The 459,459-nt window shown below is 45.0% G+C and overlaps 5 protein-coding genes across 21 annotated transcripts; 4 read left to right on the top strand and 1 right to left on the bottom strand.

Annotated features, from left to right (window-relative positions):
- Window positions 1–31,825: 31,825 nt before the first annotated feature.
- KIF1B (kinesin family member 1B) lies at window positions 31,826–208,054 on the top strand. 8 transcript variants are annotated; one of them, XM_073007847.1, is made up of 49 exons: window positions 31,826–32,158; window positions 52,931–53,113; window positions 77,304–77,380; window positions 79,889–80,068; window positions 83,274–83,339; window positions 89,015–89,193; window positions 89,784–89,895; window positions 93,436–93,513; window positions 94,208–94,273; window positions 94,998–95,015; window positions 97,571–97,646; window positions 98,477–98,555; window positions 100,153–100,295; window positions 101,254–101,295; window positions 104,475–104,686; window positions 115,140–115,219; window positions 116,114–116,189; window positions 119,117–119,196; window positions 119,693–119,799; window positions 120,616–120,699; window positions 120,932–121,112; window positions 121,218–121,290; window positions 144,002–144,095; window positions 145,699–145,847; window positions 148,152–148,330; window positions 149,034–149,171; window positions 150,689–150,937; window positions 157,851–157,969; window positions 159,992–160,077; window positions 160,410–160,539; window positions 160,707–160,869; window positions 163,137–163,227; window positions 165,409–165,527; window positions 167,721–167,776; window positions 170,648–170,756; window positions 172,576–172,642; window positions 173,462–173,546; window positions 176,901–177,006; window positions 185,805–185,919; window positions 186,904–187,037; window positions 188,836–188,897; window positions 191,445–191,590; window positions 191,755–191,994; window positions 196,170–196,241; window positions 197,998–198,119; window positions 200,827–200,976; window positions 201,341–201,533; window positions 201,746–201,864; window positions 203,008–208,054. In XM_073007847.1, exons 2-49 carry the CDS (start codon window positions 53,008–53,010, stop codon window positions 203,048–203,050), a joined length of 5,451 nt encoding a protein of 1,816 aa, XP_072863948.1. In that variant the 5' UTR covers window positions 31,826–32,158; window positions 52,931–53,007; the 3' UTR covers window positions 203,051–208,054. The 8 variants fall into 8 exon arrangements, with proteins under 8 accessions (XP_072863948.1, XP_007978798.1, XP_072863949.1 ...); XM_007980607.3 differs by having other exon boundaries at window positions 31,827–32,158; window positions 104,553–104,686; XM_073007848.1 differs by lacking the exon at window positions 94,998–95,015 and having other exon boundaries at window positions 31,827–32,158.
- A 13,050-nt stretch (window positions 208,055–221,104) lies between these two features.
- Window positions 221,105–242,294, top strand: PGD (phosphogluconate dehydrogenase). Its single transcript, XM_037985045.2, has 13 exons — window positions 221,105–221,227; window positions 221,727–221,802; window positions 222,482–222,661; window positions 224,891–224,956; window positions 225,933–226,051; window positions 230,095–230,164; window positions 233,361–233,495; window positions 235,316–235,505; window positions 239,491–239,621; window positions 239,880–240,013; window positions 241,012–241,111; window positions 241,568–241,690; window positions 241,779–242,294. Exons 1-13 carry the CDS (start codon window positions 221,220–221,222, stop codon window positions 241,896–241,898), a joined length of 1,452 nt encoding a protein of 483 aa, XP_037840973.1. The 5' UTR covers window positions 221,105–221,219; the 3' UTR covers window positions 241,899–242,294.
- A 6,193-nt stretch (window positions 242,295–248,487) lies between these two features.
- CENPS (centromere protein S) lies at window positions 248,488–269,290 on the top strand. Of its 10 annotated transcripts, none has more exons than XM_037985048.2 (7): window positions 248,488–248,763; window positions 249,387–249,646; window positions 252,349–252,472; window positions 253,155–253,188; window positions 258,871–258,937; window positions 267,751–267,908; window positions 269,009–269,290. In XM_037985048.2, the coding sequence occupies exons 2-7, from the start codon at window positions 249,494–249,496 to the stop codon at window positions 269,031–269,033; spliced, it is 561 nt and encodes a 186-aa protein (XP_037840976.1). In that variant the 5' UTR covers window positions 248,488–248,763; window positions 249,387–249,493; the 3' UTR covers window positions 269,034–269,290. The 10 variants fall into 10 exon arrangements, with proteins under 10 accessions (XP_037840976.1, XP_037840975.1, XP_037840980.1 ...); XM_037985047.2 differs by having other exon boundaries at window positions 249,201–249,646; XM_037985052.2 differs by lacking the exon at window positions 249,387–249,646 and having other exon boundaries at window positions 248,514–248,763.
- A 10,520-nt stretch (window positions 269,291–279,810) lies between these two features.
- On the bottom strand, window positions 279,811–291,628 carry DFFA (DNA fragmentation factor subunit alpha). The gene is given in 7 exon segments (XM_007980593.3): window positions 279,811–280,127; window positions 282,108–282,259; window positions 282,481–282,670; window positions 285,756–285,898; window positions 288,340–288,501; window positions 291,477–291,591; window positions 291,593–291,628. Coding segments are annotated over 7 exon segments (996 nt in total). The 5' UTR covers window positions 291,614–291,628; the 3' UTR covers window positions 279,811–279,914.
- Window positions 291,629–294,071: 2,443 nt separating this feature from the next.
- PEX14 (peroxisomal biogenesis factor 14) lies at window positions 294,072–451,554 on the top strand. The gene is made up of 9 exons (XM_007980588.3): window positions 294,072–294,162; window positions 316,243–316,290; window positions 357,749–357,833; window positions 420,650–420,778; window positions 439,301–439,386; window positions 443,811–443,913; window positions 445,147–445,244; window positions 448,082–448,173; window positions 450,339–451,554. The coding sequence occupies exons 1-9, from the start codon at window positions 294,127–294,129 to the stop codon at window positions 450,793–450,795; spliced, it is 1,134 nt and encodes a 377-aa protein (XP_007978779.1). The 5' UTR covers window positions 294,072–294,126; the 3' UTR covers window positions 450,796–451,554.
- Window positions 451,555–459,459: the final 7,905 nt, after the last annotated feature.

Genomic DNA, 459,459 nt, shown 5'->3' with positions numbered 1-459,459 from the left:
TTAGCCAAGCATAGTGGCAGCGCCTGTAGTCCCATCTACTCGGGAGGCTGAGACAGGAGAATTGCTTGAACCTGGGAGGTGGAGGTTGCCGTGGGCCGAGATTGTACCACTGCACTCCAGCCTGGTGACAGAGGGAGATTCTATCTTAAAAAAAAAAAGATTCTTCCTCAAATCCAACTCATTTTATTAGCATTTTTCTTAGGCTCTCCAGTTTAGGCAAGCATTTCTATCAGCTCATGTAATAACAGCAAATAGCAATAATAATAGCAAGCACTTAGCCAGCATCCCCTACGTGCCAGGCACTTCGAGGTCTTGACATTTAGGGCTTCATCCTCTAGGAAGACAAGACTATTATTCTAGGGTTCTTTTTTTCCTTCTTATTTATTTTTTAATTATTTATTTTTTTTGAGACTGAGTATCACTTTGTTGTCCAGGCTGGAGTGCAGTGGTGCAATCTCGGCTCACTGCAAGCTCCGCCTTCCAGGTTCACGCCATTCTCCTGCCTCAGCCTCCTGAGTAGCTGGGACTACAGGCTCCCACCACCATGCCTGGCTAATTTTTTTTATTTTTAGTAGAGATAGAGTTTCACCATGTTAGCCATGATGGTCTTGATCTGACCTGACCTCGTGGTCCGCCTGCCTCGGCCTCCCAAAGTGCTAGGATTACAGGTGTAAGCCACCGCGCCCAGCCTCTTCTTTTTTAAATAATAGAGACAGGGTCTCACTATATTGCCCAGGCTAGTCTTGAACTCCAGGGCTCAGGCACTCCTCCTGCCTCAGCCTCACAAAGTGCTGGGATTACAGGCATGAGCCACCACTCCCGGCTTATCTCTGTTTTTTAAGAATAGATCAGTGTGTGGAATGTAGAGAGGGTAGGTAACTTGCCCGATATCACCTGGCTGCTTGGCTAAGAACCGGGTGTCTGGGCTCTAGAGCCCAGGCCTTCGGTCTCTATGTCTGCTTCTCTTGCGCACATTTGAACTAAACAACTTGGCCAGGTGTGGTGGCACATGCCGGCAATCCCAGCACTTTGAGAGGCCAAGGTGAAGAATCATTTGAACCAAGGAATTCAAGACCAGCCTGAGCAATATAGTGAGACCCTGTGTCTATTTTTAAAAATACATATATTAGGCTGGGTGCAGTGGCTCATACCTGTAATCCCAGCACTTTGGGAGGCCGAGGCAGGCAGATCATGAGGTCAGGAGATCGAGACCATCCTGGCTAACATGGTGAAACCCCATCTCTACTAAAAATACAAAAACAAAAATTAGCCAGGCCTGGTGGTGGGCACCTGTAGTCCCAGCTACTTGGGAGGCTGAGGCAGGAGAATGCTGTGAACCTGGGAGGCGGAGCTTGCAGTGAGCCAAGATTGCACCACTGCACTCCAGCCTGGGCAACAGAGCAAGACTCTACCTCAAAAAACAAAACAAAAAAAAATATATATATATATAGTATATATACACACACATATATAGGCCGGGCACGGTGGCTCACGCCTGTAATCCCAGCACTTTGGGAGGCTGAGGCGGGTGGATCACCTGAGGTCAGGAGTTCTAGACCAGCCTGGCCAACATGGTGAAACCCCATCTCAAGTAAAAATACAAAAATTAGCCGGGCATGGTGGCAGGCGCCTGTAATCCCAGTTACTCGGGCGGCTGAGGCAGGAGAATCACTTGAACCCAAGAGGCGAAGCTTGCAGTAAGCCAGGATCACGCCACTGCACTCCAGCCTGCGGGACAAGAGCAAGACTTCATCTCAAAGAAAAAAAAAAAATGTGTGTGTGTGTGTGTGTGTATATATATATGTATGTATGTATAAAATAAAGAAAAAGTTCATGATAGTAAAAATTTTAGACAATATAAGCAAAAAGAAAAAAGAATCCGTATTCTCACCATGCAGATGATTCTGTTTAATTGGGTTTACTTTTTACTAAACTTACATATCTAAGCTTAGTGCCTCTAGAATTAGGATACTGACTGGCATCTTGCCTAATTTTGTTTGTGTTATCTCACCAGTGTGTACTGCTTGTCTCCTCTCCATCCCAGATTCCAAACTCTTATTTTAATCCTCCAGTTGTCCCCATGAATGTAATAAAATACTCCTTTATACCGCCATATGCACTGTCATTTTGAATAATTCAGAGGTTTCAAGGACCTGCCGGATAGGACAGAGATAGTCAGTCTCCTGCCTGTACTATCTCTAGGGGGAAGATGGGTTGGGTTTCCATTTTTAGAGTCTCAAGAGTTGCTGTTTTGTGTTTGTCTGCAGTCTCTTAATTGTGGATATTGAAATAAATCCCAAAATATATTAAAAGTAGGTCTTGGCTAAAAGGAAGATTGTCAAGTAAGAGAATCAGATTGGCAGAAGAGAAATGATCCTTGAGAGAAAGATGATTAAAATAACTTCTGCCTTGTGTTGTGACTCACTGTTGTGTAGGTTTTAAAAAGATGTTGATCGAGTATCTTTTGAAAAAAAAGCCAAGCATACCGTTCAGTTTTTGTAACCCCTGGGTTTGGTACATCAAGTAGTGAATTTCAAAGCAATTTGGTTGGGGTGCTAAACTGACATGAATAGACCTCATCTGACTGGTACATTTTTTTTGTTTGTTTTTGGTTTTTTTCAAATGGGGTCTCTCTCTGACACCCAGGCTGGAGTACAGTGGCACGATTTTGGCTCATTGCAACCTCCACCTTCCAGGTTCAAGCGATTCTCCTGCCTTAGCCTCCCTAGTAGCTGGGACTACAGGCACACACCACCATGTCCAGCTAATTTGTTTGTTTGGTTGGGTTTTTTTGTGTTTTTTTTTTTTTTTTTTTTTTTTTTTTGTAGAGATGGAATTTCGCCATGTTGGCCAGGCTGGTCTTGAACTCCTGACCTCAAGTGATCCACCTCGACCTCCCAAAGTGCTGGGATTACAGGTGTGAGCCACCACTCCGGGCCTCAAGGTATGTTTTTGATTGAAGGAGACAGAGTAGCCTGTGAGCTTGATGCTGGTGTCAGATAGTGTTGGTGAAGAAAGTCATTCTGAGTTGCTGATGATCATTTGCATTTCTTTTTTTTTTTTTTTTTTTTTTTTTTTTTTTTTTTGAGACGGAGTCTCGCTCTGTTGCCCAGGCGGGGGTGCAGTGGCCGGATCTCAGCTCACTGCAAGCTCCGCCTCCCGGGTTTACGCCATTCTCCTGCCTCAGCCTCCCGAGTAGCTGGGACTACAGGCGCCCGCCACCTCGCCCGGCTAATTTTTTGTATTTTTTAGTAGAGACGGGGTTTCACCGTGTTAGCCAGGATGGTCTCCATCTCCTGATCCGCCCGTCTCAGCCTCCCAAAGTGCTGGGATTACAGGCTTGAGCCACCGCGCCCGACCTGATCATTTGCATTTCATGAGCATATTCTATGTGCAAGCAACTCTTACATGTATTAATTAATTTAACCCTCCACAACCATAATGTAGTGGAACTGGCACATGAATCTAGGCCATCTGGCCTTTCCAGCCTCATCTCTTCCCGTCTCTTGCTGTATGGCAGAGTTCCAGAATGCTACAAGTTCAGAATAGCTCAGAAGGCCCAAGGAGAAGGAGCATAGCGTACTGGAAGGGACTTCGGCCTTCAGGTCAGCTCTAGACCTAACCCCCTTTTTAAAGGATTAGATAATGCCAGTCTCACAGCTTTCATTCATTACTAGCCCCTCATGTCGACCCCAAATGTATATCTCAAACCCCCACTTCTCTCCCGTACTGCACGCAATGGGCATCTCAGATGACTAACAGGTCCTCAGACTTACATATCCCAACCTGAACTCCGTACACTTCACCCCACGCCTTCTCCTCTTAGTCTCCTCATCACAGTAAATGACAACTCCATCCTTCCAAGTTGCTCAGGCCACAAACCTTTGAATCATCCTTGACTCTGCTGTTGTGCTCTCCTCCTATGTCCAATCTGTCCAGAAATCTCTCTGCTCAGCTGGGCTCAGTGGCTCATGCCTGCAATCCCAGCACTTTGGGAGACCAGGGCGGGTGCATCACCTGACGTCAGGAGTTCAAGACAAGCCTGGTCAACATGGTGAAACCCAGTCTCTACTAAAAATACAAAATTAGCCGAGCATGGTGTCGCGTGCCTGTAGTGCCAGCTACCTGGGAGGCTGAGGCAGAATAGCTTGAATCCGGGAGGCAGACGTTGCAGTGACCTGAGATCGTGTGCCATTGCACTCCAGCCTGAGCAAAACAGAGCAAAAATTCTGTCTCAAAAAAAAAAAAAAGAAAGAAAAGAAAGAAAAGAAAAGAAAAAAGAAAAGAAAAAGAAAAGGAAAGGAAGGGATTGGAAAAAACCCTAAAGCCAGGTGTGGCAGTGTGTGCCTGCAGTCCCAGCACTTCCAGAGGTTGAGGTGGGAGGATCGCCTGAGCCCAGAAATTCAAGGCTGCTGGAGCAGGAACTCCAGCAAATGCAAGGAGCTATGATCTAGCCACTGCACTCCAGCCTGGGTGACAGAGTGAGACTCTATCTCAAAACAAAAAAAGAAAAAGAAAAAAGAAAAAGGAAAGAAATCCTTACGATAACTTGGAAGGCGCTGGGCGTGGTGGCTTTTGCCTGTAATCCCAGCACTTTGGGAGGTTGAGGCAGGCGGATAACCTAAAGTCAGGAGTTTGAGACTATCCTGGCTAACAGGGTGAAACCCTGTCTCTACTAAAAATACAAAAAATTAGCTGGGCATGGTGGCGGGCACCTGTAATCCTAGCTACTTGGGAGGCTGAGGCAGGAGAATTGCTTGAACCCAGGAGGCAGAGGTTGCAGTGAGCCGAGATCGTGCCACTGCACTCCAGCCTGGGAGACAGAGGGAAACTCCGTCTCAAAAAAAAAAAAAACTTGGAAGGCAAAATGCTCACCCGGCATTTTCTCTGATCTCATCTCCTACAACTCTTTCCTCACGCCAACAACTCAGCCATGCTGGCCTCATTGCTCTCTGCTAGGGGACTGGACTACTTCCTCTATGAAGAATCCTCTTCCCACAGATATACATGGGGGTCAGTCACTCCCTTATTTGCTTTAGATCTTTACTCAAATACAACCTTGGTGAGTCCTTCCCTGTCCACCCTATTTAAAAATGTAATGTATTCACCTAACCTTGCCATCCCTTGCTATTCCCTTTCTTTGCATTTTCTCCTTGGCATTTATCACTCTCTAACATGCTATATCTATTATTTTCTTGTTTACAGTCTACGTCCCCCCACTAGAATGTAAGCCCAGGGAGGGCAGAGACTTTTTTCTGTATCCTCAGCACCTTTAAGTGTGCCTGGCAAATACATTTGTTGAATGAATTAATCTCTTCATATATTGGTTATTCTAGTTGTATCAGTTATTTATTGCTGCATAACAAAATCACCCCAAAATGGAGTGGCTTGGTTCAATAGCAGCGATTTTATTCCCCACGGTTCTGGAAGATCCAAGAGCAAGCTTCCAAGAGGACCTGACAGAAGCTGTGCGTTGCCCTTTTCCAGGCTAGACTTGGAAGTCACATAGTGTCACTTCAGCAGCAGTCACAAGCCCTGCCCGCACTGAAGGGGAAGAAAAGCAGAACCCACCTCATGCTGGGAGGGAGGTCAGCGCCACTCTGTGAGAAGAGCTTCTGGGATGGGAGACGTTGTTCTGACCATCTTGCGAATAAGATCCGCCACATTCCTCCTCTGGCAACAATTTGCCTTCTTCATATCTACAAAACGATGCATTCCTTCCTTCCCGTGACATTCCCAAACTTCATCCCGTTAGGGCATCTGCTTGAAGTCCAGCATCTCATCATTGAAATCAAGTCCAGCTGCGGATGAGGCGTCTCAGATGGGATTCTTTGAATGTAGTTCCTTCGGTATTAATCTTCTGAATTTAAAGATCTGTTAATGAAAGATACAAGTTACCTACACAGACATGCACACACACACGCCACGTGCACACACACACATGCATACACACCACATGCACACACACACGTGCACACACACTGTGTACACACACACACACCATGCATGCAATGAGGGACAGGCATGGGAAAACCATTCTGGATGATCCTGTTCAAAGAGGTGGAAAATGGTGCCCCACAGGAGTCACTGGTCCATAGTATTAAAAATTCCGAAATCCAGCCAGGCACATGTCACCAGTTCCTTGTTCAGGGTTCAGTCCTACAGCCCAGGAATTGTTCACCAAGCCTCTCAACTCCGCCTTCTTGGCTCTTTTTTTTTCTCTGAATCTTTTTTTCCTTTTCCATAAAACAAAAAACAAAACTGAGCTTGCAACTAAGCCTTCTCAATACGTTTCCTGCTTACCAAAAAAAAAAAAAAAATCTGTCTATCTAACTATCTCTCTATATGTTGGAGTAGGGCCAGGCGTGGTGGCTCACGCCTGTAATCCCAGCACTTTGGGAGGCTGAGGCGGGTGGATCACAAGGTCGGGAGTTCAAGACCAGCCTGGCCAAGATGGTAAAAGCCTGTTTCTGCTAAAAATATAAAAAATTAGCCAGACATGGTGGCAGGCGCCTGTAATCCCAGCTACTTTTCATGTTGTACTTTCTCTGTCCTGTCCCTTTTCATTTAAGCTGGAGGCACTTTGACCAGACCAATTATCTTAAAATGTTGTTGGTTTTCTATGAATCTTCCCGGAGTTTGCTCTATTAGGCAGAAATCACAGCCACACAAGTCTGTTCCGGATAAACTTTTCTCTATTTTAGATTACTTATGTAACTCTTAAATCTTTCTGAGGTCTTAATTCTTTTTTTTTTTTTTTTTTTTTTTGAGACGGAGTCTCGCTCTGTCACCCAGGCTGGAGTGCGGTGGCCGGATCTCGGCTCACAGCAAGCTCCGCCTCCCGGGTTCACGCCATTCTCCTGCCTTCGCCTCCCGAGTAGCTGGGACTACAGGCGCCCGCCACCTCGCCCGGCTAGTTTTTTTGTATTTTTTAGTAGAGACGGGGTTTCACCGTGTTAGCCAGGATGGTCTCGATCTCCTGACCTCGTGATCCGCCCGTCTCGGCCTCCCAAAGTGCTGGGATTACAGGCTTGAGCCACCGCGCCCGGCCCTTTCTGAGGTCTTAACAAAGGATTCTGAAGTCCCTCTTTTTTTCAAGACTGAGTCTCGCTTTGTTGCCTAGGCTGGAGTGCAGTGGCGTGATCTCAGCTCACGTCAACCTCCACCTCCCAGGTTCAATCGATTCTCTTGCCTCAGCCTCCCAAGTAGCTGGAATTACAGGCACACACCATCATGCCCGGCTAATTGTTGTATTTTTAGTAGAGACGGGGTTTCGCCATGTTGGCCAGACTGGTCTTGAACTCCTGACCTCAGGCGATCCACCTGCCTCAGGCTCCCAAAGTCCTGAGATTACAGGAGTGAGCCACCGCGCCTGGCCTGCGGTCACATTTTTGACCCCATCTTTAGATATCTTCCTGAAAGTTAACTGTTTTTGATTTCTGACCAGAAAGTGCTGTATCGCGGGCAACATAGTGAAACTCCATCTCAACAAAAAATACACTTGGTGTTCGCGGAGGCCTCAGGGAACTTTTACCCACGTCGGGTGGTGAAGGGGGAGCAGGCACTTCACAGAGCAACAGCAGGAGCAAGGTGCAGAGAGGTGCCACTTACTTTCAAACAACCAGATCTGGTAAGAACTCACTCACCGTCATGAGTAGAGACGGCACCAAGCCACCAAAGCCACCAGAGATCCCTCCACGGCCCAACACCTCCCACCAAGCCTCACCTCCAACACTGGAGATCACATTTCGATATGAGATTTTGGTGGGGGCAAATATCCAAACTATTTCAACACTTATTCAGTAAAATGAATGAAACATAATTTACTGAATATACAATTCAGTAAATTATTATATGCGAGGCACAGCAGCTTACGCCTGTAATCCCAGCACTTTGGGAGGCTGAAGCAGGCGGATCACTTGAGGTCAGGAGTTCGAGATCAGCCTGGCCAACATGGTGAAACCCCATCCCTACTAAAAGCAAAAAAATTTGCAGGGTGTGATGGTGCGCGCCTGTAATCCCAGCTACTCCGGAGGCTGAGGCAAGAGAATTGCTTGAACCCGGGAAGCGGAGGTTGTAGTAAGCTGAGATTGCACCATTGCACTCCAGCCTGGGTGACAGAGTAAGACCCTGTCTCAAAAACAAAACAAAACAAAACAAGAAAAGGCTTATACTTGAGTAATAACCACTCCGGCAAAGAAACGGAACCCTCCCAGTGTCCCAGAAGCCCACCATGTGCTTGCTCCTATCGCGACACTCCCAACGTCCACACGCAGGGGTGTGCTATCTGCTTTCTATGGTCACCACTTCCTTACTGTTCTTCATGTCTTTGTCATATAGATATACATCCCTAACCACTATCAACCACTATCATTTATTTATTTATTTACTTATTTTTGAGACGGAGTCTTCCTCTGTCGCCCAGGCTGGAATGCAGTGGCATGATCTCGAGTCACTGTAAGCTCTGCCTCACAGGTTCACGCCATTCTCCTGCCTCAGCCTCCTGAGTAGCTGGGATTACAGGCGCCCGCCACCACGCCTGGCTAATTTTTTGTATTCTTAGTAGAGACAGGGTTTCACCGTGTTAGCCAGGGTGGTCTTGATCTCCTGACCTCGTGATCCGCCCACCTCGGCCTCCCAAAATGCTGGGATTACAGGCATGAGCCACCATGCCTGGCCTATTTTTGCCTGTTTTATAAATGTTATTAATATATTTAAATTCATTTTATTTTCTTCTTTTTAGAGACAGGCAGGGTCTCTGGCACCCAAGCTGGAGTGCAGTGGTATGATCCTAGCTCACTGCAGCTTCAAACTCTAGGCTCAACTGATCCTCCTACCTCAGCCTCCTGAGTAGCTAGGACTACAGGCGTGCACCACCACACCCAGCTAAATTTTTAACTTTTTGTAGAGACAGGCATCTCCTGCCTCAGTCTCCTAAACTGCTGTGATTACAAGTATAAGCCATCATGCCTGGCTTCCTTTTTTTTTTTTTGAGACGGAGTCTCGCTCTGTTGCCCAGGCTGGAGTGCAGTGGCTGGATCTCAGCTCACTGCAAGCTCCGCCTCCCGGGTTCACGCCATTCTCCTGCCTCAGCCTCCCAAGTAGCTGGGACTACAGGCGCCCGCCACCTCGCCCGGCTAGTTTTTTGTATTTTTTAGTAGAGACGGGGTTTCACCGTGTTAGCCAGGATGGTCTCGATCTCCTGACCTCGTGATCCGCCCGTCTCGGCCTCCCAAAGTGCTGGGATTACAGGCTTGAGCCACCGCGCCCGGCCTCTTTTTTATTATTAGTTTTAATTGACATAATAATTGTACATATTTATGGGGTGCAGTGTGAAATTTCAATACATGTCTACAATGCAGTGTGTAATGGCCGGGAGAGGAGGCTCACACCTGTAATCCCAGCACTTTGGGAGGCCAAGGCGGGTGGATCACCTGAGGTTGGGAGTTTGAGACCAGCCTGACCAACATGGAGAAACCATGTCTCTACTAAAAATACAAAAATTAGCCAGGTATAGTGACAGGCGCCTGTAATCCTAGCTATTCAGGAGGCCGAGGCAGGAGAATTGCTTGAAACCAGGAGGCGGAGGTTGCAGTGAGCGGAGATCGCGCCATTGCATTCCAGCCTGGGTGACAAGAGCAAAACTCCGTATCCAAAAAAAAAAAAAAAGTCTTATTCTATTACTTGTTACCAATAGCATCTCTTATCTCTTTGAAGATATTTATGCTTATTTAAAACTTCTGTTGTGTCCAGTCCATTCATTCTGCTTCCCCTGATACCAGCTGCTCAGTTTATCATCTCCGATTTCTGGCCATTTGCTCCTCACATGTCTGGTTATTTTCCCGGGGCTGCGTAATCCCCTGGGTGCTGGAAGCCACCTGGATGGTAACAGCAGTGTGTACTGAGCAAGGTCAAGGCTCAGGCCCTAGGCTGTGCCCTCCTGGTGGGCATGTGTGTGTGGGAGGTGGACAGACTTTGTGACATTAAATTATAGGCCTCATCAGTCCCCATTTGCCATCCCCGCACGTCACCCTGCCCTTCAAGAAACCCTCCTGTACCTCTCCCCCAGCACTGCTCTTTTCCAAGAGCCTTTTACATTTATTTTATTATTTTATCTATTTATTTATTTTTGAGGCAGCATCTCACTCTGTTACCCAGGCTGGTGTGCAGTGGTGCAATCACAGCTCACTGCAGCCTTGACCTCTGGAGCTCACGTGATCCTCCCACTTCAGCCCCCTGAGTAGCTGGGACCACAGACACGCGCCATCATGCCCAGCTAATATTTTTTTTTAGGCTGGAGTGCAGTGGTGTGATTTGGAGTGCAGGCTGGAGTGCAGTGGCATGATCTTGGCTCATTGCAGCCTCCACCTCCCAGGTTCAAGCGATTCTCCTGTCTCAGCCTCCCAAGTAGCTGGGACTACAGGCTTGTGCCACCACACTTGGCTAATTTTGTATTTTTAGTAGGGACGGGGTTTCACCATATTGGCCAGGCTAGTCTCAAACTCCTGACCTCAGATGATCCACCCTTCCTGGCCTTCCAAAGTGCTGGGATTACAGGCGTAAGCCACTGTGCCCAGACTAATTTTTGTATTTGTTTGTAGAGACAGGGTTTCACTACGTTGCCCAGGCTGGTCTCCAACTCCTGGACTCAAGTGATCTGCCTGCCTTGGCCTCCCAAAGTGCTGGGTTTACAGGTGTGAGCCACCGCTCCTGGCCTTACATTTGTTTTAATCAGCTGGTCCTTAGGGAATGGAGAGAAGGGGACACTTTGGGTCCGCCTGTCTACTGATGTTGGCCATCTCTCTGCTCCTCTCAACACAGCCAGGCATCTGTGCCTCCCTGAAACTCCTCCTGCACCGAGTTACTTGTGAGAGGTGCAGGACTACGGGTGATGGGGGCAGGCAGAAGACACGGCAGCCTCTCCCAGCTTCCCTTCCGCCCAAAGCTGCACCCATTCTTCTCCAAGCTGCCACCACCTCCTCTCCCAGAACCCAAATGCCTCTTTCTCCTCAGGATCTCTCAGTTTCAATGTGGTTTCTCAGTTCCATCTGCCTCCCTCTCTGTTCTGACCTCTCCACTTCAGTGGTGTAGATTACAACTCCATCTGGCTGGGCTTGGAGGCTCACGCCTGTAATCCCCGCACTTTGGGAGGCCGAGGTGGGCAGATCACTTGAGGTCAGGAGTTTGACACCAGCCTGGCCAACATGGTGAAACCCCATTTCTACTAAAAATACAAAAACTAGCCAGGCATGGTGGCATGCGCCTGTAATCCCAGCTACTCAGGAGGCTGAGGCAGGAGAATCGCTTGAACTGGGGAGGCGGAGATTGCAGTGAGCCAAGATGACGCCACTGCACTCCAGTCTGGGTGACAGAGTGAGACTCCATCTCAAAAAAAAAAAAAAAAAAAAAAATACCCTCCATCTAATAATTCCTAGAACCTTGTGGTAGATACTCACTCTACAGATGAAGAAACCAAAATTCAGAGAGGTTATGTTACTTGCCTGTGACCACACAGCCTCCCAATGAAATCACTGCAGCTCAGCCTTTTCTCCCTGCCCCCAAATGCTATAAGCCACTCTTGGGAGAATAAAGAAACACCAGCGAGAGCTTTGCTTTCATCTTTCCAACCCCTGTGGGATCCCAGGATGAATAAAGAAACTGTCGTGTTGCCAGTTTCCAGCAGGTAGTCTCTAAATCTTCCGTCCTTCTGGATCGTGTATTGCTTTTTATGATGGTTTAAATTATTTATGCTGTTTTGTTGAAAGCTAAGCACGTCGGGGAAATGGCCAGTAACAGAAAAGTAAAAAGGGGACAGGCAGACTGGATTGTGATCGAACGTGGTATCTCCAACCTTGTGAGACCTCGAAAGTCTGTTGGTGGAGACAGAGAGAGAGAGAGAGAGAGAGAAAACGAAAGAGAGAGAGAGCTCGTTGATCGTCAGGGCTTATCTGGTCACTAGGTCTCTGGTCTCTGTTCCCTGCACTGATGGGTTTGCAGACTCTTTGGAGATTATTTGTCTACTTTTCAGTCTTTTTGTAAGATGAGCATGTTACCTGTCAAGATCACAGGTGTAGAAGGAAATTGCTGATGTCATCGCTTTTTTAAAAACTTTGAGCTCTTGTAAGTAAAAGCCCGCTATAAATAAGCAGGGTTGGCCGGGCGCGGTGGCTCAAGCCTGTAATTCCAGCACTTTGGGAAGCCGAGACGGGCGGATCACGAGGTCAGGAGATCGAGACCATCCCGGCTAACATGGGGAAACCTACTAAAAAATACAAAAAACTAGGCGGGCGAGGTGGCGGGCGCCTGTAGTCCCAGCTACTCGGGAGGCTGAGGCAGGAGAATGGCGTGAACCCGGGAGGCGGAGCTTGCAGTGAGCTGAGATCCAGCCACTGCACTCCAGCCTGGGCGACAGAGCGAGACTCCATCTCAAAAAATAAAATAAAATAAAATAAAAAATAAGCAGGGTTAATTTTTAGTTACAAACACAGTCAATTGTTTATATAAATATTATAGATCTAAATGCTTAGGCTGGGTGCAGTGGCTCATGCCTGTAGTCCCAGCACTTTGGGAGGCTAAGGCAGGCAGATCACTTGAGGTAAGGAATTCAAGACCAGCCTGGCCAACATGGTGAAACCCCATCTCTACTAAAAATACAAAAATTAGCTGGGCGTGGTTGTACTGCCTGTAATCCCAGCTACTCGGGAGTCTGAGGCAGGAGAATCGCTTGAACCTGGGAGTCAGAGGTTGTGATGAGTCGAGATCGTGCCACTGCACTGCAGCCTGGGCAACAGAGGAAGATTCCATCTCAAAAAAAAAAAAAAAAAATTTAATTAATTAAATTAAAAATAAATAAATGTTTAGCTTCTTCCTTAGAGTTGCCTTGTCTTACAGGGCTGTGCTTTACTGTCTTTGCATACAATCTAGGGAGGCCTTCAGTGATGCAAAAACGTTTTTCTTTTTATTTGAGAGTCTAACTCTGTTGCCCAGGCTGGTCTCAAACTCCTGGGCTCAAGTGATTCTTCTTCCTCAGCCTCCCAAAGTGCTGGGATTACAGGTGTGAGTCACAGTGCCCTGCCAGGGTTTTTTTGTTGTTGTTGTTTTGAGACAGGGTCTCTGTTGCCCAGGCTGGAGTGCAGTGGTGCAGTCACGGCTCGCTGCAGCCTTGACCTGCTGGCCTCAAGCGATTCCCCCACCACGCCGGCTAATTTTTAAATTTTTTGTAGAGACAGGTTCTCCCTATGTTGCCCAGGCTGGTCTCAAACACCTGGGATCAGGCAATCTCCCTGCCTTGGCCTCCAAAAGTGTTAGGGTTACAGACGTGAGCCACCGCGCCTGACACATTTTTCTTCACCACGGGCTAGAAGTGCAACGGCGCCATCATGGCTCATTACAGCCTGGACCTCCCAGGATCAGACAATTCTCTCGCCTCAGCCTCCTGAGTAAATGGGACTACAGGTGCACCTCACTATGCCTGGCTAATTTTTTTTTTTTTTTTTTTTTTTTTTTTGAGACGAAGTCTCACTCTGTTGCCAGGCTAGAGTGCAGTGGCACAATCTGAACTCACTGCAACCTCTGCCTCTGGGTTCAAGTGATTCTCCTGCCTCAGCCTCCCAAGTAGCTGGGACTACAGGTGTGCACCACCATGCCCAGCTAATTTTTTGTATTTTTTAGAGACAGGGTTTCACCATGTTGACCAGGATGGTCTCGATCTCTTGACCTCATGATCTGCCTGCCTCAGCCTCCCAAAGTGCTGGGATTACAGGCATGAACCACCATGCCCGGGCATGCCCGGCTAATTTTTAAAATTATTTTCGTAGATACGGGGTCTCCCTATGTTGCCCAGGCTGGTCTCGAACTCCTGGACTCCAAGTGATTTGCCCGACTAAGCCTCCAAAGTGCTGGGATTACAGGTGTGAATGACTGTGCCCAGCACCAGTTGATTTCTTTAGGATGATTGAGAAATCCTATGGCAGCCAAAGGAGCCTCATCTGCAGGTCTCTCCATGCTTATTGCTTTGTGTCCTATAAATTTAGGGTGCAAACAATATTTCACCTAGAGCATTGCAGGCTGGTCTGATGTTATGATCGTTTATCTTAAATTTTTGTGGCCGGGTGCAGTGGCTCACGCCTGTCATCCCAGCACTTTGGGAGGCCGAGGGAGGTGGATCACCTGAGGTCAGGAGTTCGAGACCAGCCTGGCCAACATGGTGAAACTTCATCTCTGCCAAAAATACAAAAATGAGCTGGGTGAGGTAGCACATGCCTGTAATCCCAGCTACTTGGAGGCTGAGGTAGGAGAATTGCTTGAACCTGAAAGGCGACTGTTGCAGTGAGTGGAGATGGTGCCATTACACTCCAGCCTGGGAAACAAGAGTGAAACTCTGTCTCAAAGAAAGAAAGAAAGAAAGTGTGCATATCATTTAAATGGCAAAAAAGGGGATGGAGGGAGATGAGATGAATCAAATTGGTGGATTAGGAGCCATGCACTGATGAAAACAGGAGACTTCTAGTAAAAACTGGACGATTTTAATGTGTGCGCAGGGTTGGAACTGAGGGTCCATTCCTGCAGAGAAAAATGTAGGCTCATTATAAACCAGGATAAAATTCAAACCCCAAATCCCAACTTTCCTATTAATTGATTTGCTTGGGAACTCAGACAGTCAGGAAGGTAGCAAGTGAGGGGAATAAAAATCAAGTTTCTTAGTTCTCACCAATTTTCCTTTTGACAAAATCAAGGACAGAGTCCCAGTTGAAGGGGAAAAAAGGAAACAAATGTTTAAAAAAAGATAAGCAATTTCTGTTTCTCTTTGCCAGGAGTGGACTAAGAGCCTGAAATTACTGCCAAGTAGCCTCTTTAGCCATAAATATCTCATCTTTTTTCTTTTTACAAACTGTATCCTTTTGTTCAAGTGCACTCATTCTTGGCCATTCTTGGCGGGGATGCAGGTATGACCTAATTTTGATGTAAAGTGTGCGGGAGAATTAACTTTTAAAGTAACACATCTGAAGTTGGGATGTTTGTAGCAGAGAGGATGAATGTGGTTGAATCAGCCACTTAGAATGTTACCTTGCTATGGATAGAATTTCAGCTTTTTTATCCTCCTTCTTTTATTTGTTTATTTATTATTTATTTATTTATTTATTTTTGAGACGGAGTCTCGCTCTGTCGCCCAGGCTGGAGTGCAGTGGTGCTATCTCAGCTCACTGCAAGCTCCGCCTTCCGGGTTCACGCCATTCTCCTGCCTCAGCCTCCCGAGTAGCTGGGATTACAGGTGCCCGCCACTGCGCCCCGCTAATTTTTTGTATTTTTGGTAGAGACAGGGTTTCACTGTGTTAGCCAGGATGGTCTCAACCTCCTGACCTTGTGATCTGCCTGCCTCGGCCTCCCAAAGTGTTGGGATTACAGGCGTGAGCCACTGCACCTGGCCCCTCCTTCTTTCTTTATTTTTGTTACTTAATACTTAGTCAATCTCTGTTTGTTTCACGTATTCTTTTTCTGTTTCTTTTTTTTTTTTTTTTTTTTTGAGATGGAGTTATGCTCCTGTCACCCAGGCTGGAGTGCACTGACTTGATCTCTGCTCACTCCAACCTCCGCCTCAAGGGTTCAAGTGATTCTCCTGCCTCAGACTCCTAAATAGCTGGGATTACAGGCACCCGCCACCACACCCAGCTAATTTTGTATTTGTAGTAGAGATGGGGTTGCACCATGTTGGCCAGGCTGGTCTCGAACTCCTGACCTCAAGTGATCCGCCCACCTCAGCCTCCCGAAGTGCTGGGGTTACAGGTGTGAGCCACTGCACCTGGCCTCTTTTTTTTTTTTTTGAAACAGAGTCTCGCTCTGTTGCCAGGCTGGAGTGCAGTGGCCCAATCTCGGCTCACTGCAACCTCCGACTCCTGGGTTCAAGCAATTCCCCTGCTTCAGCCTCCCGAGTAGCTGGGATTACAGGTGGGTACCACCACGCCCCGCTAATTTTTTTTTGTATTTTAGTAGATACAGGGTTTCACCGTGTTGGTCAGGCTGGTCTCGTACTCCTGACGTCGTGTGCTGGGACTATAGGCGTGAGCCACTGTGCCCGGCCCTCTTTTTTTTTTTTTTTTTTTGAGACAGAGTTTTCCCTCTTGTTTCCCAGGTTGGAGTGCAGTGGCGCTATCTTGACTCACTGCAACCTCTGCGTCCTGGGTTCAGGTGATTCCCCTGCCTCAGCCTCCCCAGTACCTGGGATTACAGACAAGTGCCACCACACCCAGCTGATTTCGTTAGTATTTTTAGTGTAGAAGGGGTTTCTCCATGTTGTCAGGCTGGTCTCAAATTCCTGACCTCAGGTAATCCACCCACTTCGGCCTCACAAAGTGTTGGGATTACAGGCGTGAGCCACTGTGTCTGGCTGTTTCATGTGTTCTAAGGGGAAATCCAGTGTTGTGCTTTAGAGCATGAGGTTTGGAGCCAGGGGTTCCTGGATTTGAATCCTGTCTCCACCACTGTTGACTGTGACCATAAATAAATTACTAACCTCTGTGTTAGTTTCCTGTGGCTGCTGTAACAAATTACCAGAAATTGGGTGATTTGAAACAATAGGATTTTATTCTCTCATAGTTCTTGAGGCCAGATGTCCAAAATCAGTATTTTGGGTTAAAGTCGAGGTGCTGGCAGGGCCATGCCCCTGGAGGCTCTAGGGGAGAATCTGTTTCTCACCCCTCCAGTTTCTGGTGGCTTCCAGAGTTACCTGACTTGTGATCTCATCTCTCCGATCTCTCCCTCCATGTTCACACCACCATGTGTAGTAAAATCGCCCTCGGCCTCCTTTTTTTTTTTTTTTTTTTTTTCCTGAGACAGAGTCTCTCTCTATTGCCCAGGCTGGACTGCAGTGGCACGATTTCGGCTCACCGCAACCTCCGCCTCCAAGGTTCAAGTGATTCTCTTGCTTCATCCTCCTGAGTAGCTGGGATTACAGGCATGCACCACCACACCTGACTAACTTTTGTATTTTTAGTAGAGACAGGGTTTCACCATGTTGGTCAGGCTGGTCTCAAACTCCTGACCTCAGGTGATACCCCCAAAGTGCTGGGATTACAGGCGTGAGCCACCTTGCCTGGCCCTTTTTCCTTTTTCTTTCTTTCTTTTTTTTTTTTTTTTTTTTTTTTTTTTTTTTTTTTTTTGAGACGGAGTCTGGCTCTGTCACCCAGGCTGGAGTGCAGTGGCCGGATCTCTGCTCACCGCAAGCTCCTCCTCCCGGGTTTACGCCATTCTCCTGCCTCAGCCTCCGGAGTAGCTGGGACTACAGGCGCCCGCCACCTCGCCCGGCTAGTTTTTTGTACTTTTTAGTAGAGACGGGGTTTCACCGTGTTAGCCAGGATGGTCTCGATCTCCTGACCTCATGATCCGCCCGTCTCGGCCTCCCAAAGTGCTGGGATTACAGGCTTGAGCCACCGCGCCCGGCCTTTTTTTTTTTTTTAAGACAAGGTCTCACTTTATTGTCCAGGCTGGAGTGCAGTGCCATGATCATGATCCTAGCTCACTGTCACCTTGAATTTCTGGGCTCAAGCGATCCTTCTGCCTCAGCCTCCCAAATAGCAGGGACTACATGAGTGCACCACCATGCCTGGTTAATTTTTGAAAATTTTTTGTAGAGACAAGGTCTTGCCATCTTGCCCAGGCTGGTCTTAAACTCCTGGGCTCAAGTGATCCTCCCACCTCAGCCTCCTGAGTAGCTGGGATTACAGGGGTGAACCCCCACACGCAGCCTTTATCAGTAGAGATGAGGTCTCACTATGTTGCCCAGGCTAGTCTCAAACTCCTGGGGTCAAGCAATCCTCCTGCCTTGGCCTCCCAAAATGTGGGTTTTAGACATGAGCCACCATGCCTGGCCTCCAGTGCCTGCCTCCCCCTTATAAGGTTACATGTGATTGCATTTAGGGTTCGTTTTGATAATCGCAGTTAATCTCGCCATGTCAAAACTTTAATTTACTCACATCTACAAATATCCTAATTTATATACAGTAATATACACGTTCCAGGGAGCAGGACCTGGTATCTTTGGTAGGTTGTAGGGAAGGACATTTTTCAGTCTCCATAATCCTGTTTTTATTGTTGCTGTTGTTGTTTGTAGAGATGGGGTTTCACCATGTTGCCCAGGCTGGTCTTGAACTCCTGGGCTCAAGCAATCTGCCTCCTCAGCCTCCCCATGTGCTCAGATTACAGGCATGAGCCACTGTGCCCAGCCATGGCTCCATAACCTTTATTGAGTTCCCTTTTATGCGAATTTGCAGCAATAAGAGGATCTATTTTGTAGGGCTGCCGTAAAGATTATAAAAGATCATTAAGGCCGGGCGCGGTGGCTCATGCCTATAATCCCAGCACTTTGGCAGGCCAAGGCGGGCAGATCACAAGGTTGGGAGATCGAGACCATCCTGGGTAACACGGTGAAACCCCGTCTCTACTAAAAATACAAAAAATTAGCCGGGCATGGTGGTGCATGCCTGTAGTCCCAGCTACTTGGGAGGCTGAGGCAGGAGAATTGCTTGAACCCAGGAGGCAGAGGTTGCAGTGAGCCAAGATCACGCCATTACACTCCAACCTGGGCGACAGAGCAAGCCGCCGTCTCCAAAAAAAAAAAAAAAGATAATTAATGTGAAGTGCTTAATACAGTTCTTGGTATATAATCAATGCTCAATAAATACCAGCCATTGTCATTACTGTCATCACCATCAACTTAAATCCTTCCTCTCTATGGATAGGGAGAAAAAAAAATACAGTCGGTACAGAGTGCTAAGATATTAGAATCTGAATATACTTTAGAATTCAATTCATCTACTCAATTGCCTTATTTTATAGATCAAAGACTGAAGTCCAGGGATATTGACCTGCCCATGACTCCACAGCTAGGAGGTAGCAGGTTCATTTCCTTATAACATTTTAGATACTGTGATTCTGTAATCTGTAGATAGGAAAGCTGTTCACAGGAGTGATAAGGGATGAGGGAGACACAGAGAGACACGCAGAGAGACACACACAGAGAGGGTTTACTGAGTTCCGGTCTCCTGACTTGAAGGAGACCATGGCTCTCTAGTTATGAACATGAGAAGGCATTGCGTTTTACAGTCACACTCTCCTTTAATTCTCACAACGTGAGGGTGAGGTGGGTATTATCTTCATTCCCATTTTAGAGACCAGGAAACAGGATGATGGAAGCGATGCAATTGTTCCACAGCACACAGCAAGTGACAGAATTAGAATCCAAACAGTCCAGCTGGAACGACCAGGTGCTCTCAGGCCCTCTCTAATGCCCTCTTTCTAGTAGATGCTTTCTGTCAGCATGAATTATATACTCATCTCTAAGCAAGAGAAATATAAAGTTCAGACCAGCCTGACCAACATGGTGAAACCCCGTCTCTACTAAAAATACAAAAATTAGCCAGGTGTGGTGGCACGTGCCTGTAATCCCAGCTACCCAGGAGGCTGAGGCAGGAGAATCACTGGAACCCGGGGGGCAGAGGCTGCAGTGAGCCGAGATTGCGTCACTGCATTCCAGCCTGGGCGACAGAGCAAGACTCCGTCTCAAAAAAAAAAAAAAAAAAAAATATATATATATATATATATATATACACACACACACACACACACACACACACACACACACACACAGTTGAGTTCCTATGAGGCACTGGGAGCTGGAGCCCAAATAGGGTTAGTGATGTCATTGGGATCATCTCCCTGGATGAGAGATTTGGAGAACAGAGGAGTCGATATGGTCACCTGAGACACTATGACTCTGTTGTGTGTTTTCAGCTGTAGGCATCGTGCTCCCAGCTCTCTGTTTTGCCTAGAATGTCCCTATTCTCATGTTCTGGGATCCTTCCTGGCAACTGAACTCGCTCGGATGCTGTAGGGAGCCCATTTCAGGCTTTGTGTCCTGCCCAAGTGTTCCAGGGCCATCTGTCACTGGCACAACAATTTCAGTCAACAACAATTTGGTTTCCTTAATCATGGCTTTAAGACCAAAGTTAATTGATATGAGGTTGTTCTTAATTAGTAAAAATGCCTGTTACAGAAAAATGATGCACGAACTGCAGTTCGCAAGAAGGAAATCTATGCAGAGTATTCTTACCTGGCCCAAATGACAGCTCCCCAGTCAGGACCAGGGAAAACAGCAAGACATGCTGATTACAGGGCTGACCATGTGTGCAAAGAGCCCACAGCTGATGAAAACAAAATCTCAAATTTATCATTGGAAATTAAGAGAACACACCAAATTAAAATTTCCCAGCCGGGCGCGTGAGCTTGTAATCCCAGCACTTTGGGAGGCCAAGGGGGGCAGATCACGAGGTCGGGAGATAGAGACCATTCTGGTCAGCATGGTGAAAACCTGTCTCTACTAAAAATACAAAAATTAGTTGGCGTAATGGTCCGTGCCTATAATCCCAGCTACTCAGGAGGCTGAGGCAGGCAAATTGCTTGAACCACGGAATCAGAGGTTGCAGTGAGCTGAGTGAGACTCCGTTAAAAATAACAACAACAAAAAAAAACAAAAAATAATTCCCACTCTTTAAGTGTTTAAAAAAATAAGACTCTTTGGTTCTTGGTTTGTTTTTTTCTGTCCGGATTGTTTGGTATTTACTATGTGGTCCTTAGGGCCACGGTGATCTCTGCCATTGACTAACCTGAAGTGTGATGAATATACTACTTGGTAAAATGACATTCATTTAAATATAATTGAGCACTGGAGGAAAACAGAAAAAAATGACACCAGATGATTTTGCTACTGCCTGTAGGGATGCAGAAATTTATTTTCTTTCTTTTTCTCTCTTTCTTCCTCCCTCCCTCCCTCCCTCCCTTCCTTCCTTCTTCCTTTCTATTTCTCTCTTTTTCTCTCTCTCTTTCTTCCTCTCTTCCTTCCTTTCTTTTCCTTCCTTTTTTTTTTTTTTTGACTGAGTCTTGCTCTGTCACCCAAGCTGGAGTGCAGTGGCGCAATCTCTCCTCACTGCAACCTCCGCCTCCCAGGTTTAAGCAATTCTCCTGCCTCAGCCTTCTGAGTAGCTGGGATTACAGGCACGTGCCAGCACGCTGAGCTAATTTTTTTTTTTGTATTTTTAGTACAGATGGGGTTTTACCATGTTGGCCAAGCTGGTCGACCTCAGGTGATCCTCCTGCCTTGGTATACCAAAGTGCTGGGATTACACATGTGAGCCGCCACGCCTGGCCTAATTTGGTTTTCAAAAATAGCCAAAAGTCGGCCAGGTGCGGTGGCTCATGCCTGTAATCCCAGGACTTTTGGAGGCTGAGGGGGGCGGATCGTGAGGTCAGGAGTTCGAGACCAGACTGACGAACCTGGTGAAACTCCATCTCTACTAAAAATACAAAAATTAGCTGGGTGTGGTGGTGCATGCCTGTAATCCCAGCTACTTGGGAGGCTGAGGCAGGAGAATCGCTTGAACCTGGCAGGCAGAGGTTGTAGTGAGCTGAGATGGCATAACTGCACTCCAGCCTGGGCGACAGAGCGAGACTCTATCTCAAAAAAAAAAAAAAAAAAAAAGCCAGACCTCCTTTGGATTCACATATCATCAAATAACTATGTTTTCTGAAATTTTACGTATGCTTTTAAAATTTTAATCTTTGTTGGAATAAGACTTCTTCCAGCATTGCCCCCACCCCCATTTCCGTTTTGCCCCTATCAACCTGATTAGCTAAGATTTCCAGCAATGCAGCACGTTAGAATTAGTGGTGAAATATCAGTAAAGAGACATTCAACGCAGGCTGAGGAACTTTCCAGTGAAGAAGGTGCATGATCTTTGTAATCTCTTGGGCTAATTTTCTTTTCCTTCCTTCTGGATTCTAGGCAGCTGAAGCCACCATATAAAAATTGGCCCTAGGCCGGGCGCGGTGTCTCACACCTGTAATCCCAGCACTTTGGGAGGCTGAGGCAGGCGGATCACCTGAGGTCAGGGGTTCGTGACCAGCCTGACCAATATGCTGAAACCCCGTCTCTGCTAAAAATACAAAAATTAGCCAGGTGTGGTGGTGGGCACCTGTAGTCCCAGCTACTTGGGAGGCTGAGACAGAATTGCTTGAACCCGGGAGATGGAGGTTGCAGTGAGCCAAGATCACACCACTGCACTCCAGCCTGGGTGACACAGCGAAGACTCCATCAAAAAAAAAAAAAAAATCAGTCCTAGGCCAGGCATGGTGGCTCACACCTGTAATCCCAGCACTTTTAGAGGCCAAAGCAGGTGTATCACTGAGGTTTAGATCAGCCTGACCAACATGGTGAAACTCCATCTCTACTAAAAGAAATAAGAAAAATTAGTCAGGCGTGGTGGCAGGTGCCTGTAATCCCAGCTACTAGGGAGGCTAAGGCACGAGAATCGCTTGAACCCGGGAGGCAGAAGTTGCAGTGAACCAAGACTGTGCCACTGCACTCCAACCTGGGCGACAGAGCCAGACTCAGTCTCAGAGAAAAAAAAAAAATTCAGTCCTCAGAAAACTAGAGACTTGCGTGCTTATTTCCTGACTAGGTAGCACACCAGTTCTAAAGCATCTTCCAGTTTTGATTTTCTGATTCTAAATAACCCTGGCATAAGTGGTGCCACTGTACATTAATATTAACGAGTTAAACCAGATTGCATCCTGTTTGTTAAAGGATTCACTGGAAAAAAACCCAGAAAATTTGTTGATTTGTCTTGAACTCCTTATTGTCATTATTTAATACAGTGTTTAATAGATACATCCTTACATAAAATAGACATTAATAAATATTTATAAGGACTTTGTATAGGAAAGCATGTATTTTCTAGATTTAATCGGGTAGAGAACTGCCTAGGCTCTTAAGTCCAAAAATAAGCAGTTTCTATTTTTACTCATGCAACATGATCTAGGACTCAAGTACATGTGTTACCTGACCTTGGTTAAAATAACTGGAAAGTAATTCTCTTTATGGTCATGGATGGTCCTGTAGAGGATTTTGCCAGAAATGAAATTGGGCTCTTCCCACATTTCCGTCAGTGCAAGGGTCCGCGTGTAGAAGTTTTGAGTGAATATGGACGCCATCAGGAAGGGATTTCCATAACACATTTACCAAATGTGTGGCCGAGACGCGGTGGCCTTTTACAGTGCAGGCTGTGAGACTAGGGCATCTGAAAACCAGGTCAGAGAGAGAGGATTACGACTTGCTGTCTCCCACCCGCTCGGCTCCTCGCACATGGCTCAGCTGCTGGGGATCGGTCCCTCGCCCTCTGATGTAGCTGCCGACCCAGTCTGCAGAGGATTACTGGTGGCATCACAGCTGGGATGCCTCTGGACAAATATCTTTTTCTTTTCTTTGAGATGGAATTTCGCTCTTGTCGCCCAGGCTACGGTACAATGGCTTGATCTCAGCTCACTGCAACCTCTGCCTCCTGGGTTCAAGTGATTCTCTTGCCTCAGCCTCCCAAGAAGCTAGGAGTATAGAAATGTGCCACCATGCCCAGCTAATTTTGTATTTTTAGTAGAGATGGGGTTTTACCATATTGGTCAGGCTGGTCTCGAACTCTTGACCTCAGGTGATCCACCTGCCTCAGCCTCTCCAAGTGCTGGGATTACAGGAGTGAGCCACTGAGCCCAGCCTATCATTTTTTAAGTTATGAAGTTATTTAGTTTTTTACAGATGGGGTCTTGCTCTGTTGCCTGGGCTGGAGTGCAGTGGCTATTCACAGGTACTAGAAAAGTGCACTGCAGCCTAGAGATCCTGGGCTCAAGACATCCACCCACCTCAGCCTCCCAGGTAACTGGGACTACAGGTGCATCCCACCTCGCCCAGCATAAATTATATACATATTTTTTAAACAGGCAGTAAAGTATAAAAACTAACATGATGGCTAGGCACAGTGGCTCACGCCTGTAATCCCAGCACTTTGGGAGGCCGAGGCGGGCGGATCCCGAGGTCAGGAGTTTGAGACCAGTCTGGCCAACATAGTGAAACCCCCATCTCTACTCAAAATACACAAAAAATTAGCTGGGCGTGGTGGTGGGCACCTGTAGTCCCAGCTACTCGGGAGGCTGAGGCGGGAGAATCCCGTGAACCCAGGAGGCGGAGCTTGCAGTGAGCTGAGATCGAGCCACTGCACTCCAGCCGGGGTGACACAGCGAGACTCCATCTCAAAAAACAAAACAAAACAAAACAAAACTCACATGATACCTACCCACATATACTGTATTAAATAATGGCAATAGGGCGGGCGTGGTGGCTCATGCATATAATCCCAGCACTTTGGGAGGCCAAGGCCGAGGTGGGTGGATCCCTTGAGGTTAGGAGTTCAAGACCAGCCTGGCCAACATGGTGAAACCCTGTCTCTACTAAAATTTTTTTTTTTTTTGAGACGGAGTTTTGTTCTTGTTGCCTAGGCTGGATTGCAATGGCGTGATCTTAGCTCACTGCAGCATCTGCCTCCTGGGTTCAAGCGATCCTCCTGCCTCAGCTTCCTGAGCAGCTGGGATTACAGGCATGTGCCACCATGCCCAACTAATTTTGTATTTTTAGTAGACATGGCATTTCTCCATGTTAGTCAGGCTGGTCTTGAACTCCTGACCTCATGTGATCTGCCCGCCTCAGCCTCCCAAAGTGCTGGGATTACAGGCGTGACCCACTGTGCCCTGCTGTCTCTACTAAAATTACAAAAATTAGCCGGTGTGGTGGCACATGCCTGTAATCCCAGCTACATCAGGAGGCTGAGGCACGAAAATTGCTTGAACCCAGCAGGCAGAAGTTGCAATGAGCCAAGACCGCATTACTGTATTCCAGCCTGAGCATCAGAGTGAGACTCTTCCCCAACAAAACAAAACAAAACAAAAAAGACAATAATAATAATGACAGGGCTGGGCGTGGTGGTTCACGCCTGTAATCCCAGCACTTTGGGAGGTCCAAGGGGTTGGATCACCTCAGGTGAGGAGTTCGAGACCAGCCTGGCCAACACGGTGAAACCCCGTGTCCACTAAAAACACAAAAATTAGCTGGGCATGGTGGTGGGCACCTGTAATCCCAGCTACTTGGGAGGCTGAGACAGGAGAATTGCTCCGTTGAACCCGGGAGGCAAAGGTTGCAGTGAGTCGAGATTGAACCATTGCACTCCAGCCTGGGTGAGAAAGGGAGATTCTGTCTCTAAATCAATCAATAGGTCAATCAATCAATCAACAATAGACATTTCCAGATAAGAAAATGGAAGGCAGAAAATCATCAATGGCAGAAATAGCGCCTCCGAACTCCAGCCTGGGCGACAGAACAAGACTCCATCTCAAAAAACAAACAAAAAATAATGATAATGAAATGACAATAAGGAGTTCAAGACAAATCAATAAATTCTCTGGTTTTTCCACCCAACTCAACATTTCCATCTTCCTGTTATTTTGTTTTTCAAGAAATAAAATATTACAGATCCAGTTGCAGATTCTCATGTCACGCTCCCTTTTTATGTTTGTTTTGTTTTCCTCTGTTTCCCTCGTGGGTTAATCTCATCCTGAGTTTGATGATTGTCATTGTCATCCATGTTTCCACACTTGACTATACATAAATTTAGTGCTAAACAGTATAGTGCTCATATGCATGCTTCAGACTTTATGTATAAATGCCATTGTCCTGCACCTATTATCCTGCACTTTAAACATTTATATTTATTTATTTACTTATCTATTTTTTGAGATGGAGTCTCGCTCTGTCGCCCAGGCTGGAGTGCAGTGGCGCGATTGCGGCTCACTGCAAGCTCCGCCTCCCGGGTTCATGCCATTCTCCTGCCTCAGCCTCCTGAGTGGTTGGGACTACAGGTGCCCGCCACCATGCCCAGCTAATTTCTTGTATTTTTAGCAGAGACGGGGTTTCATCGTGTTAGTCAGGATGGTCTCTATCTCCTGACTTCGTGATCTGCCCGCCTCAGCCTCCCAAAGTGCTGGGATTACAGGCGTGAGCCACCGAGCCTGGCCTATTTATTTATCTATTTATTTTGAGACAGGGTCTTACTCTGTCACCCAGGCTATAGTATCATCATCTCTGCTCACTGTAATCTCCGCCTCCCCCAGAGTTAAGGTGATCCTCCTGCCTCAGCCTCCTGAATAGCTGGGACTGCAGGCATGCCACCGCACTCAGCTAATTTGTTGTTGTTGTTGTTGTATTTCTTGTAGAGACAGGGTTTCAACATGTTGCCCAGGTATCAAACTACTGCCCTCAAGTGATTCTACTGCCTCAGCTTCCCAAAGTGCTGGAATTACAGGCATGAGCCCCCACACCGAACCAGGACTTTTTTTTTTTTTTAACCATGTAGTTAAGCAATCATTTCAGCGCTACTTATCATTTATATTTTCCATTTCCCCACGCTAATTTGTAATGCCAATGCAGTCATATGTTATGATCCTTCACCCATGTGGTCTGTTTCTGAACTCTCTTCTGTTCTTTTCTGTTCAATTTTTTTAGAGACAAGGTCTGGCTCTGTTGCTAGGTTGGAGTGCAGTGGCGTGATCATTGCACACTGCAGCCTCGAACTCCTGGGCTCAAGCAATTCTCCCACCTCAGCCTCCTGAGTAACCAGGATATTCCATTTTTATATTTCTATATTCTTGTCAATACAACACAGCACTAATCTGTACAATGTCACTGAGACTCTTGCCTACTTATGGGCAAGTCCCTATACCTCATTCTTCAAAATTGCCATGGGCAGCTTTGTTATATGATTTTTTTTTTTTTAAAAAAGGACACGGAATATATTTATCATATAAATTTTACCATCACCTTGTCAAATTCCATAGAAAATTTGAAATGTTGAAATTTTGATTAGAATTACATTGTTTATAGATTAACTTGCTTAGACCTGACATCTTTATTATTATTTTTTTCTTGTCCCACAATAAAGAACACTTCTCCATTTATTCAGGGCTTCTTTAATGTGTTTCAGTACAGTTGCATACCTTTTTCCCATATAGGTCTTGCTCATTTATTTATTACACTTTTTGAGACTGAATCTCTTTTGCCTAGGCGGAATGCAGTGACAGGATCTCAGCTCACTGCAACTTCCACCTCCCAGAGTAGCTGGGATTACTGCCTCAGCCTCTTGAGCAGCTGGGATTACAGGCATGCGCCACTACACCTGGCTAATTTTTTGTACTTTTAGTAGAGACTGGGTTTCACCATGTTTGCTAGGCTGGTCTCGAACTCCTGACCTCAAGTGATTCACCTACCTGGGCCTCCCAAAGTGCTGGGATTACAGGTGCATTTTTTCTTAACTATTAAATAGTTTTTATTGCTTTTTTCTTTCTTTCTTTTTTTTTTTTTTGAGACAGGATCTCACTTTGTCATTCAGGCTCGATGCAGTGGTGCAATCATAGCTCACTGTAGCCTTGACCTTCCAGGCTCAATTGATCTTCCCACCTCAGCCTCCCAAGCAGCTGGGACTACAGGTGCATACCACCACGTCTGGCTACTTTTTTATTTTTTTTGTACTTTTTGTAGAGATAGGGTCTCGTTATGTTGCCCAGGCTTGTCTCACGACTCCTAGGCTCAAGCAATCAGCCTACTCTGCCTCCCAAAGTACTGGGATTGCAGGCGTGGGCCACAACACCTGGCCAGGAAGACTTGATTTTTTAAAAAGATCCCATTGGGGCCGGGCGCGGTGGCTCAAGCCTGTAATCCCAGCACTTTGGGAGGCCGAGACGGGTGGATCACGATGTCAGGAGATCGAGACCATCCTGGCTAACCTGGTGAAACCCCGTCTCTACTAAAAAATACAAAAAACTGGCCGGGCGCGGTGGCTCAAGCCTGTAATCCCAGCACTTTGGGAGGCCGAGATGGGCGGATCACGAGGTCAGGAGATCGAGACCATCCTGGCTAACACGGTGAAACCCCGTCTCTACTAAAAACACACACAAAAAAACTAGCCGGGCGAAGTGGCGGGCGCCTGTAGTCCCAGCTACTCGGGAGGCTGAGGCAGGAGAATGGCGTAAACCCAGGAGGCGGAGCTTGCAGTGAGCTGAGATCCGGCCACTGCACTCCAGCCCGGGCGACAGAGCAAGACTCCGTCTCCAAAAAAAAAAAAAAAAAAAAAAAAAAAAAAATACAAAAAACTAGCCCGGCGAGGTGGCGGGCGCCTGTAGTCCCAGCTACTCAGGAGGCTGAGGCGGGAGAATAGCGTAAACCTGGGAGGCGGAGCTTGCAGTGAGCTGAGATCCGGCCACTGCACTCCAGTCTGGGCGACAGAGCGAGACTCCGTCTCAAAAAAAAAAAAAAAAAAAAAAAAAGATCCCATTGGCTGGGCGCGGTGACTCACACGTGTAATCCCAGCACTCTGCGAGGCCGAGGCGGGCGGATCACAAGGTCAGGAGATCAAGATCATCCTGGCTAACACGGTGAAACCCCGTCTGTACTAAAAAATAGAAAAAATTAGCCGGGCATGGTGGCGGGCACCTGTAGTCCCAGCTACTCGGGAGGCCGAGGCAGGAGAATGGTGTGAACCCAGGAGGTGGAGCTTGCAGTGAGCCGAGATTGCACCACTGCACTCCAGCCTGGGCAACAGAGCGAGACTCTGCCTCAAAACAAACAAACAAACAAACAAAAAAATCCCAGATCCCATTAAAAATAGCAATAAAGACTAGGCTCAGTGGCTCACACCTGTAGTCCCAGCACTTTGGGAGGCTGAGGTTGATGGATCACTTGAGTCCCGGGGTTGGATACCAGCCGTCTCTACAAAATATAGAAAAATTAGCTGGGTGTGGTGGCATGTGCCTATAGTCCCAGCTACTCTGGAGGCTGAAGTGGGACAATGGATTAAACCAGGGGGCAAGGGTTGAGGTTGTAGTAAGCTGTGATCACACCACTGCACTCCAGCCTGGGTGATGGAGTGACACCCTGTTTAAAATAATAATAATAATAATAATAATAATAATAATAATGTCTTCTTCTTTTTTTTTTTTTTTTTTGAGGCAGAGTCTTCACTCTGTCGCCCAGGCTGGAGTGCAGTGGCACCATCTCGGCTCACTGCAAGCTCCGCTCCCGGGTTCGTGCCATTCTCCTGCCTCAGCCTCCCGAGTAGCTGGGACTACAGGCGCCCGCCACCGTGCCCGGCTAATTTTTTGTATTTTAGTAGAGACGGGGTTTCACCGTGTTAGCCAGGATGGTCTCGATCTCCTGACCTCGTGATCCGCCCGCCTCGGCCTCCCAAAGTGCAGGGATTACAGGCGTGAGCCACCGGCGCCCGGCCCAATGTCTTCTTATAAAAATGGAAAACTCGGATTTTTGTGTATTGATTTTGTATCCAGAAACCTGGTTGTGACTGTGATTGTGATGGGAGTGTGGTAGCGCACCACATGGCTAGACCTTCTCATGTTCTTGTATCCTTGCATTCCAGAGACAGCCCTACCAGATCATGGCTACATTCAAATTTCTAGTAATTTATTTGTTATTTTAAAGAGATGCTTTTGTACAGAATTTGTAATCTGAGAAACTGGCTGGGCAGAGTGACTTCTTCTGTCAGAGAGGCAAAAGGCTTATGCAGAGTGGGCTTTTTGGCCTTGGATCCTGGAGCAGCCTTCTTTGCCTTTCTTGACCCTTCTCTGTGCCCTTTGGCTGGCTTCTTCTCCTGCCAATCACTATCACACCCTCTTCACTATGTTTTAATTTAATTTAATTTAATTTTTTGTTGAGACTGAGTCTCTCTCTATCTCCTAGGCTGGAGTGCAGTGGTGCGATCTCAGGTCACTGCAACTGCCGCCTTGTCCACCTCCCGGGTTCTAGCGATTCTCCTGCCTCAGGTTCCCAAGTAGCTGGGATTACAGGTGTGTGCCCACCACTCCTGGCTAATTTTTGTATTTTAGTAGAGACGGGGTTTTGTTACGTTGATCAGGCTGGTCTCCAACTCCTGACCTCAAGTGATCCGCCAGCCTCGGCCTCCCAAAGTGCTGGGATTACTGTTGTGAGGCACTGCACTCGGTTCTTCACTATGTTTTAGATTCTTTTTAGATTGTGCTACACTGAGAGCTGAAACAATATAGCCAACCAGGTTTTCGTAACTCTCCATGGTGCTCATCATAGTACTTATGCAAGGAGGTCCATGCTAGGATGAAGTGGTGTCTACTATTGAATTGATGAGTTCCTGTTTATTAACCTATATAGTTTCATTTTACCCTTAGCCTTCAGGAAGCTAAGAGCTGAGTTCTGTGCTCAGTGGTAACATATTTATTTCCTTGACTCTGGTTTTTAAAAATATTATTTTTCTGGCTGGGCGAGGTGTCTCATGCCTGTAATCCCAGCACTTTGGGAGGCTGAGACGGGTGGATCACCTGAGGTCAGGAGTTCAAGATCAACCTGACCAACATGGTGAAACCCTGTTTCTACGAAAAATACAAAAATTAGCCAGGCGTGGTGGCGGATGCCTGTAATCCCAGCTACTCAGGAGGCTGAGGCAGGAGAATCGCTTGAACCCAGGAGGCGGAGGTTGCAGTGATTTGAGATCGTGCCACTGCGCTCAGCCAGGGTGAGAGTAAAACTCCGTCTCAAAACAAAACAAAACAAAATTTATTTCTGGGCATGCCTCTTATTCAAACAGCTTTTAAAATAGTCTCATGTTTCTTTCATTATTATGAATTTTACACCTATTTTAATCCTATACGATTTCACTGCTGTATGCTTTAGTGTAAGCTATGCCAAATCCTTTTGCCGGCAGGTGGAGTTTAAATTCTAAATAAAATGAGAAGTGATTAATAAAAGCGGATGAAGAGTCTGAGGACTTGAGTGGTGGTGGAGATTTTCCAGAATTATTAGTGTAGAAAATCAATTTCGATGTTTTAGTGCATATGCTTGTACATAATACCTTTTACTCACAATAATACTGTATTTAATTCCAGGGAAGAAATGTGATTTTACTTTCAATGTCTGCTAGCAAATAAAAAATAATTTCACAACCTTATAAAGTAACAGTGCTCGGCCTGGGCCTGATAATTTAATATATTATCACTGAAGATTATATTTTATTAAGTACTGAATTGAATTGTTTCTGAACAGTGAGATTTTTCTTTCGAGCTGAACCTAAATCTGATTTTAAAAAAAATCACCGCTCTGCTTTTGTGTCCTCCGGGTTTCTGATTTCCACTCTCCCTCCTTCAAGGGCATCTCCCAGAAGGGGGCTGGGCTCATTAACTCAGGGACAGTGCGAAGCGCTTGTTCCTCTCCTCACAGCCCTTCCGCGGTCTCCCAAGGAGACAAGTGGAATGCCCACCCCAAGTCATGCTTTTCCATTACTCATTCCGCCTTCTCTCCCGAGGTGGCGCGTGGGAGGTGTTGTGCTCGGGTTCGGTAAGAATAGGCCAGGCAGCTTCCCGCGGGATGCGCTCATCCCTTCGCGGGGTTCCGCTTCCACCGCGCCGCGTTCGGCCGGTTCCGCCTGCGCGATGTTTTCCGACGGACAATGACTCCACTCTCGGCGCCTCCCAGGTTGATCCCAGCTCCTCTGCGGGCGTCAGGACCCCTGGGCCCCGCCCCGCTCCACTCAATCTTTTGTCCCCGTACAAGGCGGATTAACGGGGTGGCTGGGGGCGGCTGATGCCGACGAACGCCCTTGGGGGCCACCCGGGAGGGAACTCCGGGCTCCGGCTTTGGCCAACCCCGCACCCCCTCACCGCGCCGGTCCCAGGGCCATCAGAGGGCGCTCGGTGTCCCTGCAGCCCCCCCGCAGAAGCCCCGCTCCCCGGCTCCTCCTGCGATTGGCTGGCCGCCCCGAGCTCTGTGCTTTGATTGGTCACCGCCCGCGTCCGTCGCGGGCGCCGGGGCGGGCCGAGGTGACGCGCAGCCGCCCCGCTCGGGGCGGTGTCCCGCGCCGGCGACTGCGGGCGGAGTTTCGCTAGGACCTACGCGGGGCAGTCTGACGGCAGCGGTCCTGGGAGGCGCCCGCGCGCGTCGGAGCCGCTCCCCGTCCTCCGCAGCCGTCACCGCCGGCCGTCGCCGCGCCCTGGCCTCCCGCCCTCGCGCACTCCTGCCCGCCGCCCACCTCCCACCTCAATGCGGTGCCGGGCTGCTGCGTGATGGGGCTGCGGAGCGGCGCCCTGCGGCTCGCGGCGGCAGCTGCTCGCGCTGAGGTGCGTCGGTGCCCGGCTCCCCGCGCCGCCGCGCGCCGCGGCTCCTGTTGATCCGGTCCGCCCGTCGGTCTGCAGCGCGGCTGAGGTAAGGCGGCGGGGCGGGCAGCGGTTGACGCCGCGGCCGCCGGGGCGGGGAGGGGGCTGCTCCCGCGGGTAGGAGCGGCGGGGCCGGGGTCCGGGCGGGGTCTGAGGGGAGGTAGCGCGGGGCGGGCGCCGGGTGCGGGAGCCTCGTCCTCGGGGGAGGGGACCCCTCCCTAGGCCAGCCGCGAGTCCCGGGCTGGCGTCCAGCGGCCGGCGGGGGCCCACGCAGTGCCCCGCACCGGCCCTCCGTTTCCCCCGCGCTGCCAGGCCCCGGCTGTGTCTAGCGCTCGCCAGATCCGCCGCTGCCTGGCCCTTCTCTGGGCTCCGCGCACGTTGCAGCCCAGGGGGACGGCTCTGCTCCGTTTGAAGCCATCGTTTCTCATTTCCCCTCTCCCCTTTCCCCCTTTATGGTGGGCATCGGGCTTCGGCTGGGAATGTGGCTATGCCCTTTTGCCAGATGGAGATAGGAAAGGTAATCGCTTGGCGCTGGGGGAGCCGAGGGCTGGAGGCCTGGAAAGAGGGGTGCGATGGGAAGGGAGGGGGCTTGTTGGATGCTGGCCGGGTGTGAGGAAGGCTGGTGTGGTCTCGGCATTCAGCCGATTGGGATTACTCGGGCAGCCATATTGGGAGGATGAGCTGACAAATCCTTTAGGAGCCAAGTCCAGTTGCTGGAAGGCACCGAGTGACAGCCCTGGCAGCTTTCAGGGTGACTAGCCAGACCAGAAGCCAAGCTGTGGGGGTTGGGAGGCTGCTTGAGCAAGCTAGTCATTGTTCGTGCAGCACAAAACATTCCCGCCCCTAACGCCAGAATGGAGCTTCCAGATCACTTTTTTTTCCCCCTTGATTGCTAAATTAGCTTCCAAGGTAAACTGCCCTCAAGATTCCATTCTCGTTGGGGTGAAATTCCGTGTTTCTCTATTCATCTTCTGCGTCCAGTGCGGGGGCTGTGGAAGGCCCGCTGATGCTTTCCATGTGCATAGGCCGATCTGAGGATTGCTGAGGTCGCTGTGTCAGTATGGAGACCTCGAGTAGCCATAGAGCATTGGATGGATAGATTTTCAGAGTCGCTCAACTTGCACAGAAGAAGTAAACCAGAGTATTCTGATAGCGGGCGAGGCTAGTGACGGCATTTCTGAGGATGCAGGCTGTCATCTTTGTGGAATCTCGAGGTAGCTGAAATTAGATTGTCAACATATCCCTTGCTCATATCTCTTACTGCTCCGGGCAGCTGTTCTGCCACCATTGAACATTCCGCTTTGTGTCATGATGTGCCTGTCTGAGTCTGATGAAAGTGTGCTGATGAGATCTGAATAACTCTTAAGAGGTAATATCATGGTGGATATTTTATTTAAAGGCTGGCATTTTGTCTCCTGAGTTTAGTCATAACAAAATCTTGTTCTTGTGTTCCTCTAAGAAGTGAGGTGGTGTTTTCTGATTAAGTTGGTATGGTTGTTGGATTATAGAGCAAGTGGAGCTGTGAATGTACCGTTTGAGGGTGGAATATGAGAATTGCACATAGGTTGTTGGTATTGTAAAGCAGGTCTGGAGACGATCAATAACTGGGTTCAGCATGAGTCTGTAGATCTGTTCTTTCCTACATCCTAGATGTGGACAGGACCTGGAGAGATGGCATGCCTGCTTTCTTCTTTGTGGCCTTTGCTTTCATTCAAGTTCAACTTGTTAATAAATTCTCATAACTTCTCAGGTTGAGCTATGTAAAAAATTTTGGGCTGGGTGCGGTGGCTCATGCCTTGTAATCCCAACACTTTGGGAGGCTGAGACAGGAGGATTCCTTGAGCTCAGGAGTTCGAGACCACCCTGGATAACACAGTGGGACTCTGTTTCTACAAAAATAAATGAATAAATAAATACCTGGGTATGGTGGCTCATGCCTGTATTCCCAGCTATTTGGGAGGCTGAGGTGGGAGGATTGTTTGAGGCCAGCCTGGGCAACAGCAAGACCCTGGCTCAAAAAATATATATATACACACATATATATGTATATATATATTTTCACACACACATATGTATATATATTTATATATATACACACATATATATGAAATATTTCGAAGTTTTTAATTTTTCGAGTTACTTTATTAGTATAAAGAGCTGAACATTTTTGATTAACAATAAGTTCAGCATTTGGTAAAATCAGACCTGATTGTGAATCTGATACGGAGGCTAGATTTTATGAGTATGTGTAGCTCTGCTCTGATGAGCGTTTTTCCAAAATGTATCCAATTAAGTACAGCTTTTAAGGCTTAGAACAGACTGTTTTTCCTTTTCAAGACCAGATATGAATGCACTTTTCCTTTTTTCTCTCTTTCTTCTTTCCCATTTTGATTTTGTGCAGGGAATAAGTGTCCAAGAAAGTCTGCCAATGGAGTCTTTCTTAAGGCCAAAGCTTTTTAGCCCATTTTCCCACTGTGGTCTTGTCCTGGGTACAAAGTAAAGGACAATGGGCCCCCTGCCTTCCTGTTTGTAATCCCCTTCCCACGCTGCTAATCATAGTAGATCTTTTCCAGGAGGAAGCATATCCTTTTGGTCTTGTAAACTAACATGATATAATTTCATAATGCTCTAAAGTTAAAGATATTTTATGTCTATTTCATGTATTTCTCTTTGAAAGATGGCCTCGTTTGAATAGATACTGGTGAATATCTGGATTCCATGAAAGAGTGTGAATAAATATACACACTTCTTGAACTTTTTTTATGCAGCTTATCAGGGTAGAAGTGAAATTAAACAGAAGTGACTGTGGTAGGAAAAACCTGCAAAAGGTGTCTTAGGCCGGCTGCAGTGGCTCACATCTGTAATCCCAGTGCTTTGGGAGGCTGAGGCGGGAGGATTGCTTCACATCAAGAGTTTGAGACAAGCCTTGGACAACAGAGCAGGACCCCCACCTCTACCAAAAAAAAAAAAGGGCTGGGTGTGGGTGGTGTGTGTTTGTAGTCCTAGTGCCTCGGGGGCTGAGTTGGGAGGATGGCTTGAGTTTGAGATTACAGTGAGCTATGACAGTGCCATTGCACTTCACTCTGGGCTCAGACCTTGCTTGCTAAAAATAAAAAGATGCCTTGGACTTCTCGGAGTTGAACTGTTTGGTTAGTGGGCCACTGATTCATTGATGCTCTTTTACTGTAGGCATTACCCATTAACTGAGGGTGCATGTAGAGATTTAGTTCATTACCTTCAAGGAACTCACACTTTACCATTTCTTTCCTTTTTTTTTTTTTTTTTTTCAAACACAGAGTCTTGCCCGGTTGCCCAGGCTGGAGTGCAATGGCATGATCTCAGCCCACTGCAACCTCCGCCTCCCGGGTTCAAATGATTCTCCTGCCTCAGCCTCCCGAGTAGCTGGGATTACAGGCACCCGCCACCATGCCCAGCTAATTTTTGTATTTTTTGTACAGATGGGGTTTCACCATGTTGGCCAGGCAGGTCTCGAACTCCTGACCTTGTGATCCGCCTGCCTCGGCCTCCCAAAGTGCTAGGATTACAGGCATGAGCCACTGCACCCTGCCTTTTTTTTTTTTGCGGGGGGGATGGAGTCTTGCTCTGTCGCCCAAGCTGGAGTGCCATGGTGCCATCTTGACTCACTGCAACCTCCACCTCCTGGGTTCAAGCGATTCTCCTGACTCAGCCTCCTGAGCAGCTGGGACTACATGTGTGTACCAACACGCCCAGCTAATTTTTGTATTTTTAGTAGAGATGGGGTTTCACAGTATTGGCCAGGCTGATCTTGAACTCCTGACCTTGTGATCCACCTGCCTCTGCCTCCCAAAGTGTTGGGATTACAGGCGTGAGCCACCGTGCTCGGGCTACCATTTGTATATAGAAACGGTGAGATAAAGTTAACTCCAACTCCTTTTCATTTTCATACAATTTAGTGTCCTGATACGGTTTCCGTGATTTCTAGTCAGAGCATTTTCAAAATTCTTTGTAATGTTGTATATACATAATATTGTAGTTATTATCGAATACTTAGTACTTAACGATTGTCTTGTGGTTTTTTGGTATATGTGTTTTAAGTTACACGATTGTAAATGTTTGATGGATTTTAAAATATTTTTTATATGGAATATCACATTGTTTATACCGAAGCATATAATTCAACCATACTATCCTCTACCAATGCCCTTTTTTTTTTCCCCTTGAGACAGGGTCTTACTGTATTGCTGGAGTGCAGTGGCTCAGTCATGGCTCACTGCAGCCTTGACCTCCTGGGCTCAGGTGATCCTCCTGTCTCAGACTCCCGAGTAGCTGGGACTACAGGCATGCGCTACTATGCCCAGCTAATTTTTAAATTTTTGTAGAGATGGAGGTCTTACTATATTGCCCAGCCTGGTCTTGAACTCCTGAGCTCAAGTGATCCACCTCAGCCTTCCAAAGTGGTGGGATTATAGGCATGAGCCACTGTGCCCAGCCCCATTGCTCTTTTTGATTCCTGTGTTGTTGACTGAGTTCTCTCTTTCATCCAGATTTTTGACATCATCTTGGCAGATGTCAATGACTGTATAAACAATAACAGACACAACAATAGTGATAAAATAGCTTGCTTACTCATATTGAACACTTTCTGTGTGCCAGGCTTTTTTCTAAGCACTTTACATTTATTAACTAATTTAATCCTAATAGCAGCCGTATGAAGTAGATACTATTATTATTCCCATTTTACAATGAAAATAAAACAGGCCAACCGACTTCCCCAAGATCTTCAGTATTAGTAAGTAGCCACTATGCTGAATTTGCTTTGTAACTACCCTTAACTGTAAAATTTCTTGAATTCAGCTCAAGCAAACATTGGCTTCATTGTGTTCCACTTGTTTAGTATTATGGCCACATCTTTTAACTTGTCATCATGTTAAGGTCTCAAATTTACCTTCAAGTCTTAAACTGTGATAATTGATAGCTTTCACTTTCTAATCACTTTATGCGTGTTCTCCCACCCTAAGTCTCCTAATGCATCAGTCTCTTCCAGATTTTACTACTTTTACTTCCTTTTCTATACTACAACCTCTGGGTTGCATTGCTTGCAGTTTTTATTCTTTCTTTTTTCTTTTTTTTTTTTTGAGACAGAGTCTCGCTCTGTCCCCCAGGCTAGAGTGCAGTGGCCGGATCTCAGCTCGCTACAAGCTCCGCCTCTCGAGTTCACGCCATTCTCCTACCTCAGCCTCCTGAGTAGCTGGGACTACAGGCGCCCGCCACCGCGCCCGGCTAATTTTTGGATTTTTTTTAGTAGAGACGGGGTTTCACCGTGTTAGCCAGGCCGCTCCCAAACTCCTGACCTCAGGTGATCCGCCTGCCTCGGCCTTCCAAAATGTTGGGAATACAGGCGTGAGCCATTGTGCCCGGCCTTTTCCACTGTTCTTGAGCACATCAGGCACAGTCCTACCATAGGGCTCTTGCTCTTACTCTTCCTTTTTCTTTTTCTTTTTTTTTGAGATAGAGTCTTGCTGGGTCTCCCAGGCTGGGGTGCAGAGGTGCCATCTCGGCTTACCGCAACCTCCGCCTCCTGGGTTCAAGCAATTCTCCTGCCTCAGCCTCCTGAGCAACTGGGATGGTAGGCACCTGCCACCACACTTGGCTAATTTTGTGTTTTTAGTAGAGGCGGCGTTTCACCATGTTGGCCAGGCTGGTCTCGAACTTCTGGCCTCAGGTGATCTGCCTGCCTCAGCTTTCCAGAGTGCTGAGATTACAGGTGTGAGCCACCGCACCCGGCTGCTCTTACTCTTTCTTCTGCCTGGAATACTTTTTCCCTGAGATCTGCTTGGCTAACTCCTTCACTTCTTTCAAGTCTGCTTAAATCTCAGCACGTCAGCAGGCCCACCCTGACCTCATTTATGCACCTACACAGCACTCCTTCCCACCACACTCTTGATCCCCCCGACTTTGCTGTACTCCTCCATCATGCTGATTACATTCCTGATTCTCTATAGGGATTTATTGTTTTTAATGTCCTCCCTTTCCCTACTAGAATGTACATTCCTCCATAGCAAGGAGGTTTATCTTTTTTGTTCGCTGATTATTTTTCCCAGGAACAGCCTGTTGCATTGTAGGCACCCAGTAAATAGCTATTGAATAAAGTATAGACACGTGCAGTCTTTCCAATATAAATAAAGGGCTGGGGGGAGGAAAAGCCCTCCTTTGTTTCTGTTCCTTCCAGTAAAATCCTTCATTCCTATTTGCTGTCTCCTGCTCATCGTAGCTCGGCTCTGACAGTATTATGGATACTGGCATTTCCCACTTCCACGCCAACCCACTACAGACTGGCTTCAGTGTCCCCTCCTGCCCCCCACTTCATGGATATTGCCCTTGCTCTGGTTTCCATCCTTTATTGCCGAAACCAGGAGGCACACTTCACACTTTTGCAGTACTAAGTATGTTACTCATTTCATTTTTTCCTTCCTTGAACGTTTGGCTACTCTGTGGGCTGGTTTCAGTCTTCTGAACCTGCTGTTTTTCTGGCCACTCGCATGGCTATTAAATACGTTCAACACAAATCTTTGTGCAACTTTTTTTTTTTTTGAGGCAGAGTCTCGCTCTGTTGTCCAGGCTGGAGTGCAGTGGTGTGACCTCGGCTCACTGCAACCTTCATCTCCCTGGTTCAGTTGATTCTCCTGCCTCAACCTCCTGGGTAGCTGGGATTATAGGCATGTGCCACCACACCCAGCTAATTTTTGTATTTTTAGTAGAGATGGGGTTTCACATGTTGGCCAGACTGGTCTCGAACTCCTGACCTCAAGTGATCCATCAGCTTTGGCCTCCCAAAGTGCTGGGATTACAGGCATGAACCACGATGCCCATGCGATCTTTGTGTAACTTTTAAAAGCTTGCTCTGTTGTTTGGTTTTATTTGTTTTTAGGAACTAGAACTTTGACTACACGACATATTTACAGTGTTAAATATAGCAGAATAGGCTGTTACAGGAAGTTTTTATTTATTTATAATTTATATCAGTTACTACTTCTAGAAAGGATTTGAGCAGCTTACCACAAATATATACAGTGAAGCTATTAAAATATAAATAAGAAGTAAAAATTTATGTAACAAGAAAAAGTAAATGTATAGTTTGCCTAGGCTAATGTGGTTATTGTAATTTAATTTGGAAGCATGGAATTTAATGCAAAAAGGGAAAGATAAATTGTACAATTTTCATTCTGGTAAATGAAAGCCTAATAGTTTGTCAAGAGAAACATTTTTTCTTAGTATTAAATTCTAAAGAGAAAGCGTTCTAAGAGAAAGTTGTTATAAACATTCTGATATAAAGAGATATGTACGGCCGGGTGTGGTGGCTCACACCTGTAATCCCAGCACTTATGGAGGCTGAGGCTGGTGCATCACTGAGGTTAGGAGTTTGAGACCAGCCTGATCAACATGGAGAAACCCCGTTTCTACTAAAAATACAAAATTAGCTGGGTTTGGTGGTGCATGCCTGTAATCCCAGCTACTCGGGAGACTGAGGCAGGAGAATCACTTGAACCTGGGAGGTGGCAGTTGCAGTGAGCCGAGATCGTGCCATTGCACTCCAGCCTGGGCAACAAGAGCAAGACTCCATCTTAAAAATAAAAAGTAAAGAGATACGTACTAGGGCTGGGGACAGTGGCTCACACCTGTAATCCCAGCACTTTGGGAGGCCGAGATGAGAGGATCACTTGCGCCTAGTAGTTCGAGATGAGCTTGGGCAGTGAAGCAAGATCTCACCTCTATTAAAAATAAATTCGGTGACTGGGTGCGGTGGCTCATGCCTATAATCCCAGCACTTTGGGAGGCTGAGGCAGGTGGATCACCTGAGGTCAGGAGTTCGAGACCAGCCTGACCAACATGGAGAAACTCCATCTCTACTAAAAATACAAAATTAGCTGGGTGTGGTGGCACATGCCTGTAATCCCAGCTACTCGGGAGGCTGAGGCAGGAGAATCATTTGAACCTGGGAGGCAGAGGTTGTGGTCAGTCCAGATCACGAGCCATTGCACTCCAGCCTGGGCAACAAGAATGAAACTCCATCTCAAAAACAGTGGTGGCATGTGCCTGTAGTCCTAATAACTCCAGAAGCTGAAGGAGGAGGCTTGCTTGAGCCTGGGAGATTGAGGCTGCAGTGAACTGTGATTGTTCCACTGTATTCCAGCCTGGGCAACAGAGTGAGACCCCGTCTCAATAAACAGATAGATAGATAGATAGATAGATAGATAGATAGAGGCTGCAGTGAACTGTAATTGTTCTACTGTGTTCCAGCCTGGGCAACAGAGTGAGACCCTGTCTCAATAAATAGATAGATAGATAGATAGATAGATAGATAGATAGATATAAGATAGATAGATATGTACTAAATGTTTTCAATAGCTTCTGTAAGTAAAAGAAATAAATGTTTTTCAAATACCTTTAAAAAATAAGTAAAAAATAAACAGGGCAGTGATGCATGCCTGTAGCATGCAGCTACTCCTGAGGCTGAGGTGGGAGGGTTGCTTGAACCATGGAGTTTGAGGCTGCCATGAGCTACGATCACAACACTGCACTCCAACCTGGGCAGTGAAAAAGTGAGACCCCTTTTCTTTCTTTCTTTTTTTCTTTTTTGAGATGGAGTTTCACTCTTGTCGCCCAGGCTGTAGTGCAGTGGTACCATCTTGGTTTACTGCAACCTCTACCTTCCAGGTTCAAGCGATTCTCCTGCCTCAGCTTTCTGAGTAGCTGGGATTACAGCTGCCTGTCACCAAGCCTAGCTAATTTTTGTACTTTTAGTAGAGATGGAATTTCATCATATTGGCCAGGATGGTCTCGAACTCCTGACCTCAAGTGATCCACCTGCCTCGGCCTCCCAAAGTGCTGAGATTACAGGCATGAGCCACTGTGCCTGGCCAGATAGTAGTTAAAACATTTGGGGAGCGTGATTGAGCCTGTTTAGCCATATTGGAGATTGAAAATCTGATGTGTTGGGCCGGGCGCGGTGGCTCAAGCCTGTAATCCCAGCACTTTGGGAGGCCGAGACGGGCGGATCACGAGGTCAGGAGATCAAGACCATCCTGGCTAACACGGTGAAACCCCGTGTCTACTAAAAATAATACAAAAAACTAGCCGGGCGAGGTGGTGGCGCCTGTAGTCCCAGCTACTTGGGAGGCTGAGGCAGGAGAATGGCGTAAACCCAGGAAGCGGAGCTTGCAGTGAGCTGAGATCCGGCCACTGCACTCCAGCCTGGGCGACAGAGCGAGACTCCGTCTCAAAAAAAAAAAAAAAAAAAAAAAAAAAAGAAAATCTGATGTGTCAGGAGACTATTCTTGTATAGCCTGATCCTTGGATTGGGTTAGAATACAGAAAGAAGATTGTTTTTTTTTTTTTTTTTTTTTTTTTGAGATGGAGGCTCTCTCTGTCTCTCAGGCTGGAGTGTAATGGTGCGATCTTGGCTCACTGCAACCTCCACCTCCGAGGTTCAAGCAATTCTCCTGCCTCAGCCTTCTGAGTAGCTGGGATTACAGGCATGTGCCACCTCGCCCAGCTGATTTTTGTATTTTTAGCAGAGACGGGATTTCAGCATGTTGGCCAGGCTGGTCTCAAACTCCTGACCTCAAATGATCCATCCACTTCAGCCTCCCAAAGGACTGGGATTACAGGCATGAGCTATCGCACCTGGCCTGCTTTTCTAATATATGATTCATTTTGAACTTCCACAGCATGGCCCATGGTTAACTTTTATCCATAGAGTCAAAAATCAAGAATAAATAGTGACTACACACAGACACACACGCACACACACCAATTCTTAAAATGTGGGGGGCCATTTTATCAGTATATCCATTGTCAGCAGCACAGTGTTTGGTCCGAAAATCTGCTTGGTCTTCATGGGAAGTATTGGACTAAGAGACACAAAATGTGATATAAGGAGGACTTCATCATAGCATCTCAAAAGGAGATCTCTAGCTACAAAAATTTATTTTGGGGTACCTATTCATTCTTTAAATTGCAATTAATGCTTTAAAACGTAATTCAGAGGAAGAGATTATCTTTTAAATAGCTACTTGTTACAAATTGGTTTTTGTATGACAAACTGTGCTAATATTGAATTAATTAATTAATTAATTTAGACAGTGTCTCATTCTGTCGCCCAGGTTGGAGTGCAGTGGTGCAATCTTGGCTCACTGCAACCTCCGCCTCCCAGGTTCAAGCGATTCTCATACCTCAGCCTCCCGAGTAGCTGGGATTACAGGCATGCGCCACCATGCCTGGCTAATTCTAATATGGAATTTAAAAGACTACATTTCTGCTTAATTCTAACAAACGTACTGAATTAAAGTATCAGTATATGAGAGGTAAGGGAATTACTGACTGCAACATAGGGGCAGAATGTAATAAATGGAAAAGTGAGGAATCAGTAGAGCAGTTTTATGGAGCAAAGGGAAAAAAGGTATGCCGTTTTACTCAGAAAAGCAGATGGATATTAAGAAATGAATTAATGCTTCCTGCTCCATGGTCTCATTTGACCTTGTCCTTGAAAGATGTGGACTTGTAATAGGTTGAGAGGGGAGATTGGGCTTCTAGGAATCCATGTGTGTAGTGTAGGAAGGTGGTAGCTAGTGGAGAAGGCTTAGAGTCAGGCAGGGAAAGCTGAGACAGGGGAAGTAGGTTGGATTGTGGAGGCCCTTGAACTTTTAGGTTATGCTCTGAGGCTGTGGCATCCACCTGAAGGTTTTTAAGGAGAGGCAATGGCATGAACTGATCATATTTTAAAGAATATAATCCTGGCTGTTTCTATAGAAAAGGGATGTTACAAACACAAACCAACCAAAAAACTATTATTATTTCATTCTTGTTTATCACTTTGCTGAAAGATTGATTTGAGTCTTCTCCTTAGATTCCTTATAATCCAAAGTGCCTTTGAGGGCAATTGGGAATTCCACAAGATCAAAATTAAGCAATTGGGCAAAAATTGAGAAAAATTCAAATGAATTAGACCTAAATGTTTTATTGTCTCTTTAATGTTAGTGAATGCTTCTGGAATTTTTGCTCCATTCCACTTTCCTAATGCTTCTAATTGTATGTCATAAGGAAAAGTGGTCAGAGGAACAGTTTAGAACTCAGGCTGTGTAAGTGATTTAGAGTATGTATGGTTACCTTTTCTACCTGTCTTTCTGCTTTGGTTTTCAAAACTTGGAAGATGTATTGTTTTGCTAATTATTGAGAAGTGTTGTTTTCCTTTAACTTCTTAAAAATACTCTGTAGGCTGGGTGCGGTGGCTCACGCCTGTAATCCCAGCACTTTGGGAGGCCGAGGCGGACGGATCACGAGGTCAGGAGTTTGAGACCAGCCTGGCCAACATAGTGAAACCCTGTCTCTACTAAAAATACAAAAATTAGCCAGGTGTGGTGGAACATACCTGTAGTCCCAGCTACTTGGGAGACTGAGGCAGGAGAATCACTTGAACCTGGGAGGTAGAGGTTGCAGTGAGCCGAGATGGCTGTTGCACTCCATCTAGTCTGGGTGACAGAGCAAGACTCTGTCTCAGAAACAAAACAAAACCACAAAACAAAAAACACCTCTTTAAAATTATTGTTTCTCACTGGGTTTTAAACTTGATTTCAGACTTACGTAAGTAATTCTTTAAAGGAGTAGGAAGTTTTGAAGCTGTAAGTCTTTGATGGATGTCTATTATAATAGAGATACTGTTTATTGTAGTAGAGAAGTAACAGAATAACTTTCTGTAGTCCACTTAACTGTAGCTTCCAGTGACTGGATAAAATTTTCACAAAATTTTGAAGATGGTTTCAAGTTTTCTTTTTTTAGACGGAATCTTGCTCTGTTGCCGGACTGGAGTACAGTGGTATGATCTCAGCTCACTGCAACCTTCGCCTCCTGGGTTTAAGCAATTCTCCTGCCTCAGCTTCCCAAGTAGCTAGGACTACAGGCACGTGCCACCACACCCAGCTGGTTTTTGTATTTCTAGTAGAGACAGGGTTTCACCACGTTGGCCAGGATGGTGTTGATCTCTTGACCTCATGATCCGCCCACCTCGGCCTCCCAAAGTGCTGGGATTACAGGCGTGAGCCACTGTGCCCGGCCTGAAGGTTTTACCAGGAGAAAGTAAAATCAGAAAAAATATTTAGGTTTAGGTTGTTTTGGGAAAATAATTAGATATAAACTTCTAAAAAGGATAGATGTTATTAGTACACCACAATGTCCGGCTAATTTTTGTGTGTTTTTTTTTTTTTTTTTTTTGTAGAAATAGGGTTTCACATGTTGCCTAGGCTGGTCTTGAACTCCTGGGCTCAAGCCATCTGCCTGCCCTGGCCTCCCAAAGTGCTGGGATTACAGGCGTGAGCCGCTACGCCCAGCTTGTTTTGTGTTTTTTTTTTTTTTTTTTTTTTTTTGAGACGGAGTCTCCCTCTGTAGCCCAGGCTGGAGTGCAGTGGCCGGATCTCAGCTCACTGCAAGCTCCGCCTCCCAGGTTTACGCCGTTCTCCTGCCTCAGCCTCCCGAGTAGCTGGGATTACAGGCGCCCGCCAACTCACCTGGCTATTTTTTTGTATTTTTAGTAGAGACGGGGTTTCACCGTATTAGCCAGGATGGTCTCGATCTCCTGACCTCGTGATCCGCCCGTCTCAGCCTCCCAAAGTGCTGGGATTACAGGCTTGAGCCACCGCGCCCGGCCTGTTTTGTGTTTTTTAAGAGATGTTGTTGGCTCTGTTGTCCAAACTGGAGTGCAGTACTGGAATCATGGCTAATTGCAGCCTCCAACTCCTGGGCTCAAGTGATTTATCCACCTCAGCCTCTTGAGTAGCTGAGATTACCGGTGCATGCCACCATACCCAGCTAATTGAAGCAAAAATGCTTTTTGGTGGAGAGTGTCTCAATATGTTGCCCAGGCTGGTCTTGAACTTCTGGCCTCAAGCGATTCTTTCACTTCAGCCTCCTAAAGTGTTGGAATTACAGGTGTGAGGCACCATGCCTGGCCCCAATTTATGTTTTTTATTTAATGCTATTTAAATGTTAGTTTGTTGACATCCAATAAATAGGAATTCAACCAAAAAGATTAACTATTGTATTCAAGACCCATCCTGTGTTGTAGGGCAGCTGTCCCCATTATTTTCGGCCCCAGGGACTGGTTTTGTGGAAGACAGTTTTTCCATGGACGGGTTGGGGGGATGGTCTCAGGATGAAACTGTTCCACCTCAGATCATCAGGCGTTAAGATTCTCATAAGGAGCGTGTAACCTAGATCCCTCACATGCACGGTTCACAGTAAGGTTTGCACTTCTATGAGACTCTGATGCCACCACTGATCTCACAGGAGGAGGAGCTCAGGCAATAATGCTCACTTGCCCACCGCTCACCTCCTGCTGTGTGGTCTGGTTTTTAACAGGTCAGAGACCTGTACCACTCTGTGGCCTGGGGGTTGAGGACCCCTCTTGTAGGGGATTAGAAACTTGACTAAGGCCTGGTGTGGTGGGACGTGCCTTGTAGTTCCAGCTACTTGAGGCTGAGGCTGCAGTGAGCTGAGATGATTCCACTGTACTCTAGTCTGGCTGGACAGAGTGAGGCCTTGTCTCAAATAAACAAACAAAAAATTAGCCGGGCATGGTGGTGCACGCCTGTAGCTCCAGCTGCTCGGGAAACTGAGGCAAGAGAGTCACTTGAGCCTGGCAGGTTGAGGCTGCAGTGAGCCATGATTCCCTTGACAGAGCAAGACTCTGTCTGAAAAAAACAACAAAACAACAAAAAGAGTAATTTATTCTGCCTTGAGCAAGGTCAATGATTTGAAAAGTATTAAATAGAGAAGCAATTGTATTTGGTTTTGGGGTTGGGAGAATCTATCAAGACTTTAGACGGGAGCAAGTGAGAAGGTCCTGGAAGAATAAACTGGAATTTGAAAAGAGTAAGACGAAGGACACAGTGGGGAAAGGGAAAGTTGGAGCAAAAACACAGGGGCAGAAAAACTTGGGATGCATTCTGGAAGCCCTCTGGTGGGTGGTTGTAAAAGAATGTGGCTGGAAGGCAGTGTTCATGTGGGCTTGTAAAAATAGGTGGTTTATGTTGCAGAACACTTTGAATGCCATTGTGGGGAGTTCAGTCATTGCTTGGTAGACAGGAGGGGAACTTGGAGGATTTTGAAGTGGACAGTGATGGAAATAGATCGGTACTTCAGGAAAGTGAATCTTGGCAGTATTGTGTGGTACAGATAGGGCAAATGAAAAGGGATAATTCATCTAATTGGGTAACTGTGGTAAAGATAATAAAAAGATTTTTAAAAAAGAAAATGGGGATATCGTGTAGTATGGATAGGGTAGGAAGAAGAGAGAAAGCTGGTTAAGAAGGCCTTGGGTGAGAAGTATTGAAAGCCCAAGAGGTAATGGTGGTGGTAGAAATGGAGAGATTTTATAGATATGTCATGTAATTTAGTGACTGATTAGATGGATAGACAAAGCAAGCTTTTAGCCTGTGTGAGAACAGCAGAATGGTGAGAACATTAAAAAGAAATAGAAAGGAGGTCAAAGAGCTGATACTGTTTGCGGGAGAGAGGGTTTGGCTTTAGTTTGTGAGACTGAATGAAATGCTGGAAGGATAGCTAGGTAGAGGAGTCAGGTAGTCTGTAGAAAAAGGTATGTATGGGGACATTCGGTCTTAGAGATGTTAATGTTTTGGTTCATAGTTACAAATATGTAGTACTTTATATCTAAAGCCCACCAAGGAGGTTTCAGCCTTTCTTGTTTGTAACATTCAGCACTTTGGTAGGTCCTAGGTAGAATACAAAAGAAAAAAGTTTTGTTTTGTTTTTTAAAATTTAAATGTCTACGGTATTCAACAACTATCAACATTTTGGCAATCTTGTTCTGTCATCCCCTAACAAATTCCTTAATATCATCTAATACCCAGCCTATCTTCAGACTACCCTGATTATCTAAAAAATGTATTTTTAGGCTGGGTGTAGTGGTTCACACCTGTAATCCCAGCACTCGAAGGCCGAGGCTGTAAGATTGCATGAGTCCAGGAGTTCGAGACCAGCCTGGGCAACATAGCAAAACCCTGTCCCTACTAAAAATACAAAAGCTAGCCAGGTGTGGTGGCATGTGCCTGTAATCCCAGCTACTTGGGAGGCTGAGGTGGGAGAATCACCTGAGCCCAGGAGGTCAAGGCTGCAGTGAGCTGAGATCATATCCCTGCACTCCCTCCCCAGCCTGGGCAACCAGAGTGAGACCCTGTCTCAAAAACAAACAAACAGCCGGGCGCGGTGGCTCAAGCCTGTAATACCAGCACTTTGGGAGGCCGAGACGGGCGGATCACGAGGTCAGGAGATCGAGACCATCCTGACTAACACGGTGAAACCCCGTCTCTACTAAAAAATACAAAAAACTAGCCGGGCGTGGTGGCGGCGCCTGTAGTCCCAGCTACTCGGGAGGCTGAGGCAGGAGAATGGCGTAAACCCGGGAGGCGGAGCTTGCAGTGAGCTGAGATCCGGCCACTGCACTCCAGCCTGGGCGACAGAGCCAGACTCCGTCTCAAAAAACAAACAAACAAACAAACAAACAAACAAAAACATTGTATTTGGTTGATAAATAATACAAGTCTCTCTTTTCTTTTTTTTTTTTTGAGACAGAGTCTCGCTCTCTCACCAGGCTGGAGTGCAGTGTTAACGATCTTGGCTCGCTGCAACCTCTGCCTCCCAGTTTCAAACAATTCTCCTGCCTCAGCTCCCAAGTAGCTGGGATTACAGGTGCATGTCACCACATTCGGCTAATTTTTGTATTTTAGTAGAGATGGGGTTTCACCATGTTGACCAGGATGGTCTCGATCTTTTGACCCCATGATCCACCCATCTCAGCCTCCCAAAGTGCCAGGATGACAGGCATGAGCCACTATGCCTGGCCCACAAGCCCAGGGTTATAAAACCCTATCTCCCCGATTATGCTGTTTGAAGAAACTGGTTGATTTGTTCTGTAGATTGTTTCATATACTGAATTTGCCTGTTTACATCTTTGATGTGTCATCTAAGTTGCTTCTTTCCTCCCTACATGTCTTCTAAACCGGTAGTCAGATCTAAAGCTTGATTTTATTCAGGGTTTGGTTTTTTAAAAAAGTTTTTATTTTAAGAGGAGTAGGGCAAGAATACTTACTAAGCTGTGTATTTCCTTTGTTCAAGACCAGCCTGGCCAATATGGTGAAACCCCATCTCTACTAAAAACACACAAATTAGCCCGGTGTTGTGTTGGGCACCTGTAATCCCAGCTACTCGGGAGGCTGAGGCAGGAGAATCGCTTGAACCTGTGAGGTTGAGGCTGCACTGAGCCAAGATCTTGCCACTGCACTTCAGCCTGGGTGATAAGAGCGAAACTTCGTCTCAAAAAAAAAAAAAAAAAGTTGGGAAAAGGCAACATTCTATAATTCTTTCATTTCTTCTGCATTTATTAGCTAGAATTTTTCTGTAAAGAACTTAACCTCGGCCAGGTGCGGTGGCTTACACCTATAATCCTAGCACTTTGGGAGACGGAGGCAGGCGGATCACCTGAGGTCAGGAGTTTGAGACCAGCCTGGCCGACATTGTGAAACCCCATCTCTACTAAAACTACAAAAATTACCTGGGCGTGGTGGTGGGCTTCTGTAATCCCAGCTACTCAGGAGGCTAAGGCATGAGAATTGCTTGAATCCAGGAGAAGGCGGTTGCGGTGAGCTAAGATCATGTCATTGCACTCCAGCCCGACTTGGGTGACAGAGTGAGACTCCATCTCAAAAAAAAGAAAAGAAAAGAAAAGAAAAGAAAAAAAGAACTTACCCTCATTGACTATTTGCTTATCCTGGATATTTTATACAGGCTATACAGAGTAAATGTATGCTTCCTTCTGTTTTATTTGCTGTTTTCAGGATAATGCGTCTTTTTCTCTCTGTAACCATTGATCTATTAATGAAGTTTTTTTTTAAAGAAGTATTGTAAACTTACGAATTTATAGATTTGGTTTTTAAAAACCAATTTGCAGTCATTTTTTCCATGTTAGGAACAAGAGAACGTTCTTGCTATTGGAAGTGACGTTGAAAGTCACGCTTTAGAGGGGTTGATCTTGCAACAGGGTTAAACAGTGGTTTAAAGCAGTGCTTCTTAGCTGGGTATTTGTTTTGTCTTTGTTTTGTTTTGTTTTGTTTTGTTTTGTTTTGTTTTTGAGACGGAGTCTTGCTCTGTCGCCCGAGCTGGAGTGCAGTGGCCGGATCTCAGCTCACTGCAAGCTCCGCCTCCCGGGTTTAGGCCATTCTCCTGCCTCAGCCTCCCGAGTAGCTGGGACTACAGGCACCAGCCACCTCGCCCGGCTAGCTTTTTGTATTTTTTAGTAGAGACGGGGTTTCACCGTGTTAGCCAGGATGGTCTCGAACTCCTGACCTCATGATCCGCCCGTCTCAGCCTCCCAAAGTGCTGGGATTACAGGCTTGAGCCACCGCGCCCGGCCTTAGCTGGGTATTTGTAACACAATCTTTGAAAATTAGCCCAAATCAACAAATCCATATCTGGGGCCCATCTGGAAACTGTTGAATACCAGACTGGGAGAGCCTAGACTCCTTTATTTTTCAAAAGACCCCCGTGTCATTCTGTTTCATAGAACTCTGTTTAAGGACTATTGGATCAAAGATTAAAAGCTCAAACAACAGTCCAGCTATTACAAGTATCCTAGGTATGTGGTAGTAAGGACATAGATTGAGGTAATGTCAGTGGGAATGAGAGGAAGGAAGGGATAGAATAAAGCAACTTTATATCTTAAAAGTTTCCATATGGTATTTTGTGAATAATGTTGGTAATAATACAAGGTTTCAAAGGGTAGTGACAAAGATGACTCCAACATTTATGGTATTGGGGTTTGGGAGAGTACTGTTGATAGACAAGGGTAGATTGGCAGAGATTGCTAGTTTAGGGGAGAAGATAATGGGTTTTTGGACAAGAGGAGAGTTAAGATGATGGCTGTATTTCAAAGGGAGCTCTGGGAGGTTGGAATGTGTTTTATGTTTTGCTTTTTCTGAATGCATCATTCATTCTCTCGGCATAGTACTCAACTAGTGAATATAAGTCATGCTATATTGATTGGGAAGGTTAATAAATGCTAAGTTCTCATTTGATACATGTAATAATAAAAATATTTGATATTTAAATAAAGAACCATCAGTTTAATGTAAAATAAAATGGGAAACAGACTAGAAAAAACATTGTAGCAAATGGAAAAAGATTGATATAAAAATATGTAAACATTTGAAAAAAAATCAGTAAACTGGACGAAGGACTTAAACAGATAATTCTCACAACTGGGAAATATATTTCATTAATTCATTTCATCAACATTTACTGAACTCTTATGTCAGGTACTGTTGTAAGTGCTAGTCAGCAAGATAGGAGATCTCTGAGCATTCTAGTGGTGGAGTGAGAGACTGTGAAATATAGACAATAGACATGCTTCAAAAAACAAGAATTTCAAATAGCGATGATGCTATTAAGAAAATTAGGGGCCAGATGTGGTGGCTCACACCTGTAATCCCAGCACTTTAGAAGGCTGAGGCAGGAGTTTGAGAACAGACTGGGCAACATAACAAGACTTTGTCTCTACAAATAAAATAAAATATTAGTTAGGTGTGTTGGTGTGTGCCTGTAGTCGCAGCTATTTGGGAGGCTGAGGTGAGAGGATCACTTGAGCCCAGGAGTTAAAGGTTACAGTGAGCTATGATTGTGCCACTCTACGGTAGCCTGGACAGGTAGGGCATTGAGGTAGAGAGTGACTTTGGTTTTTATTTTATTTATTTTTCCTTTTCTTGGGAACACATCGGTTATAGTGTTGTGTAGTTGGAGGTTAGCATTCCTAATTATCTGGAAAAAATGTTGGTCAGATACGTTCTGTAATGGTTCCTGATAATTGGATTCGTAATTACTTTTCTTTTTTAGATTTTTCCTTTGTTTGGTTATTCTTGAAAAAGATTCTATATTGGATAGAGTGTAGAGTTTTTTCTGACTAGAAAACTTGGTTGTTTCTTTTCTTTCTTTTTTTTTTTTTTGAGATGGAGTCTCACTCTGTGGCCCAGGCTGGAGTGCGTTGGGGCAATCTCAGTTTACTGCAACCTCTACCTCCTGGGTTCAAGCGATTCTCCTGCCTCAGCCTCCCGAGTAGCTGGGATTACAGGTGTGTGCCACCACGCCTGGCTAATTTTTGTATTTTTAGTAGAGATGGGGTTTTACCATGTTGGCCAGTCTGGTCTTGAACTCCTGACCTCAAGTAATCCACCTGCCTTGGCCTCCCAAAGTGCTGGGATTACAGGCGTGAGCCACCGCACCCTGCCGGTTGTTTCTTACAGAAGTTACTTACTTGGATTCTTTTCACACAGTAGTGTTGGCTTTGTTCTATTGGGAGGAAACTATTCCTCTAAAAAATGTTCACATTTTTCCTATTACTTCATTCAGTAGTGAAATGTAATGATTTGACTCTGCCATGAGTCAGTGATATATCTGAGGGATCTTCGAAGTTAAAGGAAATTGGCTGGGCGCAGTGGCTTACGCTTGTAATCCCTGCACTTTGGGAGCCCGAGGCAGGTGAATGTGAGGTGAGGAGTTCGAAACTGGCCTGGTTGATGTGGTGAAACCCCATCTCTACTAAAAATACAAAAATTAGCTGGGCGTGGTGGCGCACACTGGTAATCTAATCCCAGCTACTCGGGAGGCTGAGGCAGGAGAATTGTTGAATCTGGGAGGCAGAGGTTGCAGTGAGCCAAGGTTGTGACATTGCACTCCAGCCTGGGTGACGAGCAAAACTCCATCTTAAAAAAACACAAAAGCAAAGAAAACCCAGAAGTGAGAAGAAATCACTGCATAGTTAAAGGAATTGAGTAGAAAGTGTCTTTGTCTTTTGCTGTTTAATTACACAGTATATACATCATGTAACCAAATGTTTCAAACTATAATTAACGTATAGAGAGTTCAGCGCACTTTTTTTTTTTTTTTTTTGAGATGGTGTCTTGCCTTGTTGCCCAGGCTGGAGTACAGTGGTACCATCTCAGGCTCATTGCAGCCTCCACCTCCCAGGTTCAAGCGATTCTCCTGCCTCAGCCTCCCTAGTAGCTGGGATCACAGGCGCACACCACCATGCCTGGCTAATTTTTGTATTTTTAGTAGAGATGGGGTTTTACCATGTTGGCCAGGCTGGTCTTGAACTCCTGACCTCAAGTGATCACCCAGCTTGACTTCCCAAAGTGCTGGGATTAGAGGCATGAGCCACCACGTCTGGCCCAACGCCCTTCTTTAAAGAGAAGTAGTAAGTGATTTGCCCATGGAAAGTTATCTGTTTAAGGAACTTCTTTAGCAAATAAACATTTTATGTTTTCATTTATTATTGAAGATTGATCCAGAAACACACAGAGAGAGAGATACGTGTTACTTTTTAGTTATGTTTTTTATTAATAAGTAGAGACTTTTTAAAGAAGGAGATAATAGAAAAGGGAAACAAATTTTAGTCTTTAATTTTCTATTTAATAATTTACTGTTGGGAATATAAGATTTGTAGGGGAGGCCAGGCACAGTGGTGTGTACCTGTCGTCCGAGCTACTTGGGAGACTGAGGCAGGAGGATCACTTGAACCCTGGAGTTCAAAAACCAACATAACAAGACCCCGTCTCTTGAAAAACAAAACAAAACAAACAAAAAAAGATTTGCATGGGAGAAATGGGATGAACATCGTTTTTATAAATGGAAATAGAACTAAGATGGTAGTTCTTATGCTTAAGTTAGCCCATGCTTGCTTTAATTTTGACTACCTCATATGGAATTTTTTTCTTTTCAGAGGAAACTTGGCTATAACTTCAAAAGAAGATTTGGTTCTTTATTTCTGGACTGCATATATATAACAAGGCCATTAAAATGTCGGGAGCCTCAGTGAAGGTGGCTGTCCGGGTAAGGCCCTTCAATTCTCGAGAGACCAGCAAGGAATCCAAATGCATCATTCAGATGCAAGGCAACTCGACCAGTGAGTACATGTTGTTTTCTCTCAGCTGTGTATCTTACTTTCCTTTCTTCCTTTCCCTATCTTCTTGCTGTGTTCAGAATAGATGAACATTTGTATGTTAACACTTTGAACTTTGCTATTGTGAATGATCCATTGAATGTTTTCCCCTCTGTGGTGTTTGTTGTAGTATATTTAAATATGGACTATAATTTTATCCCGTACAATTGAGAAACCCTGAATAACTGAACTAATTTAGCAAGTGTTTATGCTTATTAAATTGAAATTTTAATGATAATAAAGGTATAAACAGTGCTTTTTGCTGAGTCCTAATGTGAAATATACCTATCGAGGCTGCAAGATTCATTGTTTTTCTTTTTAGATTTTAAATGATACTTGATTTTGCCAAGATGATCTGACAAGTTTTCAGTGATTTTGAGTTGAGGATATAATATATAGTAAACTTACACATTATTACTAAAATTATCAGTAATTGCTTCATAGTTTGTTTCTCTGCAGAATTGCTTAGGGAAAAAATGAATTAAGTTGTTTCTTTTATACCTGCACTACCAAATTTCTTGATATGGGTCCATAGGCAAATTATCAGTTAAAATAGAGGTAGGCTCTACTGTCTTTAAATCTGTAATTTTGTGATACAGAAGAATCATCACCCTTTCAGGCACAAGTTACTGCTGAAGTACACATTCTAACCTCATGAGCTTGTGCTCCATTTGCCAATGTTCTGTGTAGAGGATTCTACTGGTGGAAATGTTTGTTCCACCAAAATCTAGCTAGATATTGCAACCCACATTTCAGGTAGTTCACATACAACTTTGAATATTCCATTGCTTATACTCTTCTCTGAACTTGACAGATAAGGGCTTGCAACAATCTTTTTTAAAAAAAATATTTGAAGGCTGAGTGTGGTGGCTAATGCCTGTAATCCCAGCACTTTGGGAGGCCGGGGCAGGAGGATTACTTGAGTCCAGGAGTTGAGGCTGCAGTGAGCTGTGTTCTTGTCACTGCACTTCAGACTGGGCAATAGAGCAAGACCCTGCTTCAAAAAAAGGGTCTGTTTTTGAGATCCCATATATATATTTAAAAAACTTAAAAGTAGAAGGCTAAACAACTGTACCATTGTAGTTCACTCTTCTATGTCAATATTGCCAACAGTTCTGTGAATTATATCCTATGAAAAATTATCAAAGAAAAAGAGATGCAAAAGTCAACATTGAATTGGATACTTTAAGCCGGTGAACTTTATGGTATATAAATTGTATCTCAATAAAGCTTTTTTTTTTTTTCTTTTTTGAGGTGGAGTCTCACTCTGTCACCCAGGCTGGAGTGCAGGCATGATCTCAGGGGCCTGCCACCACACCTGGCTAATTTTTGTGTTTTTAGTAGAGACAGGGTTTCACCATGTTGGCCAGGCTGGTCTCAAACTCCTGACCTCAGGTGATCCACCCACCTCGGCCTTGCAATGTGCTGGGATTACAGGCGTGACCCACCGCGCCTGGCCAAGTTTTGGTTTCCTCAACTATAAACTGGAGGTAATATTACATATTTTACTTACATATGGCTACCGAAGAGGTTTGTTTTCAGTACAATGCTGAATGCCTACTGGCTTTTCCACCATACTTTGTCCAAAACCTTTCTAGACAATAGGCTGAGTGGCTCTGCTCTGCCTTGAGTATCCTTTCCAACCCTTCTATCCGATTTGCAAGTTTGCTGTAATGTTAGGCTGTAGGGATCACAGAGTTATACCATGGGACCCTGCTCTTAAGGAACTTTTTTTTTTTTTTGAGATAGAATCTCACATTGTCATCCAGGCTGGAGTGCAGTGGTGTGATCTTGGCTCACGGCAACCTCTGTCTCCTGGGTTCAAGCGATTCTCCTGCCTCAGTGTCTTGAGTAGCTGGGATTACAGGCACCCGCCACTATGCCTGGCTCATTTTTATGTTTTTAGTGGAGATGTAGTTTCACCATGTTGGCCAGGCTCATTGCAAACTCCTGACTTCAAGTGATCCATCTGCCTTGGCCCCCCAGAGTGCTGGGATTATAGGCATGAGCTGCCACGCCTGGCTGTTTTTTTTGTTTTTTGTTTTTTTGTTTTTTTTGAGACAAGGTCTCGCTCTGTCACGCAGGCTGGAGTGCAGTGGTGTAATCATGGCTCACTACAGCCTTGACCTTCTAGGTTCAATCAATCCTCCTGTCTCAGCCTCCCAAGTAGCTGGGACTACAGGCATGTGACACTATGCCCAGCTAGTTTTTTTCTATTTTCTGTAGAGACGAGGGCTCACTGTATTGTGTAGGCTGGTCTTGAATTTCTGGGCTCAAGTGATCCTCGCCTTGGCCTCCCAAAGTCTTGGGATTGCAGGTATGAGCCACTGTACCCAGCCTCCCTTAAATAGTTTTAAAAATTTGTGGTTGGAGAGACTAGACATATTAAAATAATTTTTTTTTCTTTTTTTTTTTTTTTGAGACGGAGTTTTGCTCTGTCACCCAGGCTGAAGTGCAGTGGTGTGGTCTCTGGGAGACCAGCGGCTGGTCTCCCACTCCTGATCTGAAACCTCTGCCTCTCGGGTTCAAGTGATTCTTCTGCCTCAGCCTCCCGAGTAGCTGGAGTTACAGGCACCTGCCACCACACCTGGCTAATTTTTGTATTTTTAATAGAGATGGGGTCTCACCATGTTGGCCAGGCTGGTCTTGAACTCCTGACCTCAGGTCGTCCGCCTGCCTCAGCCTCCCAAAGTGCTGGGATTACAGGTGTGAGCCGCTGTGCTCGGCCAAGATAATTTCAATACAGGATAAAAAGTGATCAAAGTGGTAGTTGTCATAACAAAGGATGATTATTTTATTTTATTTTTTGAAACAGGATCTCACTCTTGTTACCCAGGCTGGAGTACAGTGGCACCATCTTGGCTCACTGCAACTTCCTCCTCCTGGCCTCAAGTGATCCTCCCACCTTAGCCTCTGGAGTAGTTGGGGCCACAGGTGCACAGCACTATGCCTGGCAAATTTTTGTAGTTTTGGTAGAGATGGGGTCTTACCATGTTGCCCAGGCTGGTCTCCCACTCCTGAGCTCAGGCAGTCCACCTGCCTTGGCCTCCCAAAATGCTGGGATTATGGGCATGAGCCACTGCACCCAGCCAAAAAAAAAAAAAAAAAAAGGATTATTAGAAAGTATAGGCCAGGTGCAGTGACCCCATGCTTGTAATCCCTACACTTTGGGAGGCCGAGGTGAGTGGATCACCCAAGGTCAGGAGTTTGAGAACAGCCTGACCAACATGATGAAACCTTACCTCTACTAAAAATACAAAAAATTAGCTGGTCATGGTGGAGTGTGCCTCTAATCCCAGCTGCTCAGGAGGCTGAGGCAGGAGAATCACTTGATTCACTTGAGCCACTGCACTCCAGCCTGGGCAACAAGACCAAAACACTGTCTCAAAAAAAAAAAAAAAAAAAAAAAAAAAAAAGGTGTAAATGTGAATTTGGCAAAGAGCAAATATGAGGATTTATTGATGATATTCCATTTAAGCTAGACCTTGGGATGTAAGATTTAAACTAAACATATAGTATATTTGGACCGGGCATGGTGGCTCAAGCCTGTAATCCCAGCACTTCGGGAGGCCGAGGCAGGTGGATTACGAGGTCAGGAGTTTGAGACCAGCCTGGCCAATATGGTGAAACCCCATCTCTACTAAAAATACAAAAATTAGCCGGGCATGGTGATGCGCGCCTGTAGCCCCAGCTACTCGGGAGGCTGAGGCAGAAGAATCGCTTAAACCCTGGAGGTGGAGGTTGCAGAGAGCCAAGATTGTGCCATTGCACTCCAGCCTGAGTGGCAGAGCAAGACTCCATCTCAAAATAAACAAAAAAACAAACAAAACCATATAGTATATTCGGGAAAAATTTCAGAATTGTAGCTTATTAGAGCTTATTAGTGGTAGTGTTAGGACTAGATAATGGTACTCCTACCCTCAGCTGATTATAACACATTGTTTCCCTGCATATACAATTTCGGCAGGAGTAATTTGTGACTTTTAAATTAGCATTAGTCTACTGAAACAAAAATCCTCAGTAGGTTAATCAGTCTTGCAAAAATGGCGGTTAGTTTTCTAGCTAAATACGTTGTTCTGGCTCGGAGATTTACTGTCAGTTTAGTTCCTTTGAAAGGTATCTGTTCTTTGAAAGTAATTAATGATATGAGAACCATTATATCTATTGTATGAGGAACTTTTTTCTGTAGAATATTTGCATTTTCCGTTTTCTATTTCTGTTTTCAGCCTTCTATGGCAATTTCTTAGTAATTTGACTAATATGTATGCCAAATAATTTTTAAGTGAGAGATTTTTAACAGTTGTGTGAAAGATGCTATGTTTAGAAAGTATTATTGACTTTTTTTTTTTAAACACCATTGGGCTTAGATTGGAAGTGGGCATGCATTTTGAACATAGACTTGTTGGAAATGAATATGCTGTACACATGTGTTAGCTGCATTAAAAGGGCTGCTTTGCTGGCAAGCTTTGGCCTGGACTGCTGCTCACAAGGATTATAACTGATTGCAGATGGAATGCACTAGAATGTTTCTGCCATAAACTCTTATGAAAAAGTAGAGGAGTATGAAGAGTACTTTAGGGAATGTGCTAAATCTGAAAACTGAGAAGTAGCTATTTTATTTAAGCACTTTCTGGTCTTGGAGGAAATATTTTCCGTGGCAAAAATAAATGTTACTGCCTTGACATTTTGGAGTCCCAAGCACATGCAAATAGCTCTGTTCAATAATATCCCATTATATTCCAAGGTTCTCCCACTTTAGAAGCATTTCTTATTGTCTAATTACTCGGTAAAAAGGGAAATGAGTCAAAGTGAATGATCTAACCACTTATATTTATGGTTAGGTTATTTGTGTAAATCTGGAGACATTAAACCTGTATAAATGCATTCAAAAACAGGAGGTAGATGAAATTGGTTTTCATATATAATATGAGGTACACTCCATCAAGTGACTGAACTATGCTATTTTACATTATTTTTACCCACAAATTGTCTCTTGCCCTTTGGTGAATTTCATTCATATATTTAACAACCTTCCTTTGCCAGGATCTTTTTTTTCCCCAGCGCCCAATCTTGGTTGGTATAGAAGTAGATCTGACTTTTTTTTCCTGTTTATATATGTCTTACTGGCTTTTTCATTCACACATACATTTCTAAACCAAATGCCGCACAGCGTAACTGATAGAAATAATGATTTCACATCCACTATTGAAAATTTGGGGCTGGGTGGAGTGACTCAATGCCTGTAATCCCAGCACTTTGCGAGGCTGAGGCAGGCGGATTGCTTGAGTCCAGGAGTTTGAGACTAGCCTAGGCAACATGGCGAAACCCTGTCTCTACAAAAAATACAAAAAAGTTAGCTGGGCGTGGTGGTACACACCTGTAGTCCTAGCTACTAGGGAGGCTGAGGTGGGAGGATCACTTGATCCCTGGAGGTCAAGGCTACAGTGAGCTGTGATCACGCCACTGTGCTCTAGCCTGGGCAATGGAGTGAGACACTGTTTCAGGAAAAAAGAAAGAAAGAAAGAAAATTTGGGATGGAGGAAGGGCAAAATGGAGATTTGGAAAGAGAGTTTAGAAAGTAATGCATTTAGGTTGGGCACAGTGACTCATGCCTATAATCCTAGCACTTTGGGAGGCCAAGGCGGGTGGATCAGCTTAGGTCAGAGTTTCGAGACCAGCCTGGGCAACATGGTGAAATCTCATCTGTACTAAAAATACAAAAATTAGCCAGGTGTGGTGGTGGGCACCTGTAATCCCAGCTACTTGGGAGGCTGAGGTAGGAGAATCACTTGAACCCAGGAGGCAGAGGTTGCAGTGAACTGAGATGGTGCCATTGCACTCCATCCTGGGCAACAAGAGCAAAACTTTGTCTCAAAAAAAACCACAGAACTACAGAAAGTAATGCATTTAGGCCAGGTTTGGTGACTCATGCCTGTAATCTCAGCACTTTGGGAGCCTGAGATGCATAGATTGCTTGAGCTCAGGAGTTGGAGACCAGCCTGGGCAACATGGCAAAACCCTGTCTCTACCAAAAACACAAAAAATTAGCTGGGCATGGTGTGCGGGGCGCCTGTGGTTGCAGCTGCCCGGTCGGAAGATTTCTTGAGCCTGGGAGTTGGAGGTTGCAGTGAGCCAAACTTGTGTTGCTGTGCTCCAGCCTGGGTGAGACAGTAAGACCCCATCAAAAACAACAACAACAACAACAAAAAAAAAAAAAACAAAAAAAAGAAAGTAATGCATTTAAATTTGTATACTTTTTCTAGTATAAATTACTATAACCACATGAAAATAAATGTAAATGCATGTAAATTATGAACATTGTGAATAATAAAGAAATGAGAAAGAAAGGTCATCTGTATTCTTACCTCCTTAACCACAGCGAACTGCTGCTTTGGATGGATTTTTTTTGGTACTTTTTTCTTTCAGTGTTTTTGTTTTTGGTTTTTTTGAGACAGGGTCTATCACCCATGCTGGAGTGCAGTGGCGTGATCTTGGCTCACTGTAGCTTTGCCCTCCCTGGCTCAAGCAGTACTCCCAGCTCAGCCTCTCCAGTAGCTGGGACCACAGTTGTGTGGCACCACACCTGGCTAATTTTAGTATTTTTTGTAGAGAGAGTTTCTACAAAAAACCATGTTGCCCATGCTGGTCCCAACTCTTGGGCTCAAGTGATCTGCCCGTTCTTTCAGTTTTGATGGATACTGACACAAGCAAAATTATTTCTAACGTCACCACGCAGAGAGAAGTACCATTAACATCTGGATCTATAGTCCTCTAATCTTTTCCTTGCACTTTACACATATTAAGATTTTTACGTAATTGGATTATATGTACTGTTTTTTAGTTTGCTTTTTCTATCTTCTAATTTTTTTATTGCTGCTGAACAAATTATTTCTAATATTTTAATGTTACTATTTTTCTATACAACTTTTGAAATTTTGTAATATGGGTATATTACAACTAGTTTTGTTGATTTTTTAAAAGTGTAATTATATGCTTTAATATTCAGGACAAACGTTAGAACACAAATGTGTTCCTAGATATTGAACTATTTTCATTTTTTATTTTATTTTATTGTTATTATTTTTTTGAGACACAGTCTTGCTCTGTCATCCAGGCTGGAGTGCAGTGGCACAATCTCAGCTCACTGCAACCTCTGCCTCCCGGGTTCAAGGGATTCTCCTGCTTTAGACTCCTGAGTAGCGGGGACTACAGGCGCCCACCACCATGCCTGGCTTATTTATTTTATTTAATTTATTTATTTTTTGAGACGGAGTCTTGCTCTGTCACCCAGGCTGGAGTGCACTGGCACAATCTTGGCTCACTGCAAGCTCTGCCTCCTGGATTCATGCCATTCTCCTGCCTCAGCCTCCTGAGTAGCTGGGACTACAGGTGGGCGCCACCATACCTGGCTAATTTTGTATGTTTAGTAGAGACGGGGTTTCACCATGTTGGCCAGTCTGGTCTCAAACTCCTGACCTCAAGTAATCCGCCTGCCTTGTCCTCCCAAAGTCCTGGGATTAAAGCCATGAGCCACCACACCCGGTCTGAACCATTTTTAATTCCACAGTGATCTAGAAGTGCCATCTCAAATAGCACTCAGAGTGCAGAAAGGGGATTGCATAGAGTTGGATGGCTAGAAGATGTTATGGAAATTACCTTAAATATTGTTTTCTCTTATGATATATCCATTACTTTCAGTAACATGAAAAACCAGTATAAAGATGGATTGAATGTATTTAAGAATTTATGGGTAGTTTTGTGTTTTTTTTTTGGTAGACACAGGGTTGTCACTTTGTTGCCCATGCTGGTCTTGAATTCCTGGCTCCAAGTAATCCTCCTACTTTGCTCTCCTAAAATGCTGGTATTACAGGTGTGAACCACCACACCTGGCCCTCATTTCTTAAATATTCCTCAAGAACATGATTTCAGTAGCTTCTTAATATTCTATATATTCTTAATATTCTATATATTCTTAATATTCTATTCTATTTATGAACCATACTTCATTTATATTCATCCTCTGTTATCAGACATTTGAGCTTTAGGTTCTTCATTTATTGAGTGAAAATATTGCTGATGCCTTCCCAGTCTGCTGTCTCAGGTTGCGAGGATCAAATGAAATCATGTATACTATATAGCATACTATTTGAAAAATTATGTAAATTGTTTTTGTGGTTAGTTTTGTGTGTGTGTGTGAGACAAGGTCTTGCTCTGTTAAACAGACTGAATGCAGTGGCACAGTCATGGCCCACTGCAGCCTCAACCTCCTGGGGCCAAGTGATTTGCCTGCCTCACTCCCCTAGTAGCTGGGACTACAGCCACCACACCCAGCTAACTTTTAATTTTTTTGTAGAGATGAGGTCTCACTATATTGCCCGGGCTGGTCTTGAACTCCTGGACTGAAGGGATCCTCCTGCCTCAGCCTCCCAAAGTGCTAGTATTACATGCATGAGCTACCATGCTAAGCCTGTGGTTAGTTTTAATGTCTAAATTTTCGGTGGGAATATAAGTTTAAAGGCAGAAATAATTGAACCTATCACTGAATTGGAGGGAGTTTTTGCTATTGTGTATTTGGAGTTTCTTTTATTTTATTATTATTATTTTTTTGAGACGGAGTCTCGCTCTGCCTTCCAGGCTGGAGTGCAGTGGCTGGATCTCAGCTCACTGCAAGCTCCGCCTCCTGGGTTCAGGCCATTCTCCTGCCTCAGCCTCCTGAGTAGCTGGGACTACAGGTGCCGCCACCACGCCCGGCTAGTTTTTTGTATTTTTTAGTAGAGACGGGGTTTCACCGTGTTAGCTAGGATGGTCTCGATCTCCTGACCTCGTGATCCGCCCGTCTCAGCCTCCCAAAGTGCTGGGATTACAGGCTTGAGCCACCGCGCCCGGCCAGTTTCTTTTTATTACATGATATAATTTAATAAGCTTCTTTACCTAAATAAATATTTTTCACATCAAAATGGCTAAGAGAGATACTGGGTAAAACCATCTTGGTGGCAGCGTCCTTTCTTTGCTACTTGCATGTTGTTGTTGTAGTCTTTGACATTGTCATAATTAAAATCCAAAGTAAACTTTGTGCTGCCTTTATATGTGCATTTGTTGGTTTCTCATAGGAGAAAGCAACCATGCCCAATTTTTTTTTTTTTTTTTTTTTTTTTAATGCCTTCTCGGCAACTCTCAAGAGGTGTTCTGGAGTTCATTTTAAAAAGTCTAGCCGATATCGTGGTGGTGATTGCTTTTAGTAATTGCCTAGTGAAGTGCGAAGTGGTGTAATGGCAGCTAGCAAAGTCTGGAATGCAGTTCACAAGACTGTGAAAGGGATGCTACTTCTGGCTCTATGTTAGACAAAGCAGGCATTCATAGTTCAGTTTTAGGTATTACCTGTTTATCAAGGAATGTGCACTGTATAGGTGAAAGCTGTTCTTAGTTGTGTTGTTTAGTGATGAATGCCTTGTACATACATACAGGTGATAAGAATAAGAAATATGAAGTTACGTTTTTGAGAGCACCTATGGGAAATTAGGTTTTTGTTATTTAGCAAGCCTAGGTGTAAAAGCTTTCAGAGAGATTTTAGTATTGTCTTAGATGGAGATAAATAATCAAAGCAATGTGATGACTATTAGGAAAGCACTGAAAAAGGGCGTCTAAATACAGTCATGCGTTGAGAAATGTGTCGGTAGGTGATTTTGTTGTGCGAACAGCATCGAGTGTACTTACACAAACCTATGGGTGTAGCCTACTCCATACCTAGGCTCTGTGGTAGAGCCTAGTGCTCCTAGGATACAAACCTGAATAGCATGTTACTGTACTGAACACTGTAGGGAATTTTAACACGGTGGTGAGTATTTGTGGATCTAAACATATCTGACCATAGAAAGGGTACATATATGATAGTAGAAATATGATATTATTAATATAATCTTTTTTTTTTTTTTTTTTTTAAGACAGAGCGTTGCCCTGTCACCCAGGCTAGAGTGCAGTGGTGCAATCTTGACTCATTGCAACCTCCGCCTCCCAGGTTCAAACGATTCTCCTGCCTAAGCCTCCCAAGTAGCTGGGATTACAGGTGCCCAACACCATGCCCAGCTAATTTTTGTACATTTAGTAGTGACGGGGTTTCACCATGTTGGCCAGGCTGGTCTCAAACTCCTGACCTCGTGATCTGCCCGCCTCAGCCTCCCAAAGTGCTGGGATTACAGGCCTGAGCCACTGCGTCCGGCCTATTAATATTATCTTAAGCGACCATTCATATATGCGGACCTTCATGTGTTCAGCCCGCTGACAGGTCATTATGCGGTGCATGACTTGTAATTGAGAGGGATGGCAGGGAAAGGTAGGTCATGTCTGAGAAGCCGTTTTGGTTTTGGCTTACCAGAAAACTGTAGGGCCAGAAGTATCAGAAGCAACACTATGAGGAAATGATTTAACTACATTTACTCTTTCCGTACCACATTGTACTGGTCTGTTACTGAAGAGTTCCTTTAGCTGTGAATAAACTTGAGGAGGCAAAATGGGAGATTTTAAAATTGCCTTTTAGGCCAGGTGCAGTGGCTCACGCCTGTAATCCCTGCACTTTGGGAGGCCGAGGCGGGCGAATCACTTGCGCTCAGGAGTTCGAGACCAGACTGGCCAACATGGTGAAACCTGGTCTCTACTAAAAATACAAAAAAATTAGCTGGGCCTGGTGGCACATGCCTGTGATCCTAGCTACTCAGGAGGCTGAGGTGGGAAGAACGCTTGAACCTGGGAAGCGGAGGTTGCAATGAGCCAAGCTTGTGCCACTGCACTCCAGCCTGGGTGACAGAGCAAGACTCCATCTCAAAAAACAATTGCCTTTTAGTGCGGGAAAAAAATACCGTAATTAGTAATTAACAACAACAAACACTTAAGTTGTGCCAGGCACAATTAGGCAGATTTTAACTTACTGAATCCTTGCAATAATTATATGGCAGGTACTCTTTCACCATTTCACAGATGAAGGAATTGTGACAAAGAGGTATTATTGGCTGTTTTGCCTGGGCTCACGTATCTATTAATTGAGGGAAGTAGAAAATGAAGTTGAGCTGTCTCCAAAACCCTTACTATTAGAGAGCATATCACCTCTCAAAATATTTATTTAGTACATTTTACTATTCTGTGCAGTAATGCTGAATAGCTATGCTTAATTTGAACTTAAATGTTAGATTAAAATTTATTTTGATTTATTTTCTTGATGGAGGGAAATTATGAGGAAAAAGCTGGGAGGAAGGGGCAGATGATAATCAGTTTACATGTCTTTGGGCATCTTAGGTTGAGATCTAGGCCTTCCAAATCATCTCTGTTTATAATCATTCAAAATTTGCTTAGGAAGAACAGAATTGTTAACTGAGAGTTTATTCAATGTGTACGCTAAGTAGCATGTTTTATAGAAGAGTTATAATTTTTTTTCCTGTTTTCGTATTGTATATTTTTTTAATACTGTGGGATTGAGTAGACAGTGAACATATATAGTACATTTATCCTTGTTTTATGAAAAATGGGAAACTAAATTTGTTGTAAATGATTAAGGAACTTTATGATTGTAGATCTTTTGCACAAATCTTCTTTATGGCTATAGGTTTTACTATATTTCCTATATCGTGAGGAGGGGAGGGAGTTGCCTATGGGTTTTGGTTTTATAAGCAGTATATAAAATATTTTTATTGTGTGCCACTTTTCTTTTTTTTTTTTCCTTTTTATTTTTTGAGACGGAGTCTCGCTCTGTGGCCCAGGCTGGAGTACAGTGGCGCCATCTCGGCTCACTGCAAGCTCCTCCTCCTGGGTTCACGCCATTCTCCTGCCTCAGCCTCCTGAGTAGCTGGGACTACAGGCGCCCGCCACCGTGCCTGGCTGATTTTTGTATTTTTAGTAGAGATGGGGTTTCACTGTGTTAGCCAGGATGGTGTCCATCTCCTGACTTCGTGATCCACCTGCCTTGGCCCTCCAAAGTGCTGGGATTACAGGCGTGAGCCACCGCGCCCAGCTGCCATTTTTCTTAATTGTTGCTGTAGGAGGCTTTTAGGGCAGAAGATTGTGCTGCAGATATCACTGGGATTTTTAACAAGCCCTAAACTTGCTTGGTTACTAAACTTAATATAAAGTTACAGTGTTGCCACACAGATGCGTTAATTATAGTTGTAGGCAAAATCGTTAGTAGGTTGCCAACAACAGTATAATTACTAGAGACTGAGATATTAAATTTATTCTGGAGAATTAAAAGGCATTTAAATACTAACCTTGTTTTGACTGCCTTATTTTCTAGGGCTCAGTAATTAAAATGTTATTTCTACATCTTTATGCTAAAGTAGCAAAGTTGTGAATAAGGTAGGGAGAAAAGGGGGTTAAATTAGGGAATTTAGTAGACTGTCTAAGTCTTGACTTGAAGCTTCTCCAAGAAAGAGAAGATGGTCAGTTGTGGTCATCAGTAAACTAAGACCTTTGAAACATTTTGTGATAGTCATTTTGAAGGCGTTTACGTTTATCTTGGATAAAAGTATCTTGTTCAAGTCAGCCTTTATGGAGATTATAGTGTCCTGCCCTTCTCCAGATCTCCTACGGTTTATATTGGCTACACCATTAGGAATAAAAAAAGCCTGAAGACAAAAGGGAAAAGATACAAAAGTTGTATGGAGAGGATAAAGGAAGGATCATCTTTCCTTTGGACTTGGGAAAAGATACATTCAGGTCTTAGATGTTAAAGCTGCCTTTCAGATTTACGAACGAGGATTTAGGAAAACAGCCTTGAGACCAGATGGGATTTGGATGGTAACCTAGAGGCAAGGCCCAGAGGTGAGAGTCAGTAGAGCATGTTATTGGGGAAATCAGGAGACAGTCTGAACTCATTCTTCTAGAGAGTCCTGTAAGTGGTTATGATGATAATCATTGTAATAATGGTAGGGAACATAGCGTGACTGCCTACTTCAAACAGTTCATTTTCTGGGCTCTTAGTACTCCATACTCTCCTAATTGCCTTCCTTCCTCCCAGGCTGGTTATTCTTTACCTCCTTAGTTTAAAAGTCTACCAGGCTTTTGTCCTCAGATCTCTCTCTCCAAAAAAGAGAGACCCCCTAGATGATTTCTTCTAGTTCTTGGGGCTTAAATGTCATTGAGATGATGATAACTCCCAGATTCACTTCTGTAGCCTGGACCTCTCTCTAGAAGTACAGACTTCTCTACCTAGCTGCCAACTGAATTCTACTTGAAGGCCACAGAAGCATCTCAAACTCAACATGTCCTAAACAGAACTATTGTTGTTTCCCTTCCTGACTACCCAAAGTGGCCCCTCCTTTATTTTTATCAATTCTTTTAGTTGCCCAGACCAAAAATATTGGAGTCATTCTTACCTTTTCCGTTTTTCTCATAGGCTGCATACATCAATTAGTAAGTCTTGCCATCTTTGCCTTCACAGTATATCTTAAATCAGTTACTTTTTGCTATTTCTACCCTAGTCCAGATCAGTACTGCAATAGCCTCCTGTCTCTCTGCTTTTGCCCTTGTTCCCATGCAGTAGCCAGTCATATTTTAGAAATATACATCAGGACTTGGTGCAGTGGCTCATGCCTGTAATCCCAGCACTTTGGGAGGCTGAGGTGGCGGATCACGAGGTCAAGAGTTCGAGACCAGCCTGGCCAACATGGTGAAACCCCATCTCTACTAAAAATACAAAAATTAGCTGGGCGTGGTGGTGCATGCTTGTAGTCCTAGCTACTCAGGAGGTTGAGGCAGGAGGATCGCTTGAACCTGTAAGGCGGAGTTTGCAGTGAGCTGAGATCGTGCCACTGCACTCTAGCTTGCTGGGCAACAGAGTGAGACTTCGTCTAAAAAAGAAGAATATATATATATATGTCAGATTATGTCATCCCCTTTCTATCAGATCATGTCACTCCTCTGCTTAAAATTCTTCACTGGTTCCTGTCACATTTATTTTAATTAATTTAATTTTAATTTTTTTTTTGGAGTCGGAGTCTTGCTGTGTCGCCCAGGCTGGACTGCAGTGGCACGATCTTGGCTCACTTGCAGCCTCTGCCTTCCAGGTTCAAGCGATTCTCATGCCTCAGCCTCCTGAATAGCTGGGACTACAGGTGTGTGTGACCACACCCAGCTAATTTTTGTATTTTTAGTAGAGACAGGGTTTTGCCATGTTGGCCAGGCTGGTATCGAACTCCTGAGCTCAAGCAATATGTCCGCTTAGGCCTCCCAAAGTGCTGAGATTATGGGTGTGAACCACTGCACCCAGTCCTTATCACTTTTAGAATTAACTAAAAATCCTCACTGTGGCCACACAGCCTCACAGAATTTGGCCTCTGGCTGGCTATCTGATTTCACATTTGATCATTGTTTGCCCACCTGGCTACACTGCTGGTCTTGTTGTTCCTTAAACTTCATTCAGGGTCCTGCTCAAATATCTCCTCAGAGGTGGCAGCTTGCTTGCTTTTAAATAAAATAGCCCCCTCTACCACTTACACTGTCATCTTTTATCTCCTAACCCGGCTTTATTTTTCTTTCCAACATTATGCTATTTCTATTAGTTAATTGTCTGATGCCATTATTAGAATGTAAGCTGCATGTGGGCACGGACTTGTTTTCACTAGGTATTTATAGGTCTGGGCCATGGTAGACATGCAAGTATTTGTTAAATGAAGGAGTATTTTGAACATTTACTTTATGCTAGACCTTGAGCCAAAGTGTGAGAATTAATGACAGTTCTATATAGTTAGGCACTATTATTATTATGCCAATATTACGGATAAGAAAATTAAAAATTAAGGCTTACAGAGTTTATTCACACTTATAGATGGACCTAGGGTGACAGTAGATACTTAGAGTGGGACCACATTAAAGCCTCTACAGCAGTGGTCCCCAACGTTTTTGGCACCAGGGACCGGTTTTGTGGAAGATAATTTTTCTACAGATAGGGGTGGGGGCATATGGTTTCGGGATGAAACCGTTCCATCTCAGATCATCAGGCATTAGATTCTCATAAGGAGCGGGCAACCTAGATCCCTCACATGCGCAGTTCACAATAGGATTCGTGCTGGTATGAGAATCTGATGCCGCCACTTATCTGACAGCTGCTCACCTGCTGCTCACCTCCTGCTGTGTGGCCTGGTTCCTAATAGGCCATGGACAGTACCGTTCTGTGGCCCAGGGGTGGGGACCCCTGCTCTACAGCATTCTACTTCATTGGTAAAATCTTTGAAAATGTCTTCTAGAAATATTTTTTAGGTCACTTTACCTTTTGATCATTGAATATTGGGTCAATTTTGTTGTTGTTGTTCTTGTTGTTGAGACAGGGTCTCGTTATGTTGCCCAGGCTGGATGGAGTGTAGTGGTGTAGTATCGGCTCACTGTAGCTTCAACTTCTTGGGTGCAAGTGATCTTTCTGCCTCAGCTTCCTCAATAACTGGGACTACAGGTGCATGCTACCATGGTTGGCTAATTTTTTTGTGTTTTTAGTAGAGATAAGATCTCACTATGTTGCCCAGGCTGGTCTCAAACTCCTGGGCTCAAGTGATCCTCCTACCTCAGCCTCCCAAAGTGCTGGGATTACAAGTATGAGCCACTGTGCTCAGCTGACATAATGCTTTTGATATAGGAATGGACCCATCTCTCTTGCTTCCCCTGCAACACTAGATACTGGGACTCATGGATTTCTGATGATGAAAGATGTAGTTCTCATGGGAGTCTTTATGTTATACAAATGGAAAGCAAAGTTCCCAAACATGTTGTAGTGGTTGATGTGTTCTGTCATCTGGTCTCTGCACTTCCTCTCATGCCTTCCATCAGTTTAGCTACCATACTCCAGTTAGGAGTTATTACAGTCATCCACGTGAGAGAGGCGGTGGTTGAACCAGGGTGGTCATGATGGTGGTGGGGAGAAGCCATATTTGGAAAGTAGAACTGATAGGATATATCAGATGTGGAGGATGAAAGAAAAAAGCCAAAGATGGCTCCCAGGTCATCTGTGGAAAGTTGCTTGTAGGGTCCAGGTCGGGAGTATGCTGTGTGTCCAGAGCAACCTAGATTGAAGAAAGGCCTCGGGCACAGAAGCTGTAAAAGAGGCCTTGAAAAGCAGCTTGAAAAGGTGGATTACAGGAGGTAAAACAATATGAAGTCTGTAATACTTATAAAAGAGTTACGTTCTGACTCTAGTCCTCAAAAATATTCCTGTAGTCTATTCTTTTAGGAAAAGTGGTGACTTGTCCTAGACAAAGCCTACATGCTGATTCCATGTGACCCTGGGAGTGGGTACTAAATTCGTAACAGCTTGTGGGTTAAAATATTGTTTATATGTTGAATGTGTTAATTACTATAATTCCATTTTTTTTAAGTTTTTATTTTTTTTATTTTTATTTTATTTTATTTTTATTTTTTTTGAGAGGGAGTCTGAGTCTGGCTCTGTGGCCCAGGCTGGAGTGCAGTGGCCGGATCTCAGCTCACTGCAAGCTCCGCCTCCCGGGTTTACGCCATTCTCCTGCCTCAGCCTCCCGAGTAGCTGGGACTACAGGCGCCCGCCACCTCGCCCGGCTAGTTTTTTTGTATTTTTTAGTAGAGACGGGGTTTCACCATGTTAGCCAGGCTGGTCTCGATCTCCTGACCTCGTGATCCGCCCGTCTCGACCTCCCAAAGTGCTGGGATTACAGGCTTGAGCCACCGCGCCCGGCCAAGTTTTTATTTTTAAACATAAAAATTTTTTTGTATTTTTTAGTAGAGACAGGGTTCACTGTGTTAGCCAGGATGGTTTCGATCTCATCTCGTGATCCACCTGCCTCAGCCTCCCAAAGTGCTGGGATTACAGGCTTGAGCCACCGCGCCCGGCCTATTTTTTGTATTTTTTAGTAGAGATGGGTTTCACTGTGTTAGCCAGGATGGTCTCAATCTCCTGATCTCGTGATCCGCCCGCCTCGGCCTCCCAAAGTGCTGGGATTACAGGTTTGAGCCACCGTGCCTGGCCTATTTTTTGTATTTTTTAGTAGAGACGGGGTTCACTGTGTTAGCCAGGATGATCTTGATCTCCTGATCTTGTGATCCCAAAGTGCTGGGATTACAGGCGTGAGCCACCATACCTGGCCTATAATTCCATTTTTATGTGCGTGCTTTCTGTGAAACAAATTAGAAGTCCAACATACTATTTTAGCTCAGTTGACCTTGATACAAGAACTACTGTGTTAATTATACCCAGTCTTTCAGTAATACAATCCTCTCTCTATTTTTTTCTGTGAATGTTGGTAAAATCTACTAGTATTTTATGTATATATTGCACAGCTATACACTGTTTTTCTTTTTATGCTCTTGAAAATGGTACGGAATTTAATCAGAATTGTACATGACACATGGAGGGCATTCATCTGAGTCCTTGGTATAGGGCAGTGTAGAGGATCCATAAGACGTGGTCCAAGCACTTTCAAGATACATGATGTCGGGGGAGCACCAGAGGTTTGTGGACACATTTAAGTAAGGTCTTGAGTGTCATATTTTGACTCTTGCTAAGAAATAGGCTCTTGGCTGGCTATGGTGGCCCACACTTGTAATCCTAGCACTTTGGGAGGCCAAAACAGGAGAAGTACTTCAGCCCAGTAGTTTGAGACCAACTGGAGCAACCTAGGGAGACCCTGTCTCTACAAAAAAATAAACAAATTAGCTGTGCATGGTGGCACATGCCTATGGTCCCAGTTACTCAGGAGGCTGAGGTGGGAGGATCACTTGAGCCCAGGAGGTCAATGACTGCATGAGCTGTGATCTCACCACTGTACTCCAGCCTAGGGTGACAGAGCAAGACCCTGTCTCTAAAAGAGAAAAGAAATAGAATCCTTACATTGTGCTTTAGTTTATCAATTAGTGAACTTTTCTTTTTTTGTTGTTTTTTATTTTTTGTAGAGATGGGGTCTCACTGTGTTGCCCAGGCTGGTCTCGAACTTGTGGACTCAGATGATCCTCCCACCTTGGCCTCCTAAAGTGTTGAGATTACAGGCATGAGCCACTGAACCTGGGCCTAGTCAGTTTTTCTTACCTTGGTTTAAAGATCAAATGGAATATTATCATACCTACTGAATATAGAGAGTTTAAAACAAGGTAAAATACCTATTTAAGAAAAATTAACATATGTGTACGTGTTTCAGTCATTTAATTCTGTAAACTAGGTATTACCTCAATTTTAGAGAGGACACAGAAGTGCAGTCATACCCAAGGTCACAAAAAACACCTAAATACAGTATTTCTTAACTTTTTTTTTTTTTTTTTTTTTTAAACCGAGCCTCGCTCTCTTGCCCAGGCTGGGGTGCAGTGGTGCAATCTCGGGTCACTGCAACCTCTGCCTTCTGGATTCAAGCAGTTCTCCTGCCTCAGACTCCCAAGTAGCTGGGGTTACAGGTAGCTGGCGCCTGTAGCTGGCGCCTGCCACCCAAGTAGCTGGCGCCTGCCACCACGCCCAGCTAATTTTTGTAAATACAATACAGTATTTTTAAATTGTTCTTTCATATGTTTAGAATATTAGGCCAGGCATGGTAGCTCATGTCTATAGTTCAAGCACTTTGGGAGAGCAAGGAAAGAGCATTGCTTGAGCCAAGAGTTTCAGTCCAGCCCAGGCAACATGGCAGACCCCCATCTCTACAAAAAAATTTGAAAATTGGCTTGGCATGGTAGTGCATGCCTGTAGGCCCAGCTGCTTGGGAGGCTGAGGTGAGAGATTCACTTGAGCCCAGAAGTTGTAGGCTGCAGTAAGCCATGGTTGAGCCACTGCACTCCAGCCTGGTTGACAGACTATGACACTGTCTGGGGGAAAAAAATTGGATTTGTTGTTGATAGAAGCAGTTATTTTTAAAGCAGCTTGGGGGAAGGTGCAGTGGCTCACACCTGTAATCCTAGCACTTTGGGATGCCGAGGCAGGTGGATCATCTGAGGTAAGGATTTCAAGACCAGCCTGGTCAACATGGTGAAACCCCGTCTCTAGTAAAATACAAAAATTAGCCAGGCATGATGGCGGCTGCCTGTAGCCTAACTACTCAGGAGGCTGAGAGGGGAGAATCACTTGAACCTAGGAGGCAGAGGTTGCAGTGAGCTGAGATCGTGCCACTGCACTCCAGCCTGGGCAGCTGAGCTAGACTGTCTCAAAAAAAAAAAAAAAAAAAAAAATCAGCTTGGTTTTGAAGATGTAAGTTAGGAAAATCTATTAGCTTCAGAAGCTTCAAAAGTCTGGGAGAAAGGAATATTGAGGAAGAGGAAAAGGATTTCCTGTGAATTGAGGAAGTTAGCTCATTGGTGTAGTTTTTCTTTTTTTTTTTTTCTTTTTTTACTGAGGAGAAGAGAACAAAGGGATAAAATCTGAGTAGCCTTTCAGTCATTCTTGGTAGAATTGGTAGCTAAAAGGCTGAGTGAAATATGGCTTAAAAGCTTTATTGGCTGGGCACGGTGGCTCATGCCTGTAATCCCAGCACTTTGGGAGGCCAAGGTAGGTGGATCACCTGAGGTCAGGAGTTTGAGAACAGCCTGACCAACATGGGGAAAGAAACCTTGTCTCTACTAAACGTACAAAATTAGCCGGGTGTGGTGGTACATGCCTGTAATCCTAGATACGTGGCAGGCTGAGGCAGGAGAGTTACTTGAACCCAGGAGGCGGAGGCTGCAGTGAGCCGAGATCCTACCATTGCACTCCAGCCTGGGCAACAAGAGCAAAACTCTGTCTCAAAAAAAAAAAAAAAAAAAAAAGCTTTATCATTTATTTTTTGGCCCTGTCTTATGGTGCAGAGGCCTAAAAGTTTTTTGACAGCAAATTTTCTAGAGGCTAGGAGTGTTTATTATAACCATGTTTTTGAGCGGTGAGGACTACCTCAGAGGGCATGCCTTGTCTCATCATTGTTCTTATTGCTAAGCTACTGAAACCTAGAATCTGACTCACACAATATGACACTCATTTCCGTTTTCTTGGTAGAGTTTGTGTGGTCATTCATCTTTTAGGAACTATAGTCCTAGTTCCCACTTTTATTTTTATTTATTTTTGAGATGGAATCTTGCTGTGTGTTGCCCAGGCTGGAGTGCAGCGGTGCAATCTTAGCTCACTGCAACCTCTGCCTCCTAGGTTCAAGCAATTCTCCTGCCTCAGCCTCCCAAGTAGCTGGGGATTACATGTGCGTGCCACCATGCCTCCCTAACTTTTGTATTTTTTGTAGAGATGGTGTTTCACCATGTTGGCCAGGCTGGTCTCAAACTCCTGACCTCAAGTGATCCACCCTCCTCGGCCTCCCAAAGTGCTGGGATTACAGGCGTGAGTCACCATGCCCAGCCATCAGTTTCCACTTTTAAATGAGAATTTTTTGTTTTTGTGGGTTTTTTCTTTTGTTGTTGTTGTTACTTGAGACAGGGTCTTAATCTGTCACCCAGGATGGAGTGCAGTGGCACTATCTTGGCTGACTGCAGCCTGGACCTCCCTGGGCTCAGGTGATCTTCCTGCCTAAGCCCCCTGAGTAGCTGGGAGTACAGGCACACACCACCATGCCTAGCTAACTTTTGTATTCTTTGTGGAGATGAGATTTTACCATGTTGCCCAGGCTGGTCTCAAATTCCTGTACTCCAGCGATCCTCCTGCCTGAGCTTCCCAAAGTGCTGGGATTATAAGTGTGAGTCACCGAGCCAGGCCATAAAGAGTTTTTTTTTTTTTTTTTTTGAGATAGAGTTTTGCTCTTTTTGCCCAGGCTGGAATATGGTGGCGTGATCTTGGCTCACTGCAACCTCCACCTCTCAGGTTCAAGTGATTCTCCTGTCTTAGCCTCCCGAGTAGCTGGGATTACAGGCGTGCCTCACCACGCTTCACTAATTTTTTATATTTTTAGCAGAGATGGAGTTTCACCATGTTGGCCAGGCTGGTCTGCAACTCCTGACCTCAGGTGATCTGCCCACCTCAGCCTCCCAAAGTGCTGGGATTACAGGTATGAGCCACTGTGCCCGGCCCATAAAGAGAACTTTAAACAATGCCTATAGTATGATTTTAGCGGGGTGGCCACGTACATGTATGTGTGCACATGTATTTCCATGAAAATGCCTTCCTGCCTTTAGCCTTGACAATGCCGCATGTAGGGAATAAGCATTTAAATGATGGTGTCTTGGCTAAGAGTGTGACCTCTGGAGCCAAACTCTCCAAAATTGCATCCTGAATCTGCCACTAGCTAGCTCTGGAGCCATGAATAACTTATTTAACCTCTCTATGATGGTTTATTTATCTGTAAAATTGGGGTAATGAAACATCTGCCTCATTGAGTGCTTGGGAGCATCAAATAGGTTAGTAGGTCTGGTGTGGTGGCTCATACCTGTAATCCCAGCACTTTGGGAAGCTAAGGCATGAGGATGGCTTGAGCCCAGGAGTTCGAGACCAGCCTGGGCAGCATAGTGAGACTCCTATCTCTACAAAAAATAAAAACAATTAGCCGGGTGTAGTGGCATGAACCTGTGGTCCTATCTACTCCAGAGGCTGTGTGGGACACAGAATATCACTTGAGCCCAGGAGGTTGAGTCTGTAGTGAGTTGTGATTGTACCACTGTACTCCAGTCTGGGCCACAGAGTGAGACCCTGTCTCAGAAAAAAAAAAAGGTTACTAGACATAAAGTACTTATGGCTCAGAGTAAGTGTTCTGTGAATGTTAGCTGGTTTTTAAATCTTGTATTTAATACCTCTGTGATTAGAAGTACACTTCTTTGCTTGGATTACCATTTGCATGTGGAGAGATGTTCTTTCTAGAACCATGTCTCCTTGTCACATGATTATGTACAGTGTGAGCTTTATTAATACTCTGTCAGCATTTGAGGTTGGAACATAAATGCGTGGCTATGCCCAGTGGAATCCAGCAAGAGAGAGAACTAAGCACCGTAGCAACTGTTGCTATTTGTGTACTGAGCAACAGCTGTCTGAGACAGATTTATTTTTTAATCCTGATCTCACTAATAGCCTGGGATGTGGCCTTCCCTCAAAGGAGTGGATTGGTTGAGATGTCCAGTCTTTGAGGAGATTTCATGACCACATGCCATAAAGATTCTGTTTCATGTGAAATCTGAGGAGCTAAAGCTTTGTGTATATGAGTGAGGGAGAAAGATTAAGCTTTAGCATTCATAGTCAGTCCCTGAAATATAGTGTGACTGGGTTAATGACATGAGAAATCACTTTTAATGTAGGTGGTGAGATTTCATGCACTTCAGTCAAAAAAGTAATTTTGCTGTAATGTGGTTCATTTCCAAATTTTGGCTGCTAACTTACCTAGGATGGATAAACATTATCACGGAATATTTACTGAGCATCTACTAAGGGTCTGTTCTGAATACTGATAACATGCAGTTAATTACACTCCAAAGTGACTTAGTCTGTGATCCACTATATACTACATTACATACATACACACACTCTAATCATTTACATACTCATCAACCTTAGATTTCAGAAATAACACTATATTTGTAATAAGTGCTTCATTACCAAATGTTTTTCTGAAGTACATAGTAAGATCTTTAAAAAGAGCTTTCATGGCCAGGCGTGGCAGCTCACACCTGTTATCCCGGCGCTTTGGGAGGCCAAGGTGGGTGGATCACGAGGTCAGGAGATGGAGACCATCCTGGCTAACATGGTGAAACCCCGTCTTTACTAAAAATACAAAAAAATTAGCCGGGTGTGGTGGTGGGCGCCTGTAGTCCCAGCCACTCGGGAGGCTGAGGCAGGATAATGGCGTGAACCCGGGAGGCGGAGCTTGCAGTGAGCCGAGATCGTGCCACTGCCCTTCAGCGTGGGTGACAGAGCGAGACTCCGTCTCAAAAAAAAAAAACAAAACTTCTTTCAAATAGTGGTTGGATTCATTCAATAATTTTCTAATTTTCATTTCTCTTTATTTTCTTGAGATGAAGTCTTACTCTGTCACCCAGGCTGGAGTGCAGTACATTGATATCAGCTCACTGCAACCTCTGCCTCTTGGGTTCAAGTGGTTCTCCTGCCTCAGCCTCCCCAGTAGCTGGGATTATAGGTACACACCACTATTCCTGCATAATTTTTGTATTTTTGGTAGAGACAGGATTTCACCATGTTTGCCAGGCCAGTCTCAAACTCCTGACCTCAAATGATCCACCTGCCTTGGCCTCCCAAAATGCTGGGATTACAGGTGTGAGCCACCACGCCCAGCCCCATTTCTGATGTGTTCCAATATTTCAAGGCTTAACAGGTGCCTTGAAATAGTAATGTGGGCCAGGTGCGGTGGCTCATGCCTATAATCCCAGCACTTAGGGAGGCCGAGACATGCAGATCACCTGAGGTCAGGAGTTCGAGACCAGCCTGGCCAACATGGTAAAATCCTGTCTCTACTAAAAATACAAAAATTAGCCGGTTGTAGTGGTGGGTGCCAGTAATCCCAGCTACTTGGGAGGCTGAGGCAGAATAATTTCTTGAACCCGGGAGGTGGAGGTTGCAGCGAGCCGAGACCGCACCACTGCACTCCATCCTGGGGAATAGCACAAGATTCTGTCTTCAGAAAGAAAAGAATAGAAATGTTGTTCATTTCCAAATTTTGGCTGCTAACTTACCTCAGGAGGATAAACATTGTCACAGAATATTTACTGAGCATCTACTTTATAGCAGGGTCTGTTCTGAATACTGGTAACACGCAGTTAATGCTGTTGGTCTGGTTTTTCAAGTTCCATGTATAAATTACCTCTTAAAACTATGATTATTTTCATTCATTCATTCATTTTTGAGACGGGGTCTCAAAATAGGCTGTAGTGCAGTGGCTTGATAACAGCTAACTACATCCTTAAACCTCCAGGCTCAAGCCATCCTCCCACCTCAGCTTCTTAAGTAGCTGGGACTGCAGGTGTGTGCCACCATGCTCAGCTAGTTTTTTTTTTTTTGGTATTTTTTTGTAGATACAGGGTTTCACCATATTGCCCAGGGTGGTCTTGCACTCCTGACTTCTAGTGATCCACCCGACTCAGACTCCCAAAATGCTGAGATTACAGGCATGAGTCACTGAGCCAAGCCTATTAATTTTTGGTTGCCCTATTCAGATTTAGTGGTATGAATTTACTGATTGGGATGTTTTGAACATACAGAATAACATGTTTAACTAAAGAACTAGTAATTGAGTGACTTATACAATGAAACGTTTTTATCTTCTAGGTATTATTAACCCAAAGAATCCAAAGGAAGCTCCAAAGTCCTTTAGCTTCGACTATTCCTACTGGTCTCATACCTCGGTGAGTACCCTCATGCCACAGTGCTTCCAGCTCCTGCCTCCTTTCCTCTTTCCTTGCCAATTTGTCTTTTCTCTTAGCTGAGCGGTTCCAAGTTTTGCTTCTTAAGTGTTGTCTAGCATGAGTTCGTTCTTTGATGTAGTGATATAGTATTTTCATTCATAAAGTATTTGGGTTGATGGAAAGTTTATGCACACATTTATACATAAATATATACACATATATACATATAGAATGTAGTTTACACCAAATTTATACTGCATGTACACTAAATTTATACTGATTTAGACATTTCTCAAAGATTTATTTATCAGTATCTTAGGATCCTCATTACCAACATTGTTGCCCATTGATCTTAAGAAATGCTAAATAATAATAATAATTATTATTATTATTATTTTTCTTTTGAGACGGAATTTCACTCTGTCACCCAGGCTGGAGTACAGTGGAGCCATATCAGCTCACTGCAACCTCCGCCTCCCAGGTTCAAGTGATTCTGCCGCCTCAGCCTCCCGAGTAGCTGGGATTACAGGCGCGCAGCACTATGCTCAGCTAATTTTTGTATTTTTTTTTTTTTTTTTTTTTTTTTGAGAGGGAGTCTGAGTCTGGCTCTGTGGCCCAGGCTGGGGTGCAGTGGCCGGATCTCAGCTCACTGCAAGCTCCGCCTCCCGGGTTTACGCCATTCTCCTGCCTCAGCCTCCCGAGTAGCTGGGACTACAGGCGCCTGCCACCTCGCCCGGCTAGTTTTTTTGTATTTTTTAGTAGAGACGGGGTTTCACCATGTTAGCCAGGCTGGTCTCGATCTCCTGACCTCGTGATCCGCCCGTCTCGACCTCCCAAAGTGCTGGGATTACAGGCTTGAGCCACCGCGCCCGGCCAATTTTTGTATTTTTAGTAGAGACAGGGTTTGACCATTTTGGCCAGGCTGGTCTTGAGCTTCTGACCTTAAGTAATCCGCCCGTGTCTGCCTCCCAAAGTGCTGGGATTACAGGTGTGAGCCACTGTGCCTGGCTGGAAATGCCAAATTAAAATTGCTTAGAGTACTGTTAATTTTAAGTTGAATTTTGAGGAAATGGCCAGCAAGATTGGAATGACCACAGAGAAATTGTTTTTTTTGTTGTTGTTGTTGACCAGGCTGGTCTTGAACTCCTGACCTCCTGATCCACCTGTCTTGGTCTCCCAAAATGTTGGGATTAAAGGCGTGAGCCACCACGCCTGGCCAATTTTTTTTTTTAAAATTGTGGTAGAGCAGTGCGGGTTTTGAACATTTTGAAAGATGAAACCCTGCCTCTACTAAAAATTCCAAAAAAAAAAAAAAAAAAAAATTATGTGGGCTTGGTAGCGGGTGCTTGTAATCTCAGCTACTTGGGAGGCTGAGGCAGGTGAATTGCTTGAACCCAGGAGGTGGAGGTTGCAGTGAGCAGAGATCGCACCACTGCATTGCAGCCTGGGTGACGGAAGGTGACTCTGTCTCAAAAAAAAAAAAAGGAAAGAGGCTGTAGATCCACAAGGGAATTCCCTCAAAAGATTACCAATATTTAGGAAAATGCAGAGTAGGGCCCTTCCTGGCACCCTTACTCAGTGTGGAACCCCAAATGTTGCTGCTTCTTAGGGATTGTTGATACAGTTTACTTCTGCATCGTTCATCTCTTTGTTATATGTTTTTGGTTTTATTTTTCCTGTTTTGTATTTATTTATTGTTTTTAGACTGAGTCTCACTGCATTGCCTAGGCTGGAGTGCAGTGGCATGATCTCAACTCACCGCAACCTACGCCTCCTGAGTTCAAGCAATTCTCCTGCTTTGGCCTCCTCAGTAGCTGGGATTACAGGCGGGTGCCACCACACCCGGCTAATTTTTTGAATTTTTAGTATAGATGGAGTTTCGCCATGTTGGCCAGGCTGGTCTCGAACTCCTGTCCTCAAGTGATCTGCCCACCTTGGCCTCCCAGAGTGATGGGATTACAGGCATGAGCCACTTGTGCCCGGCCCTGGGGAATAGATGTCAATAAACTATTGACAAAGCCTAATTGTCAAGGGAAGGGACTGAGAAGGGGATTGGAAACGCTGTTCCCTGAAAGCTATGTTTATTGAGAAACAGCCCAGTAGCTGGAGTGAGTTCAAAGAAGTATTTTTATATGTGGACTTTGACCTTTGGTCTTTTATTGTAATTTTCCACTTAAGAAAATCTTGGCTCTGCGAATGAAAGAGTGATACTTTTAAGGTTATAGAAAACGAAATGTAATCATGCCAGATAATTTTATATAGATATTTTTATGTATGACTGACCTGGATGACTGTAATAGTGCATGTGTTTGTGAGTGTGTGTGTGCGCGTGCGCACGTGTATTTAATGAGAAAAGTAAACTTGTGTATAGGGGGCTTAAAAAATGTGTAGTGAATTTTAGGTGACTGTTCTGATTCCAGACGCTTTTGTTTATTATGGAAGCAATCAAGTAAGTATAGGAAGAAGTATGAATAAAAGGTCATTTATTTCTCCTTTTACTCTTTACAGCCCGAAGATCCCTGTTTTGCATCTCAAAACCGTGTGTACAATGACATTGGCAAGGAAATGCTCTTACACGCCTTTGAGGGATATAATGTCTGTATTTTTGCCTATGGGCAGACTGGTGCTGGAAAATCTTATACAATGATGGGTAAACAAGAAGAAAGTCAGGCTGGCATCATTCCACAGGTGAAAAACAAAACAAAACACAAATCTTCTGTTCATTATTACTGTTAGTCTTAAATTCCTTTAACAGTTATTTTTATTTGACGAACATTTATTCGGGGATTATTTTATGTCAGGCACAAAAATGAACAACCCATTATTTTCCCTCAGAAGAGCTTACAGTTGAATGGGAAGGATTGACATGTACACATGTCTGTCATTAAAGGTGGGAAAGTCAGTGTTTTGTAATGATTTTGCCATATATCCAATGCCATATTATTTTATCATTTGAAAAGTGTTACCAGCTTGTTACAGCTCTGTTCTAAGTCCTGGAGATCCCTGGGGAATATTGTTGATCTGATTTTTTCCCAAATTCCATCACCTCTGAAGAATGTGATTATTTTTTGTTTTTTTGATAGCCTTATTCAGAGATACTTTCATGTTATTTTCCTAATTTAATACTATTACTTTAAACGCCAAACACTCTGAGATTCTCCCTCTTTTTTTTTTAGAGCAGTTAATATTACTGGATTTGATTGTTTGGGAATTTATTTGTTTGGGAATGAAGAAGAGTTCTGACATAGATATTTATTTTTATTTTCATTATTTGTTTCACTTAGGATTTAATGGTGAAAGACATAAGTATTTAAAAAGAACTTCATTATTTACTTACTTATTTGAGATGGGGTCTCACTCTGTTGCTCATGCTGGAGTGCGGTGGTGTGATCATGGCTCACTGAGGCCTTGACCTCCCAGGCTCAAGTGATCCTCCTGCTTTAGCCTCCAGAGTAGCGGGGACTACAGCAATGTGCCACCACACCTAGCTAATTTTTTAATTAAAAAAAAATTTTTTTTTTTGAGACGGAGTCTCGCTCTGTTGCCCAGGCTGGAGTGCAGTGGCTCCATCTTGGCTTACTGCAACCTCCGCCTCCTGGGTTCAAGCAATTCTCCTGCCTCAGCCTCCCGAGTAGCTGGTACAATAGGTGCCCGCCACCATGCCCAGCTAAGTTTTGTATTTTTAGTAGAGATGGGGTTTCACCGTGTTGGTCAGGCTGGTCTGAATCTCCTGACCTCAGGCAATCTGCCCACCTCGGCCTCCCAAAGTGCAGGGATTACAGGCATGAGCCACCATGCCCAGCCTTTAAAATTTTTTTGTAGAGACAGGGTCTCACCATGTTGTGCAGGCTGGTCTCAAACTCCTGGGCTCAGGATGATCTGCCTACCTTGACTTCCGGAAGTGCTGGGATTACAGACATGAGCCACTGTACGGGGCCTAAAAACTTAAGAAAAAAAAAGATGAAGTGAGAAGATTGTATTGAAAATTTTCCTTTTGTAGTCATGCATCACTTAAGGGTGGGGGTACATTTTGAGAAGTGCATCATTAGTTGTTAGGTGCTTTTGTCGTTGTACAAACATCATGAGTGTACTTACACAAACCCTAGAAGGTATAAACTACTGCACACCTAGACTACATTGTATAGCCTGTTGCCCCGAGGCTGTCAACCTGTGTAGCATGTTACTGTACTGAATAGGCAAGTATAATAGAATGGTAAGTATTTATGTCTCTAAACTAGAAAAGTACAGTAAAAACATGATATAAAAGATTTAAAATGGCACACCTGCATGGTGTTCTTACAATGGAGCTTGCAGGACTGGAAGTTGCTCTGGGTGAGTCAGTGAGTGAGTGGTGAGTGAATGTGAAGGCCTAGGACATTGCTGTACACTATTGTAGACTTTATAAATGCTGCACGCTTAGGCTACACTAAATTTAGTTTTAGAAACAGTTTCCTTTCAATAATAAATTAACCTTAGTTAAATTACTGTAACCCTTTTACTTTATAAACTTTAAACATTTTTAAACTTTCTGATCCTTTTTTAATAACCTTTAGTTTAAAACACAAACAGGCCCAGCATGGTGGCTCACGCCTGTAATCCCATCACTTTGGGAGGCCAAGGCAGGTGGATACCAGAGGTCAGGAGTTTGAGACCAGCCTGACCAACATGGCGAAACCCCGTGTCTACTAAAAATACAAAAAAATGAACCGGGCATGGTGGCGCATGCCTGTAATCCCAGCTTCTTGGGAGGCTGAGGCAGGAGAATTGCTTGAACCCAGGAAACGGAGGTTGCAGTGAGCCGAGATCGCGCCATTATACTTTAGCATGGTCAGCAAGAGTGAAACTCCGTCTCAAAAAAAAAAAAAAAAAACCCCACACACACAAACACATTGTACAGCTGTACAAAAATGTTTTCTTTCTTCATATCCTTATTCTATAAGCTTTTTTGTATTTTTTAATTTTTTTTTTTTCTTGAGACAGAGTCTTGCTTTGTCACCTAGACTGGAGTACAGTGGCGCTGTCTCACTCACTGCAGTCTCCGCTTCCTGGGTTCAATCAATTCTTGTGCCTCAGCCTCCTGAGAGCCAGGACTACAGGCACGTACCACCACGTCTGGCTAATTTTTGTATTTTTAGTAGAGACGGGGTTTCACAATGTTGGCCGGGCTGGTCTTGAACTCTTGGCCTCAAGTGATCTGCCTGCCTTGGCCTTCCAAAGTGCTGAGATTTACAGGCGTGAGCCACTGCACCTGGCCAAATTTTTTTTTTTTTTTTTTTGAGACAGAATTTCACTCTTCTTACCCAGGCTGGAGTGTAGTAGCACAATCTTGGCTCACTGCAACCTACGCCTCCAGGGTTGAAGCGATTCTCCTGCTTCAGCCTCCAGAATAGCTGGGACTATTTTTGTATTTTTAGTAGAGATGGGGTTTCACCATGTTGGCCAAGATGTTCTCGATCTCCTGACCTTGTGATCTGCCTGCCTTGGCCTCCGGAAGTGCTGGGATTACAGGCATGAGCCACTACTCCCAGCCCACATTTTTAATTTTTGAAAAAATATTTAAACTTTTTTGTTAAAAACTAAGATACACATTTATTAGCCTAGGCCTACACAGGGTCAGTATCATCAAGATATCACTAGGTGATAGGAATTTTCCAGCTTTCTTATAATCTTAGGGGGATCACTCTCATATATGCAGTCCATCATTGACCGAATCATGGTTATGCGGTGCATGACTGACTTTATTCCAAGCATTAATCATATCTTGATGTTTATGACATAATATGTTTTGAGACAGAGTGAGAAAGGACGTCTGGCTAATTCATTGAGCATGCATGGATAACTTAGTACTCCTCTCATTTGGGCTATTCATGCCTCTCTCATTCTGCTTCCCTAGTTATGTGAAGAACTCTTTGAGAAAATCAATGACAACTGTAATGAAGAAATGTCTTACTCTGTAGAGGTAAGTACAGCCGTGGGTTGACACCATAGGCCCTTGTTTTCCATTCTCTCAAGCATCACTTAAATGGCTCCAAATTATGACTGTGGTACAGATCACTTCACCATTCCTTCATTTTTGTCCTTTTAGGCTATTTCTGGGTTTGGGATATAATGAATAGTGTCCTGCTTTAATCTTTTTTTGGGGGAGTGCCCGGTGGTGACAGGGTCTCACTCTTGCCCAGGCCCTGGAGTGCAGTGGCATGATCACAGCTCACTGCAGCCTTGATCTTCTGGGCCCAAGCGATCTTACCCCCTCAGCTTCTCAAGTAGTTGGGACAACAGGTGTGTGCCACCGCCACCCCTGGATACTTGATTTTTTTGTAGAGATGGAGTTTCCCTATGTTGCCCAGGTTGGTGTTGAACTCTTGGGCTCAAGCAATCTTGCCTCCTCCACCTCTGAAAGTACTAGGGTTACAGTGTGAATCACTGAGCCCAGCCACAATTAAATCTTTGTTCGTAAATCTGTGCATTTATTTTCAGTTATTATCTTTTGTATGTTTCTTGGTTTTAAAATAATACATTTGAATTGCCAAATGCCCTCTTTTTTTTTTTTTGAGACGGAATCTCGCTCTGTTGCCCAGGCTGGAGCGCAGTGGTGCCATCTCGGCTCACTGCAAGCTCCGCCTCCTGGGTTCCCGCCATTCTCCTGCCTCAGCCTCCGAGTAGCTGGGACCACAGGCGCCGCCACCTCGCCCGGCTAGTTTTTTGTATTTTTAGTAGAGACGGGGTTTCACCGTGTTAGCCAGTATGGTCTCGATCTCCTGACCTCGTGATCCGCCCGTCTCGGCCTCCCAAAGTGCTGGGATTACAGGCTTGAGCCACCGCGCCGGGCCTGCCAAATGCCTTTTTGGAAAGTAATGCTGTGTAACAGTTTTCAGTCACATCAGGAGGGTATAAGCACCCACTGTGTCCTTGCCAACATTTTTCAGTTTTTTAATCTTTGCTAATTTGATAATGTAAGTATTCTCTTACTTAAATTTGAATTTCTTTGATTATTAGTGTGGTTGAACGTCTTGTAAATTATGCATGTGTCTGTTCGTATGCATTGGGTTCACTATGTTTTTCTGATTCATTTGTGGGAACTCTTCTCCTTTAATATTGTTAATAATGGTTTTTGACAGGCATAGGTTTTAAATATATATAATCAAATCTTCCCCTTTCCTACTTTTTAAATTGCTAATAAAAACTTGGAAAGTAATTATCCATCCTGTGTTTACCCTGGCTCTTTCATGAAGTCTATAGAATTACTTTATACACATTTACTTATTTGATAAATATTCTTTCTGTTTTGTATGTGCTTTAAGAAGCTGTTTTGGGGCTCACACCTGTGATCCCAGCACTTTGGGAGGTGAATGGATCACTTGAGGCTGGGAGTTTGAGATCAGCATGGCCAACCTGGCAAAACTCCGTCTCTACTAAAAACACACAAAAAAATTAGCTGGCTGTGGTGGTGCACACCTGTAATCCCAGTGACTCAGGAGGCTGAGGCAGGAGAATCCCTTGAACTTGGTGAGGCAGAGGTTGCAGTGAGCCAAGATCATGCCAGTGCACACCCAGCCTGGAGTCTGTCTCAAAAAAAAAAAAAAAAAAAAAAAAAAGGAAGTAACTGCTGCTGTTTCTCTCTCTTTCTCCCCGCCCCGCCACCACACCCTTTTTTGGTATTCACTTTCATAGTAACTGAAAAATTAAAGTGTTCTGTTACCATGAGTCTGTTTTGAAAAATAGGCTGCCTTTTAAGCAATCTTGAGATTTTTTTTCTTTTCTTTTTGGCATATGTTGTGATTCTCTGTAGGCTTAGAGCATTTCATTCCTAGTTAATTCATTTAATTGCTTTGGAGTTTTTTCTTCACCTATAAGGTGTTGCATAAATGTGTAAATTCTAAGGAATTCTGTCTTGTGATTGTCATATACCAAAAAGAGAATGTGCTGCCCTAAGCATATTTTCATTAAAATGAATTTTCTGAATAGCTTATCCCATAGTTATACTTTTTTTGAATCAGGTGATAGAATTTTTGAGCTTACAGATAATAAAAGAAGATGCTCTTTTCTTTCTTATTCGAGTTCCCAGGCTTAACTTGGAGTGGAGCATAGGTTCCTAATTGACACTGTGGTTTCTTGCTACATTTGCGGGACCTCTCTACCTGCCTCTTTTACTTCCTTCCCTGTTTACTCTGCTTCACCCATACTGGCTTTTTTGCTGTTTCAAGAACATACTAGAAACATTCCTGCTTCAAGGCCTCTACATTTACTTCTCTTCCTGCCTGAAATGTTGTTCGCTTGTATGTCATTTTGACTTAAGTTTCTCACGTTCTTCAAGTCTGCTTAAATCACACACTCTCAGTGAGGCTTACCTTGACTACCTTATTTAATACTGTATCTTGCCCTTTACCGCACATCCTGAGCTCTCTTCCCCTGTTCTATTTTCTTTTTTCCATTGTACTCATCATGTTCTAACATGCTTTCTCAGTTACTTATTTTTTATGTTTTTTGTTTATGATCAGTGTCCCTTGCTAGAAGCATAAGCTCACTGGGGGAGGGTTCTTTGTCTGTTTTATTTAGTGATGTATACCAATTGCCTAGTGCCTGTAAGAGAACGGTCCTCGGTGAGTTGGATTTGCCAGGTCGCATCTGGAGTGGTTAGTGCAGAAGTAGAAGAAATGATGGCTTTGGATGGATTCACATATCAGAGAATAAGGAATGAAGCACATGAACTTTTACCCAGATTATTTGGGTTCTCTTTGTCTCACATTTGTGTGAGAAGGGACGAGTGTTCCAAAAGATGTAGTATATTCCAGGGATTCAGGATTGTATGTACACATTTAAGTACACAGCAATGATTGAAGAATCATCTCACTTTCTAGGATGACTTGCTGTCAGAAAGAATATTTATTGTTCTGTTATTTTACTCTCATAATAGATTAATTACTTTAGCTTTCAGGGTTGTCTTTTTTTTTTTGGAGACAGAGTCTCACTCTCACCCAGGCTGGAGTACAATGGCACGGTATTTGCTCACTGCAACCTTCGCCTCCCAGGTTCAAGCAATTCTCCTGCCTCAGGCACCTGAGAGGCTGGGATTACAGGCACCTGCCAGCACACCTGGCTAATTTTCTGTATTTTTAGTAGACACAGGATTTCACCATGTTGTCCAAGCTGGTCTCGAACTCCTGACCTCGTGATCCGCCTGCCTTGGCCTCCCAAAGTGCTGGGATTATAGGTGTGAGCCACGGCACCTGACTTTTCTTTTCTTTTCTTTTTCTTTTTAAGACAAGGTCTCGTTCTGTTACCCAGACTGGAATGCAATGGTTCAAACAGGGCTCACTGCAGCCTTGACCTCCTGGGCTCAGTGATCTTCCTGCCTCAGCCTCCTGAGTTATTTGCACCACAAGCATCTGCCACAGTGCGTGACTCCCAAAGTGCTGAGATTACAGGAATGAGCTACTGCATCTGGCCAAGTTCTCAATTTTTTAAAATGGATTTTATTATTTTATTTTATTTTTTATTTATTTTTAGAGACAGAATCTCACGTCACCCGGGCTGGAATGCAGTGGCATGATCTCGGCTTACTGCATCCCCAACCTCCTGGGCTTGAGTGATCCTCCCATCTCAGCCTCCCGAGTAGCTGGGACCACAGGCACACACTACCATGCCTGGCTAATTCTTTGTATTTTTGGTAGAGATGAGATTTTACCATGTTACCCATCTGCCCACCCAATCTGCCCACCTCGACCTCCCAAAGTGCAGGGATTCCAGGCGTGAGCCAACACGTCCGACCTTTAATTGATTTTAAAATACAAAATAAGGCCGGGTGTGGTGGCTCACGCCTGGAATCCCTGCACTTCGGGAGGCTGAGATGGGAGGATTGCTTGAGCCCAGGAGTTCAAGACCAGCCTGGGCAACAAACACAGTGAGACCATGTTTCTGCAAAAAAAATTTTTTTTAATTAGTTAGGTATGGTGTTATGTGCCTGTAGTCCCAGTTACTCCAGTGACTGAGGCAGGAGTATTTCTTGAGCCCAGGAAGTTGAGGCTGCAGTGAGCCGTGTTTGAGCCACTGCACTCTAGCCTGGGTGACAGAGTAAGATACAGTCTCAAAAAATATATAAAAATAAAAATAAAACACAGTATAAAAATACAGTTGGAGACTGAATGAAAAAAAACGGCAATAGAAATGGAATTAAGGTTCCATTCCAGATACTCTGAAAATGTGTCCATAGACATTTGAAGTTTAAAAATGCAGGAGCTGTAGTGTAAGCTTGAATAGCTCCATGATACAGAAGGATCTGTTTCCTGGGTAGCATCATAATGTGGCCTATTGTGATGAATTTACCCTAGTTCAGAGCCTTGTTTGCTTAGAAGTCTGATTTTGTAGATTCATCAAGAAAAGGACTGTCCTTAAAAGTTAATACTTGAGTAAAGCTCATTTGACTGATGTTATGAAACCAACTTGTTGGTTTGTTAACTTTCCCATGAGAAATAACTATTACTAAGGCTATAACACTCAAGCCATTTGCAGGACTATTTAATATATTATCTTTCTGTGGACAGACCTCTCTGTTGGAACCCTGTTGGTTGTTTGGTGTGCATGGAATTAGAGGGAGAGGAGTTGCTTAGATACGTGTTTAATTGCCCCAGGTTAAGAAATGATAGCTTAATGCATTAATCACCATGATCGAATGGTCCTGCCAATGAGACAAGAATTTATGAAGTGTGTTGTCTGAGGCTTCTTTCTCCCTCACAAATCTTGGATAGGTCCTGCCACCACCAGCTTTCATGCTGGTCAACCCTCATCTCTTCTGGTGGATACATTGTCCATAGTAACAGTCTGGTGAGCTTTAAAGAATTAGCATCACCTGTCTGTTTTGTCTTCTCTGCTGTCTAATATTTATATTGTTCCTTGTTTTTAACTCTAATAGAAGTCTTATTTCCAAGTTCTTGGAGTAACTTCAATGCAAATCCCAGTTACTGACAATAGTATACATTTTAAAAAACATTGATAACTGATAAGTTGCTACTCAAATATCTTTTAGCAGTCACTACATCCCAGAGATAATCTGTTTACCTCTCCATTACAGAGAAAGTCTGAAGGCTGGTTCTACCCTATGCAGTGTGATGATCTGTGTGTGTTGTTAATAGAATAAAAGTGCCTAGGGTTATGGCATTTAACGTTGTAAAGGTTGCTGATCTCTAGTTTTAGAACTTTTAATAAAAGTTAAAAAAAATTTTTTGTTCTGTATGTGATTTCTTTTGTTTTCTTTTTCTTCTCTTTTCTTTTCTTTTCTTTTTTTTTTTTTTTTAAGACAGAGTCTCACTCTGTCACCCAGGCTGAAGTGCAGTGGCGTGATCTCGGCTCACTCCAACCTCCACCTCCCAGGTACAGGCGATTTCTCCTGCCTTAGCCTCCCGAGTAGCTGAGACTACAGGCATGCGCCACCACGCCTGATTCCTTTTTGTATTTTTAGTAGAGACAGGATTTCACCATGTTGGCCAGGCTGGTCTCGAACTCCTAGTTCGAGTGATCTCAAGTGATCCGCCCTCCTTGGCCTCCCAAAGTGTTGGGATTACAGTCGTGAGCCACCGCACCCGGCCTCTGTATGTGATTTCTTTTTCTCTCTAATTCACTTTACTAATTTGTTCATAGGTGAGCTACATGGAAATTTACTGTGAGAGAGTACGAGATTTGCTGAATCCAAAAAACAAGGGTAATTTGCGTGTGCGTGAACACCCACTTCTTGGACCCTATGTGGAGGATCTGTCCAAGTTGGCAGTTACTTCCTACACAGACATTGCTGACCTCATGGATGCTGGGAACAAAGCCAGGTATGGTGGGAAATAGAGTAATGACTGAGGTCTTTGGCACCTTTTGAGGTTCTTTTTTCCCAGTTAAGGGTTTGAAGCCACATTTATAGCTATGAAAGTTGCTTTTATTGTAGAGTCCTCTGATCCTTTGACTGTGCTGTAACAGTGAGGGCTTCAGCATGTTGGGTTAAGTGTCTTTCTTCCATCTAAACAGTGCATTGCTGAAACATGTTAGAGCTCTGGTTAAGTTTTACTCGTAGGTTTTCATCAAGTCATGGTAAAATGTTAGTTACCATGTATATATGTGGCTATGGTAGTAATTGATTCTGGAATAAATGAGCACCAATAAAGAATAAAAATTAAATGCTTCATTGATTTCTAAAGGGATAGCTGGAGTATGAAAAATGATTCTGATGGGGTGCCTTTGGAACTTGATGGGCTCACAAATAAGGCAGTATTGAGAGCAGTTGTGTAAGTGACAGTCTTGCAATCTGTGAATAAGTTTAAGACTATTGCTTGTGATTGTTATGCTTATAATGTGGAGCCTGCTGTCCATTTCAACTCTCATCTAAGAATTCCATTGTCACGTGGTCACCTTTATGTTTATTTAGGACAGTGGCAGCTACGAACATGAATGAAACAAGTAGCCGTTCCCACGCTGTGTTTACGATTGTTTTCACCCAGAAGAAACACGATAATGAGACCAACCTTTCCACTGAGAAGGTAGGAAAACTTCAGTCTGTAGGCTTGAGTTGTGAAGGATGGAGATTTTGAGAAGTCCCTTTTGTTGCCCTCTGCTGTTTGTGGAAGGTTGGGTGTTGGGGGGTGCTCTTTTACTTGATGGAGGGTGTTTTAAATTTTTCTTCCACCCTACACCAGTTTTCTGTATAGATTCTTAAATGAAGTTGCAAGATAGAGAATAGAGTTAGGAAAAAAAACAATCCAGGACTTTGGGTCTCAAAAACTACTCAATACAAGACATTTAAGCAGTCTTGTGGGAGAAAGTTCTTTCTTTTCTTCTTCTTGACTGAACCTTTTTATTATTACCATGTTAGTTGCCTTTGGTATGTGTATTTTTTTTTTTTTTTTGAGCTATGATACTGTTATAGTGGGATTAAATGTTTAAGCAAATGATATGTTTTATTCCTGGAAAGGAACTCCACAACAATTCTGATGTTCTTCAGATACCTTTCTTGCTTCTTGATTTTTCATTTTCTATAGTGGTTGAATGTCACAGACTTTAGAGTTACATTGCTTGCTTTGAATTCTCATTCCGCCACTCTTCAGCTGTGTTACTTTGTGCAAACTACTTAACCTCTTTGTTCCTCAGTTTCCCCATCCATAACAGCCTGATAGGATTGTTACAAGGATTACATGTTAATATAGTTTAAGTGCATACAATAATGTCTGGCACAGAGTAGCCACTCAGTAATGTCAATCTTATTGTTAGTAATAAAAAATTTATGTTGAATACTACTCTATCTACATTCCTAAGAAGGATGCAACTGGATTTTTAAACTTGAAGTTAGGTTTATTGTACTGGCAATTATAAAAGATCCTTTGCCTTGTAAAATGAGTACTTTAGATACCACTGTCAACAATTATTAGAATCACCTTTTATTTGTTGACTTATTTCTAGCTGAAAATGATTTTTAAAAATATACTCCTGCTAGGCTGGGCGCAGTGGCTCACACCTGTAATCCCAGCACTTTGGGAGGCCAAGGTGGGCGGATCAGGAGGTCAGGAGTTCGGGACCAGCCTGGCCAGCATGGTGAAACATTGTCTCTACTAAAAATACAAAAAAATTGGCTGGGCGTGGTGGTGCATGCCTGTGGTCCCAGCTGTTCAAGAGGCTGAGGCAGGAGAATCGCTTGAAACCCAGGAGGCAGAGGTTGCAGCGAGCCGAGATCGTGCCACTGCACTCCAGCATGGGTGACAGAGCGAGACTCTGTCTCAAAAAGAAAAACAAAAACCAAAAAACTCCTGCTGGGCACCGTGGCTCACACTTGTAATCCAAGGACTTTGGGAGGTTGAGGCGGGAGGATCACCTGAGGTCAGGAGTTCGAGACCAGCCTGGTCAACACGGTGAAACCCAGTCTCTACTAAAAATACAAAAAATTAGCCGCTCATGGTGGTGTGTGCCAGTAATCCCAGCTACTCCAGAGGCTGAGGCAGGAGAATCGCTTGAACCTGGGAGGCGGAGAGTGCAGTGAGCTGAGGTGGTGCCATTGCACTTCAGCCTCGGTGATAAGAACGAAACTTCATCTCAAAAAAAAAAAAACAAACTTCTTATATAGGTGATAAAACAACTTGCTTAGCCAGAGGTTATAATGTTAGTGCTATTTACTAGTTAGTATTTATCTGAATGTCAGTAAAGAACATTGTATATAAAAATGTATTGGCCGGGCGCGGTGGCTGAAGCCTGTAATCTCAGCACTTTGGGAGGCCAAGACGGGCGGATCACGAGGTCAGGAGATCAAGACCATCCTGGCGAACACGGTGAAACCCCATCTCTACTAAAAAAAAAAATACAAAAAAACTAGCTGGGCGAGGTGGCAGGTGCCTGTAATCCCAGCTACTCGGGAGGCTGAGGCAGGAGAATGGCGTCAACCCGGGAGGCGGAGCTTGCAGTGAGCTGAGATCTGGCCACTGCACTCCAGCCTGGGAGACAGAGCGAGACTCTGTCTCAAAAAAAAAAAAAAGTTTTTTGCCCTTCTCCTATGATGTCAAATCTACAAGATTAATGTTAATCCCATAATCATAGCTTTCCTGGTAGTCCATTTTGGATACTTTTGTCTAAACTTTCCTGAAGCTTTATTTTTTTACAACTTTATTGAGGTATTATTGAAGTATACAGTAAATGGCACATATTTAAAGCGTAAAATTTGGTCAGTTTTGACATATTTTTATACCTGTGAAACTAGTGCCACAATCCAGATAATGATAATTTCTGTTATTCTCAAAAGTTGCCTCGTACCTGTTTGTAGTCTTTCTCTATATCCCTTCTACGGCAATCCTTGGGCAGTTCCGGACCTGCCTTTTGTCAGTATATATTAGTTTACATTTTCTAGAATTTTATATAAATGGAATCATAGAGTATGTACTGTTTTTTTGTCTGGAGTCTTTCACTTAGCATAGTGATTTTGAGATTCATCTATGTTGTGTTTATCAATAGTTCCTTTTCATTGTTGATGAGTATTGCATTATACAGATACACCACCGTTTATTAATTCAACTGTTGCTGGACTTTTAAACTGTTCCCAGTTTTTGATTATTACAAATGAAGCTGCTGTGAACATTTGTGTACAAGTCTTTGTGTGGACATTTGTTTTTGTTCTTTTGGTAAATGCTTAGGAATAGGATGATTGAGTCTTATTGTAGCTCCTTAAGAAATGTCAAGTCCAGGCGCGGCGACTCACACCTGTAATCCTAGCACTATGGGAGGCCGAGGCGGGTGGATCATGAGGTCAGGAGTTTGAGACCATCCTGGTGTACATGGCAAAACCCCGTCTCTACTAAAAATACAAAAAGAAAAAATTAGCTGGACGTGGTGGTGGGCACCTGTAAGCTCAGCTACTCGGGAGGCTGAGGCGGGTGAATCGTTTGAACTCAGGAGGTGGAGGTTGCAGTGAGCCAAGATCGCTCCATTGCACTCCAGCCTGGGTGACAGAGCAAGACTCTGTCTCAAAAAAAAAAAAAAAAAAAAAAAAAAGGAATATCAAACTGTTTTCCAAAGTGATTGTACCATTTTACATTCCCACCAGCAATATGTGAGAGTTCCAGTTGCTTAAAGCTTCAGTTTTAGTATGCCATTTAATGAGTTGATGAGTTTTACTTATTTTTATAACATACTCTAGTAAACTATGTCGTGTTTATACTAAAGTTACTTTTTTTGAACCGTGGTAATTGCTATGAATTTTGTGCACGCTCTTTTTTTTCTAATTAAAAAAAAAATTTTTTTTTAAAGACACAGGGTCTTCTATGTTGCCAATCTGGAGTGTAGTAGACAGCTTTGAACTCCTGGGCTGAAAGGAGCTTCCCAAGTAGCTGGGACTACAGGCGTGTGCCACTGCACCTGCTGTGTGTGCTGTTTAAACTGACTCTGATAGGTGTTGTCTTGATCTTTTTGTGCCATAGTTAAAAGCTCTAATACTTTTAGTTTTCTCCATACCTTAATCTTTTAAAAAGCATTCTGCCTCTAAATATTTCCTGCCTCTATCTTGCTTATTTTTTAATTGCTCCCATGTTATTGTTCTTTATCAGGTCAGTAAAATCAGCTTGGTGGATCTAGCAGGAAGTGAACGAGCTGATTCAACTGGTGCCAAAGGGACTCGATTAAAGGTATTTATTTTAGCAAATAAATGGCCTGATCAGTAAATGTTCTGTACCATGGGACAGCAAACCATGGCCACCACCTGTTTTTGTAAATAAAATTTTATTGAAACACAGCTACATACATTTGTTTATGTATTGTCTATGGCTACTTTTGCACTGCAATGGCAGTGTTGTGACAGAGACCATATGGCCCACAAAACCTGAAATAATTTGTGTCTGTCCTTTTATGGAAAAATTTTGCTGACTCCTGATCTGTAACTTCAATAGAAGGATAAGTTATCTAACTAAATAGTTAGGGAGGACATCATAGTCAGGGTGAGAGTTGAATTGCATTTTAAGGAACAGGCAGAATTTGGCTAGATGGAATTAAGACATGGCAATGGGAATAGGATATACAGTATTCAGATGTGAGAACAGAAGTTTCATGTTGATGAGTTGAGGGAAGAAGGCTGCACACATCTGTAAACTTTTGGAGCACAAACATCTCGAAGATACTTTAGGACTGTGAGTTAGGCCTGTGGTCTCAGCATGTTATTATCAAGTGGAGAAGAGGATGGATTGAGGACTAAAGGTTGTTTTTAGAACTTGTAATAATAAAGAAATATGCTAGCATATGGCAAATCATGTTTTATGTTGTATATGATATGATAGTAGTAGACATTCTTCATCATCATTCTTTCATATTTGGTATTTATTTTAGGAAGGAGCAAATATTAATAAGTCTCTTACAACTTTGGGCAAAGTCATTTCAGCCTTGGCCGAGGTGGTAAGTTTTATGCTTCATTATAAGGGGAGTTGTGTCTGTTCAGCAAATATACTTGATGATATTTTATTATTGTTTATGAAGGCTGCCTTTATGTGGCCCTTTTCTGTAATCTTGCCTTTCTCTTTTTAGAGCTTTTCAGATAAGATACTAGGTATAAAACAGTTTGACTTTGTACTGCAAGTAAAAGAGACTAAGGAGAACAAAAGTAAATATAGATCTGTAAAAACTAGAGCAGACACCTAAGGTTTGACTGATTTTTTTGAGCCTTGTTTTATGTCTATCACAAAAACCAAGTCGATTTATTGTCTCTTCTTTTCCTGTGTAATGTTTTCTGAGTGGGATGCAGTATCTTTTGGAGTATTTTGAGCAGTTTGGCTTTGGTGGATGCTGTTGATTTGAGAGCCAGTAGTAGGTTTTTTGTTTTGTTTTGTTTTTTTCCCAATAGTTTTGTTCTTTTCCTGCTCCTTAATGGTAGAACAGTAAAGCTAAAACAAAAATTCTCTTTTTTTAATTAGGGGCTTCATTGCCTACATTATTTAAATCAGTCATTGTGTGTTCTAGTTTAGTTTAAAACCTCATTTTAATTGCTAAGAATTATGAAATGCTTTCTTGCTTGCCTTGGAGAAGTCATAATCTATGACATGAAATTTAAACAAAATCTCATTTTCTACTTGGAGGCTTATCCTGTGTTCTTATTTTCTCTTTTAAATGCTTTCACCTGTAGGATAACTGCACTAGCAAGGTATGGTGGGGATTGGTAGAGATAAACTAGAATTGACTTTTATGTTTTAAATCTTCACCAGGATGTATGGTGACATAAGTAGGAATGGAACCTTTAAAAATCTTTTCATCATTTGTTTTCTGGCTCTGGAATTTAGAGTGGCTGTAAATTTAGAGTGACCACAAATCATGAGAGTTCACACCAAAATTAATTTATAGAACATGATATGCTTTGGAGAAGGAATTAAGGATAAAGGAACAAGGACGGGCATGGTGGCTTATGCCTGTAATCCCAGCACTTTGGGAGGCTGAGGCGGGCGGATCATTTGAGGTCAGAAGTTCGAGACCAGTCTGACCAACATGGTGAAACCCCATCTCTACTAAAAATACAAAAATTAGGTGGGTGCAGTGGCGCGTGCCCATAGTGTCCCGACTATTCACGGGTTTTAAACTGAGGTTTTAGGCCTCAAGGATTACGTAGTGGAATGAAAGTTTGTTCCACTAATCTGAATGACCGAAAGGCTTAATTCTCCCTTGAGGTCTGTGCAATCTAAAATTGAACCTGCTATTGGAAATGACTTTCTGATTGGTGGATTGTGTGTCTGTGGGTAGAGTGGAATGAGATGATGTAGACATATTTGATAAGAGATGCTTCTTGCCTACTCCCTTACTTCCTCAAAAAAAAAAAACAAAAAACAAAACCCACAAGACCAGCCACTAAGAGGCCAGCCATGTAGTACTCGTTTTCTGAATAGAAAAAGTGCTTGTGCAGATAGTAGGATCATCCTTAGTTTAACCTTGGATTATACCAGGACTGGATTTTAAAACTGCTGATTTGCTGGAGCGGGGTTTATCAGTGAGGCCCTGCCTTTCCCCTTAGTAACTTTTTTTTTTTGGAGACTGAGTCTCACACTGTTGCCCAGTCTGAGGCACAGTGGCATGATCTTGGCTCACTGCAACCTCCACCTTCTGGGTTCAAGCAATTCTCCTGCCTCAGCCTCCCAAGTAGCTGAGATTACAGGTGCCCGCCACCACCCCTGGCTAATTTTTTGTATTTTTAGTAGAGACGGGGTTTCATAATGTTGGCCAGGCTGGTCTTGAACTCCTGACCTCAAGTGATCCACCCGCCTTGGCCTCCCAAAGTGCTAGGATTACAGGCATGAGCCACTGTGCCCAGCCTCCCCTTAGTAGCTTCTTAAAGTGTCACAACGCAGTAATCAGCCAGCATGTATTTGAATAGCTGTTACCTGTAAAGCATTTGCATTAATTTTTACTTTTAGAAAGTATAATTTTTTTTCATTTCAGCACTGCCTTTTCATTGGTGCTTTTTGCTTTATCCTGTGGTAATAAGAAGGATCATGAAGAAAGCGGAATAAGTAGACTTAATAGAACATTCACCTTTCTAAATTAGCAAATCATATCACTTTCTTAGACCTTTTTACTTTTAGTCTTTGCTTTAATAATTGGATTATTTTTGGCATAATTTCCTTTCAAAGAGACCAAATGAGTATTATTTTACAAGAGTTACTAGATTTGGCCAGGCGCGGGGTCTCACACCTGTAATCCTAGCACTTTGGGAGGCCGAGGCGGGCGGATTACAAGGTCAGGAGATTGAGACCACGGTGAAACCCCGTCTCTACTAAAAAATATAAAAAATCAGCTGGGCACGGTGGCGGGCACCTGTAGTCCCAGCTACTCAGGAGGCTGAGGTAGGAGAATGGTGTGAACCTGGGAGGTGGAGCTTGCAGTGAGCCAAGATTGCGCCACCACTCCAGAGCAAGACTCCGTCTCAAAAAAAAAAAAAAAAGGAGTTGCTAGATTTGCAACAACCCACCCAATGACATGGTGGTTGGCCAAGTAAATTCACTAACTAGATGACTTGCTCCAACACATCCAACCTGGAATGCACAGGATTAGTATTCTCCCCTCTGCAAAAATAAAAATTGAGGATGGAGTATTAGATGATGTTAGAGAATTATTGTTTATTTTGGTAAGTGTGATAATGGTCTTGTGGTTTTTTTTTTTTTTTTTTTTTTTTTTAAAAACATGACATTTTCCTTCACAGTAAGAAAAAGAAAAAAAATGATATGGACAGGATATTAGGTAATAGTATTGTGTTGATGTTAATTTTTTGAACGTGGTCATTGTTTTCTGTGTAAGACAATGTTCTTATATGCTGAAGTGTTTAGGGGTAAATGGAGATGAGGTCTGCAACTGACTTCAGAATGGGTCAGGAAAATAAAAAGTTGTAGAAAAGTGTTTGGGGGTTAATTGAAAGATGATTGGCAGAGTATTGATAATGGTTGAAGCTGCATGTTGGGTATGGTAGCTCATTATACTGCTCTCTTAACTGTTGAGTATGTTACACAGTTTTCAAAATAAAATGTAAAATGAAAAAATTACCTTATTGCGTGAGTTTTTGGTATTGTGAAGAATTGAAACTATGAATGATGAACTTCCACAGTGTTGGGGTTGTACTGTAATTTAATTTACTTGGGAATTTTAGACTGATTTGCCTTTCTTAGGAATTTTTTTCCCTAATAAAAAATGCTAAGACCATTCCTTTCCCTTTAATAGAGTAAAAAGAAGAAGAAAACGGATTTTATTCCCTACAGGGATTCTGTACTTACTTGGCTCCTTCGAGAAAATTTGGGTATGTTGACCACTAGTGAAAAGTAGTTATCTTTTTCACTTTGATTATCTTTTGTGGTTAATTGTCGTATGTCTGTTTTGGAGACGAATAATCTCTAGATATTCATGTTACTACTTGAGTGTTCCTTGCCTGCTTTCATTTTTACTCCTAATTTCAGCTGGTTGGATTCTCTTGGTTTTAAGCCAGGGTGTACTCCCATATCTCATTTACTTCAGGGCATGAACTGTGCTGTAATTGTCTTCCCAACTCCCCATACCTGTTTCAGATTATTGCTCGCTCTTCAAAGTTATTTCAAAAATCCACGCTCCTCTGAGGTGCACAAAATTAGACATTGCCAACCCTTATTCCTCCTCATTGCTGATGTTTTCAGACCTTCGAATCACTGTTCTTCATTCACTTCTACTTTTTTTTTTTTTAAATGGAGTCTCGCTCTCTTACCTAGGCTGGAGTGCAGTGGTGCAATCTTGGCTCACTGCAACCTCCGCCTCCCGGGTTCAAGCAGTTCTCCTGCCTCAGCCTCCTGCCTCAGCCTCCCGAGTAGCTGGGATTACAGGCACACACCACCATGCCTGGCTAACTTTTTTGTACTTTTAGTAGAGACAGGATTGTGCCATGTTGGCCAGGCTCGTCTTGAACTCCTGACGTCAAGTGATCCGCCCGCCTGGGTGAAAGAGTGAGACTTCCTCTCAAAAAAAAAAAAAAGAAAGAAATTTGACATTACATTAAATCTTAGGATTTGAGATCGCAACCTCAGATTTGACACATTCCATGAAATTTTTCTTTCTTTTAAAATGAGTGTGACTTGAGATACTCATGATTAATCTTTTTAGGTGGCAATTCTCGGACTGCAATGGTTGCTGCTCTGAGCCCCGCGGATATCAACTATGATGAGACTTTGAGCACTCTGAGGTACTTTCTTTTGATCTCAGTAGCAACGTAGACCACGTTGCCATCAGATGTCATTTTGTGATACCATGGATGTTTTTATGCTGTCTGGGTAGTTATTTATGTAAATAATGTTCCTTTCCTCTCATAACAGGGAAAACTTAGGGAAAAAGTGATTGTATTATAATAGAATTTACCTCTTTATGGTTTTCCGTTTCATTGGGAAAGGTATGAACTTTTTATTTTTTTTATCCCTCATGGATTCCTAGATAAGGCAGGAACTTTTTCATAGGAAAGATTTTTAAATTGCTCAAGTGAGATTTTTGGGTAACTTTTAGATAATAGTGACATTTTCTTATAATATTCATTTCTATAAAAAGAAGTGCCACCCTGCTTGTGGTGTTTGTCGTTATAGAAATGCTGAAGTCGGCTGGGCGTTGTGGACCCCACCTGTAATCCCAGCACTTTGGGAGGCCGAGGTGGGTGGATCACTTGAGGTCAGGAGTTTGAGACCAGCCTGGCCAACATGGTGAAACCCCATCTTTACTAAAAATACAAAAATGAGCTGGGCGTGGTGCCATGCACCTGTAATCCTAGCTACTCGGGAGGCTGAGGCAGGAGAATCACTTGAACCTGGGAGGCGGAGGTTGCAGTGAGCTGAGATGGCGCCACTGCACTCTAGCCTGGAGACAGAGCAAGACTCCGTCTCAAGAAAAAAAAGAAATGCTGAAGTCATAATAAGTAATAAAAATTATAGGAATATGTAGCAATATTAAAAAATTACCATCATAGCCAGGTGCAGTGTGGTGTGTGCCTGTAGTCCCAGCTATTTGGAAAGCTGAGGCAGGAGGATCACTTGAGCATAGGAGTTTGAGGCCAGTCTAGGCAACATAGTGAGACTCTGTCTCTTAAAAAAAAAAAAAAAAACAATTACACAACAGAATGTTCATGAGAAGCTTTTTTTTGCTTTTTAGTTTTTGTTTTTGAGATAGAGTCTTTTGCTGTGTAGCCCAAGCTGGAGTGCAGTGGCAAGATTGTAGCTCACTGCAGCCTCAGACATCTGGGCTCGTGTGATGCTCCTACTTCAGCCTCCCAAGTAACTAAAACTACAGGCACTTGCCACTAGGCCTGGCTGATTTTTAAAAATTTCTCGTAGGGATCGGGGGTCTTGTTATGTTATTCAGGCTGGTTTCAAATTCCTGGCCTCATGTGATCCTCCCCACTTGGCCTCCAAAAGTGTTGGGATTACAGGTGTGAGCTGCCTCCTGAGGCCTATTTTTTATGTATGAGTAGGTTTCTTTACTTTAGTCTGGAACTCTCTACCCTTCTTCCATGAAAGACAGTTGATATAATGGAGTGAATACTATACAGTCTCATAAGTTGGGTTTAAGTCCTCTCGCTGTTATTTATTTCCATTGTGATCTTGCGCAAATCACTTAAATTCATCTGAGCCTTTTTCTTCATCTTTAGTAGGTACTATAAAGCTTTATATAGATGTATTTTTATGAAGGCTCATAAAATGTAAACACTCAGGATATTTGATTTAGAAATAATAGTATGTTACTTATGAGAAGTAGAACATATGAGAAATGACAAGAATGAATTTTCTTTTTGGATCTAGATATGCAGATCGTGCAAAACAAATTAAATGCAATGCTGTTATCAATGAGGACCCCAATGCCAAACTGGTTCGTGAATTAAAGGAGGAGGTGACACGGCTGAAGGACCTTCTTCGTGCTCAGGGCCTGGGAGATATTATTGATAGTAAGTGAATTAAGGATCATTACAAAATCTAATCCTTTCTTCTTCAAGGTTCTTATTCAGGGTTCTTATATTTAAAATAAACTTCAAGTTAAGGAACATGATGAAGCTAAATGGTAGTGAAAATGTTTTTTTTTTTTTTTCTTAAAAAACTCAATGGAAATGATCTCTAGATTCCTTTATGTAGCATATACCAGGCTATCCGTTTGAACTCATGAAATTAGTTTTTAAATCACAAATATGTCGCTAGTATTTTTGTTAGAATTCTGTTTTAGATCAGCAATGAAGTTTATTTGGAATTTTAAACCTGTTATCACTGAGCAGTTAATTACTTCATAGAAATGTTATTTGAAATTTTGGGTTTTGTTTCATGGGTTACTCTGGATTAGTGTAGTGGCAGTAATACAAGAAATGCACCATTCAAGCCTACCTTCAGATAAGATTTTCCTTTGAATGGCCCCCTCCTCCTGTAAAATGATGGATTGCCTCCTGCTGTCTATGAACATATGAAGGGGAAAAGTTCAATTCCTATGAAGTTCAAGAACTACACTTCCAGAGAGTATTGTTTTACAATGTTGTATTAAAATGTATCTTAAAAAAAATCTCATGATGTGCCTATACAATGGCTTATTCAGAAGTTCTCTAAAGTGAGTAAAATGGATTATTCATATATGAATAGAATATAGGTTGGTTTAGTAAAGCATATTTTTATTTTTTGAGTGTAAAATTAATATTATATTCCTTAAAGTTCTAATAAGATTTTCAAGGCCTCTTCTAGTTTAGTTCTTCTTATTGATTAGAGTCTGAGTTTAGATGAATACCATTTGTAAAATTGATACCATATTCTAAATATTAACTTTCTCATCTCCCCAAATGCCAAAAAATGCTCTGTTCCCTCTCTGTGTCACTGCTGAACCTGAACTTTGACCCGTCTCGTATTTTCCCTCCTGCTTACCTTCAGTTGATCCATTGATCGATGATTACTCTGGAAGTGGAAGCAAATGTGTGTATTTCACATATTGGTTATTTCCAGTACTCTGACTTGCTAATCTGCCTCTGCTGGATCAGCCTTAAAATGAGCTTTGCATGCCAGCAATCCTTACGGAGAAATCCCAGACAGAGCATAGTATAGAATCAGAAATAATCCTATTTTTGCCCTTCTTCATTTAGCAAACTAATTTTTGCTGAATTTCAGTTTGTGGCTTGAGTGAAGTAGAAAGGCTTGAGAATCTCTTGCTGCTTCTACTCTTCAGTTTTTCCCAGTGTGATTAAATTAAATCCAAAAATCATAGATGATGATAGCATCTGGCACTTACTAATTGTGCATAATATGCCAGGCCCTATTCTAGGCACCTTGAATATAGTCTCTTTTAATTCTGTTAATGTCTCTGAAAATATTTTATTATGTCCATTTTACCAATAATCATTTTCAGTCCACAAAAACTATCTATGATTGAAGAGCTCTGTAAATGTTGGGCTGAGACTCATGGGAGCTTGTGCTAAGTTGCTTTTCTCCATATCTTGGGCCTCAGATGATTAGATAAATATTTTTTCCTTTTTGTTTTTTTTGAGATGGTCTGACTCTGTCACCCAAGCTGGAGTGTAATGACGTGATCGTGGCCCACTGCAAGCTTGAACTCTTGGGCTCAAGTGATCTTTCCATCTCAGCCTCTTGAGTATCCAAGACTACAGTTGTTTGCCGCCATGCCTGGCTGATTTTTTAATTTTTTGTTTGTAGAGATGGGGGTCTTGCTATGTTTCCCAGGCTGGTCTGGAACCCCTGGCCTCAAGCAGTCCTCCTGCTCGGCCTCCCAAAGTGCTAGGATTACAGATGTGAGCCACCACACCCAGCCTTTCCTCTTTTCATAAGTCACAAATTAAAATAACTTAGGTGTCTAAGTTATTTTATTTTTAAATGTCTAACTCAAACATTTTTAAAGAATCACATATACCTCGTTATTCTCTCCATATATATCTTAAGTTGGTGAGGAAATTATTTCTTACCCTTTTAAGGTAATTCATCAAGAAATTGTTATCTTAGAAGAAAAATATCTTGATTTTGGGGTTAATTTTTAGATTCGTACTGAGTTATTTCTTTTTTTCTTTTGTTTTCTTTTTTTTTTTTTTTTTCTTTTGAGATGGAGTCTTGCTTTGTCACCAGGCTGGAGTACAGTGGTGGGCTCTCAGCTTACTGCAACTTCCTCTGCCCAAGTTCAAGCAATTTCTCCTGCCTCAGCCTCCCGAGTAGCTGGGACTACAGGCCCACACCACTACACCCGGCTTATTTTTATATTTTTTATAGAGACGGGATTTCACCGTGTCGGCCAGGATGGTCTCGATCTCTTGACCTCGTGATCCTCCTGCCTTGGCCTCCCAAAGTGCTGGGATTATAGGCATGAACCACTGAGCCCGGCCACCTGAGTTGTTTATTTCTACAGTAAGGCATGTAATGAGACTTGGCAGACAGTGAGAAAATGCATAGGAGAAACCAAATATAGCCCTGGCTGTGGTTATGAGGTTAGGGCTTAAATACACTATAATGTCCTGATACAGAAGTGACTCTTGGACTGCAGCAGCTCTGTCTGAGATTTCCAAAGCTCAACGATACTGGTGTGGAAAAGGTGCCTTCTTCTTTTTGCTTTTGTGCTCAAGGTGTTGCTGCTGCCAGCTTGTTGCCTACCTCTTTTCTTAGCAGCTGTGGCATTTCCTGAAACACCATGCATGACTAAGTTTTAATTCTGTATTCCTGAGGGAAAGCAGCCCTGACTACTTCTCAGTTTCCATTTTGATCTAATTCTCTTAATTCCTATTAGGGCTTGCATGTGACCATTGGACCTAAACTCTGTCCATCCTGGTCTTTTCCCTCGATGGTTAATTTTTTGCTCTAATCCCTATTCCCCTTTTAAAAGATGCCTCTTTGCTTGTTTTCCTGTGTTCTGTATTTGCAGATGGTGGTTTTCAAACTGTCTTGAAGCAACCACTGGCTTTAAGGGAGTTAAAAAACTGGCTTTAATTAAATAGTAGAGATGAGTAGGCCCAGGAAAAACTAATCGTATGTTTTCCAACTGTGTGTATTGACTTGTCTCCTTTAAGGAAAACTTACTTAGTTTTGATATGAATTTTAATTTTTCAGATTCAAAAATGAGCTAATTTTAAAGTTGGGTTGCACCAATACTTATGGTTTACCTTTGGTATCTTTTTGCAAAGGATGACTAATGAAAGAAAGTACAAACAGCAAATCAATAAATTTTGTTGTTTGTGGCTTAAATTTTGTTTTCTTTTACCAATACTGAGTTTAAAAGCAAAATTAATTATTAGAGACTTAGTAAATGGATGTATGTTCCTAAAACTTGCATTTTATACTAGGAAGCAGGCTTAGCAGTGACCCATGGTTGTACTCTTAGGCTAATTAAGGGCCTTAAATTAACAAATAATCGGCCTTATTTTTTGCTTGCTCTGACCGAAGAATGGAACCTACACTAAAACTCATTCATCTGCTAATTGTTCTTCCCTGTTGAGGCAATCAGTTAGTCCTGAATTTTTAACCAAGACTTATACAAAATTCCTCTCATTTCTATAATTACCCTTTTTTATTTAAGACATATTAAAAATCCTTTTAGCATGTTGAAATGTTGCCATACAAAGCATACCACTCAGTGCACAAACTTTGTTTTAACCATAACATTTTCTTGGAAATTTTTGCTGAATTACATAGAACACTGAGCCAGACCAATATGGATTATTATTGATAAATAAATGATCATTGTTTTCCCCTTACTGTTACAAACTACTGGAAAAGTGTAAATCTGAAGACATTGTAGACTAGGAGCACTAGAAAGACGAAATGGAAGGTATTTTGGTTTTTTTAGGGTGAGTGCCTAAGCAGTTTCCTTTGAGGCTCTGATTTATCCCCCTGCAAGATACAGTGTTAACCCACATTGGAATCTTTTAGTTTGTAAATGCACAAATGATTCTGAACCTCTAGGATACCACTATTAAAGACAGACATGTTTTAGAACTGCCATCTAGAACAGTTGTAACCTGTGTCTGTATTATAGCCTGTCTTTGTCTTGGCGCTTTAATGCTGTCCTTTCTTACAACAATATTCCTTCCTGTCTTTTTTTCTTCTGCTTCTTTCCCTTTTCCCTACTTTTTCTGCCTTCTCTTCTTTCTATCTCCCAGATCTGAAAGATTTTCAGAACAATAAGCATAGGTACTTGCTAGCCTCTGAGAATCAACGCCCTGGCCATTTTTCCACAGCATCCATGGGGTCCCTCACTTCATCCCCATCTTCCTGCTCACTCAATAGTCAGGTGGGCTTGACGTCTGTGACCAGTATTCAAGAGAGGATCATGTCTACACCTGGAGGAGAGGAAGCTATTGAACGTCTAAAGGTAAGTAATAGTTCAGACTGAATACAAGGTATTCTATATAGCTCCACAAGGAAGAACTAGGAGTAAAAATCACTAGGATTTCGATTCAGCATATGGAGAACTCTCTGACTCTTAGAGGTGTCCTGAAAATTGAATTTTCTGCTTTGTAAGTTAATTTCTTTTCACTAGAATGCCTGAGTCTGACATGGTCAGGCAGAGTTGGGAGAGGTGCATGGGCAGGTCATAGACTGGCAAGGCAGAGTAATGGATTAATAGATGTGTATGTTAATTCTGGGGTAGTTCATCAAGTTACAGTGAAATTGTTTTGTTAGAAATTTATTTGGAAACGTTTGGTATCATTCGAAGATGGAATTCTGTATAGAGCCATGCTTCTGTTAATAAAGATAAAGTTTGGGCCGGGCATGGTGGCTCACGCCTGTAATCCTAGCACTTTGGGAGGCTGAGGCGGGCGGATCACGATGTCAGGAGATTGAGACCATTGGGAGGCTGAGGCAGGAGAATGGCGTGAACCTGGGAGGCGGAGCTTGCAGTGAGCCGAGATCGCGCCACTGCACTCCAGCCTGGGTGACAGAGCAAGACTCTGTCTCAAAAAAAAAAAAGTTTGAACATTTGAGTAGCTTTTCCAGATTTATTCAGATACTTACTAGGTTATATCTTCTAGAAGTTCACAGAAAACATTGATACCCTATGATTACTGTATAGGAAGGTTATCTCCTCCTACCCTGGTACCCATGGGATCGCAGGGCCATAGTTGCATGTATGCAGATTTGGCCTATGGCTCCCAGCTTTGCTGTTGGAGGTATTTCCCAGCCTATTGCTGGCTCTGTGAGGTTCGATCTCACCTCTCTGTATGAATATGAAAGTTAAGAGCAACAGAGCCTTCTGACTCATAACTGCTTCTCTTCCTCCTCAATTAATTCAATGCACAGACAGTTATCACCTGCAGTGCTGAAAGCTGTGCAGGAATCCTACCACCCATCAGATGACTGTGACAGTATCATCTGCTTTGAAGCAAATATTTTTTATTTCCCTACTTGTCACCTCCATGAAGATAGTTTGACCCATACCTTTTAACCATTGTGTTTAAGAGTGCTAGGATAGGGGACACAGGGAGGACAAGGAACACTTTTTAAGAGTCTGAAAAGTTGCAATCATGCTGCCAACCAGCAGTCCTCTTCACATTCACTCGGTATTCCCCTTGACTGCCACTCATGCAAGGACGTTAGAGAACAGTGACACATTGACACGTTTAATAGGTAAAAGGCTTGCTGAAAAACTCTTTAACACTAAAGTGAATTAAGCTTGACAATTGAAAATGTCAGATGCTCTCATTTTAATTTTCATGTGAGGCTGGCAAACATTTTATCTGAAGAAAGAGGTTCTGCTTTTTCTTTCTTAATCAGCCTACCTTTTCCCTTGACATTTTATTCATTTCAGAAGTATAGTGTGGGCTGGGCATGGTGGCTCATACCTGTAAACCCAGTACTTTGGGAGGCTGAGGCAGGAGGATCATTTTAGCCCAGGAGTTTAAGGCTGCAGTGAGCTATGATTGCACTGCTGCACTCCAGTCTGAGTGACAGAGTGAGATTCTATCTCAAAAAAACATGCTTGGCCGGGCGCAGTGGCTCAAGCCTGTAATCCCAGCACTTTGGGAGGCCAAGATGGGTGGATCACGAGATCAGGAGATCGAGACCATCCTGGCTAACACAGTGAAACCCCGTCTCTACTAAAAATACAAAAAATTAGCTGGGTGTGGTGGTGGCTAGGACTACAGATGCAAGCCACCACACCTGGCTTATTTTTCTATTTTTATTTGTTTATTTTTTGAGACAGAGTCTCACTCTGCCGCCCAGGCTGGAGTGCAATGGCGTGATCTCCAGACCCTGCAACCTCCGCCTCTCAGGTTCAAGTGATTCTTGTGCCTCACCCTCCAAGGAGCTGGGATTACAGGCGTGCGCCACCGTGCTCAACTAATTTTCTTATTTTTAGTAGAGATGGGGTTTCACCATGTTGGCCAGGCTGGTCTTGAACTCCTGACCTTAAGTGATCTGCCTGCCTCAGCCTCCCAAAGTGCTGGGATTACGGGCATGAGCCACTGCGCCCAGCTTAATTTTTTTTTATTTTTAGTAGAGATGGGGTTTCACTGTGATGGCCAGGCCGCTCTTGAACTCCTGACCTCAGATGATCCGCCTACCTTGGCCTCCCAAAGTGCTAGAATTACAGGCGTGAGCTACCATGCCCAGCTTTATTTTTGTTTCTAAAGCATGTTTTTGTTTTTTGAGACGGAGTCTCGCTCTGTCGCTCAGGCTGGAGTGCAGTGGCCGGATCTCAGCACACTGCAAGCTCCGCCTCTCAGGTTTACACCATTCTCCTGCCTCAGCCTCCCCAGTAGCTGGGACTACAGGCGCCCGTGACCTCGCCTGGCTAGTTTTTTGTATTTTTTAGTAGAGACGGGGTTTCACCATGTTAGCCAGGATGGTCTCGATCTCCTGATCGAGGCTGAGGCAGGAGAATCCCCTGAACCCAGGAGGCGGAGGTTACAGTGAGCTAAGATTGCACCACTGCACTCCAGCCTGGGCAACAGAGCGAGACTCCATCTCAAAAAAAAAAAAAGAAACAAACAAAAATAATGTTCTTGTTTCTTCCTTCAGAACATGTAAGTGGAAAGTGGTGAAGTTCTGCAATACCTAGCAAAGGGAGAAGGAGTGAGAAATGTTTCCATTAAATGTTGTAGGCTGCAGGGTAATTTTTGCTGTTGGTAAAATTGACTTTGAAATTTTACGAAAGACCTTAACGAAGAGGAGTGGTAAGACTCCACACATTTTCTCACTATAGGCATCAGTGACCATGTTGGCTTTGCAGGGCTCTTTTTAGAACCAGAGTAAGAAATAGGGAGCTCCTTGGGAATGAGAAGTAAAACTCCCACTTACTGAGTCCTTAATATAAAATGTTCTTTTTCTTTGGGGATTTTAAATCGTAACTATTTGCTTATTAAAGCATTAGCGCATACGCTTGAGATTACCCTTTCCTTTGACATTCATCTTGATGTAAAGGAGAAATTTCTCCCTAACTGCCAAGTGGGACCAATTGAAAATAATGTCACGTTAGGAGTCAAGACATTAACCAGACTCTTTAAGAATCAGGTTACCCAGTGGCTTCCAGATCATTTCTAGGGAATAACACTGTCTTTATTCAGTGAACTCTTCCTCCAGCTTCCCTATGTCCCACTAAAGCAAGACAAAACAAAACTGTATTACTTCAATCAGAAAACAAATTTCTTTGTTTTAATTATTTCTTACGCCAAAATAAACAACTCTTCGGTTTTCCCTAGTTTTATTCTAGAAAGAAAAGAGCTTCCTTAGGGCTTTTTGTTGTCTTGGGTTTTTAATGCAGTGTGGTAGTTCACTGAAGCATAAGTGCCTTAGTTCTGCTCTTATTTTGTGAATGGTGAGAATTCCTTTCGGGTAAACCTGCATTTTAATGCTGCAGGCAGATAGCATCTTTCATCCAAAGCTCCAGGGCAATGTTTGTACAATAGAAATGCTTCAGAATATCTAGGAACTGGGTTCCTAAGGCATGGTACTGTAGGAGAAAAATATTATACTGGAAAACAGCAATAGAGGAGGTTAATTCATTTTCTTAACATTTTATTTCCCTTTGTTTCTTTTTGACTTTAAAAAAGGTCAGTTGATTGGATACTGTTTTTACACACAATATTGCTGTGGCTTTGTTCATTGGATAGCCTTTTTGCATATGTTAGGTATGCACGTCACACCATTGTAAATATCTTTTTCTTTTTTTGAGACGGAGTCTTGCTCTGTCGCCCAGGCTGGAGTGCAGAGACGCAATCTCGACTCACTGCAACCTCCGCCTCCTGGGTTCAAGCAATTCTCCTTCCTCAGCCTTCTGAGAAACTGAGATTACAGGTGTGTACTACCGCACCTGGCTAATTTTTGTATTTTTAGTAGAAACTGGGTTTCGCCATGTTGACCAGGCTGGTCTCAAACTTCTGACCACAGGTGATCTGCCTGCCTCGCCCTCCCAAAGTTCTGGGATTACAGGCATGAGCCACCATGCCTGGTCTTCCTGTCGAATAAGGTTTTAAACATGCAGCTGTAGCCACAGCTCTCGTGTTTATTAGTCTGGCATCACAGTCAGTACTGTGAGTGCAGTTGCTTAGACTTAGCCTATAAATATCTACAAATATCCATTACAGAAGCCAGGAAGGGCAAATGCTGTGCTAAGCACCCAAGGCCACATTTGGAACCCACTTAAGAAGCATGCTATGTTCAGTACGGTAAAACCTTGGTGATTCAGTGGCTTCAACAAATGTTCTGTGTAGTAAGTGTTTTTCATGGAAATATTTCTGACTTTTCCTGGTGATTTTTCTGTTTCCTTAACTAAACCATCAAGAAGAGATTAAATTGTTTAGCTATATGAACATAATTTATTAACCAGTGCTGTACAAATAGCTAGAGATGCAGACAAATATGATGTGAGACCAAAGAGTGAATGACGCCTGAGCCCAGCATTCCTCAGAGCTTAAAGAAGAGTTCCTGGTGTCCCTCTGTTTTTTGGAATTTTTTTTTTTTTTTCCAAAGAAAGGGAGGAGGATTAAAGGTTTATCTCCTCAATCCCTCATTTCTGAACCATGAATCCACATTTCAAGTTCATCTTACATTAGGCCCCTAGAGTGGGGTATGGGAAGCCCTGGACACCAGAATGCCTACCTGCTGGCAGAATGAATTGATGCTCCTGAGACTGGATGCTGTTTTGCACTTGGCTTCCCTATTTTATTTATACTAAGTTTGCTACTCAGGCTTGAACAGAATATCCCTCACTCTTTCTTAACTTAGGGTGAACTGTTTCATAGAATATTTACTTGAAAGCCTGTTGATCCTGCTTTATTTGAAGAAAGAACAGTGAGTCAGCAAATAGCTCTAGACCTGGCTCAGTGAGTAGTGTGGCCTCACTTAGCTTCTCTGGTCTGTTGGAACGCAGTGGCGCCATCTTGGCTCAGTGCAACCTGTGCCTTCTGGGTTCAAGCGATTCTCCTGCTTCAGCCTCCCAAGTAACTGGGGCTACAGGCACGTGCCGCTGCGCCCGGCTAATTTTTGTATTTTTGGTAGAGATGGGGTTTCGCCATGTTAGCCAGCTGGTCTTGAACTCCTGTCTTTGGTCCAGTTTTCTTATCTCTAGAATGGTTCCAGAATAAATGATTTCGCAGGCTTTTTTTTTGGCCCCGAAGTTGTGCTAATGTGACTCACAGTTAGTATTTTCTCTAAGTTTCCCTCAAAGTTTTTAAAAATAGCTTTCTAGACAACCTCAAAATTGCAGCTGAAAACTGTAATAAAAATAAAAGTTGTACCTTACTCATTAAATCTCTTTTCTACAAAGAGATCATGTTCTGATTTACTCTTCAGATGGTAAGTAAAATTAGATAAGTCATATTAGAGTTGGCTGCAAAATGGTAAAAGGATTCCTAGACAGTAATTTTGCTTTCTTAGAGTGAGTTCTACAGTTGCCCCAAAATAGGGTGGCTTTAATATGACCAGATAATCCTCTGCTCTGAAATAACCTTTTTCTGAAGGTAATCAACTAGGAAGAAATATTTTTAAAATATCTCATGTCAGTTTGTATTCCATAATCAACAGTGGTTTGTGGACCGCACTGTGATAAGTACTAGTCAAGATACCTTGGTTGGGTCGGGTGCATCCTATTGTCCTGTTTGTTGAAGGTTTTCACTATGAGAACACTGTATAGATTTCTACCCAGCTATCTTTAATAGACCTTAAAATTATGTAGGTTATGTCATCAGCTTGTCTTATACTTGTCTATTTAAAATCATATGCAGGTTGGGGCTGGGAGGAAAAGAAAAAGGAAAAAAGCAGTTATATGCAAAAGCATTTTTTTTTTTTTTTTTTTTTTTTGAGGTGGAGTCTCACTCTGTAGCCGAGGCTGGAGTGCAATGGCGCAATCTTGGCTCACTGCAAGCTCCGCCTCTGGGGTTCACACCATTCTCCTGCCTCAGCCTCCCAAGTAGCTAGAACTACAGGTGCCACCACCACGCCCGGCTAATTTTTTGTAGTTTTAGTAGAGACAGATTTTCACCGTGTTAGCCAGGATGGTCTAGATCTTCTGACCTCATGATCCGCCCGCCTTGGCCTTCCAAAGTGCTGGGATTACAGGTGTGAGCCACCATGCCTGGCCAGCATTTTCTTTTTTTAAAGAGGTGCTCACTGTGTTACTCAGGCTGGAGTGTAGTGGTGCAGTCATAGCTCACTTATGCAGAAGCATTTAACACCACTCTTAGTGATTGTTGAATAACTTTTGTGGTGCTTTATAGATAAACTATTGAAAACTTGGTCCTTGGCCTTCTCATTCCTTGCGGAATTGTGTGGATTTGTCTTGCTCGCTGGCCCTCTAGCATGACACTTTGGTTCTCCACTCGTGGAGCGGCACGTGCACTGCATGGTAATCATTTCTGCTGAGGACTGTAGAGATGCCATTCAGGTAGCTGTTTAGCCTTTCAGCCTCTGTGTGTGTTCTGAAGTCTAATGAGAGCCATTTCAGGTGTTTTTTGTCACCTTGCCACCCCCAACCACAGACTTGTTCTAGCTTCTTCCACTTTGTAAGTGTAACTCTTTTCTGAAAAAGTACCTTCTACATGGCTGCCTTGATGTAAACCTTACTGATGCCCAGTTTCCTTCTTTAATCTGTTTTACTCATTGCCTGCCTTTGCTGGTTGTTGTTGTTCTGTTGTTCTTCATCTTTCGTTTTCTTTTTTTAAATTTTATTTTAAATCATCCCCTCTTATTTGTTCCACCAAACTCATATACTACTTTGCTTTTGCAGCTGCTGCCTTGAATCTTCATTCTTGCTTTTCTCACGTGTTCCTTTGCCTTTGGTATGTTTTTTTGTTTTGAGGTGACATCCAATCATATAATATTCTGGAAGTCCAAGAGATTCAGAAAGTCAAACACTAGACAACTTAAGGTTTATTGTATTACTCACAAGTCCTTTCTGTGTAGATATTTATGTTTTGGGGCCACAGGCGGCTTTAGTGACCTGTTATATGAATCATACATTGAAGTGTTTGATGAACTATAACATATAACACTTTTCCTTGTTAATCACTATTAGCATCATTACTATCATTTCATTATCATCATCTGACTTTCTTTTTTTTTTTTTTTTGAGACAGAGTCTCGCTCTGTCCCCCAGGCTGGAGTGCAGTGGCACGATCTTGGCTCACTGCAAGCTCCGCCTCCCAGGTTCATGCCATTCTCCTGCCTCAGCCTCCTGAGTAGCTGGAACTACAGGCACCCGCCACCACGCCCGGCTAATTTTTTGTATTTTTAGTAGAGACGGGGTTTCACCATGTTAGCCAGGATGGTCTCGATCTCCCGACCTTGTGATCCGCCCGCCTCGGCCTCCCAAAGTGCTGGGATTACAGGCGTGAGCCACTGCGCCCGGCCTGACTTTCTTACTTCGTCTCCATGACCAGCATTTTCACCTGTTTTGGCATATGCTCGTCCCACTTTTTTGTACTCCTTTTCCTTCCATTCTTTGTCTAGTTAATTGCTACTTGTCCTTCATTTCTCTGTCTGGACCTCGCTCAGCCTTGATTAACCTACAGAGACCTATGAATACTCCAGTTCTAGCTCTTAGTACACAGTTCTCTTATCTCCTACTGTATCCATTCTCAATCCTCAGACATACTGCTCTAGCATCACAATTATTCCTGGAAAGCTCCAGGTACTTTCCCACTCCCAGGATACCCACATGGCAGCTTCTGCTCTTCTTTGATCTCTGCTCACGTATCACTGAGTCTGTGAGGCCTGTCTTGACAACCTCACTTCAGATCGCTCCCTCACCTACCCTTCCCCGTGTGGTCTTTCCTTTTGTTGCTTTTTCTCTGGAGCACTTGCCACTATCTGACATACTGTGTACTTATTGATTAAAATGGATTATATCATGGCTGGGCATGGTGGCTCACACCTGTAATCTCAGCACTTTGGGAGGCTGAAGTGGGCGGATCATCTGAGGTCAGGAGTTTTAAGACCAGCCTGACCAATTATGGTGAAACCCCGTATCTACTAAAAATACAAAAACTTGCCGGGCATAGTGGAGGGCACCTGCAGTCCCAGCTACTCGGGAGGCTGGAACAGGAGAATCGCTTGAACCCGGGAGGCGGAAGTTGCAGTGAGCCAAGATCACACCACTGTACTCCAGCCTGGATGACAGAATGACAGAATGGGACTCTGTGTCAAACAAACAGACAAACAAACAAAGAAAATAAGTATATAAATGAATAGGATTATATCAGTCTCTTTACTATGATGTAAATCTTATGAAGGCAGAGATTTTGTTCTCTGCCATATCCATAGGTGCCTTGAACAAGGCTTGATATGTAATGGGTTTATATGTAAGTATTGAATGAATAAATCATCACTTTCTTGTCTCTCTAGTATATAGTAACCTCCTTGAGAGCAGGAAACATGTTTTGGTTCTTTTAAAATTTAATTTAATTAAATTAATTAATTTGCTTATTTTTTAAATTTTACTTTTATGTTCCAGGATACATGTGCAGAATGTGCAGGTTTGTTATGTAGGAATACATGTGCCATGGTGGTTTGCTGCACCTATCAACCCATTATCTAGGTTTTAAGCCCCATATGAATTAGGTTCTTATATTTATGTAAGTGTAAACACTCAGCTAGTGATTGGTAAATTGTCACTTCAGTGGCTGTGTGCCTTCAGATGAGATTTAATACTAAACCTTTCTATGTTGACTGTTGGGTTGTGTTCAGGAGGTTATTGTGTTATGGTGAAATTGTAGTGAAACAAAAGCAGTAAATACCTTTGGGAACTTTATTCTTTTTTTTTTTTTTTTTGAGACAGAGTCTCACTCTGTCACCCAGGCTGGAGTGCAGTGGCGTGATCTCTGCTCGCTGCAAGCTCCGCCTCCCGGGTTCACGCCATTCTCCTTCCTCAGCCTCCTGAGTAGCTGGGATTACAGGTGCCCGCCACCACACACGGCTAATTTTTTGTATTTTTAGTAGAGATGGGGTTTCACCGTGTTAGCCAGGATGGTCTCGATCTCCTGACCTCGTGATCCGCCTGCCTTGGCCTCCCAAAGTGCTGGGATTACAGGCGTGAGCCACTGCGCCCGGCCTTTATTCTTTTATAGAAGTGGTTGTCAGAAAAAGTATCTTTCATTTTGGAATGTTAATATTACCCTTCCTCCTCTAACACACACACACACATAGATACATATAGACAGAGTCACTATTAAGGTGTTTTTTTTGTTGTTTTGTTTTTTTGAGATGGAGTGTCACTCTGTCACCCAGGCTGGAGTGCAGTGGTGCGATCTTGGCTCACTGCAACCTCTGCCTCCCAGGTTCAAGCAATTCTCCTGCCCTCCTGCCTCAGCCTCCTAAGTAGCTGGAATTACAGGCACGCACCACCATGCCTTGCTAATTTTTTTTGTATATTTAGTAGAGACGGGGTTTCATTGTGTTGGCCAAGCTGGTCTCGAATTCCTGACCTCGTGATCCGCCTGCCTCGGCCCCCCAAAGTGCTGGAATTACAGGCGTGAGCCACTGTGCCCAGCCTATTGAGATATTTTTATTAAGACTTGGAGGATCGGCCGGGCGCGGTGGCTCACGCCTGTAATCCCAGCACTTTGGGAGGCCGAGGCGGGCGGATCACGAGGTCAGGAGATCGAGACCATCCTGGCTAACACGGTGAAACCCCGTCTCTACTAAAAATGCAAAAAATTAGCCGGGCGAGGTGGCGGGCGCCTGTAGTCCCGGCTACCCGGGAGGCTGAGGCAGGAGAATGGCGTGAACCCGGGAGGTGGAGCTTGCAGTGAGCCGAGATCGCGCCACTGCACTCCAGCCTGGGCGACTGAGCCAGACTCCGTCTCAAAAAAAAAAAAAAAAAAGACTTGGAGGATCGGTTGGTGCGGTAGCTCACGCCTGTAATCCCAGCACTTTGGGAGGCTGAGGCGGGTGGATCACGAGGTCAAGAGATTGAGACCATCCTGGCCAACATGGTGAAACCCCATCTGTACTAAAAATACAAAAATTAACTGGGCGTGGTAGGACACACCTGTAGTCCTAGCTACTTGGGTGAGGCAGGAGAATCACTTGAACCTCAGAGGTGGAGGTTGCAGTGAGCCAAGATCATGCCACTGCAGCCTGGTGACAAAGCAAGACTCCGTCTCAAAAAAAAAAAAAAAGACTTAGAGGATTTATTTGTTTGAGGTTGATTCAGTTTTAGGTCTAGTCTTTATGATTCTTATCTTACATATTAATAACATACAAATCTCATTACTTTTAATTCTGGCCTGTTTCCTCAAAGCGCATGATTTGCTTCTTGCTTTTCTAGCATGGTTTGTTAAATTATAAGACTCTTTGCCCCTTTAACTGTGCACTTCCTTCCTTAGGAATCAGAGAAGATCATTGCTGAGTTGAATGAAACTTGGGAAGAGAAGCTTCGTAAAACAGAGGCCATCAGAATGGAGAGGTCAGGAAGTTAAAATCTGGAAATGTTTCTAAGTTTTCTAGGGGATGTGGATTACTTTATAGTAAGAAAAGGTAAAATGTAAATTAAAATAGAAGAATCTGCCCTTCTAAAACACAAAACGAAACCAAATAAAATGGACAGGGATTTATGGCCAGTTGAATTTATGCTTTGAAATGACATCTGCGTATTTAAATATTCTCTAGGGAGTCACAGGTTTAATAGTTACCATATTACCTGTTGCTGGGGATTCATAGAAAATAGAACATATTGGCCAGGCGCGGTGGCTCACGCCTGTAATCTCAACACTTTGGGAGGCTGAGTCGGGCAGATCATGAGGTCAGGAGATCGAGACCATCCTGGCTATTGGTGAAACCTCGTCTCTACTAAAAATGCAAAATTAGCTGGGCGTGGTAGCGGGCACCTGTAGTCCCAACTACTCGGGAGGCTGAGGCAGGAGAATGGCATGACCCCCGGGAGGCGGAGCTTGCAGTGAGCCGAGATGGTGCCACTGCACTCCAGCATGAGTGACAGAGCAAGACTCTGTCTCAAGGGGGAAAAAAAAAAAAAAAGGAATAGCCTTTTCTTTTTTATGTTAATATGCATATCATTTATGAATTATTGACTGTCTCCAAAGTCAGTTGAGACAAATTTCTTATCTCAGTGAATATAACTTTGACAAAGCAAGTTTTAATTTATTTCGAATGTGATATTGCTTTTAGAGATAACTTCTCATTAATGATGAGAGATAAGCATATTATTTTATGTTTGCATTATTGACTATAAACATGGCCAGTTGTTTTTGCTTTGCAGGCTTTATTTTCCAATTCATATTAGATTGATTTAATTGACATTTTGGTATTAGTATTCTGATTTACCTGTTTTTTTTTTTCCTAGAGAGGCTTTGTTGGCTGAGATGGGAGTTGCCATTCGGGAAGATGGAGGAACCCTAGGGGTTTTCTCACCTAAAAAGGTAGGAAACAATGTTGTGAAACGTAATCAGACAGAGACACTTTTTGTTTGTCTTTGTTACTGGGGCACTTCATGTCTTTCAGGACCTACTCTGTCTCCCCCTTATTATCTTGATACTTGCCTTAATTTCAGATATTTCTGACTTTATCTTAAAGCATGGTCTTATAGTACAAAGGCAGCCTATTTTTAAAATGCCTATCTTGTTTACTATTTACCAAAGAAAAAGCCTAAGGCAATATATCTGTAACTTTTGGCCATGATTCAGTTTGTTTAGTCATCTTTATTTGTTGCTTTCTCTTCAATTCCCAGCCTAACCTAGCATACTTCAGTTTTGGCTACTCTTTCATGTAGATTTTCCCACAGAAGTCGTCTACCCTGCTTTATAACTTTTTGGAACCAATTTCAGCTGTACAGGTTTGTGGAGAATAATACTGCTTCCATTTGCTTCTGCAATTTGTATTATAGACAACCCTTGTACTGAGTAAAGCAATTCCTTTCCCTGTCCTTCTAGACTCCTCTGCTTCCTTCTTCATTTTTAAAAAAGTGTCTCCAATAGTTACCTTCCTTTTTACATAATCATAGTTATAACGTAGTTAGGTAGCTTTTAGCTAATTAGAATAGTAAGGGTTTTTTTTTGTTTTTTTATTAAACTAAGTTGCAACTTATTGTTGGATACTGGAAAATGGCTATCGAATGGTTATTTTGCGTGCTTATGTGTCAGAGAATAGGAGAACATATATTGATGTACAAAGCATGATTTTATGCTACTAGTAAATTATCCTTTATTTCAAGTGACCTTACATTGGCTATTGGAGACTTAAACATCTTTATACCTAGGTTCTGATGATGATCTCTCTTAGTGAGGATACAAGGGGTGGTGAGGTTTGAATTGGTACTTTTATGTGATATGAAATATTCCCGTGGTTTTCGCTACAATTCTTCTGGTCAGGTTTTTCTGCTGTGGCCACGTAACTTTTTTTTTTCTTTTCAAATTCCAATGTGTTATTTTCAACAGAAAAGACTGATGTAAAGACATTTTAGATGCATATTGTATAATAGAACAGTAAGTGTTTTATATGTTTATATTATGAAAGGTTAGTGGTTTCCACAGTTTTAATAGTTTTCCTTCAGTAAGACATGAGTTTATTCAGATATGTTATTTATGATTATATAGATTTTAGCAGTTACAGTTTTGGTGGAATTTAATCTAAAGGTATTTTATAACATCTTACAGTGTTAAACCTGTAAGGAATTTTTTTTTTTTTTTTTTTGAAATGGAGTCTCGCTCTGTCGCCAGGCTGGAGTGCAGTGGTGCGATCTTGGCTCACTGCAACCTCGCCTTCTGGATTCAAGCGATTCTCCTGGCTCAGCCTCCCGAGTAGCTGGACTGCAGGTGCGTGCCACCACGCCCAGCTAATTTTTGTATTTTTAGTGGAGACAGGGTTTCACCATGTTGACCAGGGTGGTCTCATCTCTTGACTTCGTGATCCGCCCACCTCAGTTTCCCAGAGTGCTGGGATTACAGGCGTGAGCCACCGGCCCTGGCTGGAAAATTTTTGTTATAACAACTAGTGAATATATTATGGCATTTAACATAAATCATAAATAACTTGAACAAATGTTGAGATGTAAACTGCGTGGAATTCCAAAGTGAGATCTCCGTTTCCAAAGCTTTTTCTTACTTTAATTTTTGCTTTAGCTTTCTAGACTTCTTCATGAAAGGAAGGGATATACCAGTGACCACATCCAAACTCAGTCTTAGGACCTGTTTCTGAGATTCCATTTTTCAAATCATGATGTGCTTTAAAGAATGCTACCCATAAAGGGCTTTGACTTTCTCAAACCAGTCAAGTTCTTCAACTACAAAGGTGGATGCTAGTTGAGAAGATGTGGAGGTTTTTCAAATTTCTCTTTATAGTCCCGTTTCTTACCCCCTCATCTGATTCTTCTTTCATTCTTCCACATTTGCTGGCACCCTCTTGAGTAGATTTTGGCTTCGAGACCATGTGACTTATTTTTGGATTCCAGTGGGGTATTTTCACCGAAGAAGGTTGGTTTTTTTAAAAAGATTTTAGAAATATTAGAGTTAGATGAAGAGGATTGTTAGAAGATGTTTATATTATTGAATATCAGTAATTTTAATTTTTTCTTTAAGGTAAAGACTAATAAACTAAAGTCTTTTAAGGTAAAGACTAGTAAATTAATAACTGGGATCATAGAAGAACTGATAAAAATTATAGTGGGAAGTGGTAGGGGGGTATGAGGACATTTTAATAAAAGTAAATATTTCTTAAGATTTTTACCCAGGCATTTACAAAAATTATAATTATTCCATTCAGAGAATTGGCTTGTCCTCATTTTTTCCTTGTGCTTTGATCTTATCAAAAATTGGGTCCTGTTTTTTAATCCCAGAACTCATGTTTTAAAATAGAATGCCAGGCACAGTGGCTCCCTCCTATAGTCCCAACATTTTGGGAGGCCAAGGAGGGTGGATCACTTGAGGTCAGGAGTTCGAGACCAGCCTGGCCAACATGGTGAAACCCTGTCTCCACTGAAAATAGAAAAATTAGCCAGGCGTGGTGGCGAACACTTGTAATCCCAGCTACTTGGGAGGCTGAGACAGGAGAATCACTTGAACCTGGAAGGTGGAGGTTGCAGTGAGCCAAAATCAGGCTGCTGCACTCCAGACAGAATGAGACTCTGTCTCTAATTAATTAATTAAAATAAAATAGAATGCATTGGTTCCATTTGGTGAAGCCTAAAGAGAGTGCTTTCTCTTTATTATGGAACCGCAACTAGGGACAAAAAGAAATCCCTCTCTAGGCTCTGTGGAGAGTTGGAGAAGCCTGAACTCCTATAGGCCCCTGTTGTTACCACAGCTCTCTTGTGGTGCCCTGCTCCAAATTGATCATCTGTAATCTTTTTCAGACCCCACATCTTGTTAACCTCAATGAAGACCCACTAATGTCTGAGTGCCTACTTTATTACATCAAAGATGGAATTACAAGGTATATTTCTTTCTTGTTTTGATCACTTCATGTTTTTTCCCCCTCTTAGATAATTGAATAACTAAAGGGAAGGAGTTGAAAAAATTAATGTGATGATTTGCTGTATTTTTTGTCTGAAATAGTTACAAACTATCCTCTCTTTCCAAATAATGTGTTTTTGCCAGTGGAGCCAGTTAACATGTAGTTTTTCTCTGAAGACCCTAAATAAATTTTTTTCCTTTAACAAATATACATTCTTTAGGGATTTTATTTGACTCATGTCTTTTTATACTACTGTGTGAGTTACATTGGTGTATCAGTGCTCCTTGTTTCTTATTCTGATGTAGAGAGGTTGATCATATGTGAGGATAGAATTTGTAGTTGAAAGCTTCTGATGCAACAAGGCAATACCTTTTTTGTGCATACCAAAGGATATTCTTTGCAATAAAGAGGTTCATTGTTTGTAGTGCTTTCTGTGTCTGAATTTCCCTGGGAAACGCTTTTCTCTCGTGTTCAGGGTTGGCCAAGCAGATGCTGAGCGGCGCCAGGACATAGTGCTGAGCGGGGCTCACATTAAAGAAGAGCATTGTATCTTCCGGAGTGAGAGAAACAACAGCGGGGAAGGTGAGCATTCCTGGCTGGAGCTTCAGCAGCAGCCTTTTCATTTTATATTCGGAGAAATCCTTAAGACTTTGTATTCTCTGTCATCGGTAATTCTTTCTTGTACAGTCTAATTCTGAAAAATGGAGAGACATAGGCTGCTTATGAATGCAGAGATGGACAAGGCTACTTTACATGAAAATAGCTTGGACAAAAGAAGCCCTTTTGTTACTGCCAAGAACTGAGAAGGACATAGGCAATTAGGCTTGGTCTGGAATGTTAATTATTTAATAGAAAAGTAAGAAAATAGCAAATATCCTGGATAATAGGAGATTTGAAGGACATTAAGTCTTAACCCAGCAGAATTTATTTTTATCTAAAAGGGAGGAAAAAGTCAGTCTTGATTTTTGCCTGCGTTATTAACAAAACAACAACAATTTAATGATATTTTTGTGTTATATAATTCACTCATTCCCTTATCAAAATATTAGCTTTTCAATCTTTAGTTTCTGGTTATTACCTATGTCTCATCCTTACAATTTCTGACAGTCTTGAGTTTTATTGACTGAACTGTTAGAGATCACTGAAACTAATATTTCCTATCATCTTCTTAGGTTTATCAAATAGAGTTAAATGTTCCTGTGTTAGCCATAGCCCTAGATAGCCTCTTCTATTGGAACTAGTTCTGGTACCCCAAAATGAACTACAGTGTAGACAACTTCAGCCACTTGATTGATTGCAGGGATTTATTCTACTTACCACAAATCCTGATAAGCAACTGCTTTCCATTATTTGATTCCAGTGGTTTGTGATGATAACATTAGTTTGTGTTCCTCTTAGTTATCGTGACCTTAGAGCCCTGTGAACGCTCAGAAACCTACGTAAATGGCAAGAGGGTGTCCCAGCCTGTTCAGCTGCGCTCAGGTGAGACTGGGAGAGTTTTGCCGTCTTCAGCAATGTGCACATGGCTTCTGTGACCACTCTAATTTTTTGGCTGTTTAAAGGATGAAGTAATAGTCGGCATTAGGATTTTTGTTCTTGTAAAAACAACAGCTCTGAAAGCTGTCTTTTCACATTAGGGAGGGGTGAGGTTATTAAATATATACTATATATTTTAAAAATTATTTCTTAACCCTATTTTTCTGTTTTGTGCTAGGAAACCGTATCATCATGGGTAAAAACCATGTTTTCCGCTTTAACCACCCGGAACAAGCACGAGCTGAGCGAGAGAAGACTCCTTCTGCTGAGACCCCGTCTGAGCCTGTGGACTGGACATTTGCCCAGAGAGAGCTTCTGGAAAAACAAGGAATTGATATGAAACAAGAGATGGAGAAAAGGTAATGCACAGTTATGCAGCCCTCATGACTGTTCCTTCTTTTCCCAACATGTAATATTATTAGCATTCCTGAATTTTTTTTTTTTTTTTTTTTTTTTACTTCTAGGCTACAGGAAATGGAGATCTTATACAAAAAGGAGAAGGAAGAAGCAGATCTTCTTTTGGAGCAACAGAGACTGGTAGGAGTCCTGAATCTGCTAAAGTGTTGGGAAAAGGGCAGCTTGTTCCCGTACTTTCCCTGTTCCGCAGAGCAGCACTCACCCAAATTGCTTCTCTCAAGGATACCAAGCACTATTCTTTGGTTTCCTTGATGGAGAATGAACTTAAATCTCCCAGGAGCCTTAGCCTGAAAAAATAGTCCATAGAGGTACTCTTTTGGGCTTTTTATGTCTTAAAGCCAAATCTTTCTGTTACAACCAAGTGCTTTTTAAGGAAATAGAACTTTTCTGGTAGCCTTTGCCTCTTGATAGTGGTTTTGGAATTTGCATCAGTGGTGGTTCTTTAAATGATAATAACTCTGAATATTGAATTTGGTGGGAGTTTGCCTTGGTTTTGTTTCTGATCACTTGATAGTACTAATTCTCTGCTCTTGGGCTGACTTTGGGATTGTTCTTACGCTGGGCAGATTTTTTTTTTAAGTTAAACTGTGTCTAAAAGTGTTGCTGCACAGTTGCATGTGTTACTCCTTTCCTGTTCCCCTGCATGGAGTCTGAATTCTCAATCAGGTTCTCAGTGGCATGTGTGGTAGCGGTGGGAGCAGAGGCTGCATACCCAGCCCCGGACAGGACAGAAGGGCTGCTTCCTTTGAGGGAAGGAGGATTTGGGTGAGCAGCTGGAAAAAGTCTGTTTAAGGTCCCAGCTATTGATATAATACCAATGGCTTCAGCATTTTATAATGGTAGTTGATTTCCTAGATTTGATAGAAACTGAATCACATGAGTAAATAAGTTGATCCATTAGTTAGATTTTCATTTTTAAAGCCAACCAAACAACCAATTTTGGTTAACAAAGCCGTGGTTATAAGAACCTTTTCAGCATTCATTTGGTGTGTAAGAATAAAGTATAACCTTTGGATACTGTGGATGCAGTTTAGGAAGTTCTCATTTTTTAAGATTCAGTCTTATCTTTTAAGGTAAAGGGGTATTAGGGAGAAAGTTCAGGCACTGGCTTCTTACCTTAGTATAAAATACAGCAAGTAAACTACAGCCTTATAGTCATGCTCTGTGCTTTGGAAAAGAAGGGGCTAGTGCTAAGTGGGCCAGAAAAGCGAAGGACTTGAGCAAAAGCAACCTTTTCCAGAGCACCTCAGTTCTCAGGCATGGGCATGGATTAAACCAGTTAGTTATCTTGTAAATTATAGTAAAGCCCTAAAAAGAATGGATTTTAAGAATAAATCAAGGGTTTGGGCAAGATAATAGCAGTGTTACCGACAGAGGCTCTTTAGGAGGCCTTTTTAGCATTACGTTTTTAATGAAAACGGAAGGGACTAGCTACAATGTGATTAGTGGCTTGAAAGGTTTGTGACAGAAGAAGAAGTCTTTTATCTTAATAATGTAGTACATTCTAATAACATGCCTCTGATGGTCTGTGAGAGATCAAATGAGGACAGGTGTAATTAAGCTCTGTTATTAACAATAATGCCTTATATTTGTATAGTGCTTTGTAATTTACAGAGCGTTAACATCCATCAATTTATCTGATCCTCAAAACAACCCTCTTTGTTTATTTATGCATATGTATAAGTAAACTATGTAATGTTACCTCCAGTTTATAGTTGAGGAAACTAAAACTTGGCTGGGCGCGGTGGCTCACGCCTGTAATCCCAGCACTTTGGAAGGCCGAGGTGGGTGGATCACCTGAGGTCAGGAGTTTGAGACCAACCTGGCCAACACAGTGAAACCCATGTCTACTAAAAATACAAAAAGTAGCTGGGAGTGGTGGCGAGCACCTGTAATCCCACTTACTCAGGAGGCTGAGGCAGGAGAATTGCTTGAACCCAGGAGGTGGAGGTTGCAGTGAGCCAATATTGTGCCATTGCTCTCCAGCCTGGGCAACAAGAGCGTAACTCCATCTCAAAAAAAAAAAAAAAAAAAAAAAAATGTAGATACTGATTGAGTGAGTCTGGGTTGGGACCTGAGTGTGCATTTCCAACAAGCTCCTAGGTGATGCCAGTGCTCCTGATCCTGGGACCTCACTTAGAGGAACTAGGCACGGCAGAATAAGGATGCCTGGTGCTGTCCCTAACCAAGAGTCGGTGTTCATTCTGTGCCCTAAAATAAAGATTGCCACTAAATAAAGAGAAAGTGAATGTCTAAGACGTATTCCGTTTCTAGGGAATGTATATAGCCTGCAGATAATCAGATTCTGGTTGTTGCTTGCTCTGTGTATCTGAAAGCAAGCCAGGATTTCAAGAGCAGCTCCTTAAAGCAAGGAACTTGCTTTCCTCTCAAAGGTCTGTCTCTTCCACTTTCATTTCTTGACTTAAGGGAGGAGCTGATTGCTAACACTTTAGCCTGAAGAATATCTACCAGTAGTAATACTGAATGTTTTTATATATTACCCTGTATTGGTCAATTGACAGATATATTTCTAATGCACCCTGTGAATAAACATTGAGAGAATGCAAAGGAATTATTAATCAGTAAATATTTATTTAATATTTACCATATGTAGTCATTTTTTGCATAATGTCAGCATTAAACAATGAAATTCAGGCTCATGTGTTTTCTATTCTGATAGTTCCCAAATGCCTCACATTGTTAGGGTGCTGAGCGTTTCCTTCAGTTAGTGCTCTAGGATACCCTGGTCCTTTCTCTGCTTGCTTTTTACATTCAGTTTAGGGATCTTCCCTCTTCTTATTTGCATAAGTTCCTTGCAGAGTCTCTTTAGGAGGCCTACTTTGCATTTGGCATTTAATGAAAGCCGAAGGATCATTTTGTGACATGTGAATTGACCAGACCTCAGTAGCTTTTCCAACTCCTTAATAAATGAATCTAAATATTTTAAAAATTTGGCCGGGCGCGGTGGCTCACGCCTGTAATCCCAGCACTTTGGGAGGCCAGGACTGGCAGATCACTTGAGGTGAGGAGTTTGAGACCCGTCTGACCAACATAGTGAAACCCTGTCTGCTACTGAAAGTACAAAAATTAGCAGGGTGTCATGGCGGGCGCCTGTAATCCCAGCTACTTGGGAGGCTGAGGCAGGAGAATTGCTTGAACCCAGCAGGCGGAGGTTGCAGTGAGCCAAGATTGTACAACTGTACTCCAGCCTGGGCGATAAAGCTAGACTCAGTCTCAACAACAAAATAATAATAATGTAAATAAATATAAACATTTCTTTTTTTGACATGGAGACAGGATTTATATCACATAAACTTTGCATATAGTTTTTAGTATCACCATCAATATGTGACAGGGTGATACATTTGAACTTTAAAGAGGACGTATTCTACACAGTCAAAATGGCAGCATTTTAAAAAGAAAGAAAATGACGGCTGCTAGATTTAACTTGAGTTCTTTTAGATTTATGTAGACTTATTTATATTTTATTTTAGAGTTTAAAGATAACTTTTGTCTCTTAAATATGATATTAAAACAATTCTTAGAATACTTGTCATTTCCTGAATTAGGTAATATTCATTTCATCCTTAAGCAATTTGAAGAGGAAAAGAAAAACAGCCAGGAAAAAAGTGATAGTTGTTAGTTATGTGGGAAAGAATCAGAGAGAATTTGTTTATGTTCTGTAAAATTCAGTTTATACATATTTGCAAAAAATCCTCTTCAGGAGTCAGACAGTTTTTTCTTTAATATTTATTAATGTCATATTTATCACTTAAAATTAGCCATTCTGATTTTTAAAACTAAAAATGAAAAGAAAAATTAATGTAGTCTGTATAAATTTAGCAAGCTTTTGTTGCTAAGTTATCAAACAGGTGGGAGTTATAAAGGGACTTAGTACTCATTTGTAGGTCAATAGAATTGATACAAATCAGTGGCAAGATTTTTAAATTCAGAGGCCAAATTATTATTATTATTGTTGAAAGTTACTTTTTCGTTCCTTAGTAAGTGACTATACAGGCAAATCTTTGGTTTTGTCAGGTGTGGTGATGTGTGCCTGCAGTCCCAGCTAAGGCAAGAAAATCACTTGAGCGCAAGTGTTTGAGACCTGTTTGGGTCCCTGTCTCAAAAAAACAAAGCAAACAAAGGAACAAACAAAAACAACAAACTTTGGTCTAGGAGGCAAGGTACTATTTATCAGTTTCAAGCAAACAAACTCCTCTAGAGATGTTTTTGGTAACCACAGTGAGTAAAAGATTGACTATGAAGTAACTATTTTCATTTACTAGGCTGCCCTCAACAGCTCATCTATGAGTTGAGGTTTTTTTTTTTTTTTTTTTTTAAAGTGAAAGCAAGTTTATTAGGAAAGTAAAGGAATAGGCTGGGTGCGGTGGCTTACCCTTGTAATCCCAGCACTTTGGGAGGCTGAGACGGGTGGATCACCTGAGGTCAGGAGTTCAAGACCAGCCGGGCCAACATGATGAAACCCCATCTCTACCAAAAATGCAAAAATTAGGTGGGCGTGGTGGCAGATGCCTGTAGTCCCAGCTACTTGGGAGGCTGAGACAGGAGAATCACTTGAACCCAGGAGGTGGAGGTTGCAGTGAGCCAAGATTGGGCACTCCAGCCTGGGTGACAGAGCAAGATTCTGTCTCAAAAAAAAGAAGTAAAGGAATAAAGAACGGCTACTTCATAGGCAGAGCAGCTGAGTATTTTCTTTTCCCAGCAACTTTTATCTCCCGGATAGAAATTCTTTCTAATCCCACTTATTATTTGGAATTCTAAATCCAACATTGCTTTCGTAGAGATCCATGTTATCAAGATTTGCTTGTATTAGTTAAGAGCTATTGGTTATTATCTAAACAGCCCTTGAAATTATGTTGTTGTGAAGTCAGGCTGCTGTTTTAGGGCTAGGTAAGGTTTTCTGAAAAAGAGGCAATGGTGAAAGACAGCTGGAAAGACAGAGTTAAAGGTACCTTTTCAAGTGGATCAATTTTATGTAACCAGAGTATAATCTTTGTGTTTTATGTGTTTATTGGAAGAGTTGTCACTTCAAGTGATATTCCTCAAATAGCTAAAAATGTCCTGGGCTTTCTAAGTAGAAAATATCTCTAAGTTGTACTTATTAAAATGTGACTGGGGGAATTTTAAATTATATTCAGTGGAGGTATATTTGCCCATCTTAATTTTTGTTCTGGTAATTTCTCAAAATTTTAGAGGTGAGGTATTTATTGATTTGTGTGTGTGAAAAACAAGACAAAACACACCTGCTATGAGGATCCTTTTTTTTTTTTTTTTAAAAAAAAAAAAAAAAAAGCTTTCTGGTTATCCAGATAACACACTTTAATTGTAATTGTACAATTGAAATGGATAAATTTAACATGACAAAAAATAGCAAATCCTCTGCTCATGGAAAGGTGATCTTTAAACCCTCTTGTCTTACAGAAGAAAACGTTTGGTTGACTAAGAACTGACATGGTCTGCTAATAGGGATTCTTAGCATTTTTAACATCATCCCTGTTTGACTGCTTCTTTTTCTACATTCTCATCTTCTAACTTTTTTCTAGGGCTGCTCTTTTTAGTAAAGCTAAACAAAACCTGGCGTCCTACAGCCTTACTAACCTTTGTTAATCCGCCTGCTCGTCACATCTTTGTATGGCATCTGTGCTCACTCATGGGGGAAAGAGATTCTGGAAGAAGCAACAGCAATAACCAAGGCAAATGTGGGGAAGTGTCTGCATGGGTTGTTAGCATGATGTGTGGGGCCTAGGTTTTACTTCATTTTCTTCAGATAGTGAGGTCGTTAAGGCACGCCATTGAATAATTTTGAATGACCATAGGGTGACAAACTCACTCCTGTTGTCAATTCTCCTAAGAAATTTGGTGGCAAATTTCATCACTTAAGCCAGAAAGTGGAAATTTGGATTAGGAACACCAAATAAGCAAATCTTTATATTAGTAGAAATGTACATAGGCATATGTCTTAATAGACTTCCACATTATTGAGGGGTTTTTTGTTTTGTTTTGTTTTTTAGTTTTTTTGGTTTTATTTTTAAATTTGGTTAAGGCTTTTTTGCTTGCTTTTTCTTCAATTTAATTTTCCTTTTTTACATTTTAATTTTGGTTATTTTGGGGCCATTTTTTGATTTTGTTTTTTCAAAGGACGCGGATTCTGATAGCGGGGACGATTCTGACAAGAGGTCGTGTGAAGAGAGCTGGAAACTGATTACTTCTCTGAGAGAAAAACTACCTCCCAGCAAGTTGCAAACCATTGTTAAAAAATGTGGCCTCCCCAGCAGTGGGAAGAAACGTGAACCAATTAAAATGTATCAGATACCCCAAAGAAGGCGCTTGAGTAAAGATTCCAAGTGGGTCACAATCTCAGATCTTAAAATTCAGGCTGTCAAAGAGATTTGCTATGAGGTTGCTCTCAACGACTTCAGGCACAGTCGGCAGGAGATTGAAGCCCTGGCCATTGTCAAGATGAAGGAGCTTTGTGCCATGTATGGCAAGAAAGACCCCAATGAGCGGGACTCGTGGAGGGCAGTGGCCAGGGACGTCTGGGATACCGTCGGTGTTGGGGATGAGAAGATCGAAGACGTCATGGCCACCGGGAAAGGCAGCACTGATGTAGATGACCTCAAGGTTCATATAGACAAGCTGGAAGATATTTTGCAAGAAGTCAAAAAGCAAAATAACATGAAAGATGAAGAGATAAAAGTCTTAAGAAATAAAATGCTCAAAATGGAAAAAGTCTTGCCACTGATTGGATCTCAGGAACAGAAAAGCCCAGGAAACCACAAAGCAAAGGAGCCTGTTGGTGCTGGTGTTAGTGGCACCTCTGAGAATAATGTAAGTAAAGGAGACAGTGGAGAACTTGCAAAAGAAGAACGTGTTTCCCAGCTGATGAATGGGGATCCAGCTTTTAGACGTGGACGTCTGCGTTGGATGAGGCAAGAGCAAATTCGGTTTAAGAACTTGCAACAGCAGGAGATAACAAAGCAACTTCGTCGTCAGAATGTACCTCATAGATTCATCCCTCCTGAGAACCGGAAGCCCCGCTTCCCCTTTAAGAGCAACCCTAAACACAGAAACTCTTGGAGTCCTGGGACACATATCATCATAACAGAAGATGAGGTTATAGAGCTTAGGATTCCAAAAGACGATGAAGCAAGGAAAGGGAATAAAGAAGAGAGCCAAGAAAAAGGGGGTAAAGGAACTTTTAAGGATCCCCAGTTTCCATGGGGCTCTCAAGGAATGAGAAGTCAAGATCATATCCAAGTTAGCAAGCAGCACATTAATAATCAGCAACAGCCACCTCAACTACGTTGGAGAAGCAATTCTCTCAATAATGGCCAGCCGAAAAGTACGCGCTGCCAGGCATCTGCCTCTGCGGAGTCATTAAACTCCCACAGTGGTCACCCCACTGCTGATGTGCAGACTTTCCAGGCAAAGCGCCATATTCATCAACACCGTCAGTCTTACTGTAATTATAACACTGGAGGTCAGTTAGAGGGCAGTGCGGCCACTTCCTGTCAGAGGCAGACTGACAAACCCAGCCACTGTAGCCAGTTTGTGACACCTCCGCGGATGAGGAGACAGTTCTCAGCACCCAATCTCAAAGCTGGTCGAGAAACCACAGTATAAATCAGTTACTGGACAAACTTGAAATCATGGTGGAAGAAACAGACAATGTTAGCTCGTGATTTGATTTGGTTCTACCTTTGGCCTTGAGTTCTTATTATTTACATTATAAATATTGACTGGTTTTATATTGTTAAGACAAAACACTGGTAAAAGTTTCAACACCTCCCTTTTGCTTGTATACCATAAATGGGCAGTTTTTGAAATTTTGGATAAAGCATCAAGAACTCCTTTTTCTGAAACGTTCCTCCTTTTTAGTGCCTAGATAATTAATATACTTACTTACACAGACTTGTCCCATCTTGATGTAAGTTTGTTATGTTTTTATAATGCCTATAAATTAATCTGACATCCAGAAAGACCTGCCTCTTAGTTTATGCAGACATTCAAAAGGAGAATTTGATAAGCAGAATTAAATGTCTGTTATTCTTCATAAATGTTAGAAATTGATTTTAAAATAATAACATGCAACTGGGTGGGCACAACTTTGGATTTCTCATCCATGTCTGTTCCCTTTTTAAAATATAATTAGAATTTTCGTAAGCAAAAACTAAAGGTCTTCAAACATATCTTGCCATACATAGCTTTGCATCTTCCACAGAACTTCCACGTCTTCTTTTATTCTGTATTTTACAAGAAACTCATACAATGTTTTTTTTTCTTTTGAATGTATCAGAATATGTATGAAATTTGTCATACCAGAATCTATAAATTGGCACTGTGTCTGGGATTCTGTTTGTGGTTTGCATTTTGAAGTTCAGTGTGTCATTTGACACACATGCACACAAAGTGAACTATTCACCAAAATCATGCCAACAGAAATACCAACAAAAAACTTGTATAGTTTGTAAGGAGGTTATTTGGCCTGAGAGGGAAGAGGTGGGACATGGGGACAAAGCTACAGCATATGGCTCTGTGGTGCTGTTTTTTTCCAATAGTTGATGAAATAGTGAAATAAAAGTTAACTTTGGTTGGGCTTGGAATAAAGGAGATGATACATAATAAACTATTCTTTGGTTAGCAGTAGTAATGCTCGTAGACACTCAAACAAGGAAGGCGAAGTCCTGATGATCGATCATTTATTGTATCAATACCTCATTTTATTTGGTTGTGGTCTCAGTTTGCCTCACTGGAGAATCCACTAAGAAAGATGGATTTTAATGGGAAGAAAAGAATTATTTTTCTACATCGTTCCTCATCTCTTGAGTTTGTCAAAAACTTTTCTAAGAGGCAGTGTGAAGAGCCAGAGATGTCTGAAATTGCCTGACTTCATGTTCTGGAAGATTCCTAAGTCACATGAAATCATCTATCAAACACTTTTCTTCCAAATGGTGTGAAAAACTACAGCCAAGATAGCAGTTAGCATTCAAGGAAGCCTTAAAGATTGTGATTATGTTTTTTTTTCCTTTGCGTGTGGGCACTGTGCTTTATTAGAACACGTTGTTTTTAATCATAGTATTTTTTCTTTGCCTCTAAGAAAATACTTTCTTAATGCACAGAAAGTTGCTTCCCATTAATATTTTTCCCCTTAAAAAGAGAAGCTTTGAGAGATATTTTTGCTTTCATAGCTAGAACAGTTGAAGTCTTCAACTGAGGTTTTGTGGCAGATGAGACATGGGTAAATGATGTCTGTAATGGGTTGACTTACTGAGATGACAATCTCCTGTGCCATTTGGTTTGAATGTACTTGAGAGGCTGCTTCAAATCAGTCACTTCAATGCATTTTGTGTAAACCCGGTTGTCCTTTTTTATTCCTCTTTAGACATAAATGTGCTAACTATTCCTTTCTAGGCACAATTTATTTTCTAAGATTAAAAATAATAATTGCTAGGTTTGGTGGCACACGCCTACAGCCCCAGCTACTTGGGAGGCTGAAGCAGGACGATCCCTAGAGCCCAGGAATTCTGAGCTGTGGTGCACTATGCCGGTTGGGTGTAAGTTTGGCATCAATATGGTGATCTCCCTGAAGCGGGAAACTACAAACTTGCCTAAGGAGGGGTGAACCCAGCCCAGATTGGAAATGGAGCAGGCCAAAACTCCCAGGCTGATCAGTAATGGGATCTTGCCTATGAATAGCCAGTGCACTGCAGGCTGGGCAACAGAGTGAGAACCTGTCTTAAAAAAAAATATATATATATATTTATTATATTATTCAGGTTTCAACTCTGTAGCAAAAATGGGCTCTCATTTCCCTGACTTGAGATAACATAGGGTAGGTCCATATATTTTCATTCTTATAGTGGTCTTTTCATGGGAGTGAATGAGTTACTCTCCGCTGGTGATTAGGTAACACTGTACAATGAAGAATTATATAATATATTCATTTACAGCTGTGGATTGTGGTAAGGACTGTGTCCACAATGATATTCCAAAGAATTGGGTTTATATTTCTGCTTCATCTATTAATCCCAGGTGTCCTCATGTTGCTGAAATATTTAGATAGCTAAAGGATCCCTTAATTTCACAGACGACCAGGAAAAATTAACCAAGATTTTATTGACTGCTATGTATGTCCCATGATGCATTTCTGAGCAAATGCTTATCATAGAGAATAACTTTGTATGAATAAAATTGAATCTCTTACTAAATAAGTAACTAGTGCCATGCTTTTGTGAGCTCTTGGTATGGCCCATATTACTTTGTTTTTTGTTTTTGTTGTGACAGTCTTGCTCTGTCGCCCAGGCTGGAGTGTAGTAGCACAATCTTAGCTCACTGCAACCTCTGCCTGCCAAGTTCAAGCAATTCTCCTGTCTCAGCCTGCTGAGTAGCTGGGACTACAGGCGCGCGCCATCACCCCTGGCTCACTTTTGTATTTTTAGTAGAGATGGGGTTTCACCATGTTGGTCAGGCTGGTCTTGAACTCCTAACCTCAGGTGATCCACCTGCCTTGGCTTCCCAAAGTGCTGAGATTACAGGCGTGGGCCACCGCGCCTGGCCTGTTTTTTTAATGTGATTTTTCTCTAAGCTTAAATACCACAAGGCCAAAGAGAAATGGTCATAATTTAAACCATTATTATATTGTTGAAGTATCCCTAGGTATTATTGTAGCAAAGTGGGAAAAAAGTTTTTATGCTATTGAAGTTATGTAATGATCCGACATTAATGGGAATATAGAGGAGTCCTAATTAATTGGTATAATGTCACAAAGCAGAATGGTATTCCTTGGAGAGTTAAAGACATTCTCTTTAGTAAGTCTAAACCAAAGTATATTCCTGCTTCTGATTCCTTCTAGCCCAGTGAATTATTTATCTTTTCACTGGTAATGTGGTGAATGGGAATTGTTTATTACATTGAAGTGACTTGAAGTGACCTTTTGTGCTTTAGGTGCAGGTTGACGCTGAAAAAAAACAAAACACTGAATTTGTCACACCTATGTCTGCATTAAAGGCTGTTTTACTACGGGAAGTTACATAGACTTCCTGCAGTCAGCTGCTGTGCCCCCAGTGCCTTACTGGTCCTTTGTAGACTCGCCTTAATGATTTGTACAAATGACTGGGAGGAGGGGATGCTGCCTGTGTCCTGGTGAACCTTAATGAAGGAGCCGTCTTAGGTGCAGTGCGAAACAAGCATTTGTTCTGTACTGTTAGAGCCAAAATTGTGATGAGCAATACTGATAATTGTCCAGTTTATGTCATCTTTCCTAGATTTTAAAATCTGTTCTAGATATTCTTAGCTTGAACCACTTTTGATTGTGAAATGTATTAGTTGTTGTCCCATTATTACTGTAAAATGAAATTTTGAATCTTCTTGTTAATAAACTGTGGATTTCCCCCCTCAATTTCTTAAACAACAACAACAACAAAATGCTTGAAGATTGTCTTTGAGTGTAAGATCTGCCTTTTCAGAAAGGGAGTGTTAGTTTGTAATGTTATAAAATAAAGACCTCATTCAATAAAAGTTGAAGTCATCTTTTAAGAGTGTGATTTCTCTCTATTTGGGAAGAGGGAAAAGGAAAGCAAGGTAATGCTAACTAAACCTGGTTTTGACTTTTATTTATTGCTTTTTCTTCTGAAGATGGTTGTAAACTAAATCTTTTTAATAGTTTTACGTGGACTTGATTAGTTTTAAAGCTTTTGCTTTAGCTACTCTTTTCTGTTTAACAAAATTCTGTCCTAAACAAGATCTTTCAGCCCTATTTTATGCCACATTTCACTTACATAAAATCTTTTCTCACAAAGGATGAATAAGGATATTACTTTCTGATTTGAGTTTAACCGTGTTTTCAGTTTTTTCTCTACATACTCTTGGTTTGAAGTTCTTTCAAATGAAATTATTTATTTCCCTTTATGTAGGTAGAAACTAAATTTCTAAAAAGTTTTGAGCGACTCTGCAGCTTTTCTTTCTCCTTTAACCTCTGCTTTTCTTCACCCAGAGTATCAGTGGTGCACTAGAGAGGAAACAGGACAAAGCAGAATATTTTTCTGGAATGGACCACTGGTCTCAATGAAAATTTGTACCTGACATTATTTTTTAATGTTTAGAAGCAACGTAATCATGCATCATGGGGTAGAATACAAAATCCACATGAGTTTTTAATATGAAATCTGGAACTTCAGAGAATTGTTATGCCTGAATTGGTCTGCTTCCGGCCTCATACCTTTTTCCTTCAGGCACTTTGTATTCCTCTGCTGTTGGAGAAACTGATGGAAAAGTTGCAGTGTTCTGACCGTTTGTAGGGTGACACAGAAGATTACAGTGTGATATGTGTAGTGACTCTGTGCTGATGAGACTGTGACCACACAGTGCTGCTAGTGGTGAGGAGCTAAGTTAAGTGTTGTCAACAACTGGGGTGTCATCTTGGGTGTGGATATTTTCCTTCTGGCTATTGCTTGCTAATTATAATCTGCCATTAGGAGCCAAGCCTCTAATGTCTAAAACAGCCTAACTGGAAAACTCAGAATAATGATACTGATTTTACCTTAAATATCACCTTCTCAGAGGTGCCTTAATTGTGCCACCATCCTCTCTCATCGAGAGTACTGCAGTACCCTAACTTGTCTCTTTGCTTCTATTCTTGACCCCTGTAATCCATTGTCCATATAGCAACCAACATCATCTTTTAAAAGCATAAATCATATCTTATCAGTGTCCTCAGGGGCTTTCCATTGCATGAAAGAATCTTAGTCTTACTGTAGTCTCCAAGGCTTTACATGTTTTGGCTGCTTACCAACCACTCTTAACACTGTCACTCTCACACCACAGATACTCTGTCTGCCCTTTTGTTCCTTGTATATGCCAAGTTTCTTCCCACCTCTGGGCTCTTGTACTTCTCAAGCCTGGAGCCCGTTTCCATCATGCTTACCTCCCCTTCCAGACCTGAGCTCCTGAGCTCTTTCTGCCCAGCCTGCCACAAGTTGACTCACTGTTTTAATAATGATGGCCTGTAATTATCTTTTCTTTGTACTTGTTTGGTTCTTCCGTGAGAATGTAAACTCACCTAGAATAAATGCCGTATCTGTCTTACTCACTTCGCCAGTCATATAAATCCATTACCTGGAAGAGGGGTTCTCAAACTGTTATGTCAATTAGAATTTGGGGTCTTACAAGAACACAGACTATTGGGCCCACCTCCAGAGTTTCTGATTCACTAGGTCTGGGGCGAGACCTGATAAATTTGCATATCTGATAAATTCCCAGGTGATACTGTTGCTGCTGGTCCAGTAACCACCTTTGATAACCAGTGATCTGGAATGGGGGCTTGGTAAGCATTTTCTGTAAAACGCTGGATAGTAAATATTTTAGACTTTGTGGACCATGTGGTCTTTTTTGTGAAATTGTTCAACTCTGTTGTTGTAGTAGGAAAGCAGCCATAGACAGTATGGAAACGAACAAGGGTGGCTGTGTTCCAGTCAGACTGTTTACAGAAACAGGCAGCGGGCTGGATCTAGCCCGAAGGTCATAGTTTGCCGACCCTGATCTAGAAGGTAGCTACTTCTGATAAATATTTATCTAAAAGATCAGTATGTGACTGTGTATGTGATCTAGAAGACAGATACATGTCAGTTGCTGGGATAAGTGGTAAGTGACAAATGTGTGGTCCCTGGCCTCATAAAGTTCTTAGAGTTGTGGAGGGAGACAGCTGTAATAACCACACCGGTAGTGAGTCAGTACATTTGTGACAAGTGCCATGGTGGAAAAATACAAGGTGCTCTGAAAGGGTTTAACGGGTGCCTTTGGGAATGAAAGGTGGCCTCTCATTGCTCTTAGCTGACAATGTTTTTGTTTCACTGAGGAAAAAAAGCAATCAGAAGAAAACTTTGTTTTCTTCCTTTGTCTAGTTTTGCCTGCATTCCTGTACTGGGCTTTCCCTCCTGTTAGTGGATGAACTGTCCTTGATCCTCTCCTAGCCCAGCCCTTGCTCCCTGCATTCATACCCTCTCAAGACCTTGTTGAACATTTACCCACTCCTCTTTTACGTCATCAGTTTCTCTCCTGGATTATTACTGCCAGCATGCAAACATGTCACCAGCTGGAAAAGTTTTCTGTACTTATTACGTCCCACTTACCCACTTCCCATTCTTTTTTTTTCTTTTTTCTTTTTCTTTTTTTTTTTTTTTTTGAGATAGAGTCTCACTCTGTCACCCAGGCTAGAGTGCAGTGGCACAATCTCAGCTCACTGCAACCTCCACCTTCCAGGTTCAAGTGATTCTCCTGCCTCCTGAGTAGCTGGGACTACAGGTGAACGCCACCACACCTAGCTCATTTTAGTATTTTTAGTAGAGACGGGCAGGGTCTCACCATATTGACCACGCTGGTCTTGAACTCCTGACCTTAGGTGATCCACCCGTCTCAGCCTCCCAAAGTGCTGGGATTACAGGTGTGAGCCACCACTCCTGGCCCCATTTTTTCTTTTCATTATTTCCTATCCTCATTCTTACTGGAACTCATCTAGTCAGACTCTTGTTCTCCCCTCACCACCAAAGCTGCTCTTATCAGGGTCATGAAAGCTCTTCTTGATGACAGATTTAGTACATTTTCTCAGTCCTTATCTTACTGAATGTCTCTGGCATTTGACACAGTTGCCTACTCTTCATGGGACACTTTCTTCTCTTGGCTTTTTCTTTTCCTTGGACCTTTCTAGCTGCTCCATCATGGTCTCTGGCCACAGACCTTGGCTATTTCTATATGTTTCTCTGTTCCCCCTTCCATTTTTGTACTGATGATGAAGATAATGATAACTGGTATATTGAGCATGTATTACGTGTATTTATACACATAAACCTTTTACATGTATTGACTCATTGAGTCCTCACAACACTCCTCTTCTGTGAGGTAGGTATTGCTTATTCCCTTTTCACATACTTTCCCAGTGTAACATGGCTACTCAGCGGGGGAACCAGAGCCAGTCCCAGGGAGTCATTCTGTCTGCAAACCTCTGCCCCACCTCGCCTTCTGCTGATTCTCAGGTGTCCTCTCTCCAGCCTGGGCCCCTGCCCTGAGCTCTAGATTCTGACATGCAACTACCACCTGACATCCAAATCACTGGCAGGCAGGCACCTTGCATTTGAACCATTTGAACTGGAGCAGCTAGCTCAAGGCAGAAATCCAAGTCATCTTTAGTTTCTGTTTTTCTTCACATCTCATGATCAGATCATCAATAGATCCTGTTTACTCTCCCTGTAAAACATATTCTGACTCCATCTCTTTTCACCACCTTTGCTGCTAATACCCTGGTCCACCACCACAGTGCTGGACAGTGCTGTGACAGCCTTGTGATCAGTCTTCTTATTTCCATAGTTCCTCCTAAGTCCCACAGAGAATAATGTTTTTAAAACATATCCCAGCTCTAAACCACCCAGCAGTTTCCATTAGAATATATCCCCAGACCTTACCATGGTCTATAAGGCCATCCATACCCCATTTGCTACCTGATTACATCCGCTGCATCTCTTACCCTTCTCTGTACTCTGCCATTCCATCCACACAAGTTTTCTTGCTTTTCCTGAAGTACATGGTGCCCCTTTCCGTTTCTGGACCTTGGCACTTGCTGTTATTATTACTTTGAGTAGAATAACCCCTACCAAAGACCTCTACATGCTTGCTTAACCCTTCCCAGACCACTCAGTCTAGAAGTCTGTCTCCCATTCTTCTCCCTGGTAGTCTCTAACCCTACCTTTATCTTTCTTCATACTAGTACTCTCCACTAAAATCAGCGTATATTTTGTTTACTGTTTATCATCTCTGTCTCCCTTGTCAATGGAACCCTGTCTTATTGACCACTAGCATCTGGCACATAGTAGGAGCACAAAAGGTATTTCCTGAGTGGATGGATGGATAATGTTTTAAAAAGCATGCTCTGTATTGCCTGGGCTCAAGTTCCATTTTTAGCATTTGCTTAACCTCTTTCTTTCTCTTTAACATGAAGCTGACTATATAATACCATCTTTATTTTGCTTTTTGTTTTTTTATTGAGACAGATTCTTGCTCTGTTGCCTAGGCTGGAGTGCAGTGGACGATCTCGGCTCACTGCAACCTCTGCTGCCCGGGTTCAAGCGATTCTTGTGGCTCATCCTCCCAAGTAGCTGAGGCTACAGGCACATGCCACCACGCCCCGCTAATTTTTTTTGTATTTTTAGTAGAGATGAGTTTTCCCATGTTGGCCAGACTGGTCTCGAACTCCTAACCTCAGGTGATCTGCCCACCTGGGCCTCCCAAAGTTCTGGGATTACAGGCGTGAGCCACCACGCCTAGCCTAGTACCATCTTTATAAGGTTATTGGGAAGATTGTAATAATTCATATTTAACATTAAGAACACTTCCTGATACAAAACAAGCTTAAAAACCAGGGTAGATAGGTAGGAGAGAACATACTAGTAGAGAGAACAGCCAGTGCTATGCCTTTATAAATATGGGGCTTATTTTGAACTAGTTAGAATTTCTTTCTTTCTTTTTTTTTTTTTTTGAGACGGAGTCTCTCTCTGTCGCCCACGCTGGAGTGCAGTGGTGCGATCTTGGCTCACTACAAGCTCTGCCTCCCAGGTTCACACCATTCTCCTGCCTCAGGCTCCGAAGTAGCTCGGACTGCAGGCTCCACCACCATGCCCGGCTAATTTTTTGTATTTTTAGTAGAGACGGGGTTTCACCGTGTTAGCCAGGATGGTCTCGATCTCCTGACCTCGTGATCCGCCTGCCTTGGCCTCCCAAAGTGTTGGCATTACAGGCATGAGCCACTGCACCCGGCCATTAGGATTTCTTATAAACATAAATGCCTATGGAAAAAATTATTTTTATCACCACGCCCAGCTAATTTTTGTATTATTAGTAGAGATGGGGTTTCATCAGTCGGCCAGGCTGGTCTTGAACTCCTTACTCAGGTGATCTACCCACGTCGGCCTCCCAAAGTGCTGGGATCACAGGCATGAGCCACTGCGCCCAGCCAAAATGTATTATTTTTTAATGTGCCTTCCATAATTAGTTTTTATCACAAAATGAACAGAACAATAGTATGTGAATCTCATTAGCCATTTGTTGTGGGAAATGGTGATGATATACAGTGTGCTTTTTAAAAGCTCGTAAGTAGCCCGGTTTGGGGAGGGGGCCAATTCTATAGATGATATTGATATTCTGACTATCAATTGTGGTCAAAATGCAGTTAAAGTTTTATGTTTGTTTGTTTTTGTTGTTTTTGAGATGGGGTCTTGCTCTGTCCTCCAGGCTGGAGTGGAGTGGCACAATCTTGGCTCACTGCAACCTCTACTTCCTGGGCTCAAGTGATCCTCCCACCTTAGCCTCCCGAGTAACTGGGACTACGTATGCCCTCCACTATGCCCGGCTAAGTTTTGTGTTTTTAGCAGAGACAGGGTCTCGCCATGTTGCCCGGACTGGTCTCAAACTCGAGCTCAAGTGATCTACCCGCCTCCGCCTCCCAAAGTGCTGGGATTACAGGCATGTGCCACCACACCTGGCCCAGTTAATGTTTTTAGATTCATAGGGCTATGGGAAATCTCTCATGTTAGTTTTGGTTACTAAAGCACAGCCACAGCTGTTAGGGAAGGTCATCCTCATTCCTTAACTGTCAGAGTCTGAGAATTTTGTGTTCATTGGTAGTTTGACCAGCCTGTCCACTTATTCTTGAAGAAATCCTCAAGATAAAGTATTAACATTTTTTCTACGTGATGATTTTTAGGTAAAACAGCAGTGTTTCTGTTTTTGCTAAAATAATTCCGTGTAATGTATAGTTTTTCCCCTACTCCCCAGCTTTTTGAGACATTTCAGAGAAGCTGAAAAAAATACTATAATGAACTTTTGTATACCTTTCCTGAATTATGTGAAAATTATAGATATCATGACAGTTTACCCCAAATACTTCCATGCTTATCTCCTAAAATCAAGAATTTTTTTTTTTTTTTTTTTGACAGTGTCTCGCTCTGTCACCCAGGCTGGAGTGCAATGGCGCAATCTCAGCTCACTGCAAACTACGCATCCCAGGTTCAAGTGATTCTCCCACCACAGCCTCCCAAGTAGCTAGGACTACAGGCACTTGCTATCATGCCTGGCTAATTTTGTACTTTTAGTAAAGACGAGGTTTCACCATGTTGGCCAGGCTGGTCTTGAACTCCTGACCTCAGATGATCCGCCTGCCTCGGCCTCCCAAAGTGCTGGGATTACAGGCACGAGCCACCGTGCCCAGCCAGGAATATTCTCCTAATACTATCCCATCTAGGAAATTGAATACAGATCCAATATTGTTTCAATATTATATCATGTGTAGTCCATTTTCAAATTTCCCTAATTATCTCAAAAATTAGGAGAGTGTTTTAATCCAAGATCCAGTCAAGGTTTATATATTTCATTTGGTTGTGATTTTTAAAATTTTTCATAATACTGGTATTTTTGAATTATCTAGGTCACATTCTGATTTGTCTGATTATTTCCTCAATATTAGATTCAAGTTAAACCTTTTTGTTAAGAATGCTATAACGGGGCCGGGTGCGGTGGCCCACGCCTCTAATCCTGGCACTTTGGGAGGCCAAGACAGGTGGTCACCTGAGGTCAGGAGTTCGAGACCAGCCTGGACAACATGGTGAAAGCCCATCTCTATTAAAAATATAAAATTTAGCTGGGCATAGTGGTGCACACCTGTAGTCCCAGCTACTTGGGAGGCTGAGGCAAGAGAATTGCTTGAACCTGAGAGGCAGAGGTAATAGTGAACTGAGATTGTGCCATTGCACTCCAGCCTGGGTGACACAGCAAAACTCCATCTCAAAAAAAAAATAAAAAAGAATGCTATAAAGGGGCCATGCACGTTGGCTCACTGTTGTAGCCCCAGCTACTTGGGAGGCTGAGGCAGGAGGATCACTTGAGCCCGATAGGTCTAGGTTATAGTGCGCTATGATTGTACCATTGCACGGCAGCCTGGGTGACAGAGGGAGACCTTGTCTCCAAAAAAAAGGAAAAAGATTGCTATAATGGTGATGTTGTGTACTTCCCATTGCATCACATCAGTAGACATAAAATGTCAATTTGGTCTATTATCGATAATGTTAAAGTTTGGTAAATTTGGTTAATGTGATGTTTCCCAGCTCTCTCCATTGTAAATATTTCATTTCCCTTCTTACTAATAAATATCTGGGCATGGACTTTGGATCATATGCATATTCTGTTTCCCATGCATCTTTTACTCAATTATTTTAGCTTTTTGTTGTTTGTTGTTGTTGTTGTTGTTTTTAAGATGGGATCTCTTTCTCTGTAGCCCAGGCTGGAGTACAGTGGCATGATCTCAGCTTACTGCACCCTCCACCTCCCGGGCTCAAGTGATCCTCCTACCTCAGCCCCTCTAGTAGCTGGGACTACAGGTGTGTGCCATCACACCTGGATAATTTTGGTATTCTTTTGTAGATGTGGGGTTTGGCCGTGTTGCCCAGGCCAGTCTGAAATTCCTGGACTCAAGAAGTTTGCCTGCCTCAGCCTCCCAAAGTGCTGGGATTATAGGCATTGAGTCACTGTGCTTAGCCTATTTTAGTATTTATTAATGATCCTTGCTTGATTCAGTTATTACTTCTGGGGTTGCAATGTGGTAATTTTCCAATTGTCATTTCTTCTGCATTTATTAGCCACCTTTTTTTTTTTTTTTTTTTTTGGTTTTTGGTTTTCAAATGGGATCTTGCTATGCTGCCCAGGCTGGAGTAGCTATTCACAGACCTGATCATAGCACACTGCAGTCTTCAACTCCTGGGCTCCAGGGATCCCAGGGCCTGGGCATGGTGGCCCACACCTGTAATCCCAGCACTTTGGGAGGCCAGTAACTGCCTCAGCCTCAGCCTCTTGAGTAGCTAAAATGAACAGGTGCATGCCCCATGCCTGGTAATTAGCTAGCTTTTTAAAATTTTTTATTTAAAGAGGAGTTTCCCCTTTTTCTTTCCTTCTTTCAGTATCACCATGGAGTCATGAATTCTTTCTATATTCAATGTACTATGTTATTTTTCTGTTGATTTATTGGCCAGTGGGATCCTGTGTCCTTCTGAAATGGCCCCAGTGGTGTTTGAGTTCTTCTATCCTTTCTGATACAAAATATTTCAGACTCACCTGGTACTTTCCTTGCTTCAGACCTGGAAACAGCTATTTTTTTCAAGGAGCCCTGGTTCCTTTTAGTGGCCGTGGTATTTAGAAACCAAGATCTAGGTGCTAAGAATGCTTAAAAAATAACCTTTAAAAAAAATTTCCTGGGGCCGGGTGCAGTGGCTCACACTTGTAATCCCAGCACCTTGGGAGGCCGAGGCGGGTGAATCACGAGGTCAGGAGTTTGAGACCAGCCTGGCCAACATAGTGAAACCCTGCCTCTACTAAAAATACAAAAAATTAGCCCGGCATGGTGGTGCACACCTGTAGTCCTAGCTACTCAGGAGGCTGAGGCAGGAGAATCGCTTGAACCTGGGAGGTGGAGGTTGTGGTGAGCCGAGATCACATCACTGCACTCCAACCTGGGTGACAGAGTGAGACTCTGTCTCAAAAAAAAAAAAAAAAAAAAAAAATATATATATATATATATATATATATATATTGCCTGACATTTTGATATTGTATTATCAAGTAAGAGGGCTTTCACATGTTTTTAAAATGGTTCATCTCTTGGTACTTCCTCTAGTACTGTGTGGGTAGGCAAGTCAAATGCTAAAATCTTCATTTAAAGATGAAGAAAGTGAGGGTTAGAGTGGATTTAACTTTCTCAGAATTATAAGGCTAGTAAGAACAAGTGCCAGGACCCCAAACCCAAGCCTTTTACCTGTTTAATTTTTTGTTTCTTTTTCTTTTTTTTCATAACATGTAGTCTCCTAAAAAGTGTGTTTAGATATCTAATAAAGCTACGTAGTTGGCTGGTGGTCTTGGTCCCTGCCTGCCCATCTAAAGATAACACTTCCTTTGTGAGAATAACTGACAAATGACCAGAACCATAGAGGATATATGCATCCTTGTGAGCATTGCTTTGGGAGCTCCTTTTGTAATGGAGTTTGCTGAATGGCTTTCAGCAGTGCTTTGTGATGCATGAAATGTTTGATATGGGACTTGGAGAGCTCTGTTTGGAAACAGTGGATGGTCATACTTAAACACCCTTTGTCTCATGACAGCCTGTAATTGGGTCACTGCTAGGGATCCAAAAGAAGTAGCAGGACTCGGTGTGGTGGCTCATGCCTGTAATCCCAGCACTTCGGGAGTCCAATGGTGGGCATATCACAAGGTCAGGAGTTCGAGATCAGCCTGGCCAACATGGTGAAACCCTGTCTCTACTAAAATACAAAAATACAAAAATTAGTCGGGCGTGGTGGCGGGTGCCTGTAGTCCCAGCTACTGAGGAGGCTGAGGCAAGAGAATCGCTTGAACCCGGGAGGTGGAGGTTGCAGTGAGCCAAGATCGCGCCATTGCATTCCAGCCTGGGCAATAGAGTGAGACTCCGTCTCAAAAAAGAAGGATGAAACCCTGGCAATCCTTCTTAGAATGCTTATGCTTCTGCTGTAATTTAGTGTGTGCTGTTTGAAGGTCTCTTTCTTAACCCTACGTATTTTATTTTCACTAAAATGCAAGTTTTTCAAATTAATAACCTAAGGAAACTTTTTAGACATTTGTCCCCTATTCTCTCCCCACCGTGAGAGTTTGATATCTCAGATTTACTACATTATCTGTATACTGTATATATTTGTACTTCATATTTTAAAAGACTAAGATTTTTTTCATCCTCTCAGAACCATTTTTTGGCCATTTGGGGTGATATTACCCTTATTGAAAAATGCGTGGAGTAGATGAAAAAATGAAGGATAAATCTGATTTGTATTACAATAATCCTTTTTTTTTTTTTCTTCTGTGACAGAGTGCAGTGGCGCAATCTCTGTTCACTGCAACCTCTGCCTCCCGGGTTCAAGCAGTTCTCCTGCCTCAGCCTCCTGAGTAGCTGGGATTACAGGCATGTGCTACCACGGCAGCTAATTTTTGTATTTTTAGTAGAGGCAGGGTTTCTCCATGTTGGTTAGGCTGGTCTCGAACTCCTGACCTCAGGTGATCCACCCGCCTCAGCCTCCCAAAGTGCTGGGATTACAGGCATAAGCCACTGCACCCAGTCAGTAATCCATCTTATAATTGCATATTGAAAATAAAGTGTCTTACTTGAATAACTAGTTGCAATCTATAAATTATTTCAGTCCTAATAGCACTGTGAGCTTTTGGTTACCTGAAGGCTAAACTCATCCAACTGATCAAAGATAGTAATTTTTCACCCATAGGAAGCATCAAAGTCTACAATCTTAATTTTTTTTTTCCTTCCAAAGAGTTAGATAATTGAGATTTTTTATGATACTGGTGACTTTAATCTTTTTCAATATTGTTTTTCTCTGGAATTTATTGATATATATTACCTGAATATATTCTAATGCTTAAGGTATACACACATTATTTCACTTAAAAATTCCCACTTTCTCCTACCACTACCCCAGGTAAAGAACTCTTGAGTCTTTGAGGGAGTAGAAACATACTGTAGTGGGTTTTTTCTTTTTCACGTTTACCCATTACAGACCATCTTGTGTGATTTGTGGGTTTTTTCCCTGAACATTTCTCTGTATGTCTTTTTATTATTGTTTCCTGCCTTTGTCTCTTTTCTTTGTCCTTTGGTTTCTCTACTTCCTCCAATATTCCTTCCATTTCTCTTTCCCTGCCCTCTTATTTCTTCCTACTCCTACATGTTATCTCCTTTCTTTTCATTCAGGACTATGAGAGTAAATTGCAGGCCTTGCAGAAGCAGGTTGAAACCCGATCCCTGGCTGCAGAAACAACTGAAGAGGAGGAAGAGGAGGAAGAAGGTGAAATCTAGAGACTGAAACTTTCCTGTGTATATCTTTTTGAAGTTATATTATCAAATTAGTCATTTATGCATAATCAAAGCTGAATTCCTCTTAGTTGGACCTATCATTTATCGACATTTTACTGAGCCAGTTTACAGATGATTGAATAGATGTGCAGTGTTGAGAATCCAGGCTGTATTTTATGAGGTGGGGATGGGGGTGATAGTGTTCTTAGACCTTCACAAGGTTTCTGAGCACATCTTGATTTAAATCCCTTAGAAAGTTTACATGCACTGTCTCTCATATTACTGTAGACATGACTTTTATATACCTATTAAAAATATAGAGCTTAATCTTTGTTAAGACAGTCTGTTCAATTTGAAGCCATTTCTGGCAAATTTCTAGTCATATTGCTTAGTCATGTTTGCCTATCTTAGATTTTCCAGCATTTCTTAGTTGAGTTAGGGCTTTCATTGTTACTTATTGCCTTATAATGCAGTAAGAACACTTATCACAGTTCATTTTTCCACCCAACCTCTTGGCAATCTCAAGGCTTCAAACTAACTTTGAAGGAACTCTTAAGTTATGTATTACATTTCTTATTTATTTATTTACTTATTTATTTTTGGACAGAGTTTTGCTCTTGTTGCCCAGGCTGGAGTGCAATAAATAGTGCAGTCTTGGCTCACCGCAACTTCTGCCTCCTGCCTCAGCCTCCTAAGTAGTTGGGATTACAGGGATGCGCTGCCACGCCCGGCTAATTTTGTGTTTTTAGAGGAGACGGGGTTTCACGGTGTTGGTCAGGCTGGTCTCAAACTCCTGACCTCAGGTAGATCTGCCTGCCATGGCCTCCCAAAGTTCTGGGATTACAGGCATGAGCCACTGCGCCCAGCCAATTTCTTATTTTTAAATAAGCAAGATGGTACCTTTTTTCTCTCTGTAATAGAAAAGAATAAATACATGAAGTCATACGATATAACAGAGGTCAGGAGTTTGCCTTTTTTTGTTTTTTGAGACAGAGTCTCACTTTGTCACCCAGGCTGGAATGCAGTGGTGCAGTCTCAGCTCACTGCAACCTCTGCTTCCTGGGTTCAAGCAATTCTCAAGCCTTAGCCTCCTGAGTAGCTGGGACTAGAGGTGCGTGCCACCACGCCTGGCTAATTTTTGTAATTTTAGTAGAGATATGGTTTCTCCATGTTGGCCAGGCTGGCCTCAAACCCCTGACAGGTGATCCGCCCACCTCTGCCTCCCAAAGTGCTGGGATTATAGACATGAGCCACTGCGCCTAGCCAGGAGTTTTTTTTTTTTTTTTTTTTTTTTTAATTGTGGCCACATGTTATAATCATACCTTTTTTTAAAAACAGAGAAAAATTTATTTCTTTGTTATTCTATTTTAAATAAATCCAAAAGTAAGATTTTTTAAGATTTTCTGAAATGTGTATATTGCTTTCATAGTATCAACAGAATTTGATAAGCTTTACTAAAAAGAAGAAACAAAAGCAGCTGAATGGAGAGAAACTGGAAAACACCTCACCTTGATAAAAGAGATAAGCTAGAAGAGAGATGTAATTTTTATATAGTTGTAAGATTGCCTTTAAATATGCATCATTCATTCTTTCAGTTCCTTGGACACAGCATGAATTTGAGTTAGCCCAATGGGCCTTCCGGAAATGGAAGTCTCATCAGTTTACTTCATTACGGGACTTACTCTGGGGCAATGCCGTGTACCTAAAGGAGGCCAATGCCATCAGTGTGGAATTGAAAAAGAAGGTATGGAGCAGGAGGACGCAGGAGAGCTGGAGGCAAAGCCGAGCCTGCTATGGGTGCATCAGGGCTCTCACCTTAAATTAACCTTTCCTTTGGGGGAACTCAGCCGCTTTGTGCTATAAAACAGCTTTATATATGTCTTTAATATATGTGCCTGGAACATAGTAGGTACTACTTAAATTTTTGTTAAATAAAATTTTTAAAAAACAGATGTTTTCTAGCTTATTTTACAAATAGACTATGTTCCTGACAAAAACTGGAGAAACATAGTAGTAGAAAAATACTTCTCTTGGGTTTCTGAATAATTTTAATTTTCTTCTGCTTTTCTATTATTAAGTTTGCACCTCTATGTTTGCTTTGCCTCTTTGCCATTGATCTGCTCCCCCTCTGGGGTCTGCGAGGCACTGTTGTGTAGCGGACAAACACACGCACCCTGGACCCAGACAGTCCAGGTTCCAGTCCCAGCTCCATGAGTGGTGTCGATCCCGGTAGCCCTGTGCCTCCATTCCCCCATCTACATAATGGGGTTGGTAACAGTACCTGGCACCAAGGGATTTTGTGAGGAATGAAAATGGGCATATGCATAAAGCACTTAAAATAGTACCTGGCATGGTAAAAGGAATGAATGTTACTCATTTTTGTAAGTGTTACCAGAACTTCACACCAAACCTTAGATTCAGTCTTCTGTACGCTCCACTGTTTATCAGTTTCTTCACTGCTAAGATTACAGTGGAAGACCATATTGTGTAGTAGGTAAGAGCACGGACCACCTGACTTTGGGGAAATTAATTATCTTCTAGAACTAAATTCTAGTTCTAGGGAATAAGATATCTTCTTCATTCATAATCTCGGCAGCCTTTCTCATTTTATAATTATTTATTAGCCACTCCTGAAGTAGACTAAATAAAGGCAGTAACTGTCTTTTTTTCTTACTGCTGTGCATAACATTTAATTAATATTAAATAATTGTTTAATAATAATTTGTTGGTGAAAATATAACGTGGTAGTGAGAAATAAATGATGCAGTGTCGTGAAGTACTTACCATATAATCAACACTTTTTTTTTGATACGGAGTCTGGCTCTGTCGCCCAGGCTGGAGTGCAGTGGCACGATCTCGGCTCACTGCAAGCTCCGCCTCCCGGGTTCACACCATTCTCCTGCCTCAGCCTCCCAAGTAGCTGAGACTACAGGCACCTGCCATTACGCCTGGCTAATTTTTTGTATTTTTAGTAGAGACGGAGTTTCACCGTGTTAGCCAGGGTGGTCTCAATCTCCTGACCTCGTGATCCGCCCCCCTCGGCCTCCCAAAGTGCTGGCATTATAGGCGTGAGCCACTGTGCCCGGCCATAAACACTTTTTTATGAGATAGGATCTGGCTCTGTTGCCCAGACTAGAGTACAGTGGCGCAATTATGGCTCACTACAGCCTCCACCTTCTGGGCTGGGCTCAGTTTGTAGAGACAGGGTCTCACTATGTTGCCTAGGCTGGTCTTGAACTCCTGGGCTCAAGTGATCCTCCCGCCTCAGCCTTCCAGAGTGCTGGGATTACAGGTGTGAACTTTCATGCCCAATCAGATAAACACTTTTAAGAGCAGTAGTTGCAATCCTCTGAATTTAAAACAAGAAACCTTGCTGTGTTTTCATCCTCTCTCATTAGTGAGGGACTAGATATGCATTTTGTGGTCCACCTTTTGGTCTCTGGTATAAATTCTATTAAAAGTCTTCAGTCAGTCAATCAAAATATATTTATCAAGATTTTATGCCAGGCAAGGTGGATTGTGCCTGTGATCTGAGACCTTTGTGAGGCCGAGGTGGGTGGATCATTTGAGGTCAAGAGGTCAAGACCAGCCTGGGCAACATGGTAAAAACCCATCTCTACAAAAAATAAAAAAATATTAGCTGGGCTGGTGATGAATGCCTGTAGTCCCAGTTATACAGGAGGCTGAGGTGGTAGGATCACCTGAGCCTAGGAGGTGGAGGCTACAGTGATCTGTGATTGCACCACTGCACCCAGCATGGGTGACAGAGTGTAACCTTGTCCCCGCTGTGCCTTCCCCCTGAAGAAGATTTTAGTATTTGCAAAAACACTGCCAGGCTAGGAAAACAAAGTCCTTAAATAGCTTGATTTGAAGTTAGGTTTATTCCCTGTGACTGCTAACAGGTGGCCATATTTTTCAGTTAGTCACAAGCTATTTGTTGAGCACATACAGCACATTTGACCTCTTTCCCGTTGGGCATGATTGTATCATCTTCTCTGAAGCTTGCTTGCTGAAAACCATTTGTCAATGGTTTATTCTTTCCATTCAGGTGCAGTTTCAGTTTGTTCTGCTGACTGACACACTGTACTCCCCTCTGCCTCCTGAATTACTTCCCACTGAGATGGAAAAAACTCACGAGGACAGGCCTTTCCCTCGCACGGTGGTAGCAGTAGAAGTCCAGGATTTGAAGAATGGAGCAACACACTATTGGTCTTTGGAGAAACTCAAGTATGAAAACATTCATAAAGGCTGATTGTTTTATTTAGGAAATAACAATGACTTGCTCGAGTGAGCTCCTTCCAACTTTCCTCTCTCTGAGGACACCGTTGCTTCCTTCCCTGTACTTTCTAAACGCTGTTGCTGGCCAATGGTATTACCATCCGTTTTCTTTTAAGTGAATAAATTGCACTCTTCACACACCTCTGACATTTGTAGATATTTAAGTTTACCCTCCATAGACCCTCTTTTAAATTTTAAATTTTTTAGTTTCATCATATTTCTGTTTCAGATTTGAAACTTATCTTTTCTATCCTGGACCTCAGGATAATCAATAATAAACATGGAAGTTATAATCTAGCTTCTTTTATATTTAGTATTATGAGATACCTCCCCCTGTCTCAGTGTATTTGAGGTGTCACATACAGTTGACCTACAGTATTCCCCCTTATGACTTTTCACCCGGTAGAGGATAGGTGGCCATTCTTGACTTTTGATGGCTTATCTCTAGAATCAAGACACTTTGGATACTGAGTGTTGGCTTCTGTACTTTTGGCCTTCATTCTTTTTAAGTAACATTAAATAGTGGGAGCAACTCCTTTTTTTTTTTTTTTTTTTTTTTTTGGAGAAAATCTTGAATGGAAGATGCTTCCAAAGTGAAAGTTTAATGCAATTTCATTATATTAACCCAGTGTGCTTTGTGTTTACTAAATAGGCAGAGGCTGGATTTGATGCGAGAGATGTATGATAGGGCAGGGGAGATGGCCTCCAGTGCCCAAGACGAAAGCGAGACCACTGTGACTGGCAGCGATCCCTTCTATGATCGGTTCCACTGGTTTAAACTTGTGGGGAGGTATGTGATGATTTTGTTGATATCTTCTTTTAAAATAATGGTTTTATTCAACAAACCTGAGCAGATAATATAAAAATTTAAGAGGAAAAAAAGAGTGTAAAAAGGCCTTGTCTATAATCTTATCCACTCACAACCACTGCATCATTTGGTGTATTTCCCTTCAGTTATATTCAGCAGGCATTTTTGTTTTGAGTCTCAGACTTTCAGCCAAAGTATTTAAATCTTCCCTGACTTTAAACTTACGAAGTGTTCTGTACTTAAGATAAATTTAGAAGGAAAAGAAAACTTATGCCTGTATCCTACACAGTTTAAATTCGTAGTACAGTTTATCAGACACAATCTCTTCATGATCTGATTTGTTCTTCCTTTTTTTAAAAGGCGATTCATCGCACTTTAGTCATTGCAAGGGTGAATTGCACCTTGGTAGTCCCCTTCAGCCTCATTTTTTAAACATTATTTCCAGCACTTAATGAAAACACGTAGCGCCTCTATGAGTCCATATTGAATCAAGTTCTTAGAGGTTTCAAATTTTCAAAACAGGGAAATTTAAGTTTTGAGCTTATGATTTCAGAATTTGAATTGCTTTTTCAATTGCAGAAAACCCTGTGATGGGCTGGGCGCAGTGGCTCACGCCTGTAATCCCAGCACTTTGGGAGGCTGAGGCGGGTGGATCATGAGGTCAGGAGATCGAGACCATCCTGGCTAATATAGTGAAACCCCGTCTTTACTAAAAATACGAAAAATTAGCAGGGCACAGTGGTGGGTGCCTGTAGTCCCAGCTACTCGGAAGGCTGAGGCCAGAGAATGGCGTGAACCCAGGAGGCGGAGCTTGCAGTGAGCCGAGATTGCACCACTGCACTCCAGCCTGGGCGACAGAGCAAGACTCCGTCTCAAAAAAAAAAAAAAAAAAAAAAGAAAAGAAAACCCTGTGATGGTTTTTAAAGAGGCTGGGTAAAAAGGAGTTGCTGAAGTCATAGTGTGTTGTGGAAATGAAGTAAATCTTTTCCACTCTACTCTGATAGCAAAGTAGTTTTTCTAAGAGATGAATTAGCCAAACACATCTTACCCTAGCAAAGCATGTGCTGCTTTGCCATATACCATTTCATCCATTTTGGTTTCTGCTCCAAGATGACGTGAGCATTTCAGTAAAGATTGAAAGCCTTCTTGTTTCACTTTGATGTTGAGTGGGTCCTTGGAGGCCTGGATGCTGATCTTTTATGTGAACTGGAGAATGTAAACGTGTTATAGTACAGTATTTACCTAGGATGGTCTACTTACGTGTTTCCTTTGCTTTTCTTATTCTAAGGATCAGTCCTTTTATAACTTTTTCAACTTGCCCTTGTTCCCTTTCACCTGACCCAAATGATTTATGCTTATTTTATCCTTTTGCTTTTCCATTTGCTTTTATTGTGTTGATTCCCCAGTGGATTCTGTCCTGTTGGCACCTATTGCTTCCTGTTTAACCAACTATTCCTCTCTCCCTGGCTGTGTTAATTGGCGTCTTACCTGGTGTCTAGCTCCCCCATTTTCCACGGCTGTGTGAATGAGCGCCTTGCCGACCGCACACCCTCCCCCACTTTTTCCACGGCTGATTCCGACATCACTGAGCTGGCTGACGAGCAGCAAGATGAGATGGAGGATTTTGATGATGAGGCATTCGTGGATGACGCCGGCTCTGACGCAGGGACGGAGGAGGGATCAGATCTCTTCAGTGACGGGCATGACCCGTTTTACGACCGATCCCCTTGGTTCATTTTAGTGGGAAGGTTGGTGAGGTTATTGTGAGAAAGGCGAAAAGGGACCAGCTCTTGCTCTGAAGGCCTCCCTGCTTGCGCAATTTTGGATAACCTTGCATTAGCCAATTCAACTCATGAATGCTTTTTTTCAAGTTCTCCAATACTTCAAGTTCTTTGTCAGTGCTGGTCTGGCTGAGACAGTTCTCAGGCATTGTGTGTGAGGTCCTCAGTCTGCTCAGCACAATATGCAGCAATATATGAAGACTGCATGGAAGACACCTTGTCTTAAATTGTCCAGTAATTTTGTTCTGAGGAGGGGAACCCCAAAGGAGAAAGTAAAGCTAAGAGTCAAATGTGGTGGGTTCAGTGAATAGTATTATGGTCTAGATGTTTCCTTTTCAAAGGATTGTGATTGAAAAAGCATATGGAGATAACATGAGAGAGGGGACAGTGCGAGGCCAAGGTTTGGCTGAAGAATTTGTGGTACTGCAAGAGTCAGAGGACAAAAGTAGATTCAGGAGTAGAGTTAAGTTTATTTTTTGCTTAGTCTACTGAGTCCTAAAAAGAATCAGGAAAGTTAAGCTTCTCCTTTACCTAAAATGGATGCCTTTCTTTGACCAGTTTCACTGAGCCTGTCTACGGATCTTTGGCATCTGCTAAAATTTTAACCTATAGGGTTTATAATGATAAAGCTCAGAAAATCATCTATTGACCCCATCAACAGTGAATATTAGCCGGGCGCGGAGGCTTACCCTTGTAATCCTAGCACTTTGGCTCACGCCTGTAATCCAGCAGTTTGGGAGGCCAAGGTGGATGGATCATCTGAGGTCAGGAGTTTGAGACCAGCCTGCCCAACATGGTGAAACCCCATCTCTACTAAAAACACAAAAAATTAGCCGGGTATGATGGTAGGTGCCTGTAATCCCAGCTACTCGGGAGGCTGAGGCGGGAGAATCACTTGAACCCGGGAGGCAGAGGTTGCAGTGAGCCAAGATTGCACCACTGTACTCCAGCCTGGGTGACAAGAGCGAAACTCTGTCTAGAAAAAAAAAAACAATGAATATTTGTTTGGTGCTACATGAAACTGCTTTGTGTTAAGAGTAGTTCACCAAACTGAGGCATTGTCTCTGGCTCTCAGTTTGTGCATCCATCTGTCAGTGATGCAGAACTCTCTATGCACATGTTCCTAATACTGGTGTCTTTGTTCATCTCCAGCTTTCATGCTGAGGTAATTTAAATTACAAGTTCAACAGCAGAGCACCCATTGGATTAACCAAAAAGTTTCTGGCCATAAACTTTGTCCCAATGCTAATTACAGTTTCTAAAACTGTTCGCTTGTGTTCTATACTATTGCAGTGAAGAGTAGGCAGCTTCATCTTACATAACATGGTGAGGAGAAGGCTGACCTAATTGTCAGAAGTCTTGGGTCCTAGGCCATCTCTGTCACTAGGACAAGCAACTTAAACTGAAGCCTTTTGGGCTCTCAAGTATAAAGTGAGTAACAGGTAGAAATAAAGAGCCATAAAGATCTTTTTCAGCTTTCATATTCTGTCATCTACACTAGCAAAAATGAATATCCTGGTTAAGACTTCTACTAAGAAGCATTTGTATTTTGAGGAAGTTGTATGGTAACTGGAGACAATCCCGCTTAATGTGGAAATTAACTGAGGATACATGTATTGTTTTGTCTCTAGTTTTATAGTTTTATTTCTTTTAATCATATCAGATGTAAGTATAGATATAAAGCAATCAACTCTATTTTGATTTTCACATAAAATACTTATGAGCTGTGGCTCAGGAATTGACTTTTCCATTTGTTTAGATTCCAGGTTCTAACCTTGTAAGAAAGGACTGGGGGAGGAAGTGAAATAATATAATAACAATCAGTAAAGTGAAGAATAGCTTTCCAATTTTGCCCTTGACTACATTTCTCTTCTGCAAACAAAATTTACAGTAATGCATCATCACCCAGTTGTGTAGTGTCATTGTATGTGTAAGGAAAGTAACTAGTTTCCTGTTTTTGTGATTCACAAGATTGGATTTCCCCTATTGGCATATAATTTCAAATATAATTCACTTGTAAAATTTTTAGTTTATGGCTGGGTGCGGTGGCTCATGCCTGTAATCCCAGCACTTTGGGAGGCTGAGGTGGGCAGATCATGAGGTCAAGAGTTTGAAACCAGCCTGAACAACATGGTGAAACCTTGTCTCTACTGAGAATACAAATATTAGCCAGGCATGGTGGGTTGTGCCTGTAATCCCAGCCACTCGGGAGGCTGAGGCAGGACAATCACTTGAACCCGGGAGGCAGAGTGCGTTGCAGTGAGCCGAGATTGCGCCACTGCACTCCAGCCTGGGCAACAGAGCAAAGACTCCGTCTAGGGGGGAAAAAACGTTAGTTTCTTGTGAAATTCCATTAGTAAGTTTGTTTTTTAGCCATGACTGCCTCTGCTAAAACTTTATATTGCACATGAAAAGAGCTTGTCCCTTTAGCTATTATCTTATGGCATGCTGGGATGTTATGAACCATCCATCATAATTTGGGATGAAATGTAAAATATTTAAGCTAGTCTTCTGGGTTAAAAGGGGGTTAAAGATGATTATTCTGTGATCTCTCTAAGTACCTTAACTGACATTCTTTCTCTAAGTAGCACCATAATTTTGCTAATTTTTCTTATCTTTATGTTGACCAGTTTGTTTCCCTTTTTGAAGTAACTTCATTGAACTTTCTGCTAATGTATCTTTTACATTTTCCCCTCTCTCATCCCTGTTCTCCTTCAGTCTGCTAGGTCAAAGTATAAAGATTCTCAGAAATGCAGAGTAATTATGAAAATTCTGTTTAAAAAGCTTCAGAATAGAATGTTTATATAGCATTGATTTGGAGCTAAGGTCTATATTCTGGTAACATGACAAGGTGCTGTCTAGTGAATGTGTGATTGTATAGTCATGGAGCTGATGTCCCTGCCATAGAATTACAGAATTATCTAAAAAGGGAAATCTATAATAATGGCCTTCAGTGCTCCCATACTTGGACTAGCCTTTGCCACAGGCAGACAGGCAATCTCATCTTTAGTGTGTGTGCAAACAGTGCTTTAATATAATGTGTGCTTAATATAAGCTTTCTTAAAAAAAAAAAAAAAAGGGACTCCTGCTTTTGAATAGCTATTTTTTGAAATAAATTAGATATAGTTAGGAATCTAAATGTGTTCTGTGTAGTTAATATCTAGTATGAGCTGGCTCTGAAAAATCAACCTAGTATAAGTTGGATGGCTTTGCTTTTCTGCTTCTGGTATAACCTATTTTTCTGGAAAAGCTTCCACTTCTACTTAAAGATAAGAGAGAAATCATTTTCCTGTTCCCTTATGTACATAGATGTTCACTTACCAAATATTTATAGAGTGGCCCAGCTCTCTGCAGACAGTGGTGAGCAAAACCAGACATGGTTCCTGCCCTCATAGACTTATAGTCTGATGGATGACACAGACATAAATAATTGCACAAATAAATGTAAATTATAGCAATGATGAAATAGTTGTGTGTGTTGCTGGAGATCACATAACATTGGGGGACCTGTTATGAGAAAGTGGTGTTTGAAATAAGACCTGAAGATGTGAAATCAAAGGCACGAGGCCAGGTGTGGTGCCTCACACCTGTAATCCCAGCACTTTGGGAGGCTGAGGTGAGTGGATCACCTGAGATCAGGAGTTTGACACCAGCCTGGCCAACATGGTGAAACCCAGTCTCAAAAAAAAAAAACAAACAAACAAAAAAAACATCAAAGGCATGAGGTGTAGGCATCAAGTGCAGAGAGGACTCCAGGCAGGGGACATGTGCAATGGCTCTTTAATGGGCCAGGCCTTGAAATGGACAAGTCTAGCTGGGGTGCCCATAATAGAGGAGAGTGATCTGTGTATGCGTTGACTTTGAAAGTGAAATTATCCATTTGATACCTTACGCCAAATTCTTAGTCTTTTAAATTCTGTTGCAGTAGTTGTTGTTTGATGGTTTTGTTTAGAACTTTTTAGAACTTTTCATTCTTACATTTTTTTACACCAGAGCTTCAACTCTCTGTTTCTTAGCATTTCTGTCTCCTGCTTTGGAGCAGACTGAAAGGGAAGTGGCATTATTTCATCTGATTTAATGTTCATTCGCAGTTATTTTTGTTATATTTTTCATTTGCATTTCATTTATGCTCTAGTCATATTAACATTTGTTTTTCTGTGATGTATTATGTCTGTTTTCATAATTTTCATTACTTTGAGTTGAAATCCCAAATACCCAGTCTGTCCTCCTCCTCTCTTTGTTTTAAAATAGATTTCAGAACAGGAAAAGCATCAGATAAGCATGCGTGTCACTTGGTTTTGTTTGATTTATTGATACAAGTGTCTGTCTTTGTCTTTTGTCTTATGTTCGAAGATCAGCATATACCAAATGGGAAGACCAGAATCATACTAGGAACTAGATTCTATTTCCCTTTCACTAATTGGAATGAACACTCTTTAGCTTTGTGAGCACCAGTTTTTATTGCTTTTTTAAAAAAGTAATAGCTACAAAATAATGAAAGAAGAAGAAAATACCAAAGATAGGACTTTGCTAGTTTGCTTGAAATATAAAGTGTTAGAGCTATAATTTACCTTTTTCTTATGCATTTCTGAATTAGGTTTTGAACTCTAGGAGCAAAAGCAAACCTTTTAGGCATCAACTGTCATCTTCTCCCTTAACGTTTGTCTTTTTTCTTTTTTTTTTTTTTTGAGACGAAGTCTCACTCTTGTCCTCCAAGCTGGAGTGCAATGGTGCGATCTTGGCTCACTGCAACCTCCGCCTCCTGGGTTCAAACGATTCTCCTGCCTTGGCCCCCCCAAGTAGCTGGGATTACAGGCGCCTGCCACCATGCCTGGCTAATTTTTGTATTTTTAGTAGGGACGGGGTTTCACCATGTTGGCCAGGCTGGTCTTGAACTCCTGACCTCAGGTGACCCATCCACCTGGGCCTCCCAAAGTGCTGGGATTACAGGTGTGAGCCACCATGCCTGGCCCTTAACATTTGTCTTGATGCCCATTCAGAGTCTCCTCTAATCTTAGAACTCAAAAATTTCTGGCTGCAGAGCTTCTCTGTCCATATGTGTCTGCTGACCTCACCTTGTCAGTCACCCTGCCTGAAGATAATAGTCATTTCTTTTTTTTTTTTTTTTTTTTTTTTTTTTGAGACAGAGTCTCACCCTGTCACCTAGGCTAGAGTGCAGTGGTGCAATTTCGGCTCACCACAACCTCCGCCTCCCGGGTTCAAGCGATTCTCTTGCCTCAGCCTCTCGAATAGCTGGGACAACAGGTGCACGCCACCATGCCCGGCTAATTTTTATATTTTTAGTAGATATGGTGTTTTGCCGTGTTGGCCAGGCTAGTCTCGAACTCCTGGCCTTAGGTGATCCACCTACTCAGCCCCTCAAAGTGCTGGGATTACAGTCATGAGCCACCATGCCCAGACAATAATAGTCATTTCTGAAAGTAACAATGAATGGCCAGGCGTGGTGGCTCACTCCTGTAATCCCAGCACTTTGGGAGGCTAAGGCGGGAGGATCACCTAAGGTCAGGAGTTCGAAACCAGCCTGACCAACATGGAGAAATCCTGTCTCTACTAAAAATATAAAATTAGCTAGGCATTGTGTCACATGCCTGTAATCCCAGCTACTCTGGAGGCTGAGGCAGGAGAATTGCTTGAACCCGGGAGGTGGAGGTTGCAGTCAGCCGAGATCACACCACTGCACTCCAGCCTGGGCAATAAGAGCAAAACTCCATCTCAAAATAAATAAATAAATAAGGTAACAATAGAGACCCATAGGCCAGGCGTGGTGGCTAACGCCTGTAATCCCAACACTTTGGGAGGCTGTGGCGGGTGGATCATGAGGTCAGGGGATCAAGACCATCCTGGCTAACACGGTGAAAACCCCTCTCTACTAAAAATACAAAAAAATTAGGCAGGCATGGTGGTGTGTGCCTGTAGTCCCAGCTACATGGGAGGCTGAAGCAGGAGAATGGTGTGAACCCAGGAGGCGGAGCCTGCAGTGAGCCGAGATCACACCACTGCATTCCAGCCTGGGTGACAGACTGAGACTCCGTCTTAAAAACAAACAAACAAAAAACAATAAAGACCCATAATGCTGTGATATGGAATTTATTTTAGAGTTATTAGCTGTATTTTGGCCCATTTTCCTGCCTTTTTTGTCTCTTGGTTTCTGTTTTATCTATTGGGAAAAATGAAACAAAACCTCTTTATAATTTCTTAAATTAAAAGGTTAGGCTTGCCTGGGCATGGTGGCTCACGCCTGTAATCCCAGCACTTTGGGAGGCTGAGGTGGGCGGATCACAAGGTCAGGAGATTGAGACCAGCCTGGCCTACATGGTGAAACCCCATCTCTACTAAAAATACAAAAATTAGCTGGGCATGGTGGTGTGTGCCTGTAATCCCAGCTACTCGGGAGGCTGAGGCAGGAGAATCACTTGAACCAGGGAGTTGGAGGTTGCAGAGAGCCGAGATCATGCCATTGTACTATAGCCTGGCCACAGAGTGAGACTCTGTCTCAAAAAAAAAAAAAAAAAAAAGGTTAAACTCTTGAATGGGCTCCTCTAACCTGCCCCCAGCAGCATTCATAGAGCAGTATCTTGAAAGTCTGCTTCCAGGTGTGACTCTTCTCCCTACAGTAAAGTTTTAGAGCGTGATTTGGTATGTGTTGGTCTTTGTCAACAGTTCTGCCAAACATTTGCTTGTTCATGATCTGTGCTGAAAAGGCAGCTGGAGGCAAATCTGAGAGGATAGGACTGAGAAGGGGTCTTAAGACAAGGCCAGAAGTCAGCTCACAGTTGCAGGAAGATGTTCTCAGTGAACCTGAAAGCAGTTTCTCTCTCCATGGATGCTCTGACATTTGTCTCCTGGTTTCTGTCTCTAGGGCATTTGTTTACCTGAGCAATCTGCTGTATCCTGTGCCCCTGATCCACAGGGTGGCCATCGTCAGTGAGAAAGGTGAAGTGCGGGGATTTCTGCGTGTGGCTGTACAGGCCATTGCAGGTAGGTGACCCTCTTCTGAAATGAGAGCTGTGAGTTCTTTGTCTAGAGGCAAAGCAGGCCAGTTCCGCGTGGGTCACGCTTATATTACACAGACAAACTGTGGAGAGTTTGTATGTGTAATATACATACACATACTTTGGAGAAAGCCTTTATTGCTCCTTTCTAGCAGTTGTTCCCAAGTATCACAAATAGATCCTGCTTAGTCCAGACTACTGCTATTTTGCAATAATGGGGTAAAGAGATTTTCTTAAACATGTTAAAGAGCAGCTCTTGCATTAACTATATAAAAGTCATTGGCCTTTTTTTTTTAATTTTCAAGACAGGGTCTCACTTTGTCATCCAGGCTGGAGTGCAGTGCTGCAATCATATCTCACTGCATCTTTTACCTCCAGGCTGAGCTATCCTCCCACCTCAGCCACCTAAATAGCTGGGACTACAGATGCACACCACCTCCCAGCTAATTTTTAAGTTTTTTATTGAGTTAGGGTTTCATTATGTTGCCCAGCATAGTCTCGAACCCCTGAGCTCAAGCGATCTTCCTGCCCTGGCCTCCTAAAATGCTGGGATTACAGGTGTGGGCCATTGCACCCGGCCAGTCATTGGCCTTTTGTTTTGTTTTGTTTTGAGACGGAGTCTCACTCTATTGCCCAGGCTGGAGCGCAGTGGCACAATCTCAACTCACTGCAATCTCCGCCTCCTGGATTCAAGCAGTTCTCATGCCTCAGTCTCCCTAGTAACTGGGATTACAGGCACCTATCACCATACTCAGGTAATTTTTGTATTTTTAGTAAAGATGAGGTTTCACCATTTTGGCCAGGCTGGTCTCAAACTCCTGACCTCAGATGATCCACCCACCTTGGCCTCCCAAAGTGCTGGGATTACAGGCATGAGCCACTGTGCCCAGCCTGGCCTAAATAATGTATCTTAACTGCTTCATTATTAACAAAGGATTGTTAGGCCTTTGACTTGCTTAGTTTTTTTTTTTTTTCTCAGAGTACTTATAATAGACATTTGTTTGGCTGCTGTTTTGTAATGCACGGGTCAAGCTGATACAAGCTGTTTATGGTGGCTTATGCCTGTAGTCCCAGCTATTTGGGAGGCTGAGGTAGGATTGCTTGAGCCCAGGAGTTTGAGGCCAACTGGCGCAACATAGTGAGACGCCATCTCTTAAAAAACATTGAAAAAAAAAAGATTTTGGTATTTTCCATTTTTCCATGATCCAGCCTATGTTCTGAGGAAAGAATGTGGTCATTTTCTGTAATCTTTCTGTCTTAATTGCCAAATGCTGTGCTGTGTCCAGTGACCTTTCAGCCTTTCCCCCATGGAAACTTGTGACACAATCACCGGTATTGAGTATATGGAAGTCTCCTCCACACGTACAATATAATATTTTCAAATACTTGTTGGGTATTATTGACTATTATCTTGCCAGCATGGAGACAGTCAGTATTTCTAGGTGTGACATTTGAACAATCTCAAGAATAAAACAGAATCTTTTTTTTTTTTTTGAGACGGAGTCTCGCTCTATCGCCCAGGCTGGAGTGCAGTGGCGCGATCTGGGCTCATTGCAGCCTCCGCCTCCCGGGTTCAAGGGTTTCTCCTGCCTCAGCCTCCTGAGTAGCTGGGATTACAGACGTGTGCCAGCACGCCCGGCTAATTTTTGTATTTTTAGTAGAGACGGGGTTTCACCATATTGGTCAGGCTGGTCTCAAACTCCTGATCTCGTGATCTGCCCACCTCAGTCCCCCAAAGTGCTGAGATTACAGGCGTGAGCCACCACGCCCAGTCTAAAACCAATTCTTTATTGACTAGTCTCATTTCTTTATTGACTAGTCTCATTTGAGCTGAAGAAGTTGATCAGTCTACATGAATAGAATGCGAAGCAGCCCATGCCGTGTTACTACTTTGGTATCATTCTCTTATGCCAAAGGACTTGAGTTTTTAATCCAGCAAGAGCCTTTTCCCTTCCTCCCGCTGTATAGTCTCACTCAATTCTTCCTCATTTTTTTTTTCCTGCTTTAGCGGATGAAGAAGCTCCTGATTATGGCTCTGGAATTCGACAGTCAGGAACGGCTAAAATATCTTTTGATAATGAATACTTTAATCAGGTGAGAACCCGTCAGGAAGAAGGAAAACCTTGTGGAAAGAAAAAGAATGTTCAGCGTTGGAGACCAGTTCTCCTGTGAAACTGAAAAACATAGGGTGCTGGTTGTCACAGAGTAGCTCAATAGAATATGGGACTTGTCTAACAATTATGAAGGTAAAGGTGTATAGACTCAACATTTCATATTTTATTCATTGCCTTTCCTCAGACAGCCCTCGGTCCATGTAATTTTCCAATCACTATTATTTGTTGGGCAGATAAACAGAAGTAAGGCAACTGGAGAAAAATATGTTTTTATACTACTTTACCATGTACCTGCCCCTGCCTTTTTTTCAGAGTGACTTTTCGTCTGTTGCAATGACTCGTTCTGGTCTGTCCTTGGAGGAGTTGAGGATTGTGGAAGGACAGGGTCAGAGTTCTGAGGTCATCACTCCTCCAGAAGAAATCAATCGGATGAATGACTTGGGTATGTAGACAGAGTTTACTATGCTTGGGGACATTTTCGACAAAGGGAAAATATTGACCGTTATCAAGGGACGTAGTGGCCTTCGTCAACTAGGAATGGAAAGAATGCCCAACTCCCTCCTCTTTGCATTATTTGAACCATCTGTGTCTTCATTTGACCCTCTTTAGATTTGAAGTCAAGCACTTTGCTGGATGGTAAGATGGTAATGGAAGGGTTTTCTGAAGAGATTGGCAACCACCTGAAACTGGGCAGTGCCTTCACTTTCCGAGTAACAGTGTTGCAGGCCAGTGGAATCCTCCCAGAGTATGCAGATATCTTCTGTCAGTTCAAGTAAGCTGCCCCTTTGCTCTGCCTCCTAGCTAGCTGCTAACCGAGGTGACATCTCTTGTGCACTGTAGAGTGCTTTACGTGTGTGAGGGATTAACACTCTTGAGACAAACACTAACCAGTCTCTGAAGGAAAATGCTTTCATCACTCCTATGGGAGTGAGAACCAGAAACCTGTTCTGGAATGCAACAGGGTTCCCTGGCAGGAGGAGCGTGCCGCGCACCCTGCTGCAGGGCTCTGCTGTGAGCGGTCCCCCGTTACCAGGAGTGTAGGGTCTGATCACATAAGCCTGTTGATGAGTCTTTCTAGTTCTCTTCATGTTGAAATGTCTTATTAATAAATCTGAAAGCAGTGGCTTATCTGACCACCAATTATGCCTGTTTAATACTCGGGAAAAGGAAAATTTAAACAATGTAAAGAAGGATAAATTCTACGTCAACTGAAAAAAGCTAGTATGTGGAGAAGATGTGACACTTGTCATTTGTCATCCACATAGGACTTGCTGTTTCCCGTGGCCCTCTCAAACCCTGTGCTCTAGGTGCTTTCTTCTCAAGACTGCCCCAGGAAAACACTTTTTTGTGAATCTTCAGTTTTAATACCTCCAAACTTCAATGTGTCTTTTCAGTACTTGGGAAGGGCCACAGTACAAGAGACTGAAGTCTGACCCCTCCGTACCTACAGCCCTCAGTTTGCTACTGGTGCCACCAAGAGGCTGCTTTGGGTTCTGCCATCCCTCTCCCCTCAGAGTGTGCCTTGGCCTTCCCATCGGTCCTAGTGCAGTTTATAAAGCTTTTGTACAGGTTTTATCACAGAAAATTGAGTTAAATGTGATCTGAATTAAATGTGATTACTATATAGTAGGCCACTAATATTATTTGCTGCAACTCATAATTGTTGAAATATTACCCATCGAGAATTGATTTCACCTATGTAATGTGTTTTCACTCATACCCTCAAACTGAAGGCAGGATAGTATTGACCAGATGAATCTGTTTTTGGGAACTGTTGCTAAAAACATGCTAATCAGGCGTGTTTTTCATGGAAAACATCTATTTGGTTAACTGATGTCTGAAGTGACAATAGTGAGCTGGCCTTTGTCCTGCAATCTCCTAAAAAGAGCGGCATCTCCACCTGCTGTTAGCTCTGGGGGAAGGCGTGTTGCTTGTGTTGAGAGCAGCCTCACAGGCATCCGTGTTTTTATAGTGGCTCCTCTGGCCTGTGCCGGGAGGGTATGGCTGCAGAGCACTGTGAATGAGTTCACCTTTCACCGGGGAACCCCAAGAAGGCTGCAGTGCCAGCAGAACAGGAATCAGGGATTTGGAGCACTTGGCACAAACATGCCAGTGTTCTCAGACTGGTGAACTAATTTGGAAGACGACAAGTTCATACTAGTGGTCTCTCCCCCGAACTGAAAATATTTTCTTTTTCTCCATTTTTTCTTGATGGAAGGGGTGTCCTTCTGATGGATTTTTCTATCTGGCAGTAAATCTTTGTATTGGGTCCACTTTAACTGTGCAGTTATTTTTATTTCAGACTAATAATAGGGAGAGAGAGAGAAGAAAAATAGCATCTCACTATCTGTGAAGATAACTAAATATAGCCCACTGGTTCAACAAATTCTTCCAGAGTGTCTTCTGTGTGTCGAAACCTGTGGGAAAACACTTGCTGTCTGGTGAGGGGAGAGGCATATAAATTTATTATTACCGTGAAATCATTGCTATTAAGGAAAAAAACATTACTAGTAATGTGGGAACACAGAACTGTCAGGGTAAGTCAGGAAAGACTGCCTGGAAGAGGTGACATTTGAATCCACAACACTCTTAGGTAACTCTGCCAGCCACAGGCTTTCGCACTAACTGTGGAAGCTTGAGTCTGCTAATTTTTTTCTGTACAAAATGACATTGTTTTTATTTTTAGTAAAAAGCTTTTACAAAGGAAGAGGAGTTAATTGAATTCACTTCTTCACTCTCTCTAAAGTATTCTTGCACATACATCCATATAGCTAAGTGATCAGGGTCGGTTAATTTTTCAGTCATTTTTGAAATAAAGTCTAAAATAGGATCAGTTAATTTTTCAGTCATTTTTGAAATAAAATCTAAAATACCCTCTGTGCGATACAGAAAAGGTTCTTGACAAGGGAATGTAAATAACTTAAAGAATCTGCTTAAGTGGAATGCTTCTTTCTATAGGATCCACATTGGGCTCTTGAAACAGATTCTGATAAAACCATTTAATACAGTGTTCACGAGTCTTTTTATTTTTTTATGAAGCTTTCTGCATCGCCATGATGAAGCATTCTCCACGGAGCCCCTCAAAAACAATGGCAGAGGAAGTCCCCTGGGCTTTTATCATGTGCAGAATGTAAGTGGCCAGACCTTTTTGCCAAATGTATATTTTTCTGGTACCTTGGTTTTCTTAGCCGAGGAAGGGTGATAAGAAGACGTACAAGTCACTGGCTGTGCAGGTGGGGAGTAGACAATAGAGGGCGTGGCTAGAGTGGTGAGGTCATCCACAGTGGCCTGAGCAGCAAGCCTTCTTGTCTGTATTACAATGGGCCTAGTGAGTGGAATGTGGGTTGGTCTGCCAATAAAATCTTCCATCAGTTTGAATGCAATGAGTTGTTTTAGTGTTTCTGTCCTAGAAAAATAAGCATGCTTAATAAGAGTTTTGTTAAAGTGAATGCATTGTCCTTTAAACCCTAAGATACTTATGTTGCTCAATTGCAAATAACATAAAAAATATCAAATACCTTCTGTAGCTAAATTAAGATTTAGAGTCTGTTTTCCTTGCAACTGATAGTATAATTAACACATTAATGCCATTTACAACTGTATTCCTACGTGAAGAAAACAGATCCTTCCTTCTCTTACGTGAAATTTCACTCAAGCTATGTTCCAGAGTCATTATCCTCATCACAATAGCTAACATTCACTGAGAGTTTATTTCGTGTTAGTCACTGTTCTGAGAGTTTTTGTGTAATTTAGTCTTTCCCTTTATACCATAGATTAAGATAATCCCTGTGTTAGCTGAGATGACTGAAGCATAGAGCAATTAAAGTCGCTCATCAGGCCAGGCACGGTGGCTTACACCTGTAATGCCAGCACTCTGGGAGGGAGGCAGGTGGATCGCCTGAGGTCAGGAGTTTGTGACCAACCTGGCCAACATGGTGAAATCCCATCTGAGGCACAAGAATTGCTTGAACCCAGGAGGGGGAGGTTGCAGTGAGTCGAGATCGCGCCACTGCGCTCCAACCTGGGCAACAAAGCAAGACTCCATCTCAAAAAAAAAAAAAAAGAGTAGTAATAAAAATAAAGTTACTCATCAGTGTTACAAGAGGCAGAGATAGGACTTAAGCTCAGAGAAATGTAGCTCTGGCATTCAGGATCTTCACTACTACGTGAAACTGTCTCTCATTCTCTTGCTAACCATGTCTGCTTTCTAAAGTAAGAGAGGAAAGGAGAACTTCAAAGATGGAAAAAGCAAACACAAAATATGCTATCTTCTTTTTCATGTTCATATAAATATAAGCAAGCATGTATCTGATAAACTTTGATCAGCTGCTTTGCACAAGGATTGTGCCTGACAACTGGGGAATGCAGATGAATCTCAGATGCTCCCAGTGAGCTTCGAATTACGATAGGGGAAATAAAGTGCATACATAAACACCAGTCATGCAAAGATGAACATGAGAAAATATTCACTAAATGCAGTGGGAGTGGAGAAAGGGAAAGTTATTTATATGAATGGAAAACTAACTTAAAATAGTTACTTTTTGTTGGGGAGGATAGTTAGGGGGAGAAAGGGGATCGGAAGCTCCCTGAAGGATGTAGTATAAGCAAGAAAAAGTGTGTCAAACTTGGCATTGTGCCTGGCACATAGGCCATAGTCAATACATGCATGGATGTATGGAAGTGCCTTCCAGGCAGGGTTGCAGCCTGGGCCAGTCCTCGGCACAGCAGAAGAGAGAGCAGGTGAAAGGAGCAGCAGATGAGTGAGTGAGCCAGAATGGTAAGCATAGGAAGGGGAACAGGGGCCAAGATCAGTTGAGGCAAATTATGGAAGATCTTGAATACCTGAAACTTGGAAAAATTACTTTAGAATTAAAAACAACATAGGGGATTCCCTGTTTTTTGTTGCAAGAGGCCTAGCAGATTTTGGACACTCAGCAGTAGTAAAGTTGGGCCAGGCATAGTGGCTCATGCCTATAATCCAGCACTTTGGGAGCTGAAGCGGAAGGATCAGTTCAGCGCATGAGTTAAAGACCGGTCTGGGAAACATAGTGAGATGCTGTCTCTACAAAAAATTGTTTTAAATTAGCCAAGCATGGTGGTGCATGCCTGTAGTCCTAGCTACTCCGGAGCCTGTGGCAGGAAGATTGCTTGAGCCTGGGAGGGTGAGGCTGCATGAGCCTTGTTCGTGTGCTACAGAGCAAGACCTTGTCTCAAAAACAAACAAACAAACAAAATCAAAATACCTAAAGTTCTGATTGAAGCTGAAATCTGTGTTTCCTTGTAATCTTTTCCTAATCTTGCTTGGCTGTAGATTGCCGTGGAGATCACTGAATCGTTTGTGGATTACATCAAAACCAAGCCTATTGTATTTGAAGTCTTTGGGCATTATCAGCAGCACCCGCTTCATCTGCAAGGACAGGAGCTTAACAGGTTTGGACCAAATAAGCAAACATTTTTGATGGTATTGTTTTGATTTTTAGTTTCTCAATTGCTGGAAAGGAAGAAATCTTTTGAGGGATTTAGAAACTCCACCATCATCTTATAGTCACCTAGTCGCTGATTTTAGATATAACAAATTAAATTTTGACCAGGTGATCTCAAATGCCATCTTTTTGTAGGAAGAGACTTTGTTTTTTTTTTTTTTTTTTTTTTGAGACGGAGTCTCGCTCTGTCGCCCAGGCTGGAGTGCAGTGGCCGGATCTCAGCTCACTGCAAGCTCTGCCTCCCGGGTTTACGCCATTCTCCTGCCTCAGCCTCCCGAGTAGCTGGGATTACAGGCGCCCGCCAACTCACCCGGCTAGTTTTTTGTATTTTTAGTAGAGACGGGGTGTCCCCATATTAGCCAGGATGGTCTCGATCTCCTGACCTCGTGATCCACCCGTCTCGGCCTCCCAAAGTGCTGGGATTACAGGCTTGAGCCACCGCGCCAGGCGAGACTTTGAATATGGTAGAAATTTGAGGTGATAGGAATATAACATGAAAATTGTTGAAAATTGTTCCTGGCCGGGCATGGTGGCTCAAGCCTGTAATCCCAGCACTTTGGGAGGCTGAGACGGGCGGATCACGAGGTCAGGAGATCGAGACCATCCTGGCTAACACGGTGAAACCCTGTCTCTACTAAAAATACAAAAAATTAGCCGGGTGTGGTGGCGGACGCCTGTAGTCCCAGCTACTCGGGAGGCTGAGGCAGGAAAATGGTGCGAACCCGGGAGGCAGAGCTTGCAGTGAGCCGAGATCGCGCCACTGTACTCCAGCCTGGGCGACAGAGCAAGACTCTGTCTCAAAAAAAAAATGTTCCTAATGCCCACAGCTTTATGAAATAGAAGCTCTAAGTACAGTCATCAAAACTGCTGAGGAAGGCAACAGTGGGCCTTTCTGGTGATGGCAGAGTGTTGGTGTTGGCAGAAGAATTTTCTTATTTCATTTATTAGCTAAGACTTAGAAGGAGACATTTTTAAAATGAGATTTAGCCTATTTCACTATCTAGGATTATCTCTATTATCTGGTATTATGCCAGAGTTGAAAATGCAAAAGTCGGCCGGGCGCGGTGGCTCAAGCCTGTAATCCCAGCACTTTGGGAGGCCGAGACGGGCGGATCACGAGGTCAGGAGATCGAGACCATCCTGGCTAATACAGTGAAACCCCGTCTCTACTAAAAAATACAAAAAAAAATAGCCGGGTGAGGTGGCGGGCGCCTGTAGTCCCAGCTATAGGGAGGCTGAGGCAGGAGAATGGCACAAACCCGGGAGGCAGAGCTTGCAGTGAGCTGCGATCCGGCCACTGCACTCCAGCCTGGGCGACAGCGCGAGACTCCCTCTCAAAAAAAAAAAAAAAAAAAAAAAGAAAATGCAAAAGTCTGCTCTCTTAAAGGGAATTAAAACATGCTGTTGATATCAACATCCAGCTCTGTAGTCTTTTTCTTTCTCTTGAAAAAACGGGGTTTATTGATTTCTACATTGCAAATAGTTATTACAAAAAGTTTTTTTTCTTTTAAATACATTCACACAAAGAGAAGTATAAAGCAATGGTAGTGACCAGCAAGAGGAATAATAATTACGTTAATCTTAACGTCTGTGTGCCGGTTCTGTTTACGTTAATGTTGGAAAACTCCAACTTGGAATCCAGAACCTCAAATCTGCAAATGGAATGTCTTGAGATAGGCATGTGGAAGTCAAACAGTTTCTCTTTTTCCCTGCTTTTAGAAGCTATACATAAAACATTGTTTTCCTTCTGTACTGTCACAGAACTTTTACATACATTCTCACTCCTAGTTGTGAAATGCCTAAAGAGAAGGAAATTCCCACCCTGGCTAATATGGTGAAACCCCATCTCTACTAAAAAATACAAAAAAAAAAACTAGCCGGGCGAGGTGGCGGCGCCTGTGGTCCCAGCTACTCGGGAGGCTGAGGCAGGAGAATGGCGTGAACCCGGGAGGCGGAGCTTGCAGTGAGCTGAGATCCGGCCACTGCACTCCAGCCTGGGCGACAAAGCGAGACTCCGTCTCAAAAAAAAAAAAAAAAAAAAAGAGAGAAGGAAATTCAATTTGCAGTCCAGCACAAAGGGGACAATTTCTAAAATAAATAACTCCTTGTAGTCTTGATCTTTGTCTTCCTTTCTTTGCAGTCCGCCTCAGCCATGCCGCCGATTCTTCCCTCCACCCATGCCTCTGTCCAAGCCAGGTGAGCACTCACTCTGCTTTTTGCATGATAATCTCTGTGTGAATACATCTCTTATTCTGAATGACTTTTCAAATAGAAATCATGTTGGAATTTCTATCCTTCTATGTATCCACATGTATTCCTGCTCCTCTTGTATATATCTAGTAGGAACTAGAATTCCTAGTTCCTGATTTAAAATAAGAAGTAAAGGCCAGGCCCGGTGGCTTACACCTGTAATCCCAGCGCTTTGGGAGGCCGAGGCAGGTGGATCACCTGAGGTCAGGAGTTCGAGAACAGCCTGACCAACATGGTGAAACTCTCGTCTCTACTAAAAATACAAAATTAGCCGGGCATGGTGGCACACGCCTGTAATCCCAGCTACTTGGGAGGCTGAGGTAGGAGAATCGCTTGAACCAGGGAGGTGGAAGTTGCAGTGAGCTGAGATTGCACCTTTGTACCCCAGCCTGGGCAACAGGAGCGAAACTCCATCTCAAAACAGTATAAAATAAAATAATAAAATAAGAAGTAAGAAACAATAGGGGGCCTTATCTACCAACTCTCTGGTCTTCTATTTGCAGATTTTGATAATCACTCTATTCCTAAATCTTTCTGCTTTGTATGTAACTTCCCATAACTGTCAGGGGACTAGGCATTTCTTTGCGTAGTAAATTTATTCTGCATGTTCAGTGATCTTGTTTTGATTTTTCTTTATTTCTGTCCTTTTTCCTCATTGCCCATTCACCAAATTCCCACCCCACCCTGTGGTCACTCTCCACCCAATGTATTCTCCATCTTCATCTGCCTTCAGACCATGAGAGAAAGATTGAGCTGATTCGGTTTCTCGTGTCTGGCTATGTGAATGTGCATGTGTTGGACACATTTTCTGAGCACGCCAGTGTGCTTGCATCCTCCGCTATTGCCACCTTCCAGGATGAGGCTGACCCATTGCCGCCTTTTCTCTTTCTGCCAGTTCCCAGCTGCCAGAGCGAGAGGGTACCCAAACGAGATGGTTAGTAGCTGAATTAGCTCCACCTTAGATGTAGAACCAACCTCAGGCGCTTGTCCTGAAGCCTGGCTCTCTGCAAATGAAACACTGACATTTCCGTTTGCAACTTGAGCTGAATGTAGAGCTCAGCACATTTTCAAGGTCGTATCACATTTTCTTCCTAGAGATTTGGGAAGCACTTTCTCTATATGTGTCTGTTTCACATCACCGTCGCAGTGGGGGAGGCCCTTGCATTTGTTTTTATGGATTCTTTGCAATAGTATTTTTAATTTTGAAGACTTTACTAGTAGGTGGTTTGTTAGAATACTTCTGGTTTTGCTTTCTGACCCCTTAGATGACTGCCAGGATCACTTACCCTATTTTCTTTCTGACTAGCATCACCAACTCATGTGAAACTCAGCTGGGCTGAATACTGGTGATAGGGTACACATGGGAATAGTGCTAAATGATTCATAAAGCCCCTTTTTATACATTATGTTAGTGGATCTTCATGATCGCTTTTCAAGATAGTAGGCTAAATATTAGGATCTACAGTTTGTAAGTGAGGAGACAGACTCCCAGAGGTTAAGCAGCTTAACTAAAGTCACATAGCATCAGTACAGTTAAGAATATGGAGTTTAAATCTGGCCGGGTGTGGTGGCTCGCACCTGTAATCCCAGCACTTTGGGAGGCTGAGTCAGACAGATTGCTTGAGCTCAGGAGTTAGAGACCAGCCTGGGCAACATGGCGAAATCCCATCTCTACAAAAAAATGTAAAAATTAGCCGGGCGCGGTGGTGCACGCCTTTGGTCTCAGCTACTCAGGAGGCTGATGTGGGAGGATGGTTTGAGCCCGGGGGCAGAGGTTGCAGTAAGCCAAGATCATGCCGTAAAAAAGAAAAAAAAGAATATGGAATTTAAATCTGAAGAAAATGTGTAACATAAGATCATATACAGAATCCTGTGTTTATAAATGAGACCCGTGGTACCCAACTTTGTCCTCACGTTGGTATCAGCTGGGAAACTTTACCCCTCATGGAGGAAGAACTGTGTCCTTCCCTTAGAGATTGTGATTTAATTGATCTGGGGTGTGTCCTGGAATTTAAGGTCCCCAGGTGGTCCTATGTGTAGGGAGGTTTGGGAACCACTGGGGTGGAGGATGGGTCCTTTCTCCAGGACACCAGCTTTGATTGAGCCCCTGTGACGTGTGAGGCTTTCCAAGCGTTGTGTCTCCCATGTTTTTTTTTGTTTTTTGTTTTTTGTTTTTTGTTTTTTGAGACAGAGTCTCGCTCTGTCGCCCAGGCTGGAGTGCAATGGCCGGATCTCAGCTCACTGCAAGCTCTGCCTCCCGGGTTTACGCCATTCTCCTGCCTCAGCCTCTCGAGTAGCTGGAACTACAGGCGCCCACCACCTCGCCTGGCTAGTTTTTTTTGTATTTTTTAGTAGAGACGGGGTTTCACCGTGTTAGCCAGGATGGTCTTGATCTCCTGACCTCGTGATCCGCCCGTCTCGGCCCCCCAAAGTGCTGGGATTACAGGCTTGAGCCACCGCGCCCAGCCGTCTCTCCCATGTTAGTCCCATGCTATGCATGCCACACAATTTAAGATTCTGGAATTGGAAGGTTTCATGAGTACATTTATTCTACACAAAAGCTGTTTTCGCATCATTAGAGACAGTTTGTTGAGAAAAAAAATACTGATTTCTTCATTTTCCTTGTTCTCTGAATTTAGAGATAACTAATAACTTACGTTTATATTGGTGTTTCTCTGGGTCTTTTGTATTGCAATGTTTCCTCTGACTCTTGCTGCCTTTCCCAAGTATGTCTTTAAAGACTGACTTTAGAGAAGCTTATACTTTTGCTGAGTAGTCTTGGACCAGATTTTGACATACTCTAAAAACTTTTAAAAGTTCCAGCCACCAAGTTAAACACGATGAGCAAAACCAGCCTTGGCCAGAGCATGAGCAAGTATGACCTCCTGGTTTGGTTTGAGATCAGTGAACTGGAGCCTACAGGAGAGTAAGTCCAACTTAATAATTTTTTAAATAAGGCAAAATGTTTCAAATTAGGAAATGCAATTTTGAATCTTCTTGTATTTGGGTTTATGAATCATTGTCACTGTCAAATTCCAGGGGTAGTTTTGTTTTTGTTTTTGTTTTAATAGAGATGCAGTCTTGTTATGTTGACCAGGTTAGTCTTGACCACTCCTGGCCTCAAGCAGTCCTCCTGCCTCGGCCTCCCAGCATTATAGGCCTCCCTATAATGCTGAGACTATAGGCATGAGCCACCACACCTGGCCGAATTCCAGTTTTGAATTGATTTTTGGTGGTCTTGGTATTTGAATCAGATGTTTGTCAAAGAACTGACTGTTTAGCATAATAATTTACCTTCTTGTTAGCAACAGCAAAATCATGGAGACAGGCAAATCTTGTTGTTTTTTGGGTTTTGTTTTTTTTTTGAGATAGAGGCTTGCTCTGTTGCCCAGGCTGGAATGCAATGGTGCGATCTCGGCTCACTGCAACCTCTGCCTCCCAGGTTCAAGCGATTCTCCTGCCTCAGCCTCCTGGGTAGCTGGGATTACAGGTGCGTGCCACCACACCCGGCTAATTTTTGTGTTTTTAGTAAAGTCAGGGTTTCACCATGTTGGCCAGGCTGGTCTCGAACTCCCTACCTCAGGTGATCCGCCCGCCTCGGCCTCCCAACGTGCTGGGATTACAGGCGTGAACCACTGCGCCTGGCGGTACCTTGTTATAAGGGTTTTATCATAGTGGGTTTTATTAGTAGTAAAGCAAAAGGAGCATATTGCATAGAATATGGTAAAGACTTAACATTACTAATGTCAAGGAGGACATAGAAGGGCGGAATCTTTTCCTTGACCAGGGTTTCTCAACCTCAGCACTATTTGGGGCTGGATAAATCTGTGTTGTGAGGGGCTGTCCTGTGCATTTAGAATATTTTGCAGCATCCCTGGCCCCTATCCATAAGATGCCAGTAGCAGCTCCACTCTATTTGTGACAACCAAAAATGTCTTCAGACATTGCCAAATATCCCCCAGAGGGAGAATCCTTAGTTGAGAACCACTGTCCTAGATCAAAATGATACCATCAGCTTACTCTCTCTCGATGAGCTGTGAGTAAGTGATTAATGTAATTGTTGTATATAATCATCTCTAAAATGCTTTTGGAAAAACACAAATGAAAGAGATCTTACTCTTAGGACAGAGGCAAGGGGCTGTATCAGGTAATGTAAAGGGTAGGGGTAAATGTTATCCTAATGTTCTCCTATATGAAATTCTGAGAACCACCATCATGGTCATCATCAGGAAACACTAAGTTCCTACTACTTGTAGGATACTGTGTTAAGTGTGATTCTGTCAATCTTATATGTAGTTGTCAGTAGTAACAGTGCTTTGAGGAATTTGACTTTTCATAGACCTATAATGTGATTACAAGTTGCATTATGAGGGAGAGGTAGTTACAGTAATTGTTTCTACTGAATAAATTGCTTTCTGAATCTTAAAAAACTATAGTCTGAAATTATCTGTGTTTCTTATCTCCTGTCAGTTGCCATTGCACTTCTACATTATTTATTGAATACTTAATATCAAGGGGCTGAATGCAACCAAAAGATATTACTGTCCTTTGAGTACTCAAGTCTAGAGAGGATTGAGACACAGATGTGTGGAAAGGATTAGTAAATGCAAATGACTGTATGATTAAATGCCAGCATGGTTGAGAAAGACATGGGATCAGAATTTATCAAAACAAAGACCACCAGGGGCGAACCCTTGCAGATAAAGTAGCACTTAGTTGTTTCTTTTGCGTTTCTGATTTTATAGGTATATCCCAGCTGTGGTTGACCATACAGCAGGCTTGCCTTGCCAGGGGACATTTTTGCTTCATCAGGTACTAATGAGGGACCAAAATAGGCCTTGGAGGGAACACTGAAAAGAGTTTAGAATAAGAGATGGAACTCTTTCTTTTTCTCTGTTTTCATCTCTATTTCAAAGGGCGGGCGGGGCATTGTCCTGTTGTCATTTTTTTCTTTTTTTCTATGTCTGTTTTTTGATATTTCTTCCTCAGACCTTGGCTTATATTTACCCTTGCTTTTATATGTATTTAGAATAGCTATTTTGAAAAATATTTTATTTCATTTAATTACTCTAATTTGTGTAGCTCCTACGTCACTTTTAATACTTTTCAGGATGTTTGGAAGCTCTGTGCTTTCACACCAAAAGTTCTTAATAGAGGTAGAGGATGAAGGTTTCAATGGACTAAAAGTCTGGTTATGAAATATAGGTCCCCTTTTGGTAAATCAAGAGTAGGTTCAGTCAGTGTTCAAAAGTACTTAAGACCCAAGTGGACATAGGGACTAGGGATGCCATACACTTGGGACATACAATTAGGGCATGGTTGAATACTTACTATGCAAGGGGCTGGGATGCAACCACATAATCTCCTGTGACAGATTATGGTTTTATTCTTAAAACCATAGAGAAAAAGAATGTTTAAAAAAAGAAAAGAAAACCATATCAGACCTGACTGTTCCTTAGTCCCTGACACATCTCCCTTTTTTTTGAATAATAATGTGGATAGCATTTTCCCGCTTTCCACGCCTCTCCTTCCTGCTCATCCTCCATGCCATGCCATACAGCCCAGAAAACAATAGACGAGAGGAGATAATAGATTGCTCCAGCTAAATTGCAACCCTGCTTCATTACCTAGGGCATCCAGCGAAGGATCACAGTGACCATTATCCATGAGAAGGGGAGCGAGCTCCATTGGAAGGATGTTCGTGAACTGGTGGTCGGTGAGTACATTTCATCAGCCAAGGACAGAACCAGGACTTATAGAGAATTTTTTTTTGTTTTTTGAGATAGGGTCTTGCTCTGTCACCCAGGCTGGAGTACAATGATGAGATCATAGCTCTCTGTAGCCTCAAACTCCTGGGCTCAAGCGATCCTCCTGCCTCAGGTTCCCATGTAACTGGGACTACAGGTGTGAGGCACTGTGTCCTGTTAGAGATGTTATTCTTCCCTGTTTGTGGTACAGGGAATGTGTGGAAGACCATATTGGGAAACACAGACTATGGAGATGTAGAGGCCTTGAGTCTGAAACTCTGTATTCCTGTTTCTTCGCTCTATCATTAGTGATATGTTATCAAACTAACTCAGTTACCAGAGTATGGTTCTGTGATAGAGGCTGTGAGAGGGCATACAAGAAATCTCTGCTGGCTGGGTGTGGTGGCTCATGCCTGTAATTCCAGCACTTTTGGAGGCTGAGATGGGTGGATTACTTGAGCTCAGGAGTTTGAGTCTGGCCAAGGTAGCAAAATCCCATCTCTACAAAAAAATATGAAAATTAGCTGGGCATGATGGCATGCACCTGTAGTCTCGGCTACTCAGGAGGCTGAGGTGGGAGGATCGCTTAAACTTGGGAGGTGGAGGTTGCAGTGAGCTGAGATGGCACCACTGCATTCAAGCCTGGACAACAGAGTGGGACTCCGTCTTAAAAAAAAAAGAAAAGAAAAATCTCTACTAATTGTGAGCTTGCAGTTTAGTTAGGGAGACAGCATATATATATGCAGAATGCTTTGATGAATAAATACCAAAATAAAGACAAAGGAAGATCTATGCTAAGAGAGTTAACAGTGAAAATAAGCCAGGAGGACTGAATAGATTCAAGAAAAATTAGAGGGGTTTTGTTTTTTTGTTTTCCAGACACAAGCATTTTGAGTAAGAGAATCAGGAATATGTCTAACATGCAAATGACAAGAAACCCCATGGCCAGAGTGGATAAATTAAATTAAGGTGTATTGGCTAGAGAGTGTGAACTTTAGAATGACAGTCTGAGGCAGGAGTTTGGAACTTTTGTTGCTGTGGACCTCTTTGGCAGTGGTGAAGGCTTAGAATTGTTTTCAAATGTGAAAAATAAAGTATTTAGGATTACAAAGGAAACCGATAATATTGAAATACGCTTGTTAAAACATTAAGCCCTTCTTTATTGATGCATGAAATAACAAGATTTAGCAGTTATTCTAATTACCATAATTTCAAAGTAGTGATCAATGAAAAAGATGCTTTGTGGCCAGGCGCGGTGGCTCACGCCTGTAATCCCAGCACTTTGGGAGGCTGAGGTGGGCGGATCACAAGGTCAAGAGATCAAGACCATCCTGACCAACATGGTGAAACCCTGTCTCTACTAAAAATACAAAAATTAGCTGGCCATGGTGGCGCGCGCCTGTTGTTCAGGCTACTCGGGAGGCTGAGACAGGAGAATCATTTGACCCTGGGAAGCAGAGGTTGCAGTGAGCCAAGATTGTACCACTGTACTCCAGCCTGGCAACAGCGTGAGACTCTGTCTATAAATAAATAAATAAATAAATAAATAGATAGATAGACAGACAGATATTTTGCACATGGAAACATCTGTGGTTTCTACTGGGGACAGAGTCATGGGTACTGGCCAATTCTGTGGTTTATTGCGTTCCTTTGTGATTGAAGGAGATGCTAATTTTTAGTTAAAGGTTTATGAAAATAAAGATGTAATTTTTTCCCCATCCAAGCTCAAGGACCCTCTGAATTCTGTCCACAGAGTGCTTGTGTCTCTCTGGACCAGTTTAAGAACCTTGGGGCCAGGCACAGTGGCTCACGCCTGTAATCCCAGCACTTTGGGAGGCCAAGGCGGGCGGATCGCTTAAGTTCAGGAGTTCGAGACTAGCCTAGACAACATGGCAAAACCCTGTCTCCCTACAAATAAGCTGGGTGTGGTGGCGCATGCCTGTAGTCTCAACTCCTCAGGAGGCTGAGGCTGGAGGATTGTTTGAACCTGAGAAGTCGAGGCTGCAGTGAGTCATGATCATGCCTCTGCATGACAGAGTGAGACCCTGTCAAAAAAAAAAAAAAAAAAAATCCTTGGAAGGGAGATTATGTTCTCTCTTGTCTGGGGCAGCAGTGGTAGTAGCTTTTCAAGATTTTTCATAATAAATTTTTCTTTTTTTAATTTAGTTTTTTTTAAACTTTGTTTACAAAGCACTGAATGTCCTTTGACAAAATTAATGTTTATATGGAACACTAATACTGAAACAGAAGAGATGCTTTCTGACCAGAGAAGGAGAGGGAGGATGCAGAGGCAGTGGTTACTATGGCTTCTCTGAAGAACCCTGTATTTTTAGTTTATTAACAAACTCTGATGTAGTATTTACCATGTGCTAGGTGGTTTTCTGAATGCTCCAAAAATACTAGTTTATTTAATCCTCATAACAACATATGGAAGGAATTGTTATTCTCACTTGACATATGAGGGAACTGAGGCTCAGAGTGGTTGAACCTTAGGCCCAAAGCCTCACAGGTGGTAGGAGCTGGAACCCAGGCAGTCCAGCACTAGAGGCCAAGTCCTTAACCTCTATGCAATGCTGCATCCCCTAGTGTTAACTTGAAAACAGAGTGCAGGATTTTGAGCAAGAAAGGGGTGTAATAAAGTCAGCATGGCCAGGTGCAGTGGCTCATGCCTATAATCTCAGCACTTTGGGAGGCTAAGGCAGGAGGATCGTTTGAGCCCAGGAGTTCGAGACCAGCCTGAGCAACATAGTGGGGCCCTGTCTCTACAATAAAATGAAATAAAATAACTGGATGTGGTGCTACAGGCCTAAAGTCCCAGTTACTCAGGTGGCTTACGTGGGAGGATCACTTGAGCCCAGGAATTAGCTATGATTGCACCACCGTACTCCAGCCTGGGGGACAGACCAAGACCCTATTTAAGGAAAACAACAAAAAACAGTCAGTCAGTGGCTTAAGAAGTTGCTATTAGGTGAGAGTAGAATGGATTGGAACAGGGGAGGTGTGAATAGCAGGGAGACCAGTTAAATGGCTGTTGCAGGTTCCAGATCAGAGAGAAGGTGGCCTTTTGTGATCAGGGCAATGATATTGTAAATAAAAGTTGGGATGAATGTGAGAAACTCTTTGAATAAAGAATCGATATGGTTTCATAGTTAACTCAATGTGGGAAGTAATGGAGTCAGACCATGGAGGACCCCATAGGTAACCAAATGACCCTTCCAGCTCCTGAACTTACACGTAGATTTAAAAGTTTCTTTTTGGCTTAATGAGTTCATGTTTTGTTTTTAAATGTGTCTGTGCTCTGTTTTCTTTATCCTTTCTTTTAGGTCGTATTCGGAATAAGCCTGAGGTGGATGAAGCTGCAGTTGATGCCATCCTCTCCCTAAATATTATTTCTGCCAAGTACCTGAAGTCTTCCCACAACTCTAGCAGGTAGGACACCCAGAGCAGCGTGAAGAGTCCACACTTGCGGACGTTAATTGGTACACTGTTAGGTTCCTTATTCATTAATGACTCCCAGTTCGGACGAAGAAATTAGCTCCCTTCTCCCTTCTAGCTTCAAAAATCTCTTTATTTCTTCACCTGGCTGCTGTGCTGTCCCAAAAGAAAAAAAGAAAGTATTGGAGATGTTGGTATGGGATCAGTTACTGTTAGAGAGTGGAAGTGATCTGTCCCACGTGAAGTTTGAATAGATGTAACAAGTGATAAAAGAAAATTGGAGAAAGAAAACTCAGTATATTCCCCAAGGATTTAAAAGTACAAATTAATTATTGCCAATACTAAATGTTTTCCTGTGAAATGGTTGCTGTGGAGAGAAAGGTTTCTCTCACTCCTAAGTATCATGGAAACGTGCCCTCTAAGATAAAATGAAGCCTCTTGTTGTTAGTCTTTGCTGCTGCTGTTATAGGCTCAATTATCCTTAGTATTTGGTTTTCATTTATGCACAAAAGTGATAAATAATACGAACTCTTACGACCAAGATTGGCTGCCATAAATAGTAGATTTTATTTTGTTTTTTATTTTAAATGTTTCATTTAAAATTATCTTTTATAATCAGGTGATAACAGACAATTCATAAAGTACATAGCCATTCTGTTTTCCCTTGTAAGACTAGAACTAAACCAGCTGGGGTCCTCTTACCTCACCCAGGAAAGGAGTTCTCATTGTCTCAGAGACTCTGTCTCTATATCCTAGGGGCTGGGAAACAGGAGCGGCTGCCTCCTCTAATGTGGGCTGAGCACACTGCCTTCCCACCACAGGACTTTGCTGTGCTTCAGTCTGCTCCTGAAAAGCTTGTTTACATCCATGTTGAGAGGAAGGAGGGAAAGAATAAGACAATAGTCAGAAATGGAATGAAAGGTTTGGACCAGGATTAATTTCTTTCTGTTGTTTTCTTGTATTATAGTTTACCATAGGAAAGAGAAAAAGGAAACAAACCTGTGTTTGCTGGCAGGGGCTATGGAAAAAGAGGGAAGGAGTGAGAGGGCATGTGTGTTTGGGGTTTGGGGAGGAGTGTGGCAGAGATCAAGACAGGTGCTTTAACTATCCGTGGGCAAAATCATGAACAATACTATTTCCCTGAAGTCTGCAGTAATTCTGCATAGCTCTCTGTTTTCTGCCAATGTTCAGCTGGGTTTACCACCACATTTTCTTTGTAGCTATGAAAAATGTATTGTAAATTTCCGTAGGGTACTTAGTAAAATATACAGGGAAAGATGGGCTTTGGTTGAAATACTGGTTATTCTAAGTTTGCCTCCATTAGAGTAGTTTTGAGAAGTCCTTTAATTCATGCCCAACAACAGGTCAGGTGCTACAAGAAATGAATTTGGCTTTGTTAGAAGTAGTTTATCTTGTGAGTTAGAATGAGTTGATCAAAAAAGGCTGAAGTCAAGAATAACAAAAAGAAAAACACCTTAAATATTTCTGTTCTAATTTAAACTATATAAATCTACATTAATTCACCAAGCTTTTGCTGGAAGGCCATGGCCTTTTCTTTAATTATAAGGTCATTTACTGAAATTCTGATTGTCTTTCTTGCAAAACCACACCTGTAATTCATCATCTGTGACTTTTAGTTTGGTGGAGCAAGAATTAGAAATCTGCGAAGAAAATCTAAGTTTGAAGTCCTTTAAACTTTTTACCATTTAATAACATTTTACCATTTAAACATTTTATCATTTTCCCCTTTCTTTTACATTTATCTCACCCAAACATAACAGTAATTTTTAAACAACTCACCATTACCAAACCTTTTGAAAACATTCAACTTAGTTTTCACAGGAGCAAAAATTATTTGTTTTCATCTTTCATTGATTTGCCTAATGTTTAATGAAGTTAGATAATAATAACAAGTACAACTGGCAGAAACAGATTTGGGACCAGATACTACTGACATTTGATAAGCACTCAACTTAACTCTTCGGAGCGAAGTGTCTGGGCAAATGAGACATCTTTGTAGTTTAGAATGTTCAAGGAGAACTAGCTATCAATATGTATATTTTAGGGATATAGAAAACATAGGTTAATATGGTAAGTGGCATAATGGAGTTTGGTTAAGAGAACTTTCGTTCCATTTGTCTAAGATTTAATGTTTAAAGTTGAACTTACCTCCAATTTGGGTATATTATGTGTGTATCTTAGAGGGCTTTGCTAATATATTGATAGTGGCGTATAATTGACAAGGGACTATTATTCCTTTTCTTCCCAGTCTTACATTTATGTTAAAGCATTGACTTGGTTTTCCCTTAACTCCATAGCAATTTCCTATTATTCTCAATACTAAGTCACCACTGAAAGGGGTATTGATGGTGGTGGTCTCCACTTTCCCTCCTATGTTTGGTATTTTCCTTAGTTGGAAGTCTCAGGAGAGGGATCCATGTTTTTGTAAGTCCTCTATCGAATTGTGTTCCATGGGATTCTCTGTTAATTGTCCACTTGAATTCACTTTGCTTATCAGCAAATTTGTCTTATATATATATTTTTTTTTCTGATTCTCTCAATTTCTTTTGTTTTTTTGGTTTTTGTGTTTGCTGCACTAACTAAAGCCTTTTCTATGTTTTTGCAGGCTCTTTCTTGATAAGGATATTCCTAGGTATTTTCTGTTTGCTTTTTTCCACATAGGATTCTAGTTTATCAGAATGCTTTCTGTCTTATGTTGCTTTGATTGCTATTTTAATTTTGTAGTCCCCTCCCCATGTAAACCTACTGTACCTAGGATTAAGTAGACCCTATTCTGTACCCTAAGAAGCATATAGCTTCTTAAATGATTTTTAGAGTTTCAAATTATTTTCTCATTCCATTTACTAAACTTGTCAATTTTATTCTTAGGCCCTTTCAAGTTTTCCTCTTCTATATTACAAAGTAGAATGTTTCTCCATTTCATACAGAATCTCAGGTTTTGTTTTCTGTTCTCCTCTTTATCTGTCTTCTGTCTGTCAAAAGCTTGAAAGGTTTATTGCTTTATAAAACCTGAGCCCGTTACAGCCTTGCAAAATGGTTCCCTTTCTTCTCTGTTTTGTCCTGTGCGGTAATAGAGACAAATTTGGCTATTTGGATAGCTGAGTCTGTGAGAAATATTTTATATATGTTTTTAAATATTTATCTTTCTTCTGTCAGGACTACTTGTTTTATCTGTTTATTTTCTTCTTTTGGAATAGAAAAAAATCCTAGTTTGGTATTAAAGGAAGTTTTTTTAAAATTATCTCATTTAGGGAAGAAAATTGAAGGAAGTGATACATGACAATATAACCTAAAATTTTAAAAAATACATAAACGGGCTGGTCTCAGTGGCTCATGCCTGTAATCCCAGCACTTTGGGAGGCCGAGGTGGGCAGATCATGAGGTCAGGAGATCGAGACCATCCTGGCTAACATGGTGAAACCCCGTCTCTACCAAAAATAGAAAAATTAGCCTGGCATGGTGGTGGGCACCTGTAATCCCAGCTACTCAGGAAGCTGAGGCAGAGGATCGCTTGAACCCCGGAGGCAGAGGTTGCAGTGAGCCAAGATCACGCCACTGCACTCCAGCCTGGGCGACAGAGCAAGACTCTGTCTCCAAAAAAAAAAAAAAAAAACATAAACATATTTATATATTTGACTGATGTTACTGATATAATGATTATATCCCTTAATTTGGACTCCATTCAGTTTATATTTCAGAGATTCTCCTAATGAACTCAAGAGGGTTCATCAGATGTGACCATAATGTAAGAAGGTGGTTTCTGTTTTGTTTTCTTGAGACAAGAAAGGTCTTGCTTTGTTGTCCAGGCTAGAGTGTAGTAGCTATACCTGCAGATGGTTTTTAAAAAAAAAAACAAAAATTGTGGCCGGGCATGGTGGCTCACCCCTGTAATCCCAGCACTTTGGGAGACCAAGGCGGGCGGATCACGAGGTTAAGAGATCAAGACCATCTTGGCCAATATGGTAAAACCCCATCTCAACTAAAAATAGAAAAATTAGCTGGACGTGGCAGCACGTGTCTGTAGTCCCAGCTACTCAGGAGGCTGAGGCAGGAGAATCACTTGAACCTAGGAGGCGGAGGTTGCAGGGAGCCAAGATCACGCCACTGCACTCCAGGCTGGTAAGAGAGCTAGACTCTAAATAAATAAATATATAAATATATAAATATATAAATAAAGGGCAGTAGTAGCATGATCGTAGCTCACTGCAATCTTGAATTCCTGGGCTCAAGCAGTCCTCCCGCCTCAGCCTCCCGAATAGCTGGGACTCCAGACATGTGCCACCATGCCTAGCTAATTTAAAATTTTTTTGTAGAGATGGGTTCTCGCTGTATTGCCCAGGCTGGCCTCAAATTCCTGGCCTCAAGTGATCTTCCCACTTTTACCTCCCATAGTGCTGGGATTACAGCTACCATGACTGTAAGCTACCATGACTGACCAGAAGTTGATCTCTAATTGTTCATAAATCATAAATTCAAAGGAATATATCCTTCAAAGCAGTCACCTTGAAACCTGTTTTTCCTCTGATGCTGCTGCTGTTCAGAACATCTTGAGAAATCCATTTGGAATTACTTCTCACCACCTTAGGAGGCATACAGGAAAATATGTCTTGGGATTCAGCCCTGTTTGTAACCCTAAATTCTATTGCAAGCTTAATTAAATTGACATTTCTCCCCAGCCTGTGTTGTATTTCTTACAATCACCTCTCAAGAATTGCCACTGTAATGGCTCATACCTGTAATACTAGCACTTTCCTACTAAGGTAGGAAGATCACTTGAACCCAAGAGTTCAAGACCTGCCTGGGCAATGTAGAACTTGTCTCTACAGGGGGAAAAAAAAAAAATTAGCTGGGAGTGGTGACTCGTGCCTGTATTCCCAGCTACTCAGGAGGCTGAGGTGGGAAGATCACTTGAGCCCAGGAGTTAGACTGCACCAGTGCACTCCAGCCTGGGCAACAGAGCAAGACCCTGTCTCTAAAAACAAAGTAGGCCAGGCGCAGTGGCTCACACCTGTAATCCCAGCACTTTGGGAGGCCGGGCGGGTGGATCACCTGAGGTCAGGAGTTTGAGACCAACCTGGCCAACACGGTGAACCCCATCTCTACTAAAATTTAAAAAATTAGCCAGACTTGGTGTTGGGTGCCTGTAATCCCAGCTACTTGGGAGGCTGAGGCAGGAGAATCGCTTAAACCCAGGAGGTGGAGGTTGCAGTGAGCCAAGATCGCACCATTGCACTCCAGCCTGGGTGACAAGAGCAAGACTCTGTCTCAAAAAAAAAATTTTAAAAATAATTTTTTTTAAAAAATTGAGTTACCACCTTTGGTGGGTGTTCCAACAGAACTTGGTGCAGCAAGTCCAAAGCAAAAAAAAAAAAAAGAAACTTTTTTTGACAAAATTAAAAAAAAAATGAGCCAGGCGTGGTGGCTCACGCCTATAATCGCAGCACTTTGGGAGGCCGAGGCGGGTGGATCATGAGGACAGGAGATCGAGACCATCTTGGCTAACACAGTGAAACCCCATCTCTACTAAAAATACAAAAAAATTAGCTGGGCGTGGTGTCAGGCGCCTGTTAGTTCCAGCTACTCGCGATGCTGAGGCAGGAGAATGGCGTGAACCCGAGAGGCGGAGCTTGCAGCGAACCGAAATCCCTCCACTGCACTCCTGCCTGGGCTACAGAGCGAGACTCTGTCTCAAAAAAAAAATAAATAAATAAACAAGAAAAGAAAAATTTTCCCTTAATACAGGAAGACTTCAGTGGAGTCAAAATTTCTTATGTGTTAACCAGGTTTCTGCCAGTGAATTTTTCTTTACGTTAAGTGAAAGCTTAGTCTGAAAACAGAAATGTGAAGAGGCTTTTTTTGACAAGTTCAAAACATTTGCCTCAGTTGAAAGAGTCATTGTCATGAAATCTCAGCAGTGGTCCTGGGAGGTGCCACGTTATGGTTTGGAACTTAAGACAGCAGCACTGATAGAAATTTCTGTCAGATGCCGGGCGCGGTGGCTCAAGCCTGTAATCCCAGCACTTTGGGAGGCCGAGACGGGCGGATCACGAGGTCAGGAGATCGAGACCATCCTGGCGAACACAGTGAAACCCTGGCTCTACTAAAAAGTACAAAAAAACTAGCCGGGCGCGGTGGCGGGCGCCTGTAGTCCCAGCTACTCGGGAGGCTGAGGCAGGAGAATGGCGTAAACCCGGGAGCAGGAGCTTGCAGTGAGCTGAGATCCTGCCACTGCACTCCAGCCTGGGTGACAGAGCGAGACTCCGTCTCAAAAAAAAGAAAAAAAAAAAAAGAAATTTCTGTCAGATGTCACCAAAGTCATAAATGCCCTCACTCTAAGAAGAGGGGTTTATTTAACTTTAGAATGGATGTATCCAGTCTCTGAAATCGGACAAAGAAGCCCCACCCCTTCTAGGTACTTTGACAAAAACAGGGACACAATAAAAGAGTAGACCTCTGGAGGCTGAGGCAGGAGAATCGGTTGAACCCGGAATGAGGAGGTTGCAGTAAGCCGAGATTGCGCCACTGCACTCCAGCCTGGGTGACAAAAGTAAGCCTCCGTCTCAAAAAAAAAAAAAAAAAAAAAGATATCACAGTGATAGTTCTCAAGTGGCATCTGTTGAAGTAGTGGATATCGTCACCCAATATTAGAATATGTCTTAAACCAAATTAAAAATTTCCTCTACACAGAGGTTTATGGACACCTGAAGGGTTTCCTCCTGTGCCCAGGGAGCCCAGGAACTATAGAAAGGCTTTCATTGTCTGTCTTTTCTGTTCCTGTTTGGGTCACTTGGTGTCTTTGTCTTGTTGTTTCTCTATCTTCTCTGTCTTTGTAGAGAATTTTCTTGACCCACACTCACTGCCTCAAAGGCTAGACATTTGAGAGAGTAGTGAATACTTGAAGAAGACTTAGATCTAGAAGCAACTATGCTAGATGATCAGACCTCATACGCTGCCACTTGGAAGAGGAGGTGTGGTCATGGGGTTCAGTTTCAGAAATGTATTGTTCTCTCTGTTGATCGTTTCTGGAGGAAGAAACATGGGGATGTGTTTAGAGGGAGGACATGCCAGCTCCTTGTCATAGGAAGTCTAGAAAAGGCAGCCATAGTGAGGTCACCATTTGAAAAGGAGTAAAAAGGAATGTATTGGGCAGGAAAGAGTGTGCACGGACTCTGCTAGGTGTATCAGGTGAGCTGTGTTCTATCTGCAGAGGACTAGTGGTGGCAGGGCAGACCCGGCATCTTCCCTCCACTTGTCATAGGGGTCTGAGAAGGGAAACATGGGGCAGAATTGGGAATCGATCTGTAACACTGCTTTTCAACTAAGTGCCATGTTTCAGATTAGACTTGCAGAACTGGAAGATTTAATGTCAATTAGAGTTTATGTTGTTTTACCAGTAGAAAAAAACGATATTAGAACAACAACAGCAAAACAGTTTGTGAGTATCTATTAAATTAAGTTTCCATTTGTTATATAAATGTAAGATTAATTTTTCAAATGGCTTTTTTTTTAAAAGCTAACAAATGATATTTGGCTGGCTCTAGTGTTAAAAAATTATTCTCTTTTACTGAAACATCAGTTAAGAATAAACTTTTGTTCTTTTATTTAAAATAAGGCTCTCGACCGGCACGGTGGCTCACACCTATACTCCCAGCACTTTGGGAGGTCGAGGTGGGCAGATTGCTTGAGGTCAGGAGTTTGAGACCAGCCTGGCTAACATAATGAAACCCTGCCTCTACTAAAAATACAAAAATTAACTGGCGTAATGGTGCTTGCCTATAATCCCAGCTACTCAGGAGGCTGAGGCAGGAGAATCGCTTGAACCCAGGAGGCAGAGGTTGCAGTGAGCTGAGATTGTGCCACTGCACTCCAGCCTGGGTGACAGAGTGAAACTCTGTCTCAAAAATAAAATAAAATAAGACTGTCTATACTTAAACCCTTCTACCCAGTTTCTACCATTAATCCCCTCAGATATATCTGTGACGTTTCTGAGGCCCAGCAGCACTGGATTGAATGATGTTTAGCCTTCTTGTGATGTGAAGATCGAAGCTGACAAATGACTGAGCATTCACTTCCTGCTCTCATCGTTGACTGACAGGAGAGCTTACTTAGTCTTTCTTTATTCTTTCAGTTTCTGTCCATACTCACTCACCATTTCATCTTAATCCTTTTGATTGACCTTACTATTTTTATGTTTATAGGCAGAGGCAGGCTTGTCAAAACAAAATTTAAAAAAGCACAACTGGCCACGCGCAGTGGCTCATGCCTGTAATCCCAGCACTTTGGGAGGCCGAGGCAGGCGGATCATCTGAGGTCAGGAGTTCAAGACCAGCCTGACCAACATGGTGAAACCCTGTCTCTACTAAAAATGACAAAAATTAGCCAGGCATGGTGGTGTGCGCCTATAATCCCAGCTACTTGGAAGGCTGAGGCAGGAGAATCACTTGAACCCAGGAGGCAGAGGTTGCAGTGATCCGAGATAATTCCACTGCACTCCAGCCTGGGTGACTCCAGCCTGGGTGAGCCTCCGTCTCAAAAAAAAAAAAAAAAAAGGCACAACTAAGTGTTCCTTAATGATGGGTAGGGTTGGGGGCAAGATGATGGGGACCTATCTTTTCCTCCTAGGAGATAAGTGTTCCTCTCTGTTATTAGAGTTTGATAAATTGAAAGTGTCAGTTGGTTGGCATAGGGTTCTTTAGGATGATTGACAGTGTCAGTACCTGGGCTAAGGTGATTTTAGCTTGGATGACTCCTTCTTGTCTTTCTGACCTTAGGACCTTCTACCGCTTTGAGGCTGTGTGGGATAGCTCTCTACATAACTCCCTTCTTCTGAACCGAGTGACACCTTATGGAGAAAAGATCTATATGACCTTGTCGGCCTACCTAGAGGTGAGGAGACCGGGAGCTTCAGTTGATGCGAACAGTCAGCCCTGAACACTGTGCAGGTTACAGCAGGAAGTGGTCAGCAAAGATTCCACTTGTTTTGTCCTCTTTCTTCCTCCATATCCTTAAGTTTTTCATTTTATTATACTTTGCTAACTCTTCTGATTATATTAGATTCTATTCCTGGGTTCTGTTTACTCAAAAAATCACATGACTTTCATTCCAGCTTCAGCTTTAGTAGCCTAATCACCACTGTTTGAAGAATGTGTGATTTTTAAGAAAATGTTACCTCTTGTTTTTATAGTTGTGGACAGAGTGTAATAGTGGTTAACAGCCCAGACCCAGGACCCAGCCTGTCAGTTCAAATCCCTGTGCTGCTACTTACTTCCTCTATGTCCTTGGAGAAACTCTCTTTGCCTCAGTTTCCTCACCTATCAGGGGAAACAACATTTACCTCAGATAAAAATAAATGAATCTGCCAGGCGCGGTGGCTCACTCCTATAATCCCAGCACTTTGGGAGGCTGAGGCGGGTGGATCACGAGGTCAGGAGATCGAGACCATCCTGGCTAACATGGTGAAACCCCGTCTCTACTAAAAATACAAAAATATTAGCCAGGTGTGGTGGCAGGTGCCTGTAGTCCCAGCTGCTGGGGAGGCTGAGGCAGGAGAATGGCGTGAACCTGGGAGGCGGAGCTTGCAGTGAGCCAAGATCGCATCACTGCACTCCAGGCTGGGTGACAGAGCAAGACTCCATCTCAGAAAAAATAAATAAATAAATAAAAATAAACAGATAAATAAATAAATGCATCTATAAGGAGTACTACCTACTCTTGCACATATTATCCACTGGGTGACTGTTGAAATAATTCGTGGAGCTGAAATTCTTCAGTTCTCACAACTGGGACTAGCTTTCCAAATACATTCGTGTATAGACTCTGGTCACAGTACTCTGCCTACACTTCATCAGCACCTACCCTGTCTGCTTTCAGCTGGATCATTGCATCCAGCCGGCTGTCATCACCAAGGATGTGTGCATGGTCTTCTATTCCCGAGATGCCAAGATCTCACCACCACGCTCTCTGCGTAGCCTCTTTGGCAGTGGCTACTCGAAGTCACCAGATTCGTAAGTTTTTCACACAAGTTAGCTTCCAGTTTGTTTGTTCAGTACAACAGAATCATTAGTCCTTAAGTATTCTTGGCTTACTTTCTCACGGTTAGTTTACAGTTTATGAACCATTTTGGTAACTGGCACCTGGAATGTACTGACTTGCATGCTGACATTTAATAAAATGTTGATGGATGGATGAGTTATGAGGGAAAGAAGGAATATTACATTGTGAACCTCTAAAACAATTTTGCAAAGACTAAACTTGCAAAGACTTTTAAATGTCATCATTATTATTTCTAACAGAGTACCATTGAAATTTTCTTCTTTTTAAGATTTATTATGCATATTTAAGGCATACAAAATATGTCAGGAAAAATACAGTGAAGGCAGACACAGTGGCTCATGTCTGTAATCCCAGCATGTTGGGAGGCCAAGGACAGAGGATTGCTTAAGCTTAGGAGTTTGAGACCAGCTTGGGCAACACAGTGAGACCCCATCTCCACAGAAAATTTTAAAATTACCCAGGTGTGGTGACACACGCCTATAGTCCCAGCTTCTCAGGAGGCTGAGGTGAGAGGATCAGTTGAGCTTGAGAGGTTGAGGCTGCCGTAAGCCATGATAGAGCCACTGCACTCCAGCCTGGGTGAAACAGTGAGACCCTGTCTCAAAATTAAAAAAAAAAAGAAAAGAAAAAGAGAAAAAATACATTGAATACTTGGGTATCACCACCCAGCTTAAAAAATGTTGCTAATACAATAGAAGGTATTATACCTCCTACTACTCAGAATCCCCAGAAGTTGTTGATTATCATTTCATTCTAGTCATTGTTTCCTCATATCTTCTCTCTTATAGTAAGAAAAGACAAATTTTTAGTTTTCATATTTATATTGTAAATTTTCTAGTTTATCATTCAATTTTATTCACCCTATTGAAATAAAGTGTTTAAAAGATAGAGATGTGGTGGGGCATGGTGGCTTATGCCTATAATCTCAGCACTTTTTGATGCGTATAATCTCAGCACTTTTTGATGCCAAGGTGGAAGGATCACTTGAGGCCAGGAGTTCAAGACCAGCCTGGGCAACATAGTGAGACCCTGTCTCTACAAAAAAATTTAAAAATTAGCTGGGTATGGTGGTGCATGCCTGAAGTCCCAACCACTCAGGAGGCTGAGGCAGGAGGATCACATGAGTCCAGGAGTTTGAGGCTGCAGTGAGCTGTGATTACACCACTGCACTCCAACCTGGGTGACACAGGGAAACCCTATCTCTAAAAAAATAAAATTGAGGCCGGGCACGGTGGCTCAAGCCTGTAATCCCAGCACTTTGGGAGGCTGAGACGGGGGATCACGAGGTCAGGAGATTGAGACCATCCTGGCTAACACGGTGAAACACCCCGTCTCTACTAAAAAATACAAAAAAAACTAGCCAGGCGAGGTGGCGGGAGCCTGTAGTCCCAGCTACTCGGGAGGCTGAGGCAGGAGAATGGCGTAAACCCGGGAGGCGGAGCTTGCAGTGAGCTGAGATCCGGCCACTGCACTCCAGCCTGGGCGACAGAGCGAGACTCCGTCTCAAAAAAAAAATTAAAAATGAATAAATAAATAAAATTGAGATGAAAGCAGACTCCTCTAGGAAAAGGTATGCTACTTAAGTTCAAAATAGGAAAACAGCAGTGACAAATAAGAAATGTCTGTAATTACATTTGAGGATGGGTTGCAGTCCCTGCAGCGAAGACATTATTTTAAGTAGCAGGGATTGAAATCTTCCTGTTTTTGTGCTGTAAGAGATTAAACAATTGTTTTATTTTCTTCAAATAGGAATCGAGTCACTGGCATTTACGAACTCAGCTTATGCAAAATGTCAGACACAGGTAGTCCAGGTAAGCTCTTGTGGATTGATGAGGTGATAGTTATCTTTGTGTATGTTTCAAGTATCCTGTGTTTAGGCTGGGCATAGGAGCACACACCTGTAATCCTAGCACTGTGGGAGGCCGAGGTGGGCAGATCACCTGCTGTCAGGAGTTGGAGACCAGCCTGGCCAACATGGTGAAGCCCCTTCTCCACTAAAAATACAAGAATTAGCCAGGTGTGGTGGTGTGTGCCTGTAATCCTAGCTACTTGGGAGGCTGAGGCAGGAGACTTGCTCAAACCCAGGAGGTGGAGGTTGCAGTGAGCCGAGATTGTGCCACTGCACTCCAGCCTGCCTGGGCAACAGAGTGAGACTCCGTCTCAAAAAAAAATAAGTAAATAAAAAATATACTGTATATAAAAACTGGAGAGTCTACCCAAGTAGGATAGATATAAAACATTTTAGAAACCATGTGTCTTATAAGCCAGTTTGATTGAGGAGGGGTGGTAGGAGTTACCTTTTTCAGAGTTGCAACATTGTTTGGTTTATAATGTACAATTGTATTAAAATTGTATCACAGTATCACTAGGCTATGAGTAAAATTTGAGTTAAAAAATTCATGTGGGCCGGGCCTAGTGGCTCATGCCTGTCATCCCAACACTGTGGGAGGCCGAGGTGGGCAGATCATGAGGTCAGGAGTTCGAGACCAGCCTGGCCAATATGGTGAAACCCCATCTCTACTAAAAATACAAAAATTAGCCGAGCGTGGTGGTGGGCACCTATGGTCCCAGCTACTCGGGAGGCTGAGGCAGGAGAATGGCGTGAACCTGGGAGGCAGAGCTTGCAGTGAGCTGAGATTGTGCCACTGCACTCCAGCCTGGGTGACAGAGTGAGACTTCGTCTCAAAAAAAAAACCAAAAATTTGATTTTTATTTTTTTTTAGACAGAGTCTTACTCTGTCACCCAGGCTGGAGTGCAGTGGCACAATCTCAGCTCACTGTAACCTCTGCCTCCCAGGTTCACGCCATTCTCCTGCCTCAGCCTTCCCAGCAGCTGGGACAACAGGCGCACGCCGCCACGCCTGGCTAATTTCTTTGTATTTTTAGTAGAGACGGGGTTTCAGTGTGTTAGCCAGGATGGTCTTGATCTCCTGACCTCATGATCCGCCCGCCTCCGCCTCCCAAAGTGCTGGGATTACAGGCGTGAGCCACCGCGCCCGGCAAAAAATCAAATTATTAAGTCAGATTTGTTCTGTATTCTTTTTAATGTGTTTTTAAACTGCTCTTGTTCCTCTAGCTAGGCGAACTTAAGCAGCACTTAGCATTTCTATGTTTGTAAACTGAAACATGAACAAAAGTTAGGGTTTTCTAATAGCATTTGATTAGTATGAGTTTGAGTCATTTTATAGAATATACATGGAAAACAAGTCAGGGCCCACAGGCAAGACTTAGATAAGTAAAGAAGACTTTGAGTATGAATCCAAGTAGCAGTTAATTATTATAATATCCAGATAGTTCCTTGAGGAATTTTTTAAATTAATATAAATTCATGTATTTAATATGTAAAACCAGCATAATACTAAAAAAATTAACAGGAAATAATAGAGGCTAAAGCTGTCTGTCATCTGTCAGCCAGTGAACTACTGAGTGTGTGTATGTGTGTATGTGCGTGTGTGTGTTCCCTTCGGTCTTTTTAAAATTTTTTATTTTTAGGTACAGGATCTTACTGTTGCCCAGGCTGGAGTGCTCTGGTGTGATGAGAGCTCGCTGCAGCCTCCAATTCCTGGGCTCATGCCACTACACCTGGCCAATTTTTTAATTTTTGGTAGAGGCAGGGTTTTATTTACTATGTTGCCCAGGCTGGTCTTGAACTCCTGGGCCCAAGTGGTTCTCCCACCTTGGCCTCCCAAAGTGCTAAGATTACAGCATGAGCCACTGTGCCTGGCCTTCCCCACTTGTTTCATCTAGGTGTATTTTTATTTATTTGCAATCATAGTGTATAGACTTTTTTTTTTTTTTAAAGATGGAATCTTGCTCTGTCGTCCAGGCTGGAGTGCAGTGGCACCATTTCAGCTCACTGCAACCTCCGCCTCCCAGGTTCAAGCGATTCTCCTGCCTCAGCCTCCTGAGTAGCTGGGATTATAAACACCCGCCACCACGCCTGGCTAATTTTTATATTTTTAGTAGAGATGGGGTTTCACCGTGTTGGCCAGGCTGGTCTCGAACTCCTGACCTCAGTTGATAGCCCACCTCAGCCTCCCAAAGTGCTGGGAATGAGCCATCGTGCCTGGCCCCATAGTGTATAGACTATTATAGACTATTTAATATTTCTACATTTTCACCTAACATCATAATTTTATCATTTTCTTAAATTGCATCCCAGTCTTATAATTATCAAAGAATGTAAAACTCAGTTTTTAAAAACGTTCAGAGAGTTGCTTTGGTATTTAAACAAAATCTCGTGTATCTTGAGACCAAACTGTCTTAGTTTGCTACGTATAAGAATTATTAATTCGTTTTGACTTAAACTTGGAATTGAATTTTTTTCTGAAACAAAAACTTGTTTTCTCTTGTCTTAGGCATGCAGAGAAGGAGAAGAAAAATCTTAGATACCTCAGTGGCATATGTGCGAGGAGAAGAGAACTTAGCTGGCTGGCGGCCCCGTGGAGACAGTCTCATCCTTGAGCACCAGTGGGAGCTGGAGAAGCTGGAGCTCCTACATGAGGTATCCAGGGGGCAGGGTTGCTCAGATGCAAGAACTCTGGGACAAGATTGCCAAAGTATCAGTCTTCCTTCCCCCTGCTGCGTGTGATCATAGCTTTTTACTTTTCTCTCCTGAGATCTTAACGAGCTCTGTGTTTGCTATAGCAGTAGTATTGATCTTCTCAGGTGGAAAAAACCCGCCACTTTTTGCTGCTGCGTGAGAGACTTGGTGACAGCATCCCCAAATCCATGAGTGACTCGTTATCCCCCAGCCTCAGCAGTGGGACCCTCAGCACCTCCACCAGTATCTCCTCTCAGATCTCAACCACCACGTTTGAAAGCGCCATCACACCCAGCGAGAGCAGTGGCTACGATTCAGCAGACATCGAAAGCCTGGTGGACCGAGAGAAAGAGCTGGCTACCAAGGTGTGAATCCCTTCCTCTTTGCTGAACGTCTTCCCACAAGGCTTCACAAACTAGCCTCTCAGTTTATTCATTTTCAACACCTTTGTTTGAGGTGTTTGAAGGCCTGTGATAATCCTGTGAATGTAGAAATAAAAAGTAAGACGCAGTTCCTACCGTCAACACGCTTACAGGGCCAGGCACACTGCCTCATGCCTGTTACCCCACCACTTTGGGAGGCTGAAGCAAAGGGATTGCTTGAGCCCAGGAGTTCAAGACAAACCTGGGCTAACATAGTGAGACCTTGTCTCTACAAAAACAAAAATTAGGCCAGGCTCAGTGGCTCACGCCTATAATCCCAGCACTTTACAGGGCTGAGGCAGGCAGATCACCTGAGGTCTGGAGTTTGAGAGCAGCCTGGCCAACATGGTGAAACCCTGTCTCTACTAAAAATACAAAAATTAGCCAGGCGTGGTGGTGGGCGCCTGTAATCCCAGCTACTCAAGAGGCTGAAGCAGGAGAATTGCTTGAACCTGGGAGGCAGAGATTGCAGTGAGCCAAGGTAGCTCCACTGCACTCCAGCCTGAGCGACAGAGTAACACTCCATCTCAAAAAATAAAATAATAATAAATTTAAAAATTAAAAAATATAAGGGCTTATAGAATATTAGGTCACAAGCATGTAATAGAGGTGTGTGTTTCAAATGCTATGGGAGTCAGAGGAGAAGCATCTGTAGTGGGGGCGCTCATGAGCTGACCTTGGAAGGATGCGCAGGAGGGAGGCAGTGGTGTCCTGCATGATCAGTCTTGGGGAATTCATGTGGGACTGGAACAGAAGGTGTGTAGTGAAGAATCTTGTATTTTGCACTGAAGAGTTTAGAGTGGATGATGGGAGCAATGCAGAGCTATTTTAAACAGGTACTTGTGTTTTAGAAAGATTTCCGGCCAGCCGCGGTGGCTCATGCCTGTAATCCCACCACTTTGAGAGGCCGAGGTGGGTGGATCACAAGGTCAGGAAACCAAGACCATCCTGGCCAACATGGTGAAACCCCGTGTCTACTACTAAAAATACAAAAATCAGCCGAGCGTGGTGGCCTGCGCCTGTAGTCCCAGCTACTAAGGAGGCTGAGGCAGGAGAATCGCTTGAACCTGGAAGGCGGAGGTTGCAGTGAGCCGAGATCGCGCCATTGCACTCCAACCTGGGCGACAGAGTGAGATGCCATCTCAAAAAAAAAGATTTCTCTAGCAACAATAAAGAGAATGGATTGATGGTGAAGAGATATGCTGAGGAAGGGAGAATTCTTTATCTTTATTACAGTAATCCGATGAGAAATGATAAAAACTTAAAAAAAAATTTTTTTTTTTTGAGATGCAGCCTTGCTGCCATCATGCAGGCTGGAGTGCAGTGGCGCAATCTCAGCTCACTGCAACCTCCGCTTCCCAGGTTGAAGCGATTCTCCTTCCTCAGCCTCCCTAGTAGCTTGGAGTACAGGCATGTGCCACCACATCTGGCTAATTTTTGTATTTTTAGTAGAGACGGAGTTTCACCACGTTGGCTAGACTGGTCTCTAACTCCTGATCTCAGGTGATCCACCCACCTCGGCCTCCCAAAGTGCTAGGATTACGGATGTGTGGATGCCCGGCCAGATAAAAGCATTTTAAAGAAGGCAGAGGTGGCCGGGCGCAGGGGCGCCTGCCTGTAATCCCAGCACTTTGGGAGGCTGAGGCCGGCAGATCACCAGGTCAAGAGATCACCTGAGGTCAGGAGTTTGAGACCAACCTGACCAACATGGCAAAACCCTGTCTCTACTAAAAATACAAAAATTAGCCGGGCGTGGTGGTGGGCACCTGTAATCCCAGCTACTCTGGAGGCTGAGGCAGAGAATTGCTTGAACCTAGGAGGCTGAGGTTGCAGTGAGCTGCGATCGCGCCACTGCACTTCAGCCTGGGTGACAGAGCGAGACTCCATCTCAACAACAACAACATAAATAAATAAATAAAATAAAAAGAAGGCAGAGGTATGTGTGATGAAGAGGAAGGGGAATCTGGTTGGATACTGCCTTCTTTCTAAAGGAGGCAGAGGTATGTGGGAAAAGGCAGAGGGATTGTTGAGGATGTCTCCCAGGTTTGGTTTCTGGGCAGTTGAAAAGAAAATACAAAAATGAGAGAAATGAGAGGAGTTTTATGTTTGGTTTGTTTTAATACTCAAATAGTCTTCTGGTTTATTTAGGAAAATATGTCCATCCAGAAGCCTTCATGCCTTTTAGCACCAGAGTGAATTGAGAATTAAAGGGGTAGCTGGCTGTGGTGTCATGCACCTGTAGTCCCAGCTACTCAGGAGGCTGAGGTGGTAGGATTGCCCAAGCCCACGAGTTCAAGCCCATCCTGGGCAACGTAATGAGATCCTGTGTCTAAAAAAAATAATTAAGAAAAAAAGAAAAGAAAAGGAGTGCAATTGACTTGTGTTTTGTTTTGTTTTTTTGAGACGGAGTATCGCTCTTATTGTCCAGACTGGAGTGCAATGGCACGATCTCAGCTCACTGCAACCTCTGCCTCCTGGGTTCAAGCGATTCTCCTGCCTCAGCCTCCCGAGTAGCTGGGATTGCAAGCATTTGCCACCATGCCCAGCTAATTTTGTATTTTTAGTAGAGATGGGGTTCTCCATGTTGGTCAGGCTGGTCTTGAACTCCCAGTCTCAGGTGATCCTCCCGCCTCAGCCTCCCAAAGTGCTGGGATTATAGGCATGAGCCACCGCACCCAGTGCTTTTTTTTTTTTTTTTTTTTTTTTTTGAGACAGAGTTTAGGTCTTGTGGCCCAGGCTGGAGTGCAGTGGCATGATTTCTGCTCACTACAGTCTCTGCCTTCCAGGTTCAAGTAATTCTCCTGTCACAGCCTCCCTAGTATCTGGGATTACAGGCAGGTGCCACCACACCTGGCTAATTTTTGTGTTTTTAGTAGAGGTAGCGTTTCACCATGCTGGTCAGGCTGGTCACAAACTCCTGACCTCAGGTGATCCACCTGCCTTGGCCTCCCAAAGTGCTAGGATTACAGGTGTGAGCCATTGTTCCCTGCCACCTATTGCATTTTTAAGTACTTCTAAACTATGGTGTTTTTATTTTTTATTTATTTTTATTTTTTTAATTTTTTTTTTTTTTTTTTTTTGAGATGGAGTCTCATTTTGTCGCCCACGCTGGAGTGCAGTGGTGCAATGTCGGCTCACTGCAGCCTCCACCTCCCATTTTCAAGCGGTTCTTCTGCCTCAGCCTCTCAAGTAGCTGGGATTACAGGTGTGCACCACCATTGCCAGCTCATTTTTTGTAGGGTTTGTTTTTGTTTTTGTTTTTGCAGAGGGGACGGAGTCTCACTCTGCTGCCAGGCTAGAGTGCAGTGCTGTGATCTCGGTTCACTGCAATCTCCATTTTCTGGGTTCAAGTGAGTCTCCTTCCTCAGCCTCCCGAGTGTAGCTGGGATTACCTGCGCCCACTATGACGCCCAGCTGATTTTTGTATTTTTAGTAGAGATGGGGTTTCACCATGTTGGCCAGGATGTTCTTGATCTCCTGACTTTGTGATCCACCTGCCTCAGCCTCCCAAAGTGCTGGGATTACAGGCATGAGCCACCATGCCCGGCCCATTTTTTGTAGTTTTAATAGAGACAAGGTTTCACCATGTTGGCTAGGCTGGTCTTGAACTCCTGCCTTCAGGTGATCCTCCTGCCTTGGCCTCGCAAAGTACTGGGATTACAGGCAGGAGCCATCCACACCCAGCCAAAACTATGGTGTTTTTAGTAATTCACTTTGGTAATCTTGAGAAAGGCTTTTTTAAGCCGCTTGCCTTATCTTTATTAGACATACATAGAACTTCCCTTGCTATATACTTAATTTCTAGAGCTGTTAAGGGCAACATCTGAGCTGCACTGTGGGTTTAGGACATGTTATTTCCCCTCCTACCTTGCATCCAGGGCTTCATTAAGTCATTGAGGTTTTTGTTTGTTTGTTTTTACATTTACTGGTTTATTAGAAAGGACAGTGCAAAGGAGACCAATGAACAGCAGATGGACGAATGCATAGGGAGAGATGTGGAGCTTCCGTGCCCTCCCTGGGAACTCAGCCCTCCAGGAGCCTCCACGTGGTCAGCTATCCCAAGGCTCCTGGCTGTTGACATTTTACATTCAGCTTGCACTTCTCTTTCTCTTCTTTAGTGCCTGCAACTTCTCACCCACACTTTCAACAGAGAATTCAGCCAGGTGCACGGCAGCATCAGTGACTGTAAGGTGAGCACATTGAAGCTGTAATTTTTAGCCAATGTGTTGATAACTGATTTCTCCACAGCATCCCAGATTACCTATTCCTGGTTTTTGCTGCTTTTAAGCAACTTGACATGGGCATAGCATTGTATTTTAAAATTTATGACATACTGCTCTGGTAGTCATTCTAATTTTTCAGTGTCCGAACACTGACTTCTGAAGATAAAAGTACTCCTTTGTGTCTCTTAGAGTGATTATCAGATGGGAAACATTTTGACTTTTTCATGACTCCTTTGGAGGAGAATATTCTATAGGGAGGTGGTATGTTATTCTATGCCAGGGTACAAGGAAACCCTGAGGTTCTTGGTGGCATAAAGTTTTATTGACTTCAACAAAGAGTGAAGTAAACACTTCAGAGAATTTCTGTGTTATTCACTCAATTCTAGTCAGCTTGACCTTAAACCCTCCCAGCTCATTCCTGCCTTGGGGTCTTTGCACACCTATTTTTTTGCCTGGAATTGCCTTTCCCCAGGTATTCCCGTGGTTGGCTCTCTTACCTCTTTCGTTTTTCTACTCCATTTATCGCCTCCTGTGAGTGGACTCTGTTAACACCTGGTAATCTGACAGCTCTCTGAAACTTTCTACCCACCCCTCTTTCTAGCTTTATTTTTTGCTGTAGCGCTAATTGCTTCCTGATGCTTTTTAAGTGCTTGGTGAGTAGTTTATTGTCTGTCTTAAACTCCAGGGAGGCAGATCCTCTGCCATATTATTAGAACAATGCCTAACACATGTAAGGTGCACCACTGTAGTACCACTCATTAACTCAGGGGCTGGGTGTGGTGGCGCATACCTGTAATCCCAGCACTTGGGAGGCCAAGATAAGAGGATCGCTTGAGGCCAATAGGTTGAGACCAGCCTGGGCACTATAGCACAAATACACTATCTCTACAAAAAATTTTTTGAAAAATTAGCCAAATGTGGTGGTACACGCCTATAGCCCTAGCTACTCAGGAGGCCAAGGCAGGATTGCCTGAGCCCAGGAGTTTGAGGCTTTAGTGAGGTGTGATCGTGCCATTGCACCCCAACCTGGATGACAGAGTATTTTTTTGTCTCTTAAAATAATAATAATGGACCCCGGGGGCCGGGCGCCGTGGCTCACGCCTGTAATCCCAGCACTTTGGGAGGCCAAGGCAGGCAGATCACCTGAGATTGGGAGTTTGAGACCAGCCTGACCAACATGGAGAAACCCCATCTCTACTAAACATACAAAATTAGCCAGGCTTGGTGGCGCATGCCTGTAATCCCAGCTACTCAGGAGGCTGAGGCAGGAGAATCGCTTGAACCTGGGAGGTGGAGGTTGCCGTGAGCCGAGATCACACCATTGCACTCCAGCCTGGGCAACAAGAGTGAAACTCCGCCTCAAAAAAAAAACCCAAAACAAAACAATGGGCCAGGCGTGGTGGCTCACACCTGCAATCCCAGCTACTCAGGAGGCTGAGGCAGGGGAATTGCTTGAACCCGGGAGGTGGAGGTTGCAGTGAGCTGAGATTGCACCACTGCACTCCAGTCTGGGCAACAGAGCAAAGGCCTTGTCTCTTAAAATTTTATCTATGTATTTATTTATTGATAAATAATAATTGTACATATGGGCTTGTTTTCTTAAATGACTTTCTGAAACAAGATGTATCAAAGTGAGGCTCTGGTTGTTGAAACTCGCTATTGTTATTGTAGAGGCAGCTTTTTTCCAGCTGAATGTAACTTGCAGTGTTTGGTTTGCTTTCAGTTGTCTGATATCTCTCCAATTGGACGGGATCCCTCTGAGTCCAGTTTCAGCAGTGCCACCCTCACTCCCTCTTCCACCTGCCCCTCTCTGGTAGACTCTAGGAGCAACTCTTTGGATCAGAAGTAAGTATCCAGATTTCACTGAGAGAAGTCAATCAATCTAAGAACCTTCCTTTAGCTCAATGGTTCTTGACTGAAGGCAGCACCTTCTCCCTAGGCAGCATTTGGAAATGTGTGGGAGCCTTTTTGGCTATCATGGTGACTGGAGAGGTGCTAGCTACTGGCAGCTCTTCACATATTGGCTTACTAACCTTCTGCATCATCAACTCATGATGACTGTCTTCTTCATCCCTTTCTGCTAGTTTTGTCCTCCATTCCTACCCCTGCTTGTCTCCCCAGTCATAACAACAGACATAGGAAGTCCTATCTTGGGAAAAATATTTTGAAACTGTTTTGGAAAAAAATATTTTGATTCCACAGCAAATTATGTAGGTAAGAAAAATAAAGACAAGGCCAGGTGAGGTGGTTCCCAGCACTTTGGGATGCCAAGGCGGGAGGATTGCTTGAGGCTGGGAGTTCGAGACCAGCCTTGGCAACATAGCAAGATGCCATCTCTACAAAAAATAAATAAGATAGTCAGGCGTGGTGGCCTGTGTCTGTGGTCCCAGCTACTTGGGAGGCTGAAGTGGGAGGATTGCTTGAATCCAGGAGTTCAAGGTTGCAGTGAGGTTTTATTATTGCATGACTGCATTCCACCCTGGGCGACAGAGCAAGACCCTGTCCCTAAAAAAAAAGAGAAAGAAAAAGACAAATTTAGTCTAGAGTCCATGATTCATCATCATAATCCGTTCTTTGCAACACACCCTCACTCTTGTGCATCTCCATCAATTATTCTCATCTGGTTATCCACCTGTCTATCTTATTGTACCAACACTGACCTAGGCAAAGGTGACTGGAGAAAATAACACAACCAGGTAATTTCATTAAATTTAGGATGCCACAGACTGTAGGGACTATTCTGTGTCACTAAGAAGAAAAAGCACTGACAACTAACTTCAGCATGCCATCAATTATAATATGAATCCCAATTTAATAAATGGTGGCTGAGTACAATGGCTCATACCTGTAATCCCAGCACTTTGGAGAGCTGAGGTGGGAGGATTGCTTCAGCCCACAAGTTTGAGATCAGCCTGGGCAACACAGGGAGACCCTCATCTCTACAAAAAATAAATAAAATAGTTAGGCATGATGGCATGCACCTGTGGTTCCAGCTACTCAGGAGGCTGAGGTGGGAGGATTGCTTGAGCCTGGGAGGTTGAGGCTGCAGTGAGCCTCCAGGCATAGGGGCATGTACCTGTAATCCCAGCTACTAGGGAGGCTGAGGCAGGAAGATTGGGAGGCAGAGGTTGCAGTGAGCCGAGATTGCACCACTGCATGCCAGCTTGTGTGACAGAGTGAGACTCTATTTCTTTTTTTTTGAGAGGGAGTCTTCCTCTGTCGCCTAGACTGGAGTGCAGTGGCGTGATCTCAGCTTACTGGAAGCTCCACCTCCTGGGTTCACACCATTCTCCTGCCTCAGCCTCCCAAATAGCTGGGACTACAGGCGCCTGCCACCACGCCCGGCTAATTTTTTGTATTTTTAGTAGAGATGGGGTTTCACCGTGTTAGCCAGGATGGTCTCGATCTCCTGACCTTGTGATCCACCTGCCTCAGCCTCCCAAAGTGCTGGGATTACAGGTGTGAGCCACTGCGCCAGCATTTTTTTTTTTTTTTTTGAGACAGTCTCACTCTGTCACCTAGGCTGGAGTGCAGTGGCGCGATCTCAGCTCACTGCACCCTCCACCTCCCGGGTTCGAGCAATTCTCGTGCCTCAGCCTCCTGGGTAGCTAGGATTACAGTCGCCCACCACCATGCCCCGCTAATTTTTGTATTTTTAGTAGAGACGGGGTTTCGCCATGTTGGTCAGGCTGGTCTCAAACTCCTGACCTCAGGTGATGCACCCACCTTGGCCTCCCAAAGTGATGGGATTACAGGCGTGAGCCACTGCATCAGGCCAACTCGATTTAAAAAAAAAAGAAATAATAAAGTATAAAAAATGTTAAAATGGGCTTTTTAGAATTAGTGCGATACAATGCTACATTGCTCTACAAAGATACCTAACAATACGGAGTATAGGAATTTATTTATCACACAGTAGTCATGAGGGCTGGTCCAGGTCCAGGTCAGTGGTGCAGGTCTACTCTGCATGACCATTCAGGAACCCAGGGTCTTCCCATTTGTTTGCTTTCTCTTCCATTTTCTAAGGCAGTGGCCCTCTGAGACTTCAGTGTGCATCATCATCCCCTGGGAGGCTTGTTGAAGCCCCCATGGCTCAACCCCACCCAGAGTTCTCGTTCCGTAGGTCTGGCTTGGAGTCTAAGAATTTGAGGTTTTGAACAGTTTTCCAGGTGAAGCTGATGCTGCTGGCTGGGAGCACACTTTGAGAAACATCACTTTTGGTGTGGCCATGAGACTAAAAAGAAACATATAAAGGAATAGAGTTCATATTCCAGATAATGTGTTCAGACGGCTTTAATATAGGCAGAGAGACTGTGACCCAGTGGTCATCAATGATCAGTTTCCTTTCATAACTTCAGAAGGATACCAGTTGAATTCAGAGTTAACTTTCTGAAGCCAGCTCGTCTCCTCAGCTGAGATCTCTGAAACTCAAGTTTGTAGCTGGGGTTTAGGGAGGGGCACTGTATTCCTCCCAGTGAGACAGTACTCAGTGTGCCTTGATCGTAAGTGATACTGTTGTTACCCTTTTCTTTCTAATCTCTCTCTTTTAAAGGACCCCAGAAGCCAATTCCCGGGCCTCTAGTCCCTGCCCAGAATTTGAACAGTTTCAGATTGTCCCAGCTGTGGAAACACCCTATTTGGCCCGAGCAGGAAAAAATGAATTTCTCAATCTTGTTCCAGATATTGAAGAAATTAGACCAGGGTGAGTACTATATTAAGCAGGAATTCCATCTATAAAAAACACATCCACAGGAAGAATGGACTGGACAGCTCTTCTGTGTGAGGTCTGTACTGTAGTCTAATGCAGGTTGAGTCTGGGGTGAGAGGGCTGGTCCGGGTTTCTCCAGTTGGGTCTCATGATGCATCTGCACCCTGGCGCAGCAGGTTGCCATGGCATGGTTTCACTCTTTTGCTGCATTACTTTGGCAGATAAGATTCTAGGCCAAAGAGGTCATTTGCCTGTTTTGTTGAATCTTGACCTAGGTGTGGCATATTTTGATGGTCCTCAGCACGTGATTATTTTCTTTTTGTGAGAAACTAACTTTATGTCATATTGTCCTTTTTAGCTCAGTGGTCTCTAAGAAAGGATACCTTCATTTTAAGGAACCACTTTACAGTAACTGGGCGAAACATTTTGTTGTCGTCCGTCGGCCTTATGTCTTCATCTATAACAGTGACAAAGACCCTGTGGAGCGTGGCATCATTAACCTGTCCACAGCACAGGTGGAGTACAGCGAGGACCAGCAGGCCATGGTGAAGGTCCGTCCTGCCCTGTCTTGGTTTCTTATCGCCACATGTGCCCTTCCTTCCCTTTTGAGTTCTGTACTCTCTGTTTTGTGGTGTGAAATTTCCCCTTTCTCTCTGGTCTTGAACTTCCTTTGTGAAGTGCTATATGCCTTGGGAATATGGCAAGGCAGTCCCCATTGCTGTCTTTATAGTAACTTTCTTGTCTACCTGCATTTTTCTTTCAGACACCAAACACCTTTGCTGTCTGCACAAAGCACCGTGGGGTCCTTTTGCAGGCCCTGAATGACAAAGACATGAACGACTGGTTGTATGCCTTCAACCCACTTCTCGCTGGCACAATACGGTAAGAAGTTGTTTTTGTTGTTGTTTTTGTTGGTTTTTTTTTTTTTGAGACGGAGTCTCACTCTATCTCGCTGAAGTGCAGTGGCTCACTGCAACCTCCGCCCCTGGTTCAAGCGATTCTTCTGACTCAGCCTCCCCAGTAGCTGAGACTACAGGCACGCGCCACCATGCCTGGCTAATTTTTATATTTTTTGTAGAGAGGGGGTTTTACCACAATGGCCAGGCTGGTCTCGAACTCCTGACCTCAAATGATCCACCCAACTTGGCCTCCCAAAGTGCTGGGATTATAGGCATGAGCCACTGCACCCAGTCTAGAAGTTGTTCTGTGTTTTCTTTCTCTCTTTGGCTTTTGGCTTCAGGAGTATCAAGATAAATAGGAAAGGAAGTATTTTTCTTTTTTTTTTTCTTTTTCGAGATGGAGTTTCGCTCTTGTGTGGCCCAGGCTGGAGTGCAATGGCACTATATTGGCTCACCACAACCTCCACTTCCCAGGTTCAAGCCATTCTCCTGCCTCAGCCTCCCGAGTAGCTTGGATTACAGGTGCCCACCACCACATCCAGCTAATTTTTTTTGTATTTTTAGTAGAGACGGGGTTTCACCATGTTGGCCAGGCTGGTGTTGAACTCCTGACCTCAGGTGATCCGCCCTCCTTGGCCTCCCAAAGTGCTGGGATTACAGGTGTGAGCCACCATATCTGGCTTGAAAGGAAGTATTTTTCAAAATAAATTTAAAAGAGAGGAAAGACAGGTGTGTAAATTGGTTGTGGGGTGGTAATGCGGCCTCTGCATCTTGTAAGACATCGTCATGTTCTGAACCACCAGGGAGACTCTGGTCACACATGTGCACCAATTATTTTTCTTCTTTGTCTTTTTGTTCTCAAGAGGTCTGCATATGGGGCCCAGGGCAGAGAGTAAAGGGAAGACAGTGAGAATCTTAATGGCCTCCCAACCTCCAGCCCTGTGATTCAGCCTCAGGCTCTCTAAGGGCTTGTGTCACGGGGTCCTGGAGTAGAAAGTTTAGAGGCCTAGGCCTGCGGTGCCAAATAGGAAGATGCTCCAGGAGGGAGCCTCAGAGGGAGAGGACTGTGAGGGGCCAACACTTGTACCCAGACTTCTAATCCTACCTCCCCGTTTGTCCCCCATAGGTCAAAGCTTTCCCGCAGATGCCCGAGCCAGCCGAAATACTAAGTGACTCTGCCGAGTGCCCTCACTCGCCTTCGAGAGATAAAACGTTACCTCTCATTTCTCTTTGTGATTCTTGACGGTGACTCTTGTATGTAATCCTGTGGCTTAACTACTTCTCCCTCCTTGTCCAGCACTTTTCCAGCTCTCCCGTCCCCATCTCCATTGCTCTGTACTCTTTTCTTTTTTCCTGTGCTGAGAATCTTGTTAGTAGCATGTGGCCTAACAAAAGGAAAAAATGTTTTTAAATACACACAAACACACACACACAAACACAAAAGCTCTGAGGGGATCTGGTGAATCTCCAAATAATTGTGGGTGTACTTTGGCTTCCTTTTGTATGATAGGTCCCCATCATGAGCACCTCTGATGTCTGTGCTGCTGTCACCAGACACCTTTGTCTGTTTCTGAAGACAACATGATACTTTTTTCTTCTTTTCTCTGTTCGTGATATCACTTTAATTTTTCTTGGGTGGCTTAGAGACTAAGGGAGGAGACATCTGGCCTTTTTAGAACCTGAGAGGAAAAAAACAATCGTTTTTTCCCCCTCTGTCTCTTTTTGCCAAGGCTAATCCCTGCATTTCCATTCGGGGAAAAGGTGGTGGTGAGCATAGAACTGGAACAGTTATATTCTGAGTCAAAGTTGGGGCTTTTTAGAGCATAATTATGGAATTTTTATTTACTGGTAGAGAGGAGAAGAGATGCTTTTTCAGTGGGCCTGGGACAGTGGCTGCTCTTGACCTCGTGTGAAGGGAAATGCCAAGGATGCTTTGGGTAGACTTCAGGGGACCCCAGGGTTTGGCTGTGGGCCATGAGGGCAGCAGGCAGTGGGATGCTTGTAGCTCCTCACAGCAGGATTCCTGCCCAGTGTTTTTTCTCTGCTGGGAGGGAAGCTCTTTTCTAGGAGTGGCTCAGTTCTGATTTTGGCATTAGTGATGGTGGTGGTACAGTTGGAATTAGTGCCATGTCATACATAAATGTTCCACAAGGCGGGAGTGTTTCACTTTCTGGTGACAAACTTGATGGTCACTGTTATGATTAAGATAATGCTGGGTAGGCTGGGCACAGTGGCTCACGCCTGTAATCCAAGCACTTTGGGAGCCCGAGGCGGGCGGATCACGAGGTCAGGAGTTCAAGACCAGCCTGGCCAATACGGTGATACCCCGTCTCTACTAAAAATATAAAATTAGTTAGCATGGTGGCGCACTCCTGTCATTCCAGCTACTTGGGAGCCTGAGGCAGGAGAATTGCTTGAACCCAAGAGGCAGAGGTTGCAGTGAGCCAAGATTGCACCACTGCACTCCATCCTGAGTGACAGAACAAGACTCCATCTCAAAAAAAAAAAAAAAAGATTATGCTTTAGTGACCTTGTGATTGTTACAGCTCCCTTTGATCAAAGAAATGTAGCTTTCAGACATACACTTGGAAGTCTCCCTCTGAATCCAGCAGTCATTTTCATTGATGCTTGTCAAGTTGAAGATGCTTTCAGTGATGCTCTCTATACTCATAAATAAGCAAATGTGGCAGGCTTTGCTTTCTGGATCCCAGGATTAAAACTAACCGCGACCACTACTCCCAACAAAACACAATATGCCTAGGGGCACAGAAGAGCGTCCAGGGAGCCTGGGCCCCAGCGTTTGTTGCTTATTCCCTGCTCCTCTCCATGTGGTGTGGAAACTGCCCAGGGAGAACGGAGGATGCTCACTGTGGACAGAGTCTTCTTTCCTTCTGACAGACCAGGTCATCTGGCTTCTGAGACCATCAGAGAAGATAAGTCTGTCTCTTTCAGCTGCCAGTAAGTTTTCCAGGATAAGAGGGGAAAAGGAAAGCCTCCAGAGACTTCAGTTGCTTTGCCAGTTGTCTTGGGATTGTTTTACACCATCCTTTACTTCCCTTGCTCAGACCTCTCTATTTCACCATCGCTCAGGCATTCAGGAAAGTATCTGCTCGCTCCTACTTGGTGAGGTCCTCGGCCTTGAGGTTGCTGACTCTCAGGCGGTAGGTAGCTGGATGACCTCCCGCTTCATGCAGCAAAGGCCAGGGCCTTGCACGCCTCTGCAGAGTTGTTGCTAGGAAGACTTGTGTCATCGTCCACACCTTTGTTTCTCACTTCCTGGTTGGGCTCATCTCCAAAGAACAGGTCTCCCAGCTTCGCTCCTTATCACTGCATTGTGAAGAGGAGGAAAAGTGAATCATGGAGAGAGAAAGGAGAGGATAGAATCACAGGCTGTGTCTATACCTGAAAAGTGACCAGCAGAAACTCTATGGTGGATTTTTTTTAAAATTTTCTTCCTCCCGTTAAAACATAGGTCACTAACTCTGATGTTATTTGTTTTCTAAGTGGTATGTGAGATTTTTTAACGTAGTTAGAAGTTTCATTGTCTGATGGACACAATATGCCCTTCTGGTTCTATTCAAACCAGCAGGATCTGTTGGTGCTTAGAGATGGCTGCCTGGACTGGAATCAAATCTAATTTCAGGGAAATGAAGATGGAATTTGAAGGTCACTTTTAAAATTAAGTCATTGATGCTGCTGTTACAAAGTGTGACAGAGGATCCATGTCTGTGACACAGGACGGTGGGAAGCCTGAGAGTTTGAAATTATGTGATACACTGAAATGACTTCGGTTTTTCTTCCAACTCATACAAAACTGGTTTGGTAAGTCTTTGCTTTGGAAGTATCAGACATTAGAACAGGCCAAACTGGACTGTCTGTTCATAGCGTGCCTGGATAAGAAGGCCTCTTAGGGAGCCAGAAGGAGCAGAGTGGTCGTGTTCTGCATGCTCTCCACCCTCTGGGGAGCCCCTGCTGTGGCTGGCAGGTGCAGACAGCCTCTGCTGGCCCCCAGCACGTCCAGGGTGGGTGCTCCTTTGCCCGACAGAACCATCCCCACTCTGAAGCTCTGAGAGAAGATTTGTGGCAGGAACTGTTTATGAGGCTCTAGTTGTTGCTGTTGTGGTGGAAAAGTTAAGAAACCCAGCCCTTAAGGAAACCACCTTTATTTATTTATTTATTTTCTTAAAGCACGCCTTTAAATAAGCAAAAAATGTGAAAGGCAGGAAAGAGAATTCTTAGGCAAATTCAAAGAAATGAGTGCTAGTTAAAACTAATCACCTCCTCCTCTCTCTCTCATCCTCCTTTCTCCCGTTAAAGCAAAATATGGCCTCACTACCGCCCCAAATCAATGCTCAGACCGTCTCTGTGTCTGTGTCCCCTCCTGGGAGTCAGTCAGCGCTCAGGCCAGGACTGTGCAGGGTCGGCCAGCCCATGCGCTAGTCAGGAGCACAGGCAAGGGCTGCCTGTGGCAGTGGCCGGGCACCTGAGCCCCAGCTCGTTGTTAAACGTGCTGACCGCAAGGGGCAATGGAGTGAGTTTCCCAACTAAAAAACCACTATTATATGTTTTTTTTCCCTTCAGTCATACAGACTTCAGATACTGCTCCTATTTTTGATGGATTTTTCAGCTCATTTCAGATGAAGGAACTAAGTCATTGTGAACTGTCTCTTGGGATCTAAAAACAAGATGACTTTGCCTGGCACATGTTCCAAAGCAAAGACTTCGTTGCCTGCTGCTTATTGTCTAATTTACAGGGATATTTAATTTTGTCAGGTCTATGTATATTTATCCAGCTATACTTACTTGCACAGTGGATTGCAGAGAAGAGATCCTCCAGTGTGCACACTCATCGCTACTCTTTCCGCATTTCCCTCATGCTGTGTCCCGCTCGGGTTCCAAGGGACAGTATCAGGGCTTGTTTCACTTGGGTCTTTCAGTTTTTCTTTTGGTTCCCTTTTAAAATGTGATTGTTAACCTGCCCCTTAAAAAGAAAAAATTCAGCCGGGTGTGGTGGCTCATGCCTGTAATCCCAGCACTTTGGGAGGCCAAGGCAGGTGGATCACCTGAGGTCAGGAGTTCAAGACCAGCCTGGCCAACATGGTGAAATCCCGTCTCTACTAAAAATACAAAAAGTAGCCGGGCGTGGTGGCGTGTGCCTGTAATCCCAGTTACTTGGGAGGCTGAGCCAGGAGAATCGCTTGAACCTGGGAGGTGGAGGCTGCAGTGAGTTGAGATTGCACCATTGCACTCCAGCCCAGGTGACAAAGCAGGACTCTGTCTCAAAAGAAAAGATTGATTTTGCTGCTGCTCCCAGAAGGTTTGCTGGATGTGTTTACATAGGACTGTAACTTGTGTGCACTACAGTTGTTCACCAGGGCCAGTGATTCACCCCGGTGTGTGGCCAGACCATGACTGTGTAGCAGGAATGTTTTAATTTGTGCTTCCTTAGTAAATTGAACTATCAGCTGAGAGATTATTTGCTGCTATTGTTCAAAAGGCCATTTATGAAGTTAGTATTTGAGCCCCATAGGATCTTTAAAAAGCCTCCAGTCATTTAAAGGAAGAAATCAGAGTTGCTATAAAATTCATGTAAAAAGCTCACAGCCAAACGGCTGTGCTCGGATGGAAAGTCTGAGCTGAGGTTGGTCTCTTGCCAAAACCTGGCTGTTGTGTGGTGTTCTTCGTGTCTTCGAGTTCTTTTTTTTTTCATTCTGCGTATTCTTGCATCAGTTCACCTGAGGAGTCCACCAGCCTTCTTGTATTTAAGGCATCGTCTTAGACTTTGTGGCTCTAAAGTACTTGTCTGTTGAGATTGCAAGTCTCTTGTCACCATCCTCACACATGACAACAAAACCCATAATGCATAAGTGGCCTTTTTGAACCAAGACTTTGCAAACTGATCTCTCCCCAGTGAAGGAGTTGAGCACATTAGCAACAATGTACATTATTAATTTTGGATTTTCATTTTCATGTTTTATTTTGTAAATATTATCTGATGTTTGGAGCTTGAGTATACAGACTGTAAATATAGTTCTTGTATTTGTACTAATTCTGATTCTTTTGCTGTATAGCCTTAGATGTGCAATGCAGACATTATCTAACTGTGTATGGTAACCTTGCATCACGGAACTATTAGTGAACGAGGTAAAAATAATAAAGGTACAGCCAGTGCATCCGAAGGCTCTCGATGTGCATTTATTCTTGCACCCCTTGAAAGGTAATTACACAAAGATTTCTTTTCTTGACTTGCAAAGATAATACCTTTCTAAGACAGAAGTCACGATATCATCACTTAAGTGTTCCTTTCTGATATTCAAAGTGGTGGTTTTTATATAAACAAGAAAGCTAATATGGTGCTGTTTCTTTGAAAGTACTTTTCTCCCAAAGATGTAAGTGGTTGTTTTGGCTGGAAGATTTGTCGTTTTTCTCCTGAAGTCTCCTTGTATGCCTTCCAATAATTCTGTAGTGTTGTGTTGGCTTTTTTTTTTTTTTTTTTGAGACAGAGTCTTGCTCTGTCACCAAGGCTGGAATGCAGTGGCAAGATCTCCGCTCACTGCAACCTCTGCCTCCTGGGTTCAAGCGATTGTCCTGCCTAAGCCTCCTGAGTAGCTGGGATTACAGGCGTGCGCCACCACGCCTGGCTAATTTTTGTATTTTTATTTTTATTATTATTTATTTATTTTTATTTTTTTTTGAGATAGAGTCTCACTCCGTCGTCCAGGCTGGAGTGCAGTGGCGTAATGTCAGCTCACTGCAACTTTCCACCTCCCGGGTTCAAGCGATTCTCCCTGCCTCAGCCTCCCAAGTAGCTGGGATTACAGGTGCCCGCCACCACATCCTAGCTGATTTTATTTTTAGTAGAGAAGGGTTTCAGCATGTTGGCCAGGCTGGTCACAAACTCCTGACCTTGTGATCCACCCGCCTCGGCCTCCCAAAGTGCTAGGATTACAGGCGTGAACCACCGTGCCCTGCCTATTATTTTTTTGAGACGGAGTTTCACTCTTGTTGCCCAGGCTGGTGTACAATGGCACAATCTCAGCTTAGTGCAACCTCTGCCTCCCCAGTTCAAGCAATTCTCTTTCCTCAGCCTCCCAAGTAGTTGCAATTACAGGCGGCTGCTACCACACCTGGCTAATTTTTTAAAAAATATTTTTAGTAGAGACGGTGTTTCAGCATGTTGGCCAGACTGGTCTCCACCTCCTGACCTCAGGTGATCCGCCCGCCTCGGTCTCCCAAAGTGCTGGGATTATAGGTGTGATTACACTGCACCTGGCCATGTTGTTTTTTTGGGGTGGGGAAGGGTAAATGAGGATTTGAAAATTCCAACATGTCAATTTAATTTAACAAGCCCTCATCATGAGCAGAGCATGAGCAGGGGCCGCTGTCCTGGGTGGGGAGAAACAGAAGAAGGGAGGGAGGAGCAGCCCTCAGGTTAAAAGCAATGATTTGTTCCAACAAATATTTTGAGTACCCACCCTGTGCCTGGTGTGCTGCTGGGTGCAGTAATTCAGCAGCAAACAAAGCAGGCCCATGCACTTGTGCCCTCCCATTCCAGTGGGGAAGACGTTGTTTAAACAAATTAACAACATCAGTCTTAAGTATTTTGGAGGAAAGCAGCTAAATAAAAGGATGAAAGAGGGATGGGAAGGAGGGATGTGTTTAGATGGCACAGTCAGGGAAGGCCTCTCAGGAGATCACATTGGAGCAGACTCTGGAATTAAAGGATAAGGTAAACCATGCAAACCCCTGGGCAAAGAGGTCTCCAAGTAGAGAAATGAATCCCTTGAGGCAGCAGTGTCCTCAGTAGGTTCCAGAAATAGCAAGGTCACTGGTATGGAGTCAGGGACTGGGAACGCAATAGAAGACATCAGAAAGTAGCCAGGGACCAGGGTATTTAGGGCTGAGGTGAGGACTTGGAATTTCATTAGAGTGAATGGGAAGCCATTGAAGGCTTTGGAGCAGAGAAGTCACAGGGGTTTATTTACATTTTTAAAAGACCATTCTGACTGCTGAGTGGAAAACAGTCTTTGTACTCAGGCAGGGACAAGTAGAAAAAAGGGACAAAATAAGATTGTTACCCCAACATTCCAGGGGAGGAGACGATGGCTTAGACTAAGGTAGTAGCAGTATAGGTAGGATGAAATGGGGCAGATTCAGGGTACATTTTGAAGTTAGAACTAACAGTTCTCTGAGAGACTTCATGCAGAGTTGGAAAGAAAGTAACTAAAAGGGTAAGTGCGTGAGTGAAAGGAACAGCATTGCAGTTTCCTAAGGTGAAGACAGTTGGTAGAACAAAAGCTGAGAATGGTATGCCTGTAATCCCAGCACTTTGGGAGGCCAAGACTTCGAGACCAGCCTGGGCAATGTAGCGAGACCCCATCTCTACAAACAATTAAAAATTAGCTGGGCATGATGGTGCATGCCACTAGTCCCAGATACCCAGGAGGCTGAGGCAGAAGGATCGCTTGAGCCCAGGAGTTGGAAGCTACAGTGAGCTGTGATCTTGCCACTGCACTGCAGCTTGGTCAACAGAGTGAAACCCTGTTAAAAAAAAAAAAAAAAAAATAGCATTTTGGGAGGCCGAGGCGGGCAGACCACCTGAGGTCAGGGATTCAAGACCAGCCTGGCCAACATGGTGAAACCCTGTCTCCACTAAAAATACAAAATTAGCCGGGCGTGGTGGCGGGCGCCTGTAATCCCAGCTATTTGGGAGGCTGAAACAGGAGAACCACTTGGACCCAGGAGGCGGAGGTTGCAGTGAGCTGAGGTCATGCCACTGCACTCCAGCCTGGGCAACAAAGAGTGAAACTCCATCTCAAAAAAAAATACATAAAAATAATTTGATTTGAGTCATGTTCACTTTCAGATGCCAACACATGCACCCAAGTGTGTAGTCAACAAAACAGCTGGCTGGACTAGCGGGATTCAAGGGGAGTGGTTGGGGCCGGAAACACACATTTGGGAGTTGTCAGGATGAAGACAGCAGATCGAGGCTCAGGCAGGGAAGGAGACTTGGAGAGTGTGTGTAGCTGACAGGAACCAAGGACTAGATCTTGGAGCTTGGTGCGTTCCGACACATAGAGGTCAGGGAGAGCAGTCCAGCCAGGAGGACAGGCAGTGGCCATGGAGGGAGAGTGTAGAAGACTGAGGAAGTGGTCACTTTGTCCAGGGCAGCCATTAGGTTACAGTAAGGACTGAGCAGGGACCACAGGTTTTGGCAACTGAAAGGTGTAAGAAGTCCGAGTGAACCAGGGAATACCCTGATTTTTCCCAATTTCAGAATCAATTGAGAAAAAATAAGACAGATGGGAGATGGAAGACCAAAATACCACCCGTTAGAAAATGTGGTTACATCTGGGATTGGGAACACTGGATTTGTTTCCTTTTTTTTTTTTTTTTTTTTGAGATGGAGTCTTGCTCTGTCGCCCAGGCTGGAGTGCAGTGGCACGATCTCGGCCCACTGCATGCTCTGCCTCCCGGGTTCACGCCATTCTCCTGCCTCAGCCTCCCCAGTAGCTGGGACTACAGGTGCCCTCCACCACGCCCTGCTAATTTTTTTTTTTTTTTTTTTTTGTATTTTTAGTAGAGATGGGGTTTCACTGTGTTAGCCAGGATGGTCTCGATTTCCTGACCTCGTGATCTGCCCGCCTCAGTCTCCCAAAGTGCTGGAATTACAGGTGTGAGCCACCGCGCCCGGCCTGGATTTATTTTGTAAGACTGAACCTGAGAATGAGGCAGTTTAGAGTAGTACTTCTTGAACTTTATTGTGCACCAGAATTACCTGGGGATCGTACTAAAAATGCAGGTTCTGACTGAGTAGGGCTTGGGCGGAGCCTGAGATTCTGTTCTTCCAATAAGCTTCCAAGTGATGTCAGTATTGCCATCGTGGGGATCACTCTTTGAGTCGCAGAAGTTAAGAGGAACGCAGTGCATATGTCCCCTGAAGGCAGCCGAGGTTCTGAGAGGGAGGAAGTGGCTGGGCAGTCTATACGTAACGGCTCCTTCCAGACTCACAGGAACGTTCCAGTAATGGGGCTCACTTCCCATGGAGGGAGGCATCAGGAGTACTTCTACACTAGCAAGGTCATTGGTGAGCACAGCATTTGTTTGAGTGGTGCCTAATTGGAGTAGGTTCTAGGGGAAGTGGGAGGAGAGGAAGGTGAAACAGTACAAACAATTCCTTTTTTTTTTTTTTTGAGACAGACTGATTTTCTATCTTTTTGCCCAGGGAGTGCAATGGTGCGATCTCTGCTCACCGCAACCTCCGCCCCCCCACCCCGAGTTCAAACGATTCTCCTGCCTAAGCCTCCCAAGTAGCTGGGATTACAGGCATGTGCCACCACACCCAGCTGATTTTTGTATTTTTAGTAGAGATGGGGTTTCTCCATGTTGGTCAGGCTAGTCTCGAACTCCCGACCTCAGGTGATCCGCCCACCTCGGCCTTTCAAAGTTTTGGGATTACAGGCGTGAGCCACCGCGCCTGGCCACAAACAATTCTTTCAGAGATTTTTCTGTAAAAGGGAGAAGATAAATGGAGTAACTGGAAGGGGATATGGGGTAAAGGAGAGGGTTTTGTTTTAAAGAAGGGAAATAGCATAGCTCGTGCATGTGCTAATTGGAATAAATGAACTGGGAGGGAAAACGTGGCAGTGGGGAAGACAGTAGGGCACAGAGAGTTGTGGAGTGGGCCTGAGGGACTAGGGGCCAGTGCACAGCATAGAGGTAGATCCTAGATCCAACTGATCACCCTGGCTGATCCGCAGTGCTGCAGACAGCTCAGCTACAGGAGCACTGCAAGTCTCTGGATTGCTAGGACTCTTCAGTCTTAAAAGTTAATGTCTAGCTGGGCGCGGTGGCTCACACCTGTAATCCCAGCACTTTGGGAGGCCGAGGCAGGTGGATCACTTGAGGTCAGGAGTTCAAAACCAGCCTGGCCAACATGGTGAAACCCTGTCTCCACTAAAAATACAAAAATCAGCCGGGTGTGGTGGTGGGTTCCTGTAATCCCAGTTACTCGGGAGGCTGAGGCTGGAGAATCACTTGCACCCAGGAGGTGGAGGTTGTGGTGAGCCAGGATCACGCCATTGCACTCCAGCCTGGGCTACAGAGCAAGACTCTGCTCCCTGCCCCCAGAAAAAAAAAAAAAAGGTTTATGTCTGCTCTAGGGCTTATGTCAGGCCACATCTTCCTGAAACTGGACTTGCAGTTTAAACTGGGAGATCATCCCCGAATCAGTGCTTATTATGCTGGTTGTGCCCTCAACTAGACCTCACCCAGAAGCATGTAGGATTGAGTCCTCACTAGGGTTGCGCGCTTCGTAAATCCCCATGTCTCTTGCAAAGCTGATAGTTTTGGGAAGTCAGGTGACCCATGGAAGTGTGCACGAGTCTAGTGTGCTGCTTTTCTTTTCTGAGACGGAGTCTGGCTCTGTCGCCCAGACTGGAGTGCAGTGGCGCCATCTCAGCTCACTGCAAGCTCCGCCTCCCGGGTTCACGCCATTCTCCTGCCTCAGCCTCCCGAGTAGCTGGGACTACAGGCGCCCACCACCAGGCCCGGCTAATTTTTTGTATTTTTTAGTAGAGATGGGGTTTCACTGTATTAGCCAGGATGGTCTTGATCTCCTGACCTCGTGATCCATCCGCCCGCCTCGGCCTCCCAAAATGCTGGGATTACAGGCGTGAGCCACCGTGCCGGCCTGGTGCGCTGCTTTTCTATCTGGTTCTTGTTATTCCACTTGTGGTTGGATGGGGAGATATTCCACTTTCCCTTAGGAACTCCTTGTCCCTGCACAGACCATTTTAGCTATTCTGAGCATATCACAAGCATACTCCTCTGGCGTGAGAATATATAGCCTCTGGGCTTTTTCAGAATTGCTCCTTCTGCTAGTCTGGAAGCTGACGTGGAAGGATTGCTTGAGTCCAGAAGTTCAAGGCCAGCATGGGCAACAAAGCAAGAAGAACTTGTTTCTTAAAAAAAAAAAAAAAAGTTGGGGGGCAGGCATGGTGGCTTACACCTGTAATCCCAGCACTGTGAGAGGCTGTGGCAGGAGGATCACTTGAAGCCAGAGTTCAAAACCAGCCTGGGCAACTTAGTGAGCCCCCATTTCTACAAAAAATAGATAACTAACTGGGCATGGTGGTACACACCTGTAGCCTCAGCTACTCAGGAAGCTGAAAGGAGAGGATTCCTTGAGCCCAGGAGTTTGAGGCTGCAGTGAGCCATGATGGTGCCACTGGCGCCTGAGTAACAGAGCAAGACCCTGTCTCAAAAAAAAGAAAAAAGGAGCTGGGCATAGTGGCATGTACCTGTAAATGAAAGGCATCATTTCATGTAAACTCCTCTGAACCCAGGAGTTGCAGACTAGCCCAGGCAACAGGGCAAGACCACGTCTCCAAAAAAAAAAAAAAAAAAAAAAAAGTACTCTTTCTATCTAAAATATATTGAGGTCATTTGGGTTCAATGTGAGTTCAGCTATAAGAATTATGTAGCAAGTGAGTGTCAGAGCTGGGATTTTCATATCTGTCCTTACTGGTATGTTGCTTTACACACCCTCTTACGTAAGTCAAACAAGGATTCCACCCTTGGAGGTTTGCATAGAGGGCTGTTTTTGTAGAACTTGTGCTCATGCTTTGATTTGGGATTTGGGGAGTTAGGGCAAGCCGGAAAGTTTTCTGGTGGATAATCATGTGTGTTGACTTTCTTAAGCATTTTAAGCCAAGCACTTGAGGAGTTTCCAAAAACTAAAAAGCGAAAAGTCAGCCTGACACAGCTCTAGCACGCCCTGGCTCGATTCTGTGCATCTCCAGGGGGAGACTTGCCCTTGTTCCAGCCCAGCTCTCCCAAGTCAGTTTGCTGTAGTTTTCCAGCAGTTCTGGGAAGCAGCTATTTTTTACTGCTGATTAGAACCTTAACATAGAAATGGAAAGTTTGTGTAGCATGTAACATTATTAAAAGGGAAAACATGACTATATGATTAGATACATATTGATTTTATGCAGTATGTTTGCATAAAATGTCTCTTCAGTAATAACTTGGTTAAATTAGTCACATTGACTCAGCATAATTTCTCCGTTGCTAAATCTCAGACTAGAGCAATCAATTTGTTGCTGCAAGAAAGTCTGATAGTAGGCTTTCCTTGTAACTGAGCCTCATAGAAAGAGGAAGTAGTTGCAACAAAGTTGAAAAGGATGCCTGTCACCAAGGTTCTCTTAAGGGAGCCACTGTGTGAAGTTCTACTTGTGAAATTTCTGCAAGTACTGTTTGTTCTCCAAAACCCAGCTTTCCGTTAAAGTCAGTGAAACATCTCTAAAATGCAGATATACCCAGGTTCACTGGGAACATAGTCACGGAGTATACATGATTATATTCTGCTAACCCTATTGGGAAAGAATGCTGGGCTTGGCCCTAGTAGGTAGACCTGGGTTAAAGTTCACCTCTGCCACTAACTAGCTGGGTATTTCAACTTCCCTGAGCTGAGTTTGTCACGTCAGAGACTATTAATAAATATGAACATTGTGGAGCAGTCTTAAGTGTACAAGGAACTTTCATGGACATTAGGTCATTTTGCTGTGCCCACCCTGGGAAGGAAGCAGGACAGGTAGGCAGTGGCATCCCTGTTGTCAAGCAGGCTGAGGACTGCTGTGAGCCTCTGGAGCAAGGCAGGAGTTTGAGGACGCTCTCAGTCCTTTTTTTTTTTTTTTTTTTTTGGGACGGAGTCTCGCTCTGTCACCCAGGCTGGAGTGCAGTGGCCGGCCGGATCTCAGCTCACTGCAAGCTCCGCCTCTCGGGTTTACACCATTCTCCTGCCTCAGCCTTCCGAGTAGCTGGGACTACAGGCGCCCGCCACCTCGCCCGGCTAGTTTTTTGTATTTTTTAGTAGAGACGGGGTTTCACTGTGTTAGCCAGGATGGTCTCCATCTCCTGATCTTGTGATCCGCCCATCTCGGCCTCCCAAAGTGCTGGGATTACAGGCTTGAGCCACCGCGCCCGGCCGCTCTCAGTCCTTTTATCCTTTTTTTGAGACAGAGTGTCATTCTGTTGTCCAGGCTGGAGTGCAATTGCATGATCTTGGCTTACTGCAACCTCTGCCCCCTGCCCCCCACTGGGTTCAAGCAGTTCTCATGCCTCAGCCTCCTGAGTAGCTGGGACTACAGGACGTGCGCCACCACGCCCAGCTAATTTTTTTTTTTTTGAGATGGAGTTTCGCTCTTGTGGCCCAGGCTGGAGTGTAGTTGCGCGATCTCGTCTCACTGCAACCTCCGCCTCCTGGGTTCAAGTGATTCTCCTGCCTCAGCCTCCTGAGTAGCTGGGACTACAGGTGCCCACTAACACGCCCGGCTAATATTTTGTATTTTTAGTGGAGACAGGGTTTCACCATGTTAGTGGTCTCAAACTCCTGGCCTCAGGTGATCCACCCACCTCGGCCTCACAAAGTGCTGGGATTACAGGCATGAGCCACCGCACCTGGCAATTTTTGTATTTTTACTAGAGACGGGGTTTCACCATATTGGCCATGGCTGGACTTCAAGTGATCTGCCCCACCTCGGCCTCCCAAAGTGCTGGGATTACAGGCATGAGTCACCACTCCCGGGCCTTTCGTCCTTTCTATTGATGCTTCTCTCCGCATTTTCTGATCCTCAGTCCTTGTTTCCTACAAGGCTGAGGTCCTAAATCCAGCCTGTGAAAGAGAAGTGCCAGCAGAGGCAGCACCCAGCACAGGATCTATTATTACAGCATGCCCTGTGGTCAGGGCCTTCAGTAAAAGCCCACAGACCCTGACTACTTTCTGGCGGAATCTGGAGGAAGGCCTTAACCACACACAAAAGGACAAGGACAGAGCTGTGGAGGGACTGCTGGCTGCTGCCAGCAGTGTGAAGAGAATAGGTAATGCACTTTACAAAAATAAAAAAGCATAAAATTGGAAAAAATATATACCAAAAATATTTCAAGGTTCTGGAAATCAGCCAAAGGCAGGCAAATTAAGAAGCATTTATTCTTGAAAAAAAACTGGCTGGGCACGGTAGCTCGCGCCTGTAATCTCCCAACACTTTGGGAAGCAAAGGTGGGAAGATGGCTGGAGGACAGGAGTTCAAGGCCAGCCTGTGCAACAAAGCAAGACCCTGTCTCTACAAAAAATAATAATGAATAATTAAAAGAAAAAGAGTGGCTCATGCCTGTAATCCTTGCACTTTGGGAGGCCTAGGCAGGTGGATCACCTGAGGTCAGGAGTTTAAGACCAGCCTGACCAACCTGGTGAAACCTGTTTCTACCAAAAATACAAAAAAATTAGCCAGGCATGGTGGCACATGCCTGTAATCCCAGCTACTTGGGAGGCCGAGACAGGAGAATCGCTTGAACCGAGGAGGCGGAGGTTGCAGTGAGCCGAGATGGCACCACTGCCCTCCTGACTGGGCAGAAGAGCAAATTTTGTATCAAAAAGAAAAGAAAAGATAAAGAAAAAAAAAAAAGGGCTAGAACTTAGGTAAGAGAAGCAGATATCTGCCACCCTCTTGCCTGGGACTGCTCCCAGTACTGCTCCCCTTTCCCCCAAACCCTCTCCATTGGCAAAAACAGTCTTACCATGTCAGGCTTGAGGGTAAACTTGATTCTGTTTGTGTGTGAAGGGGCTGGAATATTTGGGAGGAAGGAGAAATGTATTTTTTTTTTTTTAGACGGAGTTTTGCTCTTAATGCCCAGGCTGGAGTGCAATGGCACAATCTCAGCTCACTGCAACATCTGCCTCCCGGGTTCAAGCAGTTCTTTTAGGCCGGGCGCAGTGGCTCACGCCTGTAATCCCAGCACTTTGGGAGGCTGAGGCGGGCGGATCACAAGGTTAGGAGATCGAGACCAGCCTGGCTAACACGGTGAAACCCCGTCTCTACTAAAAATACAAAAAATTAGCCGGGCGTGGTGGTGTGTGCCTGTAGTCCCAGCTACTCGGGAGGCTGAGGCAGGAGAATGGCTTGAACCCAGGAGGCAGAACTTGCAGTGAGCCGAGATCGTGCCATTGCACTCCAGCCTGGGCGACAGAGCGAGACTCCGTCTCAAAAAAAAAAAAAAAAAAAAAGAAATAAGAGGTTTTTTTTTTTTTTTTTTTTGAGACAGGGTCACCCAGGCTGGAGTGCAGGCACAATTATGGCTTCCTGCAGCCTTGACCTCCTCAGGTTCAGGTGATCCTCCCACCTCAGTTTTTCTATTTTTAGTAGAGGCCTCAGCCTCCCAGGTTCAAACAATTCTCCTGCCTCAGCCTCCTGAGTAGCTGGGATTACAGGCGTGTGCCACCACGATGGGTTAATTTTTGTATTTTTAGTAAAGACAGGGTTATACCATATTGCCCAGGCTGGTCTTGAACTCCTGGGCTCAAGTGATCCACCTGTCTTGGCCCCACAAAGTGCTGGGATTACAGGCGTGAGCCCCCATACCTGGCCAGCAGTTTCTTAAAAAAGTTAAACTTGGCTGGGCAAGGTGGCTCACGCCTGTAATCCCAGCACTTTGGGAGGCCGAGACGGGCAGATCACGAGGTCAGGAAATCAAGACCATCCTGGCTAACATGGCGAAACTCTGTCTCTACTAAAAATACAAAAAATTAGCCGGGTGCGGTGGCGGGCGCCTGTAGTCCCAGCTACTCGGGAGGCTGAGGCAGGAGAATGGCGTGAACCCGGGAGGCGGAGCTTGCAGCGAGCCGAGATCACGCCACTGCACTCCAGCCTGGGCGACAGAGTAAGACTCCGTCTCAAAAAAAAAAAAAAAAAAAAAGTTAAACTTACCTTAAAACCCAGCAATCCACTCCTAAGTATATGTCCAAAAGAAAAGAAAACAAACAATAGGCCGGGTGCTGTAATTCCAGCACTTTTGGAGGCTGAGGCGTGTGGCTCTCCTGAGCTCAGGAGTTCGAGACCACCCAGGGCAACATGGTAAAACCCTGTGTCCACTAAAAATACAAAAAAATTAACCGGGTGTGGTGGGGCACGCCTCTAGTCCCAGCTACTTGGGAGGCTGAGGCAGGAGAATCGCTTGAGCTCCAGAGGCGAAGGTTTCAGTGAGCCGAGATCGTGCCACTGCACTCTAGTGTGGGCTACAGAGTGAGACTCCATCTCACACACACTAAAACAAGAAATGAAAACAACAATTTGTACATGAGTTCAAAACAGAATTATTTATTTATTCCCCAAACTAGAAACAATCCAAATATCTATCAACAAATGGATAAGCAAATGATGATATAATTGCATTATGGAATACCACTCAGCAATGAAAAGGAACCAACCACTCACACCTACAACAGCGCCGATGAGCCTCAGAAACGTCACACTAAGTGAAAGAAGCCAGACCAAAAAATTACATGCTATTCCATTTCTATAAAATTTCGGGAAAAGGCAAAACCATGCAAAGTAGATCAGAGGTTGGTTGGGGGTGAGAGCAAAGACTGACTACAAATAGGCCCAAGGGAACATTTTGGGGTGATGGGAGTTTCTAAAAGTGGATTATGGTGATGGCTACACAACAGTATAAAGATCATCCAAATGTATACTTACAACGTTTAAATTGTATGACATGTGAAAAAATAAAATAAAATAAAATAAAAAATAAATAAAAAAAAATTGTATGACATGTAAATTATCTCATTAAATCTGTATTTTTAAAAAAGAACTGTGCTGTGAATTCTGACATATTTTAAAGTAGGATGTCTTAGCCAGGTGTGGTGTTGTGTGCCTGTAGTCCTAACTACTCAGGAAGTTGAGGCTAGAAGACTGCTCGACCTCAGGAGTTCAAGGTTGCAGTAAGCTATGATCATGCCACTGCACTCCACCCTGGGCAACAGAGCAAAGACCCTGTCTTTAAAAAAATTAAAAACTTACTGGGCACAGTGGCTCACACCTCTAATCCCAGCACTTTGGGAGACTGAGGCAGGTGGATCACTTGAGGTCAGGAGTTCGAGACCAGCCTGGCCAACATGGTGAAACCCTGTCTCTACGAAAAATAAAAAAATTAGCTGGGTATGGTAACATGTGCCTGTAGTCCCAGCTACTAGGGAGGCTGAAGCAGGAGACTCGCTTGAACCTGGGAGGTGGAGGTTGCAGTGAGCCGAGATTACGCCACTGCCCTCCAGCCTGGAGACAGAGCGAGACTCCATCTCAGCAACAACAAAAAAAGCCGGGCATGGTGGCTCACGCCTGTAATCTCAGCACTCTGGGAGGCCGAGGCGGGCGGATCACGAGGTCAGGAGTTTGAGACTAGCCTGGCCAAGATGGTGAAACCCCGTGTCTACTAAAAATACAAAAATTAGCTGGGCGTGGTGGAAGGCGCCTGTAATCCCAGCTACTTGGGAGGCTGAGGCAGGAAAATTGCTTGAACCCGGGAGGCGGAGGTTGCAGTGAGCTGAGATCACACCACCGCACTCCAGCCCGGGCAATAGTGCGAGGCTCCGTCTCAAAAAAAAAAAAAAAAATCTATAACTCAAACTTTTGAATAACAATTTCCTCCTAGCAAGAAGGGACTCAGTAAGATGAATAGCGCTGCTTGGCCACTTTGCAAATATCTTTAATGTCTGGCTTAAGATGGCTGGATTTTCATATCTGCCTCTGCATTTAACCCGGTCCATCTCGCGGGTCACAGAGCCTCTGCAAAATGCGAAGGGGTTCAGTGCCATTATCTCCGGGCCTGGGTAAAAGACTCAAGTCCTGGCCCCATCATACTCCCACCAATACATACCACGCCTGCGCTGTCTGCGCCTGGGTCTCTTCACCCGCAGTGAGCGGTCGCACGGCCCCACATCAGGATCGCCCTGAGGCTCAGCCTTTCCCGGCCCCATTCCGAGTGCGTACAGGACAGAACCAGCACGACAGGCCCCTGCCCCAGAGCAGAGGGCCACGATGCGGACCCGCACAGTGCACCGCAGTGACCTGAGGAAGGAGCGGCGGACGCAGGCGCCAAAGGCGTCCGAGTGCCTGGTAAACTGTAAAGCGCGGTCCTGCGTGAGTTGCTATAGCTACGGCTGCGCCAGACGGACAGCTTGCAGGACCGAGGTGCAGGTGGGAGGAGCGGAAAACTCTGCGCGTGGGCGGGGAGCCCCGACCCTCGCCGGGGCCACGTCAATCTAGGTGCTCGGCGCTCTACTGATCCGGCCCCCGGGAGTGGGCGGGCACGTTTGCCTCGGATGGTCTAACAGGCGTCGGAGAGAGCCAATGGCGTGGCTCACAGCTCCACCCCTTCTATTCGATTGGCCGGCGCCGAAAAGCCGGGCGTGAGCGCCGCAGCCTCTGGAGGGAGCCGCAGCGGGTCTCTCACTCACTCGCTCTCCGCGCTTCCCCGCTCTTCGGTTCTGCTCTGTCCGCCGCCATGGCCCAGTGAGTGACTCGCCAGGCGCAGCTGGGCTCGGCCTCAGCGGGCGGGGAACTTTTTGGGGGTCGAGATCTCCCTCGTTCTCTCCGACGCCTCCCATCCTGGAGGTCGCCTGAGCTCATTTGGGGTTCTGGGACCCTCGTCCTGCGGCGTCTCGGGCCCGGAGCTCTTTCCCTGCGGGCCCGGCCCCCTTCTCTTGGCCGCGCCGGCTCGGGGCGGGGCGGGTCCCTTCGACGGCCAGGGAGGAGGCGCGGCCAGGCCTCGCCGAGTCTGCAGGGACACCTGCGGGACGCGTGCCAGCCGGAGCCGGGCGCGAGGGCGGGGCTGGGGGCCGCCTGCCCGGCGGAGGCTCTGCAGCTTGCGCGCCCGGCTTCGGGGGGCCCCAGAGGCGCGGAGGAAAGTGCAAACTCCCACTCACGGCCAAACGGGGAAGGACCGGGCTCCTGGGTTTCAGCGCGTCGAGCGGCGCTGACTCTTTCCTTTGTTCTCTTTCTGCCCCTCCAGAGCTGACATCGCGCTGATCGGATTGGCCGTCATGGGCCAGAACTTAATTCTGAACATGAATGACCATGGCTTTGTGGTAAGCCGCGCGGGCGCATTGTCTTCTCTTTGGTTCCCGGGCTAAGAGGCCGGCGATGGGTCTGGGAGCTCACGTGTCTCCTGGCCGTGCTTTGCGAATGCACTCTGTTGCTGCTCATGTCTTTTTGTATGGAAAGGAGAAGCACCCTGTAGGCTTGTGCGGGCCGATCTCGACCTTAGTCCGGCGGAGTGTGCCTGTGGGTCCGTGAGGTTCACAGCCCGAATGAACGGATTAGTGTCTAGTAGAGACGAAGGGTGCGGGAGGAGAACCCCTGCTGGCTGTGTAGAGCTCTAACCTGATTGCCTGATGAGATCTGGGGAGAGTGAAAATTTTTCTTCTAAATGCTAAAGTGGCTTAGACGCCAGGATGATCAGTAGCAACAGACAGAGCCTGTTGAACCAGCCGGTTCCTGGATTTGATTTTGAGTCCTAACAGCTTGGTTGTGGATTCTACCTGATACGCCGGGGGTAGTTGGTCTTCGCCTCGGTTTTCTGCCAGTTTCATTCTACTGAGGTGACATAACTTTACAGTGAGCCTCCCACAGCTTGGGGAGGAAAAGGCAAAGGCAGATCTGACCTCCCCAGAACTTGGGCTGAATGGAAAGGTCATTGTTACTTGGGCCACAGTCTGAAGGTCTTATGTGTCCTGGATCTCCTACTCAGGCCTTTTGTCCTTCTAGGTCTGTGCTTTTAATAGGACTGTCTCCAAAGTTGATGATTTCTTGGCCAATGAGGCAAAGGGAACCAAAGTGGTGGGTGCTCAGTCCCTGAAAGAGATGGTCTCCAAGCTGAAGAAGCCCCGGCGGATCATCCTCCTTGTGAAGGCTGGGCAAGCTGTGGATGATTTCATCGAAAAATTGGTGAGGCCAGCTCTGCTCTCAGCTGCTACCACGATAACAGCTGGTTTTGGTTTCTTCCTTTCTCCTGTTAACTCCAGAGATTTTTTTTTTTCCAATTTCTGCAAAATTCTGACCAAATAATTGCTTAACTGTCGCAGTGTTGGTTAACTTTTTTTTTTTTTTTTTTTTTTTGGAGACGGAGTCTTGCTCTGTCGCCCGCGCTGGAGTGCAGTGGCCGGATCTCAGCTCACTGCAAGCTCCGCCTCCCGGGTATACGCCATTCTCCTGCCTCAGCCTCCTGAGTAGCTGGGACTACAGGCGCCCGCCACTTCGCCCGGCTAGTTTTTTGTGTTTTTAGTAGAGACGGGGTTTCACCGTGTTAGCCAGGATGGTCTCGATCTCCTGACCTCGTGATCCGCCCATCTCGGCCTCCCAAAGTGCTGGGATTACAGGCTTGAGCCACCGCGCCCGGCCAGTGTTGGTTAACTTGATCGGCACTTATGAAATAACTTTGTGCTTTGGTGGTAGTAATTCTGAGAATACTAACAGACATTTCAATAAAAATTCATTAAGGCAGGGCACAGTGGCTCAGGCCTGTAATCCCAGCACTTTGGGAGGCTGGTTCAGATGGATCACTTGAGCCCAGGAGTTCGAGACCAGCCTGGGCAACATGGTGAAACCCTGTCTTTACATAAAATAAACAAAATTAGCTGGGTATGGTGGTGCAAGCTTGTGACCCCAGGTTCAAGACCAGCCTGGCCAGCATGGTGAAACCCCATCTCTACTAAAAATATAAAAATTAGCTGGGTGTTGGGGTGTACACCTGTAATCCCAGTTACTCGGAAGGCTGAAGAATGAGAATCACTTGAACCTGGGAGGCAGAGGTTACAGTGACCTGAGATCGTGCCACTCCAGTCTGGGCAACAGAGAGAGACTCTGTCTCAAAAAAAATGAAAATAAAATCAAGATCTTCTTAGGGAATCCTAGGGAACTGGATGCTTATTTTTGTACCAAACAATTTATTGGCTTTAGCAGGTGTATCTTTTTTGGGAAAAAAAAAATGTAGGGGAACCAGTGAAAATAATGTATTTAGATACCCCAAAATAATTCTGTAGTAACAGCTCTGAAAAAACCCAGGCACTACCCATTTAGAAGAAATGTTTTGCTGTAAGCAGTGCAGTGATACCTCAGGGGATGCTGAGCATTCCTTTTCTAGAGGAGTGACTCCTTTTTTAGAGGAGTGACTCCTTTTCTAGAGGAGTGATTCCTTTTCTAGAGGAGTGGCATCAACGGTGAGGTTGTTTCCACAGGAAGAAGGATTAGTAACCAGTATGCCACTGTTTTTCAAACAAATGACCTAGAAAGGAAGAACACTGAGTTTAAGAAAAGGACATAGTAAATTTTTTGTGTGGCAAGCTACCTGTGCTCAGTTTTAGACAGAGAAAACTGAAAAATGGTAGATTATTCTTCAGTATAGGAAAATAGTAAGTAATGTTAACTGGAGCCTTGTAGGGGGAAGATTGAGTAATAAATAATAAAGCCCAGCCTGGTTGGTGTGCTGTAGGTAGATATTCATGTTCAAGGCTCTGTCTCTTCCTGATCTCTGAACTGTGGTCATAAAATCATTCATTCATACACTAAAACATTTGATATGTATTTACTGAATCCCCACTGTCTTCTAGACACAGACATTATAGTTAGTGTTTAATCTATTTACTTACTTAAAAATAGAAACGGGGTCTTGCTATGGTGTCCAGGCTGGTCTCAAACTCCTGGGCTCAAGCGATTGGCCTGCCTCAACCACCCAAAGTGTTGGGATTACAGGTGTGAGCCATTGAGCCCGGTCAGCCCTAAACTTTTAAATAGAGTCCAACTCTAGCCACAGAGAGGATTATTGAAGATTAGATAGGCTGGGTGCATTGGCCCCCTGCCAAGCCAGGAGGATCTTTTGATTTTGAGCCCAGGAGTTTGAGACCAGCCTGGGCAATGTGGTGAGACTCCATCTCTACAAAAAAAATTTTTAAACTAGCTGGGCATTGTGGTTCAAGGAGTTCAAAGTTGCAATGAGTCATATTCACACGACTGCAGGAGTTCAGGGTTTCAGTGAGCCATGTTCGCATTTCTGCATTTCAAGCTGGGCAACAGAATGAGACTCTTTTTAGACTATGTTTATTTGGAATAAATTTTTGTTTTAATTTGCCAAGGTATGTTTCATTTCTGGTCCGTCTTAATGCTGGTGTCTGGTTACAGGTACCATTGTTGGACACTGGTGACATCATCATTGATGGAGGAAATTCTGAATATAGGGACACCACAGTAAGTGTTCTTCAGTCCAGATTCTCCCAGGTTCTGAGAACATTAAAAAAAAAGTATCAGCATTGCATATGTGACAGTAGGGTGAACTGCCCTGTGGTACTGATTTTTGTGAGATTGCTACTGATATAATAGTTCTCAGCCTTTTTTTCTGTTAAGACACTTGGGGGCTGGGCACGGTGGCTCATGCCTGTAATCCCAGCCCTTTGGGAGGCCGAGGTGGGTGGACCACGAGGTCGAGAGATCGAGACCATCCTGGCTAACACGGTGAAAACCCGTCTCTACTAAAAATACAAAACATTAGCCTGGCATGGTGGCACGCTACTAGGAAGGCTGAGGCAGGAGAATTGCTTGAACCCAGGAGGCAGAAGGTGCAGTGAGCCGAGTTCGTGCCACTGCACTCCAGCCTGGGCAACAGAGTGAGACTCCATCTGAAAAAAAAAGAAAGACACACTTGGTGGGTGAGAATCTCAGTCACACATTCATCTCAGAGGATGAATACTCAGATACAGTGGGCCGAGAATTATGTTTTAACTCCTCCCCTTCCCCTTCCAAGTAATCCATGATATGTCAGTCTCTAACTGGTTTAGAACCACTCCTCTAATAGTATCAAACGCTGAGGGAAGTCCTGTGTGCTCTGAAGTACTGAGTGGCATTAAGTTGTATTAAACCTACTCTTAATTGAGTCTTATTCAAGGTCTTTTCCAGTAAAATGCCAATGTGTGTTTGGCTTAATTATTTCACTTTGGGGAAGAGGTATGTATCTTGAATGTCCATAGTTGTGTTGTTTTGTTTTAACTTCTACACATAGGGGATTAACTTTTCTGAGTCATCAGTTATTCCTAGATTCTTGGGTCATTTCCTGTCAAATGTAGGCTCTCCATACCTATCTTATACTTCCTCTCAGTTATAAGGGAAACATGTTTTGGGAGCATAATGAAACATGGAAGCATAATGAAATTATTTTTCTGTCCTTCAGAGACGGTGCCGAGACCTCAAGGCCAAGGGAATTTTATTTGTGGGGAGCGGGGTCAGTGGTGGAGAGGAAGGGGCCCGGTATGGCCCATCGCTCATGCCAGGAGGGAATAAAGAAGCATGGTGAGTGCCATCAGCACTGTATCCATCTCTGTACAAGGGCGCTACACTTTGAGAACAAATAAGCCAGGAGCAGTTCTGCCACCCTGATCTCTGTGGTGCCCTGAGGGTGAGACCTAGGAGATGCCGGCAATTTCTTTTATCGCTTTGATATAATATATGTGCACAATCCTCTTTTGCCTTTTTTCTTCTGTTATTTCTATCAAGACTGATACCTGAAGTTCTAAATAGGCTTTCTTTTTTCTTGCCCAGGCAGGAGTGCAGTGGTGAGATCTTAGCTCACTGCAACCCCCGTCTCCTGGGCTCAAGCAATTCTTATTCCTCAGCCTCCCAAGTAACTGGGACTGCAGGCTCATGCCACCATGCCCGGTTAATTTTTTGCCTTTTAGTAGAGACAGGGTTTCACCATGTTACCCTGGGTGGTCTCGAACTCCTGACCTTAGGCGATCTGCCTGCCTTGGCCTCCCAAAGTGCAGGGATTACAGGTGTGAGCCACCATGCTCGGCCTCTAAACAGGCTTTAAGGAAGCAGTTTAGATACTGTTCTGTGCAATGTCCAGATGTAGGAATAAGGTCTGCCTCTTTTTGCTGATATGTAGCCCAAAAGTAACTTTATGTAATAATCATGAGTAACAGGCTGGGCATAGTGGCCCATGCCTATAATCCCAGCACTTTGGGAAGCTGAGGTGGGAGGATCATTTGAGCCCAGGAGTTGAAGACTAGCCTGGACAACATAGAGAGATCTTGTTTCTACAAAAAAAAAAAAAAAAAAAAAAATTTTTTTTTTTTTTTTTTTGGAGTCTCACTCTGTTGCCCAGCCTGGAGTGCAGTGGCGCGATCTCGGCTCACTGCAAGCTCCACCTCCCGGGTTCATGCCATTCTGCTGCCTCAGCCTTCTGAGTAGCTGGGACTACAGGCGCCCACTACCACGCCCGGCTAACTTTTTGTATTTTCGGTAGTGATGGGATTTCGCCATGTTAGCCAGGATGGTCTTGATCTCCTGACCTCGTGATCCGCCCGCCTCGGCCTCCCAAAGTGCTGGGATTACAGGCGTGAGCCACCACGCCTGGCCAACAGAAAATTTTTTAATTAAAACATATAAATTGGCCCGGCATGCTGGCTCACGCCTGTAATCCCAGCACTTTGGGAGGCTGAGGCGGGCAGATCACCAGGTCAGGAGACCTAGACGATCCTGGCCAACATGGTGAAACCCCGTCTCTACTTAAAATACAAAAATTAGCCGGGCATGGTGGCGTGCACCTGTAGTCCCAGCTACTTGGGAGGCTGAGGCAGGAGAATTGCTCGAACCTAGGAGGCAGAGGTTAGTGAGCTGAGATTGCGCCACTGCACTTCACCCTGGCGACAGAGCAAGACTCAGTCTCAAAAAGAAAACAAAGCAAAAAAATAATAATTATATATATATGTGTGTGTGTGCGTGTGTGTATATGTATATGTATATATATAATTGTGGGTAATCCGCTTGCCCCAGCCTCCCAAAGTGCTGGGATTACAGGCGTGAGCCACCACGCCTGGCCTGCAATATGATTCTTTAAGCCTGGGCACGGTGGCTCATGCCTGTAATCCCAGCACTTTGGGAGACTAAGACGGGAGGATCAGTTGAGGTCAGGAGTTCAAGACCAGCCTGGCCAACATCGTGAAACCCTGTCTCTACTAATAATACAAAAATTAGCCGGGCATGGTGGGGGGCCCCTGTAATCCCAGCTACCCGGGAGGGTAAGGCATGAGAATCACTTGAACCTGGGAGGCGGAGGTTGCAGTGAGCTGAGATAACACTACTGCACTCCATCATGGGTGACAGAGTGAGACTCGGTCTTAGTAAAAAAGAAAAAATGATTCTTTAAATTACCTTTCTGGTGAATGAGTCTGGGGATTCTCTTCAGTGTGTTATTAATAAAACACAGTAGTAGAGAGACCTTCCTGCTTCTCAAAAGTTTAAACAGCTGTGTGTGCAGTGGCTTGCACCTGTAGTGCCAGCTATTCAGGAGACTGAGATGTCAGAAGTGCTTGAGACCAGGTGTTCAAGGCCAGCCTGGACGACATAGTGGGACCCTGTTTCTTAAGAAAAAAAAGGTTTGAAAATACCTCAAAGCACCTGCACAGTGAACAGTTAGAAGGGCAACCAACAGACAATGCACATAAAAGTATTTGACATACGGAGTGCTCCAGTTGTTTCCATCAGTTCTCTTTCCTCATACTGTGCTGGCAGAAGTACAAATGGCACCTTTACCTGAAGGACACTGTAAAAGTTCAGTAAAGCTCTGCAGTTTCCAGTGTAGCTGTCTTCATCCCTAATCCTAAATGTTAACTTTGCAACCCTGTAAGATTTCATGTCTGCACCAAGAACTTTTTGTGAGGAAGCCCTGACTGGCCAATAGGGAGCAGAACAGCGAGGGAAAGCCTCAGGAGTAATATATCCCCGTGCTGAGCTGTGGAAGGAGTGAACAGCGGCCTTTCTCTGAATAGTAATGTAGCTCTCAAAAACGCTGTCTGGTTCTTAATCCAAATGTTCAGAACCATTCTGTGCCTGGCAGCACACATCCAGACAAGTAAAAGAGGGTCTCTTCACTTTTTAAAAGCCATTATAAGGAGAAATCAAGAAAAGGGAAAAAATTAAAAGAGGATCTCTAAAGGAACTTTGGTATTGCTTGCTGTTTGAAATCATACCATCTGCTGCTGCTGCAATAGAAGTTTCTGAGCCAGGTGTGATGGCTCATGCCTGTCATCTCAGTGACTCGAGGCTGAAGTGGAAGGAGTGCTGGAGCCCAGGAGTTCAAGACCAGCCACATCAACATAGGGAGACTCCGTCTCTGCAACAATAACAAAAAATTTGCCAGGCATGGTTGCTCATGCCTATGGTCCCAGCACTTTGGGAAGCTGAAGTGTGAGGATTGCTTGAGGCCAGGAGCTCAACACCAACCTGGGCAACATAGCAAGATCCTGTCCCTACAAAAAATTAGCTGACTGTGATGGCACACACCTGTAGCCCCACCTACTTGGGAGGCTGAGGCAGGAGGATCATCTAAGTCCAGGAGTTTGAGGCTGCAGGGAGCCGTGATTGCACCACTGCAGTCCAGCCTGGGCAACAGAGTGAGACCCTGTCTCTAAGAAGACATTTCTTCTGGTGCTTTGGTGATGCTTCTGCTCAGCCTTTCTGTCGTCTCAGTCTGATAGTCCAGTCTCTGCTTTGAGAGTCCACCAGGATCTGGAGAAGGGTGCCAGTTTTAGTCAAGGGTCTGAAGTTTAGCTTGAGAACTTAGCACATTCATTATGTTGTTTTTTTTTTTTTTTTTTTTTTTTTTGAGACGGAGTCTCGATCTGTCGCCCAGGCTGGAGTGCAGTGGTGCCATCTCGACTCACTGCAACCTCCACATCCCAGGTTCACTGCATTCTCCTGCTGAGTAGCTGGGACTACAGGCATCTGTCACAATACCCGGCTAATTTTTTGTGTTTTTGGTAGAGACGGGGTTTCACCATGTTAGCCAGGATGGTCTCGATCTCCTGACCTCGTGATCCGCCCGCCTCAGCCTCCCAAAGTGCTGGGATTACAGGCGTGAGCCACTGTGCCCGGCCCATTCATTATCTTTTTGTGGGCACTTCCACCTCCCATTAGAAACAAAAAGATGGGCCTGGTGCGGTGGTGGCTTATGCCTGTAATCCTAGCACTTTGGGTATCCATGGTGGGTGGATCACTTGAGCTCAGGAGTTTGAGACCAATCTGGGCAACATGGCAAAACCCCATCTCTACAAAATCCAAAAAAATTAGCTGGGCGTGGTGTCATATACCTGTAGTCTCAGCTACTTAGAGGGCTGAAGCAGGAAGATCACTTGAACCTGGGAGGTTGAGGAGGCTGCAGCAAGCTGAGATCATACCACTGCACTCCAGCCTGGGTGACAAAAAGACACCCTGTCTCAAAAAAAAAAAAAAAAAAAAAAACGGAAAAGATGGGGGTTGGTGTCTATGGGTATGTAATTGGGCTCTCAGCCTATCTCTTCTCATTAGCTGAACTGCACTGTTTCTTTCCACAGGCCCCACATCAAGACCATCTTCCAAGGCATTGCTGCAAAAGTAGGAACTGGAGAACCCTGCTGTGACTGGGCAAGTTCTGGGCTACTCTTTAAAGCCAGTTGGCAACACGAGCATGTCTAAGTGATGAAGTGCACAGAGAAAGGCCACCATGGTCTCCTAGTGGTTAGCTTGGTGACATAAATGTCTCAATCTTTGATTGCTAGCATAGCCAACACCTAGAATGCATGCCTGCTGTTCACATCTTTGTATCTTAACTGACTGTTCATAGCCTTGAGGTTGATATTAAAAGCAGCCTTCTGTAATTCATCTAAAAGATGGATCCCTTAAAAAGGATTAGGATGAAGTGAAGTAAGATTTTTTTTTGAGCCATATTATTTCACGGCCAAAGGAAAGAATGTCAGAATCAAAAGTGGCGTTTGCTTGCATGGGTGAAAGGAAGAGGACTGAATATACTGTTGCCGTGTCAAATGTCCTGGCCATGAATGTGAAAAATTCCCCTTCCTATACTGTGGGATTCAGGCATTCTGTGCTTGAACAAAGTCACTTGTGGACTTGGACCCTTACTGAATGGGAAGGAGTCCTAGCCTAGTTCATAGTGCAGTGGCACCATCTCGGCTCACTGCAACCTCCGCCTCCCAGGCTCAAGTGATCGTCCTACCTCAATCTCCTGAGTAGCTGGGACTGCAGGTGCATGCCACCACGCCTTTCCAATTTTTGTAGAGATGGGGTTTCACCATGTCGCCCAGGCTGGTCTCGAACTCCTGTACTCTCAAGTCATCTGCCTGCCTTGGCCTCCCAAAGTGCTGAGGTTACAGGGATGAGCCACCATGCCCGGCCTCATGTTGCTGTTAAAGTAAACTTTATCTCATTTGTAGTTCAACCCATGCTGTGGAAGGAAAAAAATAGGCTTAGGAAACCCGAGTGTCAATTCTGGCTTTCTGTTAACTGTGACATCAGGCAAGCCATGTCCCTTCATGGACCTCAGTTTCCTTATCTATAAGATACGGGGTTGGACTACATGATCTCCAAGCTCTCTTTAGCTCCTGATTCCCTTTAATTCTATATCAGCAATTTTAATGCTAATTTTCAATTTTATTTTATATGAGATGAACAGTGAGGTTGAAACAAGGACTCAGGTCTCTGAGGAATCCAGGAAGCCTCCCTCCTAGGCCTGCCAGTGCTTGGTGGCTTTGGCTACAGCAGCTCACCTGTCCTTACCTTTTCACCAGTGGTTGGCCATTGAGCTCAGTCAGAATCTGCTTAGGGTAGAAAGAGGCTGGTGCTGAGACTGACGTAAAGGGCTGAGTAATCTTCTCATTAGTATGAAGGATTGGAAAGGGACTTCTGTTCCCTGACAGTAGATGACCGTGGTAAAAGGCCGGGCGCAGTGGCTCATGCTTGTGATCCAGCATTTTGGGAGGATCCCTTGAGACCAGGAGTCAAGACTGCAGTGAGCAGTGATCATACCACTGCACTCCAGCCTGGGTAACAGAGTGAGACCCTGTCTCTCAAACAAAAACAAAAAGATCACTGCAGTAAAAGCGAGTGGTAGCAACTTCTTCTTTTTTTTTTTTTTTGAAACAGAGTCTTGCTCTGTCATCCAGGCTGGAGTGCAGTGGCGTAATCTCAGCTCACTGCAACTTCCGCCTCCCAGGTTCAAGTGATTCTTAGGCCTCAGCCTCCAGTGTAGCTGGGATGATAGGCATGTGTATTTTTGGTAGAGATGGGGTTTCACCATGTTGCCCAGGCTGGTCTTGAACTCCTGACTTCAAGTAATTGGCCACCTCGGCCTCCCAAAGTGTTGGGATTATAGGTGTGAGCCATCGCACGCAGCCTGCAATTTCTTTTTATATACACACACTTAGGACAAAGTCATGAAGAGAAGCACTGTCCTTGCTTCTACGTGTGTTGATCAAGCAGGTGCTCCTTAGTTCATGGCTGAAGTGGCAGGAAGGGTAAGGTAAAGTAAGATATTAGTAGCCATGTTACTGCATGACCAGAGTGTCAAAATCAGAAGTCGGCGGGGGCAGCAATAGAAACATGGACAAGGCCAGGCGTGGTGGCTCCTGCCTGGAATCCCAGCACTGTGAGAGACTGAGGTGGGTGGATCACCTGAGGTCAGCAGTTTGAGACCAGCCTGGCCAACATGGTGAAACCCCACCTCTACAAAAATACAAGAATTAGCCGAGTGTGGTGGTGTGCTCCTGTAATCCCAGCTCATCGGGAGGCTGAGGCGTTAGAATTGCGTGAACCCAGGAGGCAGAGGTTGTGGTGAGCCAAGATCACACTGCCACACTCCACACTCCAGCCTGGGCAACAGAGTGAGACTCCGTCTCAAAAAAAAGAGAAACATGGACAGTGGAGTCCTGATGTAAGCGTCAGTTGTATTGGTCCAGGTGCTGACAACCAGGAGAGAGACTGCCCATGTCATCCAAACACCTGGCCTCCTGGGCAGGCGGCTCCCTGTCATGGAGCTGGGTGTAGATGACTGAGAGCCTGATGCCATGAACTGTTTGGCTCTCATCACTCCCTTCGTTCCAGTTCCTTGATAACTAAATAATTTTCAGATAATCTGGCTTCCCAGTTGCTTGTCTGTAGGGACAGACTCTGTTGACCAGACTAACATTTGTAACCATGAAGATCCATAGTTAAGGTTTTCATCCTACATTCATAAGCTGGTATTCTGATCTTATATATCTTGCCAGCTTATCAATAAAGATCTGGTCAATGATGGGGCCTTGGAAGGATTCCTTTCTGGGCTTACAAGGTTGAAACCTTGGATCTAGGGTCATTTTACTTTTCGGTAGCCATTAGAAACAACTACATTTATATTTTGAAAAAACAAAAGTGATTTAATTAGCCAGTATATTTTAACCTCTAGTTGCTAGAAAAGTGGTAACTTTGGGAAAAAAGAGGACTTTTTTTCCTATGGGTAGGGGCTGGGAAGGCGGGGAGTTGCTTTGAATGATGAGAAAGACTAGAAAATACAGGCTAGAGAGCCATAGGTATTGAGAGTGAATTCAGGGACTTTGAGGAACCTTGAGAAGAATGAGTCTAGAATTAGTGTTAAATAATACTGTTCTGGATTGAAGCTTGTATTGAATTGCTATATGATTCTTGTATCAAAAATACTATATTCATTTTATACTTGTTATTTTTTGTGTGGAGAGGTAGCCTTGCCAGGGACGTTGGCGTCAAAGCTGATGTGGACTTCTCTGGTGTGTCGCCTGTCTCTCTGAAGGCCTCTTGGTGCTTGTCCTGACAGGTGGGAGATGAGGGAGCAGGCCACTTCGTAAAGATGGTGCACAACGGGATAGAGTATGGGGACATGCAGCTGATCTGTGAGGCATACCACCTGATGAAAGACGTGCTGGGCATGGCGCAGGACGAGATGGCCCAGGTGAGACCCCGGCACTGCCTCTGTGTCCATTCTGCAGGGAGTGCTCACTTTGCCATGGACGCTGAATCTTTTCTTCATTCCTATCCCCTTGGCTATTCTGGTGGCCTGCATGGATTCAGCCTAATTTAAGGGAAACTGTTAGTAATAGGGCTATACACTATGCTAGTTAGTCACTAAGCAGAAAGTCTCCACAGAGTCTGGGTGGTTATCATCGCCACCGTTTAGCGTAACTGACCTGGTGTCAGGCACTGTGTCACTCCACATACCTGTCTCATTTACTCCACAGTTGTCCCACATGGCAGGTGCAGCAGCAGCTTTCTTTTCTCATCCAGTTGGGGTTGGCATTTTGATAGTTAATCCAAAAAGTCAGTCCAAGTAGGGGCGCCAAAGCATTTCCGCCAACATTTTATTATGAAAACATCCAAACATGCAGCACAGAAGTTGAGAGTTTTACAGTGAACACCTGGACGCACACCGCCTCCTTTCTCCCGCCCACAGCTTCCTGTACGAGCCTTATCAGTGTCTGTCCACCCCCCACTAATTTCATCTCAGTTTTTGGATACATTCAAAGTAAACTGCAGGTATCCATACTTTTGTTTTCCCTAAATACTTTAGATGAATGTATCTTTATCATGAGGTAAACACAGATTTTAACTGAAAACACAGGAGAGGACCTTCATTCACCCATCATTTTTTGTAGGGCCAAGGCCTTCTCGTTAAGTATGGTTGGCTGATGAGCTTTCTAGTCATGTCTTACCATCTAGAATTTCTAGTTTCAGTTATTTCCAATGGGAAATGATTTTTTTTTTTTTTTTTTTTTTTTGAGACGGGGTCTCGCTCTGTCGCCCAGGCTGGAGTGCAGTGGCACGATCTTGGCTTACTGCAAGCTCCGCCTCCCGGGTTCACGCCATTCTCCTGCCTCAGCCTCCCGAGTAGCTGGGACTACAGGCGCCCGCCACCTCGCCCGGCTAGTTTTTGGTATTTTTTTTAGTAGAGACGGGGTTTCACCGGTTAGTCAGGATGGTCTCGATCTCCTGACCTCGTGATCCGCCCGTCTCGGCCTCCCAAAGTGCTGGGATTACAGGCTTGAGCCACCGCGCCCGGCCGGGAAATGATTTTACAGACACTAGCAAGGCATACAGGATAGAAGCTTTCCAGGTTTTTTGTTGATTTCCTCCTAGTTTTTTATTCGTGTCATCCTCACTTATTTTGACTATTGTTTGTTCCACTGGCTTGCTGTTAATTGTTCTGAAACATTACCTTAGTTTTCTTTCACAGAAAAAGCGCTTTTCTTTTTGTGTTCATTTTTAATTGGTGTATATAATATTTAATGTGTTTGCTTAGCAAACACATGAGTGCTTTACTATATGCCAGGCATGATTCTAAATGCTGGGGATATACTAGTGAAGAAAGCAAAGTGCCTGCCCTCCCGGAGCTGGGAAGACAGAGAGAAATAAACAAACAATATCAAACTAGTTAGCGATGACTGTGAGAGTGAAGAGTAAAGTGGGACGAGATCGGGTGATTGCAGAAGGCTTCTGGGGAGGCGACCGCACAGAGACATAAGTGAAGTGAGGAGCCCTTGGCCTGAGGAGACAACACTTCTGGTGGCCAGAAATTCAGCATAACCAGGTTCAGAACAAACACAGCTGACTCTGGGTTAGCATAAAACTCAACCAGCAGGAGCAGAAGTCCCCAGGCAGATGCGAGCAGAGCCTGCTGGCAACCATGAGCATTGGTCAGCATGGACATTGGACAAGGGGCTTCCTTGCACGGCCCTCATTCCTCTAACATGGTTCTCTCCTGTGTTTTGCACGTAGGCCTTTGAGGATTGGAATAAGACAGAGCTAGACTCATTCCTGATTGAAATCACAGCCAATATACTCAAGTTCCAAGACACCGATGGCAAACACCTGCTGCCAAAGATCAGGGACAGCGCGGGGCAGAAGGGCACGGGGAAGTGGACCGCCATCTCCGCCCTGGAGTACGGCGTACCCGTCACCCTCATTGGTAATGTTATGCTTTTCACTTGGGCCCTTTCGTCCACTATTCTGATCTTGATATCTGGAGGACTGATACAGACTGGTCTTTAGAGAATCTCTTCAGCCCTCTTCAGCTTTCAGAGTGCCTTTTGCTCTTTCTTGTGTTGAAGAAACTGACAGTGTGAGAGAGGCTGATACTGCTTTTGATTCTCTTCTTTGTAGTTCTTATCTTATTCATACAAATGGTGAGGTAAATTCAGAAGTGACTGTCCTTCGTATCCAGTTTTATCTTTGGAATATTTTAGCATTAGTATGTAATTGTAGTCAGTGATCTAAGATCTTATTTATGAGGCAGGTAACTTCAGTGAAATTTTTCATAGAAAAGTTCATCAATAACAGGGTCAGGCACAGTGGTTCACGCCTGTAATCTCAGCACTTTGGGAGACCGAGGCAGGTGGATCACAAGGTCAGGAGATTGAGACCATCCTGGCTAACACGATGAAACCCCGTCTCTATTAAAAATACAAAAAATTAGCTGGGTGTGGTGGCAGGCGCCTGTAGTCCCAGCTACTCGGGAGGCTGAGGCAGGAGAATCACTTGAACCCAGGAGGCAGAGGTTGCAGTGAGCCGAGATGGCACCACTGCACTCCAGCCTAGGCGACAGAGCGAGACGCTATCTCAGAAAAAAAGAAAAATTAGCCAGGCATGGTGGCAGGTGCCTATAATCCCAGCTACTCAGTAGGTTGAGGCATGAGAATCCCTTGAACCCAGGAGGCAGAGGTTGCAGTGAGCAGAAATCGTGCCACTGCACTCCAGCCTGGGCATCAGAATGACACTCCATCCCCCTGCCAAAAAAAGTTTATGAATAACATAGGCTTATGTACTCAGAAATTATTAAAATTTTCCTTTTTTCCCCCCAGATATTAAAAAAATAAAAATTACCTATCCATTTGAGTCCTTGTTGTTTTGCTAAGTTCCTTCCCCTTCCTCTTTTAGAAGAAAGCCACTATCCTGAAGTTGGTCTGTATCCTGCCCACTTGTTTTTATCTTACATTAATGAGCTAAGCATCAAACTCAGAAAGATAAGGAAATAAAATAAATAAACAGAAAACAAGAGGGGATTAACAGTATCAAAATCTTGGCAGTGGGTGGGGGGGTTTGGTTTTTTTGTGTGTATATGTTTGTTTTTTGAGACAGAGTCTTGCTTTGTCGCCCAGGCTGGAGTTCAGTGGCACGATCTTGGCTCACTGCAACCTCCGCCTCTCAGGTTCAAGTGATTCTCCTGCCTCAGCCTCCCGAGTAGCTGGGATTACAGGCATGCGCTACCATGCCTGGCTAATTTTTGTATATTATTAGTGGAGATGGGGTTTCACCATATTGGTCAGGCTGGTCTCGAACTAACCTCAGGGGATCTGCCTGCCTCGGCTTCCCAAAGTGCTGGGATTGCAGGCATGATTCACCGTGCCCGGCAAAGTTGGTTCTTTAAGAGTAAAATACATAGACTTCTGGCAGGAATGAAAAGGGAGAATGAAAGATGCCTCTCGTGGTTAATGAAAGGCTGATCTTTGCTTCTGGCAGAATGTTCTCACTATATTAAACAGAATTGGGCCAGGCACTGTGGCTCACGCCTGTAATCCCAGCACTTTGGGAGGCTGAGGTGGGTGGATCACGAGGTCAGGAGTTTGAGACCAGCCTGACCAACATGGTGAAACCCCATCTCTACTAAAAATACAAAAATTAGGTGGGCGTGGTGTTGCGCACCTATAATCCCAGCCAGTCAGGAGGCTGAGGCAGGAGAATCACTTGAACCCGGGAGGCGGAATTTGCAACGAGCCGAGATGGCACCACTGCACTCCAGCCTGGGCGACAGAGTGAGACTCCACCTCAAAAATAATAAAATGAAACAGAATTTTTCCTGTTTGCTCCTCTAGATACAGGTTGCCTTTCTCTCCCTAGACTCTTCTCACCTTTTGACCTCCCTGTTTATTGTGCCTCGCCTTATTGATGAACTGTGGTGTAAGGCAGAGTAAGGAGGGAAGTCGGTGGTTTCTACAGTTTGGTGCTGTGTAGGAGGAAGTTGACTGCTTTTAGCAGATCTGAGCCATAACATAGGTGAGGAGGGAGGGGCCGATAGCTAGGAGCACGGACTCAAGTATATGTGGATGAGAGCCGGGGCCAGAAGGGGAGGGGTATGTGGGGATGGCTGGGGGGCAGCCCAGATAACACTTTCAACACTGGGCAGCAGCGTCTACACAGGTGGTCTGTGTAGATCCCTGCATCTCACTTCCCGCAGGGCTGACCAGTGGCCAGAGGTGGGACTGGCCAGGCTTGGCCCAGCCAAGTCTGGGAGCAGAGGACACTGAGTGAGGGATCCCCCGGGCCACCCTCACTGGGCTGTGGCTCTCCTGACACCACAAGAGAGGTCCAGGAGCTCCTACTCTCCTCCTGTGGATCCATATACCCCTTCGCCCAGGGTGGCTGGGCCCACCCCCTGGCTGAGAGCCATCATTATTTGTGAACTAACAGGGAAGTCTTCCAGCTGCCCTCTTCCCCCTGTAACAGGAAGGGTTTGCCTCATCACCCGTTGCACCAGTCATCTTACAAAGCTTCCTTCTAGAAATGCTAAGTCATACTGTGTGTGCATTTGGGCCAGGAGAGAGGTAGCTGCTTTCGTGTGTTTTGAATAGGGTTAGCAATCTCACATAGCTGCTCCTCTTTCCTGAGAAATACAGTCCTCTGTTAGTTCCCCGAGACTTTACTTCATTTTGTCTGTGGGGGAAAAGTGGCTGAAGAGTCATAGATTCTAACAATAAATTGTCAGTTGAGCAAGTAGTCTTTTATAAGGCATACTTTCTGAAAATACTAAATGTCTTAATATTAAAGTACTACATTGACTTTTTAATTCAAATGAAGTAAAGTGGTGAAACTTTAATGACTACAGCTATACTGAAAACCGTAAAATATAAAAAAACCTAACTTTTTTTGAGAGCTGTCTGTAAATGTGACTTCTCAATGTAAAATCTTCAAAAAAAAAAAAAAAAAAATTAAGGTCCTCTAAATTGAATTTGAAATTTTACTCATGGACCAACACTGAGTATTCTACATAGCAGTGGTTTTTATTTTATTTTCCTGGTTTTAGAGACAGGGTCTCACTCTTGCCCAGCCTGGAGAGCAGTGGTGGGATCATGGCTCACTGTAGCCTTGAACTCCTGGGCTCAAGTGATCCTCCCACCTCAGCCTCCCAATGTGCTGGGATTACAGGTGTGAGCCACCACGCACAGCCATAACAATGGTTTTCATCTCTTCATTTTCCCTCAAAACTCCCTTTTGAATGTCACGTTAATCTTTGTGGTTGGATACTCGTATTTATTTATATTGGAAGATTGTCTTGGAGTTTTGGTTATCAAATTAACTGTTTAGAGCTTCTTATAAAAGTTCCTTCCGATCCATGTCAACTTTTGTGGCCTAAGGTTGAAAGTTTCAGCGCTTTGTATAAACAGACTTTCCTGCTCCATCTTTCATCTGGTTGCTATGTGAACTTTGGTAATTTTCATGCACGCCCGTGTGAAAAGACCACCAAACAGGCTTTGTGTGAGCAATAGAACTTTTTAATCACCTGGATGCAGGTGGGCTGAGTCTGAAAAGAGTCAGCGAAGGGAGAGTGGTGGGGCCGTTTTATAGGATTTGGGTGGGTAGTGGAGAATTACAGTCAAAGGGGGTTTTTCTCTTAAAGGCAGGGGCGGGGGTCACAAGGTGCTCAGTGGGGGAGCTTCTGAGCCAGGAGAAGGAATTTCACAAGGGTTAATCATTCCGTTACGGTGGGGCAGGAACAAATCACAATGGTGGAATGTCATCAGTGAAGGCAGGAACCGGCCATTTTCACTTCTTTTGTGATTCTTCACTTGCTTCAGGCCATCTGGATGTATTCGTGCAGGTCACAGGGATATGATGGCTTAGCTTGGGCTCAGAAGCCTGACAGTAATCTGTTTCCTCTTCCCGATCCCCCCTTGTAGGAGAAGCTGTCTTTGCTCGGTGCTTATCATCTCTGAAGGATGAGAGAATTCAAGCTAGCAAAAAGCTGAAGGGTCCCCAGAAGTTCCAGTTTGATGGTGATAAGAAATCATTCCTGGAGGACATTCGGAAGGTGGGACACAGTCCCTGGCAGTGGTCTTTGTTGGTCCCGTGGAAGGCAGTGGGGGTGGGGATTGTTGTGGGAGAACACGCGAGGCCACGGGATGCCAGGTGGAATGAAGTTCAACCTTCACTTGGATCTTGACTTACAGCTTTTTCCTAGAATCTTGTCCCTTCTGGGATCTCCACTGCTGATGAGAATAAGACTGGTAGACATGAGGCGGTCACTCTCCTAATGGCAATCCTAACAGGTCTCTGTGTCACTCTTCAGGCCCTCTACGCTTCCAAGATCATCTCTTATGCTCAAGGCTTTATGCTGCTAAGGCAGGCAGCTACCGAGTTTGGCTGGACCCTCAATTATGGTGGCATCGCCCTCATGTGGAGAGGGGGCTGCATCATCAGAAGGTAAGTGAGAGGCAGCCCAGGGTCCGACGGGAAGGATTCATGCTGCTGTGCAGAAGTGCGACCTTAGGACACTTAGCTTGAGCAGTTTCCAGGGGTGGGCAATTAGCCCCATCACTGACACAGGCAGCAAGATAGGGTTAGATTTCGTGGCTCCCTTCTTCACTGTACCTCAGTTGCTCTACCTAGATTGTCCACATTACACCTTTTTTTTAAGTAGTTCTGTGAGAACTGTCATGCCCTCTGGCCTTGCCTCTTGGGACTTTTGCTGTGTATTTTCATTGGAAATGTCAAATCATAGAAAATGTAGCATTCCTACACATGACGTTACATCATTCTCATGCTGGCTGAAGATTAATTTGATGAATCTGATTTTTCTGAAATAGATGATTCTGGTGATTCAGATGATTCTAATATTAGTTCTCTTTAGAAATAACTCCAAGAATAGTTTTTATATTTTATTTTCACATTGAAAATCAGTCAGATTTGCTTCAACCTCAAAAAGCGTGTTTAAGTAAAATTAAATGAGCGCTGGCAGGGAGCTGCGCTTTTTATCTAAACAGGAAAAGGGTTAACAGCTAGCTCGAAGAGATAAGAAATGTAACTTTGCACTTCACTAGGGTATACATCGGCTTCCAACTTACTTCCCTGTTAGAGTTAAGATTCATTGCTTTCGGCCTGGTGCGGTGGCTCACGCCTGTAATCCCAGCACTTTGGGAGGCTGAGGCAGGCGGATCACAAGGTCAGGAGATTGAGACCATCCGGTCTAACACGGTGAAACCCCATCTTTACAAAAAGTACAAAAATTAGCTGGGCGTAGTGGTGCGTACCTGTAATCCCAGCTACTTGGGAGGCTGAAGCAGGAGAATCACTTGAACCTGGGAGGCAGAGGTTGCAGTGAGCCGAGATCATGCCACTGCATTCCAGCCTGGTGACAGAGTGGGACTCTGTCAAAAAAAAAAAAAAGATTCATTGCTTTTTTCCCTCCTCGATTATTTCAGTGTATTCCTAGGAAAGATAAAGGACGCATTTGATCGAAACCCGGAACTTCAGAACCTCCTACTGGACGACTTCTTTAAGTCAGCTGTTGAAAACTGCCAGGTACGTAGCCTAGAGCTGGCGCCATGGTTACTCTACCTCCCTGGGGCCATCAGTTGTGTTTTTTTGTTTGTTTGTTTTTTTGAGACGGAGTCTTGCTCTGTCTCCCAGGCTGGAGTGCAGTGGCCCTGCAATCTCCACCTCCTGGGTTCAAGTGATTCTCCTGCCTCAGCCTCCTAAGTAGCTGGGATTACAGGCATGCCACCATTCCCGGCTAATTTTTTTTTTTTTTTGTATTTTTACTAGAGATGGAGTTTCACCATGTTGGTCAGGCTTGTGTTGAACTCCTGACCTCGTGATCCACCTGCCTCAGCCTCCCAAAGTGCTGGGATTACAGGCATGCACCACCGTGCCTGGCCTCACCATCAGTTTTTCATTTACCCACATTGATGTGAATAAAAATCTGTCAGCGTCACCAGGGGCAGATCACTAAGCTCTGGCCATGCGTTTTGTGCTCAGGACTCCTGGCGGCGAGCAGTCAGCACTGGGGTCCAGGCTGGCATTCCCATGCCCTGTTTTACTACCGCCCTCTCCTTCTATGATGGGTACAGACATGAGATGCTTCCAGCCAACCTCATCCAGGTAAGCCTGTGGAGCAGGGGTTAACCTGGCTGGCCGCTGGGGGACGTGTGCCATGGACTGTCCTGACCAACCTACTCTCGTTTCCTAGGCTCAGCGGGATTACTTCGGGGCTCACACCTACGAACTGTTGGCCAAACCAGGGCAGTTTATCCACACCAACTGGACAGGCCACGGTGGCAGTGTGTCATCCTCGTCATACAATGCCTGATCGTGCTGCTCCTGTCACCCTCCACGATTCCACAGACCAGGACATTCCATGTGCCTCATGGCACTGCCACCTGGCCCTTTGCCCTATTTTCTGTTCAGATCTTTTTTTAAAGTGTTGTTAGAGACTCCTGAGGAAGACACACAGTTTATTTGTAAAGTAGCTCTGTGAGAGCCACCGTGCCCTCTGCCCTTGCCTCTGGGGACTGAGCAGGAGCTGCTCATGTGCGTGAGAGTGGGAACCATCTCCTTGCAGCAGTGGCTTCCGCCAGCCCCATGTGCTGGTGCGGTTCCCATCACGCAGTCTGGAAGGATGTTTGTGCACTCGGATCCACTGGAACCTCTATCATGCGGCTGAATTCCCTTTTCCCTTTACTCAATAAAAGCTACATCAGACTGATGCTCTTTCTCCAGATTCTTAGTCTCGCCTCGGCCGCATGGAGCCATTATCCCCATTGGCAGAAAGATTTTTTCTTTAAAAACAAAGACAATAACAACAAGAAACACCACGTTTAGGATCATGCTTCACTCGGAGGAGGCAGGCGGGGAGGGCGCACCAGAGGCTGTAATACACTGGGCGTGTTCTCTTTCTCCAGTTGGGCAGTGGGTACGTGGATGTTCACTGGAACGTGCTTTTTCTTTCGTCTTTTTTTTTTTTTTTTTTTTTTTGCTCCTGGCAAGCTGTGCGTGACATTCTTTATGCCTTTTTGTATATCAAATACTTCATAATAAACTTTCTAGAGAATTACGCTTTAATGAATGGCTCAGCTTGGTCTGATTGATTTCCTTTCCCACACCTGTCTCTACGTGCTTTAAGTCAGGCCCAGGGATTCAGCGTGGGATTTTGAACAATCTAAGCCTGCTCCTTCAACTAGGCTTTTCACCTGTATCTTATTTACTCAGAAAAAATAAACCCTGCCAGCATACTGATATGGTTGTGTGGCCTGGGGCCAATGTAACTGTTTCCCTGGCACGGTTTGACTTCATGATGATTTCCCTGGAGTGCTAAGAAAGTCCTAAGAGTTGCCTAAGCGGAGCTGTGCCTCAACAGCTGGTGTCTACAGTATGACCTCTCACCTCTTAGGGCTAATGTGAAGGAGACAGTTTTCATTAAATCACCAACTTAAAAAAAAATTTTTTTTTTTTTTTTTTTTTTGAGATAGTCTTGCTCTGCCTCCCAGGCTGGAGTCCAGTGGTGCGATCTCGGCTCACTGCAAGCTCCACCTCCTGGGTTCACGCCATTCTCCCGCCTAAGCCTCCCGAGTAGCTGGGACTACAGGCGCCCGCCACCTCGCCCAGATAATTTTTTTGTATTTTTAGTAGAGACGGGGTTTCACCGTGTTAGCCATGATGGTCTCGGTCTCCTGACCTCGTGATCCGCCTGCCTGGGCCTCCCAAAGTATTGGGATTACAGGTGTGAGTCACCATATTTTAAAATTTTGTTTAGAGATGTGGTGTTGCTACAATGCCCAGGCTGATGTCAAACTCCTGGGCTCAAGCGATCCTCCTGCCTCGACCTCCCAAGGTGCTGGGATTACAGGCAGGAGCCACCGTGCCCGCTACCAACTTTTTAAACTCAGCCTAGATGTGAGTTCTTCGCTAGATCAGCCCCCACTCACCCCTACTGCCCTCCCTGTATGATTAAGAGAAGCCCAGTAGCCGGGATTGTTCTTTAAGGGTTGTGAAAGGCACTGCTCAGTGGGGATCTTTTGATCTGGCTCTGAGGGTGATGGATGGACGCTGCTGGAAGGGAGAGAGAACAGCAGGAGGTCAGAGACTAAGTGTCAAAGGGCCCATGATGTTTGAAATGGTAATGATCAGAAGGGAATCCACTCAGCCCCTTTCCACTTACCTTCCAAAAAGCTGTGAGTGGTGGAGTTTGGTTTCAAATTCAGCCCTCTTTGCTTACTAGCTATTAGACTTTGGGGAAATTATTTACTATCTGCTGTGTTCTCAGTTTTCTCATTTATAAAATGGGAAATAATAGCACCTGTGTCCTTGAGGCTATTCTGGGGTTTCACCAAGGGAAAATAGAACGGTGCCTGGCACATAGTAAATACCTACAGAAGTGGCAGCAAGGCTGGGTGCAGTGGCTCACACCTGTAATCCCAGCACTTTGGAAGGCTGAGGTGGGAGGACTGCTTAAGTCCAGGAGTTTGAGACCAGCCTGGGCAACACAGTGAGACCCCCATCTCTACAAAAAATAAAAATTAGCTGGGCGCAGTGGTGCACACCTATGATCCCAGTCACCTGGCAGGCTGAGGTGCGAGGATCGCTTGAGCCCAGGAGATCCAGGTTGCAGAGACCCATGATCACACCACTGTACTCCAGCCTAGGTGATAAAGCAAAACTGTCTCAAAAAAAAAAAAAAAAAAGTTGGCAGCAATTACTACCATTGAGTGTGCCTGACCCCTGGACCCCTGGACCCCTGGAGCAGTGGTGGGTTTTTTAAACTGGGTCTTGCTCTTGCCCAGGCTGGAGTGCAGTGATTCAATCACTGCTCACTGCAACTTTGAACTCCCCGAATTCAGGTGGTCCTCCTGTCTCAGCCTCCCAAGTAGCTGGGTCTACAGGCATGTGCCACCACGTCCCACTCATGTTTTGTATTTTTTGTAGAGACAAGGTCTGGCCATGTTGCCTAGGCTGGTCTCGAACTCCTGGGCTCAAGTGATGCTGCACCCACCTCGGCCTCCCAAAGTGCTGGGATTTCAGGCATGAGCCACGGCGCCCGGCCAGCAGTGGTGTTTCTACAGACAGAAACCAGATGTTACTTCTTAGCACCAGTGATGAATTTGCTTTGCACCCCAGTCTTCAAAAGGTTTCTGGTGGGGGTGCCTCTGTGTGCTACACAGCAGGTGTAGAGGTTAAGAAAGGTCAGAGCTTCTCAACCTAACCTGCTTGCAACTCCCCCACTCCCACCCCACCACCCCACTGAGATTTGAAAAAATACAGATTCTGATTCAGCAGAATCCTGAAAATGGCTCTTCGTGGGGTGCAGCCCCATGTTCTGCATTTCTCTTTTTTTTGAGACAAGGTCTCGTTCTGTGGCCCAGGCTGGAGTGCAGTGGCACTATCACGGCTCATTGCAGCCTCAACCTCCCGGGCTCAGGTGATCCTCCTAACTCAGCCTCCTGGCTAGCTGGGACTCTGTGTGCACACCGCCACGCCTGGCTAATTTCTAAACTTTTTGTAGAGATGGGCTCTCCCTATGTTGCCCAGGCTGATCAACTCCTGGGCTCAAGCGATCCTCCGGCCTCAGCCTCCCAAGTGCTGAGACCACAGGCAGGAACCACCATGCCTGGGCCTGGGCTCCAACCTTGGCTCCGCCACAAATTCAGTCTTACTTCACAAGTTAGTTGACCTCTGTGTGTATCTTCTCATCTATATAAAAGGGATGATGATAACACCCCTCACAGAGCCATCTTCAGGATGAAACACAAGGCACTTGCACCAGAGCCGGCCACACAGTGAGCACCGTGTAAGGTTCACTGTTTATTACCTGCCTCCTGAAGGGAGCTTGCCAGACAATTCTGAGTGTGGAAGGAGGTGGAAAGATGAAATGTGCACACCGACAGGTCAGTCTCAGCTCACTACAACCTCCGCCTCCCAGGCAAGCGATTCTCTTGCCTCAGCCTCCCGAGAGCTGAGATTACAGGCGCACGCCACCATGCCTGGCTAATTTTTGTATTTTTAGTAGAGACGGGGTTTCACCATGTTGGCCAGGCTGGTCACAAACTCCTGACCTCAGGTGATCTGCCCACCTCAGCCTCCCAAAGTGCTGGGAATACAGGCGTGAGCCACCACGCCTGGCCAAGATTGATTTTTGTATTGACATTTTACAGTGCAGTTTTTTTTTTTTTTTTTTTGAGATGGAGTTTCGCTCTTGTTGCCCAGGCTGGAGTGCAATGTACGATCTCAGCTCACCGCAACCATCGTCTCCCAGGTTCAAGCGATTCTCCTGCCTCAGCCTCCCCAGTAGTTGGGATTACAGACATGCAGCACCACTCCCGGCTTTTTTCTTTTTGCATTTTTGTAGAGACGGGGTTTCTCCATTTTGGTCAGGCTGGTCTCGAACTCCTGACCTCAGGTGATCCACCTGCCTCGGTTTCCCAAAGTGCTGGGATTAACAGGCATGAGTGAGCCACCGCGCCCGGCCAATTACAGTGCAATTTTAAGAAAAATAAATAATTGCTATTAAACTTAATATTTAATAGCAGATGAAAAGGATGAAAGAAACCCACAAAGGTCTTTGTCTTATTTATGGTGAGGGCAGTGGATAAAGCGGAAGCTCAGAAACCAGCTTGCTCATAATCAAATCTTGGCTCTACCACTTCCCGGTAGTTTAGCCTCAGGCAGAGTTCTTTCACCCGTTTCCTCATGTAAAATGGGGCTAACAGCACCTACTTTTGAGGGCAGATGAGATATTAAATGAGTGCCTAGAGCGAGGACAGGTGCAAAGTGCTCAGTGTCACAGCAACATTGCCAGCGGGCATCCCTGGCCTTGTTTCACGCTGTAGTGCAACACTGACACCTAGTGGTCAGATTATAGGGCTACTTCTTCAGCAAGAAAGTGTTTCAACCAAATATTAGTATATGCTTTTTTCATTATTATTATTTTTTTTAGAGACAGTGTCTCCCTCTGTCACCCAGGCTGGAACGCAGTGGTGCAATCATGGCTCACTGTAGCCTTGAACTGGGCTCAAGTGATCCTCCTGCCTTGGTCCCCCTAAGTGTTGGGATTACAGGCTTGAACCACCACACCCAGCTCCATTTTCTGTAATGAATACCTCAGTCCTCAACCTATTTCTCAGACCCTTTTTTTTTTTTGACACAGAGTCTTGCTCTGTCACCCAGGCTGGAGTGCAATGATGCGATCTCAGCTCACTGCAACCTTCACCTCCTGGGTTCAAGCAATCCTCCTGCCTTAGCCTCCCAAGTGCTGGGATTACAAGCATGTGCCACTATGTCCGGCTAATTTTTGTATTTTTTGGTAGAGACGGGGTTTCATCATGTTGGCCAGGCTGGTCTCGAACTCCTGACCACAAGTGATCTACCCACCTTGGCCTCCCAAAGTGCAGGAATTACAGGTATAAGCCACCGCTCCTGGCCTCTGAGACTCTGAAGTGCCTCTGTATTGCACATATGTCACTGGAATAATGTTCTTTAATCCTGGGAAGCAACTGCTTTAAAATGAGGGAACACACAGGTACAAAGCACAGGAACTGCCTGGGATGAACTGTTACTATTTCTTTAGCTCTTATGGGAGGCAATTGTTCAAAACCTCACACCTGCCTGGTGAGGTTGGAACTACTGTCCCCAATTGATAAATGACGGACATGAAGTTTGGCCAGGTCCTGTGACTTGCTTGGGGTCACCAGGTTCGAGGGAGGGAGCTGGGCTCTGCAGCCATGGTGTGCTCTAGAGTGGTGCTCACCAACCAGCGCCCGGCCTTTTCTCCTGCTGCAGGTTTGGGCTCACCCTGGATGGTCTGCCCTGCCCAGCCCCACGCTGCCCACTAGGGAAATCCATCAGAGGCCTCCTCTGCTTGGGCTGGAGGACTGTCCAGGTAGACTGGGATGCCCACAGGGAGCAGTGGACAGAGGCGAGAAATGCCTGTCATTTCCAGATGCCACCCACGGAGCAGATGCAGAGGAAAGTCCTCAGAAGGCTGATTGCTCCAAAAAGCTTTGATCTGGGTTTCAGCCCTCGGCAAGCTTAGGGAACTTGAGGGATGTCTATGAGAAAGGAAGACAGGAATGGCTTTATGAGATTTCCTTCCATTCTAAAAGTAGCACCTGCTTGTGACAAATGCAGAATACAGAAATATAAGCAATAAACAAAAAATAATGAAACAAAACAAAAACCTAGAAATACAGGCAGGGCATGGTGGCTCACACCTGTAATTCCAGCACTTTGGGAGGCTGAGGTGGGATGATTGTTTGAAGCCAGGAGTTTGATACCAGCCTGGGCAACATAGTGAGACCTGGTCTCCACCAAAAATAAAAATTAGCCAGGTGCGCTGATGCGGGCTTGTGTCCCAGCTACTTGGGAGGCTGGAGTGGGAGGATCACCTGAGCCCAGGAGGTGGAGGTTACAGCGAGCCTTGGTCGTGCCACTGCACTCCAGCCTGGGTGGCACAGCGAGACCCCTGCCTCTCAGAAAACAAGCCAAAATTGGGTTTGATGGTTTCACTTCATTGTTAACATAAAGGAAAAGCAGTAACACTCGTGTCAGAATTATACTCCTGTCGATGGCAACAAGGCAGTTCCTGTTCCACTCACTGAATGAGGTCACGGGGCGTTCATTCATTGTAGTCTGACTTTGTGACGCTATTGTTGGTGATAGAATGATAAAGTTGATGGTGGATTTTGCAAGATACACCTGAGGTACAGGTGCTTGGAGCTCTTGATAATGTGTACTGCGTTACATGATCTGTAAATCGTGGGCTATGCATCCTTTACACTCGACTGGAACACCCTATGCACACACCTATGCACACATGTGTTTCGCGGAGAGTGGTGCTCAGCGCTGTGCTAGGTGCTGAATTAGGCTCTGGGGTGCAGCAGTGACCTGGGTGGTCATGTCTCCGCCTCGCCCGGCCACCTCCGTTGAGAAACCTGAGCAGGGGGCTGGCTGGAGGCCGACGGCGGAGTTCTGTCAACGGAGCGCCGCCAGGGGGCGCGCGAGGCAGGGCGGAGCTGCGTACTTTGTCCGCCCGCGCAGCCCGTCGCTCGCGCCGCGGCGGGAATATCCGACCTGGCCGCGCACCACCGCCCCTTCTCGGCCTTCCTGCATTTGCCCAGGGTCGGCACGCAGTAATGGAGGAGGAGGGGGAGACCGAGGAGCAGCAGCGATTCTCTTACCAACAGGTACAGGAAAACGGTGGTCGGGCTGGGCTGGGGCAGGACGGCGTCGAGTTTCAGGACAGAAAAGGATCCCGAAGCCCAAGTTGGTCTCTCATCGGGGCCCCCATGCCCCGGGCGTCTCCCGCGGCTGCTGCTGCGCCTGCGTCGGCTCAACTGCCGCGGGTGGTGCTGGGAAGCGGTTTCCGCGGCAACGCGGCTGGACCGTGGCCTGCGCGGGCTGGGGAGGAAGCGGTTCTAGGGGAGTGCGCGGGCTCCGGGGTCCCGCGGCAAGAGGCCACCTTCTGGCTTTGCGATGCAGCCTCGGTTTCCCCTTCTGAGATGGGGTTGTTGTGAGGGTGGAACGTCGACATTAGAGACACTCCAGGTGACGCCCGTAGCGCGGTGCGCGGTTGGGGCCGGAGCTCTGGAACGCTGCTGGAGGGGTCGACCCCTCGTTACAGATGCAGAGACGCGGTGCGGACCAGTCAGGACCAGAGCTCGTCCTTAGATGTGGGTTCGAATCTCCGCCGCGCCAACTTGTGATCGTACCGACTCGGCCCAAATGCAATTTTCTTCTCTGCAAAATCGTCGTAAGAATAACCACCTGTTAGGGTAGCTGCAGGCATCCCATTCTTTCCTTTCATCAGCGCCGGGCATACTGGGCGGCAGAGGCTGAGAACCTTACTGTGCTGTGAAGAGGCGAAAACCAAGACCCGGAGTGGCGACCTTAAAGACGAATTGAAGAAACGCGGGAATGAGCTCCAGACGCAGGAGTTTCCTCTCTACAAACTTACATTGCAGCAGTTGTCTACCCTGTCCCTTGTATTTTGAGAAGTTCAAACCTTCAGAAAAGTTGCAAGAACATGGTACAGAACGCCTAGATGCCTGTCACCTCGATTCACCACTAGTTAGCATTTTGCTCTGTTTGCTCCCTTGCTTTTTTTCCTCCCTGATTGGAGAATTAATTGCAGATATTTTGACAATTCGCCTTTACATTTTAATTCTTTAGTACACATCTCCCAAAAACAAGGCATTGGTTGGGCGCGCTGGCTCACTCCTGTAATCCCAGAACTTTGGGAGGCCGAGGTGGGCAGATCACTTGAGGTCAGGAGTTCGAGACCAGACTGGCCAACATGGAAACCGCCTCTCAACTAAAAGTACAAAAATTAGACGAGTGTGGTGGTGGGCGCCTGTAATCGCAGCTGCTTGGGAGGCTGAGGCAGGGGAATCGCTTGAACCTGGGAGGCGGAGGTTGCGGTGAGCCGAGATCACACCTTTGCACTCCAGCCTGGGTGACAGAGCGAGACTCCATCTCAAAAAAAAAAAAGAAAAAAAAAGAACAAGGCATTCTCCTACATCATCTCCATAAATTATCCCACTCAGGAAGTTTAATATCGATGAAACGCTGTTGAATGTGCAGTCCATGGTCACGTGCCCCCACTTGTCCTAAAGATGTTTCTTTTAACTGTCTTTTTTCCTTCAGGATTCCGTTAAGGATGGCGCGTTGCATTTAGTCATCTTGTCTCTTTGGTCCTGCCTGCCCTGTTTTTTTTTTTTTGAAACAGAGTTTTCGCTCTTGTCCAGGCTGGAGCATAGTGGCTCCATCTCAGCTCACTGCAACCTCCGCTTTCCGGATTCAGGATGTTCTCCTGCCTCATGAGCAGCTGGGATTACAGGCGCCCACCACCACGCCCAGCTGATTTTGTGTGTTTAGTAGAGACGAGGTTTCACCATGTTGGCCAGGCTGGTTTTGAACTCCTGACCTCAAGTGATCTGTCCGCCTCGGCCTCCCAAAGTGCTGGGATTCCAGGTGTGAACCACTGTGCCAGGCCTGTTCTTAGTCCCCAGAACACAGCCTGGCTCTCAACAGACGAACAAATGCTTACTGATGAAATGAAACTGCAAAGATGGGCCGAGAAATTTGCCCCGAAGCTGTGATTAGCCTGTAGAAGATTTCCCGCTGTTCATGTAACCAGCTGTTCTTGGCACTTGGTAGGCAGCAGTGAACAAAATTGACAGGGTCCTGCCCTTGAGGAGTTTAGTGATTTAGACCCTAAATGCAGCGATGCCCCCAGCCCAGCCAGGTAGAACGGAGGAGGAGGAAGGTCTGAGAAAAATTCCTGGAGCCAAGAGCATTCAGAAGAATTCATGTCCTGTACCCTGATGCCCACCCATAAGTAAAAAAGATGATGTTGAGCTCGGCAGGGTGGTGTGGGCCTGTAGTCCCAGCTACTCAGGAGACTGAGGCAGAAGGTTCACTTGAGCCTGGGAGTTCGAGGCTGTAGTGTGCAGTGACCACACCTGCGATCTTCATGCCTCCCAGGTCGATGGCGCTTTGGCTTCTCCTACCAGAGGCCTCAGCTTACCTAGCCTTGTGAGGTCTGACATTCAGGAAGGTAGATGCCCTCCTCATCTGTCTGACCTCTATTCTGAGGTCCTGGACTTGCGTTTTGGCAGTTCCTCCCCCTTTAGCCTATGCGTTGAACACTTGCTGGTAGATTTTTTTTTTTTTTTTTTTTTGAGACGGAGTCTCGCTGTATCACCCAGGCTGGAGTGCAGTGGCCGGATCTCAGCTCACTGCAAGCTCCGCCTCCCAGGTTTTTACGCCATTCTCCTGCCTCAGCCTCCCGAGTAGCCGGGACTACAGGCGCCCGCCACCTCGCCCGGCTAGTTTTTTGTATTTTTTAGTAGAGACGGGGTTTCACCGTGTTAGCCAGGATGGTCTCGAACTCCTGACCTCGTGATCCGCCCATCTCGGCCTCCCAAAGTGCTGGGATTACAGGCTTGAGCCACCGCGCCTGGCCGCTGGTAGATTTTGTGCCCTCGTGGGTTCAGCTGTCATCATGTGCAGCTCAGCTCTGTCTTCGGCCCTGAGGCAGAGTACCCACACCTGGGCTCAACAGAACTCTGTCGACACGTGGCCGAGACCATTGCTTAGGTTATCTTGCACTTGAGGCTCATCCTCCCCTCGGTAATTTTCTGCAAGCGGCAGAGAGATCTTTTTCAGAACCGAAAAGGGTTGCCAGGGAGCAGTGAGGCCCCGTGGAGGTAGCCTCCCAATCCTCCGAATCGAGCAGGGTGGGTGTGCCCTCTTGAACCTTTCCCGTGTTGTACTTTTGTCCTCTGTGACATGCAGGCCTGGGGCTGCCAGGGGCTTGCAGCAGAGGGATGGGATCCTTCTGTATTTACTTGATTAACCACATTAAGGGCAAAGTTCCCTGCCTGGTTTTTCATTGTCTCCCAAACACCTAGCATATGCCTTTACTCAGGCGTATGTCCAAACTCCGCAGATAGTTTGGAATAAGGGATTAAAACCACGCGGGGCCTTGGCAGGCACGAGTCTGATCTGTCTCCCCACTGACTTGCCATCCAATTCCTTATCTTTACCTGACATAAATCATAACCATTAACAAGGAGGTAATGTTTCTACAAGTCACACTCCAGTGGGCCTCATTCACTGATTAGTACACTTGAAAAGCCACTCAGCCATTATGGAAAGCTCCGAAGGAATTGGGCTGAGCAGACCCTCTCCTTGGTCTTAATTTTTTAAGCCGTGAAAAGCTCTTATTTGCAACCTTACCCATGAAATATTTCGATTTTTTTCCCCAGAGGCTGAAGGCAGCAGTTCACTATACTGTGGGTTGTCTTTGCGAGGAAGTTGCATTGGACAAAGAGATGCAGTTCAGCAAACAAACCATTGCGGCCATTTCGGAGCTGACTTTCCGACAGTGCGGTATGAAGCTTCGGCCTCCCTAGCCATGTCTGTAAACCCCAAAGGTTGATTTCACCTGGGAGCAGTACGTGGGTGGGAGCTGTGGGGAGTCTGACCAGCAGACCGAGAATATTATCATCGTCATGTGTTCTTCATGAAACACTGCTCTTTTTGGCTGCGAGTTGTGGATATTTTATGGGAAGAACTATTTTTTTCCTATTACACTAACACTGGGGCATTAACGCCTTTATTTTATTGTTTTAAACTGCCCTGACGGCTGGAACATCAGACATTACATTTTTTGTTTCAGTGTTTTATAACATTTTTATATTACCCATAGTTTCTTTGACAGCTGAGCTTTAGCGTTGGTATTTGCTTGACTTCAGACGGAAAACGAAAGACCTCATAAGCCTTAACTGTAGCAGAAGTTAAAGGACAGTTTCTAGAAACCAAAGGCATAGTCACAATTAATAGAAGACTTGCCATGAAGGGTGGAGGGCTCTGGGAAGGACAAGGAGGTCATCATGAATAAAAAAAGCCAAAGGCTCTTAGGGAATGGCGGGCCTCCTGGAAGCGCCTCCTTTCACCTTTAAGAGGGTTTGTTGTATTAGTCACTGTACTGGCTGTAGAAATCAAGGCTTCACTTTTCCTACTTCTGAAATTAGATGGGAGGGTGCCTAAAATGTGTATCTTTCTCTTTCAGAAAATTTTGCCAAAGACCTTGAGATGTTTGCAAGGTGGGTAGAGAACTTGGTTATCCGACGCTGCGTCTGTGCAGCTCTTTGGGGCCTCTCCATCTGGTGGGTTATTTCAGGAGAGCTTTAGCTATTCAGTTTGCCGTGTGTTTTGTGGAGGCTTGTCTCTAATCATGGTTCTGCAAGAACATGACGCCTGCCTCAATCACGGTGATTCAGACTTATTTGAACATTTTTTGAAGTTTTCCAAGTATTTTTTATTAAAGAACCCAAGTTATTCAGTTCCAAGTTAAAAAAGTGTGAATGCCATCTCCAGGACCCTGAATGGCAGTGCCTGTGTTAAAAGCCATGTCTTCGGGTGGTTTGATTGCTCAGGGTTTGAGAACATGGTGCCTGGGGGTGGCTGCCCCTGTGCGGAGGGAGCTGCCGCATGTCCGCGGTGGTAATTGCTTGCAGGTGTACACAGAATGGCAGGCAGGGCTTTTCATTTGCCGCATTTGTTCTGAGTAAGACGCACTCCTTGGAAAGAGGGTGACTTGCTTTCAGCTGCTAAAGCCTCAGCTTTTACAGATGATTTATGTTCAGCTCTTCAATTAGTGCCGCAGGTAATTGAAAACAATTGCACCAAATTGCTTTTATGAACCAGTTTGAATGACGAAGGCCTGAAAGGGCGAAAGCTTTCTAATTTGCTGCCACTTGGATTCGGTGCCAGCCTCTCCCACACCCCTTACTTTTCACCTTGCTCCCGTTAGCTCTTTGTTTCTCGGATGCCTGTTTTGAGTGAATTAAAGCAGTGGGTTCTCGGAGGGCAAGCTCTCAATCTGTCCTATTCCTGTGGATATTCGTCCCTGAAAACCGCTTAGCATCTTCAGCTTCACCAAAAGGGATAAGATAGTATGAAGGGATACCGGTAGCTCATGTGACTTAGTCATTGCTGATTCAGGTGGGAGTCCCTTATGTGTGGCCCTCCTCCCCAGTAAAAGATATTTATCACCTTTACTTGTTATTTCTTTGTTAGCTGTGGGGGGGAAAAAGAACGTTTAAAACACTTAAAAATACTAAATATATATATTAGAGATTCAGAGTCTTGGTATGTTGCCCAGGCTGGTCTTGAACTCCTGGACTCAAGCAATCCTGCCTTGGGCTCCCAAAGTGCTGGGATTGTAGGTGTGAGCCACCATGCTCAGCCTGAAAATACTTCTGTAAAAATTCTATTTAAAAAAATGAATAGAAAGAGCATGGTAACACATTAGGCTTTCAGATATTCTGTTTTTTAAAAAGTACATAAAAGGTAGATTTTATTTTATTTTATTTTTTTGAGACAGAGTCTCACTCTGTCGCCCAGGCTGGAGTGCAGTGGTGCAATCTTGCCTCACTGCAACCTCTGCCTCCTGGGTTCAAGTGATTTTCCTGCCTCAGCCGCCTGAGTAGCTGGGATTTTGGGTGTGCGCCACCGTACCTGGCTAAGTTTTGTATTTTTAGTAGAGATGGGGTTTTACCATGTTGGCCAGGCTGGTCTTGAACTCCGGACCTCAAGTGATCTGCCCACCTCAGTCTCCCAAAGTGCTGGGATTACAGGCGTGAGCCACTGTGCCAGGTAAACGGTTGATTTTCTTTTGCTGGGTACTGGCAGGGAAAGGAGTATGTGCGTGCGTGTGTGTGTGTGTGTGTGTGTGTGTGTGTGTGTATGTGGAGACCATAAGCTCCACAAGGAAGGACAACATCTTTTACATAAAAGTGTTCGTGGAGGCCAAGTGCGGTGGCTCACGCCTGTAATCCTAGCACTTTGGGAGGCTGAGGTGGGTGGATCACCTGAGCTCAGGAGTTCGAGACCAGCCTGGCCAACAGGGTGAAACCCCGTCTTCTAAAATAAAATAAAATAAAATAAAAATTAGCCAGGCGTGGCAGTGTGCGCCTGTAGTCTCAGCTACTCAGGAGGTTGAGGCAGGAGAATTGCTTGAACCAGGGAGGTGGAGGTTGCAGTGAGCCGAGATCGTGCCACTGCACTCCTGCACTCCAGCCTGGGTGACAGCGAGTCTCCGTCTCTTTAAAAAAAAAAAAAGAGAGCGTTTAAAAAAAAAAAAAGCGCGTTTGTGGAAAGGCTGCCTCTGAGAACTGAGCGAGTCCAGAGTCCAGTGATGAGGCTCCAGGAATCTGGGGTGCAGCCAGAGGCAGGGAAGCACCCCCTCTTCTTGGCACAACCCACAACTACAGGTTTTCTTTGAAGACTCATCCTTTGTGTGAATTCCAGTTTGCTTTCATACAAAAAAGCATTGTTTTAAAGTTGATCACTGAATAAAATTGATTCTCCTGGAAGGCCAGCTTTGGTTATCTTGTGGATTTGAGTTGTCCCTGTCACACTTTCTCTACTCCCAAGACTATCTTTACCCCAGTTTGAGAAAGATGGACTGTTTCAAGTCAACAATATGTTACATAGCCTCTCTAGGCTAGCCTGGGAACCTAATGAGTATTTGTAACATTGTTTCATTAAGACAAATTTGTTTTCTTTTTTCTTTTCTTTCTTTCTTTTTTTTTTTTTTTCCTTGAGACAAGATCTCTCTGTTACCCAGGCCAGAGGGCAGTGGCAGGATTGTAGCTCACTGCAACCTAGAGCTCCTGGGTTCCAGTGATGCTGCCACCTTGGGCTTCCAGAGTGTTGCTATTACAGGCATGAGCTGAGCCACTGTGCCTGGCATCTTTTTTCTTTTTGGTGAACTTATTATGAGAAGTTTGTGTGAGAATACACATTTAAATTCTTTTTTCTTTTTCTTTTTTTCTTTTTCTTCTTTTTTGGAGCATTGGAGCAAGAGGGAGACCTGAGAACAGGGGCTGGAATTTTTTTTGTTTTTTTAGATGGAGTCTCACTCTGTCGCCCAGGCTGGATTGCCATGGCGCGATCTCAGCTCACTGCAACCTCCGCCTCCTGGGTTCAAGGCATTCTCCTGCCTCAGCCTCCCAAGTAGCTGGGATTACAGGTGCGCACCACTACGCCTGGCTGATTTTTGTGTTTTTAGTAAAGACGGGGTTTCACCATGTTGGCCAGGTTGGTCTCAAACTCCTGACCTCAGGTGATCCACCCACCTCAGCCTCCCAAAGTGCTGGGATTACTGGCATGAGCCATTGTGCCAGGCCAATTTTTTTTTTTTTTTTTTTTTTTTAGACAGTCTCTCTCTGTCGCCCATGCTGGAGAGCAGCAGCTCAATCTCGGCTCATTGCAGCTTCTGCCTCGCGGGTTCAAGCGATTCTCCTGCCTCAGCCTCCCGAGTAGCTGGGACTACAGGCACACGCCACCACTCCTGCTAATTTTTGTGTTTTTAATAGAGATGGGGTTTCACCATATTGGCCAGGCTGGTCTTGAGCTCCTGACCTCAGGTGATCCACCTGCCTCAACCTCCCAAAGTGCTGGGATTACAGGTGTGATCCACCATGCCTGGCCGGAGAATACACAATTAAATTCTAAATCAATTCACTGGCAGACTTTGGAAAGCAACTGCCAATCTGAGTTGTTAATTTTTTTTTTTTTTTTTTTGAGATGGAGTCTCACTCTGTCACCCAGGCTGGAGTGCGGTGGTGTGATCTCAGCCCACTGCAGCTTCTGTCTCGTGGGTTCAAGCAATGCTCCTGCTTAGCCTCCCAAGTAGCTGGATTACAGGTGCCCGCCACCACACCCGGCTAATTTTTGTCTTTGTAGTAGAGACAGGGTTTCACTGTGTTGGCCAGGCTGGCCTCGACCTCCTGACCTCAAATGATCCGCCCACCTCGGCCTCCCAAAGCTATGGGATTATAGACATGAGCCACCACACCTGGCCTGAGTTGTGAATTTATTTAGCTTTGAAATCTGTAGTCTCCTGGTATTGTTAAACATTTTGAAGAAGATAGATATTCTATAGGAAATACATTCTGGGAACTTTTGGGAATCATTTTAAGGCTGTGTTACAAAGCATATTATATGAAAAATTGCTTTTTATTTTCCCTAGCTAGAGTAATTTTCTGGAGTTGGAGGTTTGACTTAGGAGAGTCTACGATATGCAGTGGCTGGCAGAGGATGCCCTGCCCCTTCCATCAAGGGCCTTAGTGCAGAGATACCGGAGGCAAAGCTGAAGTGGCGGAGAGGACTGAGATATTGTTTCCTAAAACTTTCTTGTCAACAGATAAGTTCGCTCTGTAAATGGTTCATTGTGCTTATTCCTTTTACTGTACTTTAAGAAGAATGTAAATACAGACAGAGCAGCCTGGTTGTGAGGTTGAGACTGGGCCCCCCTGTCCATGCGCACTTAATATTCTCCACCCAGACAGAACATCTGTGTACTGGCCTCATTCTTTGTGGCTGCTCTTATGTCACCTCTGTCTTTTTTCTCTCCTGTGTGCTCCTTGCAGGTTGCTAATTAGAAAATTATCTCTTGAAGTGGGTATTACTATCTCATGACAAGCAGATACTATCAATCATGATGAGATGACGTGATATTTGTATATTTAGCAGAATATGAAGGATTAATTTGGCCAAATTATGGAGAATAATTTCTGTGTGAATTTATCTTTTAACTCAGCAGTTGTTCAGTGAGGACTCACCATGTGTGCTGGCCGCTTTGCTAGTTATTAAGGATGCAAAGATTCGTATTTATTCCTGCTTACAAAGTACCTGTGTATTTTGTGGGAAAGTTAGAAATGTAAAGAAAGGGTGTAATCAGAGTAATATATTATTGAATAGAGCTTATTATCTCAAATTACCTTTCCTAGCAAAGATAAAAGGACTAGAATGAGAATTTGAGTCCAACTTGTGAGCAAGAAGCAGACTTCAGTTTAAAGGATGTTCTTTGTGGCTGGGCACGGTGGCTTACGCCTGTAATCCTAGCACTTTGAGAGGCTGAGGCAGCTGGATCATTAGGTCAGGAGTTCGAGACCAGCCTGGCCAAGATGGTAAAACCCTGTCTCTACTAAAAATATAAAAAAATTAGTGGGGCATGGTGGGGGCGCCTGTAATCCCAGCTACACAGAAGGCTGAGGCAGAGAATTGCTTGAACCCGGGAGGTGGAGGTTGCAGTGAGCCAAGATCGTGCCACTGCACTCCAGTCTGGGTGAGAGAATAAGACTTCGTCTCAAAAAAAAAAAAAAAAAAAAAAAAAAAAAGGGTGTTCTTTGTTCTATCTGTGTTATTGCAGAGGGAGGGAATGCATTAACTACCCGTTGGGAATGGGGCATTAGGAGGCATCTGCATATGCTTTTTCTTGTAAGTTTCCCTTGGAGAACATCAGAATCTTGACCTAAGTAAAGCCATCCTTTGTGGAGGTTCTCTTTGTTCTTCTATTTAGTGTCTATTTAAGCAGGTACCCTTAAATAGGTACCTTTAAATGAGGCTCATTTTCTCTGCACTAGGGTTGTACACTGACCTTCTTGATTTTTCTGCGGCCTTAACTGTGACCAAGGAAGCCAGGTTTGGAAGGGCTCTAAGCCTGGAGCCTCCTGTCTGTGTTTGTACTCTTCAGGTACCCTTGGCCCTAAGCGGAGGTGGAGAGATGAGCCTTTGCTTTCTCCATCTCTTTACTTAATTGGGGTCTTAGGAACTTCACAAATTTTTGTGTCACTTTTGCTTAATGCCCTTTATCTAAAAGGATGGGCTACTTAGATATCCCTGCTCTTTTGAAGTCTGACCCTGAACTTCTGTGTTTCGTCAAAACTTTAAATAATACCAAACATTCTGGTGACTTGCTTCTGCCCTTTCTGCAGACATGCGAAAAGAACCACAATTAACACTGAAGATGTGAAGCTCTTAGCCAGGAGGAGTAATTCACTGGTGAGAGATGAATTTCTTTCCTCACTTCCCTTTCCCATTGGAATACATTATTCCCAATCAATCACTTGAAGCCGTGAAGTTACTCCCCAGGGCACCTTGCATTAGAAACTAGAGGTGGCTGAACCATTCAGACTTACCTGTAATTTACAGTCTTGCTTTCATTATGATGGATCTTGCTAAGCCAATTTGAAATTTTCTAATCAGCACACTCTGGATTTTATAATTTGCCTTTTTTTGTAATACCTCAAAACTTTGGTCCCATGTTTCATTTACAACATGATGTCAGAGACTGGTCACAGGCTAATCTGTAGGGATAGTTTTCTTACTGTGTTCACAATTCTCCAAATGGGCCAGGTATAGAAGGAGTTTCTGAGGCCGGGCGCGGTGGCTCAAGCCTGTAATCCCAGCACTTTGGGAGGCCGAGACGGGCGGATCACGAGGTCAGGAGATCGAGACCATCCTGGCTAACACAGTGAAACCCTGTCTCTACTAAGAAAATACAAAAAAAACTAGCCGGGCGAGGTGGCGGGCGCCTGTAGTCCCGGCTACTCGGGAGGCTGAGGCAGGAGAATGGCGTAAACCCAGGAGACGGATCTTGCAGTGAGCTGAGATCCGGCCACTGCACTCCAGGCTGGGCGACAGAGCCAGACTCCATCTCAAAAAAAAGAAAAAAAGAAAAGGAGTTTCTGTATGGCTGGATATGCAGGTAAAAGCACGTTTTCCATCTTTTTAAGTCTAGAAATCATTTTGACCAAGCTTCCGTTGTTCAGGTGAAGACTCAGAGATGCTCTGGTCATCCCAGGCTAGTGACTTTGGCCAGTGGCAGAGCCAGCACGCCGGGGAGATTTCCTGACTGAGTCTAATGCTAGACATTGAAGCACTGCGGCTGTGGTAGAATGTGGGCCCCACAAGAGCAGGGGCTTTTGTCTCTTTTTTCTCTCTCCGTCTGTGTTGCCTAGAACAGTCCTGGCACACAGGAGCAGCTCAGTAAATAGTTGTTGAATGAATGAATTTGTATAGCAGTTTACAGGGGCTTTTCCAGATACTATTTTACATATATTATCTAATGCTGACAACTTTTTTTTCTTTTTTCTTTTTTCTTTTTTTTTTTGATGGAGTCTCACTCTGTTATCCAGGCTGGAGTGCGGTGGTGTGATCTCAGGTCACTGCAACCTTCACCTCCCAGGTTCAAGCAGTTCCCTGCCTCAGCCCCTCGAGTAGCTGGGATTATAGGCTCCCACCACCATACCTGGCTAATTTTTGTATTTTTAGTAGAGATGGAGTTTCACCATATTGTCCAGGCTGGTCTTGAACTCCTGACTTCATGAAACACCCACCTCGGCCTCCCAAAGTGCTGGGATTACAGGCGTGAGCCACCGCGCCTGGCACTTCTTTTTTTTTAAATTTTAGACATGCGATCTCTCTGTGTTGCCCAGGCTGGTCTTGAACTCCTGGGCTCAAGCAGTCATCCCACCTTGGTTTCCCAAAATGCCGGGATTACAGGTGTGTGCCACAACATTTTTTTTTTTTTGACATGGTCTCACTTTGTCACCCAGGCCGAGTGCAGTGGTGCAATCATTGCTCATTGCAGTCCCCGTCTCCTGGGCTCCAGTGATCCTTCCACCTTAGCTTCTCAGGCAGCTGGGACTACAGGTGAATGCCACCACACCAACTAATTTTTGTATTTTTTGTAGAGACGGGGTTTCACCATATTGCCTGGGCTGGTCTCAAACTCCTGGGTCAAATGATCTGCCTGCCCTGGCCTCCCAAAGTGCTGGGATTATAGGCATGAGCCACTGCACCCAGCCACAACTGTTTTTTTTTTTTTTTTTTGAGATGGAGTCTCGCTCTGTCCCCCAGGCTGGAGTGCAGTGGCGCGATCTCGGCTCACTGCAAGCTCCGCCTCCCAGGTTCACGCCATTCTCCTGCCCCAGCCTCCTGAGTAGCTGGGACTATAGGCGCCTGCCACTGCGCCCGGCTAATTTTTTGTATTTTTAGTAGAGACGGGGTTTCACCGTGGTCTCAATCTCCTGACCTTGTGATCCGCCTGCCTCAGCCTCCCAAAGTGCTGGAATTACAGGCATGAGCCACCGCGCCCGGCTGCCACAACTCTTACTAACACAACTTACTGGCTAGGTGCAGTGGCTCATGCCAATAATCCCAGAACTTTGGGAGGCCAAGGCAGGAGGATTGCTTGAGCCCGGGAGTTTGAGACCAGCCTGGCCACATAGTGACACCCTCATATCTACAAAAATTTTTTAAAAAAGAAGAAAAGGCCGGGCGCGGTGGCTCAAGCCAGTAATCCCAACACTTTGGGAGGCTGAGGTGGGCGGATCACAAGGTCAGGAGATCAAGACCATCCTGGCTACCATGGTGAAACTCTGTCTCTACTAAAAATACACAAAAAAAATTAGCCAGGCGTGGGGGCGGGCGCCTGTAGTCCCAGCTACTCGGGAGGCTGAGGCAGGAGAGTGGCGTGAACCCGGGAGGTGGAGCTTGCAGTGAGCCGAGATCGCGCCACTGCGCTCCAGCCTGGGCGACAGAGTGAGACTCTGTCTCAAAAAAAAAAAAAAAAAAGAAGAAAAAAATTGAAGCTGCATTTAATTCTAAGAAATGTAACCCAGGCTTTGGCTTTTCTACCCACATTCTTTGAGTCAGAGGTGGTTGTGGAGGATTTAGTTTTCTTTGTTTGTTTGTTTAGGTTTATAAAATGGTTACAGCCAGATATAAATACAGATTTTTTTTATAGCTAAAATACATCACAGACAAAAGTGAAGAGATTGCTCAGATTAACGTAGAACGGAAAGCACAGAAGAAAAAGAAGTCAGAGGATGGAAGCAAAAATTCAAGGGAGCCAGCAGAGGCTGGACTGGGGGAAAGTGAGAATTAAAGCCCCTCGCCGCCTGGAAAATGCAGCCTTCTACAGGTAGAGCCGCCTAGAAATGCGCATGGCCGCCAAGGAGACTTCGAAGGATTAGAGACTAAAAAATACATAAATAAAAAGACTAGGCTAGGGGGCTTTTTGTGCTGAATTCTCCACATTGTTAACTGCAAAAGCTAGTTTTAGAGAATGGGAAAGTCTTAAGCAAAATACTCCCAGATCTCACTCCAGAACATAAAAATGGTGTGTGCTTGAATGGTATGTATTAGAAATTCCATCTATTGTAATTAAAATTGTGTGCGCAGTTAAACATGGTTGACTTTTTCAAGCAAAAATCAGTTCATCTTTTGATGTAATTTTGTAGGCTAAATGACAATCTCTGAAAGATGAATAAAGTTATATTTATTTAGCTTTTCTGGTTACTAATGTTTTTAAACATAGGCCGCCTTTGGTCACCAGGTAAAAGGGCATATGTTTGGGAATGGCCCTTTTTACTTTTTTTTTTTTTGGAGAAGGAGTCTTGCTCCGTTACCCAGGCTGGAGTGCAGTAGCACGATCTCACCTCACTGCAACCTCTGCCTCCCGGGTTCAAGCAGTTCTCTGCCTCCGCCTCCTGAATAGCTGGGATTATAGGTGCACGCACCATGCCTGGCTCATGTTTGTAGTTTTAGTAGAGACGGGGTTTCCCCATCTTGGCCAGGCTGGTCTTCAACTCCTGACCTTGTGATCCACCCACCTTGGCCTCCCAAAGTGCTGGAATTGCAGATGTGAGCCACTGTGCCCAGCCTTTTAATTTTTTTATATATTATTTTTGTGTGTGTGAGACACAGTCTTGCTCTGTTGCCAGGCTAGAGTGCAATGATGTGATCTCAGCTCACTGCAGCCTCCACCTCCCAGTTTCCCAAGTAGCTGGGACTACAGGCGTGCACCACCATACCCAGCTAATTTGTGTGTGTGTTGTGTGTGTTTTGTTTTGTTTTGTTTTTTCTCATGCCTTTGGGTTTCTTAGAGGTCCAGGCACGCCTTTCCCTTTACCCTTCGGCAATATAGTGAAGAGAAGGGGCAGGGGTTTGTGGAGCCCTTTCTGTGTGCCAGGCACCCACTGGGTACTCCATGTATTACCTCGCTGGTCTCCACAACTTGATCGGCGTAGATCTGATTCTTCACCTTGTCCTGATGAGCAAATGGAAGTTTGATGAGGTTCACCAGCTGCCCAGGGTCACCCGGCCACAGTCAGGAGACAGTGTTCACATTTGGGGCCACTCACTCTAGAATCGGTGAGAGAAAAGGGCATTCATTTGGAGTAGAATTTATACCATCTGTGCCCAAATAGGATCAGCAGAAGATGCCCCAAAGCTACCCTGACTCTCCAAGGGAGGCACTAAGCTATGGCCGTAGTAGGGCGCCAAGTTCATACTTTGTGGTTTCGGGTCTGCAAATGGCTCAGCACTTGTTCTCATGTTAATTATAATATCTGTGTGTCATATCAGGGAATGAAAAGTGAATCATAAAGCCTGCCTTCCTAGTACGGTCAGCCAAAGACCTGTATGTTAGCAGTTTCATTTTCGGATAAGCACTCTTTAAACTCCTTATTGGCTAGGTGCAGTGGCTTGTGTCTGTAGTCTCAGCAACTTGGAAGGCTGAGGCAGGAGATTCACTTAAGTCTGGGAGTTTGAGACCAGCCTGGGCAGCACAGTGAGACCCCATCTCTAAAAAAAATAAAAAATTTAGTTAGGTATGGTGGTGCCTGCCTGTAGACCCAGCCAGCTACTCAAGAGGCTGAGGCAGACAGTTGCTTGATCCCAGGAGTTGAAGGCTTTAGTGAGGTGACTGCTACTGCACTGCAGCCTGGTGCACTGGGGTGACAGAACAAGACCCCAACTCTAAAAAATAAATTCGGGAGGCTGAGACAGGAGAATCGCTTGAACCCAGGAGGTGGAGGCTGCAGTGAGCCGAGATTGTGCCACTGTACTGCAGCCTGGGCGAGAGTGAGACTCAGTCTCAAAATAAAATAAATTTAAAACTCATCAAGAAGAGTTTAGGGAATAGATACTATAGACTTTCCAAAGGTTGAAAGATCTGGGTTTGCGTCTTAGGTTTGCAACCCTAGTAGCTGTATAACTTTCAGAGACTTTGTGCTTTTTTTTTTCGTTCATTGAGACAGGGTCTCTGTCACCCAGACTGGAATGCAGTGGCACGATCATGACTCACTGCAGCCTCAACCTCCCAGGCTTAAGCGATCCTCCTGCCTCAGCCTCCTGAGTAGCTGGGATTACAGGCATGTGCTACCATGCCCGGCTAATTTTTTAGTTTTTTTTTTTGTAGAGATAGGGTCTCAGAATGTTGCCCAGGCTGGTCTCAAACTCCTGGGCTGGACTCAAGTGATCCTCCTGCCTCAACCTCCCAAAGTGCTGAGATTATAGGCATGAGTCTCTGCACCTGGCCTTTTCTTTTCTTTTCTGAGATGGGCTTTTGCTCTGTACAGTGGCATGATCACAGCTCACTGCAGCTATGAATTCCTGGGCTCAGGCAATCCTCCTGCCTCAGCCTCCCAAGTACCCAAGACTGCAGGTGTGTGTTACCACACAGGGCTAAGTTTCTTTTCTTTTTGAGACAAGGTCTCACTCTGTCATCCATGCTGGAGTACAGGGGCTCAATCTTGATCACTGCAGCCTCCACGTCCCATGCTCAGGTGATCCTCCTACCTCAGCCTTCCAAGTAGCTGGGGCCACATTTGTGTGCCACTATGTCTAGCTAGTTTTTGTATTTTTTTTTTTTTTTTGGTAGAGGTGGGGTTTTGCATGTTGCCCAGGCTAGTCTTGAACTCCTGGGCTCAACTGATCCTCCTGCCCCAGCCTCCCAAAGAACTGGGATTGTAGGCATGAGTCACTGCACCCGGCCCTTTTTTTTTTTTTTTTTGAGATGGGCTCTTGCTATGTCACCCAGGCTGATCACAGCTCACTGCAGCCACGACTTCCTGGGCTTAAGCAGTCCTCCTGCCTCAGCCTCCCAAGTGCCTGAGACTGCAGGTGTGTGTTGCCACACCTGACTAAGGTTTTCTTTTTTCTTTTTTGTCATAAAGTCTCATTCTGTCACCCATGCTGTAGTGCAGTGGTGCAATCTTGGCTCACTGCAGCCTTGACCTCCTATGCTCAGATGATCCTCCTACCTCGGCCCCCCAAGTAGCTGGGACCACGGGTGTGCGTCTCCACGCCCAGCTAATTTCTCTAGAGATGGGGTTTTGCCATGTTGCCCAGGCTGGTCTTGAACTCCTGGGCTCAAGCGATCCTCTCGCCTCAGCCTCCCAAATAGTCAGGACTACAGGTGTGCATTGCCATGCCTTGCTAAATTTTGTTTTTTGGTGGAGATGGGGTCTTGCTATGTTGCCCAGTCTGGTCTTGAACTCCTGGGCTTAAGTGATCCTCTCATCTCCACCTCCCAAAGTTTGCCACCTTCTTGAAACAGTCATCAGTTCTCATGAAGTCTTCCCCAATTTGCAGCACATTCCCCTTCTTTGCACACTTCTTATCACACTGAAAAATGTCCTTGTCTTTCATTTGTGTCCATGTATCCTATTTCTTTTAGGCTACAACACCTCTGTCGGGGTGTGGGTGGCATGGGTCCCTTGTGGTATTGCAAGTTCCATGCTGGGTGCTCAGAATGTTTAATGAGCTCATCGAATAAAATTGGCACACTAGACTCACGATATAGGAAGTTGGTGAGGCTGGGTGTGGTGGTCTCACGCCTGTAATCCCAGCACTTTGGGAGGCTGAGATGGGTGGATCACTTGAGTTCAGAAGTTTGAGACCAGCCTGGCCAACATGGTGAAATCTCTATTAAAAATACTAAAAATACAAAAATTAGCTGGGCGTGGTGGCTCGTGCCTGTAATCGCAGCTACTCGGGAGGCTGAGACAGGAGAATCCCTTGAACCTGGGAGGTGGAGGTTGCAGTGAGCCGAAGTTGTGCCACTGCACTCCAGCCTGGGTGACAGAGCGAGACTCCGTCTCAAAAACAAAAAGAAGCTGGCTGAACTGCTGTGAATGTCTCATCTGCAAGTATAACTCAAAATTTTTAGTGTCATTTATAGGAATTTTGGTACAGAAATAACAGATGAAGCAACATACGACAGCAGGCCATGCTGATCTTACCTAGGATTTTAACATAAGCAAAAAGACTGTGACAAATTCAAGATTGAGATTTCCCCCGTGAAGGTGTAAACCAGGACTCTGGAAAACTAAAAACAAATATGTTCATTTCTAGAAAGTGCCATCAGTTTTGGGTTGTGTTAGTTCAATTTACAGCCTTGCTTTGGATGTTGGTCATCTATAGTAGGTTTGGGTGGATGTTCCAGATTTTACTCGGTGTCCAGTTGGGCGAAGGGTCTGTGCATTTGTCTGTGATTCAGCAATGAGGGCCTGTGAGGGAGAGCCAGCAGGTAGCACAGGGAGGGACTCCATGGTCTGCACGCTCAGCAGTGGTGCCAGCCTCGGGAGGACAGACAGCCCTGGGAGTCGGCTGAGGGCAGGGCCGGGCACTGCTTCCCAAACTGTGACTGTGCCCTGCAGTAACAATACGTTTCACACCCGACACCCACAACGTGAATCATTATTTGTCCTCACTACGGGTGATGCACACTAATTTCAATTTCATTCTAAAGGAAAGTACCGGCCTGTGACCCACAAGCAGGTGGTCAGGAGCAGTTTAGAAAACACTGGACCGGGCCGGGCGTGGTGGCTCACGCCTGTAATCCCAGCACTTTGGGAGGCCAAGGTGGGCGGATCACGAGGTCAGGAGATCGAGACCAGCCTGGCTAACGTGGTGAAACCCTGTCTCTACTAAAAAAACAAAATTAGCCAGGCATGGTGGCACATGCCTGTAATCCCAGTTACTCAGGAGGCTGAGGCAGGAGAATCACTTGAACCCGGGAGGCAGAGGTTGCGGTGAGCCGAGATCACACCATTGCACTCCAGCCTGGGCAACAAGAGCGAGACTCCATCTCAAAAAAAAGAAAACACTGGACGATCAGGAGTTCGAGACCAGCTTGGCCAACATGGTGAAAACCTGTCCCTACTAAAAATACAAAAATTAGCCAGGCATGGTGGTGGGTGCCTGAAATCCCAGCTACTTGGGAGGCTGAAGCAGGAGAATTGCTTGAACCCAGGAGGCAGAGGATGCAGTGAGCTGGGTGTGCCATTGCACCCCAGGCCGAGTGGGCCAGAGCGCGGCTGCCCTGGGGTCAGCAGTGCCTGGGTGCTTGTTGGAAATGCAGCTCTCAACTCCTCCCTGCCCCAGCGCATCAGGACCTGCCTGCAAAGCGATCATCTGCACTTCAGTTTGAGAAGGCCGGGCCTAGAGGACGGTGGGTCTGGCCTGCTGGGCTGAGGCAGTACTGGGAGCGATTCTTGGGGCCTCCTTGCCAACAATTTGGTGAAACCAGCGGATACTATTGTAGCATCTCTGAGCTCCCATTGCCTCCTTGTTTCTCTGCCCGTAGTAGAAGAATGTCTTTGAAATTACTGGATGAGTTTCAGTCATACTTTCACATGGGCACAATTTCACATTCAAGCTCCTTATCCAAGGCTAATTTTATATTATGTTAAATCACTTGTTTTTGTTCTCACAGCTTCCTGCCTGCTATAGGCATAATTACGAGGAAGCAGAACTTCTCCAGAAGCAAGCGCACATGCGTTCCAAAATAAGAGCAAATTCGCTCTAAACACAGGAAAAGACCTGAAGCTTTAATTAAGGAGTTAGATCCAATCCTAAAGCGCTTTTGTGGGCACTGATTGCTCCAGCTTCTGCGTCACTGCATGAGGGAAGAGGATCCAGGCGTTAGACATGTACAGACACAAAAAACAGCTGGAGATTGGGCTTAAAATACCCACCAAGCTCCAAAGAAGAGACCCAAGTCCCCAAAACATTGATTTCAGGGCTGCCAGGAAGGAAGAGCAGCAGCAGGGTGTGAGAGAAGCTCCCGTCAGCCCACAAGATGCCGTTGCCCCCCGGCCTCCTGCTGCTGCTGCTCTCTGGGGCCACGGCCACCGCCGCCCTGCCCCTGGAGGGCAGCCCCACTGGCCCAGACAGCGAGGTGAGTACAGTCCCGACGTGGCCACACGCTAGCCCACTCTGTCTCTTGTTGGCTTTTTGGCCTGCATGGTGAGTGTGTGTGTGCACGTATGTTGCAGTTCACAGCTTGGACAGGACACAGGGCTGAGCTTTGTAGTGATCTTGGCTGGCTTGAGGTACTGGGATGTTACATTCAGATCACTGATCCTCAGTTACATGTCCCAACCCATGAAGCCTGCTGGAAACCTGTGCAGCTCAAGGAGGACCCTTCATGCCAGGGCTCCCTCCGTCGGGTGTCTGGGAAAGGGGAAGCGAGTGTACCGGTCCACTGCAGGGCAGGCGTGGAGCTGCGACAGCCCTTCCAGAGCCTTCAGTTACACACAGCACAGGCTCCCACTGGCTCAGAGTAACTGGCATCATTACATTTTCCATTGTGAGAATTTGTAACTTCATGAGGTGATTGATTGTTCTTTTTTCCATTTTGAGAAAGTTCCAAGAAAGAGTATATAAAGTTGAGCATTAAAAATGGATTTTTCTCTAAAATTATCAGATGAGTTTCAGGCAGGCCATTTATCAGCAGATTACTCCCAGAAGCTTTCTAAGGAATTTGAAAAACCAGAATTTAATGTTTCAGTCCCATCGTCTCAGAAAGCAACTTGCGGACATCCAGGAGCGTGGCCAAAGGTGGGAGAACGAATAAATTAGCCTGATCCACCTTGGGGCTTCTCAGCTGCCAGTCACTGGGGGGAAAATGGCAGATTTCCTGACGTCTCCTAATTAAGGACCTTAGCAAAGAGTATGGAGCAAAACCACCAGGTTTTTTTGACTTAAAATGACCAACTTTTCCTTTTCTCTAATTAGAGCAATTTATTTAAGGCATTCGCTTCACTTTCTCATCTTCATCCTTTAAGTGGAAATGAGGCTTATTGCTATGGAGCATCTTTTCATTTTTTTCTTTTATTTATTTATTTTTAATATTTTCTTTCTCTTTTCTCCAGGGTAGTCTTCTAGTAGATCTTTTTTTTTTTTTTTTTTGTAAGGAGATTGCATATCTTTGAATGCCTGCTGCCTGAGCCAGATTGCTGAGTTTTCTTTCCTTTGCCATCTGCTTCTCTTTAAAAGCATATGCCGGAAGCGGCAGGAATAAGGAAAAGCAGCCTCCTGACTTTCCTCGCTTGGTGGTTTGAGTGGACCTCCCAGGCCAGTGCCGGGCCCCTCATAGGAGAGGAAGCCAGGGAGGTGGCCAGGCGGCAGGAAGGCGCACCCCCCCAGCAATCCGCACGCCGGGACAGAACGCCCTGCAAGAACTTCTTCTGGAAGACCTTCTCCTCCTGCAAATAAAACCTCACCCACGATACTCACGCAAGTGTAATGACAGACCTGAATAAAATGTATTAAGCAGCAGCGATCTTTCCTTTCCTCCTTCCCAGGTCATTTCAAAAGTGTTTTTTATTTAAATTCCAATAATGCCCAATACTGACATGTCTTAAGTAATTTGGAACCCAAAGTGAACATCTTTGATAAAGATTTTTTTGCGGTTTGACTGAACCATGCTAAGTGCGGGCACTGGGCTTTCCTTCTGACGTTCATTATGGTGCTGGGAAGCTCTGTCTTTGATTTAAAATAAAATAGTTAAAGGCTACATAATTAAGAGTTCAGAATAACATCTTATTTCAGTTTATGAATTGATATGAATTGTCTAATTTAAAAAATATTTCCCTAACATTAAAAGCAAATTTTTAACATCAGGCTCAAAAAGCAAAATGATTATTCCTCATGTTTTAGCTGAAATTAATTTTAAAACATTAAACAGAAAACATGCCGACATGCCTATGAAACTTACACTCGAACCTGCTGTTATGTACCAGTTTTAATTAGTAGCTTAATGGGTTGCAATTCTTTTCATGGATTATAGCCTCAGATTTGCTTTGGGAGGAATGAAGTCTACTCACAGAATTTTTTTTTTTTTTTTTTGAGACAGAGTCTAGCTGTTACCCAGGCTAGAGTGCAGCGGAATGATCTCAGCTCACTGCAACATCCGCCTCCCAGGTTCATGTGATTCTCCTGCCTCAGCTTTCCGAGTAGCTGGGACTACAGCATGCGCCACCATGCCTGGCTAATTTTTCTTTCTTTTTTTTTTTTTTTGAGATGGAGTTTCGCTTTTGTTGCCCGTGGTGTGGTCTCAGCTCACTGCAACTTCCGCCTCCCAGGTTCAAGTGACTCTCCTGCCTCAGCCTCCCAAGTAGCTGGGACTGGAGGCACACACCACCATGCCTGGCTAATATTTGTATTTTTATTTTATTTATTTATTTTGAGACAGAGTCTCACTCTGTCGCCAAGGCCAGAGTACAGTGGCACGATCTCGGCTCACTGCAGGCTCTGCCTCCTGGGTTCATGCCATTCTGCCTCAGTCCCAGCCTGTAGCTGGGACTACAGGTGCCCGCCACCATGCCCGGCTAATTTTTTGTATTTTTAGTAGAGACGGGTTTTCACTGTGTTAGCCAGGATGGTCTCGATCTCCTGACCTCATGATCCGTGTAATTTTTGTATTTTTAATAGAGACGGGGGTTTCTCCATGTTGGTCAGGCTGGTCTCGAACTCTTAACCTCAGGTGATCCACCTGCCTCGGCCTCCCAAAGTGCTGGGATTACAGGCATGAGCCACCACGCCTGGCTGTGAAGGTTTTTAGATGCTAAACTTTATTGGGAAAACCAGCAAAGGCTGGCTGGAGGACAAGGGAATATTCTCTTCTCTGGACACTGGGGAGTGGACTCCCTGAGAATGACTGCTGACCATTCCATTGTTTTCTGCTGAGCTGAGCTCATATTCATAATTACTAGCTGAATAAAGTATAATGTGATGGAAGAGACTTAATAGTATCCACGTTTCTAAACACAGCCGCTTTAGGAGACCAGTAATTGGGTCAGTGCACTGGTGGAAGCTGCCTGCCTGAAAGGCCAGCTAACCTTCCAGAACTTTAAGATTTTTCTAGAAAGAAGCCATGCTCATTGTTTTTGTTTTTAAATTGGGGTCGGCAGGGTGCAGTGGCTCATGCCTGTAATCCCAGCACTGTGGGAGGCCAAGGCAGGTAGATCGCTTGGGGCCAGGAGTTCGAGACCAGCCTGGCCAATGTGATGAAACCCCGTCTCTACTAAAAATACAAAAATTACCCAGACGTGATGGCGCATGCCTGTAATCCCAGCTACTTGGGAGGCTGAGGCACGAGCATCACTTGAGCCTGGGAGGTGGAGGTTATAGTGAGCCGAGATCATGCCACTGCACTCCAGTCTGGGTGACAGAATGAGACTCTGTCTCAAAAATAATAGTAAAATAAAATAGGGGCCAGGCATGGTGGCTCACACCTGTAATCCCAGCACCTTGCGAAGCCGAGGTGGGTGGATCACCTGAGGTCAGGTATTCAAGACCAGCCTGATGAATGTGGTGAAACCCTGTCTCTACTAAAAATACAAAAAATTAGCTGGGCTTGGTGGCACATACCTGTAACCCCAGCTACTCGGGAGGCTGTGGCAGGAGAATCGCCTGAACCCGGGAGGCAGAGGTTGCAGTGAGCCGATTGTGCTACTGTACTCCAGCCTGGGTGACAGAGTGAGACTCTTGTCTCAAAAAAAAAATTAATAAATAAATTGGGGTCATCCATACAGACATTAAGATTGGGGATTTTACCTTTTAACTAAGTAGTATCTGTAGGATTGTGAGGCTCTACTAGTGCTCCTGCCAGGAAATTCATCAAGTCTAAGCCTACCTTAGTTCAGGGGACTTACAACATTAACTGCCGTCAACTGCATGTTAGACCTGATTAATATGCTTGTGATTAATAAATCAAGGTAAAATGTTAATTTTCCCCCATCTGGTTTTTGGTGGACTTTTCTGTAGTTCAGTATAGTCAGGTGTGTAGATCTGGGCAATCAGACCCTGGGCAACTTCAAGTTCATTCTCTTGTTATTCTGTCCAGGATTTGGCACCAGAACAGCTCCTTAACTGCTGAGGAGGAATGAAGGATGACAGGCACTCAGTTTTCCTATTTCAGGGCTGACAGCAAAGGATTCCAGGCTTTAGGAAACTCAGATTGGGAAGCTGAGGGGAGATACTTACCTTGATTTAAACAGCACCTGTTGAAGGGGCAGACCATCTTTTTTTCTTTTTTCTTTTTTTTTTGAGACAGAGTCTCGCTCTGTTGCCCAGGCTCTGGAGTGCAGTGGCGAGATCTCGGCTCACTGAAGGCTCCGCCTCCCGGGCTCACGTCATTTTTCTGCCTCAGCCTCCCGAGTAGCTGGGACTACAGGTGCCCACCACCACGCCCAGCTAATTTTTCATATTTTTTAGTAGAGAGGGGTTTCACCGTGTTAGCCAGTAGTGTCTTCCATAGAGAGAGAGGTTTCATTTGGAAGGTATTAGGCCGTTCTTGTGTTGCTATAAAGAAATACCTAGCCAGGCACAGTGGCTCATGCCCGTAATTCCAGCAGCCTGTAATTTCCAGACCAGCATGACCAAAATGGTGAAACCCCATCTCTACTAAAAATACAAAAAAATAAGCCAGGCGTGGTGGCGGGCACCTATAATGCCAGCTACTCAGGAGGCTGAGGCAGGAGAATCGCTTCAACCTGGGAGGCAGAGGTTGCGGTGAGCTGAGATTGCACCATTGCACTCCAGCCTGGGCAACAAGAGCACAACTCTGTCTCAAAAAAAAAAAAACACCTGAGAAGAGGTTTAATTGACTCATGGTTCCACAGGCTGTATAGAAGCATGGCACCAGGTGGCCGGGTGCGGTGGCTCACACCCGTAATCCCAACACTTTGGGAGACGGAGGCGGGCAGATCACCTGAGGTTGGACCAACCTGACCAACATGGAGAAAGCCCATCTCTACTAAAAATACAAAATTAGCCGGGCTAATGGTGGCGGCGCATGCCTGTAATCCCAGCTACTAGGGAGGCTGAGGCAGGAGAATTGCTTGAACCTGGGAGGTAGAGGTTGCGGTGAGTCGAGATCGCGCCATTGCACTCCAGCCTGGGCAACAAGAGCAAAACTCCGTCTCAAAAAAAAAAAAAAAGCATGGCATCAGGAATCTATCTGCTCAGTTTCTGGTGAGGCCTCAGGAAGCTTCCAATCATTACTGAAAGCCAAGTAGGACCTAGTGTATCACACAGTGAGGAGAGCAAGAGCAAGAGAGAGACTTGGGCTGGGTAAGGGGATGCCACACACACTTTTTTTTTCTTTTTCGAGACGGAGTTTCGCTCTTGTTGCCTAGGCTGGAGTGCAATGGCATGATCTCAGCTCACTGCAACCTCCACCTCCCGGGTTCAAGCGATTCTCCTGCCTTAGCCTCCTGAGTAGCTGGGATTACAGCTACAAGCATGAGCTGCTGTGGTACCACCCCTGGGCTGTTTGTAACTTCTTATAATGCTAGTAAAAATAGTAATTTCTCTTTCCCATTTTGCATTTGTAATTAAAAAACGTATTTTGTTAAAAAAATCAGTCTGAAGGAAAAGCTAGAATTTTGGGGGTAATAGTTCTTATGGTACTGAAAAATACAGCCGGGCGTGGTGGCTCATGCTTGTAATCCCAGCACTTTGGGAGGCCGAGGACGGCAGATCACGTGAGGTCAGAAGTTCGATATCAACCTGGCCAACGTGGAGAAACCCCATCACTACTAAAAATACAAAAATTAGCCGGGGGTGGTGGCACACCCCTGTAATCCCAGCTATTTGGGAGGTTGAGGCAGGAGAATCCGTTGAACCTGGTGAACCTGGGAGGCGGAGGTTGCAGTGAGCTCAGATCAAGCCACTGTACTCCAGCCTGGGTGACAGAGCAAGATTGTCTCTTAAAAAAAAAAAAAAAAAAAAAGGAAACGAAAAAGATTGAAGAAAATCCAGTATCCATGCCTTAACCTGTTGGTTCATTTCCTTGTAACTTTGTTAATTGCACGAGTGTTGTCTGATATCATGCGAGCAACTTGCCAACTCTAAGGTTCTGCAATCTGAAAGTGCAGTGCAGTTCCTGGGAGGGCGCCTGTCCCCCTGGCTGGAGGCTCTCGAACAGAACAGAGGCTCTCACTGTCAGAGCCATTGGGAGGACTCAAGCAGTGGATGGGGATGCAGACTAGATCATGTCCAAGGTCCTTAAAAACCGCAAGGTGTATAAGATGCAGCCAAAAGGATTTAAGGCAAAACTCCACAAACAAAAGGGACAAAAACCCTCAAGGTGGGGGGGAAAAAAAAAAGCTTGGCCGGGCGCGGTGGCTCAAGCCTGTAATCCCAGCACTTCGGGAGGCCGAGACGGGTGGATCACGAGGTCAGGAGATGGAGACCATCCTGGCTAACACGGTGAAACCCCGTCTCTACTAAAAAAAAATACAAAAAAATTAGCCGGGCAAGGTGGCGGGCGCCTGTAGTCCCAGCTACTCGGGAGGCTGAGGCAGGAGAATGGCGTGAACCCGGGGGGCGGAGCTTGCAGTGAGCCGAGATCGCGCCACTGCACTCCAGCCCAGGCGACAGAGCGAGACTCCGTCTCAAAAAAAAAAAAAAAAAAAAAAAGCTTGAACAGGTAATTAGGAATTAAACAGCTAAATTTTTTTTTTTTTTTTTGAGAGGGAGTTTTGCCCAGGCTGGAGTGCAATGGCACGATCTTGGCTCACAACAACCTCCGCCTCCCAGGTTCAAGCAATTCTCTTGCCTCAGCCTCCCTACTAGCTGGGATTACAGACATGCACCACCACGCCCGGCTAATTTTGTATTTTTAGTAGAGACGGGGTTTCTCCATGTTGGTCAGGCTGGTCTCGAACTCCCCACCTCAGGTGATCCGCCCGCCTCGGCCTCCCAAAGTGCTGGGATTCCAGGCATGAGCCACCGCGCCCAGCAATAATCTGGTTATTAAAGACACATTAATAATAATTGTAATTGAAGCAGGTTTTCTTTTTTCTACAGACCACTATTATTTTATTCCTGTCTCTCTGGAAAATGAAAAATCCATTAGTTTTTCTCTTTTGCTTTTACCCAGAAATTAAAGGTTGGTAAGTGGTAATTAGCATAGCACCTGTCAAAGCCAGTTGCCTAATGGGGACCGACATTTGACTTAAGTTGAAAGAATGGAATATGGCTAATGTAGAGTTCATTAGTTCCAGCTGCTTTCTTTGACATTCTTCTAGTATGAGAACAGGTATGGCCTGCTCTCTCTTGCTCCCATTTTTAGACATATTGCTGTGCTCCTGTGTGCCTATTCTACAAGGCTGGAGGCACAGTGGTTATAGGGAAGTAAATGGTAATGGGGCAATATGTTTGTGACCACATTCATTCTACATCTGGGCTAGAGTTCACAGGTCTTTGCCCTACTGACTCTTGATAGAGGACTCCAGCACCCTGTCTGCCCCTGAGAAACGGAAGAGAACCACTCTCCACTGTCTACTATACATTAGGTACTAGGATTTTTCTCATTATAGTACTTCATTCCTTTTTTGAGGCGGGATTGGATTATTTATTTTGAGACAGGGCCTCACTCTGTCACCCAGGGTGGAGTGCAGTGGCATGATCATAGCTCACTGCAGCCTCAAACTCCTGGGCTCAAGTGATCCTTCTGCCTTGACCTCCTGAGTATCTAGGATTACAGGCATGTGCCACTACACCTGGCTCATTTTTAGTTTTTAAATTTTTGTAGAGACGGGGTCTTGCTATGTTCCCCAGGTCGGTCGGTCATACAGTAGTTCACTTAGGCCAGGTGTGGTGGTCACTACCTGTAATCCCAGCACTTTGGGAGGCCAAGGCAGGTGGATCACTTGAGGTCAGAAGTTTGAGACCAGCCTAGCCAACATGGTGAAACCCTGTGTCTACTAAAAATACAAAAACAATTTAGCCGGGTGTGGTGGCGGGCACCTGTAATCCCAGCTACTCTGGAGGCTCAGGCAAGAGAATCGCTTGAACCCAGGAGATAGAGGTTGCAGTGAGCAGAGACTGTGCCATTACCCACAGGTTCAAACAAAACAAAACAAATATAGTACTTCATTTAACTCTTTCAAGCTTGGAGCCGTAGACTAAGAGGTTAGACTCAATCTGGTTTGTCTCACTCCCAAATCCACAGGACATTTTCCATTTTCCATCCAGTTCAGCCGCTTGGTGGATTCGCTTCAAGTACAGAATTCCAATACCAGTGCCCAGACGAGTCATCGAAAGCTCTGTGTGTCTGACAGAAAGAAAATATTCTGGCTGTGTGTGGTGGCTCATGCCTGTAATCCCAAAACTCTGGGAAGCTGATGTGGGAGCATTGCTTGAGGCCTGGAGTTTGAGACCAGCCTGGGTAACATGGTTGGGTTTTCATGTACCCTGGATTTCCTAGGAATGTAGCTACTTTGTAAATCAAGGACAGACACATTTACTGTTCTGGGAAATCCCATTCCCAAGGGCAACGCTGCTGGTGGTGTCTGAGCTGACAATCCCTGGGCTCTGCGTGCCAGTCAGCCTCTGTCAGACACACAGCGAGTCCATGTGTAAGTGCAAGCATCTGACAGGGAAACACACGCCACGTTATTGGAAACTATTTTCTTTTTTTTTTTTTTTTTTTTTTTGAGACGGAGTCTCGCTCTGTCGCCCAGGCTGGAGTGCAGTGGCCGGATCTCAGCTCACTGCAAGCTCCGCCTCCCAGGTTCACGCCATTCTCCTGCCTCAGCCTCCCGAGTAGCTGGGGGACTACAGGCACCCGCCACCTCGCCCGGCTAGTTTTTTGTATTTTTAGTAGAGACGGGGTTTCACCATGTTAGCCAGGATGGTCTCGATCTCCTGACCTCGTGATCCGCCCGTCTCGGCCTCCCAAAGTGCTGGGATTACAGGCTTGAGCCACCGCGCCCGGCACTATTTTCCTTTTTGCCCTGAAATAGTACATTTGGGGCATTACATTGATAACTGGGGCTTCTGTAAGTATGCGTGTAGATTACCAGCGATGGCTTCTATTAAGGGATAATTAAGGAGGCATTACAAAATAAGCTATAAAAAAGGAAATGTTGGGGCTAGTGAGAGCCAATGGAGGGCATTAGTAAAAGGATGCTGAGTACATCTAAGCCCTCCTTGAATCACAGGAAAATGAAAGTTGTTTTCTACTTAATTGTTTTCTGTATCCCCATCTTTACCCTAGGACTTACTGTGATAATTTTTTTTTGAGACAGTCTCGCTCTGTTGCCCAGACTGGAGCACAGTGGCAGGATCTCAGCTCACTACACTCTCCAACTCCTGGGTTCAAGTGATTATCATGCCTCAGCCTCCTGGGTAGCTGGGATTACAGGTGCCCACCATCACGACCGGCTAATTTTTGTATTTTTAGTAGACGGGGTTTTGTCACGTTGGCCAGGCCGGTCTCAAACTCCTGACCTCAGGTGATCCGTCTGCCTTGGCCTCCCAAAGTGCTGAAATTACAGGTGTGAGCCACTGCGCCCGGCCTATTGTGACATATTGTGATATTTCTTTCTTTTTTTTTTTCGTGACAGTGTCTCACTCTGTCACCCAGGCTGGAGTACAGTGGCACAATTTCGGCTCACCTCCACCTCCACTTCCTGGGTTCAAGCAATTCTTGTGCCTCAGCCTCCCAAGTAACTAGGACTACAGGTGTGTACCACGACACCCAGCTAATTTTTTATAATTTTAGTAGGGATGGGGTTTCACCATGTTGGCTAGGCTTGTCTTGAACTCCTGACCTCAGGTGATCCACCCACCTCGGCCTCTCAAAATGCTGGGATTACAGGTGTTAGTCACTGCGCCTGGCCTATTGTGATATTTCTTTACTTAATAACTAGCCAATGAATCTCTTAATAGCATTCTGTTTTCCTCTAAGCATGCATAAAAAACGGTCAAGTAAGTCCATGATAAGTCATTACCTTTTCCCTGCAAGGAGTGTACTATAGATTACCAAACCTGCAGAACCAGTCTGTATGGAGACAGGAGGACAAACCGGGCTTGCTCTGCTTCACACCCAGAGACTTGGAGTCATAGCACACGGAAATTGCTTTAATGACCTTTTATACCCCCTGCTGATAAAGCAATTAGAAAACTGAAGAGTTTCTTAGTGGTAAGATATAATTTAACAATACTGAATTAGATATTAGAAATGGACTCTCCATATGTCCCTATGGTCTACAAGCTTAATGTGGATCTTTAAACCAACAAATAAAACAATTCATTAACTGGAGAAACAAGTTTGTGGCCATAATTAGCACTTTGTAATGTCCCATCTTCACCACTATCTGTGCTTAAAATTCTGCAGTGCTATCTTCAGAATAAGGATAATGATTTGCAAATACGACCATTTCTTTTCATTGCCCTTGACAATTACCTTTTTTTAAAAAAAAAAAGTAGGGTCTTACTCTATCATCCAGGCTGGAGTGTGGTGGCATGATCAGAGCTCACTGCAGCCTTCAACTCCTGGGCTCAAGTGATCCTCTTACCTCAGCCTGAGTAGCTAGGACTATGCCTGGCTAACTTAAATTTTTTTTTTGTAGAGAGAGAGTCTTGCTATGTTGCCTAAGCTGACAATTACTTTATTTAAAAAAGTTTTGTTTTCTGGGCCAGGGGTGGTGGCTTACGCCTGTAATCTCAGCACTTTAGGAGGCTGAGGCAGGTGGATCACCTGAGGTCAGGAGTTTGAGACCAGCCTGGCCAATGTAACAAAACCCTGTCCTTACTAAAAATACAAAAATTAGCCGGGCATGGTGGCGCACGCCTGTAATCTCAGCTCCTTGGGAGGCTGAAATAGGAGAATCGCTTGAACCTGGGAGGTGGAGGTTGCAGTGAGCTGAGAGTGCACCACTGCACTCCAGACTAGGTGACAGAGTGAGACTCTGTCTCAAAAAAACAAAACAAAACTTTTATTTTTTGAGATACGGAGCCTTGCTCTGTTGCCCAGGCTGAAGTGCAGTGACACACTCTCAGCTCCCTGCAACCTCTGCCTCCCAAGTAGCTGGGGTTTCACCATATTGGCCAGGTTGGTCTCGAACTCCTGACCTCAGATGATTCGCCCACATCAGCCTCCAAAGTGCTGGGATTAAAGGTGTGAGCCACTGTGGTGCCTGGCCTTTTTTTTTTTGTTTGTTTGAGACGGAGTGTCACTCTGTCGCCCAGGCTGGAGTGCAGTGGCGTAATCTCGGCTCACTGCAAGCTCCACCTCCTGGTTCAAGGGACTGTCCTGCCTCAGCCTCCCGAGTAGCTGGGACTACAGGCTCCTGCCACCAAGCCTGGCTAATTTCTTGCACTTTAGTAGAGGCGGGTTTCACTGTGTTTAGCCAGAATGGTCTCGATCTCCTGACCTCGTGATCCACCCACCTTGGCCTCCCAAAGTGCTGGGCTTACAAGCGTGAGCCACCGTGCCAGGCCCAGACTTTCTTTTTAACTGTTCCACATGGGGCAGGGCTAAATGTTAGGTGTGCGCCCATAGTCACCGCCAATTACTTTTTTTTTTTTGTGTGTGAGATGGAGCCTCGCTCTATCACCCAGGCTGGAGTGCAGTGGTGCAATCTCAGCTCACTGCAAGCTCCGCCTCCCGGGTTCACCCCATCTTCCTGCCTCAGCCTCTCGAGTAGCTGGGACTACAGGCGCCCGCCACCACGCCCGGCTAATTTTTTTGTATGTTTAGTAGAGATAGGGTTTCACCGTGTTAGCCAGGATGGTCTCTATCTCCTGACCTTGTGAACCTGCCAGCCTCGGCCTCCCAAAGTGTTGGGATTACAGGTGTGAGCCACCGCGCCCGGCCAATCACTGCCAATTACTTTTGAACAGAGAACATAATATGTAATTAGAGGAGGTGGGATATTGTTGATGCAGCTACATCACTGAAAATTGGCAGAAGTCCTGAAGCTGGTGGGGCTAAAAAAAAAAAAAAGAAAATTGGTGGAAGGGCATATGTTGAGACCTGGAATAGCTTTTCTGGAAGGTGCTCTAAGGTGGGGGTAGAGTAGTACATAGGTAGTCAAATGATGAGGCTGAGGGAGTCTACCAATAACAGTGCCACAGAGCTTCCTTGGCACACTTCCCGCTGCTGCTATGTGGGCTCCTGTTTGGCTCGCTTAGGATTCTGCTGTTCTCCAGGTGGTGAGGCCTTCCTTGCCGAGATGCTCCGGAGGGCATGCAAGCTCTGCATCTGCTGCAGGCGCAGGGCGAGCTCCCGCTCACAGGCCTCTTGAACAGTCTCCGTCTTCCTTATGTCCCAGTTCAAAGCAACAGCCAGTGCTTTGGGGTCTTCCCTGGTAACCAACTGTAGCAAGAATAAGAACCCCTGAGAACTGGGCCTTCTGTGCGCCTCTCCTGCTGCTCTCCTGACTCTCTTCTGGGGAGTGCGATGAGGCAGTACCTGTTTATGTTACCTCTTCACACTGAAATGCCGGGTTTCCTTTACCATCAATTGACATGAGCTTTTTTTTTTTTTTTTTTGGCAGAGTCTCGCTCTGTTGCCCAGGCTGGAGTAGAGTGGTGCGATTTCCGCTCACTGCAAGCTCCACCTTCTGGGTTCATGCCATTCTCCTGCCTCAGCCTCCCAAGTAGCTGGGACTACAGGCACTGGCCACCATGCCCGGCTAATTTTTTTGTATTTTTTTTTAGTAGAGATGGGGTCTCACTATGTTCGCCAGGATGGTCTCGACCTCTTGACCTCATGATCCACCCGTCTCGGCCTCCCAAAGTGTTGGGATTACAGGCGTGAGCCACGGCGCCTGGCCGTCATGGGCTTTTTTTTTTTTTTGAGACGGAGTCTCGCCTGTTGCCCGGGCTGGAGTGCGGTGGCCAGATCTCAGCTCACTGCAAGCTCTGCCTCCCGGGTTTACGCCATTCTCCTGCCTCAGCCTCCCGAGTAGCTGGGACTACAGGCGCCAGCCACCTCGCCCGGCTAGCTTTTTGTATTTTTTTTAGTAGAGACGGGGTTTCACCGTGTTAGCCAGGATGGTCTCGAACTCCTGACCTCGTGATCCGCCTGTCTCGGCCTCCCAAAGTGCTGGGATTACAGGCTTGAGCCACCGCGCCCGGCCGTCATGGGCTTTTTTAAGATGAGTTTTCACTCTTGTCGCCCAGGCTGGAGTGCAGTGGTGTGATCTTGGCTCACTGCAATCTCTGCCTCCTGGGTTCAAGTGATTCTCTTGCCCCAGCTCCCGCCACCACGCCAGGCTAATATTTGTATTTTTAGTAAAGATGGGGTTTCACCATGTTGGTCAGGCTGGTCTCGAACTCCTGATCTCAGGTGATCCACCTGCCTCCGCCTCCTAAAGTGCTGGCATTAACAGGCGTGAGCCACTGTGCCTGGCCAAGCATGGGCCTTTTCTTTTCTTTTCTTTTTTTTTTTTTTTTGAGACAGAGTCTCGCTCTCTCGCCCAGGCTGGAGTGCAGTGGCCCGATCTCGGCTCACTGCAAGCTCCGCCTCCTGGGTTTACGCCATTCTCCTGCCTCAGCCTCCCGAGTAGCTGGGACTACAGACGCTCGCCACCTCGCCCGGCTATTTTTTTGTATTTTTTACTAGAGACGGGGTTTCACTGGGTTAGCCAGGATGGTCTTGATCTCCTGACCTCGTGATCCGCCCGTCTCGGCCTCCCAAAGTGCTGGGATTACAGGCTTGAGCCACCGCGCCCGGCCAGCATGGGCCTTTTCTTACAACACCAACAGGAAGCAGTCCTTGGAAAGTTTACTTGGAGCAACTCTAAGGTCCTCCACCTTCAGGAAATTTAACAGAGCTCAAGTCAACAGTTTCCTTCCCTTCTATTTACAATAGGGAGGTACTTGTTACAGGGACAAGGACAAAGAATCAGAAGTAGCACCCACCCTGGCGGGTCCCCTTCCTCAAGCTTTAGTTCCCTGTTCTTAGCCAGCAGGTGATGATCCCTCAAGTTTGCCTTTTCCTGTGACACTGACAGACCTCAGGATGGACTATAGATCTTCTTTAACCACGGAAAGAACCAGAAGCCATCTCAGAAGATTGGGCCCTGCTATTCCTGTCAGAACAGTCATTTCATTACCAACCTTGGACCAGAGTCTGTCGGATCATCTGAAAAGTGTATGCATTTTTCTTTAAAGCTATTTTGATTTAGACTAATGAGATTTTTGCAAATGCTGGGGCATAGAATAGGCAAATTGGCAGCTAGGATTCACAGTCTGCAGAGGTGAACAAAAGGGTCCACACGTCTCTGCACGGTAATACTACATCCCAGGGCATGTCCTTCTCTGTAGCTCAGTGACCCTGGTTTCCGCCCACCTCCAAATCCTGACTAGATAAGCTCAGCTCTGGAGCCGGCTTCTCCCTCAGTGCAGTAAGGATGTGGCTCGCCAGCGTGACGTCCGAGGAGGTCTCTCTGCTGATACCCGTGTCTACTGCATCTGCCTCCTCACCCAAGGCAGCTTTGGACTCTGCAAAGGAGACACGAGACAGAGATCAGATGTGGTGTGACCATACAGCCACATGACCAACTCGCCACAATAATTGGCTGGGCAAGAGAGAAACATGCCCTTCCCGCATCCCAGCAGCTGTGGCTTCAGTGGCTCTGGCTGCATCACAAATAGTGTCCTCCCGAGGGACGCCTCCACCAGCCCTGAATTCTCAGAGTCACTCTGCCTGCAGAGAGTCCTACCTTCCTGCTTTGACAAGAGGCTGCCCTCTTTCTCCAAAGCCTCGAGGTACAGCTGCAGGAGCTGCTTGGACTGACGCACTTCCTCTCTTTGGTCAAGCACTTGTTGGAGTGTGTGCTGCAGCTGCTGGACAGCGGCACAACTCTGGAGTAGTTCCTGAGCCAGGTCTGCGCAGGGAGCGTCAACAAGCATCTAAAAAACAAACGGACGCTGAGAAATCTACAGGGACTTTCTTGTTTTTGAGATGAGTCTGCTCTGTTGCCCAGGCTGGAGGGAGATGGCGCGATCTTGGCTCACTGCAACCTCCGCCTCCCAGGTTCAAGCAATTTGCCTGCCTCAGCCTTCCTAGTAGCGGGGATTACAGGTGTGTGCCACCAAGCCCAGCTAATTTTTGTATTTTCAGTGAAGTTGGGGTTTTGCCATGTTGGCCAGGCTGGTCTCAAACTCCTGACCTCAGGTGATCTACCCACCTTGGCCTCCCAAAGTGCTAGGATTACAGGTGTAAGCCACCGTGCCCGGCCTACAAGGACTTTCTAAACATGGTGTTCTACCTCTCAAATACATCCATTTCAGAACTCACTGAATCCATTTCCCAAAGTTACTATGATGGTTGGCTGAGAGTCAAGAGAAAAGCATGTGATTTTTCCAATTTTCTTCTAGTGTTAAAATTGGGAAGAAGGGTCGGGTGTAGTGGCTTACACCTATAATCCCAGCACTCTGGGAGGCTGAGGCAGGAGGATTGCTTGAGCCCAGGAGTTTAAGACCAGCCTGGGCAACATGTTGAAACCCTGCCTTTACCAAAAATATAAAAATTAGCCGGGCATGGTAGAGTATGCCTGTCCCAGCTACTTGGGAGGCTGAGGTGGGAGGATTGCTTGAGCCCAGCAGGCGGAGGTTGCAGTGAGCCGAGATCACACTACTGCACTCCGGCCTGGATAACAGAGCTAGACCCTGTCTCAAACCAAACCAAACCAAACCAAACCAAAGCACCACCAAGAAATCATTTCCTTAAAGAGGACTGCCTCCATGTTCCAATCTAGAGTAGCCCCCATCACTCTCCACATACCACCGTCTGATATGCTTTCCTGTTGTTTTCTGCCTCCCTTCATCAGAATACAAGCACCATTAGAGCAGACACTGTCTGGCTTGTTCACCGCTGCACGCCCAGTGCATGGAACCATGACAGGCACAGGATGGGGCTCAATCAACATTTTTGGGGCCAAGCGCAGAGGCTCATGTCAATAATCCCAGCACTTTGGGAGGCCACGGTGGGAGGACTGCCTGAGTCCAGGAGTTCAAGACCAGCCTAGGCAACATGTGAAGACCTCATCTCTATAAAAAATTAATTAATTAATTTTTTTGAGATGGAGTCTAGCTCTGTCACCAGGCTGGAGTGCAATGATGTGATCTCAGCTCACTGCAACCTCCGCCTCCCGGGTTCAAACTATTCTCTTGCCTCAGCCTCCCGAGTAGCTGGGATTACAGGCACACGCCATCACGCCCAGCTAAGTTTTGTATTTTTAGTAAAGACTGAGTTTCACCATCTTGGCCAGGTTGCTCTTGAACTCCTGACCTTATGATCCACCCACCTCGGCCTCCCAAAGTACTGGGATTACAGGCGTGAGCCACTGCGTCTGGCTCTATTTTTAGTAAAGACAGGGTTTCACCATGTTTGCCAGGATGGTCTTGATCTTTTGGCACCATGTTTGCCAGGATGATCTTGATCTTTTGGTGTCGTGATCTGCCCACCTCGGCCTCCTAAAGTTCTGGGATTATAGGTGTGAGCCACCGTGCTGGGCCTTATTATTTTTTTTTTTTTTGAGAGTCTTGCTCTGTTGCCCAGGTTGGTGTGGTATAGTCATGGCTCACTGAAGCCTTGACCACCTGGGCTCAAGTGATCCTCCCACCTCAGTTTCCTGAGTAGCTGGAACTATAGGCACACGCCACCACACCCAGCTAATTTTTGTAGAGAGAGGGTTTTACCACATCCCACTCCTGAACTCAGGCAATCTGCTCACCTTGGTCTCCCAAAGTGCTAGGATTACAGGTATGAGCCACTGCACCTGGCCTACAAAAATTAAAACAAAAAACAGCCCAGTTTGGTGGTTGAAGCCTACAGTCTCAGCTACCCGAGAGGCTGAGGTGGGAGGATGGCTTGAGGCCAGGAGGTCGAGGATGCAGTGAGCTATGATCATGCCACTGCACTGGGTGACAGAGCAAGACCCTGTCTCCAAAGAGAAATTTTCTTTGAATGAAAACATACTTTTTTAATCCCAATCTTTTTTTTTTTTTTGAGACGGAGTCTCACTCTGTCACCCGGGCTGGAGTGCAGTGGCGCAATCTCAGCTCACTGCAAGCTCTGCCTCCCGGGTTCACACCATTCTCCTGTCTCAGCCTCCCGAGTAGCTGGGACTATAGGCGCCCGCCACCACGCCCGGCTAGTTTTTTGTATTTTTAGTAGAGACGGGGTTTCACCGTGTTAATCAGCATGGTCTTGATCTCCTGACCTCGTGATCCGCCCACCTCGGCCTCCCAAAGTGCTGAGATTACAGGCGTGAGTCACCATGCCCGGCCTATCCCAGTCTTACTAGAGAGAAAACACAAGGAGAGAAGCTAAGCTGCTGGCTCAAAGTCATGGTGATAGTGCTGGGATGTGAAGCCAGCTACTAGAATGCTACATTCTCTAGCAGGGCATCCCTGACCCCAGTGTCCACCTAACTAGGTTTAGCGTGGATCCCAGGCATTTGCATTAAAAAAAAAAAATTTGGCCAGGCATGGTGGCTCACGCCTGTAATCCCAGCAGTTTGGGAGGCTGAGGCAGGTGGATCACTTGAGATGAGGAGTTGAAGACCAGCCTGGCCAACATGATGAAACCCCATCTCTATTAAAAATACCAAAATTAGCTGGGCGTGTTGGTGTGCACCTGTAATTCCAGCTACCGGGATGATGAGGCAGGAGAATCACTTGAACCCGGGAGGTGGAGGTTGCAGTGAGCTGAGATTGCACCACTGCACTCCAGCCTGGGCGACAGAGTAAGACCGTGTCTCAAAAAAAAAAAAAGAAAAAAAATCCGCAGGTAATTCTGCTTCATGATGAGGGTTGAAAAATCGCTCTAGGTGAGAATGAAAAGATGAAAAATCTTAGTTGTAATTTAAGAATTATTTAAAAATTAAGATTAAAACAAAGAAATTGTTATGGCAAGTATGGAAGCTAAGAAGGTGCTGGGCGGGGGGCAGAGGTCGGATGAGCATTGTGGCAGATTGTGGAGGAGGCTTACCTGGAGGTCTTCCTCTGATAGGAGGATGATGCTGGACAGATCTTCTTTCAGCTGCCTGGCCACATTCTTCCACTTCAACCCTGCTCCCCTGTCTGTTTCATCTACATCAAAGGACTCTTGGGAAATCCAAGCTGTACCTCCATCTGACACATAGGAGAAAATGCCAGTCACAGAACAACCTGAAGTGCTGTTTTCACCTCCTCTCCAAGCACACACAGACCTCTTGAGGATCTAGATTAATTTCAATGGGAAAGAAGCATCTTATCTCAAGGATTCACAGGAGGGCCAATCTCCATCTAGGACCTTGATTTTCCCTCTTCTTTCATCTTTTTTTTTTTTTTTTTTTTTTTTTTTTTTGAGACAGTCTCACTCTGTTGCCCAGGCTGGAGTGCAGTGGCACGATCTTGGCTCACTGCAACCTCCACCTCCCAGGTTCAAGTGATTCTCCTGCCTCAGCCTTCCAAGTAGCTGGGATTACAGGTGCCCACCACCATGCCCAGCTAATTCTGGTATTTTTAGTAGAGACGGAGTTTCTCCATGTTGGCCATGCTGGTCTCAAACTCCTGATTTCAAGTGATTCTCCTGCTTCGGTCTCCCAAAGTGCTGGGATTACAGGTGTGAGCCACCGTGCCTGACCCTCTTTCATCTTTATTTCTGTGTGCAATGGCTCTGTATTCTTCCATAGAAAGAAGCCATTTAAACACAATGTATGGTCACACATACACAGAATCCCATCACACTTCTCCTTTTGGTTTCTGTGCATCCAGGTGTCCTGGTTTTGTAAACAAAAACAGTCATTTTTGCCAGCATTTCTCTGGTGCTTGGTCCCTTCTTTTTTTGGGGGACAGAGTTTCACTCCTGTTGCCCAGGCTGGAGTGCAATGGCGCGATCTCGGCTCACCACAACCTCCGCCTACTGGGTTCAAGCGATTCTCCTGCTTCAGCCTCCCGAGTAGCTGAGATTACAGGCATGTGCCACCACGCCCGGCTAATTTTGTATTTTTAGTAGAGATGGGGTTTCTCCATGTTGGTCAGGCTGGTCTTGAACTCCTGACCTAAGGTGAGCTGCCCGCCTCGGCTTCCCAAAGTGCTGGGATTGTAGGCATGAGCCACCGCACCTGTCCCTTTTTTCTTTTTTGAGACGGAGTCTCACTCTGTCGCCCAGACTGGAGTGCAGTGGTGTGATCTTGGCTCACTGCAAGCTCCACCTCCTGGGTTCACACCATACTCCTGCCTCAGCCTCCCGAGGAGCTGGGACTACAGGTGCCCGCCACCATGCCCGGCTAATTTTTTATATGTTTTAGTAGAGATGGGGTTTCACTGTGTTAGCTAGGATGGTCTCGATCTCCTGACCTCGTGATCCGCCCGTCTTGGCCTCCCAAAGTGCTAGGATTACAGGCCTGAGCCACTGCACCCAGTCTGGTCCCTTCTTTAACTGGGGGAGCTGTAGCCATCAATTCCTGTCCCTTAGGCCTGAGTACAAAGGTGGCTGGTAGGGCCACTGCTGTAGGATACTTTCCTCAATTTTGTGGCACACTTCAAGACACTTTTTAAGTAATCCCTAAAAGTAATCCCCTCTCAAGACACTTCTTGATCCTTGGTCACCAATGTTAGTCCCCTTTATATCTCCTGTGATGATGATGATGACAGTGACAGGTAACATTTATTGAGTCCTTAACTATGCGCCAGGTAAGATCTAAACGTTTCCTATCAGTGGTTTTCAAGTGGGAGCGATTTTGCCCCCCAGGAGACATCTGACAATATCTGGAGTTATTTATTCTTGGTTATCATAGTTGTGGGGGGAAGTTCCTAATATCTAGGATGCTGCTAAACATCCTACAATACAAAAAGCATCTTCTCCACAACTCCAGCCCCCAATGTCAACAGTATCATTGAGAAACCCTGGTTTGATATGTACTATATTTTCTTTACAACAATCTTAGGGGACAGGTTCTATAATTATGATGTCAACAAGGCACTGAGAGGTTATGTAATTTGTGCAAGGTCACCTGGCTAGTAAATGGTAGAGCCAGGATCCAGAGCTAAACAGCCGGACTGCAGCCTGCAGCACTGAGCTCCCTGCCAGGCTGCATTTTAGTTGCTGTCTGTCCATGACTTAGTTGAGAACTGGGCCCATGTCTCATTCATCTATTTTTTTTTTTTTTTGAGAGACAGTCTCGCTTTGTCCCCAGGATGGAGTGCAGCGGCACCACCTCAGCTTACTGCAACCTCCACCTCCCAGGTTCAAGCAATTCTGCCGCCTCAGCCTCCCAAGTAGCTGGGATTATAGGTGCCTGCCACCATGCTCAGCTAGTTTTTGTATTTTCAGTAGAGATGGGCTTTCGCCATGTTGGCCAGGCTGGTCTCAAACTTCTGACCTCAGGTGACCTGCCCACCATGCCTGGCCTCATTCATCTTTATCCCCAGGACTCAGCACCATGGCTGGCACATAGAAAATGCTCAGTAAATGTTTGTTGAACAAATGCTTAAAAAGCCAGACAAATGGCAACTGTCTGTGCAGTGAAAGTAATCATGACAGATGCTGTACTGCATAGGCCGTTTTCTATATGGCTAGAGTTTCTCACCTGAATTGTTGTATGCCCATTTCTCATTATTGGCCAACGCCACAAACTTCGTATTGGAAGGTAGACACAGAAAGTAATCGTCATCATCCACTATGGTGCCATCCTCTGCCAGGACCAGGGTGACTGGTGTCAGGGACTTATCAATGGCCAGAATGTCACAGGCTGAAAAGAATAAAATATGTGGCAAATGACAAATAACCATAAGGAAAGCATATCTGTCCCTGCATCTCAAGTAGGTGTGGCTCCAGAGCTGAGCAGAACTCCTGGTAGGTAATAACTAGAATAACAATCATCACTTCTAGCACGAATAGAACACTCATCACGTGCCTGATTCTGTTCTAAGTGTTCTTTTCTTTCTTTTTTTTTTTTTTTGGTAGCAGGGTCTCACTCTGTTAACCAGGCTGGAGTGCAGTGGTGTGATCTCGGCTCACTGCAACCTCTGCCTCCCAGGTTCAAGTGATTCTCCTGTCTCAGCCTCCCAAGTAGTTGGGATTATAGGCGTGCACCACCATGTCCGGCTAATTTTTGTATTTTTAGTAGAGACGTGGTTTCACCACGTTCACCAGGCTGGTCTCGAACTCCTGACCTCGTGATCCGCCTGCCTTGGCCTCCCAAAGTGCTAGGGTTAGAGGCGTGAGCCATGCGCCCAGCCCTAAGTGCTTTTCTTTTTTTTTTTGAGATGTAGTCTCACTCTGTCGCCCAGGCTGGAGTGCAGTGGTACAATCTTGGCTCACTGCAACCTCCGCCTCCCGGGTTCAAGCAATTCTCTGCGTTAGTCTCCCGAGTAGCTGGGATTACAGGTGCTGGCCACTGTGCCTGGCTAATTTTTAGTAGAGACGGGGTTTCACCATCTTGGCCAGCCTGGTCTGGAACTCCTAACCTAAGGATCTACCTGCCTCGGCCTCCCAAAGTGCTGGGATTACAGGCGTGAGCCACCATGTCTGGCCTAAGTGCTTTTCATATACAGTATTTAATCTCATAATAATCCTGTAAAGTAGGTACTATTATTAGTTCTGTTTTATAGATGATGAACCCAAGGCTCAGAGAGGTTAAGTAACTTGTCCAGGATCACGCCAGAAGTGGCAAAGCTGGGACTTAAACCCATAAAGTCTGGCTCCTGAAAGTATGTTTACTCCAGCTACTCTGCACTCACGTGTGGTACGCATTTGAGTTTTTACTGGAATGAACACCAAAGTCTGGTCTGATTCCCTGCGAACAAGCAGTCTCTCATTCATTTATTCAGTTGTCCTCTTTTTTTTTTATTACTGAGATGGAGTCTCACTCTGTTGCCTAGGCTGGAGTGCAGTGGTGTATCTCGGCTTACTGCAAGCTCTGCCTCCTGGGTTCACACCTTTCTCCTGCCTCAGCCTCCTGAGTAGCTGGGATTTCAGGTGCCCATCACCACACCCGGCAAATTTTTTGTGTTTTTCGTAGAGACGTGGTTTCTTCATGTTAGCCAGGATGGTCTCCATTTCCTGACCTCGTGATCCGCCCGCCTCAGCCTCCTGAAGTGCTGGGATTCCAGGCGTGAGCCACCACGTCCGGCCCTCAGTTGTCCTCTTAAATTCTACGTGTGACGAATGTCAAAAAATACACCCAAAACACCAGGCACGGTGGCTCACGCCTGTAATCCCAGCACTTTGTGAGGCCAAAGTGAGCAGATCATGAGGTCAGGAAATCGAGACTATCCTGGCTAACATGGTGAAACCCCGTCTCTACTAAAAAAATACAAAAAATTAGCCGGGCATGGTAGTGGGCGCCTGTAGTCCCAGCTACTCCAGAGGCTGAGCAGGAGAATGGCGTGAACCTGGAGGCGGAGCTTGCAGTGAGCTGAGATCCCGCCACTGCCCTCCAGCCTGGGCAACAGAGCCAGACTCCGTCTCAAAAAAAAAAAAAAGAAAGAAAATGCTTTTTGTTCTTTACAGTATCTTCCTTAGCAGCTTCTTTTTTAACCTATGGGAAAGTATAAAAGAAGTGGAAGCTTCTATCAGTAGCTTTTCATATTATCATTGGCTGAGAGGCTTTCTCCAGGACAGGTCTGTGCTATCCCATTTAGTGATAGCAATGCCTCAAATACTAACGAGACTGGAGTGAGCAGAAATAGCCGAGAGACTACAAATATCCTTCAGCGGTGTTATCTACCACCCAATAGAACAGCAAGGCATGTACGGGCTGGGCTGCAGAGAACACGGGCCTCTGTGCCAGGCACATCCAGCCAAGGCACTGAAGGGGAATTAGAAGTAAAGTAATCTAATGTCAGGAAAAAAATACATAAATGCTTATATGCAAAATCCATGTCACCAAAGCATTTATAATGCATTCGCTGTTCATGGGCCTCTGAAAATTTCCGTATGATCTCTGTTGGTGACTGACAGTAAGCAACTGTCCCCTCTGACACACACTGTGACTACATGCCTGGGGCTGGCTCACACATTTAACCTGTCAAACTTCTTTAGGTTAGCAATTTGTTGCTACCGGCTAATAAGAATTGCAAGTCACTTAAATATATCAGCTTATTTGAGAGAAGCAACAATCCTTTGAAGCAGGGCTGTAAATATTATACCCAGTTTGCTGATGAGAAAACTGAGGGTTGAGAGACGGTTAACTGCAAGGCCAAGCAGCTGGTAAAAGTATGGGGCCGGGCTGGGAACTTCGTCGGCTCCGTCACTTACAACTCACGTTCCTTGTCTGGACCTCCAGAAATGGTCAGCAGCAGCTCCCTCTTTCCCGCATAGGTTCCTGCCAGAGCAGAAGGTGGAAACCCCTCCCCACCCTGCCGTGGGCTCAGCTGGGGGTTCTTGTACCACCCGAGTGTGCCGGAGTGGCAGGAACCCAATGGGCTCCTCTTGGTCCAACAACTAAGTGATTTCAGGCAAGAGACCTAAGCCAAGTTTGGCTTAATGTGCACTTTGCTTCCTGGCTCTCTTCCCACCACTGTGGAGTCTCACACGAGATTAATTACGCTCAAGCGCCTGAAATCTGTAAATCGCTAAGCCCACTTGGACCATTTCTGTTCCAAGGCTCCACCCGAGCTACAGGAATCCCCAAGTCGCCTCTCCTGACCCCGCCTCGCCCCCGCCGGACGTCCTCTCCCAGCCCCGGCTCCCCCACCCCCTCGCCCGGGGTCCCGAGCCAACCCTTGCTCCTCAGGTCTTCGAGGCAGGAGGCGGCCACGCCGTGCTGTTCGCGGCTGTGGTTGCGGCGCAGCAGACACGGCTTTACAGTTCGGATCTCGCCAGATTCTGGTACCCCCGGCGTCCCCGGTCACTTCCATCCTCTCCAAAATGGGACCTGCCCGGCTTCCAGAAGCCGCGGGAGGCGGGAGCGGCGACCCACCTACTCGACCCCCTTCCGCAGCCTGCCGGGAGATGTAGTTCGCTCCGCAGGAAATCACACGTGAGACCAGGGCACGCCGGAAGATGTAGTTCTAGTTGCCGCTAATCACATGTGGCGCCGAGGCATGCCGGAAACTGTAGTCTCTGGGTTTAAAGCTGCTTTCGTTCTATCGCGCGATTCAGCCTAGGAGTTGTTTTTACCTCGTATTTAGGAGCTGCATTCGCGCATTCAAAAATAAGGCCAATAGAGACTTATTTTGCATGACGATGCACATGCCTGTATACGGTATTGAATTTTTAGAGCATTTCTATTCGCATATGAGATGCATGATGCTAATAACAGACACCTGCATGTTTCCATCCATTCTATTTCCTGCTTCAACTGTGCAAATTAGTTTGGGGTCTCAGAATAAAATGCTTAAATAAACATAGTAAGCATTAAAGTCTCAAATGCATCGGAGAGGAAAGGGGAAATGCGAACCTCGGCACTGCTGGAGATTGTTCAGATGCCTCTTTGACAACATATTCATCTTTGTTTTAATATTGCTACTACGGAAAAGTTTGTTTTTTTCTTCCTGAAAAATTAACATCTAAGATAAAAGAATAGTAATAAAAATGATCAAAAAGTTCCTCTCTTAAAAGAGGGCATTTTATGTAAACTAGAAGTAATTATCTGCTCATATTTATTCATTCGGGGGACAGTTTCCTTCCTTGTTTTTTTTTTCTTTTTTTGAGACAGCGTTTTGCTCTGTCTCCCAGGCTGGAGTGCAGTGGCGCGATGATGGCTCACTGCAGTTTTGATCTCCTGGGCTCAAGCCATCCTCCCACCTCATATTTTGTTTATGAAAACGTGAGTGAGGGCCCCGGGGGCGGCGGCTCACCCCTGTAATCTCAGCACTTTGGGAGGCCAAGGCGGACAGATGGTCTGAAGTCAGCAGTTTGAGACCAGCTTGGCCAACATGGTGAAACCCCGTCTCTACTAAAAATACAAAAATTAGCCGGCCGTGATGGCGCACGCCTGTAGTCCCAGCTACTTGGAAGGCTGAGGCAGGTGAATCGCTTGAACCCGGGAGGCGGAGGTTGCAGTGAGCCTAGATGGCACCACTGCACTCCAGCCTGGGCGTCAGGAGCAAGAAGACTTCGTCTCAAACAAAAACAAAAACAAACAAACAAAAAAAACGTGGGAGAGGAAATTAGATATTTATCTCAAGAAAAGTTTAGGCATTTAAAACAGCGTTTAGTAGGAGGAATTCTTAATTAAGTCATGCCTTTTAAGCAGTCTATATTGATCAAAACACAACTATAATAGGAGCTGGCGGTTAACTCTAATGTATGTATCCTTTTTCATATAATTTCATTTTTAATCTTCTTATCTTATTTTTAGACAAAGTCTCGCTCTGTCGCCCAGGCTGGAGTGCAGTGGCATAATCATAGCTCACTGCAGCCTCAACCTCCTGGGCTCAAGGGATCCTCCTGCCTTGGCCTCCTAAAGTGTTGAGATTACAGGTGTGAGCCACTGCTCCTGTCCAATATTTAATTTAAAATCCAACAATTAAAAAAAAATCTAACAATTCAACCAGAGTAAAATAATGACGTTTTGTAGAAGCCTCTTCTCTTCAAAATGCCTTTTGTGTGTTCTCGCAATAGACCTGCACTCTCATCTGAGTCCTATCCCCACAATACTGTAATTGTATGTGTGTTTGGCCTGGGCGTGGGAGTAGGGACTGAGTCTTGAATCTTTTTATTTCAAGGCCTACCAAAGTTCCCAGCATATAGTAGGCACTCAATGAATGGAACTGAACTGATGTCTAAAAATTAATTTCCAAGTTTCTTCGCATTCATCTATTAGCAAGTACCTAAATATGCTCACGGCACTGTGGGGATGGGCAGAGATTTAACTCAATAGGAATAATATGGGCCGGGCGCGGTGGCTCACGCCTGTAATCCCAACACTTTGGGAGGCCAAGGCAGGCGGATCACCTGAGTTCGGGAGTTCGAGAGCAGCCTGACCAACATGGAGAAACTCCATCTCTACTAAAAATACAAAGTTAGCCGGGCGTGGTGGTGCATGCCTGTAATCCCAGCTACTTGGGAGGCTGAGGCAGGAGAATCGCTTGAGCCCAGGAGGCGGAGGTTGCGGTGAGCCAAGATCGTGCACTCCAGCATAGGCAAAGAGCAAAACTCCGTCTCAAAAAAAAAAAACAACCACCAAAAACCCAGAATAATACACATATAACAACGCAAAGAAGCTATAGACTTGGGGTCTTCCTCGAAAGCAGAGATTAACGGAAACTATGCAAGGTGACCCGGACACCCGGGCTCCACCCTCTGCTCCAGTCCCCCACATCGACAGGCTCTGTTCCGGCTACCTTAGTCTGGGCGGGAGGGCGAGAGCGAGGGCGCCTGGGAGAAACCTCGCCCTGCGGCGGTTGATTAGTCAGGCCTCAGAAAGATGGCGTCTTCGGAGCAGGCAGAGCAGCCGAGCCAGGTAAGGGGAGTGGGACTGCTCCGCTGTGCGGCGGAGACCCCGGCTGGAGGGGGCGCTCAGCATACGGCTGGGAGCCGGGTAGGGACCCCGAGTCTCCGAGGCTGGGGACCCTGACCTCTTGCCCCCTCCCGAGCCCCGCCCCTCCCCAGGTCCTCCCCGCCCGGCCCCTCCCCCGGTGACCCCTCTTTGACCACATTCCGGAGCCCGGGCTCTGGTGCTTGGCCTTGCCCCCGGGTCCCAACTTCCTGCTTGCCAGCACCTCTGGTCCCACTTGAGCTTGGCGGGGAGGGTGGCGGGACCTTTGGGAAGTCCTCAGCCTTGAGCTGCGAGGGCTTGAGAAGGAGAGGATAGATCGTTCCCGGCTGTCCCCTCCGGGGAGGGGCCTGATTCCATCAGGGTTCCCACTCCCTCACGGCCTCAGCCTCCTGGAGTGGCTGCCAGCCTCTTCATCTGTAGTCACCTTTGCGCTTTTCTCGTCAAGTTGGAGAGTCAGAAATAATATAGTCGAGCCCTCGCAGTGCGTTGATAGGAAAGGGACGCACTGTGAATAACAGACGCCACCAAGCTTTTGGCTGAGGACCCATCCTCGCTTCCCTGGGTTTGGTTTTGTTGGCCGAGGGCTCCGCTCTAGCTTTTCACCTGCAGATTCAGACAAATCCCACTCCAATAAGGGGACAATAGGGACCAGTGTTGACGCCTGTGCCTCTGCGGTAGGGAGGCAGTGGATGATAAGGCCTCCGAAGGGGTTTATAGTCCAAAGGTGGGGTGGGGTGGGATGAGGTGAGGAGAAAAGGGCTAAGAGAGATCTTACATTTAACTGGGTATGTGCTGTCATGTTGAGGACAAATTACATCTGTTATCTCGTTTAGTGTTCACTACAACGTTTATGAAGTGCAGGCTGTTAACCTCCATTTCACAGAAATGAATACTAAGGTTTTGTGACATGCTCCAAATCGTGTGCCCTGTTGAGCCTGTATTGTACCTGTGTGACTCCACTAGTCTTCCATATATTTTTGAGTTTAGTTAGGTTTAGAATGAGGAAGAGATAAATAGTTTCAACTTGGGGCCTCATTCCTCCTCTCCCACCTCCTTGAAACACGTCTAAGAGTTTTCAGCAACTTACTAGTATTTCACATCCTTTAGAGGTAGAAGACCACCGCTTAGTGTTTCTTACTGTCTTATTCTGCGTATCTGTTACAGGAATTGCACTTAAAGGAGTTGGTGTGTTCCCCCATACCAGCTTCTATTAGCAGTGTGAATGATTCAGGAAGATGATGTCTTGATTGTAAAACATGGGAAATAACAAGGACTGATTCTGGCCTTCTCACCGTCAGGGTTCTGGAGTTTGGCAAGTGTCTTTCGAGGAGGGCCTCTCCTTTCTTGCCTTACCACATTTAGATGGTGAAATACTGAGGCATCTTGGGGTCTGGATTTCTCGGAATTGTTTTGTGTTAGGAATGCCCACAGGCTGGGATTGAAGGATGTCCTCAGTTCCTGATTCTTTTTTCTTTTTTGAGATGGAGTTTCTCTCTGTCACCCATGCTGGAGTGCATTGGCGCAATTTCAGCTCACTGGAACCTCTGCCTCCTGGGTTCGAGCTATTCTCCTGCCTCAGCCTCCCGAGTAGCTGGGACTACAGGTGCCTGCCACCACACCTGACTAATTTTTGTATTTTTAGTGGAGATGGGTTTCACCATGTTGGCCAGGCTGGTCTTGAACTCCTGACTTCAAGTGATCTGCCCACCTCAGCCTCCCAAAGTGCTGAGATTGTATGCGTGAGCCACCATGCTCGGCTCTGTTCCTGATTCTTACAGGACATTTAATTTGCCCGTGCTGTAAACAGTACTAAAAATCTTGCCACTTGGAGCCATTGTCATGCCCAAGGACTCTTTTGGTTTTGCAAGTTTGCCTTCTCTGTATATGTATTTAACAGAAAAGGATCTAAGGTCCTTTAAGGGGGCATGGCCATCACTTACTTGATTTTCAGCTCTACTTCTTCTTTGCCCTGCTTTCCAAAGCTGGTAGAGGTAGGATTGCAACAGAACATGCCAGCAGCCTGGGGGAAAAACTTGAACTTTTTTTTTTTTTTTTTTTGAGACGCAGTCTCGGTCTGTCGCCCAGGCTGGAGTGCAGTGGTGCGATCTCAGCTCACTGCAACCTCTGTCTCCTGGGTTCATGCCATTCTCCTACCTCAGCCTCCCGAGTAGCTGGGACTACAGGTGCCCGCCAGCATGCCTGGCTAATTTTTTATATATTTAGTAGAGACGGGGTTTCACCATGTTAGCCAGGATGGTCTCGATCTCCTGACCTCGTGATCCACCCACCTTGGCCTCCCAAAGTGCTGGGATTACAGGCGTGAGCCACCGCGCCCAGCCAAAGCTTGAACTTTTCATACCAGATTCTATCGCTATCTAACAAGTAGCAAATGCACACTTTTTGAATGAACCAATACTCTTCAGCAACTGTTTGTTTCATTTTCAAGTCTTGATCAATCCAGTTTCCCATTTCTCCGATTAAAGCAGTATAGGATTGAAAGGATTGTTTAATTCCCCCACACCTGGTTTGTTGTGTAGGGTTAGAACCGTGGGGCTGAGCCAGTATTCTGTCTCTCACAGGAAGTTTGTTCGTTAGCCTTGTCATATCGGTCTCTGGTTTCTAACGATTAAAGGTGAATAACCTTCTCTTCCCTTGAGAGGCAGTGTAGAATAGTTGTTACAAGTACAGGCTCTAAATCCAGACCCTCTGGCTTGGAATCCTAACTCCACTAACTTACCAGCAATGTGATCTTGGACAGGTCTACTTAATTTTTCTGGACTTAATTTCTCCATGTGTTAAACAGGGAAAATACTAGGACCAATCTCATAGAGTTGCTCTGAGGGCCAAATGAGTTATCTATTTATTTATTTATGTTTGAGACCGAGTCTCACTCTGTTGCCCAGGCTGGAGTGCAGTGGCACGATCTTGGCTCACTGCAACCTCTCCCTCCTGTGTTCAAGTGATTCTCCTGCTTCAGCCTCCCAAGTAGCTGGGACTACAGGTATGCACCACCATGCCTGGCTAATTTTTGTATTTTTTTTTTTTTTTGAGACAGAGTCTCGCTCTGTTGCCCAGGCTGGAGTGCAGTGGCAGGATCTCTGTTCACTACAAGCTCCGTCTCCCGGGTTCATGCCATTCTCCTGCCTCAGCCTCCCGAGTAGCTAGGACTACAGGCACCGCCACCACGCCTGGCTAATTTTTTGTATTTTTAGTAGAGACGGGGTTTCACTGTGGTCTCGATCTCCTGACCTCGTGATCCGCCCGCCTCGGCCTCCCAAAGTGCTGGGATTACAGGCGTGAGCCACTGCGCCCGGCCTGTATTTTTTTTTTTTAAGTAAAGATGGGTTTCACCATATTGGACAGGCTGGTCTCGAACTCCTCACCTCAGGTAATCCACCCGCCTCAGCCTCCCAAAGTGCTTGGGATTACAGGCGTGAGCCACTGCACCTGGCCCTAAATGAGTTATTTATGTAAAAGTGCCAGAACAGTGCCTGAAACAGTGTGTTGTCTATTATTATTATTCAATTTAATAAGTTCTGAATTTTCACTCACTAATGGATCTAAACTTTCCTCAAGTTCTATTACAACATCTTTTGGGGTATCATTTTTCATGTGTTGACTACTTGTCTAGTAAAGTTCTTTTATTCAGAAGTAATTCCTTCAAATTTCAAGGAATGCCCTGAATGCTAGTGTTTATGCTAGCTGTCCTTCATTACTTTTGCATTTCAGGAACATACTTTTTCTTTTTTTTTTTATTATACTTTAAGTTCTAGGGTACATGTGCACAACGTGCAGGTTTGTTACATGTGTATACTTGTGCCGTGTTAGTGTGCTGCACCCATCAACTCGTCAGCACCCATCAACTCGTCATTGACATCAGGTATAACTCCCAATGCCATCCTTCCCCCCCTCCCCCAGGAACATACTTTTTCATAATGGTATGGTCTTTTTAGTCTATCTTCAAGGCGATTTGTTGGAATTTCATTTATTGCTTCCTTTGTTCTGTGTTCCCCACATTGCTCTGTTTTACGTGGTTGATCTATTGATTGAGACAGGGTCTAACTCTGTCACCAGAGTGCGGTGGTGTGATCATGGCTCACTGCATCTTTGCCTGTCTGGGCTCAGGCAATCCTTTCGTCTCAGCCTCCTGAGTAACTGGATCTATAGGTGCACACCATCATGCCTGGCTAATGTATTTTTAAAACAGTTTTTGTAGTGGTGAGTTCCTGGCTGGGCGTGATGGCTCATACCTGTAATCTCAGCACTTGGGGAGGCTGAGGTGGGAGGATTGCTTGAGGCCAGGAGTTTGAGACCAGCCTTTGCAATACAGGGAGACCTCATTCCTAAGAACATTTAAAAATTAGCCAGGCATGGTAGCACTTGCCTGTGGTCCCAGCTACATAGGAGGCTGAGGCGAGAGCATCACTTGGGCCTGGGAGGTTGAGGCTGCAGTGAACGGTGATTGTGCCACTGCACTCCAGCCTGGGTGAGAGAGCAAGACCCTGTTTGGGGGAAAAAAAAAAGAGAGAGAGAGAGAGAGAGAGAGAGAAAGTGCTGAGATTATAAGCATGAGCCACCACGCCCAGCCAGTATGGCTGATCTCTCATGGAAGTCCTTTCTGGTGTGTACATGTTAGAGCCGGTAGGAATGAGAAACGTTATCTCTATTTCCCAACTTTCCTACTAGCTTTTCTTCCTTCGCTGAACAACAGAGGCATGGTTCAGTCTGATTACTTCACTGTTACTGAGTATTGAGTATTACTGTCGAAGGTAGATTTCCTATCTGTAGAGGTTCACTGAGTACGGTAAATTTTGCATTGAGAGGCTACAGAAGCAGGCAGGGAGAAGAGCAGAGTGAAAGAGTGGAAGAGCGAGCATGGCTTCACATCCTGGCAGGTTTTGGTGGAACTTCATCACTCACAACTATTGGACTTATCACTCCACATTTCTGAGTATGTTTTCTCCTCTGTAAAACGAGAGCAATAATAGTTACCCTAAAGCCGGGTGTGGTGGTGCGTGTCTGTAGTTCCAGCTACTCAGGAGGCTGAGGCTGGAGGATTGCTTGAGCCCAGGAGTTGGAGTCTATAGTGCACGATGATCACATATGTGAATAAACCACTGTACTCCAGCCTCGGCAACAGGGTGAAACCCTATTGCTTAAAAAAATAAATAAAATAAAAAATAATTACCCTTTTAATGTTGACTGAGATCACAGCTGTGAAGAGCACCTGCTGCATGGTAAGTGCCCAGAGTTAGTTTCCTTCTCCCAGTCTTTACATGTAGTTCTGAGAGTCTGTTGAACTCTTGAATAACAGTAGGTCAGACAAGGTATTTGCCCTCTCAACTTTTTTTTTCTTTTTTTTTTTTTTGAGACGGAGTCTCCCTTCCCTCTATTGCCCAGGCTGGAGTGCAGTAACTCAATCTTGGCTCACTGCACCCTCAGCCTCCCGGGTTCAAGAGGTTCTCCTGCCTCAGCCTCCTGAGTAGCTGGGACTACAGGTGCGTGCCACCATGCTTGGCTAACTTTTTTTTTTTTGAGATGGAGTCTTGTTCTGTCTCCCGATCTGGAGTACAGTGGCACAATCTCGGCTCACTGCAACCTCTGCCTCCTGGGTTCAAGTGATTCTCCTGTCTCAGCCTCCTGAGTAGCTGGGACTATAGGTACCTGCCACCACACCCAGCTAATTTTTTTGTATTTTCAGTAGAGACGGGGTTTCGCCATGTTGGCCAGGCTAGTCTTGAACTCCGGACCTCAGGTGATCCACCTGCCTCGGCCTCCCACAGTGTTGGGATTACAGGTGTGAGCCTTGCACCCGGCCTCAACTTTTTATTTTGAAAAATTTCTCACATAGAGAAAAGTTGGAAGGGTAATACTGAGAACTTCTGTAAAATTCCCATAAAAACTTCACCAAGATGCGCTGTTCACATTTTGCTGAATTTGCTTATGTCAGTATCTATCTATCTATCTATCTATCTATCTATCTATCTATCTATCCATCCATCCATCCATACATACATATTTTTTTTTTGGAGGGGGGAAGGATTTCTAGTAAGTTACAGACATCAAGGATTTTTCATCCTAAAATATTTCACCTTGTCTCTCATAAGAGTAAGGTTATTATTCCCCTATATAATCACAATACCATTATCACAGAAGAAATTTAAGTGTTGATAAATAATATTATTTAAAACAGAATCTGCACTCAAATTTTCACACTTAAAACAGATCAGGATCTAGTGAAGCAACAGAGTTTGCATTGATTTGTTTCTTTAGTTTCTTTCTTTCTTTTTTTTTTGTTTGAGATGGAGTCTTGCTCTGTCTTGCAGTGGTGCAATCTTGGCTCACTACAACCTCCGCCTCCTGGGTTCAAGAGATTCTCCTGTCTCAGCTTCCCAAGTAGCTGGAATTGCAGGTGCCCACCACCATGCCTGGCGCCAGGATGGTCTTGAACCCCTGACCTCAAGTGATCCACCCACCTTGGCTTCCCACAGTGCTGGGAGCCACCATGCCCAACCTTAAACTTTTTTTTTTTTTTTTTTTTTGAGACAGGGTCTTACTCTGTCATCCAGTCTGGAGTGGAGAGGTGTTATCACAGCTCACTGTAGCCTTGACCTCCTGGATTCAAGTGATCTTCCAGCCTCAGCCTCCCGAGTAGCTGGGACTATAGTCGTGCACTATGATGCCCAGCTATTTATTTTTTGTAGAGGTCAGGTCTCGCTGTGTTGCCCAGGCTGGTCTCGAACTCCTGACCTCAAGCGAGCCTCCTGCCTTAGTTTCCCAGGCTGCTTTTACTTAACATATATTTTTGAGATTCATTCATGGTGAAGAACAGCGAGTTTATTATCACGACTTTATATAGTTATAACATTGTATGAATGTGTTTGGCTATTTGTTATTAACCATTCTACTCTTTTTTTTTTTTTTTTTTGAGACAATATCTGGCTCTGTTGCCCAGCCTGAAGTGCAGTGGTACGATTTCGGCTCATTGCAAACTCTGCTTCCCAAGCTTAAGCCATCCCCTACCTCAGCTCCTCTGGTAGCTGGGACCACAGGCGCATGCCACCACACCTGGCTAATTATTTTTGTAGTTTTTGTAGAGACAGGGTTTTACCATGTTGCCCAGGCTAGTCTTAAACTCTTGAGCTCAAGCAATCTGCCTGCCTGGGCCTCCCAAAGTGCTGAGATTACCAGTGTGAGTGACCACACCTGGCCACCATTCTACTTTTTTTTTCTTTTTCTTTTTTTTTTTTTTTTTTTTTTTTGAGACGGAGTCTCGCTCTGTCGCCCAGGCTGGAGTGCAATGGCGCAATCTCGGCTCACTGCAAGCTCCGCCTCCCGGGTTCACGCCATTCTCCTGCCTCAGCCTCCCGAGTAGCTGGGACTACAGGCGCCCACCACTGCGCCCGGCTAATTTTTTCTATTTTTAGTAGAGACGGGGTTTCACCATGGTCTCGATCTCCCGACCTTGTGATCCGCCCGCCTCGGCCTCCCAAAGTGCTGGGATTACAGGCATGAGCCACCGCGCCCGGCCTTCTTTTTTTTTTTTTTTGAGACTGAGTCTTGCTCTATCACCCAGGCTGGAGTGCAGTGGCACGATCTTGACTCACTGCAACCTCTGCCTCCCAGGTTCAAGTGATTCTTCTGCCTCAGCCTCCCGAGTAGTTGGGATTGTAGGCACCTGCCACTATGCCTGGCTGATTTTTGTGTTTTTAGTAGTGGTGGGGTTTCACCACGTTGGCCAGGCTGGTCTCGAACTCCTGACCTCAAATGATCTGCCTGCCTTGGCCTCCCAAAGTGGTGGGATTATAGGCCTGAGCCACTGTGGGTGGCCTATCCACTTTTTTTTTTTTGAGATGGAGTCTCGCTCTGTCGCCAGGCTGGAGTGCAATGGCGCAATCTCAGCTCATTGCAACCTCTGCCTCCCGGGTTCAGGTGATTCTGCCTCAGCCTCCCAAGTAGCTAGGACCACGGGTGTGTGCCACCATGCCCAGCTAATTTTTGTATTTTTAGTAGAAATGGGTTTTTTCGATGTTGGCCAGGATGGTCTCGATCTCTTGACCTCATAATCCACCTGCCTCATCCTCCCAAAGTGCTGGGATTACAGGTGTCAGCCACCGTGCCTGGCCTGAGCCATTTTACTTTTAATGGACATTAGATTGTTTCACTTTTGGGGTCATTACAAATACTACTGCTGTGAAAATACCTGTACATGTCTTTTTGTGAATATAATATGTGCATTTCTGGTGAGTTCATCTACATTTTTTATTTTTTATAGTATTGACATGTTTGGAAAATCTGGACTACTTGTTTTGTGAAATGTTCCACCATCTGGATTTGTCTGATTTGTTCCCTTATGTTTAGATCCAGGTTAAACATTCTTTTGTGAGAATATTAAATAAGTGACATTGTGTCTATCTGTGTATCACATCTGGAGGAACGTGTCCCATTGTTGAAGATTAAGTTTGATTGCTTGGTTAAGGTGGTGTCTATCATATTTCTCCATCATAAAGGTAACTTGCTAAACTAGTTGCTTTCTTTGCAACTTTGCTAGTATTTTTTTAAATTTTTGAGACAGGGTCTCACTGTGTCACCCTGGCTAGAGTGCAGTGGCACAGTCATGGCTCACTGCAGTCTTGACCTCTTGGGCTCAAGCAATCCTCCTGTCTTGGCTTCCCAAAGTGCTAGGATTACAGATGTGAACCTGGCCAAGTTTTTTTTTTTTTTTTTTTTTTTGAGATGGAGTCTTGCTCTGTCTCCAGGCTGGAGTGCAGTGGTGTGATCTCGGCTCACCGCAATCTCCGCCTCCCAGGTTCAAGTGATTGTCCTGCTTGAGCCTCTGGAGTAGCTGGGACTACAGGTGTGCACCACCACGCCTGGCTAACTTTTTGTATTTTAGTAGAGACGGGGTTTCACTATGTTGGCCAGGATGGCCTCGATCTCCTGACCTCATGATCTGCCCGTCTTGGCCTACCAAAGTGCTGGGATTACAGGCATGAGCCATTGCGCCCAGCCTAGCCAAGTTTTTGTCAGTATTTTAGATTTAATATTTTATTGACTGACAAAGTCTTATGGCCTAAACTTTACTGTGGAATTCGAATAGGTGTGTTGTGATCAGTTTGAGTTTTGACAAATTGTGTATACCTATGTAACCACTACTGCCCCTAAACCTGTGTAACCAACACTGCCACAAGCAAGATCAACAGTTTCAGTATCCCTAAATGTTCCCTTACACCCCTTCCCAGTGAATCCTTGCCTGTGATCCTAGGAAATCTGAACTGTTTTCTATTACTATAGATTATATTTGTCCCTCCTAGAATTTCATATGGATGAATTCATTATGTTGTCTTTTATGTCTTTTTTTTTTTTGAGATGGAGTCTCGCTCTGTTGCCCAGGCTGGAGTGCAGTGGCGCGATCTTCGCTCACTGCAAGCTCCACCGCCTCCCGGGTTCATGCCATCCTCCTGCCTCAGCCTCCCTAGAAGCTGGGACTACAGGCGCCCGCCACCACGCCCGGCTAATTTTTTTGTATTTTTAGTAGAGACGGGGTTTCACTGTGTTCGCCAGGATGGTCTCGATATCCTGACCTCGTCATCCGCCCGTCTCGGCCTCCTAAAGTGCTGGGATTACAGGTGTGAGCCACCCCGCCCAACCTCTTTTGTCTTTTTTTTTTTTTTTTTTTTTTTTTTTTTTTTTGAGACGGAGGCTCGCTGTGTCGCCCAGGCTGGAGTGCAGTGGCGCAATCTCGGCTCACTGCAAGCTCCGTCTCCTGGGTTCACGCCATTCTCCTACCTCAGCCTCCAGAGTAGCTGGGACTACAGGCGCCCGCCATCTCACCTGGCTAATTTTTTGCATTTTTAGTAGAGACGGGGTTTCACCATGTTAGCCAGGATGGTTTCGATCTCCTGACCTTGTGATCCGCCCGCCTTGGCCTCCCAAAGTGCTGAGATTACAAGCGTGAGCCACCACGCCCGGCCTTCTCTTTTTTTTTTTTTTTTTTTTTTTTTTTTTGAGACGGACTCTCGCTCTGTCGCCCAGGCTGGAGTGCAGTGACCGGATCTCAGCTCACTGCAAGCTCCGCCTCCCGGATTTTCGCCATTCTCCTGGCTCAGCCTCCGGAGTAGCTGGGACTACAGGCGCCCGCCACCTCGCCCGGCTAGTTTTTTGTATTTTTTTTAGTAGAGACGGGGTTTCACCGTGTTAGCCAGGATGGTCTCGATCTCCTGACCTCGTGATCCGCCCGTCTCGGCCTCCCAAAGTGCTGGGATTACAGACTTGAGCCACCGCGCCTGGCCAACCCGGCCTTCTTTTACGTCTTTTTTGGCTCAGAATAATGTTTGTGAAATTTATTCATAATATTGTATATATCAGTAATTATCAGTGATGGATTACCTTTTTTTTTTTTTTTGAGGTGGTATTTCGCTCTTGCTGCCCAGGTTAGAGTGAAGTGGTGCAATCTTGGCTCACTGCAACCCCTGCCTCCCGGGTTCAAGAGATTCTCCTGGCTGGTCCTGGTGACTCACGCCTGTAATACCAGCACTTTGGGAGGCCTAGGCAGGTGGATCACCTGAGGTTGGGAGTTCAAGACAAGCCTGACCAACGTGGAGAAACCCTGTCTTTACTAAAAATACAAAATTGGCCTGGCGTGGTGGCACATGCCTATAATCCCAGCTACTAGGGAGGCTGAGGCAGGAGAATTACTTGAACCTGGGAGGCGGAGGTTGCAGTGAGCCGAGATTGTGCCATTGCACTCCAGCCTGAGCAACAAGAGTGAAACTCCGTCTCAAAAAAAAAAAAAAAAAAGAGATTCTCCTGCCTCAGCTTTCCAGTAGCTGGGATTACAGACACCCACCACCATAGCTGGCTAATTGGCTAATTTTTTGAATTTTTAGTAGAGACAAGGGTTCACCGTGTTGGCCAGGGTGGTCTTGAACCCCTGACCTCAAATGCTTTGCCCACCTTGGCCTCCCAAAGTGCTGGGATTACATGTGTGAGCCACTGCGCCCAGCCGATTTTTTTTTATTTAGTAGAGACGGGGTTTCACTGTGTTGGTCAGGCTGGTCTTCAACTCCTGACCTCAGGTGATCCATCTGCCTTGGCCTCCCCATGTTGGTATTACAGGCGTGAGCCACTGGGCCTGGCCATGAATTACTTTTTACTACTGAGTAGTATTCCATTGTATGGATGGTTGTACCTCAATTTGTTGATCACTTCACCAGTTGATCGACGTTTGTAGTAGTTTTTGATTCCCAAGTAACAGTATTACCACAAATTTAGTAGCTTAACATAGCACACATTGATTATCTCATGGTTTCTGTGGGTCAGGAGTCAGGAAACCGCTGGGCTGAGTCTCACCAGGCTACTATTGAGAAACCTGTCGGGACTGTGGTCGCACACAAGGCTTGACTGGGGAGGGGTCTGCTTCCTAGCTTGTGGGCTTGTTGGTGGCATTCAGTTCCTTATGGACCATGAGACTGGAGACTTTAGTTTGTTACTGTCAGCCAACGGCTGCCCTCAGTTTTTTGCCAAATGAGTCTTCCCACTCGCTTCCTCAAAGCCAGCAAAAGGGAGAGTCTGTTAGTAAAATGGACATTACCACCATGTATCTTACCCACATTAATGCAGTCACGTACATGCTGTCACCTTTGCCATATTCTGTTGGCCAGAAGCAAGTAACAGATCCTGCCCACATTTGAGGAGAAGGAACAGCACAGGGGCATGGATACCAGGAGGTGGGGATCGTGGGGTCACCTTAGAGTCTGTTCGCCACAGGATTGCTTCTAATTCTGGGCTACTGTGAGTATTCGTGTATGTGTAAGTGTTTGTGAGGACATATTATTCATTTTTCTTGGGAAATAACCTGTGAGTGGAATGGTAGGGTCATGTAATAAGTGTGTTTAGCTTTGTAAGAAACTGTCTAAATGTTTTTAGCCATTCTAGTGAGTGTGTAGTGTTATTTATTTGTGTGTGTGTGTGTGTGTGTGTGTTTTTGAGACAGGGTCTTTCTTTGTCATCCAAGCTGGAGTGCAGTGGTGTGATCATAGCTCACTGTAATCTCCAAGTCCTGGGCTCAAGTGATCTTCCAGCCTAAGCCTCCCGTGTAGCTGAGACTACAGGTGCATGCTACCATGCCCAGCTAATTATTTTTTTGAATTTTTGTAGAGAGGGGGTCTCACTGTGTTCCTCAGGCTAGTCTTGAACTTCTGGACTTCGGTAGCCCTCCTACCTCTGCCTCCCAAAGTGCTGGAATTATAAGCATGAACCACAGGGCCGAGCCTAAATATTTTTTGTTTTTAGGATGCTGTTAAATTTATGGATTTTATTTTTTAATTATTCAATGCTACTATGTAGAAATAAAATTGAATTTTATATATTGTCCTTGTATCTGCAACCTTGTTAACTCTTAATTCTATAACCTTTTTTTTTTTTTTTTTTTTTTTTGAGACACACTTGCACTCTGTCACCCAGGCTGGAGTGCAGTAGTGCACTCTTGGCTCAGTGAAAACCTCCGCCTCCTGGGTTCAAGCAGTTTTCCTGTCTCAGACTCCCTAGTAGCTGGGAATACAGGTGCCCGCCACCACGCCTGGCTAATTTTTTTGTATTTTTAGTAGAGACGGGGTTTCACCATGTTAGCCAGGCTGGTCTTGAACTCCTGACCTCAGGTGATCTGCCAGCCCCAGCCTCCCAAAGTTGCTGGGATTACAGGTGTGAGCCACCGCGCCCGGCCTCTAGTACCTTTTTTGTACATTCCTTGTGATTTCTCTGTAGACGATGGTATCGTCTGCAAATAAAGACAGCTTTGCTTCTTGCCTTCCCATTAATATGCTTTTAATTTTTCTTGCTTTATTGCACTGTCTGGGACTTTTGAGTGTAATGTTAAAAGGAACAGTGGAAGTGGATGTCCTTGCTTTGTTCCTGATTTGGGGGGAGATATCTTTGGTCTTCTACAGTTAAGTGCTAGCAACAGGTATTTTGTAGTGGGTGTCTTTGTCAAGCTGAAGAAATTCAACTTTCATTTTTAGTTGGCTGAGTTTGTGTTTTGTTTTGTTTTGTTTTGTTTTTTAATCATATGTGTTTTGAGGGCAGGCACAATGGCTCACGCCTGTAATCCCAGCATTTTGGGAGGCTAAAGCAGGAGGATTGCTTGAGGCCAGGAGTTTGAGACCAGCCTGGGCAACATAGTGAGGCCCTATCTCTATACAAAATTTTTAAAAATGAGTCTGACATGGTGGCACATACCTGGAGTCCTAGCTACTCGGGAGGCTGAGGCAGGAGGATGACTTGAGCCCTGGAGTTCTAGGTTACTGTGAGCTGTGTCACACTACTACTGCACTACAGGCTGGCTGAAAGATGGAGACTCTGTCTCTTTTTTTTTGAGATGGAGTCTTGCTCTGTCACCCAGGCTGGCGTGCAGTGGTACGATCTCGGCTCACTGCAACCTCTGCCTCCCAGGTTCAAGCGATTCTCTGCCTCAGCCTCCTGAGTGGCTGGGATTACAGGCGCCTGCCACCAAGCCTGGCTAATTTTTTTTGTGTTTTTAGTAGAGATGGTGTTTCACCATGTTGGTCAGGCTGGTCTTGAACTCCTGACCTTGTGATTTGCCCACCTCAGCCTCCCAAAGTGCTGGGATGACAGGTATGAGCCACCGCGCCCGGCCTGAGACACTGTCTCTTAAAAAAAAAAAATTATTTTTGAATGTTGTCAGGTGCTCTTTTTTGTCTCTACTGAGTTGGTCCTTTTGTTTTCTTCCTTTCTTTTATTAATATGGTGATTTATGTTGATTGATTTTTGAAATACTAAACCGATTTTTTAGTCTTTGGATAAATTCTACTTAATATATTATTCTTTTTATATATTGCTGGACTTGATAGTATTTTGTTAAGGATTTTTACATTTATGTTTGTGAGGGATATTGGTCTATAGTTTTTTGTATGTGGATGTGTAAAATCTTCAGTTTTTATGTCAAGATACTAGTGGCCTCATGGAGTGAGTTTGGCAGTTTTTTTTTGTATTCTTTGAAACGGTTTATATAAGATTGTCATTATTTCTTCCTTAAATGTTTGATAGTATTCATCAGTAAAGCCATCTGGGCCTAGAGTTTTCTTTTTAAGTTTTAATTGTATACTTTATTACTTTTTTTTTTTTCTGAGACAGAGTCTTGCCCTATCGCCAGGCTGGAGTGCAGTGGCGTGATCTCAGCTCACTGCAACCTCCACCTGCCAGGTTCAAGCGATTCTCCTGCCTCAGCCTCCCAAATATCTGGGACTACAGGCATGTGCCACCACACCAAGCTAATTTTTGTATTTTTAGTAGAGACGGGATTTCACCATGTTGGCCAGGATGGTCTCCGTCTCTTTACTTTGTGATCCGTCCACCTTGGCCTCCCAAAGTGCTAGGATTACAGGCATGAGCTACCGTGCCTGGCCTACTTTTTTTGTTTTTAAGATGGAGTCTAACTCTGTTGCCTAGGCTGGAGTGCAATGGCTCGATCTCGGCTCACTGCAAACTCTCCCTCCTGGGTTCAAGGGATTCTTCTGCCTCAGTCTCCTGAGTAGCTGGGATTACAGGCATGTGTTACCATGGCTGGCTAAGTTTTGTATTTTTAGTTGAGATGGGGTTTTACCACCTTGGCCAGGCTTGTCTCGAACTCCTGACCTCAAGTGATCTACCTGCCTCAGCCTCCTGAAGTATTGGGATTCCAGGCATCAGCCACTGTGTCTGGCCTATTACTTTTTTTACTTACATATTTTAAAATTATGTATTTAGTTTTAAAAATAGACGTGAGGCTATTACACTTTTTTATTTTTTCCAGAGTCAGTTTTGGTATGTTTTGTCTCCAGGAATTTGTCCTTATTTCAGCTATCTCGGCTCTCTGCAACCTTTGCTTCCTGAGTAAAAGTGAATCTCCTGCCTCAGCCTCCTGAGTAGCTGGGTTTACAGGCGCCTGCCACCATGCTTGGCTAATTTTTGTATTTTTAGTGGAGATGGGGTTTCACTATATTGGCCAGGCTGGTCTCGAACTCCTGACCTCAGGTGGTCCACCCTCCCAAAACGCTGGGATTACGGGCATGAGCCACTGCACCCGGCCTGAAATTTTTATTTTACATATTATACTTTTCATGTCTAGAAATTCTATTTTCTTTTTTTTTTTTTTTGAGATGGAATCTCACTCTGTTGCCCAGGCTGGAATGCAGTGGCGTGATCTCAGCTCACTGCAAGCTCCGTTTCCCGAGTTCACCGCATTCTCCTGTCTCAGCCTCCTGAGTAGCTGGGACTACAGGCGCCTGCCACCATGCCTGGCTAATTTTTTTTTTTTGTATTTTTAGTAGAGAAGGGATTTCACCGTGTTAGCCAGGACGTTCTCGATCTCTTGACCTCGTGATCCACCCGCCCTGGCCTCCCATAAGTGCTGGGATTATAGGCGTGAGCTACTGCGCCTGGCCATGTGTTGAAATTTTTGATTGGATGCTGGATATTGTGAGTTCAGTATTGTTGAGGTTCTGGATTTCGTGGTCGTTAAAGAGTATTTAAAGCTTTGTTCTTCTGGGCAGTTTTTTATGGTTTAGTTTTATTATTTCGAGTTCTGTTTTTTAGCTTTGTTAGAGTGGGTCTGGATAATCTTTAATCTAGGGATCGTTTGACCTCCCCTACCAAGATGTGGCCCTTCTAGGTCTCTCCTGAATGCCCTGTGAGGACACTCCAGTCTGGCTGCTTGGGACTCATGATTCCCCAGAGTTCTAAAAGATGTTCAGCTCATAGCTTCTTCATCACTGTGGAGTTTCACCCTATCCAGGCACACATTTTAGTATTTAGCAAAGACTTGAGAGAACATCCAGGCAGATTTCTGGAGCACTTTTTCTGCATAGCTCTTTCTTTTTGAAGTCTGTCCTGCAGCTTTCAGCTGCCTTGGCCTCCCTGAACTCTCATCTCTGTCTCTTGAACTCAGGTGGACTGCATGCTCTGCTGGGGATCCCCCTACCCCCCGGGTCTGAAATGTGTCTCCTGGAAGGAAGCTAGAGTGATTTTAGGGCTCAAGTAATTTGTTTCTCTGCTTTCAGGGATCATAGTCCTGCACTGCCTGCTGTCCAATGTGTACACACAGTGGTTTTATTTATTTGGCTTAGTTTTCTAGTTGTTTACAGTGGGAGGGCAAATCTGTTCCCTGTTACTCCATCATGACCTGAAGCTGACTTTGAGCAGAGGAGTGACATGAAATAACTTATCATCTCCTCTAATCCTGAATGTGAGGTGGTGGCATTATTCCCGTTATTCCCATGGATGAGGAAACTGAGGCTTAGAGAGGTAGAGCAGTGTACCCCCAAATCACTGAGTTCTTTTTTCTTTCTTTTTCTTTTTTTTTGAGATGGAGTCTCGCTCTGGCGCCCAGGCGGGAGTACAGTGGCGCGATGTTGGCTCACTGCAAGCTCCGCCTCCCGGGTTCATGCCATTCTCCTTCCTCAGCCTCCTGAATAGCTGGGACTACAGGCGCTGCCACCACGCCCGGCTAATTTTTAGTAGAGATGGGGTTTCACTGTGTTATCCAGGATGGTCTCGATCTCCTGACCTTGTGATCCGCCCACCTCGGCCTCCCAAAGTGCTGGGATTACAGCGTGAGCCACCGCACCCGGCCTCACTGAGTTCTTAATGCCACAGCTTGTGTACTTTCTGTCATGCCACTGCATCTCAAAGGATATTGGTGGGATTGAATCTTATTCCCAGCAGAAAACTACACAGACTAGCTTAGGACATGTCTGGAGTCACAGTCACTGGGCAGAAGCAGGATGGGTACTCCTAGACCTGGAGCTTCTGCCAGTTGCTCAAATCCGTGAGCTGCTTGTGAGCTTGTTCTTTGTTGGGCAGCAGGTCAGGATCTGGGAACGCCTTCCAGTTGGGGAAGGTCAGAGCCTTGGCAGCAGGAGTGAGAGCACCTTTGTCTCTACCAAAAGAAAAGCATTTCTCTCTCTGCCCCCGTAGTCTTTGCCTGACTTGTGTTTTAAAACAGTTTTCTGCTTTTGCTTTCTTCCCTTCCTGCCCTCCCCATTCCGGCCTCTGAGGATCCCAGGCATGGATTGCCTTTTATCTGTTTCTTTTTTTTTTTTTTTTTTTTTGAGACGGAGTCTTGCTCTGTAGCCCGGGCTGGACTGCAGTGGCCGGATCTCAGCTCACTGCAAGCTCCGCCTCCCGGGTTTACGCCATTCTCCTGCCTCAAGACTCCCGAGTAGCTGGGACTACAGGCGCCCGCCACCTCGCCCGGCTAGTTTTTTGTATTTTTAGTAGAGACGGGGTTTCACCGTGTTAGCCAGGATGGTCTCGATCTCCTGACCTCGTGATCCGCCCGTCTCGGCCTCCCAAAGTGCTGGGATTACAGGCTTGAGCCACCGCGCCCGGCCTATCTGTTTCTTATATTGTTACAATACATGCCTGTGGGTAGATTCTGAGCCTTTTTTTTTTTTTTTTCCTTGAGACAGGGTCTTACTCTGTTACCCAGGCTGGAGTGCAGTGGTGTGATCACAGCTCACCACAGCCTCAACCTCCTGGACTCAGTTGATCCTCCCACTTCAGCCTGCTGGGTAGCTGGGACTTACAGGCATGTGCCACCATGCCTGGCTAATTTTTGTGTTTTTTAGTAGAGACAGGGTTTTGTCATGTTGCTCAGGCTGGTCTTGAACTCCTGGGCCCAAGTGATCCTCCCACCTCGGCCTCCCAAAGTGCTGGTGTGAACCACCATGCCTGGCCTTGTTTTTTTTAAATCATGGACTACCCTGTGAAGATTTCCAGAATCAGCTGGAGATGGGGTTTTGCTATGTTGGCCATATGTTGGCCAGGTTGGTCGTGAACTCCTGACCTCAGGTGATCCGCCTGCCTCGACCTCCCAAAGTGCTGCGATTATAGGTGTGAGTTACTCTGCCTGGCCCGCTTTAATTTTTTAAAGAGCTAGTATGGTGGAAGATTTAAAAAAAAATACGTAGTACTGTTTAAAAAAACAGGGTAGTCCATGATTAAAAAAATTTTAAAAAAGGCTGGGTGTGGTGGCTCACATTTGTATTCCCACCTTCAAACTGGGACTATGGCTCTGGGAAGCCACGACTTGAGGAATTTGGAGTGTTGCTGTTTCAAATTCCGTGGTAGGAACTATGCATACACATGCATCCTTTTTTTCTTTTTGAGACAGAATCTTACTCTGTTGACCAAGCTGGAATACAATGGCACCATCATAGCTCACTGTAATCTCTGCCTCCTGGGATCAAGCAATCCTCCTTCCCCAGCCTCCTGAGTAGTTGGGACTACAGGATGCACCACCACACCAAGCTAATTTTTAAATTTTTTGTAGAGATGGGATCTTGCTGTGTTGCCCATGCTGGTCTCAAACTCCTGGCTTTAAGTGATCCTTCCATTGTAGCCTCCCTGGGTTTATAGGTGTGAGCCATTACACTTAGCTATGCTGCTGCTTCCTTTTTTTTTTTTTTTTGAGACAGGGTCTCACTCTGTCACCCAGGCTGGAGTGCAATGGCATGATCTCACTCACTGTAAGCTCCGTCTCCTGGGTTCAAGCGATTCTTGTGCCTCTGCCTCCCGAGTAGCTGGGACTACAGGCATGCACCTCCACACCCAGCTTATTTTTGCATTTTTTTGTAGAGATGGGGTTTTGCCATGTTGGCCGGGCTGGTCTCTAACTTCTGGCCTCAAGTGATCGCCCGCCTCAGCCTCCCGAAGTGCTGGGATTACAGGCATGAGCCACCGTGCTCTGCCGGCCATACTTCTTATATGCTTTGAATATCCTTGGCAGAATATACAAGGAACCAGTGTCAGTGTGGGTCCCTTAGGGTTGGAATGAGAGGGAGGCTTTCTTTTTTACTTTTAATATTGCATTTTTTAAACAATTCATTTACGTGGCTTACAATTTAAAAGATACTAAAGGGTATGTGATGACAGAGACATATTTGGCACTGCGCACCGTTTAAAGTTCTTCCCTCTGGTAAATACTAGCTATTCAAGGGATGAACTAATTTTAAGAGCGGTTCCTTGGTGAAAACAATTCATAGTGATTAGTTTTATTTTAGGAAGAAAGTTTTGGGTTAAGTCAGAATGGGGCTTCCTAAATACTAAAGCTGTTTGCTTTTGTGTGTTTTGTCTGGTCAAATAACCTACATTATTATTTATGGGGTAGCATTAAGGTTGTTGCTTAATAAAATGTGGTTTAAACAAAACTTGCTTATTTTGATTAGGTAGAAGTGTTCAAATCTCTGTAGTACCAGTTACTATCTGAGTAATCATGGGCAAGTTATTTAACTTCTTCTGCCTCAGCTTCCTCATCAGCGGTAATTTGATATACTTACTGTGAAAATTAAAGAAGGAAAGAGCTAAGTGAATGTTAGCACTTAGTATCTACCAAATGGAGTGGAGGAAACCCTCAGGAAGAGAATGAACTGAAGAATCTAAATAATCCATTCAGTTGAGTTGTCACCATTGTTCAGTTTTTTGTTGTCCATTCGTTCATTTATTCATTCATTCAACAAATTTCTATTGAAGGCCTCCTCTGTGCCTGGCACTGTCCTAGGCCCCGGGGATACAGTGACAAGCAAACACAGGCAGTTTCTGCACACGTGGAGTTTATCATCTGGTGAGAGAGACAGGCCTCAGCCCCATAGTCACACAGATGTAAAGTTGCAGGTCTGCTCAGGTCCTTGCAGGAGAGGCAGGTGGTCCTACGTGAGTGTGTCATAGGGAGATCTGACCTAGTCATGGATGTCAGAGAAAGGATGTTTCCCAGAGGAAGTGTCTTAGCTGGATCTGAAAGATGAATTAAAGGGAAGGAAGGGAAGGAAGCGCATGCGCAGAGGCGCAGTGACAGAAAGCAAAGGCCAGTGCGTCTGTGGGGGGCAGAAGTGGGGAATGTGGTGCCACTTGAGACCTGAGATGTAGTCAGAGTAGATGTTAGGCCTTGTAGGCCATGCTGCGGTTTTTCTGTCTTCTAAGAGCAATAAGAAGCCCTTAAATTTGTTGTGTTTACTGGGGTGAGTGGGTGGATAAGGAATGGGACGATCAGATTCTCCTTTGGAAATGGTAGTCTGTTTGCATCACAGAATATGAATTGGAAGAGCGCCAGCACTGATGAGAAGGCTGACGCAGCGGTCTAGGCAGGGGATTTTGGTAGCTTGGACCAACGTGATAGCAGTAGAGATGGAGAAAAACGAATGGATTGTTTCCATGGACTTTTAAATTTTTTTTGAGACAGGGTCTGGCTCTGTCATCTGAGCTGGAGTGCAGTGGTGTGATCACAGTATACCACAACCTTGAATTTCCAGGCTCAAGAGATCCTTCTGCCTCAGCTTCCTGAATAGCTGGGAGTACAAGTGCACACCACCACACCTGGTCCATTTTTGTATTTTTTGTAGAGATGAGGATTTGCCATGTTGCCCTGGGCTCAAGCAATCCATCCACCTGGGCCTCCCAAAGTGCCAGCATTTACACTACTCTTCCATGAATATTGAGGAAGGAATATTGGCAGACTTGATGTAATGAGTTAGCTCTGGGAGCAAGGGAGAAAGAGCTGTCTCAAGATGGCCTTTTGGATTCTAGTTTACATCATTTGGTGGTTTGTCCCAGCATGCCAAGAGGGAATGCTGGAAGAAGACATAGGTGGCAGAGAGGACTATGAGTCTGCTCCAGGGCAGCTTAAGTCAAAGAGGCAGGAAGGCAGTCAGATGTGTACCTCAGAGGGGCGTGGGCTGGAGCTCTAAAGGTTTGAACTTTCCAATGTCTGGAGCTTGGGGAGGGCGGGAGGCAGGGAGGCAGGGAAAGCTTGCTCAGATTCTCTGAGACCAACCCTCACTTTCTAGATAGTTTCCTGCTGGCTGACCTCTTGTCCTGGGGTGGTGAGGCTTTTGGGACAGGACTTCAGATGGAGGGATAGAGTCCTTCATCCAGCAGAGTGCTTGCCACTGTGCTGTGTGCCAGCTATGTGGTAGCAACTGGCATGAGGGATTCTTTGGGAACCCCCTGTGGACTGGGCTTCTGTCCTTTTTCAAGGCAGCCTGGCACTTCCATCTGATCTGTAATAGCTGGGAGAATGGAGGCTGCAGGCTCTCTCCTGGGACACACAGATTTCGCTGCACTCGTCGATATTATCTGTAGATAGATGACAATTGACCTGACCATCGTCATAGTAAACTAATCATAGCTCACTTAGCATCATACCTGCTTGCTTTATTCTTTTGGAGATTTGTAAATTTCTTCAGAATCTGTCTCTACCTCTGCCTCCCCCTTTCTCTGAATTTTGGCCAGGTCAGTCAAGGGTCGAAGGCGCCTGTGAGGGTGAGGTACTCAAAGGCGCCTGTGAGGGTGAGGCCCCAAGGAGGAGGAAACAGGCTAGAGCCAGGGGCTCAGCCGCAGTGCTGCCTGCTCACCTGGAGGTTGGTCTGCTTATATGTCAGCCTGTCACTAGCTTATTTCCAAGAAGGATTTAAGCCTGGGGCTTCCTTTACTATTGTGGGGTGGTGTCCTTAGTGGCAGGGGATAAATAGGCACCTGTGTGGTTTACTGGCTTCTGGGCTCCAGAAACTAGATGCCCAGAGAAAATCCTGAGCGTGGGCAGCTGGGGCCCCCTGGTGGTGGAATCTGGTTCTCCACTGCTGCGCGGCTTTTCTTCCCAGTCCCCTGACGTTGGGGAGGTGGCAGAAAGAGGAGGTGTTGCGCTCTGTGTTCAACCTTTTCTCTGGACTCTACTCTTCCCGTGGGTTTTGTGATGGTCCCCAGCCCTTGCTGCTCAGTAGGTGGTCGTGGGCCTTCCTGAGCAGAACCAAGTCTTGTTCTTGGAGTGCTGTGGCAGTGAACCCAGAAACAGTCTATCTTCCCTGCTGCATTCAGAGTCTTTGGGCTGCTTTTTACAGGTAGTCCACTGCAGAATACTCTCATGTCATGAAAAACCGGTGAGAGATGTGAGAAAGAGGTGCTAGCGTGCATCGTTTGAGAATGGAACATCTTTGGTTTTATGATGTCCATTGGGTGGCACTGTGATCTTATTTTTGTTTCCATTTTTCTTTGCAGCCAAGCTCTACTCCAGGAAGTGAAAATGTGCTGCCTCGAGAGCCGCTGGTAAGTACCTAAGATGTGTGGTATCACTTTCTAGTAATTAAAATGCCATGCGAGTGAAAAGAAACCTTCTGTTCCTATGGTTCTGCATCAGTAGTGTCCCTTTAAAAGTAGCTGTTACCTAGAGACTGCCTCTGTCAGTGACCTCTGACTTCTCTTCTCGCGTGCAGAGATGACTGAGATCTCCCCTTAGTAAAGCCTGGTCTTTTCTAGAACTAAAAGCATCCACCCCAGATGGTCCTGCGCCACTTTGTTTGTGGCTGATCGATAGTAATTAGTGAGATTCCTGCGCCTGTGGGAGGCTGAGGTGGAGTGAGGTGGCTGGGCTTCTAGATTGTCTGAAGTACCTGCCCCCTGCTCTGCCCCTCAGGGTACGAGTGCCTCAGTGGCCTTTACAGAACAGGTAAGTGATGGAATTCTGGTTTTGCCTGGTCGGTAATTGTGTGATAGTCATTCCCAACACTGTCTTTTTACACCATGGATAGGGAAGAGGCCTACTAAGCACTACAGGTAATTTTCTCTCCCATGTGCTTTTCATTTGGTGGCCAGAGTCCCTGGCTGCCCACCCCATTTTCATTCGTTTTTGCTTTTCAGGGCCTACTGTAAATCCTCTTGGCTGGGTAGTAAGACTGGTTCTGTACAAACCAGATAAGTTTGATGGCAGAGCCAGCTCCAGGTTTAACTTTTCAGAGCTTTTCTTCCTGCGTAGTGATAGCAGGCGTAGGGCTGTATTGCCAAGGCTTTGTTTCAACAGTGCCTGTGGTTTCACCTGCTTTGCTTCAGTCCCCATCTGGCAGTCGTGGGAGGAGATGACGTGAGGGCCGTAGCGGGTATGAACACGTCTGAATTCCAGCGTGTACGAAGGCTTTCCCAGGCTAAGGGCGAGTTGGATCCAGTTGAGCTGTCTGTAGAAAGGCCGAGGTGATGCAAGCACTGCTGGGACTGTTTCAGGGGAGCAGTGTTGTCATTCGTGTTACCTGCTGTTATGTCACCAGTTATGGGCTTATATCCCAGCACTCCCATGGTGGCCTCGTTTCACTCTTTTGATATTGCCCAGATCCTTCCTTGAGGTCATGGTGGTGGGAAAGCCAAGGAGGCCCTGCCTTGCCAGTGTCTCAGGACGTCTACTGGCTTCCCTGGGGCCTGCCTCAGTGCCCCTCAGGCTGAAGTTGTGGTGGTTTGCGACTGAAGTACACATTGAACACCATAGGCTGCGGCAGTCCTCTCCTTCCTCTCTCTTTTCCAATTTTGATGTACCCATTTAACTGATCACAGGAAGATCGGCCAGTCCATCTTTTGGGGCTTGATTCGACAAGCTCTTTGGGAGCCCTGAGCAGTTGGCCAGCTCACTGATTTCTGGTGTTTGGAGCCCTGCAGACCCCTTGTTCTGCTGCTGTTTCTGTGCCCTGCTCTTCCTGCTGCACTGTGCATCTGCTTATTGGTTGGTTGTATTTTTATTTCTTTCTTTTCTGGGAGGCCCTGAGCAGTCTTCAAACCCTAGTAGCCTGTGATCGTCCAGAGTTCAGACTCATTCTCTCCAGGCCAACTCCACAATTACCTTATATTTAATTAATATTTTTTCTCCTCTTTACGTACTTGCTGCATAATTGCTCAGAGGAAAGAAAACACATAGCAGCAATTTATATATATATAAAAAAAATAATTAAAAAAACCCCGAAATAAACTCACATCTCATTTGGGCTGATCCTATGAGTTGGGTAATTAGGGCCCTATTAAAAGGTAGACCCTTTCTCCTTCCCTCCCTTTTTTGTTTATTAATTTTTTTATATTAAACTCCCACAGTCTCTCAGTCATGCCCTTATTGCTTTTGGCCAAGCATTTGCAGCAGCCTGATTAAACGGGGGCACCAGCCGAGTCGCGTGGTCTTGTGTGAACTACTTCTTCCTCCTGGGAGTGGTGTTGGGAGGGTGTCAGGCAGAGGAGCCCGCTGAGGACTCGTGTGGCAGGACGGGGACACGGGATGGGCAGCCCCCTTGCACAGAAAGCCCCACAGCTCAGTGTGGTGGTTCATGAAAACACACAGCACTCAGCCCTTCCACAGGGAGGGCGCTTTCTCAGGCCATGTGTGTTCGCTGTCTCCTGCATGCTCAGCTTAGCTCAACTCAGGCCTGAGGATAGGGAACGGACAATTGAGGAATAAAACTAAACCTTGTTCTCGAGTAATTCATGTATTTTACTTGGGGAAGAAAAGGCATTTATACACGTGAAATAATTAGCAAACTGCACACGACTGTATGTAATTTTAGCAAACAGCACAACATTGTGTATCATTTGGTGCAGAGCTGCCTGATTGGGTATAGGAGAGAGCCCCCAGTTATTCAGAGAAGGAAGAGCTCTGCGGAGGGCGAGGGGGCACTTAAGGATGGCTTTTGTGAAACTGGAAGCCAGGCCTCGAGGGATGGGATATTTCAGTGTTGGGGGAACACACTGTTAAGTTGTTTTGTTTTTGTTTTTATTATTATTATTTTTTCCTTTAAGCTTCAGGAAGTACATATTCTTTTTGTTTTTAACTGAATGCATATTTTTCATAGAATTCCTTAATGGAAGTTGCCTGGTCTCTACACTAAAGACAAACAATCTTATTCTTTGTCTCAGACAAGATGATCACTTTGAAATAATTTTTCCCCTTATTAAAAAAGTAAGTTACTGGCCGGGTGCAGTGGCTCATGACTATCATCCCAGCACTTTGGGAGGCCAAGGTCAGGGGATCACTTGAGGCCAGGAGTTTGAGACCAGCCTGCACTAAATAGAGAGCTCCCATCTCTATTACAAATTTTAACATTAGCCGGGCTTGGTGGCTCACGCCTATACTCTCAGCTGCTCAGGAGGCAGAAGCCAGAGGATCGCTTGAGCTCAGGAGTTCGAGGCTGCAGTGAGCTATGATCATGCCACTGTCTCCAGCCTGGGCAACAGAGCAAGACTCTGTCTCTACAACAACAACAACAACAAAGAATAAAAATAAAAGTAAATTACGACAGAAGAAGTTATCTTTAGTAGTCAGTGCGGTGCAGGTGACGTTGTGATGTAGTCAATATGTGCATGATTGTTTTATTTGCTAGGCAAAGAAGACTTGATTTTCACTTCTGTCCTCTCTGAATCATAAAAGCTGTTTTGAGATTTTGTGGTGAGAAGTGTAATCTTGTAGTCTCTAAACGACACATTCGTGTTTATAGCCAAATCCTGGCCTTGATTCTAGCAAAGTAGTGACGCTGCGTGTTTCCTTTTTTTGCCCGTTAAATCCTGCCGCGATCCTGGCCTCCAAATCAAACCAACCCAGCAACATTGATCATCTCAGAGGAGTAGTTGCTCTCTAATATCATAATGTCATTAGGGCTGGAGACTGGTGAACAGACCAGTCTTGAGAAATTCTGCAAACTCCAAGTTGAAATTCTCTGTTGTTGACAAAACTCTGCCAAAGTTAAAATGGCTGGTTACTTTTTTCTCTTTATATTCTCTTCACTGAGCTTTGCCTGCTGAGGCAAGGAGTTCGGACAGGCCTCCAGAGTACTGACTTCCAGCTTCCCCCAGACCTCTGAAAACCTGTGAATTTCCCGCAGACCCTGGTTTTCTAGCCACAGTTGTGTGCCTGTCTTCAGGCCCACATAGAGTCTCTGGATCCGGCTCCTTGTGCTGTCCTGGCGGAACCAAATCCCTGCCTGGTCTATAGGTATTTTAGAATGAGCGGACAATTGTCTGCATGGGGTAATTCAGTTCCCATCTTGCTTGGATACTGAAACTTGGGTTAAGTAAACTTTTGAGGTTTCCACTTACTCATATGATTTTTGGTTATTCGAAGCAAGCAGTAAATAAGGTTTGATTTACACATCTGCTCACTTGTTTCAACTCAGCTTCTCAGTGTTCAACAATACTATAGCTCATCTACTTTACACAGGGCTTATGAGTTTTGGCTAAACTAGAATTTTAGCTTTTTGCTCTTTGACACCAAGTTCTCTCTAATGGATGAGTCCTTGGCCATCGTCTCTTGCTTTAACTTTTAGGTGTAGGTTCTTTTAGTTTTTTCTTTCTGTCCTCTTTCCTGCATCTCTCCACCAAAATAATCCCAAAGTACAATTTTTTTTTTTCTTTGAACGGAGTCTAGCTCTGTCACCAGGCTGGAGTGCAGTGGTGTGATCTCGGCTCACTGCATCCTCCGCCTCCCAGGTTCAAACGATTCTTCTGCCTCAGCCTCCTGAGTAGCTAGGATTACAGGTACGCGCCACCATGCCCAGCTAATTTTTGTATTTTTAGTAAAGACAGGGTTTCACCATGTTGGCCAGGATGGTCTTGATCTCCTGACCTCGTAACCTGCCCACCTTGGACTCCTAAAGTGCTGGGATTACAGGTGTGAGCCACCGTACCCAGCCCCAAACTGCAGTTATTTTTATAACTGATGACAGCAATTTCTACTTTATCACCTTTTTCTAGGATTACTATTTTTTAGTATGCTGAATTCTTCAAAATAAAGACGCTCTGCAGTTGCAGATCTAGGTTGCGTCTCAGTAGTTTTGCTCTCCAAGTGCCAAAGTACCCTCAGGTTTCTTCCTGAGGCTCAGATGGAACCTTGTCCAGGGGGTTCTACATCATGTATTTGATCTCAGTCCTGGGGAAATTCATCCACCTTACCCTTGGGACACCCAAGATTTTTTCTTTGGTTTTCAAGCCAATTAACCAGAGGCTAGTAATCAGAAGGTGTATTTTGATGGATTCAGGGAGCCAATACTGTGATGTTTTTAAGAATTGTCAAGGCACGGTGGCTCACGCCTGTAATCCCGGCACTTTGGGAGGCTGAGGCAGGTGGATCACCTGAGGTCAGGAGTTCGAGACTAGCCTGGCCAACATGGCAAAACCCCGTCTCTACTAAAAAAAAAAAAATTAGCTGGGTGTAGTGGCGGGTACCTGTAATCCCAGCCACTCAAATGGCGGAGGTTGCGGTGAACCGAGATTGCACTACTGTACTCCAGACTGGGCGACAGAGCCAGACTCTGTCTCAAAAAAAAAAAAAAAAAGCAAAAAGAATAGCTACAGCCAGTTGCCTGTTTGCCTGTCTGCCAAAGACCTCTAACATGTATTCCTGGCACAGTCTCCTCAGTATTTGTATCTTTTGTGACTTTTATGGTTAGAATACTTTGGTGTACTTGTCAGCAGGTTCACTGTGGATAAGTGGTTCTCATTTTTTTTCCCACCAAAACATTTCTTTTTTTGAGATGGTGTCTCGCTCTGTCACCCAGGCTGGAATGCAGTGGTGTAGTCTCTGTTCACTGCAACCTCTGCCTCCCGAGTTCAAGCGATTCTCTTGCCTTAGTCTCCTGAGTACCTGGGACTACAGGCGTGCACCACCACGGCCAGCTAATTTTTGTATTTTTAGTAGAGACGGGGTTTCGCCATGTTGGCCAGGTTGGTCTCGAACTTCTGGACTCAGGTGATCCTCCTGCCTTGGCCTCCCAAAGTGCTGGGATTACAGGCATGAGCCACCACACCTGGCCCCACCAAAAAATTTCTGAAGAATGACATTAACATGCTCAATACGTTTCTTTGTGTGCACTCATGTATGCATGTATGTATGTATATATGCATGTCTATGACAATACATATGTATTTTATAACATTTAAGCATTTTGTGGGGAAACAAAATTGATTTTGATACTGTATTCATGAAAGTGTTTTTTTTTTTTTTTTTTTTCCTGAGATGGAGTTTTGCTCAGTTGCCCAGCCTGGAGTGCAGTGGCACAGTCTCAGCTCACTGCAAGCTCCGTGTCCTGGATTCACGCCATTCTCCTGCCTCAGCCTCCTGAGTAGCTGGGACTACAGGCACCTGCCACCACGCCCGTCTAATTTTTTTGTATTTTTAGTAGAGACGGGGTTTCACCGTGTTAGCCAGGATGGTCTCCATCTCTTGACCTCATGATCCACCTGCCTCGGCCTCCCAAAGTCCTGGGATTACAGGCGGGAGCCACCGCGCCCAGCCGAAAGTGTTGTATAAGCATATGGGTAATGAAACCAGCCATTCAGGGATTTCAGGAACTTGTCATTTTCCAGGAAATATATATAAATATGACAAACCTAATTTTGAAGTATTAAACGTAATTATTTAAAAAGTCTGTAGTGGTTGATTTCTGTGCAGAGTTAGGTTTGCTGAAACTAGTTGTCACCTCCACCTCTTTTTCCTGCTCAGGAACGTCTGTCAGGATGCAAGCGATTGGGGGTGTTGTTATAGGGATAATTCAAAATCCGCTCTATTAATTTATTTGTAAAAAGCAAATCATTGGCTGAGTGTGGTGGCTCACGCCTGTAATCCTTGCACTTTGGAAGGAAGAGGCGGGAGGATTGCTTGAGTTCCGGGGTTTGAGACCAGCTTCAGCAACATAGTGAAACCTGTCTTTACAAAAAAATTTAGCCAGATATGGTGGTGAGTGCCTGTAGTCCTTGGGAGGCTGAGGTGGGAAGATTGCTTAAGCCCAGTGGGTTGAGGCTGCAGTGAGCTGTGATCGTACCACTGCACTCCAGTGTGGCAACAGAGCAAGACCCTATCTCAAAACCCACTCCCCCTGCCCAAACAGTAGTAAATCATCTACAAAAATTCTGATGCTTAAACCATTACTAGCAGCATATGCATCAGGGTGCCCCTCACAACTGCTGCAGAGAAACTTGGGGACTAAAATAAAATATAAACCACGGATGGGCTCACGGTGCACTTCACTGAAGGTAACATTGTCAGCATGATCAGATCCAGCATCCTGGGCCTGGGATTTAGGCACTTTTCAGAGAGGAAAAAGTGTTGGCTAGCGTCTTTCCTCACTCCTCTCTCATCAACAATATAAAGGTGTCAGTGAAGAAAACGTTTCTAACACTAGTGTCCGTGTATACTGACTGCTAGTTGGGAGGGTGCCTGTGATTCCCACCTCCTCTGCCAGATCTGCTGAAGAAAGCTGCTAAGAACTGGATGCTGAAAGGGATGAACTTGAGCACAGCCTCATTCCGTTTCTGGGTGGTTATGGTCTCTAGGCCACTAACTGATTTTGAAATTATTGCCTCTTTTTCCTCTCCTTCCTATCACAGACAGCAGGTTTCTTGCATAGACTAGGTGGTGCCCTTTAAATTGTTTCCTCTTTCAGGTAAATGAAGAGGTTGCTTTCCAGTTTTAAGGTGCCCTTTTACAAATAATTATTAGATGAATCGAAACTCTTAGGAGTAATAATTAAATAAATGGAATTCGAAGAAGTTATTCAGCTTTGTTTATACTTTAGGTTCCTGGCTTTTATAGTAATGCTTTATATTTGCTGCTGTTCCTGTAATCAGGGGCCCCGACTCTTGGATAAGTGGGCAGTGTCCTTATTTTGAGGATGTGGGAACTGAGGAACTGAGCACTCAGGTGCCTTTTATCAGAGCTACTCAGTGATTGGGGAAATTCAATTTTCCCTCCCCTCCCCTCCCCTTTCCTTTCTTTTATGACAGGGTGTTGCTTATGACAGGGTCTTGCTCTGTCACTCAGGCTGGAGTGCAGTGGCACAATCATTGCTCACTGCAGTCCCCCACCTCTTGGGCTCAGGTGATCCTCCCACCTCAGCCTCCCAAGTAGCTGGGACTACCAGTGCATGCCACCATGCCCAGCTAATTTTTAATTAAAAAAATTGTGTAGAGACGAGGTCTCACTATGTTGCCCAGGCTGGTCTCGAATTCCTGGGCTCGAGTGATCCCCCCGCCTCAGTCTCCCAAAGTGCTGGGATTACAGGTGTGAGCCACCACACCCGACTTGGAATTAAGTCTTTGATCTTATTCCTAGCATCATTCTTTCAAAATAAAAAGTTCCGTTTCCTCCCTTTTCTCCTGAGAGAGGTATAATCTTAGTGCTCCTTTACACGCCCTACCATTGCTGAAGATGTGATCTGCAAAACATTTATTTGGGCAGGGGAATGCTGTTAAAATGTTTTTCTTTTGATTAAGATCAGTCATCAGTTTCCAAGAATTTTCATGTAAAAGTGTTTTTTTAAGTGTGATCTAAAGCATAGGTGTTCCATGGGGGCAGACTCAGGATAAATCTAAAAGCCCCCAGTTTGAAAACCATTGACTGTTGTGCTGGTTAAGATAACCAAGTACCCTGTGTGTTCCAGGAGAATCTTTTCTCTTTTTTCTTCTCTTTTCTTTTTTGAGAAAGAGTCTTGTTCTGTCACCCAGGCTGGAGTGCAGTGGCGCCATCTCAGCTCACTGCAACCTCTGCCTCCGGGGTTCAAGTGATTCTCCTGCCTAAGCCTCTTGAGTAGCTGGGGTTACAGGTGCCCACCACCATGCCCAGCTAATTTTTTAATTTTTAGTAGGGATGGGGTTTTGCCACATTAGCCAGGCTGGTCTCGAACTCTTGGCCTCAAGTGATCCACCAGCCTCAGCCTCCGAAGGTGCTGGGATTACAGATGTGAACCACTGTGCTTGGCCCATTTTCCAGAATAATTGTAATTTAAAATATTTTAGCTCATTGTCAAACCGTGCAGACTGATTTTTGGCTTGAAAAATATGATCTTGTAGTTAGTCCCACTTCTGCGCTGTGAGAAACCGCAGGAAGATAAAGTGGTGCTTTGGAGAAGGACATATTCACCGCCCTTCCTTCTTCCCTCCCAGCTCTCCTTTCTTTTATGGTTTGTAGTTATAACCGAGATTTATGCTTGTTGCTCCACAAATCTTCTCTCTGCCATTATGAGTTTGTCTGAACAGTCTAGAGATGGGGCCGACACTGAGTGATTCTTGAAGTAAATCTATCCAGGGGCACTCCTTGACAGTCAGAGGCAGAGAGGAACTAACTCATAGCCCCCAGTGGAGCAGGAGTCTGGATAAATTACCCCTGTCAAGAAGAAGACATGCTGCCACTTTTGTGACCTCTTGCCTTCACAGTGACCCTGGGGGCACAGCTCTCCTGTTTGTGTGCAGAGTGTGTGGGGCGGTGCTCTGGGTCAGCGATCATTTCCTTTACCCAGCTGTGTCTGCCAAGAGGCCTTTCTCTCTGTGTTGACCCAGCCAGGCCCATGGCAAGTGGGTCTTTAGGACCAGGGCCACTTTTTCCAGCCTTATGGTAGCAAGGAGTTGCTGGCAATCAAGCATATAAGTTGATCGATTCCTCTCCTCTCCTCTCCTCTCCTCTCCTCTCCTTCTTTCTTTTCTTTCTTGCCTTTTCCTCTCCTCTCCTCCCCTCCCCTCCCCTCTTCTTGTTTCACTCTGTCAGCCAGGCTGGAGTGCAGTGGCGCCATCTTGGTCCACTGCAACCTCCGCCTCCCAGGGTCAAGCTATTCTCCTGCCTCAGCCTCAGTAGCTGGGATTACAGGTGTGCGCTACCACACCCAGCTAAGTTTTTGTATTTTTAGTAGAGACAGGGTTTCGCCATGTTGGCCAGGCTGGTCTCAAAACTCCTGACCTCAAGTGATTTGTCCACCTTGGCCTCCCTCCCAAAGTGTTGGAATTACAGGTGTGAGCCACCATACCTGGCCTGATTATTTCTATAAATGGTTTCATTTAACTAGCATTTACCGATAGTGGATTTCGATGGAGAAGGAGAATAAAGAACAGGTATTAAACATCTTTTAGGCTAGGTATGGTGGCTCACACCTGTAATCCCAGCATCTTGGGAGGCTGAGGCAGGAGGATTGCTTGAGCCCAGGAGTTTTGAGGTCAGCCTGGGCAACGTGACAAGGTGCCATCTCTATAAAAAATACAAAAATTAGTGGGGCATGGTAGCTTCAGCCTGTAGTCCCAGCTACTCTGGAGGCTGAGGCAGGAGGATTGTGTCAACCCAGGAGATCGTGATTACGGTGAGTCTGGGTGACAGAGCGAGACCTGTCTCAAAAACAAAACAAAGTCTTTTTTCCCCCCTTTACTATTCTTTTCCTTTGTTGTGTCTCGTCGTCTTGTGTGTACTTTGAAATGTTTACTTTTATTTTATTTAAGTTTTATTTAAATTTTGTATAGAGACAAAGTCCCACTGTGTTGGCCAGGCTGGTCTCAAACTCCTGGGCTCAAGTGAACCTTCTCTTTAGCCTCCCAAAGTGCCAAGATTACAGGTGTGAGCCACCGGGCCCAGCTTGTGTGTATTTTTTTTTTTTTTTTTTTTTTTGAGACAGAGTCTCGCTCTGTTGCCCAGGCTGGAATGCAGTGGCACGATCATGGTTCACTACAACCTCCGCCTCCCGGGTTCAAGTGATTCTTGTGCCTCAGCCTCCTGAGTAGCTGGGATCACAGGTGTGTGCCACCATGCCCAGCTAATTTTTGTATTTTTAGTAAAGACAGGGTTTTGCCATGTTGGCCAGGCTGGTCTTGAACTCCTGGCCTCAAGGGATCTGCCCACCTCAGCCTCCCAAAGTGCTGGGATTACAGGCTTATGTGTACTTTGCGAGTCATTTCGAATCTTTTGTGAAATGAAGCAGGGGTATCAATAAGAACATATTTTAAAAAATGTGTCAGGAGCTTGCATTTGGCATCCCTGTCTGACCAGCTTGCTGTTTGGGCCCCATGGAACATACTCACCAGGCTCTTGGTGCTCTGAACGAGGCAGCTCCTCAGCCAGTCTCTCCCACACTCGTCTGTACCCCGAGAGCTAGTTTGTCCCTACACCTGTGTACCTGTATTAAATATGATGTAAACAGGTGAACTAAGAGTGTGAAGAGAGGGTTCTGCAAATATAATGTGTTCTCTTTTTTTGTTTTTGAGATGGAGTTTCGCTCTTGTTGCTGCCCAGGCTGGAGCGCAGTGGTATTATCTCACTTACTGCAACCTCTCCCTCCCAGGTTCAAGTGATTCTCCTGCCTCAGCCTCCTGAGTAGCTGGGATTACAGGCATGCGCCACCATGCCCGGCTAATTTTTTGTAGTTTTAGTAGAGACGGGGTTTCTCCCTGTTGGTCAGGCTGGTCTCGAACTCGCGACCTCAGGTGATCCACCAGCCTCGGCCTTCCAAAGTGCTGGGGATTACAGGTGTGAGCCGCCACGCCCGGCTATAATGTGTTCTATAAAGAGAAATGTGAAAAGAAGATTTTATGAAAAGTAAGTTAAATGCTTTGCTAAATGTGAATTGCTAAAAACACTGCTGTCAAATTAGGTGTGAGCGAGATGACAGTTAAACATTAGAGGAAGACCATAAACATCTAGAAGGGTTCTGTACTTTGATTGCTTTACTGAGGTCTTGAAGTTCTCACTTTGCTTTAGAAATTGTGGAGGCTGTGTTATGGGTATGGTTTATGCAAGAAAGACATCTGGGAACTTGAGTCTGCGGGCCCACACTCAAAGCGAAGGGCTTGGCGTTACATCAAAAGATCAGCCATGACTGAATGTTTATAGGTTTTCAGTTAATAGAAAATGTTTTAGGTATGTGGAACGGGTTCCATTTTTAACGATGCCCTGCTTTAACTGATTTTTTGATAATTGAACAATTACTATCTCCGATCACATATGCCAGGAGGGCTTCTACTCTGTAATATTCTGGCCTCGCTGTTGGTGTCTTTATTTTGGTTACTTTGTTTGATTCCAACACATTTGTGAGAATTACTCATTTTGCAGTGAGGAAACTGAGTCCAGAGCATTCAGGTTCCTACAGCTAAGAAGTGGCAGGACTGGGATTGAGAGCCATTGTTCATGCTGCTGAACCTGTGCAGATGAGGAGAGCAGGTATGGGTGCGGTGTGGACCGCGCTGTCAGGCACACTAGCATGTGTGCGGGGCGCCCGCTGCACAGACGCAGCTGCAGCCGATGCTCAGTGCTGCCTGGTGATTCTGTACCTCCTCTCTGAGGCTGCTGCCTTAGTGTGCTCTCCGTGGTTGGAGTCTTTTGTGTGCATCTTAGCTGTTGAAAAGGCGCCTATTAATTTATCACAGGTGATGTGTGCCTCCTTGTGCTCAGAGGAGGCGTCTGCACCCATGTACCTCACTAATGACAGGTTATGGAATGGAGAGGAGATAATAGGATCTTTTCATCTGATGTCTGTATAGCAAGATGCCATGTCCCTGGTAGCTTCTAGGGGGCAGCAGCCGCTTGTTGTTCTGTCTCCTGCTGGCAGAGAGAAGGTTGGACAATTGAGCAATTTGCTCTGGACTCCAGCTCTTGAAGTGGTGCCTGCAGGTCTCCAGGGAGTCACCGGAATCCACATAAGTAAAGAAAATACAATATCCAGGATCTTTTATTTCTACTTTCTCTGCCCCCTCAGGTAAATCCTTTATCTGTGTTTCTATCAACATCCACAAATCCCTCATTGTCGGAGTTAAGGCAGCAAAGTTCACTTGCTTTGAAGATAAGAGAATAGAAATGTCTTTAAGAGAGTAAAATCTTTCTGTCAGATCTTACTTGTTGTCAAGAGCTAGACGTTGATAACCCACTCAAATATGTTTAGAGATTTTGAAACTCTCCCCCATGGGCACGTGTCTTTAATTCTGTTGGGAACACCGATGTCATACGGTTGATTACCTGTTCTTCCTGTCAGCACTTTCCCCCAACCTCACTCCCTCCCCCTATCCAAACCAGTCTTATAGAGGTTTCTCTTCGATTCTAGATGACTTATTGCAGAAACACATGAAGGGGAACATTTCAGATGTGCCAGTTTTTGTTTTGTTTTGTTTTTGAGACGGAGTCTTGCTCTGTCACCCAGGCTGGAGTGCAGTGGCTCGATCTCGGCTCACTGCAAGCTCCGCCTCCCCGACTCCTGCCATTCTCCTGCCTCAGCCTCCTGAGTAGCTGGGACTACAGGCGCCCGCCACCACGCCCAGCCAATTTTTTTTTGTATTTTTAGTAGAGACCAGGATTTCACCATGTTAGCCAGGATGGTCTCGATCTCCTGACCTCGTGATCCGCCCGCCTCGGCCTCCCAAAGTGCTGGGGTTACAGGCGTGAGCCGCCGCGCCCTGCCTTGGATGTGCCAGTTTTTTAGACTTGGGGGCCCCAGACTGACATATGGGCAACTTGTGCCTTGTCAGAGTGAGTCCCAGCTCCCTCCCCTCCCAGAAGTGCACCTCCTACTGTGCCCTGAATGCTCCTGCCTGCCAGATCTTCCAGATGTGTGGCTGAGGCAGGTGCCTAGGAGGAGAAAGGCTGGTTGCAGGCAGAACCAGATGGTTGCCGTCCACATAGGGAAGCAAATTGGCCATGGCATTTCAGCCATGTGAGGTTTATTTAGGATTAGCTAAGAATTCTCAGCCTTGACTCCACTGAGGGAGGAGCGGGTGACCTAGGGCCACTTTCCTGTGGCTTTGCATTCTTTCAGGCTTTCATCTGAAGATCCCAGGGCACCAGGGGAGGGTAGGAGTTTCCATCCAGCTCCATTGCAGAGAGTGGCATTCCTGAAAGACAAAGGCATGCCTCTTCATGCCTCTTTTCTTTTTTTTTTTTTTGAGACGGAGTCTCGCTCTGTCGCCCAGGCTGGAGTGCAGCGGCGCGATCTTGGCTCACTGCAAGCTCCGTCTCCCGGGTTCATGCCATTCTCCTGCCTCAGCCTCCCGAGTAACTGGGACTACAGGCGCCCACCACCACGCCCGGCTAATTTTTTTGTTTTTTTTTGTTGTTGTTGTTAGTAGAGATGGGGTTTCACCATGTCAGCCAGGATGGTCTCAATCTCCTGACCTCGTGATCCGCCTGCCTCAGCCTCCTAAAGTTCTGGGATTACAGGTGTGAGCCACCTCGCCCGGCAAAGGCATGCCTCTTAACCTCACCTCTCCAGCTCTCTCTGTTGTCTGAAAAATGGCAGTTAATAGAATTTGTTAATAAACAGAAGAAATAACGAGAAATAGTGACACATCGTTTGACAGTAAGGTGGTTTATAATTTCTGTTTATCAAATCCTTCTCATTATTATTATTTCTATTGGATTTTTGAAGAATTCAGCCCAGTCCCCAGAGCCCCATTTATAAGGCGTTTTATTTCTTCCTTTATAATATCGAGAAATAACTTTAGTTCCAATGAAACCCAGATCTGTGGTCCCACCCCGCTCCCCAGCTCTGGTTCTCTCCCCTTCCTCTCTGCTTGTCTTCTGTGACCTCAGCGGGCTCCCTCAGGTGGGGGTATCCCCTACCGACCAGACTGGCAGAGCTAACACCGGCTGGAGCAACGCCGCAGTGTTTGTTTTTGCAGTTCCTGGATTTGGTTTAATGTACAATTGATTTTTTTAATGTATTTAATCATTTTTTTCTTACCTCTTAAGGATTAACCTGCACAAACCTCATTTTATCCTAAGTGTGGCTTTGGGAGGAAGGGAGGAGAAAATTGAGTTTCTCCAGCTTATTTTATTCTTTTACGCTTTATTTTCCAAATGGCTTTTCCTGCTGAAGCAGCTCTGTATAATACAATGTGTTTTCGTGGCCATTACTTACTCATTACTAACTGGTCTCTCCCGCTTCCCTTTGTCTGTGAACTAAATACAGGGGGCCTCAAGATAATTGGTAGCTCCATCACTGACCCACCAATTACAGATCAGCAGGGAAGGCAGCCCAGGGATGGTTTGTGGTTGGCACAGGCTGCACACCTAGAAATGTGAGTTATCATTCTCTACCTGCCACCAAGTTGGGCTTGACTAGATCGGTCCTTTCCTAATTTTGGACTTTGGCTTCTCTAATTGCATCACACGGCTCCCTGGTTTACAGGTTTCAGCCTCATTTCATCCCTCCATGTGCTGCTGGTGTCTGTCTTAGTTCATGCCTCCTTGGCATGTCTACAAAGTATTAATTTGCAGAGGTTTTGTTTCTATTTTCCTTTGAGGTTCCCTGGTACCTAGAATGGTTAGATGGCAGGCTGCAGATAAATAATTCCGTTGAAACATCAGGTTTCTGTACATTTTTGTCTGCTGTGTCCAAGTAAAAGCAAGTCTTTGTGGGCATCCTATTAAGCCCCCTTTTTGAGCAGTTATCTGATTCGTGTTCCAGCTTATGTACTTTGCTCTGGCGTGGAGGAGGAAAAATCCCATTTCCTGCTAGGCTGCCAGGCACTTATGTAAGACTTTTAGGTGCCAGAGTAGGAAAGGAGTCCCTGTGTTGTATGGCCGTATACATTTTGCATGTGTTTCCTGCGTGTTTGGCACCTAGGCACTTTGCTAAGCCCTGTATGGGATGGGCATCTACCGTATTGCTCAGCTCCCGGCAGAAAATAGGCACTCATACATATTTGTGGAATGAGTGAGTGTGTGTGCTCACTTATGTGCGATGGAGATGATGAGCCAAGGAGTTGGATTGCACAGTTGCTGCCTGGCGTTCTGCTAGGAACTTAGGGTGCAACATTCCCACTGGGGCACACATATGCCGACGTTCGGTGGATGACTGCTACGTAGGCAACATAAAGAGGGCATTTTATGAAAGGGAACATCAGAGGAAACATTATAACTGAGACCTTTATAGCCTTTCCATTATTATAGTTTAAGTCTTGACAGTCTTTATTTGCAATGACACTGGGACCAGTAGAGACAGTGCTCACTCCCACCTCCTCGTTCTCCCCACATCCTGTTCTGTAGCTGTGTGCGCCGATAGGCGTCGTTAAACATGCAGGCAGCGGGGCCCTGCTTTGTCGAGAAACAGCCCTTTTGACTCAGAAGTTGGAACCCAGATGACTCACCATTCTATTTGTTTTATTGCAACTGTCATTTCATAAAATGCCCTGAAAGCTTTAAACTAGAAACGCCAAAGTGAGGTTTTTGTCTTTTTTATTTTGTTATCTCCTCTGTTTTCTCTAATCTTTTATATTTCTATTTTCCCCTTTCTTTTCAGAGTTATTTTCTCTTTCATTACTCTCTCTTCGTCTGTCCCTCCCTTCCTTCCTGCCTCCCCCCTTTGATGACTGTGATGGCATGAGTAGTTGAAGTGGTTTTTGCTAACATCATGGTGCGTTCTTTCCAGCTTTAATGCTATCTGATTGAGAGTGTCTCCCCTCAGATTTTTGTGTGTGGTTTAGAAATGGAAATGGCCATGCACATCAAAGTTTAAATTTTCCTAGGAAAGTCTGCCATGAACTGTAGGACCTATAACTTCTAGAGACTGAGGGACCCCTGACATCTGTGGAGTCTGGACCCTGACATCTGTGGAGTCTGGACCCTGACATCTGTGGACTCTGGACCCCTGACATCTGTGGACTCTGGACCCTGACATCTGTGGGCTCTGGACCCCTGACATCTGTGGGCTCTGGACCCTGACTTCTGTGGACTCTGGACCCTGACTTCTGTGGACTCTGGACCCTGACTTCTGTGGACTCTGGACCCTGACTTCTGTGGACTGTAGAATTTATGACTTCTGTGGATTGTGGGGCCTCTGACTTCCATGGACTGTGGGGCTGTGACTTCTGTGGAACCCGGGACCTCTGAATTCTGTGAACTGTGAGGCCTCTGACTTCTGTGGCCTGTGGGATCTCTGACTTCTGTGGCCTGTGAGATCTGTCACCTCTGTGGCCCGTGGGACCTCTGACTTCTGTGGTCTCTGGGCCCTGTGACTTCTTTGACTTCCAAGTCTTCTGTGGACTGCAGGACCTCATCAACATATGTATTGCCAGAAGAGAGGCTTGACCATGTTAACCTGTTTCTCTCCTGAGGTGTTATGTACTAGAATTTCTGCTCAGTCTTATGGCTTAGGTGGGGTGTTGAGTCTAAATTTTTTTTTTTTTTTTTTTTTTTTGAGACGGAGTCTCACTCTGTCGCCCAGCCTGGAGTGCAGTGGCGTGATCTTGGCTCACTGCAAATTCTGCCTCCCGGGTTCATGCCATTCTCCTGCCTCAGCCTCCGGAGTAGCTGGGACTGCAGGCGCCCGCCACCACGCCCGGCTAATTTTTTGTATTCTTAAGTAGAGACGGATTTCCCTGTGTTAGCCAGGATGGTCTCAATCTCCTGACCTCGTGACCGCCCGCCTCGGCCTCCCAAAGTGCTGGGATTACAGGCGTGAGCCACCGCGCCTGGCCTGAGTCTAAATATTTAAGGACTAGAGCTGTCAGACCAGGACTTTCCGGATTTTTTTTCTGATACCCGACACTGTGGTACTTGACTAAGTCACCTAATTGATGACATGAGCATCACTGGGTGTTGAAACACCTGGCCAGGGAAACAGGGACTTCTGTGGATTCACCCAGAGGATGGCAGACAGATTGTGGAATTTTAATGAAGGTGGGGTGGATCCCTGATGTTCACCTGCTTTGAAGCATAGCAGAATCCCAGCATTAACTTCAGGGGTGTTGGTTGGAAACCTGCACTGGTGTCAGTGGTTATATTCCACATTTGTCAAATCCTTAAATCCAACTGAACTAATTTTAGAAGTAGCTAGTTATAATGAAAAAGAACAATATATTCACATGCATAGGATCGTTTTTAAATGAAATGCTCCCTGTTCTTTTCCTTCTTTTTTTTTTTTTTGTAAATTAGTGGAGTCTTGCTCTGTCGCCAGTCTGGAGTGCAGTGGCGTGATCTCGGCTCACTGCAACCTCCACCTCCTGGGTTCAAGCAATTCTTCTACTTCAATCTCCTGAGTAGCTGGGATTACAGGCACGAGCCACCACACCCGGCTAATTTTTTATATTTTTGGTAGAGATGAGGTTTCATTGTGTTAGCTGGGATGGTCTCAATCTCGTGACCTTGTGATCCCCCCACCTTGGCCTCCCAAAGTGCTGGGATTACAGGCGTGGGCCACCGCGCCCGGCCCTTTTCCTTCTTTTTAAAAGTACTTTGGTCTATTTTGGCCTTCATGGTGAGCCATTCTTTGACTTATATTAGAATAAAATTTTTTCCTGTATGCCTCCAATGAAGGAGAGTGTGAGAGTGTTTTCTATGATGTGAGTGGGAGAAAATAGCGTGTTTTCACAATAGTTAACAAATTGATGGCTGTGAGTTTTGAAAGTGAGTTCTGTATATACACTAGGGTAGGATTGCACATAGAATGCTGTTTTTCACCCACCTGGCTGGTTGTCTGATTCTAACAGAGCTGCTATCCCTGATGCTAGAAATCAGAAAACCGTGGGCTGTTCACATAATACTCTACCCTTCTGGGGCTAAGGTAGGAACGGGCTGGTGGCGGGGTTGGAATCAACACGCTGTCAGTTCCCCCCAAAGACCAGTGTGTTTCCCTGTTCCAGCTGACAGCCTGAACAAGGAAGCTAAAGTTTCTGGTCGTTTTAATTGAGCCGCAGTGAGGGGTGGTCCTATAGCCTGCTTAGGACATGGGTAATTACTCCTAGGGCCTGGGAGCCAAGTGTCCCTCGCAGGCTGCCTCTTGGTTCTCTACCTAAGGATATCTTCCCCTTCCCTGGGCAGGGCCTCTTTGAGGAGCAGAAGAATCTTTTAGTGCTCATGGCCTGCTCATTCCTTGGCTTCTCTGCTGAGCTATCCAGCAGGGGTGCCAATTCTTCCATTTAGCTGACTATTATATAGCCCTTAAAAGGGAAGGGTTTATTTTAGCTGGCTGCTATATTGATTGCTATAGGGACGTTTCTATTTTCACTGGCTGCTATATTGACTGGGAAAGGGAAGGGGGCCGTATTGCCGGGAGCTGTCATATTGACTGTTACAGAAAAGATCTGTATTTAAGCAGTACCAGTGCACTGGGATCTCCCAGGCAGGATATTAATGCTAATTCATCCGCTCACCCCCTGCTGTGAGTGTTATTTGTTTAAATCTGTAGATTCCCACAGCGCGTTTATATCCTCACTAGAGTGAGCTCCGCTCCCTGTAATTATTTAACATTATATGCTGATATAAATTGTAACAGTTAAAGAATGGTAATGAGTAGCCAAAAAAGAAAAAAAGAAGAAAGAAAAGAAGGAAATAGAAAAAAAAGAAAAAAAGGAAAAAAAAAATATATGCGTGTGTGTGTGTGTGTGTGTGTGTGTGTCCTTAGAAACAGCAGAGTCACATTCTGAAACAGCAGTGAGAAACTTCTGTCATCCTTTCTCCCGGTTCAGGTTGATTTGTACAGTGCTGCTCAGCCCACGTATTGTGCATCTGTACGTGTGTGTGTGCATCTGTGTGTGTGTGCACATCTGTATGTGTATGTATGTGCATCTGTATATGTGTATGTGTGCGCACCTGTGTACGCACGTGGTCGTCACCCGCCAGAAAGATGCCATATTGGGGTGTGCTATACTGTGTCGTTTGTGCACGTGTGTAACAATAGACAGTGTTTCCTGGCAGGAAATTGGTCCATTAGCGATTCATCTTCTTGGTGAGTAGCTAATACCTTATTTCGTTCAAGGTTCCACGTTAACACAGGAACTTTGGGCCTAAGACGCAACTCTAGGGAAAGCCACTGGGGAAAGCTCATTTGGGATTGAACTAATAGGCCATTGGGTGTCACTGTCGCTCTACTGGCTATAGTAGAAAGAGGGGTTATCTGATGGGGAAACGATTTCAAAAGAAAGAAGTTTTTCTGCTTGAGTTGGAGGTGTTGTCTATTTGAGATGTTTGTCTCTCATTTTGAAGCTCCTTTAAAAAAGTAGTTTGCTTGTTTTTGCTACACCAAGCTTCTAGCATTTTTATTGTTCTTGAAAATTGTGTGCTGATTGCGATCTGGCAATAACCTGCAGTGCATCTAGATGAGAACTTCTGTGTGCAGAAAACTGTCCCTGTTAAAAGCCTGGGTGACAAGGAGAGCTGATTTGGGCAAGAACTTGAAAAAGGAGGGAGAAAATCTCCTTGGGCAAATGCTTGCCACTCCCCTGCCGCCTGCCCCTTTGTAGGTGGGAAGAGAGTGTGGAGAGAGAGCCAGGCCTGGTCACAGAAGAGTGGGCTCCGTCCTCCAGCGGACTCTCCAGCAGCATGGATCTGTGCCAGGCTTCACCACAATTCATACTGTGTCAGTTTAATAAATGCACTACTTAAATTATGAAATTACAAAAGAAAAAAGAGAATGCACTTATTCAGACTCTTAATACATTAAAAATAAGGCATTAAAACTCTGACTTTTTTTTTTTCTTCCAGAATCAATAATGAACAGGAAGGGTTGTAGACATTAACAGTCATGGACATTCAAACTCTTATACATAAATTATCTTAGAAAAATGCACATAAGACTTGAATAATGTAAATACATTAATGCATTTAATAATTTAAACATTAAAGCGCAAGCAGGAATTTGAGGCCGAGGCTGTTCTGAGGTAAGGGATTGGTCCTAGAACTCGTGTGTCCCAGGATCGATGGGTGATTTCCCCTTGAGATACCCTGGAAAGAGAGTGCCTGGCCGGCTTATGTGGCCAAGAATCCCTGGACATTCCTGATCTCAGCTGCCTCCCAGCCTCTTATTTTTGCATATCCTGAGCTTCCTTCTTAGTTTCATGTTCTCTACTCCCGTGCTTCTAATTGTTTGTTAGAAAACTAAATGTTTCCACTTCAAAGAACAATGAACTTTGAGAATGTCTTGGTTGAAGAACCAAACCAAAGTAAAAAATTCTTCACCCAGCTCTGGCTGCTTGTCTGCTTGTGATTTGGGAAAAAGGAAGTGGTTGCTCCTTGTAATCAGCCTGTCGTGTCTCAGCCTGGAACTCCACTGTGTGCTGTGGTCAGGGGATCCAGGTTGTGACATGCTGACAGATTTGAAGACTGGATCTAATGGGAGAGCAGACACGATATCCTATATTAGCCTCTGTGTGTTGGGCATGACGATGGCAGGTAGCCATGCCAGGAAACAAGACAGGTGCCGTGGAGTTAGACTCAGTGGTCTGTGATCATACCTTGCTTTGATTTGAGGGTTTAACCATTGGAGAGACTTTTTTTCCCCTTTCTTCCAAAATTGTATTTGCAACAGCACAAAGTCACTGGAAACCCCTTTTCTGGCAGAATACCGAATGATCTAATTCAATTTTTGACGTCTGCACTATGAAATACCCTGGGCAGAACTAAGAAGCCAGGCCTACGTGTCTTAAGTTTTCATTTATTAATGCTAATGCTGTTCTCTGGTTGTTCCCCAGACCTATTTTATAGTCCAGATCACAGATGAGAAACTAGAAGAACTGCAGAAAGTGTGTTACTGAGTACATATTCTGAGAACTTTTTCTCTCTTTGTAGAAGAGTGTGTCTGTTTGGTTAGTAATGCAAATGTTCCACTGGGTTTGCCGTGGGACCCACTGGGTTTGCCGTGGGACCTTGAGGAATGGTTATCAGATGGCAGTGACTGAACCAAACCTGTTTTCATTATTGCCAGGTCCGTGGGAGTCTTACAGGATCTCAAATCTCCTGCCTGAAACTTTACCTGGGATTGTCTTGATTTGACCCAAGCCTCAGCTGTGCTGGCATCTGTGACTTTGTTTGCAACCCTTTCTAGTCTTTGTTGTGGCCGAGGACAGTCTGGTCTCCCAGCTAACATGGGTACAAACCAGCTTCTAGCTACTTGCAGGAGAATAGCTATGGGTTGACTTGGCATCTGAAGCAGATACAAACAGATTAGGCGGAGCTGTCCCAGAAGAGCCAGAAGGAAAACCAGTACTTTAAAAACTGGTAGTCAGGTATTGGTTTAGAAATAAAGTGGTTTGGAGAATGGGTGAGGACAGCCTGGTGAGTGATCCCGAGGCCAGTGGGCTGTCCCTGGGATGCGCTCATATTCTCTAGACCTGGAGAGCCACAGCCGTTCTGCACAAGCCCTTCTCCACCTGTTTTGTTTTAAGGTGGCAGAACCTTTCTTCGCAGTTTTAGTTCAGCCTTGGGATGATGGTCAGACCTCGGTTTGTTCTGTTCTTTTCCTTTCCAGTTTTCAGAGCCCAAGCCTGCTCCCTCTGTTGCTTGTCTAGCCTTGACCAGTGACTGTCTTCAGCCTGCAGTCTGCATTTCATCCCAGCAGTAGGAAGAACTGAGGTCAGGGGAGCGCGTGAACCAGGGAGAATCAAATTCTCTTTAGATTTTGCTGGTCACACCCAGAAAAGCTGCTTTCTCTTCCCTTAAGTTCCAAGAACTGTTTGATGGCTTTAACTGCACAAATGACTTGTGCCAGATTGAGATGTGTTGAACTGGGCAGTGGAGGTGGGGGTGAGTGGCAACTCCCTCTCCTATTGGGGGCAGAGTGCTGGCTGCATCAGGCAGTGATCAGATAGGCACTGATCGGGTCGGTTCACCCTCTGATATAGCCTGTATGCAGATTTCCTTTGAAGAGAGAGGAGTCAGGTTCATTAATTAAAGGAGCCTGGCTTGAGAGGCCTGTAATTATAGGTGCTAGAAATCTGAATTTTAAGAGGTCTGTGCAGCTGCATTTTGAAAAATGTAGGGAGGCACCGAGAAGTAGTGGTTGTGGGCAAGAATGTGGCTGAACCAGATTTTGGATGTTCAGGTTTTGGCAGACTTCCCCTTCAAATTCATATTTATTCTTTCTTTCTATTTTGTTCTTTTTTTTTTTTTTTTTCTAAATGGGAAGCAGAACCTGTGATTTTTTTTTTTTTTTTTTTTTGGATGAAGGTTACGCCCTGTGACCGAGAGGCTAGCATTGTCAGAGTGTATGGGGGGCAGAAAGGAGTTGCTGTAAACTAGAAGATGCTTAGTTTTTGAGGAAACAGGGGACATCTTTGGGCCTTAGGGATTCAGTATTTGAAAAAAATGAATTTCTTTCTTGAAATGAGTGAGGGGAGCAGGGAGCAGAAACCCAATTTGAATGTAGTCTAGGGAGGTAAGTCCCGGGCAAATGGTGGACTCTAGAACCTTTGCCCCGACTTGACTTCTCCAGAACAGCGTCTGTTCTTCTGTCACGTGTCACTTTTCCATGTGAACCCTGAGTTACAAACAGAAAATTTCAGACCTTTATGGGAAGTCCTGACCTGTACCTTTTCTTTCTCATTTCCTCAGTTATTTGTAGGTTGACCTTTTGTTTTGGGTGCTTTTTCTCTCTCCTCTCCTTAAAAAAAGTATCCCGGCCGGGCGCGGTGGCTCAAGCCTGTAATCCTAGCACTTTGGGAGGCCGAGACAGGCGGATCACGAGGTCAGGAGATCGAGACCATCCTGGCTAACCCGGTGAAACCCCGTCTCTACTAAAAAAATACAAAAAACTAGCCGGGCGAGGTGGCGGGCGCCTGTAAGTCCCAGCTACTCGGGAGGCTGAGGCAGGAGAATGGCGTGAACCCGGGAGGCGGAGCTTGCAGTGAGCTGAGATCCGGCCACTGCACTCCAGCCTGGGCGACAGAGTGAGACTCCGTCTCAAAAAAAAAAAAAAAAAAAAAGTATCCCTTTTTGCTTCTTGTCAAAAATCTTTATTTCGGTCCCTGACTATTTGCATCTCTGTTAATTAAGCATGGCTAATTTGATATGTAGATGGGATGGGGAGGGTTAAGGGTTAGATGAAAAGAGGTTTACTCCCTGCCTCCCCCGGATGGTGGGCAGGGGTGCGCCACAGACCTGCAAGACTGAACAGCTGCACACGGCTGACGGCAAACCCAATGCCAGGGGCAACCTCCTCTCTGCCTCACTGGTTTTGTCTCCTTGGGGATATTGGTAGTGTCATCCTGTTTCACAGACTGGACCCTCTGTGAAGGGCTGAAAAAATAAAATATAAAGGCCAGTTCTCTGTGCTCTTTTCTTACATTCTTGTAGTGTATATATTGGGAAATCCACGGGTGAACCCGTACACTGTAGAATAGAACACAAGTGTCCAAGACTCTCCCTTGGTGCATTTACAATATGCAAATTCCAATTCCAATTAGATTGAAACCTCTATTTAGCAGAGTGGTTTTGTGAAATAAATAACTTTTGAAGAAGGAGGCCTACTATATAAAATAAATATATATTTTTCCTTCAGTTGGCTGCACAGTGCTTCCTGCGTTCCCAGCCCTTGCCCGAAATGCTGATTCTGAAGCATCTTTGGACTCTTTACGGAAGAGATGCTTCTCCTTCACTTCCTGGCACAGGGATTTCATCCTTGATTTACAGTGCTCAGCTTGTTAGCGCCGGTGAAGGGGAGAGTTGGTGTGAAGGTCGTTATGTCCGTTTTGTCCTCTTGGAGAGAAAGTGAGGGGGTGTATTTCTTTCTGTGTGCTTGTTGTGGTAGTGGTGGAGTTCGAGAGGCCCCCGCTTCTGTCAAAAGGAGTCAAGCCAAACTCCCGTCCTCTCTTCTACATCCTCTGTACTACATGTTGCCCAACAGGGGGTGAACGATTTCAAAAATGGAATTCAGAATTTCAGGAAGAGTAGCACACCACCGAGTAGACAGCCTCCCCCAACACCCCCCCTTTTCACGTTCTCCCCTCCTCAGCCCAGCCATGACAAACTGACAGATAATTAACAGATCAGGCCCTCCTATTAGGCGTGCCCCATGCTGGAAGCTGCTCTGGCTTTATGCAGTCCTTTAGCAGCTCTGTATGTGTGGGTGGTGCCGCACTAAGTGGCCATAGCAGAGGGCAGGGAGTGCTTTGGGAAAAGCAAACAGAATGCTCTTTGGAAGAGAGAGTGCTTAAGAGGGAGAGAAGGGGCAGTAAGGTGCCTGGCTTGAAAGCACCTGGTGAAAAGACTTGGACTTTCAGGGTTGTGATCCGGAATACCACCGCCCGTCTCAGGGAATGTGCGCTGGGTTATAATAGGATGCCTGATTACAAAGAACAGTTTGAAGGCCGCTTCCCAGGCCAGGCTGTGCATTAGGTGCACTCATCCTTCGCTGTAACACTGTGCTGGACTTGTAGAATTGGAAGTGGGCAGCCTGTTGTGTTTCAGCTTTGGCATTAAGTATTTCTACACAGACACTGCGCTGTGTGGCTTTCTTTCAGCTACCTAACTTTTCTTTCCCCAGTGGAAAGAAGAATTCATTGTGAGAATATTCATTTCTACTTACCAGTGAGTTTTATAAACTGCTTTTCTTTGTTTTGGGGGACAGGGGCTTGCTGTGCTGCTCAGGCTGGAGTGCAGTGTGCAAACACAGTTTACTGCAGCCTTGACCTTCAGGCTGAAGTGATCCTCCTGCCTCGACCTCCATGTAGTTGGGACCATAGATGTGTGCCACCACACCCAGCTTGTTTGAAATTTTTGTTGTTGTTGAGCAGAAGTGGTGAGAGTAAAATAAAAATAAATAAATAATTTTTTTGGTAGCGATGTGGGGGTCTCACTTCCCTGGGTCTCAAATTCCTGGGCTCAAGCGATCCTCTTGCCTCAGTCTCCCGCAGTGCTGGGATTACAGGCATGAGCTGTTGTGTCTGGCCTTCTTCTTTTTTTTTTTTTTTGTTTTTTAACTAGAGACAAGGTCTCACTCTGTCACCCCAAGCTGGGGTGCAGTGGTGCGGTCATAGCTTACTGCAACCTCGACCTTCTGAGCTCAACCAGTCATCCTACCCCAGCCTCCCAAGTAGCTAGAATCACAGGCATATGCCAACCTGCCCAGCTAATTTTTTAATTTTTTGAAGAGACAGGATTTCACTGTGTTGTCTAGGCTGGTCTCAAACTCTTGGCCTCAAGCGATCCTCCCACCTTGGCCTCCCAGAGTGCTGGATTACACTCATGAGCCACCATGGCTGGCCCTGAAAACTACTTTTCTACTTCCCTATGGTGGCCACCTTTCTCATCTTCATGATTTGAAATATTAACATACAGATAAATATAGCAACATGTAGGGGCTACACAGGCTCAGGTCCTTGGGCCTGGCATGTTGGAGCAGAAAGAAACACCTAATTGCATCAAAACCACTCTTAAGTTCATGTATGTGGAGCCCATCAAGCTGAAAGCATCCAGACAGCATCTGCTGTTATCAAATCACTCGTGAATCCAGCTAATTAAAATAGAGCTTCATTTTTCTGAACCATTGTTTGGCAGGAATTCGAAACGGGTCTAACCCAATTTCTGCGTGTTTATGAGCCTTTATTATATCAGAGGTACTTTTCTGTAAATGTACAGGGCAGCGTTAAATGAATTGATCCACACAGTATCACTGTAGACGCACTATGGACTTGCTAATGATTTCTCTTCCAGCTTTCTGGTTTCCAGACATACCCTTGAAAGCTTTATCTTCTCTTTTTCTTTTTTTTTTTTTAAACATTTTAAACTTTCCTTTTACTTTTTAATCTTCTTTTTTCTTTGGAAATAGGAAAAATATCCCCTTAAAGAAGTTTTCTTTTCCATTTCTCTTTTTCTTTTTCTTCGTCTCTTCCTGTTTTTGCTTTTCTCCTAGTAGATAAGATTTGTCTTTTCTCTCTTTATTTCTTACTGTTTTCTATTCTCTCCTTTTCTTTTTCTCTCTTATCTTTTCTCCCTTTTATACTTTCTCCCATTCCTTTTCTCTAATCTTCTCTTTCTCCTTTTTCTCTTCTATCTCCTCCCATTTTCCCTAATAAAATGTTCTTATACCTTTGTCTCCACACGCAGATACTGACTAGGGCAGACGGGGGTGCCTGTGGAGGCAGAGCTATCTGGCTGCTCTAAGATGATGTCAGCCGATTTTGCTTCTCTGAATTTGCTTTCATGCTTTATTTTAGGTTTTAAAAAGATTTTTCAAACCACATCTACTCTGCTTTATAGTCTACTTTGAAGATGAAAAGTGTTATATAAATGCTAACTAATTATTCCTTATAACACTTTGTGAGTCTCTAAGCAGTATTAGTTCCATTTTACAGATGAGGAAGCAGAAACAGGAAAGGTAAGTAGCTCTGAAAGTTACTGAAGAAGTTGGTGACTGAGTTAGAATTAAACCTGGCTCATCTTTGGCTTTGCTTTTTGATTACCACCTTATGGGTGTTGACTTTTTTCCCCTAAGAATCATACATATTTAAGGTGAGGTTGAGTGAATACCATCCCCTTGGCCCCTTCTCATTATATACTTTTAACCTTCTGAAGTTTCATTTGTAGTCTTCAGATGTTAAATGAATTTCTAGGTAATTCCTGGGAAAGAAGGATTCTGAACCACTTGTGGGCTGGTAAAAACCCTGTCTATTACAGTCTCAAAGCAGAATGCTCACTTTCTCTTTCCAACACTTCCAGTAAGTGGGCCCACGTCACACGCACTGGCCCCAGTGATCGTAGCGTTGTAGGAAGCGCTGCCATATTTGATTGAATTTAGCCATTCTGGAATGACGTGTTCATGAAGTCGGCTCTTGCATTACTGTGGCCTTTATTATTGCTAATGCATTCTGACATTACAGGTGTAGCCTTGGCTCTTCCAGAAAGGGCAAGGCTGCTTTTACCAAACGAAAGAGCAGAATTTATGAAACTGTTACACAGTGAGGACAGTGTTCACCTTTAGTTACTAAGCACAGTAAGGGAAATAAATGCTTTTATAGAAAAGATAGCCAGCGACAGCAGTCTATCCTGATTCCTCACCCAGCATTGTTTCAAAAACTGGATCAGTTGATATTGTTCCCAGACAGAGAATGAGGACCAATGGATAGAAGGTTCAGGAAAGTAGATTTCAACTCAGTTTAAAGAGGCACTCCTGAAAAATGAGCTGACAGTGTCTTAAGGGAGTAGTTTCCCCGCTCATTATGAGCATTCAAGAGGAGGCTTCCTGATCATTTGTCAGGGTTGTTGAAGAGGGGAGTCCCTAGGTCATGGGTGGGACCAGATGGCTCAAGATCTCTTTTGGCTTCTTTCCTTGTCTCAGATTACTACAGCAAAAACAGCATCTTTCCTGGTTCTATTTTACTTTACAAGTGACTGGTGTACTGTGAGGACCTGTGAATGCTCAGTACCTATTCATTATTTAATCTCTGGCTTCCTGCTTCTTAATCTAACATGAATCAAAGCTGTTCTTGTTCAATTCAGGAACGCCACCATCTCTGGCACCTCCTAGAATGAGGCATTCTGGATAGCCACGTTTTCTGGGTGGTCATCAAGAGCCATTTGAAAGCAGAACAAAACAACACTTTAAAACTTTTGGGTGGGAATTATGTAAAATGGATTACATACTTTCTTGCTTTATTAAGCTGAATATCTGGAATATAATTTAATCCTGATGACTCAGTATTGTCATTTTAGATAAACATGTTTATATGGTGTTATAAGCATAGCTCTGCTTTCAAAACCTGTTGAAATACAGATATGTTGTATATTTGCCCCTGCTTGAAATGACTCCACCGATTCTAAATGACCCCAAACTAATAAGCTTTTTGAATTTTTTTTGTTTGCTCTTCATGGATGTTTCTCTCTTGACATTTGCTGTTAGGTTTTTTTTGCCGTCACGTCTTTGTTCTGTGTCTCTATACTAGCTGGCTCCTTCCTCCGTTCTCATTTGCAGCTTTTATCTTCTATGATTTGGATACCAGATAACTAAGCTTGTATATAAAATAAATAGTAGTGTGAAGAAAGCTTCGCTACGTATGAAATATATAGAATTTGTAATATCTTTTTTGGCTGCCCTGATTTCTTCTGCTATTCCCTGTCTCCTCCTTCTCTGTTGGTTTTCTCCTTTTTTTGAATTGAGTGTGAGCTTGGAGAGATAAAATCTGGAAAGACTGGGTCGTGTCCTTGACCTAAGCCCGTATCTCTGGCCCAGGTATCAGCGGCTGCCTCATGGAATCAACTTAGAAATTATAAAATGGCACAGCTAGGGGGTCCTGAAAGTCATCTGTTTAACCCCTTATTTTATAGCAATGAAGGAATCTGAGGCACTGAGCGGGGACATGAGAGGCCAGGTTCATGACAGTATTTGTGTAAGGTAAAAAAAAAAAAATCTTTTTTTTTTTTTTTTTTTTTTTTTTTGAGACGGAGTCTGGCTCTGTTGCCCAGGCTGGAGTGCAGTGGCCGGATCTCAGCTCACTGCAAGCCCCGCCTCCCGGGTTCACGCCATTCTCCTGCCTCAGCCTCCCGAGTAGCTGGGAGTACAGGCGCCCGCCACCTCGCCCGGCTAATTTTTTTTTTTTTTTGTATTTTAGTAGAGACGGGGTTTCACCATGTTAGCCAGGATGGTCTCGATCTCCTGACCTCGTGATCCACCCGTCTCGGCCTCCCAAAGTGCTGGGATTACAGGCTTGAGCCACCGCGCCCGGCCAAAAAAAAAAATCTTGTAGGAAAATTCTCTGCTGGCTTATCAGCAAGTTCAGAATTAAAGTACATAAACCAAAAAAGGCTTCTGTTTGTGGCAGCATTTGGCTGTGTTTGCACTCAAGACTGTTATCGATATTCTAGGAGAAGCTTTAATCCTTTCATTCAAACTTACAAGAAATGCTGTTTCCTTTTAGTTAAAAAAAAAAAAGAAAAGTCCAAGAGAGCATTTGATTTGAGGAACCAAAAGTCTAGAAAATGTATCCGGGAGTCCTCGTCAATTTGGGGCATAATGAAATATAAAAAATACTCAATAAAAGCTCCTTTATTACTTTAACTGTTTAAATGTGGAGTTTTTAGCCATCAGGTTAATGTTTTGGTATCATTTTTTTATTTGATTGTGAGCACTTTTCCAGGTAGCTCTGCCACTCGAGCGCTAATCAGATTCCCACAGATAAATGGTGCTAGCTGCAGCCTGACATCACTGCGTTTTGCTTCAACATTATTTTATTTTATTTGGTTTTCCTGTAAAAGTTAATAACTCCATGTCCATGTGTTTAAACTGGCAAGAAGAGAGAGAGAAAGGACAGTGAGCAGAAAAGGATGAGGGATATTTCAGGAAGCTTGTGTAAAATTCAGGAAATTTAGGGATTTTTGTAATTTCCAGGTATCTTATCTTGTGAATAGTATGTGAAGAATCAAGAAGGTTACAAAGCAAGATGGTAATTCATAATCCTTCAGATAACAAAAAGTGAACTTCTCTGTTTCTCAGACAGAGCTGGGAAAAATTTGAAAGGAGTTACCGTTGATTTAAAGGAGGAAGATGCTCAGTAAACTGATTTGCTTAATGGTGAGAAGTGTGTAAATTTTGTGTTAATCATAAGTAAATTACATGCTCATCTGGCATCTCCTAGATGACCAAGATGGGGAAGATCATCAGATGTAGGGCATAAAGACCCTCCTTTTCATCTTCTCATTATTAGTAGGACAGTAGCTCTTGGCCAAGATGGCTCTGGTACTCAGTAGGCCTTTGTGGAATCATTTGTTTTGTTGATTGATTGATTGATTTTTAGAGACAGGGTCTCACTCTGTCACCCAGGCTAGAGTGAAGTGGCACAATCATAGCTCAGTGTAACCTCAAACTCCTGAGCTCAAGCCATCCTCCTACCTAGCCTCCCAAGTAGCTGGAGCGCCACTACACCCAGCTATTTAAAAAAAAATTGTTTTCTTTTGAAATAATGGAGTCTTGCTATGTTGCCCAGGCTGGTCCCGAACTCCTGGCCTCAAGCCATCCCGCCTCCCAAAGTGCTGAATTATAGGTGTGGGCCACCATGCCCAGCCGGGATCATTTATTTTTTAAAGTGTGTGTTTGTTTCTTGGTAGCTGTGCTGGCTAATAATCGGGATGTTTATGGTATTTAGTGAAAGGTTGCTGATGGTTCAAAGCCATTAGGACTACCTTTGGGTTCTTCTCATGTGCGATGGATTTCCTTACTGAGCTGAAAATTTCTAAATTAGGGTTTATTAGAGAAGGCAACTGGACTGATATCTCTTGATTCAGTTTCTCTTCCAAACTTGTACCTTGATACCAAAGACAGTCTGTGGGTACAAATCTGACGATGGCTGTGATAATCAATTTCACAGCCCTTATGTCATTACCTCTGAAAGATGTGTAAAAAAAAAAAAAAAAAAAGACATTTTCCTCGTCTGCATCAGCAGTATAGCTTGTATTGCTTTTCTGTGTTTCACACTTTGTGTTGGTATGTTACTTCTGAAGTCGTCTACAAGGGTGAGACCTGTGTTAGATACCACTCTTTTAGAAATTGGAACCTGACCACCAACTTGACCCCGTGGAGAGCCCATTCCTGGCCACTCTCTGGGGCTGGTGTGCTTGTGAGGAAGGTGACTTTCCTCTGACAGTAGCTGATTGTATATGACTATTTGAATAGTAAGTTTCCAATCCTTGTCATTCTACTGTCAATTGGAAGATTTTTTTTTCATTGAAATGGAGTGTCACTCTGTTACCTAGGCTGGAGTGCAATGGCGTGGTCTCAGCTCACTGCAACCTCCGCCTCCTGGGTTCAAGTGATTCTCCCGTCTCAGCTTCCCGAGTAGCTGGGACTACAGGCACGTGCTACCATACCTGGCTAATTTTTGTATTTTTAGTAGAGACAGAGTTTCACTAAGTTGGTCAGGCTGGTCTTGAACTCCTGACCTCGTGATCCACCCGCCTTGGTCCCCCAGAGTGTTGGGATTTTGGTGTGAGCCTCTGCGCCTGGCTGATTTTTTTTTTCTTTCTTTTTTTTTTTTTGAGACAGAGTCTCGCTCTGTCTTCCAGGCTGGAGTGCAGTGGCATGATCTCGGCTCACTGCAGCCTCTACCTCCCAGGTTCAAGCGATTCTCCTGTCTCAGCCTCCCTAGTAGCTGGGACTGCAGGCGCATGCTGCCATGCCCAGCTAATTTTTTGTATTTTAGTAGAGACGGGCTTTCACCGTGTTAGCCAGGATGGTCTCGATCTCCTGCCTCAGCCTCCCAAAGTGCTGGGATTACAGGTGTGAGCCACCGCGCCTGGCTGATTTTTTTTTTTTTTTTTTTTGGAGACAGAGTCTTGCTCTGTTGCCCAGGCTGGAGTGCAGTGGCACAATAGCTCACTGCAGCCTCCACCTCCTGGGTTCAAGTAATTCTCCTGCCTTAGCCTCCCAAGTAACTGGGATTACAGGCGTGAACCATCACGCCCAGCTAAGTTTTGTATTTTTAGTAGAGACGGGGTTTCGCTATGTTGGTCAGGCTGGTCTCAAACTGCTGATCTCAGGTCATCTGCCCACCTTGGCCTCCCGAAGTGCAATTTGAAGATTTTTAAGTCTGCCAGTTTACTGCATTATGAATTACACTTTTGGAACCCATACTTTAATTTTTTTGTTTAGGCCATAAAAGAATCTAAGGTAATACAGGTTGAGTATTCTTGATCCCAAATGCTTCGGACCAAAAGTGTTGGATTTTGGATTTTTTCAGATTTTGAATATGTGCATAATACTTACTGGTTGAGCATCTCTAATCTGAAAATCCCAAATCCGAAATGCTCTAGTGAGCGTTTCCTTTGAGCATGAAATTTGACCGTCATATTGGCACTCAAAAAGTTTTGGATTTTGGAGCATTTTGGATTTTGGATTTTCAGATTAGGGATGCTCAGCCTGTAGCAGGATCTAGGACTTAGTGGCATCCTATTAGTAGCAGAGCTTAATTGTTTACCTCCTCCTGTTTTCTGGTGGGTCTAAAGAAAATTCTTAGGCTGGGCACGGTGGCCCACACCTGTAATCCCAGCATTCTGGGAGGCTGAGGAGGGCAGATCACTTGAGGTCAGGAGTTTAAGACCCTCCTGGCCACCATGGTGAAACCTTGTCTCTACTAAAAATAGAAAAATTAGCCAAACGTGGTGGCGTGTGCCTGCAATCCCAGCTACTCAGGAGGCTGAGACAGGAGAATCGCTTGAACCCAGGAGGCAGAGGTTGCAGTGCTGAGATGGAGCCACTTTACTCCAGCCTGGGTGACAGAGCAAGACTCCGTCTCAAAAAAAAGAGAGAAAATTTGTAGGCTGGGCGTGGTGGCTCACTCCTGTAATCCCAGCACTTTGGGAGGCCGTAGTGGGCAGATCATGAAGTCAGGAGATTGAGACCATCCTGGCCAACATGGTAAAACCCCGTCTCTACTGAAAATACAAAAATTAGCCGGGTGTGGTGGTGTGCGCCTGTAGTCCTAGCTACTTGGGAGGCTAAGGCACAAGAATCACTTAAACCCGAAACGTGGAAGTTGCAGTGAGCCGAGGTCATGCACTGCACTCCAGCCTGATAACGAGCGAGACTCTGTCTCAAAAAAAAAAATAAAGAAGATTTGTTTCTTGCTATCTTCTGAATTTGAACTCATTCTAGGCTATGATTAGTTCTTTTTTTGGTATTCAAATTTATTTTTTAGCATTAGGTCATTCTCTAATTTTCTTATGGGGTGTTTGGTAGAATTGCCTTTTATTTATTTATTTATTTATTTGTTTGTTTGTTTGTTTTTTTGTTTCCAAGATGGAGTCTCACTCTGTCACCCAGGCTGGAGTGCAGTGGTGCAATCTTGGTTTACTGCAACCTCTGCCTCCCAGGTTCAAGTAATTCTTGTGCCTCAGCCACCCTAGTAGCTGAAACTGTGTACCACCACACCTGGCTAATTTTTGTATTTTTTTAGTAGAGATGGGGTTTCGCTATGTTGGCCAGGCTCCTCTCAAACTCCTGGCCTCAATTGATCCACTCGCCTCAGCCTCCCAAAGTGTTGGGATTACAAGCATGAGCCACTGCACTTGGCCTAGAAGTGCCTTTTAAAGACTCTTTGAAGGTTTTAGTTTTATGCAGTGTGTAGGCTGATGGTAAACAGAATTTCTTGGTCCAGAGCTTATCTTCCTTGGAATTCAGGAGCCCATCTTCTTGCCCTTAGATCAGGTGGCCCTAAGGCCGTGAGAGGGGATCCTGCCTTACACCACCTGGGGGTCACCTATTCAGTAGCTGACCCCCAGTGATGCCTTAATGTTTGAGGTTGCCATTATCCATGACACAACCTTTTTTCGTCTCCTTCCTAATCATCCCGCAGTTTAATAGTGCATGACTAGAGAGCTTCACCAATCTCTATCTGGCCGAACTTCAAAAGAAGTGGAAACTGAAGCAGGGTTTCATCTGCTGAACATCTGAAGCTACTGGAGGTTGGGAGAAATACCTTTCAGAAAGCATGAAATTCAACCAGTGGTGGAGAGAAAGAGACTAGGAAATAGAGGCAGTGGTATCATTAGGGAGGTGCTGGGGACTGTGTGCCACATATTTTTAGTGTTGGAGTCACCCGCCACCGTCACTGTGTGAGCTCACAGTTCTCTCAGGGAGCATCTTGGACACTGAGTCATTACATTCCTTTAGAGTGATTTAACTCAACAGCTTGACACCTTCATTAATTTTACAACACGAAGCCTGGGTGCTCTCTGCTTCCTCTTTAACAGTGCAGGGAAATTAGAGGAATATTGAAAATATAAAACCAGGGGATACTGGAAGAAGGAGCAGTCAAGGAGCTGTTGAAAGACAATCATGTTAAGAAATTGAACTACTTGTCTTTCCTTGGTATCTCTTGGGATCAAGCACCAAGCTCTTGCCACTCGTCTCTGGCACATAAACCTTTTATTTCCATTCCTGGCACTCTGGCCAAACCTCCAACTTGCAGCCAGCTCGTTTGCCTTCTCTGCTGAGGTCACTGCTACCGTGATCCGTGTATAATGGCATTTTCCTCCTCTTTTCAGTATGAAGGCTATTACAGTTTCTTCTCTAAACAGGACTTCAAACAATTTGCTGCCAGTTGCATTTCAAAGCCAAGGAAAAGGCAAATGTCATCCTTTTTTTCTTCCCTCTTTGGGTAACTGCTTTGTTGGTTGCATCAAAAATTAGAGGGGTTGCTATCTAAATCCAGGTGGGGATGCGTGGGGACAAGGCATTTAAATTTGCTTTTCTTTCTCCCTGAAGGAGAAAAACCCTTTTCCTTCTCAACCTTTCCTAAAAAGGAACTTTGATCTTCCCAACCCAGAAGCAAGGGTTTCATTTCTTCCAGGCCAGCGTGTGCTCCACAGCTCCTTCTGTGGCATAGTGACCGTCGCCCGCTGCATCAGCAGCTCTGCTTTTCAAGCGGTGCTCCTCCACTGCACCAGCGCCCTTTGGGCTGGAAGTTGGCACCCAGAGTCCTCGGCTGGACACGAACACCTCTCCAAAGTCACCCTTACGTCCCTAAGATCACTGTCCCTTGACATTAAATAGTGTGTGGTGGTTTAAGATGCGTTTTATTTCAATATACATTTCTGGAAGAACTACTTTAATCAAATAACAAAACAATGACATTCTGGCAAGCAGTTCATGCAATATTTTTAACTAAGGCCAAGGGGAAAAAAAATAAATGGCAGAGATATTTCACTTTGAAAGGTAGTTTTTGCGCCTGTGAAGTTGCCACTTTTCATAAAGGCTTTTACTACATATATCAATGAGTTTTAAGAGAGACTAGGGTCAATAATGCATGCTTTAGAATTCCCTAAATACAGATTTACACAATAGCCTTAAAGTATATTATGTTCTATCATGTCAGCTCCTGTGCACTTCTACCAGCGGAATTTTCTTTCTTTAATGTGAAAAACAAAAGGACAGAGGAAAGTAAAGTAAAACAAAGGAAATTAGGGCCCACAAGCTTAATTAGTATAGGGTTGTAACCCAAGTCAACAATGGGAAGGACACAGTGACAAAACCCCGGAAATTCCAAGTCGAGAGGCTCTTTCCTTTAACTCTTTGAGTGCCAGGGCACTTGCTAGGCAGCTCCTTACCCAGGTGCAGGAGGCTACCTGAGTATAACTCACTGTCTTTATTGTTGAACTTCCTGGCTTTTGTTGACTTTCCCTTCTCCTTTCCTCCCTTAATGTACATGCAACATACCTTTGTGTGTGTGTTAATTATAGATAAATGGGCTAAAAGTACGTCTTGGTTTTGTAACCCTCAGAGAAGGGGAAAGAGTACAAAAAAAATTCCTGTCACTGTCATCTGTTCATTTTTAATGAGCAATTTTTAAAAATTGAAAATAAAAGAGGAAAATGAATAGGTGTTGAACCAGCCCGTGATATGTAAATGCCAACTAGTAATTACCTAAAACCTCAATTTTCATTCTGTTTCATCTTGCAAAACATTTCATTTTCCCTGAGTGAAAACACTTAATTTGGGCTCTGCGAGTTAGCGGAGCGGCCGCTCCGGCCTGCGCCTCCGCCGGCTCCGGCTAGGGGGCACTTTGGCTCTGCGCTTCTCCCGCCTGCGGGCTCGTCCACCTCAAGGTTATTCCCCTCTTGCCATTCCAGTGGTTTTGCTCCGAGTGTGCAGGCCCCTCCCCCCACTCCCACTAGTCTGGTTTCGGGGAGCCTGTTCCTCCTTGTCCTTGCAGAGGCGCGTATTGAATTTTGGCTGACCGAGCCTTCCTCTGCATATTAACTTTCCCCTCTTACCTGGCTGTTGGGCCCTTGGCTTCCCTGAGTTGCAGTCACACTCTGAGAGCAGCTTTCTGGAAGCTTTCTTTCTCCCTTTGAGGTTGCACACAGAACTGCCTCTAGTTTTTGTTTATTCCTGCTGCTTTTTTAGTCTCCTTTTTCATTTTGGCAGCTGGGGCAATCTCCTGGATTGAAACTCACACACATTTGCCCTCCCGCCACACTGAGAATGACCGTTCCGACACTTCCTTTCTTTTGCATACTCATAGATTTTTCTACTCTGGTTTAGGATATGTCACCTTTTGGATATGTTCGTGGAATGTGGCTTGTGGTTGCTGCTGCTTCCTTCCCTCCCCAGCCTGTTCCCTAGCTAGAAAGAGAGCATGTAGACTTGAGAAAGAACAGGGAGCCCGGCATTGTGAATGGTAGATCAGAGAGGAGCCTGCATGTAGAAAACCAGAATTATGTTGTCCTAGGACCCTGGATCTGAGAGTGCTCTGCCTGGAATCTCAAGGAACACGGCCTCTTTAGTGAGATATATAGCTTCATAATTAGCCCGTTGCATTTTTTCACGAGTGCTAGCATCAGCGTTCTACGATGTGTTTCTCTGATTAACAGCTGCTTTGCAACTATTTCCTTGCGCTGCCGATGACCATATTTGTCAAGGAACTCCTGACAGAGCACTGATTTCTTACTAAAATGCAGCATTTCTGTTTGAAGAGGGTTCTCTCATTCTTGGCAGTGCCTGGCTTTTTAAGTCAGTCCTTGTTAAAACTCAGGTTGGCTTTGGTCTAACGCTTGTTAACAGGATTCTGGGTATCTGCTTTCGAGTATGAACGCAGGTACCTTTCACAGGCAATTTAATCTTCTGAGCAGCGCACATGGAACAGTGCGGTGCTGGAATGGGGTTTGGGGCCCGTAGGTTATATTGGTCATTTTCTTTTGCCCTCTAGTTGTGATCTCTCTGGATTAAAAGGACTTGGCTTTGGTTGTTAGTGTCATTAATTTTGGAATATTTTTAATATTTTAAGATGGCTAATGAATGCTCACATTTTAGGAGATAGATGTGTATGTAGTACACAGGAGTGCTGGAATTGGTGGCATTCCAAATAAGTGTCACTGGAGACAATGCATCAGGTTTACATGTCAGGTGCAAAGTGCTAAGGCTCCCTCAAACCCCAGGTTCATTATTAGGCAGGCTCTGTCCTCCTGTCCCCCTCGTGCAGAAAATAAAGTGTGTATTCTGACGATTACAACATGCAGGTCTTTTGTAGGAGAGTGGAAAACACATAGGAAGCATCTCTTTGGTGAGGACTGTCAGGAACTTCAATTCTTCTCACAAGGGATTACTTACCCTACACAATGCATTTAACAGCACATAGTTCATAGTAGATAACCCCTGAGTATACTGTATTCCATTGATTTATACAGTTACAAATCCTGCTCTCTCAAATACAAATCTCTCTCAATTGGCCAGTCATCTTAGATCTAAAGGTGTTTTTCAACCTGAAGTCCCCTCACCCCCAGCTTTTTCCCAAGTTGCTGGCAGTGACTCTGGTGTAACCACTGTCATGAGACTGCAAAGACAAGAATTTACTCCTCTTCCTTGCACCTCAGTTTTATCTCTAACTTTAAGTGACACATAGTGAAAATTATGAAATTGCCCTAAAATTGTGGAGTTGGTGGTGGCAGGGTTGTTTTATTTTGCTTTGGGTGGAGAAGGGTACAGAAGGTAGGGTCAGAGGAATGGGTAGGGGGAGAAACTTTGGTCTGTTTTCTTCAGAGTTTGTCTTCTTTGTTTTGATTAAACTAGCTATTGGTAATTCGAGGTGCACTCATTAAGAACTCAGTGCAAGAGGAAGGGAAAGGAACGCTGATTCCATATTTATCACAGGCTCACCAGCAAGCAGCTTCGACGGCGGCATCAGCAGCTTAGCGCCAGAATTCTCCCTGGCTTGCTGCACTCCCACAACATGTGCAATAAAGTTCCTGTCTCCGTTTTACATCTTTGACATTGAGGCGGAAGATTTGGCCTGAATTTATGTAATTTAGTTGGGCACAAATATAACCCATGAATAGTCACATTCATCTTCTAATTAGAAAATCAAACGATAATACAGGACAGGCTGCAGGCACCCCATCATTGAATCCAACAACAGCGTGTTGTGTGTGTTGGGCCTCTGCAGAGGAAAGTCAGTTGAATTGCTTCATGAAATTAATGAAAAGTGCCCAACAATAGGTGGGTGAAAGGCACAAACCGAGCGCCCTGTCAGTTATTTAGTGTGTGAAGATGTTAGCATTATGGGTAAAGAGTTTTGCAAAATCTTCTCCCATTGATATATGAATCATGGGGCTATAAAATTCTAGATTGGACAGGTCCTTCCCCCCATTTTGTAGTGCCAGTTCCTCGTGGGGAGGGAGGAGAAGAGTCAAGAGTAGCTGAAGAAATAATTAGTGAAAGGAGGAGAGAGGTTTTCATATGTTCACACTTACATGTAGCCGCTTATCAGGGTATCTTTCTTATTCAGCACATTAGGTTGGGGCTATTTGGGTGCTTTATATTTTTGCATCTAGGGTAGTGATGTCGATGCTGTTAAATATGTGATTTGCCTGTCGCCTGCATTTTCAGACAAAGATCAAGAGGAACATAAACAAGCCCCAAATATACTTTATGTAGGTGTTTGGCAGTATTATTTTATATGACTTGAAATTAGTGAATGGAAACTTTAAAAGAAATTGTTCATATTTTTGCAAGTTTGAAGTGTGCCGGGACTTTGTCAAATTCCCGTTAAAATAAATACGTCAATTTCATCTCCCTTCCAAATTCATTTATCTTGCTTTTTTAAAAGGTGTTTTCTACTTTACCTGATGTATAAATTGGATTCGCTCGTTTATGCTGTTCTTTGCTATATCCCCCACGTTCTTCTTAAATGAATTACTAATGACAGAGCACTCCATCATTCCCTCTCTGCAGCCACTTTAAGGAAAGCATGGTGATCTAAACCTTTTAACCTATTAAAGATGATTTTTCCCAATTGAATCAGACCCACCACAGGTGTAATAACTAATCATTTAAACTACACCTGCTATTATGTATTTTTAAGCCATTATGCGTGTTGGATAGATGATAATTCATGTTTATTGCATTGTCCGATGGATCCGTTTTGCCTACACTAGGCTGATTAATGTATTTAAAGAAATAAGAGATGCAATTTTTTTAAAAAAATTGATGGAATGCGCCAAGCACTGCATTGAGTGCACCATTAAACCCATCAGAACTTTGCTCTCTGACCAGAAATGCATATACTAAGGACTATATTTAAAAAGCAAGGTGAAACCTGTGTGTTCCAGTGGTGGGATTCTGTTTTCTTTCTCTGTCATGGAAATTTTTGGAAGGATGAAGGAAAGGTTTCTGTTTCTATGGGTAAATGATAGGAGCTGTACTATTAGCATCTTCTGCTTAAGACCTGTTCATCCACATTTCTGCTGACACCTGGTACACGTATCACACACAGCATGCAGACTACCGCATGATACGAATACTGTAATTTTCTTGTGTGTTGAAGGTGTATTTTTTTCCTCCAGGTGAAGAAAAACTATCCCCATGCCATCTGAGCTGTGCAGACTGGCACTGACCCTGGGTGCCAGTGCCTGGGTACCTGTTTATTCTCTTTCCAGAGCAGGGGTCTCACTTCCTTTGGTTTTTCTCCTTGTCTCTCGTTTCTCCTCTCTCCTTTTCTCCCTCTTTTCTGTTATAGCTCCTTGTGTACTGTTGCCGCCTTCTCCCGGCCTTTCCCACCTCTACCCATCCCCTTTTCTTTTTTCCTCTTCTTTTTTCCTTCTTCCCTTCTCCCATCTCTTCATTAAGACACATCAGTGTTGTAGATGTTTGTTAGATTTCTCTTGATTTTGGTGTGACGATCTGGTTGAGGGGCTTAGGGGGTGAGTATGCCGTTTGGGGGCTCTAGAATCTCGAGCATTGATTTTTCTTTAGTCCAGAACTGGTCCATTACCGCGGTTCATGATGGTGGTTAGTACTATTTGCAGCGTTGGAGGACAGATGATAACCTGTGCGGAGCTGGGCTTGGCTCTCAAGGGACACTAGTATGTCCTGTTGGTGACAGGCCCAGATCTGAAAAGTCAAGATACTGAATTCATCCTTTAGGGGGAATGTCTAGGGTAAGCCTCCCACAGAGGAGTTACAGGGAAAATGAATACAGGTTTTTCCCTAGCTTTTTTTCTTTGGTTTACCCTCATATCTTTTGTTTCCCAAAAGTCTGTCTGGTGTCAGGATTACTTTCATATAAAATATGGGGAAGGAGATGATTTGTAACTTGTATTTCACTTACAATCACAGCACTTTCTGTTTGACTGCTTCCCTTAGTTTGAAGGATCTTAGAAAACTTCCTTACATCTAGCCTTAGAAATTTTTTCTTTTAACAACTTATGAGTGAACTGTAGGGCCTGTTGACTTTATCTGTAACATGAGACCATATTATTCCTTTGGTTTTGATGAGGCAAATAATAGCAGTCATTTAAAACAGCCCCTTTCATACCTGGGGCAGGTGGGCGTTTCCCATCCCTAGGTCTGGTGTCTGGGGTGGAAAGTAGACAAGCCAGGCATAAACACACACTTCGTGTGTGCTGAGTGATGCGAAGGTTCATACCTGCAGTGGTGCCCCTTCCATCCCCTGCCTGGCTTATGTGGAGATAGGAAGATTTCATTAAATAATATTCATTACCAGAGGCAGGTAGACAATCTGTCAATCTGTCAGCTTTTAGCCATGAAACTCCAAACTTTGCCCTTTGAAGTCTCTTCAGAACTTAGCTCCAGTGCAGAAGGGGGGCCAGTGTGAATGGCGGTGGGCGTTGTCTCCAACATAATCCCTTCCAGCCGGGACGCCCTCAGCACTTTGCCAGGCTCTGGAGACAGCGTGGTCTCTGTCCTTCAGTTGCTTGCAGTGTAGTTGGGAGGCAGGCTGAACATTAGAGGACGGTATAATTATGTCTTCAATTATATGGTACACAGTACAGGCACTGAAGAATTGAAGAGAATAGGGAGATCAGAGATGGCTTGCTTATTGAGGCAAGGCTTCGAGGAATCAGAACAGACTATAAAAGGGCTGTGCTGATAGAGAGCGTGTGTGTGTGTGTGTGTGTGTGTGTGTGTACGTGCGCATGGGCTAACGTTTAGACAGGTGGAGGCAGGAAAGGGAGGCCTTCCAGAAAGACAGCATACAGGGCACAAGGGCAGTGACATGGGTGCGCATGGCCACACCTGCCGGGGAGTGTGAGGAATCAGCTCGAATGGAGATCAGGAGGAACAGGAAGGATCATCGCAGGCCTGAAGCTCGGCAGAAGGATTAGATTTGACAGACTCAGATACAGGAAGCCAGTGAAGACAGGGAAACAACATCGCCTTTCATTTAGGTAGATTTTAAGTTTAAGAAATAACTGGTTATAAATTTGACCACACTAGTATGCTTGTCTCTGTGGAGCTGGGAAAAACTCCTAGGATTTTTAATCTTGAAATCCAGACTATTGAAGTGAAGTTTACTCCCGTTTTCTCTCTCTCACCAGATTGCCACGGCAGTGAAGTTTCTACAGAATTCCCGGGTCCGCCAGAGCCCACTTGCAACCAGGAGAGCATTCCTAAAGAAGAAAGGTACAGGTTCCACAGGGCTGTGCAGCGCGGCCTGCAGAGGGACTGGGGCTGGGGCAGATGCAAGGCAGGTGCTGAGCTGCCAGGACCTCCTAGAACTGCCCACTCAACGGGCCAGTGGAGCTGAGGCGAGCCCCCCAGTGGGGCACGCAGGTTTCTTTCCTGACAGTGGAGCAGCAAGATGACACGATTTGGGTAATTAAGCACAGAGGACTCAGTCCAGTCCATCATGGCAAAGGCAGTATTCAGTAGCAGAGTCGGCCCATTGGATGAGACTGTGGAGGACTTCTGCTTTTTGGTCTGCTCTGTGTCAGTGACCCTGGCTGTAGGATGACTAGCTTAGGTTAGGAGTTCAGCTGCTTCAATAGAGAATGAGGAAGAAAGAAATGAAGGGCGAGGGAAATGAGATGACTAACAAGGTCAGGTTAAAGTCAAGCTTGGGGTCAGTCCGATTTACAGATTGGAGCGGTAAATTAGTGGTTTTATGGTATTTCTGTAAGCAGGGATAAAATGGACCCTGACAAATTCAATATTGTCTGAAGAGACAAATCTATTCTGGTTCTGTTGGAATTTAGGGTATTTTTCTTTTTTGTAAAATGAAACAACAAAGAAACCTAACTTTTCAATTTTTTATACATGTAATTTTCTAGAAATCTAGGAAGTAATTTAAACGTCCTCATATACCGTAAGGGGCAAAAGTGAGCTTTCTTCCTCACAAAGCAACTCTTTTTCCTTAAGGAGCTGAAATGCCAGCCTCGAAATTCTGGGTTTTGAGCTTTCAGTCATTTTTGGCTGGAATGGGTGGGTAATATTTTCTGGGTCTGCTCTGTGATGTCCCACTGAAGGGATGCAGCAGGAACCGTTGGTCCCTTCACGCGATTGTGTCCCGGGGCTGCACTAACAGGGTTTGGGCAGAAGAAGCCCAAACATTTCACCGCAGGCGGCTGCTTCGCGGCAGCCCCCAGGCTGGGTCCCTGAGACAGAGTTGGTAAGAAGCGCTGCGAGGCTGCTGGCTGGCTGCATTGTGCCAGCCCCCCCATCATTAGGAGATTATTAAAATTTGGAGTGTGTTGGCTGGCCTCGCCACTCCGCAAGCATCATGCCATAAAAGAGTTTTTCCTTGAAATATGTGTACCTATGGGGAGTAATTAATCATAAAAGCTTAGGGATTTCAGCTCTCTCATCAAAGCACTGAAGCTGGGGAAAGCTGAGCCTAAAAGCTGAGCTGATTACCCGGGGTAACCTGAGACAAAATCTATGGTTGCCGAGAGATCCTTAGCTCCAGTATATTGTGCAATATTATAACTGCCTGATCTTCTCTTCCACCGACAATGACCAGTTAGTCCTCATTTTCTCTCAAACGCAGCTGGGTTAGAATTTCATTTGCAGAAGGTATTTAGAGCAATTTAGAGACAAATGTCTCTGGTGTTTGCTCGGCACTTCCCCACCGCAGGCTTTGCTGAGCAGTTTTAGTATCAGGAGCTCCATCTAATCTGTTTAATTTTAATAAATCCCTGACTGGGAGAGGGAGCGAAAAAAAAAGAGAGAGAAACTCTGGACCAAATAATACTTCTTTTGAGTTACTTGGCTAATAATTACTGTAGAGAGAAAACTGTTTTGTGCAATTATGATTTGTTGCTCCTTTAGGAAAAAAAATCCAACTGATCGATTCATCCAAGAGTCATTGTATATGCTATGCCCTATCCCCGGACTCCCATCAGGAATTTAGCAGAGAACCGAACAGACAAAATCCCTGCCCTCGCAGAGCTTAAATTCTAGTGGAGAGAAGGCGGACAATTAACAAATGGGAAAATGAATAGGTTGGATGTCAGATGCCGAGCGCCATGGGTAGTGATGAATGAAGCAGGGAGCCGGGGTGAGGAACGCCAGGATTGGTGTGGGCTGGACTGCGATCTTAAACAACATGAATGTCAGAGTGTCTCTGAGAGGGTGGCACGTGAGCAAGGACCTGAAGTGACTGTTTATTGGTACGGTGGACATAATTCCTTCTTGACCCCTAATTTGGGTTAGAGTTTTTAGAATTTTAGGCATCTGGCACCTTGAGATGCTATCCTGCCCTTCGTCCTCTAAAGAGAACCACATGAGTTTATCCTGTACTTAAACCCGGAATCTCTGAGGTTAATCACCCATCTCCATTATCCTCTAAAATGCTGCTTCAGTCAGTAATTATCCATTTCCGAGTTGAATCCCAATGGAGTAGGTTCTGGCAGGACCTTTTCTGGGCAGAGAATTCCAAGGTTTGATTGGTGTCTGGGGAAGAAAAGCCCCTTCGCAGATTTAAACTTCACTTTTCAAATTTCGGGCTGTTCCAGGGTCAGGTTTCTGCACTCAGCATGGCCTGGCACCATCTCCAATGGGGATGAGGGTGAAAATCTACCGGCTCCCTGACAGTAGTTGCGAAAGGAAAGCAAGTTCGCTCGCTGGCCGTCTGCAGCAGGAGGGGCCTGGGTTCCGGCATCCCTGCTTTTGGACTCCCCGCAGGAGCCTTGCAGTGCTGGGCTTGGAGCACTGGCTCTGGGAGGGCTCTCAGCTCCTGGAGTCTTGGCTTTTCCTAGCAATGTCACTTCAGGGAATTGCAGTGGAGCACTGACTTGAATTATAATCTTGACTTTCTTTTTTTTAATAAACATCTCTTTCCTGAAAAGGCAAATCCAATTTTGTTTTTCTTTTAATATTATTTAATATTTAATATAGAAATTGAGGTCCCTGTAGTGCATGTCAGTTCAGTGGAAAATGAGGGTTACTTTAGGCGCATCAGCTGAGTTTGTTTCATTGTGAAACCGCAGCCTGCAGCAGGGGCTGCATCCTGCCCGTGTTACCGACGGGTTAAGTGTTGTGCTCTCTGACTTCTGGTGGGGTGCTGGGTGAGGGTGAGTGGGGAATGAGTGGGATAGGGATGGGAGAGCATTGGTTTGCAAAGGTCTTTCCTGTTTGTTTTTTGTTTTGAGATCTCTTTTGGATGCTTTAAAGTCTGAACATGGAGCCATTAATGAGAAACATGAAGTTATTAGAATCATTTATCATTTTCTTTGAAGTTTGTACTGCCATTTTGTGTAATTTACAGCATTTCTTCCTTTTATCGGGAATATTTTGGATGAAAGAGAAAAGCAGCTGCTCACCTTTAGAGTATTAGAATAAATGTTTTTGTTTTCCTTCCAACCACTTGATTCTGCAGATGACACATCAACTGCAGAGTCAGCCACACATGAAGATAATTGGACTGTGTGTGGGGTTTAAGCCCTCATAGAACCAGTCTATATATAGAAGCAGTTCTTGCCAGGCAGGCATCATATTTGGGGCTTTAAGTAGGCTGCAATCCAGGAGGTTAGAGTAACGTAAAAACAGCAGTAGAATCAGTCCAGAAAGTTAGAGGCTTGGAAATTGTCGTCAATAGACTTGTGTTGATTTGACACCCTATCCAACCACAAAATGTAGGAGGCAATCTGCTTCCAAACATGTTTGGCAGGCTGAGGATGAGGTGGGTAATAGTGATGCTTGTTTGTGAGGGGGGTGGGGTGGGGGAGGGGGATAGAGTTATCTTTTAACTTACTCTAAGGTATCTGTTGCAAAGCAAGCTTCTAGGAAAGACAAACATCATATATTTTTCTGTATCACCCTGCATAGTGGGGCCTGGGTGGTGTTGGCTAACACTTACCGTGTCCTTCTCAAGTGTCTAAGTAAAGGGCTTTTTCCTCCCTCATCCAATAAATGGTCCTGGTTGGGGTAGGAAACTAAACAAATAAAACACACCACCACACACTTTCTCACACACTTTCTCATTCCAAAAGGTGAAACTAGATCTTATCCTTCTACTGTTCCTGGAAGCAGAAACCCCAGTAGCAAAACCGCGTCCTTGCTGGAAATGAACTTGAAGAAACCTGATGGTCCCAACCTTGGTAGTGGGCTAGAGGTGAAGGGCTTCACTGTAGAGTATTTCAAGGGGGAGTAAATTCTTACACAGATTTCAATTTAACTCTCTTTTATTACTTTTCTTTTTTTATCATTTACGTCCATTTCATGAAGTAGTTTGCATGTCCTTGAATGGAATCTCGTTACCATGAAAGCTTTTTTAGCATTGATTTCATAACAGTCTTAATTTAATAGCTCCGTCATTACTGAGAAGCTCTGGGAGTGGGGCCCTGGCTTTCCAGGTCACTGACCTTTTAATTACAAACCTTGTTCTGATGGCCAGGTTATCGACTGGACAGCTCCCAGCTTGTGCCCCCAGGATGAAAACGAAAATAACTGTGTTTCCTCCCCCATCTCCAGGAAAAAAAAAATTGTAACCTCTTGTGTTTCTAAAATTAATTTTCTCCTTCAGCTTTACTTTATAATTAATTCTTTAATGTGTCTTAGTGAAGCCAGAAGTCTTTTCACAAAGCTTTTCTTCCTAGAGCTTGGGTCCAGCAGATAGCTTGCGGGGAGGGCACAGAGATCTTGCCAGCTCCCACCCCTTGCTTGCGTGTGGCCCATTTCCTCATCCTCAGAAACTCCTGCAGCTGAGCTGGAAGGAATAGAATTGGCTCTGTGAGGGGCTGTCTGGCCCTTCTGATTTTTTTGTTAACGAGACATAGATTGTGGCATCAAGATTTAGATTCATTCCTCTATTTGTTGGAGTCATTGAAGCCGGTATATCCTGGACATTTTTTAAAGCGGTCCCCATTCTGCGAAAAGATGGGAGTTGAATGTCTTATTGTTTCTTACCTTTGTGTTCGTTGTAGACGACCAGAGGAAACAAATGCCCTACACGGATTCGACTCAGTCATGAGTGTGAACCAAACAGGCCGATCTGGGTTCTCTCACTGACTGACGAGGAAGAGAAATAAGAGAGAACAGTGGGCAAAATGGAGGGTGACAACCAAGGGTGCTGGTTTGCCCAGGATTGCCCTGAGTTCAACCCTGAAGTTCCCATGTTGTGGTCAGCCCTGTGGTCCTAGACAAACAGGTCACCCTAGCGGTAAAAACCTTTCTCGGGAGTGAGAGCTACCAAGGGAGACAAAACGAGCTTGGTTTTGGAACCTGGTGGAAGAAGGCAAATTGAGAAGAGTCCACTGGCAGTGAGTCCCGGAGAGGCCCGCCTGCAGCAGCGTGGCATCTTCCGCACCCATTCCTGCTTTCTCCGGTAGCCCTGCCCTAGCGTGGGTCCAGTGCAGAGCCTCTGGGGGCGGGGCCGTGCCCTGCAGGTGAGCGAGGAGCTGCTCGTGCGGAGCAGGCAGGGCTGTGTGGCAGCCGCACTTGTTCCTGAGGATGATTGAGCATCTCCATCCATCTGTTGTGAACGGACCGTCTTCCTTCCCTGCCAGTCTTGCACCTGCATATTCGTCACCTGCTGTTCTGGCCCAGCCTATTCATCACACCGACTGGTCCCCCACATCAATTTTCCTGCTCCCCTTGTTATCCAAACTTGTCTTGAACTGCACAGATTTTTCTCGGCATCCAGGATGAGACCTACAGCAGCTAGGCCAGCTGAATGTTGTAGAAACAGAGATGCCCTGGCTTCCCTATTCAGAGCGGGAGCTGATAGCACTTGCCCCAAGAAGGCTGAGCCGAGGGGTTTCCTCCACGTCACCTACGATGGGGACATAGTGCAGAGAAGTTTGCGGGGAGGGAGCACTTTCAGATTTACCCAGTTACTTTGATGTTTTCCCTGCAACTGAAGACTGATTCTTTCCTTAAACTTGTGTGCCTGCAACAATACTGCAACGAAAAGGAAAGTGACAAAATGACATTGGCATGTATTAGTAATTTTTTTTTTTTTTTTTTTTTTTTTTTTTACTTTTTGAAAAGGTAAGGCATATACATGGTCTTAAAAATTCAAACAGTAGAGGAGGATATACAGTAAAAAATAAGTCTTCTCTCATTTTCTCATTCCTGTTCCCCACCCGTTCTCTTTCACAGAGGATGCTACAGTTTCTTATGTATCGTTCCGGAGATAATCTAGCCACATGAAAGCATGTTAATATGTATTACTCCCCCACAGAAACACGAATGCTTTCCAAATACAGTGGTGGCATATTTTACACTTTACTCATATACTTGGTGTTATATCTCGACAGTCATTCCACATCGATACATACAGACTTGCTTCATTCGTTTCAGTGGCTGCATAATATTCCATTATATGCATGTGTTATCCTTTTAAAAACTAGTCCCGGTCGGGCGCGGTGGCTCACGCCTGTAATCCCAGCACCTGGGGAGGCAGAGGAGGGCGGAACACGAGGTCAGAAAATTGAGACCATCCTGGCTAACACGGTGAAACCCCGTCTCTACTAAACATACAAAAAATTAGCTGGGCGTGATGACGGGCGCCTGTAGTCCCAGCTACTCAGGAGGCTGAGGCAGGAGGATCACTTGAACCTGGGAGGCGGAGCTTGCAGTGAGCCGAGAGCGCGCCCCTGCACTCCAGCCTGGGTGAAGAGTGAGATTCCATCTTAAAACAAACAAAAAACTAGTCCTAAATTTGTGAGCATTTAGGTTGATTCCTGTCTTCTGCTGTTTCAAGCGATGGCCCAGTGAATATTCTTGTCGTGTGTATTGTTGAACGCATGTTGGTTTGGCACCATATGCTAAAGTCAGAGCATTTTGCATATGGTGAGCAGGCTCGGGGATATTTTTCTTGCTTAAATTTCATGGGATTCTGTTTCATAGTAAAGAGGATAAAAGTTTTTTAAGGTAAACATGACTATAGGTAGAAGAAAGTAAGAGGAAAAAGACAGTGTAACAAATTGCTGTTAACACTTAGCACAGATTTGGGTTTTGCCAGGATAGACGTTCTGGTTATGTGAAAAATTCTTGCTTTCTTTTTTTGTTTTGAGATGGAGTCTGTCTTTGTCCCCCAGGCTGGAGTGCAATGGCACGATCTCGGCGCACTGCAGCCTCTGCTTCCCAAGTTGAAGCGATTCATCTGCCTCAGTCTGCCGAGTAACTGGGATTGATTACAGGGGCCTGCCACCGCACCCCGCTAATTTTTGTAGTTTTTAGTAGAGATGGTGTTTCACCATCTTGGCCAGGCTGGTCTGGAACTCCTGACCTCGTGATTCACCTGTCTTGGCCTCCCAAAATGCCGGTATTACAGGCATGAGCCATCGCTCCTGGCCTGCTCAGTTTTGACCTAGCCATTGAAGGATGCAGCGGGCATAGAGAGAGAAGAGCAGGAAGGGCTTCGTTAGTGAGGGGAGGCTCAGGCAGAGATGCATGTGCCAGTAACTGGATTGGCCTGTGAGAAGGAGAAAGAAGGGGTTAGAATTGAGGCTGGTGAGATAGGCAGTGAGGGAGGAGCTGGGGTTAGGACCCATTAACATACAGAAATAACAGTATCGCCTAGGCCATAATGTAGTGGCATGATCATAGCTCACTGAAGCCTTGAACTTCTGGGCTCAAGCGATCCTTCTGCCTTAGCCTCCCAAGTAGCTGGAACTACAGGTACATGCCACGACACCTGGTTAATTTTTAAAAATTTTAAAATTTTTTTTGTAGAGACAGGGTCTCACTGCGTTGCCCAGGCTGGTCTCAAACTCTTGGCCTCAAGTCATCCTCCTGGCTTGCCTGCCCAAAGCATTGGGATTGCAGACATGAACCAAAGCACCTGGCCCAATGAGAAACTGTTTGAGGACGTTTACTCTGGGCTCTGTATTGAAACTGACTTGGCCTGGCAATAATTAAGACCAGCTGCAAAGATGGTCCTGCTGAGTCCGTCTTCAGGTGTGGGGGATCTGGGCCGGGTTGGTAGCAGTAGAAATGGAAATAGAAATGACAGCGTATGTATGTAGACAGTTCTATAGTTTACAAAACACTCTCACATAGTTGATTTTTTCACTATGACCCTAGTATGTAGTGGACAGATTAATGAATGTTAAATGAATGAATGCATTATTTAATGAATCTCAGAGTAGCTGTTTTCTCCCATTTTACATAGATGAAGAAATTGAGGTTTAGAGAGGCTAAGTTGAGCTAATACATGGTAGAAGTAGAACTAGAATCTATGTCTTCTGACCAAGATTCTTTGAACTATACCACGTGCTTTCTGGAGAGGAAGGACAGAACCACAGACATGGCAGAAGAAAGAGTAAGCAGGAGGGTACGTATGGCAAAGGGATGGACTGAAGATGACTCTCAGGGTTTTTTTTTGTGTTAAGCAGCTTTATTGAGGTGGAATTGACATACAGTAAACTACACATATTTAATGTGTGGTTTTAAAAAGTTTTGACATATATATAATTGGGAAACTATCATCACAATAAGATAACGGACATGCCTAGCATCCCCAAAAGTTTCCTCCTACCCCTCGGTAATCCCTTCCTCCTGTGGTCCCCCTAAACCCCTATATTCTGGTTTGCAAGTGCACACGGATCTGCTATCACTATATGTTAGTTCTTTTTTTTTTTTATTTTTCTGAGACAGGCTCTTACTCTGTCACCTAGGCTGGAGTGCAGTGGCATGATTATGGCTCACTGCAGCCTCGACCTCCCCGGGATCAAGTGATCCTCCCATCTCAGCCTGCTAGGTAGGTGGGCCACAGGCACACAGCACCAAACCCGGCTAATTTTTTTGTATTTTGGAGAGACAGGGTTTCACCATGTTGCCTAGACTGGTCTCGATCTCCTGGGTTCAAGCGATCTGCCCACTTTGACCTCCCAAAGTGCTGGGATTACAGGTGTGAACCACGGCGCCTGGCCGTAGTTTGCATTTTCTAGAAATTTATATGGAATTGTACAGTGTGTACTCTTTTGTTCTGGCTTTTCCACTCAGCGTAATTACTTTGAAATTTAGCCATGTAGTTGTATATACCAGTGGTTCATTCCTTTTTATTGCTGAATAGTATTCCATTATATGGCTCTACTACCTGTTGATGGACATTTGGGTTGTTTTCAGACTTTGGATATTAAAAAAAAGACTGCTGTAAATATTTATGTATAGGTCTTTGTTGGGACATATAATTCCTTCTCTCTTGGGTACATAGGTACATACTTTAGGATGGAATGGCTGGATCATATGGTAGATGTGTGTTTAACATTTTAAGAAACTTCTCAACTGTTTTTGAAAGTGGTTATATCATTTCACATTCTCACCAGTCATGTATGAGTGTACCAGCATTTTGAGCCTGGAGAATAGGAAGATGAAGGTGACAAATATTCTAGTAATTAAGCCACTTGACTTTGGAAATATTCTTGAGTGTCTAAATAATGGGTCATGTTTGGACTACTACAGCTTCGGAGGCAACAGTGTATAAACTATCTGGGTTCGAATCCCAGCCTCACCACTTTTTTTTTTTTTTTCTTTTGAGACGGAGTCTCGCTCTGTCGCCCAGGCTGGAATGTGCAGTGGCGCCATCTCGGCTCACTGCAACCTCCGCCTCCCAGGTTCATGCCATTCTCCTGCCTCAGCCTCCCAAGTAGCTGGGACTACAGGTGCCCACCACCATGCCCGGCTAATTTTTTTTTTTTTTTCAGTTTTAGAAGAGACAGAGTTTCACTGTGTTAGCTAGGATGGCCTCCCAACATGCTGGGATTACAGGTGTGAGCCGCTGCGCCCAGCCAGCTTCACCGCTTTTTAGCTGTGTGGTCCTGCATAAAATACTTAACTTCGTGGTACATTGGTTTCTTTATCTGTAAAATGGGATTAATGATAATATTTACTGCAAAAGATTCTTAAAAGAATTAAATGAAAATTGGCTGGGTGCAGTGGCTCAAGCCTGTAATCCCAACATTTTGGGAGACTGAGATAGAAGGATTGCTTTAGATGGAAGGATCGAGACCAGCCTATACAACACAGTGAGATCCTGTCTCTCCAAAAAAACTAAAAATTAGCTGGGTGTGGCGGCACATGCCTGTGGTCCCAGCTACTCGAGAGGCTGAGGCAGGAGGATCACTTGAGCCCTGGAGTTTGAGCTTACAGAGAGCTATGATTGTGCCAGTACACTATAGCCTGGGTGACAGAGCAAGACACTGTCTCAAAAAAAAAAAAGGGGGAGGGGGTGGAGAATTAAATGAAAATGATATAAAAAGTGCTTAGCAGAGTGCCTTGCACCAAAATAAGGGCTTAATTGATGACAACAATGATCAACAGTATATGTTCTCTTAGAAGATATATTCTGAATGGGCTATAGTCATTTTTTGTAATGACTGTAATATTATGTTTAAATAAAACCCTTGTTTGTATCATAAGAATTCATGCTTCAAGAACCTCTAGGAATTCTGAGCAAAGAGGGATTTAAAACAGGCAGTTAGGCTGGGCGCGGTGGTTCACGCCTGTAATCCCAGCACTTTGGGAGGCCAAGGCGGGCGGATCACGAGGTCAGGAGATTGAGACCATCCTGGCTAACACGGTGAAACTCCGTCTCTACTAAAAATACAAATAATAATAATAATAATAATAATTAGTTGGGCGTGGTGATGGGTGCCTGTAGTCCCAGCTACTCGGGAGGCTGAGGCAGGAGAATGGTGTGAACCCGGGAGGCGGAGGTTGCAGTGAGCCGAGATGGTTGCCACTGCACTCCAGCCTGGGCGACAGAGTGAGACTCCGTCTCAAAAAAGCAAAACAAAACAACAACAACAAAAACAGATGGTTAGGTGCTTACTCACTTATTGAAAAGGCTAGAAGAGTAGACCCAAGGCTAGGCCTTCAGGAATGACTTCCGATAATTTGCCAGGGTAGTTGCTACCTCTGTTCTGATCAAGCAGTAGGGAATCAAGAGGCTGTCACTGGAGCTGTTAAGCTCAAGTGCACGTCCTTGCAGCTGTGATGCAGGGGCCAAGAAGTTGCTGCTGCCCCCACTGCAAGTGTTTTGTGACACCTGGAAAAGCAATGACAGGACATTGGAATGTGGACGTGGCTTCTACTTCTGTTAAGATTGACCCTTGACCCTCATGAAGCTGGAGACTGGACATTACAATAGGAAATCTCAGTGTTTCCAATATCCTGCCTGCCCATCTGCTGATACTTGCAGCAATCAAATCAGCAAGGACAGCAGTCCTCTGCCTCGTTTCCACTTTTCAAATTGTCCATGAGTACACCTAATTGGTGGTACCTAATTCCCATCCAGAACTCTAGCTGCCACGGAGGGAAGCATTTTGTGCAATATAGAGCAAACTATGGGTGTGAGTCCCTGCCTTAACCACGGAGGATACGTTCCAAGACCTCCAGTGGATGCCTGAAACCTCGGCTCGTACCGAACTCTTTATGTACTATGTTTTTCCTATGCTTGCATACCTATGATAAAGTTTAATTTATAAATTAGATACACTAAGGGGTTAACAGTGGTAACCAATAATAAAATTGAACAGTTAAAACAATATAGTGTCATAAAAGTTATGTGAATGGGCTCACCCCCTCTCCCAGATTATCTTATTTTCAGGTCACCGAGTCTGCAAAAAGCAAAACCACAGACAAAGGGAGACTTCTGTGTATTTGTGATGGAAGGATATTTTTATGCTTTTTTAGTCTATTTTTTTTTTAGAAGACTTGGGCCTTTGTTAACAACTGTAATGATGTATTTCCAGTTTGTCCAAAAGGTAAATATTGATGTATTCTGTATCATCACTGGCTTTCTGAGATGATTTTAAGAAAACTTGTTGGCCGGGTACGGTGGCTCACGCCTGTAATCCCTGCACTTTGGGAGACTGAGGCAGGCAGATCACCTGAGGTCAGGAGTTTGTGCCCAGTCTGGTTAACATGGTGAAACCCCTTCTTTACTAAAAATACAAAAAAAAATTAGCCAGGCGTGATGTTGCATGCTTGTCATCCCAGCTGCTTGGGAGGCTGAAGCAGGACAATCTCTTGAACCCTGGAGGTGGAGGTTGCAGTGAGCTGAGATCGTGCCATTGCACTCCAGTCTAGGTGACAGAGTGAGACTCTGTCCCCAAAAAACCAAAACCAAAACCAAAACAAAACAAAACAACAAAAAAAGAAAACTCGTCTTTCTTATCTGGCCTCACTTAGGGATGCAAGTTCTTTTAATGAGATTTATCTGCTAAGGGTAGACAAGAGAGTTTCCACCGAAGGGCCTACACGATATGCGGGTTTATTGGAACTGTTGGAAAATGTTAGAAGCAGGGATTTTTGAAACTTAACATAAGGTATAACATAAGGCAATCTCTACTGAAAAACATTTTATGTTGATTGGACTGTAATTAGAAAGATTTAAAAATAACTTTGGATAGTATTCATTAATTTACCAATCCATTGTTATATTCAACACTTTTGAGCTGATATCTTTTAAAAATAAGTTTATCCGTAGGGGGGTGGTATATGAATTAGTGTATCTGTAATCGTATGAATACGGAGTATTCTTTGTATAAGATAGTGTGCTTCTATTTTCAATTTATTTTTCACTATAGATAGGCTTGCTAGGTTGGTCAGTCCACAACAGCTTGATCTTCTTTCCGTTTTTGAAGTAAAGGTAACTCACTCACGGTCCTCAGTAAACAGAGTGATGGGGCAAGCTGACTTATATTTAAATCGTGCTGAGAATTAAACAACTCTAGTAATGTTTCCCTTCCAACTTCAAACAGACCTGTTCAGTTTCTTCAACATCCTGATAGGAGCTGATCTCCTCAGAGCTCTCCCCTCTCATCAGACTTGGGCATGCTCTAATCTCTTACTGTTAATTATTCTTTTTAGTTTTAAAGCCCTTTAAAGTAATCTTTCTGTAATTAGATTGTTGAGTAGATTGTCTTTAGTAGTATGGTGGTCTTAAATTTTGTATGGATTTTCAGATTGTTAAATGGTTGCAGAGGCTTTCATTCATGAAGTTGAAGTTTACTATATCATGGTATTTCAGGAAAAAAAAAAATCATGACCCTCTATGATAAATTAAATATCACAACCACGTAAATGTCATCTTTTCAATGAAACTGAAAGTGCATAGGAATGGGACTCTTTTCCAGTCTGTTTTTGGCTTTAAACTGTAAGAAAAATATTTTAACACTGACAGTAGTAAACCTGTGAAGCTAAAGAACAAAGCCATACTCTCCCCAGCTTTGTGAGTGACATGCAGAATTGTGAATTAAAGTATTCTAATTGCAAAATTTGGGGTCTTGACCGAAAGAACACAGGTTGAATTTGAAGAAGAGGCAGTTAGAAAAATCGGTGTAACTTTCACGTGAAGATAATTTGCACAGAATGTAATTGAAAGAGAATAAATATGGAGCTCCACGATGTCCTCTGTGATTCTATTTCTGATATTTACTTATATATTTTTTCCCCAATCAAAGGCTCTCCTTTAAGCAGTCCTGAAAAGAGGAGACACAGTGCTAAAATAGAAATAAAGGTTAAGTATCTCTGATCCAAAATTCTTGGGACCAGAAACGTTTCAAACTTTGGATTTTTTCAGATTTTGGAATATTTGCAGAATATTGTGTTGGTTAAACATCCCTATTCCAAAATCCTCCAATGAGCATTTCCTTTGAATGTCATGTCAGCACTCAAAAAGTTTCAGATTTTGGATTATTTTGGATTTCAGATTTTTGGATCAGGGATGTTCAACCTGTAACAGATAGAAATAATAGAAAATGGCCAGGCGCAGTGGCTCAAGCCTGTAATCCCAGCACTTTGGGAGGCTGAGACGGGCGGATCACGAGGTCAGATCGAGACCATCCTGGCCTACACGGTGAAACACTGTCTCTACTGAAAAATACAAAGAACTAGCCGGGCGAGGTGGCAGGTGCCTGTAGTCCCAGCTACTCCGGAGGCTGAGGCAGGAGAATGGCGTAAACCTGGGAGGCAGAGCTTGCAGTGAGCTGAGATCAGGTCACTGCACTCCAGCCTGGGCGACAGAGCGAGACTCCGTCTCAAAAAAAAAAAAAAAGAAATAATAGAAAATAACAAATAACACAAAATAGCACTGCTCTTTGGAAGATCTTAGTACCTTATTTGGAAAGATTTTTACTATTGATTCATCCACCACCCACCCATCCATCCATCCATCCAGCCATCCATCCATCCATCCATCCAACAAGTATTTATCTAGTGCATGTATCTTACAAGGCATGGTGCTGGCCCTGGGAGTGAGGATGTAATGTTACCATTTACGTAAAACAAACAGAGGCCTGGGGTGGGGGCAGACTCCCCAGAAATATGAACATACAAGCGAAATACAGATAAGCAAGGTGCTGTGAGAGAGAATAATGGAGAGGGTGGGGTAGGTTTGCATTGGGAAGGTTGCTGAGACCAGAAGAATGAGAAGTGGTTCTGTGAAGAATGAGAGTACCTGGGCAGAAAGGACAGCAAGCTCTCAAAGACCCCAAGACAGGAAAGGAGCTTGATTTGATCTAGGAACTCCTGCAGTAGTGAGTGGAAATGAGAATGACATGTTATAGCTTCCATCTGGAGACACCATGGAAAATAAAAGTTCTATTCTCCCAGTCTAGAAGTGTTCATGTCAGCTGTGACCAAGTTCGGCTCTGTTCACCAAGCATTCCTAGTCTGCTGTTTGCCAAGTGCTATGCTAAGTGCACTGGGGACATAAATGGCCCACACCCTTAGAGAATTTGGTGATGAGGCTGTAGAAGCTACTAGTAATACAGATGTTTTAATTTACAGGCAAGCCTGAGATGTTATGGTACAGACTGTATCATAGCCCCTGGCATGTGTATTTTGCTTTACAGCTTAAAAGCTTTCACACATACATTTGCCTATTTAATTTTCATGGAAACCTAAGTCATTTCCTCAAAAAGTGTAGACATGGGCTTATGAGACATACGGAAGCCCACCCAATTTGAGGAGCAGGGTCTCTGTCATCACTGAGTTGAATTTCAGTGTGTAGTCTGCGCCTGTGCTCTCCCCTTGAAGAATCACATTATAGAAATGAAATCTAGAATGACCACAGAGGGTACTTATTTCATCTATACCTTTTCATATACATTTCAGTAATTATTTTGCTACATAGGAAGTGAATTTAATTTGGAGTTTTTCCTGCTGCCTGCCATGAGGGCTTTAATCCCGAGCCCCATTCTTGTGTATGAGAAGAGGAAGTCTTGGGCTTGAGTGCGGCTCTTTAAGTAAATGCTGTTGACTTTGTTGTTCTGTGTGGACGCTTTTATCAGGACAATAAAGGGTAAATAGGGTGATCTCTGCTCCTGTGGAGAGGTCGAATGGTTACATTACACAGTCTTCTAGAGCATCTTGCAGCAAATACATGGGTTATATTAAAAATTGCAATCATATCATTTTTTATAGTAAATTGCTGACCTTATGCAGTGGAATCAGCTTTATTGAATTTCGCCAAAAATGCGTTTATAATTCTGCCATACACACATGATATTCATGTCCTTGCTGTCCATGTGGAAATGTCCCTTTTTATGATGTTAAACAAATTAAATCGACTTTCTCCTGAGCTGCCTTGCCTCACCTTTAAGATCCATTCTCAGGAGTCGAACCTCCATGAAGCCGAGCTCATCTCCATTAGCGCGGATGTCATTACGCAGAGCACCGGAGGCTGGTGCATTAGGCAGCTTTATCCCAGCAGCACGGATTCGGCTTGGAGATTCTTTAGAGGTGACTCCAGGGCAGTAAATGTATTTCACACATGCTGCCCGAACACTAACAAGGCCTTACCATAATTACTCTGTTTGTTTTGGGGAAATGGTAGGTATTTGTTTAAAAGGATTTCATGGTGAACCAAGAATGTATGTGTATAGTTAGTTCTTGCTATTCACTTGTGAATGATTCATTGTAGAAGTTTTATCTTATGCCAGTTTTTTTTAGTTTTCTGCAGCTCTACTTCCCTTCCAACCAGTTTGGTATCACGGATGCAAACTAATTTTAATGTTAGCCTAACAAAAATACAGTCAGAAAGTTATGGCCAGGCACGGTGGCTCATGCCTGTAGTCCCAGCACTTAGGGAGGCTGAGGCAGGTTTGGAGTTTGAGACCAGTTTGGCCAACATGGTGAAACTCTACCTCTACTAAAAATATGAAAATTAGCCGGGTGTGGTGGCAGGCGCCTGTAGTCCCAGCTACTCAGGAGGCTGAGGCAGGAGAATCTCTTGAACCTGGGAGGTGCAGGTTGCAGTGAGCTGAGATCGTGCAGTGGAGTGCAGTGAGCTACACTCCAGCCTGGGCAACAGAGTGAGACTGTCTCAAAAAAAAAAAAAAAAAAAGTTATACTGCATACTGCACACTTAGATGAAACATAAACATTTAAAAACTATCTCTGGGCTGGGTGTGGCGGCTCACGCCTGTAATCCCAGGACTTTGGGAGGCCGAGACGGGTGGATCATGACGTCAGGAGTTCAAGACCAGCCTGGCCAACGTGGTGAAACTCTATCTCTACTAAAAATACAAAAATTAACCGAGCGTGGTGGTGGACGCCTGTAATCCCAGCTACTTGGGAGGCTGAGGCAGGAGAATCGTTTGAAACTGGGAGGTGGAGGTTACAGTGACCTGAGATTGCGCCATTGTACTCCAACCTGGGTGACAGGGCAAGACCCTGTCTCAAAAAAAAAAAAAATCTAATTTTTAGATTCATTTGCTCTAAGTTTGTCCGTGCCTGTTATCTATATATCTGTATTGATGTTTGTATCAATTGTTGGTTGCCAGTTTAGCACATAGATGCAGCATGATTCACTGGAAAAATCATCTACTTATCCATTTACTAATTATTAAATATCCATTTCCTCCATGTGCCAACATTTGTGCTAAACATTAAAAATACAAAAATAAGATTTAATATTTGTAGTTTAGTGGGGTTCCATGATATATAAACAGATGTGGTGTGGGTGAGAAAATACTATAGGTGCTATAGTAGGTATCTGAGTGGAGGCCCAGGAGGGAGAACGATCAGTTTTGTGGTAGGGGAGGAGAACTAGTGGGGAAGAGTTTGAAAAGGTGCCTCCATTCATGGAGGAGGTCCCCTTTATCCGAGCCCTGCAAGAGGGTGAGTTGTTTTTAAGGTCTGAAGTGGAGCAGTGACTTTTGTCCACACAGAGGATGTGACGGAGCATGGCCACTAAGGCAAGAGATCAACGAGGCAGCTTGGTGAGTTGGAAAGGTGGGCAAAGGTGGGATCAGGGAAGACCTGACATGTGTTAACTCAAGAGTGTGGATTTTGTTATGTGGACAGTGGAGAAGCCATGGAAAAGTTTTATGTGGAATAATAGGTTTCATACTAGCATTTCAGAAAGCTCTCTCTTGAAGGTAGGGTGGGCATTAAGGAGAGGGGAATGATGGATGAACCAGGGCAGTTATTACGGGGATGGAGAGGATGGATTAGAGAGTGAGGAAGTAGAATCTCCTGGAATTGGTGGCTGAATGGATGCAAGAGTGAAGAAGAGGGAAGAGTCTGGGCTCACTGTCCAGATTTTTTGGCTTAGGGAGCTGGTGTGGAGGATAGCAGATGAAAGAGTGGACCAGGAGTGAGAGACGCTGTGAGGAAAGAAGGCCCAGAGGGAGGTGCGGGGGACCCTGTCACGTGGTTGGTGATTGTGCAGAGGCGGGTGCCCCACAGTCAGGCAGTGGCACTGGCTTCTGCCTTTCAAAGTTGCTTCCACAGGTTGACTGTTAGGCTTGCTTTTTGATGCGGACATTGTTAAGTGGTTTCACTGAAATTTGAGACTCTCTGAAGAAAGGGAAGATGGCATTTATGAAGCAAGTGTTATTTTATCTGGAAATGATTTCTCAGGGATAAGCCTGTCACTCTGCCTCCTGGTAAAGTCTGCTTCTCCCTCCAAGAAGAGAAGGTCCCACTGATTTGGGTCATGGTCAGAGTGGGCCACTACTCCCACCTTCCACTGAAAACTCAGCTTCCAGAAAGCTCCTCTCCCCTCCTTTGTCGCCTGTTTCCTCATCTGCTCTTCCCTGAGTTTGTCCTTCTCTGTTATATCTGCATGTGTTTCCACTGATCTGCTTGTGACAGTCAACCCGTTTGCTGATCTGGCCTCGGCAATTTTCAGGGCTTCCCTGCACACCTTTGACGTGACGGTTAGTTCCCTGACCTTGCATGCACCTCGCTTTTCTGGTAGCAGATGGCCTTCCTGGTACCTTTACTCTTACAAATCATTGGAGTCAGAAGTTTACACAATGTGTGGAACTGAGGCAGAAAGCCTAAAGGGCAGACTCCAGAAGGGGGGATAAAAATGATCAGGACATTAACTGACGTCCTGGGAGATCCCAGAGCACGCGCAGAGTCATTGAACTCCATGATACTCATTCCAGGTCACCTCGAAGAGGCAGGGAGAAGGGCGTTTTCGCTTCTTGAAGCTTCTGCTCCTCTGCCGGTCCATCCTGATCTTAGAGCTCTCTTGGCATTGCAGCTGTGGTCAGGTCTTTCTCTTAAATGACTGCAGCCTTCAGATGCCCATGCAGTGCCGTCCAGATCTAATGCCTGGGGCTGAAGGCGGACCTGGTTTGGCAGTGAATTATGATCCACAGCTTTGAAAGCATATAGGCTGTATACTGTTTTTGTTTTTGTTTTGAGACAGAGCCTCACAGTATCACCCAGGTTGGAGTGCAGTGGTGCAATCTTGGCTCACTGCAACCTTCATCTCCTGGGGCTCGAGCAATCTTCCCATCTCAGCCTCCCAAGTAGCTGGGATTATAGGTGCACGCCACCATACCCAGCTAATTTTTGTAGTTTTAGTAGAGCTGGAGTTTTGCCGTGTTTCCCAGGCTGACTGTACACTTTTTAAAAATAACGCCTATCTGAAAGCAAGTTGCTTCTCCAGAGGCATCTTCCTCAGTCTGCTTTTGTCCAGCCTTACCATGGAAAGCAGCCTTCTTCTTGATCTGGGGCTCAGTAAATCACATGCTGGCCATCTTGGGAACATACCCCATCCCTTCCCAAAACCACCCACAGGACTGACCCTACCCCCCAGTAACACCTTACATCAACCTGCCGTGTCTTTTACTGACCATTCCTGTCTGGGATAGTCACTGTAGCCGTCTACTTTGGTGGGCTTTTACCTCTCCTATCTGCTATTTTATTTTTAATTTACAAATTTTAAATTAAAAATAAATTTTAAGGAAAGGTTTGGACATTTAGTATTGTTACCCACTCACTTCTGGTGACTCTTCAAGACACTGACTCGAAGAGCCTGCCTTCTTCCCTACATACAGAGTCGGGGGGGAGGTAGGGAAAATGACGGAGGAAAACATGCTAAAAATGATTCTCAGTGTAAAGTAAGGGAGAGAAAAACGAATGTTTGAGGAAACCCAAAAAAAGCACCTCTCATTACAGTAATTAAACGGCAGCGTTTAACCTATCAGAATGTGCTGCATATGTGAGAGACAAGCCAGGGAGCTCTGTGTTTGAAATTAGAGCTCTAATCCTCAGGGAAGAGAATAGTTAAATAATTTGTTTTTGAGGTGTGAGAGCAGAGCCGGCAAGGTGTGAGTGTGTGTGCGTGTGTGTATGTGTGTGTGTGCATGCGCCCGTGAGGGTGAGGGACCGCGGTGCCTGTGTTTACCAAGAATACCCTGGAGGTCGATATTTATCAGCACCTGTGTGCTGTCAAGAAGCACACAAGCTGCTGTTGCCCGTTCATTAGGTTTTCAGAACAGTCCGGGCCTCACCTGTGGCCGGGTGTTGCATCATAACAGCAGAACTTGCTTCATTCTGGCCCTCTGGGACACACAGGAATAGATTTGAGAGACGGGATGAGACATACAGAGAAAGACACAAGCATTAGGGGAGGAAGAAAGCCGAATGATTCTGGAGCATGTCCGTGGCACAGGCACTGCTGGACAAAGCATTGCATCTCGGTGGACTGGCACTGCGGAGCCAGCGTGGGCATTCCACTGAGCACGAGGCGAAAGGGGCAGCCCAGAGGCCTGCCACTGGAATCCCCTTCTGCAGGCGCCTTCTGCCAGTGCTCAGCGCTGTCGGCAGGGCTCCTCCTTTGCCGGGATGAGGGGTTGGGATGACGGGTTCGCAGTGTCCTGCCTGCCCCTTCAGCAGCATAACCTTTGTCTTTCTGGACTCCTGGCTGGAGCTGGTGATACTGCGAGTGTGCTGCCCCCCTGGAAGCTGCTCCGTGTCTCTCTGTATCCCCAGAGATGGCAGCTGTGATCAGAATTCCACAGGATGGGGCTGATGAGGATACATGCACATCCGTCCCTGTACCCCTCATTAGGGACATGCGTTGGGGGTACCTATCTGCACATGTTCTTTTTCCTCTCATGCTCTCTGTTGGTCTCTGTGAAGGGTTTCTATTACACTAATAAGGAGCCCTGGGGATGCTGGTGACAGTGTGATAATCGTCCCCTTGGAGGGCCAGAGGCAGTCGGTGTGCGGTGTGCGCTGACCTCATCCTGGGGGAGTGCTGATGAAACTCTGGCGTGGCCTTACCGCCTGAGCACTGCGCCTGGTGTGGGGGGTTAGGGGGCACGATTGCCAGGGTGTTTCTTCTGTGGCTTCATTGTTACCAGGCATGCTTGTCTTTGGGGCATTTCAGCAAAACTTCTTTAGTTTTGCTTAAGAGCTTTAAAGAGCTGATGAGCCTAATGGAAACTTTTCAGTAATAACTCAGTACAGGAACACACTTCACAAATACCAGCTAATTAATCCTCAGAGCACCCTGGGGACAGGGGAGAGTATGGTAATGGCACTGGTGGTTTTTATCCTCATTTTATAGACTGAGAGACTGAGGCACCTGGAAGAATCTGTGACTTGGGCCAGAGGGAGGGCACAAATCTGGAAGCTGAAGTTAGAGTGCTTTGCCTTTTGACCTCTCTTGGGACTGTTGAGTCTTACCTTAAAGTCATTTGAGTAAGTCATTAAGTAAAGTCAGTCACCCTAGATTTTGCCTCTTCTCTCATCTTTTTTTGTTTTTTCCTCCACTTGATACTAGGTTTTGGACGTAACTGGTATCCATCAATACAGATCTCTAGCATCAATTTTAGTAACTGCCTTGTGTTCTGCTGAAAATATATGCCATAATTTATTGTAACCAGTCCCCTTGAGGAACAACTAGATTATCTTCATTTTTCACCATTACAGCAACTCATCTTTAGATATCCTTGGGAAATAGGTATTACTTTTGTGATTACCTTTGTGGGGTAAAAACCTCAGTGTTAGGCTGGGCACGATGGCTCATGCCTGTAATCTCAGCACTTTGGGAGGCCGAGGTGGGCAGATCACTTGAGGTCAGGAGTTTGAGACCATCCTGGCCAACATGGTGAAACCTCGTCTCTACTAAAAATACAAAAATTAGCTGGGCATGGTGGCAGGTGCCTGTAATCCCAGCTGCTAGGGAGGCTGAGGCAGGAGAATCACTTGAACCCGGGAGGTGGAGGTTGCAGTGAGCCAAGATCACGCCCCTGCCCTCCAGCCTGGGCAGCAGAGTGAGACTTTGTCTCAAAAACAAAAAACAAAAAACCTCAGAGTTGCTAATCCTAGATTAAAGAAAATGGACTTGTTTTCATTTTAATGTGCATCGCTAACCTGTGCTTTAAAAAGGTGATTTCAGTTTACAGCCTCAACACCAGTTGGCCAGTGCCCTGAGCACAAGTCTCAAACTTCCACATGTCAAGTTCACAGTTTCTTCCTTTGTCTAAGCATAGAAAACCCTTCCCCCACTGCGAGGGTATAGAACTATTTGCCTACTTTTTTTTTTTTTTTTTAAATTATTTTAGTTTTCTTTTACGGAATTTGTGTTGTTGCTAGTTGAGTAACAGGGAATATGACTTTATTTTTTCCTGTTGACCAACAGGATAGTCTCAGCACCATTTATAGAACGATTTATTTCTTTCCCCACTCATTTGACATGTCACATTTTTCATCTGCTAAATTCTTAAATATACTGATGTGTGATCAGGGACATTCTATTCTCATTCATTGCTGTACTTGTCTGTTGTTATGCTAATACTGCAATGTTTGTATTATTATAGATTTGTTACACATTTTATTTGTTAGTATTCGTTGTACTCTTTTGTTATTGTTCTTTCTTAGAATATCCCTGGCTTTTCTGGCCCTTGTATACTTTTTTTTTTTTTGAGACCGAGTTTCACTGTCGTTGCCCGGGCTGTAGTGCAGTGGCACGGTCTCAGCTCACAGCAACCTCCACCTACCGGGTTCAAGTTATTCTCCTGCCTCAGCCTCCCAAGTAGCTGGGATTACAGGCATGAGCCACCACACCCAGCTAATTTTTATTTTTAGTAGAGATGGGGTTTCTTCATGTTGGTCAGGCTGGTCTTGAACTCCTGACCTCAGGTGATCTGCCCGCCTCGGCCTCTCAAAGTGCTGGGATTACAGGTGTGAGCCACCACGCCCGGCCCTCTTGTATACTTCTTAAGACATTTTAGAATCACTTTTATCATCTTATTCTTGATCCCACCCTACTCTACCCACTGCCAATCAAAATTGAAATTTTGATGATAATTACATTCAATATAGAAATTACTTTGGAAGCTGGGCGCGGTGGCTCATGCCTATAATCCCAGCACTTTGGGAGGCTGAGATGGGCAGATCACCTGAGGTCAGGAGTTCAAGAGCAACCTGACTAACATAGTGATACCCCATCTCTCTACTAAAAATACAAAAATTAGCTGAGCGTGGTGGCACATGCCTGTAATCCCAGCTACTCGGGAGCCTGAGGCAGGAGAATCGCTTGAGCCTGGGAGGCAGAGGTTGTGGTGAGCTGAGATTGCACTACTGCACTCCAGTCTGGGCAACAGAATGAGACCCTGTCTCAAAAAAAAAAAAAAGAAAGAAAGAAATTACTTTGGAAAGAATTGATGTCTTTGCAGTATGCACTCTTTCCATCCACGAATGTGGAGTATCTTTCAAGTAAAATATGTAATGCCCCTCATTGATGGTTTTATACAGTTTTATACAGTTCTTGCATAGTTCCTGCATATTTCCTTTAATTCTGAGTACCTGTATTTTTAATTTATTGTTCTTGCTTTAGGATATTTATTTCCATTTTATTTTTTAATTGATCTTTGCCAATAGTTAGGAAAGCTATTGATTTCTCTGTTTTAAAAATTATTTTATTATTTTTAATAGCCCTAATTGTTTTCGTTGGTTCTTTTAGGTTTTCTCAGTAGTATATCACGTGAAAATAACATTTTCCTTTTCCAGTGTTGTATGACTTTATTGTTATTATTTTGACTAGCCCTTCCAGAACAGCTTTAATTAAATATGAGTGCATAAGGAGGTACAATGGGAGGAACAATCACCCCCTTTTCTTTAAAGCATTAATTTAGAGATGAAGAGCATAGGAATGTAAGAGACATAGTCATGATGATTCCTAGACTTTTCAAAGTCCTTGCTTTGCAGGACTTTTTCATCTATTTTATTTTCAGTTTTTCACCTATTTGGTCCTGTATTTATTCTTTGGCCAAAAATGGCTTGACATGCTGAAAACCACCTTATTTTAGAGAAGAAAATAAACATTATTTCTATTTTGTCAAGCAGAAAAGCTAAAAGCCATTGGAAATAACTCCCAGTCCCTTGGCAAACAGATCAGTGAGTAGACCCCCATGTGAGACAAAGCCACGGCCTGGAGAGGATGGTGTGGGGGCTAGCGGTCCATTGCCATGGCTGCTGCAGCTCTTGACACCACCGCAGCCTCCCCCCACCACCACCCTACAGTGTACAGCCTGAGTGGAAAGGGCAAGTTTTTGGCCAAAAGAGTAAATGAAACATGGACACCGTAGGATATCATCAGAAGTGATTATTTATTCTACAGAACTAGAGACTTCTCTTCTCTCAAGAGGACAACTAACAGCAGCTTCTGTGTCATCAGGCTTCTGCCCTCACCCCGTGACAGATTGTGGTAAAGGATGGAACAGGGGGTCATTTGATGATCTCAGGCCTGGGGGGCTGCGAGGCTGAGTTCTTGCGTTTTCAGTCTCGCCTCCCCTGGTCTGCTCTGTGCATTGCTGCCAGATGATAAGATTCCAGTTCTGCTTTCCGCGTGTGTCTTCCCTGCACTCCTTTGGGTAGTTTCTGTTGCTCCTAGGATCAAGTCCTGTCTGCTTATATTCTTTCTAATCTGATTTTTTTCCTCCATCTTTTTTTTTGAGACAGAGTTTCACTTTTGTTGCCCAGGCTGGAATGCAATGGCATGATCTCAACTCACTGCAATCTCTGCCTCCTGGGTTCAAGCGATTCTCCTGCCTCAGCCTCCTGAGTAGCTGGGATTACAGGCACCTGCCACCATGCCCAGCTAATTTTGTATTTTTAGTAGAGACGGGGTTTTTCTGTGTTGGTCAGACTGGTCTCAAACTCCTGACCTCAGGTGATCCGCCAGCCTTGGCCTCCCAAAGTTCTGGGATTACAGGCATGAGCCACCACGCCTGGCCTTCCATATTTTATATTTAACAGCTTCAAACTTCCAGAAAAGTGGAATAGCATATGAACACTCAGTTACCTTTTCTTTCTTTGTTTTTTGGAGATGGGGTCTCACTCTGTCACCCAGGCTAGAGTGCAGCGGTGCAATCTGGGACCACAGGTGTGCACCACCAGATCCAGCTAATTTTCTTTTGTTTGTTTTTTGGTAGAGATGGGGTTTCGCTATGTTACCCAGGCTGATCTCAAATTTCTGACCTCAGGTGATCCGCCTCCCTTGACCTCCCAAAGTGTTGGGATTACAGGCATGAGCCACCACGCCCGGCCTCCCAGATATACCCTTTTTTCAGTTTCTTAGTTGTTAACATTTTGCCACCTTTTTTTTTTTTTTTTTGAGATGGAGTCTTGCTCTGTTGCCCAAGTTGGAGTGCAGTGGTGCAATCTCGGCTCACTGCAACCTCTGCCTCCCAGGTTCAAGCAATTCTCCTGCCTCAGCCTCCCAAGTAACTGGGATTACAGGTGCACACCACTACACCCAGCTAATTTTTGTATTTTTAGTAGAGGCGGGGTTTCACCATATTGGCTAGACTGGTCTCAAACTCCTGACCTTGTGATTCGCCCACTTCGGCCTCCCAAAGTGCTGAGATTACAGGCATGAGCCACTGCGCCTGGCCCATTTTGCCACTTTTACTTTGTGTCTCACTCTCTACACACACCAACCCTAATCTGACCATGTAAAAATAAATTGTAGATATCATGACACTTCACCTGTAATTACTTCAGCATGTACCTCCTCAGATAAGGCCATTCTTCCACACATAACCACACCATGTTACCACATAGAAGAAAATTAACACTACTTCCATAAGATCATCTGCTATATACCCCATATTTAAATTTTCCCCATTGCCCCCACATTTCTTTTGTGTCTCAGATTCAGGGGACAGCCGGGGCTTGTGCTGTGCATTTCACTGCCATGTCTCTTTATCTAGAACTGCCCTCTTATCTGTTCTCATTTTACTTGTCATTAGCTTTTTTTGAGGAGTTCCAATCAATTGTTTTATATAACATCACACATTCTGTATTTGTCTCATTGTTTCCTCTTGATAAGATTAAGATTAAACATTTTTGGCAAGAATACTTAATCAGTAATGTTGTGTGCTTAGTGTTGCATCACAGTAAAAGGTGAGAAATAGCAGATTCTTCCAGTATTGGTGATGCTAATTTGATTGGTTAATGAGGTGACTACCAGCACTCTCCATATTAAAGGTACATTTTCCCTTTTGTAATCAACAAGTAATCTGAGAAGTGCTTCTTTGAGATCATGTTAACTGGTTACTCACAACCTTTCATTCATTGGAGATTCTTGTTTCAACTGACTGTTTCTTTGGAACTTTAACGGTTGTGATTATGTAACGGTATTATTTCTTACTCATTTATTACCTATTATTTTTCTGTAAAGAACTCTCTCATCTTTCCTCTTCTGTTTCTTTCTCTTCTCACTTTCATTTGAGTATTATTCTATACTCTTTAGTTCAGAGTGCTATAATCTATTATTGTCATTTTTCTTTCTTTTTATCAGAGACAAGGTCTCACTCTGTGGCTATCTTCCTACCTCAGCTTCCCGAGTAGCTAGGATTATAGGTGTGTACCACTACTGGCCTGGCTAATCTAAGAATAATTTAGTATTTTATTATTTTTATTTTTTAGAGACAAGGTCTTACTGTGTTGCCCAGGCTGGTCTTGAACTGCTGCCCTTTAGCGATCCTTTCACCTCCCCCGCACACTGCCCCCTGCCGCCCCAGTAGCTGGGATTACAGGCGTGAGCCATGCATGAGGTCCAGCTCTTTTTCTTTTTCTTTCTCTTTTCTTGTCTTCTTTTCTCCATCCACCCCCAACACGTGTGTATGTATTAAAACCAAGAAGAAAACTATAAAATTCTATTGTCAGATGTATAGACCCATATTCAAATTTAGTAAGTTGTCCTGATAATGCCCTTTATAGAAAAAGAAAAAGATTTTTTTCTAGTCCACCATCTAATCCATAATCGTGAGTTGCATGATTGTCCTATCTCTTTACCCCCCTTAATTTGGAACAATGTCCTGCAGTCTTCCTTTGTCTTTTATGACCTTGACATTTTTGTAGATAGAGGCCAGTTTTGTACACTGTACTTAATTTGGATTTATCTGATGTTTCCTCATGACTAGATTTCATTTGTGCATTTTTGGTAAGAATACACAGCAGTGGTATTGTGTCTTTGCAGCATCATAAAAGGACATTGATTTTGATTTGTTCTGTGATTTCACTTGAATCTGTTGGTCGAAGTGGTATCTGCCAAGTTTTTCCACTGCAGAGTTATATTTTTCCCCTTTATAATTAACAAGTACCTTTTGAGGAGATACTTTGACACTATGTGAATAGCCTGTTTTTATCAACTTCATGAACATTGCTAATGATTCCTCACTGAATCAGTTACTATGAAGATTGCTGAATCCTCATGTCAATTATTACGAGGATTGCTGAATGGTGATTTTCTTTTCTTTTCTTTTCTTTTCTTTTCGAGACAAAATCTTGCTCTGTCGCCCAGGCTGGAGTGCAATGGCACGATCTCAGCTCACTGCAACCTCCATCTCCCGGGTTCAAGCAATTCTCCTCCCTCAGCTTCCTGAGTAGCTGGGATTACAGGTGCGTGCCACCACACCTGGCTAATTTATACATATATATATATATATATTTTTTTTAGTAGAGGCTGGGTTTCACCATGTTGGTCAGGCTGATCTCGAACTCCTGACTTTGTGATCCACCAACCTTGGCCTCCCAAAGTACTGGGATTACAGGAATGAGCCACGGTGCCTGGCCGCTGAATGGTGATTTTCTAATCTTCTTACTATTGAAATATATTCTTGCTGGTATAGAACTCTAGATTGGCAGTTATTTCTGCACTTTAAAAATGTTATTTCAGGCCGGACGCCATGGCCCATGCCTGAAATCCCAGCACTTTGGGAGGCTGAGGCAGGCGGATCACCTGAGGTCGGGAGTTTGAGACCAGCCTGACCAACATGAAGAAACCCCATCTCTACTAAAAATACAAAATTAGCTGGGCATGGTGGCGCATGCCTGTAATCCCAGCTACTCAGGAAGCTGAGACCAGAGAATCGCTTGAACCCGGGAGGCAGAGGTTGCAGTGAGCTGAGCACCATTGCACTCCAGCCTGGGCAACGAGAGTGAAACTACGTCTCAAAAAAAAAAAGAGTTATTTCATTATTTTCTGGCTTCCATTGTCATCTTTCAGTCTTGTTATTCCTCCTTTGAAGAAGATAAAACATGTTTTTATTTTCTGGCTGCTTTTAGATTTTTATCTCAATCTTTTGTGTTTTTTTCAAAAGTAGTTTTCCTATGTGATGTTCCTGAGGTGGTTTTCTTTGTAGTTATCCTGTGTAACATAGAATCTTTGAATATTCGGCCTGATTGCCTTGTTAGTTTTACAAAATTATTAATCATTATTTCTTTTAATATTGTTCTGTCTTGTTCTCATTCTCTTCTCTTTCTTGGACTCCAGTTGTAATTGTGTTAGACCTTCTTTCCATGTTCTTTATGTCTCTCTTGCTCTATTCTACATTGTCCATCTGCTTTTCTTTTTCTTTACTGGTCTTTCAGTTTACGAATCCTTCCTTCTGCTGTATCCAGTTTGCTGTTAAACCCATCTGTTGAGCTCTTAATTTCAATTATTGCATTTTCCTTGTTTGCATTTGATTGATTGATTTTGAGACAAAGATTTCACTCTCTTGCCCAAACTGGAGTGTGATGGCACAATCAAGGCTCAAGCCATCCTCTTACTTTAGTCTCCCAAGTAGCTGGGACTACAGGTGTGTGCAACCACACCTGGCCTGATTTCTCCTCTCCTCCCCTCCCCTCCCCTCCCCTCCCCTCTCCTCTCCTCTCCCTTCTCATCTCTTCTCTCTTCTCTTCTCTTTATTTTTTTTTTTTTTGTAGAGACAGGATCTTGAAACCTGACCAAGTGATCCCACCTGCCTTGACCTCTCCAAGTCCTGGGATTATAGGCATGGGCCACTATGCCTGACCTGATGCCTTTTAAGTTTAGTTTTCTAGTAAACTTCACTGTTTTGTCACCTGTTTTGTTGAATATATTAATTAGTTCTTTTAAAGTCTTTGATAAATTTTAACACTGAGCTATCTATGAGTTTGGGTTTTTTAAATTCATTTTTTCCCCCTTGGTCCTAGTTTTTGTATTTTTTTCTTTCTTTATTTTGTATCTTTTTCTTTCTTTCTTTCTTTTGTGAGACAGAGTCTCACTCTGTCACCCAGGCTGGAGTGCAGTGGCACGATCTCAGCTCACTGCAACCTCGGCCTCCCAGGTTCAAGTGATTCTTCTCCCTCAGCCTCCCAAGTAGTTGGGATTACAGGCGCGCACCACCACACCCAACTGATTTCTGTATTTTTAGTAGTGATGGGGTTTCACCATATTGGCCAGGCTGATCTCGAACTCCTGACCGCGTGATCTACCTGCCTTGGCCTCCCAAAGTGCTGGGATTACAGGCGTGAGCCATTGTGCCTGGCGTTTTTTGTATATCTTAAAATATTTTATTTCATGGCAGTGAATAATTGAGAAGCTGTGAAAGATACTATTTTCCTCTGAAATTGCCTTTATGCTTGTGTAAAGTGGAACCTTATGACCTTGATCTAATCAGGATTTGACCTGAGTCAGGTTGCAGGGTTTTAGAAAATAAGTCTTTCTTTCCCTGGTCAATCCATGTTCTAAGGGTATAGCCGTCTATGGGTCCTGACAAAGAACCTGAAGTTCTTCATGGCACCTTTTCCTTGGTGGGGTGAACCTTAATTTTTGTTTACTGTTGTTTAAATTTTTCAAGCTATTTCATCCCAGTTAGACGCAGAAAACCTCTCAATGCTGTTTTGATTCAAATTTCTCTCTTGAACTTAAGAGCCATTTTTATTTCCATATCAACAAGTTGACTATTCATGTATTTTACCCTTTCTTAGGATTAGGAGATTAATGTTTTAAAATGGATTTATAATTTTATATTCTCAACTTTGGATCTTAAGCTCTAGCCTTACTCAGTTTAACAATTGTAACTGGGTGCGATGGCTTGAGCCTGTAATCCCAGCTACTTGGGAGGCTGAGGCAGGAGGATTGCTTGAGGCTAGGAGTTTGAGACCAGCCTGGGCAACCTCATCTCTACATAAAATACAAAAATTAGATGGGCGTGGTAGCACACGCCTGTAGTCCCAGCTACTCGGGAGGCTGAGGTGGGAAGATCTCTTAAGCCCAGGAGTTCTGTTCTGTGAACTCCATTTGTTTATTTATTTACGTGTCTGTCCATTTATTTACATCTCTCTAGTCCATCTCAAGGTGAACAAAAGCTCTGTCTCAGCATCTTATAGGTTATTTGCTCACCTTTCTGCAGTTCCCTTCTCTCTGAGATGTTGGACTCTCAAGTCTTGGTTGCCTTGGCAGCTCCTTAGTACTTTCAATCCATTTGTTTTTCAGTTGTTCTCAGCAGTATTGTTGAACTTTCTACAAGCTCTTTCTCTTAGTTAGACGCAGAAAGTCTCTCAATGCTGTTTTGATTTGAATTTCTCTTTTGAACTTAACAGCCATTTTTATTTCCATATCTACAATTGACTATTCATGTATTTTACCCTTTCTTGGGATTAGGAGATTAATGTTTTAAAATTGATTTATAATTTTATATGCTATGGAAATTAGCCCCATGTCTGGGATTTGTGTTACAAATATATGCTATCAGTTTGAAATTTGTCTTGACTTTGTTTATGATGCATTTGTCCAGGCAGAATTTTTAAATTTATCTATCATTTCTTTTATGACTTCCTTTTTTTCTTTTTTTGACATGGAATTTCACTCTTGTTGCCCAGGTTGGAATGCAATGGCACGATCTCGGCTCACCACAACCTCCGCCTCCTGGGTTCAAGTGATTCTCCTGCCTCAACCTCCTGAGTAGCTGGGATTATAGGCATGTGCCATCATGCCTGGCTAATTTTGTTTCATTTTTAGTTTTGTTTGTTTGTTTGTTTGTTTAGTAGAGACGGGGTTTCTCCATGTTGGTCAGACTGATCTCAAACTTCCAACCTCAGGTGATCCGCCCGCCTCGGCCTCCCGAAGTGCTGGGATTACAGGCATGAGCCACTGCTCCCGGCCGCCAGTATTATTTTTTAAACCGCAAGTTGTTTTATTTTTTTTTTCAGTAATCGGGAATTTATTTCAGTGTATAGAGTATAAGGATTCAAGTTCAGTTTTTTTCCAGCTAATAAAATAATCCAGCATCCATTATTGCAAGGGTTGACACACTTTTTCTGTAAAGAGCCAGATAGGAAATACTTTAAGGCTTTGCAATTTGTATGGTCTGTAAACGCTACTCATCGCCACTGTTGTAGCACAAAAGCAGCCGTTGACAGTATATGAACTAATGAGAGATAAAACTTTATTTATGGACACTGAAATTTGAATTTCATGTAATTTTCATGTATCATTAAATTCTTATTTTTCCTCCTAACTTTAAAAAAATGTAAAAACCATTCTTAGCTTGCAGGCCATCCAAAAATAGACAATGGGCTAAATTTGTCTCCCTGGCTATAGTTTCCCATCTCTGCAGTTTTTCTCCATTGATTTGCAATGAAGCTTTATCCTATGTTAACTTCCTATATATATATCTGGATGTACCCTGTTCACTTGAAATGTTTCTTTGTGTCCAATGTCACACTATGTTACATGTTTTATTATCTGTTAAAATTAATTTTGCCTCATCATTTTTTCAATTATTTGGAATTTTCTTGGCTACTCTTATTTTTTTATTTTTATTTTTTTTGAGTCGGAGTCTCGCTCTGTTGCCTAGGCTGGAGTGCAGTGGCCGGATCTCAGCTCACTGCAAGCTCTGCCTCCCGGGTTCATACCATTCTCCTGCCTCAGCCTCGCAAGTAGCTGGGACTACAGGTGCCCGCCACCTCGCCCGGCTAGTTTTTTGTATTTTTTTTGGTAGAGACAGGATTTCACTGTGTTAGCCAGGATGGTCTCAATCTCCTGACCTCGTGATCCGCCCGCCTTGGCCTCCCAAAGTGCTGGGATTACAGGTGTGAGCCACCGCACCCGGCTGATACTTATATTGTTTATGATATGTTAATTCATGTCAGTTTTTCCAGGTGCTATGTGTAAATAACACTCTCCCCTCTTCTTTTCCATTGCTTATGTCTATTACTACTTTTCTTGTCCAGTTGCATCAGCAAATACCCTCCAGAACAGTAACGTATGACCTGTTTCTGGTTTTAAATAATATACTTTTATATCTTTTTAATCAAAGATGATGTCAGCTTTGGAGAGTGACACTAACACATATACACAAGTAGCTACTCTTCCCCCCACTCCTACCAACAGATAATCATATTCAGGAAGTATTCTTGTATTCTTATTGTATTAGAGTTTTTACTAAGAATGGATATCAAATTATATCTAATGTCCTTTATCACTTGCAGAAATAATCACATAATTATTGTCTTTTGATCTAATAATATGATAAGGGATATTAATGGATAATAGTGATCCATTATTAGTATGAATTCCAGCCAGTTGTAGTGTAGTATTTTTTAAATGTGCTAGATTCTATGTGCCATTATTTTATCCAGTAGTTAGCAGAATAGTGATAAGTATGTGTTCATGCCCTCAGAGATGATGAATTTGTTCATGCCTTTGTGTTCATGTTCATGCCTTTATGTTCATGCCCTCAGACATCATGAATTTGAGGATATTTGGAAAAACTGAGGTAGAGTGTTTCTTTTTGTTTTGTTTTGTCTTTGAGACAGAGTCTCACTCTATTGCCCTGGCTGGAGTGCAGTGGTCTTGATCTCGGCTCATTGCAACCTCCGCCTCCCGGGTTCAAGTGATTCTCATACCTCAGCCTACCGAGTAACTGGGATTACAGGCACATGTCACCACACCTCACTAATTTTTGTACTTTTAGTAGAGACTGGGTTTCACCACGTTGGCCAGGCTGGTCCTGAACTCCTGACCTCAAATGATCTGCCCACCTCGGCCTCCCAAAGTGCTGGGATTTACAGGCGTGAGCCACTGTGCCTGGCCTTGAAGTAGAGATTGATGGAGATCTAGTTTATTTTAGTAGTATCAGATGCATTAAATACTGAACAGTGCTAATATTATAAATATCAAATTCTAAGCATTATAACACTAAAACAATATTCATACTTTAGTAAAATCATGAATACTAATTATAATAAATGTGAAAAGTATGTAACTATTTTTCACAACACAGCCGTGAATTATGTGATAGTTGTGCTTTCTCTTTTGTAAAATACTTTTTTTCATAGAGTTAATGGACTCTATTTGGGGATGGGGGCAGATTGCTTAGCTGTGTACTTATCACTGATTAATGCTCACTCAGCTAAAGCTGTAAAATTCCCCTCCACACCATCAAAGACATCAAGCAACTTACTGTTTTCTTGGTGCCATTTCTGGAGCTGCAGTCTGGACTGCGCTCTCTAGACCTATTCTCCAGCTGTCAGCCTTTCCTGACGACTCTGGGAAGACCCCTTTTCTCTCTCCTGTGTTTGAGTTCCTGTCTTCTGACTTCCATGTGGTCTTTCTTGGGTTGCTTCTTCCGGCTGGTGGAACAGATCCTCCAGTAGCTTCCTGGGAAGGTGTGCATGGGAGGTAAACTTCTTTAGATCCAGTATCTGAAAACATCCTTAATCTGTCTTCACAGTTTCATCTTTAGGTTGGCTGGGTTTAGAATTCTAGATTGGAAATAACTTTTTATTAGAATTTTGAGGATATAGTCTATTGTTTTCTACCTTCCTGTTTTGCTGCTGAAAAGTCTGAGGTCATTCTGATTCCTGATCCTTTCTATACGAGCTGTTTATTTCCCTCTGAAAGCTTTACCTCTTGTCTTTATTCTACGTATTCTGAAAGTTCACAGTGATGTACATGAGAGGGTCTTTTAATGTGAAATGTTCTTGTATTATTTCTTTAGTAATTTCCTCTCTTTTGTGTTGTATATTGTTTTTTTAGAACCCCAATAGTTGGATGGTAGATGTCCTGGCTTGACCTACAAGTATTTAAGGAAATATATTTTCTTTCCTATCTTTTATCTTTTTTGCCCTACTTTGTATGTAATTTCTCCTAATATTTTATCTTCTAATAATTTTATCTTCCAGTATTTTCCTGGGTATTGAATAATTTTCTGCTCTCAGGTGTTTGATTTATGAGAGTTCTTTCTTTTCTCTGAGTGTTCCCTTTTTTTTCCCCCACATTCTGTTCTTGTTTCATTGATGCAACATTACTTTTTTTTCTGGGAGTTAATTTCTGTTTCTTCTAAGTTTTTTGTTTGTTTGTTTGTTTTTGGATGGCTGTTTTTCATTTTCTTTTTTGAGATGGAGTCTCGCTCTGTCACCAGGCTGAAGTGCGGTGGCACAATCTTGGCTCACTGCAACCTCCGCCTCCTAGGTTCAGATGATTCTCCTGTCTTAGCCTCCCAAGTAGCTGGGACTACAGGTGTGCGCCACCACATCAGGCTAATTTTTGTATTTTTTAGTAGAGACGGGGTTTCACCATGTTGCCCAGGATGGTCTTGTCTCTTGTCCTTGTGATCCGCCCACCTCAGCCTCCCAAAGTGCTGGGATTACAGACGTGAGCCACCACACCTGGCCCTGTTTATCCATTTTTAAGGTTTCCATTTTCCCTCAAATGTCTGGTGATTCTTGGCTATCCAGTATTTACGACAGAGGCCCTAAAAAACTGATTGGAGCATCTCTGAGCATGAGTCCTTCCTAACATGTAAGTGTAAGATGACAAAAATCAACCAGAAGTATGTGTTCGAGCTGCTATGTCTAACTGGAAGTTTGTTTAGAGAAAATGTCAACAGTTTTTTTGTTTGTTTGTTTGTTTGTTTTTGAGACAATATCTTACTCTGTTGCCCAGGCTGGAGTGCAGTGACATGATCACAGCTCACTGCAGCCTTGACCTCCCCAGGCTCAGGTGATCCTCTCACCTTAGCCTCCCAAATGGCTGGTACTACAGACACACGCCACCACATCTGGCTAGTTTTCATATTTTTTTTTTTTTTTGTAGAGACAGGGTTTCGCCATGTTGCCCAGGTGGGTCTCAAACTTCTGGGCTCAGACAGTCCTCCCACCTCGGCCTCACAAAGTGTTAGGATTACAGGCGTGAGCCACTGTGCCTGGCCTTCACCAGTTGTTTTGACATACACAATTTTCACTTTGCACACAACTTTAGAATCTGATTTTCAGCTGAGATGTGATTCCATTTTATGTTCCACTGGATGGTAGAAGTGTGTGTTACTTTTCACTTCTGGTGCCTTTAAACTTTCCTGTATGTTAAAAAATGTGTTTCTAAAGAATGTCATATGGTATTTGCCAGGGGTTGAGGGTGGGGTCTAGGGTTTTGTTGTTTATAATGGGTGCAGAGTTTCAGTTTTGGAAGTTGAAGAGTTCTGGAGATAGATGCTTGTGATGACTGGAACAGTGTCAATGTGCTTAATACCACTGAACCATACGTTAAAAATGGCTAAGATGGGCCGAGCACAGTGCCTCATGCGTAGAATCTCAGCACTTTGGGAGGCGGAGGCGGGTGGATTGCTTGAGCCCAGGAGTTCAAGACCAGCCTGGGCAACAGGGTGAAACCCCCTCTCTACTAAAAATACAAAAATTAGCTGGGCGTGGTGATGGGTGCCTGTAGTCCCAGCTACTCGGGAGGCTGAGGTGGGAGAATTGCTGGAAGCTGGGAGGCTGAGGTTGCAGGGAGCTGAGATCGCACCACTGCACTACAGCCTGGGCAACAGAGTGAGACTCTCTCTCAAAAACAAAACCAAAAAAAAAAGGCTAAGATGGCAAATTTTATGGAATGTATATTTTGCGATAATTTTTAAATTTTCAGTTTTTGAATGTTCATAATCAGAAAAAATAAAGAGAGTGAGTTTTCCTGATCTTCCCCTCAACCATCATCAGTTTGTAGGATATTTGGAAAAATAGAAACAGGACACAGGGCTTCCAATTTATGTAGTATGATCAGATAGCCAGATACTGGACATAAGTTAGAGATTTTACTCAGTTCTTTCCTCAGATTAAGAATTTCCTGAAATTAAAGGGCTGACAGATCTAACTTGTTAAACTGCTTACTAGATTACATGGCAAGAATGGTATCTTTCTTGTTTATTGACCTATCCCACACGTCTGACGTAGTAAGCTCTCAATAATTACATGTTGATGAATAAATAAATTAACAGGATGTGCCAGTACTCCAAAAAATTATGCTGGAGTAATCATACCCTTACCTTAAACATATACAAATAAGGAGGATAAATCTATAAAGCACAAGAAAAACGCAGGAGGATATCTCCATGAGCTTGGATTAGGCAAAGATTTCTTAATTAGGGCACAAAGCCCACTTACCATAAAACAAAAAGGATGTTACATCAAAATCAAGCACTTCTATTCATGAAAACTGTAAGAAGGCAAAAGGACAAGCCATAGAGAAGACATTCATAATACAGTTGTGTATCACTGGACGACAGAGGTACGTTCTTTTTTATTTTTATTTTTTTTTCAGATGGAATCTCGCTCTGTCCCCCAGGCTGGAGTGCAGTGGCACAATCTTGGCTCACTGCAAGCTCCGCCTCCTGGGTTCACGCCATTCTCCTGCCTCAGCCTCCCAAGTAGCTGGGACTACAGGCGCCCGCCACCACAGCCGGCTAATTTGTTGTATTTTTAGTAGAGACGGGGTTTCACCATGTTAGCCAGGCTGGTCTCGATCTCCTGACCTTGTGATCCATCAGCCTCTGTCTCCCAAAGTGCTGGGATTACAGGTGTGAGCCACCGCACCTGGCCAGAGGTACATTCTAAGAAATGTGCCATTAGACAGTTTCATTGTACAAATATTATAGACTGTACCTACACAGACCTGGAAGGTATAACCTACTGCACACTTAAGCTATCAAGTATAGCCTATCGCTCCCAGACTACAAACCTATACAGTATGTTACCAAAAAGGATACTGTAGGCAGTTGTAACACAATGGTACATATTTGTGTTTCTGAGCATAGAAAAAAGGCAATGAATTGTGCTACAACATTATGATGGCTGTGACGGCACTAAACAATAGGAATTTTTCAGCTTTATTATGATCTTACGGGACTACCATCGTACGTGCAGTCCATCATTAACTGAAATATGTGGTGCATGACTGTATATTTTATTCATCAGACAGGTCTTGTATCTAATATGTAGAGAACTCCTACAAATCAGTAAGAAAAAGTCAAATAACCTAATTTTTTACAGTGTACAGGCTTTTTAAAAGTATACAGGCTGGGCACAGTGGCTCACACCTGTAATCTCAGCACTTTGGGAGACCAAGGCAGGAGCGTCATTTGAGACCAGCCTGGGCAATACAGTAAGATCCTGTCTCTCTTTAAAAAGGGTGTACAAAAAGCTTGAATATTTACTTTATTAAGGAGCATTTCCAGAGGGTTAATAAGCATATAAAAAGATGCTTAATATCACTCCTCATCAGGGTAATGTAACTTAAACCACAGCAAGTCACCATTATACACACCTCCTAGAATGGCTACATTTAAAAGGCTGAGAGTAGCAAGTGTTGGCAAGAATGTGCAGCAACAGTAATCCTCATGCATTGATGATGACAGTGTAGCTGCCTTTAAAAAGCTGGCACTTTCGTCTGGGCACGGTGGCTCACGCCTGTAATCCCAGCACTTTGGGAGGCTGAGGCGGGTGGATCACGAAGTCAGGAGATCGAGACCATCCTGGCTAACACGGTGAAACCCTGTCTTTGCTAAATATACAAAAAATATCCGGGCGTGATGGTGGGCGCGTGTAGTCCCAGCTACTCTAGAGGCTGAGGCAGGAGAATGGCAGGAACCCAGGAGGCGGAGCTTGCAGTGAGCTGAGATTGTGCCACTGCACTCCAGCCTGGGTAACAGAGCAAGACTCCACCTCAAAACAAACAAACAAACAAATAAATAAATAAAAGCTGGCACTTTCTGGCCGGGCGCGGTGGCTCAAGCCTGTAATCCCAGCACTTTGGGAGGCCGAGACGGGTGGATCATGAGGTCAGGAGATCGAGACCATCTTGTCTCACACGGTGAAACCCCGTCTCTACTAAAAAAATACAAAAAACTAGCCGGGCGAGGTGGCAGGCGCCTGTCGTCCCAGCTACTTGGGAGGCTGAGGCAGGAGAATGGCGTAAACCCGGGAGGCGGAGCTTGCAGTGAGCTGAGATCTGGCCACTGCACTCCAGCCTGGGTGACAGAGCAAGACTCTGTCTCAAAAAAAAAAAAAAAAAAAAAAAAAAAAAAGCTGGCACTTTCTACTAAAGTTAAGTACATGCTTGTTTTATGACCTAGCAGTTCCATTATTAGACATAAACCTGAGAGAAATGGGTGCAACTGTCCATAAAAAGACATGTACAAGAATGTATGTAACAGCTTTATTTAAAATAGCCAAGGCTGGGTGTGGTAGCTCACATCTGTAATCCCAGCACTTTGGGAGGCTGAGGTGGGCAGAGCACTCGAGGTCAGGAGTTCAAGACCAGCCTGGCCAACATGGTGAAACCCCGTCTCTACTAAAAGTACAAAAATTCGCCAGGTGTTATGGTGCACACCTGTAATTCTCTGCTACTTGGGAGCCTGAGGCAGGAGAATTGCTTGAACTGGGAAGTGGAGGTTGCAGTGAGCCGAGATCGTGCCACTGCACTCCAGCCTGGGCAACAGAGTGAGACTCCATCTCTAAATAAATAAATAAATAAATAAATAAATAAATAAATAAGCAAGCAAGCCAAAACCTGAGGGGAAGGGCCCCATCGACAGAAAAGTGGGTGGTTTATGAAGTCCACACACAAGGGAATATTAAGTAACAAGAAAAAAAAGAATAAATTACTGTTCAGTGCCGCTGCATGAGTGAGTCTTAAAGAATTCTGTCAAAGAAGCCAGATATAAAAGAATAAATATATCTTTATGAAGTTCAAGGACAGGCAAAATGAATGTGACGATCCGAGGATATCATAGTGGCCCCTCTGGAGAAGGGTGTAGATGCCGTATGGAGTACTGGGAGATGTTCTGGATCTCCATCTGAGTGGTTGTTACACAAGTATATGCATACGTACCAATTCTTCAAGCTTTGTGCTTAGGATTAGTGTGATTTTGCACATTTAACCATGTATATTATCTCAGCTTTGAAAAATTAGGTCTACTTATTATTAGACTAGAGGAAAATAGGACTTAGAACTTGCAGAGGAGAGGAAAAAAAAAGAGATGGTACACACAATATATAATCATGAGATTTAGGATATCCCCTATTAAAGGACAGATCCCAAACTGAGTAAAACCTGAAGAAAAAACAAAGGCCAGTTTTATGCGTAAACAAGAGACATAACCCAAAACAACACAGGAAAGTTGAAAATAAGGGATGGGCTGGATACAGCGAACAAAGGCAAATCAAAAGAAAAAGAATTGGCTGGGTGTGGTGGCTCACACTAGTGATCTCAGAGCTTAGGGGGCCGAGTCAGGAGGATGGCTTGAGGCCAGGAGTTCGAGACCAGCCTGGGCAACGTGGTGAGACCCCCCCCACCTCAACAAAAAAATTGTAAAAGATGAACCAGGCATGGTGGTGTGCACCTGTAGTCCCAGCATGTTCAGGAGGCTGATGTGGGAGGATAGCTTGAGCTGTACTCCTAGACAGAGCAAGAACCTGTCTCCAAAAAAAAAAAGGAAGGAAGAAAAAAAAAAGGAAACAGAATTGACAGTATTAATATTAGGCAGATTAGAAATTTAAGTGTAAAATGTTAAAAAGAATACATTGTCAATTTATACCATTGCAAAGTTCAACATACCTAGAAGATACAATACTCATGCAACTTTATGCACTGAAAAACATTCTTTCAAAGTATCTAAAGCAAAAGCTATTAGAAATACAGAAGAATTTACAAACACATAGTTGAAGATATTAACACACTTTAGAATTTCATAAATCATAGGCAAAAAATAAATGAGAATATGAAATAATTAGATAACAATAAACTTGTTATATCTATAAATAAATGGTATTTTGTACACATAAAATAGAATATTTAATTTTTCAACACCTATGGTACATTTATAAAAAGTGGTTAATTAGCCACAAAGAAAAATTCCAATAAAACCCAAAAGGCAGAAATCACATAGCTCCTGGTTCTCTGACCATATGGCAATAAAACTAAAATTTACAATAAGAAGCCCTGCAAAAAAATTTGGCCACTTGGAAAATTTAAAACACTCTTCTGCAGAATTCCTTTCATCTACTTTGTTTGGAGTTTTTCTGATGTTCTTCCAGCTTCTTGAGATGAGCACTTAATTTATTTTCTTTCTTTCTTGTTTTTTGTTTAAAGGAATTAGAAAAAATGGTGAATAGCATTGTCTGATATTTTCTCAAAATGGATTCCTGAAATGCGAAAGTGTTGACTCATAGGATATGATCGTTTTAAGACTCTGGGCACATAGTGATAGTTTTCTGAATAGGGCATAGTAGCTCCTTCACCAGGGGATAAGAGTACCTGTCTCAATATGCTACTTGAGTATGGTCACTAAAAAATGACAAATTAGCAACAAAATAGCTTTCTCATATTGTTTTCATTTGCATCTGTTTGATTAGTAACAGCTGAACTTTTAAAATATGTTCACTTTCAGATATGTTTATTCAGTCCTTCCTCCCTCTCATTTTCTATTGGGATATTAGTGCTTTACTTACTGATTTTTAAGTACCCTTTATATATTAAGAATACTAATTCTTGGCCATGTTTGCAAATGTTTTCTCCACCATTCCTTGCCTTTTATATTTTTTAATATATAAAAGTGATTATTTTCACATAATCAGATCTACCAATCTTCTGATATTTCCTCTATTATTTTTATGGTAAGAGATTCCATCCCCATAATTATTAAATAGTAATAATTACAGTAACAGCTAACATGTATTGAGGGCTGATTATGTGTCAGGCAATAAGCTAAGTCCCTTATTTAATCACAAAAACCCTATGAGGTAAGTATTTTTTTATTATCTTCTTGCAATTGAGAAAGAAACTAAGGAAAGAGACGAAATAGTTTGTCCATAAACACTGAACCAGTGATGTTAAATATTCACCCACATTTCATTTTCGTTTTCATGGTTTATGTTTTTATATTTAACTCTTTAATCCTGAAATTTGTGAAATGGTGTGAAGCTCCTTTCAAACATTACTTTTTCCCTGACTGTCCTTCACATGAGTAAATCATTTCTCTCCCCAGTTGTTTAGTATGCTTCCTCTATTATAAATTAAATTTTAATACATAACAAGGTCTCTTTCAGGGATATCTATTCTGTTTTTATTGACCTATACAGTCTCACACAAGTGCCACAATGTTTTAATTGCTGTACTTTTTTTTTTTGAGATGGAGTTTTGCTCTTGTTGCCCAGGCTGGAGTGTGTGGCACTATCTCGGCTCACTGCAACCTCTGCTTCCCAGATTCAAGTGATTCTCCTGCCTCAGCCTCCCAAGTAGCTAGGATTACAGGTGCCACCACGCCCAGCTAATTTTTGTATTTTTAGTAGAGGGGGTTTCACCAGGCTGGTCTTGAACCTCTGATGTCAGGTGACCCACCTGCCTCGGCCTGCTAAAGCACTGGGATTACAGGCGTGAGCTACCATGCCTGGCCTAATTGCTGTATCTTTATTATCAACTTTAATATGTACAAGAGCAAGGCTCACTTCATCATTCTTCTCTTTAAAAAACATTTTGAGGCCAAGTGCCGTGGCTCACGCCTGTAATCCCATCACTTTGGGAGGCAGAGGCAGGTGGATCACAAGAGTTCGAGACCGGCCTGGCCAACATGGCGAAACCCCATCTCTACTAATAATACAAAAATTAGCTGGGCTTGGCGGCATGTGCATGTAATACTAGCTACTTGGGAGGCTGTGGCAGGAGAATTGCTTGAACCTGGGAAGTATAGGTTTCAGTGAGCTGAGACTGTGCCACTGCACTCCAGCCTGGGTGACAGAGTTATACTCTGTCTCAAAAAAAAAATAATTCTGAGAGTTCTTGGCTTTCAGTAATGATGGAGTAGCTTGTATCAGAATAATACTCCCACCGATAACAAAAATAAATTTTGGACACACATATATATGTATATATGTGTGTGTGTGTGTGTGTGTGTGTGTGTGTGTATTTATTTATTTATTTATTTGACAGAGTCTTGCTCTGTTGCTCAGGCAGGAGTGCAGTGGTGCGATCTCAGCTCACTGCAAGCTCTGTCTCCTGGATTCATGCCATTCCCCTGCCTCAGCCTCCCGAGTAGCTGGGACTACTGGTGCCTGCCATCATGCCCGGCTAATTTTTTGTATTTTTTTGGTAGAGACGGGGTTTCACTGTGTTAGTCGGGGTGGTCTCGATCTCACCTGGTGATCCTCCGCGCCCAGCCGAAACACAATATTTTTAAAACATAGTTTGAAGGTACTGGAGTACCACCAAAAGCAAGCAGAAATTGGAGTGAATTTGATTCTTGAAAGAAAGACCCCATCCGGAGGAGCCACCTTTATAAGACACTCCCCAGTCCATCAGGTGCCAACAAACAGAATTCAAGCAGAAAGCTGTGTCATATGGGTTTGAGGAATCAGGGGATGGATTTTGAGACTGTCAGCGTGTCTGGAAATTGAAGATGGCAATCCTAGAAAGGAGAGAACCATGCCAGGGATCACCCCAAACTACATACAAACACCTCTCACATGCTAGACTAACTGCTGAACTGCCCATGCCTAGGGGAAGTGCCACAGATTCCAGCAGAGATTTCAGTAGCTGCCTGCTGTGGGAGAGAGAAAATTTGGAGTTGGAGTCTTGTCAAGTTAGAGGAGATTTGATAAACACCTTGGACTTTGCTTTGAAATCCCAGAAGGGCTACCCCTTAGGGACAAATACTATCCCCCAGGGCTATGACATTTTCCCTAGGACTAAGTGCAAAATAGAAATAAAGCATAAAATTGTGTCTACACCAGATCTGCCAGTCATTTAACTGTCTACTGGAATAAACTGAATTCTGCAGAAGAAAACAGAATCCAGAGCCTCTACAAACTATCACCTTCAACAGCCAGTATAAAATTAAAAAATTACTAGACGTGGGAAGAAACAGGATCCTGTGACCCTTACTGAATGAAAAGTCAGTTAATAGAAACAAATTCACAGGTGAACAGGAACTTTATGAACAAATATGTTAAAATAATTTACATGAAAAAAATAGGTGAAAAGGTAAAAGAGGCGAGGAGTTGCAGTGGAGATAAGGAAGTTGTGAAAAACAACCAAATGTAAATCTTAGAACTGAAAAACACAAAACCTGGGTGAGACACAGCAGATTGGGCGTAACCAAAGGAAGGATCAGTGAACTTGAAGACAGGTAAACAAATCATCCAAACTGAAGTATGGAGAGGAAAAATAGCTGGAATAAAAATAGGACCAGAGCCTTAATGACCTGCAGGACAAAAATCAAGCTGTCTAACATAGGGTGACAGCAGTACTCCCAAAAAGGAGAGAAGGATGAGGCAAAAAAATTATTTGAAGCAATGTTGGCTGGGAAATTTCCAATTTTGATTAAAGAAACCCCACACAAACAGCAGCCCAGGAAGTGTGGCCAATTACAAGTAAGATAAATACAAAGAAAATTAACTCGAGGTGTATCGTAGTGAAACTGCTGAATATTAAAGAAAAAGGGAACAGTGATGAGAATTATGGTTGACTCATAATCAGAGACAGTGTTGTGCACTGGACAATGGAATGATGTCTTCGAAATGGCGAAAGAAAAGACACTTAATCTAGAATTCTGTATACAGTGAAAATATCCATTAAACGTGAAAGAAGAATAAAGACGTTATAAGATAAAAGCTGAGAGAAATTGTCACCAACAGACATGCATTTAATAAATATGTGAGATCTTCCCATGGAAGAGAAGATAATACTGTTACAAGAAAGAGAAATCTGTTAGGAAAGGGGACCCAATCCAGACCCCAAGAGAGGGTTCTTGGATCTCGCACAAGAAAGAATTCTGGGCGAGTCTGCAGGGCAAAGTGAAAGCAAACTTACTAAGAAAGTAAAGGAATAAAAGAATGGCTACTCCACAGTCAGAGCAGTCCTCAGGGCTGCTGGTTGCCCATTTTTATGGTTATTTCTTGACGATATGCCAAAAGGGGTGGATTATTCATGCTTCCCCTTTTTAGACCATATAGGATAAGTTCCCGATGTTGCCATGACATTTGTAAACTGTCATGGCGCTGGTGGGAGTGTAGCAGTGAGGACAACCAGATGTTACTCTCATGGCCATTTTGGTTTTGGTGGGTTTTGGCCAGCTCCTTTACTGCAACCTGTCTTATCAGCAAGGTGTTTATGACCTGTATTTTGTGCCAACTTCCTGTCTCATCCTGTGACTTAGAATGCCTCAACCGTTTGGGAATACATCCCAGTAGGTTTCAGCCTCATTTTACCCAACTCATATTCAAGATGGAGTTGTTCTGGTTCACATGCCTCTGACAATACTAGATGGAAATTTGGGTCCTCAGAAAGGAATAAAGAGCAGTGGGAATGTTAAATACATAGAAAAATATAAAATACTATTTTATTTTTATTCTTCAGTTTTGTAAAAGTCAGTTAACTAAAGCAATAACAACAATGTGGTGTTAGATTTATAATATACTCATGTATTTATATGTAATGAATATTTTACAACAAGAGCACAAAGGACAGAGGGGGCGTAAATGGAATTAAGATTCGTTTTTTGTTTTTGTTTTTTTTTTGAGATAGGATCTCACTCTATCACCCAGGCTGGTGTGCAGTGGCACAATCTCAAATCACTGCAACTTCTGCCTCCCGGGTTCGAGCAATTCTCCTGCCTTGGCCTCCCAGGTAGCTGGGATTACAGGCGCATGCCACCGGGCGTGGGTAATTTTTGTATTTTTAGTAGAGACAGAGTTTCACCATGTTGCCCAGGCTAGTCTTGAACTCCTGAGCTCAGGTGATCCACTTGCCTTGACCTTCCAAACGGTTGGGATTACAGGCGTGAGCCACTGTGCCTGGCCAAGATTCTTAATAAAATGTATTATTAATATAAATGATAATACAATATAGTACATACAATTATATGTATCATATTAAAGTTCTTAATATGTAACATGGCATAATATTAATTCAGAGTAGACTGATACATTAAGAATGTATATTGTAATCCCTAGAGGAACCACTTAGAAAAAAACAAAGAATTATCTAAATATCCAGAAGAGGATACAGAATGGATGACCGAACATTCCTAGCTATTCTTTTTTTTCAGTGCATTATTTTTATTATATTTTTATTCATCAAATTCATGTACTGCTTATGTATGTCAGGTATTGATCTATGAAAGTAATACCTTATTTAATCTTTCTAACAACTTTATTCCCATTTTACAGATGAGGGACCTGACTCATAGCTGTTAAATGTCAGAGTCAGGATTTAAACATAAGCCACTTTTTTCCCTAATTTTTGTTTTTAACTACTATGTTATGCTTCTAGTGGAGGAAGCAGCTGACACATGAATTAACAAATAAGTGTCCTATTGATATGAGCTACAAAGGAAAAGAACAGTCTTCTGTGTTTTAGTAAGGGTTCAACCAGAGAAGCAGAACCAATGGGAAATATGTATGCTGTTGCCACGTCTGAGGCTGGAACTTGAGGTCTACATGGCAGGTAGTCAGGAAAGGAAAATTAAGAGCAGTCTGGAATCCCATGAGGGCAGAATGAAACCTGTTTCCATTCTTGTTGCCTCTGACCTTAGTGTTAAGAGGATGCTTGTTATCTTTTTTTTTTTTTTTTTGAGACAGAATCTGGCTCTGTTGCCCAGGCTGGAGTGCAGTGGTGTAATCTCGGCTCACTGCAACCTGCACCTCTGGATTTCAAGCAGTTCTGTACCACAGCCTCCCGAGTAGTTGAGATTACAGGCATCTGCCACCACACCCTGCTGATTTTTGTATTTTTATTAGAGACAGAGCTTCACCATCTTGGCCAGGCTGGTCTTGAACTCCTGACCTCGTGATCCACCCACTTTAGCCTCCCAAAGTGCTGGGATTACAGGTGTGAGCCACTGATCATGCCTGACTGATCCTTGTTATTCTTATTTGTGCATTCTCCCAAATAAGCTTGAGGAACATCTGAGATAATTTAAGATAATTGGGTTTTTAAAATGGAAATTGTGTTAAACTTATAAATTAATTTGAAAAGGCTTTTTCATTTGTCTGTCTTTATTTCTCTTTGCAACATTTCTTTATACTGATCTAACATTTTGTAAGGCGATAGTAATTTTATATTTCTCATGGCTACTACGAAAGGAGTTTCTCTTCATTTTATTTTTTAATTATTGGTGGTACATAGGAGTGCTACTGATTTTTAATTTTGTAGACTATATCTTGCCATCCCACTTTCTTATGATTAAATTAAATTTTACAGCTATATGGTCAATTATTATTTTGTAAACTTGTCTCTAATTCGTAGACATTTTAATTTTATTTCCTGCTTTATTACATAGGATGAAACTCCAAGAATAATGTTAAATGTTAATGATGACAGAGATAATGAGTTTTATGATAAATAGCTTTTTTTTAAAGAGGGGAAAAAGGGATTTTCACCAAGTGCTACAAATATATCTTATAGCTATTGAAAATCTGCAATCCATGAATCACCAGTATGCTTTATTCGCATTTATGCACACACTGAACAGTTATTTGGTGAATGCCCACTATGGGTTGATCAGTATTTTAGGTTTTGGGAATACAGTAATGAATAAGGCAGAGAATAAAAGTTCAACAACATCAAAATCCTCAGAAAACCATATAAGATAAAAGAAAGGTTATAAAGCCATCTATGTTTGACGACCAGAGTAGTATTATCTAGAGAGTAATTGCTGTAGAAAAGTAACTAGGGTGTAGAAGACTACCTAGGGTGATCACAGCGGAGCTTTGGTGATGGAAGAGATAACCCAGAACAACTGACAAGCTCAGAGTGGGGTTGGGAAGAAGCTACTCTGATGGCTGGAACATCAGGGGTAGAAGACTAATGCCTGACTCTCTCCAGAGTATGAGGCATATCAGGGGCTGATGAATAAACTAGTTTGCCTTAGTACAGGGTGAGTATATGGTAACAGGCATTTTGTTTTGTTTTGTTTTGTTTTGAGATGGACTCTCACTCTGTAGCCCAGGCTGGAGTGCAGTGGCACAATCTCAGCTCACTGCAACCTCTGCCTCCCAGGTTCAAGTGATTGTGCTGCCCCGGCCTCCTGAGTAGCTGGGACTACAGGCACCTGCCACCATGCCCGGCTAATTTCTATATTTTTAGTAGAGACAGGAGTTTTACCATGTTGGCCAGGCTGGGCTTGAACTCCTCGACCTCAAGTGATCTGCCCCCCTTGGCCTCCCAAAGTACTGGGATTACAGCTGTGAGCCACCACGCCTGGCCTGGTAACAGTTTTTATACTTGCCTCTGGGGATCCTTGGAGATTCTGAGGAGATATTTCAGGGGTGAAGAGGGAATCAAGAAGGTAGGACTGATTTTTCTCCATGCCCTTCCAGACCTCCCAAAACCTGAACATTACTTTTTACATTTTGGGTTTTCCATTTATTTATTCTTTCTACACTTTTTAATTTTTTATTATTTTATTTTAATTTTTAAATTATTATTATTTTTTTGAGATAGAGTCTTGCTCTGCCACCCAGGCTGGAGTGCAGTGATGCAATCATGGCTCACTGCAGCCTTGACCTCCTGGGCTCAAGCAGTCCTGCTTCAGCCTCCCTAGTAACTGAGACTACAGATATACACCATTGCACCCAGCTATTTTTTTAAAAAAGGTGAGGTCACACTATGTTGTCCAGGCCGATCTTGATCCTGTACTCAAGTGATCCTCCTGCCTCAGCCTCCCAAAGTGCTGAGATTACAGGTATTAGCCACCACGCCTGACTTTTTACACATTTTTATTGAATACCTACTAGGTGCCAGTAGAACCTATGTGTTTTAGGTACTGGGAACATAGCAGTGAATAAAATAACCCCAAATGTAATGGTAGAGTGGGAGGGAGAAGGCAGTAAATAGAATAAAATATAAACATAAGTTGCGTAAGAGCAATAGAGGAGGATTCTTAGGAATTTGCCATTTTAAATCGGATGGTTTGGAAAGGCCCCTCTAAGATAACATTTTGAGCAAAAACTTGAAGAAAACGAGGAAGCAAACCATGCAGATTTCTGCGTAGAAAGAGTTTCAGGAAAAGGGAATGACCGATGCAGAAGCTTGAAGAGGAAGTGTGTCTGGCAAATTCCAGGAACAATAATGGTAGGCCAGGTGGATAACAATGAGAGACGAAGTCACAGCGTTCACAGGAAGTAAGGTTGTGTAGGGCAACATTGTCTTGGTGAGGACTTTGGTTTTACTTTGAGTAAAATGGAAAATCATCAGTGTTTTAAGCAAGGAGTGATACCATCTGATGTAAGGTTTAATAAGATCACCAGGGTGGAAGCTGAGAGACTAGTCTAGTATTAAGATGGCCTCAGATTCCCTGGATATTTTTTGGAAGTAAATCCAATAGAATAGCCTGATTTGTTGGATCTGGATATGAAAGAGAAGTAGAAATTAAGGATGACTCCAAGGTTTTTGGCCTTGTGTGACTAGACGTTTGGAGTTGTCATTAACTAGGAATGAAGCAGTTTGGTAGGGCAAGATTAGGAGTTCATTGTTAGACATATTAAGTTTGAGATATCAGACATCCAATTGGAGGTATCAGGTGGGCAGAGGGATATTTTGAATCAAGTTCAGAGGAAAGATCTGAGCTACAGATATAAATGTAACATTGTTAACTTCTTGATTTTGATAATTATTCTGTGGTTATATACAAGCTGTGGTTATATACAAGCATGAGCTTCCCCCACTCCCACCCCAAATCAAGACATGCTTACTGAAATATTTAAGGGGTAGGGTGTGATGTCTGTAACTTAGTCTCAAGCAGTTCAGGGAAAATAATCGTATAGACAGATCAATAGAGAATAATAAAACAAATGTGATGAATTTAACATTTAAAGAGCCTGGATGAAAGATATATGAGAATTCTTTATACTATACTTTCAGCAACTTTTATGTAAATCAGAAATTATTTCATAACAGAATGTCTTTAAAAAGTGAAGGAAAATACAGCATTTCCAGGCAAACAAAAAGAGAAAAGTCATCACCAGCACACTGTACTGAAAGAAACACTAAAGGAGTTTTTAGGCAGAGAGAAAATAATCTTACATGGAAACATAGAAATGCAGGAAAGAATGAAGAACAAACAAAAGGACACATATCAGTGAATATTGACTGTGTAAAATAAGAATGTCTTTCTTATGGATTTTAACATACATTATAATTGAAATGCATGCCAGTACACGAAAGGAGGGGTGGAGGGAAAGTGTTATATGTGCGAGGATCTTTGGGGGAACAGTAAAATTTCTCACTTATATCACACTATATAGTAAGTAAAGGATATATTGTGATGTCTAGGGCATTGGTTCGCAAGTGTTTTAGTCTCAGGACCCCTTTCACTCTTAATTGAGGATCTCCCATTAGGCAAACATCCAGTAATTATTGTTGCAGACAAGTTCCATTGATGGGTGCTAAAATGAGAAGATGAAAGTTTGAAGAGAAAGAGCGAAGTGTCTTTTCCAAGCTGTGTGTTAACTATGAAAGAAAAGATAGTAACTTTGCAGTAGAGAAATCCATCAGCAACCACCTTGACTACAAGGTAATAGAGGGAAAAACTGAATTAAAAAGAAGACAGGAGAGAAAAGAGAGCACTAAACAGGTCAAAAGGAAAACAAATTGTAATATGAAAGAGATAAACCCCCAAATTTCAGCATTGACGTTAAATATAAATGGAGTAAATACTCCGTTAAAAGTGGTTGGTCAAGATTAGATTTAAAAGACTTGCTGCTTGCATCAGACACAACTTTAGTATAAAGATATTTAAGGATTAAATGTCAAATGATGGAAAAAGATATACCATGCAAACACTAACCACAAGAACCTCGGTACTAATAGCAGACAAGGTGGTCTTAAAAGTAGAGTCAGAAGGCCAGGCGTGGTGGCTCACACCTGTAATCCCAGCACTTAGGGAGGCCCAGGTGAGTGAATCATCTGAGGTCAGGAGTTCAAGACCAGCCTGGCCAACATGGCAAAACCCTGTCTCTATGCAGTGGTGCATACCTGTAATCCCAGCTATTTGGGAGTCTGAGGCAGGAGAATCGCTTGAACCTGGGAGACGAAGGTTGCGGTGAGTGGAGATCGCACCACTGCACTCTAGCCTGGGCAATAGGGCAAGACCCCATCTCAAAACAAATAAACAAACAAAAGTAGAGTCAGAGATAGAAAAATTTCAGAATAATAAAATGGTCAATCACCAACAAGATGAACATTTCAGAATACTTACACACCTAATAAACATAACTTCAATATACATAGAGCAAACCCGGACAGACCTGGAAGGAGGACTGGACAAAACCATCCTCATGGGGCGTTTCAAAACTTCTCTGTCCATGTTTGATAGTACAGACAGACAGAGCAGTCCAGATTCCAACAACACAATGAACAAACTTGCCTTATTACGTAGAACACTGTACTCACTGAAGACGATAAACAAACAAAAAGTGTCCAGTCTCATTCGCTGTCAGAGAAATGCAAATTGAAATCAGAATGTGCTATCCTTCACACCCACCAGAATGACTAAAATGGAAAAGACTGAGAACTCTGCTGCTGGGTGTGGGACAGCCAGAGCTCTCCTGCTCTGCTGGTGGGAGTGTGAATTGCTGTGACCATTTTGGACATTGTTGGCAGTATCTGTTAAAGCTGAGAAGATGTGCACTCTATGATCGAGCATTTCCCCTCAAAAAGTATATCTAAGAATGTTGATAGCAGCATTATTCATAGATGGTCCAAAACTGGAAATAGATACATTCTTTTACTGTATAAGAATACAATACAACAATTTGAATGAACTGTGGCTACGTATAGCAACAAGGATGACTCTCGCAAGCATAATGTTGAACAAAAGGAGCCATTTATCAAATAGTGCTTTCCATATGATCCCACACATATAAAATTCAAAAGCAAGCACACGGAATCTGTGGTATTAGAAGTTAGGTGGTGACTGGGAGGAGACGAGGGATGTTGCCAGAGGCTGTTACTCTATTTTTGGGTCTGAGTGGTAGTTACAGAAGTGTGTTCACTATGGGAAAATTCATTAAGCTATACACTTAAAATGTGCATGCTTTTCTGTATATATTCAATGCCAACAAAAGTTTATTTAAAATTATAATGAGGCTGTGCGTGGTGGCTCACGCGTGTAATCCCAACACTTTGGGAGGCCGAGGCAGATGGATCACGTGAGGCCAGGAGTTCGAGACCAGCCTGGCCAACATAATGAAACCCTGTCTCTACAAAAATACAAAAATCAGGGCTGGTAGCACACTCCTGTAATCCCGCCTTCTCGGTAGGCTGAGGCACGAGAATTGCTTGAACCTGGTAGGCGGAGGTTGCAGTGAGCCGATATGGCACCAGCCTGAATGACAGAGTGAGATTCTGTCTCAAAATAATAATAATAATAATGAGACAATTTTTTAACCTTTCAGAATGGCAAAGATAAAAAGCTTGATAGCGTCATGTAGGCAAGGTTGAGGGAATGTGAGTGGGAAACAGCCTGGAAGAAGGTTTGACAGGTCTTATTAAAATTAAAACTGCACACATCTGAGTCTATTCCTAGGGATATAGTTACACATGAACAAGTGGTATATTCAGGGTCCTTTATTATGGCTTTGTTTGTAGGAGTAAATGTTCAGTAGGGGATGTTAAATAAATTATAGTACTTCCATACCAACCATATAGCCATTAAATAGAATGAGAGAGTTCTGTAGATGCTAATATGGAGTATCCTCCAAGATAACCTAATTAAAAATAGCAAAGCATAGAACAGCGTGTATAGCATGCCATCATTTGTATAAAAATATACATACAGATGTACACACATATGTATACACACATGTGCTTTTTTTTTTTTTTTTTTTTAAAGAGATGGAGTCTCGGCCGGGCGCAGTGGCTCATGCCTGTAATCCCAGCACTTTGGGAGGCCAAGGCGGGTAGATTATGAGGTCAGGAGTTCAAGACCAGCCTGGCCAAGATGGTAAAACCCTGTCTCTACTAAAAGTACGAAAAAATTAGCTGGTCATGGTGGTGGATGCCTGTAATCCCAGCTTCTTGGGAGGCTGAGGTAGAGAATTGCTTGAACCCAGCAGGCTAAGGTTGCAGTGAACCGAGATTGCACCACGGCGCTCCAGCCTGGGTGAAAGAGCGAGACTCCGTCTCAAAAAAAAAAAAAGAGAGATGGAGTCTCACTATGTTGCCTAGATTTGAACTCCTGGACTCAAGTAATCCTCTTGCCTCATCCTCCCAAGCAGCTGGGATTATAGGTGTCCACCACTGTGCCCAGCTACATGTATGCTTTTTATATAAGAAACTTTAGCAGCAGTTGCCCCTGGAGGATGTAACAGGGTGGCAGGTGTGGGAAGGAGACTGACTTTTCACAGTAAGGTGGTCCCCTTTATCCATAGTTCTGCCTCTCACGGTTTCAGGTACCCGAGATGAACCAAAGTCTAAAAATGTTTAAATGGAAAATTCCAGAAATAAATGATTCATAAGTTGTAAATTGTGTGCCATTCTGAGTAGCTTGATGAAATCTCATGCTCTCCTACCTGCGATGTGGATCATCCCTTTGTCCAGCTTATCCATGCTGTGGACGCCTCCACCTGGCAGTCACTTAGTAGCCCTCATGGTGATCAGATCAATGGTCATGGTATCCAAGTGCTTGTGTTCAAGTAAGCTCTCTGTTACTTAATACTGTCCCCATGTGCAAGAGTAGTGATGCTGGCAATTCAGAGATATCAAAGAGAAGCCGTAAAGTGCTTCCTTTAAGTGAAATGGAGAATGCTCTTGACTTAATAAGGAAAGAAAAAAAAATCATATGCTGAGGTTGCTAAAAATCTATTGTAAGAACAAATCTATCCATGAAATTGTGAAAGAGGAAAAAAAATTTGTGCATAGAATGTATAGAATTTTGTATTATCTGCGGTTTCAGGCATTCACTGAGTGTCTTAGAATGAATCCCCCCACAGATAAGGGTGGGCTACTGTATACCCTTTTATATCTTTAGAACTTTATACAATACAAATATTTTTTTAAATATTAATTTTTAAAATAATTGTTAAAAATCCCTTGGAAAAGGTATTCTCTCAGTAAGTCCAGTAGAGCCCACATTTTCCTTCACACTGAAACAGATCTTTGGTTTAATACCAGATGACAAAGTCTGCATCGCATACGAGTGCCAAGCCGTGTGGGAGAAAATAGCCTGTGACACAGTGCTCAGACTGCAAGGGTGTGTGGGAATGAGGTAATGAGGGCACAGCGGGTTCAAACATCCCGTCTTGTGCTCACTGGAAGATGCAGCACTTGTGGAGTGAAATGGTAAGCCTGTCCCCACCCCCACCGGGTGTAGTGCAATTTCCCTCTCTCTCCCCTGCTGAGCAAGTGTAAGTTGAATTCAGAGGGTAAGTTGAGTTCAAGTCTTGGAGCTCCTGGGCTGAAGCAGTCCCCACCTCAGCCTCCCAAGTAGCTGGCACTACAGGTGTGCACCACCATGCCCAGCTAATTTTTGTAGGGTTTTTGTTGTTGTTGTTGTTGTTTGTAGAGATGGGGGTCTCACTGTGTTGCCCAGGCTGGTCTCAAACTCCTGAGCTCAAGCAGTCTGCCTGCCTTGGCCTCCCAAAGTGTTGGGATTACAGGCGTGAGCCACTGCGCCCAGCTGATGAACTGTCTTTCTGCATAAGTCTTTTACTACATTATTTTATTATTTCTTAGAAGCAAAATAATTAAGTCAAAGGTACGAACATTTTTAAAACTCTTGCGATAGAGTGCTGAAGTGTCTTCCAAAGTTTCTCAGTTGCTCTTCCACGGCACCCTCACTGGCATTGGCCATCCTCATGTTTAAAAGCAGTTTTTAATTTGAAGAAATCCAGTCTGAATAACTTTGCCAATACGTCTGAATGATAAGCTGAAAGTCAGAGATGTCAGTGTTACCTTTCAGCTTGAATGAGATTTGGAATATTCCACCCCCGCCCCATGCTGTATAGAGTAGTGCTGAGGAGCCTGGGCCTGGGGTCCGAGCCCGGCCCTCCACCCTGCAGCAGAGAGAGCTCAGATAGGCCAGTTCATGTCTGTGAGCCTCAGGCTCCTCCCCTGTAAATGGGGAGAATCAAGTGCCTTCTTCTGGCACTGCTCGGAGGTGCCACAAAACTGTGAGCCTGCTAACAAAACTGTGGGCCTGCTAACAAAACCGTGGGCCTGCAAACAAAACTGTGGGCCTGCAAACCTTGTGTCGTGCCCCTCGGCGGGTCTGCACAGGGTTAGCGTGGAGCTCAAAGAGTTAAGGATGTAAAGAACTAAAACCCTCTGCTACACGTGGGCTTAATACACTTGGTCGTTACTTTGAGTGAAGAGTGGAAATATGAATGATTTGTGTGTGTGTGTGCGCGCGTGCTTTTCTTTATTTTCCATGTTTTCTGCAGCTGACATGTTATTTTGTTATCTCTATATATATCTATATTATTCTATATACTCTACCTATTATACATTATAGACAGAGAAATAGACAAAACTTATTCAACATAAGAAACTGGGGGGAAGGGGTCCTAGGGAGGCTCCCATTTAACAGGTAGGGAAAATGAGATCTTGCACTCTTACATTGCCTAGCAGAATAAGCACTCAAATATTTATGGATGTGGTTGAGTGCTACATATTTATCTCAATACTAATAATGTTGACAATAGCAACCAATACCAGATTCATTTGAGCTACACAACTAGGTGGTGACAAAGTAATTTATGTATTGACCTATTAGGACATAGCATGTTTTCATGTGTTAATATCAGATTAATGTGAGGACTTGCAAGAACATCTGATGGCTGCATGATAGCTGAAATCTTCAGGAAGTAAGCTGAATGCCAAATAATAGACCTTCTGATCATATGCTTAAGATTCAAGATGTAGAAGAAAACCCCAAAGGAACATTTATAACATCCAGCTGAGTGACTAAAGAGCATGCCCTAGTGCATCAAACTCTTGTGACAAGGTTTTCTTAAAGGAACAAAAAAATCTCCACCTTGATTTGTGTCCTATAGTGGAGTTGTTTCCCAAATCAGGCTGTTTCAAAGAACATATGAGACAGCGTATGGCTAGCCCTCCCATCCCAAAGCAAATGTTTGTTTTGTTGCAGTGATGGAAACATTTCCATTGGTGAAGCAAATATTTAGAGCTGAAAGAAACATTTGGGCAGCCAGGATGTGTCAAAATAGAACAGATGTCTGCCTTTTAAAAACACATTTAAAAAAAAAGCCACCTTGTACTTGGCTGCTGTGGTCGCAGCCACAATGGGTTAAGCAAGAAGTTAGAAATTGTGGATGTCTTTCTGTTATAATCCCAGCTCCTAGGCTTGGCTTTGTATCTTTTTCTGTCATGGTTTTTCTCTTCCAGAAAATGGGGTTAACCATTGTAAGTAATTCTGTTAAGGATCAAGTCTGGTTGGTTCGTTAGTTTTCCCCAAATATTTTCTTTGTTCTTAAATTTATCTATTTGAATCAGAAATCTATTAACAGGGAACAAAATTCGTAAGGCTATGCAGTGAAAAGTGTTCTTCAATCTCTGTTCACCAGTGACTAGACTAGTCCTCTCTATAACCAGTGTTACCAGTTTCCTGTCCTCCTTTTCTTTCAGGTATATACACACTGTGTGTGTGTGTGTGTGTGTGTGTGTGTGTGTGTAGACTTCTCTGTACCCTTCACCTAGTTTTCCCCAATGCTCCCGATGTTCTCTTTGGCTTTCTTCTTTCGGGGGTGTTGATTCTGAGAGTTTGCTTATTTAAAATATGCAGACTGTGTCAAGTCGCAGAGGGCAGCAGGTGTGTCAGGCTGCCCATGCTCCCTGCCCCCTGCCCCTGCCCAGCACAGAGAGCCCCGTGTGGGAATCCAGTTCTGGAGCTCACACGGGCTGTGGGCAAGTCCCTGCCCCCTCTCTCTGTCCCTTTTTCTTGATCTATAAAACAGAAGGAAGAAAAGGAAAAGAACAGGAGAGAAGTCAGATAAACTCCAATTTTTCTTGCAGTTCTGAATTTCTTTCTTTGGTTGTCAAAGGCAAGTTGATTCCTTTTTTTAAACCACCCTTCATGACCTCTTCTGAAACAGGAGCAAGATTTAAGTATCACTAAAAGTGTTTATCAATTTGACTTTTCCATGCATGCACAAACATACGTTTGGCTTACTTGGCATTTAAGAAGCAGAGATTCCTGATTACCATCCGCTTGGTCTTTAGGGACACAGTTTCTTCCCTAGGACCTACTCAGTATACTGTGGGAAGGACTGACTTCTCTACCTGATGCCAAAGACCTGCTGTCCGTGGCAGCCGCAACTATATTAATAACCATTATAACTATGTATTAACTGCTATTAATCCTCTGGAATTGATCAAATATTGAAAATAATGTCTCTTTGTTTTTGTTTCTAACTTAGCAGAGAGGGATTAAAAGAAAAAAGAAAAAAAAATCCTTTAGATTATATAGATCTAAAAATAGACATCATGGATGCTGATTGGAAACCCTCCCAGTCTTTCATATGAGAGATCTCAATTTGTGTTACACAGAGGGGCAGCTCACTTCTGTCTTGTTCACCAGTTATACTACTCCCCAGAGAAGCTCAATAAATTTTATAGGAAAGTTTCCTCCTTATGCGGAAGGAGCTAAGCTCAATGACTGGTGTGTCTGATATAATTTAGGGCTCCAAGGGAGTACGTCTGCCTTGTGGAATAACCTATCAAAAGTAAATGTACAGAAACTTTCGATCTTGGTTGATTTGGCTGTGTCATTGAAACTGCTGAGCACTGGACCCCGTGAACCCAGCCTGTCTGCTTTGGAATTAAACTGCTCCCCCAAACTCGCATTTAATTCGCTGCTCAAATGGCCTTCTGTGTGTGTCACTGGTAGTGGCTTCTGAGCTTGCCTGCTGTTGTTGCATGGTTTCCACCACTAGCCCTTTGAAACCTCCAAACTTGGACTTGGTTGAGTTTTTACATCCCTCTTTGCCTCTTCTGTTGACATTAGGAAAGCAGACCTGCCTTCTCTTTAGGCTTCCAGTGGAATAAACCTGCCAGTTTCTCAGTCTTTCAGCTAGCAGTGAAAGACATTTTGCACTGGCCTTTTTACTCAGTGATTTACACTGGGAGACGTGGCTGGGTGATATCCAGTGTCCTTTTGTCTTTGTGTTTATTTTTCTTCCACATTTAATGTATTTAAAGGATATATTGTCTTTATGGTTCAGTGGGATAAGGAGGGGTTGGTGCAAGTTTTAATGAGAGGTGCCCCAGCTCTCTGTGTTGAGCTGAGAATTATCTTCTTGGTTAGATATCTTTCTTTCTTTCCTTAGGTGGCAGGAGGCAGTGTTTTGCTGCTTTTTGAAATAATGTTTCTGCCTAACGATTTCTAGAAGGATACCGAGAGGACATTCAGCTTCAGGACATCATCAGCAACTTTTTCTCCTGTTGTTTGAACTTCCCTCATTTAAGGAGAGGGAAAAGTCTCAGGTCTTGTTCTTGAATTTACATATCAATATTAAGATGATGGGAACCAGCCCCCCCGCCACTCCCCATCAGATCAATTCTTAGAAAAACTCTTTCATTCAGGGTAATGACATTTGGAACTAGTTTTCTCAGAAACTGTTTTCACTGCTTGGGAATAGTTAATCAGTGGAGGAAAAAGTGTTTGGCTTATTTGCTTAATATTTTAACCAAGTGAATTAGACAGGTTGGGGGGCTGGGGGAGGGGATAAGAAAGTGGGTGGGGGAGGCCCCATAAACAAGGTGATATATAATATTTTTTTTGTTCTCCTTTTAAATAAATACCGATCAGCTTTATGTTCAGAGACAATAGGAGCCGTTGGCTTAAATTTGCAGTTTACTGTATTTATGGCTGTAATATCAAGGTGCTGCCGTCGTAATTTCATGCCCCAATGAGAAGAGCAAGGTCGAAGCAAATGCTTCCATCGGCATCTGCTAACACACTAACTCATAAACAAGGCCCGGCTGGATCAGGTGGCACGGAATAATACAGGCTAATGAAATACAGCACAGCTTTCCATTACTGTTAGTTTTTACAGTGTCGTCATTACGTGTAATTTATGTTTAAAAAATTCAATTTTATACAAGGCACTGGGAAATAGGGGTCTTCAGGTCATCCCACGACTTTTAGAGGCTCTGAGAGTCCTTATTGTACTCTACTGTTCCAACAAAATGTTCATAAAGTAAAATAAAAATACCCTTTTCCCCTTCCCCTCCCTGAACCTTTTCTGAGAGAGTTGATTTTTTCTTTTAATTTGGGGAGTATTTTTAGCCAACTGTCTTCTCTGCCTCATCTCCTGCCAGAGTGTGCCGGGGCAGATAACTTAGTTGTTCTGAGAGAGGTGACCCCCTCTCAGTGTCTGTGAGTCCCAGATGAATTGGCCAAGTCCTAGAAATAGAGGGGCTGTGGAGCGGGGAGGAAGAGGTCTCAGTGACCAGCCCTTGACTGCCACCCTTTGCCGCTGGCCCCTTGGCCCTGTTCCCATGATCCCAGTCAGACGCCACATTTTTATAATAAAACTAGGGCTAAGCAGGAAGGCGCTGGCAGGAGTTCATTACCTTGCTTATTTTCAAACTCTTCCTAACCCTTCTGTCCTGGTTGTTGTTTGACCTGAAAGATGAAGAGAACACTGCTGTCTCCTGTCATCTGTCTTTCTGCTTCACCTGCATAGGGCCAGGCCCCATGGCAGTGCCCAGCGGTCACTGGGGACAGTGCTGAGGTTACTTATCCTGAGAAACCCTTGCATGGCCTGTCCCGCAGAGAAAAGACAGCCCTTCCGGGTCCCTGGTTTGAGTCGTGGGAAAGGACCCTAGGGCATCACAATCACAGCCAGTACCCTGCAGCTCACAAAGTCTATCAGTTTGGTTTTGTTTGCATTTGAACAGAAACCTTGAGAAAAAGAAAGCAAATTTGTTTATCTTCTAGGGGATAAAAATAGGCAAGTATGGCAGCCCTGCGGCCATGCAGGTCCGACACTGCAGCAGTGACACCAGGCTTTTATTAATCAATAGGATGTAGCTCTCTTGTTCTGTCTTTTGAAAAAAAGCCCACCCTGGAGAAGAGATGCTTGGCCCAGCTCCTGCATAAGGGCAGGAGTCATCTCCTGGTCCGGGGAGCTCTTCTGGAGCCTTTTGCCAGTAGATTCTAGAGAACTGAGAGAACAAGAAGTCCGCCCCTACTCTGGGCACATGGAATCCTCCTTCAGAGAGTTTGGTTTGAATTGAGAGCTCTCAGTTTTGCATATCAGGCATCTATGATGTGAAAAGATGAAGTGGCCTCTACCTGTCAGAATCAGCCCACACCCTCTTCGCCTCCCCTCCTCTCAGAGAAGCTCCCTTGTCCCTTTCTCCTCCTTCTGACTAGAGCTAGTGAGTGGAGAGAGTAACTGAATGGGAATTTCTTAGTGTTATTCTCTATCAATAATATATTTTAATTGTCAGTGCTGTAGACTGGGTGGCTGGGGGTTGGGGAGCTGGTAGCTCTTGAAAATCACCAAGTGGCAGAAAAGAAGTTATAGGAAGAACATCTAAAGGCTTGGTGCTAGTGGTATCAGGTAATGCATGTTGATGCCTCAACTAAAAGAACATTTGGGGCTTTATGAAAATTGACAATTCTTCCAAAGGTAGCAGCTAAAGGAAGACTTAGATGAATAGAGGAGGGAGGAGGCTTGCAGGACGGCGAAGCCCTTTGCTTCCAGCTCTCTGCCTGCTCAGCCATTGCTCCGTCCCTCTGCGGTGAGATTATTCCTCGCAGATAGCAATCAACTGGAAGGAAGTGTGTGTGTCTAATTTGCATGAGATTATTTAAAACAACCAAAAAAAAAAGGTCTGCATTAGTCAGGGTAATGGTAAACAACGCAAAGAGAGATGCCTTTTATAATATAGCCTGTGCCTCAGCTTTCAGAGCCAAATATAATTCACTTACAATTGGCAGTTTCCTTTATTATTCCTTTTAACCTTTTGGATTCTGCAAGGTCTCAATCTAAGCTCAGCAGTTTGTCTTGGCAGGGGTAGGAAGGATGGGGCTAGGGCACCTGGATGTCCTATGTTGGCTCCATGGCAGCACTTTGACCCTGAGGGCAGGGTCATCACAGCACCAAGAGCCAATGACTGGGCAGATAACTAGTTGTGATCTGGAGACAGGTGGGTGTTCCCACTCAGTCTCCCTAAGTTCCAAATGAATCACCTGAGTCCTGTAAATGCAGTCCTGAAGCCGGCCAGCTCTGCCTAAGGTGGGGACATTCCAGAGGAAGATGACACCCAGGGAAGTCTGTGACAGGCATTTGGACTTGATTTGGGGTTAGAATATTAGAACGAGAACAAGACAAGGACATTCTATCTTTTCACTCTAGTATTGTTCAAAAAGCTGTCCAGGTATCATTTACAGATAGGAGCCAGGGGTTAAGTTCCTGTGTTGTTTCAATGTAGCCCCAAAACAATATTCACTGACTCCTTCCTGTAGATGAGAGTGGTGGGGTAGGGAGAAGAAAATGTAATCCTTCTGTGAAGCTCTTTAACAAGACTGAAGACTTAGGACATAGTTTGAATCTGTCATTTGATGTTTTGTAACTCTGGTGTAGTGGAAAGTCACTGGGCTGAAGAGGGAGAGCCTTGAGTGCCCATCGCATCACCACTCTCTACAAGTAGGATGTGGGGCATTGTTTTTACCCTTCTTGGGCCTCAGGTTTCTTATCTGTTAAATAAGGGCAGTGACCGGGATAATGGCCTGGCTCTGAATATGATTCAGTGAGATTGTTAAAACGCTTATTTTTTAAAAGAAGAGAAAGGATTCATTTACCATAACTAAATCAAAATCCTGACTCTTCCAGAGAACCAGGGATATCAGAATTTCAGCCAATATAAATTTTGAGCCTCAAATGATAAGATCTCTGAAAAACAAGAGCTTGGAAGGAAGTACTGATGCCCTTTCAACTGTGGTCTCACTAGTGGGCTCGGCTGCGATAATGCAAGAAACATGTTTTATTAGGAAAATAGGCTTCATAAAAGCTCAGGGCCAGAGGGCAGAACTACGGGCAGGGAGTCCTGTCCCTTTAACCAGCTCCGGCTCTTAGGGCCGCAGCACAGCCTGTAGCTTACTGTATATTTCCCCAGTGTTAAACATTATTGTACTTGTTTATATTTGAAAGAGCCAAAAGGGAAAATGAGAATGCAACTGAATGCTCCTTTTGGGAAAATTATCCTCATTTGCAGCCAGCGGCTGACAAGGCACACGAACCACCAGGTTTATAAAATTCCGTAGCGTACCAGTGACCATCAGCCTGTGCTGACATCGCAGATGCTGCTTGCTTCTCTAATGGCTGATTATGAACTGGTTAAAACAATGTCTTTCCCACTAGGGCTCCAAAAGGGGTTCCCCTTCTTATTTAGTAGGAGCGATCGGCAGTTACTACGCAAGCTGGAACCCGACAGGCACAAACTCAGGGTGGGTGTATTCTCTGTTGTTGCCTGGTGTGCCTGTTGGTCCCGTCCCTGTTCTTCTCGGGAGGTGAAATTATGGGTAAAGCAGTCCCTTTGCAGCAAGCACCCCCTCTCTAGCTCCACTGTACTGACGTTCAGCTTTTGTCTTTGGAAGGTGGTATGTGATGCGCTATGAACCCTGGAAGCATTTTCATCCAGCCCACCAATCTTTTGAAAGCATGGTGCTATCAGGGCAACCCGGTGGCTCTTCAGACTTCCCAGTGGTGTGGCCATGCCTGCCCTTGGCCAGCTCCACTGTGTGAAGAGGGTAAAGAGGGGAACAGCTGCAGTTTTAAATGGGGACAGTCCTCAAATCCTCAGCACAGAGAAGGGAAAAAAGAGTCCAGAGCTGTTTAGAAAAGTTTGGGCATTTTCCTTTGACCGGCTGTGGTAGGGCATGAAAAGTTTGAGGGGTGGCTGTAGTCAACTCACATGCCAGTATGGTGCAGGGCAGAGCTGTGCTTTAAAGCATTAATCTGCACCATCTATTACCCCCTAGGCACAGAGTATGAGGCACCATGCTTTTGAAGATGCTGATCCTCAGAACCTCCTTGTACTTCATCTACCCCCAGAGGCAAATATACCATGCTGTGGGCCTCTAATGGAGAGCTGCCGACCAGATGTGGAAAAGCTCTCGGCTCTAGTTTAAAAGCTCTGTGTTGCGGCTTGCTTGGATGTTGGGATTCCCGGAACAGCACGGGCCGGCCGAGTGGTCTTTTGCAGGCTAGCAGTGACCTCCCACCTGCTTTTCCCACTCTCAGCAGCTGCAGCGCCTCTGTACACACAGCTACTTCCTGAGCTGGCCCCGTGCGACCACTCCTTTCATACTTCAGCGCCACATTTCGTTCTGTTCTTTGGGTGGCTTGGGGCTCTCTTCCTCCTCCCAAGAGTCAGTGTCCCAAATTGGCTCAGACCCGGTGGAAATATCCCAGCTGTGTCCCCACTGGAAATGCGGCCTTCATGGGTTTTCATTTGCCTTTTATTCTTCTGTGGGCAAATCCTCACCCCATGGCATAGCCACTGCAGATGGCGCCCTGCTACTTCCTGATGTCCCATGTATGGTGTGGTTCAGAATGTTGGGAGGATTTTAAAAAGGGAAAAGAAAAACTAGCCAAAGGCAATACAGGCAGCATATGATAGGCTAGAGTAATAATCATCTGAAAGTTTGGGCCTGGCCTTGTTTTGATCTGTTTTCTTGTTTTATTTTCTTCTTTACATTCTATATCCCATTCATACTAATCACAGTCAGTCCTGATTTTTCTTTTTATTTCTGCATTTGTCATAAAATAAAGCAAATTATTCCCGTCTTCAGAAACGATCTAGACTAATTAGTCGTCTCACCCAATAATTAGTTTTTTGTTTCCCTGTCTGTTTTCATGCATTATTGTTAGTTTTTTCCCCTCTTTTTTTTAACACCATTACAGATTAAAATGAGCCACATTTGCAGTTGATGGTATCTGTTTTCGGGGGAAGAATGGAGAATTGCAGTACGGAGCGACTTCAAAAGCAGCAATAAACTCAAGGATAAATTAAGGAAATTGAATGAGCCACATTTGGAAGCAGTGTTGAGGCTAATATTCTGTCGCTTAAGGTTAAATTGCAACTGAGAGAGGTTCCGGAGAATCTGAAATCGGGGAGGCAACTTACTAGGATGCGAGGCATTCTGTGGCTGTAAAGGTCTTTGCTCAGTGAAGATTCTGTTGCAGCTATGGACACTGGCAAAAGGTACTCACCTGCAATGATGTCCTCTTCTCCCCAGGACTGACAGATGAAGAGATTGATATGGCCTTCCAGCAGTCGGGCACTGCTGCTGATGAGCCTTCGTCCTTGGGCCCAGCCACACAGGTGGTTCCTGTCCAGCCCCCTCACCTCGTATCTCAGCCATACAGTAAGTCACCCGCTCAAACGCCTGCTTAACCTTCGTTGGGATTCAGGACTCTGGCCAGAGGGCAGTGTTTTGTATCTCCCAGACTTAGCAAACCGGGAGAAACTGGGAGCGGCAGAAAGCTCTTGGGTTTTTCCCAAGGAATGTGACACACCTCAGTCTTCTAGACAAACTTTTTAAAATATGTGACAAAGGTTTAAGAAGAGACAAGGGATCAGAATAAATGATTTTATTGTTGTTTCAGGTATTTTGGTTACATGCAGAAAACCCGTACAACTATTTATTGATTCTGTTCCCATCTCCTCATACCATTGCTTTTGAATGTTACTGTTTCACTAAAAACAACGTGAACATCTGACTCATGGGTGCATTCTTGTTTGCTCACTGCAGTAACCTGTCTCCCAATTTTATTTTTTTAAGTTAATATTTGTAAGTTTAGGTCAGCCTCCATTTCCCTCCCTCCTTTGTCCTGGCTATACCTTGTACATTCATGTAGTAGCAGTCTGTTAGGGAATTTCAGGTTAAAACATAAAGGTCCTTTTTGAATGTTGCTTTTAATTATTATATGAGATCATGACCCAAGAGGGGTCTTCCGTTGTTCTTAAATGAAAGCTACTATAGGAATAAAGTTTCTTCAAGCGAGTTATCAATGCATACCTCCAAAATGCTGCCAGAAGCCCTCCTTGAAATCACTTATAAAAAGTTTAAAAAGGCTAAAATGGACTACAAAGCTATGGAAAATAGCTCCATTTTGTTTCTTTAATGAAACTCAGCATTGGGCTGGGCACAGTGGCTCACACCTGTAATCCCTGCACTTTGGGAGACTGAGGCAGGCAGATCACCTGAGGTCAGGAGTTCGAAACCAGCCTGGCCAACATGATGAAACCCTGTCTCTACTAAAAATACAAAAAATTAGCCAGATGTGGTGGCAGGCGCCCGTAATCCCAGCTACTCAGGAGGCTGAGGAAGGAGAATCGTTGGAACCCGGGAGGTGGAGGTTGCAGTGAGCCGAGATCGTGCCACCGCACTCCAGCCTGGGCAACAAGAGTGAAACTGTCTCAAAAAAACAAACAGGCCGGGCATGGTGGCTCACGCCTGTAATCCCAGCACTTTGGGAGGCCAAGGCGGGTGGATCACTTGAGGTCAAGAGTTTGAAATGAGCCTGGCCAACGTGGTGAAACCCTGTCTCTACTAAAAATACAAAAAAAATTAGCCAGGTGTGGTGGCGGGCGCCTGTAGTCCCAGCTACTTGGGAGGCTGAGGCAGGAGAATGGCGTGAACCTGGGAGGCAGAGCTTGCAGTGAGCTGAGATCAAGCCATTGCACTCCAGCCTGGGTGACAGAGCGAGACTCTGTCTCCAAAAAAAAAAAAAAAAAAATTAGCCATGTGTGGTGGCATGCGCCTGTAATCCCAGCTCCTCCAGGGGCAGAGGCAAGAGAATCACTTAAATCCAGGAGGCAGAGGTTGCAGTGAGCCACGAGCACACCACTGCACTCCAGCCTAGGTGACAGAGTGAGACTCTGTCTATAAATAAATAAATAAATAAACTCAGCATTGGATCTGTAATCTCTCAAAATGCCTTTTCTATAATTGTCATTTTAATTGTTATTCTCAGAAGTTTTATTTTTTCAAAAAATGATTTAAAACTGTTAGATATCAGATTTTAAGGCCAGGCATGGTGGTTCATGCCTGTAATCCCAGCACTTTGGGAGGCAGGCAGATCATGAGGTCAGGAGTTCAAGACCAGGCTGGGCAACAAGAGCGAAACTCTGTCTCAAACAAACAAGCCGGGCACGGTGGCTCACGCCTGTAATCCTGGCACTTTGGGAGGCCAAGGCAGGCAGATCACTTGAGGTCAGGAGTTCGAGACCAGCCTGGCCAATGTGGTGAAACCCTGTCTCTACTAAAAATACAAAACATTAGCTGGGCGTGGTAGCAGGCGCCTGTAATCCCAGCTCCTCGGGGGGCTGAGGCAGGAGAACTGCTTGAACCCAGGAGGCGGAGGTTGCAGTGAGCCAGAGTCGCGCCACTGCACTCTAGCCTAGGTGACAGAGCGAGACTCTGTCTCACAGAAAAAAAATAAGAAAAGAAACTCAACATTGGATCTGTAATCTTTCAAAATGCCCTTTCTGTAATTGTCATTTTAATTATTATTCTCAGAAGTTATATTTTTTCAAAAAATGATTTAAAACTGTTAGATACCAAATTTTAAGGCTGGGCACAGTGGCTCATGCCAGTAATCCCAGCACTTTGGGAAGCCAAGGCGGGCGGATCGTGAGGTCGGGAATTCGAGACCAGCCTGGGCAACAAGAGCGAAACTCCATCTCAAAAAAACAAACAGGCCGGGTGCGGTGGCTCACACCTGTAATCCCAGCACTTTGGAAGGCCAAGGCAGGCGGATCACTTGAGGTCACAAGTTCGAGACCAGCCTGGCCAACATGGCAAAACCCTGTCTCTGATAAAAATACAAAAATTAGCCAGGCATGGTGGCAGGTGTCTGTCTTCCCAGCTACTCAGGAGGCTGAGACAGGAGAATCGCTTGAACCCAGGAGACGGAGGTTGCAGTGAGCCGAGATCATGCCATCGCACTCCAGCCTGGGCGACAAGAGCAAGACTCTGTCTAAAAAAAAGTGTTAGATATCAGATTTTAAAAGGCATATTTTAAAATGACAGATTTGTTTTGATCCCCCAGCACCTGGTCTGAAGCTACCTTCTTTCCCTCACCTCAGCACTCCTTTCATCCAGCTCAGCTGCAACCAGGCAGGTGTGATCTTGGCGGTAGAGCCAAAAAGGCCTTCCCTTCTCCAGACTTGCTGAAGAGCCAGCCAGTGGGTTGGAATCTGCTGTCTGTGTTACGGATCTTATTTAGAAATCTCCTCCTTTGGCTGTCCACACAAGGCTGAATGGGGGAGGCCGGGGGTGTGTGCTCAAGTGTGTCAGTCTGTCAGTGCCTTGCCTGGGTGACCCACTGCAGGGAGTGGTGAGCCTTGTCCTGTATTCGGGCTACTGGGTTAGCACCTGTGACTTGTCAGCTTGGGGCTCCTTTCTCCTTCCTGGCCAGCATTTTTTCCAATCCATTGTAGTTGCTTTTTCACATAAAGCTGACTTTTATGTGCTTCTTTTTAACCAAAGGCTGAGTCTCCACACTTTTTCTTTAGTTGTGTCCCTGGGCCCAGTCATGTAATGGGATTTGTTGATGATAGGCATTGGCAGCTGGGGTGCAGAATTTTCTAAGATGCACATCTGTTCTATTCCAGCTGTTTCCTCCAGTGGCTTAATACAGAACAGGTCTCTCGGCTACTTGGAAACTTCTTACTCAGAACAAATTGTTCTGGTCGATCACAGAGTTGGCCTAAAACGTCATGTGTTCACCTACTGTCGATAGACACAAAGGGTTAAACTGCTAGTCTTTCTGAAAGAGGCAAAAGAGTGGGATGGGGAGGGGCAGTTCAGTCATTTAAATCATTCTCATGTCCAGATCGTTCTGAGAAAAAGCATTACATGTTGAGGTATATAGGTAGGAATATTTTTAAGAGCCTCCCAGCCCTGAAAGTAAAATACATGTTCTTAGACACAGACTCCTTCCTGCTTTGACACTAGTATAAAAACAATGGTAATGATAATTTTAAATACCTGAAGTTTTTAGTTGTCGTCACTGAGCTTCATTCTTCTCGTCCCGTTACACTGCTCTTCTCAGCTCCGGGGGTCACTCTACCTCTTCACTTCTGTACTTTTGCCAAGAGGTGTCAAAACTGCTTTAAAAAAAAAAAAAGCTTGATTTTGATTAATATAGAGAAACAAGACTTTGCCTGACTGATAATAAAACTGATAAATGACATTTGAATTACTTGTAGCGGTAATTTATTACATAAAATATCTTTTATTTGACATGCGATTAGTTGCTGGAAGCATCACTCAATCTGACTAGTTTAAACATGCTCTAAAATGAACCCCAGTAAAAACCAGGGCTGTCTGCTGCTGGCGTTATGAAATATACTAATCCTGGAGTGAGGGAAAAATCTGACTTTAAATATTTAAATGATTAATTGGGTTTATATATTTTTTTTACCTTTCTAACCCCCTTAATTACAAGCAAACTCAGGGGAGTTTCTGAACTAGGTGCGCAATCTGCATGCTTATCACTGAGGCATTGTCTGCGTCTGGGAGGGATTTATGGCCTCCGTTCATGTGTGTTCCTGCCGATTTTACATCTAGATCCCCAGCAGCCCTTTCCTTCCCATTTCTTGGCTTTTTACGGACATTCCATCTCTGAGCCCAAGCCTAGAAAATGGGATCCCCTGGGCCTAGCCCCAAACACTCAGGTCTCAGGGTAGGGTAGCTTTTCCAAGACCACCCCAGGGAGCCCAGTGCTCTTCACCTTTGAACTTGCTGGCCCACCTGCTCAGTGGCAGGTGTGCCACTGGATGCCTTTTTTGGCATCTCTGTTCTTTGGTGAATGTGGTTGACTTTGAGGTGTTAGCAAATGCCAGTGTTGGCAGAGAGAATGTAGAGACCTGCCCGAATAGTAACAGTTCAATTTCTCAGTATTTTTATTAACCGTCTACTATACACTCAGTACGGTATCATGCGAGAGATCCAAAACCTGATCTTTAAGCATCTTGCCAGCTCTTTGGGAAAGATAAGATAAACTCTTCAGAAAAGGATAATAATATAAGATGTTGTGATTTAATGCCAAAATTAATTATACAGACAAGAAATTCTGAAATTCTGAAATACAGAAAAGAGAAGAATTAATGTGGGCTAGAGTCAGGGAAGGCTTTTGTGAAAGTGATAGGAGGTTGGCACCAAGGGGAAGCTTGGTGTCACCTGGTGTGAGCATAAACCAGTGTTCTCGGGGGTTAGAAGAAAGTTGGTACAGTTCAGGAGAAGTCAGGCTGTGATTCGAAGGAAGATTTGACATTCTCCATTTCTCATTTTGGTTTCTTCTTATCTGGCTTTACATCAGGCGTCAGTGCATGTGTATAGGTGCAGGCCTAGCCCAGTCCTGAGCAGACGCCTGATAAATGCTGGTTGATTGATTCACGCCAAGCTGATTTGTCTTCTTCCTCCCAGAGAGACAAGAAGCTTTGAGATATAAACAGGACCAGTGTAAATTTTGTAGGGTAATAATTTCTTCTTAGATTTGAACATTTTCCCTCCACTGTCTTTGGTAAAACAATTTAAGCCCCTTCAAAGACGAACTAGAGCTTCAGTTGCCTCTTCTTAAAATAGGATGTCAGTGTCTGAGGCCCGTGAAAGGTTTTGAACCATTTGATTAGCTATCCTGAGAGAAAGTGAGTTATTCCTCTGTTTACTTGTTTATAGCCCTGTGTAGTAACATAAACTTATCTGTGATTGTCTTAATTCACTGAGCAAGCATTGTTATTGAATGCCTACTGTGTGCCAGACCCCTGGGCTAAAGAGATGAACAAGGCCTGGTCACTCTCTCTGGTTGCTCCTGTCTGGTAGGAAAGACGGTTAGACCAACACAGCAGAGCCTGTCAGGTGACCCCGGTGAAGACGGTGACACAGAAGAGGTGATGAGAAGCTTCAGAGAGTAGATGTCTAACTGGATGTGGCGGGCTGATTGGTTCAGTGATCAGACAGGATAGACAAGAGCATTCCAGGCTAACACAAAAGCATATAGATGTGAAACTGATGAATTTAAGAAATTCCAGGTTGTTGGATGTGGCGCCTGTAATCCCAAATCTTTGGGAGTCCGAGACGGGAGGAGCACTTTGAAGCTAGGAGTTCAAGACCAGCCTGGGCAACATAGTGAGATGCCATCTCTTTAAAAAAATTTAAAAACCAAAACTAGCCAGGCATGGTGGTGCATGTACTTGGGAGGCTGAGGTGGGAGGATTGCTTGAGCCCAGGAGGTTGAGTCCGCAGTGAACCATGATTGTACCATTGCACTCCAGCCTGGGCGCCAGAGCAAGGCCCTGTCTCTAAAAAACCAAAACGAAAGAAAGAAACTCTGGGTTGTTCAGAGTGGCTGGAGCATGGGATGAGAGAGTCAGAAGAAATAGCTGGAGAAAGGGTGGTTCTGTCAACCCCGACAGAGGACAACCAAAAGCACAGTGATGTTTTACTTTGAAGTGCATCATCTAATTATTTTTGTGGCCATACTACCTATTTGGCCATTTTATTCTTAGACTAATATTAAAATTATTTGTGTCATCTCGGCCATGAGATTAGTTAGGGGAGACATTGGCGGTCGGGGGGACATCGGCCGGAGGTTATTGTTCCTGTGCCAAGCCTGTAATGCCCACCCTGTGTGCTCATTGCTGTTCTTCAGGGTTGGGCCAGCACTGACTCCTCCAGGGAGTCTTTCCAGTGCCTCCATTCTGACTTGGAGGAAAGCTCCCCGCAGGCCCCTAGACTCCCCACCCCATCCTACTGCACTTAAACCTTTATACCAGTGTCTCCCCTACTAAACTGTGAGTTCTGAGGCTTAAAAAAATCTAGTGGCCTGAGGCTCTGACTGAGCAGGTGTTCTAGAAATGCTTGTGGAATGGATAAACAGGGGTGGAAACGTGCTGGAGAATGGAAGGGCTGTCATGCGGGCGAGCTGCCCTGATGACCGGTCCATGATGTGGTGTGTGAGCTCAGCTGGTACAGACTGCTCTGGGTGGGCTATGGAAGAAGTAGGGGATGGGCCCCGCCTTCAGGAGCTGCTGTTCATCCTAGAAGGAAGCCCTCCATTGCTTGGAGAAAGGCAGGGAAGACCATCCCATGTCACCTTGCATGGTGAGAATGTCGAGAGCTTTCAGAATTTGAGAACAAAGGAAATTCCCAGAATGCTAGTCTTAGCCAAGGCTTTCTGGAAGGGGCAGGACTTGAACTGGCTTTGAAGATCAGTCAGCCATAAGGCAGACCCAAGGCGTCAAGGAAGGCATCACTGTGGAGAGGGAACAGCAAAGGTCCAGGGCCAGGGTAGCCTGTGCGTAAATGATACGGAGGTGACAGTAAACAGAAAGCATGCATGGGCAGCCTCCGTGTTCCCATCAGAAAGCAAAGTAGCAAATGTCACCTCCACCTCTCTCTGTCTCTTCCATTTCTCTCTCATGCTTCCATTTCTTTCTCTTCTGGTTTAGCAGACAAATCTCTCTTTTTGCTACCTGAAAGTTACTGGTTTGTATATGAAGAAAGTATTTCTCTAATTTTGAGGAAACTGTGTTTTCTTTTGTCCGTGGTGCCGGTTTGGATTAGCAAGCACCCTCTCCATTTTGTTGCTGTGTGTTCTGCCTGGTGTGGTGCCATGTAGGGGCCGGATAAATGCCATTTGCGGATGTTGAAGAGGGCAAGTATCGCGGGAAGGAACTGAAATGAAGCGATCCTTTCCTTAGGTTTCTTGGACCAGTAGAAGTCTTTGGTGTTGATGGCAGTTAGGATTCTGGCTGTGCTGACAGTGTGTTCGTTTTAGAAAATTCTGCTACAGGTGACAGAAAACTCCGAAAAAGAGTGGCGTAAATAAATAGAAGAATTTTTCTCTATTACATAGATGTAGGCGGCCCAGGCTGCCAGTAGGCTCTGTGGTCTGCAGGGACTCTGCTCTGCCTCACTGCTCTGCATTTCTGACTGGCTGGCATCCGTCTCGTGGTGCAGTGTGAATGTTTCAGCTCCAACTATCCCACCTGCTGTCCAGCCAGCGAGAGCAGGGAGAAGGCAGGAAAAGGGCAGGCTGGCTTCTAAGGACGCCTCTTGGAAATTGCCGACGTCACTTCCACTTTCTCCCCATTGGCTGGATCTTGCACAGCCATCCTTGCCTGCGAGTAAAACTGAGATGTAGTCCTGATCTCAGAAGCACATGTCCTCAGCTTTCCACATCCCATAGGAGGTTTGAGTTCTGATAAACACTAGGTTTAGGATAATGGTTACCTCTGGGCTGGGGAGGAACACATGACTAGCTTCAGTGGTGTCTGGAAAGTTTTAGCTAGTAAATTAGGCAGGTTTAGAATTGCTCATTGTATTCCTGTTCTTATAACTTAAATAAATGTTATATTCTTTTGTATGTATCAAATATTACAGGGTACATGTTTTAAAGTTGCATTAGAATTCTCCGGTCTGGCTTCTTCTCTTGGTCCCAGCTGCAAGCTGTGCAGAGAGAAAACTCAGAGCCTACACCACTGGGTAGTGTTCCCAAGCACTCCTGACTTCCTATAGCTCTCTTTTTTAAAAAAAAAAATTCTGAATGGATTTTATTTTTTAAAAGTCAGTCTTATTGAGATGTAACGTACCTAAAATAAAATGCACCCATTTTCATTGTACAATTTGAGTTTTGATAAGTGTACATTTCCATATAACCATCACCACATGATAGAACATTTCCAATATCCTGAAAGGCTCCCTTGTGTCCCATTTCCAGTCAGTCCACCCCTCCTTGATCCTGACTTGAGGGCAACCACTGATCTACTTTCTATTACTACCTATTAGATTTTTTCTTAGAGGTTTTTTTTTTTTTTTTTTTTTTTTAAAAAATATAAATGGAATCATACAGTATGTACTCTTTTGTTTCTGGTTTTTTGTTGTTGTTGTTTTTCTGCTCAGTGTAATGTTGCTGAGACTCACCCAAATTGCCATGCCCATCGGAAGCTTTTTCCTTTCTACCACTGGGTGAGTGGTGTTCCATTGTGTGGATGCACCACCGTTTTGTTTATCCGTTCACCAGTTGATGGACTTTGGGTTGTTTCCAGCTTTGAGCCATTACGAATAAAACTTTTGTGAACATTCGTATACAAGTCTTTGTATGTTTTTATTTCTCTTGGGTGAGCGCCTAGAAGTAGAATTGCTGGTTTATATGTTAAGTGTATGTTTAACTTTATAAGAAGCTGCTAAACTGTTTTCTGGAGTGGTTGCATCATTTTACCTTCCCACCAGCAATGTTTGAGTGTTCTAGTTGCTACATATCCCCAACAGTTGGTCTTCTCATCTTTTTTTTTTAGCAATTTTATTATGTATATGCTAGTATCTCATGGTGGTTTGGGTTTATATTTCTTTGATGACTGATTAGGTTGAGCCTCTCTTCGTGTGTTTATTGTCCGCTTGCATATCTTCCTTGTGAAGAGTCTGTTTCAGTATTTTGCCCATTATTAATAGTCTTCTTACTGAGATGAATGAGATTTTTAACGTATTCTGGATTCAAGTTGTTGGTCAGATACATGTATTACGAGTATTTCCTCCCAGTCTGTGGCTTGCCTTTTTATTTTCTTAACATATCTTTTGAAGAGCACATGATTTTAATTTTGATGACATATATTTATCTTTTTTTCCTTTCATGATTCATCATGGGTTTTGCATCCTAAAGAAGCCTCTGTCTATCCCAAGGTTGAAGAGACTTTCTCTTATATTGTTTTCTAGGAGACACTGTCTCACTCTGTCACCCAGGCTGGAATACAATGGCCTGATGTAGGCTCACTGCAACCTCCACCTCATGGGCTCAAGTGATCCTCCTGCTTCAGCCTCCCAAGTAGTTGGGACTACAGGCGTGTGCTACCACACCCAGCTATTTATTGTATTTTGTGGAGAGGGGTTTTCACCATGTTGCCCAGACTGGTCTTGAATTCCTGGGCTCAAGCAATCTGCCCGCCTTGGCCTCCCAAAGTGCTGGGATTACAGGCATGAGCCACTGCACCCGGTTTATAGCGTTAGTTTTTATGTTTAGGTCTGTGATCTATTCTTAGTTAATTTTCGTGAACAGTGTGAGGTGAAGGTCAAGGTTTGTTTCTCCCCATATGGATATCCAGTTGTCCTGTACCTTATGTTCAAAAGATTATCTTATCCCCATTGAGTTACTTGTCTCTTTATAAAAAATCAACTGACAGCCGGGCACGGTGGCTCACGCCTGTAATCCCAGCACTTTGGGAGGCTGAGGAGGTGGATCACCTGAGGTCAGGAGTTCGAGACCAGCCTGGCCAACATGGTGAAACCCTGTCTCTACTAAAAGTACAAAAATTAGCCAGTTGTGGTGATGGGCGCCTGTAATCCCAGCTACTCGGGAGGATGAGACAGGAGAATCCCATGAACCCTGGAGGCAGAGGTTGCAGTGAGCTGAGATTGTGCCATCGTACTCCAACCTGGGTGACAGAGTGAGGCTCTGCCTCAAAAATAAATAAATAAATAGATAACATTTTGTATAAATGGAAACATGTAGTATGTAGACTTTTGTGTCTGGTTTCTTTACCATAGCATAATGGTTTTGAGATTGATTCATGCTTTTATATACATACGTGTGTGTATATATACATATTTATATAAATACATATAATTATATTCATATATAGTTTATATATTTATTTCTATATTATATGTAAATATGTGTAATATGTATTTGGAAAATACATATAAAAGGAATGAACTATTTATGTCTATCTGATGATTATGATTCATGGTTTTTGCATCCTAAGAAACCTTTGTCTACCCCAAGGTTGAAGAGACTTTCTCCTATATTGTCTTCTAGGAAGTTTTATAGTGTTAGTTTTTTGGAGACACCATCTCACTCTGTTGCCCAGAGTATATTTATTATATATTTATATATATTATACACAGATATATATAACTTTACATATATAGAGAGAGAGAGAGGGAGAGAGGGCATTTTCATTGCTGAGTTGTATTCCACAGGTCAGTGGACTTTCTCTTTCTTTTTTTTTTTTTTTTTTTTGAGATGGAGTTTCACTCTTGTTGCCCGGGCTGGAGTGTAATGGCGTGATCTCGGCTCACCGTAACCTCTGCTTCCCGGGTTCAAACAATTCTCCTGCCTCAGCCTCCCAAGTAACTGGGATTACAGGCATATGCTACAACGCCTGGATAATTTTGTATTTTTAGTAGAGACAAGGTTTCTCCATGTTGTTCAAGCTGGTCTCGAACTCCTGACGTCCTGACCTCAGGTGATCTGTCCGCCTTGGCCTCCCAAAGTGCTGGGATTACAGGCGTGAGCCACTGCCTGGACTTTTTCTTTAAAGGGGTGTATTTTAGACTTTGTGAACCGCATATGTCTCTGTCACATGTTTTCCATCTCACCTTTTCCTCTTCTCCCTCCATCCTTTTTCCTCTTTCTCCTCCTTCTTCCTCTTCCTGTTCTCCCTTTCCCATGACCACAATTCTTTAAAAATTTAATAACTAGGCTGGGTGCGGTGACTCACGCTTGTAATCCCAGCATTTTGGGAGGTGAGGTGGGTGGATCACTTAAGGTCTGGAGTTTGAGGCAAGCCTGGCCAACATGGTGAAACCCTGTCTCTACTAAAAATACAAAAATTAGCTGGGCATGGTGGCATGCCTGTAGTCCCAGCTACTTAGGAGCCTGAGGCAGGAGAATCACTTGAACCCAGGAGGTGGAGGTTGCAGTGAGCTGAGATGGCACCACGGCACTCCAGCTTGGGTGACAGAATGAGACTGTCCCCCCAAAAAATAAAAAAAAAATTAATAACCATTCTTAGCTCATGACTGTATAAAAATAGGCTAAAGTAGGATTGGCCAACTGACTATAGTACTAACTTTTGTTGCTCCATGTACCACAATTTCTTTATCTGTTGACCACTTGGTAGTCATCTGGCTTACTCCCAGTTTGGGGCTATTATGAGTAAAGTTGCTGTGAACATTGATATATAAATCTTTATGTGCACTTATACTTTTCATTTCCTAGGAGTGGAATGACTTAGTCACATGTTAGGTCCCTGTTTAACTTTAGAAGAAACTGTCAAACTATTTCCCAAAATGGTTGTAGCATTTGTCTCCCCATCAGCAATATGTAAGGGTTTCAGTTGCTCCGTATCTTTGGCAACACACGATAGTCTCATTTCTGAGCTTAGCCATTCTAATGTGTATGTAATAGAACCTTATTGTACAGTACTTTTAATTTGGATTTCCCTAATGACTAATGACATCAAGCGTATTTTCATGTACTTATTAGCCATTCATGTATCTTTTGTAGAGTCTTTTCCAATCTTGTGCCCATTTTAAAAGCTACTTTGTCTTTTTTTATTGAATTATCAGAGCTCTTTATATATTCTAGTTACAAGTCATTTATCAAATATATGTTTGGCAGATATTTTCTCCCAGCCTAAGGCTTGTCTCTTCATTTTCTTGACAGTGCCTTTCGAAAAGCAAAAGCTTTAAATTTTGACGGTGTCATTTGATAATTTTTTTTCCTTTTTGGTTCATGCTTCTTATATCGTAAGATATTTTTGTCCAGATTTTCTTCTATGCTTTCTGTTTTCTTACAGAAGTTTTATAGTTTTTGCTTTCTTGTTTAGGTGTGACCCATTTTGAGTTAATTTTTGTGTATGGTATAAGGTGAGAGTCAAGGTTCATTTTTTTTTCCTATGGGTATCCAGTTGTTCAGCATGGCTGTTGCAAAAATTATCCTTTCCCCATAGAGCTACCTTGGCCTCTTTATCAAAAATCAGTTGACCATGTAAGCATGGATCTATTTCTGGACTCTTCTGAATTCTTAACAGCTTAATTAGAGCTCATATTTTTTAATCTATGGAGAGGGGATATAGATAGGCCTCTCAGTGTCCTTCCTGCCTAAAGATGACACTGCTAATAGCATTGTAGCCATGAAAAGTGGAAAAGATTGTCTTTCACGGGATGTACTTGTAAACACAGGCTTTGCATTTTCCAACACGACTACCGTTGGGCTACTGTGGTGCGTTTTGCCATTCAGGCTGCCAGGTCCTTCTCTTCAGAGCAGAGACTGTCTGTTTGTGTTGCTGCTCTCTGGGCCTATCTTTCTGCCCACTGCCAGCCATCCACAGCCATGGATGTGGACCAGGGCCCACCCTGCCCTCAAGCTGTAGCCAGCCCTTCTCAACCCAGCCAGGTTCCCTGTCTCTCCCCACATGTGCTCTCCACCTCTGTGCTGTAGCAAGCACTGATTTGGTGGGCTGGCTTTATTCCAGGACCTTACTGGGAGTGAGTTTGTCTTGTCATTTAATTTTTAGGGTGGCTTCTGAGCGAAGCTGATGGGCTGATGTGAGAAGCTAGAGACAGTGCTGTATGGAGACTCCAAACCTGATGAACCTGGAGGCGACCTCAATGGGCTGGCCCCGTTTCTGCCACTGCCTTGCCCCTGCTTGGGCTGCCAGCCTCCCCAAGGACATGATAGTTCTCTCCCTCTTGTCAGCCAGCACATCACTGGAGTGCCTGTTGTCTCGGCAGGATGGTTCTGTGACAGCTTTCAGCTCTGTGTTGCCAATGAACCTTTACTGGATTGCAGGATTTCCATGGTGTGGAGCAGTCTGTGACTTGCAGGTTTCAGGCTCAACATTGTCGTGTTGTATGCACAAGTCCCCGTCCTGTGCATGTGTTCTTAGTTGACAATGTTTGTTCTCACCTGTTAGGTGAGAATTTGGTTGGTGGAGGTATGAAGAAAGAGAGTCATGTTGGTTTTGTTGGTGTTCAGTGAATAGTTAGCTGTGGGGATGCACCTCTCCTGCCCCCGCTCTCTACCGTGGTTTTACCCAAACTGGAGCCTTTGTGCAGGCTGACCTCCATGGAGCCGGGCAGAGCTTAAAGTAGTTCATGGAGTCTTGGAAGGTTGAGTTTCAAAGAGCTCCATGCCCTTTGCTCTATAGCAGTTTGTCCCCTGACCTCATTGCAGTCCACAGGGCCACAACGTAGAGGCAGTCCCAGGAAGGCCCAGGTGTGCAGGATGAGGATTGCCGCCACGGACGCCCGTCTCTTCAGCCTTCACAGAGATGCCAGGGCTGTGGTACTGGTGAGGAACCCCTGCCACGCAGCTAGAGCGCCGGTTCTTAGACAGCTGGACTCTGAGTGAGAGTTAAGATATCTCCTGTTCTTGGGTTCTCTGGGGCTAGCAAAGCCCTGCCCCCTTCAGTCAGTGCTTGATAAGAAGAGAAAAATGTCCTTGGAACCTCCCTGGCTGGTGGTGGCACCAGGGTTTCTGACCCCAGGCTTGTTGCCCACTTGCCACCTTGTCTGCCTTGTCTGCCTTGTCTGCATGGAAGGCAGGTCCCTGCTTCCAGAGTGGAGACTTGAAGCATTTAAAGAGCCCGCTCATTCTCTTTCTTTTCTTCCCAGCTAGAGAAGGGTGACTGCCCCGTCTTCTGCCCTTGTCCTTATACCTCCGGACATTCAGGGAGCCTGGTGGCGGGGAGGTATGCTCCCAGGTGCGCTACTCTCAGTTTCCTCGCAGGATCTGCACTGGACTTGGAAAAAATAGACTCTGGAGGGGGACGGGCAGGACTCGAGGTGGTTGTGGCTGGGAGTTTGAGCCGGTGTGGACCATGCTGATGTTTTTGCAGTAGCCTAGTCTGTTACCCTCTGAGAGCCACACAGCAGGTAGGAGTCATCTCTATCTGAGTTTTTCTCTTTTTTCATTTTGCCACAAGACAGAATTGTATCACACATCTCCAAAACGAGTAAAATGGCATTTCAGCTTCTTGTCTTTATAGACTCTCTGAACTTTAGGAAAGATCATTCTGGTCCCTTTTCATTAATAATGAAAACCAGGGGGCAATAAAATGTTCTTAACGTGAGCATGGCAGGAACGAGGGGTGGTGAGGGGTGAAGGGTGAGGCTGCAGTGGCCACAGGTGTTTCTTGGGGCTGGAATTGCTCAGAGCTCTGGAAAGCGGGCAACTGTCGCAGGGTCCTGGTCCTCATCCCGCACAGCCAGCACCTGCTCCGCCTCGGCAGCCCAGAGGGCCCCAGAGAAGGCTGTCCTCCTCATGGCGGGATGTTTGCAGGCGAGCGGAGGAATCCAGCAAATTCCAGGTGCTGGTCAAGCTTTCAGCCCAGTCACAGCTGCTTTCTTGCAAGAGGCTTTGTGGTGTCTGAGAAATCAGTGGTGAATATGGTATTCGGGCCGTGGGCCCTGTTCTGCACTTGTTCTGCCTGAGGATTTTGGCTGCATGGAGGGATGTTCCGGGTATAGATGAAAGCCCTCCTGAGCAGGGACTCTGAGAGGGCAGAGTGGCCAGGTTTCTCTGTCTTCACTTTTTCCTCCTGAAAATGGACTTGCACTAGATGTCAGGTTTTGTATCTGGAGCGCCAAGCAAAGCTGGCTAGAAGAGGGAGACAGAAGAGACACCTGACTGGGACTCCAAGTGCCTGACTCCTTGGGGTCAAGGTGAAAGATCTGTTTACCTCAGTGGTCTCAGAGCTCCCTGTGTAACGAGAGGTGATTCGTGTCAGGTGGGGGTGTCCACCATCAGCAAAGTAGTGCTGTCCCCTTCCCATAACAGTTTCTTAGACACCAAGTATCACTACACAGCCTGGGAAGGGAGTGGGGAAGTCCTTGCTAACCATAACACAAATCCCGGAACCCATAAAAGAATAGATTGATAAATTTGTATAAAAACCTCTGCATGCGACAAAACACCATTAGCAGAGTCAAAAGAAAAATAAGCCAGAGAAGATGTTTGTGATGCAGATCACAGACAATGGGCTAATATCCCTGCTATATAAAAAGTCTCTCTAAAGTGACAAGGGAAAAGAAATCAAGTAGAAAAGTGGAGAGCATACAGTACACCGAAAAGGAAATGCTGATGAAAACATGTTCAATCCTCACTCAAAATGAGATCAATGCAAATTAGAACTAGAGTGAACTTCTGCTTTCCTGCTGTGGTATTGGCAGGAATCTCTGTGTTTGAATCGCGCATTGTGTGGGCGCAGCCGCGGGGAAGCAGGCATTGCGCAGGGCCTGAGGGTGAATTATCGGCCCCATGGAGGCAGCATGGCAGCATTTCTCAAAACTGCAAATGCACACGCCCTGGGACCAGCCTCTGGGAGTTCTGAGGCTCACGGGGTGCGTGTCCCCGTGTGGGAGATGGCACATGTGCATGTTGTTGATGGCAGCATCGTGTGCAATAGTAGAAAGTTGGAAATGAGCTGGATGCCCATCGGAGGGCAGGTGAAGTGGAATATCCTACAGCTGTAGAAAACAAGATTGAGAGATGGGGGAATGTGAAGGAAAAGAAGACATCCTGTGCTGCCTTAGATGTGCACACAAACTCTCTGGAAGGATAAATGTAAGACTACTAATGGCTGTTGGTGGGGGGAAGCATTTTTGTCACAGACTGCCCTGTGCTATCTGATGAGTAAACTGTATACGTGCTACCTGTTCAAAAAGTGTAAAACAGAAATGGAAGTTGGGGACTGAGGGAAAGGCCATATGTTGATTACAGTTTTGGGATCGAGATTCCAGGGCTGGGACATACCGGGGAGTCTCGCGTGGAATCCGCAGGCAGCGGGGGCAGTTTGGTGGCCAAGGAGAGACTCCAGGCCCCTCCAGTCCTGACGTTTCTGCCCCCTGAGAGTGCCATTCAGCAGCCTGGGGGAGGGGGTGTCTCCTTGCCCACTCGGAGGTCTTTGCGACTTGGATCCCCCTGGTTGGGCTGCATGCCACAGCCCCTTCCCCCTCATGCCACATCCTGCCCTGAGCTGAAAGAAAGAACGGGCCTTCTCCTCCCCTCTGGTCATAAAACGCCAGGACATGGAAGGTACCTCTGAAAACTTACAGGCACAGGTGAGAACTGAGGGCAGAAGTCTCTCAAGCAGCAAGTCCTTCAGCTTCGCTCCGCCGTGTTTTGACGCTCTTTCCCAGAGTTTAGAACGCTGCTGATTTTCCCTCTCCCCGTTTCCCCCAAATGAACAGCACACCGTGGGGGTGCCTCCCGGATAGCTCTCCACTGGCGCTGTGATCGCCTTCGCCACTGGTCTGTGTCCCACCTAGGCCCCTCCTGATGACAGATCCTTCAGAGGGAGGCAGAGCACCCACCACGTGGCCTGGAGATGGCAGCTCCAGAAAGGTGTTGGCAGTGGAGACAGGGCTGTCCCACGTGCCTTGGAGGATCGGATGTCGGATGAGGTCGTGGACATGGGAGCACTTTGTGAACTGGACGTGGGAAAGAGTGAAGGTGGAAACTCTCCCCACGTCAACTGGAATTGCATCCAGAAGGGCACTTTGCTAGGTGCCATGCTAAAGAGAATCGGGGCCAGACGCCAGTGCTGCGCGCCTGGGATAAGGGCACTTTGCTATGTGCCGTGCTAGAGAATCAGGGCCGGGCCCGGTGCTGCGCGCCTGTAAGTACATCTGCTTGGGAGGCTGAGGCGAGAGGATTCCTCGAGTCCAGGAGTTCCGGGCTGCGGGGCACTGTGCTGATGGGGGTTCTGCACTAAGCTCTGCATCAATATGGTGACCTCTTGGAGCAGGCGACCACGAGGTCACCTAAGGAGGTCAGAAGTGGAGCCAATCAAAACTCCCATTCTGATAAGCAGTGGAACATGCCTGTGAATCGCCACTGCACTCCAGCCTGGGCAACATAGCAAGAGCCCACCTCTAGAAAGATGACTGACTTAATACAAATGAAGAGAAGAGAAAGGGGCCAGGTGCTCCTCCACGAAGACTGGCTGCTCTTCACAGCAGCAGTAGCACCGTGTTCTGAGACATCACCCCACTCCCTTCTTGCCCTCTGTGCTGGTCCCAGGCCATCTCCACCTCATGAACCCTTGCAGCAGCCTCGCCCCAGCTCTTCTGCCTCTGTGGCCCCTACTTCTGACCATCCTCAGAACCACCCCAGTGCTGCTCTTCAGGGTCATGGCATTCCCTAATTCACATCCCCCAGTGACTCCCATTGCTTATGAAAGAATATTTGGCTTCCTTGACCACACAGTCCACCTGGCGCCACCTCCCCACCTCTTTCCTGCCCCGCCCCATACTCCACTGCACCTACAGCTTCCTTGGCTTCTCTCCGTTCTCCCCAGCACCCTGCTTTTGGGGTCCTCTGGGCCAGAGCAGCTCTCCTCTTTAGTCAGGCCCAGGGTGCTCACCTGGTCCACATGCACCTACCGTCTCTCCTTTGCGCTTGCTCCCCTCCAGCCCCCAAGGGCCTCAGGGCTCCTCCAAGGCCCTGCTGACCCTAGCCCCTCTCCCCTGCCACCCCCATCCCTTTTGATAGGCGTTCTCACTCTCCGAAGCCTCAGTCATTTGGAGACTCGTGTTTCTCTCTGCTGGCTCCAAGCGAGAGCCGGGCTGGGAGGTCTGGTTTACCACAGCCCACCCCCGTGCCCCCACCCAGTGTACCACAGTCCCCCTCTCCACTTCACTGAGACCCCGCTTGGTTCTGCTGTGGCCCCCAGCTGATCGCCAGCTATAGTAGGGCATATGTGGGTGTACTTATGCTCCGAAAAATGTACTCATGTTATCGTCTCTGGATCTTTTGTTCCTGAGGTAGAGACCATGCCGTCGGTCTTCAGATCACCTCTGCCACCTGACTCCCGACTCGGGGCTCAGCTCACTGATAGATACCCCCACCCACAGCCTGCAGTCAGGGTTGGGTGACTGGCATCCCTTGTGTCCCAGTCGAGGTAGTGGGAACAGGAGGGGATGGAGCCGAGCTGCTGTTGTGTTGATCATGTGTTGCCTTCCTGCGGTAGAGTGTTCCACTTGCCCATCGTTGGAGGCGAGGAGACTGTGCCACTGAGGCACGTGTGCCGGCCCCCACCCAGGGAAGGACATCGTGTACGTCTTCTAACCCTCCTCCTCTTACCCCGCCTGTAGGCCCTGCAGGATCCCGATGGCGAGATTACGGCGCCCTGGCCATCATCATGGCAGGCATCGCATTTGGCTTTCACCAGCTCTACAAGGTGAGTCACCCCCAGTGGCTGTGGGTGCTGTGCCTCTGCCACCCTGTGGCATTCAGTGCCCTTTCACTGGCTCCCCTGCATGGAGGCACTGCTGTGGTCTGCCCTGAAGCGTGTTGACAGCGAGAGGCTGTGGTAGAAGTCAGGGTTCACGGCTGGATCCAGGCCCTGCCCTACTGCTGGGCTTGGCAAGCTCTGCTCATCTTTTCTCCAGTACTCAGCATGTACCACCCAGATCTCTACTTGCAGGGGCATCGTGAGGTCTGTCCCTTGCCAGCCCGTGTTGGGCACTTAGAGTAGTGCCCGCATAGGGAAGCCGTGCGAGCAGTTTTGAGACACAGAATAACATAATGGAAAAGATCATAAATGCTGGGCCAGCTGCTTTGCTGAGCCCTGGCTCTGCCCCTCAGGAGCTTGGTGATCACAGGCTCTGGTCTGTAAAATGGGGATAACAGTCCCAACCTCACGAGGTTGTTGTGAAGTCCCGAAGAGTCGGTCTCCCTTGTAGAGGGCTCAGAGCCATGCCCAGCACATAGAAGAGCTTTATACACCATTGCTCTGCCATAGCATTTAAGAGCGGCAGTGGGAACCTTAGTGTCATCAGATGTATGGGAGCTGTTCTTTTTGCTCTGTTGTGTTGGCATCTATAGAAATCTAGGATTTCCCAGGCTTCTCAGGTCAACTCTCAGGATCCCAGGCTCATTGCTTGCAACAGAACTGCAGGCATGAGGTAAACATTGACTCCCTTGTGAAGACCCAACTTGGACATGAAGCAAATGAGTCTAGTTTCTAGAAAATGCAGGGCCAGGGTAGGTGGCCAGTCCAGATCTTGGGATCCTGGAGAGAAGCCTCTTTTCTTTAGAGGCTGCCAGCTCCTCCACCCCGATCGGTGATTTTTTTTTTTTTTTTGAGATGGAGTGTCGCTGTGTCACCCAGGCCGGAGTGCAGTGGCGCGATCTCAGCTCACTGCAACCTCTGCCTCCTAAGTTCGAGCAATTCTCCTGTCTCAGCTTCCTGAGTAGCTGGGATTATAGGCATGCGCCAGCATGCCTGGCTAATTTTTGTATTTTTAGTAGAGATGGCGTTTCACTGTGTTGGCTAGGCCAGTCTCGAACTCATGACCTCAGGTGATCCATCCACCTCAGCCTCCCAAAGTGCTGGGATTACAGGCTGAGCCACCGTGCCTGGCCGGTGATTTTTTTTTTTTTTAAACAACCTGAATGAGCACCCAGACTCACCATAAGGCACATGAAACATGTTCAGCCGTGGTACTCTGGGATTCTTCATTTTTGATGTAGCACAAAAGCTAATGACAGTTATAGCAGAATATAATTTAAGTGTAGCATGTATTCCTGGAGCTGGACATTTCCATGTTAGAAATCGAGAAACAAGCGCTGGGCGTGGTGGCTCACGCCTGTAATCCCAGCACTTTGGGAGGCTGAGGCTGAGGATCCTGACCTGATCATGAGGTCAGGAGATCGAGACTATCCTGGCTAACACGGTGAAACCCAGTCTCTACTGAAAATACAAAAAATTAGCCCGGCATGGTGGTGGGCACCTGTAGTCCCAGCTACTGGGGAGGCTGAGACAGGAGAATGGGGTGAACCTGGGAGGTGGAGCTTGCAGTGAGCCGAGATCGCGCCCCTGCACTCCAGCCTGGGCGACAGAGCAAGACTCCATCTCAACCCAGATGTTTTAGATTAGCCTGGCCAACGTGGTGAAACTCTGTTTCTACCAAAGACAAATAAAGTAAAACAAAACAAAAAAACAAAAGCTGGGCATGGTGGTGTGAATCTGTAGTCCCAGCTGTACTCGGGAGGCTGAGGTGCAAGGATCACTTGGGCTCGGGAGGCAGAAGTTGCAGTGAGCTGAGATCACACTGCTGCACTCCAGCCTGGGCCACAGAAGGAGACCCTGTCTCAATTTAAAAAACAAAATAAGCCAGGCACAGTGGTTCACACCTATAATCCCAGGACTTTGGGAGGCAGATCACTTGAGGTCAGGAGTTTGAGACCAGCCTGGCCAACAAGGTGAAACCCTGTCTCTACTGAAAATACACAAATTAGTTCGGTGTCTTGGTGTGCACCTGTAATCCCAGCTACTCGGGAGGCTGAGGCAGGAGAATCACTTGAACCTGGGAGGCGTAGGCTGCAGTGAGCCTGCAGTGAGCCAAGATTGTGCCACTGTGCTCCAGCCTGGGTGACAGAGCGAGACTCTGTCTCAAATAAATAAACAGAACAAAAACACCTCTTGGGGCTCAGTACTTCTCCCTCTGAACCGGTGCCACCTTCAAATCACTGACTGTATACGAGCACCAAGAAGGATGTGGTACAAATGCAGAGTCCTCAAATGAATGCCCCGGCTGTACTGAGCAGTAGGCACTGTCACATGGCCACCCATGGAGGGCCTGTGGCCTGATGGGAGCGGGAGGGCAGCTCGGCAGCTCGCCTTGGTGTGGGCACGCACAGGGAGCTGCCACCATAGTTTCTACGAAGCTCTGGGCTCTCTGCTCTACTTTAAAAAAGAAAAGAAACATTGCAATATCAGTCACAATGGTAACGAGAATTTCTAAAGCATCTGGTCAGTTTCTTGAAATTGAAAAAAAAAAAAAAAAGAAATGGTAAGAAGCCCTTGACTTGCTTTATAAGCATGTGAAGACTTCGGCTAGGGCAGCGTGTCTGCTTCTGCCCTTAGGACTTCTGATCTCAGAAATGGGGTGTTTAGCTGGTTACACACACATATATGATTTGTTTGTTTGTTTGTTTGTTTGTTTTTTAGACAGAGTCTAGCTCTGTTACCTAGGCTGGAGTGCAGTGGCATGATCTGGGCTTACTGTAACCTCTGCCTCCCGAGGAGCTGGGATTGTAGGCATGCGCCACCACACTCAGCTAGTCTTTATATTTTTAGTAGAGACGGAGTTTCACTGTATTGGCCAGGCTGATCTCAAACTCCTGACCTCAAGATCTGCCCACCTCAGCCTCCCAAAGTGCTGGGATTACAAGCGTGAGCCACCGTGCCTGGCCGAGAATTCTTTACCTTTCATGCTGAGGACATTTCATCCTGAAGCATAAGGCTACCTTTGATGAGTTCTGGCTCAGTTGTGGGTAATAGCTCACACTGGCTCAGTTGTGGGTAATACCTCACACTGTGGTTGAAAAGCACTTTGCAAAATAGAAAATGCGTCTATACATGTGCTGCTGAAGAATGATCTTCACTTAGGAGTCACTCTGGAAATGAGTTCCCACAAACCCCTTGCAAGAGACCTTCTTTTCCTTCCCTGGTACAGAAACCGTAATGGAGAGGTTTCCGTCCTCTTTCCTATCTGGGCCCAGATAGATTAAGAACCAAAGTTGTCCCTGGGCAGCTCCTGCCAGGCCTGTGCTGCACTGCCGCTGGCAGCGCCCACTGAAGTGGGCAGTGGGTCTCACTCTCCTCACCTGGGGGACTTTGTCTCCATATTCCGAGTGGCTGGACATCAGTGCACATATTCCTACAGGCAGCTGTCCCTGAAGGCCCCGCCACCCACCTCCACCCCTCCACACCCTCACCTCCGAGGTGACCAAGAGCACCTGTTGCCAGCCCTGCCCTGCCTACTTCCTTCCTGAATGGCCCCCCGGGCGTCCCTGGTTCTAGGCCCCTGTGAGGGGTGGCCCTGCCGCATCCACTTTCTTTTTTCCCAGAGCCAGTCTCTTCTGGTCCTGCGCTTTCCTCTCCCTTCTGCCCTGCATTTAATTCTGGGGAACTCGACTTCTTTTGACTCTTACATGAAGGAAGTTTGTTCTGAGGATTCAGTCTTCATTTAGAAAAAGACTGAGGTGACCTCTTCCAGCAGCCTCAGAGCACTGATGTTATCCCCTGGCGAGAGAACCAAGGGTCCCAGAAATGTGTTGTTGATTTTCCTTTAGTTTCTCCAGTGATGTTTTGTTTATTAATTGTACTCATTTGTTTCTGAATAGGTGATTCACTCACAGGTTCAAAATGTTCACGATTCAAGAGAATATGCCGGGAAGAGCTGCCCCTCCTCCCTCACCTCCCGGAGGCTCCAGCAGTATCTGATGCTTGTGTGTCCATCCACATTTATATCTTACAACTTTGACAGTAGAGTTTAAAACTTTGTGTTACAGAAATAGTGTGGCATCACTAAGAAAAGTAAATAAAGGAACCAGAAAGTTCCCATCACAGCAGATCCAGCTGACTCTCCCTGTCCACGTTCCCTCCTGGTCCTTGTCCTTATTCAGGCAGAATTTTTACGTGGTTGTAATCACAGTCTCATAACTTTTTCAAATATCTTGTTCATTTATGGTGTTTGCTTAGGGTTTCCAAAACCCGGGGATGACCGGGAGAAAGTTGGGCGGCAGAATTTGAGAGATTGTTGGAGGATAACCCTGGGTCCGTATGCATTCCTCACCCTGTCCCGCTTCTTGCAGAAATACCTGCTCCCCCTCATCTTGGGCGGCCGAGAGGACAGGAAGCAGCTGGAGAGGATGGAGGCCAGTCTCTCTGAGCTGAGTGGCAGCGTGGCCCAGACAGGTAAAGATTAATGACTCCATCAAGTCACCCCTCACAGCCTTCTCCAAGCAGCCCCTTCTCTGTCCCTCCCCTCTCCCTCCGTCTCCACTCTATGTGGTGACTTCATTTATCTGCTCTGAGAATCTGTTCACATTTGCAAATGAAGCCGCCGTCATTTCGGTTTAATTTGAAATTGCTTGTTTACTGTCGGCGCGGCCTCAATTAATTATGTTTTTACGGAAAGGCTCCCAACCTCAGAATATTAATAAGGGGAATAAAATGACAGCCTTTCTAAGGGCTGTAAAGTTCATTTTTAATTTCTGCTTCTATGAGGTTTTCAGGGGGGTTTTCAGTGATTTTCCCCCTTCCCTCTAAGACTCCACTGTGGGGTCAAGAGAGTCTGTAATTACTGTGGCTCCCAGGACCCTGGCCACCTCCCCTGTTATCGACTCGACAGGGCTCACGTTCATTACCCCGTGCCCCAGCAATGGCCCAGATTAGCTGGGACCTGTCGCGCCAGAGGTGGCTTCCCTTCTTTATAAACTTGTTTACTAGATGGCAGCTCTGAATCTAGAAACCAGAGCGAGGCCAACGAGAGAGCCACCTGTCCCAGGCAGGAGTCTGTGTCCCTCTGGGGCACATTTGTGAAGCTCGCAGAAAGCCTTTCAGAAACCCTCTGATGCTGTCCATTCTACTGGCGTTTGCTTCTGCAAGGCTGACATTGGTGGCAACAGGGTCCCGAGGGGTCACAGGACACCAGGGAGTGGAACAGGCAGCCTGGGGTCAGGTGGGGAGGGCAGGAAGGAGCAGTGGGAAACAGGACTTGTGGCTTGAGCCAGTCCTGGATGTGAATGTGGTGGGGACCCGAGATGCATCTGTCCCGGCATTGGAGACTCCAGGAGTTTCACAAGGACGCTGAGGCCCAGGAGATGAAGGACACAGGCGCCAGAGAAGCCGGGAGAGCTCAGCAAATCATAGCCAGCTCTAATTAGAGGGGAGAGGTTCTGGACGGATATACTGTTGACCATGGACAACTACACAATGGAAAGATAAAGTAGAAATACTAGAGGTTAGACACAGTGCAGGCAGATCACCCAGAGTGCAGATAAATTAGATGGATTGCGGGGGGCTGGGGGTGTCTGCAGATAAATTAGATGGAGCGGGAACATGGGCAGCTCCTAGGTGCATGAACCGAGCGAGAGGAACATCTGTGCCTGTGAATTTACCCACGCCGTGACTGCTTTCTCCTCGCAGTGACTCAGTTACAGACGACCCTCGCCTCCGTCCAGGAGCTGCTGATTCAGCAGCAGCAGAAGATCCAGGAGCTCGCCCACGAGCTGGCTGCTGCCAAGGTACCTGTCTCTGCCCTGCAGGGCCCTCTAGGCCTGTCCCATGGTCTGTCCCATGTGCCCTTCACTCTTGTCCCTTGGGCCCGGCTTGCCACCTTCGGGAGCCAGACTTCGCCCCAGTCTCACGGTGGTTACACAGCCACGGCCGACGCTGCCCTTTCTCTCCTTGTAGAGACAGGAGGCCGTTGCTGGGCAGTCAGTATGACGTTTAACCGCTGAGGCTGTCCTTTCTCTCTCTCTGTCACCTCCCAACAGGAGGAAGGAAAAGCTACCCTCTGCCTGTGGAGATCTCATGGCAGCCATATCCCCGCAGCTCTGGAGGCTTTCTGTGTAGACGTGGGATGGCCTCTACCTCTAAGTTAGGTTGCAGCTCAGCATGGCCAGGAGGGGTTCTGGAACAGACAGGGGAGAAGCGAGTCGCAGTCAGTTCACCAGCACCAGCCCCGTCCACACCACAGTGCAGCGGGCAGGTTCTCTAGACTCAGGTTCCACAGGTTCCAGCAACCCTAGGGAGCCAGAAGCGACTTCCGAGTCAGTGTCCTTGCCTCACTGCCCAAATGTGAAGAAATCTTGGCATGGCAGCTTTCCTGGCCCTGCCACTTGTTAGCTGTATGACCACAGGCAAGTTACTTAACCTCTCTGAGTCTTAGTTTCCTCATCTGTAAAATGGAGCCATAACGGCGCCTAATTCGTGGGGCTCTTCATGGGCTCAGGAGGGTGCCTGGCTCCAACCAACTCACAGGATTGCAGGCCTGGGTTCTGTGGGTGGGTAACAGGAGTCATCGCTGAGGCAGTGTCAGACAGACCAGGTCCAGGGACAGTGGCCTGGTGGCTCCAGAACACCCACTGGCTCTTCTCTCTGTCCCTTGCCCCACAGCTCTGTGTCCGGTGGACAATTCTCCCTGGCTGCCCCCACAAGCTGGGCTCTGGAGAGTCCCGTCCCGAGTTGCTCGCCCAGGGCAAGCCACTCCTAGGGTACGACTTGGCTCGAGCTAGCTCTCAAATCTTTTGCATTTGCAAAAACCACGAAAATGACAGTCTTTCCATTTTCCATGGAGTCTGGGGTGTCTCTTGAAGAGAGTCCCGGGAATCTCCCCCCTGGACATCCAAACCACACACAGAGGTGTTGCCTGCCCTTCCTCCTGGGGTGGCTGCGGGTACTGGTGGCCACCTCCAGCCACTGTGCAGTGCATGTTCTCCGCGGGTGGCCGGTCCCTAAAGCACCAGGAAGCCCAGCGACAGCCCTGCCTGCTCTCCTGGGTCAGATCATCTTTTGGATCCATGGTCGGCCTGTGGCCAGAAGCCATCCCGGAAATTGGAAAACTGTTTTCAGGCCTTGCGCATGAGATGAAGACCACATGTTGTGTTTAAGAAGCAGTGGGGGCCCGGAATGTGCTGGGTGGTGAGAGGGGTCAGGCCCCTCAGAGTTCCTCGAGCTGGCTTTGCTGCCGCTGTCCCTGGCCCACCCCAACCTTCTCTCCCGAGCTGCAGTGGGGCCACTGGCTTGGCATCTAAACTCGTATGTGTGAGGACTTCGGTTACCCCATAAACCAAAGACCCAGAGCTGTGTTTTCTCAGCTGTAATGTAAGTTTTTATATCTGGCTTCCAAACTCCTACTGGAGCACTGTAAAAAATTAAAAAGAAGAGCTTTAAGTAATTAAAAAACCTACATAAAACTGAAGGCTATGAGTTTTCTACAACTGTTTTTTAAAGAGACTGACTAAAAAGCCCCAGATGTCAGATTTTATTTCTAAATCCTGGCATCTGGCACCATATGCGTTTGGAAATCTGAGTCCTTTGTAGGCCGGTGAGTGGAAATTGCGCCCTTGTTAATGGGCTGCTGTAGCTTTCAAGGTCTCAGAGAAGCCAGAACAGTGGCTCCTGGGCCCTCCCTGTCTGGTGGTCTGGAGTAGGAACCCTGAGGGGCTGTGTCTGAGGGTGGCGGGTGACACACACTCACTCAGACTGCCCAGGTTTTCCTTCCTGAGGCCTACAGGTCCCCCAAAGGACTGCTCCCTGCTAAGGTGTGCCAGCTGGGCTGCTTGCTGCAGCCAGCCCACGGCAGCCCCTGACCCCACGTCAGGGGCCAGGCCTCTGAAAGCCAGCCCAGCGGCCCACCGCACACTGGTAGGGAACAGCCAGGGAACGTCCCCGATGCCGGCCCGGGGGTGCAGTATCAGGAGAGCTGGCCATATTCATCTGTGCACTTAAAGACAGCCTGGGGTGGCCTTCAGCCTGGGCGAGGTAGACCTCACACGGAGGCCTCATGTGGCATTGTCCTCTGTGCACATGCTAGAAGCAGGTGGCCACCGGCAGCTCCCATTTGGGGACCTCTGGTTTGGCTGTCCTCTTCCCCATCTACACCAGCAAGCTTGGCCAGAAGTGAGATGTAGTCCTGTGAAGTTTATTTGGAAAACAGTGTTACCTTCAAAGGGGAAAGTTGTGCATGGAAGGATGGGGTTTGTCAGAGATGGTGGCTGTTTCCTCTTTCCACCCTGGGCCATCTTATATCCCAGGCGTCATACCACTTCATACCGCACCTGCACGCCTCCACATGTCTCTCAAAGATGCCCACAGTACCATTATGGCACCTAAAAACACGCAATGATTCCTTAAGTCATCAGATGTCCAAACAGAGCCGTGGGACTGTTTAAGGATGTCGTCATCCAAACAGAGGCATGGCAGGCAGTGGGCAATGGCAGAACCTTCCTCCACGTTCCCCAGAACAGACCCAGAACGCCCCACCTGCTGCCCCCACCCAGCTCCTCCTGCAGCCGCAGGCCCCGCCCGTGCCACCAGGACCCCACCCTGAGCCTTGCTCCCTGTGCTCTGCTTTCAGGCCACCACATCCACCAACTGGATCCTGGAGTCCCAGAATATCAACGAACTCAAGTCCGAAATTAACTCCTTGAAAGGACTTCTTTTAAATCGGTAGGAGGGAGGGACAGGGACCCTGTTCTGGTCAGGCCTGGAAAGGGGGACTGGGAGCTCTGGGGCATGGGAGGGGCATGACCCTCACCCCCACCCCCGAGGACCCCATCTGTCTGGGCAACTCAGGCACTGAGTCTGGGGCCTTTTGAGCTTCTCTTTTCATTCCCCAGTTGACCACCTCTCCACTCCAGAGGTGACGGTCTGTGGCACATGAGTGTTGATATACAGTTCCCAGGCCTGTCAAGACCTGGTAAGGGACAGCTTGAGCCAAAAAGCAGGGCCCTTGGAGCAGAGGAGAACCTCCTGGTTTGGCTCCTCCTCCTTCCTGAGCCCCAGGTGACCACTCAGTGGCAGCTTTGTCCCAGGGAAAGCCCTTGCGGGAGGGTCTTTGCGTTTTCTACTTGGAAGGGCTCCACGACTGAAGACATGAGTAGAAGCAGGCCCTGCCCCCCCAGCTTCTTGGTGGTCCCCCTGTTGTCCCTCTGTAGTGACAGCACATTGTCACCAATGCAGCCTCAGAGGTAGGCTGACCAGCTTGTCCTGCTTTGCCTGGGACTGTCCTGGTTTTATTTATTTTTATTTTTATTTTTATTTATTTTTTGAGATGGAGTCTCGCTCTGCTGCCCAGGCTGCAGTGCAGTGGCATGACCTTGGCTCACTGCAACCTCTGCCTCCCAGGTTCAAGCCATTCTCCTGCCTCAGCCTCCCGAGTAGCTGGGACTACAGGCATCTGCCACCACTCCCGGCTAATTTTTTAATTTTTAGTAGAGGTGGGATTTTGCAGTGTTGGCCAGGCTGGTCTTGAACTCCCGAACTTAGGCGATCTGCCCACGGCCTCCCAAAATGCTGGGATTACAGGCATGAGCCACTGTGCCTGGACTGTTCTGGTTTTTAAAACTGAAAGTCCAGTGTCCAGGAGCCACTGTGTCCTGGGAGCCGCAAATGTGGGCTGTCCTCCTGGGCTGATGCCCTAGGGTGCCTTGCATGGGCTGTCCTTGTTTCCCTGCTGGACTGGGTTTGGTGGGAGCTGGGTGAATGGGAGGGTACAGGTGGGCTCTTCACTAGGGTCCAGGATGGGGTGCAGAGGGGTCTTGCGGCTCCAGTCAGAAGACCCCATTTTCCAAGCCACTCAACTTCCCGGTTCTCCCTGAGGAAAAGATGTCCCAGAAAGAGGTGTGGCGCTGGCAGAGGCCAGAGCATTGTCATTAGGAGACAGCCTCCATTTTCCCTAACCGAGGCCAGTGCCTGGGAGGCTGGGGATGGAGGCCAGGCCGTCGGGTAACCATGGGGCCAAGAAAATTGCACACGGAATTTCTTGTTAGCGTTGAGGATGCTGGTGAATAAAGCAGGCTGTGGTGTGTGCCCCATTCAAGTGGGGTCTGCGGGGAGAGTTGTGTCTAAGGCCCTGCTGGGAGACAGCCCCTGTGGGCAGCGCTTTGTCCTCTTGGCTCAGGCAGAGATGGGCCTGCCTGTTGGAGAGCTCTGTCTCTGAGCCGTTGCCAAGTGGACCTGACCTCCCAGGTCCCTCCTGGAATTGGCTTTGGTTTGGGCTGGCTGCTGGCCCAGGAAGGGAGTACGGAGCAGAAGGGAGAGCTGACTCTTGCCCGTTGAAAGTGTTGAGCTCAGAAGTTTTCTAGCAAAGGGCACCACCACCGCCCTTTTGGTTCTGATGTGTCTGACCCCCTGCCAGTGGCCAGGGCTCCCTGCCTCCACCTTTTGCTCAGACCATAGACAAATTAGGACTGTGGCTCAGGTGTCTGGAGTCCCCAGTCATCGCCCTTTTGGGCTCCTCCCCACCCTGCCCCTCTCCTGGCCACTGGGGTGGAGGCAGGGACAGTGCTGAGGATCAGGAGGAAGCAGGCTCCCGAGGCAGCAGGCCCCATTTGGCTTCCAGCAGCTGCCCAGGCAGGTGGGCCTCGCCCAGGGGGTCCCGGGGGGACCCTGGGCTGTCTGTGGGGGCATAGGACACTCTTGGCATTTATCTCAGCTATAGGATCTTTGCTCCTGAAAGGAGGGGAGGAAGGGCTCCATCCTGTCCCTTGCCCAGTGGCCCTGGGGGAGTAGCTCACCATCGCCAAGCCCTTGGGGGTCAGGGAAGGCGTGGCCCTTCAAGGGTGGGAGTCCTGAATGCCACCACCAACCTCCTCCTCTGCTTCTCCCGCCAGGAGGCAGTTCCCTCCGTCTCCGTCAGCCCCAAAGATCCCCTCCTGGCAGATCCCGGTCAAGTCACCGTCACCCTCCAGCCCCGCAGCCGTGAACCACCACAGCAGCAGCGACATCTCACCCGTCAGCAACGAGTCCACGTCGTCCTCACCTGGGAAGGAGGGCCACAGCCCCGAGGGCTCCACGGTCACCTACCACCTGCTGGGCCCCCAAGAGGAAGGCGAGGGGGTGGTGGACGTCAAGGGCCAGGTGCGGATGGAGGTGCAAGGCGAGGAGGAGAAGAGGGAGGACAAGGAGGACGAGGAGGATGAGGAGGATGATGACGTGAGCCATGTGGACGAGGAGGACTGCCTGGGGGTGCAGAGGGAGGACCGCCGGGGCGGGGATGGGCAGATCAACGAGCAGGTGGAGAAGCTGCGGCGGCCTGAGGGTGCCAGCAACGAGAGTGAGCGGGACTAGGGCCGCGCCCACTGCCTCCAGCCCTGAGGACGGCGTCCAGTATGCCGGTGCGTGGCCACACCCTGCCTCCCTCTCTGGCCCTGGGAGGGCAGCTTGGAGCCCAGGTAGGGGGCAGAGCTGTCCTCAGCTGCACTGCGGCCTGGTGGCAGCGTGGGGAGTCGCAGTTCTGTCCACCTGGCCTCCTCTCACCTGGCCGCCAGCCCCAGCCCCAGGCCCAGCAGCCTTTGGCTTTGATCTCAAGTCAGGCTGAAGGCAGCAAAGCCTCGGGGCTCAAGCCCCTGCCCAGCCCCCTCTCCCGGACAGACGCCTTGCCCAGGGTGTGTTTGCCGAGTGTCTTGACTACCGTGACACCACGCATGGCCAGAGCTAGCGTCCCTACTGCCTCCCGACTCCTCAGTGGAGGAGGAGCTGCGGTCCCTCTGGTGTCTGCTGTCCCCCTCCCTCCCTGGACCCGGCCCTGGACCCCGCAGGTGCCTGTCCCCAGCACCAACCCCACTCGTGCCCCGTCGTCCTCCCAGACAAATGAAACCATGCTGCGCTTCTGATGCCCTCGCTTGCCGTGTCATGGTTCAGCTAATCCCATGGCGAGATGGGGGCTCACTCCCTCGGAGGAGCCAGGTACCAGGGCTTTCCTGACCGACAGCCAGCTCTGTCCTTCCCCCCAAGAAACACATGTTCATTTGTGTGATCATGTATAGACCTCAGAATGGAAGATAGGACTGTATATAATTGTAATAAATACCAGTTGCCACTATTTAATTTCTGCCTGTGGCTCCCTGTCTGCTCATGGCACCCTGGGCCCCGGGGGTGGTCTCAGTGCAGCCTCAGCCAGTGAAGTGTGGGTGAGGGCCCATGGGCAGCTTCTGCCGCTGCTCAGCCAGAAGCAGAGGGCTTTGTTCAGGTCCGGTGGCTGCCGGAGGGCGACACTCGCTGACCGCAGGAGGATCAGGGACCTCGTGTGACTGGATATAGACCTTGTGTGGAGTGACGAGCTCTCCTTCCTTAAATGGACGCGTGCTTCCCGGGCAGGGGAGTGTGGCGTCCTCTCTGAATCCTCGTCTCCCCCAGCTCTCGCCCTCCCAGTCCCCCTTTCCCCTTCACAGAGCATTTGGCTAAAACCAGAAGAGCACAGCCATGCACTCCTTGAGGGGCGCTCCTGTTCCCTCCAGCCCCCAGGTGTCGGGACCAGGCTCATGGGCTGCAGACGCCGTGACGTCCGTGTGCCTGTGCGGACACAAGGGCTTTGGACGCAGACACTGTGACGTCCGTGTGCCTGTGCAGACACAAGCGCTTTGGAAATAGGAAGCTCTGGGCAGCCCCTGCAGGTGTGGCCTCCATGTACCCGCCTGCCCCACCGGGCCCTTTCCTGGGGAGGGAGGAGGCCACGCAGTTGGGCTCAGAGGCTTGGTGTTGGGGCTGTTCTGTCTCAGATGTTTTGCTTTCGGCCCCTGCAGCAAACCCTTCTTAATGCTAGGAACACAGGGCCTGTTAAAGTGTCGGATCTCCAGGCCTGGGCCGCCCCTGCCCACTGGAGAGTCCCTGGGACCAGGCTGCCTCCATCTGCTGGAGAGACCCCTGGAGCAGGTCCGCCCCCACCCACTGGAGAGTCCCTGGGAGCAAGTCATCCCCACCCACTGGAGGGTCCCCAGTACCGGGCCGCACCTGCCCACTGGAGGGTCCCCGGGAACAGGCTGCACCCACCTGCTGGAGGGTCCAACCCCAATCTGGTTTCTGGCCTGTGGGTTGCGTCTTTCATGCTTGTCACCTAGAAGGACACTCCTGCAGTTCCTGTTTACAGCCACGTGTTCCCCAGGGACAAGCAGAGCCCAGTTCAGTGTCACACTGTGGCTTGTTCTCCTTCTTTCCTGGCCTCCTTGCCGTCTTTGAAGAAGCAGGTGTCTCAGTTCCCAGGGGCTGCCACCTCACCTGGATGAGGGGGTCCTGCCTACCAGGCCTCCAGGGGTCCCAGTGTCTGGGAGCTGGGACGGGCAGACAGGTGGGCCAGGCCTCGGCCTGGCTCTGGGGACAGTGACTGCCTGTGTCCCACCCTTGGACCTACTGGGTCACAGGCCTGCATTGTGGGCGGATCTGTTCCTGAGGAGTCTCCGCCCCCTGTCATTTGGTGCCTGGTAGCCATTGTCTGTAACTTCTCAGAGGTCCCTCCTCCAGCGGGACCAGAAAGGGAGACCAGAGGGCAGATACCCTGGGAAGGAAGGGAAGCCAGGGCTGTGGGGTCGGTGCTGTGGAAGTGAAGTGCCAGCTGCCCGGCCTCATTTCTTCCTAGAGAGCTGGGACCACCAAGAAAGGGATTCCCTGGGGCTTCACTATCCCTGGGGTGGGGGCAATGGAGACCTCACAGGGCAAGTGCTCTCCAACCTGGGGGTCAGTGGACTGGCACGTCGCTGAGGCTCAGGCGCGGAGCAGAAACAGACGGAAACCTGGGCCCGGAGGCCTTTTGCCCCTGTGGGTCCTGAGCACCGAATTCGGCTTTTGAGGACAGAGAGTCTGGCGTGGTGTCAGGGAGAGAAACCCCTCCCCAGAACGGCAGGAGTGCTGCCTAATAAAGCCAGCTGCTGGGCCGGGAAACAGCCCTTTGAAAAAAAGCCTTTCATTAGAAAAATAATGCATTTCATCCAAATAAGGTAAAAATATTCGGAATGGGGCAGAAGTAAGCAGCAAGCAGCGGCTGTCAGGCCCTTTCTGGAAGGGAGAAGATTATTAAACTCAATTACGATGTATTTTTATAAAGTGTCTTTTAGGAAAGAACCAGCCCTGTGCTTGGAGGCCAGGGGACGGCCGCCCTGACCTCACCCTGGAGCAGCTCCCTCGGTCCCCAGGGTCTGTCCTTGCTCCTCCGGTGACTTGCTGGTTCTGCCTTGGGCAGGGACATCTAGTTTGGGAAGGACAGGGGGCTTCCCTTGGTGTTTGCGACACGCAGGACCAGGCCAGGAGGCGGGGTAGTTGCCTTCGGGAGATGGTAGGGCCGCTGCCCCCCTGGGGCTGCCCAGTCCTTCAAAACCCAGGGCTCCTGGAGCCAGTCCCATCCCAGGACCCCAGCTGGGACAGGGAGCGCCTGGGTCAGGGGAAGGGGCTGCTGAGTTTGTGCCCACAGGTGGGGTGTGTAGCAAAGCTGATCCACAGAGAAGGGGACAGAGATGTGAGAACCTGCACCCACCCATCAGCTCCCTGTGTGCCCAGAGTCTCTTTCCCTCTTTCTTTTTGTTTTTAATAAACGCATCTGAGCAAGCTGTGTTCATCTTTCGGGGCCCTCACACCCAGGTAGAGGTGGAAGAGTTTTCTAGAAGGTTTCGCTTCTGCCCTCCTGGTGGCCCAGCCAGGAGCATGGAGGCGCTGGGTCTCTGGCCTGGCCCCAGACCCCTCCCTCTCCAGGTGACCACCCTGTCCCTGCCCCAGAGCCCAGGAGGGAGGGGGAGAGCAAGCAGGGGCCATTCTTCAAGGGTCAGACATCTCCGTCCCCAGGATTTCACTTAATTTGTCTGTTTGTTTAAACTGGTTTCTGCCAAGGCACCCAAAGAAGAGGTCAGAGACTCCAGACAGGGCAGGCGCGAAGGCGCCAATGAGACCCGCATGCAGGTGGGAGCTCCAGCCTCAGATGAGGTGCACACCTGAGGTGTAGCACCCAGGTAGACCTGGAGGGCCTGGCCGCTCTTCCTGCCCCTGCTCCTTTGCTGTGTACAGGGGCTTCCCACCCAGGGACAGGCCACCGCCTGGCCAGGGGGAGCCATGCCCAAGCTGGCACGTGCTGACATGCATGTGCACGTGTGTGGCACCCTCACACTCACGCAGGGCCCAGTGGGTCCTGATCCTTTTCGAGAGGTCCCCCATCCTCCCCCGACACCTGCCCACGCAGACCACCACTCAGACCACAGCCTTGGCACTGTCTTTAATGCAAAACGGGTCTGAAATCTTGCCTGGCATTGAGGGATGACTACCTGAATCATGAATGAACCTTAATAACTTACTGTCATTGAGCACGTTAAAGTCCGTGTTCTCCTAGAAGAAGAAAGAAGATGTGTGATATGTTCATGAGAGGGATGCCTGAAACCTTTCCTTGCTCCACGACAGATACTGGAAGGACCTTCTTTAAAGTGACCGGGTCATGGCTTTAAACACCACCGTGACACCAGATGCGTTACAGACCTGGGGCGAGGAGCCAGCCTCAGGGAGACTCCAGGCAGGGAGGTTCTTTCTTGAGGATCCCTGCCTCCTTCCAGTGGTGCAGGGCACGGGGCTTACTGGAGGCCAAGCCACTGGGTCCGGCTGCTCCAGCGCTGGCTGTGGGCCTCCTGGGAGCCACTGATTCCTCCCTGACCTGCTCCAGAGGGTGCAGAGGCACCTCCCAGCAAGGATGGCCGGGGCCTGGCTGCTTCATTCTCAGACAGGGCTCTGGGATTCCAGCCTTTCAGAGGCCACTGCTGCCTCTGGGGCCGGAGCCACCTCCCGTGACAGTGGATGGGCAGCTGGCCTTTGCCCAGTGGCCTGGTATGCTGCCCAGAAAGGGGGCTGCCTGTCGCTGTGTCCAGGCTGGGGCAAGGCCACTTCATGAGTGCCAAGCCCCGGTGCACACAGGTGACTCAGGTTGCTGGTGGCGCCCCTGCTGGGCCAGGTCCGTGGGAGGTGGGCAGGCCCCTGAGCTCAGCCCTGAGCCTGTGCGGCGGGTTCTGGCCCTTTCCAAGAGGTTGCAAAACTCTTGAATTTGCCCCAGTTTGTGTGTAGGAGCATCACACACCACAGCTAATTAAATCCCAGAAGGAAAACATGCTTTACTGCATTTCCTACTGAGTCCAACAAGCCACAGGGAGTGCCGTGGGACCTGGGCCCATCCCGACCCGCAGCCACAGGCCCCCTCCCAGCTCTTGGGGGCGGTCTCAAGAGTGGGCACATGCCTAGTGGGGGTATGAGCTGCTCTCCACTCTCTGGGGCGGGACCTGGGATGTGGCACCACAGGCTGGCCTGAGTGCTCCGTCCTGAGGCCCTGAGATGCCTCTGAGAGGTTCCTGAGTCCTCGTGCCCCTTCCTTGGGCTGGACTCACGGCCCTACTTGTTGTGAGGTTGGATCAGCCCTGGGTGAGGCCTTCTGAGGTCCATCCAGGCCCAGAAGACCAGGGGGCAGCTTTGGGGTCTGGCCAAGGTCGGCAAACCGCCCTGAGTCCCCATCCTCCCTCCCCTGGGCCCCAGGAGTCGGTGCTGCCCCAGAGAGCTGCCCACTGTGCCGGTGCCTAGAGGGAGCCTTGTGGCCACACCACCCACCCACCGGCTGTTCAGGGCTTGGCTCCCTGCCTCGCTTCAGGCCCCACGGGAGGCCCACCAGGGCCTGGGAAGCTCCAATAATGGTTTTAATTTGTTGAACTTGTGTTTTATCCCATAAATTAGTCACTGTTTTATTTAACAGAATCAAGATATCCACAAACAATAGGCGAGTTCCAACTTGAACATTTTAATAAGACAGAAAAAAGTATATATTTTCAAGTCTGTTACAAACATATTTATGTAAATAGCCTGTGGGCTGCGTTCCAGGAGGAAAGAAGAAAGGGAGTGCCCGCGCGCCGCGGCTGGGCTGGAGACGCACTTCTGCGGTGGAAAATGACACGGACCTGGGTGCTGTGGGCTGAGGCCACTCCCCTGCCGCCCCTGGTCCCTGGTGCCTGGCCGGCTGGTGCCAGGCTCAGTGAGGGAGAAGCGTGCTGCGGTGACCGAACCTTTCCAGCCCCCAAGTCTGCCTGTTTCCTCGTCGGGCAAGTGGTTGTGACATCCCATGGCTGGGGTGTGATGAGCCAGTAAGACTCCTCAGCATGGAAGAATGTGGCAGATCCCGCGCACATCCCCTCCCCAAGGTTCCAGGAAGCCCCGGCCACCTGGAGTCTGGCTCAGAGCAGGGCTGCCAAGGTACTTCCCATGATGTGGTGTCATGAGAAGCTGGCCATCAGTTGGAAGTGTCAGGGCAAACTCCTACAGTGCCTGGGAGGCTTGCACTCCAGGCTAGGCCTGGTGGACACTCTGGCCTCTGTGCTTCCAAGGGAGCCAACCATGGTGCCACCAGGGCTGGCAGCTCAGGCTCTGGGCTGGTGGCTACAGACCCAGGAATTATCAGCCCCCTCTGGCTCTGCCACCCTGTGCTCCAGGCAGGAGCTGCGCCAGCATCCGGATTGGATCCGGGTACGCGCCGTTCCCAGCCCGGGCAGGTCCCTGCAGGAAGGAGGAAGGAGCCGAGGGAGGAGGCAGGAGGGTGGCCCTGCCAACACCGGCCCAGCAGCCCAGCAGGAGAGGAGAGGGTTGGCTAGGGTGGGGGGTCCTGGGAGGCTGCAGAGCCTTTGTCCGACGTCCCAGGCCTTGGTGTCAGATGGCTCTGCCCAAAGGTGGCTCCTGAGCCCCAAGTGGGGGCTTCAGGCAGGACTGGGGAGGAGGCCACCCTTCTGGCCAGGCCAGGATTGAGGCCCCTACCTCTGTCCCCAGCAGCCCAGGGACAAAACTGGTCTGTTTCCCCTCTTTTCCTGCCAGGGTCGAAGGGCACCCAACTCTTCCTCCCCTCACCCCACCGGTGTAGCTGAGTCATGGCCAGCTGCTTGGGGGTGATTTTAAAAATAAAAGATAACTTGATAGATTTTTTTCCAGTTTTTATTGAGTGAAAATGTCAAACCTTGCATCAGTCATGCAAAAAAAAAAAAAAAAAAAAAATCAAATAAATAAAACACATATATTAAATTTCTAATAGCACTAAATTCAAGTGGAAAAATATTCAGTTCTTAATAACCAGGTGCCGAGGAGACCAGATTCAAGTAATCAGAGCACACGCTGTTCAGTTCGGGTTTCACGTTCTGCATTTTTTTTTGTCTCAAAACCTCTCTATATATCTCTATATATCTATATATGTATATACATATAGATATATACACACACATATGTGCATACATATTATTTTATATTTATATATATACACATACATAGTTATAAAACATTAAAAAGAGCATTGGTGGATCAAGCATTGTTTTCCCCACAGAAAGAAAATAAAACAAAAATTACACGTTAAAATTCAAAATGAGCTAGCAATGGCTTGTAGTCCTAATGTGCAATATGAAGGATACAAAAGGCTAGACTCCGCACTGTCGGCATCTTCTTTTCTTCTTCTTTTTTTTTTAAGTTTGATTTTGCTACATTGAAAAAAACGTTTGTGTGTGTGTGTATTTTTTTCCTTTACAAAACTCCTTCCACAGACTCCCGGGCCGTGGCGGGTCACTGTCTGGGCAGATGCTCACAGCAGCATGTGGTACCCACAGAGTTCAGGAGGCTCTGGTAGGGGCTGTTTTAGAAAACAACTGATTTCCTGTTGAATCAGGTACGCTCCGTGCGACCACTCCTCCCTCCCTGCTCCCTGTCCAGTTCGGGTGGTCCTGGCTTTCTGGCTGTGGGCAGCCGAGAGGACAAAAGAAAGGAAGAAAAAAGGGAAAAGTAAACCACTGCCCCCCAGTTGAGCCAGGCTCCCCCTGGAGACCTCTGGGGAGAAGGCTTCTGGGTGACAGCCTCCCCACCAGCCTTCCATTCCCTCCTAGGCCTGTTTTCTCCCTGTGGCCCAATCTGACACCAGCTGGTGGCCTGGAGTAGGGAAGGTGGGCAGGTGTGGCCTCGGGCAGCCTGCCCTTGCAGGGGACTCGGTCCCCGGGGACCTCAGAGCCACCAGCCAGGTGTGTGCCTGCCAGGTCAGGCCCTGGCCGGGGCTTCCATGGCCTCATCATCTCCAGGAAGGGGGATGTTTTGCAAAGGGAACCCAATCTGGGTAGACTGCACCTGCAAAGAAGCATCCCAAACAAAGTAGTAAAACAAACTGGAAAAAAAAAAAAAAAAAAAAAAAAAAAAAGCCCTATAAAGCCACACGCATCACCAAGAGAGAACTCAAATGTTAAATTAACTACAAACTTGGATCAACAGTAATAGTCCTTTTTTCTTGTCTCTACAAAATTCAAGTTAAGAGTTGGAATCACGCAGCTCCCATCAGTGCTAGTGTGAAGACAGACAGCCTCAAACTGTTAAGGCCTCTACAAAAAACGCTGGACCAAATCCCACAGGAGAAACGGGACTGAGCCTCCAACCTCAGGCCGGGCCCAGGCGGGTCTGCACTCTCACCACGCCTGCTTTCTTCCTTTTTGTTCTATGTAGAATAATAACCTTTACAGGAAAAATACTGTACAACTTTCTTGTATTTTTTTCCATTTTGAATATTAAAGCCAAAACCAAGCGCATCTTTCCTGTTTGCACCGCCAGGGTGGCCGAGACCCTGCCCCGGCCCCCAGCGGGCTGCTCTGGGTTTTGGACGCAGCCTCGGTTTCCCTGGGGCGGAGGCTGGGGCCAGGGAGTTACCAAACAGACCCGACCCAGGCCTGGGGGAGCAGCCGGGCCCTGGGGTGGGGCTGAGCTGGAGCTCCGCGGTTGCTACTCCCATGAGGCTTCCTCCACGGTCCCTGTAGTGTCACCCGTGCTGACCGCCTTCTGCCCGTCTCCCCCTGGGCAGGGGGGAGGATCCTAGCTGCATGAGGGAGGCCCCGCCAGCGGCTCCAGGAGCCACCCCGCCCTGGTGGCGCGGGGTGGGGGTCCCGGTGGCCCCCAGCGCCCGTCCCAGTCCTGAGCAATGGTCGCGGGGCCGAAGCGGCC

This window comes from Chlorocebus sabaeus, chromosome 20, assembly GCF_047675955.1.
Source record: "Chlorocebus sabaeus isolate Y175 chromosome 20, mChlSab1.0.hap1, whole genome shotgun sequence".
Classification (NCBI taxonomy): domain Eukaryota; kingdom Metazoa; phylum Chordata; class Mammalia; order Primates; family Cercopithecidae; genus Chlorocebus; species Chlorocebus sabaeus.
Note: the sequence above shows the minus strand (reverse complement) of the source record. Positions and strands in the feature narration are given on the sequence as shown.

Bases quoted from the DNA above. Each gene is read 5' to 3' on its own strand.
- PEX14 (XM_007980588.3), top strand. From the start codon at position 294,127: ATGGCGTCTTCGGAGCAGGCAGAGCAGCCGAGCCAG. The intron at 439,387-443,810 runs GTGAGTCACCCC...CGCTTCTTGCAG, and splicing joins GCTTTCACCAGCTCTACAAG to AAATACCTGCTCCCCCTCAT. The intron at 445,245-448,081 runs GTACCTGTCTCT...CTCTGCTTTCAG, and splicing joins ACGAGCTGGCTGCTGCCAAG to GCCACCACATCCACCAACTG.
- KIF1B (XM_073007847.1), top strand. From the start codon at position 53,008: ATGTCGGGAGCCTCAGTGAAGGTGGCTGTCCGGGTAAGGCCCTTCAAT. The intron at 80,069-83,273 runs GTGAAAAACAAA...CTGCTTCCCTAG, and splicing joins AGGCTGGCATCATTCCACAG to TTATGTGAAGAACTCTTTGA. The intron at 165,528-167,720 runs GTTTGGACCAAA...CTTTCTTTGCAG, and splicing joins CAAGGACAGGAGCTTAACAG to TCCGCCTCAGCCATGCCGCC.
- PGD (XM_037985045.2), top strand. The intron at 240,014-241,011 runs GTAAGTGAGAGG...CGATTATTTCAG, and splicing joins GGGGGCTGCATCATCAGAAG to TGTATTCCTAGGAAAGATAA. The intron at 241,112-241,567 runs GTACGTAGCCTA...TTTTGTGCTCAG, and splicing joins CAGCTGTTGAAAACTGCCAG to GACTCCTGGCGGCGAGCAGT.
- CENPS (XM_037985048.2), top strand. From the start codon at position 249,494: ATGAGCTCCAGACGCAGGAGTTTCCTCTCTACAAACTTACATTGCAGC. The intron at 252,473-253,154 runs GTATGAAGCTTC...TTTCTCTTTCAG, and splicing joins GCTGACTTTCCGACAGTGCG to AAAATTTTGCCAAAGACCTT. The intron at 253,189-258,870 runs GTGGGTAGAGAA...CCCTTTCTGCAG, and splicing joins GACCTTGAGATGTTTGCAAG to ACATGCGAAAAGAACCACAA.